General features: G+C 40.1%; 14 protein-coding genes, 2 long non-coding RNA genes and 1 pseudogene across 33 annotated transcripts; 11 read left to right on the top strand and 6 right to left on the bottom strand.

Moving 5' to 3' along the window:
- Window positions 1–377: 377 nt before the first annotated feature.
- LOC307153867 (NXPE family member 3-like) lies at window positions 378–7,382 on the top strand (annotated as a pseudogene). The gene is made up of 7 exons: window positions 378–467; window positions 4,073–4,427; window positions 4,637–5,056; window positions 5,146–5,216; window positions 5,334–5,537; window positions 6,116–6,456; window positions 7,116–7,382. The product of its transcript is annotated as an NXPE family member 3-like (transcript).
- Window positions 7,383–43,884: 36,502 nt separating this feature from the next.
- LOC307153726 lies at window positions 43,885–49,357 on the top strand. The gene is made up of 3 exons (XR_013820189.1): window positions 43,885–43,957; window positions 44,938–45,052; window positions 49,319–49,357. It is a non-coding gene; the product is annotated as an uncharacterized lncRNA (long non-coding RNA).
- Window positions 49,358–85,676: 36,319 nt separating this feature from the next.
- On the top strand, window positions 85,677–90,794 carry LOC307153866 (NXPE family member 3-like; the record flags this gene model as incomplete). The annotated part of the gene is made up of 8 exons (XM_079863620.1): window positions 85,677–85,787; window positions 86,486–86,857; window positions 87,054–87,469; window positions 87,555–87,625; window positions 87,743–87,968; window positions 88,551–88,779; window positions 89,330–89,431; window positions 90,597–90,794. 8 exons carry the CDS (start codon window positions 85,677–85,679, stop codon window positions 90,792–90,794), a joined length of 1,725 nt encoding a protein of 574 aa, XP_079719746.1.
- An 18,491-nt stretch (window positions 90,795–109,285) lies between these two features.
- LOC307153993 (NXPE family member 3-like) lies at window positions 109,286–138,679 on the top strand (the record flags this gene model as incomplete). Its single annotated transcript, XM_079863862.1, has 8 exons — window positions 109,286–109,322; window positions 109,417–109,478; window positions 135,403–135,762; window positions 135,968–136,383; window positions 136,479–136,549; window positions 136,667–136,870; window positions 137,444–137,784; window positions 138,482–138,679. The coding sequence occupies 8 exons, from the start codon at window positions 109,286–109,288 to the stop codon at window positions 138,677–138,679; spliced, it is 1,689 nt and encodes a 562-aa protein (XP_079719988.1).
- On the bottom strand, window positions 112,293–114,024 carry LOC307154041 (uncharacterized protein). The gene is made up of 2 exons (XM_079863937.1): window positions 113,345–114,024; window positions 112,293–112,749 (listed from the first exon to the last, which is right to left on the bottom strand). The coding sequence occupies exons 1-2, from the start codon at window positions 113,870–113,872 to the stop codon at window positions 112,294–112,296; spliced, it is 984 nt and encodes a 327-aa protein (XP_079720063.1). The 5' UTR covers window positions 113,873–114,024; the 3' UTR covers window position 112,293.
- A 30,458-nt stretch (window positions 138,680–169,137) lies between the features above and the next one.
- Window positions 169,138–265,683, top strand: LOC307153995 (NXPE family member 3-like). The gene is made up of 8 exons (XM_079863864.1): window positions 169,138–169,223; window positions 220,804–220,865; window positions 237,260–237,619; window positions 237,816–238,231; window positions 238,319–238,389; window positions 238,523–238,726; window positions 250,683–251,023; window positions 265,358–265,683. Exons 1-8 carry the CDS (start codon window positions 169,187–169,189, stop codon window positions 265,553–265,555), a joined length of 1,689 nt encoding a protein of 562 aa, XP_079719990.1. The 5' UTR covers window positions 169,138–169,186; the 3' UTR covers window positions 265,556–265,683.
- Window positions 265,684–313,096: 47,413 nt separating this feature from the next.
- On the top strand, window positions 313,097–334,092 carry trpc1 (transient receptor potential cation channel, subfamily C, member 1). Its single transcript, XM_079863259.1, has 13 exons — window positions 313,097–313,582; window positions 314,510–314,664; window positions 314,792–314,893; window positions 315,236–315,438; window positions 316,847–316,978; window positions 321,138–321,333; window positions 322,311–322,647; window positions 325,457–325,596; window positions 325,982–326,128; window positions 330,071–330,261; window positions 330,578–330,779; window positions 332,200–332,394; window positions 333,453–334,092. Exons 1-13 carry the CDS (start codon window positions 313,417–313,419, stop codon window positions 333,678–333,680), a joined length of 2,394 nt encoding a protein of 797 aa, XP_079719385.1. The 5' UTR covers window positions 313,097–313,416; the 3' UTR covers window positions 333,681–334,092.
- Window positions 334,093–334,387: 295 nt separating this feature from the next.
- On the bottom strand, window positions 334,388–355,054 carry pcolce2b (procollagen C-endopeptidase enhancer 2b). The gene is made up of 9 exons (XM_079863258.1): window positions 354,778–355,054; window positions 354,484–354,592; window positions 351,152–351,407; window positions 346,941–347,065; window positions 344,565–344,701; window positions 344,264–344,427; window positions 342,682–342,765; window positions 341,046–341,213; window positions 334,388–335,495 (listed from the first exon to the last, which is right to left on the bottom strand). The coding sequence occupies exons 1-9, from the start codon at window positions 354,852–354,854 to the stop codon at window positions 335,365–335,367; spliced, it is 1,251 nt and encodes a 416-aa protein (XP_079719384.1). The 5' UTR covers window positions 354,855–355,054; the 3' UTR covers window positions 334,388–335,364.
- Window positions 355,055–361,688: 6,634 nt separating this feature from the next.
- LOC307153865 (uncharacterized protein) lies at window positions 361,689–365,384 on the bottom strand (the record flags this gene model as incomplete). Its single annotated transcript, XM_079863619.1, has 5 exons — window positions 365,320–365,384; window positions 363,633–364,519; window positions 363,290–363,436; window positions 363,004–363,085; window positions 361,689–361,969 (listed from the first exon to the last, which is right to left on the bottom strand). Exons 2-5 carry the CDS (start codon window positions 364,461–364,463, stop codon window positions 361,689–361,691), a joined length of 1,341 nt encoding a protein of 446 aa, XP_079719745.1. The 5' UTR covers window positions 364,464–364,519; window positions 365,320–365,384.
- Window positions 365,385–366,907: 1,523 nt separating this feature from the next.
- Window positions 366,908–381,269, top strand: mastl (microtubule associated serine/threonine kinase-like). Of its 2 annotated transcripts, XM_079863851.1 has the most exons (13): window positions 366,908–367,414; window positions 368,038–368,175; window positions 368,360–368,499; window positions 368,576–368,664; window positions 368,767–368,873; window positions 370,518–370,677; window positions 370,799–370,962; window positions 371,947–373,068; window positions 373,183–373,324; window positions 373,806–373,826; window positions 377,390–377,503; window positions 377,691–377,792; window positions 379,982–381,263. In XM_079863851.1, the coding sequence occupies exons 1-13, from the start codon at window positions 367,259–367,261 to the stop codon at window positions 380,137–380,139; spliced, it is 2,613 nt and encodes an 870-aa protein (XP_079719977.1). In that variant the 5' UTR covers window positions 366,908–367,258; the 3' UTR covers window positions 380,140–381,263. The 2 variants fall into 2 exon arrangements, with proteins under 2 accessions (XP_079719977.1, XP_079719978.1); XM_079863852.1 differs by lacking the exon at window positions 373,806–373,826 and having other exon boundaries at window positions 366,909–367,414; window positions 379,982–381,269.
- A 3,283-nt stretch (window positions 381,270–384,552) lies between these two features.
- acbd5a (acyl-CoA binding domain containing 5a) lies at window positions 384,553–400,541 on the bottom strand. Of its 3 annotated transcripts, none has more exons than XM_079863877.1 (13): window positions 400,166–400,541; window positions 399,722–399,839; window positions 396,693–396,813; window positions 395,830–395,902; window positions 395,609–395,726; window positions 393,951–394,160; window positions 391,428–391,622; window positions 391,219–391,304; window positions 390,613–390,829; window positions 388,717–388,916; window positions 388,565–388,624; window positions 388,158–388,267; window positions 384,553–385,802 (listed from the first exon to the last, which is right to left on the bottom strand). In XM_079863877.1, exons 2-13 carry the CDS (start codon window positions 399,807–399,809, stop codon window positions 385,790–385,792), a joined length of 1,491 nt encoding a protein of 496 aa, XP_079720003.1. In that variant the 5' UTR covers window positions 399,810–399,839; window positions 400,166–400,541; the 3' UTR covers window positions 384,553–385,789. The 3 variants fall into 3 exon arrangements, with proteins under 3 accessions (XP_079720003.1, XP_079720001.1, XP_079720002.1); XM_079863875.1 differs by having other exon boundaries at window positions 400,112–400,174; XM_079863876.1 differs by having other exon boundaries at window positions 400,127–400,174.
- Window positions 400,542–401,210: 669 nt separating this feature from the next.
- abi1a (abl-interactor 1a) lies at window positions 401,211–472,984 on the top strand. Of its 10 annotated transcripts, XM_079863873.1 has the most exons (12): window positions 401,211–401,435; window positions 419,510–419,677; window positions 434,018–434,194; window positions 438,221–438,235; window positions 441,414–441,517; window positions 441,665–441,805; window positions 445,090–445,190; window positions 446,959–447,048; window positions 454,174–454,371; window positions 467,556–467,642; window positions 469,884–470,072; window positions 471,718–472,984. In XM_079863873.1, exons 1-12 carry the CDS (start codon window positions 401,319–401,321, stop codon window positions 471,891–471,893), a joined length of 1,563 nt encoding a protein of 520 aa, XP_079719999.1. In that variant the 5' UTR covers window positions 401,211–401,318; the 3' UTR covers window positions 471,894–472,984. The 10 variants fall into 10 exon arrangements, with proteins under 10 accessions (XP_079719999.1, XP_079720000.1, XP_079719992.1 ...); XM_079863874.1 differs by lacking the exon at window positions 446,959–447,048; XM_079863865.1 differs by lacking the exon at window positions 438,221–438,235 and having other exon boundaries at window positions 401,212–401,435.
- Window positions 414,934–501,461, top strand: LOC307153982 (macrophage mannose receptor 1-like). 3 transcript variants are annotated; one of them, XM_079863839.1, is made up of 13 exons: window positions 414,934–414,996; window positions 492,478–492,657; window positions 492,806–492,835; window positions 493,006–493,389; window positions 493,580–493,918; window positions 496,127–496,501; window positions 496,587–496,961; window positions 497,279–497,650; window positions 497,748–498,089; window positions 498,162–498,539; window positions 499,449–499,826; window positions 500,068–500,150; window positions 500,971–501,461. In XM_079863839.1, the coding sequence occupies exons 3-13, from the start codon at window positions 492,811–492,813 to the stop codon at window positions 501,049–501,051; spliced, it is 3,132 nt and encodes a 1,043-aa protein (XP_079719965.1). In that variant the 5' UTR covers window positions 414,934–414,996; window positions 492,478–492,657; window positions 492,806–492,810; the 3' UTR covers window positions 501,052–501,461. The 3 variants fall into 3 exon arrangements, with proteins under 3 accessions (XP_079719965.1, XP_079719964.1, XP_079719963.1); XM_079863838.1 differs by lacking the exon at window positions 414,934–414,996 and having other exon boundaries at window positions 492,400–492,657; XM_079863837.1 differs by lacking the exons at window positions 414,934–414,996; window positions 492,478–492,657 and having other exon boundaries at window positions 492,767–492,835.
- pdss1 (prenyl (decaprenyl) diphosphate synthase, subunit 1) lies at window positions 473,989–491,294 on the bottom strand. Of its 2 annotated transcripts, none has more exons than XM_079863879.1 (11): window positions 491,067–491,294; window positions 490,601–490,668; window positions 489,159–489,285; window positions 488,922–489,052; window positions 488,696–488,837; window positions 486,522–486,633; window positions 486,332–486,441; window positions 486,163–486,243; window positions 482,324–482,437; window positions 482,072–482,152; window positions 473,989–474,457 (listed from the first exon to the last, which is right to left on the bottom strand). In XM_079863879.1, exons 1-11 carry the CDS (start codon window positions 491,205–491,207, stop codon window positions 474,317–474,319), a joined length of 1,248 nt encoding a protein of 415 aa, XP_079720005.1. In that variant the 5' UTR covers window positions 491,208–491,294; the 3' UTR covers window positions 473,989–474,316. The 2 variants fall into 2 exon arrangements, with proteins under 2 accessions (XP_079720005.1, XP_079720006.1); XM_079863880.1 differs by having other exon boundaries at window positions 488,922–489,049.
- Window positions 501,462–509,986: 8,525 nt separating the features above from the next.
- LOC307153987 (NACHT, LRR and PYD domains-containing protein 3-like) lies at window positions 509,987–537,496 on the bottom strand. Of its 2 annotated transcripts, XR_013820243.1 has the most exons (12): window positions 537,341–537,496; window positions 537,043–537,133; window positions 535,564–535,671; window positions 533,598–535,382; window positions 532,366–532,539; window positions 527,648–527,818; window positions 523,906–524,076; window positions 515,127–515,342; window positions 513,631–513,801; window positions 512,920–513,090; window positions 512,205–512,380; window positions 509,993–511,061 (listed from the first exon to the last, which is right to left on the bottom strand). XR_013820243.1 is itself a non-coding variant. In XM_079863849.1 (11 exons), the coding sequence occupies exons 2-11, from the start codon at window positions 537,090–537,092 to the stop codon at window positions 511,054–511,056; spliced, it is 2,985 nt and encodes a 994-aa protein (XP_079719975.1). In that variant the 5' UTR covers window positions 537,093–537,133; window positions 537,341–537,496; the 3' UTR covers window positions 509,987–511,053. The 2 variants fall into 2 exon arrangements, 1 of the variants encoding a protein (XP_079719975.1); XM_079863849.1 differs by lacking the exon at window positions 515,127–515,342 and having other exon boundaries at window positions 509,987–511,061.
- Window positions 537,497–539,172: 1,676 nt separating this feature from the next.
- Window positions 539,173–540,321, top strand: LOC307154004. The gene is made up of 3 exons (XR_013820247.1): window positions 539,173–539,432; window positions 539,756–539,919; window positions 540,041–540,321. It is a non-coding gene; the product is annotated as an uncharacterized lncRNA (long non-coding RNA).
- A 9,006-nt stretch (window positions 540,322–549,327) lies between these two features.
- LOC307153864 (uncharacterized protein) lies at window positions 549,328–552,828 on the top strand (the record flags this gene model as incomplete). Its single annotated transcript, XM_079863618.1, has 4 exons — window positions 549,328–549,599; window positions 550,437–550,631; window positions 550,719–550,798; window positions 551,850–552,828. The coding sequence occupies exons 3-4, from the start codon at window positions 550,746–550,748 to the stop codon at window positions 552,826–552,828; spliced, it is 1,032 nt and encodes a 343-aa protein (XP_079719744.1). The 5' UTR covers window positions 549,328–549,599; window positions 550,437–550,631; window positions 550,719–550,745.
- Between the last annotated feature and the right edge of the window lie 23,888 nt (window positions 552,829–576,716).

The following is a 576,716-nucleotide window of genomic DNA, read 5'->3' as shown; positions in this document are numbered from 1 at the left end:
GGAGCACTTTTATGATGGATGGATACACTTTTATGGACTTCAAAACAGAAACAACCATTCACTTCCATTATAAAGCTTGGAAGAGCCAGGACATTTTTTATATAACTCCGATTGTATTCGTCTGAAAGAAGAATGTCATATACACCTAGGATGACTTGAGGGTGAGTAAATCATGGGATAATTTTCAATTTTGGGTGAACTATCCCTTTAGCTCAGTTTTTGTCACTTTAGATTATGCAGTGCAAAGTTAAATTCAATTGTTGGTTGTAGTTTAAAATCAGAATTCAGAGTACCTAACTAACCCAGTATACTAAAACTTTGTCATGAGTGTTGTTGAATGACTAATATGTTTCACATTATTAATTTAATGCAGGGTCATGCTGAAGTTTGTCACAACAGAGAATGGAGTGGCAACATCCAGCATTTCTCCAGAGGAACCGAGCAGCTACACAGGCACTGACACAAATGTCTGTATTTTATAATTCTAAAAGAGCTATAATTGTAAACAATTATGTTAAATAATAGTTATGTTTTAATAAAGTTCTATTCTGACACCAAATGTAGTTGTGAGATGTTGTTGTTTTTCCACTTTCATAACGTTTGGAGGAGATCCAAACTCCCACGACTCGTCCCATTGCGACCTGTTTTACTCACTGACTGAGGGCATGCTCGGCACGGACACACTGGCACACAGCTGGCCGTGGGGCCTCCACAAGTATGCGTTTCCCCCAGTGAGCCTTCTTGCACAGACCCTGTGCAAGAACAGGGAGGACGAGGAGCAGGACGAGGAGCAGGCTTTCCCTTGGCAAGCCACCTTGCCCCCCCCCGGGATTGAAACATTCCACCCTGTGGGCTGGACACCCCAGTGTTTCTCCATATGCAACCCCCTCTTGGGTCGTATATGTATTTTGTAAGGCTCCTCAGCGAGAAAACATAACTACATGTTGCCGGCGTACTTCCTTATATACCCACGAGGTGGGACGGAGTTACGCTATGTAAATTCCACAGACCCAAGGCATTTCATTGCCATTGGCTCGTTTTCTAATTCTTGAAGGTGATAGGCTTTCTAAGCAAAACCCCATTCGTCGTCACGATGTAACGTCTCCGTTCCCTACTCAGGGAACGAGGGTTACATACGTAACCGAGACATTTTGGTGCTAAATAGGAAAAGGATCTACCGCCAGCAGTCGATTTTGATACTCTAGGTATTATCAACTGGCCGGAATTTTGAGATCGCAATAGACGTGAAGGACTATAATGCGTTAAAGGGGTCATATAATGGTACATGCACTTTTACAAGTTGATTGTACTGAAATGTGTGTTGGCAGTGCCTGTACACAACCATCATAAAATGATAAAAATCCATCCAGTGTTTTTTTTTTAATCTCCTTATATGTTTTCCCCTGTCTCAGATCCAGTCGTTCGACCGTGTGACGTCACATGGTCGGACGCCCCTCCCACAATTGTTAATTGACAGCACTCGCTTGTGAGCGAGCTGTCATCATAGTCCACCATTGTTGATATGCTGGAGCAGAATGGCATCTAAGCGATTGTGGTGTTCTGTTCTTGGGTGCAATAAGGAACACAGCAGTCATTTTGATGTTCCTAAATCCGAACCGCTGAAGACGCAGTGGCTGAGTTTTGTTTTCGAAGGGAATATTCCCCACGATCAACGTCAATGCTTTCATGTTTGCACGAATCATTTCACACCAGACTGCTTTACAAACGAGGGTCAGTAAAGCTGGTTTTGCTAAGAAGCTGCTCCTGAAAAAAGGATCGGTACCAACTATTCGTGTTCCTGCTGCACCTCCAGAAGAAGTGAGTGTAACGTTTTATTAACCTTTAAATTAATCTTTATATTAATCTTTGCAAATCGCTAGCACGCTTCACGATGAATGCGGCTAAGGTTTACACTCAGGGTACATTACGGCATGTTTTCTATGTACGACGTTCTCAATATAATTCATAATTCCACGTTTATAATGAACAACGCGTTATGGTTATTGTGTTATTACAAACTGTACATAGGTGTTAAAGTTAACATGGTAATACTACACTAAGTTTACTTTTGTAACGTTAGATGGTTTATAACGGTGTCTATTACTGATTAAGAAGTAATGTCAAAAAAACAGTTATAACTGCATGAAGATAAATGGTAACACAAAACGCAACAACACAACACGGCTTGGGCTCTGGAACCACACTCCGCGAGAGAGGATGGACTCTTTACCACTCTGGAGTTGCCCATGGTGAGAGGCGGCAGGCTGGTGTGGGTTTGCTCATAGCCCCCCAGCTCAGCCGCCATGTGTTGGAGTTCACCCCGGTGAACGAGAGGGTCGCTTCCCTGCGCCTTCGGGTCAGGGATAGGTCTCTCACTGTCGTTTGTGCCTACGGGCCAAACGGCAGTGCAGAGCACCCGGCCTTCTTGGAGTCTCTGGGAGGGGTGCTGGAAAGTGCTCCGACTGGGGACTCCGTCGTTCTTCTGGGGGACTTCAACGCCCACGTGGGCAGCAACAGTGACACCTGGAGGGGCGTGATTGGGAGGAACGGCCCCCCTGATCTGAACCCGAGTGGTGTTCTGTTATTGGACTTCTGTGCTAGTTACAGCTTGTCCATAACAAACACCATGTTCAAGCATAAGGGTGTCCATCAGTGCACATGGCACCAGGACACCCTAGGCCGGAGGTCAATGATCGACTTTGTGGTTGTTTCATCTGACCTCCGGCCGTATGTCTTGGACACTCAGGTGAAGAGAGCGGCGGAGCTGTCAACTGATCACCACCTGGTGGTGAGTTGGATCCGATGGCGGGGGAGGAAGCTGGACAGACTTGGCAGACCCAAACGTACTGTGAGGGTCTGTTGGGAACGTTTGGCCGAATCCCCTGTCAGAGAGATCTTCAACTCCCACCTCCGACAGAGCTTTGACCAGATCCCGAGGGAGTCTGGAGATATTGAGTCCGAGTGGACCATGTTCTCCACCTCCATTGTCAACGCGGCCACTCGGAGCTGTGGCCGTAAGGTCTCCGGTGCATGTCGAGGCGGCAATCCCTGAACCCGGTGGTGGACACCGGAAGTAAGGGATGCCGTCAAGCTGAAGAAGGAGTCCTATCGGGCCTGGCTGGCTTGTGGGACTCCTGAGGCAGCTGACGGGTACCGACGGGCCAAGCGGACTGCAGCCCGGGTGGTTGTGGAGGCAAAAACTCGGGCCTGGGAGGAGTTCGGTGAGGCCATGGAGAAGGACTATCGGTCGGCCTCGAAGAGATTCTGGCAAACCGTCCGGCGCCTCAGGAGGGGGAAGCAGTGCCCTACCAACGCTGTTTACAGTGGAGGTGGGCAGCTGTTGACCTCGACTGGGGATATCACCGGATGGTGGAAGGAATACTTCGAGGATCTCCTCAATCCCGCCGTCACGTCTTCCATTGAGGAACTTCTAAAAGCTACAATTTTTTACATTTCAAAATGTAAAACTTTATGCTTCAGTAAAACCTTGTTTTTCAGGTTGGTTAAATTCGGTTATAATCAGTAACCTAAAATCATTTATTACATTTAAACAAAACCAGTTATTGTAGATGTTAACACATGAAGTACATTTTCTAAGTTGAACGGACTAAACATTTTTTTTCAGTGTAGCACCACAGACCATTGTGTTCATAGTGTTCAAGGTTTTCTTATAGTTGTTTCTGCATATTTATCTAGGATTTAAAGTATTTTAATAAGAAAAAAAGACAAACTTCAGTTTTAAGTATTCTCATAATTATTTTAGTAGTGGAGAAGCAGATAAAATGTCGAACACACAGCCATCTTGATGAGAACTAAGGTCCCTTTTATGTTCCTTTTTGACTTGTTGAGTAAAAGCAATTCTTTGCTATTGAACCCATGATGGTGTTGCTAGCGCTACATAGTAGGACCTAACCTATTCACAATTTGTGCATGATTTCACCAACCGCAAATGAGATCCACATAACTTTTTTAGTATTATCCAGAAATAATTTTTTATATACAATAAATAAATAATTTATATATAGAACAAAAAACTGAATTTGGTCTGATTGATATTCTGGTCCTCTCCCAGGCTCTATGGGGATTGAATGGTGGGATCCAAATAAGACAATTTCAGCCCCCCAGACCTAAACCAGTTCCTCGAAATAATAATTCTTCATCTACAATATCCGCTCATGACATGGGAATCAGTGAAGAGGAGTGGGAACGGCTACAGAAGGCTCTGGACTGGCCCGGTCCAGATCAAGAAATCACTGGATCAGAGCACAAGCCCAGTCCACTCAACATTCTCTATTGTGGGACTCAAGGAGAGTTACCAAGTGGGAGAAAAGATCTCTGTTACCATCACAGCCAGAGACCACAACAAGAACCTGAAAAGATATGGAGGAGATTTTTTCCAAGCAAAGCTATTCAATTCAAAGCTAACGGTGCGTTTGTTTTATATTATTGTTGTTTTAAATAATATTTCTTTTTATAAAAATTAAGACACTGAGTTTGATTAGCTGAGTTTAATTTGCCTGTTAATGGTTTATTTACAATATTTTATAAATTAAAGTTTTTATATGCTTTAAAATTGGATTTACCAATAGACATTAGTTTTCTGCATTACACTTAACCTTCTCTATTCTTCTTGAAGGCGAGTGTGTACGGGGAGGTTGTGGATCACTGTAATGGGACTTACTCTGTTGCTCTTCTTCTGCCCTGGGAAGGTCAGGCACAAGTTTATGTTCGTCTAGAGCACTCCAGTGAGGTTGTGCAGATTCTTAAAAAATACAGGGAGTCCTCATTTCCACGCAGCCACTATAATGGCTACTTTGAAGGGCCAGGACCCAATAAAACCAGGATCAGAGAAGTAGTAGAATGCAATCTTAAGTGGGGTGCAGATGGAAGTTGGAGTAAAGGCGACTGCTGCTGTGAGTATAAGGAAGGATATAAAAACAGGGACGGTGTGGCAGTGTGAGAGACCAAAGAAACTTTCTTGTGACAAACTGGTTCATCACTCTTACGGAGGTTTGGAAAACCCATTAAATCCTTTTGAGAAGCAAATTTTCACAAAGTAAGTGGGAAAGGATTCAAAATGAATTACAGAGGAATTGTAAAACTAGAAAAACTGCAGAATATGTTTTTTTTTTTTTCTCTCTACAGGAAATTAACAAATGTTGCTATCACTGGAGACACACAAATCATAAATGTCCTTCCCAACACTACAGACATTGGTATGTTCATATATCAGGACTGATATAATCTAAAATTAAATGTTGTTAGTTGCAAGAGAATTAAGAATTTGCATAATTACGGCACAGTCTCTTCAGGTTAATGTTTCTTTGCTTTAGGCACAATGGAGAGATGCAGATCTGGCATGACAACACCAGTTCCTGCAGGGTTTTATCTGAAAGACGTCTGGAATTCTTTTGTGTGCAACACCCAGAAGTTCAGTTCTTCACAAATTGGAAATAGTCTTAAAAACAAGATTGTCTACTTGATGGGAGACTCCACTACAAGGCAGTGGTTTGAGTATTTAGAAAGAAAAGTGCCAGGCAAGTTGTTCATAAATGACATTGATGGGAGGGGGGCGGGGGATTATTTAAAAATGTCCTCATGTTATTTAAGACTTGATGTCATAAAAGTAATATAACTGAAATATACAGAAGCCCCAAAAATTATTTGGATACTTCATCAACAAATGCATGAATGTCTTGCCATTCCACCAAAATATTAAACCAAGTGACAATTGTTTGTAAAGACTTAAACAGGTCACACTTAAAAATGACACTGTAATTTTTTTTTCTCATTGCAACATGTAATTGCAAAAATTCAAAAAGAATTTGTTTGCATCTAATGCAATGACATTCAGACATGCAAATGAGTCGGTGCATCTTGAAGGGATAGTTCACCCCATAATGAAAATTATGTCATCATTTACTCATCAACATTCAAACATTCAATATGGGTGAGTAAATGATGACAGAATTACAATTTTTAAGTACTATTCCTTAAGTGTCATATTTCCATATTTCTAGGGGGCTGCTGTGTACAATAAAAAGCAGCTTTGCAAAGTTGTTTAAGAAATAAATAAAGCAATGAGTCTAATTTAAGTTTTACTTATCTTATTTAGACATAAAAAGAATGGACCTCCACACTCCTCGTTCTTGTGGACCCCTGATGGCTGTAGAATTGAAAAATAATATCATTGTTCACTGGAGGCCACACGGTGTTCCTTTGCGATTTACTAAAATGCTCATTACTGACTTGCATTATATCAGCAATGATATTGATGAAATAGCTGGTGGTCCTCATGCAGTTGTTGTCTTCACATTCTTTGCCCACTTGGTTTTTCACCCAATAACATTTTACGTACATGAAGTGGCCAAAATCCGTCAGTCTGTTGTTGCATTGTTGAGTCGTGCACCAGAGACTACCGTCATCATCAAGTCTGGAAACACTGCAGGATTAAAGGTACAATTGCTCATTTTCCAATCCTACTCCATTTTCAATCATTTTTCTGTCTTGTATTTGTAATGGTACATTTGTCCTGCTGTCTTTATATTTAAAGTCTAGAAACACAAATATGCATGTGCTGAGGTGACACTTCATTATCCAATTCATGCAAAATTCCATCCCTTAAAGGAGTTTCAGTCATATCCTGTCATTACAAACCTGTATGATTGTCTTCAATGGTTTTGCAGAATGAAAGTGGATGGGTACCAGAGTACAATCAAAGTAGTCCATATGACTCAAGCACTATTCCATGTTTCAGAAGGCATATGATAGTTCTGTGAGAGAAACATAATGAAATGTAACTACTTTTCCCATGAAAAAAATGGTCACCATTTACTGGACATTCTGCTATAAATCACTTTTTTGTTTAATAATAGAGACTAGAGCTCAGCATAAAACATAAGGAAACATAGATGAATTAATCATTTTTTTTATTAACTATTCCTTGTTTTCCCCGTAGATTAAAGTTTAATGTCAGTTATAACAGGTGACAGACAAATATTTAAGTAACCTACTCAGCACTGTTTCTGGTAGAAAATACAAACAATGTAGTTTGTCTAAACCAAGTTAATATTAATGCTTATAGTACTGTCTGTTACTTATCTGTGTTGTTACAGGACATTTTTCAGAGTGATTGGTATGCAATGCAGCTGAATACAGTGATGCAGGAGATGTTCCGAGATATTGATGGAGTAATCTACTTCGATGTCTGGCAGATGACGTCCTGTCACTATCTACGTGAAGATATTCACCCAGGTCCTGTTATCATTGCTAATGAAGTCGACATGTTGCTCTCATATATCTGTCCTGCCTGACACAATATTATAAAATGTACCTCACTTTGTTATAATATACCAAGAAATGTATGTACCTACAGTACAAAAATTAGCATCTGTAAGAAACTTCTGGTACCGTATACATATTGTTAAAACTTACCAAGCTTAGCACCTACCTGCTTACTGTAAACCTGTATAATCTCAAAATTAATTAAATTAAATTCATTATTTATTTATTTTTAACTTTCAGGGTGTGTAAATGGCTATAGTGGTATTCCGTGCTTATTTAATTGTATGTTATTGTTACGTTTTCCCCTTAATCTAGGGGTAAATAGGGAACGACGAACAATAAAAATGGAGAGACTTTGAGGATCTCCAGCTCTCCAGTCCCAGATTCACAGGAAAAACAAACAAACAAGTCTCAATTTCGAATGGCGTGTCTGCCTTTTATTTGTGTAACTTCAGCAGGGGCCCGTTCTTCGTACGTCGCTAACTCAGTTAGCTGGATTTGATTGTTGGCGATTTGGCATGATCTTGGATTGTTTGGTTCTTCGACGCTCGTCCTGCCCTTACGAAAAAAAAGTATACTTCAAGTTCATTTTATGAAGTATACTTGAGTAATGTTCAAGTATATTTTTAAGTATACTTTATGTAGTAAGTATACTAATGTCAATATGTACTAGTAGTAAACTTGTAAGTGTACTATTTTAATACCGCTTGGGACTAAATTGGCCCACTTGAAGTATAAAAGTATATGTTTAAGTGTACTATAAGTGTAACAGTAGTAAACTTTAAGTGCACAACTAGTTCATAATTACGTTTCTCATTTGTACTGCAAGTGAACTTATGGGTATACTAGTAGTTCTCTTACGAGAGGTCTCTCGTATTGCGTAAGGTTAGCTTACGCATCGGGGAAAGTCTTCTTTCTTCGAGATCTGAAGCCAAAAAATTATCCTTAATTTTGTATACATTGTCAACGCAGTGCAGCAGCTGACAGACCTAGGCAGGCTGTATAAGCGTGCTCATTGGCTGCTCGGCGGCAACTGCTTAAGCCTATCGGTGAGCGCTCTGAACGCGGCAACCAATGAGGGCGCTTCGCACCCTCCACACCCTTCTAACCGTCAGAATGGGTGTGGCCAGCGTGTATATATTCAGCGCTCATAGGCTAAAATTCTGATTTTCTTGTCTTCAGCGACGCTCTTCGCATCGCTGGATCTTGAGAGCCGCCGCCGTTGAAACCAGCGACCAGCAAGCTTAGGACAGCGCCTGAGGAAGCCGGCCGTCTTCGCCGCCTTCAGCCATCCGTGCCTGCTACGCTATCCGGCGACATATCCTTTACATTATTACTGTTTCTGTGTGTACTCTAAAAGAGCACGAGGCGTTTTTGTAAAAACGCCTCGTTTTTGCGGCTCGTGTCGCGCCCCGCTCAGCAACGGAGACCGCCACCTCTCTGCGCTCTCCGCCTGGGCCGCGGGCACGCCGCCACCGCACTCTCCGAGTGCGAAGAGCTTTCAATGTCGACCCTGCGGGCTCGACTTGAAGCTTTCGACCAAGCTGTCGCTCCGCCTGTCCCTGCCGGGCCGCGCAATAAGAAGCGCCGCTCGCAGCGACCACCGGAGACTGTTGTGACTGAGGAGCTCGCCGGAACCTCTCCCTCGAGCTCTCTCTCGCCCTCTCCCTCCCGGCCGCTCAACCGCCGGCTCTGCCCGCGCCGCCGCCGCGTCAGGAGATGAGGCGAATGTGATAGATACCCGTACTCTCCCTCTGTTCGAGCCGTGCAACTACGCCGCTCACAAGGGATGGCAGAAGCGGACGGTCTCGGAGCGAGTTTCCTCTCCCTCTGTTCGAGCCGCGCAAACTGAGCCGCTCACGAGGGATGGCAGGAGCGGACGGTCTCGGAGCGAGTTTCCTCTCCCTCTGTTCGAGCCGCGCAAACTGCGCCGCTCACAAGGGATGGCAGGAGCGGACGGTCTTGGAGCTCTCTTTACGTTACAAGAAAGCTACTCCGTCCTCGCGCGTCACTCACCGGTGAAAGGGGAACAGAGTGTTTTCGTCCTGCCGTGGCCTGGACTATAACCTCCATTCTCACACATTTCTCAGTCCCCTCTTAAGTTCAGGCGACTGGAATTGTTACTATTGCAGTATACGAGCCTGTTATAAATACACGCTCGCCTGCAAGCAAACGCCGTCACAAGACATGATACTAATGTATTCTCCCCTGTGGCTCAGTGGCGGAATCCTAGACTGTCAAGCTAGAGACCGGGGTTCGGTCCCCGCTCTCGCGGCAGTTAAAGTTTATGCTGTTCGCTTCTCCGAGCTCACGGCCAGTTTTTCTTACATACAGAAAACAAGCCCGCTCTCTCCCTCGTTGGGCCGCGCAGATTGCGCCGTTCAAGGGATGACAAAGCGGGCGGTCACGAGCAGCGTTCAGCGTGCGCGCCTCACTCACCGGCGAAAAGAGAAGAGGGTGTGTTAGTCTCGCTACGGCTGGACAACCGCCAATCCTCACACATTTCTCAGTCCCCTCTTAAGTTCAGGCGACTGGAAATATTACTATTGCAGTAAACGAGCCTGTTTTAAACACACGCACGCCTGCAAACAAACGCCGACGCGACACATGAGGTCGCTTTTTATATGCTCGCGCTAACTGAAAGCTTATGTGTTTTCCTCTGTGGCTCAGTGGCAGAATCAAACGCTTTCATGCGAGAGATCCGCGTTCGATCCCAGCTCTCGGGGCAGATAAAAATTTATGCTGCTTGCTTCTCCGAGCTCGCGGCCAGTCTTTCTTACTTACAGAAAGCGAACCCGCCTCTCGCACCACACCTTCTCAGGGTGCTCGAGTATTTTTGAGCGTCTAAACACGAGAGAAGAAAAGACGGTTAAATCCCGCAGCCCTGCGGCTGGACCACCGTCGAAGCTTAACGCTCTGTCAGTCCCCGTTGCCACGGCTACTGCAGCTGTTTACCCCGCAGTCAACGAGCCGGTATCTACCCGCTCGCCTGCGCGCATCCGCCGTTCTCACGGCAACCCAGAAAAATTTCAAAAGAGCATAATGTCTGAGGTGACACTTCATTATCCAATTCATGCAAAATTCCATCCCTTAAAGGAGTTTCAGTCATATCCTGTCATTACAAACCTGTATGATTGTCTTCAATGGTTTTGCAGAATGAAAGTGGATGGGTACCAGAGTACAATCAAAGTAGTCCATATGACTCAAGCACTATTCCATGTTTCAGAAGGCATATGATAGTTCTGTGAGAGAAACATAATGAAATGTAACTACTTTTCCCATGAAAAAAATGGTCACCATTTACTGGACATTCTGCTATAAATCACTTTTTTGTTTAATAATAGAGACTAGAGCTCAGCATAAAACATAAGGAAACATAGATGAATTAATCATTTTTTTTATTAACTATTCCTTGTTTTCCCCGTAGATTAAAGTTTAATGTCAGTTATAACAGGTGACAGACAAATATTTAAGTAACCTACTCAGCACTGTTTCTGGTAGAAAATACAAACAATGTAGTTTGTCTAAACCAAGTTAATATTAATGCTTATAGTACTGTCTGTTACTTATCTGTGTTGTTACAGGACATTTTTCAGAGTGATTGGTATGCAATGCAGCTGAATACAGTGATGCAGGAGATGTTCCGAGATATTGATGGAGTAATCTACTTCGATGTCTGGCAGATGACGTCCTGTCACTATCTACGTGAAGATATTCACCCAGGTCCTGTTATCATTGCTAATGAAGTCGACATGTTGCTCTCATATATCTGTCCTGCCTGACACAATATTATAAAATGTACCTCACTTTGTTATAATATACCAAGAAATGTATGTACCTACAGTACAAAAATTAGCATCTGTAAGAAACTTCTGGTACCGTATACATATTGTTAAAACTTACCAAGCTTAGCACCTACCTGCTTACTGTAAACCTGTATAATCTCAAAATTAATTAAATTAAATTCATTATTTATTTATTTTTAACTTTCAGGGTGTGTAAATGGCTATAGTGGTATTCCGTGCTTATTTAATTGTATGTTATTGTTACGTTTTCCCCTTAATCTAGGGGTAAATAGGGAACGACGAACAATAAAAATGGAGAGACTTTGAGGATCTCCAGCTCTCCAGTCCCAGATTCACAGGAAAAACAAACAAACAAGTCTCAATTTCGAATGGCGTGTCTGCCTTTTATTTGTGTAACTTCAGCAGGGGCCCGTTCTTCGTACGTCGCTAACTCAGTTAGCTGGATTTGATTGTTGGCGATTTGGCATGATCTTGGATTGTTTGGTTCTTCGACGCTCGTCCTGCCCTTACGAAAAAAAAGTATACTTCAAGTTCATTTTATGAAGTATACTTGAGTAATGTTCAAGTATATTTTTAAGTATACTTTATGTAGTAAGTATACTAATGTCAATATGTACTAGTAGTAAACTTGTAAGTGTACTATTTTAATACCGCTTGGGACTAAATTGGCCCACTTGAAGTATAAAAGTATATGTTTAAGTGTACTATAAGTGTAACAGTAGTAAACTTTAAGTGCACAACTAGTTCATAATTACGTTTCTCATTTGTACTGCAAGTGAACTTATGGGTATACTAGTAGTTCTCTTACGAGAGGTCTCTCGTATTGCGTAAGGTTAGCTTACGCATCGGGGAAAGTCTTCTTTCTTCGAGATCTGAAGCCAAAAAATTATCCTTAATTTTGTATACATTGTCAACGCAGTGCAGCAGCTGACAGACCTAGGCAGGCTGTATAAGCGTGCTCATTGGCTGCTCGGCGGCAACTGCTTAAGCCTATCGGTGAGCGCTCTGAACGCGGCAACCAATGAGGGCGCTTCGCACCCTCCACACCCTTCTAACCGTCAGAATGGGTGTGGCCAGCGTGTATATATTCAGCGCTCATAGGCTAAAATTCTGATTTTCTTGTCTTCAGCGACGCTCTTCGCATCGCTGGATCTTGAGAGCCGCCGCCGTTGAAACCAGCGACCAGCAAGCTTAGGACAGCGCCTGAGGAAGCCGGCCGTCTTCGCCGCCTTCAGCCATCCGTGCCTGCTACGCTATCCGGCGACATATCCTTTACATTATTACTGTTTCTGTGTGTACTCTAAAAGAGCACGAGGCGTTTTTGTAAAAACGCCTCGTTTTTGCGGCTCGTGTCGCGCCCCGCTCAGCAACGGAGACCGCCACCTCTCTGCGCTCTCCGCCTGGGCCGCGGGCACGCCGCCACCGCACTCTCCGAGTGCGAAGAGCTTTCAATGTCGACCCTGCGGGCTCGACTTGAAGCTTTCGACCAAGCTGTCGCTCCGCCTGTCCCTGCCGGGCCGCGCAATAAGAAGCGCCGCTCGCAGCGACCACCGGAGACTGTTGTGACTGAGGAGCTCGCCGGAACCTCTCCCTCGAGCTCTCTCTCGCCCTCTCCCTCCCGGCCGCTCAACCGCCGGCTCTGCCCGCGCCGCCGCCGCGTCAGGAGATGAGGCGAATGTGATAGATACCCGTACTCTCCCTCTGTTCGAGCCGTGCAACTACGCCGCTCACAAGGGATGGCAGAAGCGGACGGTCTCGGAGCGAGTTTCCTCTCCCTCTGTTCGAGCCGCGCAAACTGAGCCGCTCACGAGGGATGGCAGGAGCGGACGGTCTCGGAGCGAGTTTCCTCTCCCTCTGTTCGAGCCGCGCAAACTGCGCCGCTCACAAGGGATGGCAGGAGCGGACGGTCTTGGAGCTCTCTTTACGTTACAAGAAAGCTACTCCGTCCTCGCGCGTCACTCACCGGTGAAAGGGGAACAGAGTGTTTTCGTCCTGCCGTGGCCTGGACTATAACCTCCATTCTCACACATTTCTCAGTCCCCTCTTAAGTTCAGGCGACTGGAATTGTTACTATTGCAGTATACGAGCCTGTTATAAATACACGCTCGCCTGCAAGCAAACGCCGTCACAAGACATGATACTAATGTATTCTCCCCTGTGGCTCAGTGGCGGAATCCTAGACTGTCAAGCTAGAGACCGGGGTTCGGTCCCCGCTCTCGCGGCAGTTAAAGTTTATGCTGTTCGCTTCTCCGAGCTCACGGCCAGTTTTTCTTACATACAGAAAACAAGCCCGCTCTCTCCCTCGTTGGGCCGCGCAGATTGCGCCGTTCAAGGGATGACAAAGCGGGCGGTCACGAGCAGCGTTCAGCGTGCGCGCCTCACTCACCGGCGAAAAGAGAAGAGGGTGTGTTAGTCTCGCTACGGCTGGACAACCGCCAATCCTCACACATTTCTCAGTCCCCTCTTAAGTTCAGGCGACTGGAAATATTACTATTGCAGTAAACGAGCCTGTTTTAAACACACGCACGCCTGCAAACAAACGCCGACGCGACACATGAGGTCGCTTTTTATATGCTCGCGCTAACTGAAAGCTTATGTGTTTTCCTCTGTGGCTCAGTGGCAGAATCAAACGCTTTCATGCGAGAGATCCGCGTTCGATCCCAGCTCTCGGGGCAGATAAAAATTTATGCTGCTTGCTTCTCCGAGCTCGCGGCCAGTCTTTCTTACTTACAGAAAGCGAACCCGCCTCTCGCACCACACCTTCTCAGGGTGCTCGAGTATTTTTGAGCGTCTAAACACGAGAGAAGAAAAGACGGTTAAATCCCGCAGCCCTGCGGCTGGACCACCGTCGAAGCTTAACGCTCTGTCAGTCCCCGTTGCCACGGCTACTGCAGCTGTTTACCCCGCAGTCAACGAGCCGGTATCTACCCGCTCGCCTGCGCGCATCCGCCGTTCTCACGGCAACCCAGAAAAATTTCAAAAGAGCATAATGTCTGGTTGCACGGCTGACGCCGTATGTGTTTCTAGTACAGTGAATGTGCCCACGTTCTGTGCTCACCCCTGTACACAAGCACTATACATCCCGTGTCTCTCACAGAGCCCACTCTCATGAAGCAGGCAAAAGCCGCTTTAGTGTTAAAAGTAGGTCACGTGTCCACTTCTCCGTGCCCACACCTACTCACTGCCCGCTCTGTCACACGGCCTCGCACGACCGGTCATGTTTTAAATGTAAGTCCTGTGCCCGCCCTCGAGCGCTCACACATACTAACTACATTTTCGCCCCGACGCCGACATCGCGCGTCGCGCCTCACACTATATGTTCCCCGTCCAAAGCCACCGGGACACTGTGTGTAAAACGGCCAGCTATCGCTACGTGCGATCCGCCGTATCTAACCACCAAGAGCGCGCGCGCCGCGCCCGCACCGCGCCCGCCCCTGAATGTAAGTCCTGTGCCCGCCCTCGAGCGCTCACACATACTAACGAACATTTTCGCCCCCGACGCCGCCATCGCGCGTCGCGCCTCACACTTTATGTTCCCCGTCTAAAGCCACCGGGACACTGTGTGTAAAACGGCCAGCAATCGCTGCGTGCGATCCGCCGTATCTAAGCACCAAGAGCGCGCGCGCCGCGCCCGCCCCTCCGTTTCGAGCTCTCGAGCCCGCGATGCGCGGCGATCGGAGCCCGGAGGCCATTCTGCCCCTGGCTGCACACGCAAAAGCGTGGGAAACTATTCCAGGCGCATCAGAACGGGTGCTAAGCACAGTAAAACAGGGCTATACTCTGCAGTTCGCTCGCCGCCCTCCGCGCTTTCAAGCGCGTATCGAGACCAGAGTGAATGGGGAAGTAGCACATCTACTTCGAGCAGAAATAGCTACACTTCTGTGCAAAAGGGCTATAGAACCGGTTTCCCCTTCCATGAGCGAGTCGGGCTTTTACAGCCGTTATTTCCTCGTTCCCAAGAAGGACGGAGCTCTTAGACCAATTTTGGATCTGAGACGTTTGAACAAGGCTCTTATGAGAAGACCGTTCAAAATGCTCACAACCAGACAAATTCTCGCGCAAATTCGCCCGAGGGACTGGTTTATATCTCTCGATCTAAAAGACGCGTGCTTTTCAGATCCTGATAATACCCCGTCACAGGCCATTCTTGTGATTCGCCTTCGACGGTCAGGTATATCAGTACACGGCCCGCCTGTCGACACAGCGCGCGCGCTGCATTCGACGCCTGGCCGCGTCCCTCCGGCCGGGCAGCACCGTACCTCTCAAAACATTTCAGAGGTTACTAGGTTGTATGGCCTCAGCCGCAGCAGTGCTTCGGCTGGGTCTTTTACGAATGCGCCCGCTACAACGCTGGCTGAACGCCCGAGTGCCCAGAGTGACTCAGAGCTGCGTTTCAGCTCTGAAGCCCTGGTTAGCGGCCGACTGGTACCAGCGGGGAGTGACAATGGGAGCTATCTCACACCGCAAAGTTATCTCGACGGACGCTTCCACCTCAGGCTGGGGCGCTCTGTTCGAGGGCAAACCGGCTTTTGGCCTGTGGTCAGACCGGGAAAAATGCCTCCACATAAACTGTTTGGAGATGATAGCGGTCGAGAACGTGCTCAGGCGCTTCCTCCCATTCATACGGGATCACCATGTGCTAGTCCGCTCGGACAACACGTCCGTGGTATCCTATGTGAACCGACAGGGCGGTGTCAGATCCAGGAATCTGTGCAGGCTGACAGAACGCCTTCTCGTGTGGGCTTACCGCTCGCTGCGCTCGCTGAGAGCCGCGCACGTGCCGGGCCACCTGAATGTCGGTCCAGACAGACTGTCCAGGGACAACATTCCCCCGGGAGAATGGTCTCTGCACCCCCAGACAGTCCAGTTTCTCTGGCGCCTATTCGGCAGAGCGGAAATCGACCTCTTTGCGTCGAAAGACAATGCTCAATGCCCGAAGTTTTATTCGAAGAGCGAGGACGCGCTGTCCCAGACATGGCCCAGCCTCCCGCTGTATGCTTTTCCTCCGATCTCCCTGTTGCCACAGGTCATTTCGAGGATCAGAGAAACGCACCACTCAGTGCTGCTTATAGCCCCGCGATGGGAAAACCAAACTTGGTACCCAGAGCTAGTGAGGCTGTCGCACTCATCCCCATGGCCGATCCCGGTGAGAAAGGATCTCCTCTCCCAAGCCGGTGGATCGATCTGGCATCCCCATCCAGAGCGCTGGTCGCTGCATGCATGGGTGATCAACGGATACCCGTTGACCTGTCAGAAGGGGTCGTGAACACGATCACACAGTCGAGAGCCCCCTCCACGAGACGGCTCTACGCGTCTAAATGGTCAGTGTTTTCTAAATGGTGCGCTACTAAAAACTTGGATCCGCGCGCATGCGGGGTCCCGCGGGTGCTCTCCTTCTTACAAGAGCTGTTGGAAAAGGGCAGATCCCCTTCCACGCTCAAAGTATATGTGGCCGCTATTGCAGCGTTCGCTGAGACGACGCGCGGCCTGGCAATGGGAAGGAATGAGCTCATTATCCGCTTCCTCAGAGGAGCTAGACAGATGAATCCCCCGCGGCCCCCCTCGGTTCCCTCGTGGGATCTGTCCTTGGTCCTAGCGGCCCTAGAGGCTTTTCCCTTTGAACCGCTTGAATCCGCGGATCTAAAGTATCTGTCGCTTAAAACCGTTTTTCTGATAGCTCTGTCTTCAGTCAAACGAGTGGGTGATTTGCACGCGCTATCTGTTAGCCCTGCATGTCTTGAGTTCGGGCCGAATGACTCGAAAGTCATTCTCAGACCGAGACACGGTTACATCCCCAAAGCGATTGGAACCCCGTTTAGGGCACAAGTTATGTCCCTCTCGGCTCTGCCAGCATCCGACAGTGGGGACAGTGATAACCTCCTATGCCCTGTCCGGGCGCTGAGAGTTTACATCACGCGCTCCGCCGCTTTCAGGCGTTCAGAGCAGCTCTTTGTTTCCTTCGGCGGACGCACCAAGGGTCTTGCCGCCTCGAAACAGAGCTTGTCCAGGTGGATAGTGGACGCGATAGCAGCAGCTTATGCCTCCAGACACCTGCAGTGCCCTCTGGGCATCAGAGCCCACTCCACTAGAGGCATGGCCTCGTCGTGGGCCTGGTCCAGCGGAATTTCTAATCACGGTATTTGTATGGCGGCAGGCTGGGCCTCCCCATCAACATTCGTGAGGTTTTATAACCTGGAAGTTCCTGCCCTACAGGCACAAATACTGTCAGCATAAGTGACATGTATGCTCTGCCCATTTCTCGTGTGCAGACTACGTTCATATGCTGGCGCTATTCTGGTACTATACTCAGGGTGAAGTGTTTGACTCAGACCGGCTGATCCGCTCTGTTTCCTATTTCCCGTTACGCGCTGTTGTCGGTGCTGGCCCGCGCTGCTGGCCGCCCGTATTATTCTCTGTCGCGCGGGAATTTTTCCCTTCATGTGAGACCGACTATGTAGTTTTTCTCCTACCCTTATGAGTGCTTATGTACTGTATGGGCTCGCTCTGCCGGCCCTACTATTTGTACTGTTATATGTTTATAGACCGGCCGCGCCGCTCTATTTCATATGCTGCATGAAGTGCCTGTACTGCGCTGGCCCGTCTCTCCGACCGGCCACATTTCCCAGCAGAGTGTTTTCCCCGGTTTCCCTGGGATTCATGGGCTGGATGCTCGGCGCACACGGCGTTGACAAAGGGTTCCCGATGCGTAAGCTAACCTTACGCAATACGAGAGACCTCTCGTAAGAGAACGTACTCGGTTACTAATGTAACCTCGGTTCTCTCTAGAAGAGGGAACGAGTATTGCGTAACCTGCCGTGTCGCGCCACGAGCTTTTGCGCTTCAGACTGCGAAAACCAGAATTTTAGCCTATGAGCGCTGAATATATACACGCTGGCCACACCCATTCTGACGGTTAGAAGGTCATTGGTTGCCGCGTTCAGAGCGCTCACCGATAGGCTTAAGCAGTTGCCGCCGAGCAGCCAATGAGCACGCTTATACAGCCTGCCTAGGTCTGTCGGCTGCTGCACTGCGTTGACAATGTATACAAAATTAAGGATAATTTTTTGGCTTCAGATCTCGAAGAAAGAAGACTTTCCCCGATGCGTAAGCTAACCTTACGCAATACTCGTTCCCTCTTCTAGAGAGAACCGAGGTTACATTAGTAACCGAGTACGTTCACTATTGTAATACTTGTAGCAACTTTGAAGTATACTCTCAGTAAACTACTAGTTTAGTAGTTTTATACTACAAGTTTACTGAGAGTACACTAAAAGAAAACTTTCTAGTATACTTGCGGTATCAAACTACCAGAGGTGTGGACTCGAGTCATGTGACTTGGACTCGAGTCAGACTCGAGTCATGAATTTGATGACTTCAGACTCGACTCGACAAAACGTACAAAGACTTGCAACTCGACTTGGACTTTAACATCAATGACTCGTGACTTCACTTGGACTTGCGCCTTTTGACTCGAGAAGACTTGCTACTTCCCATGGAAACTGGGGAAAAAAATGTCCACACGGCCGCGCCGCTCTCTGTTTATCTGCATCTGTGAAAAAAATGTATGCATGCAGAGAGCGCGCGCGCTGCCTGCACGACATCCAATCACTGTAGTCCCACATGGTTTTGATTCGACAGCATCTAACGCCCGTTTTACGCATACTCCGTTTGCAGTGCGTATGCGCCAGCGGTGTGTATTTTTTTCCGTACCCATGTTAACAGGTCAGAGCTTTCACACTGCACGCGGTTGCAGTCCGTCGATCCGTTCCAGTTGCGGTGTGTATACAGCAGTGCAGAGATCGTTTCCGCACCGAGTCTATTTCTGCTGTGCTGCAAACGCTGAATTAAAGTGACAGCGCATGTTTCATGGTCAAAATGAACACAGACAGATTGACCTAAAAATGTAGTAATTTCACCATAAATGCGATTAATTAAATAAAATGTAGTAATCTCACCATAAATGTATTTAATTAAATACTATTTTCACTTTAAGACCAGGGTAAAGCAAGGAAAACTACAATTTACCTCAACAAGGCGACATAATGAAGTTGAACGACACTCGTCTCATTCGTGGAGGTGGAAAAACATGTTCCTTGTGACATGCGAGATTTATTGTATTAATTTAAATATAAAAGAAAAGGCATGAGAGTCGGCTGTTTTTTATATAAGTAGCCTACATGGTTAAATATTTGACCACTTGCTTTAGGAACTTAATATAAGTAGAAGTAATGCATTGAATAATAGGCCTACATTGTTTAAATTGTGTTTAAACGTGAATACGTCTATTAAAGAGTGTACAAAGAGAATCGCAATGCTGAGACGTTAAGACCGGGGTAAATCAAGGGAAAATACATATTTCAACAAGGCAACATAATAGAGAGCCTAAGTCCCGCCCCTCCGCTTCCGGCTCATGGGACCTTATTTCGGAAAAAATATGTATGGAAGTCAATGGCGAGAGATATTTTATCTTTTTATTCCGTCTGAACTGTGCCCTGAACTACACATATGATGTTTGTCAATTTAAAAGGTAATTATGAAAGTCAAGAAAGTCGCAGTTTGTCATAAAACAGAAGAGTAACATTTAGTTTTATGTGAAAATCGCTCAATGAACTACATCTCTCGTCTCGCACTATGTACGTCACAAGATCCGTTGCTCGTATGTGTGTATTCTGGCTCAAAACACTCAGGCATGACGGCGTAACGTTACGATTATAATGTAAGACTATAGAAAAAATGACAGACGTTAGCTTCATAAAGTTAGCTTCATTCATTGAGAGAAAAGGTATGACGTCGCATGTGCGCCTTCTGGGTTTGTAGTCTTTGTAATTACGTATTTTCACAGTCTTATACCTCAGCAGTATTACATCAAGCTGCGACTTTCTTGACTTTAAAATGTATATTTTAAATTGACAAACATCATATGTGTAAATCAGGGCACAATTCAAACGAGATCAAAATATTTGTTGTCTCTCGCCATTGACTACCATACATTATTTTTCCGAAATAAGGTCCCATGGTGGTCGACCGGAAGGGGAGGGACTTAGGCTCTCTATGAACACTCGTCTCATTCGTGGAGGTGGAAAAACAAGTTCTTTGTGACATGCAAGATTTATTGTATAAAGATTTAAATTATGCAAAAGAAAGAGTATGAGTCTGCTGTTTTTGTCAATTTTAAGTTTTAATTTAAAATGTAGGCTATGCGATTTTAATATAAGTACATGGTTAAATATTCTACCACTTGCTTGAGCAACTTAATATATAATTATATAAGAGTAATGCATTAAATAATACGTTGTTTAAATTGTATTTAAACGTGAATACGTCTATTAAAGAGTGTATACGTGTGTACAAAGAGAATCGCAATGCTGACAAAAAAACTTTTTTTAAATAAAAGTTGCTAATAACTTCTGGATTTGAAATACAAATAGTGAGTATGTATTTGTGGTACAGCCGCGGATCACGCACTGCAAACGCAGCATATGTGAAAGCACTATTGCGCATGCTGGTCTTGCACCGCATACGCACGGCAACACGCACCGCATACGCACTGCACACGGAGTATGTGTGAAACGGCGTAAGCAGGCACATTGCAAGACAACCAATGAAGCGCAACAAGCAACAACGCGCCAGTTGGCAAAATGATACCGAGGGTAGTTTCGTTTGGCTATAAAAATTACGAGGTAGTCGACAAAAAAGGTAAGTTTTGAACAAATGCTAAGCACCTTATCGGATGTACCGTAAAACTTCAAATAATAGCCAAGTCCCCAAGACACCTGTCTCTTTTAAACTCTCTCTCACTCTCTCTCTCTCTCTCTCTCTCTCTCTCTCTCTCTCTCTCTCTCTCTCTCTCTCTCTCTCTCTCTCTCACATACACACCAGTCTCTATGGAGGCATTCCAATTATATTATCAGGTTGGTCCAGTTTTTCAGAAGTGATCATTTTGAGGAGTGAGGATTTTATTGATGACATGTTTAAAAAGGTTTAGGCTAAAACGACCCATGTCTATATGAAAGTTAAACTGTTTTGCAATATGAGGTCAATTCAATACAGGACTGAAGCTGCATGCTGTGCATTGTTCTAGTGCAATATGCTGTTGAAATACAAGCATTTTTTGTGAAAATTAAATTTTCAGTTTTTTACTGTATTTGATTAATGTCATTGTATAAAAAGAGGTTTAAATAAATACAAATCTCACAGACATACATGATTTGTATACATTTTATTTCTGTGGTAAGAGGACTTGAAATGACTCGAAACTAAAATGATAGGACTTTGGACTCGACTTGAGACTTGTTGGCTTTGACTTTTGACTCGACTCGGGACTTGCCTCATCTTTGACTCGACTTGACTCGGGACTCGAGGGCAAAGACTTGAGACTTACTTGTGACTTGCATAACAATGACTTTGTCCCACCTCTGCAAACTACTAAAACTAGTAGTTTACTGAGAGTACACTAAAAGAGCAAAAATAATATATAAATTGTAAACTATTAGTAGCCTAGATGATGTTAAGTTCACTTAAAGAAAACTTGTAGTATAAAACTACTAAACTAGTAGTTTTCTTTTAATGTACTCTCAGTAAACTACTAGTTTAGAAGTTTTATACTACAAGTTTTCTTTAAGTGAACTTAACATCATACTTATAGTTTACCATTTATATATTATTTTTGCTTTTAGTGTACCCTCAGTAAACTACTAGTTTAGTAGTTTTATACTACAAGTTTTCTTTAAATGAACTTAACATTATACTTATAGTTTACTATTTATATACAATTTTTGCAGTTGCAGTAGGCCTATACTACTATGTTCAAATGTTATTTTTTATACTTGAAAAATACCTTTAACTCTACTTTAATTTTAAAAACATTTTATTAGCTTGCATCCTTTTTATCAACACTTGAATGTCGGTAAGTTTCATAAAGAAAGGCAACATTTTAAACAAAAAAGTTGAGAAAATCACATTTTTGTCAAAGACTACACGCCTTGATCAGATTCAGAACGATGATCAAAACACAGATGGAGCAGATCGAGTCCGACACCCCCACAGCTTCACAGTCGTTTTCTCTTCATGGTTTACGCTTCATTTCATTTGGAAACATTAAGCAGTTTTGATTTACAAGCTGTTTAATGTTTGATTATCACATTATTTTACATTTGAGTGAGCAATCTTCTATCGCTTGTTTCAGCTTCTTCTTCTCCTGTATTTTGATCCGGAGATTCTGTACTAGAAGATGTGTCATAGCGCCCCCTAACGTATACCAGTGAAAACATGGGTAGCTGGAAAATTCAGGCAATGGTGGGGAAAAGTTGAATTAAAGTAAATTCCTATGTACACCAGTGGACTAAAATCCAGATACGCAGAATTAGAAACATATCTGTTTTATATAAATATTTTAATCAATATTTTCAAACAAAGTTTCATAAGACTGTATATGAAAAACAATGTAAAAAAAGTATATTTAATAGGCTACTCGTTCAAAAGAGTTAACACAACTGCAAGCCAAGTATACTTTGAATAATTAAACTTTTAAGTATATCTCGATCAAAAGATTGAGTACAAGTATAGGCCAAATATACTTGGACTTTTCTCTCAGTAAGTCAAGTACACTTAAAGTAAGTGTAATCAAGTATATTTTTGAGAAGTATATAAAATGTAGACTGAAAGTATGCTTTCTTCTTTTTAGTTGAAAAGTATACTAATAGAACAATTGAATAAACTTATTTTCCATGCTTATTTTATTTGCTCTATAAGCTCTTCCACCCGAAAGTTTGTTACTATATAAAGCTGAACATGTTAGGCTAGTTTATAAGACGGTGTGTAATATTATGTTTTTAAAAAAGTATTTAATAAGCTACTCAATCAAAATAGTAAACACAAGCCAAGAATACTTAGAATACTTAATTATACTTTTAAGTATATCTCGATCAACAAGTATAGGCCAAATATACTTAGACTTTTCTGTCAGTATAAGTCAAGTATACTTAAGTGGAATTTGAAGTATATTTCTGAGAAGTACATAAAGTATATTTCTGAGAAGTACATAAAAAAGTAGACTGAAAGTATACTTTCTTATTTTTAGTTTAAAATAAGTATACTAATAGCACACTTGAATAAACTTCTTTTTCGTAAGGGTGGACTTGCTGTCATAGCAACATGTGCGCAAGCTTAAACCTGCTTGGGAGCAGGCTTATTTCATGGTAACAGGATTAGATCCAGGCTTTATAAGCGGAGCTAATACGGGAAGTCCAGCGCAGCGCGATAGTGCACTTTCTGAGATATATATTTTTTCTCGTGACTCGTGAGATTGTCGTTTACATTATTAATTTTGGAAACGCACATTTATTTTCGACTTGTCGGAGTCGGGCTTTGCATTGCCCTAAGATTATTTGCGAGTGGCTCTTTCCTTTACACTATTGGAGATGCGGAGAACTTGATGGAAAGTGCTGTCTGTCGTGTCATTCGGAGTTTACCTGGCGCTTTTAGGTTTAAAAAACAGTTTTAGTTTTTTTTTTTTTTTGTGGCATTTCCAAGCCACTTAAGACCCAATGTTGAAAAGTAGTTTTTTTAAAGCAGTTTTTTTTTTTTTTTTAGGCTATCATAATTTTTTATGAAGATCATGCAATCATGACCATGCCGATTACAGTATATGTCACTCAGGCTTCACTAACGTGATTGGTACCATAGACTATAGGCTAGACCATAGACTGCCATCAATGCCTCAATGAAGGGGATTATGTGAACAGAAAGGGGGTTCACAATGTAAATGTGCAGCCCAGTTACTATTGTGATTCTTAAAGGAGAACTTGGTAACTTTTTTAACTTAATAAAACTGTCTAGAATTCATTTGGATGGTTAAACAACCTGTTCTGGTGATATTGGTGACTTTCCCCGCTCCCCCCAGCGTTCCCAGGCGGAAAACCAACCTTGCAACTTGGGGACTACCGTCCCGGCAAGATAGAAATTGGAAGTCTCGTGAGAAGCGAGAACGAGAACGAGAACGAGCGCGAAACACAAATTGCTTTACGGCAATTCGACATAAACACACACGCATGTATGATGTATTACCAGATTACCCACCTCGGTAGACATAGCTCCACACGATACAGTTGGCTTGCTCCGATCAAAACAAACGCACATGAGCAGCGGTAGAGAGGGGGAGGAGGCCACCGCAAGTGAGTTTTTTACGACCGTGTTTTGAAATATACGCCCCCCCCCACAGCTGTAGGGGGAGCTCGTGGGGAAAACATGCGACAACAAAAGGAAAAATCAGCGAAGAAGTGACTAGAGTTCGCTAGAGTTGCCGAGTTCTCCTTTAATATTCCAGATTAGTAATGTTATATCAAATAAAAAAAGGCAGTTGACTAAAATCTTCCATATCACAAATGTGAAAGCAAAATGGCCAGGATCTGTGCATGACTTAAGAATTTTCAGAGATTCACATTTATGCACATTATTTGAAAGTGGTAAGGAAAGTTCCACAATTAAATATCAAGCTCACTGTATTACATACACTTATGCTGATCCTAACAGAACTGCATTTTTTCATAGGTGATTATGACATGTTCCTGCCTGCAGACAGGTGTTTTATGACCCCATTCCCTGACCCAAACCAGTTACAATGCAGCTCTAGCCAGGACACGGGCACACAATGAAATGAACTTTGGCTAACTAAAGGGAAGATTTCAGTGTCTGAAAAGTCTGAGGGTTGCACACCTGACAAGGCCTGGGACATTGTTGCATGTGCCATATTACACAACATTGCCAACAAAAAAAAAAAAAACACTTTTCACACTTTTCAAAGACAAATATGCTTAGTTCCTTGAGTTTTATTTCAATTGTTCTTTGTAAAGAAAAGCCAGTGGTCAAGTGCCTGCAACAAAAGATATTAGACACATGCCTCATGCAACAAATAAAAAGGAAAAGTTGTCTATACACTGCCCACCTGTAGGCCTATGTCTCCTCTGTCTGTGCAGACTCTTCTGTAGGCCTTTCTGTAGATCAAGTCAAGTCAAGTCAACTTTATTTATATAGCGCTTTTCACAATACAGATTGTATCAAAGCAGCTTCACAGTATTAAATAAAATAGTACATCAGTGTTTGTTTCTAGTGTAAAACGTCCACGTTTGGTAATGCTGATCAATAGTATTGTTGATTGATTAATTAAATTAAGTATCCCCAACTGAGCAAGCCAAAGGCAACAGTGGCAAGGAACCGAAAAACTCCATCAGGTGACCTAATGGAGAAAAAAAAAACCTTGGGAGAACCCAGGCTCAGTCGGGGGCCAGTTCTCCTCTGGCGTTTATGAACTAGAGACCGGATTTAACTGTAAGATTAAAAATATTATATAAATGCCTGGCTGAAGAGATGCGTCTTTAATTTAGTTTTAAACTGGGAGAGCGAGTCTGAGCAACGAACAGTATCAGGAAGGCTATTCCAGAGTTTTGGAGCTAAATGTGAAAATGATCTCCCTCCTTTGGTTGATCTGGATATCCTAGGTATGACCAAAAGCCTCGAATTTAGTGATCTTAAAGAGCGCGATGGATTATAGGGCGATAGAAGATCCGTTAAATAAACTGGAGCTAAGCCATTTAGGGCTTTATAAGTCAGTAGCAATACCTTGTAATTAATACGGAACTTTATAGGTAACCAATGTAGTGATGATAAAATTGGTGTTATATGATCATATTTTCTTGATCTAGTAAGAACTCTAGCGGCGGCATTTTGGACTAACTGTATCTTGTTTATTGAGGATGCAGGACAACCAGCTAATAAAGCATTACAGTAATCTAGTCTCGAGGTCATGAACGCATGAACTAACTTTTCTGCATCAGAAACAGATAGCATATTACGTAGCTTAGCAATGTTTCTAAGGTGGAAAAAGGCTGTTTTTGTAACATATGAAATATGATTTTCAAAAGACAGGTTGCAGTCAAGTATAACACCCAGGTCTTTTACTGTAGAGGATAAAGTAACAGGACATCCTTCTATGTTAAAGTTGTATTGTGAGAGGTTTTGTGGGCGGTTTTTTGAACCGATAAGTAGTACCTCTGTCTTGTCTGGATTTAATAAAAGAAAATTGCGCGTCATCCAATCTTTTATATCTTTAACACACTCTGTCAATTTGGATAATTTAGCGTTTTCATCCGGCCGTGATGAAATATATATTTGAGTGTCATCAGCATAACAATGGAAACTAATTCCATGTTTCCTTATAATATTTCCAAGTGGCAGCATATATTGAGAATAATAGAGGGCCTAACACAGATCCTTGCGGCACTCCATAGTTTACTGGAGTTATGATCGATTTTTCTCCATTTAAATAGACAAAATGTATGATCTGAACCAGCTTAATGCTTGTCCTTGAACACCAGTATAATTTTGTAGTCGATCTAAGAGTATTGTGTGATCTATAGTATCGAACGTACTGGTTACTTTCGTAACCTCGGTTCCCTTAGAGATAAGGGAACGAGTACTGCGTTGCAAACGCTTATGGGAAAACTCCTTTTCTCGAGAATATTGAAGCCTTTATTTTAAAACGCATTTGCTACAGCACAGGCGAGAGCATCAGACCCACGTGAGTGAGCTGATAGGCTGTGCTGTGGGCAACTGCACGAACCAATGGCGGATAGACAGAAGCGCGCGAGCCAATCAGGGCGCTTGGCGCTCTGTCACTGTCAAGCGCGCGAAACTACACGTGACCATAACATATAAATACAGATAGAATCCGCCATTTGACAGGTATAATCGACTGAAGCGACAAACCTGCCATAAGAAAAATAGCACGGCAAGGCAACGCAGTACTCGTTCCCTTATCTCTAAGGGAACCGAGGTTACGAAAGTAACCAGTACGTTCCCTTACGAGAACGTTCTCTCGTACTGCGTTGCAAACGCTTATGGGAACGTTTCCATTTAAAACGCCGTGCTATTAATCTTTTGGCCGCTCTGACTCACCAGAGTTCCGGGAAGTACAGAATAGCCAGGATAAAAAGAGACCGAACATCGGGCCCATCAATTATCCGTAATAAAGACTGGCCAGAGCCAGTCATTTAACCCACAAGGTGATAGCCGTGTGTTTAATATCAAACTAGTCTGGGTCCGCAGAGCCAGAGTCTAGACTGAAAAGACTGTAACTGCAAAGCAGGGACATTAAAGTTATAATTCATCGGATCTGGCCAAAGCCAGTCACTTAGTCCACAAGGTGAAAACCGTGTGTTCAATATCAACTAGACTGGGTCACAGAGCCAGTGTCTAGACAGAAGAACTGTAGCTACAAAGCAAGGGCATTAAAGCTATAATTCAACAATGTGGACGGAGCGGATATCCGGCCGCCGCACATATGCTATAGATGGGAATACCCAAGTGACCATGGTTCAAAACTAGTCTGGATCCACAGAGCCAGAGTCTAGACAGAAAGAACGCATGTCTGCAGAGCAGGGACATCCAGATTATAGAATCTCACAAATGTGGACGGAGCGGACCAGCCGGCCGCCGCACAAATGTCTTCAATGGGAATACCACTTGACCAAGCCCACGAAGAGGCAACACCTCTCGTGGAATGAGCTCTAACACCTATGGGACAAGAGAGGCCCAGTGAGGTGTAAGCCAGGGCAATGGCGTCAACTATCCATCTGGACAGTGTGGTTTTAGTGACCGGGAGGCCCTTGGATCGGCCCCCGAAACACACAAAGAGCTGTTCAGACTGTCTGAAAGAGGCCGAACGCTCCAGATAAATTCTCAAAGCTCTGACTGGGCAAAGCATGAGAGAATCGCTATCCTCCTCGGAGGAGGGGAGAGCTGACAGAGAAATAACCTGGGCTCTGAACGGAGTTGAGAGCACCTTAGGAACATATCCATGTCTTGGCCTAAGAATGACCTTGGAGTCATTAGGACCAAACTCCAGACAGGAAGCGCTGGTAGACAGCGCCTGTAAATCCCCTATTCTCTTTACTGACGCCAGTGCTAGAAGCAGGGCGGTTTTCAGAGAGAGAGACTTAGGATCAGCTGACTGAAGTGGTTCAAAGGGAGGTCCCTTAAGAGCCCGCAGGACCAAGGAGAGGTCCCAGGCCGGAACAGACGGTGGCCGAGGCGGGTTAAGCCTCCTGGCGCCCCTGAGGAAGCGAACTATAAGGTCGCTTTTTCCTAAGGAGGCCCCGGCTTCCAATACGTGAAAAGCAGCAATGGCTGCCACGTACACTTTGAGAGTGGAGGGGGAGCGACCCGCGTCCAACATCTCCTGTAGAAAAGACAGTACTCTTGGTACTTCACAAGTGTATGGGTCGAGGTCTCGAGCTAAACACCAGCTGGAAAACACTGACCATTTACTGAGATAGAGGCGTCTGGTAGACGGAGCTCTAGCTTCCTTTATAGTATTCAGGACGCCCTCTGGGAGGTTCTGGGGTACCCGTTGAGTGGCCATACATGTAGGGCCCATAAGTCGGGACGGGGATGCCAGATTGTCCTGTTGGCCTGAGTCAGGAGGTCGCGCCTCACTGGGATTGGCCACGGGTCTGCTACAGACAGCTGCATCAACTCTGGGAACCAAACCTGGGTCCGCCAGAGAGGAGCTACTAATAGCACTGCGCTTTTCGTGTTCCTGATCCGTTCGATGACCTGAGGGAGCATCGAGACCGGGGGGAACGCATAGAGAGGAAGGTTGGGCCAGTCGTGGGCCAACGCATCCCTGCTCTTTGAGAAAAAGATTGGGCATTGACAGTTGTCTTCTGAGGCGAAAAGATCTACTTCTGCCTTCCCGAAGACCTCCCAGAGTAGGAGAACTGTCTGAGGGTGGAGAGACCATTCCTCTGGGGGAACTCTGCCCCGAGAGAGCATGTCTGCTCCTGTATTCAACGTGCCTGGCACGTGAGCTGCCCTGAGCGAGCGCAGATTGGTGTGAGCCCATAGCAAGAGCTGTGAGGCTATGGCAAACAGGTTGCGGGACCTGAGGCCGCCCTGGCGATTTATGTAAGAGACCACCGACATGTTGTCCGTCCGTACCAACACGTGGTGTCCCGCCAGGTATGGGAGGAATGTTTTTAGGGCTAGAAAAACTGCTCTCATTTCGAGGCAGTTTATGTGTAGGCGTTTCTCCGAGCTCGACCAGAGGCCGGAGGCAGGCCTGCCCTCGTACAGAGCTCCCCAACCGGAGTTGGAGGCGTCTGTTGAAATCATCCTCCTCTCTGAAACTACCCCCATGCTTACGCCCTGCTGGTACCAGCTGGCGTTTTTCCAAGGGGCCAGGGCTTGAACACAGCGCTGGTCCACCTTGATAATCAAGTGGCCTGAATGCCAGGCGTGGGGTGGCACCAGAGGAGCCAGCCACAGCTGAAGAGGACGCATACGCAGTAGGCCTAGTTGGAGTACTGATGATGCAGAGGCCATCAGGCCAAGGATCCTCTGAAACGTTCTGAGGGGTACAAGAGAGCCCTCTATGAACGATGCCGTGAGCTGCTGAATCGTTAGAGCACGGGCCGGTGTGGGCCATGCTCTCATAAGTACGGAGTCGAGAACTGTTCCCAGGAACGTGATACGTTGGCTGGGCAACAGAACACTCTTTGCAACATTGACCCTGAGCCCTAGACATTCTAGATGGCTGAGGAGCCAGGCTTTGTGAGTATGTGACTCCGCCTCTGACTGGGTCAGTATGAGCCAGTCGTCGAGGTAGTTTAGGATGCGCATTCCCCGCTGTCTCAGGGGGGAGAGAGCTGCATCCATGCACTTCGTGAATGTACGAGGCGCTAGTGCCAGTCCAAATGGAAGAACTGTGTACTGGTATGTCTGCCCCTCGAAGGCGAATCTCAAGAATGGCCTGTGGTGGGGGTTCACTTGAATGTGAAAGTAAGCGTCTTTCAGATCTACTGAGAAAAACCAGTCGCCTGGGCGAATCTGCGCCAGGATATGTCTGGTCGTGAGCATTCTGAACGGCCGTGACATGAGAGCCTTGTTCAGATGTCTGAGATCTAAAATGGGTCTCAGGCCGCCGTCTTTCTTTGGAACAAGAAAGTATCGGCTGTAAAAACCTGACTCGCTCAGAGAAGGGGGGATCTTCTCGATGGCCCCTTTCGCCAGCAGACTTAACACTTCGGTGCGGAGGACATGACTCAATGTGCCCCTTACCGTGGTTTGTATAACCGCGCGAAAACGCGGTGGTCTGCGGGCGAACTGAAGCGAGTAACCATGCTTTATGATGTTCATCACCCATACTGAAACTCCGGGGATAGCTTGCCAAGCTAGAGCCCGCAGAGCTAGAGGCATTATCATATCTGGAACACCCAGAGTGGGGGGCTCGGACTGACATGTATGCATGTGAGAAATTATGCTCGATTTGTGCTTTGTGTGGGTCGCTGTTAAAACAGCGTTTGTTTGCAGGGGTGCGTGACATGTGACGGGCCCATGAACTGCATTTAGAACTGCTGCAGCCGCCTGAACTGAAGAGGGAGCCGTGAGCAGTAGTCGAGCGATTTTTGGGGCTGGTCCGGCCGCAGCGGGACAGTGACCCCTCTTTGTGCCGGTTAGGACGGCTTCTTGGGCTCGTGATCGAGCGTCAGCTTCGGCCGCGGGCCCTGGCGCTTAGGGAACGGGAACCGTTTCGCTGGCTTCATGTGCTTACTGGTCTCAGCCGCTGGGCGGGGCTGGAGGACCTGGGACACCACTTTCTCAGGTCGCGGCGTGCTCTTGGGGCGCCGTTGGACTGAGCTGGAGCGCTTTGGTAGAAAGTGTCTCATGGCGCTGGAAGCCTTCTGAGCTTCAGTGAAGCGATCGGCGAAGCCGCTGACAGATGGGCCGAAGAGACCTGAGGCTGTGACGGGCGAGTCGAGGAAGGCAGTTTTATCCGCGTCCCTGATCTCGGTTAAGTTTAGCCAGAGGTGGCGCTCCATTACCACTAGGCTGGCCATATTGCGGCCCAGGGCTTGAGCGGTGGTCTTCGTGGCCCTCAGTGCCAGATCCGTGGCACTCCTGAGGTCTTTAAATGTGTCTGGGTCCGGGCCTGACTCATCCATGGAACGGAGAAGTTTGGCCTGGAAGGCTTGAAGCGTCGCCATGGCGTGAAGTGCAGAGGCGGCTTGACCGGCGGCAGCGTATGCGCGGCTGGCAATGGCCGAAGTAGTTCTGCACGGCTTAGAAGGGTGCACCGTCTTAGACCTCCAACTACCTGCAGTGGGGGGGCATAAGTGTGCAGCGACCGCTTCCTCCAGTGGGGGGAGAGACACATATCCTTTCTCTTCAGCGCCGTCAACAGTGGAGAGCGTAGAAGAGGCAGATGAGCGCGTTCGCGCTGAAAAGGGCGCGCGCCAGCATTTTGTGAGCTCTTCGTGAACCTCAGGCATAAATGGAGCGGCGCGCTGACGAGGGGCCTGCTGGCGCCCCGGCAGGTACCATTCATCGAGGCGGCTTCTGGCGGGCTCAGCTGGAGAAAGCCAATCGAGTCCCAACTCGTCAACAGCGCGAGACATGACACGGAGAAGTTCGGCGTCAATGCTCGCTCGAGTATCAGAAAACTCTAGCTGAGAGGGGGGGGCGGGGTCCGCGGAGCCCGACCAATCCTCGCTCTCAGATGCCGCCATAGAAAGTGCGTCATCGACGTCATCCGGAGATGCGCCGAAAGAGACGAGTCCAGCCGCTTCAGACGAGGGGCGCTGCTCGCTCCGAGAGAACAGGACAGGCGAAGAAGGCGTGGGCGAGGCACGAGGAGAAAGGCCCGGCGTGCACTCGCTAAACTCACCGCGCTCAGGACGCCTCTGATCGCGCCGCTTCTTCCTACGGGGCTCGTGGGGCGCCGAAGACGGAAGGTGGGCGGAATCGGTCACCGTCGAAGACAGCCTTGAACGGAGAACGGAGACAGGCATCCCGTCGCAGAATTGGCAGCCGCCTTTCATGAGCGCTGCCTCGGCGTGCTCAGGGCCGAGGCAGGCCGCACACTGGGTGTGTCCGTCGGATGCATGCAGGGAGACCCCGCAGCTCTCACAGATGGAGAGAGGCATTATGCCGCGCTGTGAAAACAGCGGTTTGCTCTTTTAGATAAATATGCAATGAAAAGGATATAATTTTTCGTCGGATGCCACAGGGAAACGCTCAGCTGGCGAGATGCCGGGATGCGAAGCTGTTCCGCTGGACGGCTTTTCCACGACGAGGGCTTCTTACGACCGGAGAAAATCAGCGACGAGGTGAGTCGAGCTGAAGGAGATTAAATCTGTCAAATGGCGGATTCTAACTGTATTTATATGTTATGGTCACGTGTAGTTTCGCGCGCTTGACAGTGACAGAGCGCCAAGCGCCCTGATTGGCTCGCGCGCTTCTGTCTATCCGCCATTGGTTCGTGCAGTTGCCCACAGCACAGCCTATCAGCTCACTCACGTGGGTCTGATGCTCTCGCCTGTGCTGTAGCAAATGCGTTTTAAAATAAAGGCTTCAATATTCTCGAGAAAAGGAGTTTTCCCATAAGCGTTTGCAACGCAGTACGAGAGAACGTTCTCGTAAGGGAACGCAGCACTAAGATCAAGTAAAACTAGTATTGAGATACAGCCTTGGTCAGAAGCTAAGAGTAAATCATTTGTGATTTTAACGAGCGCAGTTTCAGTGCTTTTCATAGATGTCATTTTCTTGTAAGAAAGAGCCTAGTTGGGCAGACACAACTTTTTCTAGTATTTTAGACATAAAAGGAAGATTTGAAATGGGTCTATAATTTGCTAGGTTATTTGGGTCTAATTGTGGTTTCTTAATGAGTGGTTTTATAACTGCCAGTTTAAATGTTCTTGGAACCTGACCTAAAGATAAAGATGAGTTAATAATATTGAGGAGAGGCTCTTCCACTATAGGTAACACTTCTTTCAGTAGTTTAGTTGGTATGGGATCTAATAAACATGTTGTTGTTTTAGAGGAAGTGATAAGTTTATTTAACTCTATTTGTTCTATAGTTGTAAAGCACTGTAATTGTTCTTGCGGGGTGATAATCGAGGCTGAGTTATAAGGCGCGATTGAGGATTGAACGTTTACAATTGTGGTTCTGATGTTTTGTATTTTCTCAGTGAAAAAATTCATGAAATCATTACTACTAAACTGTAACGGAATATTTTGTTCAGGTGACGCTTGTTTATTTGTTAGTCTAGCCACGGTGTTAAATAAAAACCTAGGATTGTTTTGGTTATTTTCTATTAGTTTGCGGAGGTGCTCAGCCCTGGCTACTTTTAGGGCCTTTTTATAACGTGACGTACTGTCTTTCCATGCGATTCTAAAGACCTCTAAATTAGTTTGTTTCCATTTACGCTCTAAATTACGGGTTTCTCTCTTTAGAACACGCGTAGTATTGTTGTACCATGGTGCTTTAATTTTCTCTCTGACCTTTTTTAGTCTAATAGGTGCAACAATATCCAATTTTCCAGAGAGAATGGTGCTCATAGTGCTGGTTAGTTCCTCTAGTTCATCTGTTTGTTTGGGTTCACTGAGCAGCTGAGACAGATCCGATAAGCAATTTGAAAAATTATCTATGGTGGATGGAAGGATTGTTCTGCCTAATCGATAACGCGGCACAGCATGATATATTACAGGAGTACGTAATATGCAAGTTACCATGTAATGGTCAGTTACATCATCACTTTGTGGAATGATATCTATATCGGTTGGATCGGTTCCATGTGATATAATTAAATCGAGTGTATGATTAAAACGATGAGTTGGTCCGGTAACGTTTTGCTTAACCCCAAAGGAGTTTAATAAATCTATAAATGCAGCCCCTAACGCATCATTTTGATTATCTACGTGTATTATCTCCAACAATTAATGCTTTATCGACATTGACCAATAGGTCTGAGAGAAAATCTGCAAATTCTTTTAGGAAATCAGCGTAAGGCCCTGGCGGTCTATATACGGTAGCCAAGGCTAAAGATAATAGGGATGTTTTTCTAGCATCTAAGAGCGTAACATTTAATACAAGTACTTCAAATGAAATAAACTTATAACCCGTTTTCTGAGTAACACTAAGAAAATCTCTATAGATTGTTGCAATACCGCCGCCACGACCAATCAGACGGGGCTCATGCTTATAGGAGTATCCTGATGGAGTAGACTCATTTAGACCGAAATAATCATTTGGTTTAAGCCAGGTTTCAGTAAGGCAAAGTACATCGATGCTATTATCTGTGACTATTTCATTTACAATAACTGCCTTAGGTGTGAGTGATCTAATGTTTAAAAGACCTAGCTTTAGAATTTTTTTTTTGTTTACTAATAGCAACATTTTCTGTTTTAATAACAATTTGATTTTTCCTAGATCCTGCAGTAGATTTATTATTTGATCGCACTAAACGAGGAATAGACACAATTTCTATGCAATGTTCTACACTAGTATTTATATCAGTTAATTTGGTGCAGCAGAGACTATGATTTGGACTTTTGGTTACTAGTCAAAAGGTATTTAACATTTTGGAGATGTTATCCGACAGAAGATCCGCTCCGAATCTGCTTGGGTGTAAGCCATCAGCACGGAAAAGCCTAGGACGCTCCCAAAACAGATTCCAATTATTTACAATGAGCAGTTTCTGCTCATTGCACCATGACGTTAACCATTCATTTAGCGCGAATAATCTACTAAACTTGTCATGTCCTAGACGGTACGTGGGAAGCGGTCCTGACACAATGATCGTTATATCAGGTGATGTGCTGCGTACCGTATCGATCAGATTCCTGAAGTCTTTCTTCAGAACTTCCGTCTGGCGCAGCCTGATGTCGTTCACTCCCGCGTGCAAGACCACAGTTCCGCCGCGCACGTCACCGTTCAGAATCTCGGGTACGTGAGCAGCGATTTCAGAAACACGAGCACCAGGAAAGCAGTGACTGTGCACCTTACTTTTACCTAATGTAGCGTGGATGTGCCGAATGATGGAATCGCCGATGATCACAGCATCGCGTTCTGTTTCGCAAAGAGGGGAGAAGCGGTTTTGTGTGGATAACTCGAAAACCGGGAGGGTCGGAGAGGGTCTTAGTCTAGACCTGACTCGCGTCTTCCGCTGCGGAAATATCCAGGCTTCGTTGTGGCGTGTTGGAGCCGGAGTGAACGAGACCATGGCTGATCGCGACCTCGGCGCTCGGGACCGATGCTGAGTAACGCACGGAGTAGACGAGGTCGGAGTCAGCGGGTTAGTAACGTTAATCTCTGATTTGTGTGCATCGGCGCGTGATGTTTCAAGAGCTAACCGCCGGTCTATCAGTTCGGCTTGTCTCACTAAAAGGTCGTGGATCTGTTTCTCAACAGCTTCCAGCTCAGACTGCAGCGCGTGCAGCTCAAATGTGTCCTCACCTGCACCAAAAGGTAGACTACTTACATCTGATATATTCGCCATTTTAACAGATGGACAGTAAGTTAGCAACGACGCTACCAGTGATGCTATCAATATTAATACTAATTTATGACTGAAGTCTTAGATATAATCCGTCTTTTTAGTGGTACGGGTGTAGAGTAGACGCACGATAGGCGAAAAATGTTTGTAAGTGTGTGTTGAGAAGACGCGTTCAGCCGTGATCCACGGACGTAACCTATAGGAGTATCCAGCGTTGGATCACTAATAGGCTTGAGACGCGTCTGCTCAACAGTCCGCGTTGTAACTATGAGGTTTGAGCAGTAGTGCTTCTCAGTGAGGAAAAGTAGAAAATGTTTGTTGTAAGTAGGTTTAAAGAGTAAAATCAAGAATTATAAATCAAATCGATGGAGCTCCAAAGACAACAACGCGTTCAGACGCGACGCATGCGCATTCGACAACAGGAAGTCAGCAAAAGCGTGAGACAGAAAGGAAGAACTTGTATTGCATGTGGAATCCTGCAACTTATATTGCAGCCATAAAGCATACAAGTATAAATTAAGTAAAGTTATTTATGCACTTGCAGGTAGGCTAGTTCCTCCATATGACAGTTATCTGAGAGGGTTTATTCACTGTCCAGTGCAATGGAAACAAATGGACATTACAAAGTCTTATACTTTCTTTCCTTTGGAAAGTTAGAAAATGTCCACTTACTGCACATATTTCAGCCACCACTTTCTTGGGAACAGATAAGTGTTGGTGTATTATGTAAAAGTGCACAAAAGAGGAAAACACAATGTCATTACAATGAACTACACTCAGGAAAAATTTGATCAATTACAATGAACTACACTCGGGAAAAATGTGATCAATAAATCAATAACAAAATATTTTTACATTAACATAAGTTTATCAGTTTTCACTTTCACAAGTCAAAGCAATTCATCATTACTCAAGATTTAACAGTTGAAATGACTATATGGCCTTAATTTAATGCAGCAAAAATTATTTTACAGTGTAGGCTAAGATATTTTCTTTTTTTTTTGTCAGCCTTTTTCTTGGTTGCTTTTATAAACAGACAACCATTTATGTCACAGTGCCTTTTATAAAAGAGACTATAATATAACTAAAAATTACCATTATGTAGAATATTTTTGTACTTCACTTTTATTTGTTCCCATGTTCTAGTGTGGTGACTCTGACATTACAATGAACAAAGTAATTATGCAATTATTAAAATACAAATATATAGGCAAATAAGTGATAAAAACATCTAACATGGCCACTTCTAACAGATTTAAATTGTCTGCTACTTTTTGCCAGCCCTCTCTCCTGGCTTTTGCAGACTTTGAGGTGTTCCCTGGCGTTTTGATTAAACATCAAAATTCCGAATAAACTTCGACTATCAGTTCTTGCTCTGCTGAGGAGAAAAACTGAGCGCGTTCTTTGGCCATGCTGAACAGCCAATAGCAGCGTTGCTGATCAATCCCACATGGAAAAAACCTATATAAACATATGTTTTAATATAGGTTTTGATATAGGTTTTTAATATATGTGACATATATAAAATTGGCCGTTTTCCTATATTATATGTACATATATGCACATATATGTTCACCTATATATGCACCTATATGTTCACCTATATATGCACCTATATGTTCACCTATATGTACTTATATGTTCACCTATATATGTACTTATATGTTCACCTATATATGCACCTATATGTTCACCTATATGTATTTATATGTTCACCTATATATATATATATATATATATATACACCTATATGTTCACCTATATGCACCTATATATGCACCTATATGTTCACCTATATGTACTTATATGTTCACCTATATATGCACCTATATGTTCACCTATATGTACTTGTATGTTCACCTATATATGCACCTATATGTTCACCTATATGTACTTACATGTTCACCTATATATGCACCTATCTGTTCACCTACATATGCACCTATATGTTCACCTATATGTACTTATATGTTCACCTATATATGCACCTATATGTTCACCTATATATGCACCTATATGTTTACCTATATATTACTAAAATTGTAAAAAAAAAAAAAATCCCGTATACAAACGGTAAATCTCTGGCAGCAAAGTTTCTAGACGGATTCCGTTAAATTACGGCAAATAACCATTTCACAAATTACAGGCAAAAAACGTAAAAATACAGAATTGACTTTACAGTCAAAATTAAATTACAGTACATTACTGTTGATAATGGCTTATTAAACCGTGGAAAAAATGATAAATGATGTCATATTATATATAAACAAACATTTAACTTTCAGGTTAATCTGTAAATGTAGGGTTTTATAAAGTTATTTTATAATAATGCTGTCTATCTACAGTAATTATCTTTTAATATACTTTTTCTGTGTATAATAACTGTGAAGTTATGTATAAAAATGCAATAAGTACATAAATTCAAATACAAAGTTAGTATATTTACAGTTTTAATTGTTGCATTTCCAATTTTAAAACTTTGACCAATCTCTAATTAAGTACTTAATAATGGCAAATGTACAGTCAATTTCTGTTAAATTAACTAAATGTATAAGTTCAGAATACCTGCATTTACAGTATTACTCATTAAACAAACACATAACATCAAGATACGTGAATGATAGGAAATACAAGCTTAGTATTTAATTTAGAACATGTAAAAATATCCACATTAAAAGGCAATTGCCGTATACCTTTATACTCTAATATAACTTATTTTACACATTTACAATTACATTTTATCCAAAGTGACTTAAAAATTAAGAGAACAATAGAAGCAACACGTGCAGTGACAAGTCCCAGTTAGTGTAGCACAGTACACATAGCAATTATTATTGTTTTTTTTTGTTTTTTAAACAAAGATTTAGTATTATTGGGTCAAGTGTTTATGAAAAGATGGATCTTTAGCGGTTTCTTGAAAATGTGTTGAGTTGGGCAGGTCATCCCACCAGCAGGGACCAGTCCAGGTAAAGGTCAGTGAAAGTGATTTTGTGTCTCTTTGGGATGATGGCACCACAAGGCGCCGCTCACTTGCAGAACACAAGCTTCTGGAGACACATAGATCTGAAGCAGTGAGTTTAGGTCTTGCTGCAGCATCTGGATCAGTTGCAGAGGTTTGACCGATGCTGGAAGGCCTGCCAGGAGAGCATTACAATAGTCCAGTATGGATAGAACAAGAGCTTAGACAAGGAGTTGTGTGGCTCCGATAGGAAGGGCCGGATCTTTCTGATGTTGTATAAGGCAAATCAGCAGGATCGCATGGTTTGGGTGAAAGTGAAACCATAAGCAGTTCTGTCTTGGCAAGGTTGAGTTGAAGGTGAAGGTCATTCATCCAGCAAAAATTTTCCATTAGGTAGGCCGAGATGCGAGCAGCAACCATCAGATCCTCTGGCTGGAATGAAAGGTAAAGATATACGTCATTAAGTGATAGGAAAACCCATGTTTCTAAATGACAGAGCCTAGTTACAATACAATACAAAAAAAAAAATATATATATATATATATATATATATATATATATATATATATATATATATATATATATATAGATGGGTGGAATCTAACACAATTGTGGTCTTACTGTAGCAAAACCAAACCTTGTGCAGTGGCCTCACAAGGATCAAATGAATATTCACATGGGAAAATATAGTATAAAACAAATAAAATTTTCTGCCACTTTTAGTGCAATCATATGGAATCAGAAGACTCGGCCATTACAATATTTTAAATGACTTCTTCCCATACCTTGTTTGCCATGATCATTCTGCTTTCCACTTGACCTGAAATTAGGGGTTTCACAACTACTGATTTTTGCTAGTCGACTAGTTTTGCATAACAGTCGACGACTAGTCGACTAGTTGTTAAATTATGTATTCATTAAATTGACGCATTAACGCATTGAGCATTGTTAAGGAAGACACAGAGGAAGGAGTTCTGGTGAATCATTGGAAATGTATTTTTGAAATTCAGAAATAACAATAAATAAATTCATCAGTTATTATTTTCATCAGCATGTGTTAATACAAAAACAGCAGCATTCATTTAAAACATTCTTGTAATTAAAACATTCTTGTTATGAACCGCGCCACACCACGCGCATCAGCGAACGTTGCAGATATTCATTGCCACATGGCTAGCCTCAGACAATAACATTGTCAACATCACAACTCTGAGTTTTGCATATAGTTTTAACTACATTTTTCAATGCATCTTTAAGCAAATATAATTTAAGCATGTATAGGCCAATATTTTACCTAACGTAACCTCGGTTCTCTCTAGAAGAGGGAACGAGTATTGCGTAACCTGCCGTGCTCGCGCCCGCGCCCCGAGCTGGTCTCGCTTCAGTCGATGAAAACCAGCGTCATTGCCACGAATGGTTGCTGTTGGCAGTGGGTGTTTCATCCTAAGATGATTATCCATTGCAGACGTATTGCTATTGTATTTTAGCACTGCTTTACATAACTTACAGGTAACGGTGGATGTGTCTACATTTTCTGTGAAGTATTTCCACACATAGTATGACCTTGACTGTTTTGGACGCATAGGTACCCGACTAGTCGACTAGTCGATGAAACCAATACCTGAAATCACAATATATATATATATATATATATATATATATATATATATATATATATATATATATATATATATATTTATTTACAACTCAGTATTACATTTACACATGTCAGAATATGTTCAACTGAGACAATGCAAAACCTCAACTTACTTTAAGCCTAATATATGCACATATATGCATTATATAGCTACATGTTGGCAAGCAGATGCAGCCAGAATATGCAATTTATCATGTGGTGTTCATATTCTAGTCTCATGTGCTTTCCTGTATCATCAACAAGTACCGTATTTACTGAATTAGTTTTCTTAACGGTCTTGACAGCCACGTTAACCCTTACGGAAATTAACTATGGTTTAACAAAAAAAAAAAAAAAACCTTGGTAACGTTAGGCCTATTTGTAGTATAACTGTGGTTATTAAAAATGGTAATAAAAATCCGCCAAAAACGTGGTTACTATTTTTTAAGAGAAGAGTTTTCAGCTTTCAGACACTAAATGTCCCTAAATGTTTCAAAATGTAAATTGTCCACTAAATGTTTCAAAATGTCCCGCCATTTAGGCTAAGAGATTGATTTACTGACAGATACTATCGCGTATTAACAAAGATCTTATACACAATTAAACGGACTTTGATATGTATAACAAGTCTACAAAAGCTTGTTTTAGGTCTTTTGAGGTGTGGGTTCAACTGATCTTTCTTAAAACAGATGGAAAATGTAAAGACGCATGCTACATTTTCAGTGTTTTGCCTCCAGCTCTCGCCATTAACTGAACATTTAAAATGCTAACGTTAGCTTGAAAACTGTAACGTAAACTTAACACAAATGTAATATAAAATATCGTTCACATGTAGACTCTTACCTCAGCCGGTGATAGGTTGGGCATGATGTCCGCTGTGACGAACCAGGCCCACTGAAAACGGCATTATTTCCGAAGAATCCAAACTCTAGCATATAGATCAGTGATCCAAACGGACTGACTGACAACAGGGCTCCTGCTCACGGCTGCTCTCAACGAATACGATTGCTTTGAACCACTGTTAATATCACAATCCACTTCACAAGAGTAGACTGAATTCAAATCTCCCGCTTGCCCTTGCCCTTGATACAGATCCAAACTAAAGTCGACTGATGATCAGACAGCTAACCGTTGTGGGCGGGACTAAACAGCGGAAACGTAATGGCGAATTTGAATATGCGTCATTGCGCGCGCGCACACATAGGTATCATATAAAGGCTGTGCGCACACACACACAACACACAAATGTATGTGCAGCAACGGAGATTTGGAAAAATATTAATAAAATTAAATTATGGGAGAATAAGACAATGAAATAATGATTAAAATGAGCATCTATTTTCAAGACAAGATTAAAAGACTATAGCCTATGCATTATGCAATAACAAAGAATTCAATACAGGCCTAGCCTATGTAGGCTACTGTATGTACATATTATTTAACCTTAAAAAAACTCACTTTAACCCCCACATGCTTAATAATCTGTAAGGACAACATATTGAATAGATGCAGATTTCTGCAGTTATACCTTCTTTTCTTTTTCTAATTTCACAGAAAAAAAATCTGTAAAATATTACTTTGTAAAAATACAGACAAGTTCCTTTTAAAAACGTAAAATTGATGTAAAACCAAAATACAAGCAATTACCTGTAAATTTAATAGTGGACCTTTAAATTACAGCAAATATCTGTAAAATAACAGGCATTCACTGTAATGACAAAACGGTAAAATTCTGTAAAACAAAATACAGACCATTACCTGTAAAATTACACTTTTTTTTTTTACAGTGTAGGCAACATAAATAAAAGCCCAAAATGTAGAAATTTACATTATTTATTTACTTAAGAACAATCAAATAGTACAAGAACAAAAAACTGGGAAAAAAAATTATCTTTTTGATCTTCTCAGCTCCGTGAGCTTTGAATTGATAGATGTGCCTATCTGAGCTAGGCATCATGTATGACAGTTGCCAAAGTGAGATATAAGCTACAAAATGACCAGATCCTGCCATGAGCTATATGACATATCTTGTATGTAGGCTACATATAGGGCTTATATGTGGATATAAAGAAGCAATACAGGAGACCTATATGGCCTGTATATGCACATATATGCACCTCAATTTTGCCTATATGTGGCATATATACGCATATATGCAGCATATATATTATCATATATGTGCATATATGCTGTATGCAGCATATATGTACATATAAACTGCATATAGGTTTCATATATGCGCATATATCCTCATATAGGTTCTTTCCATGTGGGATGTTTCTACTATCGATACATATCCCCTTTTAAACCAGCGCATGAACGCGCAATTATCTCAGATAACTCAATCCAGCTATACTAATCATATACGGCAGGTATATTCGAAGAACCTAATTAGCCAGATCATGATTAGCACGATGATATCATCTTGGATGTGTAATTTGATCTCGGATGTTTTAAGCAACGTACGAAGAACGGGCCCCAGGAGTTATAAAATAATAATATAGAGTAAAGAAACGCATTACAAATAAATCCAAACAAAAATGTTACCTCGGGAGAAGGGCCCAACTCAAAACAAAAATACCTCTACCTAAAAAGGGGTTAACATTAACTTACCTACAGTATACAAAACAGAAAACAAAACAACATATCTTCCCTCACTCCCTTACTAACCAATAAACAGGAGAAAAGTTATACGAGACATAAAAGAGACATATTGAAAGGGTTCTCCCCCTTTTCAAATAGTCAATAGCGTTTAGTTTACATCACAGACAGCAAGTCGTACTTGACAGCACCATGGAAATGAATCTGAGCGCTGATACGTTGGATTCAATAGTAACGTTAGAGGTGTGTATAAATTCTAGCCATTTCATTCTGAAAACGGAATAAAAATTGAGCGTTTGAACAACCTAACACACAACTCCAACCCATGTTGCTCCGTGACGTGACAACGGTAGTGATGTTCATTTTTTGTGAACCGGTTGTACCAGTTCACCAAATCAAAGTGAATCGTTCAAAACAGAGTCAGCGCTGATCCAGTTTTCTAAAGTTACTCGCTTTCGGACGTGCCTGACAGTCACTCCGACTCGAAATAAACAATATCCCAGAGTATATACTCCAGTAACTCTGACAGTTAACTGATGGAACTGATGAGCATGAGCAGCTGACACGTTTACTACATACAGTCAGGTACAGCCACGGTCGCTTTGGCCAGGTGGTATTAGAGGGGGCAGGACGCTTCAGATTCTAGAGAGCATTTGATTGGACAGAAGATATGATGAGCAGCTGAAGTCCATGGTGACGTCATAAAAAATACGTGATCCATTTTAGCGGAGGTGAGAGACTAAGTTTTGAATGCTTATATTTCCTAAATGTGAATTTTCCTAAATGTGAATTCCACTGACGTCTTTTACACGTCTAGTCAGGCTGTGAATAGACGTCCACTGACGTCCTTTACACGTCTAGTCAAGCAAGACAGAAAAAACAGGAATTATCTTTATGAAATACACGATTTGTATACAAAGTAAATATATTTACTTTATCTTGTTTAAATAAATTATAATCACAAAGTGCCCAGTGTGTTTAAGTGATTGCAAAACCACTGCATTTTAGTCGTTTTAAGTGGACGTCCAGTAGGTGACGTCCTTTACACGTGCATTTATAGTCCATCATGACCCTCTATGAAATCCTTATGAAATATGCAAATTCAATTATGCTTACACCTTGGTTGATACTGCAATAATTAATTTAAGTGCCCCAAGTAGTTTTTAAGAGGTTCTGAAAAGACGTACACTGACGTGCTTTACACGTCAAAACTGTGCCACCGAGATGTTGTAGCAAATCTCGCGATATTGCGATCCATTTTCCCGTTTTTCTACAACCACGAGGCGAGCAGGATTTGAGGGTGCATTGTTGTGTTGCCGAATTACTAAAAATCTGCTGTTGGGTAAGTACATTTTGTATTATAAATGTGACATTAGACATTCTCTGCTTCAACAGAGTACCCGCCTTCAATGAAGTTAACGCTTGTCAATGGAGAGGGGCCAGACTCTTTATACAAATTAAATGTACGAGAGTCTAGTAGAACCAGGCTAATTTTTTTCTTCCGGTGAGACCAAATTTTTTTATCGGTCGCACATTACACTACCGCATCACGTAACGAACTAAAAACCAACTTATTTTTGAAACAGACACTTGAACTTACATCAGCGTGATAAAAACAACAGCAAATGAAAGAAACCACCTTTGGAAAAAAGATATTTGAAGTGTATTTAATTGTTTAGTTGGTCTCACGTCCCGTTGACTAACACGGGGAGGCAGGGCTTATGACCTATACTAGGACCAGTCACCGGGGGGCGATCGAGACATTTTGGCTTCACTTTTCAGGGCTTGTGCGGCACGCTTGGTTCGGACCATTTCGGATATTTCATGAGTCAGGAGGTGTTTTGCATAAATGTTAACATAATATCCCAAAACGTGAACTGTGATTTACTGTGTTTATATCTTACGCTACCATAAAATTAACTATTTGTGCAGGTGAGGTTAATGCACAATGAAAATAGGCAAGTATCGGGAAGGAGACTAACTTTACCTGATTCCTCACCTATGGCCTCAGCTTTCAATACTTAAGTAATGCTTTATGGCCATGTCTTTTTGCATAATGAATATAAATCCTGTCTGTATGCAAAGAACGAATCTTCAGTTTTTGATCATATTTGGAATGTGTTGGAAGTGTATTATTGTCACTTGGAGGGCAGTTTATGTGCTCTCTATATTAAGGCAGTTAATGGCTCAGGTTTGCTCTGTTAAAAAGTTGCTCTCTAACATTCTCTTACCAATTTTGTAATCACTTCAGTGAAATTTTTAAAATGTGATTTTGTTTGTTGTTCTTGACGAAATTACATTAAGTTGCAATTTTTCTTTCAGGGTCACATAACGAACAGCCATCTGTCACACGTAGAATTTGGGAATCCTTCTCCAGGCCATCTGGCAGAACCAAAGAGACATTGCATTTGTTTCTTGTTTAAAGTCCTTCATAAAGGTGTGTGTTTTTGTTGTTGTTGTTGTTGTTGTTGTTGTTTTTTACCATATAGTTATGGTGTTTATTGATTAAAGTGTCCTTTCTTACCTTAAATATTTTTCACCCATTTGTTTTTAACCTCTTAGCTAGCATCGGCCCGTATACGGGCCGTCGGGGGCGTGGCTATACTTTTATTACTTTTTTAAGCTTTGTTTTATAACGAATATTAAACTCACTATCATAAACTATGCATCATTTGAAAGCTAAAACACTCAAGAATCATGTTCTAAACTTGTTTTTGCAATCAATACACCAGAGAGGAAAGGGTTAAATTAAATGCAAAAGGACTGTTCATGTAAAAATGAGCTAAATGAACCGCAGTACTTAACATTCATATCCTGTGGTTCAGACGAGTTCGGACGAATCCAAGAAACAACAGCATACATTTCAATGTAAGGGTCTACTCTTCAAAATGCATCCCTCTTTTAAATCCTGTGAATGAATTTTAATTAATCAACTTTAATTAATCAACTAACATTTGTTTTTCTTGCAGGAATAACATTCATATGATTTTAATGTGTCAAAACTCTTTGGGGAAAAACTTGTGACTATAGCCGCGTTTCCATTACCCTTCAAATTGCGCAAATTGAAATTGCGAATTAAAAATACGCTCAATGGAAACACGTCAATTTCGCAAAAACTCCCGTTTATCGCAAAAAAGTTTTTACGCTCTCATGAGGTGGTTTTTCAGGCAATTCGAAAAAGGAATATTTCGCAAAACTGCAATGGAAACAGTTTTTGCGCATTTACAGTCACCTGACTTAGAAGACGCGGTGTGTTTGAGGTCCATGTATAGCTACGCAAATAGGCCTAATAATTATTTTATATTATTTTATTTTAACATTTAATAGGCTATATTTAGAAGACGCTTTTATGCAAAAAAAGAACAAAGCGTGAGGAGCGCGCACTGCATGGCACAGAGGCGCGGGCGTGAACACTTGCATTTTCCTATCAACAGTGGAAACAACTTAAAAATACTCTATCATTTCTGGCCATACAGAAAATAATAATACATTATTCTCAACTACTTTTATTTGTGTAAACTCACAATAACAAAATAAAACGTTGTGCTTTTGTAAAGTAAAAGAAAACAATCAGACGCACTTTCATGATCTCCGTAAACTGGAGCGCGAGAACTGAAACAAAATATAGGCTAAAGCTTGAAATGTCCACTTTAAAACGAACAAATTCGAATCGAAAGCTAATACCTTCTGATTTTGTAATTCGTATGAAAGGTGCATTTCTCTCTAAAAGCGCATCTGCTTAACAGCGGAGATGGAGATGTGATTTTAGCCAAAACAATAGTTTATTAATAATATGAATGGCTCTTCTCATTCAGCACTGCGGGAAAACATCAATTCCAGGTTCTAATTTGGCCTTAGAAAACCAGTAAAATCGAGATGTTTTCCATATTAATATGTGACTATTTTAAATGTTTAATAAAGGGGCAAAAAGTCCTAAACAAAAATCTGAAAATTCTTCGATATTTACTTTTTTTTGCGCAGCAGTTGGTGTAGCCAGTTCAAATTAAAATTTTGGTGTTCAACTTTGCGTTTTAAAAAGACAACAACCGTTCATTTTTCGTTTTTCAACTACGGGTTAAAAAAGGAAAAACGAATGGACACAAAATAGCCTACATGGATCGTTTGGACAGAATACGAGACAGAGTTCTTTATTAAATTCATTAAAAAAATAATAATAATTAGACTATAGGAATACTGGATTCTAAATCTCAAAGAAATGCCACAATCAAAACCTCGGAGCAGAAATGAGGGCGAAACACCCAGAAACTCCATGTGTCGTTCGCATTATAAGGGTCTTTCCCTGATGCTTGGATAACACGCCACGTACTCCTTCCATTAATAATAATAATGTCTAATGCGTTGGCTGTGATATGTTATAAACCAACTTCAGTTGCCGTGATTTTTGGAATGACTTATCGCGAGAGAAAAAAGGACGTTTTAGTCGCATAACATCGGTTAATGGAAACGCCGTCATTTCGCAATAGTTTTTTATCGATATTTAGATAATAGCGCAAAACATTTGCGCAAATCTGTAATGGAAACGCGGCTTATGAGTGTATGTGTCTGGGTATTAATACAGAAAGGGGAAGTAAAACTAGACAGTCTGTTAGAACAAATTAAGTCATCTTTAAAACCTTGTGATAAGTAATCACAAGATCAAAGTTTGCTTTACCTAGTAACAGAGGGGTTTGCATATGAAGAACCAATCAAATAGTGGGGAAATTATGTAATGCAGCATGACATTTATGCCATACCCTGATTCTATAAAAACTGTTGTATATGTGTTTTTCGGTGGGATTCTCAATGAAATTTGTCTGAGATCCTCCGGCCTTGCTTCTTGGGAGAGATTCCCTGAGAACTGCTCGGGAAGATCTCCTGGCCGTGATTAAAGCATTTAAAGGACATTTGCAGGTCTGTTTGTCAATTTATTCCTGCGCAGGAAGCTAGTTTAGGTAGGAAGCTAGTTTAGGAAAGAAAACTAGTTTAGGGAAATCGAGTCAGAAGAGCTGGTGATCTATAGAGTGGGGACGTCAGGGACGGGAACCAATAAATAGAGCCAGGTAGTCCGGTGATCTATAGAGTGGGGACGTCAGGGACGGGAACCAATAAATAGAGCCGAAAAAGTTAGATTAGGTAAGATATCCAAGTGAGGACGTCGCCAGGAGACGAGACTCAGATATCAGGTAACCAAGTGGGGACGTCGCCAGGAGACGAGACCCAGGTACAGATAGTTAGGTTTAGGGAAGAAATCCACAACAATCCAAAACAACGAAAAAATAGGGGAAAAAATGAAATATCCTCCTTTGTTTGCATGAGCGTTTTCAAGATAGAGTTCGTATCATGTTCATTTTCAATGAAATGTCGATTCTAATCCGTATTCCAACTCTCAAAAGCCATTTCACCCCCGTAGTTTTGAGACTTCCGGATCGATTGAGACATTCCACTGCTCTCTTCTTCAATCACAGGCTTTGTTTTAGACCAAAACAGTAAGAGAGTGCCTGACAGGCTGCGCGCGCTGTCAATCTCGCACCTGGGTTTTCGATTGGATAAAAGCCTGGATAAAGCCGGCCAATGTCCAGTCAGTTCAGTTTTGATTGATGGAAGTATTAGCCAACTAAAATCGATTGCAGTGATAGACAGTTTATGCAAGCATATTCGTCAAATTCAAGTGCGCAATGTTTTCATTCACATGAGCGCTTTCGCCACTCGCGCGACGCACACACATAGTTCGCCGACCATTGACTGTAAACACACATATACACGCGATGTTTTGACACATGGAGCTTGCATAAATGCACGGATTAACTCCAAAACATATATCTGAGCATCTCTATCATGGATCGTCGACTACAGAAGAGATTTGGAGGTGTTTTTGATGAAGATGAAGATGAAGAGGAGCAGCGACGAAGAGCAGCAGAAAGTAATAGGATATTCATTATAATTATCAGTTTATTGCAATTTATTTGAGTAAAAACCACAATTTGTAATTACAAATGTTCTAAAACATTTATTGTTTTCTTTTTATATATTTTGTACATTAGTTTGAAAACGATCACTTCTGGAATGTCTATACATGTAGTGAGAAATCACTGTTTTTGCTATTAGAATTGTTCAAAATAAAGGGAATTTTGTTCAAATGTTCACATTTTGTGCTGAAATCGTTTTTTTCTTGTGTGGTTTGAAGGGCAGAACAGTTCTGAATTGATATACATGTATGTAGTAGGCCTATGTAGTGTTTACTCCTTATGTCAAGGTGTTGGGTGCCAGGTGTCCATTTGGAGTCTCCAAATTGCATTTTGGAAAGGACGCCTATACTTTTCTTGAATAAAAGCTTACAGAAACTACATTTTTGGGAGTATCATCCTCAAATTTGAATCTAAACATGGTCAGACATTCAGTTTTATCTTTATGGTGTTTTCAGGCCCTTAACATAAAAGTCTGATCATTTTTTCCCTAAGTGAAGTTAATTCAAAGAAATCGTGAGTCACTTTCATGTAAATTTGACCTTGTTTTATTCTGTTTCTATGCTACTTTGAGTTATAATGACTCTTGTGTAACTAAGTTTCAAGTGTCTAGTTTAAAAAAAGATCAGAGTTATGAATGTGGACCATAGGGTTTAAGAGCTACAGACATTTGTATTTGGGTATGTCATTTTCTGAAAATTCTCAAAAATAGGGGCGCTGGTTAAGAGGTTTGTCTCCAGTTCCAAATTCTGCATTATCATCCCAGTCCCAGAGGACACCTCATTATATGTGAGAACTTTGCAATTTGCATCTTATTTTATACACAATATACCTTAAATACAAACATACATTTTTCTAAATATTTGTTCATACAGTTACAAATATAGAGCCTATAATGTCTGTCATTGCTCAAGAAAAAGCTAAAGTACAGCCAGCTAATTTCAAAGTAACTAATGCAGTATTACACGGTGACGTGTACATTTGAACAGCAGTCTTATCGCTTCACAATTTAAAATATGTAGACCAGGTGTAGCCAACCCTGGTCCCCGAGAGCCACTGCCCTGCTTGTTTTCCAACTATTCCTGCCCTTCCAGCTTCTGACTGACAGCACACCTGATCCATTATTAGTCAGCAGGAAGTAGGGCAGGGATAGTTTGGAAACAAGCAGGAGAGTGGTTCTCGAGGACCAGGGTTGGCTACCTTGGATTTAGTCATTGTGAATGATTATTATATGGCTACAATAGTTGACTATGTCCAATTGGATTACAAGAAGTCTAAATCTTTGCTACATCCACAAAGTAGTTAAAATAAAACAATATTGTTTACTGTTTTTATTTAACTACCCTCTTATTTAAGTTTGTGTGTGTTTTGTTTTCATTAACAGAATTTCCTAATGTTGTTTTGCTTTTGCCTCTTGACCGCTGCACCAGTCAACTATATGTCGATGACTTTTCAACAACAGCGTCGTTTCCCGGTCAACTATAAATCAATGACTTTTCAACACATTCAGCGATCGCCCGGTAAACCAAATATCAATGCTTAATCAATCATACAGATAACTATAGATCAATGTTGTTTCAATATTGTTGCCATCAACATTAATAACGTACTCGGTTACTAATGTAACCTCGGTTCTCTCTAGAAGAGGGAACGAGTATTGCGTAAGGTTAGCTTACGCATCGGGAAAGTCTTCTTTCTTCGAGATCTGAAGCCAAAAAATTATCCTTAATTTTGTATACATTGTCAACGCAGTGCAGCAGCCGACAGACCTAGGCAGGCTGTATAAGCGTGCTCATTGGCTGCTCGGCGGCAACTGCTTAAGCCTATCGGTGAGCGCTCTGAACGCGGCAACCAATCAGTTTCACTTCGCGCCCTCCACACCCTTCTAACCGTCAGAATGGGTGTGGCCAGCGTGTATATATTCAGCGCTCATAGGCTAAAATTCTGGTTTTCGCAGTCTGAAGCGCAAAAGCTCGTGGCGCGACACGGCAGGTTACGCAATACTCGTTCCCTCTTCTAGAGAGAACCGAGGTTACATTAGTAACCGAGTATGTTCTCTTACGAGAGGTCTCTCGTATTGCGTAAGGTTAGCTTACGCATCGGGAACCCTTTGTCAACGCCGTGTGCGCCGAGCATCCAGCCCATGAATCCCAGGGAAACCGGGGAAAACACTCTGCTGGGAAATGTGGCCGGTCGGAGAGACGGGCCAGCGCAGTACAGGCACTTCATGCAGCATATGAAATAGAGCGGCGCGGCCGGTCTATAAACATATAACAGTACAAACAGTAGGGCCGGCAGAGCGAGCCCATACAGTACATAAGCACTCATAAGGGTAGGAGAAAAACGACATAGTCGGTCTCACATGAAGGGAAAAATTCCCGCGCGACAGAGAATAATACGGGCGGCCAGCAGCGCGGGCCAGCACCGACAACAGCGCGTAACGGGAAATAGGAAACAGAGCGGATCAGCCGGTCTGAGTCAAACACTTCACCCTGAGTATAGTACCAGAATAGCGCCAGCATATGAACGTAGTCTGCACACGAGAAATGGGCAGAGCATACATGTCACTTATGCTGACAGTATTTTTGCCAGTAGGGCAGGAACTTCCAGGTTATAAAACCTCACGAATGTTGACGGGGAGGCCCAGCCCGCCGCCATACAAATACCGTGATTAGAAATTCCGCTGGACCAGGCCCACGACGAGGCCATGCCTCTAGTGGAGTGGGCTCTGATGCCCAGAGGGCACTACAGGTGTCTGGAGGCATAAGCTGCTGCTATCGCGTCCACTATCCACCTGGACAAGCTCTGCTTCGAGGCGGCAAGACCCTTGGTGCGTCCGCCGAAGGAAACAAAGAGCTGCTCTGAACGCCTGAAAGCGGCGGAGCACGTGATGTAAACTCTCAGCGCCCGGACAGGGCATAGGAGGTTATCACTGTCCCCACTGTCGGATGCTGGCAGAGCCGAGAGGGACATAACGTGTGCCCTAAACGGGGTTCCAATCGCTTTGGGGATGTAACCGTGTCTCAGTCTGAGAATGACTTTCGAGTCATTCGGCCCGAACTCAAGACATGCAGGGCTAACAGATAGCGCGTGCAAATCACCCACTCGTTTGACTGAAGACAGAGCTATCAGAAAAACGGTTTTAAGCGACAGATACTTTAGATCCGCGGATTCAAGCGGTTCAAAGGGAAAAGCCTCTAGGGCCGCTAGGACCAAGGACAGATCCCACGAGGGAACCGAGGGGGGCCGCGGGGGATTCATCCGTCTAGCTCCTCTGAGGAAGCGGATAATGAGCTCATTCCTTCCCATTGCCCGGCCGCGCGTCGTCTCAGCGAACGCTGCAATAGCGGCCACATATACTTTGAGCGTGGAAGGGGATCTGCCCTTTTCCAACAGCTCTTGTAAGAAGGAGAGCACCCGCGGGACCCCGCATGCGCGCGGATCCAAGTTTTTAGTAGCGCACCATTTAGAAAACACCGACCATTTAGACGCGTAGAGCCGTCTCGTGGAGGGGGCTCTCGACTGTGTGATCGTGTTCACGACCCCTTCTGACAGGTCAACGGGTATCCGTTGATCACCCATGCATGCAGCGACCATCGCTCTGGATGGGGATGCCAGATCGATCCACCGGCTTGGGAGAGGAGATCCTTTCTCACCGGGATCGGCCATGGGGGTGAGTGCGACAGCCTCACTAGCTCTGGGTACCAAGTTTGGTTTTCCCATCGCGGGGCTATAAGCAGCACTGAGTGGTGCGTTTCTCTGATCCTCGAAATGACCTGTGGCAACAGGGAGATCGGAGGAAAAGCATACAGCGGGAGGCTGGGCCATGTCTGGGACAGCGCGTCCTCGCTCTTCGAATAAAACTTCGGGCATTGAGCATTGTCTTTCGACGCAAAGAGGTCGATTTCCGCTCTGCCGAATAGGCGCCAGAGAAACTGGACTGTCTGGGGGTGCAGAGACCATTCTCCCGGGGGAATGTTGTCCCTGGACAGTCTGTCTGGACCGACATTCAGGTGGCACGTGCGCGGCTCTCAGCGAGCGGTAAGCCCACACGAGAAGGCGTTCTGTCAGCCTGCACAGATTCCTGGATCTGACACCGCCCTGTCGGTTCACATAGGATACCACGGACGTGTTGTCCGAGCGGACTAGCACATGGTGATCCCGTATGAATGGGAGGAAGCGCCTGAGCGCGTTCTCGACCGCTATCATCTCCAAACAGTTTATGTGGAGGCATTTTTCCCGGTCTGACCATAGGCCAAAAGCCGGTTTGCCCTCGAACAGAGCGCCCCAGCCTGAGGTGGAAGCGTCCGTCGAGATAACTTTGCGGTGTGAGATAGCTCCCATTGTCACTCCCCGCTGGTACCAGTCGGCCGCTAACCAGGGCTTCAGAGCTGAAACGCAGCTCTGAGTCACTCTGATGCGAATACCGCAGGAAGCCCATGCTCTGTGAGGCACTCGGGCATTCAGCCAGCGTTGTAGCGGGCGCATTCGTAAAAGACCCAGCCGAAGCACTGCTGCGGCTGAGGCCATACAACCCAGTAACCTCTGAAATGTTTTGAGAGGTACGGTGCTGCCCGGCCGGAGGAACGCGGCCAGGCGTCGAATGCAGCGCGCGCGCTGTGTCGACAGGCGGGCCGTGTACTGATATACCTGACCGTCGAAGGCGAATCTCAAGAATGGCCTGTGACGGGGTATTATCTGGATCTGAAAAGCACGCGTCTTTTAGATCGAGAGATATAAACCAGTCCCTCGGGCGAATTTGCGCGAGAATTTGTCTGGTTGTGAGCATTTTGAACGGTCTTCTCATAAGAGCCTTGTTCAAACGTCTCAGATCCAAAATTGGTCTGAGAGCTCCGTCCTTCTTGGGAACGAGGAAATAACTGCTGTAAAAGCCCGACTCGCTCATGGAAGGGGAAACCGGTTCTATAGCCCTTTTGCACAGAAGCGTAGCTATTTCTGCTCGAAGTAGATGTGCTACTTCCCCATTCACTCTGGTCTCGATACGCGCTTGAAAGCGCGGAGGGCGGCGAGCGAACTGCAGAGTATAGCCCTGTTTTACTGTGCTTAGCACCCGTTCTGATGCGCCTGGAATAGCTTCCCACGCTTTTGCGTGTGCAGCCAGGGGCAGAATGGCCTCCGGGCTCCGATCGCCGCGCATCGCGGGCTCGAGAGCTCGAAACGGAGGGGCGGGCGCGGCGCGCGCTCTTGGTGCTTAGATACGGCGGATCGCACGCAGCGATAGCTGGCCGTTTTACACACAGTGTCCCGGTGGCTTTAGACGGGGAACATAAAGTGTGAGGCGCGACGCGCAATGGCGGCGTCGGGGGCGAAAATGTTCGTTAGTATGTGTGAGCGCTCGAGGGCGGGCACAGGACTTACATTCAGGGGCGGGCGCGGCGCGCGCGCTCTTGGTGCTTAGATACGGCGGATCGCACGTAGCGATAGCTGGCCGTTTTACACACAGTGTCCTGGTGGCTTTGGACGGGGAACATATAGTGTGAGGCGCGACGCGCGATGTCGGCGTCGGGGCGAAAATGTTAGTTAGTATGTGTGAGCGCTCGAGGGCGGGCACAGGACTTACATTTAAAACATGACCGGTCGTGCGAGGCCGTGTGACAGAGCGGGCAGTGAGTAGGTGTGGGCACGGAGAAGTGGACACGTGACCTACTTTTAACACTAAAGCAGCTTTTGCCTGCTTCATGAGAGTGGGCTCTGTGAGAGACACGGGATGTATAGTGCTTGTGTACAGGGGTGAGCACAGAACGTGGGCACATTCACTGTACTAGAAACACATACGGCGTCAGCCGTGCAACCAGACATTATGCTCTTTTGAAATTTCTCTGGGTTGCCGTGAGAACGGCGGATGCACGCAGGCGAGCGGGTAGATATACCGGCTCCTTGACTGCGAGGTAAACAGCTGCAGTAGCCGTGGCAACGGGGACTGACAGAGCGTTAAGCTTCGACGGTGGTCCAGCCGCAGGGCTGCGGGATTTAACCGTCTTTTCTTCTCTCGTGTTTAGACGCTCAAAAATACTCGAGCACCCTGAGAAGGTGTGGTGCGAGAGGCGGGTTCGCTTTCTGTAAGTAAGAAAGACTGGCCGCGAGCTCGGAGAAGCGAACAGCATAAACATTATCTGCCGCGAGAGCGGGGACCGAACCCGGGTCTCTGGCTTGACAGTCTAGGATTCCGCCACTGAGCCACAGGGGAGAATACATTAGTACTCGGTTAGCGTCATCATGTCTTGTGACGGCGTTTGCTTGCAGGCGAGTGTGTATTTATAACAGGCTCGTATACTGCAATAGTAACAATTCCAGTCGCCTGAACTTAAGAGGGGACTGAGAAATGTGTGAGAAATGGAGGTTATAGTCCAGGCCACGGCGGGACGAAAACACTCTGTTCCCCTTTCACCGGTGAGTGACGCACGAGGACGGAGTAGCTTTCTTGTAACGTAAAGAGAGCTCCAAGACCGTCCGCTCCTGCCATCCCTTGTGAGCGGCGCAGTTTGCGCGGCTCGAACAGAGGGAGAGGAAACTCGCTCCGAGACCGTCCGCTTCTGCCATCCCTTGTGAGCGGCGTAGTTGCACGGCTCGAACAGAGGGAGAGTACGGGTATCTATCACATTCGCCTCATCTCCTGACGCGGCGGCGGCGCGGGCGAGAGCCGGCGGTTGAGCGGCCGGGAGGGAGAGGGCGAGAGAGAGCTCGAGGGAGAGGTTCCGGCGAGCTCCTCAGTCACAACAGTCTCCGGTGGTCGCTGCGAGCGGCGCTTCTTATTGCGCGGCCCGGCAGGGACAGGCGGAGCGACAGCTTGGTCGAAAGCTTCAAGTCGAGCCCGCAGGGTCGACATTGAAAGCTCTTCACACTCGGAGAGTGCGGTGGCGGCGTGCCCGCGGCCCAGGCGGAGAGCGCAGAGAGGTGGCGGTCTCCGTTGCTGAGCGGGGCGCGGCACGAGCCGCAAAAACGAGGCGTTTTTGTAAACGTTTTGCTCTTTTAGAATACACACAGAAACAGTAATAAAGTAAAGGATATGTCGCCGGATAGCGTAGCAGGCACGGATGGCTGAAGGCGGCGAAGACGGCCGGCTTCCTCAGGCACTGTCCTAAGCTTGCTGGTCGCTGGTATCAACGGCGGCGGCTCTCAAGATCCAGCGATGCGAAGAGCGTCGCTGAAGACAAGAAAATCAGAATTTTAGCCTATGAGCGCTGAATATATACACGCTGGCCACACCCATTCTGACGGTTAGAAGGGTGTGGAGGGCGCGAAGCGCCCTCATTGGTTGCCGCGTTCAGAGCGCTCACCGATAGGCTTAAGCAGTTGCCGCCGAGCAGCCAATGAGCACGCTTATACAGCCTGCCTAGGTCTGTCGGCTGCTGCACTGCGTTGACAATGTATACAAAATTAAGGATAATTTTTTGGCTTCAGATCTCGAAGAAAGAAGACTTTCCCGATGCGTAAGCTAACCTTACGCAATACGAGAGACCTCTCGTAAGAGAAAATCAGGTTTTCATCGATATGGTAATGGTGATTCAACATTTATTTTGCATTGAAATTTCAATATCAACCATAATGATGATTCAGATTGAAAAACAATGTTTATTCAATGATGGCTTGCTGTCTGGGACATTTGGCAGCAACACATCTTATAAACATCCAGAAGAATTAAAAAAATAAACCCATTTAGACGTCCAGGGACGCGCAGAAAAGACATTGAATTCACGGCAAGACGACGTCAAAGACGTCGGTTCAACTTTCATTTTGGAACTATTTTTCAACCATGACGGGACGTCTCGGACGGACGTCTTTTCAACGGTCATTAAACGTCCAAATGTTTGCTGGGAACTGACTCGTAACGTGTGCAATATGTCACAATCTCCCGAGTGTCCGAACTTGCACCGTGTACGCCCGCCTTGAGGCTCAAGTGAGCGTGACAGATTGCGCACAATATCATATATAGTTATATCGATATATAAAGCACTATTAAAACAAAGTAATGGTATTTTTTTCTAATACATAGCTATATAATTCTCACACATCGTTGATCTCCGTTGATAAGTTTTTTTTTTTTTTTTTTTTTTTGCAACTGGACATTTTCTCTGCTTTAATGTATTTCTATAATAAAAGACATGAGATATGATATGATATGATATGATATGATATGATATGATATGATATTATATGATATGATATGATATGATTGATATATAATACATCTTACCTTTCAAGTAATGTGAAAGCAAAATGACTAAACAAAAAAACTTTTACAGCCATGTTATCTTTACAAGCAAACTGTAATTTAGTTTAATCAGTCTTTATTTGTATTATATAATTAGCATCAAACAAACTTATTCACAGTGATTAAAGATTATTAAATGAAAAGATTGAAAAACGATTGCACAACCACCAAATAGGTGGTGATATGCTCTATGTAAATAAACATTTTACAAAAGAAGAAGAAAGAATTATTATGGCACACTTTTTCTTAGCATCCGTCTCCATGGTGACTCGTCGATTCTTCTCTGTTGAGAATGTCTTATGTGTTAACCACGAACATACCCTGACTTGGATGAACTTACTCTCGGACGTGTTTTTGGAACCAGCATACCTCGAGTAAGCAAGGTTTGGGTGAATCAACCAAGAGTTCAGGGTATGTTTGACCGTAAGATAACCTTGCTTTCTGGAATACACCCAGAATATAATTAAAAACGACTAACAACAATCAGTGTAATGACAATTTTATTCTTTGCATGAAAACACTTGAATTAGCCTAACTGAACACTGGGGGCCCTATTTTAACGATCCGAAATGTAAGTATCAAACGCGAAACGCAAGTAACTTTGTGGGCGGATCTTGGGCGCTGTTGCTATTATACCGGCGGGATAAATGACTCTTGCACCCGATGCAAATCTAAAATGGGTTGGTCTGAAGTAGCTACATTACTCATAGGTGTGGTTTGGGCGTAACGTGAAATAAACCAATCAGAGCGACATCTCACCTTCCCTTTAAGAGCAGGTGCGCTTGTTCCATGGCGGACTGCTATTATAACGGCGGACTTGCCAGGCGCACCCCAGGAGCGGTTCACAGCCGAGGAGACCGACGTTCTCATCAGGGCTGTAAAAGACAGAGAAGTGACGTTGTATGGGAATGGGAGAAACCCACCCAAATAAGCTTAGGTTAAACAGGTGTATAATAATTTTGGTAAATGTGTAAGCTAGATTTATGCCTATTTTTTCACATCTTCATGGACACCACAATGATTTCCCTCATGTGGAATATTTTTCCTTTTAATTATGTATGGTTTGCAAAAATGGCAACTGTCTGTGTGTAGATAAGAGAAGCAAAGTGTATGCGTGTTGTGCGTATGTAGCGTACATTATGGCCAAGCATGCGCCCTTAAAATAGCATCTGAACGCGCCACTGACTTTAGACTAGGTTTCTCCTGGTCAGTGGCGGAATTGTTTTCCGGAACTGCAAAATAGCACCAGGGAACGTTTGCGCCGGAACATGCCTCCTCTTTTCGCTGAACTGCCCCTGAGAGCGCAAGTTCATTCCCTAATTTACCGACGTGCATCTGTGGAGGGAAAATTCCGCTGTGCGTCGGGTGCAAAATAGGAATGATACATGCGTGTTGTACAAAGTCAATTGCGCTGGGTGCAAGATAGGGTCCTGGGTGTAATCTTCAGAATTATATTCGTATAGACTGAGATGTAAAGAAGCTTTTTGCAGTGATGGCCACTAGCGGAGTGAACTGTTAACAGTGATAAGGTAAACTGCCCTACAAAGCAAAAAGGCAGTAACTACGCAGAGTGCAGAACTTAGAAAAATGACTTTAAAGTTATCCTGTCATCCAGCCTAAGTAGTTGTAGGTAGATTATTGGACATGTGGCTATTTTGTTACTTTATATTAGCTTATTCTTTGTACATATCAATCCTCATATTTAATTTGATATTTTACCCCTATTTTGCAGTTACTGTATTCTTGCTTTTATTACTTACCAAAAACGTGGCACCATACCAAGGAAAAAGGCAGTAACTACAGATTCTCCAAAAACTATTTTGCTTAAATAAATGCTTAGGAACAGGAACCAATGTGTTTGAGCCTGAGAGCTAAGGGGGGCGTAAATACCTGCCGGCTCGCTCTGCAGAAGTTTGTTTTTGTTGAAAGCATGGATGCTTACAGTAAAGAGAAAGATGTCAGTTTTGCTCACAACTCGCTAACTTCTCTAAACAGCGGACATAGTCTTCAAACAGCGGCCGCAAAGAGAGTGTGTTTTAAGTTGAACAGACACCTGTCACGTTAAAGAATAACTGTTACACCGATAGCTGTGTTTATGGACAGTTATATTCTCCTGCTGGACAACAACGCCGTGAATGATCAGCCAATGAAAAAAGAAGACGCCGTTCATGTAGGCTAATAAGAGCGAAGAAGATCACGCTGGCTGCTTGGATGTTATGGGATAGCCTGATGCCTTTAGAAGTTTTACCTCCGCCCAAAGGTTATCTTTTGGTGCTGTTTCTGTCTGTCTGTTCGTTAGTAAGATAACTCAAAGTACTGTACGGATTTGGATGACATTTTCGGACAACATGGGTATTAGGACAAGGAACAGGTGACTACATTTTGGTGGTGATCCGGAACACGGGACATTTGGAATTTGTATTGCCTCAGTGACCTATTAGGCTACCTTGACAGAGGTTAGTGCTCTCCGAGTGCTTTTCTAGTTATTGAATATTTTTCCACCGCTGGTTGGATTATAACTTTGTGACATGAACAACAAAATGATGACATGGCATCGGCGATGATGTGAAGTTACAGAGGATAAAGTTACAGCTAGGAGCAGGGAGGATCAGGGGCAGGTAAGCAAAGCTATTTAAAACATCGCCTGTCAATTAGCATAATGCTATCTGAAAGGACCTCTGAGAGGAAGTCCCGCCCTGGCGGCTGACAGGTGTTTATATAGAGCTGGTAAGTCCCGCCCCTTCCGCTAACCCCACTGGACCTCTAGGTTGAAAAATCGTCAATGCAAGTGAATGTGAGAAAATAATTATTCTCTGGTCCCGTTTGAATTTTGCCATGAATGTGAACATATGTTGTCTGTGAATTTTTAATATAATTTTTCGTGTGAAGAATGCTACAATTTAGCGGGTAGAAGTTTACCCATTTAGCGGGTAGATTTTACCAAGTTTACCAATTTAGCGGGTAGATACGTTTATCAAGATGGCGCCGCGGATGGCTGCCTCGGTGTGGAGCTCTCCAGTCATTGTGTTGTTTTTGTTCGTTTGTTCTGCGTTTAGTCATTCTTTTCCTATCAGTTTCACCAAAGACGAACTTCTGGTTTTTTACAGATTTTGATTACTCAGACGTTTTACTGGACATTCTCGTTGGAGGCGCAGCGGTGTTGTTAAAACGCGCGGTCAGACGCAAACGCGGGAAGCGCGCCGGCGCGCTGGTTAAACTCCGCGAGCGCGGCCTCCGCACTGCACTACCCAGTATTCATCTTGCGAATCTCCGATCTCTTCCTAACAAAATGGACGAACTTCTTCTCCTCACATGCACTAACAAGGATTTTTTAAACTCCGCTGCTCTGTGCTTCACTGAAACCTGGCTGAGTGAAGCCATACCGGACAACGCACTACATCTGCCGGGCTTCCAGCTGTTCCGAGCGGATCGCATCGCGGAACTAACGGGGAAAACGAGAGGTGGTGGATTGTGTTTCTACATTAACGAAAGTTGGTGTTCAGATGTAACAACACTGAAGAAGATGTGCTCTCCTAATTTAGAGGCTCATTTCATAAACTGTAAACCTTTCTACTCGCCGCGGGAGTTTTCCTCATTCATTCTCGCGAATGTTTACATTCCTCCAGACGCGTGTGTGAGCGCGGCGCTACAACAGCTGGCTGAACATATAGCTGAAATGGAACAAAGGTACCCAGACTCTCTTTTAATCATTCTTGGGGATTTTAACAAAGCAAATCTCTCCCGTGAACTGCCAAAATACAGACAGCATGTTACATGTCCTACCAGAGACAGTAATATATTGGACCACTGTTACACCACGATAAAGAATGCGTATCACTCCGTCCCACGGGCAGCTTTGGGGCTCTCTGATCACTGTTTGGTTCATCTTATACCGACCTACAGGCAGAAACTGAAATCAGCTAAACCTGTATTAAGGACTGTAAAAAGATGGACCAACGAAGCAGAGCAGGATCTACAGGCCTGCTTCGATTGCACTGATTGGACTGTTTTTGAAGATGCAGCCACCGATTTGGATGAGCTCACAGATACTGTAACATCATATATCAGTTTCTGTGAGGATACATGCATTCCTACCAGGACATTCTTATCATTCACTAATGATAAACCATGGTTTACTGGGAAACTCAAACAGCTTCGTCATGCCAAAGAGGATGCTTACAGAAGTGGGGATAAAATCTTGTATAACCAGGCCAGAAACAAACTGACAAAGGAGATCAGAGTTGCTAAAAGAAGCTACTCTGAAAAGCTGAAAAACCAGTTTTCGGCCAACGACCCGGCATCAGTCTGGAGAGGCCTGAGGAACATCACCAACTACAAATCACCATCCCCCCCATCTGTGGAGAATCAACAACTGGCTGACACTCTCAATGCATTCTATTGCAGGTTTGAGAAGCCCAGACTCACACCTCACACCCGCCCTGATGTGCACTTCACACATCCACCATCACCTCCTGCAACCCCTCTCCTCCCCCCTTCTGCCATCCAACCTGAGCTTAAGGTCTGTGTGGAGGACGTGAGCAGAGTCTTCAAAAAACAGAAGACTAGGAAAGCTTCAGGCCCAGACGGCATCTCATCTGCTTGTCTAAAAGCCTGTGCTGACCAACTGGCCCCAGTCTTCACGCAGATCTTCAACAGATCATTGGAGCAGTGTGAAGTTCCCTGCTGCTTCAAACGCTCCACTATCATTCCGGTTCCCAAAAAAACTAAAATCACTGGACTTAACGACTACAGACCTGTCGCTCTCACGTCTGTGGTCATGAAGTCGTTTGAAAGACTGGTGTTGGCCTATCTGAAGGACATCACCGGACCCCTGATGGATCCCCTTCAGTTTGCTTACAGAGCAAACAGGTCTGTGGATGATGCAGTCAACATGGGACTGCACTATATCCTGCAACATCTTGACAGACCTGGGACTTATGCACGGATCCTATTTGTGGACTTCAGTTCGGCCTTCAATACCATCATCCCTGATCTTCTCACAGCCAAACTGACTCAGCTCTCCATGCCATCCACAATCTGTCAGTGGATCTCCAGCTTCCTGACGGACCGGCAGCAGCTAGTGAGACTGGGGAAACTCACATCCAGGACCCTCACCATCAGCACTGGCGCCCCCCAAGGGTGCGTTCTCTCCCCACTGCTCTTCTCCCTGTACACTAATGACTGCACTTCTAAAGACCCCTCTGTCAAGCTCCTGAAATTTGCAGACGACACCACTGTCATCGGTCTCATCCAAAATGGTGACGAGTCTGCTTACAGACTGGGGGTTGAACAGCTGGCTGTCTGGTGCAGTTATAACAACCTTGAGCTGAACACGCTCAAAACAGTGGAGATGATCGTGGACTTCAGGAGAAACACCCCAGCACTCCCCCCTCTCACCATCATGAACAGCACTGTGGAAGCAGTGGAGTCATTCAGGTTCCTGGGCTCTACCATCTCCCAGGACCTGAAGTGGGCAAATCACATTGACTCCATTGTGAAAAAGGCCCAGCAGAGACTGTACTTCCTTCGCCAGCTGAAGAAGTTCAATCTGCCACAGGAGCTGCTGATCCAGTTCTACTCAGCCGTCATTGAGTCTGTCTTAAGCACTTCCATCACTGTCTGGTTTGGTTCAGCTACCAAATCGGACATCAGGAGACTACAACGGACAGTCCGGACTGCAGAGAGGATTATTGGTGCCCCCCTGCCAACCCTCCAGGACCAGTACTCTTCCAGAGTGAGGAAGAGAGCAGGTAAAATCATCACAGACTCCACTCACCCTGGACACCCCCTGTTTGAACTGTTACCGTCAGGACGGCGACACAGATCACTGGCCACAAGAACATCCAGGCACAGGAACAGTTTCTTTCCACAGGCCATTTCCCTTCTGAACACTTAACATGCCCCCCAAAGCATATGCCTGTAAGTGCAATACTCCCACTGTCTAGTGCAATAAACTCAGGTGATATTTATATCTATATTATTCATACTACTCAAAATACTGTAAATATGTTTATAATCTGTAAATGTTATTCAGACTAAACCCAACTGTGACCCTATTTTTTTTACTTTTATACTATTTTTATTTATTTTTTATATATTTTCATTCTTAGAATTTGTATTACTATGTTCTTGTTGTATTTGTATTTGTATATGTGCACTGGAAGCTTCAGTACCAAGAAAAATTCCTTGTGGGTGCAAGCACACTTGGCAATAAAGCTCTTTCTGATTCTGATTCTGATTCTGATTTGATACGGTTAGACTTTGTGTGAGAGCACTTTGTGGACTACAACTAGTTTTTACATCAGACGGGAATCTGAAGAAAGAACAGGCCATTTTGTTTGAATGGTGACATTTGCGTACAAAACACACAGGCATCTCGATCTGTCTCCATAGATCATCGCAGCATTAGCACCGTGATTTGACAAGTGGAGGGAAAATGTGTTATGGGTTGACGTCACATAGGCGACATGTAGTCTTTCTCGTTATGTCTTTTCCACAACTGCTAGCCAAAGAATCATACAATATACTGTCAAACTCGTAACATGAAAAATTATATAAAAAATTTCAACTGTGTGTGTTCACCATGGAAACAGTAACTTCACTGCGCAGCAACACGGTTATTTTTTGTTAGGTAAAACATAACAAGAATACAGTAATGGATGTTACTGTATTCATGCTTTGTTTCACTAGGGCGATAAGGTACAGCTTAAGGTATAACTTATGCTGTCTGTACACCTTAAGACTTTGAAAAGATTTAGAAAAGACTTTATAAGATTATCAGCTCACATCTAAAGACTTGGGTTCACAGTTTTAGTCTCAGACTAAAGATTTTACAAACACTGAATCTTGTAGTGACACTATTTACAAGACTACAACTAGATTATTTTAGCTTTTTATTCCCATCATGCTCAGCAGTGATTTAACAAAAATGGAGAAGCAGCTACAGTTAGCTACTGTGGCTTTTGCCATTGCAGTCATTTGCAGTGAAACAAAGAAGAAGAGAAAGCGTCAGAGGATATGGGCACGGCCTTGGCTGCATGGACGGGGACAGCAAGGTCTGTCCTTCATAGGGAACTGGAGGTGAGTTATGTCAATACTGCTATAGCCTACTATTGCAGTCATGTACTGCTAACTATGCTAATGCTATGCAGAATACCTTGTGCTAGCTTGACCACCCAGGTAAAACCACCCTTTTTTAACCAGATAAAAGACAGATGTGGATTCAGAGAGTTACTCCGGATGACCTCTGAGGACTTTGAATATATATTACAAAAAGTGGAGCCACTCATCTGGAAAGCAAACACAAAGTTTCGAATGGCCATCAGTGCAAAAGATCGACTCTCAGTGACACTGAGATTTTTGGCCACAGGTTTGTATGAGGGACATTATCACTGCTGTTGTAGAAACACCTTCCTAGTTGTACCCCATCCTCCCAAACAACTCATGTTGGCCTGGTGATGAAATTATAGAAATTTACTTGGTAGATATTAGGGGTGGGCGATATCTCGATATTTAAAATATATGGATATATTTTTTAAACACGATGTGGATTTTGACATATCGTATATATCGAGATATTGTTTATATTAAATTCTGAAATTCTCACTTTGCTTGTTTGCCTTCTCTTTGCTGTGCTCGCTCCCGCCCGCCTCCGCTTCCGCCTCCGCTTCCGCCTCCGCCTCCTCGCGTGTTGTCTCATTCAACCAAGTGTTGTCTCATTCAACCAAGTCCCCCCCGGTCAGGCATATCAATCTTCCCCCGCCCAGCGAGTGCTTGAAGTCCGTCAGAAACAGCGCGCGCGCGATCAGTTGTTGGCAATTTGTTGTGTAGCGTCGCCTCTCGCCGCATTGCTTTTGTTTGAGGGCGCTTGACACACTCCTGTAGAAACGGGCCTGGCAGCTCGCGCCAGGTCTAGACCATAGACTGTAAAAAAATAGGTCTAGTCACGGTGAAAGTTTCCTGATTGTGACGGATTGCCGAATTTACATGACACATTAAAAATTAACATTATATTCTGCGATAGATAGGCCTACAGTGCCAAAAAGAAGAGAATAGGATAAAAGTGGATAAAGACAGAGGTAAAGTGATGTAATGAATGAACAGTTTATATTATTGCACAGTAGTAAGATACTATAATTTAATGGTAGTTATTTTTACCTTAAACTTTATGCTAGCAGTTGTTCTTCTCAAGAGGCCCCAATGTGATTTTTTTTAACAATCATGTCAGTTTTTAGACAGTCAGTTTTTTTATTAATGTTTTACTCTACAGTTGTGCAGTTTTGGGGGGATATATGGTATTTTTAAAATTTATTTGCCAAAATTAGTAATGATATTTGATCTGGTAATGATATTTGGTTTATTAAAAATAGTGCAATATGTATTATTTATTCCTTTATTTTACAGTTAAATTATCATTTTAGTATACAGGACTTTTTTTTTTTTAAATGTTGCAGAAGCACTTTGTTCCTACATGAACTGCCTACCTATTTGCACTTCAATAAAAAAGACTTTGTGGTATTTGGCATATTTGTTTTTGCAGTAGTTTTTGGGGGGTTATTTTTCCTGTAAAGATATCGAGATATATATCGTATATTGAGATATAGCAAAATATATCGAGCTATAGTTGATATAAAAACTTTTTCTGGTAAGGAAAAAAGTCAATATCAGGAAACAATGTGTAATCACCATCACATCCAGCCGGCTCCCTGAGACAGCTCCCACGAGTGGGTCTCGAACTTGTGTCTCTGGTGTGAGAGGCGGACACGCTAACCTCCATTACACATGCATAGTTACTGTTACCTTGTTCATGAATTAAACAGCAAAACCAAAAAAAACAATTTCATCTCATCTTAGGATGCATAAACTTTTTCAAATGCCAAAATGATCTTTCCATTTTTTTGTATGTTCCATTTATTAAATTAAATGTAACTGTACACTATTATTTATCTGCAAGAGACATACTCGTCTTTTCAATAAAAAGTTGACCGTAGCTGTTTTTAAAGGGTACAAGCTGTCACACACAATTGTAATTGTACAAGATTCCACCAGTTCTGTTACAGTTAGATGGTGATACTTCTTTACTGCTTCCATTCAAGGTGAGACCTTTAAATCCCTGGGATTCCAATACCGCATGGGGAGCACTACGGTTTCACAGATTGTCATCTCAACGTGTGAGGCTCTGTATGAAGTTATGAAGGAGGATTACCTCAAGGTGGAAAAACTAACATTTTAACAGAATAGGGGTCTATCTGTACTCTTACATTATGTGGTGCACATAGCAAGTTAGTCAAACATGATCACTTATTGTTATCTGGATGTGTTTGTTTGCCATTTTATTGTAGACACCAACATCAGAGGCTGCCTGGAGAGCTGTCGCCACAGACTTCAAGGACAAGTGGCAGTACCCAAATTGCCTGGGTGCGCTTGACGGGAAACATATCTCCATTCAGCCCCCCGGTCACTCAGGCAGCACATTCCGGAACTATAAAGGCCACTTCTCTGTTGTTTTAATGGCAGTAGTAGATGCCAATTACAAATTTGTTTATGTAAATGTAGGAACCCAGGGCAGACTGTCAGATGGTGGTTTATTTGCCCACAGTGACCTCCATAGAGCAATGGAAACAGGCCGCCTGAATTTACCCCCACCAGAACCCCTGCCTAACACCACCACTGTCATGCCATATATGTTTGTTGCTGACGATGCATTCCCCCTTCGCACGGACCTGCAGAAGCCATTTCCCCACCGACAGCTAGACCATGACCAAAGAATCTACAATTACAGGTTGTCGAGAGCAAGACGGGTCGTGGAGAACGCCTTTGGCATTCTCGCCAACAGGTTTCGGGTCTTCAGAACAACCATCTGTCTACATCCTGACAAGGTTGTGAAAATAACACTAGCCTCATGTTTGATCCACAATTTCTTGCGAGAACGCAGATCAGAGTATGTGCCACCAACCTTGACAGACCAGGAGACTGATGACCACGAATGGATCCCTGGATCCTGGAGACAAGAAGGCCAGGGAGCATTCCATGATCTGCCAACCGGCCACGCACGCAATCCTACACAAAGGGCTAAAGAACTGAGGGACCTGATGAAGAAGTACTTCAACTCACCGGAGGGCCAAGTACCATGGCAGGAGCACCACATTTAATGTGTGCATTTTCCCTTACACCACATGTATGATGTATATATTTTTATATATATATATATATATATATATATATATATATATATATATATATATATATATATATATAAATGTAAATCCTGTTCAAGTCTGCATTTTCATTTAAACAGGGAACATTTCTGTTTTACTGGCGTATACTGTACTGCTGCACTGTACTGGTTAAATCAATTGAATAAATAAAGAAATACAATCAAAACAGTGTGTACTCTTCTTTTATTTCAAGTAGAAAAAACACTTCCACATTGTAAAAAAAAAATGGGCTAACAGGCAACACCCCTTAAAATCTAAACAATGTCATCCTCGTTTTTTTTTTGGTTCTTTTTACAAAAGCCCATTAATTAGCTGTAAATACTAGCTAATTCAGCCACAAGAGCTGAGGTAAAGTGCAAATAAAAACAAAAAAACTAAAAATGAAGTGGAAACTCAATGTGTTTCAATTTGCAGTGCTTGGGCTAACAGGCAACACCCCTTAAAATCAAAACAATATGACATCCTCATATTTTTTACAAAAGCATATTAACCTGCAAATATCAGCTAATTCAGCCACAAGAGCTGAGAAAAAGTGCAAAAAGTAAAAATAAAATAAAAACACGTGGAAACTCAACGCGTTTCAATATTAAAGTGCTTGAACAGCAGCAACATTTAAACATGTTTCAGTACACTGTAATTCACAGAACTAACAAATTACCAAATGATAGACCTACCGCCCCAATGTTAAATGTTAACAATACTAACAATGTGACACTCAAACTATTTTAAATATCCTCACTGTCTTCAAGGAGTTGCACGTAACTTGGTTGCCCGTGGGGAAGAGTGTATGCGTGATGGTGAGATGTTGGGTGCGAGGTCTGAGGCTGAATGTGAGGCTGTATTTGATTATGTTGTAGCTCTCTGGGTATGTATTGTGGTGGTGTTTGCTGTGACCAAATGTTAAACTGATCATTAGATTTTGCCCACTGTTGTGCCCTGCCTGTCAAATCCTGATCTGCTTCTTGAAATTCATACAGTATTGTCATAATTCTCTTTTTGGCTCTTGTTTTCAAAATTGGGTCTTTGATGTGACTGACCTCGACTGCAACTTGTCGTCCAAAGCCAGACTCATCTTCTATTCTATCTTGCTTTTCCGGGTTTAAACTAAATTTCACAGTGTTGGACATTTCTTTCAAGACTTCAAGCTTCTCAAGCTCAATGTCACTGTCACTGGGACGTCTTGCCTTTTTGTTTAATGGCCGGCGGCCTCTGGTCGCCGATGATGGTGGGCTTGAGGACCTTGATGGTCCTGGTGTAGATGCCCTAGGCGCAATCTCCAAAGAATTTTCCCCAGGAGAGGACACTTCGTCATCAGCCACTGTCCCCTGTGTGTCTGTGTCATTGTCGTCAATCTGTTGGGCAAGATATCAACATGTATCACATTATGTTGCATGATCCAAAATATTTCTGAAGGTAGGCCTACAGTGGTGGTATATAAGATAAGATAAGATAGACCTTACATTCCCACAATGGGGAAATTCTCAGTGTTGCAGCAGCACAGTGGATAGTTAAAAAAAGAATAAATAATTATAATAATAATATAAACAATATATACAATAAATAAACAATATATGAACAATATTAAACTGAGTCCTTGGTGTGTGTGTCGTCTACAAGGAGCAGTGCTAGTGTGAAACAGTCTGACTGCAGCAGGAAGGAAGGACCTGCGATATCTCTCCTTCGCACATTTGGGGTGAAGGAGTCTATCGCAGGAGCTGCTCAGTGCAGTGATGGTGTTCTGCAGGGGGTGGGAGTCACTGTCCAAATTATGTGATTATCATCATTAAATAATAATAAAAATAATAATAGTAATAATAAATTATCATTATTATTAAATTATATAAAGGCAACCATACAGTCATGTGAAAAAAATAGGACACCATGAAAGCCTGTCTATTTTTCAACATACGGACATGTAATAACAATTTTAACAATACTGAAGGACCCAGTGATTTAACTAAACTATTTAAAAATAAGGAAGGCCTTTTTAAGACTCTCTGTGAAATGTAATTTTAAAAGAATGCAATTTTTGAGGAGGAATAAATTAGGACACCCCCCATATATTTCCCCCACACTGCTTATGAGTGTGGAAAAGGATTTAAAAAGATATCAAAGGACTTTGACATCAGCCATTCCACCATTTTACCTCACTGAAGTAATTTCAACAAAGGGGGGTATCACTAGTTATTAGGGGTCCTAATTTTTTCCTCCATTAAAATAGGCATTTTTATGCATATTTTTTGTTTGATGAGTAAAAATATGTTAATTTATATTGTTTAATTACAATAAATCACTTTCTTTTCCAGGAATGAAAAAACAAAACAAATTAGACATTGTTATGTAAACTTTTTCACATGACTGTATATGGGGGTTATGAATCTATATCATTATATGATGAGAACAATAGTTTGAACTAAATGTCTTGAAAGGGTATAATTTGAAATGCTGTGCTGAAATTATGAACAAGTGTTTCACAGTGAATATTCGAGGGTACATAATACAAGAAAAGATACCTACTATAGAATACAGAGAATGGACAATACTCACAGCAAGGGTAGTCTCAGCATTGCGGGGGGTGACAAATGGCTTTAGAAAGTCTAAATGTCGCAAGATCCACTTTTGTTTAGAAGTGAGGGCCTTGTCCCCACTCCCACTTGGTAGAGGTCTCAGCAGACGGCAAAACTGTGTCCTCAGAGACATGCTGCGTGTTTTAACCTCAGCAACTGGAACATAAATTGGGTAGCATTAGTTACATTTTCCCTGTTTGTGCAAAGCTAGATTTCCTCTCTTTCTCATTCAGTCTTTCATTCGTGCTCTTGTACAGTAATGTCAATATCAAACATTAGCACGTTATGCCATTCAATAGAGTGGTAGAGTTATTAGCATGTTAGCACATACCAGGCATGTCGATGGCTTCAGCAATATCGGTCCACTTCTTTTCTTTTTCCACTCTGTCGTGGTATGAATGGCAGTTTACATCAAAAAGACACAGCTGCTCTGCCCACAGCTCGACAAGGCGCTCCTCTTTATCCACGGTCCATTTTCGCCTACTTGGCGCTCGTTGTGTTTCCACGTCCGTCGACATGTTTCTTTGTTGTGACTGATGGCTTCCTGTTTCCGGTTTTCGGAGAACGAATTTATTGGTTGTTGATTGTTTTACGTCACTATGACTACGCTAAGACTTGCGATAATATCAAACATGTTTGATATGAAAGACTAGAGAAAGACGGGCATAAATCGGGTCGCCGACTGTAGATTATCACCTCACATTTAACGATCGAGACGACGGGAGCGCGCCGAGACTCCAGTAAGATTCCTAAAAAATGCCAGTCTTTAGTCTGGGACTGTGAAAATCCTTTGGTGTACGCCCGGCATTAAGAACGACATAGTGTTAAGAAGGTTTCGGAAATCCAGCCATGCTTCCTAATGATATCTCCCAAGGATAGCATGTACAGAGTGAAAAGCCACGGTCCTAGTACTGAGCCTTGAGGTACCCCATACTGAACTTGTAATCAGTATAAAATCTCTTAATTTACTGCTAGTATCAAATGCAGCACAAAGATCTAGTAACACTAATAGAGAGATTAAACCACGATCGGATGATTAGAGCAAATCATTTGTAACTCTAATGAGAGCAGTCTCAGTACAATGATACGGTCTCAATCCTGACTGGAAATCCTTGCAGATACCATTTCTTCCTAAAAAGTTGTTACAACATAGTTGTGGTGATACTGCCTTTTCTAGTATCTTTGACAGAATGGGTAGATTTGAGATCGGCCTGTAATTGACTAATTCTGCAGGATCAATGTAATTGATCCTCAAAATATGTTGTACTTTAAAATCTTGAATTAATAATATCTGCAATACATTCATCTTGGTTCTGTTCTGTTTACCCTAAGGGGGGTTATTGCTGCCCTCCCTACTCTTATCCATGCTAGGCTGCATGGATGCACAGGGAGTTCTTGCCCAGAACTGAACCACACTGCCAATCCTAACTGTATGCTAATTATCAATCGTATTTAACGATAGTGGTCCTGACAGAAAATCTCTTTCAGTAGTTTAGTTGGTATAGGGTCTAACATACATGTTGTTGATTTAGATGATTTAACGAGTTTAGACAATTCTTCCTCTCCTATAGCAATGAATGAATGGATTTTTTTCCTCAGGGACACTACAATGCATGCTGCAGTATGCAATGCTGTAGTAGACGGTTGGATGGTTATCATTTTCTCTCTAATATTGTCAATTTTGCAAGCAAAAAAAAAAAAAAAATCATTACTACTGTGCTGTTTGGAAACGTCTGGGGTTGAAACTTTATTTCTCATTATTTTGGCCACTGTATCAAATAAATGCTTTGTCGAAAAATAAGCAGATCTATCATTTAAGGCCTTTCTATATTCGATAGTGCTGTCTTTCCACGAAATGTGGAAAACCTCAAGTTTTGTTTTATTCCAGCTGAGCTCCATTTTTTGGGCTGCTCTCTTAAGGGCCTGAGTGTGCTCGTTGTACAACGGCGTTGGACTATTTTCTTTAATCTTCTTTAAGCGCAAAGGAGCAACTGTGTCTAAAGTGCTGGAAAAGAGAGAGTCAATAGAACAGTTTCTAACATCAAGTTCTTCTAAGCTATCTGGTATGATGAGGAGATTAAAATGATCAGAAAAGATTATTTATAAAGCAATCTTTAATGGTAGACGTGCATCCAAAGCAGTATCTAAAGCCCTTGCATTCTTACTATCCTAGATTAAAGTTTGGATGCGTGTCTCTAATTCTGAAATCTTCTACGTCATCTCCCTCCATTTGTCACAAGTGAAACCCTCACCGCTGACAGAGAATGCTATGCTATAAATTTGGCAGGCAGTGCAAGTGACAATAACAGAAGAAGATGAAATGACTCACCGTGTTTGTTGACTTCACCAACTCCTCGCTCTCCTCCAAAGCTCACTCATCTGTTTGTTCCTTTTTACAGCGCAAGGTCGCACCTTCTGGGAGGGGAGTATTTATTTTCTTTATCGAAATTTGTTCTATTTAACTTTTTAAGTGTGTTCTGCACATAAGTCTCCCAATGAGAGATTTTGTAAATTGTGTTTAATAAAAAATAAAAATAAAAAATAAACCTTCTGGGAGGGGACATTGTCACAGTTCTGTTCAGTTAGTTTAATTTTCATGGACTTTTAGTTTGTTTTTCTCAGTCACATGTTCTCCTTTGTCTTAGTTTCCCACCACTTTGTATCCTTGGTTACCGTCATTATCAGTTCTGTGTTTGAGCTGGGTTTGATTATCATCTCGTTTGTGTTTGCTTTATAAGTTGTACCCTCATAGTCACTCTTTGTGGTTCCTGTTACTGTCTATGTTAAAGGTTGTTTTGTTTGTTTGCCTGCCTGTTTGGAATACCTTCTGTGTGGAATTTTAAAGCCTTTTGACTATTATCTTCATCTTCATTTTGTTTCCTGCAACCATGTGTGACATTAAGAAAGTTTTTTGTTTTTTTTAAGCATTTTTCTGAATGAGACATGGACAAAATGGCAGCATATATCATAACAATAAAAGATAATAAAAAAAAACAAAAAAAAAAAACAAGGTAATTAAAATAAAAACATGTCGGATATACACAAATATATTTTTTACATTATATTTACATATTTTAAACACCCTTTCTGCTAAATTTCTGTTTGTAAATCATACATGGGTTAATAAAACATTTTTTTTTTTTAATCAGTCAGTGTAAAATCGAAATGTCCCTTATTTAATTAGCCTATTATACATGTTTTTGGTATGGTATGAATGCAAGTATTGCTTCCCTATAAAATAGAACATCACTGCTTTCCTTCCTAACAGTTTGACAATGTTTTTTTGGATTACAATGCAGTAAAGACTCAACACTCAAAATCATGAAATGGTGTTACTTATATACACAATAAGATATACTGTACTTAAGCTTTGTCAGTGCCAAAAGGCTCTTACGGACATTCATCACTTATGTAACTACATTGATGCTCCAACGGCAGTGAGCGCGCATGCGCATTTACAGCATCATCAGCACCAGCTCAACAGAACATCGCGATGCTCCTGCCTCTTCTTGTGTTTACTATCGTTTGGGGAAGATTTGGTTATGAAAACCTTTAGAATATCGTCATACATGTAGATGGATGTTTTCTCTATCGTACCACACACATAAGCCGAGACGTGGACGTTAAATAAAGAGCTCTGACAGGAGTCAATCTCTCATTACAGTGAGGGCCTTATCAGAGCGCGTAACATCGTTTTCATCAGGACTGACCAGGGCTCTTATTTTTATTTCGTGATTTCATGTGTATAAAGGTGTAATTATCTGCTCAGTGGGATGCACATCAGTGCTTTGCCGTACTCTCTCTCCGTTATAATGGCTGCTCTATATCAGGGCACGGACGTGTCCTCACCGGATAAATATCTGGCGTTAAAAGACGTCAGAGAGGTGAAGGAGGAGACCACTCTGGACGAGAAGCTCTTTCTGCTGGCCTGCGAGAAGGGTAAGTTAATTTACCATTACAATACGAATGTATTTAAATATATATTGTATAACACAACAATAATAGTATATTAGGTTATATTTATGTTAGATACATTTTGAGGTATAAACAAAACACTTATAGTATGTTAACTTTTTTTTATTGTTTCTATTATATTATGTGTGTAGATGAGATAAGCAAAGTGCATGCGCGTTGTGCACACGCTACATTGATTATGGCCAAGCATGCGCCCTTAAAATAGCATATAAATAACATGCGCAACGCGCCACTGACTTTAGACTAGGTTTTTCCTGGTCTGTGGCGGAATTGTTTTCTAAACCTGCAAAATAGCACCAGGGAACGTTTGCGCCAGAACACGTCTCCTCTTTGCACTGTACCGCCCCCGGGAGCTCAAGTTCATTTCCTAATTTACCAACGTGCGTCTGTGGAGAGAAAAGTCCGCTGTGCACAGGTGCAAAATAGGAATGATAGTCATGCATTCCTTCTGTATTATTACCGTTCCGAAACTGGTTTGATTTGAAAAAAAAAAATGCATCTTTAATATTAGGGTACCGTGTAACGATTCATTAACTACATCGATGTATCGATTTATATTCCTATGATCCAACTACATCGATCTGTGCTCGGCAAGTTGGTCTTCCGGATGACATATATCGATCTAACATCGTTTTAAAAGGTAATGAATCGATTGTATCGATACTAGGCAGACTTTATATGGATGTTTTTTCTTAGCACTTTTAATGATAAAGGTGTTAAACGTTACCAAAGAGTATAGAAGCCCAAGAGGCAAGATTATGGACTGAAAGCTGCTGAAATCGTTAGCGCCAGTCAATGGCAAAATCAATGCCTCTACTCTCACAAAAAGAAAAAAATACAAAAAAAAACTTCTCATACACAAATGCACACACAATAGATGGTGTCTGATTAATTAGTGAGATCTTATGGCACCAATTCCATTTTAGTAGGCTACTGTTTATAGTTCATGTGTGCACTTGCTAGATTGCACATCTTTTTTGTACCTTTCCGCCTGTAATAGGACATTCACAGATTGTTTTTGTTCTTGCCATTGAAACGTTCACTGTGTGCACTTTCACTGAAGATGTTGAAAAAACAAGTTGTTAATATTTTTGTGATATAATATGTAAAAGATTAACTGTCTTTAGAAATGTTCATTTATAATTTTATTTATTTATTTTTCCAAATCATATATATGGTGATGTTCACTAATTTCAAAATCAACATTTGGATAAATATCGTATTACTGTGTGTCTGCCTATATATTATTTCATGAATTTCTGTTATTCATATAACAAGGAAAATGCATAATAGAACATAAATATTGATAGATTAAAGGTTTGCAGTAATTTTATAATTGTATCTTTGCAACCGTAAGTGGTAGGCTAATGAAGCCGATTCGGTGGGGGACATAGGCTACCCTTACGAAAAAGTACTATAGGAATCTTATAGTATTTTGGGACAAAATATTATAGTAATCTAGGAATACTATAGTAATTTGGGACATACTATAGAAGTACGATAAGACTACTTTAGAAATACTATAGCAGCTTTAAAATATTATAGAGGTATTACAGAACATCACAGAAGTATGTTATGTTCTGTAATACCTCTATAATATCCTAGAGTATTTCTATAGTAGTCTTATAGTACTTCTATAGTAATATTTTGCCCCAAAATACTATTTTCCTAAGGGTAATTAGGCCATGCATAACCAGCACATAGACGTCACATTTTTTGTCATTTAACGTCGGTCATCCTCATTAATGTATTTTAAATTGTTTTCATATTTAGATATGACGGCCAGAAAAAAATAAGTTATGTTAAGTTTTTGTTATGTTAAAGGGACACTATGCAAGTCTGAGTGTTTTTTCTCTACGAGCTCCCCCTAGTGTCTGGTAGTATAATGCTTTCAAACACTCTGTCGTAAAAACGAACTGTTGTCCCTCCCCCCTTGCCACGAGCAACCCAGCTGAGGAACCGGCTATTTCAAAACCAGTTATGTCTACCGAGGCAAGTAAAGCAATACTTTCTTTCCAACTGATGGCGATTTTTTTATTTATTGTGTTGTCATGCATACTAGTATTTTTACCGGGAACGAACGATATGAACGAGGCGAACTACTGCTTTCGTGTTTGTTTGTTTGTTTGTTTTTGGGAGAATGGGCATGAGCATAAAATATATATATATATCGGAGGCTAATATTTGTCTAAAGTTATATTAGCAAGGTCTATAAGTTCATCTGGTAGAATGATGGTTTAGCCTACCTTTGCTTGTCTAAGAAAACATCAGAACGTTTTTTCTAGCTCGATCATGATATGTGCAACATTTTGCGCGTCTGATATTGCCTACTATCAGACGCGTTGACTTAGTGACATAAAATAAAAGTGTAAGTTACAAAAATAAAACCGACAGAGGAACGGCCAAACAACTACAGAAATCAAACGTGTTTGCTATGACAATGCTAACATCAAAGTTATAGTATCTAGCGTACTAGTAAGCCCCTAACAGACAGCGATCATAATAAAAACCTTTACAGACAATAGCAAACATCCTGAGGTCACAATTACTTGAAATTTAAATATTAAACACAGTTTATTCCAAAGATACTTACAAGTGCAACAGCAGGATCAGCATCCGTTTTGCAGGCTTCTGTTTCTCTCAGTTCTCACCATTCTGAATAAGCCGGTCCGATATATTTACTCGAGTCTGACTTCTTGCTCGGTCAGTCTCCCGTTTCCTCTTTCGTTGGTCCTCCGACAAAGATTTCCTAGCTTTCTGCTTCTTTTTTACAGGCTCAGCCTCAGCCATAACTCAATCTATCGTTGCCCTTTGCTTATAGCTAGCCCGCCGGTGCTTGAATAGGGTGCTTGAATATTCCATTTTGAAATCGAAAGTGAGACTCCGGTGGGAAAAACCCCGGAAGTAAAGATAAACAACAATGCCTTTGGACTACCAACCTGAAGCTGCTGCCGCGATTTACACTATTGGATGTTAATAATCAATATAGGATATGTGTATAGTTCATTCCTGCTTCTTTTTTTACTTTCTGAATTATATAAAAAAAAATATTTTATTTATAAATGAATTTCACTGTATATAGTCTAAAGTATAAAAGAAATGTATGTAACGTACAGTTTTAGAATTGACACAACATCATTAAACACAACAATACGCCATCGCATTCACGACTCTCCTGTGATTAAAGGCGACACTTCCGGTTTTCTTCCCACCGGAGCCTCGCTTTCGATTTCAAAATAACGGCTGCGTGAAATCAGCGTATTGAGTTTCGCCTCTTGGGCTTCTATACTCTTTGACGTTACTCGATTCAGTCTGCCTATCTGTGACGTCATCGCCATGCGTGACGCGCCAGCAGCAGCGCAAAGACAACAAGCAGCGCAAACTCTCTCACCTCAGAAAAACAGACTTTCCTGTCCTCTCAGCCATGCAGTAGCACGCACTCTTCAATTGCACGCGCAAATGCGCCGGCGAACGCTGTATCACTTCACTAAAGCGCAAAAGACATACGAGCATGCAACGTCGTAAATTAGTAAGTTAAGAAATAAAAGTAAAAAAAACAATGAATTACGTTATTGGTACGTCATGTGTGTTGCTATTTATCAGGAGCAGTTTCCATGTTTCTTTACCAGTTCTTCTAAGTATTGTGTATCACCATGGTAGCCTAATTGTTGTTTGTTTCCATAACAAAATGCCACTTACTGGTTATTTTGTATATTTTTATATGACTGTGGTGCAGTAGCGTAGCCAGAAAAGAGACTCTGGGTGTGCATCTGAAAATCTGGGTGTGCCACATTTATTGTCAGATTACTGTGCAAAAGTATTAACCATAACCACATAACCATGCCCCACACAACCATAAAACTATATCAAATATAACTATACATCAGGATCGCCAATAACTCAGTCATAACATAGTGGCTGAAAAAAATCTCTGTTGTTTACTGTGTTCGAATTGTGTCAAAGCTCTTGGAGGGGGTCGGGGTTTTTTTTTTGTTGGTTTCAGCTTGTTACCTCTTGGGGGGTCCGGGGGCATGCCCCCCTGGAAGAAAATTTTGTACATTTTAAAGATAAATTCATTAATCTGGCACCCGCCAACCTCCCGAACCTATATGATATTCTCTGATTTAGATATCTGCATCTGATCATCACATTTCAATTATTCAAATTCTCAGGGTTAAGCATGATCATATAAAATATCACACTGAAGTAGGCTGATTTAAAATTAAGATTTATTTAAAATAAAAGTTCTTCAGAATCTGATAAGAGTGTTTTCCAACAGTGATGTAATGAAACATTGACAATTTAATTTTGATCAGAATAATTTTTTTTAGCTTTATAAAGGGCATTTCTTTCCCTAATTTTTACTCTCTATACTCTTTCCCTACTCTCAGGGAACTACTCGGTTACTATCGTAACCTCAGTTCCCTGAGATAGGGAACGAGTATTGCGTAGCTATACGCAGTGGGGAAACTCCTTTTCCTCGATTTACTGAAGCTTTTATTTAAAACGCATTTGCAGCTGCACAGCTAGCACATTGAGCGTGGCTCGCTCATAGGCTGTGCTGCAGCAACTGCTTAAACCAATGGCGCGGGCGCTTCTGACAGGCCACCAATGAACAACATTGTACGTCAGAGCTCCCAAAGGGGGCGTGGCCTTAGTCTATATCAGAGCCCCGCATTCACCATTATAGCAGGTTCCACGACTGAAGCGACAACTCACCAGGTTACTATAGTGCGGCCGGCTACGCAATACTCGTTCCCTATCTCAGGGAACTGAGGTTACGATAGTAACCGAGTAGTTCCCTTTCGAACGGTCACTTCGTATTGCGTAGCTATACGCAGTGGGGACGCCATGCAAAACGCCGCACTAACAATAACTGGTTGCCACTGAACTCAGGACCCCTGAGCTCAAAACAAGTCCGAACCATTATAATATATATTTATATATATAGACCAGACACCGTCGGGCCTTATAAAATATATGTGTCAGTAACAATACCAACCCAATATACTAATGAACCCAGACACCGTCGGGGCTATTTAGTAAATTAGAAAATAACCAGCAAGCGGGTTTTATATATATATGTGAATGATTATGCACAGTACACTGTAGAGAAGACCGGGCACTGCCGGGTCTTCATCATACTGAAAGCACCTTCGCATGCAGAGAAGGAACTTCCATATTATAAAATTTCATAAATGTGGAAGGCGAGGACCAGCCGGCCGCATCACAAATATCCTGAATAGGAAAACCAGATGACCAAGCCCACGATGAAGCCATGCCTCTAGTCGAATGGGCTTTAATACCTATGGGGCAAACCTGACCCATCGAAGTATAAGCCATAGATATAGCATCCACAATCCATCTAGACAGCCTTTGCTTGGTGACTGGATCGCCTTTGGATCGGCCACCAAAGCAGACAAATAGCTGTTCTGACTGCCTGAAAGACGCAGAACGCTCCAGATAAATTCTCAGTGCTCTGACAGGACACAGAAGATTCACCTCCCCATCCTCGGCAGAGGGGGGAAGGGCTAATAACGTAATGACCTGTGCTTTAAACGGAGTTGAAAGCACTTTAGGCACATAACCATGCCTGGGTTTGAGGACGACCTTAGAGTCACCTGGGCCAAACTCCAAACATGAAGGGCTCACTGAGAGCGCCTGCAGATCCCCTACTCGCTTGATAGATGCCAGTGCCAGCAGGAGAGCAGTCTTTAGCGAGAGAGGTTTCAAATCAACCGACTGTAGCGGTTCAAATGGTGGGCCCTTTAAGGCCCCCAGGACCCTGGAGAGGTCCCAGAGGGGCACAGAAGGGGGTCTGGAGGGGTTAATCCTCCTAGCACCCTTCAAAAACCGCACCACCAAATCATCCCTTCCTATCGACTGGCCAGCTATCGGGGCATGATGCGCTGCAATAGCTGCCACATACACTTTGAGCGTGGACGGGGAGTGGCCCGCATCCAACAGCTCCTGCAGGAAGGATAATATTGCATCTACCTCACATGACTCTGGGTCCAAACAGTTTTTCGAGCACCAGCTGGAAAACCCTGACCATTTCAAAGCATATAGGCGCCTAGTAGACGGGGCCCTAGCTTCGGAGATAGTGTTTAGGACTTTCCTTGGAAGGTCCCCGGGTACCCGTTTAGGGGCCACACATGGAGGGCCCATAAATCGGGTCGCGGATGCCATATCGTTCCTTTCGCCTGGGAGAGGAGGTCTTTCCTCATCGGAACAGGCCAAGGGACTGTGTCTGATAGCTGAATCAGCTCCGGAAACCACGGTCTGGATCTCCAGAGAGGGGCCACCAGCAGGACTGGGCACCCGCTCTCCCTGACCCTCTTTATGACTTGTGGAATCATCGAGACAGGGGGAAAAGCATAGAGGGGGCGATTGGGCCAACGATGGGTCAACGCATCCCTGCTCTTCGAGAAGAACATTTTGCAATGAGTGTTGGATCTCGAGGCAAAAAGGTCTATTTCGGCCTCTCCGAACACACTCCATATCAGACGAACCGTCTGAGGGTTTAGGGACCACTCGCCTGGGGGAGTGTTGCCCCGTGAGAGCATATCCGCGCCCAGATTCTGAACGCCCGGGATATGCATTGCTCTCAAAGAGCGCAGATTGCTCTGTGCCCATATAAGGAGTTCTCTCGCTAGGGCATACAGGCTGCCTGACCTGATGCCGCCTTGGCGATTTATATAGGCCACCACTGACATGTTGTCCGTGCGGACCAGGACATGGTGGCCTTTTAGGTTTGTTAGTAATGCTTTCAGGGCCAAACCAACCGCTTTCATTTCCAGACAGTTGATGTGTAAGCTCTGCTCCGTGCTCGACCAGAGGCCGGAGACAGGCTTGCCCTCGTGCAGAGCACCCCAACCTAGGTTGGATGCATCTGTAAACACTACTTTCCTTCTGGAAACTACTCCCATGGTCACACCCTTGAGGTACCAGTCCTGAGCTCGCCAGGGAATCAGGGCTCTTAAACAACCGTGATTCACCATGATGCGCAGGCTGCCGGACTGCCATGCATGGGTTGGCACACGGCGTTTCAGCCAGTGTTGCAGCGGTCGCCTGCGCAGTAATCCCATACAGAGTACTGGCGATGCTGCTGCCATGAGGCCGAGAAGTTTCTGAAATTTTTTCAGGGGCGCGCGCTCGCGCGCTCTGAACGAGGCTGCTAGCGTCTGCACTGCGAGCGCGCGCTCTCGTGTGAGCCGCGCTGTCATCTCCACTGAGTCTAAAACTGTGCCCAGAAAAACTACAGTCTGGCTGGGTGTCAGTTTGCTCTTGGCAACATTGATTGTGAGACCCAGGCATTTCAAATGGCCGAGAATCAAATCTCTGTGAGCTACCAGCTCTGCTCTCGATTGTGCTAGCACCAGCCAGTCGTCGAGATAATTCAGCACGCGCACTCCCTGATGTCTCAAGGGAGAGAGCGCTGCCTCCATGCACTTCGTGAATGTACGGGGTGCCAGGGACAAGCCGAAGGGCAGGACCGTGTACTGATAGGCTTGACCCTCGAAGGCGAATCTCAAAAATGGCCTGTGACGAGGGTTTATCTGAATATGAAAGTACGCGTCTTTCAGATCCATTGTTACAAACCAGTCTCCCGGGCGAATTTGCGCTAGGATGTGTTTGATAGTCAACATTTTGAACGGCCGTCTCATGAGAGCTTTGTTCAAATGTCTCAAATCTAGTATGGGTCTGAGACCGCCGTCTTTTTTCGGAATTAGAAAATAACGGCTGTAAAACCCTGAATATGTTTGCGCTGGAGGGATTAATTCTATCGCCCCTTTTGCTAACAAATTCTGTACTTCGGCGCGAAGCACGTGACCCACGCTGCTTCTCACTGAAGACTCGACTACCGCCTGAAATTTTGGGGGTCTGCGAGCAAATTGGAGCGAGTAACCTCGCTTTATAATGTTTATGACCCAACTCGACACACCGGGGATGGCTTGCCAGGCCTGCCCCCGTGCGGCTAGGGATTGAACCACTGAATGGGATGAGTCGCCTACACTGTGGGGACTCACTACCTTTACATTGTGATTTGTGCACATATTGAGTGTTTGAGTGACTGTACCAGCTTTTGCCTGTGGGGAAGTCATTCTTACAACATGGAGGGGGCCACCTAGTGTAGGGGGACCGTGAAACCATGGGTTGTGTTTGTGAAACATGCTCTTTTTGTGCTTTATTTGGGTCGCCGTGAAAACGGCGTTTGTTTGTAGAGGCGCGCTCACTGCTGCGGGCCTGTTTACAGTAATAAAATCCCCAGCCGCCTGAACTAAACAGGGAGCTGCGGGAAGTATAGCGGGTCTTTTTGAGGGTGGTCCGGCTAGTGCGAGACACGAGCCCTCTCTCTTCATCCTTGCTAGGATGACTTCGGCGGAACCGGTTCACTCACCCCGCTGGGCCGCGGGCCTTGGCGCCGGGGCATCGGGTAGCGCTTTGTCGGTCTCGGCTGGCGGAAGGTATCAGCCGCAGGGCGGGGCTGAGATACCTGCTTTGCCGGTCTGACTGGATGCGGCGAAGAGGCTGGCTTGGTCTTGGACGCTGAGCTAGAGCGTTTCGGCAGGAAGTGTCGCATTGCCTGGGACGCCTTCTGTGCCTCGGTGAATCTTTCCGAAAACCCTTTGACCGCCGGGCCGAAGAGGCCGGAGCTGGACACGGGGGCGTCGAGAAAACGTGTCTTGTCCGTCTCCTTGATCTCTGTTAGATTCAGCCAAAGGTGGCGCTCTAACACTACCAAGCTTGCCATGCTCTTACCTATGGCCTGTGCTGTAGCCTTCGTAGCACGCAAGGCTAGGTCCGTAGCGCTCCTCAGATCGCTGAAGGCTTCCGGATCCGGGCCAGTCTCGTCCATGGACTGGAGGAGCTTGGCCTGGTAAACCTGAAGCACGGCCATGGTGTGTAGAGCCGATGCAGCCTGGCCAGAGGCGGAATACGCGCGTCCGGCGAGGGCTGATGTAGCTCTACACGGCTTGTTGGGGTGGGTAGCTCTAGCTCGCCAGCTAGCCGCCGTGTTCGGGCACAAATGAGCTGCCACAGCCTCCTCGAGGGGCAGCAAAGACTCATAGCCCTTTTCCGCTGCACCGTCCACTGAAGAGAGTGTCGCGGAAACAGATGAACCCACCCGTGCTGAGTAGGGTGCTCGCCACGCCTTGGTCAGCTCCTCGTGGACCTCGGGGAAAAATGGCGCTGGTTTGTGACGTGGGGCCTGTTGGCGCCCTGAGAGAAACCAGCCATCCAGCCGACTACGGGGCGGCTCCTCAGGCGAGGCCCACTCGAGGTCGAGGTCCGTGACAGCCTTTGTCAGGATCCGAAGCATTTCAGCGTCGGAGTTACTCCTGGTCGCTGAAATGCTGCCTGATGCCTCAGAAGCTTTGGCGGGGTTGAGAGAGCCCGGCCATTCCTCCTCAGACGCAGTAATCGACAGGCTGTCATCGTGTTCGCCCGATCCCCCGAAGGAGACAAGGCCCGCCACGTGGCGGGGGGGGCGCAGGTCTCCCTCGAAGAAAACCGGTGAGGGCGTCGTCTCTGGAGAAGGCGAGGCACGCGGGGACACGGCCGGCGTGCTTTCGCTTATCTCCATGGTCTCGGGGGGCCTTTGGCTGCGGCGCTTCTTCTTCCGCGGCTTAAGTAGTGCCGGGAAGGGAAGGGCGGGTGACGCGGCATCGCCGTCTCCTAAGAGAGCTAGCCGGGTGCGCAGCACGGAGTTCGAAAGGGAACTGAGGTTACGTTAGTAACTGAGTAGGCTACATTATTTCTTATTTTATTTTTTTGATATTGAAAATTGTTTTAATCAGGGGACCGGTTGGGCAAGTACTACAATTCTCTTTCACTTGTCCTTTAAAAAAACACACACACGTCACGTGTCCCGGACACCAGCGTTATGGCACCATATTGGATTCTTATTTCTGTGCCCCTGAGTATGATTTAGAATGTTCAGTGACGTCACAGAACTGCCAGATTCAAACCTGATCCAAACTGCTTTCGCGCGTTGGCTGGCGCTGAGCCAGAGACGGACGCGCTCAGCGCTTGTCATACAGTATATCACAACTAATATGCAGTGTTTTCAACCACATAATGTTTATTTTATATTTCAGACATTTAAATACACATAAGTAGGCTACTAGTAAAACAATACATTTGCAGTTTGTAAAATACACACTGATGTCTATGGAAGCGGCAAGCCACTTAGCCTACTTTCATGTATTTCGGGAGAATGTGGAATTCAGGTGCTGTAAATCCGGCTGACAGGACTCTATGAACTGCAGCGCTCATCTCGTTATAGATCAAGATAATTTGTAAAGTTTTTTTAAACGAAGAATCGGAATATCAGATAGTTGACATGGTAATAGCAATAGGGTACGTCTGTTAGTCATTGTGGCTGCGGTGTGTCACGTGACATCACGCCATGGAAACAAGGGAGTTAAAATATTTTTAACTTACGCGTGAAAGGGTTGATTTAAAAAAAAGTATATTCTAAATAAACACCAATAGCCCAAGTTTAGTAAAAAAAAATTTATTGAGACTATAAAAAATAATTCTGCATCCATTTTTAGGTGTGCCAGCTGCCACTGTGGGTGGCACCGGCACACCCTGGCACACCCGTGGCTACGCCACTGCTGTGGTGGCTCATACCAAGATTGTATTAACAAAAACTAGTTTGGACTAATAGCTTAACCTCGCAGTGCCCACTGTTTATCAGTATTTGTCATATTCTTACAATTTTTTTTTTTTGTATGTTAAGTAAAGGGGGACAGAACTTGTGTGTCAACAATTTTTGTGTAAACAAATGTATTATAATAGGCCTATATAATTCCTAAAAAGGTGGGCCGCGGCTTGATGACCATGGGGAAATGTGGGTCCCATGGCCAAACTATTCAAAACATCATTCAATGTGTGATAATCGTAAATCACAATTACAATTTCAAGGGATTAATCGATAATTATGATTTTTGTCATAATCGTGCAGTCCTACTTTATTCAAATACAATGTGAATGCATTTGACATTAATTGTCGTTTACTTGTTTGTTTATATCCATAATTAATTGATACCTGATTCCCTTTTGGCACAAGAACTTTTGGCTAAAAAGTCACTGAATCGATTTCAAGTCACTGAATCGTTTCGGATCGGATCGTTCTATCTAAATGAACCAATATCGTCCTTGAATCGTATCGACAACCACGAATCGCGATACGAATCGAATCGTTGTTAAAACGAATCGTTACACCCCTACTCCTAAGATGTCTTCACGTCCTTCATTATGTGTTCATTCTGAGAGGCAGTTGCTCTCTGCAGATGATGAAGTTATGGTATGTGACAACATCTGAAATAAACAATTGAGTTTAGAGTTACATTGTGTCTCTTCCATTTGTGCATGAAGGCCAGAATTAGCAAAAATGGACAGAATGAGCCCTTCGCCATGTTAAAAGGAAAAAGTTATATAAAGTCATGGTATAGCTTTAATGTTGTTGTTGTTTTTAATTTTTTTTTTTTTTTGTTGTTTTGTTTTTTGACTGGGTATGTTTCGGCATAAAGTCATAATTAAAAAAAAAATCTAACAATATGGATCATAAATTCCATATCTCTGTTACTTTGTGGAGAAGAGAAGATGAGTATCCTTTAACTGAACAGAGCTGCTCACACTTGCATGTATGATAAATACATGATTGTTAGGAAATGATTGTTACAATTTTTAAGAGTTATTTTTTAGACATTTTAAGAAAGAAATAATTTACCTGTTGAGATTATGTTGACAGTCTGTGTTTAGATCCAGAAAATCTGTAATGAGGAGGCTTTGACATTTACAGATTTGAAAAACAAAAAGGCGGGAATAAAGAACCATTTCAGCATTTAAAGGTTCCTTCAGGACGATACGGTACTAAATAGAACTGTTACTGCGTGTTACCTGCGAGAAATATATTAGTAGCACAACACTGCTCTACAAAGGCCAAACACAGTAACTACACCAACATTGGAACTGAGAAAAATGTTTTCAGAGTTGCTTGATTGTAGTATCAATTGGTTTGACAACCAAACCTTTCTGCCACAAAGCAAATCATAAACTTAGATACCTGATTCCACATTTGCTATCTGTAAAAATGAACTTAAGGAGACTTCTCACAAGGAAAGCTCACAATTTTGTGACACAGAGACACACACCATGGGTATCCAGCTCAACAGAAAAGACCAACCTCAATACAGTGTTGGGGGTAACGCATTAGAATTAACATGCATTATATAATCAGATTTGTTTTCTTTTTGATGTAACAAGTGCTCAATGGTGTTTTATGCCCCCAATGGCTCCTTAGAGGCAGCTAACCCTACCCTCAACCTTAAACCTACCCATCCCCTCGCTGCCTGGAAGGCGACGTTGGGGGCATAAAACACCAAAGACCGTAACAAGTAAAGTAACACATTACTTTTAAAACATATTTTCATATAAATATTTTGTTACTTTTTTCAAAGTAACGCATATCAGTTTTTTCAGTTTAATTATTTTGCTTAAACATTTTTTTTAAACTACTGAGTTAACTAGTTTCTTTTTATTATTGTTTTCAACTTTCAATAAAAATAGTTGTACAGTAGGTATAACCTGTAACGTCAAGGGATCTTTTGGATGGCATAGCTCTAGGGGTCAGAATATAATAATATTCTAAATGTGTTTTTAAAATAAAATGAAGGTGTAAGTTATATAGGCTGTTGTTGAGTGCAATATGGTGTTAAACACTTGCAAAAAAAGAGATCGAACCTCAGCCAGGTGAGAAAAAGTAACATTACTTTCCATAAAAGTAACTAAGTAACATAATTAATATTGTAATATTGCTTAAAATTAACTTTCCCCAACACTGTTGTTTTGTGATACAATGCTAACATTTAAATATAATTTGATTTCTTGGTCATCTTTCAGACTTTATGGAGATTCCTGGAGAGTGGTCATCAGATACGACAATTCCAGCCCCCCATTCCTACACGTGCTAAAGGAAAACAGATACAAACAAATTCCTCATCTACAATATCTGCTCATGACATGGGAATCAGTGAAGAGGAGTGGGAACGGCTACAGAAGGCTCTGGACTGGCCCGGTCCAGATCAAGAAATCACTCAGCTGGATCAGAGTACAAGCCCAGTCCACTCAACATTCTCTATTGTGGGACTCAAGGAGAGTTACAAAGTGGGAGAAAAGATCTCTGTTACCATCACAGCCAGAGACCACAACAAGAACCTGAAAAGATATGGAGGAGATTTTTTCAAAGCAAAGCCATTCAATTCAAAGCTGTGTGTTTGTTTTATATTATTTTATAATATTTCTTTTTATAAAAATTAAGACACTGAGTTTGATTAGCTGAGTTTCATTTGCCTGTTAATGGTTGATTTACAACATTTTATAAATTAAAGTTTTATATGCTTTAAAATTGGACTTACTAACAGACATTAGTTTTCTGCATTACACTTAACCTTCTCTGTTCTTCTTGAAGGCGAGTGTGTACGGGGAGGTTGTGGATCACTGTAATGGGACTTACTCTGTTGCTCTTCTTCTGCCCTGGGAAGGTCAGGCACAAGTTTATGTACGTCTAGAGCACTCCAGTGAGCTTGTGCAGATTCTTAAAAAATACAGGGAGTCCTCATTTCCACGCAGCCACTATAATGGCTACTTTGAAGGGCCAGGACCCAATAAAACCAGGATCATTGAAGTAGTACAATGCAATCTTAAGTGGGGTGCATATGGAAGTTGGAGTAAAGGCGACTGCTGCTGTGAGTATAAGGATATAAAAACAGGGACGGTGTGGCAGTGTGAGAGACCAAAGAAACTTTCATGTGACAAACTGGTTCATCACTCTTACGGAGGTTTGGAAAACCCATTAAATCCTTTTGAGAAGCAAATTTTCACAAAGTAAGTGGGAAAGGATTCAAAATGAATTACAGAGGAATTGTAAAAATAGAAAATCTGAAGAAGATGTTTTTTTTTCTCTCCACAGAAAATTAACAAATGTTGCTATTACTGGAGACACACAAATCATAAATGTCCTTCCCAACACTACAGGCATCGGTATGTTCATACATCAGGACCGATATAATCTAAAATCAAATGTAGTTAGTTGCAAGAGAATTAAGAATTTGCATAATTACGGCACAGTCTCTTCAGGTTAATGTTTCTTTGCTTTAGGCACAATGGAGAGATGCAGATCTGGCATGACAACACCAGTTCCTGCAGGGTTTTATCTGAAAAATGTCTGGAATTCTTTTGTGTGCAACACCCAAAAGTTCAGTTCTTCACAAATGGGAAATTGTCTTAAAAACAAGATCGTCTACTTGATGGGAGACTCTACCATAAGGCAGTGGTTTGAGTATTTAGAAAGAAAAGTTCCAGGCAAGTTATTCATACATAACAGGTGAAATATACAGAGGCCCCAAAAAGTATATGGATGCTTCATCAACAAATGCATGAACGTCTTGCCATTACACCAAAATATTAAACCAAGTGACAATTTTTTTTTTAAATACTTAAATAGGTCGCACTTTAACACTGTAATAAAATGGTTCATAAAGAATTTGTTTGCATCTAATGCAATGACATTCAGTCAGTGCATCTTTAAGGGATAGTTCACCCCAAAATAAAAAATCTGTTGAAATAAAAATGTCCTCACCCTCAAGTCATTGCAAACTTGTATGACTGGCTTTCTTTTGTGGAACACAAAAGAAGATTTTCAAACATTTGGATCACATTGACTTTCATTCTATAGACAAAGTCTGTTCAAACATTCAATATCATCTTATGTGTTCTGCAGAAAAATAAAGGCATACATGTTTGGAACAACATGAGGGTAAATGACAGAATTTAAACATTTAAATGGCCATTTATTTTGGGGGGCTGCTGTGTACAATAAGAAGCAGCTTTGCAAAGTTGTTTAAGAAATAAATAAACCAATGAGTCTAATTTAAGTTTTACTTATCTTATTTATAGACATATAAAGAATGGACCTCCACACTCCTCGTACCGGTGGACCCCTGATGGCTGTAGAATTGAAAAATAATATCATTGTTCACTGGAGGCCACACGGTGTTCCTTTGCGATTTACTAAAATGCTAATTACTGACTTGCATTATATCAGCAATGATATTGATGAAATAGCTGGTGGTCCTCATGCAGTCGTTGTCTTTACAATATTCGCCCACTTTGTTTTTCACCCAATAACATTTTACGTTAGCCTGGCAAGCCAGACCTACATCAAGATGTTAGGTCTGGCAACTCACCATAGACACGGCTCAATCCGAGGGGCGGGATAAACGGCTGTCTTTCAAATTCCCTCTGCACGCAATAGGAGCGCTTCAGCCAACCAGAGCGTTTGCCCAACAGCGGAGCTTACGTTAGTTGATAGATTCAACTTTTGAATCTGGCCGGCAAAACTACGAACACATCTTCCTTTTTTAAGAATGACTTAAGTGCCGTTCTTTGCTCTTTTCTCAAAGAAAAACTTAACTCCAAGTCCTCCAGAGTCGCGGCCAAAGCCGATTCGAAAGACTGTTCTCCAGCAGCAGCCGCCATTCTTTGTTTTCAAGTTGCAGGGAACCGTCGCAACTCTGTCATCATTATGTTAAGCCCGCCCTGCCTACTCTATACACGATGTGATTGGCCTGACCCAATTTAGGTTTTTACAGCTCCGAAAGTCAATGGAGAGTTGCTAGACTACCCTGGCTGCAAAATACATTTTGCTGCCGCTAGGGTGCGTCTAGATTTCTAGGCTAATTTTACGTGCATGAAGTGGCCAAAATCCGTCAGTCTGTTGTTGCATTGTTGAGTTGTGCACCAGAGACTACCGTCATCATCAAGTCTGGAAACACTGCAGGATTAAAGGTACAATTGCTCATTTTCCAATCCTACTCCATTTTCTATCATTTTTCTGTCTTGTATTTGTAATATGGTACATTTGTCCTGCTGTCTTTATATTTAAAGTCTAGAAACACAAATATGCATGTGCTGAGGTTACACTTCATTTTCCAATTCATGCAAAATTCCATCCCTTAAAGGTGTTTCAGTCATATCCTTTCATTAGAAATCTGTATGATTGTCTTCCATGGTTTTGCAGAATGTCTGCTCATTATTTATTTATTTTTTTACTATGAAAGTGGATGGATACCAGAGTATAAGCAAAGTAGTCCATGACTCCTCTCACTGTGAGAGAAACAGACTGAAATGTAACTATTTTTCCCATGAAAAAATGGTCACCATTCACTGGACATTCTGCTATTGTAATGAGGGGTCAGAAGCATGTGGATCCATTTGCAGATACACTTTAATAATCAAGATCAGAGTCAAACAGGCAGTGTTCAAAACAACAGTGGCAGGAATATCAGAGGCAGAGCAGAAACGTAAACGATACCGGGCAAGAGTCAGGGCAGGCAGCAAAGCAGTCAAAGTTCCAGAGAGCAAGGTCACAAGGGCAGGCGGCAGAGAATCAACAGAAGTCAAACAATCCAAGGTCATACACAGAAGAGTCACAGAATATCCAGGTAAATGCTTAGAAATGTCAGCCAGGGCAAAAACAAGACTTCGCAATCAGTATGAGTGTGAATGCTGCTTAAGTAGAGCAGATAATGGAAAACACCTGTGCAGGTGATTAGTCTCTGTACGGGGTGCATGGGAAATGGAGTCCGGGAAAGTCAATACTCAGGTGAGGGTGCCCTCCGGTGGCCATCAGAGAGAGCCACAGAGGTCTGATTCGTGACAGCTATTCTGTAAGTAACTTTTTTTGTTCAATAAAAGAGACTAATATAGAGCTCAGCATAATACATGTGGAAATATAGATTAATTAATCACCTTTTTAAAATTAACTATTCCTTGTTTTCCCCGTTAGATAGAACTACAAGGTCAAAGTTTAATGTCAGTTATAACAGGTGACAGACAAATATTTAAGTGACTTACTCAGCACTGTTTCTGGTAGAAAATACAAACAATGTAGTTTGTCTAAACCAAGTTAATATTAATGCTTATAGTATTGTACTGATCTGTTTTGTTACAGGATATTTTTCAGAGTGATTGGTATGCAATGCAGCTGAATACAGTGATGCAGGAGATGTTCCGAGATATTGATGGAGTAATCTACTTCGATGTCTGGCAGATGACGTCCTGTCACTATCTACGTGAAGATATTCACCCAGGTCCTGTTATCATTGCTAATGAAGTCGACGTGTTGCTCTCATATATCTGTCCTGCCTGACACAATAATATTTACTTTACTTTGTTATAATATACCAAGGAATGTATGTACCTTATGTACCTACAGTCAGTGCAAAATGAGCATCTGTAAGAAACTTCTGGTATACATATTGTTAAAACTTACCAAGCTTAGCACCTACCTGCTTACTGTAAACCTGTATAATCTCAAAATTAATTAAATTAAATTCATTATTTATTTATTTCTAACCTCAACCTTTGGTTCCAAAAACTGAGGTAACTTTCAGGGTGTGTAAATGGCCATAGTGGTACATTCTGTGGTTATTTATTTGTATGTTATTATAATAGTCTATATTGTGTTAGATGTTGTGTGCTGGGGCATTCCAGAAAGCAGGTTATGTGTCACGCTGGGACTTCAATGAGGACGATGAGGCAACCTTGCGTTCTGGAATACATTTTTTGTAAATAAACCGTGTTGAACTGGAATTTAATATGTCTCCCATACGGGGCAGGGCCTGGCGCAATCTCTCACCCAATTTTTTTTTTCTTTTTCACTGTTACTCCTTCATCCTAGGCAAACGTTACATCTGGAACAATTGTGACATATTCTCTGAACATAGTCAACTCCAGAGCAGGTTATGTTCCAGAGTTAGTTTACTTCTTAAGTTTATAAGAAAGAATTGTGTTTCTTATTTTACCTAAAAAATCATAAAACCAACATTTTCTCATCTCACACGTCATGGATCTACAGTATGTGTGTGTTTCCCGGAGGACTCTTAAATTGAAGTGTTCTTAAATTATATTTGTAAAGCAGACTGTTTTTTAGTTTAGTCAATCTTTGTCATGTCTGTCTCGGGGTCCGTTCTTTCTACCTCGCTTAATACATATGAGATGATTTGACAAATGGCAGATCTTCTAATCGTGACAACTGATCTCTGGCTTATTTGGTTCTTCAAACGAATTTGCAGATTTGATTAAAATATCTGGATTAAGTTATGTGAGATTACTATGTGTTCTTGTGTTCGTTGGAAAGGACCGATATATCGATACTCAAAACCATGATCAGCAATGCAGTGATTGGCAGGGGACAAGACAGAAAAGTAATGACAATCATATTAAAAAAGAACATCACACACCTGACGAAAAACTTGAATTTCTGGACCTTTATAAGGAAACAGCCAAGCGACCAAAACAGCATAAAAGTTATAATGGATAAATTAAATGTACTGTTGGTTACATGATTCCCAATTATTTAATGATTTATTTGTACAGCCTTTACAGAGAAACCACAATTGTCCTCTACACTAGTAAAGGACCAGGTCTTCATTTCTGTGAAATAATATGGAAAGAAAAATTAAGTTGGGTAGAGAGGATGCCTTCAAATTATAAATCATACAGATATATTATCTAATGGCTGAAAAAATTGATAACACTGACTATATTAGAGTTCAGTAGTGTTAAGACTATTTTGAGGCTGTTTTGTGAAACTTCCCAGTCTCACGCCCCTCCCTCCATCTGAGAACACAGCAAGCAGCTTAACTGCTGGTCAAAGACATATGAAAGGTCTTCACACCTGACAGCCGTCAGTGTTTCAGCTGTGTATGTCCATGAAATTTCATGGATTCCTGTATATGTCTGTGTACGCCAAGTATCTGGGTATTTCTGGAAATGTACTGTTCTACGTAACTTGGCTCAGGTATTTTCCGCATTCATCCGGGATACCTGAAATTACACAACAGATTATGACGGACAGCATTATGATCCTGACCATCCATCCCTGGCCACCAATAGAGATCACAAAGGTATTGTTTGGTTCTCACCTCTCTATGATGTACTTCATGCGCTATGGAGACCAGCACAGATTGAAGAGCAGCAAGTGCAATCAGCCACAAGCCTCAGAAGATGTCCTTAACAGACAGTTCCAGTCGCAGTTTATAGTACGGCAACACCTCTAGTCCCTTGGATGAAGGAGGCCAACCATTAGAAATCTGTATATGACGTTTGGTTAGAGCAGGGCAAGAAGCACATGCAGCATCAACATCAGCAACAGACAGAGAATTACAGGTGGCAATTTGAAAAGCAACACACTCCTCATCAACATCATCAACAGGAGCTGGAGCAACAGCATTATCTGCAATCTGATAATCAGCAGGGGCATTGAGAACCTGTGCGGTATGCCACATCATAATTAAATGGCATGAGACATGCTGACTACCTTGCTACACAACATTCCAGCACGACCAACACCCTTAGTGGTGCAGGGTTGTCAGTGCCTGATGATATGACGACTGAACCAGCGATATCAATCATTCGTGAATGAATCATTCTTTTGGTTTGATTCTTTCTAAACGCGCTTGCATAACGGTCTAAAACTATTCAGATTCATTCGGACTGCTCTGTCACTGAATCATCTGAAGCGGTTTCTCGGTCAGTACAGTAACAACAAATAGCGCTGTTTTCAGTTGTTTCACTAGTTGTTTCAACACGGCCCAGCACATAGTTGCGTTTACTCCCGGTCCCGGACACTATTATTAAACAGTGTTGTGACAACCAGTGGGAAGCGTTTCAATTTGACACACACCTCTCTGTTACAAACCACAAATCACTCGATGGTTTAACTAGTATTAAATCGGATGAAACATCCTCAACATTCCCAACAAGACTGATGAGGAAAGCAGGAGAAACATTGTGTCATGAACGAAATTAGAAGACTTTAAATCCCCTAATCACCACCCTTACAAACATGTACCATGAATATACTGTAGTAATTTACCCTGGGTTGGACAGAAATGTGCAATATTTATATTGAATACTATGTTATAGTGATTTATATTGCATTAGATTTATTAGGTGGGTAGAGGAATATATAATTACTTTTTGTTATGAAATTATGTCAGTTTCTTTGTAAAGGTGCGTATAGTTTTTAACCTGTGTTTAGATATTTTTTATACAGTGGGAGTGAGTAGCCTGTGGTTATCGAGTCTCACTGTCAGAATATTTTCATTTAAGCATAATAATTATAAATAAAATAATTATTATTTCTCACCAATAGCTATGAGTTTGTATAATTCATTTATTTGTTCCAAGGAAAATAGTTGTACACAGCTGTGAATTAAGTTTTTATTTATTATGGTTTTATATATCTACTTTATATATCTATCATACTTTTTTTAGGTTTACTTTAACTTATTTATTGAAACTGTTATGTTTCAATAAATAAGCTAAACCCCCAAACCAACCCACCGGCCCACCTCAGCTTTTCGATTTGATAATCCGTCCTTCAAATGAAGCTAGTTGAATAACCCTGTAGTAGGCTATAGCCTACATCCCCAATAAGGTGCGAGTTTGGTCTTTTATATCACTGTAGGCTATTAGTCCATTAAGCTACTTTAGCATCCAATGGCAGGGGAATCCTGGAGAATGAAATATTGAGGGAACCCCCAGTTCTGTAGCACATATAAAGTTAAGGAAACTAAACAACCGAGAGAAATATATGCCTACTACCTCAGATTTAACACTTGATCTGTACGTCAGCATCGGGGAATAACGTACTCGGTTACCTAACGTAACCTCTGTTCTCTCTAGAGAGGGAACGAGTATTGCGTAAGTTTAGCTTACGCTACGGGTAAAGTCATCTTTTCTCGAGATATGAAGCCAAAAATTATCCTTAATTTTTATATCTTGTCAACGCAGTGCAGCAGCAAGCAGACCTAGAGCAGGCATTCTAGCGTGCTCATTGGCTGCCCTGCGGCAACTGCAGCAGCCTATCGCTGAGCCCTTGGCGTGACGTCGCGCCCAATGAGCGCGCTTGGCGCGCTTACGCGTCACGGCCCGTCAGAAGGGGCGTGGCTTAACGCATAAATATGGGCTGAGAGGCTGCTTTCACTGGTTTTTGTCGCTTGAAGTGAGTGAGCTCGAGGCGCGAGCACGGCGGGTTCCTCTCTAGAGAGAACAGAGGTTACGTTAGGTAACCGAGTACGTTCTCTTACGAGAGGTTCTCTCGTATTGCGTAAGTTTAGCTTACGCTACGGGAACTCCCTTGTCAATGCTGTGCGCGCCCAGCATCCACTGAATGAGTCCCAGGGAAAGCCCGGGGAACACAAGAGTGTGAGCCAGGCGGCCAATAGGATGGCTTAGCGCAAGTACATAAGCACACAGTAGGGCGCTCAGAGCGGCGCGGCCGGTCTGTACTGACAAACCCCTGTATAGTGCAGCTCAACCAGGAGAGCTAAATCAGACAGCAGTAGCCCGCGCACAGAAAGTGGGCCGGTCTACGCGTGACTTAGACTGATAAAAGTTTAGCCTGCAGGGCGGGAACTTCCAGATTGTAAAATCTAACAAGTGTAGAGGGGGAGGCCCAGCCCGCCACTGTACAAATGTCATGAATGGAAATTCCGCTAGACCAAGCCCACGACGAGGCCATGCCTCTAGTGGAGTGAGCTCTGATGCCCAGTGGGCACTGCAGGTCTTTAGACGCATAAGCAGCTGCAATAGCGTCCACTATCCATCTGGACAGACTGTGTTTCGAGGCGGCGAGACCCTTGGTGCACCCACCAAACGAAACGAAAAGCTGCTCCGAGCGCCTGACGGCGGCGGAGCGCGTAATGTAATTTCTCAGCACTCTGACAGGGCAGAGGAGATTACTGTCAATCTCGCTGCCGGTTGCCGGCAAAGCTGAGAGGGAAATGACCTGTGCTCTGAAGGGTGTGCCCAAAGTTTTGGGGACATAACCGTGCCTCGGTTTGAGAATGACTTTTGAGTCATTAGGTCCGAACTCGAGGCATGCGGCGTTAACTGATAACGCATGAAGGTCACCCACACGTTTGCCTGAAGACAGAGCTATCAGAAAAACGGTTTTGAGCGTGAGGTATTTCATATCCACAGTTTCCATGGGTTTAAAGGGATGCGCTTTCATGGTCTCTAAGACCAGGGAAAGATCCCAAATAGGAACCGAGGGGGGGTCGCGGGGGGTTCATTCTCTTAGCTCCTCTAAGGAAGCGGATGATGAACTCGTTCCTCCCTAATGCGCGGCCCAGCGCCGAGTCGGTGAAAGCTGAGATGGCCGCAACATATATTTTGAGCGTGGAGGGGGACCTGCCCATGTCCAGCAGCTCTTGGAGGAAGCAAAGTACCTGCGACACCCCACATGTTTTGTGGGTCCAGCCCTTTGGCGGTGCACCATTTAGTAAACACAGACCATTTAGACGTGTAGAGCCGTTTCGTGGAGGGAGCTCTAGACTGTGTGATCGTGTTCACAACCCCTATTGGCAAGTCAACGGGTATCCGTTGACAATCCATGCATCCAGAGACCATCGCTCTGGATGAGGATGCCAGATCGAGCCTTGGGCTTGAGAGAGAAGGTCTCTTCTCACCGGTATCGGCCAGGGGGCTGTGTCCGCCAGCCGTATTAAATCTGTGAACCACGTATGATTCTCCCAGTACGGGGCTAGGAGGAGCACCCTGATTCTCTCGATGACTTGTGGCAGCAGAGAGACCGGGGGAAAAGCGTATAGCGGGCCGCTGGGCCAGGTCTAGGCCAGCGCGTCCTCACTCTTTGAAAAGATCCTTGGGCAGTGAGCGTTGTCTTTTGACGCAAGAGGTCTACTTTCGCTTTGCCGAAAAGGCGCCACAGTGACTGGACTGTTTGGGGATGTAAGGACCACTCCCCCGAGGGAACGTTGTCTCTGGACAGTCTGTCTGGACCTTCGTTCAGGCGACCCGGCACGTGCGCGGCTCTCAGCGAGCGCAGTGAGTGCTGAGCCCACACAAGGAGGCGTCCCGCCAGGGTGCAAAGTGTTTTGGATCTGACACCTCCTTGACGGTTCACATAGGCCACCACTGACATATTGTCCGTACGGACTAGTACATGGTGACCCTGTAGGTATGGGAGGAAGTGCTTGAGCGCGTTCTCGACCGCCAGCATCTCTAGACAGTTTATATGAAGGCGACTCTCCTGGTCTGACCAGAGGCCATAGACCGGTCTGCCCTCGAAGAGCGCTCCCCAACCTAGGTTGGACGCGTCTGTCGAGACAACTTTCCGGTGCGAGACAACTCCCATCGTCACTCCTGTGCGATACCATTCGGCTGCCAGCCAGGGCTGCAGGGCTGAAACACATCCATGATTCACCCTGACTCTCAGGCCGCCGGCCGTCCAGGCTCGGCGGGGCACTCGCGCTTTCAGCCAGCGTTGAAGCGGGCGCATGCGCAGTAAGCCCAGCTGGAGCACCGCTGCAGCTGAAGCCATATGCCCCAGGATTCGCTGGAATATCCTCAGCGGAGCCTGATTGCTCGTCTGGACAGACGCGGCGAGATGTCGAATGCGGCGCGCGCGCTGCTCTGACAATCTGGCCGTCATAGCCACCGAGTCCAATTCTATTCCGAGAAAGGAAATTGACTGACGGGGCAGTAATGAGCTCTTGGTCCAGTTGACCGAGAGACCCAGGTTTTCCAGATGGCTGAGAAGCGCTGTTCTGTGAGACAAAAGCTCCGTCTCTGACTGCGCCAGAATCAGCCAGTCGTCCAGATAGTTCAGTATCCGCATTCCCTGTCTTTTCAGGGGAGCGAGAGCCGCATCCATGCACTTCGTAAATGTACGGGGTGCCAAAGATAGACCGAACGGCAGGACGGTGTACTGATATACCCGACCATCGAAGGCGAATCTCAAGAATGGCCTGTGACGGGGTATTATCTGGATCTGGAAATATGCGTCTTTCAGATCGAGAGAGATAAACCAGTCTCCCGGGCGTATTTGCGCGAGGATTTGTCTGGTTGTAATCATTTTGAACGGCCATCTCATGAGAGCTTTGTTCAAATGTCTCAGATCTAAAATAAGTCTTAGCGCTCCGTCCTTCTTGGGTACGAGGAAATAGCGGCTGTAAAAGCCCGTCTCGCTCAGAGAAGGATGCATCTGTTCTATAGCCCCCTTGTGCAGCAGCTTTGCTATTTCTGCTTGAAGCAGATGCGCCACTTCTGTGTTCACTCTCGTCTCGGTCCGTGCTAAAAGCGCGGGGGACGGCGAGCGAATTGAAGCAAATAGCCGTGCATTATAGTATTCAGCACCCATGCTGACACGCCCTGGATAGCTTGCCATGCTTTTGCATACATCGCTAGGGGTCGAATGGTCTCTGGGTTCAGATCACCGCGCTGCGCGGGATGAGGAACCTATATCAGAGAAGATGGGGCGGCGCACGCGCCGCCGGTGCTCGAATACGGGAGCTCGCAGACAGTGGTGACCGGCTCTACAGCACATAACGGCTCGATCGCTGTGGACGGAGCACATTTTGTTGCTATAACCCCGTGGCGCGAGAGCGGCGTGGGGTTTACCGTGTTTGTCAGTAAGAGCGCGTGCTCGTGAGCGGACACAGGACTTACATTCACAACACGGCCAGTGTTTGGGAGCTTTAGAGGGGCTGCAACCCGGAATAACTGTGTGACAGAGCGGGCAGTGGGTAGGTGTGGGCACAGAATCGTGGGCACATTTTCTACACTCAGCACTCGAGCGGCGCGTGCCCGCTTTAAGAGAGTGCGCTCTGTGAGCGTTACCAGGGAGACCGTGGTTTTGTGTAGTTGTGAGCACATGGGGGTGGGCACATTTTCTACACTCGTGACACCTTCGGCGTGAGCCGGATAACCAGACATTATACTCCTGAGATTTCACTGGTCGCTGTAAAGATTGTGTTTGGCTGCAGGCGAACGGGTTGTACAACGCGCTTGTTGGCTGCAAAATACCCATCTGCAGATGCCTTTTAAAGGAGACCGGCAGAGCGAAATGCTTTGATGGCTCATGTGTTTAGACGCTCATAAATACTCAAGCACCGTCCTGTGAGCGAGAGGGTGCGAGATGCGGGTTTGCTTTCTGTATGTAAGAAGGCTGGCCGCGAGCTCGGAGAAGCAAACAGAAAAAAATGTCTATCTGCTGCCAGAGCCAGATTTGAACACGGGTCTCTGGCGCGAGAGCCTCATGTTCTGCCACTGAGCCACCGGGGTACACATAAGCTTCCAGTTAGTGCGAGCATATGACAGAGCGTCGTGCTTGTGTCGGCATTTGTTTGCAGGCGTGCGTGCATTAAAACAGGCTCGTTTACTGCAGTATTAGTATTTCCAGCCGCCTGAACTTAGAGGGGACTGAGAAATATGAGAGGATTGGAGGTTAGTCCGGCCTAGGCGGGACGAAAACACTCTCTCTTCCTCTTTTCGCCGGTGCTCGTGACGTCCGCTCTGATATCCCTTGAGAACGGCGCAGTTGCGCAGCTCGAACAAAGGGAGAGAGAGCGGGAAGATGTCGTCATGTGCTGCGACATCGTTTGTTTGCAGCCGTGCGTGTATTAAAAACAGGCTCGTTTACTGCAATATAGATATTTCCAGTCGCCTGAGCAAGGAGGGGACTGAGAAATGTGTGAGAAATGGATGCGGGTCCGGTCTCGCGGAACCAGACACTCTTTTCTCCTTTCGCCGGTGAGTGACGCGCGCGAACGAGACGCGGGGTAGCTTTCTTATAACGTAAAGGAAGCTAGCCCGTGACCGTCCACTTCTGACATCCCTTGTGAGCAGGGCGCTTGATTCAACGGCGGCTTCCTCAGAGTCCAGCGATGCGGAGAGCTTCGCTGAAGAGACAAAAATCAGTGAAAGCAGCCTCTCAGCCCATATTTATGCGTTAAGCCACGCCCCTTCTGACGGGCCGTGACGCGTAAGCGCGCCGAGCGCGCTCATTGGGCGTGACGTCACGCCAAGGGCTCAGTGATAGGCTGCTGCAGTTGCCGCAGGGCAGCCAATGAGCACGCTAGAATGCCTGCTCTAGGTCTGCTTGCTGCTGCACTGCGTTGACAAGATATAAAAATTAAGGATAATTTTTGGCTTCATATCTCGAGAAAAGATGACTTTACCCGTAGCGTAAGCTAAACTTACGCAATACGAGAGAACCTCTCGTAAGAGAACGTTATAATCTAGTTCACGGTAGAGAAAGCTGCTTACATGTGCAAAACTAACTGTGAAGACTTAAATGTAAACACAGCTTTTATGTCTTTATCAGCTTTTCCATATAGCTACTACTGGTCCTGATAAACATACTGACCGCTTGCTCCATTTCGGTAAATCCGTTTTTATGAATGAATGACTCTCTCACCCGTTGCTCTGGTCTTCGTCAACATCCGCTTGCACCTCCTGGTGAGGTCGACTAACAGCTATGGAGATTATTAGTCGGTAATCTACTGTAGTGATAGTGTAGTTGTAGATGTGAGTACCGAAACTAACCACTAGGTGTCAGTAGCATTACACTTACCTGTAGAGTACGCAGACTGAGAGTCAGAGTAGTTCTGTTGCTGTTCGTGCTCGCGACCTGAAAGAGAATAAAATATTAATTTGTTACAAAACTGGTTCTTGACTGGATCTAGATGTCAAATGTTGAATGTGCTGTCGAATTTGAACCACTGAATTTGTGGAAGCGAATTTGTAAGGCGAAATAAAATGGACTGAAAATTGCCTGTTGAACATTATAGGTTGGATTTTAAACAGAATGAACATTTTGGAAGTGAAATCTGAAAGGTGAATGTGAATTATTAATAATGAAAATATGTGTGAAATATTTTGAATTGAAATATTCACATCTTAAATATTCCATGTTGAATTTCAGCCCATACAAATGCAAGCCCTAAAAATACAAAGCATTAAAATGCAAGCACGGTTAATGCAATGCATATTTTTTTCAATTAGTGCAATACAACAAGCTTTTTTGTTTAAAAAACATTTGTCATTATTTTACTTCCATAGTTGTGCATTTTAATAAAAAAAAAAAAACGCGCCTTCACAGAGTGGTCCAGGATACGATTTTCTGCTATTAATAATTTAAATTCCACGGGTAACTTCGGATGCAATACATTGTGTTGCAACACAACACAACACAACACAACATTCAGGCCTGATAGCGCTCCGGCGCCACGCCGGATTTCTGGCGTACAGACGTGTCTGTGAAAAAAATAAAAAATAAATCAGGTTCGCGTTCGCGTGATCTGACAATTCCCAAGATCTGAGAGGCGCTTTCACTAAACCACACCAGTAAGCCTACTTCAGCCAATCGGTAATAGGGTAGGGGCTGGTCTTGGGTTTTGGCCAATCAGATTGATTCAGCAGTCACTCCATGTGTGAATTTGTTTTGTGTTTCACATACACTACGAATGTGTTTCCCACACTGGCAGCGCGAAACATAGCCAAAGTCACGGAGTCATGCAACTTTATGAAGCCAGGGGAAGACACCAAACTTGTCGATAAAGGCATAAAGAATAAATGGTCTTAGATAGAGGAGGTGGGTAGAGACGAAAAGCCCTTTGGAAGCTGGTGTCAAAAACTCCGGCAACCAGGAGCATGTTTCTGCACTTTGTGCGCCAGGAAAATATTATATGGAACTAGCGGGAAAAAAGAGACCCTAGTCATCAAGCAGCTGTCCGAGCAATTCAACACACCTCACGTTTGCAGGGTTCCCGCGGGGTCTTAAAAAGTCTAAAATTCTGAACTTTAAATTTAAGGCCAATTAAACTTAAAACGTCTTAAAACCGGCCAGATTTTCATCCGTGGTCTTAAATTTCATTTAGTCAGGTCTTAAAAAGGTTTTACCCTCATTCATTTCCAGAAACGCTGGCCGCAGAAAGTTACGAAGTAGCAAAAAAGTATCGAGTTGTAGCGAGCAGGGATCTCCAACACGTCGCTAGCGAGCTCCAGTAGCTCGTGGCCTGATTTGAGGTAGCTCGCCAACAGGCTGTTCACATATCGCGTCTTTTGCGCGCTCAAGTTCATTCAAATGTAGGCGAGCGGTAAGCGCGCTCATAATTGAAGCGACGCGCTTGTTTTTTTTCCAGGCGTTTTTCAGTGGTGGAAATCCATTAGCCACTAAAACTTTTTTGTCATTGTGGAGAGCCATATATCTATGGTGGAGAGCACGGTGCATGGTTGCATAGCAACGACAGACGCCACGGGAAAATCGGACCTAATTTTACTATTAAAGGTGTCATTGCATGGATTATTTTATTATTTTAGAATGTTTCCTGGGGTGCCCTTATAATGTTAGTATGTTTTTTTAGATTAAAATTTGTTATAATTTTGAAATAAAAGGCATTTTTCCTAGCCTGATTTTAGCCTCTGATTTGAACGCTCTGTTTGAAGGGGCGTGTCTGTGTGAGACTTCAGTGTAAACGCCCACTGCTGTGATTGGCTGCTGTGAGACTTCAGTGTAAGCCTGTTGATCACATGAATGAATATCTTATCATTGCAACGCAGTTTCTGTACCCTCACTAATGATTTCACCAATGCAAACATGATGTACATACAGTAAGAGCTTCGTTGTGCAGTGTAACAGCATCATTGATTTCATAACGAGTTTTGGCAAGTGTCCAGATAAACTCGCACTGTGTGATTGACAGCTTGGGCGACTGGAAAGGGATTGTTCTTTGATCGCTATCTGTATATTAATCACAGTTTAAGTAAGATTATTTTCATCCTACTAAGAGAAACGACATGAAGTTGATTGTTTAGTCACTGGCTTGATTTACTGATGCATAAACAATATTAAACGACTTTGAGAGAAAGATTATCTGTCTGAACTTGAACAATTACACATCACAAATTCACATAACCCACAGGCAGGGGCGTAGCCATCATTTCAAAAGTGAGGGGGACAGAATGCCAAGCGTTATACCAGTTTTTTTTTTTTTTTTTTTTTGCACACCTTTGTTGACAGGTTTTTGCTTAATATGCTATTTTTGTTTAAAGCAATAAAACAGAAAGAAAGAAAGCAGGGGCGATTCTAGGATTTTCATTTTAGGGGGGCTCAGCCCCCAATGAGGGTATGATGTTAAAAAAAAAAAAATTAGTTTATGATCTAATGGTCATTATTAAGTAGTTTCATTCATTCATCCAGTAACATGCATATGGCAGGGTTTTATAATGACTGAGGTCCCAAAGGTATTGGGTATTTAGGGGTGTTCGGGGGCATGCTCCCCCGAGAAAATTTTTATTTCTCTTATCTACATATGTGCATTTTAAGATGTTTTGAAGGCCAAAAAAATTGGATAACAACAGCTTAAGCATGGTGCTGAAGTACCCCTAAAAAAGAGCTAGCCTTGCCCATGAAAGAAAGAAATACAGATGTTCTGTACTTTATACTGCACATAGCCTAGTATTGTATATTGTACAATATTGTTTATGTTTACATATTTCAAATTGTTTTTTTTTTTTTTTGTATAGGCTACGTCAAACTTCAAGCTTTTAAAACTACTTCAAACTTTCAGGTTAGGCTTTTTCAAAACAACTTATAGTTTGTCTACAAAATTTTTTATCTAACAATTGTAAAGTGTTAACAAATTATATATGGTAAACATCATGTAGGCTAGTGTGATGTGGAGTGCCCGTGTGAGCCACTGGAGGGCACTCTCTCCCTGCATTGTTTCACCATGGACTCATTATGTTTAACTATGTTTCAGTGGTGTTTGATTATGGGTCATTGAGTTCCTTATATAAGTCTGAGTGATCTCTGTGTCCGGTGCGAAGTCTTGTTACACTGTAAGCGTACATCTCTGAGCTTTGTTTCCTGTTTTAGTATTCTGTGTTTCTCTGGACTTTTGACCCTTGCCTGCTTTCTGGACTGTTCATGAATCTGTGCTGCCTGCCTCGACCTAAGCCTGTTTTCACTACGAGTTACTGGATTGCCCCTTGTTTAACTGTATGCCGGAGTTTATGTCTGCTTGTGTTTGATGCTGAAATAAAGTGCTGCATATGGATCCGACCGCCTCTGTCCGTACGTTACAGCTAGGCTACACGTTACAACGCTGCCTGATTCAAGCAGATATAGTGGCTGAATGCATGAAAATCCAAATTCAGCATTAACAATCACCATCTTTATTCTAATTTGAAGGGTGTTGATTACATATCTGTGAAAATAAAAGACATTACGAATAAAAAAAGACTGAAAATAAGCGCACGTTTGTGCGGGTACTAGAGAATATTTTCAATTTCCAACAAAACTTGTTAATTATTCAGCTCGAGAAATAGGCAGAGTTATTCATCAATGTGCAACACAATTCGGATACCACATGACAACTTACAGTGATTTTTCGGAAAAAGGGAGTGAACAGTTTTTTTGCCGTTTTGAACTCATTGAGACCTCTATGAAAATTATGGATCCAGCGCGGGTGCGAGCATGGGCGTGTCGTGACGCAAGAGCGACTGATTACCATGGAAACTCATCTTGACTCTTTGAATTTTAAATCTGGATGTACATTGGACCGCGAAAACCTCAACTTGTCGTGAACACACTTGTCCTATACGAAAAACTGCGGGGGACGAATTTACATTTTATAAAAAGTGGGGGGGACGCGTCCCCCGCGTAATCTACGCCCATGCCCACTGGTTCTTCAGAGGCTCGGATGAAGGAACTAAAAAAATACTTGTGTTAATTTGTACATCCAAACACTGAGCAACTGCCATGCTTCGCTCGTTTGCAAGCCATGAAGTCTCTCGAAGAAAAATTATTCGGACGATGATTCGGCTGCGCAGTTCTGCCTGACCTTGAACATGGGCTGGCATATGCAAATTTTTGGAGGCATACATATTAATGATCCCGACTGTTGCGTCACAGTCGGTGTTATGTGGAGATTCGCCTATTTTTCAGGGGTGTTTTTCAAAAACGAGATTTAAATAAGAAGGAGAAAACAATGGTGTTTGAGACTCACTGTATGTCATGTCCATGTACTGAACTCTTGTTATTTAACTATGCCAAGATAAATTCAATTTCAAATTCTAGGGCACCTTTAATAATAAAAGATAAGCTAAAGTGCATTGTAAATGTCAGTAATTTATCTTTTTTTGACTCATTCTTTTTATAAATAATCATTTAAAGTCTGAAATATGTGAGGTTTATCTTTTTATAAAAAACTTTTTTGTCAAAACTTTTTGAACTTGTACAAAAGTGCAAGACACTTTTAAAATCTGGCTATCATTTTTAATGGTATTATTTTAATGTTTATGTAAACAAAAAGTGCATATTGATGCTAATTTTATTTGTTATTTGCTGGTTTTCGACATAAAACTTGGTGAATTGATTTCAGTGTGTAGTATTAGTACTTTTTGAACAGGATTCTGTGATAACCGTGATATTTTTTGTCACTATAATCATGAAATGAAATGTTCATGCCATTTCATCTCTAGTTATGATCAACTAAAATCAACTAATTATGTGTTTTTTACAGTATAATATGCAAAGTACAATTTTCTATAAAAAAAAAATTAAATCTGATTCTGTTCTTTTCTCTGACACGCGTTGTTGGGTGTGGAAGGTTACTAATGTGATTGCTTTATCTCTAAATTAAATTAATGCTTTTTCAATTACTGAATTCATTGAAATAAAATGAATTCTTTGATTTGAATATTTTTTTGGCAATGCGTCGTGTAGGTCTTAAATTTCAATCTTTATGGTCTTAAAATGTCTTAAAAAGGTCTTAAATTTGACTTACTGAAACCTTGTGGGCTTGTATTGGGGTTTGTATTGGGTTTGTTCATCTCATGTCTGAATGATGTCCATTTCTATCCACAAAAGTCACCAGAATCTATCATTTAAGGGACTATTTATCAAAATGTTCTCCTAGGGGAGCACACCCCTGGATCCCGCTTGACAATTATGTTGATCTGGGCATATATCTTGGCTTAGGGGCCCGCTTATTTCCCAGGAAATAAAGTTCAGGCTCAGGATTTTTTTCTACTATCACCCCTGAACACTGCTTTATAATGTTTGGAATAAATTGCTGTTTATTACTGCTTACTGCTATACTGTTTTTAAAAGGGTCCTATTGTGTCCTTTTACAAAGTCTTGATGTTGTTTCTGTTAGTGGTTTCAGATTTACATAAAAGGTGTATTCAATGTGCATGTATAAAGTTAGGTTAAAGCGTAATGTGGAAAAATGTGCTTGGAGATAACCTAAACTGTCAGAGGCCTGTCATTTAAAATACAAACTAAAGAAAGGGGAAATTCAAATACATTTCTTAATTGACAACTAAAGCACACAGGTGGCATGATAATGTTACAACCAAACAAGAAATGCAGGTCTGGCATGACAACACATGTCTTTTTAGCAAGTTATGGTGTTGAGAATTTGGTGTCCATTGTTGTTATGGATTTTGGAACACTGGAAACATCCCAATCTCAAAAACGTGTGGGCATAGGCAAAAAAATAAAACACTTACAATAACCTGCTTGCATAAGTGTGCATAATAGAGCATGTTCACGATCACATTCAAATTCCTACTGTAAAATAATATCCACCGGTCATCATTTAAAGTGCCCCAATTATGCTATTTAAAAGTTTCCTAATGTTGTTTTGGAGTCTCCTACAACAGGTTTACATGCATCAAGGGTAAAAAAAACTGTTTAATTTCCTCATAATACATTTGCACATCACCACATTTTTCAATGATTCTCAAATGACTCGTGAGATCTAAATCCCTCCTTTCCGCGAGCTACTCTGCTCTGATTGGCCAGACAGCTCAGTCTTTTGTGATTGTGTCCTGAGGCTTCCTTAACCCTTGTGTTATGTTGCGGGTCAATTTGACCCGTTTAGATTTTCTAGTGGTTGGAAATATTGGTTAACCTATGTTTTTTTTCTTGATATTTTGTGACTTTTTCTCATTTATCATCATGAACATGCATGCAAAGTTTCAACATGCTGGTGTTTTTTGACATATACAAACAAAATTACTGTTCCTTTCGTGATGTTCGCGGGTCAATTTGACCCGCATATTTTAACGCTCTAAGGCAACTGTACGGACCCAAAATAATAACATTTCTTGGTTATATTTTGTTATTTTATTTTTTTACTACCTTATAAAGCTAAAAAAATTGGTTTTCCACACTTATTTCAATACAGAAAAATATTTTGTCAGCCACAGATGGTAAAAATTACCTATCATTTATTTTTTCAAGCTACCTGAAATAATATTAAACCTTTTTTTTTTTCTTGATTATTTTGTGACTTTTTCACATTTATCATCATGAACATGCATGCAAAGTTTCAACATGCTGGTGTGTTTTTTTTTTTTTTTGACATATACAAACAAAATTACTATTATGTTTGTGATGTTCGCAGGTCAATTTGACCATCATAGGCAGCTATTCAAAAGCAACTGTACAGACACAAAATAAAAACATTTATTTTATGTATGTCAGGGCATCAACTCCAGTTCTAAAGTGTAAGTGTATCTAAAAGTGCTCAAACCCAAACCAAACACACTTGAAAAAGCTAAATCATGGTGTTCAGAATTAATTGCAAATTACAAATGAAAATTTTTGACAGACACAGATAGTAAAATAAGCTCTCATTTATATATTCAAGATATCTGAAATATATTGAGACTTCGACATAGACAGCAGGAAAAATTAGCTCAGATTAATTGATTAATTGTTCAGTTATGATGTTCTAAGCAAAAAAAAAAAAAAAAAAAGTTAAAAAAATGTATATGCAAATATATATCAATATAACGTATATTCAAATTTTAAATAGTTTTAAAAAATGGTTAAAAAACATTTTCATTAAATCTTATCTTAAGATATATATTTTTTGGAATATTTGACAAATGTTGATATTAAAAGTTTACAGTTTGAACCTGAATCTTTGTTGTTTTTCATAGTGTGATTTTTGAGGAATTGTATTGAATCCAATGCGGGTCAATTTGACCCGGACCATAAGGGGAGTGCACAGAATTCCAACATAACACGAGGGTTAAACTAAACACAGTAACAAACAATGACGTTGATTTTCCCATATCAATGCGATCGCGAGTTCGATGATGAAACACTGGAAGAACTAGTAATTCAACCAGAACCTCCATTGCAAGGATGACTTGAGCAGGACGATTCTCAGTGATACACTACTCTAGTTTGAGGAACTAGTTTGAGGTACATTATGAGATGTTGCAACTGTAATTCCTCACCATCAGCATTAACAAGTGCATGTCCATCAACAAACCGATTATTTTACTTGTACTAATTTATTTACCGAGTATTATTGTAATATATTGCGGTGAACATGTGGAAACTGTATCAATAACAGTGCATGTATGCAATGTACATTAGCCGATCACTAGCGTGAATGACTGATGTAACATAAAATCGTTTGTAAAACAAATCTTGCTCCATGCTTAATCTTTCCTCAAAGAAGTGAGAATGACAGACAATCTGCATTAATAGACACAGTTATAGGTAATAGTGGCATACAACTGATTAGCAGAAGTATTTAAGTAAGACAGTGATAACATGAGTTTTCCAGTTAACAGGAGACCTACATAAAACTCAAAACTAAGTATTTTGAACACCAACTTTCAAGAACAAGCGGTTTGCGAATCCTGCATTGAACTCCGAGATTTGAGAAGCAGTCGTCAGAGAAATAAAGGGACCACAGCAAAAGTTTAGGATTATACTGCTGTGATATCATGGTAAAGATTAATTTTAACCACTGATTCTTCACATGCACGTCCTTGGGCAGTGAAAAAAAAAAAAAAACAGCTTTACCTTCACATTGTAGAGCACAGCGTCTTCTCGACATGATGCAATCCAGTATCCACAGGAATCAGCTGCAGGTTTGAGGTTCAAGACAAGTTCCCTGGTGTCTGCGCGCGCAATAAGTGGTGGGAAATATGCTAATGTTTCATCTTGACATCACAACAAAACGGCTTATGACTCGTTTGGAAAACAATTCATTTCATTGACTCAGAGTCAACTCTTACTTTTGAAAGACAATAACATTATATACGGTGCACTTTCAGATTTAAAACTTTGCAGGATGTTTTCATTCACTTAGAGCTATGTTACACACTACATGAAAGGTCATTTTCAAAGATCCATAATAGGGGCCCTTTAAGTGAAGCTGATTGACCCTGAACAAAAATCGTCAGTTTCTGTGGGATTTAATCCTATACAGACATTTTAGATTTGTATTGTTATATCTTCTCCTACAAGAAAATGAGACTTCTGCAGCTGCCTTTAATAATTTAAAGAAATGGCTTACTGGAACAAACCTGTTTGACCTGTTTGACCATCTTGGTTGGTTATCAACTGCAATCTAATTAACATTTCCCAGGGTGGGCTAACAGGTTCCATATATCTTCTAATCTGTAAGTTCATAACACCCTGTATATATAATATATTGTGTGTATATTTTCCTTGTAATAAAAAGTGAAAATAATGTTGTGTGAGTGCCACAGAGCCACAATGATTACACTCCTGGGAAAAAAAGAACAGGAAAAAGAATTTTGTTGTTCCCATAGCAAGAATATCTTTACCATTCGTATGTAAATTAACATATAATGTCAATCAAATCAAACAAAGCCAAACTGGCTAAACCAATACTGCAGGACATGGGATGTTCAACTGAGTGTCACATAATTTGGGGGAACGCCTCATTTTCAGAGCAGTGTGGCCAGTTTAACAGGACATTGGTTTAAAGTTGTGTGAATGTACTTCATTCACAAGCGGACTTTCTCTAGAAAAACAACAGATTAGCCATGGTCGTACCATCCACAAAGAAATCAAACCCCCCAGGTAATCATTAGTTTATGAATATTGTGATATTTATGGGTCAAGATGGTTTCATGTTTTGAAGGATTTGGAAATTGATAATTTCTGTGTATTTCAGTCCGCAGGTTAAGAGAATTTTTACTACTACTGGCATGTTTTCTTTGTACATCATCCCTTCTGGTAAGTTCATAAAAAATGTGATACATTAAAAAGTTTATTTCTGTGTAATGTGTAATTATAGCCTATATTTAAGTACTGACTTCTGATATAAATGTGAAAAAAACAATACTGTTTTTGTTTTCATGTCAGTAAATACATGTATAATGTTACTAAAGATTTACATTTCAGATAATTAAAATTGCTACTTTCGTTTTTAAATTTCTACTTAAAACTTTCTCTTCATCAAAAATCCTAATAAAAAAAAACACCTCCACATGTTCCACACTTTATTAAAGGTAGGGTAGGCAATTTGTATTATAAACACTTTTTGTTATACTGGTTGAAACTCTCTTCATATTGTCACGGGGGTGAAGAATCACACGACAAGGATAGCTCAAACAAAGTGCCCGGAGGGTGGATTTATTTACAAAGTGACAAAACCAGTGAAGGATTTAGGTGGGTGCTCTGGTGAAGTGCGTGTGGTCTTCCTTGTGGTACAGCGAGTCTGGGCTGTGTTCCTTCAAGGCTGGTCGGTCACCCACTGCTTTCTAGAGAAAGATAGAGAACAGGCGTTAGCGTTCTGTCTCATGGAGAGGTCTCTCACCCTCTGGCAAATCCCATGCGGCTTATGTGGCTGTTGCTTGATGGACCACAGCTGGGGCCGATCAGCCTGTGACAAGGGCGTGCAGGTGCTCCTCGTCTATTTCCAGGGCGACGCTGATGAGTCCTTGTGGTGCTCGTCACAATATCCTGATAGCAATCAATAATAGAAGTGGTCTAAATATTAAAACATGTACATATATCTTAGGCCCCGTCCACACGGAGACGCGTTTCGCTGTATACGTATACATTTTTTATCGTATTGGCGTTTCGTCCACACGGATCCGGCGTTTTGGGAGACTGAAACCGCTATTTTTTGAAACCGGGTCTCAAAGTGGATAAATCTGAAAACGACACCCTTGCGGTTTCGTGTGTACAGCCAATCCGTATATTTTGTGAAACGATGATGTCATCACATCACGTGTCGGCTGCGTCACACGTAACAGCAACAACAATAATGGCGGACTACATGATTGTGTTTGTGCTGCAGAAGCTACTAAGCCTACTAGCTTTATTACAGCAAAATCTATTGCTTCTATGCAATTGTGGTGAGCAACAAGCGATAATGGACAACACCATATGCCACATGCTCTTAGATCCACCGCGGAAGACAACCAGGATAGCAACCAGGAGAAAATTTTGGATAAGACCAGGTAGAACTAGCAGTTGGTGGGACAACTTTGTCAATGGCGTTGTTGTGGAAGATGAATGGAGGGAGAATTTCCGCATGTCCAAAGCATCTCTCGTCGCCCTGAGCGAGGAACTCAGTCCGTATATTGAAGGGCAAACAACAAACATGAGGGCACCAATTACTACACTCAAAAGGGTTGCGTTAACTCTGTATTATTTGAGCGACGAGGGACGGCTAAGGAAGACTGCTAACGCCTTCGGCGTGTCGCGACAGGCTGTGTCTGTTGTTGTCAGGCAAACGTGCAAAGCGATCGCTGTCCACCTGGGTCCAAAGTACATCAAGTTGCCTTTTACGGAGTCCGAGGCCGAGGATCTGGTTTTGCGTTTCCATCGTGCTCATGGCATGCCACAGTGTTTGGGAGCGGTCGACGGCACACACATAGAAATCAAGCAGCCGTCTGCCAACTCGATGGACTACATCAACAGGAAAGGCAAACATTCTCTCAATGTACAGGCGGTCTGTGATTATAAGTACAGATTTATGGATGTTGTGATAAAGTGGCCCGGGAGTGTACACGATGCACGGGTTTTTGCTAATTCAAAGCTCAACCTGTACTTTAAGACTGGCCAGATCCCTCCTCTGAAAAAACAGATTGTGGACAACGAGGAGGACATACCAATTTATCTTCTTGGTGACCCAGCCTACCCTCTACTGCCTTACTTGATGAAGGAATATGCAAACGGTGGCTCCACACCTCAAGAACAGTACTTTGGGCTAAGTTTGTGTAGGGCACGGATGGTCATTGAGTGTGCTTTTGGTCGTCTCAAAGCCAGATTTGCTGCACTGAAAAGGCCTATGGACATCAACTTGCAGGACCTGCCCTTTGTCATTTACGCCTGCTTTGTTCTCCACAATTTTTGTGAAAACTGTAAGGAGACTGTGGCTGAACACACGGTGTTGGGAACGATGCAAGGTGATAAAGACTTACAGCCTCCTACACAATGCAACAACTACCTCACAGACTGTAATGAGGGAGAGGGAAAGAGAGTGAGGAGAGTACTCACAAAGTACCTTGACCCTTAAAAATACTGGCCATCAAGTTTTTTTTTCTATTTTGTTCAAATTTTAAGTATTTACCTTTGGAAAATGTACTAATGATTATTTTGAAAGTGTTGTGTTGAATATGTCTTGTGAAAATAAATGACTGCAAAAATTCCAGAACTTTTTTTTTATTGGAAAATAAATATTTAGGTCAAAGAACCATTTTTAAAAAACAGGTAATATTGAACAGGTATAAAGTGCAACAGTACACAAAACAAAATAACTATATACAACATGTCAAATATAACAGGTAAAATTACACAAAACAGGTCAAACTATAAAGTGCAACCGTACACAAACCTGAAGTGCAGTGCAAACAATATAAAAACAAGAATTATATAGTGCAACAGGGCACAAAACACAATAACTATATACAACATGTCAACCACAACAGGTAAAATAATTACACAAAACAGGTCAAACTGTATAAAGTGCAACCGTGCACAGAACTGAAGTGCAGTGCAAACAATGTAAAATCAAGAATTTTATAGTGCAACAGGGCAGTCACTCTGTGTCATCTTGCAGCAGTGCACGTCTGTACGAAAATGATGTTTGCTGATGTGGGGTGACATGTGGTGTAGGTGTGTAACATTCAGGGCGGTACTGTCGAGGTTGGTTTGCTGGTTCATCGGGCCGAGGTGTGTGCAGGAAGGCTGGTGTAGTAGGGTGTGGTGTTGTGTTCATGAATGATGGTGGGTGCCCTTGGAATTGACCACTGCTGCTGTGGGGGGGTGTAAATTGCCGTTGGAATAACACTTCCCTCATAAAGGAAAAACCCTCCTGAATGGTGCTGGTAATGTTAGCAATGTTTGTATTTATCTGCAGCATGTTGTCGGAGTTGCGTCTAGAAGAGTCCTCCATCAACTCCAACATCCTCCTCTTTATTTTAAGGTCCTCCTCTGCCGGATCGGTGGGAACCTTCCTCTTCAGCCTGTCTCCTCTATGGCTGTTCAACTTTGCCTTAAATATAGCAGAGAAATTTTGCATTATTACTACGCAAAATAAGTTCAGAAAAGCTATGTGAATAATGCACTAAACCAACACACATTATTTTGCTTAGTGGGCACCTACACAAAGAACATGCATCCATCCTAACTACACTGAAAAAAAAATAATTAATTGAATTTACTAAATGTTATGGTAAGTGGTTCCACACAATTGATTTTAGCTACATTTAAACAAATGCATTAAATTGAACTAAAATTAAAGGAATAGTTCACCTCAAAGTTGAAAATTGTATCATCATTTACTCACCCTCATGTTGTTTCAAACCTGTATGAATTTCTTACTTCTGCTGAACACAAAGAAAGTTATTTTGAAGAATGTCGGTAACCAGACAGTTGTTGGTGTTGGTACCCAATGACTTCCATAACTGTTTGGTTACCGACATTCTTCAAAATAACTTTCTTTGTGTTCAGCAGAAGTAAGAAATTCATACAGGTTTGAAACAACATGAGGGTGAGTAAATGATGATACAATTTTCAACTTTGAGGTGAACTATTCCTTTAAGTTCCACTCGCTAAGCTTGAAATCATAAACCTGGAGCAAATTTTACCTGGAGCAAATCCCGGCGCTGCTTTACAACCGCAGATGGAAGACAGTCGAGGGATTCAGTGGAGTTTGGAGAATCGGAAGGCAGCTCCACTGTCGATGTCGACGACTCTTCCAGGTCACCTGTCTCGATGCCGGTGTCGATGGAGCGTGTAGCAGGCGACCCACCCCAGATCTCCTCGCAAAGCTCATAAAATATGAGTACAACCCGTCCTTGACCACTTCGACGCCCTGTGTCAACCGCATGCCTGTATTTGCTGCGCATATTTTTCAACTTTGCGGTGACTTGGGCTTTTGAGACCATGCTAGCATCGTGAGGGAAATCCTTCTCGGTTAGCTCCCTCGGATACTGTGCCTGAAACGCGTCCGTTATATCACAATATTTAGAGTGACACGACTCCCAGTCAACGTTTTCTTGGAGCTTAGTGGACTTGTAGTCGAGTGTGACTCTAAGTAGTAGTTCGACTTCGTCGTCAGTCCATACGAAAGACTCCACTCTTGCTCTTGCTCTTGAAGTTGTTGCGTTCGCCATCTTCGTCTTCTTCTTCTTGGTTCGTTTACAGCGCGCAAGGTTATGCGCATGCTCAAAGTCTTCTTCTCCGTGTATAGTGTATATCTGTGGCAGAATTACAGCGCCCCATACTGGTCTGGCATATATATTACACCGTTTTAAGTCCGTTTCAGTGTTTTCGTGTGTACGCAGATATTTCTTGAGACGACGTCGTGTTTACGGAATTTTTTTTTAGAACGAGGAAAAAAAATGATCGGATAGGGAATGCACCGGCTTCGTGTGGACGTGGCCTTAGTCTCAATCAATTGACTAGGCCTTAACATATCAATTATCAACTTAAACTTATACTGAAGCCATTTACCCTCCTAAATTGAACACTTTTTAAATTCCTTTTAGCAAGAATCTTCTTCTCTTCACAGGGAAGTATTTAAAGGTAAACATTAATTGGTAAGTATTAACAACTAAATACTTTTCACAGCCTATTCAAACTGGTAATTTCTATTCTATTCAATATTCAAACCACTCTGGTAAGTATTTCTAGTTTTTTCAAGTCTTTTTCTTCTATCTTCAGTCTTCTCCCTGCAATAAACAAAGTTTAGTTATGGGTCTTTGAATGATGCTGGTCTTCGTCTGAATTACGCCTTTGGAGTCGGGCATCACCCTCATGATTCTGCCTAACATCCAGGAGTTTCTTGGCAGGAACGAATCTGTGACGAGGACGGCATCTCCAACCTTGAAACTTATCTTTAGGCCGAGCCACTTTTGCCGTTCTTGCAGAAGCGGTAGGTATTCGTGAGTCCACCTTCACCAGAACAGATCCGCCATATATTGTATTTGACTCCAGCGCCGGTGGGCATAGACATCATCCTTAGCGAACACAGCAGGTGGAAAACTATGCTGTGTTTTCAATGCAAGCAGATGATTCGGCGTCAGCGGCTCGAGGTCATTGGGGTGATCTGTGCTTGTGGTAAAGGGTTTCCCATTGATGATGCTCTCAACTTTGCATAGGAGAGTATGTAGTCCTTCAACTTCTACGAGCTGTTACTTCACAACAGAGCTCAGCACGTTTCTCACTGTGCGGATTTGACGCTCCCAGATACCACCGTGGTGGGATGCAGCAGGCGGGTTGAAAATCTATTGCACACCCTTTCTCATCATGACTTCATTGATACGAGACTGATACAGCTCTGCCAATGCCTCACCAGCTCTCGCTCAGCGCAGACAAAGTTCGTGCCATTGTCGGAATGAATGATTAACCCCCTGAAGTCGTCGGTATCGCCGGCGATACCAGCTCGCTTTTTTTTTATCAGTGTAAAAGAAACTCATAAATACTCTGTTGACTTTGATTTTCCATAGGAGTTTCATACATCAATCGATTCTGTTAAATGTGTATTATTTTTGTGTATACTCACAATAAAAACAAAGTGTTGTGCTTTTTGCCAAATAAAGAAAAATAAACACGAAGCGAGTTCTGCCTTCTCTCTGCCAGTGTAGTCCATTCTGAAACGCGTCCGAAAATGAACAATAACTCAGCGAATACTCAGTCAATCAGGCATACAGACACACAGGCATGAAACTTGAATTCTCTTCTTTTAAATGAGGTAATTTATATAAAAAAAACAAATATTCTCATCTTGTGAAATCTGTATTAAAAGAGAGCGATTCCAGTCGAGCTCATTACAGCTGATTCAAATGTAATGTGACCACGCCCCGGAGAGCGCGTGCTATTCAAACGCAAATGGCTCAGGCAATCCGCGCAATCCTGTGAACGCCCCCATATCAGCTCGAAAAAACAAGTTTATTCAGATAATTACTTGTTTACACCATCTCACAGCGCTGTGAGGAATAATAATAATGGAAAATGTACCTCAGAAGTGCGGGTATATCGAGGAGCGAGCTGAGGAATGCTGTAGTAAGTTTTTTTTCCTTCTCACATGAATCGGGTTTCTGTTTATGAATGAATGAACGGCAGAGATGCGCGCTGTTTACCACAGCTCGCAAAAAGACAGTTTAAATTTAAATCGCGTGTGTGAATGAATGATGATGTTTTAGCAAACTGTATTGCTATACTGAGATGAGTAAAAATCGACTGAAATATTTTGAAATAAAATGTAGGCTATTTGTATAAGCAACGTATTAAACTGCAAATTAACAATATGCCCTAATATTTCATGAAAACAACGTTACAGTCAGGCGAAATATGAAAGACAACATTTTGTTGACTAGATTTGGGTACAGTTTTTACTGTAGAATATACTGCCACATCAAATAAGCTTTTGTCAAAAATAAAGTCATCAACTAAGATGTTAGCTGTTCCAATGTTGGCTATATTCAAACTAATGAATACATAGATAAAATGTAGGCCTATGATCATTTTTTTTTACAAAGAAAGAGTACACTTGAAATATTGTTGAAATTGTAATTATTGTTGTAATTGTAACCTTTTTAATAAAATAGCAAAACATATTTACAAGATAGATGTAAGCAAAATCTTAAATGGTCAATATAAGTCTTCTTCTAAATATATCTTTTGTCCTTGCATTGTGGCTCAGTCAGTGTCACACCTGAATGAATGGCTAATTATGCAGAGTGGGTGGGACATTGTATTCTCAGGTGTAAACCACTCCTCGTTCACGCCCCCCTCGCATATTGGCTTTCCAAGCAAAACCTGTTTTACATCAATTTAAATCAATGTATTGTTTTATGTGAACGATAAAGCAAGACTATTTTCACATAATTTTGAAGAAAAAACTCTAGGCGACGACATCCATTAGTCAAAAGTCTTATTGCCACATATTTAGTATGTGTTTTGTGGCCTTATTTCAGAAACTTTAATTTTTAGTTTTTTCGATAACCATGCATAAACATTATTCTCTCAAAAATGAAAACATGTACATACATGTGGCTCACATATTATTGTCGTCCTGTTTGTGCTATATAGAGTGAATTTACACCTTTGCCATTAATATGTTTATAAGCAACTGAAAAAAGCACAAATGTCAGAGCATGTCAGAACACCTCCAGGGCCCTGAAAACCGCTCAGACTCCAGAGGGTTAACACTTGGCCTCTTCTGGCTTGAAAACGCCGTATGGCATTAATACATGAATCGGTGTCAAGAGAATGGGCTGCTTCTATATGCACTGCCCTGACAGTTAAACATGTGAAGAGCACTCCATAACGCTTAACCTTTGCACATCCTCTTTTGACCTCAAAAGGTCCAAAATAATCCACACCCGTGTTGGTGAAGGGTGGTTTGTCAGGGAGCAGACGTTCTTGTGGCAGATCTGCCATGTTCTGCTCTCCTGCCTTTGCGTGCAGTCTTCTGCAGAGGTTGCACTCTGAAATCACTTTTCTTGCTGCTGCATTGGCTCTTGGTATCAAATACCGTTGTCGCAATATGGCTAAGATGTGGTTCCTACCTCCATATCCACACTCTTGATGGATGTGGTGGAGAATGAGATGAGCTATTCTGTGCTGTTTATGCAGAATGGCAGGATGCTTGGCCTCCTCAGACATCGCCGATCTGTTCAGACGTCCTCCTACTCTCAACACATCATCTTGCAAGTATGGATCCAGTTTGAAGATAGAACTGTTCTTTTTCACACGGGAGCCTCCCGGCTGCAAGACTTGTATCTCCTCAGTGTAAGCTTGTCTCTGACTGTATTTAACCAGTTCTATTTCAGCTCTGGATAGATCTTCCACGGTAAGTTTTATTTTTGTCCATGTTCTTCTTGCATATCACCATTTGCTGTTCAACTATGGATCTGCATTTCTCTGGATCATTCTCATTCTGCTGTATGTTCTGCTCAAATTCTTTTCTCTTCTCGCTCAGGTGCCACAACGTCCTTCTCAAGCACAAAATCCTGGCTGCCGCCTTTTTCAGCTTATGCCAACTGGAGTAATACTCAACGAGCTGGCTCAATGGATCTGCGCACTCGTTTGGGTTTGTGCATGACATTGCAGCAGATGTCTTCACCTCAGTCAGGTAAGTACACTGTTCAGGTTGTTCCGGCCATTCAACTTCTTTTCGCAGGAAACTAGGCCCCTAAAACCAGCTTTTATTTTCCATGAAGCTCTGGATTTTCAAACCTCTTGAAGCCTGATCTGCTGGGTTTTGTGAGGTGCTGACATACTTCCACTGAGAAGATGTAGTCGCTTCTCTAATATAAGAGACACGGTTTGCCACAAACATCTCGAAATGAAGGGCACTGTTTTCAGTGTACTTTAGTACTGTTGTACTATCCGTCCAGAAGACCGACTCAAGTTCTTCTTTCAAGATACGATCGATCTTGACTGCAACCGTCGCTACGGGAGTACACTTCCTGCTCAGCTACTGTTCGGACGCTCTTGCTTACTGCTCCGCGCTTTGCTCTATCGCTTTTACATTTTATCTCCTATTTTTTTATATTTTATTTCCTTTTATCACCTAATTTTAACTTCAGCAAATCAGCACAGTGCTCATACGACAAAGTTTGGATTACTACAAAAACGCAGAATTCTTTTACCCGACCAGCTTACATTCCGGGGAAAGGAAAACACAACTGCCTACAAGGATAAGAGAAAATGCCTTTTCTGGTTCAAGAATCTACTTGCTGCACTAACTGCCACAGACTTTTACAAAGGATTGCAGTTCTTAAAACAAAGTTACTTACGGGACCACCAAACCAGACGGAGCACACAACAGAGCTTCTTCATCGTCACCCTCAGCATACCGGTGAGTCCCATGAAACTAGTGCTCCTCGACAGGTAGAGAAACAAGCCGATCGACTTACTAATCGATGGCACAAACAGGGAGTGAGACCCAAAGGCACTCGAGACATCAGATTGTCACGAGCATCACATATTGCCGCAGTAGCATCCTCTACCCCAGATACAGCTCTGACAAGGATTGCAAACACATCTTGAGAACAGATTTGAAGTACTAATGAATGTAAATGAGGAATCCCCAAATGTGATGAATGTGATCGAACACAGACTGAATGGGCCAGTAGCTAACACTGATGCTAACTGGCGCTCAAGGTCGAGCAGACAGCGGCACTCAGCTCAGAGCGCAGCCGAGCCCAGGACTCTGATAGTGAGGGACTCCATAATCAGAAACATTAGCGGCAGGGATACAACTACGTGCTGCCTTCCAAAGCAACAACTTCTGATATAAACAGGGAACTTCAGAACATTCTGATGAAACATAAGACTGCAAATCGACTCATCATACATGTGAGGAAGAATGATATTCATAAAGAGCAGTCAGAACTCCTTTTTGAAACACTTAAAAGACTGAAAGTTCAAACATTCATCAGTGGACCACTACCAGCAAGAGGAACAAACAGGTTTTCACGGTTGCTTGGGCTTAATACGTGGCTGCAAAAAACCTGCAATATAAAAGGAGTGAACTTCATTGACAATTTCAATCTTTTCTGGAGTCAGAGACAACTGTTTCATCGGGATGGCCACCACCCAAACAAACTTGGTTCAAGAGTGCTAAAGGACAACATCTACTTCTCCCTCAATCATCCTTCTGCAGTGTGTGCCAATCCACTCAATCTGAACGGCACACACACACCTGGACACAGTATGAATGACCACGGGACTTCACTTCAGCAGCAAAATGGACATGCGGTTGACATATCACACAAGGACAATGCTAACACCACTCCGCCACAACAACCTCTGCTCACGGACACAATCTCAGCTGAGCCCTGCCCACAGAGCTCACCACAGACAGACATATCAGAACTGCTCCAAGATTCAGCAACCAAGGACGACTTCCTGGAAAACAGCCAGGGAAGCCAGGACAGCATATCACAGCCTCCGATAACACCAGAGCAACAGCCCCTGTCACCAGACACCTTTTCCCTCTCTCCCTGCTTCTCACAGAAAATAGAAGAACTGGTGTATGCTGGAACCAAACTATCCCACTCTTTTGCTGCAAGCCCCCAGATACCAACCAAAAAATGGCAGGCACCTCAACCATCAAAGCCTGCGGGCCCAGCTCGCCCTCCCCCTCCTGTGAGAGCTCTTCGGCCTCTGCCACAACGCCAGGGCCCACACCCTCCTCCATCTGCTCGAGGTGAACCAAAAACAACTGATACCAGCTCTCAGTGATATGTGTTGGGTCCCCGCTATGATAACAGTAACTTTCTCAAATGTTTACAAAACAAGCGGGAACCCAGTGTGCCTGTATCTTTCTCTATTGCTGTTCTATTACATGATAGAAAGTCAAAGGCCTTCAATAGCCTTACAGCAAACCCAACTAATCTGGTGCCTATTACACGTCAAACTAATATTGCTGTGGGGAAAAGTAAGACTGTTAAGTTAGCACTTTTTAACATTCGGTCACTTAAAAATAAATCACTTCTAGTCAATGACTTAATAACCACAAACAACCTGGATTTTATGCTTCTAAATGAAACCTGGCTAGAAGACAGCTGCAGTGCAACAATCCTTAATGAAACATCCCCTCCTAACTTTACTTTTATGAGTGTCTGCAGAGCTGTTAAGAGAGGTGGGGGTCTAGCTGCTCTTTTTAAAGATATCTATCAATGTAAGCAAATATCATTTGGGAATTACCTGTCTTTCGAATATCTGGGTATTGTGTTAAAAGGTGTGGTAACACTTTACAATACGGGTGCACTAATCTGCATTAATTCATGCTTAACTAATGCACAGATAATCATGTGTTAATGTATGACTCATAACGAACTAAACCATTAATTAATGATTACTGCATCAGCAACTAATAAAGATTCTAAATGATTAATAGATTAAGTAGTAAATGAATTGTTATTAATTAAATGTGTCATAATGTATTAATTCCTTAATAACTTATTTTATTAACTAAAAGTGTAAATTAATGTGTTAATTACCACAGTTGGTCAAAGCAATGTACTTCAACTTCCAGCTGTCTGCTTTAATTAATCATTAACTAATGATTTGCAAATGTATCATTATGTTATGACTTTACTTGTTGAGGCACATGACTATTAACCCCCTGAGGTCGGCTATCGCGCCGGCGCGATAGGCTCGTTTTTTTCCGTATGAGTGCAAAAAAAAAAACAAAAAAAAAAATTAATTGTTATCTTATATGCTTGTGTTGTACATCAATCGATCCTGTTTAGTGTGTATTATTTTTGTGTATGCTCATAATAAAAACAAAGTGTTGTGCTTTTCGCCAAATAAAGAAAAATAAACATGATGCGAGTTCTGCCTACTCTCCGTCAGTGAAGTCAATTCTGAAACGCGTCCGAAAATGAACTGTAACTCAGCGAATACTCAGTCAAACAGGCATACAGTCACACAGGCATGAAGCTTGAATTCTCTTCATTTAAATGAAGTAACTTTTATAAAAAACAAATATTCACAGTTTATGTAATATGTATGCAAAGAGAGAGATGTCAGTCGTTCTCATCTCAGCTAATTAAGTTTTAATGTGCTCCGCCCACGGAGAGCGCGCGCTATTCAAACGCAAATGTGAGGCGATCCAAACAAACCTGTGAAACGCCCACATCAGCTGGATAACACGCGCGAGTTCACTTTCAGACTTATGTACTTTACGATGCTGTGAGGAATAATACTATCTTGATAATAATCCTGCAAAAAATTTACCTCAGAAGTTCTGGAAGTATCATTTCGAGGAGCAAACGGATCCCGCTGAGGAATTAGGTCAGTTCTGTTTGCTTTGTTCTAATCGGAATGAATGAACGCAAAGATGCGTGCTGTTGTGGAGCTACTACAGCTGGCAAAAATACTGTTTAAATATGAATCGTGTTTCTGTGTATTGGAATGAACGAACGAACGCACAGATGCGTGCTGTTGTGGAGCTACTACAGCTGGCAAAAATACTGTTCAAATATGAATCGCGTTTCTATGAATGAATGAACGCACAGATGCGCGCTGTTGTGGAGCTACTACAGCTGGAAAAAATACTGTTTTAATATGATTCGCGAATACAAAGAAAGATTACACTGGAAATATTGTTACAATTTTAAATGTTGTTGTAATTGTATAACCTTAAAAAAAAAAATATATATATATATATATATATATATATATATATATATATATAAGGATAGATGTAAACAAAATCTTAAAAGGTCATTATGAGCCTTCTCTTTAAATAATTGTATTATGCTTTATTAGTGACACATTTGGGAAGAGAATATATTCCAAATCTGAAAATACAGTATGAGAACAATTAACTGCACAATTACTAGAAATGTTTACCTTGGATATTGTACAATTTGCAAGCAAAATTTGTGGAAAAAACAACAAACCAGTTATATATTGTCCTTGCATTCTTGTGGCTCAGTCACACACCTGAATGAAAGGCTCATTACGTATGCAGCCTCATTATGCGGGCCCCATTGACTCCACAGGTGTGAATCACGCCCACCCGCATATGGCCTTTCCAAACAAAAAGTGTTTTACAAGATTTAAATCAATGTATTGTGTTATGTGAATGATTAGGCAGGATGATTTTCACATAATTTTGAAGAAAAAATTCTAGGCAACGTCATCCATTAGTCAAAAGTCTTATTTACATATATTTAGAATGTGTTTTATGGCCTTATTTCAGAAACTTTAGTTTTTTGTTTTTGAAAAAAACATGCATAAACATTATTCTATCAAAAATACAAACATGTACATGCAAGTTGTTCACATATTATGGTAGCCCTGTTTGTGCTAAATAGAGTGAATTTACACCTTTGCCATTAATATGTTTATAAGCAACTGAAAAAAGCACAAATGTCAGGGCATGTCAGAACATCTCAAGGACCCCAAAAACCCCTCAGACCCCAGAGGGTTAACTAATTGTTAAGTAATATGCCATTTTGGTGCCATGTAAACCCATAAATGGCATATTACTTTACAATTAGTTAATTATTTTCAATCTGGTTTCCGACCACTCCACAGCACAGAGACAGCGCTCATAAAGATAATAAACGATATTCGCTTAAATACTGATTCAGGCAAATTATCAGTGCTGGTACTACTCGACCTCAGTGCTGCATTTGACACTGTTGATCATAACATACTTCTTGACAGGCTGGAAAACTGGGTGGGGCTTTCTGGGATAGTCCTAAAATGGTCCAGGTCATACTTAGATGGGAGAGGTTATTATGTGAGTATAGGAGACCATAAGTCTGAGTGGACATCCATGACATGCGGAGTCCCTCAAGGCTCAATTCTTGCGCCACTCCTGTTCAACCTGTATATGCTCCCAATGAGCCAAATAATGAGAAAGAACCAAATTGCTTACCACAGCTATGCAGACGACACACAGATTTACTTAGCCCTATCGCCTAACGATTACAGCCCCATTGACTCTCTGTGCCAATGCATTGATGAAGTCAACAGTTGGATGTGTCAAAACTTTCTTCAGTTAAACAAAGACAAAACTGAAGTCATTGCGTTTGGAAACAAAGATGAAGTTCTCAAGGTGAACGCATACCTTCACTCTAGGGGTCAAACAACAAAAAATCAAATCAGGAACCTTGGAGTGACACTAGAGTCAGACCTTAGTTTCAGTAGTCATGTCAAAGCAATAACTAAATCAGCATACTATCATCTGAAAAATATTGCAAGAATTAAATGCTTTGTTTCCAGACAAGACTTAGAGAAACTTGTGCATGCTTTCATCACCAGCAGGGTGGATTATTGTAATGGACTCCTCACTGGCCTTCCCAAAAAGACCATAAGAGTTGCAGCTCATACAGAACGCTGCCGCCGGGATTCTGAGCAGAACCAGAAAATATGAACATATCACACCAGTCCTCAGGTCTTTACACTGGCTCCCAGTTAAATTTAGGATTGATTTTAAAGTATCTGGTAACACTTTTAACTTTTGAGTTAAAAGAATCAAAGAGAAAATCAACAGAGTCTGCAGATATGCTTGGTGTTAAGGATATAGCCTTCATAAATAGTACACTAGTGTTCTCATTTAAGCATCTCTTTTTCACAGACACAGATCTAGCTTCAGTGGCAGAAGAGATCAGTATATCAAAGAAAATACAGAAATGATCAGACAGTGCTACATCCTTAACCTTCTGGGGTCTGAGGTGTTTTTGGGGTCCTTGAGATGTTCTGACATGCCCTGACATTTGTGCTTTTTTCAGTTGCTTATAAACATATTAATGGCAAAGGTGTAATTACACTCTATTTAGCACAAACATGGCTACCATAAGATGTGAGCAACATGTATGTACATGTTTTCATTTTTGAGAGAATAATGTTTATGCATGGTTATTGAAAAAACTAAAAATTTAAGTTTCTGAAATAAGGCCACAAAACACATACTAAATATGTGTCAACAAGACTTTTGACTAATGGATGTCGTCGCCTAGAGTTTTTCTTCAAAATGATGTGAAAATCATCCTGCCTAATCATTCACATAAAACAATACATTGATTTAAATTTTGTGAAACACTTTTAGTTTGGAAAGGCAATATGCGGATGGGCGTAAACGATCCAACACCATCATGAATATTGAGTGGTTCACACCTTTAGCTGGTTTATTAGCTGGTTGTCCTGCATCCTCAATAAACAAGCTACAGTTAGTCCAAAATGCCGCCGCTAGAGTTCTTACTAGATCAAGAAAATTTGACCATATAACACCAATTTTATCATCACTGCATTGGTTACCTATAAAGTTCCGTATTAATTACAAGGTATTGCTACTGACTTATAAAGCCCTAAACGGCTTAGCTCCAGTTTATTTAACGGATCTTCTATCGCCCTATAATCCATCGCGCTCTTTAAGATCACTAAATTCAAGGCTTTTGGTCATACCTAGGATATCCAGATCAACCAAAGGAGGGAGATCATTTTCACATTTAGCTCCAAAACTCTGGAATAGCCTTCCTGATACTGTTCGTTGCTCAGACTCACTCTCCCAGTTTAAAACTAAATTAAAGACGCATCTCTTCAGCCAGGCATTCATATAATATTTTTAATCTTACAGTTAAATCCGACCTCTAGTTCATAAACGCCAGAGGAGAACTGGCCCCCGACTGAGCCTGGGTTCTCCCAAGGTTTTTTTTTCTACATTAGGTCACCTGATGGAGTTTTTCGGTTCCTTGCCACTGTTGCCTTTGGCTTGCTCAGTTGGGGATACTTAATTTAATTAATCAATCAACAATACTACTGATCAGCATTACCAAACGTGGACGTTTTACACTAGAAACAAACACTGATGTACTATTTTATTTAATACTGTGAAGCTGCTTTGATACAATCTGTATTGTGAAAAGCGCTATATAAATAAAGTTGACTTGACTTGACTTGACACCTGAGAAGTTCACACCCATAATGAGCCTTTCATTCAGGTGTGTCACTGAGCCACAGGAAAGAATGCAAGGACAATATAATATATATTATATATATATATATATATATATATATATATATATATATATATATACATACATACATACATACTTACATACACATATATATATATATAATTGGTTCACAGTTGGAAACACAGTTGTTGTTGTTTTTTCACAAATTGTGCTTGCAAATTGTATAATATCCAAGGTAAACAATTTCTAGTAATTGTGCGGTTAATTCTCATACTATATTTTCAGAAAATTTTGGAATATATTCTCTACCCAAATGTGTCACTAATAAAACACAATAAAAATTATTTAAAGAGAAGGTTTATATTGACCTTTTAAGTTTTTGTTTACATCTAACCTTGTATATATTTGAGCTATTTTATTAAAACGGTTATACAATTACAACAATTAAAATTGTAACAATATTTCCAGTGTAATCTTTCTTTGTAAAAATACATTTTATCATACGTATTTCAAAGTTAAGGATTCATTAGTTTGAATATAGCCTACATTGGATCAAACACTATAACATCTTAGTTGATTATTTTTGACAAAACATATATATATATTTAACACATGAGCAGAAATTGGCAACATTATAAGCTTATTTGATGTGGCAGTATTTTACAGTAAAAACTTTATAATCTATCCGATTTTTGTAGTCGATTTTTACTCATCTCAGTATAGCAATAGAGTTTGCTAAAAGCTGTTCATTCATTCACACACGGAAACGCGATTCATTTTGAAACAGTATTTGTGCCAGATGTAGTAGCTACACAACAGCGCGCATCTGTGCGTTCATTCATTCACGCACAGAAACGCGATTCATAAAACAATCTTTATGCGTGTACAGACACTTGCGATTAGAACAAAGCATAGATCTGACCTATTCCTCAGATGAATCTGTTGCTGAATGAAACTTCCAGCACTTCTGAGGTAAATTTTCCAAGATTATTATCAAGATAGTTTTATTCCTCACAGCGTCGTAAAGTACATGAGTCTGAAAGTGAACTCACGGTGTGTGTTATCCAGCTGATGTGGGCGTTTCACAGGATTGCATGGATCGCCACCTAATGCCTGTTCCACTGGTAACTCATCATGCTCCAAAACGAGATCTTTGACTTCAGCCGCTCGTTTGTGGTCAGGAATGGAGCCCAGCAGGGTTCCTGCACTTGGTCAAATGGAAACCACCACTGGTGCACAATGTTATCAGCTCCCTCACAAGAGCAACGGCTTTGTCTTCTGTGGCTACCGGGTACTCTTTGAGGCTGCATCTTCCGCTGTTCTTCTCAGTGCATATGACGCACAACTAGGGGATGATGTAGCACCAAACAGATGCACATATTCTGTACTCCTCTGCTTTCACATTCAGATTACTGCCTGGCCACCAGAGAAAGCGTAGCATATCTGTGTCCGTGTCTGGAATCCACACCTGGTAAAATATGGACTCGATATCTGCCATCATGGCGACAGGCTCCAGTCTGAATCTCAGCAACACTCCAATGAGGGTGTTAGTTAGGTCAGGCCCTTGCAACAACTGGTCATTTAGCAACACACCTTGGTAAGTTGCCGCACAGTCAAAGACGACTCAGAGTTTCCTCTTATATGGATTGTACCCCCTATGGTGTGGAATGAACCATAGTTCTTCCATCACTGCGAATCAACTGTTCTTCTGGAATCCTTACTGCGTAGCCTTTCTCCAGTATGTTGTCCATAAAAGCCTTGTACTCTTGAAAGAAGTCTGCATTTCTACTGAACTTCCTCTTCAAAGTGTTAAGCCTCTGTTCAGCAATACCATGGTTGCATGGCATCTTCACCTTGTCATCCTTCAAAGGCAACTTGATGCGGAAGTGACCATCCATGAGCTGGGCTGATGTTGTCACCGTATGCATGAACTGCTTGTCATGTTGAGACTGTTCTCGTCTGTCGTCACATCTTCTTTCTGGAAAATCTGCATTGTAGTGCTTCATCAGCATGTCTTCAACGCTTATCACAGAAATACGGTTGACAAGGAAACTTTGTCTTTTGCCATCATCTTATTCCTTCTCTTGGCATCTGCTGATTGGCCTATTGACGACCCAACCAAGAACTGTCTTCACAAGGTATGGTCCGTCGTTCTGGCTATTAATGATCTCCCATGGCTCCATGGCTTTGTACGCATTGACACTGATGAAAAGACCAACTTCTGCTTCAAGTTTTGGAAGATGGACTCGACTCAGGTAAGACCACTTCTCCAAATCTTTCTTCTGTGGGATGTTGGCCTTTTTTGCAGGTATAATGTTGAATGTTGAACAGCTGAATGTAATCTTGCTCCTCTAAGCCACACACCTCCAGATCGGTAAGTTCATAGCTATTCACTTTCTGTTCTTGCGCTATAGTGTGAAGCAGGAACTCTGTCTTTTTGCCTCGCATATTCAACTTCTTCGCCAAGTCTTCAGTGCAGAAAGTCACTGTACTTCCTTGATCCAGGAAAGCATAGGTCTTGATTATCTTTGTGTCTTTCTTGTGTTTTATCTGCACAGGTATGATGGGAAGAATACACTCACTGTTCCCGGCCCCAGTATGGTTACCTCTTCTGCACCCTGCAGACACGAGAGCACTTGTGACTTCACTTGTGCTTTGTGAGCTGTCATCTGCACCGTTGTTCTTTGATGAAGCATCTTCCTTAACAACGTGCAAGATAGCTGGGTGCTTGAGTGAACAATCTGAACAAGAGGCCCTTTTTTTACAGTCCTTGGACAAATGACTTGCGGTCAGACACACATAAAAACAAAGGCCGTTAGTTTTCAAGAACTGAATTCTTTCTTTCAGAGGCTGTTCTCGAATCTTGTTGCACACATTCAGTGCATGGTACTTCTGGCAGTAAAGATAGGGACTTTGAAAGACACTTGCTGACTTGACTGCAAAAGGTTTCTTCTCAGGTTGGCTTTTACTGACATTATTTTGGTAGCAGACACATTCACAGCAAAGCTGCTTCTTTTAGACTCACTTTTTCTGACGCTTGGTTGCTTTTTTGAGTAGTTCTGATTACTTGAAGTGGAGTCCAGGATATCTCCAAACAGCGGGTCATTGGCAACCTTTGCTTGGCGGTACACAAATGAGGAAACCTGGCTCTTTTTCTTGTTCTTTCTTGAATGTCATAAGCAAAACTTCTCCATCTTTCTTTCAGTTTGAATGGAAGCTTGGATAAAATGGACATGTTGGTAGGATTGTTCATTTCGTCCATGTAGTCCACATCATTCACTGTGTTATAACATCCAACCAAGAACAAAACAAAAGCATTCAATTTCCTTTTCTGTCTTCTGGCCTTATCTGAGGCCATTCCATAGCCTTCTTGATATAAGCTGTAGCGATGGTCATTTCATCTCCATAGTGACGATCAAGCAGTTCTCTGGCTTCTTTGTAAGCTCTGTCGGGTCTCATGTGCTCACAGCTCCAAATTAGATCAAGTGGCTCTCCACTCGTGAACTGTTCGAGGTAGTACAGCCGGTCTTGATGACTGTCTGTTTTACTGTCGATAGCCCTTATGAAAGATCTGTAAGTCAGAGGATCTCCTGTAAACGTGGATGCCTCTTTGAGGCAGTTGAGACAAACTCTGTTGTTTAATGAGCATCTCAGTGACTTTGTTTTGATGCTGTAGCACTCCGTGCAGGCTATCTGTAGAAGAATCAGTGCGATCATGATGATTAAGATGCGGCGTGCTGCTGACAGCATCAAACCTTGACGATGACTTTCTTCTATCTGAAGCACCAACTTGAGTGGCTGGCTTTGGATTGAATGTAAGGGATGGCTTACCATGGCGCACATAATCGTCTACATTGTGTTTTTCTTGTCTACACATCAGACGTTCAAATCTGGGTCCTGAAGGTGGCTCTAATAAATCATAGTTAAATTCATGAGCATCCTCAAATTCTTCATACACCTTTAATTTGGCATCTGAAGCAGCAAGCTCAGTTTCAATCTCCAATTGCTCTTTTCTAATTCTCAAGGGAATTTCTTCCTACTCTATTGCTTCTCTATTTTTCATTGCTGCAGCTCTTGCCAACAGCGCTTCACGTTCAGCTTTAATTCTCAGCATTGCAGAATTAGTACTGGAAGTGTGGCTTACCACAGAGTTAGCTTTATATACATGTGGCCTAATATCATCTTCCTCATCTTTTAAGACATCTGCAATCCATTTGTTTTTGTCTTCTATAAACCGCTTAAATTCTGAATATTGTTCAAGCATCTTGAACCGCTTTCTTATCATCTTCATCTATTAACTCACACAACTCTTCATTAATCTGTTCATACTGTCTTAAGAATCGTTCAAACCTTAGCAATGTTTCATCTTTAAAGGAGAACTCCAGGCAATTTGAACATTTAAAAATTTTTTGTAAATTTGGAGTGCTGTCAGTACAGAGAACAACGACAAAAATCGGTGTTGCCTACACCGTGTTATCCTCTTTTTAAAATTTGCACCCTGTTGACTTCAATGGGGCAGGTTTTAAACCTGCGTTTAGCCTGCTTTAACATCCTTGATTTGTCATTACAAGTGCACAGCCACTAGTGTTAGCATCGTCAGGAGGCTAATAGAGTCAAGAGAATATCAGACCTTTTCCAGGGAAAGCTTCATTCAGCCGACGACTCACAGTTTAGGTACGCTACCTCTGGCTTTCTTTCTGTATTCTTGAGCTGCGACGTAGTTTTCGGCTGTCTTGGTCTATTGTCTTTGTAAGCAGCCGGTAGCAGGTTTCCTCAGCTACGCCCAGTCGATTAGCTCAAAGTCCTCAAGAGTGACTGGCTTCTTCTTTAGCGGTCTTCTCACGCGGCTCATCTTTCGGCTTCGTCGAGGAATCTTCTGAATTTGCTCGATATTATGACAATGTTGAGCAGTCTTTTGACTTTGATGTGAGTGCAGCAAGCTGACTCACTTGCTTAGGACTTCAAAGTTCTTTTGCATTCAACACAAAACTTCAGTAAATAAAAGACTTGAATCCAAAGTTCTTCGTTTGACTGTTTACTTATGAATTTAAATACATAAAATATAAAAACTTAGGATATTTACTTTTCTTACAAATTAACTGCAGTTCTGTGTAGGTCAAAAGACTGTGTTGCTCCAAAGGCCATTGGCTTCTGGTTGTTTCGCAGTATTCTATTTCTGTCATACTAAATCTATCAGCCAATCAAATTACATTATACTAGATCACTGGTCAATTGTTTACATTCCAATCAACAGGTTTTCTCAGGTTTTACAAAATAAACTCAAAATATTATTATTTCCATAGAAATGACTTCAACATATTCTATGTCAACACTATCAACGCCCGGAAATTAATCTGCTGCAGTCAGTTGGTATAACTAGAGCTCTGTAAGTTGTTGGTGTTCACTATTATTGCAATGTTATGTGCTTTGAGACATGAGGTAATTTAACACCGTCTCTCGTCTCGTACACTTTGAAAACTCTGCTGTGTGTTCATATGTTTTGAAGGAGGCGTGGCTTTGTAGAAGCTCAGAAGTGAGGGTGGGATCTTGTGCTTTCAAAGCTAGCTTGCTATTGCTAGCCTCTCCGAAATTGCCTACCCTACCTTTCAGCGTAACTATAATTGGTAATATTTTATTTTACACTGTCCTTGTTACACATTACATATAGTTACAATAGTAATAAATTATACATAATTACATTCAACTAACCCTAAACCTAACCCTAATCTTAACCCAAACCCTTTAGTAAGTACATGTAGTTCATTATTTAATTATTTTTAAATAATTAAATAATTTAATACTTAAATGTTCAGTATAATTACACTGTAAAACGGATAACAAAGTGCAACCAATCATTTAAACTAATAACAATATAAAAACAAAAAAAAGGCATTTTGTGAACGCCGTAAGCACATGCCATTCCTGCATCCACACCTACACCTTGTGTTTGCACCTGGTTGCAAATGATAGTTGATGGACAGCTATGCACAGGAGGACACAACAGCAATCTGGTGCCGAGAAGCGAAAATGAAAGGTATGTTTACCAACCTGTGACATTTTATTTTCTATTTTATTTTTTTAAGTTAATGTGATTAATTTAACATGTTTAACAGCATTAATAATTTAACCATCAACAACACATCTACATGATTTGATAAAAGTACCAAAAATGTATATCAAATTTATGCCATATTTCAATTCAATAACACTGTGCGCTGCATTGCATTTTGAACTATGGTAAAGATATTTGTCATTTTTGTCATATTTGTCATTGACATTCAGATCACATGCTATACAGTGCATCCGTGGTGTATGGCTTTACGTGTCAATATGCCTACAGTGTTTTCTTCTTTGTAAATGATTATTTGCGGCAACAAAACTGCATAATCTTACTTTCTGTGATTTCTGAATGCCCAAGGCTGTAAAATCAATCAGACAACAACAGCCATAGGACATATGTTTTATATTGGTTTATAATCAACTGTTGTTTTAATAAACACTCACTGCTCTTGTTTTTATAAGTATCTGTTTAATTAAAGGTGAACTCAGTGATTCTTAAAAAATGGCAGATGTCTTAGATTTATACTGACACTTAAAGGGATTCACCCAAAAAATGAAAATTATACCATGATTTACTCACCCTCAGTTCATCCTAGGTGTATAAGACATTCTTCTTTCAGACGAATACAATCAGAGTTATATTAAAAAGTGCCCTGGCTCTTCCAAGCTTTATATGGCAGTAAATGGTTGTTTCTGTTTTGAAGTCCATCAAAGTGTATCTATCCATCATAAGAGTCCTCCAACACAGCTCTGGGGGGTTATTAAAGGCCTTCTGAAGCGAAACAATTGTGTAAGACAAATATTCATATTTAACATGTTACAAAGTAAAATTCTAGCTTCCGCCCAAATGAATATACGCAGTCTACTTACGTCTAAAGGGCAACTTACGCAACTTGTGACATCAGAAGTAGTGTAGTGCATCATGGCGTAAATATCAGCAGTTCGTCGCATTACTCGCATAAGTTGCGCTTTAGACTTAAGTCAAATCCTATGTGCGTTTGGCCGGATGCTAGTTATTTTACTTTATAAAGTTTTAAATGTGAATATTTTTCTTACACAAACTCACTGCTTTGCTTGAGGGGGCCTTTATTAACCCCCGGAGCCGTGTGGAGCACTTTTATGATGGATAGATGCACTTTTATGGACTTCAAAACAGAAACAACCATTCACTTCCATTATAAAGCTTGGAAGAGCCAGGACATTTTTTATATAACTCCGATTGTATTCGTCTGAAAGAAGAATGTCATAGACACCTAGGATGACTTGAGGGTGAGTAAATCATGGGATAATTTTCAATTTTGGGTGAACTATCCCTTTAAACTCAGTTTTTGTCACTTTAGATTAGGCAGTGCAAAGTTAAATTCAATTGTTGGTTGTAGTTTAAAATTCAGAATTCAGAGTACCTAACTAACCCAGTATACTAAAACTTTGTCATGAGTGTTGTTGAATGACTAATATGTTCTGCATTATTAATTTAATGCAGGGTCATGCTGAAGTTTGTCACAACAGAGAATGGAGTGGCAACATCCAGCATTTTTCCAGAGGAACCGAGCAGCTACACAGGCACTGACACAAATGTCTGTATTTTATAATTCTAAAAGAGCTATAATTGTAAATAATTATGTTATGTTATATAATAGTTATGTTTTAATAAAGTTCTATTCTGACACCTAATTTAGTTGTGAGATGTTGTTGTTTTTCCACTTTCATAACGTTTGGAGGAGATCCAAATTCCCACGACTCATCCCATTACGACCTGTTTTACTCCCTGACTGAGGGCATGCTCGGCACAGACGCACTGGCACACAGCTGGCCGCGGGGCCTCCGCAAGTATGCGTTTCCCCCAGTGAGCCTTCTTGCACAGACCCTGTGCAAATCAGGGAGGATGAGGAGCAGGTCATTTTGGTTGCCCCTCATTGGCACAACGAACCTGGTTCTCCAAACTTGTACTCCTCGCGACAGCACCTCCCTGGCCAATTCCTCTGTGGAAGGACCTCCTTTCTCAGAGACGGGGCACCCTATGGCACCCCCGTCCCGATCTTTGGAACCTCCACGTGTGGCTCCTGGACGGGACGCGGCAGGTTTGAGTACCCTACCACCAGCGGTGGTGGCTACCATCACTTCCGCTAGAGTATCGTCCACGAGACATGCCTATGCGTTGAAGTGGAACCTCTTCGTCACCTGGTGCCCTTCTCGCTGAGAAAACCCCAGAAAATATTCGATCAGTTTCGTGCTTTCCTTTCTGCATGAAGGGTTGGAACAAAGGCTGACTCCCTCCACCCTGAAAATGTATGTTGCCGCTATCACCACACATCACAACGCAGTCGAGGGTAAGTCCGTGGGAAAGCAGAGACCTGGTCATCAGGTTCCTGAGAGAAGCGAGGAGACTGAATCCTCCTCGCCCTACTCTTGTTTCCTCTTGGGACCTCTTAGTGGTTTAACTGCCCTGTAGAGTGTTCCCTTTGAGCCTCTGCAATCAGTGGAGCTTAAGTTACTGTAAATTAAGACAGCGCTCCTGGTTGCATTGGCCTCCATTAAGAGGGTAGGGGACCTGCAGGAATTTTTCTGCTCTCACGTGATCCCGACCTGAGACCCCGGCCTGGATATGTGCCCAAGGTTCCCACCACTCTCTATCGAGATCAGGTGGTGTCCTGTCCGGCGGCAGAAAAAGCGCGGCTGAGGTCTGAGAAAAAGAGCTGATGTGGTCCTGCAAGCTTTGGACGGCAGGGCAGCCTTTGAGTGCCATCTGGAAGAGGGCGGGCAAAGGTGCGCTGCTACCGCCTCCTCCACTGGGGGGATAGCGTTGTATCCCTTCTCTGTGAGAAGCGCCGAGGATGCGTGTCAACCTGTGAGAGCGCCGAGGGTGCGTGAGAGTGGAGTCTCGCGGAGAATGGTGCGTTCCACGATTTTGAAAGCTCCGTGTGGAGCTCCGGCAGGAAGGGTGCAGATCTCGATGCGGATGCTTGGCGGCGGTGATGAAGGAAACAGCTGTCGAGTCTGTTAGCTGTAAGGAGCTCCTTAGGCGGCGACCACTCGAGGCCAAGCTGGTCAACGGCCTTTGAAAGGAGGCGCATTAGTTCCGCATCCACACCGGAGCGTGTCCGGCCAGACTCCTAGACAGACGGAGAGGCAGAATGGTGCGAACCGGACCAATCCTCGCTGTCTGAGGCCAGGATAGAACAGCTGTCACCGGCGACATCTCCTTCCGCTTCATCCCCTGAGGCGGCGGCAGTGAAGGCCGAAGCCGGCAGCTGTGCGTCCGGAAGGGGGGGCGGAGAAGGAGAGAGACAGGCTCAAGGGCAGGGTTCCGGCGAGCTCTTGAATGCCGCCTCAAACTCCGGCGGTCTCTGGGAGCGGCGCTTCTTTCTGCGCGGTCCGGCAGGGACGGGCGGGGTGACAACTTCGGCGTCGAACACTTCAAGTCGAGCCCGCAGGGTCGACATTGAAAGCTCTTCGCAGTGGACGCGTGAGGGCGCGACGTCACACGGGGCTCAGTGGTTGGCTGCTGCAGTTGCCGCACGGCAGCCAATGAGCGCGCTAGACAGCCGCTCTAGGTCTGCTAGCTGCTGCACTGCGTTGACAATAAATACAAAAATTAAGGATAATTTTTTGGCTTCATATCTCGGGAAAAGATGACTTTACCCGTAGCGTAATCAACTTACGCAATACGAGAGAACCTCTCGTAAGAGAACCAGTTATTGTAGATGTTAACACATGAAGTACATTTTCTAAGTTGAACTGACTAAACATATTTTTTCAGTGTAGCACCACAGACCATAGTGTTCATAGTGTTCAAGGTTACTTATAGTTTTATCTAGGATTTAAAGTATTTTAAGAAGAAAAAAAGACAAACTTCAGTTTTAAGTATTCTCATAATTATTTTAGTAGTGGAGAAGCAGATCAAATGTCGAACATACAGCCATCTTGATGAGAACTAAGGTCCCTTTGATATTCCTTTTTGACTTGAGTAAAGACAATTCTTTGCTTTTGAAGGCCATCATGGGGCGTTGCTAGCGCTACATAGTAGGACCTAACCCATTCACACTTTGTGCAGGATTTCACCAACCGCAAATGAGATCCACATAACTTTTATAGTATTATCCAGAAATTATTTTCATCTACAATAAATAAATAATTTATATATAGAACAAAAAACTGACTTTGGTCTGATTGATATTCTGGTCCTCTCCCAGGCTCTATGGGGATTGAATGGTGGGATCCAAATAAGACCATTTCAGCCCCCCAGACCTAAACCAGTTCCTCGAAATAATAATTCTTCATCTACAATATCCGCTCATGACATGGGAATCAGTGAAGAGGAGTGGAAACGGCTACAGAAGGCTCTGGACTGGCCAGGTCCAGATCAAGAAATCACTCAGCTGGATCAGAGCACAAGCCCAGTCCACTCAACATTCTCTATTGTGGGACTCAAGGAGAGTTACAAAGTGGGAGAAAAGATCTCTGTTACCATCACAGCCAGAGACCACAACAAGAACCTGAAAAGATATGGAGGAGATTTTTTCCAAGCAAAGCTATTCAATTCAAAGCTAAAGGTGCGTTTGTTTTATATTGTTGTTTTAAATAATATTTCTTTTTATAAAAATTAAGACACTGAGTTTCATTTGCTGAGTTTCATTTGCCTGTTAATGGTTGATTTACAACATTTTATAAATTAAAGTTTTATATGCTTTAAAATTGGACTTACTAACAGACATTAGTTTTCTGCATTACACTTAACCTTCTCTATTCTTCTTGAAGGCGAGTGTGTACGGGGAGGTTGTGGATCACTGTAATGGGACTTACTCTGTTGCTCTTCTTCTGCCCTGGGAAGGTCAGGCACAAGTTTATGTACGTCTAGAGCACTCCAGTGAGGTTGTGCAGATTCTTAAAAAATACAGGGAGTCCTCATTCCCACGCAGCCACTATAATGGCTACTTTGAAGGGCCAGGACCCAATAAAACCAGGATCAGTGAAGTAGTACAATGCAATCTTAAGTGGGGTGCAGATGGAAGTTGGAGTAAAGGCGACTGCTGCTGTGAGTATAAGGATATAAAAACAGGGACGGTGTGGCAATGTGAGAGACCAAAGAAACTTTCTTGTGACAAACTGGTTCATCACTCTTACGGAGGTTTGGAAAACCCATTAAATCCTTTTGAGAAGCAAATTTTCACAAAGTAAGTGGGAAAGGATTCAAAATGAATTACAGAGGAATTTTAAAACTAGAAAAACTGTGGAAGATGTTTTTTTGTTTTGTTTTTTCTCTCCACAGGAAATTTTCAAATGTTGCTATTACTGGAGACACACAAATCATAAATGTCCTTCCCAACACTACAGGCATTGGTGTGTTCATATATCAGGACTGGTATAATCTAAAATCAAATGTTGTTAGTTGCAAGAGAATTAAGAATTTGCATAATTACGGCACAGTCTCTTCAGGTAAATGTTTCTTTGCTTTAGGCACAATGGAGAGATGCAGATCTGGCATGACAACACCAGTTCCTGCAGGGTTTTATCTGAAAGATGTCTGGAATTCTTTTGTGTGCAACACCCAAAAGTTCAGTTCTTCACAAATGGGAAATTGTCTTAAAAACAAGATCGTCTACTTGATGGGAGACTCCACTACAAGGCAGTGGTTTGAGTATTTAGAAAGAAAAGTGCCAGGCAAGTTGTTTATAAATGGCATTGATGGGAGGGGGGCGGGGATTATTTAAAAATGTTCTCATGTTATTTAAGACTTGATGTCATAAAAGTAATATAACTGAAGTATACAGAAGCCCCACTATTATTTGGATACTTCATCAACAAATGCATAAATGTCTTGCCATTACACCAAAATATTAAACCAAGTGACAATTGTTTGTAAAGACTTAAACAGGTCACACTTAAACATTACACTATATTTTTTTTCCTCATTGCAACATGTAATTGCAAACATTCAAAAATAATTTGTTTGCATCTAATGCAATGACAATCAGACATGCAAATGAGTCAGTGCATCTTGGATAGTTCACCACATAATGAAAATTCTGTCATCATTTACTCATCAACATTCAAACATTCAATATGGGTGTGTAAATGATGACAGAATTAAAAATTTTAAGTGTACTATTCCTTAAGTGTCATATTTCCATATTTCTAGGGGGCTGCTGTGTACAATAAAAAGCAGCTTTGCAAAGTTGTTTAAGAAATAAATAAAGCAATGAGTCTAATGTAAGTTTTACTTATCTTATTTAGACATAAAAAGAATGGACCTCCACACTCCTCGTACCGGTGGACCCCTGATGGCTGTAGAATTGAAAAAAAATATCATTGTTCACTGGAGGCCACACGGTGTTCCTTTGCGATTTACTAAAATGCTCATTACTGACTTGCATTATATCAGCAATGATATTGATGAAATAGCTGGTGGACCTCATGCAGTTGTTGTCTTTACAATATTTGCCCACTTGGTTTTTCACCCAATAACATTTTACGTGCATGAAGTGGCCAAAATCCGTCAGTCTGTTGTTGCATTGTTGAGTCGTGCACCAGAGACTACCGTCATCATCAAGTCTGGAAACACTGCAGGATTAAAGGTACAATTGCTCATTTTCCAATCCTACTCCATTTTCAATCATTTTTCTGTCTTGTATTTGTAATATGGTACATTTGTCCTGCTGTCTTTATATTTAAAGTCTAGAAACACAAATATGCATGTGCTGAGGTTACACTTCATTATCCAATCCAACTTTCCATTACCCCTGCAAAATTCCATTCCATCCCTTAAAGGTGTTTCAGTCATATCCTGTCATTACAAACCTGTATGATTGTCTTCCATGGTTTTGCAGAATGTTATTCTAATTTTATTTTTTTACTATGAAAGTGGATGGATACCAGAGTATAAGCAAAGTAATCCATATGACTCCTCTCACTGTGAGAGAAACAGACTGAAATGTAACTATTTTTCCCATGAAAAAATGGTCACCATTCACTGGACATTCTGCTATAAGTAACTTTTTTTGTTCAATAAAAGAGACTAATATAGAGCTCAGCATAAAACATGAGGAAATATAGATTAATTAATCATTTTTTTAAATTAACTATTCCTTGTTTTCCCCGTTAGATAGAACTACAAGGTCAATGTTTAATGTCAGTTATAACAGGTGACAGACAAATATTTAAGTGACATACTCAGCACTGTTTCTGGTAGAAAATGCAAACAATGTAGTTTGTCTAAACCAAGTTAATATTAATGCTTATGGTATTGTCTGTTACTGATCTGTGTTGTTACAGGATATTTTTCAGAGTGATTGGTATGCAATGCAGCTGAATACAGTGATGCAGGAGATGTTCCGAGATATTGATGGAGTAATCTACTTCGATGTCTGGCAGATGACGTCCTGTCACTATCTACGTGAAAATATTCACCCAGGTCCTGTTATCATTGCTAATGAAGTCGTAATGTTGCTCTCATATATCTGTCCTGCCTGACACAATAATATTTACTTTACTTTGTTATAATATACCAAGGAATGTATGTACCTTATGTACCTACAGTGCAAAATGAGCATCTGTAAGAAACTTCTGGTATACATATTGTTAAAACTTACCAAGCTTAGCACCTACCTGCTTAATGTAAACCTGTATAATCTCAAAATTAATTAAATTAAATTCATTATTTATTTATTTTTAACCTCAACCTTTGGTTCCAAAAACTGAGGTAACTTTCAGGGTGTGTAAATGGCCATAATGGTATTCCATGCTTATTTAATTGTATATTATTATAATAGTGTATATTGTTTTAGATGTTGTGTGCTGGGGCATTCCAGAAAGCAGGTTATGTGACATGCCTGGGTATGTTTAAAGGCTCACTAAAGTGCCTTGAAACTCTCAGCTTTGTATGATGCGTTGACGTAATTTCCACTGAAACAGGAAGCTAAGGCGGGACATATTGAAAGGGTTCTCCCCCTTTTCAAATAGTCAATAGCGTTTAGTTTACATCACAGACAGCAAGTCGTACTTGACAGCACCATGGAAATGAATCCGAGCGCTGATACGTTGGATTCAATAGTAACGTTAGAGGTGTGAATAAATTCTAGCCATTTCATTCTGAAATTGGAATAAAACTTGAGCGTTTGAACAACCTAACACACATCTCCAACCCATATTGCTCAGTGACGTGACAACGGTAGTGATGTTCTTTTTTTGTGAACCGGTCGTACCAGTTCACCAAATCAAAGTGAATCGTTCAAAACAGAGTAAGCGCTGATCCAGTTTTCTAAAGTTACTCGCTTTTGGACGTGCCTGACAGTCACTCCGACTCGAAATAAACAATATCCCGGAGTATATACTCCAGTAAACTCCGACAGTTAACTGATGGAACTGATGAGCATGAGCAGCTGACACGTTTACTACCCAACGTACAGTCAGGTACAGCCACAGTCGCTTTGGCCAGGTGGTATTTATAGCAGAGGGGGCGGGACGCTTCAGATTCTAGAGAGCAATTGATTGGACAGAAGATGTGATGAGCAGCTGAAGTCCGTGGTGACGTCATAAAAAATACGTGATCCATTTTAGTGGAAGTGAGAGACTTTACGTTTTGAATGCTTATATCTCCTAAATGTGAATTTCGTCACTGTTTTGGAACACACCAGCTTATTCATAACATTAAGACTAACGTATTCATCCCAAGAGCTAAAAAAAGTTAACTTTCAGGGTATGTAAGTAGCCATAGCAACTTACTCTCTGAACATAACCTGCTCCGGAGCAGAATCTGTTCCAGGGTTAGTTTACTTCAGAGGTGTTCAGCGCAGGCGTGCTCTATTGACAAGGCTCCAGTGGGCGTGACAGATTGTGCACAATAGGCTTGTTTGAGATGAGCAAAATCTGCGCAGAATCGATCACCGGTGATCAGCGCGAGATGCATGTGTCCGAGTGCAGTCCGCCTTGCTCTGATGTCATGCTGACGTATGTCAAAAAGCTCTCGCGACCGCAAGGCAGACGTGTCGGATTCTGAAGTCGCGCGCAGTTGCTCTCCACCGACTGCGCTGATCAAAAGCATGATGGGAAACGACTTACTGACGACACAGCTTAATGTTCATTGGTTTAAACAACCGTGATGTATTGTTCTCTTTTAAAATGTTTGATTTTAAAACTCTGATATCATGTTTTATGTGTATACCTTATGTGTGAATATTCCCAAACTATCTAACAGTGCGATTTCTATGGGTTATGCAATGTAATTTTTATTTAAAAAAAAAACAACAACAACAACAACAAAACAAAAAACACATAGGCTATGTCTGTATTAAAGAAAAAAAGATTGATAAACATGTATTTGGAATGGAATTAAATAAGTAGGCTACTTTGGGTGTCTTGTTCATTATATTTATTTTCATATAAAAGCAAGAGAATTTAAATTCCATCCAGTTTATTAGCAACACTGTGCACGAGCGTGAATCCCGTGAATCCCGCGATATCCATCTTTGATCTCACAGGTGTCGGATCCACTGTGCGAGAAGAGAGAACTGTCCGGCTTGCCTGTGCTTTTTTCACTCCTCCTCTCACTGCAGCCGCCTACTCTCGCATAGCCTACATTTCAGGCGAGGCAAGGCGCATCTCAAACAAGCCTAACATCATATACAGGGGTTAAAGTGGGCCGGAACGGTCCGGAACTGCGTTCCGGCACCTCAGATAAATTAATAAATAAATAGATTCAAATCAAATCAAATCATTCTCATCAAATTCAATGATTCTCATCATTCATCAAATCAAAACTGAATACCACCCCCCGGCCCGCCTTCACAAACACGCTTCCCGACGTTACGTTCTCAGTCACGGTTCTCCTGTCTGATTGAGTGCATCTACACCGGTTCACGCCTCCCCTCCCCGCTGAACGCCAGCGATTACTAATGCGTGAATGCACTCACGGTGGTTGAGCCCGCTACAGTTAGTTTTAGGTTCGATATTCCCTAGTTTAGTTTTAGGTTCGATATTTTTTTTCCCCTTGTAATATATTTTATTATTTATTATTATATTATATAGGCTATATTTATTATTTATTAGGCTATATATATTTATACATGAGAATGCTTTGACGCGTTTCCACAGCGCTTGATGCCTAACGGAACGTCTGCCAATTACACCAACTGCGTTAAACGTAGACTATAATTTGTATTATTTAAAATTACTTTTAACATTTAAAAAAAAGACGATTTCAAATTCCACAGCTTGTAGAAGGTTCCTATTGGCAATACTGACTTAGGCTACAGCTTTCCTGGTAGCCTTGAGTAAATTAACTTGTCTCAGAAAATGATTCATAAAACATATTTAGTTGAGCCTGTTTACTTTCTTCACTGACACAGACGAAAATGAAAAGACTATCAGTCAAAGTTCAGCTTTAGGAGGGGAAGAAATAGGGCAGGATAAGAAGACTGAGAGAAAAAGAAAGATGAGGAGAGAGCAGGTGTTGACAAATATCTAATGACAACATTTTAAAGCTATTTCTTATCAAGGTTTTTTTTTTTTTTTTTTTTTGGCCTTCAAAAGCCCCAAATTGCTCATTTATAGGTCAGAGAAATCCAAATTTTCTAGGGGGAGTATGCCCCCGAACCCCCCTAACTCACATTTGAGTCAGTTTTGACTTCCCATTTTTATCTTTACATTTACATTGTGAAAAAAAAAGGTTGTGTTCCGTATCTTCATCATATCAGTGTAGATGTAGGTGGTTCAAAATAAAAACATTAAAATAAGTATTAAATAAGTATTGTGCCACAGTGACACTCTTGTCCCAAAAAGTATTAATATACGGCATATTTCAGCCTGTTTAATAGCAGACGCAACAGGAAATCATTAAAACGAGGCAAAAAAAAGGTGCTGCGTTATTTTTTTTTTAACGCGTTAAACATTTCAAATTAATCGCAAAAATTAACGCGTTAATTCCCCCAGCCCTAGCGAATACACATTGAAAGAGTAATAGGTAGATGGAAAAATTTCAAAATTCTGACAACTGTCATTCCACTCACACAGGTTGACCTCTTAGATGATATAGTGATTGTGTGTGGAGCATTAACAAACCTTTGTAAATGTATAGTCCCAAGAAGATAGCTTGATTTAGATTCCACTTATTGAAGAGGTTTTTTTTTTTTACACTGTTTTTGTTTTCTATTTACTTGGTTTTTATGTGATGTCTTTTTATCGCCCTCTTCATACTATATATGTCTTTTTTTTAGTCTGGTTTGTCTGCTTCCTGTCCATTGTTTCTTGTATGTAACACCAAGGACCGTGCTGTATTTTAAAAGTATTTTACTTTAGCATGTTATCCTTTAGATTACTGTTTTATGTCATCTTGATCCAGAAATCAATCAATCAATCAACTCACACAGGTTGACCTCTTAGAGTAGGCTATATAGTGATTGTGTGTGGACACAAACCTTTGTAAATGTATATTAGTCTCAAGAAGATAGCTTGATTTTGATTAATTCTTTATGTAACTGTTTATTGTAAATAACATAACTTATTGCATATGTAAGTGTTTTTATGTAAAATATTAGTATTGTATTAAATAATTTGCTTCGAAGTACATTTCATTCTGAGTTGTTGTTTTTGCACTGATCACAATACCAATCCACAAGCTTTCTTCTTACTCTGGCACATGTGTAGTGAAAATGGTTCTTGCACTTTGCACAGTAAATCATCATCCCAAAGTCTGGCCTTTGACAGTGTGAGCAGACTGCAGGTGCTTGCATCAGTGGATCCCTGGTGCGCGTTAACAGCTCAGGCAAAACTCTGCGTTTAAAGAACACTTCAGCTTTAGGCAGGACTGCTTGCAGCATTTCTTCATCTCTGGTGATGCGGTTGATGGTAATATATTGCTTTGTCCAAACCACGAAGTCGCAGTACTGGGCGTTGCATACAAACATGTGAAGCTGAACTTGATGGTAATATTCATGATTCTTCTTTAGTTTAAGTGCTTTGATTAAGCAGAACTGTGTGTCCTCACACTGTGTCCTCACTACTTCCTGTCAGACCATCACGGTATTTGTATGGGCACTTAATCTCTACAGTTGCTTTCCCACAGCAGGTACAGTTTGCCATTTCATCCGGCGATGCCCCAACATGTGGTTTGTCTGGCCGCACAACAAGACCGCATAGCTCCACGTCAAAGTTGTGATGTTGTGCTTTCATTATTTCTGTGTATATTCTTCTGGCTGTGTCCTCCATATCTCTTCCCCAAAGTACTGCTGGGACATGGGACAACTCATGTTTGTTGTAGTGCATTACCTGTTTTACAAGGTTTGTTTTAGCGCTCTCGGTTACTACGGTACATACACGATGTAGGGTTGTGCTCGTTATCCTTCCAGTTCTGTGTGTGTACCAGGCCTGAGAGTGGGCCTGATTTTTAGTCGCTAGCTCAAGGTTTACACACTGGTCATTTGTTAACTGCTTCCCCAGTTTTTCGAAGGTCTCTTCACACCTCTCTTGTAGTTCATTTTGGCAGAGGCATCTCAGATTGGCATCATACAGAGCTACGAGTGGCTCTGGCAGGTCTCCGGTCTCTGTTTCAGATTCTGATGTGGAGTCTGTGTCACTGAAGTCCATGCTAATGAGCACAGCTGCATTAGGTGCCAATACTTTCAGGTCTGCAATGTCTTAATCTGTCAGTTCTGAATACACAAAATAAATGTTAGATAACTTATTTTAATACAAACTACAATCAAAGCTGGTTACATGTCATTAATAGTTACATGGTACTGATTATAACTTTAACTTTTTATTAACAAAACTGTTTTTACATTAATTACACTACTGGTCAAAAGTTTGAGAACATCCCCATTTTGTAGTTTTATTGAAATATAAGTAGTTCAAGTCCAGTAAATGGTACAAAAGTAAGCAGCAAACTGCCAAAGTTAAAAACAACATTTAGGTATTAACAGGCTGTTCCAAGATGTTCACAAATTGGGACACCTTGTAGAAATGTGTTTTTGCATCAATCATTTACTTCCATTGCTTCAAATTAAAATAATCAAAACTCAGAAATAATATAACACCTTGGAACAACATGTCCTAATACACCCTAATACACCCTCAGAAGCTTTATTAGTGCAATATTGCAACTAGTCTTTTTCATTATTTGCCCTTTTCATTTAAATAAAATAAAACTAGTTAATACCTGCTTGTTATATGTACGACCTGATCTTTTCTACATTCAGATTGTGTCTACCTTTTACATTGTTCTTTCTACACTTTACTCTGACTGGCTGCAGTTGGGTGTCTGTCCTCTTAGCCTTTCTGAAGCTGATCTCACTCAGTCTGGCTGGTTTCACCTCTCTCTTGGATGTGTTAATCCACATATTTGTCCCTGATGTACAACACTTCTCCGTCTTTCCCATCCTGACCCACAGCTCAACTTTAAACATAAGTGCAGCTGCATGACTGCAGCATGACCCTAACCTGCACAAAATTGTATAATGTAGTAACACATTGGTTTAAATTGTGCTTTAGGCTATACATACCAACAGTTGTATGATTTCAGCAAAAAATAAGTTACATTTTGTTCGATTACATTGCTGAGACTGGCTGAAATGGGTAAATAATGAAAATGTAATATAGTAATCTTATTTTGGTTACATACCCAGCCATACAGGTGCAGTTCGCAGTAAGAATGCAGTTGTTTGTCTTGTTGACGATAACCCAGGCCTTGTACAATTCCGTCTTCTTACTCTGTCTTTGGCTAGGCAGAACCTCCGTCTTCAGCACTACGAAGTTTTGAACTTGGTAATTATGAAATTGTATGTCTTGGACGTGACCACACAGAACAAAGTTGTACGCATCAAGCAACTTGTACGCTTTTAACTTCTCCCGGGTATATACACTCGGAGTTTCGATAAGATAATTGTATATCTCTGGCCACTGGATGGCTGGCCACTTCGTTACATCGTTTAACCATTCAGAAGGTTTTATGGCAAACGGATCTGTAAGATGTATCCCACTCACTAACGTTAATTTCATTTTGTAACAGTTCTTATCGCTGGGTGACAAACTGTTAAAATACGCGGAGAACATTTCGAAAATTAAATATAAACAAATATATATAAAAAATGTTTTAAATCGAACTATTAGTAGTACTATTATTCTTATCCGTATCCGTGTGAAATGATCAGGGCTGCGTTCAGCCCCGACAAAACGTTGCACAATGTTTTTTAAACAGAAACGGTGATGCGTTGAACACACTGTTCTGATGACGCAAGAGTTGCAACTATGGCAGCTGAGAAGGCTATTCTTTGTGTTCTTTGTGAAGATTTTTCGGAGCCTGATGAAGTCGGTATAAATATGTGTTTAATACTACAAAATATGCCCGATGTTACAGTAACTGCACTTGCCGCCCAGAACAAAAGAGAACATCCCAATCGAGTGAAAGGATTGCTGAAACTGAAATGGAAGCACACATCTTACCTAATTCAGACTAAAACACATCTATTTAGCCTCACAGATACTTTATTTGTAGTTCATACTGTTTTAATACCCTGTATTTTTTTTTTCTCATTTTTAGGAAAAGCACTTAATTACCATTGTTTATTTCTATACCAATACACTTGCAATGAAGCTAAAAATATAAACAACTACATCATTTTGTTGATATCCTATATTTTTTACAATAAAACTTTCGACAAACATGTCTTCTAATATCCTCAGTTGTTGCGTATACCGAGCTGCATCGAACACATTTGTAAATTTAATACTTTCCTTGAACCCATTGTGCGAGTTCACTTTAATTCCACGTGCTTTATACATGTTGCTGCTGATTGGACTGCAGTTCTGACACACCCACCAAACAAGAGAAAACGTATCTCAAACCCCGTTGCACACCGGTGCACGCCGTTTCCAGGAAACATGACGTTCAACCCGGAAACCGTAGCAAAACGTTGCGCACCGTTTTGAACTTGAACATGCCCCAGCTGTTAAACGTTTTTTTTCTGCAACCACGATGCGCGCGCATCCCAGATGTTTACAAACCTATAATTGGTCTATAGGCAGTAAACTAGCTGCAGCTGAAGTGACTGATTGGAGTGATGAGCAGGGGCACGTTCAAGTTCAAAACGGTGCGCAACGTTTTGCTACGGTTTCCGGGTTGAACGTCATGTTTCCTGGAAACGGCGTGCACCGGTGTGCAACGGGGTTTGAGATTCGTTTTCTCTTGTTTGGTGGGTGTGTCAGAACTGCAGTCCAATCAGCAACAACATGTATATAAAGCACGCGGTATTAAAGTGAACTCGCACAATGGGTTCAAGGAAAGTAATTTACAAATGTGTTCGATACAACAACTGAGGATATTAGAAGACATGTTTGTGTAAGTTTTATTGTAAAAATATAGGATATCAACATAATGATGTTGTTTATATTTTTAGCTTCATTGCAAGTGTATGACATTTGGTATAGAAATAAACAATGGTAATTAAGTGCTTTTACTAAAAATGAGAAAGAAAATACAGGGTATTAAAACAGTATGAACTACAAATAAAGTCAGTATGTGAGGCTAAATAGATGTGTTTTAGTCTGAATTAGGTAAGATGTGTGCTTCCATTTCAGTTTCAGCAATCCCTTCACTCTTTTGGGATGTTCTCTTTTGTTCTGGGCGGCAAGTGCAGTAACTGTAACATCGGGCATATTTTGTAGTATTAAAAACATATTTATACCGACTTCATCAGGCTCCGAAAATTCTTCACAAAGAACACAAAGAATGGCCTTCTCAGCTGCCATAGTTGCAACTCTTGCGTCATCAGAACAGTGTGTTCAACGCATCACCGTTTCTGTTTAAAAAACGTTGTGCAACGTTTTGTCGGGGCTGAACGCAGCCCTGGTCACTAGGCAACAAACAAGCAACACATACATAGACCCAACACCTACCACACACCAACAGATCCACAAAATGAACACAAGGATTTGTGAAGTGTGACAGATATGATATATGATATGATATATGATATATAATACATCTTACATTTCAAGTAATGTAGAAGCAAAATGACTAAACAAAAAAACTTTTACAGCCATGCTATCTTTACAAGCAAACTGTAATTTAGTTTAATCAGTCTTTATTTTTATTATATAATTAGCATCAAACAAACAATATAGTTCTTATTCACAGTGATTAAAGATTATTAAATGAAAAGATTTAAAAAATTGCACAACCACCAAATAGGTCATATGCACTGTTACTGCCACATTTTCGTTTCTATTCATTTTCTGTATTTTTATTATTATTACCGTTGAGTGCCACTAGGGGGCGCTGTAGCTTAAGAGTGAGCTTTGTATGCAGAGAAGAGTTTAATTTCCGCAGAAGAAGCGATCTCAAAAGAGAAAGAAAGATGCATGACTAAAGCGTGGTCACTAAGCTAAGTCTAAGAGAAATAAGATAAACAAAAAGAAGAAGAAAAAGACTAAAACTAATTCCTCTCTCGGTACTCAGCCAACGAGGTATGTTTTGTATGTTGTATTTGTCAAAATAGTTTTATCTGTCAAATTTCTTTCTTTAAGTTAATTATTGTTTGTTCTGTGCTTTTAGTTTTCACGGTGTGTTTATGATCCTGACCAAGCTGGATTCAATAAATCCATCAGTTGAGAAAGCCACTTGTGTCTGTTGGTACCTGGAGGAATTACAGTGAAAACGCCTCGGTTACGTCTGTAACCTCGGTTCCCTGAAGAGGGAACGAGCGTTGCGTCGAGAATGACGCTATGGGGAACGCTTTGCGTGATGACGTCTTGAAGCACATGTCAAATCAGTCCAATGGTGTGGCGGAACGTCAGAGGCGGGTGACGTCACGTACCAGGAAGCTATAAAAGCCGGCCCGAAACAGAAAACGAAAGCTTCGTAAAGTCTGAAGTCGTGCTGACAGGCATGAAGGAGATATGGCAAGGCGACGCAACGCTCGTTCCCTCTTCAGGGAACCGAGGTTACAGACGTAACCGAGGCGTTCCCTTTCAAGGGAACTCGCGTTGCGTCGAGAATGACGCTATGGGGAACGTCTATACCAACGCCTCCATAGCTACAAATGTCTGTCCTGTGTGAAATCTTGTAGAGCAGCACTAGGATGACAAAACATGAGACCCTGGAGCAGAGTCTAGATCCAAAGAGTAGAACCTGACGAAAGTGTGCGGTGAGGACCACCCTGCCGCATCACAAACGTCCTGTAAAGATACTCCTGAAATAAGGGCCTTAGAGGCCGCCATACTCCTCGTAGAGTGCGACCGGACAGCCAAAGGAGAAGGCTGCCCAGCCGCCTCATAAGCAAGTGAGATAGCCTCAACCACCCACTTGCTCATTCTTTGCTTAGACACTGGGCCTCCCTTGTTAGGGGACCCAAAGCACACAAATAATTGATCACTTTTACGCCACAGGGCAGCTCTGTGGACATAAGCATCTAACGCCCGAACTGGGCAAAGCAAATTATTAGCCTCCTGGTCCGCATTCTGAAAGGGAGGAGGACAAAAGGCCTGCAGAACAATAGGTCTGACCACATTAGTGGGGACCTTGGGGATATAACCCGGTCTTGGATGAAGAAAGGCTTTAACCATACCTGGAGCAAACTCTAAGCATGACGGAGCAACCGACAATGCTTGCAGATCCCCTATTCTCTTAAGAGAAGAAATAGCCAGAAGGAAAAGAGCTTTCAGAGTTAGAAACTTCTCAGGAACCTCCTCAATGGGCTCAAAGGGGGCCAGGGACAGGCCTTGTAGAGCAATGGACAAGTCCCATGGTGGCACCCTAGAGCGAACTGCAGGCCTCAGCCTCCAAGTGCCACGAAGGAAACGAGATATTAAAGGGTCTTTCCCTACAGACATTCCACCCAAAGGAATGTGGTAAGCACCTATGGCCGCCACATAAACCTTTAAAGTGGACGGGGTCAGACCTGCCGTGAACCGGTCCTGCAGGAACTCCAGCACTGTACCAATTGGGCAGTTAACTGGGTCCAACCGACGGTCACTACACCAAGAAGTGAAAACTCTCCACTTCAGGGCGTAAAGTTTCCTCGTGGAGGGAGCTCTGGACTGTAGAATGGTCTCAACAACCTCAGGTGAGAGACCTGACTCTATGAGCTGGGCCCCCTCAGAGGCCAAGCCCACAGGTTCCACAGTTCTGGGCGGGGGTGGAATATTGAACCCCCTGCTTGGGACAGAAGGTCCCTCCTGACAGGAAGCTCCAGAGGATGCCCGTCGAGGAGGGACACAAGATCGGGAAACCATACTCTGCCCGGCCACCGCGGGGCTATAAGAAGCAGGCGAACCCGGTCCCTGCGAACTCTCTCCAGAACTCCCGGGAGCAGAGCAACTGGGGGAAAGGCGTACAGGCGTAGCCTCGGCCATGCCTGTACCATAGCATCCAGTCCGAGAGGAGCTGGATGCGTGAGGGAGAACCAAAGTGGACAGTGAGACGTCTCTCGAGACGCAAACAGATCCACCTGTGCTTGGCCAAACTCCCTCCATATCAACTCCACCACCTCGGGGTGGAGCCTCCATTCCCCGGGCCTCGGCCCCTGTCTCGACAGAGTGTCTGCTCCTATATTCTGGACCCCGGGGATGTAGGCTGCCCTGAGTGACAGCAACTTCCCCTGGGACCACAAGAGGATATGGCGTGCCAGATTTGATAACGGGCGCGAGCGCAAACCCCCTTGGTGGTTGATATAGGCGACTACCGACGTGTTGTCTGTATGCACTAACACATGGTGCCCCCTGAGGTCTGTGATGAAGCTCCTCAGAGCCCGGAAGACAGCTAACATCTCTAGGCGATTGATATGCCAGGAACGATGATGGTCTTCCCACAGACCTTGAGATGAGCGACCCCCCAGGATCGCTCCCCAACCCGTGAGGGAAGCATCCGTCGTTAGCAGTTTGCGACGACAAGGAGCTCCCAACACTGGGCCCTGGGACAGGAACCACGGTTTCTTCCACATAACCAAGGCACGTAGGCATCGCCGCGTGACCTTGATTGTGCGAAAAGGGTTGCCCCTCGGGGAAAACCCCCTGGTCCTGAGCCACCACTGCAGGGGCCTCATGTGCAGTAGTCCAAAAGGTATCACGTTGGAAGCTGCTGCCATGAGACCCAACAGCCTCTGAAACTGTTTGACAGTGAGTAGCTGGCCTAGCTTTACACTTTTCACAGCTGCAAGAATGGACTCTATACGTGGCGGTGACAGGCGCGCCTGCATCGACACTGAATCCCACACCACACCTAAAAAAGTGGTCCTCTGTAGTGGAGAAAGCACACTCTTCTTGGCGTTCAGCCGTAACCCCAGCTCTTTCATATGGGCGAGAACAACATCTCGATGTTGAACCGCCATCTGCTGCGACTGAGCTAAAATCAACCAATCGGCGATGTAGTTCATAATGCGAATGCCCTGGAGGCGCAGCGGCGCCAGAGCTGCATCCACGCATTTCGTGAAAGTGCGGGGTGATAAAGCTAGACCGAATGGAAGAACTCGATATTGGTATGCTTTGCCCCCGAAAGCAAACCTCAGGAACTTCCAATGACACGGACGGATGGAAATATGGAAATACGCGTCCTTGAGATCTATCGTGACAAACCAGTCCTCGGACCTGATCTGTGGCACGATTTGTCTCAACGTTAACATTTTGAACTTGAGTTGCATTACTGACTCGTTCAGAACTCGAAGATCTAAAATGGGACGCAATCCCCCGTCCTTTTTTGGAACAATGAAATACCGACTGTAAAACCCGGTTTCCCTGTTGGAGGGAGGTACATATTCTATGGCCCCTTTCTCTAACAGAGTGTTTACTTCCTGTTCCATAACCAGAACCTGCTCGGGGGCCACCACTGTGGGTAGGACCCCCATAAACCGAGGTGGGCGTTTCTTGAATTGTATCTTATACCCTTTTTCCACGGTCTGCAGGACCCAACGAGAAACATTTGACAGTAGCTTCCACGCTGTCAAAGATTCTACTAGAGGTACCAGCCTCTCGAGACTGGTTTCTGAATTTTGTTGTTGTTGAGTAGTCAGTTCATCGCCCTGTAACGGCGCACCGGCAGGGAACAACCGAACAGACTGCTCCAACACCCTCCTCGGAGGGGGCGGGCATCCCGAGGCCACAACGTTTCCGGGTGGTCCTTGAGATATGTGCTCGCCGGAGACCGCTGCGCCCTGTAACACCGGAGGCGGCAGGGTTGGCAGAACGGCCCCCTGAGGGTACCGAAGAGAGACGGGCACCGTAAAAAGAGGTGTTGACCGCTCTGCTTCGGGGGGGGGCTACCCTCATTTGTCCTGAGCCCTCGGACGTCAGGACTTTTTCCCAGCAGCCTTCTTGGCAATAATAACGGTCCGCAGATCCGTCTTACCCCTCGAAGACTGCTGGGTTTGAGAGCGCCCTCCGTGTCCCCGTGATTTTTGTGGGAGAGCACGGGAGGACACGCTCTGTTTTTGAGTGGCACGATGTTCAGCGCTCTTTTTAGATGAGTGAGGCTGCTCCCGCTCAGCAGCCTCATGGAAAGAACGGCGGGGGAGAAGTTTTTGAAGTGCGGCTGCCTGCTTAGAAGCCTCTTGCGATTTAACAACAGCACTATTTACAGCATCACCAAATAAACCTGATGTGGAAATAGGAGCATCCAAAAGAAAATGTTTTTCTTTGTCCTTAATTTCGCTCAGATTGAGCCACAGATGCCTCTCAGTGGCCACCAGGGCTGCCATAGAGCGGCCGATGGATTTAGCCGTCTCCTTGGTGGCCCTGAGAGACAAATCTGTGGCCCTACGCAATTCGGAAACTGTATCAGGAGCAATTCCCCCGCCCTCATCTAAATCACCCAATAATTCTGCCTGGTAAGCTTGCATAAGAGACATTGTGTGAAGACACGCTGCAGCTTGATCAGCGGCTGAATAAGCTTTATTAATCAGTGAAGATGTGAATCTGACTGGCTTGGTGGGTAATACAGGAGCCTTCAGGGAAGATGCCGTTGCTGGAGAGAGATAGCTCGCAAGCGTCTCCTCCACCTTCGGCATCTCCCCATAACCATGTTCTTTATATTGGGAAATAGAGGAGTAGTGTGATGTTTGTGCACTGTAAACTCTATATGACACGGGCTTCCCCCACGATCTCGACACCTCGGTGTGGAGATCGGGAAAGAACGGAAGGCTTCTGCGCTGAGGCTGTGCGCGAGATGGCAGGAAGCGTTCGTCGAGCTTACTTTTCGAGCGAACGTCCTGCCTATCTTCTGGCCACTCAATACATAATCTTCCCACAGCTCTAGTTACAACATCGAGTAATTCCTCGAATGCATGAGACTGAGGTGGCGAATCCTCAGACTCAGCGTCAACACTAACAACGTCCAACTCCTCAGAGCTCGACAATTGCAGTATTGGTGCCTCCACCGGGGGGGAAGAAACCGCAACGCGTGCTTCCACACCCTGATGAGAGGCACTGGATCTGTCAGAAAGAGGCTGAGATAAGGCAGAGCCCGTCTCAACATCCACTGACAGATCCATTTGCGAACCCCAGGTCTGAGATCGCCGCCGAGCCTCAGCCGCGGCGGGACCCGAGCCCTGGGGAACGTGGTCGGGATTGAACCGATCCAAGCGGGATCGGAGCGTACGCAATGGAAGCGCACAGCAATGCACACAGTCACCACCCTCGAGTGCTGACCGGGCATGCTCCTCTCCCAAACAAACAACACAAAGAGTGTGAGTATCACCTCCCGTTAAATAACGCGGGCAGGGATGGACACACACTCTAAACTGCTGCTTGCTCGCCATACTGAATATAATATATATAGACAGACAACACCAAATAACAAGGACAGATTCAACACAGAGCGCAACTGAAGACTCAGAAAGCTTTCGTTTTCTGTTTCGGGCCGGCTTTTATAGCTTCCTGGTACGTGACGTCACCCGCCTCTGACGTTCCGCCACACCATTGGACTGATTTGACATGTGCTTCAAGACGTCATCACGCAAAGCGTTCCCCATAGCGTCATTCTCGACGCAACGCGAGTTCCCTTGAAAGGGAACTCGGACTGATCTGCACGCGGGTGGAGGCGATGCGACGCGACATGATCAAAGGAGCATCAGTCTTGCCACAGCGTGATCGGCACGTGCACAGAGCGGGGAGCGCGCACGGGACCAAAGCACACGATTTGAAGAGCAAGAGAAGGCCATAAGAAGTGTGGACACTCATAAGTTAAGGGTTTGTCTAAACAAGGAAACAAAACAAGTTTAAGGTTGATTAATCAAACAGTGAAAAGTGAAAGTAACGTTTTGCTATTCCTAGTTTTTGTTTATTAAGCCACAGTGTAAGTTCTAAAGCACTTAAGTTTAAGCATCAGTACATATGTTTATTGGGCTATTTGTAACAGTAATGTGAATTCTGTATTTCATGTGAACAGTTTAAATGTGAATAACTCTTATTTGAATACGTTTTGGGTATATTTAAGTTGAGAGTAATTTAAGTTACATTCATATTACTGCATTAAGATTCAGTGTTACATTTTTATTTTATTCTGCCTTTATATTTGAACTGCCTGCAGTACAGGGGTGACTTTTAGTTAACGTAAACGTTTTGCTGTTTAGTGACAAGTGACGAGACGTTAAAATGACTGATCCAAATACACCACTAATTAGTGCAGACCCCCAGAGGCAGTCTGAAGAAACCCAATGTACTGATCTTAGGGAGCAGAAAGAATCAGTACAACTTAGAAGAAGTCAGAGAGTGAAAACACTCACAGAAAAGGGAAGAGAAATGCAGGATTAGAAGATTAAAGGACTCCAGCAAAGATTTAACTACAACTATGAAAAGTGGAGAACACGTGCAAAAGCATCCAAGCTACCCCTCTCTCAAACAGGACCCTTGAATAAAGACATACTTGAAGATATTATTGGTGATGTTAGAGGTCTTTGTGCAGATGTCACGAAAGTTTATGAAGAGTTACGTAAGCTCAACCCACCGGATCAGGAGTCACGTCGCAGAGTAGATCTGTGTGTGGAGATCTCAGGTTTCCTTGTGAATAAAGCAACCAGCCGATTGGAAGGAAAAGAGGAACAAGATTGGCCGGAAGCAGGCTCCCTCTTTCAAACTTCAAGTAGTAAGTCAAGCTCCTTCCACATCACTAAGAACTCATCTGAGCATTCACATAGATCCTCTGTAAAACATCAAGAAGCCGCAGCAGAAGCAGCAGCGAGTCAAGCTGTTCTCAAAATATTAGAAGAACAAGAAATGGAACAGCAAGAGATAGAAAGACTAGAAGCTGAAGTCAGGAAAAAAGCATTAGAACAAGAAACATTGATTAGACAAAAGCGCTTAGAAAGAGAGGCAGAAGAAATTAGACTAAGAATGCAGAGAGAAGCAGATGAAGCAAAGTTTAAGGCTCAACAAGAAGCAGAGTATGCAGCTCTGCAGAGAACACTTGATGAAAAGAAAAGAAAAGTACTGCACCTGGAAAAGGTCAAAGATCTAAAGGCAGCACAAGCAAGGATGCAAGTTTATGACCAAATGAGTGCAGCAGAAGCACAAAAGATCGATGTAACAAAGATTAACACAGAAATGAAAGACGCTGAACATGTAAGCTTCCCATCTCTGCTTGAACAAGTCATACCCCAAGCTGCAGCCACTCCTATAAGTGATGGTACATCAGATCTTGTTAAAGTGCTAGCAAGTGCACTAAGTGCTAGCCGTATCCCTGTTCCGGAACCTACTGTGTTTTCTGGGGATCCCTTAAGTTACAGTGACTGGAAACTGTCATTTCAAACGCTGATAGACCAAAAAAATATCCCGGACAAGGAGAAAATATTCTACCTTCGGAGATATGTGAGTGGACCGGCTAAGAGAGCGGTTGAAGGATACTTCCTGCTTGGAACTGAATCTGCATATGCTGCTGCATGGAAGATTCTGGATGAAAGATATGGAAATCCATTCACAATCGCAAAAGCCTTTAGAGACAAACTGCATGCATGGCCCAAAATGACCTCAAGGGACAGTTTCGAACTAAGAGACTTTGCAGATTTCTTGCGCAGCTGTGAAGCTGCAACAGCTCACATCAAGTCTTTAGAGATCTTGAATGACTGCAATGAGAACCGAAAGATACTTTCCAAACTTCCAGACTGGCTTGCTGCTAGTTGGAACCGCAAGGTTATTGAAATTGAAGAACAAACAAATCAGTTTCCCACTTTCAGCCAGTTTGTTGAGTTTCTAACGAGAGAAGCCAAGATTGCCTGTAATCCTGTTACATCTTTACAGTCACTAAAACAATGTGAGCCTAACAAATCAGACAAACCGAAACTTACAAAACAGAAAGAAATTGGAGTTAAAACACTGATGACGACTTCACAAGAAAAGATACAAATGGTATGTGTATTCTGTAAGAAACCTAAGCACAGTTTACACAAATGCAGAAGTTTTCTGGAAAAGGCTGTGTCAGACAGAGTCAGCTTTATTAAGTCAGAAAGGCTATGTTTTGGTTGTCTCAAACCAGGCCATCATTCGAAGAGCTGTACCAACCGCAATATTTGTGAAAGGTGCAGTAAAGGGCATCCGACTTGTCTTCATGAAGATAGAGTTAAGGACAAAGAAGAAAAAAGGCAACCACTAGCTAATCCAAATCCAATTAACGAAAGGTCAAGTCAAAGCGACCGAGCTCAAGAACAAGTTACAGCCCACCTCCAAAGTGCGTTTATCCACCTCTACATTGCGTTTATCCACCTCTAAATTGCACGTTATTTGAGCGGACTTTGCTTTTCCAGTGCGTGATCGCCGATCGGTACATGATTCGAGCATTTGGGCCGTTAACGACAGAGCAGAACGTGCAGCGCAAACACGGAGCAGAACATTGAGCAGAGAGCGCAGCGCGCCGACACACACACACACACACGCGCGCGCGGAACAAAGAGAACGGCGCACACACGTAGCAGACAACACACGCTCGTGAAGTTACTAAACAAGCTGCGCGAGAATGAAACTTGATCGCAGCCGCAACAGGAAATCATTAAAACTAAAAACATTAAAAAAAATTTTTGTATTCATTACAGGCAGCTGGTTTAATGTAGGGAGCATGTCGAAACCCAACTGTACAAGATATTCAGAGGGAATCAAGCCTGCACCAGGTTAAAGGGATAGTTCACCCAAAAATGAAAATTCTGTCATCATTTACTCTCCCTCAAGTTGTTCCAAACCTGTATGAGTTTCTTTCTTCTGCTGAACACAAAAGAAGATATTTTGAAGAAAGTCGGTAACCAAACGACTGATGGACTCCATTGACTTCAATAGTAGGAAAAAAAAAATACTATGGATGTCAATGGGGACCAGCAACTGTTTAACCCCCTGAGGTCGGCTATCGCGCCGGCGCGATAGGCTCGTTTTTTTTCGTATGAGTGCAAAAAATAAATAAAAAAAATATATACATTTTTATCTTATATGCTTGTGTTATACATCAATCGATCCTGTTTAGTGTGTATTTTTTTTGTGTATGCTCATAATAAAAACAAAGTGTTGTGCTTTTCGCCAAATAAAGAAAAATAAACATGATGCGAGTTCTGCCTACTCTCCGTCAGTGAAGTCAATTCTGAAACGCGTCCGAAAATGAACTGTAACTCAGCGAATACTCAGTCAAACAGGCATACAGTCACACAGGCATGAAGCTTGAATTATCTTCTTTCAAATGAAGTAATTTTTATAAAAAACAAATATTCACAGTTTATATAATATGTATGTAAAGAGAGAGATGTCAGTCGTTCTCATCTCAGCTAATTAAGTTTTAATGTGACTCCGCCTACGGAGACCGCGCTATTCAAACGCAAATGTGAGGCGATCCATACAAACCTGTGAAACGCCCACATCCGCTGGATAAGGCCGGTGAAACACTGGATGCGTGGCGTAAGCGTCTCAGCTGCGTGGCGTGTCCGTTTTTATTTCGGCTCCCATCCATGTTAACAGTTTAGAGTTTGCATACTGCCTGTGTGAGACGCGCGTCTCAGGCGCGGCACGAGCCGCGTGGAAAACGCGTGCATTCTAGAAATAGAACCGACGCCTATTTTTCACGCGACACGCAAGCGTCTTGGAAGCGTTTCCATGCAAAATTGAATAGGAAAATCTGTTTATTTGTCATTTTGACACGAATACATATTAATAAATGTCCTTTTGATGTTTAAAAGTGTCTAGGTTTTGACATAAATGCAAATATAAATGTAATTTTACAAAATATGATCGATTTTCAAATACTGCTGTATTGAATGAACAGCTTTTAGCAAACTCTATTGCTATACTGAGATGAGGAATATATACTGTATGTGTTTTGTCAAAAATAAAGTCATCAACTAACTAATGAATCCTTTACTTTGAAATATGTATGATAAAATGTATACTTTAGTTTTGAAAGACGTTGACTAGTTTTGAAAAGATTATAAAGTATGTATGTGCATGCATATATATATATGTGTGTGTGTGTGTATATATGAAGAGATGCAAAAGCCTCTAAATGCCATCTGAAATTTTCTCCTAGAATGATCATTTTTATGAAGCTTGTATATTTAAGTTAGCTATAGGTGACACGTCACCTGAATGAATGGCTCATTAAGTATGCAGGGACGTAGTCTCACCAGGTGTGAACTACTACATATGCATGATGCTGTTGGAGCGTTTACGCCCCATCCGCATATTGGCTTTCCAAACTAAAAGTGTTTCACAAAACTAAAATCAATGTATCGTTTTTTTGTGGATGATTAGGCAGGATGATTTTCATATCATTTTGAAGAAAAAACACTAGGCGATGAAATCCATTAGTCAAAAGTCTTATTGCCACATATTTAGTATGTGTTTTGTGGCCTTATTTCAGAAACTTTAGTTTTTAGTTTTTTCAATAACCACGCATAAACATTATTCTCTCAAAAATGCAGACATGTACATTCTTGTTGCTCACATATTATGGTAGCCCTGTTTGTGCTAAATAGTGTGTAATTTTTTTTTGCCATTAATATGTTTATAAGCAACTGAAAAAAGCACAAATGTCAGGGCATGTCAGAACATCTCAAGGACCCCAAAAACACCCCAGACCCCAGAGGGTTAATTACCAACCTTCTTTAAAATATCTTCTTTTGTGTTTAGCAGAAGAAAGGAAATCATACAGGTTTGGAACAACTTGAGGAAGAGTAAATGATGACAGAATTTTCATTTTTGGGTGAACTATCCCTTTAAAGACTTTTCCCTCTACAGGGAAACACTGATCCACATTTTTCTGATAGACCAAACAACTAATCAATTAATTGAGGAAATATTCAACAGATTAATCGACTATGAAAATAATCCCAAGTCCCTAATCATTATGCACAAGTGCATTGCATTGGAAGCCCTGGATATAAGCCTCCCTCTCGATCTCTCTTAAATATTTTTGTTTTCTCTGTTTTTTCATTTAGTAAACTTTATAGATTTCAACCATATTATTCCTTTTTGAGTCTCTTTAACAAGAACTTAGATTAATGTATGAATTGAAAAAGTGATTGTGTGACCTATGATGAGGAAACAACCAGTGATACCCTTGGTAGTACCATCAAATGATAGCCTATAGCGATGTCATCAGGACACACATACACCGGTAGGCAGTAGCCCACCTTACCGGGTGACCACGTCGTGGTCCACCAGAATTTATAGTTTACCCACCTCTTTTTTTACCACTACACCACTGGCCATGGCTACGACTAACCGAGTCGCAAGTCAAGAAAATAACACACAGACAGCTGCAATCATTCCTGTGTGGCTTTCATCTTCTACAAAACCCAAAGAAGTTCTTGTGTATGCCTTACTGGATTCGCAAAGCGATACAACCTTTGTTCTCAGTGAAGTTGCAAAGGTACTAGAGACAAACCAAGAACCTGTTAAACTAGAACTGTCTACTATGTCTTCCTAGACTACAGTTGTTCAGTCCGACAGACTTCAAGATCTTCAGGTTCGTGGCCTTAACTCAAGCAAAAGAATCACTTTACCTCCTACATACACACGAGAATTCATTCCAGCCAACAAAGCTCACATTCCAACTAATGAAACAGCTAAAGCTTGGCCACATCTGGAACACCTTCAATCAGAAATCGCACCTTTGCAAGATTGCGAGGTAGGATTGTTGATAGGATACAACTGCTCACAAGCTCTTCACCCGAGAGAGATTGTGTCAGGCAAGGAAGGCGAGCCATACGCTCAGCGCACCGATCTTGGTTGGAGTATAGTTGGACAAACCAATCTCTGCCTGAACTATGGAGATGCGATTGGAATTAGTCATCGCATTATTGTCAAGAAAGTCATCCCAGAGCTTAAGCCCTCTCTAAAGCTTCAGAACAAAGTCCACTATGTCAATAGGACAACAGTAAAGGACATCACCCCTTCGGACATTATCAAAGCACTTGAAGGAGACTTCTCTGAAAGAGCCATTGATGGCAACCCTGTGTCACAAGAAGATTTAAAGTTTCTCACAAAACTCAAAGAAAACATCACACAGAATGAGAGCGGCCACTATGAGATGCCACTACCATTTCGTGATGAAAGACCCACATTACCAGACAATAGAATATGTGCAATGCATCGCCTAAAGTGTCTGGAAAGGAGATTAAAGAAAGACAAATCATACTACAATGATTACACAATCTTCATGGATGACATCATCTCAAGAGGAGATGCTGAAAGAGTCCCTGACGAAGAGTTGAATAACACTCCTGCATGGTATATCCCACATCATGGGGTCTATCACCCACACAAACCCGGAAGGATCAGAGAAGTATTTGATGCCTCGGCCAAGTACCAGGACACTTCTCTCAATGACCATCTCTTAACCGGTCCTGAACTGACAAACGCATTGGTTGGTGTTCTTTGTCGTTTCCGCAGAAGTTCTGTCGCATTCATGTGTGATATAGAGCGGATGTTTCACCAGTTCCATGTCACAAAAGAAGACCAGGATTATTTAAGGTTTCTTTGGTGGGAGGAGGGAGATTTGGAAGCATCACCATCAGTTTACCGTATGAAGGTCCATCTTTTTGGAGCAGCGTCTTCTCCAGGCTGTGCCAACTTTGGCCTAAAACACCTCGCGGCCCAAGGACAAGGTCAATTCAAAGAAAACACCAAACACTTCATACAGAGAAACTTTTATGTTGATGACGGTTTGGCAAGCGTTCCTACTGAAAGGGAAGCCATTCAGCTCATCAAAGACTCAAGAGAGCTCTGTTCCAAAGGAAAGTTAAGACTCCACAAATTTGTGTGTAATAGTGAGAGAGTTATGTCCACTATTCCAGAAGAAGAGTGTGCCACAGTGAAAGACCTTGACATGTCTCTAAGTTTACCACGCATTGAAAGAGCTCTTGGAGTTGAATGGTGCGTCACTTCAGACACTTTCAAATTCAGAGTTCAAGTCAAGTTGAACCCCCTTACAAGAAGAGGTGTACTTTCTACTGTCGCCTCCATTTACGATCCCCTGGGGTTTATTGCACCGTTCGTCCTCTTGGGAAAGCAGATTCTCCAGCAAATGTGCAAGGATAAGGTTGAGTGGGACCACGAGCTTCCAGATCACTTAAAACCCCAGTGGGAATCCTGGATTAAAGACCTTCCAAGTTTAGCCAACATGCAGATTCAAAGATGTTTTATTCCTACAGATTTTGGTCAGGTTAAAAGCTACGAGCTTCATCACTTCGCAGACGCTAGTGTCAATGGATATGGTGCTTGTACTTACCTGCAAATCATTAACCAATCAGATCAAGTCCATTGTTGCTTAGTAATGGCCAAGTCAAGAGTCACACCTACTAGTGTCACAACTATCCCTCGACTCGAACTCTCAGCAGCAGTTGTTGCAGTTAGAGTCAGTGATTTACTCAGGGCAGAGCTTGAAATCCCAGACATTGCAGAGTTTTTCTGGACAGACTCCACCGTTGTTCTCGGCTACATAAATAATGATGCCAAAAGGTTTCAAGTCTTCGTAGCGAATCGGATACAAAGGATCAAATCAAGCACAAGGCCAGAACAATGGGCGTATGTCGCATCAGAGCAGAACCCTGCAGACTACGTTTCTCGAGGCTTAACCGCAGAACAACTGAAGTCCTCTGAATGGTTTGAGGGGCCAGCATTTCTCTGGGAGAAGAACATTCCTGATAGAGATGTCAAGGTGGGAGAGATCAGGGAAAATGATCCAGAACTTCGCAAAGCCTCTGTGTATACCATCAATGCAAAGGAAGAGCAAACTATTTTCAGCAGGTTTGAGAAGTTCTCAGAATGGTCCAGATTGATAAGAGCACTTGCAATCTTGAGAAGAAAGGTCAAGGAACACAAGGGCAGGGCTCCAAACAAAAAAATCAATTAAGGAGCCAATGGCTCCTATAGGGGAAAAAAACAGGCGCCAAATTTTTTTTTAAGAGCCACATAACAATGCACTTACTTTTAGTCACTGTTGTGTGCATGTCTCTCCTCTTCTTACAGTTTCAGCATTTTCATCTTGTGAATGTTCTGGGAACTGGAGCTTATTTGGTAACTGAATGTCACTTCCGACTTATGAACTATTTCATAAGTTCATATTTTGGCGCTTTCTCTCAGTGAAACGTTCACGCAAAGCATCTCATTTCATGACGTTAACAAAACAAATGAAGCGATAGGCTAGGGGTGGGCGATATGGCAAAAATATCATATCACGATTTTTTTCAGGAAAATCACAATTCACAATTTTATCACGATTCTTTTTTATGTTGGTTTTACTATTTTGTGACTGAGCATTACAGCCAAACTAATGTCCATATTTTAAAAACAAAGCCTTAGGTAACAAAATATAAAATAAAAAAGAATGGCAGAAAGGGGCGAAGATAAAAAATGTAGTCATTATTTTCTTTGTTATTAAATATTCAGATCAAAGATAAACATTACACATATACAACTTAATATACAAATGAAATAAAGAGTGTTTTGTTTTCAGCTACAGTAGGTGTTTTTAACAGTAGCATTGAAGAAAGTAATTAAATTAACAAATATGAAAATAAAACAAAACATAGACTTAGACTTCACTGTATAAATTATAAATTGATACTTATTAAAGCTACTATTAAAGTTATCAGTCAAGAGCAGTGAGTGATTTTCTCTTTGCATTTTGTTGTTTCATTAACATTAAAGGGATAGTTCTAAAAATTCAAATTGTCATAATTTACTCTCTCAAGTTGTTTTAAACTTGAATAATTTTTTTTTCTTCTGTTGAAAATAAAAGTTATTTGGACGAATGTGGGTAACCAAACAGTTAAACTTGATGTACCCCAGTGACTTCCATAGTATATTTTTCTCCTTTGGAAGTCAATGGGGACCAGCTACTGTTTGGTTACCCACATTCTTCAAATTATTAATATTAGAAAATATTAGAAGGAAATTAATACAGTTTTGGAACAACATTAGAGTGCGTAAATAATGAGATAATTTTTATTTTTGGGTGAACTATCCCTTTAAGGACAAGCGGCAGCGTGTTTACAATTGCTACTGTCTCTTTAAGAGCTGAGCGCGACACGTCTAATGTACACGCATTTGACAAGTTTGCTTTCACTTTAGACATAACCGACTTTGTTTATGTAAACCTTGTGTGTATTTAACAGTATTAGCACAATAAGACTCGAAAGATAACTTAGTCCAGTATCCAGGCGCTGGTAGACAGGCTTTTAGTGCATGTGTGAGCTTCACATGTAGCCTACGCGCTGAGAAACGCACACGTTAGAACAGCGCGCCATCAGCACGCAAATTAAATGTTTAACCGACAAGGCATTAAAGCACATGCAAATTATTAACTTTTGTGAACTGCAGTGTCCCGTTCCGCTGCGTTAACATTTTATGTGAATATACGTCGCGTTGTTCAGTATGTTGGGACAGAGGCGTCAGAACAGCAACTAGAATGCACGATTCTACGATATTTCTTCAAAAGCAGATCGTGGAGACATTTTAATCGTCCATGATCAAAAATCGTCATATCGCACACCTCTACGATAGGCTACTGGTTATAAAACATGCACGTAGGATGCAAATTTTACAATCAAAGGGTGTAAATTTGTATTGTCGCCAATGGCGACCTTGGCAGAAATTTCACTCGCAAATAAATATTTTTGGTCGCAAATGCGACCATTTTAGTCGCAGTTTGGAGCCCTGCAAGGGTGATATACAAAGGACCAAAGAAAGTACAACTTTGGAAGAGAGAAAACAAACAGAACTGTTTGTCATCAAAATTGTTCAAGAGAAAGCTTTCGCAGAAGAGATAAAGAGTCTAAAATCAAAGAAAACAGTTTCTAAGACCACAAATCATAAACTGTACAAACTAAGTCCGTTTCTGGACGAAGAAGGAATCCTCAGAGTGGGTGGACGTTTGGGTCAAGCTGTACTACACCCGCATGTAAAACATCCAGCCATACTTCCCAAGGACAGTCATATTTCAACTTTGCTGATCAGACATTTTCACTCGAAGGTTCAACATCAAGGTCGTGGAATGACGATGAATGAGTTACGTGCAAATGGTTGGTGGATTCTTGGGAGCAGCCGTGCAGTTTCATCATACATCTTCAAATGTGTCAGATGTCGCAAATACAGAAGGAAAACGGAGAATCAAAGTATGGGAGATTTGCCAGTAGACCGAACGGAGCCTACCCCGCCTTTCACTTATGTCGGAATGGATTGCTTTGGACCAATATACGTCAAAGATGGACGAAAGGAGCTCAAGAGATATGGACTCATACTAACCTGTTTATGTCCACGAGCCATACATATTGAAGTAGTAGACGACCTGAGTACAGACGCATTCCTAAATGCTCTGCGAGCATTTATTGCAATAAGAGGAAATGTGCGTCAACTGAGATGTGACAGAGGAACCAATTTCATTGGTGCCCAGAGAGAACTCGCAGATCTCATGAAAGAAATGAATCAGGAGAAGGTAAAAGCACTTGGATGTGAATTTCTCATTAATCCCCCTTCGGCAAGCCATATGGGTGGAATATGGGAAAGACAGATCAGGACCATCCGTAGTGTTCTTTCAGCCATCCTTGACCAGTCAGCAAAGAGACTCGACAGTACATCCTTGAGAACCTTGTTGTACGAGGTCATGGCGATTGTCAACAGTAGGCCACTTTCCATTGAGCATTTAAGTGATCCAACAGGTCCTGAGCCATTAACGCCCAACCACATTCTCACTATGAAGTCAACCATTGTTCAACCTCCTCCAGGAGAGTTTATGAAAGAAGATTTGTATCTTCAAAAAAGATGGAGAAGAGTACAATATTTAGCCAATGAGTTTTGGATCCGTTGGAGGAAAGAATATTTGCTCAACTTGCAACCAAGACAGAAGTGGAATGTACACAGAAGGAATCTGAAGATAAATGATGTAGTGCTTCTACAAGATGACATGGCACCACGTAATGAATGGAAGCTAGCCAAAGTCACTGATGTCTATCCAGGAACTGATGACAAAGTGAGAAAGGTTCGACTTTTGGTTAGTGAAAGGACATATGACAAACACAGTAAACTTGTGACTAAAACAGTCTCATTAGAACGACCTATTCATAAGGTTATTGTTTTGCTAGAAGCAGACGAAGGGTTTGTGTTCATTTTCATGTTCAGTTTGTCAGTCTGAATGTAAGTCATAGAAATCCCACAGTAAGAGTTGTGAGATTGGTGGGAGTGTTACTGCCACATTTTCGTTTCTATTCATTTTCTGTATTTTTATTATTATTACCGTTGAGTGCCACTAGGGGGCGCTGTAGCTTAAGAGTGAGCTTTGTATGCAGAGAAGAGTTTAATTTCCGCAGAAGAAGCGATCTCAAAAGAGAAAGAAAGATGCATGACTAAAGCGTGGTCACTAAGCTAAGTCTAAGAGAAATAAGATAAACAAAAAGAAGAAGAAAAAGACTAAAACTAATTCCTCTCTCAGTACTCAGCCAACGAGGTATGTTTTGTATGTTGTATTTGTCAAAATAGTTTTATCTGTCAAATTTCTTTCTTTAAGTTAATTATTGTTTGTTCTGTGCTTTTAGTTTTCACGGTGTGTTTATGATCCTGACCAAGCTGGATTCAATAAATCCATCAGTTGAGAAAGCCACTTGTGTCTGTTGGTACCTGGAGGAATTACATGCACTATGTAAATAAGCATTTAACAAAAGAAGAAGAAAGAATTATTATGGCACACTTTTTCTTAGCGTCCGTCTCCATGGTGACTCGTCGATTCTTCTCTGTTGAGAATGTCTTATGTGTTAACCACGAACATACCCTGACTTGGATGAACTTACTCCCGGACGTGTTTTTGGAACCAGCATACCTCGAGTAAGCAAGGTTTGGGTGAATCATCCAAGAGTTCAGGGTATGTACGACGGTAAGATAACCTTGCTTTCTGGAATACACCCCAGATGTCTTTTTTTTTTGCTTCCTTGAGAGTTACATTGTTATTTAAATTTCTTGTAAATAAACCGTGTTGAACTGGAATTTAATATGTCTCCCATGCGGGGCAGGGCCAGGCACAATCTCTCACCCAAAATCTTTTTTTCTTTTTCACTGTTACTCCTTCACCCTAGGCAAACGTTACATCTGGGACGTAACAATTGCGACGTATTCTATGAACGTAGTCAACTCCAGAGCAGGTTATGTTCCAAAGTTAGTTTACTTCTTAAGTTTACTTCATAGTTATAAGAAAGAATTGTGTTTCTTATTTTACCTCAAAAATCATAAAACCAACATTTTCTCATCTCACACGTCATGGATCTACAGTATGTGTGTGTTTCCAGGAGGACTCTTCAACTGAAGTGTTCTTAAATTATATTTGTAAAGCAGACTGTTTTTTAGTTTAGTCAATCTTTGTCATGTCTGTCTCGAGGTCCGTTCTTTCTACCTCGCTTAATACATATGAGATGATTTGACAAATGGCAGATCTTCTAATCGTGACTACTGATCTCTGGCTAATTTGGTTCTTCAAATGAATTTGCAGATTTGATTAAAATATCTGGATTAAGTTATGTGAGATTACTATGTGTTCTTGTGTTCGTTGGAAAGGACCGATATATCGATACTCAAAAACCATGATCAGCAATGCAGTGATTGGCTGGGGACAAGACAGAAAAGTAATGACAATCATATTAAAAAAGAGCATCACACACCTGACAAAAAAACTTGAATTTCTGGACCTTTATAAAGAAACAGCCAAGCGACCAGGGCCGGAGTGGGGCCACTTTTCAGCCCGGGAGTTTCAGGCCCAAGACCGGCCCACTTTTTCCATGGTGGAATTCCAAATTAGCACTTTTTTAAAATTGGATAAATGAAGCAACAGTTCAGCTCGTACTATTGTGTAGTTAGTATTAATACCATGGGTTAACAAATAATGTAAAGGTTAAATAATAATTCACTTAGACTTTATAAGAAGCATAAGAAGCAATTGCAACTTTTTCACACAATTCTGACGTTATATTTCGCAATTCTGACTTTATATTTCGCAATTCTGACTTTATATTTCGCAATTCTGACTTTATAACACGCAATTGCTACTTTATATCACACAATTCTGACTTTATATCTTGCAGTTCTGACTTTATAAGCAATTGCGACTTTATTTCACACAATTCTGACTTTATAATTTGCAATTCTGACTTTATAACACGTTTTATGATTTTATATCACACAATTCTGACTCTATATCTGGCAGTTCTGACTTTATAAGCAATTGCGACTTTATATCACACAATTCTGACTTTATATTTCGCAATTGTGACTTTATAACACGTTTTATGACTTTATATCACACAATTCTGACTCTATATCTTGCAGTTCTGACTTTATAAGCAATTGCGACTTTATTTCAGGCAGTTCTGATTTTATATCTTGCAATTCTGACTTTATAAGAAGCAATTGCGACTTTATATCACGCAATTCTGACTCTATATCTCACAATTCTTTATAACACGCAATTGCAACTTTATTTCAGGCAATTCTGACTTTATATCTCACAATTCTGACTTTTTAACACGCAATTGCGACTTTATTTCAGGCAATTCTGACTTTATATCTCGCAATTCTGAGAAAAAAAGTCAGAATTGCGAGATGTAAACTCGAGATAAAAAGTCGCAATTATCTTTTCAAATGTTTTATTCTGTGGTGGAAACAAAGCTTCCATAGCCTACCTCCTGGCCTCTTCCTCCCATCCATCCTCCCTGACGCGTACCGTTACGGCCGGCCCAGCTATCAGTAGGCGCCGGCGGAGCCGCGGTAGCCTCCCTGAGAAAACGTTTTGAAAAGACGGGCTATGGACCCAACCATTTCTATAGGAGGGGAGGGGAGAACTCCCTCACATGGTACAACCCATGCTGAGTTGCGCGCTGTGGTGGCAGAATGCGGAACGTGTGTATCCTAATGTAACTAATGTGACATTGAAATGTAAAAAAAAAAAAAAAAAAAAAAAAAATTCCTCGACCGGCCCAAAAGTGAAGCGGCCCACCGGGAATACTCCCGATTCTCCCGATTACCCACTCCGGGCCTGCAAGCGACCAAAACAGCATAAAAGTTATAATGGATAAATGAAATGTACTGTTGGTTACATGATTCCCAATTATTTCATGATTTCTAGTATTTGTACAGCCTTTACAGAGAAACTACAATTGTCCTCTACACTAGTAAAGAACCAGGTCTATAAAAACATTTGTCATTATTTTACTTCCATAGTTGTGCATTTGAATAAAATGCGCTCCTTCACAGAGTGGTCCAGGATACGATTTTCATCTATTAATAATTTAAATTCTACGGGTTACCTCAACAAAACTATTGTATACCACCAGAGAGAACTTCGGATGCAACACAACACTGCTTTATAATGTTTGGAATAAATTGCTGTTTATTACTGCTTACTGCTACTGTTTTTAAAAGGGTCCTATTATGTCCTTTTACAAAGTTTTGATTTTGTTTCTATGAGGGGTTTCAGATTTACATAAAAGGTGTGTTCAATGTACATGTATAAAGTTAGGTTAAAATGTAGTGTGGAAAATGTGCTTGGAGATAACCTGTTAGAGGCCTGTCATTTAAATATAAACTAAAGAAAGGGGAAATTCAAATACATTTCTTAATTCACAACTAAAGCACACAGGTGGCATGGTAATGTTACAACCAAAGAAGAAATGCAGGTCTGGCATGACAACACATGTCTTTTTAGCAAGTTATGGTGTTGAGAATTTGGTGACCATTGTTGTTATGGATTTTGGATCACTGGAAACATCCCAATCTCAAACACGTGTGGGCAACTGGGCATAGGCAAAAAAATAAAACACTTACAATAACCTGCTTGCATAAGTGTGCATAATAGAGCATGTTCACGATCATATTCAAATTCCTACTGTAAAGTAATATCCACCGGTCATCATTTAAGTGAAGCTGACTGACCCTGAATGAAAATCGTCAGTTTCTGTGGGATTTAATCCTATACAGACATTTTAGATTTGTATTGTTATATCTTCTCATACAAGAAAATAAGACTTCTGCGACTGCCTTTACAGAAACAAACCTGTTTGACCAGTGTAACCTGTTTGACCATATTGGTTGGTTATCACCTGCAATCTGGTTAACATTTCCCAGGGTGGGCTAACAGGTTCCATATATCTTCTAATGTAAATTTCGACCAGCCTGTATATATAATATATTGTGTGTATATTTTCCTTGCAATAAAAAGTGAAAATAATGTTGTGCGAGTGCCACAGAGCCACAATGATTACACTCCTGGGAAAAAAAGAACAGGAAAAAGAATTTTGTTTTTCCCATAGCAAGAAAACCTTCACCATTCATATGTAAGTTAACATCTAATGTCAATCAAATCAAACAAAGCCAAACTGGCTAAACCAATACTGAGGACAGATGGGATGTTCAACTGAGTGCCACATAATTAGTGGGAACGCCTCATTCTCAGAGCAGTGTGGCCAGTTTAACAGGACATTGGTTTGAAGTTGTGTGAATGTACTTCACTCACAAGCGGACTTCAAATTATTCTAGAAAAACAACAGATTAGCCATGGTCGTACCATCCACAAAGAAATCAAATCCCCCAGGTAATCATTAGTTTATGAATATTATAATATTTATGGGTCAAGATGGTTTCATCGTTTTGAAGGATTTGGAAATTGATCATTTCTGTGTATTTCAGTCTGGAGATTAAGAGATTTTTTTCTATACTGGCATGTTTTCTTTGTACATCATCCCTTCTGGTAAGTTCATAAAAAAATTGATACATTAAAAATTTATTTCTATGTAATGTATTATGTGTTATAGCCTATATTTAAGTACTGACTTCTGTTATAAATGTGAAAAAAAATAGCTGTTTTTGTTTTTATGTCAGTAAATACATGTATAATGTTACTAAAGATTTACATTTAAAATAATTAAAATTGCTATTTTCTTTTTTAAATTTCTACTTAAAACTTTCTCTTCATCAAAAATCCTAATAAAAAAAAAACACCTCCACACGTTCCACACTTTATTAAAGGTAGGGTAGGCAATTTGTATTATAAACACTTTTTGTTATACTGGTTGAAACTCTCTTCATATCCTGATAGCAATCAATAATAGAAGTGGTCTAAATATTAAAACATGTACATATATCTTCTGTGGAAGTCTCAATCATTGAATTTGTTCTGACTGTACCTGCCTGTTACCTTATGTATTTAAATACCTCCGCACACCATGCTCGCGCAGACATCACACATGATCAGCGCGTTCCACGAGGATAGGGAGATTTGTAGACATACAGTCACAAACAAACAGCCGTTGTTCAGCCGCTTTAAAGTTTCTCCTGAACCAAAACAATGAGCTTATGCTGCGTTCACGCCATGTTATAACCATAATTACAAGATGGCTACCCTTGACGTTCTACTCAGATTTATGCTTTTCTATGTCAAAACTATCAACGCCCGGAAATTAATCTGCTGCAGTCAGTTGGTATAACTAGAGCTCTGTAAGTTGCTGGTGTTCATTATTATTGCAATGTGCTTTAAGACATGAGGTCATTTAACACCATCTCTCCTCTCTTGACGCTTTGAAAACTCTGCTGTGTGTTCATGTGTTTTGAAGGAGTTGGGCTTTGTAGAAGCTCGGAAGTGAGGGTGGGATCTTGTGCCTTCAAAGCTAGCTTGCTATTGTTAGCCTCTCCGAAATTGCCTACCCTACCTTTCAGCGTAACTATAATTGGTAACATTTTATTTTACACTGTCCTTGTTACACGTTACATATAGTTACAATAGTAATAAATTATACATAATTACATTCAACTAACCAAACCTAACCCTAATCTTAACCCTAACCCTTTAGTAAGTACATGTAGTTCATTATTTAATTCTTTTTAAATAATTAAATTATTTAATACTTAAAGGGATACTTCAGGATTTAGCATTAAGCTTTGTATTAGTAGAAAACCTGTAGTATTTTCGAATTACCGTGCTTTCCACCCTCATATCCCCCTGAGACAAGAGATTTATGTATTTTTTGTCTGGAAAAAATCCTCCGATGACGCAAAAATCGTCATTTTGCGTCATCGGAGGATTTTCTGGCCAGAGGCTAAAGACTACAGCCAGTAGAAGGCGTTGTTCCGCATGTTTTCAGCCCGCCCATAGGAGGTGGGATTTCACTCACAGAATGTACACAGTGTCAGCCGTCTTTCTTTGGAAGCTAAGCTAGCAGGCTCTTGTTCTGTGGAGAAAGCTGAATAGTAGGAGAAAGCTGAGTAAGTAGGGAAAACCATCCTCCTTTTCCCGGACTTGTCCGGCTGGCGAGATCGTTCAAAATGTCCGGGATTCAGCTTTTGCTTTCTGCAGTCGCCATTCATTGTTTACATGCAGCTCACCCATCTAACTGAATTCATTCCGATCGGTAAATCTGAATGTAGTGTTTACATGAACGCTAAACAAGTGATCGGTTGATGTGCGTTTTACCATTGCTAAGAAAATTCCCGCTCCTCCGTGAGAGATGCGAGACCCGGCGCGTCTCAGTAATGACGCCACCGGCCTCGCGCCGTTCTCCCGCGGCCGTCAGCCTCGTCCTGCTCGCCACAGTTAAGGCCGGACATTTTGGGCGATCTCTAAATCCCCTAGTCTTGTTGTTTGTTTTCAACTGCGCTCCCTTACCGGTAGGCGTGGCCTCCTAAGGCAGCGAAGCAAGTGCATTCTGGGAGTTGTTGTCTTTCATCCACATAAGCCAAAAATACATTTTCTGGCTTTTCTCAGTCTAGAAAGCTCCAAATTCAAAAATTTCTTCACATTTCTTCAACTTAAATTACCTATTTTAAATACACATTCATCTTCCCAGAGGTGAAGTATCCCTTTAATGTTCAGTATAATTACACTGTAACACGGATAACAAAGTGCAACTAATCATTTAAACTAATAACAATATAAAAACAAAGAAAAAGGCATTTTGTGAACGCCGTAAGCACATGCCATTCCTGCATTCACACACCTTGTGTTTGCACCTGGTTGCAAATGATAGTTGATGGAGAGGAGGACACAACAGCAGTCTGGTGCTGAGAAGCGAAGAAAAAAAAGGTATGTTTACCAACCTGTGAAATGTTATTTTTTGGCTATTGAAGTTAATGTGATTTATTAAACATGTTTAACAGCATTAATAATTTAACCACCAGCAACACGTCTACCTGATTTGATAAAAGTACCAACAATGTATATCCAGTTTATTACACACAGCAAAAACTCCAGTGTTAAATTAACTCTCCTGGGAGTTTTATATGGCTCCAGACTCAAGTGTTAAAGTGTTAAAATATGAGTGTTAAATTAACACTCAAGAGTGTTAAAGTTAATGAGCTAATTAAGTGATTCATTGAAAATCTATTTTTCTTGGTTATGGTGGTGTTTGCTTTAGTTGGGCTCTTGACCCTCAAATCATTAACTTTAGATTTTGTTTGGCTGTTGTATCTGAGTTATAACTCTCAGATGAACAAAGAGAAAAGTTGATCAGGTGGTGTTGGTTATGTTTTGACATAATCATAATTTGACCTGAATCATTGAACTCATTTTTATTTTAACACTTTAACACTCTTGAGTCTGGAGCCATATAAACTCCCAGGAGAGTTCATTTAACACTGGAGTTTTTGCTGTGCATATTTCAATTCAATAACACTGTGCGCTGCATTGCTTTTTGAACTATGGTAAAGATATTTGTAATTTTTGTCATATTTGTCATTGACATTCAGATCACATGCTATACAGTGCATCCGTGGTGTATGGCTTTACGTGTCAATATGCCTACAGTGTTTTCTTCTTTGTAAATGATAATTTGCGGCAACAAAACTGCATAATCTTACTTTCTGTGATTTCTGAATGCCCAAGGCTGTAAAATCAATCAGACAACAACAGCCATAGGACATAATTATGTTTTATATTGGTTTATAATCAACTGTTGTTTTATTAAACACTCACTGCTCTTGTTTTTATAAGTATCTGTTTAATTAAAGGTGAACTCATTAAAAAATGTCTTAGATTTATACTGACACTTAAGGGGATAGTTCACCTAAAAAATGAAAATTAGACCATGATTTACTCACCCTCAATTCATCCTAGGTGTATATGACATTCTTCTTTCAGACGAATACAATCAGAGTTATATTAAAAAGTGCCCTGGCTCTTCCAAGCTTTATATGGCAGTAAATGGTTGTTTCTGTTTTGAAGTCCATTGAAGTGTATCTATCCATCATAAAAGTCCTCCACACAGCTCTGGGGGGTTAATAAAGACCTTCTGAAGTGAAGCTATGAGTTTGTGTAAGACAAATATTCATATTTAACATGTTACAAAGTAAAATTCTAGCTTCCGGCCAAACGAACATACGCAGTCTACTTACGCCTAAAGTGCAACTTACACAACTTGTGATGTCAGAAGTAGCGTAGTGCATCATGGCGTAGCGTAAATATCAGCAGTTTGTCGCATTACTCGCATAAGTTGCGCTTTAGACTTAAGTCGAATCCGTATGTGTGTTTGGCTGGAAGGTAGTTATTTTACTTTATAAAGTTTTAAATGTGAATATTTTTCTTACACAAACTTATCGCTTTGCTTGAGGAGGCCTTTATTAACCCCCCAGAGCTGTGTGGAGCACTTTTATGATGGATAGATGCACTTTGATGGACTTCAAAACAGAAACAACCATTTACTGCCATATAAAGCTTGGAAGAGCCAGGACATTTTTTATATAACTCCGATTGTATTCGTCTGAAAGAAGAATGTAATATACACCTAGGATGACTTGAGGGTGAGTAAATCATAGACCAACGCTTTTGCGTCATGGAAGGGTAACGCCCCTTTTTGGGGTAAGACAAACGGATTCCCCTGAGAACAGAACTCGCTCTAGATCTGCAAAGTTTCTTGATAGCAAAAATGGCACAACAGAGCAGGTTAGTTATGATATAAAAAAATCTCAGCTCTCAGATTCTGTCAATTTTATTACGAAATTCAAACACTAAATACCGTTTTGGTACTTGTAAATGTGACGTGACAGATCCCTAGCGGAACGTGAACGATCATCTTTACTAGTTAATAGTAAATAAACACGAATGAACAACGTTGAAAGATACAGTACAACTTACCGAAATGTATTTTCCTCATACATAATATCGATCAATCAGTGTTTTTCAACCGCGGAAAGGGTCAACTGAACAGCTGGAGAACAATTATGTCACATAATATTTACCTCAGGAAATCCATTTAATGACCATAATATAGGCTAGCACGTTAGTTAAAGTTAAGCTAGAAAAAGGAGCTATAGAGAGTATTTTGCTAAATATATGTATGGCTACTAGTATATTTATTATATTTTTACTTATATCATTAAATAAGGTTGTTATTATAATAAAAACACGCATTATATTTAATTTGAGTTATTTTTTATCTTAAATAATACTAGATAGGGCTCTCTATATGTTTACAGCATTAGGTGAGTTTTTTTTTTTCTTGAGAAAAATGTATGCCTATCTTGTGTAGGCCTACCTAATATTTATCCAGATGAGTCAATATTGAATCAAATCACAAGATCTGAACTTTATTGTGAAATTTGTGTCAAGCAATAAAAAAAAACCATAGCTTATTAGAAATTGACCACGTAAACATTGTAACATGTTGTCACTAAACCTAATACAATTCTGTTTAGTTACTAAAATGTTTTGATAATCACAATACACTTATTGTGATGCAAGACATTTTTTTTACATCCCCAATCCAATACATCCAGACATCTACCACTATCTCGTGGAATCACCAAATATAGCCTATTTTTTTGTCATTAACACACTCACAGTATGACAAACTAGACGATGAGGCCATGTCTAGAGGAGTCGGTGGTTTACTTGGATCATATTTCACTTGATTTTTTAGCTATTGACATAGTTTTGTTGTCGACTAGCTATACTAGTTAGAAAGACGAAGCTGCTAGCAGCTACGTGATTAGCTCTCACTAGGCACGCTACCTTCGTTTCTGCTGGTGTCTAGAAAGTGCTAGGACTTTGAAAGTTGTAAAATATGACTTTTCGACGACCACTGCTCTGGGCTAACGTTACATGTAACAACACGAACGGCAGTAGATCAAGCCTTCTAGGCTAGATAGGATAACGTAACAACATCCAATTTGACAGCCCCATACATATATTGGTCCCATACAAATTAAATAATAAAAAAGTCTGTTTTTACAACTTTCAAAGCCCTAGCACTTTCTAGACACCAGCAGAAACCAGCCAAGTCCACTTTAGTCCTAGCCTGCTACTATTTCAACAGTAAAATCAGTTAACAGCCAAGGTAGCGTGCCTAGTGAGAGCTAAACACGTAGCTAACGTTAGTCGACAACAAAACTATGTCAATAGCTAAAAAATCAAGTGGAATATGATCCAAGTAAACCACCGTCTCCTCTAGACATGGCCTCATCGTCTAGTTTGTCATACTGTGAGTGTGTTAATGAAAAAATAGGCTAGCACTTAACTTGGTGATTCCACGAGATAGTGGTTGATTTCTGAATAGTCCATATTTGGCCACTGCGTGGGGTCATTAATCCAGTTCCCTTACGAGAACGTTCTCTCGTACTGCGTTGCAAACGCTTATGGGAAAACTCCTTTTCTCGAGAATATTGAAGCCTTTATTTTAAAACGCATTTGCTACAGCACAGGCGAGAGCATCAGACCCACGTGAGTGAGCTGATAGGCTGTGCTGTGGGCAACTGCACGAACCAGAAGCGCGCGAGCCAATCAGGGCGCTTGGCGCTCTGTCACTGTCAAGCGCGCGAAACTACACGTGACCATAACATATAAATACAGATAGAATCCGCCATTTGACAGATTTAATCTCCTTCAGCTCGACTCACCTCGTCGCTGATTTTCTCCGGTCGTAAGAAGCCCTCGTCGTGGAAAAGCCGTCCAGCGGAACAGCTTCGCATCCCGGCATCTCGCCAGCTGAGCGTTTCCCTGTGGCATCCGACGAAAAATTATATCCTTTTCATTGCATATTTATCTAAAAGAGCAAACCGCTGTTTTCACAGCGCGGCATAATGCCTCTCTCCATCTGTGAGAGCTGCGGGGTCTCCCTGCATGCATCCGACGGACACACCCAGTGTGCGGCCTGCCTCGGCCCTGAGCACGCCGAGGCAGCGCTCATGAAAGGCGGCTGCCAATTCTGCGACGGGATGCCTGTCTCCGTTCTCCGTTCAAGGCTGTCTTCGACGGTGACCGATTCCGCCCACCTTCCGTCTTCGGCGCCCCACGAGCCCCGTAGGAAGAAGCGGCGCGATCAGAGGCGTCCTGAGCGCGGTGAGTTTAGCGAGTGCACGCCGGGCCTTTCTCCTCGTGCCTCGCCCACGCCTTCTTCGCCTGTCCTGTTCTCTCGGAGCGAGCAGCGCCCCTCGTCTGAAGCGGCTGGACTCGTCTCTTTCGGCGCATCTCCGGATGACGTCGATGACGCACTTTCTATGGCGGCATCTGAGAGCGAGGATTGGTCGGGCTCCGCGGACCCCGCCCCCCCCTCTCAGCTAGAGTTTTCTGATACTCGAGCGAGCATTGACGCCGAACTTCTCCGTGTCATGTCTCGCGCTGTTGACGAGTTGGGACTCGATTGGCTTTCTCCAGCTGAGCCCGCCAGAAGCCGCCTCGATGAATGGTACCTGCCGGGGCGCCAGCAGGCCCCTCGTCAGCGCGCCGCTCCATTTATGCCTGAGGTTCACGAAGAGCTCACAAAATGCTGGCGCGCGCCCTTTTCAGCGCGAACGCGCTCATCTGCCTCTTCTACGCTCTCCACTGTTGACGGCGCTGAAGAGAAAGGATATGTGTCTCTCCCCCCACTGGAGGAAGCGGTCGCTGCACACTTATGCCCCCCCACTGCAGGTAGTTGGAGGTCTAAGACGGTGCACCCTTCTAAGCCGTGCAGAACTACTTCGGCCATTGCCAGCCGCGCATACGCTGCCGCCGGTCAAGCCGCCTCTGCACTTCACGCCATGGCGACGCTTCAAGCCTTCCAGGCCAAACTTCTCCGTTCCATGGATGAGTCAGGCCCGGACCCAGACACATTTAAAGACCTCAGGAGTGCCACGGATCTGGCACTGAGGGCCACGAAGACCACCGCTCAAGCCCTGGGCCGCAATATGGCCAGCCTAGTGGTAATGGAGCGCCACCTCTGGCTAAACTTAACCGAGATCAGGGACGCGGATAAAACTGCCTTCCTCGACTCGCCCGTCACAGCCTCAGGTCTCTTCGGCCCATCTGTCAGCGGCTTCGCCGATCGCTTCACTGAAGCTCAGAAGGCTTCCAGCGCCATGAGACACTTTCTACCAAAGCGCTCCAGCTCAGTCCAACGGCGCCCCAAGAGCACGCCGCGACCTGAGAAAGTGGTGTCCCAGGTCCTCCAGCCCCGCCCAGCGGCTGAGACCAGTAAGCACATGAAGCCAGCGAAACGGTTCCCGTTCCCTAAGCGCCAGGGCCCGCGGCCGAAGCTGACGCTCGATCACGAGCCCAAGAAGCCGTCCTAACCGGCACAAAGAGGGGTCACTGTCCCGCTGCGGCCGGACCAGCCCCAAAAATCGCTCGACTACTGCTCACGGCTCCCTCTTCAGTTCAGGCGGCTGCAGCAGTTCTAAATGCAGTTCATGGGCCCGTCACATGTCACGCACCCCTGCAAACAAACGCTGTTTTAACAGCGACCCACACAAAGCACAAATCGAGCATAATTTCTCACATGCATACATGTCAGTCCGAGCCCCCCACTCTGGGTGTTCCAGATATGATAATGCCTCTAGCTCTGCGGGCTCTAGCTTGGCAAGCTATCCCCGGAGTTTCAGTATGGGTGATGAACATCATAAAGCATGGTTACTCGCTTCAGTTCGCCCGCAGACCACCGCGTTTTCGCGCGGTTATACAAACCACGGTAAGGGGCACATTGAGTCATGTCCTCCGCACCGAAGTGTTAAGTCTGCTGGCGAAAGGGGCCATCGAGAAGATCCCCCCTTCTCTGAGCGAGTCAGGTTTTTACAGCCGATACTTTCTTGTTCCAAAGAAAGACGGCGGCCTGAGACCCATTTTAGATCTCAGACATCTGAACAAGGCTCTCATGTCACGGCCGTTCAGAATGCTCACGACCAGACATATCCTGGCGCAGATTCGCCCAGGCGACTGGTTTTTCTCAGTAGATCTGAAAGACGCTTACTTTCACATTCAAGTGAACCCCCACCATAGGCCATTCTTGAGATTCGCCTTCGAGGGGCAGACATACCAGTACACAGTTCTTCCATTTGGACTGGCACTAGCGCCTCGTACATTCACGAAGTGCATGGATGCAGCTCTCTCCCCCCTGAGACAGCGGGGAATGCGCATCCTAAACTACCTCGACGACTGGCTCATACTGACCCAGTCAGAGGCGGAGTCACATACTCACAAAGCCTGGCTCCTCAGCCATCTAGAATGTCTAGGGCTCAGGGTCAATGTTGCAAAGAGTGTTCTGTTGCCCAGCCAACGTATCACGTTCCTGGGAACAGTTCTCGACTCCGTACTTATGAGAGCATGGCCCACACCGGCCCGTGCTCTAACGATTCAGCAGCTCACGGCATCGTTCATAGAGGGCTCTCTTGTACCCCTCAGAACGTTTCAGAGGATCCTTGGCCTGATGGCCTCTGCATCATCAGTACTCCAACTAGGCCTACTGCGTATGCGTCCTCTTCAGCTGTGGCTGGCTCCTCTGGTGCCACCCCACGCCTGGCATTCAGGCCACTTGATTATCAAGGTGGACCAGCGCTGTGTTCAAGCCCTGGCCCCTTGGAAAAACGCCAGCTGGTACCAGCAGGGCGTAAGCATGGGGGTAGTTTCAGAGAGGAGGATGATTTCAACAGACGCCTCCAACTCCGGTTGGGGAGCTCTGTACGAGGGCAGGCCTGCCTCCGGCCTCTGGTCGAGCTCGGAGAAACGCCTACACATAAACTGCCTCGAAATGAGAGCAGTTTTTCTAGCCCTAAAAACATTCCTCCCATACCTGGCGGGACACCACGTGTTGGTACGGACGGACAACATGTCGGTGGTCTCTTACATAAATCGCCAGGGCGGCCTCAGGTCCCGCAACCTGTTTGCCATAGCCTCACAGCTCTTGCTATGGGCTCACACCAATCTGCGCTCGCTCAGGGCAGCTCACGTGCCAGGCACGTTGAATACAGGAGCAGACATGCTCTCTCGGGGCAGAGTTCCCCCAGAGGAATGGTCTCTCCACCCTCAGACAGTTCTCCTACTCTGGGAGGTCTTCGGGAAGGCAGAAGTAGATCTTTTCGCCTCAGAAGACAACTGTCAATGCCCAATCTTTTTCTCAAAGAGCAGGGATGCGTTGGCCCACGACTGGCCCAACCTTCCTCTCTATGCGTTCCCCCCGGTCTCGATGCTCCCTCAGGTCATCGAACGGATCAGGAACACGAAAAGCGCAGTGTTATTAGTAGCTCCTCTCTGGCGGACCCAGGTTTGGTTCCCAGAGTTGATGCAGCTGTCTGTAGCAGACCCGTGGCCAATCCCAGTGAGGCGCGACCTCCTGACTCAGGCCAACAGGACAATCTGGCATCCCCGTCCCGACTTATGGGCCCTACATGTATGGCCACTCAACGGGTACCCCAGAACCTCCCAGAGGGCGTCCTGAATACTATAAAGGAAGCTAGAGCTCCGTCTACCAGACGCCTCTATCTCAGTAAATGGTCAGTGTTTTCCAGCTGGTGTTTAGCTCGAGACCTCGACCCATACACTTGTGAAGTACCAAGAGTACTGTCTTTTCTACAGGAGATGTTGGACGCGGGTCGCTCCCCCTCCACTCTCAAAGTGTACGTGGCAGCCATTGCTGCTTTTCACGTATTGGAAGCCGGGGCCTCCTTAGGAAAAAGCGACCTTATAGTTCGCTTCCTCAGGGGCGCCAGGAGGCTTAACCCGCCTCGGCCACCGTCTGTTCCGGCCTGGGACCTCTCCTTGGTCCTGCGGGCTCTTAAGGGACCTCCCTTTGAACCACTTCAGTCAGCTGATCCTAAGTCTCTCTCTCTGAAAACCGCCCTGCTTCTAGCACTGGCGTCAGTAAAGAGAATAGGGGATTTACAGGCGCTGTCTACCAGCGCTTCCTGTCTGGAGTTTGGTCCTAATGACTCCAAGGTCATTCTTAGGCCAAGACATGGATATGTTCCTAAGGTGCTCTCAACTCCGTTCAGAGCCCAGGTTATTTCTCTGTCAGCTCTCCCCTCCTCCGAGGAGGATAGCGATTCTCTCATGCTTTGCCCAGTCAGAGCTTTGAGAATTTATCTGGAGCGTTCGGCCTCTTTCAGACAGTCTGAACAGCTCTTTGTGTGTTTCGGGGGCCGATCCAAGGGCCTCCCGGTCACTAAAACCACACTGTCCAGATGGATAGTTGACGCCATTGCCCTGGCTTACACCTCACTGGGCCTCTCTTGTCCCATAGGTGTTAGAGCTCATTCCACGAGAGGTGTTGCCTCTTCGTGGGCTTGGTCAAGTGGTATTCCCATTGAAGACATTTGTGCGGCGGCCGGCTGGTCCGCTCCGTCCACATTTGTGAGATTCTATAATCTGGATGTCCCTGCTCTGCAGACATGCGTTCTTTCTGTCTAGACTCTGGCTCTGTGGATCCAGACTAGTTTTGAACCATGGTCACTTGGGTATTCCCATCTATAGCATATGTGCGGCGGCCGGATATCCGCTCCGTCCACATTGTTGAATTATAGCTTTAATGCCCTTGCTTTGTAGCTACAGTTCTTCTGTCTAGACACTGGCTCTGTGACCCAGTCTAGTTGATATTGAACACACGGTTTTCACCTTGTGGACTAAGTGACTGGCTTTGGCCAGATCCGATGAATTATAACTTTAATGTCCCTGCTTTGCAGTTACAGTCTTTTCAGTCTAGACTCTGGCTCTGCGGACCCAGACTAGTTTGATATTAAACACACGGCTATCACCTTGTGGGTTAAATGACTGGCTCTGGCCAGTCTTTATTACGGATAATTGATGGGCCCGATGTTCGGTCTCTTTTTATCCTGGCTATTCTGTACTTCCCGGAACTCTGGTGAGTCAGAGCGGCCAAAAGATTAATAGCACGGCGTTTTAAATGGAAACGTTCCCATAAGCGTTTGCAACGCAGTACGAGAGAACATTCTCGTAAGGGAACGTACTGGTTACTTTCGTAACCTCGGTTCCCTTAGAGATAAGGGAACGAGTACTGCGTTGCCTTGCCGTGCTATTTTTCTTATGGCAGGTTTGTCGCTTCAGTCGATTATACCTGTCAAATGGCGGATTCTATCTGTATTTATATGTTATGGTCACGTGTAGTTTCGCGCGCTTGACAGTGACAGAGCGCCAAGCGCCCTGATTGGCTCGCGCGCTTCTGGTTCGTGCAGTTGCCCACAGCACAGCCTATCAGCTCACTCACGTGGGTCTGATGCTCTCGCCTGTGCTGTAGCAAATGCGTTTTAAAATAAAGGCTTCAATATTCTCGAGAAAAGGAGTTTTCCCATAAGCGTTTGCAACGCAGTACTCGTTCCCTTATCTCTAAGGGAACCGAGGTTACGAAAGTAACCAGTACGTTTTCGACCATTTCAAAGGGACACCTCTGTAACCCCGTATCCAGTAGCTTCTTTAAATACTGCTCACGGTCCTCGGCAAGCAAAGAGAGTTTGTATGTTTGTGCCATTTTTGCTATCAAGAAACTTTGCAGATCTAGAGCGAGTTCTGTTCTCAGGGAATCCGTTTGTCTTCCCCCAAAAAGGGGCGTTACCCTTCGATGACGCAAAAGTAGCGTTGGTCTATGGGCTAATTTTCATTTTTGGGTGAACTATCCCTTTAAGCTCAGTTTTTGTCACTTTAGATTAGGCAGTGCAAAGTTAAATTCAATTGTTGGTTGAAGTTTAGAATCAGAAATCAGAGTACCTAACTAACCCAGTATCCTAAAACTTTGTCATTAGTGTTGTTGAATGATTGTTGTTGTTGAATGACTAATATGTTCCACATTATTATTTAATGCAGAGGTGTCAAGTAACGAAGTACAAATACTTCGTTACCTTACTTAAGTAGAAATTTGGGGTATCTACACTGTAAAAATTAAACCGTGATTTTTACGGTAAAAACACGGCAGCTGTGGTTGCCAGAACTTTACCTTCAAAAATACAGTAGCAACGTTATTGGTTTTACAGACTTAACTTAAAATTTACAGTAATAAACCGTATTTTATCATCTGATATAATGTGAATTTACCATCCTATTGAACTATTAATATCTGTTTTGTACCATTGTAATACACTCATAACCACCAATCACAGCAGTGATGAGAGTCACATGATCAATCAAAGCTCATCACAAGCAGCTCTTCCACAAGAAAGTTAATACTAATTTATAAAAGCTGCATAGTGTCATTCACACAAACATTAAACACCATCATGGTAACACATGAAATTTAAAAAATGCAATAAACATTAATTTAACAACATTAAATGTAACATAAAACCCTAATGTACATAACTGATTAGAAAAAAAGAAGAAAAAAAAACTAAGAAACAGTTATTTCAACAAAAATACATCAAATGTGAAGTGTCACACAGGGAATTGTGGGAATGCCAATTTACGTTTTTTCACTGTAAATTATACAATGAGTTGTTCTTTTTCACTTTCAAAAACCGTAAATTTAACGGTATTTTACAGCAAAATTACATTAAATATACCGTTAGATCTATCACAGTTATTTACCGTACATAGTACGGAAACTTTCTGTTAACCAATTAACAGTTTTTCACTGTAGCATTTTTACAGTCTTTTACCGTTAAAATTACGATCATTTTTTACAGTGTATACTTTACTGGAGTAATTATTTTTCAGACGACTTTTTACTTCTACTCCTTACATTTTGACGCAATTATCTGTACTTTCTACTCATTACATTTTAAAAATAGCCTCGTTACTCCTATTCAATTTCGGCTTGTTTTCATTCTGGCTTGTCGTCGTAAAAAAAAAAAAAAATTTTTTTTTTTTACACAAACGGTTTAGATCTTTAAACCGGTTTTAATACGGTGTGGTGTCTTTCTAACTTGTGAGAGGCTGTAGTCACATTTGGTTGTGCACAGCGCCAAAAGTCCTCCGAAGGAAACCTAGATGCGGTAAGCGAGGGAGAAATCGGGGCAAATCGCGTCAAATATTGATTCACAGACAGAGAGAGAGAGAGAGAGAGAGAGAGAGAGAGAGAGAGAGAGAGAGAGAGATTACTTTTATACTTTAAGTAGTTTTGAAACAAGTACTTTGATACTTTTACTTGAGTAAAAAGCTTGAGTTGATACTTCAACTTCTACAGAAGTCTTTTTAAACCCTAGTATCTATACTTCTATCTGAGTAATGAATGTGAATACTTTTGACACCTCTGATTTAATGCAGGGTCATGCTGAAGTTTGTCACAACAGAGAATGTGGCAACATCCAGCACTTCTCCAGAGGAACCCAGCAGCTACACAGGCACTGACACAAAATGTCTGTATTTTATAATTCTAAAGTTTATTCTATAATTTCTATAATTATGCTATAATATAACAATTCTATAATTGTAAATAATTATGTTATGTTATATAATAGTTATGTTTTAATAAAGTTATATTATGACACCTAATGTAATTGTGAGTTGTTGTTGTTTTTCCACTTTCATAACATTCATTTTCATACACTGTAAAAAGTGAACGTGCAGTTGTTTCTTCTCAGTCAAAAGTGACCGGACACCTGAAAATGAATCTCCCCCCCAGTGAAATCAATGTAATATATATTTTTTTTTCAATCATTTTTTTTTCTTTTTTTCTTTTGTATTTTAAAAAAATAAGTTTCTTTTGAGATAATTTTATGGTACTAATTAATATTTATGGTCCATTTTTTGCCATTGAAAATATAATAATAATAATAATAATAATAATAATAATAATAAAATGTATTTAATGCAGAATTTTAGATTAAAGCTATACTGTTTAATATTTTAAGTTGATTTTTAGCAAAAAACACGTTATTTTAAAATTATACGTTCTCATTAATGTGTAATCACTTCAACCAACTAATTAAGTATTCTCGTAAGTGTATAATCTGCCATTTAGAATACATACGAGCGAGTCGCTCGAATGGCGGAAGCCATGTTGCGCATCCATGTTGAAAATACATTAGACAAAGAGGGACATACAAGCTTCGCCTTTTGCGTTTTTACATGCAGTGGCACCGTGACGAATGCGAGAGGGAGATTTGCTCACGTTTGCCGGCAGATTTGAAATATTACGGCCACCATAGTTAAAATGCCTTCGGAATGCGAGGAGCTAGAAGGTAATATTCAGTTGGTAGTCATATACAATTTCACCGCTAGATGGGAGTAAATCCTACACAGTGTGTAGCTTTAATATAGAGACTATGGCTGAGTCCCAATTCGCCTACTTATACTACGACCTAAAAGTATGTACTTTTTTTGTGATGAAAAAGTACACACTTTTGAGTGTGTAGCAAAAAGTATGCACGTTCTGGGACATACTTCGATGACGTCATGCAACGTGAACTTGAACGTGGTTGCCTAGTTACGCACACCGCGACTGTTAACAAAACATTTAACATTTCATGAATTTTTATATATCCAATATAATTTTATTTACTATTCCCATCTTTTTTTCCACAATACATTTACAATGTGTTTACCAAATTGAGGAGTGAAGCAGGGCGTCGTCGTAGATCAACCAAACGCAGGTCGTTTGTGAGGCGGCTCTGACGTTCATGTGCAAATGTGTGTAGCTGCTAACGAAAGCTAGCGCTACTTATTTTCTGAGTTAAAATATTTAAAGTTTATAGTGTAACTATTGTTTAACGTATTTTATACTTAATCTTATACTTATGTATAATACTTAAAAATACCCCGATGAAAATGAACCATGCTTTTACTATAGTAAAAGTGTAGTAACCATGTTTCTTTGGTTGGACTGATAAAGTTAACATATGTACAGCCACAGTATTACTACAAATAAGTCAGACAGAAACATCAAAAGCAATACATAAAAAAAGACACTTGCATGACACTGTACTAGAGCCTTTTTATTTATTGTTTTGTAGCCTGCAATGAGGCGCTCGGTATCTTCATCGGACCCTACAAGACCCATTAATATTACGAGACAATAAAATATAACTTTAATTAGGGTTAAACATTTGAATTCTTACACTTAAAAACTGAGGGCGCATCTCCGTTGCTGCATCCGACTGCCAGGTTCGTCCACCACCATCACCGCAAAGCTCCTCCCTCCCGCACGCAATGGGTTGTGGGCAATATTAGCCGTTAGAGTGTGCATTGATCTGCACTTCGAATTCTAACCGGAAATAGTAGACCATCCGGGTATCTTTGAAATACTCATTTCAACATGCTACGATTTGGGACGTACTAATTCTAGTTTCGCATACTATTTAGGACGGATAGTATGCGAATTGGGACTCAGCATAGCCTATGCCTTTTAAGTCCAATTTTTGAAGGCGGATTAGTGCCATCCAGTGAGAGAAAATAAAATAAAATGTGATTTTATGGTATAACCACTAGATGCCTGTATTTCTCTCTATAGTCAAGTCAAGTCACCGTCATTTATATAGCGCTTTTAACAAAATTAATTGTTTCAAAGCAGCTTTACAGTGATAATAGGAAATTGCAGTAACAGAGATTGTTTTGGCTTTACAGCAGCTCTAGGATAAAGTTATTGTCCAGCTAAAGTTAGTTTTGATCGATTCACTTCCGTTGCGAAGATCATTAGTTATTAACTTAGGGGCCGCTAACACAACACCGTTCTAACAGAAAACCCTCAACGCGCTCCGGCCTCCCATCCGCACAAAACAGTGCCAGGTGGCTCGAGAACACACTCCCAGATATAGGTTCCAAGGTGCAAACGATTATCAGTTATCTCTGAGCAAACCTCTGCGCAAACACCCACATTGCGCACATGCGCATCACGTGTTCAGATAGGCAGGGCCGTCGCTAGTGGGGTGAAAGGTGGTGACAATTATAGGGGCCCCACAAAATCCAGCAGTTATACTATATAGGCCCCTGTTGTATGAATAATTCTAATATTTATATTAGTTGTATGCCTGAGATTGAAATGAAAACCATAATATTTTTTCCAAATATCCTCTTACCTCCCTATAAATGGTTTAGTCCGATCTAAAGTATTTATTAATTATTCAGTCAGTGACAAACATCAGATCGACCCAATCAAATTGTAAGTCCCACCCCAGCTCGTGAACAGAACCAATCAGAGTTGAAGCGGCAGTGCCTGAAGTTAACGATGAACTTGGTGGAAGAGCAGGAGATTGACTGGCTGATTATGTATTTATTACATCAATAAAACACGAATGCACTTGAATGAATACATTTTACCTTTATTTAATAATATTATCTTTATTAAAAATTAAGACAATAAATGAGTTTATTTTTTAAATTTGACTGCATTCTTGTCAATTTATAAATGTTTCACGAGTTCACCCTTACATCAATTAAACAGAGTAAAGATTATGCGTATTTGGCGTGCTGTCCGGGGAAGGGCTCCGAGCTCGAAAATTTTGCCCGAACCCAGAGTAGCCTACTCCCCCGTTGTTGTAAGAGTATTTAGGACTTGAAGTGAGGAGATGGGGTGGTGGAGGGATGCTGTTAAACTGTAATGAACGGAGGTAAGTTTGCAGTATATATATATACACCTCTTACCTGTTGATTGGGTTGATTAACAGAGTGTGGTCCATTCGTGTCTAATTAGGTTCACTGTAAAAAAATTCTAACCCTCCCAAATCAAAAATTTCATGTGACCGATAACATCTAAATTTTTCAATTGGCCCAAGTGAAATTCTGTAAATTATAAAATTAAATTTACAGATTTTCACTTGGGCCAATTGAAATTTACAGAATTTCACTTGGGCCAACTGAAAAATTTAGATGTTATCGGTCACTTGAAATTTTTGATTTGGGAGGGTTAGAAATTTTTTACAGTGTTTGATTGTCTGAATGTGCTCCACATGTGTTTAATTAGGTTTAATTATCTGAACGTGCTCCTCCCGAACTTTGTTAATAAAACATCATTTAATTTTTGATTTATGAATTATAACAGACTGTTTCCCTGATGGGGGGAAAAACATTATTTTGTTGTTACTTTTTTAAAATTGGTTTTATTATTATTTAACAATTTCTTTTTAATAGTTGTAATTTTTTTATTTTTTTTTTAAGTTGTAATTTTAAAATAAAGGTTTTACAACAACATCACCTTCTTCTGTTAAATGTGGGCCTCCATGCTCATCTATTGTACAGTATGATATTGGTGGAGCAGTGGGGATTTCTTTAAGACTGCAAGGGAAGCTCGGCTTCCCCTATAATGTCAAAAAATTAATGGTCAAATATGTACTATTGTGTTAACATTTTATTGACTAAAAATGCGTTAGAAAACGTTAATCTCAAAGAAGAGTTCGTTCAGAATCAGTTACATATAGCAGGTCGACTGACTCGATTTCCTTCTGCATTCCCGTAGCGTCACAGTGCATTTCCCTGTTGAAGCCCAACGTCCATTGACTTCAATAGAGTGCCGAAGTTATGACGTCACTTTGTAGGACAACCCGGAAGTTAGCGGCGCATGGGTTCCCTCGATCGGAAAGCTATGCATTTTCCCCATAGACTTTTGGAAACTCGCAAAAAATAAGATCTGTGTTCAACAAAGAGTTGTGACCCTTACACGTTTTGTCTATCAAGATAATCTTTACAAGTTAATCCAAAATTTATACATTTTGAAGCCTAAATAAAGCCGTCAGATATAAAATGCTAATGGTAGGCTATAAACGGACTACAGCCATAGACAGTAAAAGAAATGGACACAGCGACCCCATTGGATTCAACGGAGACAAAGTGAAGTCAATTAGAAACTCTTACTTCCTGGGGGTCGAGCGTACTGCGCAGACTCAAACTGAGCTTGACGACGTAGATGTGACGTGAGTAACCCGTCTGTCTTCTAGTAGCTGTGCCAAGAGAAATCTGAATCATTCCCTTCCGAAACTTGCAGAGACGGAGAGTGTGAGTAGGAGGTGTCCATGAGCTATGAGCAGGAGAAACGTTTGCTATGTATTCTGATTAATTATGTTGTCACTTTGCCTCCACGTCCCCCCGATTGCGCGTGAGCTTCTCCTCCTGTCCATACGGTAATTCTCTGCTGTGCGACAGAGAGTCGCGTGGTTATGATGCAATCGTTAGCCTATTTTTACAAAAATTGCTTCTACGGGGCCATAACGGAAGCTACAAGGTAATGAAGCCTTTTATACATTTTCGTGTTTCTTTAGAAATAAATAATGGACAAATGGAGTCTTTAAACGCCTCAGATGTGAAGTTATTCGCTGTCAAAGTGACGCCAAAATGAATGGGAGTCAATGGGATGCTAACAGCAGGTGGGGGTCCGCTAGCCAATGGCGGCGCCCGGGGGTACCTTCAAAATAATAGAAAACCCTGCCCCCCTGACTACAGCACACCATGGTCACGGATCAACGTCATCATCAAGGTTCCTCAAACTTTATTTAAAAAACACGCTCGCTCATTATGATATGCGCTGTGTATGAACACTTATCCACTTTTTCATGATGAGAAATATTGCCCATTCGTTTTTTCCAAAAATGTTAGAAACTAATTTTGTTTATGCGTGCCTCTCTGAGATTTTTTTATCTTTTGTTAATGTTTTATTTATTCGTTTATTATTTTGTTAGTTTATGTAAACCTTAATATTATTTTCTTTGTGATTAAGATTATTATGCCTGATCATTGTGCCCCAAATAAACTTTAACAATTATCTTTCACTGTATTATGTTTGATTGTATGTTTGCATACCATTTGCTAATTCGCCAGAAAAAAAACACGCTTTTACCATCTCAGAAGCACTAACGTTAGCTATGGCCATATCAATTTCCAATCTTATGTCCTTTTTCTTAGACGATAGAAAAACCATAGATCGAGGAGAGAACCACTATAAATCTGGACATGTAGAACAGTGCAGCTTAGATGCTGGTTTACTTGCCGGTATAAGGGCCAGCATGAGGGACAAGGTTTATCGAGTCTCGGTAAGTAAAACTAGGGAGAGATAGAGGAGTTATAATAATGTTCTATGTATTTAAGATAACTATACAAATAATCTCTGAACAAGCATAACACAGTTAAATTCCAAACATTTAATATAATAGTAGTATATAATTATATATGTTGAATTTAAAGAGAATTGTCCAATAGCATCAACAAATGCTTATTATAATATATTATAATTAAACCATATGTTCCCTAAATAAACCATATATACTCATTTTGTTAACATTTTCTATATATTTTTACCTGGTAATCCACAAGCCCCAATGTGAGAGCCAGTGTAGTAAATTTTATCTCACATTCACATTACTGTGAGCTGACTGGAGTGTAGTTACAATAGTATACAAGTAGTATACAATAGTTTAACATTTAACCCATAAGAACCCGGACCAATTTCCCCTTATAGGAAAATTATGAGGCATATAAAACAGACTAAATGGACCACTTAAAACATGTTTCTGCAGTTATTTTTTAAATACAACCACTCCTTGTCAAAGATCTGTAATGTTACATATGTGTGACATTGGGCGTTTATGATCAATTTTTAATGTTACATATATGTCACATTGGGCTTTTATTTCTCATTTGAAAAAAATACATTTAGTCAGTTTTCTTGCTAAATAACAGTTTTTTCTGTTTATTTTCTTTTCCACAACATTTTCAAAATTATAACTTTTCTGGGAAGATAAAAAAAAAACTTTTTCAGAAGTAATACAGTTTTTCAGTTCAGTTCAGTTCAATTTTATTTATATAGCACATTTAAAAACAATCTAATTGACCAAAGTGCTTCACAAGATCCAAAAAAAAAAAAAAGTATAGGCTACAGACAATATCACACAAAGTACAAACAAAATAACCAACAGGTCAAGATATCAAAGCTCAACTAGAATTGAAAGCCAAAGCATAGTAATGCGTCTTAAGCAAGGACTTGAATGTTTCAGTAGTCTGAGCTTTCCTTACATGAATTGGTAGACTATTCCAGATATTCGGAGCAGCCACTGCAAACGCTCTGTCACCTTTGTTTTTTAGCCTAGATCGGGGGACATCGAGGAGCATCTGGTCAGAAGACCTCAGTACTTTGACAGGTGTGTGGACATGTAGAAGCTCCGTCAAATATGAAGGCGACGACCCACTTAAGATTTTAAAAACAATTAATGCAATTTTAAATTTAATTCTAAAACAAACAGGAAGCCAGTGAAGTGAGGCCAATATCGGTGTAATGTGGTCACGTTTTTTGGTCCCGGTTAAAAGTCGAGCTGCTGCGTTCTGCACTAACTGTAGCCGTCGAAGTGATGACTGCTCCAATCCGGCATACAAAGAGTTACAGTAGTCTAATCGCGACGTAATAAAAGCATGTATGATTCTTTCAAAGTCTTTGCGTAGCATGTATTTCTTGACCTTAGCCAGAAGTCTCAGGTGAAAGAAGCTAGTTTTAACAACTGAACTAATTTGTTTGTCAAATTTAAAAGCACTGTCAAAAATTACACCCAGATTCCTGGTAAAAGGTCTAAAATATGGGAACATAGAGTACCGAGAGCATCTGCACATTCACTTAAATGTCCCGCACGACCAAACACAACAATTTCGGTCTTTTTATCATTTAGACAAAGAAAATTCTGATCCAACCAAATTTTGAGATCACTCAAGCAGTCTAACAAAGGTTGGATGTTGTTCTTATCATTGTTTTTTACAGGCAAATAGATTTGTACATCATCTGCAAAACAGTGGAAAGAAATGTTATGCTTTTTAAAAATGGACCCTAAGGGCAGCATAAACAGGGAAAAGAGCATAGGTCCCAGAATGGAACCTTGGGGAACCCCACAAGAAAGAGGTGCAGCAGAAGAAGAGCAATTCCCAAGGTGGACAGCAAAACTCCTATCTGTCAAATATGATTTAAACCATTTCAGGGCCGTACCCGTAACGCCAACACTTTGTTCGAGTCGGGATAAAAGGATAGAGTGGTTGACAGTGTCGAAGGCAGAGGTCAAATCTAAAAGGACTAAAACAGCTGATTTTCCTGAATCAACTGCTAAGAGAAGATCGTTATATACTCTTAGAAGGGCGGTTTCAGTACTGTGACGGGGTTTAAAACCAGACTGGAACTTTTCATAAATGCAAAAATCATCTAGAAATGATTGCAGTTGATTAAAAACTACCTTCTCCAAGACTTTAGATAAAAATGGGAGTTTAGAAATTGGTCTAAAATTAGAAAAGACCGAATGATCCAGATTTTTCTTTTTTAAGAGGGGTTGCACGATTGCATGTTTAAAAGCTACGGGAACACACCCTGAGCTGAGAGATGCGTTAACCAAGCTTAAAATACTAGAACCAACAATGTTAAAAACATCTTTGAGTAATCGGGCAGGGATACTATCCAGCAGGCAGTTTGTAGGACGGAGCTGCTTAACTATGTCAGAGAGAACATGTAATGTGACTTGCTCAAACTGCTGGAAGACAGCTTGGCATAAAGATGGAACCGAGGGATCACTAGTAAATGCAGGTGATGAAAAACTCAGGCCAGCAATTTTATCTATAAAATATTTCAGAAAATTTTCACACAACAGAGTGGATGGGACAACACAGTCTGTTTCAGAAGGGTTAACAAGAGAATTAAACACTTTAAAAAGAACCTGAGGCCTCTGATTATTATTAGCAACCAGGTGAGATAAAAAATTTGTTTTTGCGGATTTAACCGCTCCCTGGTATTTATGTAATGTGTCCTTTAAAATTTGAAATGACACTTGAAGTTTGTCCTTTTTCCACTTTCTCTCAGCCGTTCTACAGGCACGTCTGAGAGAGCGGGTATGGTCATTTAACCAAGGTTCAGATAGCGTTTTAGTGCGCTTTTCCCTTAGTGGGGCAACAAAATCTAGTATTTCAGTACAGGTAGAGTCAAAGAGGTTTGTGAGTTCATCCACATCAAAAATACAATCTTCAAGATTGTACAGCACTGAGTCTTTAAAGGCAGCAGAAAACTGTGAGGCAGTTAGAGGGTTAATGGAATGCACACTGCGTGCTGGAGTAACAGTCAAAGTGTCAGAGCAGGGGACAACTATAGTAAAAACAATGGGTAGATGATCCGACATACCAGTGTCACATATTTCACTAACGGCAACATAAGCCATATGACAGAATGAGGTCCAAAGTATGACCTTTTTCGTGTGTCGGACCAGAGACAGACTGCACAAGATTAAAAGAATCAATAAGATTAATAAAATCCTTAGACATCAGTCTGGATTCGCAGCATACATGTATATTAAAATCACCAACAATTAAAAAGCGATCGTATTTTAACGCAATCCAAGCCACAAAATCAGCAAAGTCCTGAATAAAATCCTTATTAAACTTTGGGGGTCGATACACCACCGCACATAATACAATCACTGGGAAATTTAACTCGAACAACTGCAGCTCAAAGCTGGAGCAGCTGTCAAACAGAATCTCTCGACATTGAAAAATACACTTAAACACAGACGCTAGCCCTCCACCTCTACCTGTGATCCGAAGGGAGCTGAGGAAGCCGCATCGAGGAGGAAGAAGTTCGGAGAAAGACGTCAGATCGCCATCATGGAGCCAAGTTTCCGTTAAGAACATGAGATCCAACTCCCGAGAAGTGAAAAAGTCATTGAGGAGAAAAGTCTTGTTGGCTAGCGATCTAACATTAAACAAAGTCAAACGAAGAGTTTGATCCTCACTGGCTGTGGCTGCAGACGCCACACGATCTAGCGGGCGCAGGTTCGAAAAATCCACACCACCACCTCGGTGGAATCGAGCCCGCCTGGGAGAAGATGGCACCGTCGGCAAATGAGCCTCGGAGATAATCTGTGGGTCAGGGAAAACAGGGCGCAACCAGCGATCTCTCATCCTCAGCAAACGCCCAGCAGGAACGTAGCATCAGGACACGTCACACAGGTGGACGCCAGGTAAGCCTTGAGTCGTACCAGCGCACCTCCGCGTTTTCCCCGTCTCCTGTAACGTTTCTTGCGGGGAAGAACAACAGCAGGTGAACGGCGCAGATACTCCGGTATGTCCAACAGCAAGGGAGGGAGTTTCGAGGTCCAGCGGTCTCCCAAGTCATGTCTTTCAGACAGTATATCAACAGTTATTCGAATGTTGAAAAGTGTATGACGATCATAGACGAGCAAAGCAGAGACATCTTGACAATATGTACTGATAAAAAAGGCGATAGCAGACAACAAACTAAGGAGATGCGACAGAGACAGACGGCTTGCCAAGCATTTTGGCGCCATCATGACACGTCACCAAAACCAAGGTTTTTGCATTTTATTTGCTTTGCCACATATTTCAAAACCACATAACTGTGACCATTCAATTTTACAACAACACTTTTGTAACATATCAAAATTCTACCTTTTCAGATATACGGTTTAACCAGAAATACATTTTTAGATTATTTTTTCACAACTCGAAAATGTGCAAACTGAATAAAAATAAATAACTACCTCACACTGGAGGTCAACATGTTGAATATGCATGTAGTGCAATAACATTGCAAAATTCTACCTTTTCAGGTATATGGTTTAACCAGAAATACATTTTTAGATTATTTTTTCACAACTCGAAAATGTGCAAAGTGAATAAAAAATAAATAACTACCTCACACTGGAGGTAAATATGTTGAACATGCATGTAGTGCAATAACATTGCAAAAATGTGTATATTGTGCAATAAAACTGTAAACAAACAAACAATACATTGCTCAGTGAAAAAAAAACTTGTTCACTCTGATCAAACCATTGTTATCACCTTTCTCACTTTAAGAATTTTTGGCAATTTAGGGCAGATGGAAGTTTTTGAAGCAATTTCTGTCCTCAGTGAAGCAAAGACGCACATCACATTTCTCACAGACAGTGGTGGTTGTAAGGACTTTGCAGAATTTGCAACGGCCACGCGTGTCACATTTCGCAGGCCAGTGTGCAACCTGGTCAGTGCGAACATCATCTGGTACTCCAACACAAACTCTCTTGGGTCGTGGTGGTGGTGGTGGTGGTGGTGAAGACGGGCGGTGAATTGTTGGCCGACCTCTTTGTGCTTGCACAAGAATTAGGCTAGTGGCAACCTCTGCCTGGAAGCTCCTCTGCTTCAATGGCTTTTGGACACCAAGTTGTTTGCAGTCACGGCGGTAGATCAACCATGCATTAAAGCTGGGGTAGGTAAGAATGGTCTAAAAAACTTATTTTTCAAATTTGTTTAAACTTTATGTATATATCAATACATAATTAAAATGTAAGTATTCTGAAAAAGAAAGTATAAAAATTGAGTGTATGTAGACCTCTAACGACTGTTTTAAAGACAGCTCATTATTTCCATTCAGTCCACCCTCTCCCTTCTGGGGTCCTTCCAAAGCCACGCCCCCAAAACACATGAACGCGCGACTCCGACCGCTGAGCTGGAAGCCGCATTATTTACCTGAGACGAGCGGAGAGGAAGGAGCGCAGTGCATGTAGCATCATGTCAGAATCACATGTAATAAAAAAATCTAACTTTATCATTATGAATATAAACAAATAAGATTTATTTTAGTAGCCTACTCACTATCAAGCTATCATATCGATATTGGTAAAGTTTAAAATATATATTTTTTGATTCGCTAAAGAGCTAGTTATAACTATAAGGCAAAGCTAAAAACAGGTTGCATTGATACACGTTTTTCCATTTCCATTAGTTGCACTGTGATGAAGATGAATTTCGTGTAAGATTCATAACATATAACGTTAGGCCTACTAGCTGTTAAACATGTATTTTGTTATGTAAAGTTCCCCACACAGCGGAGCCTGCCGTGAACGCGCAGGCTAGTAAACATGCAGGGTCACCGATGACGACGGATAAACCGTTATGGCACATTCACTGGTAGGGACGAAATGCTTTACATTGACTGGCCTGCCCATACTTTGACTACAAACTTGGTCCTCAAATCATTACGTATTATGCAATACATATAATGTAACTTTATAACGTTGCACTCTTTCTATGAGTTATAAATTGCTAGTAAGATAATATAACGGTAACTAACGTTGCAGTAGGCTATGTAAATAATTATTCTAGCGATATGTAATGCTAAATAAGGTTTGCTAGTACATTATTTTAGCAACATGACAAGCCAGTGTATTAGCAGGTTTCAATTGTTGCTTTGCACAGTGCGTGACATTTTATCTGTATGTTATGCGGCTAGAGTTTTAACACTGAGTCAATGGGCTCCGACGGGCTTGTTTATCGTCATCGGTCTTTTTCCGTTTACCTGTCTTTGTTGTATGAGCAGGTTCCACTCGAGAAATTGGCAGTTTTGGTTGTTTGTCCGCCATTAGCACAGCTGCTCGGCACACCGGCAATCTTGATTTTGAATGACGGTACGCGCTGTGCAAGAGAGGGGCGATCAGCGCGTACGCGAACTTGATTGACACCGCTAAGACACTCCTTCCTGGCTCTGAAGGCATCTGATTGGTTCTTTACACTCGGACCGAGTGGCAGTGATTGGTCAGAGTTTTTACTGTCCTGCAGCTGCTACAGAGGTCTGATTGTTTTCATTCCTTTTTCTGAACACATAATGTATTGACTACTCTCAGGATGGAAGGACCATTTCACCCAGTATAAAAAAAAGTGTTTCTGAACAGGATTACCTACCCTAGCTTTAACAAGGCCCAACATGATGGTTTGCCAGAACAGGTAGATGTACCACCGACGTGATCTCATGTGGTATTTGTACCTTGCAACACATGCATCAAGGAGGTCTATTCCCCCCATGAATTTGTTGTACTCCTTCACAATGTGTGGCCTGTTGACCTCCACAAAAGCTTTGTCTGATTTGCTCCAGTGTCGAGCTTTATCTTGAGGCTCAACTGCGCAGTAGGAGGAGATCAGGGTAACAGCTTTGTTGTCGTACCACCTGACAATGACCATCCTTTCCTCCTTCTCCACCATGGTTTCAACAGATCCTCTGCCTCGCTTGGCAAGACTTTTCTCATCTTCAAGCTGACAATCAGCCAAACGATTGCAACGGAGTGTTCCTACAAAGTAGATCTGTCGCGAAAGAAGCTCGACAATCAGTGCTGGAGAGGAAAAAAAATTGTCTGCAAAAACTTTGTAGTTTTGATTTGATGGGAGACTTTCACACAGCTCAACCACAACGTCACCTCCTGTGCCAAGTGGTGTTTTTTTGGCACAGGAGGTGACGAAAGTGCCACCTTGTGCCACCTTGATAGACTGCAAAATCACATAAGATTCCAGAGGAGGAGCAGCGGGCCCAAATTTTTAACCCCCAAGGGTGGGGTTTGCCCTTCACATACTGCCTTATTGGGCTGTGTGTCCCTCTGAAGGGCACCATTTGCTCATCGATAGAGTTGTGCTCCTCTGGGGTGATAGCCAGGCATTGTTTGCGAAACATATCAAGCCATGAACGGATCTTCCAACACTTATCCCCTGCTTGCCGATTTGACAAATCATTGTTGTCAGTGAAATGTAGACATGCTAGCAAGGTCTGAAAACGGTTGCGTGACATGTTGTCAGCCACCATGGGACACCTTGTGTCATTTTCCCAGTATGCACGATTTCCTGGCATTTGATGCAGACCCATGCGCAGATAGATACCAATCAGTATTTCCATTTCTTTAACAGTGGTGTTAGCATTCTTTTGAGTTCCAGATTTTTGCACACTGTACAAATTTGTTTGTTCCTTTAGTAACTCAAGCATTTCTGATGTTATAAACTTCCTGAAATACTCCAGGGGCGTTTGAAGATTGTCTGGAGGTGTGACGCTCGGCCCTTTGAATGTGCACTCAGGGGTTTCAAAATGTTTCTTTCTCCAAGAAAATGTTTTTTTTCCCTGGCTGGTTGTATTTTGCTTCCCAGAGTTTATGTTTGGTTGTGCAGCTTCTAAATCTAAATCACTTGATCCGCTATCTGAATCAGACCCACTTGATTCATCATCCTCCATGTCTTTCTTGGCAGGAGTGTAATCAGGGTCATCAATGTCTTCATCCGAATCACTGTCACATCCCTCATACTCACTGTCATCTCCCTGGATAATCTTCAGAACATTCTGAACATCAAGATGTTTCCTGAATCCATTCATGTTATTCTCACTACAAAAAAGATAAAATAACCTTAAAATAGTACCAACATATGATATCAACATATGTTATACCTGTTTTATAACATATGTTGCATACCTGTTTTAGTTACAGGTATGCAAAATATTTTCCAAATATATTTCATTAACAATGTTATTAATTTGACATTTTTTTGTTTACATATGTTAAAATATGCTTCAAATTGAGCAACAAAATATATATAACACTAAAATAATTGAATCAGCTAAATTATTTGAGCAGCTCATTACCATTTTTCTTAATGTGACACATACGTCACATCAAAATTCCACCTACTGTTTTAAGGTTAACAGCCTGATGTGACACATATGTCACCACAACATTTTCATAACTTGTTTTATATCAATTTGTTCAAGACATGTTTTAAAATCAGGTCAAGTGTAATCTAGGATATGTTATTAAAACATTAGAATTGTTGTATGGGTTGAAACATACCTTTAGTAACAAAAACAAGCATTTTTAAAAATTGCTGACACTGCAACATGTGCACACCAGACAGGCCACCATTTTGAAAATGTTACCATGGCAACAAAAAGGCACACATTGTCACATGACTGAACCTGGATGTTCCTTAAATGTCACTTAGGGACTTCCTGGGTTGAAAGTGAGGGATAATGCTTTAAAAAGACCTTTCCAGATAATCACCAGTGTTTGTGACACCCACGTCACAGTGGGTTCTTATGGGTTAATTGTTGGTATTTGTCAGACAGGCGACTTACAGTGCATTCAGGCTATACATATCAGCGTGTTCTCTGGGAATTGAACTCGCAACCTTTTGCACAGTTAACAAAATGCTCTAATCACTGAGCCACAGAAACATTACAGCAAGAGTCGTAGTAAACATCTTTATTTTCATAAAATAAGTAAACTGAAAACAAACTATATACTAATTGATAATTTTTGATAGTGAGGGTTTGATCAGCCGGAGATGGTTCATCATCTTTGTCAGCCATAAATTGTGTAGCCATTTCCTCCTCTTCATCCATGGGTGGTGGAACATTTTTAGGCACATCAGCGCTATCCTGTCTCAGGGAGTAGGAATGATCTTCCAAAATTTGTCCAGTGGGAACATCATTTGTGGATAAAAACAAAACAGGGACATTTTTTTCCCCTGCAGGAAAATTACAGCTGCAGATGCGAGAATGGACACTGGGCTTCTGGTCAGTTCGTCTAAGGATAAATTCAAAATAAGCAATGTTAGTTTTATGGAAATTACACCTTTACAGATTAAAATTACGGAGGGGGGTGGGGGTGAGGGGGGGTGAATCACACAATAAAATATTTGTATTAAATTTGAATGGAGTTTTTCAGCATTTACATTAATTCTTCATTGATCTGTCCACGTTTATATAGCACATTAAATATAGTTAACATGTACTACTAAAATAACAAAGATTAATATCATTGTTACCTAATGCCTTAATGCTGTTTACAAATACAGTCATATTATTATAAGTGGGTAAAAGGCAAGTTCACAAATATCAGGGTGCAGGACCCACCCTTTCTATAATTATATCCAAACAAGTTACAATAAAAGTCAATAAACCAGGTATTATTTTGAATATTTTAATTAAACACATTTCTCGACGTAACGTTAGCCTTTAATAAAACTGCAGCGGATCTAATCTATTAAACAGTGGCAAAGTAAACAAGCTTTTAGATATTTTAAGGGAAAGACAAAAGGTATTTTAGTTGTTGATTTGGTTATGAAAAACGTTTTGCTAGCCTTTTTAACTCCATCTGACCGTCAAAGTAACATTAGCGTGTTAAGCAATATGCACCATTAAAGTTTCATCGTGGCCACAAGGCAGTAAATACGGTGTTCACATGGAAATCATAGTTGTGTGTGCTTACCTTACGGCATGAACCCAGAGTCTCCGCTGGGTAACATCGGACGGAAAAACGGTAAAACGAGCATCTTTCATTCGATGACTTGTGGTTGCATCTCGGGACAAAACAAAACACCATTGTCGAACTACAGTCTCTCCACAGAAATAAAGAACTGGTAATTGGTTACCTTAATATCACAGAATTCTGTGTACAACAATATTTGGAAAAACTACAATTTGAAAAGACTAAATATATAACGTTATGTAAACTTCTAAGAACGTGAGGCTGAAACACGGGCTAGTGAAATATTTCCTCTGTCATGATGACGTCTAAAGTCCCCGCCAAAGGATGTAGTCCCTTTTAGCAACTTGTTAGCAACCACCGTTTTTAAGACACAATAAAGGTTAAAAAATCACAAGCAGGTTATAACTGGTGTGTTTTATGTCATAGATCAAAACGTGAAAATATTTAGAGGCTTTGTTAACCACAGACCTTATTTCAGGCGATTTAGCAAAAACCCATTAAAAAAACCCATAGACTTTAGGGCGAGGGAACCGGAAGTGCTAAAATGCTAACTCACTTCCGCGTTTTGGCCTACAAAGTGACGTCATAACTTCGGCACTCTATGGAGCTGCTTTGAACAGTTTTTTTTTCAGCGCTTCGAAACTAGACGGTCATTGGATAAATGCTGCGATTATGTCCCGCCCACGGACGCTCAGCGTCTCTGGGGGTGAATGGGGAGTGGGCTGGCCTGGACTCCGGGCTTCTGCGTGATGATTGGAGGGTCTGTTCAAAGGCTGCATCTCCTTTTGATTGACAGCGATTTCATACAATAAAAAGTCGCTGCCGCTGAAGCTACTCGAGCTCAGTCCCATCGCGGATTTTTCAAGTGATATTCGAAGACAAACTGCTGCTACCTATTTCTTGGTATTTGCTTGTCGAAATTGCTAGTCAATTTTCATAATACATTTCACACAATTATACATTTATACCTTCATTATATTACTACTTATAATATTTTTTATAATATAATTAGAAATAATTAAAAAAAATATTAAAATAATTAAATATATATATTATTATTAGTATTATTATTATACTTTATTATATTATTATTTATACCTTTATTATATTATTACATTTATACATTTATGCCTAACTCTGCTGGCCACTGAGAGGACACTGTAGCCTGGCATGCCAGACCTATATCAACTCTCTGGCAACTCTCCATAGACACGGCTCAATCCGAGGGGCGGGATAAACGGTTGTCTCACAAAATCCCTCTGCATGCAATAGGATAGCGCTACAACCAATCAGAGCAACGAAGAAGGTGACGTAGTCAGAGCGACGGAAAAGAGTTGATGGGGAAGTGTTTCGTGGAAAAGTTTGATGGAGAGATTTCTGTAAGCTACCAAATGTTATTGTAATGGAGCATAATGACTGTTGCCGTTTTTGTGAAAAAAATATGAGAATTGCGGGAGTGCTTGTACATTCATCAAGCATCTTCGATAAACAGAAGAAACTACTAAGTATTGGTGAGAGACTACTGCATGTCGGAGTGGCGGTAGTTAACCCTCTGGGGACCAAAAACGCGCCCGCGCGTTTTGCTCGGTTTTTTTTTTAGCAATGAAAATAAACACTAAATGCTCTGTTAATTTTGATCTTTCATTTTCGTGTAATACATCAATCGATCCTGTTCAGTGTCTATTTTTTTTCTGTATACTCACAATAAAAATAAAGTGTTTTGCTTTTTGACAAATAAAGAAAAATTAACATGATGCGATTTCTGCCTTCTCTCTGTCAGTAAACTCCCATTTGAAACGCGTTCGAAAATGATCTATAACTCCGCGAAAATTCAGTCAAACAGGCAAACAGACCCACGGGCATAAAGCTTGAGATCGCATCTTTTAAATGAAGTCATTTATATAAAAAACAAATATTCTCAGCTTCTGTAATCTGTATAAAAAGAGAGCGACTCCAGTCGACCTCATTACGAGATGATTCACAGTAATGTGACCACGCCCCGGAGAGCGCGTGCTATTCAAACGCAAATTCTGAGAACCATTTCAGAGCTGTGAAACGCCCACATCAGCTGTAAACAAAGCGCGTCGCGACTCCTCGCGAGTGAGACATTATAGCCTACCTTATGGAGAAACGATTCCTCAGAACAGTGCTGATGAGGAGCAATATCTCCTGAAATGAGGAGCAGATTCCGCTGAGGAGTGAGGTAGGCTGTTTTCTTTTCTCACGTGTGGAATAACGTTATGGAATAACGTTAGTGTAGGCCTATGTAAACCGCAAAAAGATGAATCCCATTTCTATAATATGACTCGCCTTTCTGTGAGATGAATGAAGGGGACATATTTGTAAAGACTGTTTAGCCTAAATATGAATCGCGCGTCTGTGTGTAAAATAATAAACTGCTTTGCTATAGCCTACTGAGATGAGTAAAAATCGACTGGAATATGTTGAAATAAAATGTATTTGTATAAGCAACGTATTAAACTGCAAATTAGCATTTATATGCCCTAATATTTCATAAAAACAACATTACAGTCAGGCGAAGTATGAAAGACAACATTTTGTTGACTAGACTAGGGTACAGTTTTTAGGCTACTGTAGAATATACCGCCACATCAAAAAAGCTTTTGTTTAGCAATTTCTGCTCATATCTAACGTTATATATATATATAATATATAATATATATATATATATATATATATATATATATATATATATATATATATATATACTATTTTTGTCAAAAATAAAGTCATAGACTAAGATGTTAGATGTTCCAATGTTGGCTATATTCAAACTAATGAATACATATGATAAAATGTAGGCCTATAATCTTTTTTTATTTTATTTTTTACAAAGAAAGAGTACACTTGAAATATTGTTGAAATTGTAATTATTGTTGTAATTGTAACATTTTTAATAAAATAGCAAAACATATTTACAAGAGAGATGTAAGCGAAATCTTAAATGGTCAATATAAGTCTTCTTCTAAATACATCTTTTGTCCTTGCATTGTGGCTCAGTCAGTGTCACACCTGAATGAATGGGCATTAGGCAGAGTCATTATGCAGAGTGGGTGGGACAAACTACTCCTCCTCCACGCCCCCCTCGCATAATGGCTTTCCAAGCAAAACCTGTTTTACACCATTTAAATCAATGTATTTTTTTTTGTGAACGATAAAGCAAGACTATTTTCACATAATTTTGAAGCTAGAACTCAAAGGGACAACATCCATTAGTCAAAAGTCTTGTGGACACATATTTAATATGTGTTTTGTGGTCTTAATTCAGCAACTTTAATTTTTATTTTTTCCAATAACCACGCATAAACATTATTCTCTTAAAAATACAAACATCTACATACACGTTGCTCGCATATTATGGTAGCCCTGTTTGTGCTATATAGAGTGAATTTACACCTTAGCCATTAACATGTTTATAAATAACTGAAAAAAACACAAATGTCAAGGCATGTCAGAACATCTCAAGGGCCCCAAAAACACCTTGGTCCCAAGAGGGTTAAAACATCGATAAAGTCTAACAGGATTTGTAAGGTGTATCTCAATCTTTTATCGAGACTTGAACGTGACTTGCCGGTGTACTGGAGATGAGTGGAGGATGAAAAGAACGAGGAAGAACGTGAGCCTACTCCGTCGAAGACCCCCAGGGCCTTGAAGAAGTTCTGCCATAAACCTGCAAGTCCTGGAAGAGCTAATATTCGACGCAGCATCACCGAGGTATGGTAGTTGTATTGTTACATACAGTGAGGAAAATAAGTATTTGAACACCCTGCTATTTTGCAAGTTCTCCCACTTGGAAATCATGGAGGGGTCTGAAATTGTCATCGTAGGTGCATGTCCACTGTGAGAGACATAATCAACAACAAAAAAATCCAGAAATCACAATATATGATTTTTTAACTATTTATTTGTATGATACAGCTGCAAATAAGTATTTGAACACCTGTCTATCAGCTAGAATTCTGGCCCTCAAAGACCTGTTAGTCTGCCTTTAAAATGTCCACCTCCACTCTATGTATTATCCTAAATTAGATGCACCTGTTTGAGGTCGTTAGCTGCATAAAGACACTTGTCCACCCCATACAATCAGTAAGAATCCAACTGCTAACATGGCCAAGACCAAAGAGCTGTCCAAAGACACTAGAGACAAAATTGTACACCTCCACAAGGCTGGAAAGGGCTACGGGGAAATTGCCATGCAGCTTGGTGAAAAAAGGTCCACTGTTGGAGCAATCATTAGAAAATGGAAGAAGCTAAACATGACTGTCAATCTCCCTCGGACTGGGGCTCCATGCAAGATCTCACCTTGTGGGGTCTCAATGATCTCTCCTAAGAAAGGTGAGAAATCAGCCCAGAACTACACGGGAGGAGCTGGTCAATGACCTGAAAAGAGCTGGGACCACCGTTTCCAAGGTTACTGTTGGTAATACACTAAGACGTCATGGTTTGAAATCATGCATGGCACGGAAGGTTCCCCTGCTTAAACCAGCACATGTCAAGGCCCGTCTTAAGTTTGCCAATGACCATTTGGATGATCCAGAGGAGTCATGGCAGAAAGTCATATGGTCAGATGAGACCAAAATAGAACTTTTTGGTCATAATTCCACTAAACGTGTTTGGAGGAAGAAGAATGATGAGTACCATCCCAAGAACACCATCCCTACTGTGAAGCATGGGGGTGGTAGCATCATGCTTTGGGGGTGTTTTTCTGCACATGGGACAGGGCGACTGCACTGTATTAAGGAGAGGATGACCGGGGCCATGTATTGCGAGATTTTGGGGAACAACCTCCTTCCCTCAGTCAGAGCATTGAAGATGGTCGAGGCTGGGTCTTCCAACATGACAATGACCCGAAGCACACAGCCAGGATAACCAAGGAGTGGCTCTTTAAGAAGCATATCAAGGTTCTGGCGTGGCCTAGCCAGTCTCCAGACCTAAACCCAATAGAGAATCTTTGGAGGGAGCTCAAACTCCGTGTTTCTCAGCGACAGCCCAGAAACCTGACTGATCTAGAGAAGATCTGTGTGGAGGAGTGGGCCAAAATCCCTCCTGCAGTGTGTGCAAACCTGGTGAAAAACTACAGGAAACATTTGACCTCTGTAATTGCAAACAAAGGCTACTGTACCAAATATTAACATTGATTTTCTCAGGTGTTCAAATACTTATTTGCAGCTGTATCATACAAATAAATAGTTAAAAAATCATACATTGTGATTTCTGGATTATTTTTTTTTAGATTATGTCTCTCACAGTGGACATGCACCTACGATGACAATTTCAGACCCCTCCATGATTTCTAAGTGGGAGAACTTGCAAAATAGCAGGGTGTTCAAATACTTATTTTCCTCACTGTATGTTTTAACATCCAGTAATAGTGCAGAACAGCCTGATTTTCATTACAGATATGTTGCCCACCAGTTACTCTGGGAGCAACATCAGTTATTGATATGTTTACTTGTACTAGCCCTGTTTTCAAACGCTGTAACTAAAGCTGTTCATGTCCTCGTGTCTGTCAGATGTCTATATCAAGGGCTTTGGTTTTAAAAATTCTATGTCATACCATGAGTAGCAGACTGAGATGACTTGTGAACTTTGTAGTAGGCCAGGGATGGGCAACTTCGGTCCTGGAGGGCCACTGTCCTGCAGAGTTTAGCTCCAACCCTACTCAAACACACCTGAACAAGCTAATCAGCGACTTAGGATTATTAGAAAACTACAGGCAGGTGAGTTTTATCAGGGTTGGAGCTAAACCCTGCAGGACAGTGGCCCTCCAGGACTGAAGTTGCCCATCCCTGTAGTAGGCTATTCGAAGTATAGATGTTGCGGCCAAATTAATCATGAAGCATGAGGAGCTTCTACAGGAAGTGAAGGTCATCATCCTTACAGTCATTGCAAGTGAATGCAAAACACTTTTTGCGACCCCAGCCAGAATTTCATGTTGTGGAGGTCTTCACCAGAAGATTTGAGATCTTTCTCAATTAGCAGCCTTGAGTCAGACCTCCAGCGCCTCTCACCACTCCTCTTGTCTGTCTTTTCAACCATCACAAACCACTCCCATCCTGTCACCTGTGCTGCTGCTGCGATTGCACTGAGAGGTAGAGAAACCCATCTCTCAGCTTTCGCTCACTACATAAACTGCATTCTTCAATATGGGGGTGCGAAGAAGGCAGTGTTTGAAATTTCAACGGTGCACAAAAATGCTATTGAAAAGCAGAAGGAATTGTCTAACAAATGTGGATCTGGTCTTTGGCATCTAAAGAGGCAAAATGAAGAATTCATAACTCTGGAAGCTGGATGTCAGTCTGTCAATCAAGGACAGGACAAAACCTACATAGACCACAGAAGTGAGTCTGAGCTGTTACTCAGTGATGTCTTCCAAAGCATGGAAGATCTTCAATTATCAGGTGAAAAATAACACATACAGACACACACACACACACACACACACAGATACTTTCATGTGCAAGACATGTATGGGGTTATGTTGTCTTATATCTATGTGTCTAATGTATGACAACAGACGAGGTAGCTGAAAGCAGTGCCGTAGACCATGCTACACAAGATGAAGAGGTGAGGATCACATCAGAGGTAATTGAAAGCAGTGCCGTGGACCAGGTGTCTGGACATGACGATGTGAGGATCACATCCGATGCATTGACGGGGACATGGCCAACTCCACCACATACATATTCCATAATTTTTGACAATTTGGATTCACACCACCAGTCCACCCTACGCAGCAACCGGTCAATACACTGGATACACCACATTGCAGTCCAAGACCGGATCCCAATATATCACCTGGCTTATGACAAACCACTTGGAAATCTTCTGCACTATGACCTGAATTTATCACTCCCTGGAGAGGGTGAACAAATGCAAATGCGAAGGGAATACATTGTCCTTACCAGCTGAATCCTGACAACTTATCTCTGTATTCAAGCCATTCTCCAACGTGGTCTTGTGTCACCTACCACATCAGTATTCAACAGAAATGGCACAGCGTTCCACTGATGTAAGAACTTAAGATAATACTCTATTAATGCCTGTACCAACCAATGTCAGTGTAACGAATTGAATTGTGACTTTTTCCATTTACAGTACCCATTAGGACTGCTTTTTAAAGACGAAAACAAATCCGCTGACTTGGCAGAAGTACTTCAACACTTTCAGAAGACGTAAGCATGAATTAGGGTCATACAATTACTTCAAGTTTAATCACTGTGAGCAGTGTTTCCAAAAACAATTGCCTCTGTCTTCATTGTAGATATGTACCAAAAGGTCCGGATGGACTGTCAACAATTTTGGTGGGAGGTGACAGGCTCTCTGAAGTGAATAGTAGAAATCTACAGTGGGCCTATGCTGATGGTATCAACATAGAGGAGCGATTAGTTGGCATGGAGTTCATGTTTGAGGACTGGCATGCCATTAGGGTGCTATTCGGAGTAAGTAATCTATCACAATGTAACATGGTTTGCTTGAACTGTTATATTTAGTCAATTATTTCATTTGTATACAGTAGTTGTAGTTAAACAGTATTATGCTGCAGTGTACCTTGCTGCTTTGTAGGCTGCCTTATCCATTGTTTTGGTCTTACTGTTGTCTTTACCTCTTTTTTAAAACTTAGATACACTTTAAAGTTTTCTAAAGCGAGAAATCTGCAAAGGACCATGGGACACTGTGCGCCAACATGACAAAGTTGAGGTACAGCTGCTGCATTGACACTATGAATTCATGACTTTTCCGCTGCGATTAAAACATTGGCCACTTTGGCCAGCAGAAAATATTTTGTGCTTGCTACATAATGTTATCTAAATTGTTGACAATGTTCTCTGCAGTTTTGCTGTCACACAAACTCCAGTCATCCTGTACATATTTCCGAATACACCATGAATTTATGTTCTTTGTGGTGGGATGGGATGGGATGGGCCATCAGGAAAAGCCGTGGTTCGGTGAATTTACCAGTATGGTATGGTATTACAAGTTTTCCAATTGTACTGTCACTAACTTTCCCAGAATGTGATGTTTGTGTGTTTGAAACATGAAAGGTGGGGTGAGAGATGACTGACACATTTAGGTCTGTGTGTGTGTGTGTGTGCGTGCACTCAAGTGTATGTGTCCATGTATACCCACACCCCCATAGGTTCAAAAGGAGAGTTATAGTGATACATACAAAAATGTGTACCAACTATTGACTAACATATGTATGTGTCACAGGAGCAGCAATGCAAAACAGGGGCCCCACAGTGCCTACAACGCATACAAACATTTTTTCATCACAGACACAACTGCGTTGCTTCTGACGGCTGCAATGGAGCACTTTGGGCTGCAGGATGTAGCAGGTAAACAGGGTGTTATCAAATGGGACAACAATGCTTTCAAAATAAAGTGTGTGGGGATGAGTAAAGATTGATAAGCTTCATTGTTTCGTTTTTTTTGTGTTTTTTTTCCATGTGACTCAGAAATCTCAGAATCGTTTGTTCTGGAGGAAATTGCATCTGGATCAACAGATGTAAGGCGAACGTGGTTGCATGCTAAATCTGCTGAGATTGTGGAAAAGTTCATCCTGCTTGGGGACGTGATAGAGGCCATGACTGGTCTCTGTGAAGCTTCTGTGACATCGACAGAGACAAAGCATTACCCTTGTCGAGCACAGGGCTGTCAACAGGTATATGCATATCTCAAAGCCAGAGACAACCACAAGCTTAAAAAGCACAACTTGGATGTTCCTTCTGAAACGTTGTCTGGGAATACGTCACTGACCAAACGAGACCACAAACAAGAACACACTTTGGCAAGGCTAAGCTTTAGCTTTTTGATTTTGGACATGCTTGATGCGATTAAAAGAGGGTGACGGTGAGAGACTAATGAGGCTGTACAAAGTTGCCATGCTGTATTACAAAGGCTATGGGCACAGCCACTATGCTTACAGTACTTTACTCATGACACTGCAGGTAAATGCGTGTCTGACCCCTCGGTTGTCGCATAGCGTGATCTGGAACTGGTTTTGGAACAGCAAGGGGGGGAATGGAAACAACATCCCCCTAGACCTTCATTTGGAACACCTGAACAATTTTCTTAAGTCTTTCCTGAAGGGTCTGGGTCCAAACCTTTCTGAAAAATCAGCACGCCGGGTCAGCCAGTCCATTGGTGTTTTGAAGGAAATGATGGAGAAGGTGGATGGCGATTTGGGTATCAACAGGCCAACTGGCTCCCATCGTGCCGAGCAGCAGACACAGGATGTTATGACTCTGATAGATGTTTTCAAGGCGGGTCAACTGTTTACAGAAATACCTGGCAGGGAATTTCGGGCCTACCCTAAATTTGACAAGAATCTATTGCGCAAAATCAAATACAAAGGTATGTGGCAGTGGATGAGGCTCAAAATGACAGAGTGGAGAAAACTCAAAAAGTAAATCACACACATTTGTGGTTTCCTATCTTGTCTATAGACCCATTGTGAATAATCTGCAGTTACATAAGCTTTCATTGTTAGGCAAGGTACATGTTCAAAATCAACAATCTGTTCCAAAGAACTTTGACAATGATAAGAGTAAAAATAGATTGGAGAAATGTGAAAGGAAATTACACTTTTTCTTTGTTTGTTAAGCTTGTATACAGACCCTTTGTAAATAATCTGTACATTGTTTAACCTACTTTAATTGCTCGTCAAATTACATATTTAAATGTAAAACAATTTGTATACACAACATTTTCAGCTTGTTTGTTACTTTCATTTTCACCCCTTTTTTCTGTTGTATGTAAATGTGAAATAAAGACTTTGACAATAACTGTAAATATATCAATCTCAAACTTTATTTATATACACTATTATTAAACAGTGTTGTGACAACCAGTGGGAAGCGTTTCAATTGGACAGACACCTCTCTGTTACAAACCACAAATCACTCGATGGTTTAACTAGTATTAAATCGGATGAAACAGCCTCAACATTCCCAACAAGACTGATGAGGAAAGCAGGAAAAACATTGTGTCATGAACGAAATTAGAAGACTTTAAATTCCCTAATCACCACCCTTACAAACATTTACCATGAATATACTGTAGTAATTTACCATGGGTTGGACAGAAATGTGCAATATTTATATTGAATACTATGTCATAGTGATTTGTATTGCATTAGATTTATTAGGTGGATAGAGGAATATATAATTACTTTTTGTTATGAAATTATGTCAGTTTCTTTGTAAAGGTGCGTATAGTTTTTAACCTGTGTTTAGGCATTTTTTATACAGTGGGAGTGAGTAGCCTGTGGTCATCGAGTCTCACTGTCAGAATATTTTCATTTAAGCATAATAATTATAAATAAAATAATTATTATTTCTCACCAATAGCTATGAGTTTGTATAATTCATTAATTTGTTCCAAGGAAAATAGTTGTACACAGCTGTGAATTAAGTTTTTATTTATTATGGTTTTATATATCTACTTTATATATCTATCATACTTTTTTTAGGTTTACTTTAACTTATTTATTGAAACTGTTATGTTTCAATAAATGAGCTAAACCCCCAAACCAACCCACCGGCCCACCTCAGCTTTTCGATTTGATAATCCGTCCCTCAAATGAAGCTAGTTGAATAACCCTGTAGTAGGCTATAGCCTACATCCCCAATAAGGTGCGACTTTGGTCTTTTATATCACTGTAGGCTATTAGTCCATTAAGCTACTTTAGCATCCAATGGCAGGGGAATCCTGGAGAATGAAATATTGAGGGAACCCCCAGTTCTGTAGCACATATAAAGTTAAGGAAACTAAACAACCGAGAGAAATATATGCCTACTACCTCAGATTTAACACTTGATCTGTACGTCAGCATCGGGGAATAACGTTATAATCTCGTTCACGGTAGAGAAAGCTGCTTAAATGTGCAAGACTTAAATGTAAACACAGCTTTTATGTCTTTATCAGCTTTTCCATATATTACGGAAGCCCTGAACCGCAACGTAAAAAAAAAAAAAATCTGTAAAAAAAATAATAAAAATATGTAAAAAAAAAAAAAAAAAAAAAAAAAAATTATGTAAAAAAAAAAAAAAAGCTATCATTTCGAGATTAAAGTCGAAATGTTTCGAGATTAAAGTCGAAATGTTTCGAGAATAAAGTCTTCCGTAGAAGTTGTGTGTGTGTGCTTGCCGTTATTTCACATTGCCGCACAGGCATTCATGCGTGTGCGTGCGTGCGTGTGTGTGTGTGTAAATACATGCGCTTGTGAAGTCGAACTGCCGTCTATAATAGACACTGTACGTTCTGGATACATTTTAAGTGCATCATTCTGTATCCAATCATTTGGCCGGATCCCGTGATTTCCTCAAATATAATAACCACTGGTGGTTGAGGAAAGATTCCCTGAAATGATTGTAAAGCGCTTTTAAGTGTAGGCCTACAGTAGACATATATTATTATTTTGACATAGGCTATTATTTTGTGTAGATCCAGTTTACACACACACACACACGCGCACACGCACGCACACGCATGAATGCCTGTGCGGCAATGTGAAATAACGGCAAGCACACACACAACTTCTACGGAAGACTTTATTCTCGAAACATTTCGACTTTAATCTCGAAACATTTCGACTTTATCTCGAAACATTTCGACTTTAATCTCGAAATATTTCGACTTTAATCTCGAAATGATAGCATTTTTTTAACATAATTTTTTTTTTTTTTTTTTTTTTTTACGTAGGCCTAATTTTTTTTTTTACGGATTTTTTTTTTTCGTTTTTTTTTTTTTCGTTGCTGAACCGAAATATATAGCTACTACTGGTCCTGATAAACATACTGACCGCTTGCTCCATTTCGGTAAATCCGTTTTTATGAATGAATGACTCTCTCACCCGTTGCTCTGGTCTTCGTCAACATCCGCTTGCACCTCCTGGTGAGGTCGACTAACAGCTATGGAGATTATTAATCGGTAATCTACTGTAGTGATAGTGTAGTTGTAGATGTGAGTACCGAAACTAACCACTAGGTGTCAGTAGCATTACACTTACCTGTAGAGTACGCAGACTGAGAGTCAGAGTAGTTCTGTTGCTGTTCGTGCTCGCGACCTGAAAGAGAATAAAAGATTAATTTGTTACAAAACTGGTTCTTGACTGGATCTAGATGTCAAATGTCGAATGTGTTGTCGAATTTGAACCACTGAATTTGTGGAAGCGAATTTGTAAGGCGAAATAAAATGGACTGAAAATTGCCTGTTGAATATTATAGGTTGGATTTTAAACAGAATGAACATTTTGGAAGTGAAATCTGAAAGGTGAAAGTGAATTATTAATAATGAAAATATGTGTGAAATATTTTGAATTGAAATATTCACATCTTAAATATTCCATGTTGAATTTCAGCCCATACAAATGCAAGCCCTAAAAATACAATGCATTAAAATGCAAGCACGGTATTATTTTACTTCCATAGTTGTGCATTTTAATAAAATGCGTGCCTTCACAGAGTGGTCCAGGATACGATTTTCCGCTATTAATAATTTAAATTCTATGGGTAACTTCGGATGCAATACATTGTGTTGCAACACAACACAACATTCAGGCCTGATAGCGCTCCGGCGCCACGCCGGATTTCCGGTGTACAGACGTGTCTGCGAAAAAAAATAAAAAAATCAGGTTTGCGTGATCTGACAATTCCCAAGATCTGAGAGGCGCTTTCACTAAACCACACCAGTAAGTCTACTTCAGCCAATCGGTAATAGGGTAGGGGCTGGTCTTGGGTTTTGGCCAATCAGATTGATTCAGCAGTCACTCCTTGTGCGAATTTGTTTTGTGTTTCACATACACTACAAATGTGTTTCCCACACTGGCAGTGCGAAACATAGCCAAAGTCACGGAGTCATGCAACTTTATGAAGCCAGGGGAAGACACCAAACTTGTCGATAAAGGCATAAAGAATAAATGGTCTTAGATAGAGGAGGTGGGTTGAGACGAAAAGCCCTTTGGAAGCTGGTGTCAAAAACTCCGGCAACCAGGAGCATGTTTCTGCACTTTGTGCGCCAGGAAAATATTATATGGAACTAGCGGGAAAAAAGAGACCCTAGTCATCAAGCAGCTGTCCGAGCAATTCAACACACCTCACGTTTGCAGGGTCCCCGCGGGGTCTTAAAAAGTCTAAAATTCGGAACTTTAAATTTAAGGCCTTAAAACGTCTTAAAAACGGACAGATTCTCATCCGCGGTCTTAAATTTCATTTAGTCAGGTCTTAAAAAGGTTTTACCCTCATTCATTTCCAGAAACGCTGGCCGCAGAAAGTTATTACAAAGTAGCAAAAAAGTATCGAGTTGTAGCGAGCAGGGATCTCCAACACGTCGCTAGCGAGCTCGAGTAGCTCGTGGCCTGATTTGAGGTAGCTCGCCAACAGGGGCCGGTTTCACAAAGATAGACTTTGACTATGGCTTAGATATAGTAGGTAGTCAGACTTCAGATAGACATCTAAATCAGACCGTTGCACAAAGCACTTAAGACTCTGACTATCTTAAGTAGGACTACACTGCAATGCATTCTGGGTAAAATAAGACACTTTTCAAAACAAAAAACATGGCGGATCGAGTAAGCGCATTCAACCGCTCAGTGCAGTTTACCCCAGCGGAAAATATGTGTTTGTTGGAGGAGTATAAATGACGCAGTATGTTTTTATGTTTCCACTGTTCGATCGCGCCCGTGCCTCTCTCTCTCTCTGACACACACACTCCAGCATTGCAATCTTGACATCGCAGCCTGTTATTATGCAGCGTTCACACCAAACGCGTCTATCGCGTCTAATTCGACGCTTGAACATTTTAAATCCATTCGCGCGTCCAAGGCGAATATGACGCGCGTATAAATCGAGCGTTTGAAGCGAAATAGACGGGCATTCAGAGCTATGACTCCACTATGACTCTACTACCCCCTGTTTGAGGTTTGAGCAGTCACGGTGTATTGCATTTCACGCATCGCCCGTGACGCTTGCGTATGAAAGGGAGCGCGTCGATCGTTGCTCGCGTTGACTATGTAACGGCCCTAACAGTTACAAGGACATTTTATTTGGGAATGTAGTAACAAGAAGAAATGTTTAAATTATGAGCCATTTTCCTTTTTCTTTTGGCAGTTTGTAATGTAACTGATTGTTACTGCTGGTTGCCAAGGTAACATAGAGTCTTAGACCTAAGTTAGCCTGGGGGTAAGGTGTCTAATTTTTTTGGTCTAAAATAAGTCAGTCTTTATTTTTGTGAAACAGTCTAACTTGTATTAGACTAGTCTATGAGCAAATTTTAGACTTGTCTAACACTATAGACCGGTCTAAAATAGCTTTGTGAAACCGGCCCCAGGCCGTTCACATATCGCGTCTTTTGCGCGCTCAAGTTCATTCAAATGTAGGCGAGCGGTAAGCACGCTCATAATTGAAGCGACGCGCTCGTTTTTTTTCCAGGCGTTTTTCGGTGGTGGAAATCCATTAGCCACTAAAACTTTTTTGTCATTGTGGAGAGCCATCTATGGTGGAGAGCACGGTGCATGGTTGCATAGCAACGACAGACGCCACAGGAAAATCGGACCTAATTTTACTATTAAAGGTGCCATTGCATGGATTATTTTATTATTTTAGAATGTTTCCTGGGGTGCCCTTATAATGTTAGTATGTTTTTTAGATCAAAATTTGTTATAATTTAGAAATAAAAGGCATTTTTCCTAGCCTGATTTTAGCCTCTGACTTGAACTCTCTGTTTGAAGGGGCGTGTCTGTGTGAGACTTCAGTGTAAACGCCCACTGCTGTGATTGGCTGCTGTGAGACTTCAGTGTAAGCCTGTTGATCACGTGAATGAAGATCTTATCATTGCAACAGTTTCTGCACTCTCACTAATGATTTCACCAATGCAAACATGATGTACATACAGTAAGAGCTTCGTTGTGCAGTGTAACAGCATCATTGATTTCATAACGAGTTTTGGCAAGTGTCCAGATAAACTCGCGCTGTGTGATTGACAGCTTGGGCGACTGGAAAGGGATTGTTCTTTGATCGCTATCTGTATATTATTCACAGTTTAAGTAAGATTATTTTCATCCTACTAAGAGAAACGACGTGAAGTTGATCGTTTAGTCACTGGCTTGATTTACTGATGCATAAACAGTATTGAACGACTTTGAGAGAAAGATTATCTGTCTGAACTTGAACAATTACACATCAGAAATTCACATAACCCACTGGTTCTTCAGAGGCTCGGATGAAGGAACTAAAAAAATACTTGTGTTAATTTGTACATCCAAACACTGAGCAACTGCCATGCTTCGCTCGTTTGCAAGCCATGATGTCTCTCGAAGAAAAATGATTCGGACGATGATTCGGCTGCGCAGTTCTGCCTGGCCTTGAACATGGGCTGGCATATGCAAATTTTTGGAGGCGTACTAATGATCCCGACTGTTGCGTCACAGTCGGTGTTATGTGGAGATTCGCCTATTTTTCAGGGGTGTTTTTCAAAAACGAGATTTAAATAAGAAGGAGAAAACAATGGTGTTTGAGACTCACTGTATGTCATGTCCATGTACTGAACTCTTGTTATTTAACTATGCCAAGATAAATTCAATTTCAAATTCTAGGGCACATTTAATAATAAAAGATAAGCTAAAGTGCATTGTAAATGTCAGTAATTTATCTTTTTTTGACTCATTCTTTTTATAAATAATCATTTAAAGTCTGAAATATGTGAGATTTATCTTTTTATAAAAAAACTTTTTTGTCAAAACTTTTTGAACTTGTACAAAAGTGCAAGACACTTTTAAAATCTGGCTATCATTTTTAATGGTATTATTTTAATGTTTATGTAAACAAAAAGTGCATATTGATGCTTATTTTATTTGTTATTTGCTGGTTTTCAACATAAAACTTGGTGAATTGATTTCATTGTGTAGCATTAGTACTTTTTGAACAGGATTCTGTGATAACCGTGATCATTTTTGCCACTATAATCATGAAATGAAAAGTTCATGCCATTTCATATCTAGTTATGATCAACTAAAATCAACTAATTATGTGTTTTTTACAGTATAATATGCAAAGAAAATATGCATAAAAAAATTATATCTGATTCTGTTCTTTTCTCTGACACGCGTTGTTGGGTGTGGAAGGTTACTAATGTGATTGCTTTATCTCTAAATTAAATTAATGCTTTTTCAATTACTGAATTCATTGAAATAAAATGAATTCTTTGATTTGAATTTTTTTTTTTTGGCAATGCGTCGTGTAGGTCTTAAATTTCTATCTTTATGGTCTTAAAATGTCTTAAAAAGGTCTTAAATTTGACTTACTGAAACCTGCTACTGTAATATAGGCTTGTATTGGGTTTGTTCATCTCATGTCTGAATGATGTCCATTTATATCCACAAAAGTCACCAGAATCTATCATTTAAGGAACTATTTATCAAAATGTTCTCCTAGGGGAGCACACCCCTGGATCCCGCTTGACAATTATGTTGATCTGGGCATATATCTTGGCTTAGGGGCCCGCTTATTTTTGGAATAAATTGCTGTTTATTACTGCTTACTGCTATAATGTTTTTAAAAGGGTCCTATTATGTCCTTTTACAAAGTCTTGATTTTGTTTCTGTTAGGGGTTTCAGATTTACATAAAAGGTGTATTCAATGTGCATGTATAAAGTTAGGTTAAAACATAATGTGGAAAAATCTCAAAAACGTGTGGGTATAGGCAAAAAAAAAATAAAAATAAAACACTTACAATAACCTGCTTGCATAAGTGTTAATAGGGCATGTTCATGATCACATTCAAATTCCTACTGTAAAGTAATATCCACCGGTCATCATTTAAGTGAAGCTGACTGACCCTGAATGAAAATCGTCAGTTTCTGTGGGATTTAATCCTATACAGACATTTTAGATTTGTATTGTTATATCTTCTCATACAAGAAAATGAGACTTCTGCGACTGCCTTTACAGAAACAAACCTGTTTGACCAGTGTAACCTGTTTGACTATTGGTTGGTTATCACCTGCAATCTGGTTAACATTTCCCAGGGTGGGCTAACAGGTTCCATATATCTTCTAATCTTTAAGTGCATACCACCCTGTATATATATATAATATATTGTGTGTATATTTTCCTTGCAATAAAAAGTGAAAATAATGTTGTGCGAGAGCCATAATGATTACACTCCTGGGAAAAAAAGAACAGGAAAAAGAATTTTGTTGTTCCCATAACAAAAAAAATCGGTAACGCTTTAGATTACAGCCCGGAAAGTACTGCGTAATTAAAATGAAAGTACAGTGTAACTTTCGGTAATTACAGTTTACCTATAAAGTACTTATGTGTAAGTATAGGGGAACAATATGTAAAGTCTTGGGAATAAAGGGGTAACAACCAGGAAAATAACAAATTATTTAGGCAAATTATTTAGACTAAGTATTTTAGAATCTTACTTTTGGGAGCAATTTAGCGAGTACATACACTGCACCTTTTTGTAATAATAGTGTATAAAAATACATAAAGGCTTTTTTTTAAATTACGGGGTACATATCAGTGCATTTATAAAGTAGGCTAATTTGTTAATATTGCAAAGGTGCACTGATTAAGTTTCAAGGCAAGTAAAACTATTGCAATTTTTTTTTTTTAAATGCTGGGAAAATATACTCTTGTTCCATGTAGTTACAGGTTAAGTATGACATTGCGGGCTGTAAATTGACCTTTCGCCGAGCCCCGCCCCCCTTAGTTACTGTTGCTACGTCCGACAAACAAATGGTCAAACACGACCAGCGCGACAGATTGCCATGACGGAAAGAGGTATACCCGTGCGTGTCAGTGACCATTGGAGCAATACATCCGCGATATCCTCCAGATTGAGGCAAAAAGGGTTACAGTATGCAGTGGAGGGATATATTATAATAAAATACGCAATGAAGGAGACACGACTACTATCTACGTCTCTATCGAGGCTAATGCTTAACGTTACCGGTGTTCATACACATCATTTGTGATTATGACAAAGAACAAGGAAACAAGTGTTTAAAAGCATTGTAAGACACTTACTGTTGTGTTTTTGTGTGAAAGAAAAAACTGTCTCTGAAAATAAAAGTGCTGTCAGCAATAATTTCTTATGTGTGTTTTTTCGCATAACACGACTAATATTTTAAATGCTGCAAAACACATGGGAGTTATATTCCCGATGCTGTAGTTTATTTGATCAGTCACAGTATATCATTAATCAAGCTTAATTTGACTTTTCAACTACAATTAGGCAGATGAACTGAAAGCTTTTACAATCTTTTAGCTATAACTTAGGCCTATATCATTGACAAAAGTATGTGGTGCATTTTATTCCAAAAATGATTTTCTTTCTCAAATTCATGCTTCAAGTTGACAAAGCACAATAAACGAAATCACACAATAACTGTTTAACCAGACATAGCCTTAATTTGCATCTAAATAACTTTCATTGATTGTCTTTCATAATGCACTTACCATAATATTTATTAGGGGGACAACAGATCACAAAAATCGCGGTTGAGACCATAATATTTATTAGTGGGGCAACGGATCATAAAACTCGCGGTTCAGACAATATTATGTTTTTTGAGTTACAGATAGGAGTTTTTCAGATCAGAAAAACAAAACAAAAAAAACTTTAAGTAACTTAGCCATCGATACCACAGCCAGCAGACGTATTTATGCTTCGTAATGTTCGACACATTTAACTGGGATTGGGGCCGTCCACACTGTTTTATCCATTGTAGGCACCGCTTCGCTAGCGTTGTGTTTTCGGCTTTGGGAATGGAAAGAACACAACTCCTCCAGACAATCTCTCGGGGTATGTAGTGTCCGATTTACAAACGCCATGGGCGCACGCTTCACCATCTTGCTAATGTTTGTCGGACCTGCTCACATAGTAACGGTTGCTATGATGTGTGATTGGACAATGGCCGTTTTGGGGGAGGGGCCGGCGAAAGGTCAATTAAAGTGTTGGTAGTTACAGGGTAAGGACAATAAAAACACATGTACACACACACAATCTGATATCACTCGAAAAACTTTATTTGAAAAACAACTTATTTCAAAACGGATTTACTGCACTTTGTTTCTCTTGCTTGGTTTCCTCCTCCTCTTGTTCCTCTTCTTCTTTCTTTCCACTGATGAATCTTAAGAAGGAATCCCATGACATGTCTCTTGCTATTCTGTATTATGTGTTAAAAGAAAATACAGTACAGAAATGTCCTCACCATTTACTCATCTTTTACCCTCATGTCATCCGAGATGTATACGAATTTCCTTCTTCAGATTAACACAAACAAAAGTTTTTAGAAAAATAAATAATCTCTGTGAATGCATATAGGTAGGCTAATGCAAGCTCATGTGTTCCTAAAAGTTGACAACAGCACATACAACAACAACAGTAATCCATACGACCCCAATGGATGAATCAATGTCTTCTGAAGTGAAACGATAAGCGTTTGTAAGAAAAAATCAAATATTTTAAATTTTTAAACTGTAGACTATCGCTTCCGACCAACTGTCACCTGCGCGTTCATGAGAGGGTTGAGTAAAGCGTGACGTAAGCGCACCGAAAAACCGAATGTCGAAGTATTAATTTTTTTTAATGTTTTTATTATTGCTCACAACAAAATACAAACAATAACAGATAATAATAATGAAAAACAAACCATGCAGAAGAACAGAGACACAAGTTCTCGCGCGAGTTTCACATCAAACTCCTAATGAACGCTTAAGCTTCACCAAACGCGAAGCCATTAAAGCCGACCCTATGAAGCCGACTCTCATGCACTCGCTCTTGACAGTTGGTCGGTAGCGAAAAGATGAGTAAATTATGAGAACATTTCTGGGTGTACTGTATTTTCTTTTAATACATAATACAGAATAGAAAAATACTCCTTCTTAAAGCTACACTGTGTAACTTTTTTAGTTTTTTCTTAGCAAAAAACACTTAGTTCTTTCAAAAATATACGTGCTCATTAATGTATATTTACTTCTTTCAAGTAATAAAGTATTCTCTTAAGTTTATAATCTGCCATTGAAAGTACATACGGGTGAGGGGTTCGAATGCCGGTCGCCATGTTGCCCCTCCATCTTGAAACTACATTAGCCAAAGAGGGACATACCTGTAAATTCAAGCTTCGCCTTTTGCGTTTTTCACTCAGTGACACCGTGACGAATGCGAGGGGGAGATTACTCGCGAGCTCGCGAGTGCCGGCAGATTTGAAAGATAGTGTGGTGTGTGTGTGTGTGCGTGCGTGCGTACTCACACTTGAAAGAGAGAATTAAAACGTCAACGCGACAGACAAATCAGCAAGACCATAGTCAATATTGGAGTAACTTTTCCCAGATGGAAAGAGCACATGAGGAGAAAATATTTAAAAACGGACGCCGAGGTTGCCTGCTTTCTTCTCGACAGGTAATTCAGCCTGTTGTAATTCATTTGTGTAAATTCGAAGTTTTATAGTTGCTTGTCTAACCATAGCATGGTTGTGCATAACGCCAGAACGACCTCTAGTATAACTTCATCCTCGCGTCAATGGTGAAAAAGTATTGTTTACCTTGTAGCATAAATCTGTGCTGCGACGGATCACAGGTGATGAATAGTTTTAAAGGCGCAATTTTTTAAGCTATATAAAAAAAGGACAAGGTAAATTTTAGTTATTTTTAATTGCTTTTACTTTGTACACATTGTAACGTTAGCCTAATCTGATTATGCTGGGATAGCCGATTCCAAGGGTGACGTTTACCTCCTGACATCTGTCCTGTAGTTTTATTCATTTTAGAGGTATTGTTTATTATTGTCATGGACGAAGTGATAACTGGAAGCCATGTTAATCTTGGAATAATACGGCCACCGTAGGAGTTTAAACGCCCTCGGAATTGAGAGGAACAGAAACTAATTTTCACTGGGTAGTCATATACAATTTCACCGCTAGATGGGGGTAAAAATCACACAGTGTAGCTTTAAGATTAGGCTAATCAGTGGAACGATGGAAAAAGAAAAGGAGGACCAAGAGGAGGAGGAAGCCATGCAAGAGAAACAAAAAAGGACAAAACATGCTACTTTCTGTCAGGACTTTAGTATTTGAAATGAAAAGTTGATTTTAAAAAAATAATAAAGAATAAGAAGTGTAATATGTTGTAAATCTGTTTTGAAATAAGTTGTTTTTCAAATAAAGGTTTTCCAAGTGATGTCAGATTGTGTGTGTAGGCCTACATGTGTTTTTATTGTAACTACATGAAACAAGAGGGTAAGAAACACCACTTTAATTTACAGCCCGCAATGTCATACTTACCCTGTAACTACATGGAATACTTACAGTCTAAATAATTTGCCTATATAATTTGTTATTTTCCTGGTTGTTACCCCTGTATTCCCAAAACTTTACATATTATTCCCCTATACTTACACATACGCACTTTATAGGTAGGCTACACTGTAATTATCGAAAGTTACACTGTAATTTCATTTTAATTACGCAGTATTTTCCTGGTTGTTACACCTTTATTGCCAAGACTTTACATATTGTTCCCCTATACTTACACGTAAGTACTTTATAGGTAAACTGTAATTACCGAAAGTTACACTGTACTTTCATTTTAATTACTTTCCAGTACTTTCCGGGCTGTAATCTAAAGCGTTACCAAAAAATCTTCACCATTCATATGTAAGTTAACATCTAATGTCAATCAAATCAAACAAAGCCGAACTGGCTAAACCAATACTGCAGGACAGATGGGATGTTCAACTGAGTGCCACATAATTAGTGGGAACGCCTCATTTTCAGAGCAGTGTGGCCAGTTTAACAGGACATTGGTTTGAAGTTGTGTGAATGAACTTCACTCACAAGCAGACTTCAAATTATTCTAGAAGAACAACAGATTAGCCATGGTCGTACTATCCACAAAGAAATCAAATCCCCCAGGTAATCATTAGTTTATGAATATTGTAATATCTATGGGTCAAGATGGTTTCATGTTTTGAAGGATTTGGATATTGATCATTTCTGTGTATTTCAGTCTGGAGGTTAAGAGAATTTTTACTACTACTGGCATGTTTTCTTTGGACATCATCCCTTCTGGTAAGTTCATAAAAAATTTAATACATTAAAAAGTTTATTTCTGTGTAATGTATAATGTGTAATTATAGCCTATATTTAAGTACTGACTTCTGTTATAAATGTGACATTTATTTTTTTATTTTTTTTGCTGTTTTTGTTTTTATGTCAGTAAATACATGTATAATTTTACTAAATATTTACATTTAAAATAATTAAAATTATTTTTTAAATTTCTACTTCAAACATTCTCTTCATCAAAAATCCTAATAAAAAAACACCTCCACATGTTCCACACTTTATTAAAGGTAGGGTAGGCAATTTGTATTATAAACACTTTTTGTTATACTGATTGAAACTCTCTTCATATCCTGATAGCAATCAATAATAGAAGTGGTCTAAATATTAAAACATGTACATATATCTTCTGTGGAAGTCTCAATCATTGAATTTGTTCTGACTGTACCTGCCTGTTACCTTTTTAAATACCTCCGAACACCATGCTCGCGCAGACATCACACATGATCAGCGCGTTCCACGAGGATAGGCAGATTTGTAGACATACAGTCACAGAGTGACACAAACAAACAGCTGTTGTTTAGCCGCTTTAAAGTTTCTCCTGAACCAAAACAATGAGCTTATGCTGCGTTCACGCCATGTCATAACCATAATTACAAGATGGCCTTGACGTTCTACTCAGATTTATGCTTTTCTATGTCAAAACTATCAACGCCCGGAAATTAATCTGCTGCAGTCAGTTGGTATAACTAGAGCTCTGTAAGTTGCTGGTGTTCATTATTATTGCAATGTGCTTTAAGACATGAGGTCATTTAACACCATCTCTCCTCTCCTGACGCTTTGAAAACTCTGCTGTGTGTTCATGTGTTTTGAAGGAGGCGTGGCTTTGTAGAAGCTCGGAAGTGAGGGTGGGATCTTGTGCCTTCAAAGCTAGCTTGCTATTGTTAGCCTCTCCTAAACCTAACCCTAATCTTAACCCTAACCCTTTAGTAAGTACATGTAGTTCATTATTTAATTCTTTTTAAATTAAATTATTTAATACTTAAATGTTCAGAATAATTACACTGTAACACGGATAACAAAGAACAAAGTAACAAAAGATAATCATTTAAACTAATAACAATATAAAAACAAAAAAAGGCATTTTGTGAACGCCGTAAGCGCATGCCATTCCTGCATCCACACCTACACCTTATGTTTGCACCTGGTTGCAAATGATAGTTGATCGACAGCTATGCACAGGAGGACACAACAGCAATCTGGTGCTGAGAAGAAAAGAAAGGTATATTTTTACCAACCTGTGAAATTTTATTTTTTGGCTATTGAAGTTAATGTGATTTATTAAACATGTTTAAAGCATTAATAATATAACCACCACCAGTGTTATTTCAATTCAATAACACTGTGCGCTGCATTGCATTTTGAATTATGGTAAAGATATTTGTAATTTTTGTCATATTTGTCATTGACATTCAGATCACATGATATACAGTGCATCCGTGGTGTATGGCTTTACGTGTCAATATGCCTACAGTGTTTTCTTCTTTGCAAATGATTATTTGCTGCAACAAAACTGCATAATCTTACTTTCTGTGATTTCTGAATGCCCAAGGCTGTAAAATCAATCAGACAACAACAGCCATAGGACATAATTATGTTTTATATTGGTTTATAATCAACTGTTGTTTTATTAAACACTCACTGCTCTTGTTTTTATAAGTAACTGTTTAATTAAAGGTGAACTCAGTGATTCTTAAAAAATGGCAGATGTCTTAGATTTATACTGACACTTAAAGGGATAGTTCACCCAAAAAATGAAAATTAGACCATGATTTACTCCCCCTCAAGTCATCCTATAGGTGTATATGACAAGACGAAGAAGAATGTCAAGCATGACATGAGGGTGAGTAAAACATGGGCTAATTTTCATTTTTGGGTGAACTATCCCTTTAAGCTCAGTTTTTGTCACTTTAGATTAGGCAGTGCAAAGTTAAATTAAATTGTTGGTTGTAGTTTAGAATCAGTATTCAGAATACCTAACTAACCCAGTATCCTAAAACTTTGTCATTAGTGTTGTTGAATGATTGTTGTTGTTGAATGACTAATATGTTCCGCATTATTATTTAATGCAGGGTCATGCTGAAGTTTGTCACAACAGAGAATGGAGTGGCAACATCCACAGGCACTGACACAAATGTCCGTATTTTATAATTCTATAGAGCTATAATTGTAAATAATTATGTTATGTTATCTAGTAGGTATGTTTTAATAAAGTTATATTCGGACACCTAATGTAGTCGTGAGTTGTTGTTGTTTTTCCACTTTCATAACATTTGGAGGAGATCATCATAAATTATACATGCAGGTGCTGGTCATATAATTAGAATATCATCAAAAAAAGTTAATTCAACTTAACAGGTGAAGCTAATATATTATATAGACTCATTACATGCAAAGTGAGATATTTCAAGCTTTTATTTGTTATAATTTTGATGATTATGGCTTACAGCTTATGAAACCCACAAAATCAAAATCCCAGAAAATTAGAATATTACATGAAATCACACAGTAATTACACAGTAACACCATGGTCATTGAAGCAGGTTTTGGTTCTTTTGGCAGTGTGGGCAGGTGCAAATCCTGCTGGAAAATGAAGGTAGCATGAAGTGCTCTGAAAATGTCCTGGTAGACGGCTGCGTTGACTGGATTTAATAAAGCACAGTGGACCAAAGTACTCTTTTCTGATGAGAGCAAATTTTGCACCTCATTTGGAAACCAAGGTCCCAGAGTCTGGAGGAAGAATGGAGAGGCACACAATCCAAGATGCTTGAAGTCCAGTGTGAAGTTTCCACAGTCTGTGATGGTTTGGGGTACCATGTCATCGGCTGGTGTTGGTCCACTGTGTTCTCTGAGGTCCAAGGTCAACGTAGCCGTCTACCAGGAAGTTTGAGAGCACTTCATGCTTCCTGCTGCTGACCAACTTTATGGAGATGCAGATTTCATTTTCCAACAGGACTTGGCACCTGCACACAGTGCCAAAGCTACCAGTACCTGGTTTAAGGACCATGGTATCCCTGTTCTTAATTTGCCAGCAAACTCGCCTGACCATAACCCTATAGAAAATCTATGGGGTATTGTGAAGAGGAAGATGCGATATGCCAGACCCAGGGATGGATTACTGACCGGGCCTATGGGGCCAGTGCCCAGGGGCCCTTGCCTACCAGAAGCCCGGGGGGGCCCTGGGGTTTAAGGCCACGCAATCCAGTTTGGTTCAGAAAACCCATTAACAATAGAACAATAAAGATCTGCTGATCTTATGTCCTTACATAACATAACTAAGTTAGAACAATACTAAGGTAGAGCACATTGAATTTAGCATTTAAGGTTATGATGATGATATCAGCTGTTAATCAAAGTTTCCAGCAAGAGATTCGTGCCAGTCCTGTTCTCTCTATTGTAAGTTAAATGAGTCAGATTGGTAGTCTAACAAAGATATCAATAGCAAGATTAGTTTTAACATTATGTGACCATTGCATATCGACATGATGAAAATATTCATTCAAAATCATTCGTGCATTAATGCTTCATAATTATACCTGAGAATGCTTTGACGAGTTTCCACAGTGCACGATGCTTAAGGGAACGTCTGCCAATTCCACCAACTGCAGTAAACGTAGTCTATAATGTGTATTATTTAAAATTACTTTTAACATTTAAAAACAGACGTTTTCAAATTCCAAAGCTTGCAGAAGGTTCCTAATGACAATACTGACTTAGGTTTACAGCTTTCCTGGTAGCCTTGAGTAAATTAACATGTCTAAGAAAATTATTCATAAAACGTATAAATATCAGTTGAGCCTGTTTACTTTCGTCACTGACACAGACGAAAATGAAAAAAGACTAAGTTCAGCTTTAGGAGGGGAAGAAATAGGCCAGGATAAGAAGACTGAGAGAAAAAGAAATATGAAGATGAGGAGAGAGCAGGTATTGACAAACAATCTAATGACAAGGTTTTAAAGCTAGCCTATTTCTTATAATTTTTTGGCCTTCAAAAGTCCTAAATTGCACATATGTAGATCAGAGAAATCCAAATTTTCGCCGGGGCCTTGAGTCTTGTTGCCCAGGGCACAGGAAATTGTTAATCCGGCCCTGAGCTCAATGAAATAACAACTTATGATTTCGGGGGTTTACATAGCAGGCTATTGTCCGGTTTCCCCGGCAAAATCGACTGACGCCGCGTCTGATCAAAAGTAACCTGCCTTGTCTTGTCTGTTGCTGTCAGTGACCTCTTTGCTTCGGGATTTTTCATTGCGTGAAAAAACGGAGAACAGTGTCAACACGATGCGTGAGATTTGGCAGCCCTGTCTTCACCAACAACATTGTGCATTATATTTATCAAAAAACGATTTTATTATCGAACTGAGGGGGGCCTTTGGAGATAACTGGCCCCAGGGCCTTTACAAGTCATAATCCGTCCCTGGCCAGACCCAACAATGCAGAAGAGCTGAAGGCCACTATCAGAGCAACCTGGGCTCTCATAACACCTGAGCAGTGCCACAGACTGATCGACTCCATGCCACGCCGCATTGCTGCAGTAATTCAGACAAAAGGAGCCCCAACTAAGTATTGAGTGCTGTACATGCTCATAGTTTTCATGTTCATACTTTTCAGTTGGCCAGCATTTCTAAAAATCCTTTTTTTGTATTGCTCTTAAGTAATATTAAAATTTTCTGAGATACTGAATTTGGGATTTTCATTAGTTGTCAGTTATAATCATCAAAATTAAAAGAAATTGAAATATATATATAAATAGACATTTGAAATATTTCTGTCTGTGTAATGAATGAATATAATATACAAGTTTCATTTTTTGAATGGAATTACTGAAATAAATCAACTTTTTCATGATATTCTAATTATATGACCAGCACCTGTACGTGTTAAATAAACTCTTTAGAAATTTGACATTCAAACTTCAATTACATAGCTTATCACAAACTGCAATGGAGGGTGCAGCAATATTACTTTATTTCACAAAACTAAACTTTTCAATATGCGCCTCATCAAAATCATATACAGTATAACTCATTATAATTTGTCCACACTGGATGCATGACAGTGAACGGATGCCCCACTTTTGTTTCTGATGTACTCAACTGACTGATATATACAGTACAGTATATATATATGTGTGTGTGTGTGTGTGTGTGTGTGTGTGTGTGTGTGTGTGTGACCGGATTGCTTGTATATTCTGAACTGTTAGCAAGTGGGGAAGTTTGAAGTGTCTGAGCAGCCATATTGCTTTTCTTTACTGACAAAAGGAAGGTGCTTTCTCTCCCATGAGGGGAGTAAACAAATAGGGGAATTTTCATTCACTGTAAAAAGTGAACACGTGCAGTTGTTTCTTCTCAATCAAACGTGACCGGACACCTGAAAATGAAACTCCCCCCAGTGAAATCAGTATAATATATATTTTTATCAATCCTTTTTTTCTTTTTTCTTTCTAAAAAATAAGTTTCTTTTGAGATAATTTTATGGTACTAATTAATATTTATGCAATAATTATGGTCCATTTTTGCCATTGAAAATAATAATAATAAAATTAAATTAATGCAGAATTTTAGATTAATATAGAGACTATGCCTTTTAAATCCAATTTTTGAATGCAGATTAGAGCCATCCGGTGAGAGAAAATAAAACGTGATTTTATGGTGTAACCACTGAGAATGTGTTGGTATAGCTCTCTATAGTCAAGTCAAGTCAAGTTATCTCTGCGCAAACCTAGGCAACCTCTGTGCAAACACTGACATTTAGCACATGCGCATCACATGTTCAGTCCATAGGTATGTGTTTGAATATATATGTTTGCAGGCATGTAATCCTTCTTTACAAATCAACCTTAACAAACTGGCCTTAAAAATGTATAATACAGAATTATTTATCGCGTCCGCGTAGCCACGTGGTGACTCTGTACAGATAAAAACGACAACGATTTATCTGTACAGAGGTAAACGGAGTTAAAGGAGGCCTTCACAGGGGAGAGACTAGTTGACACTTCAGGACTGTGTTGTCGTCGCGTCCAGGCGCAGGTCCTTCATCAGATCTGGATACGGCCTGGATCCGACGAACTGTGGTAAACCTCGGGATTAACAGAGAGACTAACATACGCCATCCTTCTTATGGTGTAATAAGTACATCAGGATTTATGGTTTTGGCTGACCTAATCTATGCAGCCTAACATTGAACTATAGAAGTCTTTAATGTGTTATGTGTATGCTAGGCCAAAGAGATGTGTTTTTAGACTAGATTTGAACTGACAGAGTGTGTCTGCTTCCCGGACAATGTTAGGAAGACTGTTCCAAAGTTTTGGTGCTAAATAGGAAAAGGATCTACCGCCAGCAGTCGATTTTGATATTCTAGGTATTATCAACTGGCCGGAATTTTGAGATCACAATAGACGTGAAGGACTATAATGCGTTAAGAGCTCAAGCACTGGGGAGCTAAACCATTTAGTGCTTTGTAAGTAATCAGCAATATTTTAAAATCTATATGAGGTTTAATAGGGATAATAGAGAGGTGAATTTAGAAGTTTTTAGACAAAAAAACTTGTAAGATTCGAAATTTGATTTGATTTTAAGTTTTGATTTGAAGTTTAAACGTCAAACCTGCCCTAGTGAAAAAAAAGTATGCTAAGTATACTTGCAGCCAGACTAATTGTCAGTATACTTCAAGTGTGTTAATGATTAGTTAACTTGAAGTGTGCTATTTTGGATAATTTTTTTTTGTACTAAGTGTATTTTAGTTATAATTAAATTATACTAAAGTATAACTTTAAGTGTATTTAGTGTACTTTTTGATGCTAAATTGAGACAATTTCAAGTATACTTAGTACACTTTAAGTACATGCGTATTTTCATGCTTGATTATATTAAAGCATACTTTTTTGTATTACAAGTACATTACAAATTAATTAAGAGTGTCTTCCAAACAAACAAGAAATATACCATAAATATATTATTTTTGAGTAAAAATATACTTTCTTCCCCAAAGCTGAATGCACTTGTCAGGGTCATTACAGTAAATAACATGTAACTTCAATACCACACAGATACACATAATTAACTCAAACAGTGTTTATTAAATCCTCACAAAGTTTTAGCATTGAAAAACAGAACAAAATGCACCATGTAATACTTGGTTTATTTACCGTGAGACACAAAAGGCGTTTTCTCCTATAGACCCATAATAAACTAAAACACAACATAAATTCACAAAATACGTCAATTTTATTAGCTTGATGTAATCCAAATCTTTAGAATCCATACGTTGTTTGCAAGAAACAGATCCAAATTCAGCCCTTTATCCAGTGATCTTCATCTCATTCTCCACTTCTCAGCAGAGACCGTAAACGTCAATCCCGCGCTCGTGGTGAATTCAAATTCAAAAATTGCGCCCGAACATGCGTTACGACATGTTTTACGTCAGTGATATCAAACGCTCATTGGCTCTCGCATGCTTCGTCACAGATTGCGACATGCCGTGTTTAAGATGGTGTACTAGATTTGAAATGGAGAAGCGCGCGCGCGCGCCTTCACAGAGCGAACAACGAACCGAAACCGGATTAACATTTTCATGGATTAAATTCTGCTCTGTAACGTTACCTCATACAAAACTATTATATACTGCCAGAGAGGACTGCGACACATCGTCATGTGAACGGCTTTTGGTACCGGTTTTGGCATTTTCTCAATAAATAAATTATTGTGATTGTACGTGTCTGTCGTATTTTTTACAGTCTATGATTAATACCTAACAATGAGACCAGGCTGGATGGCCGCTCGCACGTCCGACGGAGTTGTGTGTGGCCTTTCAACGCATTTATCATATGTTTTATTACTTTCTGAAAGTAGCAATTAAGTGAATTGCAAGCATGAAGAAATACACTTAAAAAATTCCATAATTTAACAAAGTATACTACAACTTCAGGTTATTTAATAATGTAGGCTACTTTGAAAGTATACTTTCAATGCATTGTTACAATGATCATTTTCAGCACATAGTTAAAAAATATTCATAAAATATATTTAAGAAAAGTGCAAATAAATATACTTATAAAAAATAAACAGAACTTTCACTTCACGTATATTTTTGTAAAATATATTTTTAGAAAATATACTAAATTACAATTATTTTAAAGTGTGTTAAAAATTGCATTGTGAAAATAGTCAAAAGTATGCTGCTAATATACTTTTTGTATATTTAAAAATAGTACATTTTTATTAGTATATTTGCAATGTACTATTAAAACAGGGAATATATTACAAATACAATAAAGTATACTTTTTTTTCACTAGGGTGAATACAGAGAAAACATTTTGTTACATGCAACATCAAAATTCAATAAAAATATAACAAAAATAAACAGGAATCCTTTATCACAGCTTAATCCATCTGATCTAATTTCAACCCCTTTTTTTTAAGTCTTCTGACTAATTTTTGCTGTATGGTAATAGTCCTTCCAGTTTATTTGTGTGTATAATTGTGTGTGTGTGTGTGTGTGTGTGTGTGTGTGTGTGTGTGTGTGTGTGTGTGTGTGTGTGTGTGTGTGTGAGTGGGTCTGTCTGTTTTGCTCTGTTGATGTTTTAGAGTTTCACCCCTTCATTGCTGTGCACTTTTTTTCTGCATCGTGGCTGATTTGTAGATTGTACACACAAAAATATTCTGTGTTTACATATTTTTTGCCCATTTCCTATTTATTTCCTATGGCGGTTATTTTTGGCCGCGAAGACCATGAGTGTGACTATTTTTTTTTACAACCACTTAGCCTTTTCAAATCATGCCCTACATTTTTTTGTGTTTATATGCCAAGTGCCATAAAAGTCACCAGGTTCCCTTACGAGAACGTTCTCTCGTACTGCGTTGCAAACGCTTATGGGAAAACTCCTTTTCTCGAGAATATTGAAGCCTTTATTTTAAAACGCATTTGCTACAGCACAGGCGAGAGCATCAGACCCACGTGAGTGAGCTGATAGGCTGTGCTGTGGGCAACTGCACGAACCAATGGCGGATAGACAGAAGCGCGCGAGCCAATCAGGGCGCTTGGCGCTCTGTCACTGTCAAGCGCGCGAAACTACACGTGACCATAACATATAAATACAGATAGAATCCGCCATTTGACAGATTTAATCTCCTTCAGCTCGACTCACCTCGTCGCTGATTTTCTCCGGTCGTAAGAAGCCCTCGTCGTGGAAAAGCCGTCCAGCGGAACAGCTTCGCATCCCGGCATCTCGCCAGCTGAGCGTTTCCCTGTGGCATCCGACGAAAAATTATATCCTTTTCATTGCATATTTATCTAAAAGAGCAAACCGCTGTTTTCACAGCGCGGCATAATGCCTCTCTCCATCTGTGAGAGCTGCGGGGTCTCCCTGCATGCATCCGACGGACACACCCAGTGTGCGGCCTGCCTCGGCCCTGAGCACGCCGAGGCAGCGCTCATGAAAGGCGGCTGCCAATTCTGCGACGGGATGCCTGTCTCCGTTCTCCGTTCAAGGCTGTCTTCGACGGTGACCGATTCCGCCCACCTTCCGTCTTCGGCGCCCCACGAGCCCCGTAGGAAGAAGCGGCGCGATCAGAGGCGTCCTGAGCGCGGTGAGTTTAGCGAGTGCACGCCGGGCCTTTCTCCTCGTGCCTCGCCCACGCCTTCTTCGCCTGTCCTGTTCTCTCGGAGCGAGCAGCGCCCCTCGTCTGAAGCGGCTGGACTCGTCTCTTTCGGCGCATCTCCGGATGACGTCGATGACGCACTTTCTATGGCGGCATCTGAGAGCGAGGATTGGTCGGGCTCCGCGGACCCCGCCCCCCCCCTCTCAGCTAGAGTTTTCTGATACTCGAGCGAGCATTGACGCCGAACTTCTCCGTGTCATGTCTCGCGCTGTTGACGAGTTGGGACTCGATTGGCTTTCTCCAGCTGAGCCCGCCAGAAGCCGCCTCGATGAATGGTACCTGCCGGGGCGCCAGCAGGCCCCTCGTCAGCGCGCCGCTCCATTTATGCCTGAGGTTCACGAAGAGCTCACAAAATGCTGGCGCGCGCCCTTTTCAGCGCGAACGCGCTCATCTGCCTCTTCTACGCTCTCCACTGTTGACGGCGCTGAAGAGAAAGGATATGTGTCTCTCCCCCCACTGGAGGAAGCGGTCGCTGCACACGTATGCCCCCCCACTGCAGGTAGTTGGAGGTCTAAGACGGTGCACCCTTCTAAGCCGTGCAGAACTACTTCGGCCATTGCCAGCCGCGCATACGCTGCCGCCGGTCAAGCCGCCTCTGCACTTCACGCCATGGCGACGCTTCAAGCCTTCCAGGCCAAAATTCTCCGTTCCATGGATGAGTCAGGCCCGGACCCAGACACATTTAAAGACCTCAGGAGTGCCACGGATCTGGCACTGAGGGCCACGAAGACCACCGCTCAAGCCCTGGGCCGCAATATGGCCAGCCTAGTGGTAATGGAGCGCCACCTCTGGCTAAACTTAACCGAGATCAGGGACGCGGATAAAACTGCCTTCCTCGACTCGCCCGTCACAGCCTCAGGTCTCTTCGGCCCATCTGTCAGCGGCTTCGCCGATCGCTTCACTGAAGCTCAGAAGGCTTCCAGCGCCATGAGACACTTTCTACCAAAGCGCTCCAGCTCAGTCCAACGGCGCCCCAAGAGCACGCCGCGACCTGAGAAAGTGGTGTCCCAGGTCCTCCAGCCCCGCCCAGCGGCTGAGACCAGTAAGCACATGAAGCCAGCGAAACAGTTCCCGTTCCCTAAGCGCCAGGGCCCGCGGCCGAAGCTGACGCTCGATCACGAGCCCAAGAAGCCGTCCTAACCGGCACAAAGAGGGGTCACTGTCCCGCTGCGGCCGGACCAGCCCCAAAAATCGCTCGACTACTGCTCACGGCTCCCTCTTCAGTTCAGGCGGCTGCAGCAGTTCTAAATGCAGTTCATGGGCCCGTCACATGTCACGCACCCCTGCAAACAAACGCTGTTTTAACAGCGACCCACACAAAGCACAAATCGAGCATAATTTCTCACATGCATACATGTCAGTCCGAGCCCCCCACTCTGGGTGTTCCAGATATGATAATGCCTCTAGCTCTGCGGGCTCTAGCTTGGCAAGCTATCCCCGGAGTTTCAGTATGGGTGATGAACATCATAAAGCATGGTTACTCGCTTCAGTTCGCCCGCAGACCACCGCGTTTTCGCGCGGTTATACAAACCACGGTAAGGGGCACATTGAGTCATGTCCTCCGCACCGAAGTGTTAAGTCTGCTGGCGAAAGGGGCCATCGAGAAGATCCCCCCTTCTCTGAGCGAGTCAGGTTTTTACAGCCGATACTTTCTTGTTCCAAAGAAAGACGGCGGCCTGAGACCCATTTTAGATCTCAGACATCTGAACAAGGCTCTCATGTCACGGCCGTTCAGAATGCTCACGACCAGACATATCCTGGCGCAGATTCGCCCAGGCGACTGGTTTTTCTCAGTAGATCTGAAAGACGCTTACTTTCACATTCAAGTGAACCCCCACCACAGGCCATTCTTGAGATTCGCCTTCGAGGGGCAGACATACCAGTACACAGTTCTTCCATTTGGACTGGCACTAGCGCCTTGTACATTCACGAAGTGCATGGATGCAGCTCTCTCCCCCCTGAGACAGCGGGGAATGCGCATCCTAAACTACCTCGACGACTGGCTCATACTGACCCAGTCAGAGGCGGAGTCACATACTCACAAAGCCTGGCTCCTCAGCCATCTAGAATGTCTAGGGCTCAGGGTCAATGTTGCAAAGAGTGTTCTGTTGCCCAGCCAACGTATCACGTTCCTGGGAACAGTTCTCGACTCCGTACTTATGAGAGCATGGCCCACACCGGCCCGTGCTCTAACGATTCAGCAGCTCACGGCATCGTTCATAGAGGGCTCTCTTGTACCCCTCAGAACGTTTCAGAGGATCCTTGGCCTGATGGCCTCTGCATCATCAGTACTCCAACTAGGCCTACTGCGTATGCGTCCTCTTCAGCTGTGGCTGGCTCCTCTGGTGCCACCCCACGCCTGGCATTCAGGCCACTTGATTATCAAGGTGGACCAGCGCTGTGTTCAAGCCCTGGCCCCTTGGAAAAACGCCAGCTGGTACCAGCAGGGCGTAAGCATGGGGGTAGTTTCAGAGAGGAGGATGATTTCAACAGACGCCTCCAACTCCGGTTGGGGAGCTCTGTACGAGGGCAGGCCTGCCTCCGGCCTCTGGTCGAGCTCGGAGAAACGCCTACACATAAACTGCCTCGAAATGAGAGCAGTTTTTCTAGCCCTAAAAACATTCCTCCCATACCTGGCGGGACACCACGTGTTGGTACGGACGGACAACATGTCGGTGGTCTCTTACATAAATCGCCAGGGCGGCCTCAGGTCCCGCAACCTGTTTGCCATAGCCTCACAGCTCTTGCTATGGGCTCACACCAATCTGCGCTCGCTCAGGGCAGCTCACGTGCCAGGCACGTTGAATACAGGAGCAGACATGCTCTCTCGGGGCAGAGTTCCCCCAGAGGAATGGTCTCTCCACCCTCAGACAGTTCTCCTACTCTGGGAGGTCTTCGGGAAGGCAGAAGTAGATCTTTTCGCCTCAGAAGACAACTGTCAATGCCCAATCTTTTTCTTAAAGAGCAGGGATGCGTTGGCCCACGACTGGCCCAACCTTCCTCTCTATGCGTTCCCCCCGGTCTCGATGCTCCCTCAGGTCATCGAACGGATCAGGAACACGAAAAGCGCAGTGCTATTAGTAGCTCCTCTCTGGCGGACCCAGGTTTGGTTCCCAGAGTTGATGCAGCTGTCTGTAGCAGACCCGTGGCCAATCCCAGTGAGGCGCGACCTCCTGACTCAGGCCAACAGGACAATCTGGCATCCCCGTCCCGACTTATGGGCCCTACATGTATGGCCACTCAACGGGTACCCCAGAACCTCCCAGAGGGCGTCCTGAATACTATAAAGGAAGCTAGAGCTCCGTCTACCAGACGCCTCTATCTCAGTAAATGGTCAGTGTTTTCCAGCTGGTGTTTAGCTCGAGACCTCGACCCATACACTTGTGAAGTACCAAGAGTACTGTCTTTTCTACAGGAGATGTTGGACGCGGGTCGCTCCCCCTCCACTCTCAAAGTGTACGTGGCAGCCATTGCTGCTTTTCACGTATTGGAAGCCGGGGCCTCCTTAGGAAAAAGCGACCTTATAGTTCGCTTCCTCAGGGGCGCCAGGAGGCTTAACCCGCCTCGGCCACCGTCTGTTCCGGCCTGGGACCTCTCCTTGGTCCTGCGGGCTCTTAAGGGACCTCCCTTTGAACCACTTCAGTCAGCTGATCCTAAGTCTCTCTCTCTGAAAACCGCCCTGCTTCTAGCACTGGCGTCAGTAAAGAGAATAGGGGATTTACAGGCGCTGTCTACCAGCGCTTCCTGTCTGGAGTTTGGTCCTAATGACTCCAAGGTCATTCTTAGGCCAAGACATGGATATGTTCCTAAGGTGCTCTCAACTCCGTTCAGAGCCCAGGTTATTTCTCTGTCAGCTCTCCCCTCCTCCGAGGAGGATAGCGATTCTCTCATGCTTTGCCCAGTCAGAGCTTTGAGAATTTATCTGGAGCGTTCGGCCTCTTTCAGACAGTCTGAACAGCTCTTTGTGTGTTTCGGGGGCCGATCCAAGGGCCTCCCGGTCACTAAAACCACACTGTCCAGATGGATAGTTGACGCCATTGCCCTGGCTTACACCTCACTGGGCCTCTCTTGTCCCATAGGTGTTAGAGCTCATTCCACGAGAGGTGTTGCCTCTTCGTGGGCTTGGTCAAGTGGTATTCCCATTGAAGACATTTGTGCGGCGGCCGGCTGGTCCGCTCCGTCCACATTTGTGAGATTCTATAATCTGGATGTCCCTGCTCTGCAGACATGCGTTCTTTCTGTCTAGACTCTGGCTCTGTGGATCCAGACTAGTTTTGAACCATGGTCACTTGGGTATTCCCATCTATAGCATATGTGCGGCGGCCGGATATCCGCTCCGTCCACATTGTTGAATTATAGCTTTAATGCCCTTGCTTTGTAGCTACAGTTCTTCTGTCTAGACACTGGCTCTGTGACCCAGTCTAGTTGATATTGAACACACGGTTTTCACCTTGTGGACTAAGTGACTGGCTTTGGCCAGATCCGATGAATTATAACTTTAATGTCCCTGCTTTGCAGTTACAGTCTTTTCAGTCTAGACTCTGGCTCTGCGGACCCAGACTAGTTTGATATTAAACACACGGCTATCACCTTGTGGGTTAAATGACTGGCTCTGGCCAGTCTTTATTACGGATAATTGATGGGCCCGATGTTCGGTCTCTTTTTATCCTGGCTATTCTGTACTTCCCGGAACTCTGGTGAGTCAGAGCGGCCAAAAGATTAATAGCACGGCGTTTTAAATGGAAACGTTCCCATAAGCGTTTGCAACGCAGTACGAGAGAACGTTCTCGTAAGGGAACGTACTGGTTACTTTCGTAACCTCGGTTCCCTTAGAGATAAGGGAACGAGTACTGCGTTGCCTTGCCGTGCTATTTTTCTTATGGCAGGTTTGTCGCTTCAGTCGATTATACCTGTCAAATGGCGGATTCTATCTGTATTTATATGTTATGGTCACGTGTAGTTTCGCGCGCTTGACAGTGACAGAGCGCCAAGCGCCCTGATTGGCTCGCGCGCTTCTGTCTATCCGCCATTGGTTCGTGCAGTTGCCCACAGCACAGCCTATCAGCTCACTCACGTGGGTCTGATGCTCTCGCCTGTGCTGTAGCAAATGCGTTTTAAAATAAAGGCTTCAATATTCTCGAGAAAAGGAGTTTTCCCATAAGCGTTTGCAACGCAGTACTCGTTCCCTTATCTCTAAGGGAACCGAGGTTACGAAAGTAACCAGTACGTTTTGTCCCATTCCAATGAAGCTATGATTTTTTAAATTTCAAAATGTAAACCTTTTTGGTCAAAAGTGACCAAAGAGCACCAGAGGGTTAAGGAGGTATTTCTACCTGATTTGACCTACAAGTTCTGTGACCAACTTCAATCAGTTTGATGTAACATAAAACAAGGGAATGCTGTTTTAACTTAATTGATTTAGATTGACCCAACATACAATTTCCATTAAAGCTCAGGATGGACACATTCGACACAGGTGCACCTGCTCACTGCTGTTCGGCGAATTTTGCTTCAATGAGAAATTGTGATTAGGGGTTATTATATACATTATGTTAAAGTGAAAAATAAAAAAAATTGCAATTGACAGCAGCACTACTCTTCACCACAATGGTAACCACAAAATTCAGTTATAGAAACTGTCCAACTGAACATTTAACATTAACAACATCTTTCCCTTTACTGTAAAACATAAAATAACACTGAATCCCTAAATTTACTCTTCTAATGCAGGCCCTTGCGAAGCATGCTTGGAATTACAGATCCACTGATCGGGGCTGCATTCCTCAAAAGCATTGTGAGATTTAAGTTGATCATAGAGACCATTGGTGGCAAAGGCTTTAAGATCTATTGGCTTACAATGCTAAACGAAGCCCTGAGCACTGGACCTGTAGTTCCCAGCATGCTTTGCAAGGGGCTGCATTAGGAGAGGATATTTAGAGATTAAGTGTTACTTTATGGGTTTTTAAGTAAAGGGAAAGCTGTTGGTAGTTTATGTTAATGTTTAATGTTCAGTTATGTTGGACATTTAGAGTTGTTTCTATTATTGAAATCAAGTTAAATTTAATTAGATTAAATTTTAAATATTATTGAAATCAAGTTAAATTGAATTTGAGTTATGCTTCAGTAAAACCTTGTTTTTCAGGTTGGTTAAATTCAGTTATAATCAGTAATCTTAAATCATTTAATTTAAACAAAACCAGTTATTGTAGATGTTACCACATGAAGTACATTTTCTAAGTTGAACTGACTAAACATTTTTTTTCAGTGAAGCACCACAGACCATTGTGTTAGTGTCCAAGGTTACTTATAGTTGTTTCTGCATATTTATCTAGGATTGAAAGTATTTTAAGAAGAAAAAAAGACAAACTTCAGTTTTAAGTATTCTCATAATTATTTTAGTAGTGGAGAAGCAGATAAAATGTTGAACAAACAGCCATCTTGATGAGAACTAAGGTCCCTTTGATGTTCCTTTTTGACTTGTTGAGTAAAGACAATTCTTTGCTTTTGAACCCATGATGGTCGTTGCTAGCGCTACATAGTAGGACCTAACCCATTCACACTTTGAGCATGAACTTTTATAGTATTATCCAGAAACTATCTTTATCTACAATAAATAAATAATTTATATATAGAACAAAAAAAAAGAATTTGGTTGATTTAAAATTCTGATCCTCTCCCAGGCTCTATGGGGATTGACTGGTGGGATCCAAATAAGACCATTTCACCCCCCCAGACCTAAACCAGTTCCTCGAAATAATAATTATTCATCTACAATATCTGCTCATGACATGGGAATCAGTGAAGAGGAGTGGGAACGGCTACAGAAGGCTCTGGACTGGCCCGGTCCAGATCAAGAAATCACTCAGCTGAATCAGAGCACAAGCCCAGTCCACTCAACATTCTCTATTGTGGGACTCAAGGAGAGTTACAAAGTGGGAGAAAAGATCTCTGTTATCATCACAGCCAGAGACCACAACAAGAACCTGAAAAGATATGGAGGAGATCTTTTCCAAGCAAAGCTATTCAATTCAAAGCTAATGGTGTGTTTGTTTTATATTATTTTATAATATTTCTTTTTATAAAAATTAAGACACTGAGTTTGATTAGCTTAGTTTCATTTGCCTGTTAATGGTTGATTTACATTTTATAATTAAAGTTTTATATGCTTTAAAATTGGATTTACTAACAGAAATTAGTTTTCTGCATTACACTTAACCTTCTCTGTTCTTCTTGAAGGCGAGTGTGTACGGGGAGGTTGTGGATCACTGTAATGGGACTTACTCTGTTGCTCTTCTTCTGCCCTGGGAAGGTCAGGCACAAGTTTATGTACGTCTAGAGCACTCCAGTGAGCTTGTGCAGATTCTAAAAAAATACAGGGAGTCCTCATTTCCACGCAGCCACTATAATGGCTACTTTGAAGGGCCAGGACCCAATAAAACCAGGATCCATGAAGTAGTACAATGCAATCTTAAGTGGGGTGCAGGTGGAAGTTGGAGTAAAGGCGACTGCTGCTGTGAGTATAAGGATATAAAAACAGGGACGGTGTGGCAGTGTGAGAGACCAAAGAAACTTTCTTGTGACAAACTGGTTCATCACTCAAGAGGTGGTTTGGAAAACCCATTAAATCCTTTTGAGAAGCAAATTTTCACAAAGTAAGTGGGAAAGGATTCAAAATGAATTACAGAGGAATTGTAAAACTAGAAAAACTACGGAAGATGTTTTTTTTTTTTTCTCCACAGGACATTAACAAATGTTGCTATTACTGGAGACACACAAATCATAAATGTCCTTCCCAACACTACAGGCATCGGTATGTTCATATATCAGGACCGATATAATCTAAAATCAAATGTTGTTAGTTGCAAGAGAATTAAGAATTTGCATAAATACGGCACAGTCTCTTCAGGTAAATTTTTTTGTTTGTTTTTGTTTTTTTGCTTTAGGCACAATGGAGAGATGCAGATCTGGCATGACAACACCAGTTCCTGCAGGGTTTTATCTGAAAGATGTCTGGAAGTCTTTTGTGTGCAACACCCAGAAGTTCAGTTCTTCACAAATGGGAAATTGTCTTAAAAACAAGATTGTCTACTTGATGGGAGACTCCACCACAAGGCAGTGGTTTGAGTATTTAGAAAGAAAAGTGCCAGGCAAGTTGTTCATAAATGACATTGATGGGAGGGTGGCGGGGGATTATTTAAAAATGTTCTCATGTTATTTAAGACTTGATGTCATAAAAGTAATATAACTGAAATATACAGAAGCCCCAAAAAGTATGCTGGATACTTCATCAACAAATGCATGAATGTCTTGCAATTACACCAAAATATTAAATCAAGTGACAATTGTTTTTAAAGACTTAAATAGGTCACACTTAAAAATGTTACTGTAATTTTTTTCCTCATTGCAATAAGTATTTGCAAAAATTAAAAAAGAATTTGTTGAATCATCTTGAAGGGACAGTTCACCCCATAATGAAAATTCTGTCGTCATTTACTCTTCAACATTCAAACATTCAGTATGGGTGAGTAAATGACAGAATTAAAAATGTTAAGTGTACTATTCCTTAAAGGTCCCATTCCGTGAAATTTTCACTTTCTGAGGTTTTTTTAAATTAATATGAGTTCCCCTAGCCTGTATATGGTCCCTAAGTGGCTAGAAATTTCAGTCGGTGTAAACTGAGCTGTGGCTGTCTTTCTCTGCCTTTGAAAAAATGAAATCTCAGACATGCTGATCTTGAATTCTCCCCTTATGGCGTCATAAGGGGAAAGGTTACCTCCCCTTTCTCTTCTTTGCCCAAAATAAGAATTTGGCCCGCCCATGAGAATATGAGAATATACGCAAGTGCGATATTGGTTCTCTTACGAGAGTACTCTCGTGTTGTGTAAGCTAGCTTTGAAGAGGAGTGCGAGGAGATGTCTATGTCGACCCTGCGGGCTCGTCTAGCATCTTTCGACGTGGACCCCGCCCCTCCGCTTCTCTCTTCTGGGCCGCGCCGTAAAAAGCGCCTTTCACAGAGAACCCCGGAGGCCAACGCTGCGAGCGCTTGCATGCCGGATATCTCCCAGTGTGCATCGCTCTCTGGATCCCCCACCTCTATCACGGCCGGCCAGCACCCTTCCGCCCCCGTCGTGCATATCGAGTCTGAGGGGGACGACGCAGAAGAGGACAGATGCTCTCTTCTGGCTTCAGAGTGCGAAGGCTGGTCGGGCTCCATTCCGGAACCCCGCCCCTTCCCTTCAAGAGTCGAGCGGTGTGCGGGCTAGCTTCGACTCAGAGCTTCTCCGCCTGCTCACCAAGGCCGTGGAGGACCTCGGCCTCGATTGGTCGCTGCCCGAGGAACCCGCGCCCAGCAGGCTGGATGGCTGTTTGCTGCCCGGTCGTCGCTCGACGCCTCACACAAGGCCCGCTCCCTTCCTGCCGGAACACCACGAGGAGCTGACTAAAAGCTGGAGGGCGCCATTTTCTGCCAGGCTGCGGTCTACTGTCTCTTCGACGCTCTCTCATGTTGACGGCGCGAAAGACAAGGGCTACCTCTGCATTCCTCCTGTCGAGGAACCGGTAGCCACTCACCTCTGCCCGCCTTCCGCCGGATGGCAGTCCAAGCCCTCGCTGCCCTCGAAAGCCTGCAGGACAACTTCGGCTCTGATCGGTCGCGCCTACGCCGCCGCCGGTCAAGCCGCTTCAGCGCTTCACTCTATGGCCGTGCTCCAGGTTTTTAAGGCTAACCTTCTCCGCACTATGGACGAGGCGGGCCCGAACCCTGAGAATTTCACGGACCTCAGGAGCGTGACGGACTTAGCGCTACAAGCCACCAAGTCCGCTGCTCAGGCCATCGGGAGGAACATGGCGTCTCTCACTGTCACCGAGAGACACTTGTGGTTAACCTTGTCCGACATGAAAGAGTCCGATAGAGTCACTTTCCTCGACGCGCCTGTGTCGCTATCAGGTCTCTTCGGCCCGGCAGTTAAGGGCTTCGCGGAGCGGTATTCTGAGGTGCAGAAAACCTCACAAGCCATGCAGCACTTCTTACCGAAGCGTTCTAGTTCCGCTACGGGTGACTCAAAGCAGTCGCCCAGCTGGAAATCAGCGCCGCCGCCGCCTACGCCGCCAGCTTCACAGCGCCGTCAGCCGAGAGAGTCTCAGCAGCGCTCGCGCTCTTCAAGCTGCCACAGGCCGCCTCCCCCCGGGGACCCAGGCCCAAGATAGCTCTGAAACCTGAGCCCTCAATGTCTTCCTAACCACACTAGGAAGACAGAGATGGTCGAGTATCGCCACGGCCGGACCGCCATCAAAATCAGCACGCTTTGCTCTCTCAGTTCCCTCAGCAGAGGCGACTGGAGATGTGTATTTCACTGCCAACGAGCCCGTTACACAACATGCTCGCCTGTACCCAAAGGCCGTTTTTACGGCCGCCCAAATAAATCTCAAAAAGAGCATTATGTCTGTTTGTCCGGCTCACGCCGATGGTGTTATAAGTGTAGGTTCTGTGCCCACTTCCCAGTGCTCACTCCTACACATAAGCACGGCCCGTTCAGTGTTGCACACTCATTCACGGCCCACATCAATAAAACCAGCTCACGCCGCGTGTGTTTTAAATGTAGAAAAGGTGCCCGCTTTACAGTGCTCACCCCTACACACAAACATGGGTCGCTCTGTGACACACACTCACTCAGAGCCCCCGTCAATAAACACAAAATGCGTTCTGTGTGCAGAGAACCCATCAATAAACACAAATTGTGTTATGTGTGTGCAGACCGCGCTCGCCTCCATGAGCGCGTGCTCACTAGCAAACGCTGTATGCTATGTGCCACACACACACAGCGACCAAAGCCCGAACACCATTCTCCCTCTGGCTTTACGCATAAAAGCATGGGAAATGATCCCAGGCATCTCAGATTGGGTTCTGAACACTATAGAACGGGGCTATTCACTGCAGTTCACTCGCAGACCCCCACGCTTTCGAGCCAGGGTCGAAACCACGGTGAAAGACGAAGTAGCACACCTACTTCGCACCGAGATTGCGAAACTGCTGAAAAAAAAGGGGCTATAGAAACTGTCCCTCTGATACAGAGAGAGGCAGGTTTCTACAGCAGGTATTTCCTCTTCCCAAAGAAGGATGGTGGTCTCAGACCCATCCTAGATCTCAAACGGTTAAACAAAGCCCTTATGCAGAGATCATTCAAAATGCTCACGACCAGACAAATTCTCGCGCAAATTCGCCCGGTTTATCTCTGTGGATCTGAAGGATGCCTATTTTCAGATTCAAAAAGCGCCCCATCACAGGCCTTTCTTGCGATTCGCCTTCAAGGGTCAGAGCTATCAGTACACCGTCCTGCCGTTCGGTCTGTCTTTGGCACCTCGTACATTCACGAAGTGCATGGACGCAGCGCTCGCTCCCCTGAGACATCAAGGGATGCGAATTTTGAACTGTTTGGACGACTGGCTAATTCTAGTGCAGTCAGAGGCAGAGCTGATAGCCCACAAAGCTTTATTACTCGACCATTTACAGGATTTGGGTCTCCAAATCAACTGGACCAAGAGCTTGCTGTCTCCCAGCCAGAAAATTTCCTTTCTGGGGACAGACTTAGACTCTGTGTCAATGACAGCACAGCTGACGTCACAGCGCGCGCTGCAAATTCAGTGCTCGGTTGCATCTTTCCTCTCAAGTGCTTCCAGAGGATGCTGGGTCTTATGGCTTCGGCCTCGGCAGTGCTTTGACTGGGCTTGCTTTTCATGCGCCTTCTCCAGCACTGGCTGAAAACACGGGTCCCGCTTCGAGCATGGACCTCCGGCCGCGTTCGCCTCAGGGTGACTCAGAACTGTGTTACAGCACTGGATCCCTGGAATTTGACAGACTGGTATCAGTCAGGGGTGGATCTGGGAATGGTCTCGAAATAAAAAGTAATCTCGACAGACGCCTCCAACTCAGGTTGGGGCGCCCTCTACGAGGGCAGGCCGGTGTTTAGCCTGTGGGCAGCCCAGGAAGGGCGCCTACACATAAACTGTCTGGAGATGAAAGCGGTCGAGAATGCCTTGGGACATTTTCTCCCCTTCCTAAAGGGCCACAATGTCTTAGTGCGTACAGACAACATGGCGGTGGAGTCCTACATAAACCGTCAGGGCGGTCTCAGGTCACGGAGCCTCCACACGCTGGCAGAACGCCTCCTCGTGTGGGCCCAGCACAATCTGCGCTCGCTAAGAGCAGCACATGTACCAGGCTGCCAAAATGTGGGCCCGGACATGCTGTCCAGAGACAACGTTCCCCCCGGGGAATGGTCATTGCGCTCTCAAGTAGTCCAGTTACTATGGGACACCTTCGGCAGAGCGGAAATCGATCTCTTTGCGTCATCAGAGAACGCGCACTGCCCAATATTTTTCACGAAACACAGGGATGCGCTGGCCCGCGACTGGCCCAGCTGCTCACTCTATGCGTTTCCTCCGATCGTGCTATTACCACAGGTGATCAAGCGAATCAGGGAGAACGAATGCTCTGTGCTCCTCGTGGCGCCGCTCTGGAGGAACCAAGTTTGGTTCTCAGAGCTGATGCAGCTAGCGAGTACGACCCCATGGCCGATTCCGGTGAGGAAGGATCTCCTCTCCCAGGCCAGAGGCGCGATTTGGAACCCGCGCCCCGACTTATGGATGTAAGCATGCATGGGCCATCAACGGGTATCCGCTGATCTCCCAGCGGGAGTGTTGAATACAATTACTCAGGCTAGAGCGCCCTCTACGAGACGGCTCTACGCTTCTAAATGGTCAGTGTTTTCCGGCTGGTGCTCGGCCCGAAACACAGATCGCTGTAGCGTTACGGAGATTCTCTCCTTTCTACAGGAGCTTTTGGACGAGGGCAGGTCCCCCTCCACGCTCAAAGTATACGTGGCGGCCATAGCAGCGTTTACAAAACCTATGCATGACCAGTCACTGGGAAGGAATGATCTCATCATCCGCTTCTTGAGAGAAGCTACCCCTTACCTGACAGGGATCACTGGTGATCCCAGATTATTTTAGTTCAAAATATGTTTGAGCTTATATATCTCAATATTAATAACAGTCTGGTTAATTTTGAGTCTTGAACTATAAACTCTCAAGGGTTGGCTTTCTAAATGTATGTGTGTTATGTTTCTATTCAGAATTACTTATGAGCAGTAACCTTTTTATTTTGGGCATTTCATGTATGCAGCACTTGCCAAAATTGGGGGTGATGAGCAAGGGGTTAAACCCTCCCCGGCCCCCTCTGGTTCCGGTCTGGGACCTCTCCATGGTCCTGGATGCCATGAAGGGCGAACCCTTCAAACCATTTCAGTCAGTGGATCTGCGGTATCTTTCGTTTAAGACCGCTTTCCTCATGGCTCTCGCCTCAGTTAAGCGAGTGGGTGACCTCCACGCGCTCTCTGTGAGTGCTACGTGCATTGAGTTTGGGCCTAATCAGTAGTGGAGGAAGTACTGAATCTCAGTACTTAAGTAAAAGTACAAATAACCAGAGACATATTTACTTTAGTAAAAGTAAAAGTACCACAATAAAAACCCTACTTAAGTAAAAAGTAAAAAGTACCTGATTTTAAATGTACTTTAAGTATTAAAAATAAAAGTACTTTCATAACAATTTATTCTCTTAATGTCTATATTCTAATAATTAGGGCTGTAACAATATGCAATATGAAACCGAAATCGCGACACTCGGATCCACGAACATGTGTCGCGGTGTGAGTGTGAGAAGGCAGAATCGCGACACACCCCTTATTTGAATTTAACATTATACAATACGTAGACCTGGATAAATTCTTTAAAATTGGGCAATCCCAGTGTTATGGACGTAACTATTGTAGTAAAAACTTGAAATGTAAAACTTGAAATGTAAATTCTCAAATAGGCTTACCAATTGAAACTGTTTATATATCCATACTCCCCATACTCCCTTAATAAAGAAGTCCAGACATTAGTAAAATACTAGTCTACAGACACAAGCGTTTTATATTTAATATGAGGGAAATATAAATCCGTAACGGACGTGACACAAAAAAAATCTTTAACTTTTAGATGGCAAAATATTTTTTAGTAATGTGAATTTCACTGCGCAAACCAAAAGTAATATACCCACCGGATGAAGAAGGGTTGGCTCTCCACAGAACATAAAATATTCATTTTATTTTTTGTGTTCACATTTATGAGGAAAAAACAATGTTACGGACGTGTTAGAGCGCTCTGAAAGCGGCACTAAAATACTGCTTTAAAACGTTCACAGAGACCTCAAAAGCCCTTCTTTAAAGTGAATTTTGTTTCGTATTAATCGTCCTAATTCGTTTCGCGGGCGCGTGAACTGGTGAAACTCATGAACCGAAACTCAGGTCTGTACTTGCCTCACAGACCTGAGACATATATATAGGCTTTTTATAAAGCTTGAAATGTATACTTTTAAACAGAACAATTCAAAACGAAAGAAAACAGACTGTTCTCAGCATGTAATCTGTATGAAATGTGCATTTCTCTCTGGCACGCGCGTTCACTGCAAAGATCGCAGCATCGTCAACTTCATCTTTGCTGCTGACACTGACACAGCAGGAAACACTTGTTTATTAATAAACAATGTAAGGAATATGACTTAACTCAAATGATTATAGGGAATCAAAATTATGAATCGGGTTGATTCATATATTCTTACAATATTAATAAATTATTGAAGCTGAAATTTAGACCCATTCGTATACATCAATGTTCAATTACAATGAATTATAATTTAATCATTAATATACCAAAAGGTCCCTCTTTCGGATCAATTAATCAGAATCATTTTAAGGGAAATTAATGTATTAATTAAACAGTTGTTTGTCCCGCAAACTGGTCGTAAAATTAATTCCATCAACTTCTCAACAAAATTATCTCTTTCTTATAATTCGAAGAAAGCTATATTTTCTGGCCATGAAAATTACTTTCTTGTTCTTATAAAATGTAGGTTACTTAACAGTAGCGCATTTGTAAAGCGTAGCTTGATCTTCGTTTCATTGACTTGTAAAATGAACACTTATACAGAGACAATCTAGGATATAATGGGTCTTTAATAATTGGACTGATACATTGAACTAATGAATACAAAAATACTACAGTTTACACGAGTAAATATGTATGTACAGGACACGTAAACAAAATACAAGACTAAACGAGTAACGGAGAGAGAGAGAGAGAGAGAGAGAGAGAGAGAGAGAGAGAGAGAGAGAGAGAGAGAGAGAGAGAGATCGGACAATGAGAGAGATGAGAGAAAGTGAAACTAACATGTGCGATCAAAGATCGATCACAGTTAGGCAAAGTCACAGGCAGGGTAACCTCGAGAGACAACAAGGAATCAAATCACCTTAAAAGTTCAATAAACTTATCTTGCAAAATGGTTCTCTTTGTTGCTGAAGAACGCCGAGTTCGTGCGTGTGTCCTAAGAGCAGCTGCGTGTGTTTCTTTAAGAAAGCAGGGCTTGCTTCGGTGTGCGCGGCCGCGGGATTTTCAAAAGAGTCTTTTTCTTTGAGTTGAAGTTGCTTGCTGCGTTTGCTTCACTGAGTCCAAATACGAAAATAAAGAAAAGATTAAAGAGAATAAGAGAAAACGGAGAATGCTCCCTTAAAAGGGAGCCATATGGATCTTCTCGCTGGCGAAGCGGGTTCGTAAAAGTGCTCACTGAAGAACTCTCTGAGTTGGTCTTTTATGGAAAAAGATGGGTTGACGCCTCTGTTCGCGCGAACAACCAATGAACGTCCAAAGATCTGAAGCGGGAAAAAGTTCTTTGTCTCGGGGGCAACGCCCACTCGAATGAGTCATGAGGAGATGGGCTTTGAGCTGTTCGGCTCCCGAAATATGAAAAAGGGTAAAATAATGCATATTACTTCATTCTGCTATCGGAATTCGACTCCGTTAGATTGAGAGAATTTCAGAGATATGAAACTTGTCATAGGAAGACTGTAGGGACACCAAGTTACATAAGATATGCGTAATTACAAACATTTTAAAGTTACATGGCTAGAAATAAGGTTTACCCAAAATGTGTTGTACACTAGGCTACAAATGGAGATGAAACTAAAGGAACTAAACACGGTACACACCTGATTTGTCTAACCTTATTACCAAAGTTTACCAGAATACACAAACTACACCACGTAAAAGAAAAATTATGAGATGGGAAATTACATCCATGTTTACATTTCTTTAGTGGTTATACATATAGAAAATGTAGGATTTAAGTAGGAGGAAAGATTAACACTTTAATTCTGCTCCACTCCTAAAAGCTCCGTTGCTTGACACTCCGTTAGGCAATAAAACAAAGTGGGTGGGGGGAAGGCAATTTGCCAGAGAATGTTAGTGAACATTCTCTAACTAAAACACTATTGATTAAAGAATACATTTCGAAACCACATCTCTATTATAAAGCAAAACTAATCACACATGCATAATGTAATTGTATTTATATTAAAGGATATTCTATCCTAATTCAAAACACAAAGGGATGTATGTGTGTGTGTGTGTGTGTATGATGTCACGTAGCAGGAGAAAGTTTCGTTATCTCTCTGTGGTCCAGAGAGGGGAAGGGGGTTTGGAATGTCTCTGAGGTGCAATTAGTGTCGTAAAAGTCCATTTGTCGCCGACTAGCTGGAGCCGAAGCATGATTTGCACTCACGAGTTCAAAGTGCACCAGCTTTTGTATTCAAGAAGAAATGTTTTTAGCAACACAGAGTATTTGAATTTGTTAATTCAAACCACCGACGAATGATTCGATAGCCAATGTTGTTACAACAATTAAAATGTCTCCTTGTTATATTTTACATATTCATAATCATTACTTTTGCCGGTTCTTTGTGACAGCTTTTAGGTGCTTTATTGGCAGCGCCACAGTTACATGTTACATGAACGCGTCAGCACCGAAAACATGGAGATTTTTTTCAATCCCTGGCAGGGGGAAAAACTAATCAGAAAATGTAACGAAAATATAACGAAACGTTGTAGAAATGTAGTGGAGTAGAAAGTATAATAATTGCTGCAAAAAGTAACGAAGTATAAGTCAAAAGTATGCACTATTGATTCTACTTAAGTAAAGTACAGATATGTGAAAAATGTACTTAAGTAAAGTAACAAAGTATTTTTACTTCGTTACATTCCACCACTGGGCCTAATGACTCCAAAGTCATCCTCAAACCAAGACACGGTTATGTCCCCAAAGTGCTTTCTACATTTATGAGGTTTTATAACCTGGAAGTTCCCGCCTTACAGGCTAAACTGTTGTCAGTCTAACATAACACGTACTGTTCAGCTCGACTCAGATTTGCGCAGACTGTGTATTATGTACGTGCTGCCGGCACAGAAACTAGATCAACAGATCAGACTGATTTTTCCCCCTGACTGTAATTATACACTCACTTCTGTCCCTCGGGCTCAGATGTCTTCTGACTGACAAGCAGTTATTAAATCAGTCTTATGAGATTCAACCCACGGATGTCTATCCCGGCTGTTCTACCGTACTAAGCACCCATTCCCCCTACTCAGGAATGGTTAATTATATTCTTAGGCCCACCCCGGTCGGCCCAGATATTACCACTATTATGTGTATCCCCGGGCACACGCCCTTGGGAATATATATGTGGACATCACTAGCACGCACAGCGTTTTACATTGGGTTCTCGCAACACGAGAGTACTCTCGTAAGAGAACACTCTCGGTTACTAACGTAACCTCGGTTCTCTCTAGATGAAGGAACGAGTGTTGCGTAACCCTGCCGTGCTTGTGCTACTTTCTGGTTTCGCTTCAGTATGAAAAACCAAAGAACAACCTATCTGGACTCTGCTTATATAGTCTTAAGCCACACCCGTTCTGGCGGGTCGTGACGTGCACGGTCGCCCGCGCCCTCATTGGTGCTTACGTCACAGGCAGTCCCTTGGTAGTTTGCAGCAATTGCTGCAGAGCAACCAATAGGCATGCAAGCTGCCTCGCCTAGGTCTGCTTATGCAGCAATGCGTTTTAAATTAATGCAAAAATTAAGGATAATTTTTTGGCTTCAGTATTCTCGAGAAAAGGGATTTTCCCGTAGCGTAAGCTAGCTTACGCAACACTCGTTCCCTCATCTAGAGAGAACCGAGGTTACGTTAGTAACCGAGAGCGTTTTTCCTCGAGAGACATCATGGCTTGCAAACGAGCGAAGCATGGCAGTTGCTCAGTGTTTGGATGTACAAATGAACACAAAATTACTTTTTTAGTTCCTTCATCCGAGCCTCTGAAGAACAGGTGGGTTATGTCAATGTATGATGTGTAATTGTTCAAGTTCAGACAGATAATCTTTCTCTCAAAGTCGTTCAATACTGTTTATGCATCAGTAAATCAAGCCAGTGACTAAACGATCAACTTCACGTCGTTTCTCTTAGTAGGATGAAAATAATCTTACTTAAACTGTGATTAAAGGGATAGTTCACTTTGAAATTAAATTTTGGTATGTTTTAGCTTACCTCAAGGGCATCCAAGATGTAGGTGTCTTTGTTTCCGCAGTAGTTTCAATTATGATATTTTTAGGTCAAACCGTTCTTGTCTGTCAGTCGTATAATGCAGGTCTATGGTCACTATCTGAAAGAGCATGCACAGAGAAGTCCAAATTAAACAATTCCCCATCGTAAGTACACATTGATGGCCTAAGACACGAAACGAGCGGTTTGTGTGAGAAAACGAACAGTATTTATATCGTTTTTACCTCTTGTACACAAACACATCCAAGTGATCTGAGGGCGCGCGCTCTTCCGGCGCTTTCTTCTTCTTGTTTTTTTTTTACGGCGGATAGCAAACAAATATGTGCATTACCGCCACCCATCTCAGAAATGGACCATTGACACTTACCTATACTTCTTTAACCTATCAACCGACATAAATTCCCGTTATTTACCCGCATAGAGGCTTAATAGAATTTCATCCTGCGCTTCGTGTTCTTTAGCTCCTCCATCCACTCTCAGCCCCCATGACAGGAAAAAAAACCCACCTCCAAGCGATCTGAGGGCGCGCGCGCTTCCTGGTGTGTGACGTGTGCGCGCTGCGCAAGCGCCAGAAAGGTTTTTTTTTTCCTGTCATGGGGGGGAAATGGTCATTTTTCCGCAGCGCCGGATGAAATTCTATGTAGCCTCTCTGCGGGTAAATAAGGGGAATTTATGTCGGTTGATAGGTTAAAGAAGTATAGGAAAGTGTCAATGGCCCATTTCTGAGATAGGTGGCGGTAATGCACATATTTGTTTGCAATCTGCCGTAAAAAAAAACAAGAAGAAGAAAGCGCCGGAAGCGCGCGCGCCCTCAGATCACTTGGATGTGGTTGTGTACAAGAGGTAAAAACAATATAAATACTGTTCGATTTCTCACACAAACCGCTCATTTCGTGTCTTAGGCCATCAATGTGTACTTACAAAGGGGAATTGTTTAATTTGGACTTCTCTGTGCATGCTCTTTCAGATAGTGACCATAGACCTGCATTATACGACAGACAGACAAGAACGGTTTGACCTAAAAATATCAAAATTGAAACTACTGCGGAAACAAAGACACCTACATCTTGGATGCCCTTGAGGTAAGCTAAAACATACCAAAATTTAATTTCAAAGTAAACTATCCCTTTAATATACAGAAAGCGATCAAAGAACAATCCCTAAATACTTAAAAAACTTCTCACGATTCGTTAATCCCGATAGCTGTAATAGTAAAAACGTATAATAGCTGTAATAGTAAAAGTTTTTGAGAGTTCCACATTAATGCTAGTTATTTCATATGCAAGCATGTCAGCCAATCACAGCAGTGGCCGTTTACACCGAAGTCTCACAGCTGACACGCCCCTTCAAACAGAGCGTTCAAATCAGGGGCTAAAATCAGGCTAGGAAATATGCCTTTTATTTCTAAATTATAACAACTTTTGATCTAAAAAACATACTAACATTATAAGGGCACCCCAGAAAACATTCTAAAATAATAAAATAATCCATGCAATGGGACCTTTAAGTGCCCATATTTCTAGGGGGCTGCTGTGTACAATAAAAAGCAGCTTTGCAAAGTTGTTTAAGAAATAAATAAAGCAATGAGTCTAATGTAAGTTTTACTAATCTTATTTAGGCATAAAAAGAATGGACCTCCACACTCCTCGTGCCGGTGGACCCCTGATGGCTGTAGAATTGAAAAATAATATCATTGTTCACTGGAGGCCACACGGTGTTCCTTTGCGATTTACTAAAATGCCCATTACTGACTTGCATTATATCAGCAATGATATTGATGAAATAGCTGGTGGTCCTCATGCAGTCGTTGTCTTTACAATATTTGCCCACTTGGCTTATCACCCAATAACATTTTACGTGCATGAAGTGGCCAAAATCCGTCAGTCTGTTGTTGCATTGTTGAGTCGTGCACCAGAGATTACCGTCATCATCAAGTCTGGAAACACTGCAGGATTAAAGGTACAATCACTCATTTTCCAATTCTATACCTTTTTCAATAACTTTCTATCTTGTATTTGTAATATGGTACATTTGTCCTGCTGTCTTTATATTTAAAGTCTAGAAACACAAATATGCATGTGCTAAGGTGACACTTTTCCAATTCATGCCAAATGAGAGACACAGAATTAAATGTAACGTACTCGATTACTAACGTAACCTTGGTTCTCTGAGAGTAGGGAACGAGTATTGTGGGGAATATTGAATACTCCCCGAGAATATTGAAGCCTCTATTTAAAATGCAGTGCAGCTGCACAGCGAGCATCAGCAGAGTGATAAGCTCGCCCATTGGCTTTGCTGCGGCAACTGCACAAACCTATGGCGAAGTGGCTCTGACGCGCGAACCAATCAGGCAGCTTGGCACACAGCACGTCAGAACCCGCCAGAAGGGGCGTAGCTTATAGCTATAAAAGCCCATCATTTTCGCCATAGCATCAGGTTAAATCGATTGAAGCGAAGCAGCTAGCAGATTGCAATAGTGCGGCAGGCTACGCAATACTCGTTCCCTACTCTCAGTAGGTAGGTACCGAGTACGTTCCCTTTCTAGAATGGTCACTTCGTATTGCGTAGCTAATACGCAGTGGGGACGCAATGCAAAATGCCGCACATTAGCAACTGACTTTGTCCAGAACTTGTGCCCTGGGTGAACAGCCCGAGGTACACAGAAAGACACAAGCCACAAATCAAAAACTCCCAAAGGGATATGAATCTCAGCAAAAACCAGACATGAGTCGGGTCCTTATGACATATAAGAGGTCTGGAACCTTCTGGCCCCATTGAGGAAACGAACAACAAGGTTGTTTTCCCCCAGTGATTGGCCCACTACAGGAGCATGGTAGTTTGCTATGGCTGCCACATATACTTTGAGCATGGAGTGGGAGCATCCCACGTGCAAAAGCTCTTGAAGAAAAGAGAGTATCACTGGTACCACACACGAACGTGGGTCGAGGTACCTAGCTGTGCACAAGCTGGTGAAAACTGAACACTTCAGAGCATAGAGGCGCCGAGTAGAAGGTGCTCTTGCCTCAGTGATGATATTTAGTACTCCTTCTGGGAGGTCCCAGGATACCCGTTGAGGGGCCACACATGGAGGCCCCACAAATCGGGACGAGGGTCCCAGATCTCCCCGTTCTCCTACGTGAGGAGGTCCTTCCACACAGGTATCGGCTAGGGGCTGTGTTTGACATCTGCACCAGCGCTGGGAACCAAACTTGGGTTCTCCAGAGGGGGGCTACTAGAAGGACTGTGCATCTGCTCTCCCTGATCCACTTAATGACCTGTGGTATCATCGAGACAGGGGGGAACGTGTAGAGCGGGCGCCTGGGCCAAGCATGGGCCAGCGCATCCCTGTTCTTTGAAAAGAACGTTGCGCAGTGAGTATTGCTTTTTGAGGCGAAAAGTGTTATATATTCTTATATTTCTAGATAAATACACGAGAGGCAGGAGTAAGCGTAAACCAGCTGCTATGGCGAAAATGATGGGCTTTTATAGCTATAAGCTACGCCCCACACAGGTATCGGCTAGGGGCTGTGTTTGACATCTGCACCAGCGCTGGGAACCAAACTTGGGTTCTCCAGAGGGGTGCTACTAGAAGGACTGTGCATCTGCTCTCCCTGATCCACTTAATGACCTGTGGTATCATCGAGACGGGGGGAACGTGTAGAGTGGGCGCCTGGGCCAGGCATGGGCCAGCGCATCCCTGTTCTTTGAAAAGAACGTTGCGCAGTGAGTATTGCTTTTTGATGCGAAAAGTGTTATATATTCTTATATTTCTAGATAAATACACGAGAGGCAGGAGTAAGCGTAAACCAGTGCTTGCCGTTTTATTTCAACACTGAAATTCTACGGTGTTGACGTAGAATTATCACGTAACATAGGAGGGTATAAGGAAACACAGAAAGGTCAATTTGCATTTCGTAAATACACAACATATTCCTCCCTCCTAAATTTGTAGTAGAAAAAAACCATTACTTCAACAGGAACATTTTCTCTTAGCTTCAGATGCATACAATATCCAGAAGGATCTATTTTTTTTTTTTTTTTTTTAACTAGGGAAAGAGGGTAGACTACCTCTATTCCCGGACATAACCCCGGGGATTATTCTGCCCCATTGTTGTGGGTTTGTCACTAACTAGAGTGTCAGTCTATTTGGAGGTCGACGTTCTCTTTTAGGATATGGCCGAACTGTAGGTACATTCACAGTTACAGTCTCTTTCGCAGGGGTTTTGTTTGACACTGACAGGGCACTGACTGACTTGTACCTGGAACAGTCTCTTTCGCCTGACTTGGTAGAGTCTCAGTCTGTGCATTCTCGAGGGTTGGTGTGGAAGGATTCTCAGACAGATCATGGTATTCTGAAGCAATTTCCAGGTAAGGATCTATCGTCACCTGTTCTCCCGAGTTGTCACATGAATTTGCCACTAATAACTGGTCTACATGCCTTTTCCAGGTGAGATGACCATCAGCCAGCTCAACCGTGTAAGACACTGGCCCTGTTTGTGCAATCACTACGGCTGGTAGCCATTTGACACCTTTCCCATAGTTACGAGCTAGCACTTTGTCTCCAGGTCTGAAACAACGATGTTTTGCTTTTAGACGTCGTTCCATCTGAAGGTGTTGTTGCGCTTGAACGGTCTGTTTTGTTTTCAGGGGTTTCAGCAAATCCAGACGTGTGCGAAGTTGTCTTTTGAACATAGCGGTGGCAGGAGACACTTTGGTGATGGCATGTGGGGTGTTTCTGTAAGAAAGTAGAAAAGTCTTGAGGCGTTGATTCAGCGATCCTTTACCCTGTGTCGACTTAAGAGCTTGCTTCATTGTCTGGACAAACCGCTCAGCAAGACCGTTAGTGGACGGGTGATACGGTGCTGATCGAATGTGTTGAATCCCGTTGGCCTTCATAAAAGCCTCGAACTCTTCCGAGACCAGCTGAGGCCCATTGTCACTGACAAGTTGTTGTGGCAAGCCAAACCGACCAAAAATTGAATGAAGGGCTTCCACAGTTTTCATTGATGACGTGCATTTCATTACCTCAACCTCTGGCCATTTGCTGTGGGCATCAAGAATAACTAAAAACAAATGGTCTTCCAATGGCCCTGCAAAATCAATATGGACTCTCACCCACAGTTCCTCTGGCCATTGCCAGGGGTGTAACGGGGCTGGTTGAGGGGTATTTCTCAGCTTTTGACATGCACTGCACATTTTTGCTTTTTCTTCAATCTCAGAGTCCACGCCTGGCCACCAAAGGTAGCTACGGGCAATCTCCTTCATCCGAACAACTCCACAGTGTCCAGAATTAAGTTCCTCCAGTACTCGTTGTCTCAATGGTGGTGGAATAATGACCCTTGAGCCCCACAGTAGACATCCAGATTCAAGCTCATTTCTCCTGATCAAATAAGGCCTTAGGAACGGAGACATTTCTCCCACTTCCCCTCTGAGCACAAGATTCAAAACCTTGGACATCACTGGGTCAGTACGTGTGTGCTTTTTTACCTGCGCTGCCGTTACAGGGGAATTGTCTACCTCTTTGAAGTAGAAAATTTCTGCCTTTGTTGGTTCTGGATGTGCAGTGGGCAATGGCAGTCGGGATAGCCCGTCAGCATTAGCATGATGTTCCGATCTTCTGTACTTGATATCATACTGATGCGCAGACAGAAGAAGGGCCCAACGCTGCATTCTTGCGGCAGCAAGTGAAGGAATACCTGAATGTGGGCCAAAGATGGAGGTGAGAGGTCTGTGATCAGTTAGGAGTGTAAATCTTCTACCAAACAAGAATTGATGAAATTTCTTCACCCCAAAGACAATAGCAAGTGCCTCACGTTCAATTTGGGCATAGTTACATTCTGCCTTGCTCAAAGTTCGTGAAGCAAAAGCGATGGGTTTTTCCTCACCCGATGGCATGATGTGTGACACCACCGCCCCGACGCCATAGGGCGATGCGTCACATGCCAGCTGCACTGGCAGAGCGGGGTTGAAATGAGTGAGAGCTTCAGACTGGGCTAAGGCTGTTTTCATCCATCTATCCATCCATCTTCCTCCGCTCATCCGGGGCCGGGTTGCGGGGGCAGCAGTCTAAGCAGAGATGCTCAGACTTCCCTCTCCCTAGACACTTCCTCCAGCTCTTCCAGGGGGACACCGAGGCGTTCCCAGGCCAGCCGGGAGACATAGTCTCTCCAGCGTGTCCTAGGTCTTCCCCGGGGTCTCCTCCCAGTGGGACGCGCCCGGAACACCTTCCCGGGAAGGCGTCCAGGAGGCATCCGGAACAGATGCCCGAGCCACCTCAGCTGACCCCTCTCGATGTGGAGGAGCAGCGGCTCTACTCTGAGCTCCTCCCGAGTGACCGAGCTTCTCACCCTATTTCTAAGGGATCGCCCAGCCACCCTGCGGAGAAAGCTCATTTCGGCCGCCTGTATCCGGGATCTTGTCCTTTCGGTCATGACCCAAAGCTCATGACCATAGGTGAGAGTAGGAACGTAGATTGACCGGTAAATCGAGAGCTTCGCCTTCCGGCTCAGCTCTTTTTTCACCACGACAGACCGGTACATCGACCGCATTACTGCAGAAGCTGCACCGATCCGTCTGTCAATCTCCCGTTCCATCCTTCCCTCACTCGTGAACAAAACCCCAAGATACTTAAACTCCTCCACTTGAGGCAGGAACTCTCCACCAACCTGAAGTGGGCTTGCCACCCTTTTCCGACTGAGGACCATGGCCTCGGATTTGGAGGTGCTGATTCTCATCCCAGCCGCTTCACACTCGGCTGCAAACCGTCCCAGTGCATGCTGAAGGTCCCAGTTTGATGAAGCCAACACGACAACATCATCTGCAAAGAGCAGAGATGAAATCGTGTTGTCACCAAACCTGACACCCTCCGGCCCCTGGCTGCGCCTAGAAATTATGTCCATAAAAATTATGAACAGAACCGGCGACAAAGGGCAGCCCTGCCGGAGTCCAACATGCACCGGGAACAAGTCTGACTTACTGCCGGCAATGCGAACCAAGCTCCTGCTTCGGTCGTACAGGGACCGGACAGCCCTTAGTAAAGGACCCCGGACCCCATACTCCCGGAGCACCCTCCACAGGCCGCCGTGAGGGACACAGTCGAATGCCTTCTCCAAATCCACAAAGCACATGTGGACTGGTTGGGCAAACTCCCATGAATCCTCCAGCACCCTGTAGAGGGTATAGAGCTGGTCCAGTGTTCCACGGCCTGGACGAAAACCACACTGTTCCTCCTGAATCCGAGGTTCTACTATCGGCCGTATTCTCCTCTCCAGTACCCTGGCATAGACTTTCCCAGGGAGGCTGAGAAGTGTGATCCCCCTGTAGTTGGAACACACCCTCCGGTCCCCCTTCTTAAAAAGAGGGACCACCACCCCGGTCTGCCATCCCAGAGGCACTGTCCCCGACCGCCACGCGATGCTGCAGAGGCGTGTCAGCCAAGACAGCCCCACAACATCCAGAGACTTGAGGTACTCAGGGCGGATCTCATCCACCCCCGGTGCCTTGCCACCGAGGAGTTTCTTGACTACCTCGGTGACTTCAGCTTGGGTGATGGACGAGTCCACCTCTGAGCCCTCAGCCTCTACTTCCTCAATGGAAGACGTGACGGTGGGATTGAGGAGATCCTCGAAGTATTCCTTCCACCGTCCAACAACATCCCCAGTTGAGGTCAACAGCTCCCCACCTCTACTGTAGACAGTGTTGGTAGGGCACTGCTTCCCCCTCCTGAGGCGCCGGACGGTTTGCCAGAATCTCTTCGAGGCCAGCCAATAGTCCTTCTCCATGGCCTCACCGAACTCCTCCCAGGCCCGAGTTTTTGCCTCCACAACCACCCGGGCTGCAGTTCGCTTGGCCTGCCGGTACCCGTCAGCTGCCTCAGGAGTCCCGCAAGCCAACCAGGCCCGATAGGACTCCTTCTTCAGCTTGACGGCATCCCTTACTTCTGGTGTCCACCACCGGGTTCGGGGATTGCCGCCTCGACAGGCACCGGAGACCTTACGGCCACAGCTCCGAGGGGCTGCTTCGACAATGGAGGTGGAGAACATGGTCCACTCGGACTCAATATCTCCAGCCTCCCTCGGGATCCGGTCAAAGCTCCGCCGGAGGTGGGAGTTGAAGATCTCTCTGACAGGAGACTCGGCCAAACGTTCCCAGCAGACCCCCACAATACGCTTGGGTCTGCCGAGTCTGTCCAGCTTCCTCACCCGCCATCGGATCCAACTCACCACCAGGTGGTGATCAGTTGACAGCTCCGCCCCTCTCTTCCTCTCTTCTGAGTGTCCAAGACATACGGCCGCAGGTCAGATGAAACGACCACAAAGTCGATCATCGACCTACGGCCTAGGGTGTCCTGGTGCCACGTGCACTGGTGGACACCCTTATGCTTGAACATGGTGTTCATTATGGACAAACTGTAACTAGCACAGAAGTCCAATAACTGAACACCGCTCGGGTTCAGATCAGGGGGGCCGTTCCTCCCAATCACGCCCCTCCAGGTGTCACTGTCGCTGCCCACGTGGGCATTGAAGTCCCCCAGTAGAACGATGGAGTCCCCAGTTGGAGCACTTTCCAGCACCCCTCCCAGAGACCCCAAGAAGGCCGGGTACTCTGCACTGCCGTTTGGCCCGTAGGCACACACGACAGTGAGAGACCTATCCCCGACCCGAAGGCGCAGGGAAACGACCCTCTCGTTCACCGGGGTGAACTCCAACACATGGCGGCTGAGCTGGGGGGCTATAAGCAAACCCACACCAGCCCGTCGCCTCTCACCATGGGCAACTCCAGAGTGGTGAAGAGTCCATCCTCTCTCGAGGAGTGTGGTTCCAGAGCCCAAGCCGTGCGTGGAGGTGATCCCGACTATCTCTAGTCGGAACCTCTCAACCTCACGCACAAGCTCAGGCTCCTTCCCCGCCAGCGAGGTGACGTTCCACGTCCCTAGAGCTAGCTTCCGTGTCCAGGGATCGGGTTGTCGAGGCCCCCGCCTTCAACTGCCGCCCAATCCTCTCAGCACCGGGCCCCTTACGGTCCCTCCTGCAGGTGGTGAGCCCACGGGAAGGCGGCCCCACGTCACTCCTTCGGGCTGAGCCCGGCCGGAACCCATGGGGGGAGGCCCGGCCACCAGGCACTCGCATACGAGCCCCAACCCCGGGCCTGGTTCCAGGGTGGGGCCCCGGCTGCGCCATACCGGGTGACGTCACGGTCCTCGATTTAATTTTTCTCATAAGGGGGTTTTGAACCGCTCTTAGTCTGACCCGTCACCTAGGACCTGTTTGCCTTGGGAGACCCTACCAGGGGCATATAGCCCCGGACAACATAGCTCCTAGGGTCATTCGGGTGCTCAAACCCCTCCACCACGTTAAGGTGGCAGTTCAAGGAGGGGCGCCAGTTTTCACCTCATTAAAAGATTCTTCACATTGTTTAGTCCATTCCCACTTTTTGGATTTGTTCAGTAGCTCGTGCAATGGTTTGAGCCTGTTAGCTAGATTTGGCACAAATTTCGCATAATAAGTCAACAACCCCAAAAAAGATCGAAGCTGACTGACGTTTTGTGGAGCTGGCGCTTCCACTATTGCCTTCACTTTCGAGGGGGCCTTATGAAGTCCCGAACTATCAATCACGTGGCCCAAATACTCAACAGAAGGGCAGAAAAACTCACACTTGTCCTTCCTGACTCTCAGTCCAAAGCTTTGCAGTCTCTGCAAGGTGGCTTCTAGGTTACTCAAGTGTTCTGTCTCATCCTTTCCAGTGATAAGCAAATCATCAAGGTAACACTGCACCCCGGTCAGCCCACTGAGAATCTGGTCCATTGCTCTTTGGAACAGTGCCGGCGCCGAGGTAATCCCAAATGGAAGCCGCTGATATTGGTACATCCCCTTATGGGTCACAATGGTAAGAAGTTCTTGTGAGTTCGGGTCCATGTGCATCTGCAAGTATGCCTGGCACAAGTCAATCTTACTGAACCGTTGGCCCCCAGCGAGACCAGAAAAAAGATCCTCAATACGAGGCAGGGGATACTGCTCTGGGGTCAGAACCGGATTCACGGTCACCTTAAAATCTCCACATAGTCGAAGGGACCCGTCTTTTTTATGACGGGCACAATTGGCGTGGCCCACTCACTCGTGTGTACTGGTCGCAGAACTCCAGCCTTTACTAGTCTCTCTAATTCAGCTTCAACCTTGGGTTTAATTACGTAGGCCAACAGTCTGGCTTTTAAACACTTTGGTTGACTGTAGGGGTGTCGCAATATACCGGTATTGACGATAATCGTGATATTCAAAGCATGAAATATCGACATTGTGTTAATTTAGAGCAATACAATATACCGGTATTGGCGATATTGGCGTTTTCTAGACGCAGCGCTCGTCCGCGCCCGCGCAGCTAGAGTGAAACACTCTGTCCACATTCGAAAAAAGTAAGCTGAGCTCGCCAGTATTAACAACAGAGTTCTTCGGCTTCAAAGAAAACAGCACCTTAGAGGTGGTCGCACACCGGACGAGAAGCGCAGCGCCACGTCTTTAAAATTCGAACACATTCTGTATGAGTGTACACACACCGGACGAGAGGCACAGCGCGGTTCTATTCGGCGTCTGTCCGCGGCGCCCAGCAACGGCTCAGGACCGTGTTCAAAATCCTGCCGCGACACAGAGCGCAGAAAAAAGTGTTCAGATCACAGACTCAGCAACTATTGTATTTAATTGTACAGTATAATCATAACATAGTACAGACATTATCTCAATTCCATAATGTCCTTAAACATAATGATATTGCTGGCCATAAACTGAGAAAGTGCGTGTCCGGTGTGCGATACCGAGTTGTCATAGACGCGACGCGGCTATTATTTTACTAGTCATCATGGAATGGGAAACGTGACATTAACTGTTAACAGGGGGTTTCTGTGTTCATATATTTAATAAAGGGTGATTATTAAAATTAAGAACCCCGTTTTCTTTACTCATCTTATTTTTGTATTTGTATTTGCACTTGATTTTTTTTATTCAAATCTGCTATCTGCATGACTTTATTGGCGCTGGTGCAACAATAGGTTTAAGAGCTTTTTAGTTCTTCAGGAAACCTTCAGACAGTGTTTGGCTTCAGTTTGAAACCAGATAAACTTCACATGCTTGTCTTCCTTCACAAAAAATTGCCATAGATTGAGTACGCAAGAAGTAAAAATGCATGTGCCTTGTGTTTATCAGTATCCTTATGTTTGTTGGGTAAAAAAGAAAAACTATATACCCCCCCCCCCCCCCCCATAGATTCTATAGATATCGCGATATATCGATATCGTGAATTCTTTTGGCCACAATAACCGTGGTGTGAAAAATCTAACATCGTGACAGCCCTAGTTGACTGTTTGGTTTTACCGTCAGTTTCACTGCAATGTCCTTCATACTTCCTAGTTCGTCACTGAACACATCCGAATACTTATTTAGAATCCCTTGGAGTTTTCACTGACCAGATGGACCTCTTGCCAATCCAACTTAATCCTCTCCAGCCAAGTCCTTCCTAGCAAAGCTGGGTGATTGCCTTCAATAATGTACAGTGGTAGTTTATTTTTTTGCATATTTAGTTCAGCTGTCACCTCAATTACCCCTTTAACAGGAACAATCTCACCTGTGTAGGTCTTCAGGGTAATGTTTGATGGCTGAGGTGTGAGATGTGGCAGATTTTCATTGAATGTCGTCACTGACACCAGTGATACCGCAGCTCCTGTGTCCACCTGCATCTGTACTGGTTTCCCATCTAGAAGAGGAGTCACCCAATAGCCCTGCTCATCTCCTGAAACAGATAAAACACACAAGGCATCCTCTTCCTCAGATCCAGAATCACTCTGTGTGTGCCGGGCATTTTCCATTTGGTTCACATGCTTTTGTTTAAATTTCTGGTAACTTTTCTTTTTAGGTCCAGCATTTTTGCTTGGTTGTGTCTTTTTGTTTTTGCAGGCACGTTCAATGTGGCCTTTCTTGCCACAATTTCTACAGTTCATATCCTTGCACCAACAATCTTCAGGCTGGTGGCCCACTTTTCCACAGCGGTAACATGGTTTATCTGAGTTTGACTTGTTCTTTGAATCAGCATACACTTTGTGCACATGGGTGGATGCACTTAGTTGTTGTGCCTCTTTTGCGGCCATTTATGACGTGCTTATCTCTATGGCCTTCTGTAAAGTTAAGTTACTTTCAGTTAGTAGTCGTTTTTGTATAGCCTCACTTCGAAGACCACAGACAAGCCTATCACGTATGGTGTCACTCAATGACTGGCCAAACTCACAATGTTCGGACAATCGTTTCAACACAGCCACGAATTGTGAGATGGATTCACCATCTTGCTGATTTCTTTTATGGAAGCGAAATCTCTCTGCGATAATCAGTGGTTTGGGTGAATAGTGATCCTTGAGTAAGCCCACTATTTCCTCATATGATTTGGCGCCTGGTTTCTGTGGCTGAGTTAAACTGCGCAGCAGATTAAACGTTTTCACACCCATGACACTTAGAAATGTTGGCACAATTGTTTCATCTTTTATTTCGTTTGCCAGCACAAAGTAGTCAAAACGTTCGGTGTAAGCACTCCACTGCTCTACTGATTCATCAAACGGTCCAATACAACCAATTAATCCAGCCAGTTTTTTTTTTTTTTTTTTTTTTTACTCACTCCCGCCGAAAAGGTGTGATTCCTTCCCTTTTTTCCTGATCCGCGTTGCGTCGTCAACTTCTTTTTCCTGTCTTTCACTCTATTTCCTTCCAGCGACGACAACTCGTTCTGTTCCGACTGTCGCGGCTGTTTTCGGATTCGGCGTGCATCCACACTTACTCTCCCTCATGGAGAATGGCGCGGTCGGGGTGTGGAATCCGCGTCACGACCATCTTTAGCCTTGAAACTTCGACTAACGTTCAAAATAACAAAACTTAACGTGGTACGAAGGGTCCTCGTCGCCAATTATGTTATATATTCTTATATTTCTAGATAAATACACGAGAGGCAGGAGTAAGCGTAAACCAGTGCTTGCCGTTTTATTTCAACACTGAAATTCTACGGTGTTGACGTAGAATTATCACGTAACATAGGAGGGTATAAGGAAACACAGAAAGGTCAATTTGCATTTACACAAACAAAATACACAACAAAAAGGTCGACCTCCACCCTTCCGAACACACTCCAGATCAGATGGACCATCTGAGGGTTGAGAGACCACTCCCCCTGGGGAGTGTTGTCTCGGGATAGCACCCCGTTTTTTGAATGCCCGGGATGTGAGCAGCTCTCAGGGAGAGCAGCTTGGTTTGTGCCCAGAGGAGGAGGTGCCTGGCCATGACTTACAGGTTGCCTGATCTGAGACTGCCCTGGCAATTTATGTAGGACACTACCAACATGTTGTCCTTTCGGACTAAAACATGGTGTCCCGCCAGGTCTGGCAGAAACGCCTAGAACGCTAGACAAACCGCTCTCATTTCAAGGCAGTTGATATGTAAGCTCTTTTCTGGGCTCGAGCAAAGGCCGGAGACAGGCTTGTTCTCATGCAGTGCTCCCCAACCTAGGTTGGAGGCATCTGTGAAGATCACTTTCCTCCTGGAGGCCACACCCATGGTCACACCAGACTGGTACCACTGGTACTGGTACTGGCACCAGACTGGGACCTTCCATGACGACAGGGCTCTTATGCAGCCGTGGTTCACTCCGAGTGAGCCCCTGCACTGAAAGATGCTACCAGCCGTTGGATAGAGAGGGCACGCTCTGGCGTGAGCCACGCTCCCATCAGCGTTGAGTCGAATAATATTGCCCAGAAAGGATATATTCTTGCTCGGTGACAGTCTGCTCTTGGGAAAATTGATCGTGAGCCCGAGGCATTCCAAATGGCCGAGGAGCCAGGATCTGTGTGTCAATAACTCGGTTTTCGACTGAGCTAGAATGAGCCAGTCGTCGAGGTAATTCAGCACGCGCACTCCCCATTGTCTCAGGGGAGAAAGTGCTGTGTCCATGCACTTCGTAAATGTACAGGGTGCTAGAGACAGACCAAACGGTAGGACCGTGTATTGATAAACCTGCCCTTCAAAGGCTAATCTCAAGAATGGCCTGTGGTCTATGGGCATTATCTGTATTTGAAAGTAGGCATCTTTCAGATCCACTGTGAAAAACCAATCCCCCAGATGACCTTGTGCAAGGATTTGTTTGGTGGTTAGCATTCTGAATGGTCATCTCATGAGGGCTCTGTTCAAATATCTGAGATCTAAGATGGGGCTGGTGCCACCGTCTTTCTTTGGTACAAGAAAATAGCAACTGTAAAAACCCGACTGACTCAGCACGGGGGTGCTCTCTTTATAGCCCCTTTTGCTAGCAGGTTTAATATTTCGGTTCGAAGCATGTGAGCCACGCTGCTTCTCACCGAAGTCTCGATGACCGCCTGAAAGCGTGGGGGTCTGCGAGTGAATAGAAGTGAGTAGCCTCGCTTTATAGTGTTCATTACCCAACTCGACACACCGGGGATGGCTTGCCAGGCCTTGGTCCATGTGGCTTGGGGTTGAATGACAATTGAGGATGGGCCGCCTAGTATAGGGGGACCTAGTACCTGTGTGTTGTGTTTTGTGCTCATACATGCTTCGGGGCTGGCTTGCCAGCCCTCGACCCGACTGGATTGAGATAGAGTGACAACTGGGGATGGGCCGCCAAGTGAAGGGGGACCGGATACCCAGGTGTTGTGTGTTTGAAACATACTCTTTTTGTGCTTTATTTGGGTCGCTGTAAAACAGCTTTTGTTTGTAGGGACGCGTGGGAGGCCTGCTGGCGCCCGGGTAGAAACCAACCATCCAAACAGCTCTTAGCAGGCTCCTCGGGCGAGGCCCACTCAAGCCCGAGATCTGTGACGGCCGCGGTCAGGATGCGCAGCATCTCCGAGTCCGAATTGGTCCTGGCAGCGCTAGCACTGGACTGAGAGAGAAGGGCGGGGTCAACTGAGCCCGACCACTCTTCCTCGGACGCTGCGATGGAGAGGCTGTTGTCCTTTTCTTCCTAGTCCTATCCACCAAATGAGATGAAACCCACCGTTCGCTGGGAGGGGTGCTGGTCCGTCTGGGTGAACAGGACAGACGAAGGGGATTGTGATGGCGAAAATGAGGCACGCGGGGACGTGGTGCTTCATACGCTTGGGGTGCCGTTGGCTGCGATGCTTCTTCTTCTGCGGCTCAAGGAGGGCGGGAAAAGGAAGAGCGGGTAGAGCGGGTAGAGCAGTATCGCCGTCTGTCTTAAAGAGAGCTAACCGCGTTCGCAGCATGGAGATGGGCATGCATGCTCTCTCACTGAGAGCAGCCTCTGGCAGAAAGTGCTGCTTCCGTGTGGGCGGCTCCCAGGCACATGGCGAACTCCGTGTGGCTGTCAGCATCCTGCAGGTGAGATATGCACGACGCAAAGAGAGAAGGCGGCATTTGCAACAACGCTCGAATTTTCTCTGAAATTTGGCCTTTTACAAGCTGTGCGTCATGAGGCTAACACACAGTAGAAGTGAAAGGATATTGCGTCGACGCCGGATGGCCACAGGAGAACAGCGACAGAAGAGAAGCGTTTTTTGAAGAGAAGAAGGCACTAGTCTGGTGTAGAAGACTCTTTCCAGCTGAAAAGGCTTGATTCCATGGCGAAGACTTCAGAGTGAGGCAGTGACGTGAAGGTCGCTGAAGGAGATTAAATTGGATGCTATGGTGAAAATGATGTGCTTTTATAGCTATAAGCCACGCCCCTTCTGGTGGGTTCTGACGTGCTGGGCGTCAAGCTGCCTGATTGGTTCGCGCGTCAGAGCCGCTTCGCCATTGGTTTGTGCAGTTGCCGCAGCACAATCAATGGGCGAGCTTGTCACTCTACTGATGCTCGCTGTGCAGCTGCACTGCGTTTTAAATATAGGCTTCAATATTCTTGAGGAAAGGAGTTTCCCCACTGTGTATTAGCTACGCAATACGAAGTGACCATTCTCGAAAGGGAACTATTTTTCCCATGAAAAAATGGTCACCATTTACTGTACATTCTGCTATAAATAGCTTTTTTGTTCAATAATAGAGACTAGTATAGAGCTCACCATAAAACATGAGGAAACGTAGATGAATTAATCATTTTTTTTATTAACTATTCCTTGTTTTCCCCCTATTAGATAGGCCTACAAGGTCAAAGTTTAATGTCAGTTATAACAGGTGACAGACACAAATTTAAGTAACCTACTCAGCACTGTTTCTGGTAGAAAATGCAAACAATGTAGTTTATCTTAACCAAGTTAATATTAATGCTTGTAGTATTGTCTGTTACTGATCTGTGTTGTTACAGGATATTTTTCAAAGTGATTGGTATACAATACAGATGAATACAGTGATGCAGGAGATGTTCCGAGATATTGATGGAGTAATCTACTTCGAAGTCTGGCAGATGACGTCCTGTCACTATCTACGTGAAAATATTCACCCAGGTCCTGTTATCATTGCTAATGAAGTCGACATGTTGCTCTCATATATCTGTCCTGGCTGAAACACAATAGAATAATATTTACCTTACTTTGTTATAATATACCAAGGAATGTATGTACCTACAGTACAAAAATGAGCATCTGTAAGAAACTTCTGGTATACATATTGTTAAAACTTACCAAGCTTAGCACCTACTTGCTTAATGTAAACCTGTATAATCTCAAAATTAATTAAATTAAATTCATTATTATTTATTTTTAACCTCAACTGTATGTTTAAGGGTAAGTAAGAGGATAACCTTAACTTTCGGTTCCAAAAACTAGTTAACTTTAACTTTCAGGGTATGTAAGTAGCCATAGCAACTTACTCTTAGCAGGATCTGTTCCAGGGTTAGAGGTGTTCAGCGCATGCATGCTCTATTGATGAGGCTCCAGTGGGCGTGACAGATTGTGCACAATATCATACATATAATTATATTGATAAATAAAGCACTATTAAAACAAGGTAATGTTCATTTTATTCTAATATATAGCTATATTATTCTCACACATATTTGATCTCCGTTGATCAGACGTTTTCTTGTTGTTTGTTTTTTGCAACAGGACGATTTTCTCTGCTATAATGTATTTCTATAATAAAAGACATGAAATGATATGATATATGATATGATATATATTACCTTTCAAGTAATGTAGAAGCAAAATGACTAAACAAAAAAACTTTTTCAGCCATGTTATCTTTGCAAGCAAACTGTAATTTAGTTTAATCAGTCTTTCTTTTTATTATATAATTAGCAATATAGTTGCTATAAAAAACAAACAATATAGTTCTTATTCACCATGATTAAATATTATTAAATGAAAAGATTGAAAAACGATTGCATAACCAATCAAATAGGTGGTCATATGCACTATGTAAATAAGCATTTAACAAAAGAAGAATTAGTAAGGCACACATTTTCTTAGCGTCTGTTTCCTTGGTGACTCGTCGATTCATCTCTGTTGAGAATGTCTTATGTGTTAACCACGAACATACCCTGAGTTGGATGAACTTACTCTCGGACGCATTTTTGGAACCAGCATATCTCAAGTAAGCAAGGTTTGGGTGAATCAACCAAGAGTTCAGGGTATGTTTGATGGTAAGATAACCTTGCTTTCTGGAATACACCCCAGATGCCTTTTTTGCTTCCTTGAGAGTTACATAGTTATTTAAATTTATTGTAAATAAACCTTGTTGATCTGGAATTTAATATGTCTCCCATGCGGGTCAGAGCCAAGGCACAATCTCTCACCCAAAATCTTTTTTTCTTTTTCACTGTTACTCCTTCGCCCTAGGCAAACGTTACATCTGGGACATAACAATTGTGAAGTATTCTCTGAACATAGTCAACTCCAGAGCAGGTTATGTTCCAGAGTTAGTTTACATCTTAAGTTTACTTCATAGTTATAAGAAAGAATTGTGTTTCTTATTTTACCTCAAATATCATAAAACCAACATTTTCTCATCTCACACGCCATGGATCTACAGTATGTGTGTGTTTCCCAGATAGATGATTCTTAAATTGAAGTGTTAAATTATTTTAAACTGTTCCCTTTCGAGAGGTCTCTTGTATTGCTAAGGCTAGGTTACACTATGGGAAAACTCCTTTTCTCAAGAATATTGAAGCCAAATCTTTAAAACGCAGTGCAGCTGTACAGCATACAAAGATGAACGGCGAGTACGGTCATTGGCTGTGCTGCAGCAACTGCACGAACCTATGGCGAGGCGGCTCAGACAAGCGAACCAATCAGGACACTGCGTGCCCTAGCACGTCAGAGCCTGCCAGAATGGGCGTGGCCAAAAGCAATAAAGCGCCCATTCCCCTCCAAGGATCTCAGATTTTATCTCCTTCAGCGAAATCACCACTTCGCTGATCTCCAGAATAGAAGCCTTCTCGCCGCCGTCGAAGAGCCTTCAGTGGAATAAGCAGCTGCTTCGCAGATCTGAGGACTTCCTGTCGCCGCCTTCAGCCCGCTGTTCTGCTGTGCCATCCGGCGCGCCATATCCTTTTAATGCAAGTGTGTTCGCCGCTGTGTCACACTTTTTTAAAAGAGAAATTTCCAGGTGTTGTTTCAAATGCCTCGCACTAAATGTGCCTCGTGCAGAGGCCCTCTCGTCGGTGGAGACCGTCACATCCTTTGTGCTTCCTGTCTGGGCCATGACCATGCGGAAGCTGCACTCGCCAAGGGCGGCTGCCCTGAGTGCGACATGATGGATCTCTCCACCCTGCGGGCTCGACTGGCTGTTTTCGTCGACGACGACCCCGCGCTTCCCACTCTCTCTCTCTCCCTTTACTCAAGCTGTGCAAAAAGAAGCGCCATTCACAAAGGATGCCAGAGCGGACAGGTGGTGGAATCTGAGGCTTTTGCGCCAGAGACCCGTGTTTGAATCCCGGCTCTGGCAGCAGGTGAAAATTATATAACATCTGCTATCTTCACTGCGCTCGCGGCCTGCTTTCTTACGATACAGAAAGTGACCCCTCCCCTCACACCCTCCCGTTCACAACAGCGGGGTTAGAGTATTAATGAGCATTAAAAAACATGTGAGCCTCGCCCCGCCCCGCTCGCGCTCCTCTCAAAAGATTTAAGAGGATGTTGGGTCTCATGGCCTCAGCATCATCAGTACTCCAGCTAGGACTACAGCACATGCGTCCTCTTCATCGCTTGCTGAAACCATGTGTACCAGCTCACACGTGGCAATCTGGCCACTTACTAATCTGAGGGAGTCATGGCTGCATCAAAGCCCTGACTCCTTGGAAAGCGGCCGACTGTTATCAGTCTGGCGTGAGTATGGGTGTGGTTTCAAAGAGAAAAGTGATCTCGACAGACGCCTCCAACCTAGGTTGGGGGGCCCTTTATGAGGGCAGGCCCGTCTCTGGCCTTTGGTCAAGCGCGGAGAAGCGTCTACATATAAACTGTCTAGAGATGAGAGTCGTCGCTCTATCACTGAAAGCTTTTCTCCCATATCTAAGAGGCCACCACATCCTGGTCCGAATGGACAACATGGCAGTGGTGTCTTACATAAATCGCCAGGGCGGTCTCAGGTCTGCACAACCTGCACGCCATGGCCAAGAGTCTCATTCTATGGGCTCAGCACAACCTGCGCTCGCTGAGGGCGGCGCATGTGCCAGGCATTCTGAACCAGGGTGCAGATATTGGGCTTAGTCAAGTGGAATACCCATTGAAGATATCTGTGCGGCAGCTGGCTGGGCCTCGCCATCCACATTTATGAGGTTTTATAACCTGGAAGTTCCCGCTTTGCAAGCTAGGGTTCTTTCAATTCAGAGTGTGTAAGCACAAACCCCCTATACTTTGGGCCCGATACATATCTGGTCCTGGTTAATCTCAAACTACGGTTCTCATATATATAAATTATATATACATTATAAAAGTTTGGCCCTCATTAAGCCCATTCCTTGTTTTTCCCTAAATGCAGCCCGTCACTGACCGGCTTATTGGGTTCATACTTTACTCTTTTACAGCCTCAGGCATCTTTCCTCGTGCTACTGTATGGAGCGAAGTTAAGCACAGGGTTTTGAAGGGGGTTCCCCATAGAGTAAGCTAGCCTTACACAATACGAGAGACCTCTCGATAAGGAGCGACTCGGTTACTAACGTAACCTCGGTTCCCTAAGATGAGGGAACGAGTATTGCATAACCCGCCGTGCTCTGTGCTTTGATCAGGGGATCGCTTCAGTCAATTAAACCTCAGTTCCTTGGCGTGGAATGGGCGCTTTATAGCCTTTGGCCACGCCCATTCTGGCGGGCTCTGACGTGCTAGGGCGTGAAGTGTCCTGATTGGTTTGCGCGTCTGAGCCGCCTCGCCATAGGTTTGTGTAGTTGCCGCAGCACAGCCAATGACCGTACTCGCCGTTCATCTGTGTATGCTGTGCAGCTGCACTGCATTTTAAAGATTTGGCTTCAATATTCTCTAGAAAAGGAGTTTTCCCATAGCGTAAGCTAGCCTTACACAATATTCGTTCCCTCATCTCAGGGAACCGAGGTTACGTTATTAACCAAGTCGTTTTTTAGTTTAGTCAATCTTTGTCATCCCAGCTAACAGGGAACGTTCCCAGAACTTTCACTAACGTTCTTTAAAAGTTGTGTAAATGTTAGTACAAAACATTATTAAAATAACGTTTATAGAAAACGTTCTTAGAACAAGGTTCTTGGAACATCTTTATGATGTTATTTGTGATTGATGAAAGTTCTCATAACGTTGATAGAAAATGTTCTTAGAACAAGGTTCTTGGAATGTCTTTTTGACGTTATTTGTGATTGATGAAAGTTCTCATAACGTTGATAGAAAACGTTCTTAGAACAAGGTTCTTGGAACGTCTTTATGACGTTATTTATGATTGATGAAAGTTCTCATAACGTTGATAGAAAACGTTCTTAGAACAAGTTTCTTGGAACGTCTTTATGACGTTATTTGTGATTGATGAACGTTCTCATAACGTTTATAGAAAACGTTCTTAGAACAAGGTTCTTGGAACGTCTTTATGATGTTATTTGTGATTGATGAACTTGCTCATTATAACGTTGATAGAAAACGTTCTTAGAACAAGTTTCTTGGAACGTCTTTATGACGTTATTTGTGATTGATGAACGTTCTCATAACGTTGATAGAAAACGTTCTTAGAACAAGGTTCTTGGAACGTCTTTATGACGTTATTTGTGATGGATGAACGTTCTCATAACGTTGATAGAAAACGTTCTTAGAACAAGTTTCTTGGAACGTCTTTATGATGTTATTTGTGATTGATGAACGTTCTCATAACGTTTATAGAAAACGTTCTTAGAACAAGTTTCTTGGAACGTCTTTATGACGTTATTTGTGATTGATGAACGTTCTCACAACGTTGATAGAAAACGTTCTTAGAACAAAGTTTTTAGAACGTCCTTGTGATGTTATTTGTTCTTGACTGATGTTCTCATAATGTTGAGTGAAAACGTTCTCATAACAACGTTCATGGAACGTGCTTGTAATGTTATTTGTTCTTGACTGATGTTCTCATAACGTTGAGTGAAAACGTTCTTAGAACAACGATCATGGAACGTCCTTGTGATGTTCTCATAATGTTGAGTGAAAACGTTCTTATAACACCGTTCATGGAACGTCCTTGTGATGTTATTTGTACTGGACTGATGTTCTCATACTATTGAGAGAAAAGATTCATAGAACAACATTCTCAGATACAAAAATATGTTCTTAGAATGTTTTTCTAACATTCCCATTAAGTTTCTGAATGTTTTCTGAACATTCCAAAACAACCGTTTTTTTTTTTAAGTATTAAAGTTTTCTCATTTTGGAAATGTTATGAAAACATAATTTTTTTAATGTTTTATAAACGTTCAAAACATTCAGGTTTTTTTAAAAAATGTTTTAAGAACGTTTTGTCTAAACATTTATACATAACTTTTAAAGAATGTTAGTGAATGTTATGGGAACACTCTCTTTTGGTTATAAAAAACTATAACATGCAGGGAACGTTCTGGAAAGCTCTCTTTAAAATATACTGTAAAATAAAACCTAAAAATAACCTGCAGGGAGCGTTCTGGGAAGGTTTTCCTTGGGTTATAAAATAAAACCTAAAAATAACCTGCAGGGAACGTTCTCAATTAAAAAAAATGGACATCTTCAATGTTTAAAAAACATTCAGAAATAACTTTTTCCTAACTTAATGGGAATGTTAGCAAAACATTCTGACAACCTATTTTTGTTAGCTGGATTAATGGTTAATGGTTGCCTGGAGACGCTGGATGTTTGGTGTAAAGATGGCATGGAATGGAGCGCATGCACAAAGTTGTGAGTGATAGAAAGACAATGAGAGAATTTAGTTCAGAATCAGATGAAATGCTGTTACCGAATGGAAATTCAAAGTTCTGACTGATTAGTGTAATGCATAAGAACCCAACAAACACAGAACTTCCCCCCTAATGTTCCCATATGGTTTCCATTTGGTTATTGTTTTGGGAACCAAATAAGAACGTTCTAGGAACGTTCTCTGTAGGTTCTTTTTTTATAACCTAAAGAGAACTTTCAAGATCTCTCCTAGCAGGTTATTTTTAGGTTTTATTTTACAGTATATTTTAAATAGAGCTTTCCAGAACGTTCCCTGCAAGTTAGTTTTTTTATAACCTTAAGAGAGCGTTCCCATAACGTTCACTAACGTTCTTTAAAAGTTATGTATAAATGTTTAGACAAAACGTTCTTAAAACATTTTTAAAAAACTGGATGTTTTGATTTCCAAAATGATAAAACGTTCTTAATACTTTAAAAAAAAAAAAAAGGATGTTTGGAACGTTAAGAAAAATTTCAGAAATAACGCTTTCATAAAATTTCCAAAATTATAGAATGGAATGTTCTTCTAACGTTCACATAAACAAAGAAAAAAACGTTCTTTAATACTTAAAAAAACCTGGATGTTTGGAACATTAAGAAAACATTCAGAAATAACATTTTCATAACTTAATGGGAATGTTAGAAAAACATTCTAAGAACATATTTTTGTATCTGAGAATGTTGTTCTAAGAACGTTCTCAATAGTATGTTCTCAATAGTATCAAAAGTTCTAAGAACTCTTAATAGTATGAGAACATCAGTCAAGTACAAATAACATCACAAGCACGTTGTTATAAGAACGTTTTCACTCAACAGTATGAGAACATCAGTCAAGAACAAATAACATCACAAGGACGTTCTAAAAACTTATTTCTAAGAACGTTTTCATTTAACATTATTAGAACATCACAAGGACGATCCATGAACGTTGTTATAAGAACGTTTTCACTCAACGTTATGAGAACATCAGTCAAGAACAAATAACATTACAATCACGTTCCATGAACGTTGTTATAAAAACGTTTTCACTCAACATTATGAGAACATCAGTCAAGAACAAATAACATCACAAGGACGTTCTAAAAACTTTGTTCTAAGAACGTTTTCTATCAACGTTATGAGAACGTTTATCAATCACAAATAACGTCAAAAAGACGTTCCAAGAACCTTGTTCTAAGAACGTTTTCTATCAACGTTATGAGAACGTTCATCAATCACAAATAACGTCATAAAGACGTTCCAAGAAACTTGTTCTAAGAACGTTTTCTATCAACGTTATGAGAACGTTCATCCATCACAAATAACGTCATAAAGACGTTCCAAGAACCTTGTTCTAAGAACGTTTTCTATCAACGTTATGATGAGAAAGTTCTTCAATCACAAATAACGTCATAAAGATGTTCCAAGAACCTTGTTCTAAGAACGTTTTCTATCAACGTTATGAGAACTTTCATCAATCACAAATAACATTGTGGCGAGCAGGACGAGGCTGAGGGCCGTGAGAGAGCGGCATGAGGCCGGTAGCGTGATTACTCTGATAAGCGACACCTGCGAGACGCACCAGTCTCGAATCTCTCACGGAGGAGCGGAAGCATAAAGGAGGAGCGACGACAGTGAAGAGCGAGAGAGGACAGGCCTGAATTTTATTTGATGTGTTGTTTCTGTTTTGTGTTGCCAGCAGTCGTCCGTGAGGGGCTGCTGGCTTTTACTTTCATTTTTGTATTTGTTTATTTATTTATTAAAATGTTGAATGTTCGCCGGTTCCCGCCTCCTTCTTCCCATAATATCTGAACCCCGTTACATTGGTGCCGAAACCCGGGAAGAAGGAGGGACACGCTGTCTGAGAGCCCTCGCTGCTGGGGGGGATCGCGGTGCTGAGGAGGTCGGGCAGCATGAGGGAGCGATGGCCGCCGATTGCTGCCCGAGGCGATGGTGCTGGAGCGATGGAAGAACTGGTGGGACGGAGCTCGAGCTCGCTGCCGTGCTCCTGGGTCGAGGAGGGGTGGCTGCCGTCCTAGAGGGAGCGGAGGAGTCCCGTTTGCCTTGGGCCGGAGCCTGTTGCCGTCGGCCATGATGGGGGCGGAGCAGGGAACGGGAGACTCGCTGCCGGCTGCCCTCAATCGGAGGAGCCATCGCCGTCCGCCAGGAGGCGGAGGAGCGTCGAGCCGTTCCCCAACGGATGTCCAGTACCATCGCATGGCACCGCGAGTGACTCTCAGCTGGTTGAGGACCGAGCGGCAGTGTGTCCGGGAACCGGAGCAAGAATTAATTTTTTTTTTTTTTTTCCTCTCTCCCCTCTCTCGTCTCTGTCGCTCCTCATGCTTCCGTCTCCTTTTCTCTCGCCTCGTCTGTCCATACCCCCAGGTACCGCAGCCGCCGTGTCCGGTCTCCCCGGGGGAGGGGGGGGAGTAGAGCGCAGTCTCGTGGGTACCCCCCGGCCTGCGAGGGGCGATGGGGGTATGTGGCGAGCAGGACGAAGCTGAGGGCCGTGAGAGAGCGGCATGAGGCCGGTGGCGTGATTACTCTGATGAGCGACACCTGCGAGACGCACCAGTCTCGAATCTCTCACGGAGGAGCGGAAGCATAAAGGAGGAGCGACGACAGTGAAGAGCGAGAGAGGACAGGCCTGAATTTTATTTGATGTGTTGTTTCTGTTTTGTGTTGCCAGCAGTCGTCCGTGAGGGGCTGCTGGCTTTTACTTTCATTTTTGTATTTGTTTATTTATTTATTAAGATGTTGAATGTTCGCCGGTTCCCGCCTCCTTCTTCCCATAATATCTGAAACCCCTAACAAACATCATAAAGATGTTCCAAGAACCTTGTTCTAAGAACGTTTTCTATCAACGTTATGAGAACTTTCATCAATCACAAATAACGTCAAAAAGACGTTCCAAGAACCTTGTTCTAAGAACGTTTTCTATCAACGTTATGAGAACGTTCATCAATCACAAATAACGTCAAAAACACGTTCCATGAACCTTGTTCTAAGAACGTTTTCTATCAACGTTATGAGAACGTTCATCAATCACAAATAACGTCAAAAACACGTTCCATGAACCTTGTTCTAAGAACGTTTTCTATCAACGTTATGAGAACTTTCATCAATCACAAATAACGTCAAAAAGACGTTCCAAGAACCTTGTTCTAAGAACGTTTTATATCAACGTTATGAGAACTTTCATCAATCACAAATAACGTCAAAAAGACGTTCCAAGAACCTTGTTCTAAGAACGTTTTATATCAACGTTATGAGAACTTTCATCAATCACAAATAACGTCATAAAGACGTTCCAAGAACGTTGTTCTAAGAACTTTTTTTTTCAACGTTACAAGAACGTTAATAATGTTATATGAACGTTCCGAAAACATTATTTTAATAATGTTTTGTACTAACATTTACACAACTTTTAAAGAACGTTAGTGAAAGTTCTGGGAACGTTCCCTGTTAGCTGGGTTTCTATTGTGTTGTTCTCCACATGTCTTTTAAGATTTGACTTGTCTAGTTGTATGTTTGAGTTTGTGTTCTTTTTCCTTTGTGGTGGGTTTGTATTTTTGGTTTAGAAAATGTAATTATTCTTCTTTATGATTCCATTGTTTGGACTGTGTACTACCCAGAGACTCGTACAAAATTTTGTGTACTACACAGTAAAATGTGAATCTTGAAGTAAAGTTTTTTCTGTTATTTTTGTAATTCAAATATTTAATTCACTTAGAAACTTTATACTCTGGAAAAATGTAAACACTCTGGACAAATGTGTCAACAGGTTTTGGTACTTAAAAATCCTGTTACTTTGAAATCCAGACCTGTAGCTGTAAGAAATTAGAAAAAAAATAATAGAAACAGGGCAGCACAGCAGCTCAGTGAGTAGCACTATCACCTCGCAGCAAGAAGGTCCCCGGTTCGAGTCCCGGCTGAGCCAGGAGCTAGCAGGTTCTCTGTGATATCCTTCAGGTAAGCTACAACAGTTTCAACCACAGTTCAAACCCATGCAGCATAGGTTAATTAGCGATACTCAACTGTCTGTGAGTAAGCCTGGTGATGGATGGGCCAACCACATCAGGGTGATGTGAACATCCCCAAAACATTCAGAAATAACAATTTAATAACATTTTCAAAATGAGTGAATGGAATGTTACTTTAACGTTCACATTAACCAAGAAAAAAACGTTCTTAATACATTTAAAAAATTGGACGTTTCCAACGTTTAAAAAACATTCAGAAATAACGTTTTAATAACATTTTCAAAATGAGTGAATGGAATGTTACTTTAACGTTCACATTAACCAAGAAAAAACGTTCTTAATACATTAAAAAAACGGGACGTTTCCAACGTTTAAAAAACATTCAGAAATAACGTTTTAATAACATTTTCAAAATGAGTGAATGGAATGTTACTTTAACGTTCACATTAACCAAGAAAAAACGTTCTTAATACATTAAAAAAACTGGACGTTTCCAACGTTTAAAAAACATTCAGAAATAACGTTTTAATAACATTTTCAAAATGAGTGAATGGAATGTTACTTTAACGTTCACATTAACCAAGAAAAAACGTTCTTAATACATTAAAAAACCTGGACGTTTTCAATGTTTAAAAAACATTCCGAAATAACGTTTTCCTACCCTAATGGGAATGTTAGCAAAACGTTCTGACAACTTATTTTTGTTAGCTGGGATGTCTGTCTCGGGATTCTTTGTACCTCGCTTAATACATATGAGATGATTTGACAAATGCCAGATCTTCTAATCGTGACAACTGAAAATTAGCTAATTTGGTTCTTCAAATTAATTTGCGGATTTGATTAAAATATCTGGATTAAGTTATCTGAGATTACTATGTGTCCTTATACCGATATATCGATACTCAAAACCATGATCAGCAATGCAGTGATTGGCTGAGGGCAAGGCAGAAAAGTAATGACAATCATATTAAAAAAGAACACACCTGACGAAAAACTTGAATTTCTGGACCTTTATAAGTAAACAGCCAAGCGATCAAAACAGCACAAAAGTTATAATAATAGATAAATGAAATGTACTGTTTGTTCCATGATTCCCAATTATTTCATGATTTCTAGTATTTGTACAGCCTTTACATTTTATTTCAATGTTGTAATTAGCAATTCATTTAATTTTAGATTTGTTATGTAACATCATTAATTAGTTCCCTTTCGATACTGTTCTGACTATTCAAGTAGTCATTTAATTTTGGTTTTATTTCATTGGTTAAGATGCATCATGTGACTTAGGTTAGAAGTCGTGGTGGCCATCTTAGTTTTCACTTCACCACAGTAGTGATGCAGCAGCAGATGTCTCTCTGATAAAAGATATATTCTTCTGTTATTTCATGCCAGAGAGGCCATCGTCTGTAAGTTTGTTTATTTAATATAATGTTAAAAAAGAGTATTTCATAGGTTTTAAGAAAACATTTGCTATGCATTTTCAAAGAAGATCATTGTTATATTTCTTTTATATATTAACACTAGATTGTTTTCTTTCTTACAATTTACTTTTATTCATACTTAATACTTAATGTACATTTTCTGTTTGTATTGTAGTTTCACAAAAATGTACGCTGTGGGACTAAAGATTTCAAAGTAAAACACGTTTCGACTTTTTCTTCAACCCTCATCCTGTTTAACTATCTGTTGAGGTGCAACCTACTTGCATCAGGGACAGAACAGTGAAAAGACGGAGCTTCAATCCAGTGGAAAGACGGAATCTCTTCATTCAAGCTACAGAGTCTGCTCTCAAGTGAATTATCTCCTCATATCTAATTTCTTCTGCATCGATCCAGTCTTCAACTTCGAGGTACTATCTATGCATTATATGTCATGGAGGGTGACAGAAAATCTGAGACTGAGAAGATACTGAAAACTAGATACACGTTACACTGTTACACGTTCAACAACATCATCTAAAAGGACATCGGCTAGCATGGCTGCGGCTAAAGCACAAGCTGAGGCAGAGCGTACACATGCATATTATGTCAAGAAAGAAACTGAAATGAAAGTAGAAAAAGTTTGCATGGAAGGCAGTCTTACAGCACTAGAACATGAAAAGGAGGCTGTTGCTGCTATGGCCGAGGCAAGAATATTAGAGGAGGCAGTAGAGAGCATGGAGGAAGGCAGTTATCATTCACATAGCCCAATCACTCCTGCTGCAGACCCTGTGCAGCACACCAGTGATTACGTGGAGCAGCACTCAAATCACTCCATTATTGTTCCTCCTGAGGAAATAAGTTTAGCCACTCCACCTGATGATTTCATAAACCTTTACGGAAGTGAAAACAAGCAGTTAATGGAAAGCTCTCATAGGAGTGTGCCACCTGATTTTGTTGAACGGGTCAATGATTCAGTCTCAAAGTCTAACGCTATCATGATTGAAAAGCCTCAGTCTGCCACGTACAGTCCAGTTAATTACTGGCCCCTTGCACAGACTTACAATGCCGGTGCTCCTATGCAGTCACCTTCCCACGGAGAAGTTGAAATGAGTGATTTAGCAACCGTCGTGAGATCATTAGTTCTGGGCTCACAAAATTCGAAGATCACCCAGAAAACTACTGGGCTTGGAAATCTTCTTTCTCAGTGGGCTCAAACTCACTTCCAGCGAACAGTTGGATTTACTGATTAAGTGGTTAGGCAGTCGGTCATCAGAATATGTGAGACGCATCAGGTCAGTGAATATAAGGTATCCTGACGCAGGGCTTAAAATGGCTTGGGATCATCTAGAGGAGATGTATGGATCCCTGGAGGTGGTTGAGAAAGCACTTTTTGACAAAATTTAGAAATTTCTAAAAATCAATAAACAAGATCCTCTGAAATTACAAAAGCTTGGAGATCTGCTACGTGAGATTCAGTCTGCTAAAGCTGAAGGGTACTTGACAGGACTTTCTTATCTGGACACATCTAGAGGAGTCAATCCGATCGTACAACGTTACCTTCCCTCCATTCTCCTTTCTTACTGACTTTGTCTGTCAGGAAGCACGTGCTCAAAACGATCCAAGCTTTAGCATTAGTGCAGTCTGTACAACCCAGATCAAAGCAGAATTGTTTTTTAAAAGACAATTGCAAAGAAGGATGGTTGTGTCTACCCACAAGACGGGTGTAACATCGTCAATCGGATTGATTTCCACAAGAAGTTCCGATAATGAACCTATTGATGTTGAAAAGCAGTGTCCTATACATAAAAACAAACCTCATCATCTGAGACATTGCCGTGGGTTTAGAGCGAAGACTCTAGAAGAAAAGCAAACACTGCTTAGAGAAAACTGTGTGTGCTATAGGTGCTGTGCTTCGACGCTTCACTTGGAAAAGAACTGCAAGGCAGTAATCAAATGCAATGAATGTGAGAGTGACCGACATGTGTCTGCAATTCATCCTGGTCCTCCACCGTGGGCCATCAAAGACCCTTCATCAGATCATGGCGGGGAGGAGGATAAAAGCCCTTTTCCTACTGTAACTTCACAATGCACAGAGATTTGTGGAGACAGTCCAATACTCAAATCATGCTCTAAGATATGCCTGATAGGAGTATATCCTGAGGATCATCCATAAATTATGGTGAAGATGTATGCAGTGCTCGATGAGCAAAGTAATAGATCTCTAGCTAGACCTGAGTTTTTTTATCTATTCAAAGTAAAAGGAACAGAGCATCCATACACTTTTCGAACTTGTGCTGGGGTAACAGAGACTTCAGGAAGCAGAGCCACTGGGTTTCAAGCTGTATCTATGGATGGAAAGACACACGTGTCATTCCCAACACTTCCATCTTCCTCCGCTTATTTGGGGCCGGGTCGCGGGGGCAGCAGTCTAAGCAGAGATGCCCAGACTTCCCTCTCCCCGGACACTTCCTCCAGCTATTCCGGGGGGACACCGAGGCGTTCCCAGGCCAGCCGGGAGACATAGTCTCTCCAGCGTGACCTAGGTATTCCCCGGTGTCTCCTCCCAGTGGGACACGCCCGGAACACCTTCCCGGGAAGGCGTCCAGGAGGCATCCAAAACAGATGCCCGAGCCACCTCAGCTGACCCCTCTCGATGTGGAGGAGCAGCGGCTCTACTCTGAGCTCCTCCCGAGTGACCGAGCTTCTCACCCTATCTCTAAGGGATCGCCCAGCCACCCTGCGGAGAAAGCTCATTTCGGCCGCCTGTATCCGTGATCTTGTCCTTTCGGTCATGACCCAAAGCTCATGACCATAGGTGAGAGTAGGAACGTAGATTGACCGGTAAATCGAGAGCTTCGCCTTGCGGCTCAGCTCTTTCTTCACCACGACAGACCGGTACATCGACCGCATTACTGCAGAAGCTGCACCGATCCGTCTGTCAATCTCCCGTTCCATCCTTCCCTCACTCGTGAACAAAACCCCAAGATACTTAAACTCCTCCACTTGAGGCAGGAACTCTCCACCAACCTGAAGTGAGCAAGCCACCCTTTTCCGACTGAGGACCATGGCCTCGGATTTGGAGGTGCTGATTCTCATCCCAGCCGCTTCACACTCAGCTGCAAACCGTCCCAGTGCATGCTGAAGGTCCTGATTTGATGAGGCCAACACGACAACATCATCCGCAAAGAGTAGAGATGAAATCGTGTTGTCACCAAACCTGACACCCTCCGGCCCCTGGCTGCGCCTAGAAATTCTGTCCATAAAAATTATGAACAGAACCGGCGACAAAGGGCAGCTCTGCCGGAGTCCAACATGCACCGGGAAGAAGTCTGACTTACTGCCGGCAATGCGAACCAAGCTCCTGCTTCGGTCGTACAGGGACCGGACAGCCCTTAGCAAAGGACCCCGGACCCCATACTCCTGGAGCACCCTCCACAGGCCGCCGCGAGATTCCCAACACTTATCGAGTGTAATTATATGCCTGACGACCATTCTGAGATCCCATCTCCCATCATTGCACACCAGTTCCCTCACTTGAAATCTATTGCTCACGAAATACCAGAGATAGATCCATGTGCTAAGATACTGCTTCTCTTAGGGAGAGATATCATCCAAGTCCGCAAAGTGAGGAAACAGCTCAATGGTTTGAACAATTCACCATATGCCAAAAAACTCAACTTTGGCTGGGTGATAGTGGGAAATGTCTGCTTGGGGTCAGCACATAAACCTAACACAGTTGACGTCTTCCGCACAAACATACTTCTCAATGGACATCCAAGCCATGTCCTAATCAGATACAGGTGAAAGAGAAGCTAAGCAGTAAAAATCATGCCATCTCTTTACATGGCTGTCATTTTTACCCATCCACCTGCCCTGAGTACTTGCTGGGTAACACTATTTTCGAACGGACACAAGACAATGAAAAGATAGCCCCTTCCATTGAAGATCGAGCATTCATGAAACTGATGGACAAGGAAATGATCATGGACAGCTCTAACAGCTGGGTGGCACCTCTTCCTTTCCGTATTCCACGCCAACAGCTACCCAAAAATAGGGATCTGAGTATGAAACGTCTCTTGTCACTCCATCAGACACTAAGGAAGAAGCCTCAAATGCAGGAACATTTCATCACATTCATGCAAAGTTTTCGATGCAGGTCATGCAAAATTAGCTCCACCTGTGAAGGAAAATGTCTATCGGTGTCTATCACCCTCGCAAGCCAGGACAGATCAGAGTTGTTTTTTACAAAGTACAGAGTTGTTTGTTTACAGTACAAAGGGCCTTTCTTTGAATCAAGTGCTTCTCTCAGGACTTGACCTGAATAACTCCTTGCTGGGTGTTTTGCTGCATTTCCGTAAAGAAGCAGTCGCATTTACTGCTGACATTGAACAGATGTTCCATAGCTTTGTGATGAGAGAGGATCAACGCAACTTTCTCCGCTTGTGGTATGAGGACAATGACCCCTCTAAAGATGTCACAGAGTATAGGATGAAGGTCCATGTTTTTGGGAATAGTCCCTCTCCCGCGGTAGCAATCTATGGACTAGGATGAAGGTCCATGTTTTTGGGAATAGTCCCTCTCCCGCGGTAGCAATCTATGGACTTCATTGTGCAGCTCAACATGGAGAACTTGAGTTTGGGAAAGACGCAAGAGCCTTTGTGGGGCGTAATTTTTATGTGGATGATGGCCTGAAATCAGTGCCCATGGCTGTGGAAGCAGTTGATCTGTTGAAAAGAACTCGGGCGACGTTAGCAAGTTCCAACCTGAGGCTTCATAAAATATCATCTAACAGTCCTGCTGTAATGAATGCTTTTCCTGTGGAGGATCATGTGAAAGACCTCAAGGACCTCGATCTGGAAAAGGATACTCCACCTATTCAGAGGAGCCTTGGTCTGAGCTGGAATCTTAAAACAGACACTTTCATTTACATTTACATTTTTACATTTAGTCATTTAGCAGACGCTTTTATCCAAAGCGACTTACAAAGTAGGACTAGATTAAGCGAGTCATCATGAAGAGGCAAAAAACAAAAAGCAGCGCAAGAAGTGCTCAAGATACAAAGTTCAGGCATTATTCAGAGTAGCATAAGCCCGATAAGTGAGGTTTAGAGGGAAAGGGGAGGTGGGTTTTTTTTTATTATTATTATTATTTTTTTTTTATGAGGTTAAGTGCTCCCGGAAGAGATGGGTTTTCAGATGTTTTTTGAAGGTTGTCAGGGATTCTGCATTCCGGATGAGGGTGGGGAGAGCGTTCCACCAGCATGGAACTGTGAATGAGAATGTTCTGGAAAGTGATTTTGTGGCTTTCTGGGATGGAACCACGAGACGTCGCTCGTTGGCCGATCGTAGGCTTCTGGCAGGGATGTAGACTCGTAGGAGTGAGTGAAAGTAGGAGGGAGCTGAGCCTGTGATAGATCTGTAAGCAAGCGTCAATGCCTTAAACTTGATGCGAGCAGCGAGAGGTAGCCAGTGCAGTGAGCTGAACAGAGGAGTGACGTGGGCCCTCTTTGGCTCGTTGAAGACAAGACGGGCTGCAGCATTTTGGATCATCTGTAGGGGTTTAGTTGCACATGCTGGAAGTCCGGCCAGAAGAGCATTACAGTAGTCAAGCCTAGAAATGACCAGGGCCTGGACGAGAAGTTGTGTTGCATGCTCAGTTAGGAAAGGCCTGATCTTCCTGATGTTGTGCAGTGCAAACCTGCATGATCGAGATGTCTTTGAAATGTGATCTGTGAAGGTCAGCTGGTCATCAAACGTTACTCCAAGATTTCTCACCGACTTTGATGGGGTGATTGATGATGACTCTAGCTGGATAGTGAAGTTGTGCTGTAGAGACGGATTGGCAGGGAGGACGAGAAGCTCAGTCTTTGCCAAGTTGAGCTGCAGGTGATGTTCCTTCATCCACGTCGAGATGTCTGCCAGGCAGCTTGAGATCCGTGCAGCTACTGTGGGATCATCTGGTTGAAACGAGAGGAAGAGCTGTGTGTCATCAGCATAGCAGTGGTAGGAGAAGCCGTGTGCTTGTATGATGTGTCCCAGTGATGTGGTGTAGATGGAGAAGAGGAGGGGACCAAGAACTGAACCCTGGGGAACCCCTGTGGTCAGTTGATGTGCTCTGGATACCTCGCCTCTCCATGCGACCTTGAAGGACCTACCTGTGAGATAGGACTCAAACCAGTGGAGTGAAGTTCCTGTGATGCCCAGTGCTGAGAGGCTGGACAGAAGGATTTGATGATTCACAGTGTCGAAGGCAGCAGACAGATCCAGGAGGATGAGGACTGAGGATTTGGAAGCAGCTTTTGCGATCCGTAGGGCTTCTGTGACAGACAGTAATGCAGTCTCAGTAGAATGCCCTTTCTTGAAGCCGGATTGGTTGACATCCAGCTGGTTGTTGAGAGACAGAAAGGATGTTACTTGGTTGAAAACAGCTCTTTCAAGTGTCTTCGCAATGAATGGTAGGAGAGAGATAGGTCTGTAATGTTCTACAAATGATGTGTTTAGCGTTGGTTTTTTTAAGCAGTGGAGTAACCCGAGCCTGCTTGAATGCTGTAGGGATTTTCGTGTTGATACTTTCACTTTTCGTGTTGATGCAGAAGAGAAGCCTTTTACACGTAGAGGTGTCTTAGCAACTGTCAACAGCGTTTTTGACCCTCTTGGGTTGGCAGCACCTGTTACAATACAAGGAAAGTTCCTTCTTCGTGACCTGACAGCAGACACCAAAGACTGGGATGCCCCTCTACCAACAGTCAGGGAAGCTGAATGGGAGGCAAGATCTTTCTCAATTTGAAATACCCAGAGTGTATCTTCAGCACAAAGGAAAATTGACATTTTCTCAGATGCTTCAACAAAGGCAATTGCAGCAGTAGCCTACCTGAGAGTGATGAATGACAATGGATCATGTACCATAGGGTTTGTGCTAGGCAAGGCTAAGCTTGCTCCACTGTCTGCTCACACTGTACCTCGATTAGAGCTTGGAGCAGCAGTCCTGGCAGTAGAAGTGACAGAACTCATTCAAGATGAGATAGATATTACTCCAAATGCTGTAGAATTCTATTCCGACAGTAAAGTAGTGTTGGGGTATATTCATAACCAAACCAGGCGGTTTTACGTATATGTGAGTAATAGAGTCCAGCGGATTAGGAAATCTACAAGGCCAGAACAGTGGCATTACATTTCCACATGTCAAAACCTTGCTGATCATGCAACCCTTTCAGTGCCTGCCTCAGACTTGAAAGATTCCACATGGCTTTCTGGGCCTGCGTTTCTTTCTCACCCTGATTCAGAGTGTCTTGAAGATAATCCATCATACAATCTAATTGACCCTGATTCAGATGTGGAAGTACGCTCTAACCGTACAGATCTGACACCCCATGACTTTCCTGTTAAACTTGGCTCACATCGCTTTGAGCGCTTTTCGACCTGGAAATGCCTCTTACAAGCGATATCTAACTTAATTCACATCATACATTCATTCAGGCTCGAAATTGACTCAGCAAGTACCTGTAAAAAATGGCATCTTTGTGACAAAGCACTCCCAGAGGAACTTTCACAGGCAAAAGTTGTGATATTACAATGTATCCAACAGGAGAGCTACCGTGTTGAGTTTGCTCGTCTTTCTGAAGGAAAGAAAATCCAAAAAAACAGTGGACTGAGAACTTTGAACCCCTTCATTGACCAAGATGGGCTTCTGAGAGTAGGTGGCAGACTCAAGCATGCTCCTATGGCACAAAGAGAAAAGCATCCTGTTATCATTCCTGGGAAAAGCCACATAGCCCTTCTCATCACGAGACACTTTCATGAACGGGTCAAACACCAAGGTCGCCTGTTTACAGAAGGTGCAATCAGAAATGCAGGATTCTGGATCGTTGGGGCAAGAAAATGCATTCATAGTGTGATTCATAAATGCATCATCTGTCAGAAACTCAGAGGAAAAGTCATTGAACAGAAGATGGCAGATCTTCCTCCTGATCGACTTGCCACTGATCCACCTTTCACTTATGTCGGCCTTGACGTCTTTGGGCCCTGGATGGTCGCCTCTTGCGGCACAGAAGTCGTCCCAGGCTATGCAACACTTCCTGCCCAAGCGTTCAAGCTCCCATAATGCTCAGAGTCTCCCCAGGACTGCGCCGACTCAGCATGCTGTAAAGCCCATGCCCTCGACTGCTCAGCCTGCACCACAGCCTGAGCCTAGGCAGCACTAGCATTCCTCAAAACGCCAGCCCTTCCCGAAGCACCAGGGACCCCGGCCTAAGATAACACTGGACCCAGCACCTCAGAAGTTGTCTTGATCTGCCAGGAAGGAAGAGGAGGAAGCTATGTCTCGCTGCAGCCGGACCACACTCCAAAAAGGCTAATTTATGCCCCCCTAGCACCCAGTTCAGTTCTCTGTGCTGGAGGCAGTGTTTTTGTTGCAGCCTCTGGGCCCATTCAGTTTCACGTTCCCATGCAAATAAACGCTGTTATAGCAAACAAAATAAAACACAAACATACTCAAAAAGAGAGCTCTTTTCCTCTTCCACTTACCACGAGCGCCAGGCTCCTACACAGCGGTCTGTTGCTCAAACTAATAGAGCCTCTTGCCACGCAGGCCATCCCTGGAGTGTCAGAATGGGTTTTGGGGATAATAAAACGAGGTTACTCTCTACAATTCGCTCGCAGACCCCCGCGTTTCAGCGCTGTGGTTCCCACCTCGGTAAGGAGCAACGGAGTTCTCGTCCTCCGCACCGAGGTGATGAATTTACTGGCGAACGGAGCCATAGAAACGGTCCTGCCAGCACAGAGCGAGTCAGGTTTTTACAGCTGTTACTTCCTCGTCCCCAAGAAAGATGGCGGTCTCAGACCCATCTTAGACCTCAGGTGCCTGAATCGCGCCCTTATAAAACGGACGTTCAGGATGATTACTTTGAAGCAGATCCTCTTGCAAAAATGCCCAGGGGACTGATTCTTCTCTCTGGACCTGAAAAACGCATACTTTCACATCCAGGTAGCCCCCCATCACAGGCGTTCACCTTCAAGGGAGTGGCATATCAGTATACGGTCCTCCCGTTCGGTCTGTCCCTGGCTCTTTCACAAAGTGCATGGATGCGGCCCTCTCCCCTCTGAGACAGATGGGAATCCGCATTCTGAACTATCTCGATGACTGGCTTGTTTTGGCCCAGATGGAGGCAGAGCTAAACACACACAGATCCGTGCTCCTCAGCCACTTGGAGTGCCTGGAACTCAGTGTAGCGACAATCACTTTCTGGGGAATAATTAACTCAAATGACGTGAATATTCATGAGTCTAGGAATATGATTTGCTTATCGCTTACAAATATTAAATTACCCAAAGAGGGAATATTTAATCATTTAAGGGTAACCTTTACCAGAATTAATTTCAGTTATCTGAACAATCTGCAGTGGTGGAAAGTAACTAATTACAAATACTTTCGTTACAGTACTTGAGTAGATTTTTTGATTTTTTCTACTTTCTTGAGTATAATTAAATTGTGGTACTTTTACAATGTTTCGTTCTCCTTTGAGGCTCACGCGCGTGTCTCTGGAGATGCTCTCTAAGGTGTAATAAATGTCACCATGCCATGGGAGGCTGCCGACATCACGGCGCCCATCTCCGTGAATTACATTGGAGGGTCGTAAAACGAACGTCCTTGTTTACTCAAGTTCTGGTCTAGAATGAAAGAATGTGTTAGAAAGTCAGGATTCATTAACATGGAACAGATGGCTGAATACCATCCGCTCATTAGTGTTACATCAGGATACATTTTGCCAAGAGCTCGCTGTCCCCCAGCCAACGGATTTTGTTCCTGGGAACAGACTTCGACTCGGCCCAAATGTGGGCCGCAGTCACGTCAGAGCGCGCTCTGACCATTCAGCAGCTCGCTGCCTCCTTCAAAATCGGAGCCCCTCCCACCGTCAGGTCTTTTCAGAGGATGCTGGGCCTCATGGCCTCTGCATCTCCAGTACTTCAGCTAGGTCTGCTGCATATGCGGCCCCTACAGTATTGGTTGAAACCTCGAGTACCAGCCCATGCCTGGCATCACAGATGCCTATGTATCAGGGTGAGTCAGGCCTGCATGTCAGCCCTGGCCCCTTGGATGAATACTTATTGGTTCCAGTCTGGCGTGGAGCTGGGGACGGTTACCAGAAAGAAAGTGGTCTTGACAGATGCTTCCAACACAGGTTGGGGAGCTCTGTGCGAAGGCAAACCGGCCTTCAGCTCCTGGTTAAACGAGGAAAGTCGGCTACACATCAACTGCCTGGAAATGCTGGCAGTCTGTCGAGCCTTTCAGACTTTCCTACCAGACCTGAAGGGACACCACGTCTTGGTTCGATCGAACAGCATGACAGTGGTATCTTACATAAATCGCCATGGCAGGCTCACCTTGAAACTTCTGTTCAAACTGGTGAAACACCTCCTGGCATGGGCACACCACAACCTGCGTTCTCTGAGAAAACTGAACCAAGGGGCAGACATGCTGTCTTGAAGCAACGTCCCCTTGGAGGAGTGGATGCTTCACCCAAACATGGTTCACAAAATATGGGAGATCTTTGGGAAGGCAGAGGTCGACCTCTTCGCCTCAGAAGACAACTCTCACTGCCCAACTTATTTCTTAAAGAGCAGGGATGAGCTGGCCCACGACTGGCCCAACCTTCTCCTATACAGTTTTCCCCCGATCGCACTGATGCCTCAGGTCATCAGACGAATCAGGGAATACAGACATGTAGTCCTCTTTGTGGCCCCCATCTGGAGGATCTGCATGATTAAAAAGGCTTCAGAATTCGAGAAAAAGGAGTTTTCCCATAACAGCATCTAGCGACGCAGTACTCATTCCCATATCTCAAGGAGGAACCGAGGTTACGTAAGTAACCGAGGTGTTCTTAAGTAACCGTAGTGTTCTTGACCCTACGTTTCTTAAGGGTCAAGAACATTTTTCTAATTGGATAGCAGACAGCATTTTTTTTTTAAGTTATCTGCATCTCCTGTGCTGCATCAAGCTACTCCCATAATAGCTGCAAATTATGGAAATAACAAAACACACAGGGAATACATGACAATACTGCTAGATACTGCTAGAGAAACCACAATTGTCCTCTACACTAGTAAAGGACAAGGTCTTCATTTCTGTGAAATAATATGGAAATAAAAATTAAGTTGGGTAGAGAGGATGCCTTCAAACTAAAAAATCATACATAGATATATTCTCTAATGGCTGAAAAAATTTATAACACTGACTATATTAGAGTTCAGTAGTGTTAAGAATATTTTGAGGCTGTTTTGTGAAACTTCCCTGTCTCATACCCCTCCCTCCATCTGAGAACACAGCAAGCACCTTAACTGACACATGAAAGGTCTTCACACCTGATAGCCGTCAGTGTTTCAGCTGTGTATGTCCATGAAATTTCATGGATTCCTGTATATGTCTGTGTACGCCAAGTATCTGGGTATTTCTGGAAATGTACTGTTCTACATAACTTGGCTCAGGTATTTTCCGCATACATCCTGAAATTACACAACAGATTACCATGGCCAAATATTACCAGATTTGACCCTTTCCATGTAGTGGTGGAAAGAACGGACAGCATCATGAACCTGAACGTCCATCCCTGGCCACCAATAGAGATCACAAAGGCATTGTTTGGTTCTCACCTCTCCATGATGTACTTCGTGTGCTATGGAGACCAGCACAGATTGAAGAGCAGCAGGTGCAATCAGCCACAAGCCTCAGAAGATGAAGTTGTCCTTAACAAACAGTTCTACCAGTAAGACTCGGGAGAATATATAATGTAACAATTATACATTTATTAACAGCCCAGCAAGGAATATTATGATATAAAGTTCTTTGGCGTAGGACCCATCCATAGCTCGCAATCCGAGGGTCCGGACTCTGCATTTCCTGCCTCAAGACGAAGGCAGGGGTGCAGCCGACGCCCTGTGAGGTATGGGAAGGGACCATCCTGGTGGTGGTGGTGGTGGTGGTGGTGGTGGTGGTGGTGGGGAGGATGGAGGGGAAGGAACCATCTTGGTGGTGATGGGGAGGATGGAGGTGATTGAAGCATCAGCATCTGCAAACTCAGACATGAGTAAGTACAGATATTTTATACTACAAGTATTAGAACATGACTGGATAGATGAGAAGGTAATAAGTGACGTAACAATTTAGTCTTCCCGGCAGAACTTATGCTAAAGCTTCCATTTCTCTTTGCAGTTTATAGTTTGGCAACAACTCAACGTCTAGTGCCTTGGGTGAGGGAGGCCAACCATTAGAAATCTGTATACGAAGTTTGTTTAGAGCAGGGTAAGAAGTACATGCAGCATCAATATCAGCAACAGACAGAGAATTACAGGCGGCAATTTGAAAAGCAACAAACTCCTCATCAACATCATCAACAGTAGCTGGAGCAATAGCATTATCTGCAAGAGAAGCAGGTAGAGCAAACATGACTGATAATCAGCAGGGGCATTGAGAACCTGTGTAGTATGCCACATCATAATTAAATGGCATGAGACATGCAGACCACCTTGCTACACAAATTCCAGCACGGGCGACACCCTTAGTGGTGCAGGGTTGTCAGTGCCTGATGATCGGTACGTAGAATGAAATGGCAGATACGTATAGATATTAGGGATGGAACGGTTCATGAAAAAAATCTGAACCGTTCAATTCACTTGTCACGGTTTGAGACACGTGTGTATTGTTCGGATCTGGCCACGTGCAGCGTAAAAATGTTTTTTTATCATTTGGCACTGAGGCGAATGTTACACCGTGTCCTATCCAGACGTGATGCAATAAGATTCCAGCGACAAATAATTTCTACTGTCGACACCAGACACAATGCAACTATGGGACATGATGTAGTCAATCAAAAATCACAGCCAATCAGAAGAGCGTGAGTGAGTTGGCTCTCTCGGCAAGCTCCCGGCACTCTCAACTAAATGGATACGTACATAATCAAATTCATGAATATTATACCATTTTAACACTATTAAAAATACATACTGAGTTACTGAAACAATCGTTGATCTGAGGTGAATTGTTGCTTTCAGTATGGCTATAAAAGACACACAAAATGATATGCAAACTCACACGGATGCTTTTAACATTAAATAAAGCACATAAACAGTAGCCTACCTGAGGAATAGGAATAGGAATGGGAACCGTTTCTAAAAAAAGAATCGCTGCGTGTCAAATCGCATCTGGTTAGGACACAGTGTAACAGTGACAAGAAAGCCTATTCTTAAATTTGACTAAGTGTTTTTGTTCTCAGCTACAATTTGTTTAAGGCCAACAGTTATACACTTTTTTTTTTTTTTTTTACAAATAAATGAAAAGCCTGTTGAAATTAACAACATCTGCCCTCTTGCTGTATCAGAATCTCACAGATTTAATTTATGATTATGTCACAATAATGTGTCTATTCCTAAAATCAAGCTGCCTCATTCTTTCAGTTTTTTGATTACATGACCTTGAGAATAACTTATTTTTTAAATACTGTAAATTGTATATTATAAGGCTATATATTTTATGCTGATGTATGGTATTTCTAAAGTGTTAAAAAGGAATAAAAACATTAACAATGTATACTGAATTTACCCGAAAACCATGACCACAGAGCCGTGATACAAACCAAATCGAGGATTTTGTGAACCGTTTCACCCTAAATAGATATGTACACCACCTCTCAATGGCCCACACGCATGCTAGCGCTTCCTTTTCCACTGTGGCATATTTACGCTTAGCAGTAGACAGCATACATATTGCAAAGCCCACAGTTTGTTCAATGCCATTGGGGCTGACCTGAAAAATATGGCTCCTAGACCATAGTCAAGCATCTGTGGAGACAATTGTGTGTAGCGTGGGGTCGAATAATGCCAAAGCAGGGCTGTTTGCTAGCAGTAGTTTTACTTCGGTCAAAGTATGTTCAGCCTCTTTTGACGAGCTAAATCCATTTGGATCTTGTATCCATTTGTATACATGTATGTATCATGCATGCACTGGAGCTACAACGGTGGCAAAATCAGGGATAAACTTACTGTGCAATGACATAAGTCCAAGTAAGGTGAAAATACCCTCTGCTGAAACAATATGACCTAAGAACAACAGGCGGTTGGTTCGCCGGAAAGGACACTTGTCCCTATTGAGCTGCAAGCCAGCAGCTTCTAGTCGTTGTAAGACTTTGTCACATATAGATATGTCACGTCCGTGGATGATAATGTTGTCCAGGTAATATTTAACCCCTGACAAACCAGCTAGGATGATGGTCATCATCTTCTGAAATGCCACAGGCGCTGAAGCCAATCTGTAGAGAACACGACAAGACTTGAACAGTCCATCATGAGTAGTAATGGCCATGAGGTCATGACTGTCCTGGTGTAGTGGCACTTAAGCATTAGTCAGGTTGATGATAGTGAAATAAGTAGAACCAGAGCAGAGCGTAGTTCAACCATGTGTGTCAATGGAGTCCACAATCACTGCTTTATTTGGCTCTCTGAGCTCAACGCACATCTTAATTTTACCTGACTTTAATCTGTGTAACAACAATTGGTGACACCCATGCAGTGGCGTCAATGGCTACATTTTCATGCAACCAAATAATCCGTTAGTAATCAGATGGACGGCTCAATCGGACTGAAAAGCCTTCATGTAAACACCTTAATCGATCCGATTGAGCTCGATCTGAATGAAATTTCGTTCTAGTTGAAAGGGGTGGTCTCCCCATAGGCCCATCACCCAGAGGAGTGTGGAAAGCTGCAATGGCAGCCACGTACACCTTGAGTGTGGACAGGGTAAGACCAGCCGAGAAGCATTCTTGGAGGAAGTCCAGCACTGAAGCCTCTGGGTAGTTAACTGGGTCCTCCTACTGACTCCTACTGACAGGCCAGCCTCTCGGTACTGTGCCTCCTCAAGGGCCAGACCCAGAGTTTCCATAGCTCTGGCCGAGGGTGAAACATTAAGCCCTATGCCTGCGTCAGCAGGTCCCTCCTGATGGGAATCTCCAATGGAGGGCCATCCAGGAGCGAAATTATGTCTGAGAACCATACTCGGGCCGGCCACAACTGGGCTACTAATAGTAAACTTACCCCGTCGTGATGGACCCTCTCTAGAACTACCGGGAGCAGAGTGATTGGGGGAAATGCGTACAGACGCAGCCTCCGCCACGTCTGCACTGTGGCATCCAACCCCAGCTGGGCTGGATGTGTGAGGGAGAACCACAGTGGACAGTGTGTCGCCTCGAGACCTGAACAGATCCACTTCCACTGGGCCGAACCTCTGACATATTGGGGTGGAGTCTCCATTCCCCGGGCCTCAGCCCCTGCCTCGACAGGATGTCTGCTCCCTGATTCTGATCCCCTGGGATGTATGTTGCTTTGAGAGACAACAGTCTCCCCTGGGACCACAGGAGGATCTGATGCACCAGTCGAATAGGAAAGATAGAAAAGGAAAGAAGGCATCTGCGCCTAACCCTGATCATGCGGAATGGGTTCCCCCTCGGGGAAAACCCCTTGGTTTTCATCCACCACTGCAGGGCTTCATGTGCAGCAGGCCGAATGAAATGATGCTGGACTCTGCTGCCATAAGCCCTAACACTCTCTGAAAATGTTTCACAGTGATGGCTTGGCCTAGCTTTATCCTGGTCGATAATTGATTAAGGTGTTTACATTCGATCCATGCAGGAGACAATTGTGCCCGCATCGTAACCAAGTCCCACACTACTCCCAGGAATGTGGTTCTCTGGGCTGGTGCCAACACGCTCTCTTTTTTTGTGTTGAGTCTCAACCCCAGGCTCTGGATGTGGGCAAGGATGACATCTCAGTGCCGAACTGCCAGCTCTTGTGACTGGGCCATAATAAGCCAGTCGTCAATATAATTTAGCAGCCTGATAGCCTGAAGCCTTAGCGGAGCTAGAGCTACATCCATACATTTGGTAAATGTGCGAGGGGAGAGAGCTAGGCAGAATGGAAGAACCCGATATTGGTACGCTTTGCCCCCGAAAGCGAACCTCAGGAACTTCCTGTGAGATGGAAGGATGGATATGTGTCCTTTAGATCTATCGTGGCAAACCAATCCTCGGATTGAATTTGATTTACGATAATGGGAATAGTGAGAATCTTGAACCTGAACCTCCTCAGAGACCGATTCAAGTGCCTGAGATCTATTATTGGACGCAACCCCCCATCCTTCTTGGGAACTATGAAGTAGCAGCTGTAAAACCCGGACTCAGGTCAGGTATCATTCGATATTCGTTCTTGACCCCCTGAAGCTGATCTCCGGCAGGGTTTAAACGATTCTCGGTGTGCAACACGAACGCTGCCTGGCCGCAAACCTGTGGGGTAGACAGTACAGTGTGCATTCGTTGGAAACCGATGCGTCCCAAGGTGCACTTGACGGTGGGAAGCTGACATCGATTTCCTGCGGGCTCCGCGGAGGCAACCTCGATCGCTCCGCCACGGGTGGGGCAGCCTGAAGAGTTCCTATGTTTGTTAGGATCTTTTCCCCAAAGCCTTGTTCGCCTGCAGGACGGCCCTCAGGTCGCCCTGCTTTTGTTGAGGCTTCGGTTGAGAGCACCGTCTATGCCCTCAGGCTCCTTGAGGAGGCTCTAGAAGCGACGCTCTCTTTTTGCGCCTGTCTGTAGGCGGAGGAGCTGGTAGTTGGCTGTGGCTGCCCACTGGGGGCAGACTTCTTTGATTTCGAGCAGTGAGGGAGATACTGTTTAAAGGCTGCAAACTGTTTTTTGCCTCCTGAAACCAATACCGTCGTTGTCGAACAGGCCAGAAGGTGAAATGGGGGCATAAAAGGAAAGCCCTTTCCTTCTCCTTGATGCCCGACAGATTTAACCATAAATGTCTCTCCGAGACCACTATAGCCGTCATGGAACAGCCGATAGCATGGGCCATTTCCTTGGTGACTCAGAGAGACAAGTCTGCAGCCTTTCTCAACTCCGCAATATCATCTGGAGTGGTCCCTCGCCCTCATCAATCTCTTTTAGAAGGTTGGCCTGGTACGCCTGCAGTACTGCCACTGTGTGCAGACTGGCACCAGCCCGACCCGCAGCCATATAAACCCTTCCCACCAAAGAATATCTATCACAGCATGGTTTGGTGGGAAGCACTGGGGTCTTTAGGGATGACGCAGCGTCGGGGGAAAGGTAACTGGCCAAAGGCTCTTCCACCCGAGGCATCATCCCATAGCCGTTCTCTCTCGCCCCCACAATATTGCTGTAATCTAATACTGGGGGTTGGAAATATGAGATGAATATGGTTTGTTCCACGATTTACACAACTCGTTGTGTAAATCGGGAAAGAACGGCGAACCCTGGTGATGAGGTTGTTCTGTACGCTGCAAAAAAAAAAAAAGCTGGCCTCGTGAAAGGCAGGAAGCGCAGGTGAAAAGTGAGCTGGATGAGTGCTTCCTGCCTTTCATGTGGCCAGCTTATTTTTAACTGGTCCATGGCGTGAGAAACAACCTCCACCAGCTTCTCATATGCGGGGACAAGGAGTGGTGAGTCATCTCCAAAATCCCCGCCTTCGATGCTGAGCAAGTCCACTTCCTCGGAAGCAGATAGCTTGAGCATCGGGTTCTCTGCTCGAGTGGGAAGAAGCCTCTGGGCGGGCTTCCGCACGAGGTGGGAGAACATCGAAACTGGCAGAGGAAACCTGAGAAATTGCCTCAGCAGTCTCAAGATTCCTTGCCAGATCCTTTTGTGAGATCTATCCTCAATGGACATGGGACCCGCACCATGGGGTTCGTGAGCTAGGCCATCTTCATCAAAAATGGTCAGACGAGAGCTCAGCACCCGGATCATAAAAGCTTCACAATCCGGGCAAGCAGCCCAAACAGTGTACACACAATTGACCCTTCGCAGGGAGCTTGATTGACAGGTGATCTGACCAATCATACTTGGCCATCTGACATTTTGTCCGACAAAGCAGTCAGGAGAGTTAGTAGATGAACATGGGAGGATTTGAACTTGAAAATCGGAGTGTACTGACGCCTTTCCGTGGTTAAAACAACATTCCTTCTTATGTTTGTTCATGTTTATTTGAGGCTATAAATTAACTAGAAGGAAGAGATGATCGGTTCACGAGCAGCTTTAACTGATGCTCTACAGCGATCTGTCACGACACATTAAAGAGCCACAAAACGGTATTTATTGTTTAAATTTCTTTTAAAAAATGACCAAATTTGAAAGGTGAGACTTTGTTTAATATCAAACATAACCGAAAAGTAACCTGGTCTGCCCTGTCTGTCAGCGTGTTGTCAGTCTTCTCTCTGCTCCGCAATGTATTTTTCACTGCGTGAGAACATGGTGTGGCGTGAGAGCGGTGTAGCTTGTCGGACATAGCGACAGTAACTAAGGGGGGCAGGTCTTTGCGAACGGTCAATTGGTGTGTGTCCCCACCCGTGATGTAACAAGGGTAGGGATGTACAATAAGACAGACACGTCAACAGAGAGCGCTTGCTGAAGAACAGAAAGCTAACTCTGTTGTGTGCCGGCGTCCCTTTGTAGCTTCTGTGTATGCCATCACACGTTACGTCATGAAGCATGTTGGGAACTTATTATTCCTTCATCGAAGCAAAAACCAGGAGACTTGAGATGGATCTTATAAGCAGAAGAGATTTATTCTTCTAAGTCTGTAGTCTGTAGTTCATCATCATCAAGACTAACTCAAGACAGTTGCCTTGCAAATTTATAGACATTTAGGGGGAGGGATTTACATTGAGGTTGAACAAAGCATGCAAATTAGGTATACAGGTTAAGGAACCCGCCTCAGACTCCAGCGTGTTACCAGTTTCAATCCAATCAGCCCAACGATTCAACGTCTGGACTGTGGGGCTCTGGCTCCAAGAGCCATTAAAGACAATAGGTTAGCGTCTCCGTGATCTGACTCATTTAACTTACAAAGGAAAAACAGGTCGGGCAGGAATCTCTTGCTGTAAACTCAATAATCATCATAACAGCTGCTAAACTTTCTCAGTTTATACTGTAATCTAAATTAAACCTCAAATGCTAAAATCAGTATTCTAAATTAAAACATATAATAAATTTGTAATCCAACACTTCCCCCTTTGAGAGTTCTAATAACTCTCACAAATACAAATTTAGACACTTAAAAGTTCATTCTTGTAACGTGTGATAGTTACAGGCACATAGCATGTTCTGTGTTGTTCATCTGTAATTGCATGCTGACACAGAAAACAAACATACGATTAGGGTCCGTGAAGTCCTTACGAGTAATAGTCTTTTCTGGTTGAAAACTGTTATTTCCTTGTGCTGGACGTGAGTCATTTGTTGGTTGACACACTTGATACTAACAGGTTTCCGAACCATGAAGAGTTATCTTCAGTCATCTAGTGTAATTTTGTTGAAAGATCAAGAATGTCTTGTTGTATTTTGTTCAAGTTCTCTGATGGATGACTGAAGTTCCCGTAGATGAGTCTCTGCGTTGTGTATTTTTTTCTTTTTCTTTTGGGATAGTTCGTTCAGCAATGGGTCTAGTTGTCTTCTTGAGGTTGTGGCTTCATATGCAGGTGAGACGTCGTTGCATATGGATTTTTGGAACAGCCATCAATCGGTATCTGCACAGAGTAAGAAAGAAAACAAAAGACGACAGAGCAGTATTTGTTCAAACACTAGGGTTGTATCGTTTTCAGAGTCTGCTGTTGTTGTTTCATTCTTTCCCCATTTCTTAATTGATTCGACACCTATGGACCAGTGAGGTGGGGATGAGAAGGGGAATGAGGAAATCTTCACCACAAGGTTTTGCCCCCGAGGCCTGTTGCACTTCGGTTCTTCCCTGGGCTCCGCACTGGTCTGTGTGTCCTATTCTGTCCCTGTTGTGTGCACACTGTGCAGTGTGTGAGAAAAATTGCCACATTTCCATTCTCCAGTGAAACATCAGTCCTAATAGACATCATACAGTAACAGAGGATGGGTGTCTGACTGGAATATTCTGTGGTATAACATTTACGGCTGTGACTCTACTTAACCAGGGTTCCCCAAAAGAAGCCTGAGACAGTCACGTTCTATTAAACAAAAATCAGACTTTCATCTTTGTTGTTGTTTCTGGGGAAATTAAGCACTCAAAGCCTAAATGGTTAACACCGTATCAAGTTGCCCCACGAGTTTAACGAAGAGGGAAGGGGCTGCTTCAGAATAGCAAGCAGGCTGAGCAGAAGTTTAACTTCTTTAAAATTATTTTTGCTTTTCCTACACTCATTCATCCAATGGCCATGTTTACCACAGTAATTACAGCTGCCCTCTCTCTTAGAACGTTTTCGTTTCTGTTCATTCTCTGTGTTGCCCTTAAAGGATGCTGCTGCAATTTTTACTCTTGCCTTGACATCAGAGTCTCTTTCCCAAATAGCTAACCTGTCCAAGTTGTTTTGCAGGGTTCTACTGGACCATGTTAATTCTAAGTAAGGCAATGCATTTTTATGTTCTGACAGAAGACCCTGAAACCATGCGCGAACGAGGGGACCATTATCCTCTATCACCTCTATCAGAGACACTCTCTTTGGCTCTCAACGAAGGCGGTCGCATTTTCTTCCCCTCCTGTCCCTTATCTCCCCTGCTTTGCTGCTCTCGTCTCGTCTACTGTCTTGTATGTACTTTGAGAGACTCTCTCTACACTGCTCTACAAACTAAGAAATTATGGATTTGATCAACTGGTCTCTCAACGCAATTGACACCATCTTCTCGACGAGAAGCTTGGGTTCGGGGGAACCTAACTGCCCTGCCGGGACGTTCGCAGCTGGCTACACGATGGATGCGTGGGAGAAGTGGCGGGTCGTGTGTCTGGCGGCTCTTTCCGTGGAGGACATTGAAGATATCTACCTATTCGGAACCATGATAACAGGTTTTCTGCTGTTTGGATTAGGCATTGCCCTGGGTTATCGAGGAATTAAGAAGACGGTGACAGCTGTCCAAAACCCCACAAGGCTGCCCGTGATGATTGAAGCAGTGGGCAGAGCTGTCAGCACTCAGACTGTGAATATGAACCACTATATGGATAACATCATGGAGAAGCTCACAGCTTTGGAAAGGAAAGTGGATCGTCTCGAAGACCAAGATGGACCAGGAGCTGTGTAAATTGGAATGCGGCTACTCGTCCAGAGACCAAACAACCCCAATCTTATCTGCTTTCGGCCCCCCTCTATCAGCAGTGGCCTTGGCCGAGGCCTGCTGTTAGAACAACAACTCCTCCGGATGAGCACTGCAGCAAGACGCTCTTGCGTTCCTTCCCCCACTCCCCACAGACATCTGCTGATTGTTGACTGTCTGGGACCTGACCAAGGTTGTCTCCATGGCAACTGCTGTGTTTCGCTATGACATCCTGCGGACTGAGGCACCTAGATTAGGATGCCAGGCGTAGCGACTCTCCAGGCCTACACATACACAAACTCTTACATATATACAGATATGCAATCACCCCCCCCCCCCCCCCACCCCCAATCCCTCGCCTTTGACGCTTTGTACCACCAGTCTGACAGGCGGGTCTGTGACCAGCGCTGAGAATGGCTGCAGGACCGGATGGCTGCTTGCCTGTGCTGGGTTACCTCCATCCCCCACTCCCCTCCCCTGTTGCAAGTCTTGTGTGTTCATGTTGTGTACTGATTATGTGCAAATGTTGCTGAGGTGTTTTTTACTGTTCCCAAACTGTACTCCTTACAGGAGCATAGTCTGGGGGTTGCCTTTTTTTCTCCTCACCTCTCCTCATGTTATGCTGTATTTTTTTCCTCAATGCTCTGTCTTCCTGTCCTGTCAGACGATTGTATGTATGTTTTGTATGGACAGGTTGATGGCTAATTTCGCTGGTACTTGTGACTAGTGACAATAAAGGCTACTACTACTACTCTAGCACCTTCTCTGAAGTGTCAGCAATTCCGCTGTAAGCTGCAGCGGTCTGGCAAAATCTTTCTATGTACTCGCATACATTTTCACCCTTCTTCTGTACCACACTAGTGATCTTTTACCAGTCCACATTCGGTCCAACAATGTTCGTTAACACTTTCAGAACTCCCTCTCTCAATTCATCTTTTCTGGCATTTTGAAACTGAGAATTGTTTACAGCACTTTCAAAATCATTGAATTCTGACTCAGTCAAAATCTGTGATATTAGCTGGGTGACTTCAGCTAGAGACATATCGTAGAGCCGCATCTTTTTGGACAACTCTCTCCTAAACTCAGAAATAATTATTTGCACTGATGGCAAACTTTCAGCAATTCTCTCAATATCTTTAGGACCTAAAGCTGTGTTGACTGCTTGTATGGGGGTTGCAGATGGAACTGGATTAACCCCTTTTCTCCTATTCTGAGCCTTTTGTCTTGCTGCACACACTTCAACTGCATTTACATCTTTCATCATTGCATTGACATTGTCCTCTATTCTATCAAAAGACTGTAAATCAGGATAGCTTTCATCTGACTGTTGGTCTTCTGAGTCACATTTGGTTGAGGCCTTGAGGCCCACCGTTTTCTTGAAATAGAACACTTGAGTGTGCAATTGTTTGTTCTGTTCTTTTAACTTAGCAATACACTGAGCTTGTTCTTGTGCAATGGATAAGCTAAATTCTCTGTGACAACAGATAATGGCTTTCACATTGTTCTTGCGAATACTTGCTTCTAGTATATTTTTACAATCTTCAATTGACCATACTTTGTCTGCATCAATGCCAAATTTCTTTGTTAAATTCAATCTGACTTCCTCAGTCACGATAGAGTCCATGGATTCTCCTAACAAAGACTTAAACTCATTGTCTGTCCATAAAGGGGTAGCTAATCCACCTTTCTCAGTTGTGGGAATCAGCCTAGCATTCCTTCTAACCATTTTGTGAATTTCTATGTTACCACACAAACAAACACTAAACTTCTCTCTTCAACAGAGGGTACACTTGTAAACTTTCCAAATTACAAACACTTAACACTTAACTTCCCTGCCGACAAGAACAGAGGATAAACAAAATAACTAGCACATAAAGCTAATCCTTCTCTGCCTAAAGCAAAGGATACAAAATATTAGCACATTATGCTAATCTTCCCTGCCTGAAAACAGAGGATAAATTTCATCTCTAAAAGACAACTTTAGAGGATAACTTAGTTAACCAAACTCTACAGCTGTTTGTTAACTTCTCTGAACGGCGCAGAGGAAAAACAAATTTGTACTGGTTTGCAACGGTTCTTTGAATGGAGTGAAACTCACCAACCCTTGGTTGTAAAGGAAGATTCAGTCTGGAAATCTTTGTTCAGCTGGAAGTTTTGCTCTGGATTCCAAAAGATGCAGTCTGGAAAGCAGATCTTTGTTTGAGCTTGAAGTTTTCAAACTGGAAGAAGCTGGAAAGATTCAGTCTGGCAATCTTCATTCTTTGTTGAGCTTGAAGTTTCAAGATTCAGATCTTTGAGCTTAAAGTTCTTTGAGTTTCCTTTTTCTCCATCCAGGTCACGGCAGCAAATTGTTGGGAACTTATTATTCCTTCATCGAAGCAAAAACTAGGAGACTTGAGATGGATCTTATAAGCAGAAGAGATTTATTCTTCTAATGCCTGGCTCACACTACAGGAGTTTTAGGCCGATTTATGCCCGATTTACCCCCTCCCGAGAATCTGAGAAAAAATCTTGTCGAGGACCTCGATCGGTTCCGATGTTCGGCGCAGATTATCTGGTAATGTGAGGCGTTCACAGATCGAATCTTGCACCTCCCGATCTGCTCGCAGACACATCGGGGCCGCCCCGATAATATCAAACATGTTTGATATCTAGGATTATAAATCGGGTGTAAAACTATGATTAAGTCAGTACTTCCACAATAGCCAATGAGAGACAGGTCTACACGGAGACGGAAGTGACGGAAGTTTTGAAGGAAGTTTTGAAAATGTCAACCGCGAAAGCAGCTGTACGGGTCCGGTGGACAACGGAGATGGAAGAACGGATGGTGGAGATGTGGCAACAGTATGAGTGTCTATTTAATGTCTCCTCAAAAGAATACCACAACCGGAGCGACAAAGAGAAGAGCTGGGGAGAGATCGCTTCAGATTTGAACGTACCGGGTGAGTGTAAAAAGTTGCTAGCGCACTAGCTAGCAAATGTAAACATTAGATCTAGGTCAATGATCATCTGCTACATTCAGGTCTAACAAAAGATGAATTGCACAGTTAGTTTGTTTGAATAATATTACTAATATTTAATGATATTAGTTCAGTTGAATTTAGAGAGGAAACACAGTGTATGTCAGTGTCAGTGTATATTTTCAGTGGAGGAGGTGAAAACAAGAGCAACAACATTACGGACACAATACACCAAGCTTCTCAAACCTAAACCAAGTGGGAGTGGGGAGAAAGGGCTCACTCATAAGCAGGCTTGGCTGTTGAGGAATTTGGAGTTCCTCAAAAAACATGTTGCCCAATGCCCCAGTCAGACCAGTGTAAGCAGAGCAGTATTACGGACAGGCATATTGTGTGCTTAAGTAATATAGATATTTGCATAATTAGATATTAATTATCAGGAAATTTTCATTTAGGGGTGAACTAATCCTTTAAATTCTTGCACTGACATAAAATTGTTTTTCAGCTTGATCAATCTGTCAAAGACTTGATTGACGGGCAGGACATGGATGACCCCACCAGCGATGAGGACATTATAAATGCATCCGAGGCACCAGGTAAAATAACACTTGTAAATGTAAAGACTAATAAAATGCTGAAAAAGTGATAACAGATTAGTTGTTTTGTCATTCAGGATGCCAGCCAGATGTCCTATTTTAAAGTTTGCACAAAACAGATCAAGCAGTGACATTTTCATAACTGGTGTATCCAAAATGGTCAATGTTTATGATAATGTCTTTATTCAAATTATTTATTTTATTAGTTATTCTTTACATATTATTATTCTTTTACATGTTATGGAGATATTTAATAATTTATAAATATTCTACTATATGCTCTGAAATGTTTATTTCTAAATGGATTCGCTTCTGTGCTGTAATAATAATGTGATTTCTCATACTTTAATTTTTATCTCATTAACCACAGCACCACATCCCTCTACCCAACAAAGGGGTGAAGAACTCACCACCTCTTTTCCCACTCCCAAATCGGGATCGAAACGTCGCAAAGGGGATGCAAATTCTATTGAGCGACAGAAACTTAATTTGTTACAGCAAGTTACTTCAGTTCTTGCCACTCCAGATCCTTACAGTTCCTTTGGACATCAAGTTGCTGTGGAACTTAAATTGATAAAAATTGTAAGCATACAGACCAGGGCAAAGAAAAAAATAATGAATATTTTGTTTGAGGCCCAGGAAGCTGACCAGTCCACTCCATCACCATCCTCACACATTCCACCAGCTACATACTCACCTACACAAATGCTCTCCTCAACCCCTTTATACACACAGCCACAACATCAACACTACCATCAGCTCCTGCCTCCTCAGGGTCCTGCTCAGCCTCAAAACTATTTCAGGTTGTTAGAAGATTTGGATGAGTAGTTGCAGATAAAATATGCAGTACGATATACACAAAGTTCATCACACATGCACAAAACTTCATTAAAGGGATAGTTCACCCAAAAATGAATATTTTGTCATTACTTACTCACCCTCATGTTGTTCCAAACCTGTTTATGACAAAATATTCATTTTTGGGTGAACTATCCCTTTAACACCTGAAATGTATGACTATGGCATTTGAGGTTACTGTAAGAGATGTGTAGTTCAAAGTGAAAGCTTTTGAAAGTTTTATGAATGAATTAATATTTTAAAATGTTGAGTTGGCAGTTTAATACTTTTGTATGTTGAAAATAATTGAATAAAGAACTGAAATGTGATCATGAATACTGTCTTTATTTTAATAATAGCAAATAGACATGCTGTGAGTTTAAATTATAATTTGTTTTTAAATAATTGCAATATTTTAAATACCACAAAAATATAAATGTTATCTAGCTATGTACATTATAATTTGTTTTTAAATAATTACAATATTTAAATACCACAAAAATATAAATGATGTAATCTTCTAACTATGTACATTGCTGTGCTACACCTAGCTAACGCTTATGTTTATCAATTCTCTAAACGTAGTCTTCTTGCCATGGCACCTGGCCAGCAGGTGACGTAAAATAATCCTTCAGGACATCACGTTGCTGCTTAGCAGTGAGGGTGGGGTTTCGTGCCCTTCCAGCTTGCAGATTCTGCATGGCCCCCAGACCATCTCTCCTCCATGCTCCTTCGTTGACTCTGTGGTCTGCATCCTCCCAGTCTGCCAGTGCTGGTGGCATGTAGGCCTCAGAACGGCGCTCACAAAGGAAGTTGTGGAGGCATGCTGAAGCCAGGGTGATCTTTGTAACACTGTCTGGATGAAGAAGGATGGTGGAGCGGAAAACTCGAAACCTATTGGCGAGAATGCCAAAGGCATTTTCTACAACTCTGCGTGCCTGTGAGAGTCGGTAGTTGTAGACCCTTTGGTTGTGGTCCAGCTGCCTGAAAGGGTAGGGCTTCATCAGATCTGTTCTTAGTGGGTAAGCCTCATCCCCCACAAGCATATAGGGCAGCAAAACATCTGACCTAGGAAGCTCTTCTGGAGGAGGAACATTTAGGAGACCCTTGTCCAGCGCTTTCCTCAGGTCAGAATTGGCAAAGAGCCCAGCATCTGAAACCTTGCCCTGAGTGCCAACACTGATATAAATAAACTTATAATTCGCATCCACAGCTGCCATCATAAGAACAGAAAATCTGTTCTTATAATTGTGCCACGTGCTCCCACTGTGGGCTGGCGGCTGAATGTAGATGTGCTTGCCATCAAGGGCACCCAGACAATGTGGAAATTGCCATTTTTCTTCAAAGTTCTTGGCAATTGCTCGCCATTCGTCCTCTGATTTTGGTGTCTGCAAAAATAAGAGCAGAATGATAGATTTATTTACAAGGTGAGAGATTTATCCTCACCTGATTTAATAGATTAACTACTGAATCTCAACCCCACCTATACAGAATTTCTAAATTCAGTGAAGTTAAACCTTATGCCCACCACATCTATACATTCTGTTATGTTTGTGTTTTCTCCTCTTTCAGTTTGTCATTTTCGAACTATGTTGGTTGTCTTCATATTTGTAAATACTGTATGTCATAATGTTTGTTATTGTGATACTAATAATAAAAATATTAGGAAATTCTAACCTTTAGAAAATCATCTTTCAAGACCTGATGTAGTGCCGCACATGTGTCCTTCACTATATCAGACACAGTAGTGGCCCCAATTCGGTACTGGAAACTCAATGATTTGTAGGTTTCACCTTCAACAGAAACACACATATTATTTAATTAAAATATAGTGCATTCATTTCATAAATAATTTGAATAGTTGAAAATATCACAGGTTTAAAATGGTAAATGTAAGTAGACTATGTCAAAGCTATTTGTATGTTTTCCTGTTTCCCTGTTTTATCATTAATTTAATCTCACTCCATAACAACACCATTTGAGATATCCAATATCCAAGCACAATTTAGCCTTCTCAATGTTAATTGACATCATGTTGACTGAGTGTGGTGGCCAATGTAGTTCAACACAGGTGCTTTCAGTGCTTGGGCCCTAATTACTGTAAACTGGAAACACAAGAGACAAACCTGCACTGTAAAAAAAAACTGTAAATTTACAGGAAACGGTCTGTATTTTTTAACAGAATTTTGTCGTTTTGTCATTATACAGTGAATACCTGTTATTTTACAGATATTTGTTGTAATTTAAAGGTCCACTATTAAATTTACAGGTAATTGCTTTTATTTTGGTTTTACATTAATTTTACGTTTTTTTAAAGGAAATTCTCTGTAATTTTATAGGGTTATGTGTAATTTTACATACAAAATTAAGTAATATTTTACAGATTATTTCTGTGGAATTAGAAAACAAAGAAAATAAGGTATAACTGCAGAAATTAGCAGTCACTAAACATGTTTTCCTTAAAGATTATTAAGCATGTGGGGGTTAAAGTGAGTTTTAAGATTTGTACACACATTAGGCAAGCCTATTTAATTATTTAGTCTTTTAATTTTGTCTTGCAAATAGATGTTCATTTTGATCATCATTTGTAGGCTATTTGCCCGAAAATTTCATTTAGGCCTATATTTTATGTCTTTTATGAATCGTTTTTCCAAATCTGCGTGGCTTTGTGTGCGTTTGTATGTATGTATGTGTGTGTGTGTGTGTGTGTGTGTGTGTGTGTGTGCCCGCGCGCGCGCGCGCAGATTCAAATTATCCGCCATTACGTTTCGTTGCTGCTAGTCCCGCCCACAACAGTTAGCTACCTACAGATCTGTCTCTGTCGTCGATCTGTGTCAAGGCCAAGGGCAAGCGGGAGATTTGAAGTTTCAGTCTACGCTCGTGAAGTAGTCGTGGATTGTGATCACAGTGGTTCAAAGCTATAATCGTAATCGAAAGAAGCAGCCAGCCGTGAGCAGGAGCGTTGAACACATATTAGTTGTTTGTAGTCTGGGTGTCAGTCAGTCTAGAAATAACGCGCCCTTTTTCAGTGAGCCTGGTTCGTCGTCACAGCGGACCTCATCGATCCCGACCGATCAACGGCTGAGGTAAGAGTCTCATACTACATGTGTGTACGATATTTTATATTACATTTGTGTTAAGTGGTTAGACAGTTTCCATGCTAACGTTAGCATTCTTAAATGATGTTCAGTTATAACTGGGTCAGGGCAAAACACTGAAAATGCAGCATGCGTTTTTTAATTATCGATCTGTGTTAAGAAAGATCAGTTGAACCCAACCCACATCTCTACTTGTTAACTTAAAGACCTGAAACAATCTTTAGTAGACTTGTTATTCATATTAAAGTCCATAATTGTGTATAAAATCTTCGTTATGATAGTCAGTAACATTAAACCAATAAATGGCGGGATATTTTGAAACACTGTCTGGAAGCTGAAAACTTTTCTCTTAAAAAACATACTTTATTTTATTATAATAAAATTGTAGTAAACACGTTTTTAGCTGATTTTTTACCATTGTAATAGCCACAGTTTTACTAAAAATAGGCCTACTAGGTGTGCAGCTAGGTCACAGTAAATCATATTCATTTAACATTACTTTCTATGAATGTAACTTAGCTAAAATCACATGGCAGCTCAAAATATTACTGTTAGCCTTTCCAGCTCAGCTTCAAGATCATAGTCATTTGAGTTTTTGCATTGTCCCAATGGAACATATTCTGACATGTGTAAATCTAATACTGAGTTTTAAAATAACTTGTGTGTGTGTGTGTGTGTGTGTGATTTCAGGTCACGTGGAAAGCAGATGATCATGGCAAACAAGGTATGGGAAGAATTCATTAAAACATAAAAATCATAACGGTTCTGATTCCATATGTTCATAACAGTCTTCTGATTCCATATGATTGCACTAAAAGTATGCACAAGGTTTGGATTTGCTACAGCAAGATTACGATTGTGTTAGATTCCACCCATCTTTATTTCTTTTTTAATTTTTTTTTAACTACCCACTAAGCAAAATGATGTCCGAAAGACTTCTTTTCAATGTCTTTGTTACAAAAATCAGACGTTGAAATGCCGTCCACTGAGGAGCCAGAATGAAAGTTATGACGTCTTTTTTTGACGTGTTCTGCACGTCCGATATAGACGTTCATCGAACCTTCGTACAAGGTTAAAACTAGTTCAGATGTGGCCATTGTGGACATATTTCAACATCATTTATGGTCTCATTTAGACATAATTACTTTGACTATTGCTGTCTTATGATCTTACTGAGAATTAACAGAGGTTTAGATGTTGATATTCGTTTAATTTGAAGTGTCACCATTGTGGCGATCCGTGTTTGCTTTAGTTGGGCTCTTGGTCCCCGTTCCTTTTATTTTAACTTTTCTTTGGCTGCTGTAACAGTGTGTTTGTGTAACACAATTGTTGTGGCAGAGAAAGCCTAGAAAAAGTTTGAGGTGTTATCAGTTCAATGTTGATGATGACATAATTATCACAAAAATGGGCCTTTAATATTGTGTTTAAAGTTTTGTGTTTATATTTGCCATTAATAACCACCAACCTTTTGGAACTGCATTATTGGTGAAGGTGTATTTATTTGAAGGTGTATAAAAAGCATGTGCACATGATGTTTTGAGCAAGAGTATCATACAGTCACACACAGACATCAAGATTTTGGATATGAATCACAACAACGGTGACAACCAAAAAAAGCTTGGGAATTAAGGATGAGTTTTGTACTATGAAAGCTACCCATCATGCATTGCAGCATGAAGCTTTTTTTTAAATTGTCACCATTGTTGGAAATCATATGCACAATCTTGATGTCTGTGTGTGACTGTATGATACTCTTGCTCAAAACATCATGTGCACATGCTTTTTATACACCTTCAAATAAGGGATCATTTTAATGTTTTTGGCACCAATAATGCAGTTCCACAAGGTTGGTGGTTATTAATGGCAAATATAAACACAAAACTTTAAACACAATATTAAAGGCCCATTTTTGTGATAATTATGTCATCATCAACATTGAACTGATAACACCTCAAACTTTTTCTAGGCTTTCTCTGCCACAACAATTGTGTTACACAAACACACTGTTACAGCAGCCAAAGAAAAGTTAAAGTAAAAGGAACGGGGACCAAGAGCCCAACTAAAGCAAACACGGATCGCCACAATGGTGACACTTCAAATTAAACGAATATCAACATCTAAACCTCTGTTCATTCTCACTAAGATCATCTGACAGCAATAATCAAAGTAATTATGTCTAAATGAGACCATAAATGATGTTGAAATATGTCCACAATGGCCACATTTTAACTAGTTTTAACCTTGTACGAAGGTTCGATGAACGTCTATATCGGACGTGCAGAACACGTCAAAAAAAGACGTCATAACTTTCATTCTGGCTCCTCAGTGGACGGCATTTCAACCTTTGATTTTTGTAACAAAGACATTGAAAAGAAGTCTTTCGGACATCATTTTGCTTAGTGGGGCTCTGTCATTTAGAAACATGACTTTTTCTATCACTACTATCTTAATGACACATATCTCTACCTTTTAATCCAGCTAGATGATCTGACGGTTGCTGCTCGCATCTCAGCCTACCTGATGGAAAATTCTTGCTGGATGAATGACCTTCACCTTCAACTCAACCTTGCCAAGACAGAACTGCTTATGGTTCAGCTTTCAGCCAAAACATACTTGCTGTGATGCTGCTGATTTGCCTTATCATTAGGAGGATCAGGCCCTTCCTATCGGAGCTACACAACTCTCTTGTTCTATCCAGACTGGGCTATTGTAATGCTCTCCTGGCAGCTCTTCCAGTGTCAGTCAAACCTCTGCAACTGATCCAGATGCTGCAGCAAGAGTTGTCTTTAAAGGTAGCCCTATGCCTAAACTCACTGCTTCAGATCTGTGTCTCCAGAAGCATGTGTTCTGCAAGTGAAGGGCGCCTTGTGGTGCCATCATCCCAAAGAGACACAAAACCACTTTCACTGACATTTACCTGGACTGTTTCCTGGTGGTGGAATGACCGGCGCAACGCAACACATTTTCAAGAAACTGCTAAAGATCCATCTTTTTCATAAACACTTCACCCAATAATACTAAATCTTTGTAAAAAAAACAAAAAAGCAAACAAAAACACCTTTCTATGTGTACTGTGCTAGACTAACTGGGACTTGTCACTGCACTTGTTGCTTTTTATTATCTTTAATTATTATCTTAATTGGTTAGTCACTTTGGATAAAATGTAATTGTAAATGTTAAAATAAGTTATACTGTAAAGGTATACGGTAATTGCTTTTTATTGTGGATATTTTTACATGTTCTAAATTATATACTAAGCTTCTATTTCCTATCAATCACTTAATCTTGATGTTTAGTGTTTGTTCAATTACTAATACTGTAAATATGCAGGTAATTTGTACTCATACATTTAGTTAATTTAAAAGAAATTGGCTGTACATTTGCTATTATTAAGAACTTAATTAGAGATGTTGTGAAATTGGATCTGTACAAATAAAAAATAAAACTGTAAATTTACAAACATTTGTATTTGAATTTATGTACTTGTGTGCATTTTTTATACATAATTTCATTGTTATTTTACACATAAAAACTATATTAAAAGAAAATTACTGTAGATAGACAGCATTATTATATAAAATAATTTTATAAAACCTTAAATTTACAGTATTTAATTGTTTTAAAGGTGTATATGACTTTTTAAAACATTAAAAATCCCAATAATTACATAAGATTTAATGTAATATTAAAGATATAATCTGTTATTTAATTATGGAAAATTACTGTATTTTAACGAGATTGTTTTTTGCCGTTATTTTACGGTAATTTTCTGGCGCCCCAGCTGCCGGAATAATACCGTTTTTTTACAGGTTTTTTTTTTACAGTGTGTACATTTGTAAATACAAACCTGTGGCCAAGAATCTGAGGGTCAAGGAGAGCCTCTCCCTGGCTGTAATTGCCCGCCTCATCTTGGTGTCCTGCCTGGTGATCAGTGGTTCTACTCTCCCTAGCAGGATTTCAAATTCATCTGATGTCACCCGTAGCAGCTCTTTGAAACCTGATCTGTCCTCCAACTATACAAAAAAAAAAAAAATACACACTTTTAATGAACTTAACCCTTAATAAGTATAAATATTTTCCACATTTGAGTGAACGTTTATCGTTTAAGATTCCTTTAAACATGTACAGTGTCATGTATAGAGTCCATAATATCAACTGAAAAAATAAAACATATCAGTACGATACAGTAACAAAATCTGAGAGAAATTGAAATTGAGAGACGGAGCAATCCAACCGATTTAATGTGACATGTCTGCATCTTGCACGAGAAGGCAACAAATTAACATTACTTGCTGATCACCATTGTTACAGCTACTACACATTCCTGCTGACCAGACCTGTTGTGTTGCTACATTCCTGCTTCTGCTTCTAACACCTATTTGATTTAAATTTTACTAAAACACAGTTCTACACTGTAACAGTGTGCAGTACGTTAGCGCTATAAACTAATGGTAACATGTTGCCAAACAACTGTAAACAATCTAGCCCTTGCTAGCGCACTACTGTAAACATTTTAAAACAGTTAAAAATCGTACCTCTAGTTCTCGTTGAAGAACAGACAATCCATGCTGATCCCGTCTTCCCAACCATTTTCTCGTCCACGCTCGTTTGATTTTCTTTTGTTTTTTATTGCTACAAAGAATAAGTATTAATACAGCAAGTTGCCGCGACGCACTATCCATTTTGTTTACATGCGCTTCCCCGTGAGATCGCGTCACGTGAGGTGCTAAATCTGGCAAGATAATCTTAAGAATATCTTGTAGTGTGTGATGCGCCACTATTTTCAAATATTGTAGTGTGAGCATGTTTTAAGATTTGAGGGAAGAAAATCTGCAAAGATTCTCCTTAAGTGTGTGCTTCAACCAGATTTTAAAATCGGTTAGGATTTTAAAACTCCTGTAGTGTGAGCCAGGCATAAGTCTGTAGTCTGTAGTTCATCATCATCAAGACTAACTCAAGACAGTTGCCTTGCAAATTTATAGACATTTAGGGGGAGGGATTTACATTGAGGTTGAACAAAGCATGCAAATTAGGTATACAGGTTAAGGAACCCGCCCCAGACTCCAGCGTGTTACCAGTCTCAATCCAATCAGCATAACCATTCAAACGCATTATGTGCTAATCCAATCAGCCCAACGATTCAACGTCTGGACTGTGGGGCTCTGGCTCCAAGAGCCATTAAAGACAATAGGTTAGCGTCTCCGTGATCTGACTCATTTAACTTACAAAGGAAAAACAGGTCGGGCAGGAATCTCTTGCTGTAAACTCAATAATCATCATAACAGCTGCTAAACTTTCTCAGTTTATACTGGAATCTAAATTAAACCTCAAATGCTAAAATCAGTATTCTAAATTAAAACATATAATAAATTTGTAATCCAACAAGCAACACCAGTCACGATTGGCTTTGTTTCATTCATGCTTTAGAGGCACTACGCTAGACATTCTGGATTCGGACGGCAATAAAATCACAGACTAACCCCTGTAAATGTTGAAAATATCGTACAACCCCATGATAAACAATTACGGTCTGAATAGGGCTCCGCAGACGGCGCCGTCTTTGATTTAGCACAACAATTCGCTGTAGCCATAGTTTGAGCAAATTCCCCACCACAATCATTCCCTTTAAATAGACTGCCAAGCCTTTAATGGCTAATGGTTTGCCAGCTGATGTACCTTTAGAATATAATTAAAAATGACTAACAACAATCAGTGTAATGACAATTTTATTACTTGCATGAAAACACTTGAATTAGCCTAATTGAACACTGGGGGCCCTATTTTAACGATCCGAAATGTATCAAACGCGAAACGCAAGTAACTTTGCAACTGCCTTTTCTAGTATCTTTAACAGAATGGGTAGATTTGAGATCGGCCTGTAATTGACTAATTCTGCAGGATCAATATAATTGATCCTCGAAATATGTTGTACTTTAATTAATAATATCTTAATTAATTAAATTATTAATTCATTAAATTAATTAATAATATCTGCAATACATTCATGTTGGTTCAGTTCTGTATACCCTAAGGGGGGTTATTGCTGCTCTCCCTACTCTTATCCATGCTAGGCTGCATGGATGTGCAGGGAGTTCTTGCCCAGAACTGAACCACACTGCCAATCCTAACTGTATGCTAATTATCAATCGTATTTAACGATAGTGGTCCTGACAGAAAATCTCTTTCAGTAGCTTAGTTGGTATAGGGTCTAACATACATGTTGTTGATTTAGATGATTTAACGAGTTTAGACAATTCTTCCTCTCCTATAGCAATGAATGAATGGATGGAATTTTTTCCTCAGGGACACTACAATGCATGCTGTAGTATGCAATGCTGTAGTAGACGGTTGGATGGTTATCATTTTCTCTCTAATATTGTTAATTTTGCAAGCAAAAAAAACAAACAAATTCATTACTACTGTGCTGTTTGGAAACGTCTGGGGTTGAAGCTTTATTTCTCATTATTTTAGCCACTGTATCAAATAAATGCTTTGTCGAAAAATAAGCAGATCTATCATTTAAGGCCTTTCTATATTCAATAGTGCTGTCTTTCCACGAAATGTGGAAAACCTCAAGTTTTGTTTTATTCCAGCTGAGCTCCATTTTTTGGGCTGCTCTCTTAAGGACCCGAGTGTGCTCGTTGTACCACGCCGTTGGATTATTTTCTTTAATCTTCTTTAAGCACAAAGGAGCAACTGTGTCTACAGTGCTGGAAAAGAGAGTGTCATAGAACAGTTTCTAACATCGAGTTCTTCTAAGATATCTGGTATGATGAGGAGATTAAAATTATCAGGAAGATTATTTATAAAGCAATCTTTAATGGTAGACGTGCATCCAAAGCAGTATCTAAAGCCCTTGCATTCTTACTATCCTAGATTAAAGTTTGAATGCGTGTCTCTAATTCTGAAATCTTCTACATCATCTCCCTCCATTTATCACAAGTGAAACCCTCACCGCTGACAGAGAATGCTATGCTATAAATTTGCCAGGCAGTGCAAGTGACAGTAACAGGAGAAGATGAAATGACTCACCGTGTTTGTTGATTTAATAATTTCATGTCATTTTTTTTTATTTAAGTCCAGATGATATAAAAAATGACATGAAATTATTTGTTGCTTATCATTTTCTACTCTTGCCTGTTTAAGGGTTAAGAAAGCCATGCATTTTTCTGAATGAGAGGATAAAATGGCAGTATCATATACAGTATCATAACAATAAACATGATTTTTTTTTTAAAAAACAAGGAAATTAACATAAAAACATGTCTGATATACACAAATATAATTAGAATATTTACATTTATTTACATATTTTAAACACCCTTTCTGCTAAATTTCTGTTTGTAAATCATACATGGGTTAATAAAACCTTTTTTTTTTTTATCAGTCAGTGTAAAATCGAAATGTCCCTTAATTAATTTGCCTATTATAGCCTACATGTTTTTGGTATGGTATCAATGCATGTATTGCTTCCCCCTTTGATTAATTGCTTTTGCTAGTTTAATCCTTATTGGTAATTTGCTCGGTTCGATGGAATCATAAAATAGAACGTCACTGCTTTCCTTCCTAACAGTTTGACAACGTTTTTTTGGACTACAATGCTCAACACTCAAAATCATGAAATGGTGTTACTTATATTCACAATAAGATATACTGTACTTAAGCTTTGTCAGTGCCAAAAGGCTCTTACGGACATTCATCACTTATGTAACTACATTGATGCTCCAACGGCAGTGAGCGCGCATGCGCATTTACAGCATCATCAGCACCAGCTCAACAGAACATCGCGATGCTCCTGCCTCTTCTTGTGTTTACTATCGTTTGGGGAAGATTTGGTTATGAAAACCTTTAGAATATCGTCATACATGCTGATGGATGTTTTCTCTATCGTACCACACACATAAGCCGAGACGTGGACGTTAAATAAAGAGCTCTGACAGGAGTCAATCTCTCATTACAGTGAGGGCCTTATCAGAGCGCGTAACATCGTTTTCATCAGGACTGACCAGGGCTCTTATTTTTATTTCGTGATTTCATGTGTATAAAGGTGTAATTATCTGCTCAGTGGGATGCACATCAGTGCTTTGCCGTACTCTCTATCCGTTATAATGGCTGCTCTATATCAGGGCACGGACGTGTCCTCACCGGATAAATATCTGGCGTTAAAAGACGTCAGAGAGGTGAAGGAGGAGACCACTCTGGACGAGAAGCTCTTTCTGCTGGCCTGCGAGAAGGGTAAGTTCATTTACCATTACAATACGAATGTATTTAAATATATATTGTATAACACAACAATAATAGTATATTAGGTTATATTTATGTTAGATACATTTTGAGGTATAAACAAAATACTTACAGTATGTAAACTTTTTTTATTGTTTCTATTATTTATCATTGTTTTATTAAAATATAATATCTCTAATATCAAATATTTAGTTCATATTTAGTGATGAAAGCCTAGTTTGTGTGTGTGTGTATATATATATATATATAGCAATATTATCAAATTATTGCTAATAATATATACGTTTATGACCTAATATTAATTTAGAGATAATTTAGAGGATGTGTTTTACTTTTAATAAAATGGTCACATGTAGAAAAACAGTAACATAAGAAGTGCTAGAATAGAAAGTTTCAAAAATGTCTTAGATTAGAACAGAGACGAAGATGTAGTTTAGTTAACTAAAAAAATAAGTTAGCTAAAAGTTTGACCGTAGAGATTTTATTTCGAATGGTTTAAGGGTAATTGTATACAATTAATTGTAATCAAATAATGGACTGTAAGAATTTCACATATTTATTTTGCATTACGTACTACTAGTTTGGCTCTAGTAATTTGTTTTGAGATAAGTAGATTTTGAGAGCTTGACTGATGGCTCAGACCTGGTTCATACAGCACTGCGCTGCGTAGTTTATTTCCAAACATTCCAGAAACAGCTTGGAAAACTAATGAATTTCCTCTGGTTACATTGTGCAGACAGGCGTCAGTTGCTATTCTTTTACCATATAAAGAAATCCTAAAAGGGCTCAGGGAAGGATATCTCTCCTTTAAGGGCGATATAATTTTCCATCACAAACCACTGTCCTCTCTTGCTGATAACATTTAGTTGTCATTGTATAAACCATTGAACCTGTATTGTTACCTAACTGCATTTTAAGGAGACTACTACATGGTAAAGAAACTTCTGGAGGAGAAACGACATGGTGAATTAAACATTAACTGTGTAGATGTACTTGGGAGAGATGCTGTCACCATTTCAATCGAAAATGAGAATCTAGACATATTGCAGTTGCTCTTGGACCATGGCTGTCAGGTACGAAAACACCCATGTCCTCAGCTCATGCATAACATATTATATAAAACCAATCTGTTAATTTGGGATGGGTGTGTGTGTGGGTGTGTGTGTGTGTGCGTGTGTGTGTGCGCATGCGTGCGTGCAGGCCACAGATGCATTATTAGTGGCTATTGATTCAGAAGTGGTAGGAGCAGTTGACATCCTGCTAAACCATCGGCCCAGGCGTTCCTCCAAGCCTTCTATTGCGGTTAGTCTATTTTTCAATTTTATATTCTTTTTTTTATTTTAAAAATATAAACTCTACCAGTTAACTCGTTGGAAATGCTTGACAGAATTTTTTCTCTTGATCTTAAAAACCTTTTGTTTTGTTGAAACGAATAGTGAAGGAAAAGCCAAGCGTCTGGCACACATATGCCCTTTTGAATGATATGTGTATTTTTTGGAAGAGTTTCTTTTTTTATATTTGATTGACAAAATATTAGTATTTTACTATCAGTGATATTTATACAGTTTTATATTTATTTATTTATATTTATAAATAGTATTTTTATAAATATTCATATTTCAAATTCCTTTTTTTTTTTTTTAGAAATTAATGCAGCGCATTCAAAACCCAGAGTATTCCACCACAATGGATGTTGCTCCAGTCATTCTTGCTGCCCACAGGAACAATTATGAGATTCTGACCATGCTATTAAAGCAAGACATCTCACTGCCCCGACCGCACGCTGTAGGGTGCGAGTGCACCCTCTGTAATGCCAAAAACAAGAAGGACAGTCTTCGCCACTCAAGGTAATAATTATATCTAATCAATCAAACCTTTTGGTTTATTTAATTTCTCTTATTCGCACATTTAAAAAACTTTTTTAACATTTTTATTGCATCATCTTATTGTATATATATATATATATATATATATATTTTTTTTTTTTTTTTTTTTTTTTTAGCGCAATTTTCAATTTTCGATATATATATATTTTTTTTTTTTTTTTTTTTAGCGCAAAAATTGCGATTGTTAACTCATGATTTCTGTTCTGTCTGTGCGCACCAAACTTGTACTTCTACTCCTCAACCAGACCACCTAGAGACTTCGGGTTTTCGGCATTATGTTAAGGAAGGTCTAATCTCGGGAACGCACAAAAAAAATCCAGGAAAAGATTTACTATCTCTTACGCCGCCTTCACACTGGCAGTTGAAATCAGCTCCGTAATACGCAATACGCCCCCAGCGAACGTCGTACACAACGGTGAAAAGCGTCGGAAGCACTGATCTATATAGAATGACATTATATATATATATATATATATATATATATATATATATATATATATAGATCAGTGGTCGGAAGCCTCGGAAGCGAGTATATTTAAATATTGAATTATTTAATTGTATTAACTGCCCTAATAACGTTAAAACATCATGAAAATAAAAAAATGACATGACAACTAATCGTTATAAAATCATTATTTATTTTATTAAAAGTTAAGATTCCAGGTTTGTTTATCAGTACCATAGCAACGCTAACTTCCGTTGGGATTTTCGGATAGAAACCGTCCGTAGCCTTTCGCAAGAGTTCAATTTTTTGAACGCATCCGGATGGCCAACGGACACGATTTTTTTCGCACCGCACTCGTTCGCACCTGGTTCGGACCCATTCGCATGCGCTCTGCGAATCTCCATAGGAAATGAATGACTTCCGGTCGTTTCGCTGCCGTATCGGAGCTGATTTCAACTGCCAGTGTGAAGGCGGCGTGAAGGCGGCGTTTGTGTTGTGATCCCATGACGTCAGAAAATTGCGCTAAAACACTCACTGAGTTTTTATTACTTGTTTTGTAATCTATTCATTTATTTAATAATTTTCCCATTTTCCCTATCCAGAGTTCTTAAAATTAATTCTGTATTTATATATTTAAAAAAAAAAAATAGATAAGCATTTTAGAGAACAATTAAGATTTATTAGTTCAAAGTTGAAAAAACGTTGAAGGCTTATCAGGGACATAGTCCGATCTTTATTCAAGGACATGTAAGACATTCCAACCTATATGATACATACTTAGTTAGGGATTTCAAGTAGTCCCTATTGAAAATGCACCTATACATTTGATAAGAACAAATAGACATGCTAAAGTATATTTACAATGTGTAGTTGTGTTGCAATGTTTTTAGTGTTCTCCTTCCTCCTCCATCGTGTCTCTTGCAGGTTCCGTCTAGATATCTACCGGTGCCTTGCCAGCCCATCCTTGATCATGCTTACAGAAGAAGACCCCATTCTGAGAGCATTTGAGCTCAGCACTGATCTGAAAGAGCTGAGCCTGGTGGAAGTGGAGTTTCGGTAATGGAAGAGTGATTAGAGAAAGAGGTCTCATAGGGATAACTGCTAAATGAGAGAGCTAAACAGCAGCAAATACCCTCTTTGCTTTGGTTTTGACCATTTTACAGATGCATGCTTTTGAATAACAATTAATTTACTGGGGACAAAAGTTGTTCTGTTGTAGAAAGAACCAGGATTTTTGCCAATGGTTAGACACCTAATCATATTGAGTTAAAGGTGCAGTTAAAGTGATTTCTGAGAAACACTATCTATGTTTATATGGAGACACCTTTTGTTTCAGTCGGAATTAATTAATTGAATTGAAACCAAACGTTGTGTTTACATGACTGCTAAATAAAGTCATCAGGTTGATGTGCGCGTTTTATGTCACAAGATTATCGGAATTGATTTTTTTTTTTACATGAGTTTCCCGCTGTTTGCTCATACTATTCTCCTAAATTGCTAATTAGGAGACGACATGTGCATGAATCGTTGTGCCATGCTGCTTATATTTATCAAGCAGTAAAGATGCCCATTCCTGCGCCCAAAGCAAGGCGTCTGTGTGGATGAAAGTCCAAAACAAGGATTAATGGGACGTTGTTCTGCTCCACTTCACAGACAATAAGTGGAAGGAGAATTTTAGAATGACACGACAGTCGTTTATGACACTTCATTTAACAACAACAACAACAGCACGTGTATTGCGTCATATGTCATTACAGCATTCCTACATCATTGCACATGCGCAGTACTTTCCAGTTGCTGTTTTCCATCTGATCAAGTGTTTATATGTCCTCACGATCGGATTAGAAAAAAGGTTTAAACCAGGGCTTAAAAACAAACAAAAATAAATTTCAATCGGTTCACTCTGAGCAGAATCAGTATTTTAAAGTTTCTGTTCATGCATTCCTTCTGTATTATTACCATTCCGAAACTGGTTTGATTAGAAAAAAAATTACATCTTTAATATCTTTAAAATGGTTAATGATTTTTTTTTTTTTTTTTTTTTTGCCGTTTTCTTTGACTCAAAAAAATGAAGAGAGTCTTGTATTTGCTGTCTAGTCATAGCCAATACAACATAATTTTTATAACAAGATGTTGTATCCAAATGTATTCAACGGAAGGAAACTGAACCAAAACGCAGCAAAAATTCCCTTTCGTTTTATTAATCTGTAATTATGTAAATGAATTTCGCATATATGTATCGACTGATAGCCTATTTCACGTATTCGCGTATTATATATTTAGTTTTAATCTGTTTTCTATGTTCACTTTAAGTGCATGATGTGACATTGTGTGAATCCATGTTCTACACTATCCTGCAATTTTCGCATATTACCTGCTGTTCATTTTCACTGAAATGTAGGCCTGATGCTTGATGGTTGGTGACGTATCCTCGGAAAAACTAACACCAGCGCATTGCCATTGCGACTTACCTATGATGACTTGACCACTGAGCGTGGGCATTTCACTCACGTTGGATGGGCTATATGCTTCAGTATCACATTTGCCTAGTCCGAACTATTTGAATTTGTTATTGGTTGACTGCCAAATTAAAGTATTAAACAGAACAATAAAATAGCATTATTAACCAGTTAATGGCCATTTCAAATAAGCGTTTCTGTTCAGAACGATTACATTTAATTTAGTTTCCGTTTCTGGTAATGTTCCTGTCTAAATTTCTTTTTTTTTTTTTCTTTTTTTTTTTTCATTCATTGAACCGGTTCAGAGCCCTGGTTTAAACCACCCCTTACAATCCGAATTAAATGTTATGGTATGTTTACACGACAACAATATAAAAACAGAAAAGTTTTTCCTTTGCATTTTTCGAGTACAGACGGCAACGTTGTCAAAACGCTTCACGTTCACGGATCTGCTGAAACAACTAAAAATGCTGTATTTTGCTGTCTGGCCAGTAGTTGGCGATGCCACTTTGTAAAGAAACACTATGCGCCTATAGACTGAACACGTAATATGCATGCGCATGCCGTAGCTGTTTTCACAAGTTTGCATTTTTGTAGTTTGCACAAACGCAATAACGGTATCGTTTTCAAAAACGTGTTTAAAACACATTTTCTAAAGTTTGCATTTTCAGGCCCACAAAACGCCATTGTTGTGTAAATTAATGGCCAAAACACATAAAAAGTTTAGTTGAAAACAGTGTAGTGTAAACAGCGACTTTATCGGATTTGGCCAATTCATTCCGATTGACGTGGTTGCATGTGAGTTTTTATTCCGACTGCATTAGTAGTCTGATTATAATCGGACTATTAGGGTCCATGTAAACGCAGCTAATGTTAATATTTGAAATCGACACCCAAACAAAAACACCCCTTCCTTCATTGCTCCGCCCCCAAAATAATAAGCCCACTATGGGAATCAGCTGTGATTCTACAACAACAGTGGCATACAACAGCATATCTTGGTTCAATGTTACTCATTGAGCAGAAACAAAGCAACCTCGGCATTCATTCCCAGGCCTTCCCACTCTCTAACGTCTCTCCAGCACTGGAAAACTTTTCCAATATTAATGCAGATAAAGACATTTTTACAGCACACAAACAGACATCTAGCTAATATTCGAAATATTTTTTGTTTACGTGTGGATTAAAATTTTCAATAGCGTTTCTCAGAAAATCCGTACTGCACTTATAAGAATGCCTTTTAAATTCCAAATTAGCTGCTAAATTTGAAAAAAAAAAATCGCAATTCATCTCCAGGTTTCCCTGAGAGAATGATTTATCCCATATAGTGCCATTTGTCGCAAATAAGGGATAAACAGTTAAATAATTACATTTAAAAGGGACTTAAATACTTTTTACTCATCATGAATCTATCCTTTTATTTAATTTAGAATTTTTCATTCACGCACCATTAGCAGGTGAGGCAAAAAAGTTTTGTCTACAGCAATATTTGGTCCATCATATTAATCGGTCAGTCAACTCGAAGAGGTTAATTCAGATGGGAAATATATTACAACAAGACCCTCATGTTTGTCAAAAGAACAGTAGGTGATTCAACCTAAACTTCCTCCGGTGTGACAAAACACTTTATTCCTAAACACATATTCCTGATTCAGATAATAACAAGTACCTCTACATGCCTGTAGATACTGACATTATCCCATGTTCCATTGTACAACAATTTCTCATCCAAAAAAGAGCTGTAGATTACTTTCAATGCCATTGAAAATGTGTCATGACAGATCTACACTCAAAAAAATAAAGTTTCCAAAAGGGGGTTTTCACAGCAATGCCGTTGAATAGGGATTCTCAGCTCTGGCCCTCAAGGTCCAATGTCCTGCAGAGTTTAGCTCCAACCCTAATCAAACACACCTGAACAAGCTAATCAAAGACTTTAGGATTACTATAAAGTTGCAGGTAGGTGAGTTATTCAAGGTCTGTGTCCAAAATCACACCCTTATACCGTTAAATAGGGCACTATTTGAGGGGACAGCCATTTGTAGTAGTATCCGAAACCATAGTGGACATTATCGAGTTCACTCATTCAATCCCATGCACCGCAATAACGAGTGTAAAACTGATGTACAAAACTGAAAATACCCATAATGCTCTGTTAGGGTCGTGCCGAATAAATTACTGCGCTTGCCAGAATCATCCATCCATCCATTTTCCAAACTTTTGGTCCAATGTGGGTGCAACTTAATATCATACAGGTATAAATTCCTTTTTAATTGATTATTAAATTGTTTTCGTATCGTTTAATTTTATTGTTTCATGTTTCATTTCTAAACATGTTTTCATGCCCGTTTCAAATGATTATTAAACAGTATTTTAGTGGATTAATGTAGGGAATAGTGAATGAGGGTATAGGGGGCGATTTCGAACACAGCAAAGGTTGCAGGTAAACTCTGCAGGAAAGTAGATCTTGGGGGCCACAGTTGAAAACCTCTGATATAGAAGAACCATTTTTGTTTCTCCAAAGAGCTTTTCAGTGAACAGAAAGAACCATGTTGTACATAGTACAAAGAACATTTAAAAAAATCTAAAGAACCCTTTTCCATTATAAAAAACTTTTTGTGCAATGGAAACATTCCATGGATGTTAAAGGTCCTTCATGGAAACACAGATGCCAAAAGAACCTTTATTTGTAAGAGTGTAGAAGAAATTAAGGTTTTTCCTTCTACTGCTCATTCTGGGTCTCATTGACATTATTACAGGAATGATTATGAAGAACTTGCCCAGCAGTGCAAGATGTTTGCAAAGGACCTGCTGGCTCAGGCCCGCAACTCTCGCGAACTGGAAGTCATACTGAACCACACGTCCAGTGAAGACCAAGTGGACAAGAGAGGCCTGCTGGAGGAACGCATGAACCTCAGTCGCCTCAAACTGGCCATCAAATACAACCAAAAAGAGGTTAATGAGAATTTTAAACACAACTTACTGTGCTTGTGTCCTCTCAAGCCTGATCTGCGTTTCTCATACAACGATGTAACACATTGCTTTAGTACCATAGTATGATGCATCGCTGGAAAATGAACTACTCTTAAAAATAAAGGTTCCAAAAGGGGAATTTCTCAACGATGCCACAGAATAATTATTTTTGGCTCCCTAAAAAAACCTTTCAGATAATAGTTCTTTTTTTTTTTTCTTAGAGTGAAGAAAATGTTAATAAGTTTAAGAACCTTTTTCCACCTTAAAGAATATTTTGTGCAATGGAAATGTTCCATGAATTTCTTCATGGAACCAAAGATACCATTAAAGAAGCTTTATTTTTAAGATAGTTTCCCGAAACGGTAGTAACTACGTCGCACAATCGTCGTATGAACGACGTTGGTTCAACAATAGAGAACCATTGTTGATGATGTTATGCAGCATGGTGGAGATGTAAATAATGAGCGTACGAGGACTATGTTGCTATTTTTGTTCTGTTGTTTTGCTTCAGTCACAGGTTCCCTCTTATGTCGTATTCCTGTTCTAGAGCACAATCGCACATGCAAGCTCTTCAAAAATGAAAGTCATTCTTTTGACAAACTAACAGATGTAATGAAATTTGTGTATATATAAATATATGGAATGAAATATGCTAGCATGCATGTCAGCCTGCTTATTTTGCCCCAGAGCACGATCTGTTGAAGTCCACAAGTCATAAAAAAAACTAAAAAAAAACTATGCTTCAGGTCAAGAGCTGTGGAAGTGTGATGCTGTTTGTGAATGTTCTTTGGAACTATGGTTGGCTGGGAAACACCAAATCATTAATTATGTTGGTTAGGAAATGCACCCCTGGTTAACTTGTTTAATCAATAGACAAATATTGTCAGATTAAATACTTTGACAGATATATAAGCCTTTATTTTATTTTGTAATGTGTTTTCTCTTTTTCTGACCTGTAGTTTGTCGCCCAGTCCAATTGTCAGCAGTTCCTGAACACGGTGTGGTTTGGCGAGATGGCGAGCTACCGCCGCAAGCACACATGCTTAAAGATCCTGTATGTTTTGAGTGTTGTTCTGCTGTGGCCGCTGCTGTCCGTCTGCTACCTTCTGGGACCTCGTTCTCGTGTGGGCCAGGTCATCCACACACCTTTCATCAAGTTCATCATTCACAGTGCATCTTACTTCACCTTCCTACTTCTTCTAAACCTGTATTCACTGGTCTACAATGAGGGTACGAAGAACTTTATGGGTCCCCCTTTGGCGTTGATAGACTACCTTCTCATTCTCTGGATCATAGGTGAGGATGGGCGGCATTTGTGTACATACATGAACACTTTTATCTATTATTTTCTTGGCATCTGCTTTCTATCCAACAAACGAGAATGTTTTGCTGTGATCGTTGTTTCAGCAGGAAGAAAAAGATAAATCAAGTATTATAACAAATCATAAAGAGCCATGAATTCATCCCTAAGGCCTTGAGGCAAATGCCTCTTCTGAGTCCACACTTTGGTGATGTAATGCTGCATAGACTGTAGAGCAGAAGTACGCTGTGCATTAAATGGTACAAAAGAGTAGTTTGTAACATTGCGATTTTAAAAATTCATATAAATGTAAAGGTGTGTTCACACTTGTAGTTTTGACGTTTTTTCCGAATCTTTAAATACATGTTAAGAGGTTCATGTTGTGGATTCAGTCTGTGGCAGCCTACATTCTCAAATTCAATGAAACATTCAATGAAGTCTCAATGTCAAAATTCTTTCAAATCTACCTTTGTAAAGATTATATTTATGAAGTCAGATAAATAATCACAATGGACCCACGCCACGAGCCTTAAACTTATACGCAGTATATACAATCAGTTCGTCCATCTGTTCTTCATAATTTTACAGCACCATTAGTATGACTGATAAATTACATAGATAATGTTCCTTTATGCGGAAGTGAGAAACAAAGCTAGTGGTTAGATTCTCTCTAGAGCGCATTACCATGATACCACTGGGTAATTTGTTGCTAATGGCACTTGTTTTAGTTTTTGTCTTATTTCCTTTTATTAAGTATTTATGGCCTCAAATGGCTGTGAATTTAAATTTGTATGGTTTATTGTGCACCCTGACTTAAAGAATGTCATATGATCAAGTTGAAGTAAATTTAGACTGCATGAAGACCATTAGAGGGAGGAAGATAAATTCTTTACACTTCAACTTTAAAGGGATAGTTCACCCAGAAATGAAAATTCTGTCATCATTTACTCACCCTCAAGTTGTTCCAAACCTGTAAGGATGTCTTTCTTCTGCTGAACACAAAATAAGATATTTAGAAGAATGTTGGTAACCCATCAACTGTTTGGTTACCAACATTCTTCGCAATATCTTCTTTTTGTGTTCATCAGAAGAAAGAAATTCATACAGGTCTGGAACAACCCTCAAGTTTTTGTAAATGACAAATGAGTAAATTACAGAATTTTCATTTTTGGGTGAACTATCCCTTTAAGAATATGCACTGCTAATATCATTTACCTAATGTTTCTCTAGATGTGCATTTTACTCTCACCACATCAGCGTCCTTTCCAGCTTAATACAATGTTGCTGACTGCTGTTTTAATAACAGGCCCAACATCTAATCACACTAATCACCTTACAAATTAACTGAAATTCTATAAAGGAAATCATATTCAGCCCATTAGAGCTGATTCAGACATCTGTCTTCATTAATTTCCAAAACAACCACAAGCCCTCCAGTGTACTTTCATACATCAAAATGCCAACAGACTATCAGACAATCATATTCAACTGTCTTTAAAACTAGTTCAGCGAGTTTTGTGCTTTTTTTGTGGTACATCCATTGTTGTGTTGTTACCTCTGCCTTACTATTAATCTTCCTCACAATAAAAGGTTTCACTGAAGCGAGTATTTCAAAATCTACAAAAGCATTATCACAAAAGAGTTATTTTAGCTGTACAAAATGTAACAAAATATTTCTTTGCACAATGTAATGAATTCAATACTTCTTTTGATTCTCGTTGAGCCCCATTCAAAGCCATTTGAACCAAAAATTCTCTCATCATTGACTCACCCACATGCTGTTCCAAACCTGTATGACTTTTTTTCTTCTGCAAAACACAAAATATATTTTGAAAAATGTCTTTAGTCCATACAATGAGTTCATGAAATGTTGTTTGGACGCCAGCATTCTTCAAAATAAACGATGACAGATTGTTGTATTTTTGGGTCAACTATTCCTTTAATGTGGTAAGTTGCGACAAGTAATTGTAAACACCATTTCACATTATAAGTTATAGAGTCAGCATGAAATCAAAATAGACTATTCTTATTTATTTTTTTTATGGAATATTGCAGTATTTATTTATGAATAATTTATTCGTGCACATCATTGTTTTTTTTTTTTAGTCATGTACTAAAACTCAGTCTTTAATCAAAATAACTTCCCTTCCCTCTTACATTGACATTTCTTTCTAATGATGTGTTTACTGGCGCCTTTCACTCCTAATAGACATGAGTAAATTCATGAGTGTCTATTTGCACTAAATCCCAATAGCCTGTCCTGTCGTCAAAGGCTTTTTACACTAACTCAACTTGCCATTGTCTGGTGGAGCCTTTTTCCAATCCCATTCTTCACCCTACTCCCATTGCATACCAGCTCAGAGACACATTCATTTTAAATACAAATGAAGAAAATATTTGTAAAGTGTAATTCAAGCACTTCGTAAAATTGTTTGGAGAAGCCTGGCACGTCCACTGCGTTCATTTATTTTAATAAATGTAAACAGATGTTGTGTTAAACAATATGTTGTTATTAATGCATACTGTTATAAAATGTAATCCAATACACTGAGGTGCAAATAGTATCTTCCACTTTTTTTATATATACTGTACTCACACCCAGTGGAAATATAATCTATTGCTATTTGCTCTTATTGTAAAAAGCATGAATAAATCTTTTCTGTCAGGCATGGTTCTTTGAGTGTCACTGGCCCTGTAGGGATTATCATAGAATCTGGAAGTGATTCAAAACTGCCAGAAATAAGGAATTTCTGATTTGCTGCTTGGACGCTTCTTTGTGCTGATGGCAAATTCCTATCTCTTCAGGCATGGTGTGGTCGGATGTGAAGCGTCTATGGTATGAGGGATTGGAAGATTTCCTGGAAGAGTCACGAAACCAGCTAAGTTTCGTCATGAACTCACTTTATTTGGCCACCTTTGCCCTGAGAGTGGTGGCTTACAGCAAGGTATAAACCCAGTCCAGAACATTTCATTCTGAGCACTTTGCCAAGTCATTACTCACTAGTTTTCTCAAGAATGAAAATTCTGTCATCATTTACTTTTACTCGTCCTCTTTTCTTTCCAAGCTATGACTTACTTCCTTACGTGGTACTGTACATAAAAGAAGTACTATTTCGTTGAACATCTCCTTTTGTGTTCCATGGAAGAAGAAAGCTCTAGTTTGGAATGACACAAGGATGTGTAAATTATACAGAATTTATTTATTTTTTAAATCACCAAATCTAATGAACGCTGGCTAACGTTTAAAATCTTGTTGTCTATAGTGTTACTGTGTTTAAGTGTCTCTGATAACATAATTTACACCAACCTTTCTTTTGTCCTCTGCTTCAGTATAAGGATGAAGTGGTAGATAGGAAAAAATGGGATGCGTTCCATCCCATCCTGGTTGCAGAAGGACTTTTTGCTTTCGCCAATGTTCTGAGTTATCTGCGTCTCTTCTTCATGTACACCACCAGCTCCATCTTGGGGCCTTTACAGGTAATCACAACATCCACAACTCAACAGTTCTTATCCATTCGCAATGCAGGTTTTTGAAGGCCAAAAAAAAAAGGGTAACAGTAACTTCAAAAGCATGTCAGTGGGCACTGCAGTATAGCATAAATTATTTGTCAAGCAGATAACAGATTCTTAAACACAAGAATCAGTTTAAATGTTGTAAGGTATGATCCACACTACAAAATGGAAATGCTAAATGTTTATGCTTATTGTTGACTATACACAATCACATATTCGAAATGGAATGACCTTAAATGAGAAACGTTTCAAGGATTATTTTGCATAGATGTTACATTTCAATCAAAGCCAATGCAATCCTTCTGTGTCCAGAGGCATATGAGCAATTTGTATGAGCATTAAAGGTCTGTTTCCGAAATTAATCAATGTTTTTGGACTATGCTGACTATGTGGAGGGCAACCTATAACTAGTCTTGAGTTGGCCTTGACAATTCTATTTCTTAGCACTTAACACACGCTTGTTGAAGTAAATATTTTTGTTTCTTGAAGAACAGATTAAAGATAAGCTGTCAAGGCATGCGTCTGTTTGTTCAGATGTTAGCACTTTGTCCTTGGCAATGTGCCATGCTCTTCCAACTGAGCTACAGGACGATTTATTAATATTTTTAAGATTCACTCAGGCTTTGTAACCGACTTCAGCAGCTTCAGTTTTCAGCAGGCATCTTTCTGCAGTAGTTTCAGAGAGGTTGCATAATGCAGAGTTCTTCTCTGAGGACTTCAGTGTTTGGCATGAGTAACGCCATGTCAGTCCTGAGCGTACGTGTGAGTCGCTCTCTGCTCTCTAGACTGACATCAGTGTCTGGCGCTGATGTATGGAAAAGTAATTCTCTCAAGAAGTGTGGTCGGAATGATGCATTCAGACGCACTTAGCTGTAATGGATTCACGCATGAACACACACCCTATGCAAGATATTTAGGGCAAAGAGCATGGTATTTTTGGTTTTCTGTAAACGCACGTAGCAACCCACATGCTTAAATAGTTGCTTTGTCACTCCCTCTAACAGACAAACATATGATGTACAAATACAGGAATGACAAGGAACAGACTCAAGTATTCACACAGCTGACCTCCACTGTGAAGGCAGAGGAACAGTCAGACGTTTACTCCCTCCTGCTTCATTATTTGGTTGAGGGTGTCCAGTAAATCTCCCCAAGTAAAGATAGCAAGTGGAAAACACTGAATCACCTCTGGATAAACGTCTGAGGACATATTTCTCTTTGTGAGGGCAAGAGTTGAGACGTCAAACTGACTGCTTAAACTTTATTTAAAGGAGTCATTTGGTGTTTGTACAGTACAGCTGTCTGAATTGTGCAACTTTGTAAGGACATGAAGCCTTAAGCCTATACATACCAGCTGTGCAGTATGTGATGGGCTGGTGTATTGCCAAATCCTGTCCTTACTAAAAAATAATTCATTTGATTAAGTATTTAAGTAAAGTTCAAGCATAATTTATGTAGTAAGTATACTAATATCAATGTACTGATACTATACTTGTAAGTGTACTATTTCATTATTTCATGACTTGAGAGTAAATTGGCCCACTTTTTTAGTGTATAAAAGTATACTTTTAAAGTATACTTTAAGTGTAACAGTAGTAAAACAACTAGTTTGCCACTACAATTTTCATTTGTACTGTCTTCAACTATACTACAGGTAAACTTACATACTGATATTTTACTAGTTAAGTTTTCTTCATAAATCCATCTTTAAAAAATGTAAGTTTATAAGACATTATGTAAAACTGTCTAAAAAAAAGGTATTTCATAGGCTATACTTAATCAATAGAGTAAACACAACTACAAGTATACTTAGAATACTTAATTATACTTTTAAATTGATCTTGATAAAAAGATTGAGTACAAGTATAGGACAAATAGACTTTTCTGTCAGTCAGGTATACTAAAGTGTAATTTTATGTTTATTTCTTAGAAGTACACAAAGAATATTTCTTAGAAGTACATCAAATGTTGACTGAAAGTATGCTTTTTTATTTTTAGTTTAAAAGAAGTATTACTAATGGCACACTTGCTTGGATGTAAAGGAGTAGTCACTTGCAGGTCCAGATGGAATCTGTGGGCTTTCCCCCAATATTTTGTTCTGATATTTGGGAAAAATCAGCAGAATTCTATAGAAGAGATTATTAACATGTTAAAATGTGGTCAACTTCCTATAGTGTCATCCTATTGCAGTTGATCACACTACCGTTCAAAAGTTTATGGTCAGTAAGATACCATTGTTTGTTTTAAAGAAATTAATACCTTTTTTCAGCAAGAATGCATTCAATTGATCAATAGTGACAGTAAAATTTTTTACATTATTGCAAAAAAAAAAAAAAAAAATGAAGCCCAGAATCCTGAAAATACGGCTTTGCCAACTACAAACGTTATCCAAAACATTAACACTCTTAAAACAGGACAAAATAGTGGAATGCAACCGTTAATAAACACAGTATTATATAGGATTTCTAATCAGGCATCAAATAGAATACTCATTTCAGCCAGTGAAATCACTTTGAGGTGGATTTGACATGACACCTGGGCTTCATATCAGAAACAAGATTGAAATGGCAACTGCAACGGTTCAACAAATATTGAAAAATATTAGATGTGGAATAGGGGTTTGAGAGTGACAAGAAAATGAATTACACTAATTGCAAAAGAAAGAAAAAAACCAACATCCTGGCTACAGTATGTTTCAGAGCAAACACAGTACAAAACATTATGGTTCACCGGTCAGACTTGACACAAGCAATTCATCTAGTCCTCAGCCCACACTGGAAAGGCCAGTGGAATCTAAAGTACAGATAGAGGTAGGCACCTTAAAAGAGCTAGTCTACTGTATGTGTGTAAGTACAGTTCTCTACCGAGAAATGTTCCCCTTCCATTACCCCCTAATGAGTCAAACAAATATTTACCCAAGCCAGGTTTATCAGTGACTAGTTGTTGTCTGCTATATGAAGTTAGTTAAAAATGACATGCAACACTTAAAATTAACTTGTTTCAGAATATTGCCATATTTACTTAACTTTTTTTTTTTTTACTTGCTTTAACTTTTAAACATTTTTTATTTTCATGACCATCAACCCATAAATAGATGTTCTCAAACATCTCCATTTCAAAAGGAATATTCCTAGTTCATCTAAAAATGGAGAAAATGGAGATTCTGTTTTTTTTTTTTTTTTAAAGAATAATCATGTAACTAGTCAGTGAAGATCCAAAAAGAACCAAAAAATAATAATAATTCATAAGGGCTGTGACAAACCACGTCGGCCTATCGGGTTAGTTTTTGGAGTGTGTTCCATATGTCGGCGCAATTCGGCTGATTCAGCATGTTGAATCGGCACCGGGGCCGTCGGTGAGAGAGATCACTCTGGTTGGCTGTTCAGTTTAGCAAATGAGTAGGTCCACGAGAAAAAAAGCGAAGATGAAAGTGAGCTAAGAAGTCAAGACGACACAGACAGAAAGTTGTTATAATTTTACGTCATCTTTCCTGAGCATTTCAAATTCGCAAATATTTTCATAACAACATGAGTTATAAATATGGATATTTTTCTTACAAAAAATGCATAGCTTCAGAAGGCCTTTATTAACCCTCTGGAAAGCTTGGAAGAGCCAGGAGCTTCAAAAGGCTCTATTCACTCCCATTATAAAGTTTGAAAGAGCCAGGATTTTTGTTTAATTTAACTTCAATTGTGTTTGGCTGAAAGAAGAAAGTCATATACACCTAGGACGGCTTTAGGATGAGTAAATTATGGGATTATTTTCATTTTTAGGTGAACTAACCATTTAAGTTGTTTTTAACCTGGAATATTCCTTATTAAGAACAAACTATATAGATCCTATATACAAGTCAGTCTGGGCTAATCAGGCTTTGATGTGAAAGGGCCGGTTTATTTGTCTTTTCAGATCTCCATGGGCCAGATGCTACAAGAGTTCGGGAAGTTTCTTGGCTTATTCCTGCTTGTGCTCATCTCTTTCACCATCGGCCTGACACAGCTGTATGGAAAAGACCAGAAGGATCCATCCAGAACCAAAGAACAAAGCGAGGACTGCAAGGGCATCTACTGTCAGCCGCAGAGCAACGACACCTTTCACACGTACTTATATACACTAATTAGAGAATTTGAAGTCAGTGTAAGGTGTAAAAATAAAGGTTAAAGGGGTTATATTAATTTTTCAATCAAAATGAGTTGTTTTTGTATCTTAGTTTCAATAAATGTTTTGAGTTCTGAGCTCTTCCTCATGATATGACCCCTTTGAAAGGTATTTGACAGACAAAGCAGTTTTCAGATTTTTGTGACAGAAATCATATTTCTAAAGATGCAAGGATCCATGTTGCCCATGAAAAGAATATGAATGCTCTGTTTTAATGTAATATTTTACCTTAATCATTTATCTTCAACTTTTCTCTAGGTTTATGGGGACATGTTATGCCCTCTTCTGGTACATTTTTTCCCTGGCACATGTGGCTCTGTTCGTCACAAGGATCAACTATACTGAGGAGCTGCGATCATTTGTTGGTGCTCTTATCATCGGTACCTACAACATTGTTGTAGTCATCGTTCTCACTAAACTCCTGGTGGCAATGCTGCATAAGAGCTTCAGACAGATTGCTGTGAGTGACCCTTGAGATGATTTGATTCCAAAAATGTGAATCCAATAGGTGTTTTCTTAACATGATAGAATTACCGTAATTGTGTGTTTTTGTCAAGTAGAATGAAACAAATGAAGTTCCATAGTATCCATCCCCCTGATTTAACATCACATAAACTCTATGGCAGGGGTTCTCAACTCTGGTCCTCGAGGGACCACTGTCTTGCACCCTAATCAATCACACCTGAAAAGGCTAATCAATATCTTTAGGCTTCCTAGAAAGTTACAGGCAGCTGAGTTTGATTAGGGTTGGAGCTAAAATCTGCAGGAAAGTAGATCTTGAGGGCCAGCATTAAGAACCTCTTCACTACGAGTTCTCCAGACTTGATGGGAGCAGTAGAGAGGTTAATGCAGTCTTATCGGTTGTTTTATGGAGGTCTATCCATAAGCATTACTGTTCCTTTAAACAAAGTTTAATCAGCTGGCACATATAATCCTGGAAATAGGTGACCAGAAACCTGCCATCTTTGATTGTGAACATTCAGTTCTGCCATGTAACCAGTCACTCATGATTGAGAACAATGGGAATACTAATGGTAGAGCTCTTTAGTAGGGATGTAGCGATTCACTCAACTCACGATGCGATACTGATTTCACAATATGATTTTCTCACCATTTTTTAACAACATAAGATTTAAGACAAATTATAAATGAAAAATCCATGTACACATTTAGAGAAAAAGATAGTAAAATAAATACAACACCTGGTTGCCATGAAAACACTGATGCACCTTGAGATCTCTGTGGCTCTCGCAATTGTCGCCGCAAGTGGGGCTGCAAATCCGCCGGTCACTGTGGTTTGGCCTGTGGTTTGCCTTTTTCCATGCAGACGGAGGTGATTGGAGCTTCTCATTGTGGTGATTATTAGTCTTCAGGAAGTTAAAATGTTGCTACACCTCCAATTTGAATGAGTCAACGTCAACATTCCGCTTGCCGTCGCCATGCTACGGTGTGTGTCCACTGGCGCGAAGCAGAGCGAGCGTTTCCAATTTATTCCTGTGGAAGTCGAACTTCCACCAAGAATTAACTGAAAACGCTCGTTCTGCTTCATGCCAGTGTGCACGCACCGTCCATAACACTAGCTACAACTTGCTCACTGCTATTGTGCCTTTTTAAAGTGAGGTCACAGTATAGCTCCCCTGCTGTTTAAAACTTGTATCGTGATTCATTTAACATCTCAGACGACTTGAAAAGTCATATTTTTATCGATTTTTAAACGGCTGCTAGTGAATCGTTACATCCCTACTCTTTAGTTATATTATAACTTCTTAGTTCAGGAAGACATGTATGAGTACAGATACCTCTGGTTTCTTGTATCAGGCAATGAGCAATGGTTAGTGAAGGCATCATTGTTGTACTATGATGATTTTATCCACTTGCAGAACCATGAAGATAAGGAGTGGAAGTTTGCTCGGGCTAAGCTGTGGCTCAGCTACTTTGATGACAAGTGTACACTGCCTCCACCCTTCAACATCCTCCCCTCACCCAAGACTGTGTGCTACCTGGTGATCAGCCTGAGCAAATGGATCTGTTCCCACACCTCCACAGGCAAGGTCAAGAGACAGAATAGCCTCAAGGTATGTAATACTTATGTAAACTTATATTTGGGAAAATCTATGGAAGTAAAATAATGTTTTTGAAACAAAAAGCCTGTTGAATTGCACTACTTGAAAAAAATAGGCATTGCATTAACCATGCTTGCATTTTAATGCATTGTATTTTTAGGGCTTGCATTTTTATGGGCTGAAATTCAACATGGTTGAATATTTAAGCTGTGAATATTTCAATTAAAAACATTTCAAACACATTTTCATTATTAAAAATTCAAAAATCCATATTCATCTTTCATATTTCACTTCCAAAATATTTCAACTGTTTAAAAATACAACCTATAATATTCAACAGGCAATTTTCGGTCCATTTTGTTTTCGCTTTGCAAATTCGCTTCCTCAAATTCAGTGGTTCAAATTCGACAGTAAATTCAACGGAACTGCAGGAAAAGCAATAGATTACCGAGCATACTCTCCATCTGCTGTTAGTCAACCTCACCAGCAGGGGGTGCAAAAGCGCGTGTTGTTGACGAAGACCAGCAACAGTTAGAGCAAGTAGGAATAATTAAAAAAAAAGAATACCAAGAGTTTGAGACCTTTTGGTACGCAAGAGTCATTCTCGGTACTGTGAACAGCATAATGCAGATCTGCCGCTGTTGCATAAACCAGGGATGCCTAATTCATACTTCTGGAGGGACTATTCTGTAGAGTTTAGCACCAACCCTAAATAATCCTAATAGTGCTAGAAGTTCCAGGCAGGTGTGTTGGAGCAGGTTGGAGCAAAACTCTGCAGGATGTTGGTGCTCCAGGAGAAGGATTGGGCCCCCCCAAGGCATTCACAAACACGTGCCATGCCATATTTGTTTTTTTTGGTTATGTAGTCACATAAACAACATGTAGCATCATAATCCATTGTTACCATTCATTTCTCAAGTCTGTGGAAACACTGGGCCGCTTCGAAACAGGTTTGCCTGAACATTGGCTGAGAACCGGGTCTTGCACCATTTTAGTGAAAAAGGGGTGAGCTCTAGAATATTGTTCCTTAACATCAGCCTACCATTGAACCAATAACTTTTTGCTTCCAGGAATGGAAGAACCTAAAGCATAAAAGAGACCAGAACTACCAGAAGATTATTTGCTGTCTAGTGCACCGTTACCTGACCTCCACAAGGCAGAAGATGCAGAGCACTGACCAGGCCACGGTAGAGAACCTCAACGATCTGCGGCAGGACCTATCCAAGTTCCGGAATGAAATGAGGGACCTTTTGGGCTTCCGCACTTCCAAATATGCCATGTTCTACCCCAGAAGCTAAGCCATGACCATTTAGTAAAAGTGACCCAGCATGTTCAGCAATGCTCTTCTTCTTTTTCTTTGGAAGATGTAAGGTGACAAAAAGTCCTGGGACTCTACTGGAATTCTATTAAGCTCTGTTTATTCTACAGCCTCCAGAACCATAACTTGTGTAATATTCTTGCATCCTACTTGTTTTCTAAAAGTGTCATTCTTTTCAAATAAATAACATTTATTATAGAGAAATATTTATTGAACTTGCTTAAGTTCTTAGTATCTGTTTCAGCATTCTCAGTGTTTAAACGTATGGTAGAGTTCTTCAAACCTACTCTTGACGACCCACTGTGTTCCCGAAATCGCATACTGTCTGAGTAGGAACTACATTTGAATTTAAACTTACTTCATGACCATTAAAAAAGTTTGTTATATAAGGTATGAATATGGGTAGTATGAATTAAATTCGAATGACTTATTGCATCCGGCATGTTACTGTCACGTGACCTAACAGCATCAGTTCACTGCCATTCATAAATCCTCTCCAATGGCCTCATGGCCTCAACGGTCGTATCCGGTGTAGACACGGTGTAACTCTTTCACCCTGTTCTGACTCTGGGTTCATTTCCTAATTGACTCAAGGTTTTCTTATTGCAGACAGGCAAAAATCCCATAGATATGTCTATTTATGACTGAGTATCATTCAATCCACGAGTAAACTGTAGGCAAGGCTTTCAAGGTTGAAAAAAACTTTACTTTTCTAGCTAATTGGCAGCAAAAAAGTAGGTCATTCAGAAATGTACCCACATTTACATGCCAACACCTGTTCATTATTCATTACTGGGACATTGTTACTCAGTTCACAGTGACAGTCTACTTAATTCTAATGATCAGAGAGAGTATGTAAAATGGTCACAGCTGTTTCTGGCACAATAAATATTGAGCAACTTTATTAGGGGAGAAAAAAAAGAATGTTACACAATTATAGAATATGGCCCTTTTAATAGTTTACTAAGGAGTTAAATGTTAGAATAGTACCCTTCACAGTCAAGCACTATGAGCCCTAGGCAATTTTAGAAACAGATGTCCTGACATGAACATGTGGACTACCTAAATATTTTCAACTGAAAACTTCCTTGAAACAAATCTGATTCTGGAAAATAATGCATTTAATTTACAAAAATACAAATAAAAAAATACTAAATAAAAACAGGAAGACAATATCTGAGACTTAACTGATAATGAACTTTATTTTTCCTCTCATAAAACAAATAATTTATAACTTAACATTCACCTCATAGGTAGAATAGGTTTCTTTGAAAATATTTCAATATTATCCAGCATGATTTCAAAAACAGCAAAGATGTGCTACTAATTTATTGCCTTTTAGCTCCTCTAACTTTGTTATTGGATCAAAAATCTACAAATATCTTGTAAACTGTGCCATTCAAAACACCATAATCTTGCTCTTTACATTCCAGTATTCTTGACATGTCTTATTACTTTTGCTCTTGCTGTCAGTTTGATGCTCATCACAACAGTAAGAAGAGAAGTAGGAACCAAGAGAGCCCAACCAGGTGTGTGCCACGTGCTTCAACAGTCCTCGGCCTCCTCAGAAGAGGGCGATGAAGGAAGTTGGGACATGCAGGGCAAATATGAAGACATCACACACCCATGAGTGGATTTCAAGACCAAAGATGTTCCGTAAAAGCTCAGCAACGTTTGTTCTTCAGCATGTTAAATGCCCTCTGGTTCTTGGCCTTGAAAGCCATGACAAAATGATGGGGGGCGATCATTCCACGGCCCTCCTCATCTGCCTGGCCCATGAAGATGTAGTTCAAACCTAGCGATACCACACAAATAAAACCTGAATGCAGTGACGGAACGGCAGAGACATTCAGGAGGGGCTTTGGATCAGCTTTTCTCTGGGGCCTCACTCGCTCTATCCACTCCATATGTTTATATACTGTATAAACATATGACAGTGAGATTTCGTCATGAAAAATCATCATTACTAAACTCAGTGAGTTAACCCAAAAATTTTGCCATTTTTTACTCCCTTGTTGTTCCAAACTCACATTTGGTTATTTTTTACGAAAAAGTTAACATTTCCATAACTCACCTCTTCTAGGTGTAGTAAAGTTCAGTTTTTGTCTGAACTGTTTATTTAAAGGTGCATTCAGTAGTTATTTAGCTATCATTAGCATTGCTGTTCTTTGAGTACTTTAAGTACAATACCATGGTGTTAAACGCTGCACTGCCATCTATCGATGTGGATCAGCATGATCTTCTCCTGAGTTTTATGGAAATTACACTGATACTAGTGAGTTTTAGGCCATGTTCACACAGCAGCAGAATACGGTTGTTTTTAATTAAATCTGAGAGCTTTCTGTCCCTTCATTTTCTGCCTATGTAACTACTACTTTCAAACCCCAGAAAGAAATCTTCATCAACACACCTTAACGCACTGTCTGCTCTCGCGTCAACTCAAGACGCATGCGTCTTGGTGCTCTCGTGAACGCGCATTGAAGATTAATCTTTTGTTAATAAAATGGTAAATTGTGTTTTTTTGCACAAACAAAGCACTCGAGTCACTTCATAAAACTGAGGTTAAACCACTGAAGTCACATGGATTACTTTAATGCTGTCTTTACTACCTTTCTGGGGCTTGAAAGTGGTAGTTACATAGGCTGTCAGTGGAGGGACAGAAAGCTCTCAGATTTCATGAAAAAGATTTTCACTTTTGTGTGAACTATCCCTTTGATACAGTTACGTTCACACATGGTACAGTTATTTACGGGAGTTAAAATCTTCTATAACCAAACTCACAGCTGTACATTTTCACAATCGTATTCTCAAAAAAAAACTTCACTGTGTGAATGTAAACGGACTGGACAAATAGTTTTCACGTCATAGAGTGTGAGACCGCTGCTCTGCATAAACACGTGTCTACAATGTGTTGCGGATTATCATGTGTGGTTTCGCTTTCGGTAAATTACAGAGACAGAGATGACGAAATGGGAAACACCCTTGGGGCGGTGCTGATTGTCTGAACCTGAATCGAATCACACCAGTTTATTGGTTGATGGCGTGGGCGCCGCCTCAGCAGCGATACGTCGCTCATTTTTGATATAGTGAACAAGCCATCTGCTCAGATTTTATTCTTCAGAAGAAGCGGTTTATCTGGCCGTGCTAGTTAAACGATTTCGTTTAGGATATTCTCTCTTTGTGCTTCAGCGTCCGTATAAAATGGAACTTGCTCTCGGTGAGCATTGCCAGCCACAGTGCTTTCGCTTCATTGCAAGCATGCAGGGTAAGCCTGTCGTATGCTCGCGAGGCTATTTATGGCACTTCTAGCTGTAGGTTTTGTGAGAATTTTAAACATAAAAGCTAACCGACGTGAGGCTTGCTTGAAGCGGCTGAGGCCATTCATGAATCCGAGGCTCGGGAATCAGACGTCGAGCGCTAGGCTATGAAAAACTAAATTCACCAGTTCAGAGGTACGCGATGGCGTTTCCTTTGGATTGGAGGATGTTTTATTCACCGCAGCATCTGATTTGGAGGATTCTGGGCCTGCGGCCGACGCTCTCCCACCTAGCGGCTAGGAAGTGCGACCTAAACTGAGCCCATAGACGTGCTAACTATGCTACTGAGAGGCTCAACATTGAAAGCCTACTAGCCTCATGATTTTCAGTCATCTAAGCTCTACGAGCATTTTCTGTGCAGCCAATCTAATTTGCACCCCATTAGAAGGATCTTCATTACGAGATCTCAAGATCCTGGAAGCAGCCTTTTTCCCGTTCTGCCAACCCCTCCCTCTGTAGTGTTTCGGGGCGCAGCGGTTTCCTGACCTGCCGCTGTGTGCGACTAAGCACAGTGCACATGTGGTTGGGGGTATGATGGTGGGTTTGGTGGATGTTGAATGCCATTTTTGGTTGAATCTCACTGAGATTCGTGAAAAATAGAAAGTCTTCCTACTGGACGCCCCTATCTTCTAGTCAGGTGTATTTGGAGAATTGCTCAGTGGTAAATGAGTGGTCTGAATAGGGAATGAGATGCTGATGCAGGTTCACTACATCAAGAGTGAGTGACGTAGCTGTGCTGAGGTGGCGCCCATGCCATCAGCCAATAAATTGGCTCGATTCTATTGGGCTTCAGACAATCAGAACCACCCCAAGGGCCTTTCCCATTTCGGCATCGCTATGCAGCATCTTGTTCCCAATCAGAGAACATGGGTTGCGCAAGTAACTCGAGACAAACATAAGCCCAATTCAAATGCTCCTTTCTCCATACAAGATATAAAAGATGCTGTCACCTGTTGGTAATGAAGATTTGATGAATTAACTCGTGGCTCGATTGGACTCGTCACCTCAAAAGTGATACGACTTTTCAGTTTTATGGACAAGTGCCATTATTGGTATTAATTTGTCACTAGTTGGTCACGGTCGCTATCAAGTTTCAAGTTTGTTTTTATTTATATAGCACATTTAAAAACAGCAAACATGGCTGACCAAAGTGCTGAACAAAAGGGCAAACCACACATTCATGACAGAAGCTCACAATGAATTAAAAGCTAAAGAAAAAAAGTAGGTTTTAAGAGAGGATTTAAAAACAGTTAAAGAGGGCCGATCTGATGTAAACCGGAAGGCTGTTCCGCAGCCTAGGGCCAGCAATAGCAAAGGCTCTATCTCCTCTATACTTTAATCGTGATCTGGGGACAGATAAAAGTCTCTTATCACCAGACCTCAGATTTCGTGTGGGATTGTATGGACAGAGTAGCTCAGACAAATAGCTCGGTGCCAAATTATTTAAGGATTTAAAAACAAAGAGAATCATTTTAAACTCAATTCTAAAATGCACAGGTAGCCAATGCAGCGATTTCAAAATTGGAGAAACGTGATCAAATTTACGTTTTCTTTTGAGGAACTTTGCAGTGGTATTTTGTACTAATTGGAGACGAGCGAGTTTTCTCAGAGAGAGAGGATTTAAATCTTAGAGAGAAGACATAACTGGAAAAAAATCACCGCATTTATTTATTTGCATTTATTTGTCAAGTAAAAGGACCAAGGTAATCCAGGTCAATGTTACTGCTCTTAAAGTTTTCATGGGGGCCAAAGACTATAACCTCGGTTTTAGATTAATTCAGAAATAAGAAATTTTGATAAAAAACACAATTTCACTTCATCTAGGCATGCAAAAAGAGATTTCAGAGCAGCATGTTTGTTGCGTTTCAGAGGTAAATAAATTTGGGTATCATCTGCATAGCAGTAAAATGATACACCATGCTTTCTGAAAATGGAGCCCAGAGAAAGTAAATACAGGGAAAAAAGAATGGGTGCGAGAATTGAACCCTGCAGCACTCCACAGGAGAGTTGAGCAGGCGAGGAAGAAAAATTACCCAGTATAACAGAGAAACTTCTATTCGTTAAATATGATTTAAACCAACTGAGGACAGTTCCCTGGATGCCTACAAAACATTCTAGTCGGGATAAGAGAATATTATGATCAACTGTATCAAAAGCCGAGGTTAAGTCTAACAGTATTAGAATCACAGAGTCACCAGAGTCAGTCTTACCTATGATTACCTATGATTAGATTAGTAGCTATGATTACTGGTAGGAGAATACGGGCTTGACTCCAGTTGCACGTTAATACAGACAGTATTAGAGATGCTACTGTAAGTTGCTGTGTGAATGGGACAAAGTAAATGCGGTTGTCAGTCCCAAACACTGACAGTGTGAACGTAGCCTTAGAGAGAGCTACACAATAATTAATTCCCTTTCCTGTCCAAAAACAAAAAAGCCATGAGGGCATCACTACTTAGGATTTCCTCTGTCATCAAATATTTACACATTGTGAATGCATACCAATGTTTATGCTTGTTTTTTGACTTTGGCCTTTTCTGCTTCTTCGGTCATGCAGGTACTGATTCTACTGTTGTCTCCACTGGTAAAGCACGATAGTAAGTGTGCTTTGTCTGTTTTTCACTCTTTGCATCACCAAACAGCATTATGGTCGGCCTATTGGTGTATCTACAGAGCAGTGGCAGCAGATGAGGAACACTGTAATAAACACCAAACTACTGAATGCACCTTAAAGAGAAACTAGCTGCTTGGAAAGGCAACAGTTTTTAAGTTCATACTTTAGTTTTTTTAGGCTTAATATTTTAAGCTATCAGTTTTTCATAACCAAAATAGAACCAGCCAACCTTATGTTTTGCAAACATTTTTTTTTTTAAATCTTACAAAAAAATTAAGCTCACAGTTAGTTCAATAGCAAGCCTGTTGGAAATTATTATAGTTTGTGGAAAACAACCTGAAATATTCCTTTATTTGTACACACCGAAAAGCAAACAAGCATTACTAACAGGAACACAACTACTTATTCAACATGAGAGGTTACATTAATGTGTTTTAGCTGATGTCTGTGGCAGATAAAACTGTCTAGCACATTAAGCCCAAAGTATACTTCACTTTTTACACATTCTCTAGGGTCTGTGTGCAGTGCGTGTGACGTGAATTTTATTATCAACACAGTACGGACAGCAGCCCAAGTTTTCTAACTGCACACACTTTGTACACACCAGTGCACATGCACTGAAATGTTTGTTTTTTTGCAATAATTCGTTTGTCCACAATGTGTCAACAGTACGGTGGCCGAGAGAGCTCAACGTGCTACAACTGAAGAAAACGCATGCAGATTTCTGTATTTGTGCGCATTTCTGTATTTGATTGTGTTGTGAGCATTTGCAGCACACTTGCTGTTAAAATAAAGATGTTTTCTTAATTTGCTGGTGTTTTTTCTATTTGCATGTTTTCCTCATTTGCAGCGTGTTGAGCTTTATGCTGCTTACAGCACGTTTCTGTATTTGGTTGCATTGTGAGTATTTGCAGCACATGTGTTGTCAAACTGATGAAGATGTTTTCTTAATTAAATTAATTTGGCAACAAATTTTGCTGGTGTTTTCTCTATTTGCATGCGTTTTCTTCAGTTGCAGCATGTTGAGCTCTCTCGGTCACCGTACAACAGTGCCCCAAGGTCGTTGATTCACGAGGTAGTCAAAGAATAAACTGAATAAACAGAGACAGAAGCTTGTGCCAGCTACAACAACAATGGACGGCTACGTGGATGAGAGATTGGGCAGTGAGGTTAGAAAGTACCCACATTTGTACAACTCTAACCTAAAATATTAAAAAGATGTGTATATGGGTTATAACTCATGGGGAGATATTTTTCAGGTGATCTCCTGTAGACCAGAAGGGTAGTGCAAATCGTGATGCGCATGCGTCAAATGGATAATACTTTGAAAGGCTTTGCATATATCTGTGCACGTACACTAGTATACGTTGGGCTTAGGTGTTACTGTTTACAACAAGCTGAGGCAGGCACTCACCTCGTCTGACGTAGGGGCACTTCTTGCAAAGGATGACAATCTTTGTGCTCATGGTTTTGCCAGCCTGCTGGATAGCAAGGTTACCTTCCTTGTAGACATTGATTATGGAGATGGTGGCGTACATGCTACCTTCTCGCGTTACAGCGGTGATAACGGTTCCAGTGATAACTAAAATGTCAAAAAGATAAAAACAACGCGTTAGAGACCACAAATTAGAATGTGATTGAATTATCTTCATTTGGGGGATTTTCTTTATTTTTGTATTTTTCTCTTAGCAGTGTTGGGGAAAGTTATTTTTAAAAGTAATGTGTTATAATATTGTGTTACGTCCTAAAAAAAGTTAAAAAAAATTGTGTTATTTAGTTACTTTTTATGGAAGGTAATGTGTTATGTTATTTTGTGTTATTTTTCCTCATCTGGGCTGAACTCGTTTTCAAACATTAATTGCGAACCCCCTGCACTACTGCTAAGTTCTATTTTTGGCAAGTGTAAAGACCCTTTCACACCAAATGCAGGAGAACAAAGTTCAACGCTCTTATTTAAGCAATAAAAACAAATGAAAACGAAAAACAGATGTTTATCAAAAGTCATATTTGCTTGTTAGTATGGTTGAATTGGATCATTGAAGGTCAGCAGTATTTAAGACATTGGTCAAAAAAGGGAGATGAAATACAAAGTATATTTGTGTTAACATTTAATTATTACAGTTTTTATTCATTTTGAGAAATTATTATTATTATTTACTCACGATTTCTTTCAAAATGGGGACAGCAGAGGTGTCAGTCAATACATGGGAAAGCAATGTAACCTCTGTTACTTATTTGAAAATGTAACTCAGATATTTTATTGTAAAGTTAAAAGTAGTGCATTACTTTAGTAGTTACTTGAAAAAAGTAATCTGATTACATAACTTCAAAATCAACTCCTCCTGATAGACCAAATAGTAGTAGTAGTAGTTTAAAAATGGTAAAATTAGGATATGTTAAATATGGCTTAGGCCCATTATTTGAACATTTATTTTCATAAACTTGTGTTCATCCATTTCCACAGTACATAAAGGGTGTGATTAAAGCAATATGACTTGATGTGCATGTAATTTTCCACCTTCGTTCACATTCAGGTCTTGTTTCTCATCATGACTCTGGTTTCCACCAACCACAGGATTTCCCCATATGCAAATCCAAGTAAACAGCAGAAATCATAATGAAATATCTACTCGCTCCTGGTCGTGAACATTGCAGACCTGTTCCAGGGGCAGCGACTGCGGTCAAAGAGCTTGACTGAATCAACACTCCCATTTACCAGCGGTTTATCCACAGTCCACTGCAGTCTATTTACACTAGAGCACTGTATCCCACACACAAATCCACTGTGCTGAGGGCAAAAAATGCTCAAGGAATCTTTTGAAACACGTTGACAAACCAGCAGGCCAAAGATAGCATGCTGAAAAAGAGCCATAAAAACATGCACCTTGTGAAGAGTACAAGATTATAGACTAAATGTGAACAATCACTGCTTGTTTCCACTTATTCTGATGCCCCCCACCTACAAATTCCCACCTCACTTTGCGCTTTTGCGTGTTTGTCTTCATGTGTCAGCAAAAAAGTTAGTATCAACTGCAGAGTGCTGCTCTTACCAAAGTTGCTGGAACAGTAGTGGCTCTCAGGGGTTCCCTTCCGTTTGCATTTCTGTTGACACAGCGCTGCAGAATACTTCAAAGCTGGAGAGGAGAGCAGAGATAGCAAAAAAAAAACTTCAAGAAGTTTTACTGTAGCATGCTGACTCTGAGCCAGCGGAGTTTGTCTTTTAGTACACGCGTGCAAAAAGTGAGAAAGTGTGGGTTAGGTTCAAGCTCCGGAAATTGGATATTAAAGCCAATATCGAAGAACAAAAGGATGGAATTTGCCTTAATGTCCTGTCTGTCGATTATATTTTTACTTAATTAAATTAAACAATTTAAGTAATTCAATTTAGATTAAATGATATGCATCAAATAATATCAGTACATTTTTAGTATTGTAACAGTGTTGTACTCCCAGCTCTATTTAACACTATTTAAAATAATTTAACAATGTTTAAATGCTTTTCACATAATTCCCTGATTGTGTACAAATGGCAAATTTTGGAAATGTTAGGAAATCTAAATTTTCAGCATCATTACTCAAATCTTCAGTATCACATGATCCTTCAGAAATCATTATAATATGCTGACATGGTGTTTAAGAAGCATTTCTTATTATTATCAATGTTGAAAACAGCTGTGCTGCTTCATATTTTTGTGCAAACCCTGATAAATTGTTTTCAGGACTCAGAACTCAGGAAAGTTAAAAATAAGAGCATTTATAAAAAAAGAAAAAAAGACAGTTTAGCTTCAAGTATTAATTTCCCTTTTGTTTCCCCTAGCCAAAGACAAATAATGAAGAGCAACTGTGGTCAGATTTAAATTTTCTGAAAAAGTCTTAATCCAGTGGAATATTGCTTCTGAAGCAAATTTTTTATTTAATATTACTTTTACTGGAAAACATGACACAAATACTGATTAAGAATGATTTTGCCAGCAACATTATCAAATGCACAGTGTCAGGAATTGTCCTTTTTGTTCCATCTCTCATTGGCAGGCTTGCATTGAGTGACCTTGCATCATTTACTTTCCACTACATCTTCATCTAATGGACTGAACACGTGTATGTAGCAGATGTACAATGCGATTACATGTTGCCTCATATGACTGCAGTTTCATAAGGTGCTAGAAAGCTAATTCATTAATTTCTAATGTGACTAGTTTCATCTTGCGGAAAACCGGAATGGCTGGTGACAAATGGCTGAAACCGTTAACATGGCAGCAGGTAAATCCAGGTTGGTCTTTTGAGTAGGGATGTTTAATGAGTAGTCATTGGCTTTTAAATAGGACCTATTTTTTTTTTTTACATTTTCAACTTTCTTTAGTGTGTAATGTTGCTGTTTAAGCATGAAAAAGTTCTACAAAGGGAGTTATTCTGGATATCAGTGCACACTGTTTCTGAACACCCTGAAACGTCGCCATTGCAAGGCCTGGTTGAGTTGCGTTAGTGGAGCATTGAAACTCGTGATTATGGTAAGGGGCGTGACATTTCTGAAACACGCTCGAAGAAGTTGACCAATCACAACACACTGTTCTAGCCGACCAATCAGAGCACATTGCACTTTTCACATGCAGCATGATTAGGGAGAATACTTACGTATAGGTCTAGTGGTAGTGGGTGGTGCTGTCGTGGTTGGTGGAACGGTTGTGGAGGGAAACTTCTTTGGTCTAAATTTGTAATGACCAATAAAGCCATCCGCTGTTAAACTGAGATCTGAGAGGAACTGAATGAAGAGCTGATTCCCCTCTGAGAACACAGGCCTAAAGCAGAGAGATACACAGAATGTGAAGTGCAAATAAAGAAGTATTGCTAACAGCAGCATGTTTATATCTTGAATATAGAGCAAAGGACTGATGTAATACATTTGATATGATATATATGATGCATTGATACATACGCTGGTGGACTGTCGCCACAATATTTCCCAATTCTTTTAGCGTCGTTGATTTCTCCACCATTAAAAATTGCTACGTAATCGTAACGGCAATAGTTGTCCCGCTCCACATCAAACTTCTCAAATTTTACCTCTATAATCTGTAAAAAAGGACAAATGTTTAAGCTAAATGCGAAACACGATTAAGGAATATCTGAAATAATGATGGCATTACACTTTTAATCAACACTACTTGTAAAACTGGGATTTTTTCACCCATTTTAATATCCTCCAGGTAAAAATCTTAAGTCGAAAAGCTTAGAAAAATAATTATATTGTGAGGTATCATTCATGGTTGTAGTCAAGTTACATTTATTTATATAGCGGTTTATACAATACAGATTGTTTCAAAGCAGCTTCACTGTGATAAACAGGAAAATAAGTATTAATGTTGTAAAATTAATAATGAATCTAATTCAATTTCAGGTGTAAGACCGCACTACAAAAGAATATAGTGTTTTTATCCAGCTCAATTTAGTTAAGTGTTGTTTTATTTCAGTTCAATATCAAAGTTGCAAAGTTCATCAATTATGAAAATTTAAATTCTGCTATAAGCAGCTATAAAGAAGAAAATATTGTCATTATTCAGCTCAAGTCAGTTCAATGTTAATTCAATTTAGTTCAATAACAGTGTCAATGTTGCAAAGTTAGGGTGTGTTCACACTTGGCAGGTTTGGTTCGATTAAAACTCTAGTGGTTCATTTGAATAAGCATGAATGCTGCCATCCGAACCCTGGTGCGCACCAAACAAGTGGACTGAGACTGCTGAAAAAATTGGTCTCAATCCTATTCCAAACAAACTCTGGTGTGGTTAGACTGATATATGAACGCAACATGGACCAAAGACATCTAAACGAATCAAAAACTGGTCGTGGTGTCACAAGATGTGACCATAAAAAGGACAACTCGGGCATACATGGTTTTTCTTGTCTCGTCTGGAGCTACTGTATGTTGCCCACAGTTTGGGACTGTGTCAGAACTGTGTCTCATTGCATTCACTGTTTTGATTCCTTTACACATTTTGAAAGCTCTTCTGTTGGTAGAAATATCATCATATCTATGCGCATACAACAAGCACGTTTAGCCCAGCAAACGGCATTGTTTTGGAAGTTCCATTGCAAAACATACAGTACCAGTCAAAAGTTTGGAAACACTACTATTTTTAATGCTTTTGAAAGAAGTCTCTTATGCTCATCAAGCCTGCAGTTAAAAAAAAAAAAAAAAAAAAAAAAAAAACGTAATATTATGAAATATTATTACAATTTAAAATAATGGTTCTTTTTTTTAATATACTTTAAAATGTAATTTATTTTTGTGATGCAAAGCTGAATTTTCATCAGCAAGTACTCCAGTCTTTGGTGTCTTATGATCCTTCAGAAATCATTCTAATATGCTGATTTATGATCAATGTTGGAAACAGTTGTGCTGCTTAATATTTTTTTATAACCTGAGATACTTTTTTCAGGATTATTTGATGAATAAAAAGTTAAAAAGAACTGTATTTATTTAGAATAGAAATCTTTTGTAACAATATACACTACCGTTCAAAAGTTTGGGAACAATAACTATTTTTTTTTTAAAGAAATTAGTACTTTAATTCAACAAGAATGCGTTAAATTGATAAAAGGTGATGGTAACGATTTATATTGTTAGAAATGTTTTTATTTTGAATAAATGCTGTTTTTATGAATAAATGCTGTTAACGTTTTACTCATCAATGAATCCTGAAAAAAGTATTCCAAAAAAATATATTAAACAGCACAACTGTTTCCATCATTGATAATAACTGAGTATCAAATCATCATATTAGAATGATTTCTGAAGGATCATAAGACACCAAAGACTGGAGTACTTGCTGATGAAAATTCAGCTTTGCATCACAAAAATAAATTACATTTTAAAGTATATTAAAAAAGAGAACCATTATTTTAAATTGTAATAATATTTCATAATATTACTGTTTTTTTTGTTTGTTTTTTGTTTTTAACTGCAGGCTTGATGAGCATAAGAGACTTCTTGCAATAGCATTAAAAATAGTAGTGTTTCCAAACTTTTGACTGGTACTGTACATTTAGGTTTGGTCTTAAAAATGACAGTGTGAACGCCAAGCGAACCAGGACTAAATGCCTTTTTTGTTTGTTTTTTTGGTCTGGACCAAAAAGAACCAAGAGAACTGAAGTACAAGTGAGAACACACCCTTAGAGTCACTATCCAGATCAATTCTCTACAAATGTTGCAGTGCAGTCAAATCGATAATACTATTGATTGTCTGTTAAGCCATTAATTGTTTTTGTAGCCAATGGATAAAAGGATAAAAAAATAAAATAATGATGAGTCCACCTGGTTCTTGGGTGCTACTATATGCCAAGAACACGTGACTCCAGCAGGATAGTCTTTCTCTGGCCAGTTAGGGGTCTTGAAGGTTCCTGATGGCTTCATCAATCTCCCACCACAGTACTGATCCCCTGTAAACATCCATTCAGACAGACGTTTAGGAAATGTTTCCTAAACTCCACGAGAGAAACGCTAAACATAGACCAGGCATCCAGTGTGAGGTCGTTCACCCCTAATTAAAAGGAATGCATGAGATAATTGCACAGTACCATCATTGGCGGACTCTAAAATGTACTTCCCTACAGTCTTGTCATTACGAGAGAGTTTACAGACTTGTTGGTCCCAGCGTGCAGTTCCTGCCTTAATCCTTCAACACAGCTGCCAAAGCCCTTTATCCAAAGCTGATGCTTCTAGAACTGCATGCCAACGAAAGCAGTGTGTATTGATTTTGGTGCGCATATTAAAAGGTGCTAAGCCTATTTTTAACCCAGAAAATATGATGAAATTGCACTATAAACCTCTCTGCCATTTTAAACAGGATTTTTGGATTGCTATGCTATACTAAAAAGATTGAAAGTCACTAGACCCATCATAAATGTTTCCAATCATGTTTCACTCCAAGATCACAAGGAAAGTCCATGTCACAAATTCAAATACAAGGAAGCCATTTGTAGGTTTACAATAATGTACACTAATTTTAAAGGTACACTTTGTAACTTTTTTTTTTTTGTTCAAAATTTATATAATGAGAGAGTACATAAATCCATCTTCCAACCCATGTTTTTGTCTAAACCTGAATCACTACGATACACCTATAATAAGTGTTTATATTCAGACTATTGTAGGGGCCGTTTACACGACTGTTTTTAAAAACTGATAACTTTTTATGCGTTTTGGACATTCATTTACACAACAATGGCATTTTGGGGGCCTGAAAACACAAACTTTTGAACACTGATTTGTGAAATTTGTGACATTTTGTGAAATTTGTGAAAACGGTGACGTTATGCGCATGCATATTACGTGTTCAGTCTATAGGCGCATAGTTTCTTTACTACTGGCCTGGCAGCAGAATACAGCGTTTTTAGCCTTTTTCGCAGATCCGTGTGAACGGACATCATTTTGACAATGGTGTTGTCTGTACGTGAAAAATGCAAAGGAAAAACTTTTCCGTTTTTAGAACATCGTTGTTAACAGGAAGTTTCCATACATAAACAGGGAGAATTAGCTCAGGCTACAATGTTCTTCCACAAGACACATGCAGTTTTGTTTATTAACCGCTAGAGCGCCAAAACTGACATAGTGTATCTTTAATGAAACATTTGTATAACGGTTTTTATACAGAACAAATCACTGTATTACAGTAAAGAAATTTAATGAATCTAATGAAAATGTATGATTCTAATGAATTTAATAGAAAAAAAAGACAAATGAAATATGACCCTTTTTCATAAGACTCACACAGTGGGTGACCAAAATAAGCACTGGCACAGCTTTTAGCACAAAACTTAAACCTGATTTCATCAGTGGTGTGATGACTGCAAGAAGAGCTGTACAATTCTGGATAAATTAAAGTCTTTATTTATTTTTACAGAGATCACGATTCCCCTACGATTCTGAATAGACAGCTAAACAAAATAACATATCATTTACTAGAGGTTCTGACAAAAAAGTATTATTGATTAAAAAAATTGGATTACTCATCATTTTTTAATGAATCTCTCAAATTAATGATTCAATGATTTTGAACAGTCTCTGTAAAACACCTTTTGAAAGTAACATGAAGCTTCAAATAAAGACAGTCTCGATTCACCAGTAAGTAATGATGTAATCTATACCATCTTTATTCGAAGTGTCAAGTTACTTTCAAAACAGAAAAGGTTTTTTTTCTTCTATTTTGAACGCTACTTTAGACATTAGTGTTTATACTTCTGTGATCATTTAAATTACTGTAACACAGAAATAGTGATACTTGTGTGGTTGAAAAGACTGTTTGTGAAGCTGTTTCATACCTACAGTATACATGACTACTGCTCTCTAGCTGGGTCAGCGGCAGCGCCAACAAACACAGATTTGAATGTTTGCTGTGATCGTGTGCGTCAAAGGTTTGATAGACGTAGCTGAATCGTTGTCATTAGGAATAAGATTGCATGGGTGTTTGAATCGAGAAACAATTAATCGTGTGGCTCTAACAGCAAGCTACCATTGTTTCCAACACGCATCAGCTGTCCGTCAACTACAAAAAAACAGAGACACAATCTAAATCATTAACATTCCAGCTGTCTTGCTTCAGCCAAGCAGACGTCTCGTCACTTATACAGTTACTCAGTGAGCAAGACAGCCCCTGGAGGTCTGACCAATCACGGATTCACTGGGAAAACGTCTGTGAGAAATTCCACATCATGCCATGAAATACACAGCAATGTTCTCCAGCTTCCTCCAGAGTGTTCTAAATCAACTGTCAGACCCTGCAGAGAAAATCCCATTTTCTTTAACTAGTCAAAGTAAAACCAGGTTTTTCTTACTTTTGTGTGAATCGACAAGGTCTTTCAGTGATTTACTGAACGGAAACGGTTTATATTGGGGCATTAAAGATCCATTTCTTTTCTCCAGCTAGCGTTATACTGACCTCTGACTTCTCTAGGAGCTGTCAGATGTTTAATAGCTCTTAACTGCTCATTAAAGTTGACCTTTGCCCACGTAAACACAATCCAAGCGTAATAGCATCTGAGTTTATGGACAGAAACATGGATCATATTTTGGAAGAGCTGACCAGTATGATTGTATATAAACACCAAATTACAATCAAAAACAAATAACAAACAAACTGTTGAACTAATCCTTAAAGGGTTAGTTCACCCAAAAATGAAAATTCTGTCATCATTTACTCACCCTCATGTCGTCCCACACTCATAAGACTTTCGTTCATCTTTAATGAAGTCTGAGAGATTTCTGTCTCTCCATTACAGTCTATTTACCCAAAACTCTGACGTTTCAAAAAGTTCATAAAGAGATAGTTAAATAAATCCATGTGAGTTAAGCATGTAAGAACCAATGAGGTTCGTTCTCATGTTACGCAGCATGTTTGAGCTTCCGCAAGAGCCAATGAGGTTCATTCTTGTTACGCAGCACATTTGAGCTTCAGCAAGAACCAATGAGGTTCGTTCTCATGTTACGCAGCATGTTTGAGCTTCCGCAAGAGCCAATGAGGTTCATTCTTGTGTTACGCAGCATGTTTGAGCTTCCGCAAGAGCCAATGAGGTTCATTCTTGTGTTACGCAGCATGTTTGAGCTTCCGCAAGAGCCAATGAGGTTCATTCTCGTGTTACGCAGCATGTTTGAGCTTCCGCAAGAACCAATGAGGTTCATTCTTGTGTTACGCAGCACATTTGAGCTTCCGCAAGAACCAATGAGGTTCGTTCTCATGTTACGCAGCATGTTTGAGCTTCCGCAAGAGCCAATGAGGATCATTCTCGTGTTACGCAGCATGTTTGAGCTTCCGCAAGAGCCAATGAGGTTCATTCTCGTGTTACGCAGCATGTTTGAGCTTCCGCAAGAGCCAATGAGGATCATTCTCGTGTTACGCAGCATGTTTGAGCTTCCGCAAGAGCCAATGAGGTTCATTCTTGTGTTACGCAGCATGTTTGAGCTTCCGCAAGAACCAATGAGGTTCATTCTTGTGTTACGCAGCACATTTGAGCTTCCGCAAGAACCAATGAGGTTCGTTCTCATGTTACGCAGCACATTTGAGCTTCCACAAGAACCAATGAGGTTTGTTCTCACGCATCAAGTACAATTGAGCTTATGTTTACCATATTTGAGTGCTGATCAATGTTTATGTGAATAAAGCCTACATTAAATCTGTTCATCATATAAAGTGAGCGTGCCTCTTCAGAAGACTTGGATTAAACCGCTCGATTCACATGGATTTTTTGTATGATCTCTTTATGAATGCTTTCAACCAGAGTTTTGGGTGAATAGACTTTCAATGGAGGGACAGAAATATCTCAGATTTCCTTAAAAATATCTTTATTTGTGTTTCAAAAGTCTTATAAGTTTGGAAAGACATGAGGGTGAGTAAATGATGACAGAATTTTCATTTTGGGGGGAACTAGTCCTTTAAAACACCTAATAAACTCTTTTGGCTTACTGAGTTGAACAGAACAAAACATCTTATTAGCTGCCAAATATATGGTCCATTTTTAAGATGTTCTTACCCCGTTCATTAGGGTTGGCAGCAGAGTACACAGCCAAGAAGCCGCTACCAGCTGTATTGGCATCAGACATCATCTGTATGAGCATCTTGTTGCTTGTGGAAACGAGGGCTCCCGGCCTGAACGTCCCACAGAAGCGGCCGAGACGCTGTCCATTGCCGTGGCCACTATAAACATCCACATAATCATATCGGCACAGGTTGTCACTCTCTAAGTCAAGAAAACGAAATGAGAGGACGACCACTTTGCCCTCTGGAACCTGCAAGAAGCAGATGTCATATTGAGACCCATAAGAATGATCGGCAACACTTTAGTTTAGGGTCCAGTTCTCACTATTAACTAGTTGCTTATTGGCATGCATAATACTAGGATATTGGCTTATTACTAGTACTTATAAAGCACATATTAATGCCTTATTCTGCATGACCATATTCTACAACCCTTAATCCTATTTAATACCTAAACTTAACAACTACCTTATTAACTATTAATAAGCAATAATTAGGAGTTTACTGAGGCAAAAGTCATAGTTAATAGTTCGTTAATAGTGAGAATTGGACCCTAAACTAAAATGTGACCGAATGCACTACTGTTCTAAAGACATCTGATACACACATTTTAAACAATTACTTTACACTGATAGTCATCCGTTTATATTGTACTAACATTTTTAATTTAAATACGTAATTTTCAGTGCTTCATGGGGTTGGCATGAGATAGAAGTTGTGATAGCCTATTCTTCTCTTTTGTGACGTATATCCGAGTGAAACTGCTTCTCAAACAAGAAAACATGAAAGGCGGGACTTGATTTTGTTAATCGGGATAAATCATTTATGATGAATACTGCAATATTCCATAAAAAAAAAAACATGATTTCACTGTGATATTAAAGGGGTGATCACACGACACTTTTCGTTCCACTGACTTCCATTCATACGCAAGTTTTTACAAATTTTGCTGTGTTCCAAAGTTCAAGTTTGGTGAACTCAGCGCTGCGAATATGTATCACATGAAAACATTCAATAGAAAAGAGATATGTTATGTAGCAGGATTGCATTAATGTGGAGTAGATTGTATATTTTCTTTTAACATTTTGGAAATATTTTGAATTAGGTTTTTAAAAAAGATGCTGCAGAGTGACGACATAGTATGACTGTTGCAGTGTCTGAAGAAATTTCTTAATTTAAACTCAAAAAAAAAAAATTAAATACTTTTTTGTAATTTCTTAGCATTTTTCAAATGACTAAGTTTGTAATGTTGTGATGCATCTCATGATTGCTTTGGTTCATGGCTTAAAATGTTTTACTCAAGATTGTTTATCAGAAGCCTATGGAGAGAATGAATGGAAAAATACTTCAAGAACCATGACTATGAAATCTTTCCAAAGTATTATACTAACAAATATGTAGGCTCATACATTACAATTAACACAAGTTACGTAATCAGATTACTTTTTCAAGGAACGAGTAAAGTAACACATATTGCTTTTAAATTTACAACTAAACATCTGAGTTACCTTTTCAAATAAAGTAACGCAAGTTACTTTGTTTTCCCATTTATTGGCTGACAGCTCTCCTGTCCTCATTTTTAGAGAAATCATAAGTGCTGAGGCGTTATGTGAACATGATGGTTATTGTAGATCTAGGCTAAATGTGAACATGCATTTACTCATCTCACTTGCACAAAAACAGATTCAGCATCTCTCAAAAAGAATAAAAACAGTGAAATGCAAACTAATAAGCATATTATTTATTTATTTATTTTTTACTGCAGCAACATGGAAATCAGGTTCTGCCCTAATTAAGATTCTTAAAATAAAGTGGACAATCTCTCTTAGTCAGAGTGGTCACCAATTAAGTCTCTTATATGCAATGACGGCAATGCAATAAAATGCTAGAATGAGTCTGGAGTTGCCACAAGGATGTAATGTGGCCAGCAGCCAAACCAGATGGAGATCACAACCAGACACACACTGATTCTTGCCACGACTTTCTATTGCATCATCATTACAGTACATGCAATGCAGAACTACATTTTACTTCTTCTTTTTTTATTTACCCACAAAACATTCAGACATATTCAAACATGGACATTGATCAATTCAGCCTTAGCTGTTAGGATATCTGTTTTTGTTGTTTATAAACTTTTTAAGATTAAATTTAAAAAATCTGAAAAAACTGACTTGTTAGAGATTGTCTAAAACACAAACTTTGTACTTATTGAACAATGTTCATCACAGCAATGCACTGTATTCAATGAAGTTCTGTAGATACCTATGCTATGTGTGTATGGATACATTCCTGGACAAACTGATGGATTGTGGATTAAAAACATAAATCTCCACAAATGTTAGATTTGGTAAGGTTCTATGCTAACTTGAGATCTGTAAAGTGTTTTCTGTTTACCTGCTATGTAACAGATTTTTTTTTTCTTGGTTTCTCTGTTCATGTGTTTTTGTATTCTTCACCATTACTTGACCCACTGATTATTATGGAAGCTTGTTTCTACCACGGAATAAAAAAAATAAGAATGGTATTTGCAAATTTGTATCTCCTAAACAATCTGATTGTTTTTCTTGCAATTACAAGCTTATATCTCACAATGCTGACTTTATTTCTCACAATTCCAGGTTTATACCCCACAATTCTGAGTTTATATCTAACTGCGAGAAATAAAGTCAGAACTGCAAGATATAAACTTGCAATTGAGAGGGAAAAAAGACAGAATTGTGTGTTTATATCACACAATCTTGAATTATTATTATTATTATTATTATTATCATTATTATTTGTCCTTATGGTGTTGTGAGGTCGCAATTGTGGGAACTCCCTTTTCTGAGAAAAAAAATATTTTTTTATTATGTGGCAGAAACAAGCTTCAGATTACTCATAAATAATGTTGATAAGTGAAAAAGTCACGTGACTTGCAAATGAAAGGTTACAGATTACAAATGATTGTTTGCAAACTACTTCATGAATACTGCATATTCAAACTTATTTGAGTTATACTTTTTTATATACAGAAAGGTATTATATTCAAAGGCGATAATGTTCGTCATTCAAAATCGAATCTAATTCATTCTGATTGGTCAATTTTGCTATAGTGAATTCTGATTCGTGTTTTAACCATAGCCCCTTTAACATGGCAACTGTTATATTTAATTTCCACAGTGCCAAAGCCTCAAACCGAATTCTTTTTTGCTGCTGCAGGGCACTAATATTTTCTTCAGGAAATGCAAATATGGTTTAACTATATTAGCTTTGAGACGCGCATGTCAGTTACAGTCGGCATTTCAGCTATCCGAATACATAATAAATCAGTTAGCTGCTACTTACAGTAATTCTCCATACGCATTTGGTATTCGGCGGATAGACGCCCGGATAACCCTGACTACCGATAACACCCGACTCTCCTGTGATATTACCACCACACGTGAAGGTCTGTCTAGACAAAAGAAAGAACAATAAACACCTGCATCGATGCAGCATTCATTTTTGCAACACAGCCTATATGTATCACAAAACTTTGACATGCATGCACAGCGGTTTCGTATGTGAGATCCGCCGGGCCGCTAGCTGTGATCATACATGAGCATTCAGTGCGCGCGCATCATGACTGAACAAACTTACCTGTTTTGAGACTGAGCTCGCACATTCAGGATGAGCAGCAGAGCCCAGGCGATCAGGACACCGCAGATCTTCCACATTGTAAGAACGGACGGTGGAACAGATCAGACGGTGTGCGTGTCTGCGTCCAGCTGCATTTAATGATATTATTGTCCTCCGTCTGTTCTGAAGTTGCTCCGGGGAGTTTCAGAGGCAGATGAATATAGCGTTTGTTTCTGCTCTGTGGGAGGGAGCAGCACGACAGCTGCCTTTTTCCAAACCTGTGATCAAAGACATGCACAGGAGAAAGAGAGAGAGGGCTCTGGATAGGCGTCTGATTTAATAAGAGGCTAAAATAAAATAAATCTTTTTTTTTTCTTTTTTTTTTTTTTTAAGTAACACAGTAGTAACAAATGTTCACTCTTCAGTTTAGTTCAATTTAGTTTATTTCACATTTTACAACACATATCCACTAATTTATTTGTCAAATAATCTCATGATCCATGAGTACTATGAGATGATTACAGCGCCACCTCGTGGCTTTAATGGTAAAATATATTCTAATTACTAAATGTATTATTTACATTACGGTTTGCCATTTCAGATCTTTTAACATGCCGTTATATTATTTTTTTTAGTAGTTGTTGCCCATCTATAAAAAAATTAATGTAAATCGAGACTTTGAAGATAATGTAGGTGTGCAAATAGGCTATAATGTGTTTAAAGTTTTTAAAAATGTAAGAAATTAAAAATGTAAGTGTATTTATATTTATTTATAGAAATATTTCACTATTTGCCTTTTTGTTTAATAAACATTAACATTATACATGCACATTATACAATTATGTACGAGGCTTGAGACTTTTGTTCCAGCAGCTCAAGAACAGTGCGTAGAGACCTTCATGGAATGGGTTTCCATGGCCGAGCAGCTGCATCCAAGCCTTACATCACCAAGTGCAATGCAACGCGTCGGATGCAGTGGTGTAAAGCACACCGCCACTGGACCCTAGAGCAGTGGAGATGTGTTCTCTGGAGTGACGAATCACTCTTCTCTGTCTGGCAATCCGATGAACAAATCTGGGTTTGGCGGTTGCCAGGAGAACGGTACTTGACTGACTGCATTGTGCCTAGTGTAAAGTTTGGTGGAGGGGGGGTTATGCTGTGGGGTTGTTTTAGGGGTTGAGCTTAGCCCCTTAGGAACTCTTAATGCTTCAGCATACCAAGACATTTTGGACAATTACATTCTCCCAACTGTGTGGACGGCCCCTTCCTGTTCCAACATGACTGCGCACCAGTGCACAAAGCAAGGTTCATAAAGACATGGATGAGTGAGTTGACTGGCCTGTACAGAGTCCTGACCTCAACCTGATAAAACACCTTTGGGATGAATTAGAGCGGAGACTGCGAGGCCTTCTCGTCTAACATCAGTGCTTGATCTCACAAATGCGCTTCAAGAAGAATGGTCAAAAATTCCCATAAACACAACCCTAAATCTTGTGGAAAGCCTTCCCAGAATAGTTGAAGCTGTTATAGCGGCAAAGGGTGGGCCAACACCATATTAAACCCTACGGATCAGGGTAGGCTTGCACCAGCCGTTCGTAAGTTCTTTCTTAAATTGGAACGTAAAGTCCACACGAGAGGCTTAGTAACTACTATTTTGTAACTAACTCTGTACTTTATTCCATTGCACCATTTGTTCGCAAGATAGAATGTAGCTAGTAAGTCGTAAACTCTCCGTAAAGTAATGCGTACTTCGTATAATATGACATTTACCCTCGATGATCCAATATCAGCCTTCAAATACGCGGACAGAAGTTGTTTAAATGCGGGGAATTTCAGTTAATCCTTTTTTCTAACTTCTTTTGCATCCGGCCCCAGGAATGGGATGTCATTAAAGTTCATGTGCATGTAAAGGCAGATGTCCCAAAACTTTTCGCAATATAGAGTATAGTCGGCTTTCATCAGCGCTAGTTCTTTGGCGTCGGTTTTGTGTGTCCCTATCCTTAGTTTTGGCATATCTGTGATCTTGTATGGCATTGGTGCTCTATGTGAGGAGCATGTGAGCATCTTTGAGGCAGTCACAGGTAACCTCTGTAGAGACTGGATGGGCATGGGTGTTTCTAAAGCGGCCTTTGGCAGATGCTTAGACAGATGCTCATGGATCCTGAGTTTTTATCTTTGTTGGGACCTGACGTTCACAAGTGGTTCCAAGCACCCAGCAGGCACAGGTGCTCCCTGTGGTTTTTTTTCTTTCTCCTCTGGTCATTGGTCCTTTCAGTGTTGCATCAGAGAAACTTGAGTGCTGAGCACTGAAGACCAGCGATGAGGTGAGGTCCTCTTTTTTAGCACTGGGAGAGTTCTGCTGGGACTTGACGAGCATACATTCTCCCTGTGTGGACCTGTCAGGCACAGGTGCTTTTGGTGTCATCAGCCTCCACTGCTTCGTGGTCTTCAGTTCTCCCCACTCGGTTTTCTCAGACCCAGCTGCCTCAGGTGCTCCCTGTGGCTTTTTCTGTCTCCGCTGCTACGTGATCTTAAGTGTTGCATCATGAGAAGCCTAAGTTTCTGGATAAGGTGAGCCGTCTCTGTGGTAAGGGGTGTTGGTGGGCTGTGCTCTGGGTCTGGTTGCGCGACATCTGTGAGGTGTGGCTGGACGAGGCTGTTGTCATCCTCCGCTTTGCCCACTGTAAATGCGGATCCGTTCGTCCACAGCATGAAGTTGATGTAACTACCCAGGATCCAGCAGAGATCGCCGCGGGGCATGACGAAGCAGAGATCTTCGTCCAAGCCACACTTAAATCCCTCCATCAGACAGACGTCGTCGCAGGTGGCCTGACGGCAGATGTCGAGGAACTCCTCCACGTAACACTCCTTCCAGCAGTAAATTGCCCCTCGTCAGGGCAACATTAATGGATGCTATGTCCAGTTTTATTCTCATTTTGAGGGTCCAGTCATCTGTCACACACGGTTGGAGGAAACACAATGAAGATAAAGATGGATTTAATCAAAAGGATTTAATATTCCACACAGGAGGTATTCCAAACAAGCCAGGCAAAAACACAACCGCTGCATTGACGTGACAGGACAAATGAACACTGAAAAGACTGCAACTTAAAATACAAAGCAAATGAGGGAAATAATGACAAATACCGGTAATGATTAAAGGGTACATAACATGCACAGTTTCACCTAATCTCATGTTAATCTTGAGTACCTATAGAGTAGTAGTGCATCCTTAATATCTCAAAAAAGTGTTTAGTTTTATTAAATTTATAAAAGAAAAATACAGCTTTCCGATTCTCTCCGGAAAAAGCCGAGGTCCTGGAGGCGGAGCTATAGAGTCAAGCGGTAGTTCTTGATTTCCAGCAAAAGACAGAAATCTGATCCAGTTGTACTTACATGACTGGGGTCTTTTATCACTGGGACTACTCCACGTTTTAATAGCAAACGATTTGCAAATCCAGCGTCGACCTGAGCCTTGTTAATAAAACATTCGTCACTGAAATGGCCAGAACACACAACCACACTTCCTACACTCCGTTGCTGCCCCGGAAAAACAAACGGCATCCACTGTTCCTGTAACACTGGGTTCTTTGGAAAGCTGGACACGGTAAGCTTTCCCTCACATCCAAATACACACTTTTTTGGAGACATTCTTGAACAAATCCTATGCAGCGCTGCCGATGATTTCCTGTTGAAGCGCGTTGATGTGCGCGGTCTCGTTCTCCTCTGGTCGACGTGCGCGCGGGCGAGCTTTTCTGAGAGAAATGCTCATATAAGGAGTTCCACTCTGGTCTACGTCATTAGATCCACGATAAAAAAAACCCAGCCGAAACTTGTACCAACCCGGAAGTAAGATTTTCAGCACAGAAATTCTCCGTTATTCGTCCAAAATATTTTTTTAAAACTTTGCCCATGTTTAACATGAGAATCCATCTCTTTAACACTGTAAACAACTCTGAATACATGAAACACCATGGTACCCCCCCTTTAAATTAATCACCATGACAACGGAAAAGTGGCGAGAAACTGAACAAAGGAAGACAGAAAACTAGTGAAAACAAACTAAAAGTCCATGATAATGAAACTAAGATTGAGTGTCTGTGACAAAAGAGGGACTATAAGCACTTCAATGAATGATTGTTCATACAAAAAAATAGCGCTGCTTCTTATTTATAATGTTTTTAGTATTTGCAGCTGGTGCAAAAAAAAAGAAAAAAGGAAGCAAGTGAAGCTGCCACATAAGACCACTCAACCAAATTTAGTCAGCAGCAGATATTACAATAAAAGCACATTTCTGAAATAGACTATAATTCAAACAAAAAAAGCTCCCGTAGGCTGTTGTTTTTAAATATTTATAAAAATATAAATAGCAACATAGGCTATTAGACGAGGGATCGCTTTCCTGAACATCAGCACAATGCTAGGCCTATTGAAAAAAAGGGGAGTGATATTTATTGACAGACAAAACCATAGACTGTAAAAAAATATGGACGTAGTGTCTGTGACGTCACCCGTAGGTTTCTGAAGAGCATTTTTGAAGCCTAAAGTGGGCGGAGCCGTCCGTCGCCATCTTGGCCTTGCGTCACTCCCGGATAACAGAAAATAGGCAAACAGGCGGGGCGTGAGTGGAGCTGAGGAGCCTGGCCATAGATATGAGCCTGGCTATCTGAAATCACCTAGCTCGACGTGATCGAGTTAGCTGATGATGTAAAGCCAATTAAAAGTTCCTGTTTTTGCCCTTCGAAATATTATAATAGTTAAAATACATGGCTACAAGTGAGACTGTGTATTACTTCGAGAGTGTTTGTGTGTTACAGTGATTTATGTGCATACATGTCAGTCACTCTTTCATGGTCCGTCAGCGCGGCATCTCTCAAGTTCGTAGAGAGCTTATTCAGTCCATTTTAAATTCTGATTTTGGCCGCCTCTCAAATGGGTTAAACCGTTAAACCATAGATATATTGCCTTTGAAGTGCAAGTAAATGCGCTAGAAAATCCGCGCTCATTCATGGATGTGCATTTATTGCACGGACGGAGAAAGCGCCGACGCCTGCATGATTTCATCTGACGGGTCATAAGCATATTATAATTCATCTGTTCCGTGAGAGCAGAACGAACGAGCCTTTATTGACGTTTTAAATTTGAAAACCCCAAAAAGCAACGAAATTGTCAGACACCCATTAGTGCATGTTCACAGAGGAAAACAACTGAAATACAGCGCTGGTTGTTCTCTCAAACGATACTCGACGACAACGACTGAATCCAAAGACGTGGGCTTTGTACCCAAGTATTAAATTGTATGAAATAATCCCGAAAAAAAGCACAAACACTGCAGAGAAGGCAAGTTCAGCAGTAACATTTGCTGAGGTGAAGTGACGGCTAGTAACAGCAGACAAACGGCTAGCATTGACATCAGCGGGAATCCACCTGTCACTCAAGTGGCCACACCCTTACATTTAAATATTAATCAACTAAACGGATGAGTTATAAAAAAATTCACCCCCCTCACAGTTGTTATGAAGGGCAAAATTAGCTGTATAGACCAAAGCCACAGAGAGAACCAGGCTGTAAACATGTTTTTTTTTCTGCTGTAAAGTTGGTAATTTTAACATGAGGGAGATACAGATTTGACTCACTTCTGCAGCCAGGCCAAGCGGTCAGTTAATGAATTGCAGTTTAACTCACTTCCGTGTTGGTTTCAAGAGAGAGACGGGGAGGTTGCCGCTTGGACAAAACACAGGCAGGAACAGTCCAAACAATAGGGCAGGGCACACAACTGGAGAACAGGTAGGTTGAGGGCACACAACTGGAGAACAGGTAGGTTGAGGGCACAACTGGAGAACAGGTAGGTCGAAGATGGAGACAAGGCAGCGGCTCAGGGAATCAGAGGCTTGACAGTTGGTGATGAGACTGGACGTGGCACCAGGCTAGCTGCCAGACCAGGAGAGTCAACGACCAGAGGGCAACAGGATGCGGGACAGGAACCAACACGAGACAAGACTACACTGAAAAAAAAAATCAATCATTCAATTAAAAATTTTAGGGTAATGGTTCACATCTATATTTTATAACTTGAGCCAATGAAAAATAAATAACTTGCCTTAACCAATATTTTTGATGTCTATAAAAAATATGTTATAAAACTTGGCATAAAGTATATTTTTCTTGTTGAAGAAAGTCAATAAATTTTTGATCTAAACAAAAATATATAGATTAAATCTTTTAAAATCTCATTTAAGAAATATGTATTAGAAATTATTTGTTTTCTCCAATCAAATAGATATAGATTTAATTATAAAATTACTTATTGTTAAAAATGCAAGTTAATAGAAATTATTTATTTTAAACAAACAAAAAGATATGGATTTAATTAAACATGTATCCCATTAAGGAACATTACTTAATATTTAATTTTGTCCAAAATCTAATAAAAAAAGACAAATCATTTTCATTACATCGATTTTTTAACTTATTATACATTACTTCCACACATCCAGAATTTCAGTGCTCAAGTGTCAGATTTTCAACTTCTAAGAGCTGGCAAACACTGACCGTAGAAATCAACAGCCTTAACCGAGAACAATGCAGTGAATTAGGGAAATGTGACAATCTCTCAGTTTCATCATTACTAGAAATGCAGCTGTAGTCAGTATCTCACTATCTCTGTCGTCATTGTATTTTATGATGCTACAAATGATATCCAACTGTAAAAAAAACATTGTTGAAAAGTCAGGAATTGGAATGGAAGTACAGAGTTGTTGCTATACACCGTCCCATTTCTTCTCATTGGTGTAAACTGGCAGCTTTCAGAACGCTGCAGCGCGTAGCTTTGCGTAACGCCGAACCATAGCCAGCCACTCAAACATGACATCATTTACGGGAGTAAACTGGGATGTGTGGGAACCCTGAATGAAGCTCTATTGTAGAGCTGGTCATAGAGCCTCTTGACTTTGTTGGTCATGCGGGTCCAGCTCCATGATGACTTTCTGGATATATTCAAATGTCTTGGGATATTCCAGACTGAAGGCATAAAGAAGGCCCAGGAGAATGGCAACAGCATTTGCGACAGACAGCAAGTCGCTCAGAACCTCTTGTCCCTCAAGTATGATGCCAATGTTTGTGGGTACAGCATGTGCTTCTCTGATGACGAAGATTGCCATGCTTTCTTGCTGAAGACTTTTTTCAGCCTCTTTCTTCTCCGACAGACCCTTCTCTGAGGGTAAACAATCTTTATCACAATATACGTTATCAGTTGATATTATAGTCATTACAATATTATTCAATAGTGTGTCAACCCTATTAACGCCACGAAAAAAAACGTTTTGTTTTACCGCCCCCCAGTGTCCTCTGGCTAGTACTACACTTTTTTGAAAACCAACCGACATCAACCGATTGGCGCCAATGCAGCAATACTTCTACACATACAAGCCATAAATAAATGACCATTGTGTGTGTCGGCAGTCACAACTGTTAGCTAACGTTACCATTAATCACACGTGTAAGCCAGTCCCTTTACATGTAGCTCATTCACTTAAGTTAGTTGTTAATCAGGTTAACTTCTACGGTTTTAACGTTATTCTTAAGATGCTGACTCGAGATACGTTCAATGATTAAACTTTCACATTAATTAACATTACCAAAATCAAAATAAGTATATGTTCCCTTTTGCAATCGGTCAGGAATGATTTAACATACTTATCTACCAGAGGAAGTCAGCAGAGCAACATGTCTGGCATTAAATTTACAGGCTACTTAATACAGCAGCACATTTAAATGGTTGTTTGTTTCACTTACTTCAGTTTATCCGCGATGCCGATGATTTTCTCCGGTGCAGGAAAGTGATCCACGGAACGTAGACTTGAAGAGTGGTCTGGTGACTGGTCGAGATTTGTGTTTAATGCCCGTGCGCTGGCTTGTGTGTTACCTTGAAATTGAACATTCGTCGAAACAAAGATTTCTTAGTTGAGCTCTTAATGAAAAATATTTATATTTAACAATGAAATGAAATGAAAAAAATATTACCTGGAAAATAAAACAAATAAATGAATAGAATTGTAATTGTAGAATTGAATTCAAGTAAAATGAATTGAAAGACAAATTATTAATTGCATGAGGTACTTACCGCTTGAAAACCTTTATTCATGTGTACATGCATTCATATAAGGCATGTACAATTACAATTAAATATTTGAAATTACACAACATTTTGCAAATATGCTAAAAAATCGTCAATTTGGTCAAAGCTGCCTGGATCCGACCGTTGGTTGTTGACTTTGATTTCCGTCCACTGCTTTTTTTGGGGTGGTGACCCGTCCACTCCTGCACTGTCCTGTTGAAGGAACAGACATAATCATGTAATGCTGACCAGATTTAATGAGTGATTCTTAAAGAAAATCTAAAGAAAAATTGCTTCTACCATTTCGATATGAGGCATCTGAATTGAAAAGGATATGATTCGCATCCCAGATTAAATTATTAAAGTATTTAGTTTCCAAATCTTAGTAAAATTGAGAGATAGGAGGGTCTAAGTTACCAATGCTCTTTTCCGGGTCGGCTGGGACCTGGGCTGAAGTCTGTTCCGGTTCGGTTCTGAAGTGGTTATCTGAGGGGCCGGATGGTTGTAGCGCCTCAGTTCCACACACAGTTTTTGTGGAGGTGCCTGACACAGACCTGCGTTGTCCTGTTGAGAGAACAGATATAATCATGCAATGCTGGGCAGGTTTAATGGGTGCTTCTTAGACTAAATCTTTTTTTATATTTTGAAATATAAAAGGATGTTAAATTGAGGATCTAGAAAACATAGTAGCATATAGTTAAAGACAATGTCTACTTGTTTGAATACATTTTAAAAATAAGTAAAAAAACAAGGGACTTACAGAAGCTTCTGTGCTCCATAGACTCTTACTCCATCTGGACATGGGTGCTCCCTCGGGAGAACTGGGTGGTTGCTGTGGGGAACACGGTGGAGCAAGTGTTCTCTGTGGGGTCTTGGCAGACACAGACACTCCCTTTTGGATATTCTTCTGCCTCAGCAGCTCAGGGTTTTTAGGATCTCTCCTCTCGCAGATCTTGTCTGGCACCTTTGAGGAAGCCACTGGTGGTGATAGAGATTGGATGGGTATGGGTGTTTCTAAAGCGGCCTTTTTCAGATGTTTAGTCAAATGTTCAGGGATCCTGAGTTTTCCTCTTTTTTGGGACCCTATGGGCACAGGTGCTTCCTTTGGGGACTCAGCAGGCACAGGTGCTATCTGTGGCTTTTTCTGCCTCCAATTTCTCCTCTGGTCCATGGCCCTTGTTGCATCAGAGAAACCTGAGTGTTGAGCTTTCTCCGATGCATCACTGAAGACCAGGGATGAGGTGAGGTCCTCTTTTTTAGCACTGGGAGAGTTCTGCTGCCTCCACTGCCTCGTGGTCTTCAGTTCTCCCTCCTCATATTTCCCATCTGAGAAGCCGTAGTGCTGGGAATGAGCCTTCTCAGATGCATCACTGAAGACCAGGGATGTGGGGCATGATGTTTCTCCTTCCTCCACTGTTTCCCACCACTGGTCTGAGATGAGGTCCTCATACTCAGGATACTCAGATATGGGGTCTGAAACTTCCATTATCGCCCACCAGCGCCCCGCAGCAAGGGCCGTAGTGAGCTCATCTGACAATTCAGTAGATGAGGACTTCTCTGCACTCTCAGAAATGGTGGGCATGGTTGACATACTCGAAAATGAACTAGAAGTGAACAATACTTTTTGCAACTTATATCTGTGAAACACTAGAAAGAGAAAGGGAAGAGATGATTTGAGTAAACATACAGTACAAGAACCTGAAAGCTTGTTGTCTTAAGCCCAACGTAAACTTAAGTCGTTCACATTCTGCAATTTTTGTCATGTGAAGTTCTACGGACATCTGCGTGTATCCCGATTTTTGTGTTCGACCTCCTTAAAAATGCATTTAAAATGAACAATGAAGCTAAAAAAGTTAATTGTTATTTTTATCAGTTTCCCTACTAATGTGCACAACTCAGATGCACATAATGTAAATGTATATAGTAATTTTTTATTATGCCCGGTTGTCGAGGTAAATTTGATTGATTACATGAATCAGCTTAAAGCCAATAAGCTTTCAGATCTGCTATCGTTATGTCATTGAAATATAAATTAACACAAATTATATATATATATATATATATATATATATATATATATATATATATATATATATATAATAAGATTTTATATAAGATAATAAGATTTTATATTATTTTTTAAATATATTTTTATATTATATATTAAATATATTTAATAAGATAATACATATAAAGATTTGATCATTATTGATTCACATATCATCCTCTCATTTCCACACAAATCACCAGTGTAGCCTACCATGCCTATTTATTTATCTAAATATAGCTACAGCAAATCGAGACAATAACATTCCACAGTTTAAGCAGATTCTTCTGCAAATTATGAAAATATTAAAATTCAGATCCCCAAACCCTGTGTAAAAAGTACTCACACAATCGCCGACTCGCTACAAGAAGAATAAAGCCGCTGCACTGTTTATACTCACGATCATTATGACGTCACAGTCGACCACACGAGTTGACGTCACAGTCGACCACACGAGTTTGTGAGGGATGGGAGACCTAGGCTGTTTCGTTGTATTAAAAGTGAACATGCAATACAAAGAAATACTGACTTAGCTTTTTTAATTCATGATTGCTGATACAAAAACTAGCGCTGTTTAATATTTTTAGCATTTGCAGCTGGTGCATAAACCGGAGCAGGTGAAGCTGGCATAGGCTACATTTTATTATTTAAGCACAGACCACTCAACCAAACTTAATCAACAGATATTACAATAAAAGCTAATTTCTGAAACAGAATATAATTCACAAAAAAGTTGCTGTTGGCTATCATTGTTTATTTTCTCTCTATTAATAACAATAGCCTTACCGGTAAGCCAACATATCAGAAGAGGAAGAGCGCTGTCCCGAACATCAGCAGGACTATGATTATATCCTGTAAAATGTAGGCCTATTACTTACATTTTGCTCTATATATCGTCAACGAAAATAGTTCCAAATAAATCCATAAATCGTTGCGCATCTTTGAGAAACAGTTTCCCTGACTGAAAACCTTCCATAAGTTTAGTGGCTTGAGATGCTCTCAGACAGAGGGTTAGGGTTCAGCTTTTTTAAACTATTATTTCCGCTATAATGTATTGATTAAAAATGGACTTTAGATGTTGAATATTAAAATTCAGCTTTTAACGCCTATGCGCTGATTAAGAAATAGCCTAAATTGCCCATCGGAGGTGCAGGTAATGAAAATGCATTTTTCATAACATTTCATTTACATTTGAACTTAGAAATGTAAAATGTTTTCCTCTATTTAACAGCATTAGGCCGAAAGACGCCTTCCCTTTTCCTCGCGTATTCCCTCAGGTAGATGTCTCGTGTGGCTGGATGTTGCTTGGGCATATGAACAATAATAACGTCGTTTATCCAATATTTGCTGAAAGCCACATATACGATTTTTAAAAGATCTTATTAGATATAATAACCAGCTCATAAGTTATTTTTAAAGTCTGTCAGTGTCAATATTTGCTGAAAGCCACATATAAGATGTTTAAAAGTTCCTATTAGATATAATAACCAGCTCAAAAGTTATTTTTAAAGTCTGTCAGTGTCAATATTTGCTGAAAGCCATAATATTTTAAAAAGATCCAATTAGGTATAATAACTAGCTCATAAGTTATAAATTAAAGTCTGTCCGTGTCATTGTTCTGGTAAATTAGGCTATTTAACGCTGCTGCAGCAGGACACATGTGACGTACATGTTACTTTTCTCAGCGCCGTTGAAGATGGACCAATCAGTGTTTGATTATTGCACGAGGTATTGTTTTTCGTTTGTGCTTCAGTTTATGACATTTGTGGGCCAATTCCCAAAACTGGAATTTAAAAGACTGCATTTTTGTTTAAACACGTCTCCAACAATAAAAAAAAAATTATGACATTACTAAACCAGGGTTTTATTCTGTCGCTACTGTGTGTTCTGGCCAGCAGAGGGCGCCTTCTCTTCTTCCGTTCTTCTGCACCGTTAAAGACCCGCAAAGTAGCCAAAAGCTTTGCCTGACTCGTTTTGCAGAAATGTAACCGTAATTTACTTGTGTAAGATTAAAATTAGTATCACATTTATACAATAAATATCAGCTTTTATACAATCGTGAATAAACATAAACATTCTTTTTTTTTTCAGTTGACTATTTATTGTTTTAACACTTTTGGGCGGCTAAACAACCGCGTTTTAGGACCCAAATTTATGTGGCACATTTCAAATTTCAAAACAAACTCGTCGCGCTTGTCAACAGTGAGAATGGATGCGGTGGACTGAACGCAGAACTGTCTTATTCAAACTATTACAGACAGTGTGAATGAGGCATCTGACTGCAAGACAAGTGGTCTAACGTTAGTTGGATTAAATTGATATTTGAAGCGACGGCGGAGATGGAGGCTCATGGATCTTCATCTGAAGGCTCAAGCAGCGCAGTGAAAGCTCCCTCCATCGAGGACTTTGTGCTGGTCAAACCCATCAGTCGAGGAGCCTTTGGGAAAGTTTACCTGGCCAGAAAGACATGCAACTCCAAACTCTATGCAGTCAAGGTATACAGATGTTAGTCATGTTTGTCATTTATTATTCTATATAAGATCGAATATAATTCATATTTATTATGAGCATTTTATTATATTCAGTTAATTAGGCATTTATTTATCAAAATGAAAATGTATTTTAAGTGGTCGCGAGACAATTATTAATAATGCGTAGAATATCTGCGTCAACAATGTCGAAGGCCTGTTTTAAGAAACGAGAAGGAAGAATATCGTGAGGAGAAAAGGTGGATTCTTGTTGATTTCCTTGCATGTCTAAAGGGAAAATCAGGTACGAGGTAAAAGCTTGGGTTCGAGTGGTGTTAATTTTGTCAGAGAAGAAATGAAGGAAGTTTTCACACTCGCTATTTAACCAAGAGATCCTGCAAGAGGGAGGGGGAAGTTATTTTGATTGGAGATCATGAGGGCACATTACTTCATAAAAAAAGTGCACGTTTAAATCATTTATAAGAAATACTGCAATATAAAAACAAGATCTTTATATTGATCTTTAACTCGATGGCATCAATATTTGCTATTATTTATGTATTCAATCTATTATAAGTTAACATTTTTTTATTTGTTTTCACCATTTTGAAATTGTTTGCATTGACTAACAAAATGCTGTTGTCTGGCAGGTGGTGAAGAAAGCAGACATGGTGGATAAGAACATGACCGATCAGATGAAAGCTGAGAGAGATGCTCTGGCTCTCAGTAAAAGTCCTTTCATTGTGCACCTGTTTTACTCTCTTCAAACCTCAACTAAAGTATATCTGGTACGTATAAGGGTGAATCTCATGAAAACGTGTACAGGTTACATTTAAAAAAGAAGTGAGGTAGAAAATGTTGAGTTGTTTTAAAAAATAATGTCAAAAATGTATTTATGAAGTTCACCTCTGCATTTATTTCAGCATTAATGTGAAATTTTAACTGGTTCAAGTATGTTTGATACTCTCATAGGTGATGGAGTATCTGATTGGAGGAGATGTGAAATCACTTCTTCATATTTATGGGTACTTTGATGAGGACATGTCTCTGAAATACATCTCTGAGGTCTCGCTCGCTCTCGATTACCTTCACAGACACAGCATTATTCACAGGTATTTCTGTCATTTGAAACTGAGGAATTAGTGTTTTGTTTGTCAAACTAACTGACTTTTTTGTCATTTTATTCAGGGACTTAAAACCCGACAACATGCTCATCTCGAATGAGGGTCACATTAAGCTCACAGACTTTGGCCTCTCCAAGGTTAAACTTGACAGGGGTATGTTTTTTTTAATTATTATTTATTGTTTTTAAACAACCAAAATACTAAAATATAGTCTTTATTGTGATATTAACAACGTTTTCCTTTCCCACTATCCAGAACTAAACCTGATGGACATTTTAAACACACCCTCTTTAGTGAAACCTAAAAAAGATTATTTCAGAACACCTGGTCAAGTTCTGTCACTGATAAGCTCTCTTGGTCTCGTGAGTAGATTTGCAGATTTATATCATTTGTATTTTATATGGCTCAACAATAAGGTGTTTTTTTCCCCCTCACAGTTCTGTTGTTCATATTTGAATAGCCTTTCCACCTAGTAAATCCAGGTTTGAAGAAACAGGAACACTTACACGCTTCTTGAGCTGCTTCACTGGTTCTCCTAGTTCTTGCTTACACTGTTTAAGTACTTTACCTGGTGTTGGACACGCCTTACTATTTGAAAAAACAAAAGGGCTATGCTTGCACATTGAAACAGAATTTTTTTAACTTTGATAGTGTTCTAAATCGGCCCCTATACCCTCATTAACTGTTCCCTAAAATACTCCACTAATGTGGTCCACTGAAGGAGTGAATGAAAACGAGTGAGTGAATTCCCACTGAGTGCGCTGGAAGGGCTGCCGCTTTTGCATAGTTTGTTTTTGCTGTTTAATAATTAATTGAAACGTAGCAAACTGGCAGCTCCAGTAGTTATAAAAAGATTTATCCTGAACTCTGCTATGGAAACTAGCATGTATAAACCTTAGTTTATTAGTTTACAAAACTGCAGCATAGGTGATTAACAAATTTTTTTTTAATGCCTAACAATTACCTTATCTATATAATTTCATTTAGACCTAACTCACTCTCTCTCTCTCTCTCGTACATTCTACCAGCCCTCTCTCCTCAGTGGATTTTAAAAAGGTCATATATGCCCCTTAAATTTGCCGTACCTTTATATTACCCTTAATATGACTGCAGTAATGATAGACACTGGTACAGTACGTCTTTAATACTGTCCAGATTGGCAGTAACAAACTCACCTTTACTGTCTTTATTGTGCTTGATGTAAAATAAATGGTGCTTTTAAAGTCTTTGAATCTGGTGTTAATGAAAGAGTGGGAACCCAGATATTAGATTGATTTCTGAAGGGTCATGTGACACTAAAGACTGGAGTAATGATGCTGAAATTCAGCTTTCATCACAGGAATAATTTTAAATTTAAAATATATTAAAATAGAAAATAGTCATTTTAAATTGTAAAAAAAATGTTTAATGTACTGTTGATTTCTTTTTTAAATGTAGATTATTTTTGTTTTTGATGTACTGTTGATCAAATAACCCCAAACTTTAAATGCTGCTGTAAATAGTTTTAAAAGCACTTAGTAGTTGAATTGTCTGAACAAGTTGGTTTGAAGGAACTGTATGATTAGGGTTCACCAGACCCTGTTGAGGCGTGCTGTTCATATGGAACGTGAGCTTGTTTAAAACCGGCTTGATGAAGTGCAACAGAACTGCGGGGTCTTGGTACATTTTTAAAATGATTGAAAATAGCAGTGAGATGCAACAGTCATCTGCATGTGCATAGCGCAGACTGAATATAAAGAACGTGCAGCCCTTTGAAAGTAAATATCTATGATCTTCTATTACTCAACTATCACAGCAAGTTTACAACACAAAAAATCTTTGCAAGATATATAAAAAAAGCATAAACCTGATGACAGTGACGACACTGTACTAGCCTTATAGATAAAGTGACGATCCGTTAACTGGCCCAGGCCATCGATCATTCTTATTTTTGAGCCCTTTTATTACATGTTATACATGTTTGAAACAGCTTGAATAATACATTATATTTTTGACTTGAATGGCAGAATACCCCGGTGACGGAGGGCAAGCGTCACAGCAGCACAGTGTTTGGCAGTCCCAGGTCCTGTGGGAAACTCAAGCAGAGGAATGCTTCTCTGTGTTCACCTCTGCTGAAGAGACGGGCAGAGTACCTGAAATCCCCAGTAGGCACAAATCGAGCTTTAGGTACGTGTCAGAATAATGTTCATACGGAGTGTGTCATTAGTGTTATTGAGAACGACATTTGTCATTTGTTTTTTCTGTAACTAAGTGAATAATGTAAAGCCTAACATAAGCTATTCTTTAGGATCCAACAGTGTGTTCAGTCCTGGCCTGCTGGCTAGGAGTTTGACACCAAGGCTGATGAAATCCAGGAAGAGATTCGAGAGTGTTGGAAGCACCCACTCGTGCCAGTTACCATCCACTACTGATTCTGAAGACTGTGTCAGCCCAATGTGGGAAGATGAGCAGGTTTGTTTCAGCATTACTGTTGAAGGGCTTTTGGTTCATAGCACATTGATCCTATATTGTCTGAGTTAGATAAGAAGTAACAAAGTAAAAACTATAATCAGTCTTTTAAAAGGTGAATTTAGGTTTCACAACATTATAATATACTGTATTAAAAATGGATATTCATTTTAAGATTAGCTGAACATTAAATTTAAGTGCTATGAAATAAGTGTTTTTAGATATTAACTTCAAATGAGCAATTTATGCAAAACGTAATCGAAGTATTAAAAAATAGAGTAAATGTGCAGCACAATTAAATATTTAATCAAACTGATAACAATACGGTACCAATATATTGTGCGCATGTAAAATAAATCCTTAAATTATTGTATTATCACAAAGTACAAAAATAACAAAATATTTTTTAAATTACAATATTCTAATTATTTTATGTATTTTATTATATTTTATATTATATATGATATCTCACATCACATTTCTTGGGTAATTACACGAAGTACATGTACTGTAAGATATAATAATATAATATTTAACCTAAATATTAATATTGAAATAATTGAAAATAACAGTTTACTATTTGAAAATATTTTAAAGTATAATTTATTCCTGTTAGCAAAGCTGAATTTTCAGCAGTCATTAGTTCAGTGTCACATGATCCTTCAGAAATCATTCTAATATGCTAATTTGGTGCTCACGAAAACATTTTTTATTGTTATCAATGTTGAAAACCATGATAAAAAATGTTCAGGGTTCTTTGAAGAAAAGAAAGTTCAAAATAACAGCATTATTTGAAAGTAAAATTATAAATCTCTTATATGATCTTTAATCAGTTTGTTGTTTCCTTGTTAAATAAAAGTATTAATTTCTTCTTCTTTTTTTTTAAAAACACACTGACCCTAAACTTTTAAACAGAAAAAGTGCAATTTATCATGTATATGATAAAAAATGTAAAAAAATCAACCTGACAATGTCTTGCAATTCTAGAATTTACTAGATGGCGAGAACCTTCCTCAGGTTACCGGAAGAGAAAGGGGCAATAGAATGTCAAAAAACATTCCCTTGACACCTGTGGAGAGGAGGAACATGTTTCCAGCACGAGCTCAGGATCACAGCAATGTTTTGACTCCGCTCAATAACCAACTGGAAAATAGCAGAAATATTAAACCAGATATTTCTGCAAAAAGGCTCCAGTTCAGTGCAACCAAGCACAGTGCCACATCACTGGGTAAGGCTGTTCCCCATCAGTCATTTGGGAACAGTTTTATGAAGCCAGAGCCGCCAATAGAGTCCAAAGTCTCAGTAAAGAGAGCATTTGAAGAAGTAGAGAAAAGCCCAGAGCAGGCTGAGATCAACTGCAAGAAAAACAATGCGGTGTACAAAAGGTCCTTCCATATTCCTGAGGGCAACTCAACGGCCAACACAGGCTTGACAGGAATTTTCTCAGTTGTGGGGCTTAATGATGGTAGAACTGCACCGAAATGTCAACAGTACAGTGAGAGAATGGGCCCAAAGCAATCTAGTCCCATAGCTGTGGCCAAAAATCTCTTCTCTGATCTCGAAGATCAAGGCGAGGGGATGGCTTTGCTTAAAGCAGAGACCAACTTGAGCTCCCCAACCTCACCTGGCGATGCCCGAAGTATCAGAAGAAGCCTTAGTTTAGACTCGGACGGCTCAGGCCATGAGATGTCACTGGTTGCTAACACGCCACAAAAATCGACAGACTTCAAACATGAGGCTTTGTCGTCCTCTTTCGAGGAGCTGGATGAAAACGAGATTTCCGTAGTCACGCCGGCAGCTCGGCCCACAATAGCGACACCAAAGCATAGCAGCTCAAAGCAACATAGGGGTGAATCTAAGTGTTCTCTTCTTGACCATACTCATGGGCTATCTGACAGTATGATCAAATCACCTGGCTTCCTCAAACCCAAGAACGTGGTTGCGTTCAGGAGCTACTGCAGCTCCATAAACCGCTCTTGTATGTCGCATCTCAGCCTAGCCTCTTTGGATGCCATGGAGATGTCTGTGTCAACCTCCTTCCACAATGCCCAGTCTGCAGTGACTCCAGTTCAGAAGAAAAGGCCCAGTCTGAGCAGCTCACTTTACCAGGTGAGGAGCCTTTTGGAGTCTTTTTGGAACTCAAACAAAACTGAAGGAAAAGGATTTGAGTTGGAATTTAAATAATTTAAAATGAAATAGTCATATTTTCTTTTTCTTTTCTAGACTCCACAGCAGATGATTGTGTCTCAAACTCCCTACAGAACACCCAAAAGTGTCCGTAGAGGTCCAGAACGTGTAGAAGGGGCTCCTATTTTGGGAACTCCTGACTACTTGGCACCAGAACTTTTATTAGGCAAACCTCATGGTAAGAGTTTGTGTGATCAGTATGTGATGGGTTTATCTTGTGCTGATATGTGCCTCAAATATTAGTCGTTAAATGATAATTGTCAACCATTATGGATTTTACAATGGCCGAGAGAGCAGGGTGTCCCATGCTGAAATATGTGGAATGCATGTCTTTAAATTAAGCATTTGATACAGTGCACTTACACTGTACATGTAGTTATATTTAAAAAAAATACTTTCATGTAATACATTTGTAACTAATTTCTATAGTTACATCTGTAATTAACACTGTTGAACCTTCCCTTACCCCTTCACCCATCCTTAAACCTAACAATATCACCAAACGTCCCTAACCTTACCCGTATCTCACCTCAATAGCAGCATAAGGGTTTTGCAATGCAACATAACAATTGTACAATTCATTTTGTTACACCGTACATATACAAATAAAGTGGGGACAGATCTTTTACTTTGCTTCATTAACAGATGTTATGTTTTAGTTTCAGGGCCTGTGCGTTATGGTAAGTATGCTAAAAAGTATTCTGTTGAGATCATAAGCCATGGAGATGTTGGTGCATGTGTGGTTAGCTTACCTTTACCGCATTAGATAAGGACGTGGCTGACTAATTCCATTATGGGTCGCAGCTTTTGTGATTGGCAGCTCCTGATTCATCACCCTTAATGCTTCAGTAATGCTGAATGTCTCAACTCTGTTGGGATGTTATGATGGTGCTTGGGAATTCTGGGGCATTATACTAAAAAAACAATTTCAATGTTAAAATATTTTCTGGCATCCCAGTTTATTGTGCAGTCAAGTAAAAGTCATTTGTAGCTTGACTTCCTGAAAAGTGTGAACGCTAACTTTGTGTAGCTTTCGAAACATTGCTCTGTTCGAGCAGACCGTCAACTTATTTTTCAACCAAGGGTGTAAGTTTGGGGCAGAACTGCCTGTTTGGCCTAGCAATGGAAGTCTTTGGTATGCTTTATGGAAAATTTTGATGCAACAACTTAGCGTATGCATACAGCCAAAGGTATAGCCTTTAAACGGTGCCCAACACTTGCTCATTTAGAGAGTTTTTTATCTCTGTCCAGAGTCTGCTGCGTCTTTCCAGATTTTATGAGCAGGGCTTGACATCAGCTACTGTGGCAAGTGGTTTTCCAAAGTTACTAGCCACTGAGCATTTTCACTGGTCACAACTGCCATATAGATATTTTTAATATTATCTCATAATTTGACCGGCATTTTGAGATCATTTGACTGTTTAAGCGCAATAAGTAGTGAAAAATAATTAAATTTAGTACTGAGAGGCGGCTTTATGTGTGAGCACAAAATCTGGCGGGAATGAGTAAAATTATGCTCAATACGTGCAATCCCACGGCAAAATTCAAGCCCTGTAACACCAACCGTATTCATCTGGAACAAGAAAAAAGTGCAAGGGGGGCCGCAGCAAGTTGGGAGAAAAAAAAAGTAAAAAAACACATTAGTGTTTTTTATTTTCACAGTATTTCACAGTATTTTTTATGAAATAGCATTATAATAATTTGTTGCATAGCCTATCTGAACATTATACTTTTAATGCTAATCTTTTAGAGATGCACCGATTGATCGGCTGGTGACCGGAATTGGCCGATTTTCACGTGATCTGCCATGACCGGCGACTGGCCGGTCAGTCTGACATAATTCAATTTTATGCCGGTCAAATGCACTCGGGCGCCGCATGATTAACATCGCGCAACATCAGCATCACACGTGCACACGGGGCACATGTAGAAAACCTCGTGAGTTACGGCCGTTTCAGACCGCAAGCGCGAGCGGCGCTTGAGCAGTGCGTAATTTTTTGCATATAAATCAAATAAGCATATAAAATATTTTTATATTTGCATTTTCATTTTTATTTATTTGCATATAAAAAATTCACAGACAACATATGTTCACATTCATAGCAAAATTCAAACGGGACCAGAAAATAATTATTTTCTCCCATTCACTTGCATTGACGATTTTTCAACCTAGAGGTCCAGTGGGGTTAGCGGAAGGGGCGGGACTTACCAGCTCTATAGGCTATGTCAGAAAAGAAAATGAAGACTCAAAAATATTTATAGTCAAGTCAAGTAATCTTCATTTATATAGCGCTTTTAACAATTTAGATTGTTTCAAAGCAGCTTTACAGAGATAAACGTATAATTTAAGGTAACAGATTGTTTGGCTTTATAGCGGTTCTTTAATAAAGTTATTTTCCAGCTAAAGATGTCACATGCGCATTAAATATGGTTCTATAAGTGTGTTTGAATATGTGTGCGCAGGTTTGGAATTCCCTACAAACCAAGCCTAAACAAAGTACTGGTGTTTCCTTAGTTTTAATACAGAATTTTATTTTATTTTATCAATTCGGGGTAGGTACGCAAATTGAGTTTTCCCGACGACGCTTTATCTGTAGAGTGGTAAAGGGATCCTCTATAGCAGGTGTCACCAACCCTGCTCCTGGAGGGCTACTGTCCTGCAGACTTTAGGTCCAACCCTGTTCCAACACACCTGCCTGTAATTATCAAGCAACCCTGAACAGCTTGATTAGCTGGTCCAGGTGTGTTTGATTGGGGTTGGAGCTGAAATCTGCAGGACTGTAGCCCTCCAGGAGCAGGGTTGGTGACACCTGCTCTATAGGGAGAGACTAGTTGGCACTTCAGCACTGCATTTATAGAAAATTTACCCATTTAAACTTGTTTTTATTATTCAGTTTGGGTAAAAGTATATGGTGTTTTATAAACAAAAATATATAGAAAATAAATATTTGTGTGTGCTGTAAAGTGGTTAAAAAAATAAAATCGAAATTGGCTAAAATCTGTATCGGCAGGTCAAACTCAATGAAAAATCGGAATCGGCCTAGAAAATTGTAATCGGTGCATCTCTATAATCTTTCTGATTGGCTGGTATCAAACACCATCACATAATCTGATGTTCACAGATGTTTTATTTATTTATTTCTACATTTGCTGTAGTATTGTCGACGGGTTCAATAAAGCATCCTGCAAAAGGGGGGCCTTGACCAGAACCTAGTGGTATTTGGGGGCCTTGTCATGGAAAAGTTTGGGAACCCCTGCCCTAGTGTATGCATAAAAACTGATGTATACTTTAGATATACTTTTTAAACCCAAAGTATACTTTAGTTTTTGCTTTGTATGCATACAATGTGTGTCGTAAATTTCGAGAAATAGCTCAGCAATTGGACAAAGATGAAACATTTTTTTAGCATGTGGACATCCTGTGTTCGTGCATACTTTCAAAAAAGCTATGCATTCGGCTGTACAAATATGCTTTGTTTGCGTTAAAACATGCATACTTTGAGTTTCTCAATTTGAACAAACTCTGGCATTCAGTTAGTCTTGCACTGTTCGTCCCATAGCCATAAAAGACAGACAGCAGCTATTTGCACTAAGTCTAAATGGCAACAAAAAGGTTTTCTTTGCACTAATTGCAAAATACGTAGAACTCCGGTCAGTCACATCAAAAGCTAACACCACCCGTCTTACTCTTACTATTTACTCTTACCATTACTTTTCTAAACAAACAGTTTTCACAATAAAACAGGTGAAACTTTAGACTCGCATTGAAGAAGGGACCCAGTCAAATCTACAGATCTGAGGTGGTGGACACTTTTGATTCGGTCTTTTTGACCACCCAGAACACCCTAGCAACTGCATAGCAACACTCTGGCAACCACCTAGCTCACCCTGGGCAGTTGTTTTCTTAAAATAGTTATTTTCTCAATTCTATACAGTGCTGCTACTGGCAAAGAAACTTCACCTTTTAGGCTTTAAGTTTATCAGTGTTGAAGGTATTTATTTTTTGACTGATTATTTTTTTTTTTTTTTCAGTTTTGTAATGTAACATTAGCTATCATGATACTTGAGTTCATGTCAAGCTGGTTTTGTGTTCTGCTGTTCCCTTTCCCCCAAAAAATCAACTCAAGCCTGCTACTGTCACCTCTTTATAACAGTGGTCACATTTCTAACACATTTAGAGCCATGTTGTGTGTTTGCTCTAATAAAACAGTGTGTTTAAGTGGGTTTTGTTGTTCTCCAACAGATTTCATGGTGGATTGGTGGGCGTTAGGTGTCTGTCTGTTCGAGTTTCTCACAGGAATCCCGCCCTTCAACGATGAGACTCCACAGCTGGTGTTCCAGAACATTCTCAACAGAGGTAAGAGGATCAATGATAAGTACACCCCAAAGGTGATGAAAAGAGTTTTTTTTTTTTAAAAAAACAACTAAAAGTTATGTACTCCTGGATCCAACAAATGGATCTCCTGGTTTGTTTTTCCTCAGAACCATGCGAGTTGTGTTGACTGTTTCTGATCTTCATGTTCTTCATCTAATGATGTGTTCAGATATACCGTGGCCAGATGGAGACGAGGAGTTGACCCAGAATTCAAGAAATGCCATTGAGATTCTTCTCACCATGGATCCAAACAAGAGAGCTGGCTTTAAAGGTGAATCATATTATATATTAGATTAATATGTTTTACAACTGAAGATAGGTGATTTCTTTTATTATCAAAGTTTGAATACTGTCAAGTTTATGATATATTACATCAGCAGAAAATAGTCAAATTGGACAACTACAGGGAGGGACTATAAGCACCAAGGCACAAAATGTAAGATTTGTGCATTAAAATATCTGAAAACCTTATTTTGTTCACTTTTGTACTTATATTATCCCAAATGTTTCCAATAATGTTTAAATCCAGAGAAATTAGCAATTTTATCCAGTGTAACATCCCTCATTGCATCACCTGCCAGTGGCCTCATGTCCGCTTTAACCTCGGTTTCCACGTTTACTGCTGTAGAAACCATGGGAAGACAGTGAGACTCTGAGTATCAGTGGCTACGTTTACATGCAACCAAATAATCCATTAGTAATCGGATGGACGGCTCAATCGGACTGAAAAGCCCTCATGTAAGACCTTAATCGATCCGATTGAGCTTGAAAAGGGTGGTTTATTCCTTTTCTAGTCCGATCGAGAGAACATGTAAACACTTGATCGGATTGAAAACCGAAACTGAAAGGACTGCGCATGTGCAATGACGTTAATATAGCGTGATGACGTATGACGCATGGAACAAGCTGTTCCTTCTGTTGAATAAAGTGTCATATAAATGAGTGTCCCGTCATTCTAAAATTCTCCTTTCATATGCTCATGTCTCCAAATTATGACCAGAAATGGATAAATATTAAGTCTGCTGTTTAAAATAAATAACCCATGTAGGAATTGGTTATTATGCACAAACAGCAGGAAGCCATGTATATTCGTGCAGTGTGCACATCAAAAAATCTATTCCGATTTGAAGCTTGTTACATATAAATGCGCACATCAACCCGATCACATTTAGCGTTCATGTAAACACTACTTTCAAATTCATCAATCGGAATGAATTCAGTCCGATTGAAACAAAAGTTGTGCATGTAAACGTAGCTAGTGCGGCATTTCCTAACGCTGTTTAACTAGTCTGGTGGACAAGTCTATGGCAGTGTAATTTAATACAGAATGTGTTATACATAAGCAAGTCAGCCTTTTTGCATATGCTGTGGGTACATTCAAATGTACTTTTAGTATGATTGTTACCCCACCATTTGATTTGATGAATAAAGTAACATCTATGAGTAGTAATTTAGCATTTAACATTTACTTGTGGCTAATTCATTAGAATGAAATAAAATCATATGATCAAATGTAACGGCATAAAAAACGTCCATCAAAACCAACAAACGTTAAACAATGTTCACTAACCACTGAAGTTTTTCAATTGGATTGGCGTTTTTTCACTCAGGATTTCACTGTTCGCTGATCATTCCGATCCAGTTTCAGCGAGTAAAGAATACATTTATACTTATGTGCGTTATGCATTATACATGTTATCGTCTCTGACATGTTGAAGCCGCTCAGGCCACCATTTTCTCCTTCTCGGAAAGCAATAACATACTCTAAACATCTGGTAGTGTGGGTTTTCCAGGTAATGCTTGCACTTTGTCTTCCCGTAAATACTACTGTGTATTATGCACGTTATTTTTGACAGACATCGATGTCTTGATATTCAAGTGCGGATTATAAGGTAGTAATTTGTTCTTAGCCGGCAAGTATTCAGTGAAGTGATTGATGTCTATGGGTGTGACATGATCTTGACCAAAAATGTACGCACCTCTTGATGGAAATAACATTACAACATTTATTTCCATGAAGAGGTTTATCAATTTTTGCTCCAGATCTTGTATTGACAATGCAAGAGTCCAGCACTCTGTAAAGTCTCCTTCAGCACATCCCAAAGACTTTTAATGACTTTAAGGTCTGGACTCAGAGATGCCACTTCATGTGACATTAATTCTTCATGCTCCCTCCCAACAATTTTTTCACAATTTGCGTCGGATGAATCTTGACATTGTCATCCTGGAATTTGGCCATGATGTGTGTTCCTACATGGTTGTGTAAGAAATGAAAAGCTACACACTCCCATCAATTAGGGTTAGAAGAACTGTTGCCAAAATTTATTTGCATTGAATTATTTTGAACCAGCATCTAAAACTTCTTAATCTTACTTACAAGAATTGTTAATGTCAAAAATTCTTAAAACTACCTTAATCTCAACACTGGCATGTTTTCATGTATGTTGTGTCTTTCTGTAGAACTGAAGTATCATGCGTTCTTTGAGGGTGTGGACTGGGAAAACCTTCATCATAAGAGTATGCCCTTCATCCCTCAGCCCGATGATGAGACAGACACCTCGTACTTTGAGGCGAGAAACACAGCACAACATCTCACTGTATCGGGCTTCAGTCTGTAAACACACACGCACACACACACACACACACACACTCTGTAACGCAATGGGCTCACGCAGTATGTTCAGCTACAGCTGTGTTGTAGAAGCTCTAATGAATACAGATCCCACAGTGCTCTTGTTTGTCCTTCTTCCTTCTGTCTCAGTTATTCATGTCAGATGTTTTTATGTTCTTGAAAATGTATATGCAGATTTGATGTTGGAAAGCATTCTGAAATGCAGTGAGCACATAAATGCTGCAAAGCTTGTGGTGTAAAATCTTCAGTTATCTTTGTTTGGGGGAAAAGAAGTAATATATTATGCAACACTACTATTTACTGTCTCATTAGTGCACATTTAGATGGAAGACTGCTGTTTTTAACTCATGTTTTCTTAAACTTCTTGTCTGATTGTAATTTTAACATGCTAAATGTTTTAACTAGTCTACAGCAAGTTTGATTTTGAACATGGTCGCTGCTTCAAAAACATCAGTTTTAGTCATTTGTAATTGGTTAATATACACAACACCTTAAAATGTTTCTGGATTATAACTTGTCACTTGCCTATTTTTAAGATGATTAAATAAAATGCAACTGTTGTGTTAATAGATGAGCGTTATTTCTGATTTTCACTTGAAACCTAAAGCCTGTGCTGTTTGTCTGATAGAAATAAATAAATTCACTACCTCTCACAGAAATATGCATATAATATAGAGGCCTGATCTTCCACGGGCCCCGGCGCAACCGAGCAACACACCAGAAGTTTCAATTGCTGAGTGTGTGTGGGAGAAAGAAATCTCCAAAAATCTAAATATCAGAAAGTAAAATAAGTTACTCAAATTTAATATGTTTTGAAGGTACAGGTTACTATTAATATTGTTCATCTATCTGACATAACCTGGCTTTGTGCTTTTGTTGTAAGGAGTGGGACAAAAATAAAAACTGAGACTGAGAAAGACTTCCAGCCTCTTGAAGTGTCAGTTGCATAATGGACACATCCACAAATGTCTTGGGCATTTTTAAATGTATGTTTAAAAATGTTTCCCCGGACATGACATGGGAAGAAAAAAAAATACAGCTTGTTTATTAATTGTTACCCTCATTTTTGTGAAAGGGATATTCCACCCCAAAATAAAAAAATCATAATTCGAGACTACAATATATTTTTTTCTGTTTCTGTGGAATGGACTCTGTTGATAAATATATGTATATAGTTTATATGTGTATGTGTGTGTGTGTGTGTGATATATATATACAGTGCTATGCATAAGTTTAGACACCCATACTAAAGTTGACTAAAAAGAGGAATAAAAAATCATCTTTTAGAAATTGAACTTAATGCCTTAATAAAAAAAAAAAATAGGAAAAATCCAACCTTTAAGGACACCAGTTTTCTTTGTGAATGAATAATGTATCATAAATAAATAAATGTTCTTCCTTAAAATACAGGGTGCATAAGTGAGTACATCCCTATGTTAAATTCCCATAGAGGCAGGCAGATTTTTATTTTTAAGTATTTTTAAAAAAAAATTTTTAGGATACTATGCATCCTGATAAAGTTCCCTTGGCCTTTGGAATTAAAATAGCCCCACATCATCACATAGCCTTCACCATACCTAGAGATTGGCATGGGGTACTTTCCATAAGATCATCTCTCAATGCAAATCAAACTAGCTTTTAGGCTAACTGAAATAAAACCATGCCAATCTCTAGGTATGGTGAAGGCTATGTGATGATGTGGGGCTATTTTAATTCCAAAGGCCAAGGGAACTTTATCAGGATGCATAGTATCCTGGATCCATGAAGTAACTGGCCTTTAAAAATAAAAATCTGCCTGCCTCTATGGGAATTTAACATAGGGGTGTCCAAACTTATGCACCCTGTATTTTAAGGAAGAACATTTATTTATTTACAATACATTATTCATTCACAAAGAAAATTGGTGTCCTTAAAGGTTGGATTTTTCCAATTTTTTTTAATTAAGGCATTGTTCAATTTCCAAAAGATGATTTTTTATTCCTCTTTTTAGTCAACTTTAGCATGGATGTCTAAAATTATGCATAGCACTGTATATATATATAATTAGTCATGTGAAAAAGAAAGGGGGCACTATTAAATTCTATGGTTTTATGTATCAGGACATAAAAAAAAATATCTGGTCCTTGGCAAGTCTTAAAATTAGGTAAATACAACCTCAGATGAACAACAACACGTGACATTACACCATGTCAATATTTATTTAACAAAAACTAGGCCAAAATGGAAAAGCCATGGCTACAAACTAAGTGCACACATACTTCCAATGGAATGAAGAGGGTAAGTAACAGTCAGGCACTGCTAATCAAATTAATTGGATTAATTGATCTGCAGTAAGTGTGACCAACTTTATAAAAGCAGAAGTTCTGGCAGTTTGCTGGTCTGGAGCATTCAGGTGTGTGTTAACACAATACCAAGGAGGAAAGACATCAACAATGATCTTAGAGAAGCAAATCTTGCTGCCATCAATCTGGGAAGGGTCATACGGACAATTTGAAGTCCATCATTCAACAGTGAGGAAGACTATTGCCAATCTTCCCAGGACGGGACGTCCCAGCAAATTCGACCCAAGGTCAGACTGTGCAATGCTCAGAGAAATCACAAAACACCCAAGAACTACACCTTAGATTCTACAGGCCTCAGTTAACATGTGAAATGTCAAAGTTCATGGCAGTACAATCAGAAAAAAGACTGGAGAAGTGTGGCATGTTTCGAAGGGAAGCCTCTTCTCTCTAAAAAGAACATGGCAACACGGCTTAGGTTTGGAAAGTTTCATCTGAACAAACCTCAAGACTTCTGGAACAATGTCCTTTGGACAGACGAGAGCAAAGTGGAAATGTTTGGCCATAATGCAGAGCACCAAGTTAGGCGAAAACTAAATACAGCATATCAGCACAAATACCTTACAGCAACTGTCCATCACGCTGGTGGAGGGTTGATGATTTTTGGCTTGTTTTGCAGTCACAGGACCCGGGCACCTTGCCCTCACTGAGTCGACCATGTCATGCAACAGGACAATGATCTCAAGCACACCAGCAAATCTACAACAGAATGGCTGAAGAAAAAAAGAATGCCCAGTCAATGTCCAGACCTCAACCCGACTGAAGTGTATATACACAACTTTTTTTGTTGTTGTTGTTCAGGAGGTTTGAAAACTGCTAACCTTTTTTATTATTTCAATAAAATGAATGTACTATGTTTTAGTTCGATATTGTTTTCTTATTTAATATTTTGTATTTTTAGGGGATTTTATGGTACTGAATTATTATTATGGAATAGTTATGGTTAATTAACTGTTTTGAGTATCGACCTGAAAAAAATTAATTTCTATCTTAATCTGACGTAAATCTTGAATACTTTGGACCAAAGATTTAAGTTTGGTTTCTTTTTAAAGACACTTGGCAGATTATTGTAAAAGTAAAAAAAAAAAAAAAAAAAATCTAAAACAAGTTATAGATGTTTATTATGAAAAATGCATAAAAAGACTATTTTTAAATTTGTTGTGAAATAAATCAAAGCTATGAATCTAAACAAAGTTCCAAATTTGAGGTTCTACAAAAACATTAGCTTTCGGTAATTAGTTTGTGAAGTACCAAACCTTTCCACTAAATGAATTTCGCATACTATTCGTTTCTAATGCGAAAGTACAAGTGTGAATATGTTTTCAGGACGATTTAACCTTATCGAATCATGTCCATGATTTCTTTTTTTCACATATCAAGTGTCAAAACCTTTACCAAGTTTTGTACCATTCCACTTAAGTAAAGAAAAAAAAAAGTTTTCAGTCAAAAATTACAAAATTAAACCAATAACCAACTTGTACAACGTGGTCATAAATGTAATAAATTCATTTGTATGTCATGTTTGGGACTCTGAATAAAATTACTATATAAATAGTTGAAAAACTTTCTAGACTGAAATGGAAAATCATGTGATTCTTTTTGTAAAATTGACTTAATTTTGTGTCATCAATGCTGATGTTTTGTGAAGAATTTACAACCATTCTACCAAGTTTGGTGTGTATTACAAGGTACATTCCAAGGCAAATGTTTTTTAAAGATTATATAAAATACAACAAATAAAAAATAAATACATCTGATAATGCAAGAGCAAATATAACATTAAATACAGAGCAAGGAGGAAATAAAAAGCATTGTTTTTCTAAAGCTTTTAATAATGCTTAAGTCTAACATATTGAATGACATTGTAAGTGGTGAAACATGCGCTTATCATATGTCTTCTGTTTTAATAGGAACATAATGTTTCGTCAGAACAAAAGCATCAAATCAAGAACCTCCCGCTCTACAGATGATTCAAAGTAGTACAGACATGAATAATATATGCAAATGCTACATTACAGTATAGTACAATTAAAATAGAACTTTGTGTATATATTTTTGCACATTTCTAATATACAATTATTAAAGGAATTATTGACTCATTTACACAAACTACATTGAAACACTTGTTATGTCTCAGTTAAAAAACAAACAAAAAAACAGCCTATGTAAATGATTCATTAGATTTCAGCCTTGTATTAGTTTTAGTCACTGTCTTCACATTCATCCAAAGTGCTTTACATTTCAACTGGATAGATTTCAATCTCAACCCTGCAAACATTGACAAAGGTTTAGGATTTCTCATGCACACAGACCTTGTAGTAACATTCAAATAATTCACCACAGCCACAAATTAACATTAGTAAATGTGTATGTATGTAAATGTGTCCGCATCGACACAATACAGTGGACCCAAAAAGTAGTTGCACACTTGAATCACACTAACATCCGTTTGAACGTCACTGCATCTTCAAACAAATTACGCTTATTTTATTATTTGCAAAAACTTCTTAAAGTGTGCTTGTTATCTCTATTTAAAATAAACGACACTTGCTTTAATGTTCTGTATCTAATGCAGTGACGCGCCGATTCTTGTTTTATTAAGTGTGGTTCAGCGTCTACACACTTTTAAGGGTGTCTGATAGGCCAGATCTTTCAGGAATCATGATATTGAGCAGATGAAGAACATAAATCTCTATATTGCCTTTTGACCCTTTCCATAAATTTGCAAAGCAAAGGGTCACTTAAATATGCATGATTTTTCTCATTATGGCTTTGATAAGCACCACAGATCACTTGAGTAAAAGTCAAGACTAGATATTAACATGTAAAGTAAAAATGTTACACTTATTACCTCTAACAAATGTGCGGTCCGAAGCCCTTGATGTGGGCTGAGAATCAGAGAAATCATCAGTGCATCTTAATCTTTGCTACAGTATTAATGACAGTTAGCAGCTATGAGCACAGAACACTGAATGATATATAAGTGACATTAAAGTTATAATAATGCATGTCTATTAACTGGGTTTTCATAACTACTACGAAAGATAGTAATTCTACGTTTAATTACCCAAATCAGGGATTTCTCACTTTGTAAATTTGACATTGCAGCTTATCGGAAAAAATGATAAGCTGCAATGCTGTACATTCACTCAGTCTTTCCGTTCGCTGATTCTCAAGAGTCGTCATCATCATAGTGCAAAAGCAGGAGTTAGAGATCACGGGACAGGCAGAGAAACGCCCTCCTCCTCCTAAACGCAACACGCCTCTCCTCTGGATCCAACCATCAGTCCATTCCTCTCAGTTGATTCTTCTGCAACAAGATGAAACAATCCTAAAGTCACCATGAAATCAAAATGGATTATTATTATAACTGTGCACATCATTTTTTTTTATTCATCTGCCCTTGTAATCTCCAATCAAAATAACTTCCCCTTCCTCTTACATCTCATCTCTTCTCTGATGATGTTTACTGGCGTGAGGGCGGGGCAACCTGTCACTCACATGAGATCCACCAATAGCAAACCACAACCATCCAATCCACTACCCTTATGGACAAAATCAAGTCCCGCCCTATTTGTTCTTGTTTGAGAAGAAAAGACTATCAAAGCTTCTGCTTCATGCCAACTTTAAACATGCCTGTTTTTACATGCAAATTTTTCCAACTTGGTCTTATTTTACTTAATCTGAATATGATCATGTCTGTTAATAATTACCTAAGCTATGTTCAGACTATGCAGTGTTCACTGTATACTGGCTATGATTTTTAAAAAATATTATGAAAAGGTTTTGAAAATGTGGCATCTATTATAATTTGCTATCATCAGGCATGAAAACTCTTCACCTTTCTGCGAAATTCGCCGTTTTAAAACCAAAATGGGTCACCTACGTGATTTGTGTAGATCCGATGAGAAAATATTTGGGGGTGGGGAGGGGCGGGGGGGATCGTGAGAATCTTTTCAATGAAAATCTCAAATGAAGATCGCGGAACTCCAGCTTACTTTTCTGTGCTTTCAGATCATCCGCGCTTCTTCAGAAGTGTAGAAAGCGCGCATATTATTGAATAGACCGGGTAGAAAACGTGCTCTTTTAAAGGGGTCATATAATGCCATTTTTGTACAAGCTAATATGATTCTTTAGGGTCTAAATTAAAAGTTTGTAATATACTTTAATTAAAAATTCTCATTAGTATTATAAGAAAACACTAATTTTACCTGGTCAAAAACAGCTCTGTTTTCAGCATGCTGTTTAAGTGCATATGTCTTTAAATGATAATGAGTTTGCTCACCCCGCCCCTCTGTTCTGTGGGGCGTTTTGCCACAACAACACACGTGGAGTGTTGCCTTGACAACAGTTGAGGGTATATTTTGAAGAATGGCAGCGGGAGTCTCTGAGGACTCTGTGCAAACGTATCAATTTGAACCGGAGTCGGAAAACAGGACGTTTCTGAATGGTTGGCTAACGTAATGTCACTTTGATCTATCTTTGTGTGTACTGGCAGGAGATACGAACGCTATGTGTTTACTGATGTATACGTTAGTTCATTGACAGACTGATGTTACAGCTAATGGTCATGAAAAACTTTTTTTGTTAAATGTAGGCTTGTCAGTGATGCATAATGTTATCTATGCAGTGTTAGGCACAACTGTCAGGGCTGAAGCACTAACATTTTACTGATCTGTTTAAAAAATACCAAGTCTGTGAGACTATGACAGTCATTAGGCACATAAACAACACATAAGTTACTCAGACAGGAGCTAATACCTTTTTCAATGTTCTCGTTTATAAAGCAGTCTGGTGAAATGATTTGCGCAAACATGAAAGCATTGACGTTGATCGTGGGGAATATTCCCTTCGAAAACAAAACTCAGCCACTGCGTCTTCAGCGGTTCAGATTTAGCAACATCAAAATGATGCTGTGTTCGTTATTGCACCCAAGAACAGAACACCACAATCGCTTAGACGCCATTCTGCTCCAGCGTATCAACAATGCAGACTATGATGACAGCTCGCTCACGAGCGAGGGCGGGTCTGTGTTGAAACGCTGCTGTCAATCAACAATCGTGGGCGGGGTGTCCGAACGTGTGACGTCACAAGGTCGAACGGCTTGATTTGAGATGGGGAAAACATATAAGAAGATAAAAAAAAAACACTGGATTTTATGATGGTTGTGCACTGCCAACACACATTTCAGTACAATAAACTTGTAAAAGTGCATGTACCATTATATGACCGCTTTAACAGAAAAGCTCTGACTGGGGTTTAAATTATTGAAATCTGGCAACCATAAGCATGAACGCTCGTAAAAACAGTCTCTAATGTGTTGTCTTCTCCTTTATTCGACAAAAATAAGTGGTTTTGGTCAAGTTGTAATTTTTTTTTAAACACATTTCAGTCTCGTCTTTTTTTGTCAACGATATTGCATGTGTTGACACGTGGGTGTCATCTCTCATCGCCTTGTCTTGGACAGGGGAAAAAAGGTCATCAACGTATATTTATTCGTTAATGAAATTAACACTGGTGACAATAAAATATCGTTTATTTTTTTGACAAAATTTGAGACCCCATTCAAATTTTGCTTTTGAAGATTTCAGGGGGTCTCATGGGTTAATCGGGGGGGTTGAGCCCCCCGGACACCCCCCAACATAGCTAACATGACAGTGCGTACCTTCTCCTGCGCTGCAGATACAGACGGATGAGCCACTGCACCACAAATGGCCAGATGACGGCAAAGGCCACAGTTCCAGGAGACACATCAAAAGGCCACCAGGATGGCTTCTGTAACGTGTAAACAGCAAAAAAATGCAAATATTATGTCAGCACTCGTTCTATGGCAATGGCATAGTCAAATAAAATGATCTGGGACATGAGAAGTAACTGGCCTTTTCTATGACCAGGGTACAAAATAACATTTACAACTGTGCATTTGGCAGACATTTAATCAGTTCAAGCATTCACCGAGAATGAACCCATGACCTTGATGTTGCTAGCTGTCTGAGCTACAGGAATGCTCTCCTATTTAGTCTTAAAACTCTTAAAAACATCCCATCAATCAGTTTATTATAATGACTCTACCTTCTTAGTTTTATTCACAGGTGGTGACAGGTAGTCTGACGGCAGTGCTAAGGATCGGGCCTGAGAAGTGGCACATGACAAATGAAAAATGTTAGATTTCAGATTGAATCTGTGTTCTCTATCTTGATGTGATAAAGGTGAGGGTTTGTAACCTGTACGGCTGTCAGAGCTTCTAGCGTGTGCAGTCTCTCTAACACGCTCTGCATGTCTTCCTGCAGTCTGGCCAGAGCACAGATGATCTGTTGGTTGAGGTTCTCCATCACAGGTCCACCCGTCCCCCAGCGCTCCCCATCTCCCCCACTGCCCTGCTGTGGTCCTGCGGGCCCGGAGCCAGAGGCAGGAGACCTGGACCCTGATACACACGAGACAAACAACATTCTGTAGATCATTAACAGATTAAAGAAACAGGGTTTATTTGAGGACTTCAGCTCTGTTCCAAAACCTAGTGAACTGCCTACCTAGGAAGCATTTTAAGGCATCATATGTGCACTAAATGCAGAGGTCTTTTTTGTCAGGAAAAGCTATTAAAAATAGTATAAAAAGCTATATAGTATAGCTATATAGTATAAAAGCTATACTATTTTAAAACTACTTTGACCGAATCAAGTTTATTTATATAGCACGTTAAGATTGCTTTAAAGCTAGAGGCTGTAAAGTATAAAACATGAAAACACAGTGTCAGTGTCTCCTTCAATTAGAATTTTAACTTCCTTTTCTACTATAAAGCGGCTTTCCCGTGCGTTCATGTTTTCACTCGCAGACGTTTGACCTCGATCTGAGGGCTCGGGCGGGTATAGATATATACACTAGACGTCGCCTTGGCTACGGTTCCGTTCCAATGAACTGCAGTAGCGAAGGCGACATCTAGTGTATATATCTATACCCGCCCGAGCCCTCAGATCATTTGAACGCGGCTGTGTTATAAGAGCTAAAAACGTTATAAATACTGTTCGTTTTCTCACACAAACCGCTCGTTTCGTGTCTTAGGCCATCAATGTGTACTTACGATGGGGAATTGTTTAATTTGGACGATGGGGAATTGTTTTAATTTGGACTTTGTGCATGCTCTTTGAGACAGTGACCATAGACCTGCATGAAATGACTGACAGACAAGAACGGTTTGACCTAAAAATATCAAAATTGAAACTACTGCGGAAAAAAAGACACCTACATCTTGGATGCCCTTGAGGTAAGCTAAAACATACCAAAATTTTATTTCAAAGTGAACTATCCCTTTAACGGGGTAGGTTTTACGTAAAAAATAAATAAATAAATAAATAAACTTAACTAAAATAATGCACATCATTGCCCATGCATCTTCCCCGCTGCCGTAGCAGATCAAATTCTATAAATCTAGTATGTTTGCATAATGTCCTTTTTTAAATTTTTATGCATTTATCCCTATGTGATGTCTGTTTTTATGTTCTTTGTCAACACGCATTTTGTTTTTCCTCATTTTCAAATACTATGCTATATCTCTAGTTTACAGGTAATAAACTAAAACGAGAATTTTCTTACATGCAGATCAATACATATGTATTCTGCATCCACTAACATACTGACTAGTGCTGGCTACTTGACAATTCATAATGATGTCAGACCCAACAAACCCCCTCCCTCCCCCTTATGTAATGTAAAAGTATAATTTTAATCAGTACTTTTATCTTAAGTTTATTAAAATCCAAGTACTTTTGTACTTTTACTAAAGTAAAATTGAAAAGGAGTTTTACTGGAGTAATAGAGTATCTGTACTTTTACTCAAGTACCTGATTTGTGTACGTTGTCCACCACTGCTAAGTATACTTAAGTTTTTACACGTATGCTAGCGTATGCATAAAGTGTCGTCAATTTTGTCATCAGCTCCCGGTAGCGGGATGTTTGCTAACAGTATATCGCTGCAAAGGTATTTCAAACTTCTTAAGCGAAGAACGAAAAAGAACTTCGGTGCGAGTATATCGGGGCCTTCAGTAGACAATAAAAGCAATCTAGCAAGGTTTTGAAACAGAGCTTATATATGATCGCTACTGTTTTTGGCTGCTAGGTTTTACCTCTTCCCCTCCTGACCACAGAACTGTTACTTCTATTCGCAGGAAGTCCCCGTCTCTGAGAAGCTCCTCCGCTGCTCTGTCCATCTTCTCCTCCATGCTGTGCACCTTCCTCTTGTCCCAGCAGTTCCTCCTGTGATCTGACCTCGTCTGTGGAGGACAGCCTGCTGTGGCTCTCCTCGGCCACGTCCAGTGAGTGGTTGATGTGTGTCTCAGATCCCTGGTGACCAGGAGCAAAACCACATGCATTGCTGACATTTTGCTAGAAATCTGGCTTACAATTGCAGAGGTGCTCTGCAGAATTAAGGTGCGGTCACATTTACTTTGGTTGGGCAAATTTGCACAAGCGGAATCCAGTCATTACAATAGGAATCAACGCGATTGGGAATTTCACTTGAGGGTGAAAGATTTCCCAACACACATATTCTGGCCAACAGAAACTGCTTGGTTTGAAACATTGCTACACTATTGACAACAGATAATGCCTAACCTTTGTCTACAACATTTTGCCAAAATTTCAATAATGTGACCGCACATGTATCTTAAATTCTCAGCATCAAGTAAATTATGGTTGGGACATGATGGAAGTGTAAACTGAAATCTGCTTACTTCCTCTCCACCAAACTGGTCGACAGAGTCACAGTACACCTCGCTGTCCGAATCACTGGCCACATGGTGAGAACTGGACACATCTTCTGTTTCATATGCAAGACATTGTGTCTTTAAGATCAGACAACTACTGATAGTGTGTTCAAGATCTTACTTTTAAAGTCTTAGTTATATAAGTAAACGATTACCTTCAAAGTCCTTTTCCTCACCTTTGATGTGTCTGTTGAGCTCTACGATGTCTCCAGCATGGTTAATGCTTTCAGAGTCTTCTTCTGACTCTTGCCTGTTCAGATCAGACATAGACCCGTGTGTTCCATTGTTAAGGACTTTATGTTGACTGATATTACCGTTAGATACCGGTCCTTTAAGTCTCCCTGTAGAAGCCCTTTTCTTCGGTTGTGAGGCTAAAAAAAAATGTCAAAAAAGCAAATGTATTATTATTGCATGTATTATAAGGAAATTTAGAGTTGCTTACCAACGCAAAACTGCTCAGAATGCTATATGGGTGCCAAGGCACTGCTAGGTTTCTAGGTCATCTAAGTTGTCATGAACTGACCCACAACAAAATAGCATTTAGAAATAGTCTCTGACTCAAGTCCCTCCTTTAATGTACGACTCTTCAAGACTATTCAACTTTTAAAGTGCCCCTATTATGCTATTTCAAAGGTTCTTAATTTTGTTCTGGAGGTCTCCTACAATAGGTTTAAATGCATCCAAGGTTAAAAAAAAAGTTAAAAAAAATTCTCATAATATACAGTACATTGCAGCATCTTTCCTCACAGTATCTGAAGCCCTGTTTACACCTGGTATTAAGATGCGTTTTGGCAGATCGGATCACAAGTAGACGAGGGAGACACATTCCCGTTTACACCTGGTGTTTTAATCGGTCTCTTTTTCCACTTTCAAACACTTCTGTCCTGCAAATGTATGGGCTTTTTCAGATCTTTCGTTCTAATGGACAAAATAAGCTCACGCAATGTACATTTGAACACGCTCGGAAATGACGGAAAAACATGCAGAGAGAATCAGCTTTAGTTTCTGCTCTGATAGCTGTAAGACCAGCCGAACGCTGTGAGTGTGTGTTAGAAATCAGAAATGGTGAGAGAACATTGTGCTTGGTATGTTTTTTGTCTTCAAACCAAACTTGGGTCTACAGAAAACAAAGTTTAAATCCTGTCTGGCTAGTGTGCCTTTCATAATGTTTATGCATTAGGTCAGTAGATGGAGAGTAGAAGGTCTTTTGTGGCTGTTCAAACACATTCGACCACATGAGCGTTTACACTACGGAAGCAATCCGGACTAACATGTTTTCAACTACCTCTGGAAGTGGTCGAAAGTGGACAAGCTTAAAACTTTTTAGACCCTGTTTACACCTGTATTTAGCGTCGTCCACTTGTGATCCGATCGATCTAAACACATCCTTATACCAGGTGTAAACAGGGCCTGAAACGGTTCGATAAAGGATTCGGTCTCTCTAAACCCCACCTTTCTGAGATCCTACTCTGTTCTGATTGGTCAGGCGGCCCAGTCTGTTGTATTCACAGTGATACGAACAGTAACGATGGCGTAGGTTTTATCGTTTCAAGCCGATAGACAAACATTGGAAGAAGTATCTGATCAACCTAATCCACAACTGGAGCAGGACTTTTCTAACTAATACATTTTTATTTAGTTTGTTGTATGTTGTAGATGAGACGTTGGTTGAAGACAATCATTGAAAAATCATTGCGAAAATTAATTTTAATTCACATCCTCATCATTTGGAAGTGTATGCAAGGTGCATTTTTGCAAATGTATGTAAGTTCGTGCAGGAAGTGAGGCTGGAATTACTGACGACTCATTTTGATCGGTTCTTCCTTTTGGGAGATAATAACTCAATTTATCTGCAGTTTGATCTTTGAAACTATGCAAGACATTTTACATTCACAAACAGCTATATTATATTTCTGTTTTTTCACCCACCTACATCCAAGACATGCAGCAACATCATGTTAAAACATCACGTAGATAGTCAATTTCTTTTAAATATTCCCAAAAAGAAAAGTGTTTGAGACTGTTCTGCTTTAAGCTTTGCTGCACCAAATGTTACAAAAATCACAGAAAATATAGACACATATTTAAATCTCTGCTTGTTATTCTCCTGCCAGGCTGCAGTTGTAAATAAGAATTCGTAAAGAAAAGTGACTTTCCTGGTTAAATAAAGGTAAAAAAAAAAAAAACACCTTACACACTACATGAATGGTAATCTCAGAAAAAGCATAATAGGGGCACTTTTAAGATGCGGTCATAATAACAACATTTGGGTTGCACTTTATTTTACAATACATGCAATTTCAATGTACGTTCAGTGTACTTGCCCACAAAAGTACTGAGTAATGTAAAGTAACTTAAGTTAAGGTTACTTTACAGGGTAGGTTCAGGGTTAGTACCTATTTATTACCCAGTTAGTGTCATAACTTCAATAAGTACATAGTATGTTATGTTCATGCGAAATTTTGCGGGCACAAAATGTATATTGTTTATTGTCATTATAGTTTAGTGATGTATGAAGCACAGCTCACTTTTAAACCAAGCAGCTTTCTGTTGGTTAACGAGGCAAATCTAAATGAACCCTTTGTGAAATCTGCACGGGGAAACTCCTGATTGTGTTGGATTCCTATTAAAATGTCTGTGGTGTGTGTGCGGTAATGTGACCATATTAAGTTATGAACAGTGGTAATAATGATGTTTACCTTTTTTCACCTCTTTAACCTCCTCTTCTTCATCTTTCTCCTCTTCTTCCTCCTCATTATCATTTTCTCCATCTTCCAGCTCAATTAATTTAGTCTTTGGCATTATTGCTGTTTTGACGGAGAAACTGTCCAGGCTGCCGTTCATCTCCATCGTCCTGATGATGCTTTTTGTGACACTTTTGGGTGGTGACGTTAGCAGGCTCCCAAAGCCTGGTTAGAACAACAATACATATGCAAGATGATGCTTTGAGGATATGTTCTGCACACTTTCTAAAAGGTCTGTTCTATCAGGACTGTCTACAACCCTGTACAGAAGCCAGCAATCTACTCTATTAATAGCAGTGAGGGAACAGCTGAGGTGTCAAAGGAAACACCTGGACTATGGCACTATTAACTAAGGCCACTGGGAGAACACACTGATATCCACTTGCCTTCAAGTTGCCTAGCAAATCTTTCCAAGCGGGCTGAGCATGAAACAAAGCGTGATTAGTTAATTAATGTAAACAAGATGTTATAATGGTTTACATAAATACTACCATTCCTACGTTTAGGGTTGATTTTGTATGTTTTTGAAAGAAGTCTGTTATGCTCAACAAGGCTCCATTTATTTGATCAAAAATACAGTAAAAATAGTAATGTTTTGAAACATTATTACAATTTAAAATAATTGTTTTCTAAATTAATATAATTAAAATGTAATTTATTCCTGTGATGGCAAAGCTGATTTTTTTAGCATCATTACTCCAGTCTTCAGTGTCACATGATCCTTCAGAAATCATTCTAATATGATGATTTGCTGCTCACAAAACATTTCTTATTATTTTCAATGTTGAAAAGAGTTGTGTTGCTTAGTATTTTTTTTTTTACATTTTATAATAATTTATTTTTTATAACAATTTAAAAGATTTAGCTGTCACTTTTAATCAATTTAATGTGTCCATACTGAATAAAAGCATTATTAAAATCCAATTGAATGTATGTGTATTAGTGTATGCAAATATAGAATATATATATATAGTCATATGCATTATTTTCTAATGATGTTTGTTCCTATTACAATATAATTATTATAAAACTTCAGGCTTTCCAGATGTAATTGACATTTTTACAAAAATGAATATGATAACAATTGCTGTGAACAATTACTTAATTTTTTTTACGATTTGATTCATGTTTAATTTGAATTGATGCTACAGCTACATGTTCAGCACTTTTGATTTATTACAAGTTTGATAAATTAGAGAACATGTTGAGGATGTTTCTTTCAAAGAAAAGTACAGTCATATTTCACCCCAAATTTGAAGGGTAAAAAAGTAAAAAAGTATATTTTACATTAAGGATATTAAGCCTAATTTTTCAGACTTTATTTTTTTGCCATTTTGCCATTATTTACATGACAGTTTTTCCTTTTTCATTTTTCCTTAAAAGTCTCATTTCCGTAATACAACAAATGAAATGCTGAAAATGTCTGGAATTGATAACATGTTTTTTTTAAGTGCTTAATTTATAAAATGATTATTATTGTTCTTACCAATAAAAATATATATATTTATAACAGAAATCTTAAAGGTAAAAAAAAAAAAAAGCATTTTTTCTTTTGATTTTTGGCCAAAATACAATTTGTGTGAGACCCGAGAGGGCACTATTGGTCAGTTTACCTGAGCTCAAATCTGACACTTGCGTTATCCTCCTCTTTTCATCAACGACCTCATAGAACGGTCCAATGATCTGCAGAAGCTCCTCTACCTCATTTGTTACAGGCATACTTTCCAGAATCTGTTCAGCACATATAAAACTAAGTTACAACAAAGCTGAAATGCGAACAATTACGTTACATACTACATTCTCAAACACTGCTAAAGAATCCAAAACATAATACCAATTTCAAGTCATCCACATAGGCCGCCATCGCCTCCTCTTTTGGCATTTCTCCAAGAGAATTCCACGCGTCCCTAAACACAAGCACCATGAAGGGTCACTTCACTGACAAGCTCCATGTCAACACTGATGTTGGCATCTCAAGCACAACCATATCAGGAGTTTGAACAATTAAAGCAACTCTCAGGACGAATGTATAAAATATGGAGGAAGGAAAACAGCATTAAACATAATAAAATGGTATGTGTGGGAAAAACTGAATTCCTCAATGAACCATCTGACTCTCTGTCGGTTACATTAAAGATTTTCGACAACGATTTTAAAATACGTGTTTACAGAAGTACAAATGCGGAACTTTCAGAGCGGTTTCAAAAAGTTAATAATAATAGGAATCAGATGTTACTGATACTGATCTGTTATTTCACTGAACTTTATCTCAGTTTCACTGACACTGGTCTAAATTATGTAGACTCATACTGGCAATCTGGCATAGACCCCAAAATGTCATCTCCAACTTTAGTTGTTGTAAATCTTGAATACTTTGGAGCACAGACTCCGGTCTCTTTTTAAAGAAGACACTCAGCAGATTATTGTAGAAGTGAAAAAATATGAAATTTAAATGTAAAGGTGAAATATGTTATTTTAGCATCAATAGTTGCACCAAGTGGAACTGCAAAAATGTCAAATATGTGAAAAAAAGTCAAGTCTTTCAAAATCAAGACTTTGTAAAAGGACAAAATAAGGCCTATTTAAAAGTGATTCAATTGTAAAAAAAAAAATTGAAACCTTTAAAAAACTATTAACATTTATAACTAAACATTTCTTTATAAATGTACAAATATGGACATTCAGCAGGTTCAATACCATTTAGCTTTGCCAACGGGGTCCCAGAATCCTGGACGGGGGATGCTGCAGGGGCCTTGTGTTGCTTGCTTGTAGTAGCTATAAAATTTCAGCATCATGTCATTGGAAGGCTGAAAAGAACCTGTTTGAAAAACAAATACTGCAATATTAGAGATTTGTCAAAAAAAAAAAAAAAATTCAAGAATAATTTTTTATATAAATAAATAAATATATATATACATACATATATAAATACATGTTTTTATATACAATATATACTATTTTATACATTATAAAATAATATCAACTTTACTATTTTATATATATATATATATATATATATATATGGTAGTCAACATTTGAAGTGGATCAAAACCCTTCATCAAAGTTATACATGAATTTTGAACAACACTCGTTCTTGTCTTAGGGCAACTTTGATGAACATTTTTTGATCCACTTCAAATGTTGACTACTGTGTATATATATATATATATATATATATATATATATATATATATATATATATATATATATATATATAAATATGATCCATTCTGAACCATGAATTAAACCAAATTATGTGAATTCACATAAAAATAAAAAATGCCATCATTTACGCATCCTCATGTCGTTTTAAAGAAGGCACTATCGTTTCTTAAAGGGGTGGTAAAATGCCCCTTTTCACAAGATGTAAAATAAGTCTCTGATGTCCCCAGAGTGTGTATGTGAAGTTTTAGCTCAAAATATCTCACAGATATTTTTATATAGCATGTTAAAGTTGTCACTTTTTGAGTGAGCAAAAACGCACAGTTTTTGTCCCTTTAAATGCAAATGAGCTGCTGCTCCCAGCACAGGGGGCGGAGCTTCAACAGCTTGTGTCCTTTTACCTCACACAGACATGCACTGACAATGTCAAAAATTTTAGCCTTTTATGTTCAAACCGGAGTCAGACAATGATGGAGAGACTCAAGAAGAAGTGACAACATGTAGGAGCAACAGGACATTTCTGAATGGTTTATGAAGCTTATGTGTAGTTATCTTCTAGTCATTGAATAGCATATTCTGTCTTGATAATCTATAAATCGTGTTCAGGGGGCGGGGGTTGGTGATGTCACTAACCCACAAGAATGTCGTGTAGTCAAAAAAGCAATTTCTTTAAAGGGGTGGTTGATTATGATTTCACTTTTCTAACTTTAGTTAGTGTGTAATGTTGCGGTTTGAGCATAAACAACATCTGCAAAGTTGCGACGCTCAAAGTTCAAAGCAAAGGGAGATATTTGCTTTTAAAGAAATTGCTTTTTAAGGACTACAACAAACGGCTGGTAGAGACTACACCACATTCCTCCCGGGTTAGTGACATCACCAACCCTAAAATTTACATAAACTCCGCCCCCGGAACACGATTTATAGATTATCATGACAGAATATGCTAATCAATGACTAGAAGATAACTACACATAGCTACATAAATTCATCAACTAACCATTCAGAAATGCTGTCTACATGTTGTCACTTCTTCTTGATTCCATATGAGGGCGCTCACAGGACGACTGCAGAATGAATGGAGGTCTATGGCGCTATACCCCCCAAAATCCACTTTTCTCAGGATATAATTTTTTATCTAGTAATTTAAATGTTGTATTCGAAAGGAGATGCAAAGAAATTACACATTGCTGGGTGTTAGGTTTTTTAGAGTCACTTATTTGCTTTAAAAAGTCTTTTAAAATGTCAATGACCAGAGATACTGCTTTACGGCAATCCTTCAGTCACTTTGGTGCTTTCGCGCTCTGCACTTTCTTTTCTCTCGAGGCATCGACAACACAGCTGACACAGGTAAATACACGTGCTAGACGAGTTTTTGGTTTGTTGTTTTAAAAGACCACACCGAAAATACACACACACACACACACACACACACACACACGATGCCATCAAGCGGTATCTCTGGTCGCAATCAGTCCTTCACTGACCAATCAGCGTTCATTAGCAGAATGCTAGCGTGTTATGAGCAACAACAACTCAACCTGTAAGAAATCGAAAGGACATAAGTACTCGATCATTCAACTTTCGACCTATAACCCATGTTGAACTTGCAAAACCTACAATCAAATCTGAGATTTCTCAACGGCAATCGGGTGAAAGAGACAAATTTAGCCGTCTAGATCCATAGACTCCCATTTATTTTGCACTCATGGGCGATCGCCCCCAGTGGAACTCTGGTGGAACTACAACCAAAATTCAGTACAGTAGGACTTAATAGGGAGTGGCCAGGCTCTCCGTAGACGGGCTCTGGTGCATGTCTGTGTGAGGTAAAAGGACACAAGCTCTTGAAGCTCCGCCCCCTGTGCTGGGAGTAGCAGCTCATTTGCATTTAAAGGGACAGACACAAAAATGGTGCGTTTTTGCTCACCTCAAAAAGTGACAATTTTAACATGCTATGTAAAAATATCTGTGGAGTATTTTGAGCTAAAACTTCACATACAAACTCTGGGGACATCAGAAACGTATTTTACATCTTGTAAAAAGGGGCATTATACCACCCCTTTTAAAGCAAATATCTCCCTTTGCTTTGAACTTTGAGCGTTGTAACTTTGCAGATGTTGTTCATGCTCAAACCGCAACATTACACACTAACTAAAGTTAGAAAAGTGAAATCATAATCAACCACCCCTTAAAAAATTCTTATCTTGTATTTCACAAAATAAATACATAAACAAACAGCATATAGGTTTGGGGTAAATGAAGACAGAATTTACATTTTTGGGTGAACTATCCATCTACATAGAAATACCATAAGCATGTCTTTAGCATGTTGTCATAAGTTAAGACATCAATCAGCACACGTTGACTGTGATCAGGGCTAAAAGCACATGAGCTGTTTCACGTCTAAACCCAGCTGAATGTAGGCTAATCGCGTTGACCATAGAAGCCCGAAATAATTTCTAATTTGATTATGAAACTGCGGCGATCAAATGGAAGTAGGTGAGGGGTCGCGTGCACTGCTGCAATAACACACAATACACTGTCTGAATGAGGTCAGATCTGCTCACCGTTTGAAGGTAAACTTTGGATCACTTTGACAGCAGCATTGAACCTCTGCTCGTAGACTGGCTTGTTGTCACCCTCCATCATGACCATCTAACCGCTACAGCAAGATCTGGATCAAACCTACAGGCAAAGTTACATTACATATTACCCAATTTATGAAATGCATTTTCCTGTCACAGTAAATCTAAGCTGCACGTTACAAGTTCATACGACCATTTATCATTCCAAAAGAAGTAAACAAAGCCAAAAACAACCCATTATGTCTCGACAAACCCTGAAGGACAAGCAAGACATGACCGAAAGTGCACCGAATACTATTTAATGTGATATTTCTAGATCAACCTGCATTAGAAATTATCGAAGCGACGAAGCACTAGCATTTGTTACTTTACCATTTGCTGCTCTACCTGCTGTGCTGGTGAGACTACGACCTCATGAATACGTACCTGACAGTCAACATACGAAAGCCTTCTTCCTCGTGTGTTTACTGGGAATTGTAGTTTCTTTAGAGAACGAAACTGCCGAGGTTTTTGCAGCAACGGTATTTAAATCCTACAAAAACCATAGTTCTTAACCTACACGCGTAACATTCTGGGTAATGTAGTTCATCGAGGTAAGCTTACCCAAGGGGGTTTATGACATAAAAACCATACCTAGCTACAAACTTTGAAACTGCCTAGCAATATTTTGACCCATATTTCTAAAGAAATAAATACGTTTAATAATTCTATGCGCAATCGACGCGAAGGTAACACTGAAGCACTTAATGAAACACATCAAAACGTTCCGTCCCTCGTTACTACATGATTTGTAAAACTACAAATCCCAACATTCCATTCGCTCAGCAACGCTGTATCAGCTGTGTTGATAGGTGACGCTGTGTGACGAAAGCGAGGCCAGGGGGAATCAGACTCATTTCACAGAATCGGCTCTTTTGAACAGATCTTTGCAACGAACCGTTTGAATAAATAATAAAATCACTGATTCTTTTGCGTCAATACGTAGTTACGTCACCACGTGTCCCTGAGATCCTGGCATTACATTTCAAATGCTCATTATTAAACCATGTTGGCACATGTTTCTGTTTATTGGTATTTATTTCTCTATGGCGTTATATGACGGCTATAGGGTTGTATATTGTAATTTATCCCATTTGCTACAACTCTCATATGAACCTAAACGTAGGCTAATGCGGATTAAATTAGGCTATACAATCACCATTTCTCATGTTTTTGTGCAAGTTATAACCAACTCCTTTTCGTATGCGTGTTGATAAATCTGTCATTTAATCAAGTCGTCAACATATTTCCAGTGTGTTTTGTAATATTCCTGCCTGCTAATCGGTTCACTCCAAAGCTCATTACGAGTCGCGCATGTCTCGGTTCAATGGTTTAGTGAGTCGTTGACTCGAGATTCAGATTCATACTGATTCAGTCAGACATGTGAACCGTATGCAGACGAATCGTTGAGTCCTGTTTTGCGAACCGATTCAATCGAGATTCGATTCAAAAGAACGACTCCGACTTCGCCAGGGCTGAGCTTGAGCTCTCAATCAAATCCCAGAGACGAGGAGTAGGAAGCTCTGCGGAGACATGTAAGATGGCAGAGCTGCAGATGTTACTAGAGGAAGAAATTCCAGCCGGTAAACGAGCTCTCGTAGAGAGTTACCAGAACCTTACGAGGGTCGCGGACTACTGTGAGAATAATTATGTTCAGGTAAGCGCGCGCGTGTGTTTCTCTGTGAGACTCGCTGATCTCCAACACTGCTGTGGGAATCGGACAGGAAATCTAGTTGTAAAATGGAAAAGCAGGGACGAACCGCTTGTGGGAGAACATTTTGAGCTCATTAAGGGCGATCTTTTAAAAAGCCTGATCTTATTTAAGTGGTTTGTAGATCAGATTTGTAATCGTGTAACGTTACGGGATTTGTGTCGTTTACATTGAGGGTGTGTCTAGATACTGTTTAACTTGGACAAATGAAGTTTGCTCATATCCACCAGAATTGTCTCAAACTTCAAAAGGAGGATGTGAGATTTGTCTTGTCTTTTGAACGACACATTTCGGACTCTTTTGACGATAGACTGAGATTAGATATGAAACACGTTCAACTCGTTGTGTTTTCATAAACTTATGGTGTCAAATGTGAACATGAGAGATCATGGAGTCGAGCTATAACTTAGTCATGTTTTATAGATCATTGTTTCTCGTATCTCATCAAATCTGCTTCCTCAAAGTGAGGTGAGGTTTCTGGTGAAACTCTAAAAATCATATTGCTTATTCGAATTGGAGACATAAACCTGATTGGACAGAACTGCTTAAAATATCATTTATCGTTTAACATCATCCAACTGTTAGGATTTAAATAAAGCCTTTTTATATTGGTAATCATTAATGTGATATATAAATAGCTTATTAAACAAAAATTGTAATATTAATATTTGGTCTTTATTAAGTTTATATTTATTTTAATTGCTTTCATATGATAAAAGTATGTATATGTGTATATAATTACTTTGAATATATATTAGTATACATAATATTTTTTTTAATTAATTTCAAAATTAATGGGGGAAAAAGTTAATCAAAAAGAGAATGATTTATGTGTTCATGATCTGGCAGATAATTTTATTTTTTATTGTATTTATATAATAAAACAATTTATATGATTTCTTTAAACATACATTAGTATACATTTATTTTCTTCATACTATTTACATTATTTTATTAAACTCATAAATTATACATATATTTTTTTTAATTTGAATGAATGAGATTTACTTTTAAATGTAAGTAAAACTACATAAACGTGTGAAAAAGCTTAAATCAAAAAGAGAAGGAATTATTTATTTATGATCGGCAAATGATTTGTTTATTGAGCGTTTATCAGCATGACTGGAATTTTTCTAAGTGTTCAACGGCTCTTAATGATCCTCCTCTGCCAAGAGAGTTCAGTGCACTCTTGATTCACAGCCTAAGGAACATTTATAAAAAAAAAAGTGACACTCTGTAATCATGTTGCAAACAGTGTCATGTTTAACCCCTGTCTTTCTGACCAATATTTCTCCCGAGACACAAAAACACCTGTTGGAAGCGTCTAAGATCGAGCCACAGGTGAGATCTACTGCACCAAAGCGGCATAATCAAGATGTTTATCGAGGTTTAATTGCAGAAAAAGTTGCTCGACAGGTAGTGCCGCATTTAATGTAAAAGCTGCCCGTCAGGTTTGATGTAAAATGGCAACCCTATTCCCCCGCATGACCGAGCACGCTTCGAGTCGCACCGATACTACAGAAGAAGATGACTCAGATGGGAAACCAATCACTAGGTCTAGTGTTCAAGTCTCGGCTTGACGGTCCGGCTGCAGGCTACCATGTGCCTCTCTTCTTCCTCTACATCATGCCTGAGCGCGGGATGAAGGCACTTCCTGTGAATGACTGCGTCTCTGCGGTGATGCAGCAGCAGATGGTGGGAGTGGGTCTTTATAACCAGGACAGCCACTGCCCCACTTTCTCATGTTCTCTCTGTGTGTGTGTGTGTAAGAGAGCGAGAGAGAGGCATGTGAAGCATGTAAGGAGTGTCGTGAAGTCGATCGTCTCCTCCAGGGCCGGGTCAGGTCGAGCTGCTGTTTTACAGCCTCCATGTGGAAATGTTGATCTTTCTCTGTCTGGATTAAATCGGAGATGACATCCAGAGATCTGGTGTTTTACCCAAAATCCAAAGAATTTGTCATAGAAATAGTTGATTTACTCATCATCATGCTGTTCCAAACCCTTATGACTTTCTTTTTAAAGTGGAACATGAAAAGAGAAGTTCAGCAGAATGGCATTTTCAATGAAAGTAGACCGTGACCAATGCTGGTCAAACTCTAAAAACCACCATATGCTGTTTTGGTCATGGCAAAAAGACAAAAAAATATACCTATATATATATATATATACCAAAATATACTCGGTTGATCCATATGGACCAGGCCCCACGGTTCAGCACATGTGATACTCAAATTAATATCTAAGTTTAACTATAATAGAGTGAAAGTTTGTCATTTGCACGTGTTTATTCTTGACAATTTACATGATTTTACACATACAAGGAAAGAGAACTCGATCATGCACTTATCTTAGCACACAGCCGCACACAGATGCATGTTTTAGATAGCGAGCGAACACTGAATTGATTCCTCTTTCGCGTCTCCTTGCGCTTGAACGGACACATATTTAAAAAAAGTATGTTAAAATACCTGTATCGGCAAGTATTCTCGTCAACACAGTCGGTTATGTCTTAAGTGAATGTAAACAGTTGAGAAAGAAATCGGATGTGGATCATTCATTAGGTCTTAAAGTGACGGCTGCCTATAAAAACTGCTGCTGTCGTTGTCATTAATGTTAATCAAACCACAAAACACATTAACAAAGATGATTATATATTTAATTTATAGTGTTATTTTACATTTAATGATTACATTTGTCTTTAATAATGTTTAGTTATTAAAAGCTAGATTTTTTGCTGTGGTATCGAAGTACATAAAGTGGGTTTTAAGTAATAAATAAATGAAAAGTTAGTATTAGTATACTGTCAAAGCGTTAAACTTTAATATACTAAAATGTCCATTTAAGTTACTGATGACTCAAGTGTGCAAGCAGGTGAATAATAAAATGCTAGTTTTATATAATTTGAAACTGCTGCAGCACCAGGAATATGTGTATGGGCATTAATTTGTGTTATTTTAACGTTATATTGTAGTTTTTCCCTAAAGTAGCCTAAACCATACAGACGGTGATATACAAATGACATTCACTGGGCTTCAACTGCTTACTCTTTTACAGCAGATACTAAAATGACTGAAAATTTCGCAGCATCAGCCACATGCACACTTCAAGCTCAAAAGATCTCCCGGTTCTGGGCTTATTTGTGATTCAGACATGAAGACTATATTTCAAGTCTTCTAAAACCATACATAGTTTTGTGTAGCAAACAGACTGAAATTACTCAAATAAATTAAGTAGTTATACGCTGAATTGTGCGTCTGTCCCCAATGCCATTGTATAGAAATGAGCAGAAACAAAGTCAGGATTTGGAGCAACATGAGGGTGATCAAATGATGACAACAATTTTATTTTATTTATTTGAACTGTTCCAATGAGACACTTACATTTAAGCGTTATGTTGCTGGAAACCAGAGATTTTACTTGAATGCATGCGTGAAGCAATGCAACTTGCGTCTCGCAAGTTGCATTGCTTCACGCATGCATTCAAGTAAAATCTCTGGTGTTTTATATAATGTGTTTAAAATACCCCAAAGCCCAATTTGCATGTTTGGCCAGCAACAGTTCCTCTTTTGCAATGCAAGACGGCGTGCTTCTGTAACCTCTGTGGACAGGTTGACTTCTGATAAGGATGCATTAATGAACACCTGGCTTGAACAGGTGCTGGACCAACACTGCTATGCGCACAAATATGAAATGGATACACAAGTTAAGTAAAGTAAAGCAAGTGTATTGGTGTTTGTTCCAGCAGTCATTTTTAGTTTTTCCATCTCCTGTGTGGTTTTCTGTTGAGTTGAGGTGCTCTTCTCTTATTGAGCTGGGCCAGCTCGATGGCACTTGTTAGCAGTCTCTCAGCGTTCTGCCCTACATGACTCCAGCGCTGTCTTCAGCAAACCAAGTGCACTGCAGACTTGGGTTTTCTGTATAATAGGACAAGTGTGAAGATTGCTGCCCACTGTTCCAGCATGGCTTCTCTGTGGAGGATGTTGGTATTGTGTACAGAACAATAAGTCTGATTTTAGTGTGATATAAAAGGCCTACAGCAGAACTTGTGATAAGACAGTTATTTAGAGACACTGAAAAATGTAGCACTAGATATGTCGAATACAAATTTCTTTAATTTTCCCCAAAAAATTCTAAAAAAAGTATGTGATTGGATGCAGAAGTCACCATCATGATGCTTGGGTGTTTCGAGTGATGCCTTTGAAGAATATAGACAATTAGACTACACTACTCGCCTTGATGCTTATAATGAAGCCGTAAAACACCGGCCTTTGAGAAGATGCGCTCTGATGGCGTGGAAGTCAATTTAAACACTACTACTAATTTAGCTTTCACACTCCGCACTTGGATATACACTAGGGCTGGGCGATATATCGCATGACATTGATATGCGCCTCTCGTCAGTAAAGCCGGTTCCTTGATTAGTAGTAAATCGCCATCACCTGCTTTCAGATGGAACGGCATTCACTACACAGAGCCGTAGTTAACTGACAAGCTGAGCCATACGATACTGGCGATACGTCCACGATAATTAATGTGATATGGCTCAGCTTGTCAGTTAACTACGGCTCTTTGTAGTAAATGCCGCTCCATCTGAAAGCAGGTGATGGCGATTTACTACTAATCAAGGAACCGGCTTTACTGACGAGAGGCGCATATCAATGTCATGCGATATATCGCCCAGCCCTAATATACACCTAATATTAGCGCACATTTATCTACTTTAATGTTAACAATAGAGATAGCAGTCGTATAAAGTGGCAAGTACTTTGTGGTCAATCTTTACCCTCTCGAAATATTCCCACACTTTGGATTTTGGGATGCGGTATTATGTCGGGCATAATGTGTTAGTGATCTGTCAATGCGCAACTTTGCCAGTTCCTGAATTGTTTTGTTTTTTTCAAAAATATTCAGTCGACTATAAGGGGGCAGCCCTAGTATAAACCATCAAGTATACATTAGGCTTATATTCATTTATTATTTTTTTGTTATATTTTTGTGAAGAATATAGCCTTTAAAGCTGAAATAGCAATCAAAAAAATAAAACAAGTGCTGTTGTTATGAGGTTGCTAGGCTCTTCTTGGTGGTTTTTTACTGGGCTTTCATACTCTGCTCCTTATTTGAATCCCGCTTTCTATGTAAATCTATTGGATTTTTTTCCCACCAATTTGTCATCTACCCTGTGAAAATAGTGTTTTTTTTTCCACAATAGTAGAAAACACTTGTAATAAATGTTCAACTACTGAAGCATGACCAATCAGTTTGCAGAATAGATAGTTACCTGGATTGTTTTTCATACTTGACCACTTTGGCCGATGTGGTTTTTAGATCATTTCCTCGGTGCCAGACAGTGCTGTGAGAACATTCAGAATTCTCAGATAAAAGTTGTCAAATACTTTAGAACCAGACTGAGGTTATGTGTGTGTCAGCTTTTCTAATCTAGCTGTTTGTCCCGTGGCCTTCATAGGTGTGGCTTGCTTCCCTTCGATGAGTCAGTGAGTCTGGATAAGGGCGGTGCCATCCAGGGCAGATTGTCATATCATGGGCTCTGTCTCTTTTGCAGAGCTTAGATGCCAATTTTATTGCAGCTTTGATACCTTGCTCATCATCATATTCTTAATTGACTAGCCAGACCACCGCTTGACTGTTTTTGACTTTTTACCATAGCACCAACATTAAGCACAGTAAACTTGCTTCCTCTCGAGACCGACTGGAAGGAATGACTTGCCGTTCATTGAGTGAGTCAGATGTTGAGTCAGTAACCCCTCGGATGGATTTAGTGAGTTCATTCAGTGAAGGATTTCTCAGAATTATTCGAATTGGGTACTGTCTTGAGTTTGATCATTAAAATGACTTGTTTTTCAGGGCCATTTAATTGACAAATTTGTTTTGTAAAGATATTCTGCCATTTCAATGTGTTTTAAGCATCCAACTACTTTTGGGGCCACTGTATGTTTAAATTGTGCCTCATTGAGGTTCGCCATGGAAATGGACACAATAACCCCCCCCCAGATGTCTCTGTTTACGGGATCGAGGTCAGAGGCTAGTGCAGTTATCATGCGAGAGACGAGACTTTACCACCGCTAACATATGTCCAGTAAATTGGCGTTAGCATTGCTCATGCCAGTACCTAGATTACGCCACAAGACCATAATCCTTTTCTCGCCGGCATCCTCGAGCAAAACCACATCAGTAAATCCTACAAATACTCATTATTTTTCCTGGAGGAGATCCTAGGCTGTCTCTTAACCCAGGCAGTTTGCGAACCAGCATGCACTTGGGTGGGAGGCGCTCTAAAATGCCCCTTCCTGTGATCAGACATGGCGATTACAGTGGCCATAACAGATTAAAGAGGCCTGTAATTACAGCCCTGCTTCTTTGGCCTTGACTTCCATCTGTTCTTTTGCTTGAAAGAATTGACACAAAGGACACACACTTTGAACTCAATTTTTTTTTTTTTTTTCTCGAGTATGAGCTACATATTCTCCTCTAGCACGCGCCATAAAAGCCTGACGTATCAAATATGATACAAAAAACAACACTTTAATTTACCAAAAAAAAAGGGCCAAGCCAAAGAAGACAAAATATTTAGTGGACTTATGGTCTTAACCATTTTAATCACAAATCACTTGTCAGGAAATTAACAAGATTTGCACAAATACTGTAGATAAAGTAACTTAGCGCAGGAGCATCTTGTTGAAAAATAACATCTGATAATTCGTCTTTAGATAACTTTTCAATTGCGAGAAGCAAGTCAATCTGCAATATTCTTTTGTACTCCAAAGCATTAAATGACGTTTCACAGTAAAGTAGCTCGCCAGTACCAGCAGCTAAAAGGCTCTCCACACAATAGCCGTGTTTCCACTGTCGGGACAAAAGCGAGTGTGCTAGTAGTGTGTGCCAGGGACAGTCGAGTTTCCTCTAGCCCTTTCGGGGCTTGATCGGGGCCAACGGCCAGGGGTTTTAGGCCTGCCGAATACTTTGGTCCAAAGTGGGCCAAGGGGCTTGAGGAGTGGTCATGAGCGGAGACAGGAGACGGTCAACACCGCTGCTCATTTCCCATGTTATTATATCAGGCTACCAGCTAACTTACACATTTCAAGACATTTTAAATCATTTTATGCTCAAAACTCACTTTCAGACATCAGTGAGTGTTTGAAATAACTTACGATCTGATGTGGATTCTGATCACCGTATGAGGCAGAAATATTTATATGCAATTCTAAAGGCTACTTACTAACCATAGCGATAATAAATACACGTTTTTAATTGTGATTCATCACTCCCACAACTTCCCATGTTCTGCCAAAAACTTTTTAAGTAGTGCATTTCCTTAAATTTAGCTAATTTCCAGACCAGTAATGTGTGGTTGAGTCAATTAAAAGCTAAATGTTTAGCCATTTTGGGCCCATTTTTTACCTTAGAGTGTGTAAAAGTTTCATTTTGAAAGATTACATTTTTATGACATTTTTATCATGTGTTGTCAGACTTAAGAAGATTTTCTAGAATCCAGCAACTGTTTTCAATTACTTTCGTTGTGCAAAGGAGCAGCGTGGACATTCGACTCGAAGCGTGCTCGGTCATGCGGAGGAATAGGTTTGCCATTTTACATCAAACCTGACGGGCAGCTTTTACATTAAATGTGTTTCCACATGTTTATGGAAAATACCAAAGACTGCTTGAAGAACCTGGACAAATCATATATGATTATAATAGTGTATTTATTTGTTTTCCGGTTTCATCTGTCTCTTCCCTGTGCCTTTTTTAATTCCGGACTAATGTGTCCGCATATACAGTAGGCTATGTCATAAAAAACATGCACTCCGGTTAACTCGTATAACTCATAACTCCTATTTTCTGTTCGTGAGCGCCCTCTGTTGCTCTGGCTGAAAGGATACCAGTATAGTGAGACGGGACCTCGCTCAAACCTCCTCAGATCGCATCATTTCCATAATTGGACAATTAATAGAAATGCTCACTCTTTCTAAACAAATGTGATGTAAACATATGATATTTTATCAGTATTTTTCTAAATGTGTAAGCCTTTGGACTTAAAAGCCTTAAAGGGAAATTCCACCAGTGGAGACATGAATATGTATTGAAAGTGGGTCATATATGTAGTAGAATAGTAGCATAAATTTCTAATTTGGTTCCTTCTTGGCCGAGAAAAGGCAGAAAATGACTTTTTAGTGCTTGTGGATTACAGACAACAATCCCCATAGTGCATTGCAATGCTCAGCTCCGCAGGCCACTCCCACTGTCGAACTCAATGGTTAAACTCCGCCCATCAATCTATCAACCAACGATCTAGACTAGAGTTGAACTCCACTCTACGCTACCACGAGACCGCATGGAAATCATTTCACACAATTTCTAGTGAAGAGTTAGTTTGCGAACTCATTTCAACTCAACTCAACTCATCCAGCTCGAGCCATTGCGGGCTCCTCGTCCGCGGCAGGCAGGTCGTCTGCCTCGGCAGTTGTGGCAGCAGCTTCAGCCGCCTCCTGTTCCTCCATAGCCCTCAGCTGCTCATCGCTATATTGTGGCTCATAAAGGTAGCCACGAACATCCGTTTCTACCATAACTTCTTCAAAATCCCAATCCTCCATATTGTCTGCGTATTCAGTACCTTCGTCCGTGTTTTCTGCAGGTTTCTGCCGGTGAAATCAAACGCACTGGCACTGATCTGTGATAGGTCTGTTAGCGCGTTAGGTCCAACCCCCTATGGGCGGGTTTGAAAGGGTGGGAACTAGTGCTTGTAGTCTCAACAGAAACCCCCCCCCTCTTACACTTCCTCCGACAATGACGCAAAATGACGATTTTTGCGTCATTGTGGGAGGAAGTGTAAGAGGTAAATACGGATTTCTCCCGTCTCAGGGGAAAATGAGTGTTGCACGACCATTCAATAGTATGACTGGGTTTCTAACAATGCAAAGCTTAATGCAAATGGGTGGAATGTTCCTTTAATGGAGTTGTTTTGTGCATCCTTGCAAATAAATGGAAGGTGCATGTGTTCGCTTTTTATGTGAAATGGTAAATACCAGTCAGATTCAGCGTGATTGCTGTACACTTCCTAGATACATTAATAAATGACTGTGTCACTAACTGTAACAGTTTTTATTGTAAAATAATATTGGTCAAATATTGATGCTAGAGTATTAAGTCTTTAATTAACCTAAAGACTAAACGTTTATGCAACTTGTTTCATTGTGATTCATCACTCCCACAACTTCCCATGTTCTGCCAAAAACTTCATTCTGTCGTTGATGTTTTTCAGAGAGAGCAATGGCTTTAAGTAGTGCATTTGCTTAAATTTAGCTAATTTCCAGACCAATAATGTGTGATTGAGTCAATTAAAAGCTTAATGTTTAGCCATTTTGGGCCCATTTTTTGCCCTAGTGTGCGTGCGTGTGTGTATGTAAAGGTTGAATAAACTGTTTCATTTTGAAAGATTACATTTTTATGACATTTATATCATGTGTTGTCAGGCTTAAGAAGATTTTCTAGAATCCAGCAACTGTTTTCATTTACTTTCGTTGTGCAAAGGAGCAGCGTGGACATTCATCATAACTTTTCCTTTCTTACTTCATGGCAGAAAAAAGTAATACAGGCTTGAGTAAATGATGATGCAATATTCATTTTTGGTAAACTAAGCCTGTGACAAGTCTAGTTCACACGGCCTTAATGAATACCAAATTGGTTGAGTCAGTGTGGTTAAACCCTTTTGGTGTTTGTTGGGTTGGTGTGAAAATGACCATATGTTTTTGTTTCCTGACATTTAAATCAAACAATCAGCAAAATGTTTGCTGGGAGTTCGTTGGGACAGTGTGAACTGGCCTTAAGCAGAATGCTAAATGCAAAATGCATATTTTTAAAAATGACTATTGGTAGGTTGCCTGAATGACTAATTTAATAATTTGTCATAAAAAACATATGTGCTCAATTGAGTTGGATATTTTTTTTATCTGATATGAAAACATGTGCATAAACTACAATGGAAGTACATTACAGAATAAATTCCTTGATGCGCATCAAAAAAGACGTGAATTTACGATGGGATGGGACGGCATAACTGGACTATCCAGCGGTCCGATCTCATTGCACAGCGCCTGAAATGCTGTTTTGGTCATTCTGACATGCCTAAGCAAAGTCTGTCGTCAAAGTGGTTTGTTATTATTACCTCCCAGAACTGACTTACACGATTGCGTTCACAAACAGGAGAGCAAAGCAGAGGAGGAGTCATCGTAAGAGTTACACAGTGTTAATAAAGGACATTCCTAGCATTTTTTTCACCTGATCTTCCGAGTACATTTCCCTCTGGATCTGTATTAGAGCAGCGTGAGCTGGGCTGTCAGCTCTACAGGAAATCCAAACAATCCCATTGTAGGAGAGAGTGTTTTGACTTGTTCTTCAGCATGAAGATGAACTCATTGCATGCTAAACCTTGAGTGTTTTACCGAGTGCCCATCACAGACTGTTCTTCTAGGGCAGAAAGGAATTAATTGTAGTTTCTTGCAAGCGTGCCAAGATACTTGGCTCCACCGTCCAAGACAGTACTGTGCCTCAGAGCTGATTATGTCCAACAAAAGTGTCCAAAAGAGTTACTGTTTCTTCCTGTGGACTCCACCAGTGTGTTGGGTGGAGCGTCTCTCCTGATACTCTGACTCTAGGGAGGAAACGTAGGCTTTTCCTTCCTGTGAACCAGGAACAGCCGACCTACCCTGTGATTCCTTTCATGGAAGTCGTGGAGATGAAGGTTGAAGAATGTTTTAGGTTCAGCTTAAACTTAAGATAAAGGACTGCAGTGTTTACTTGTAATGGTATGTTCGTCTGGCCTTGTGATTGGTCAAATAAATCCTTTATGTTTGCTCTTATCTTGTCAATAGACGTCACACTGACTTACAGGATATTGTCTTAGGAATTTCAGCAATTAGTTGGTGGGACGTTTCCATTTTAATGTGAATTTTCTAAAAGGACATTTTTAAAGGTGCTTGGCACTTTCTTTTTTTTCTAATTTGAAAACTTTAAGAGTACAAAAAGAACTTAAGGGTGCAGTGAAAGTGTATTACATAATATTTTTTTCCTTATGTACAAGGCAGCAAAACACTTTAATTCATTTGTAGTCTTTAATACTTCTAGCTGCACATTCAAACATGAGAAAATATGCTTTCTTACAACCAACTAAAACATATTACAGTACAAACACCATTAGGTAAACATTGTCATGATTCATCATCAACAGTAGATCATTAGCATTAGCTTGGCAGAAATGTGCAGTATTCACTGATGGTGAACGGCTCTGAAACAGCATGCCTAAAACGTGCAACAGCGCCACATTTTCACTTTGAACATGCAGCATTCATATTTATTTAATTAAGTTATTTCATTATTTTGAAGTTTTCAAGTAATTGAAGTTTAATAATCCCATTAAACCGTATCACGATTTAAGACCAAATTTAAGACCTCTTAAAAAGTTAATTAAAACTTTAGTTATACAATTACAGATATTTAAGACTTTTATGACCATACGATTTTTTTTATCGCTCATTGTTTCAACAAGGAAGAGTTGGCTTTCTCCTCTGCACCTTCTGCCTTTCCTTATCTCGAGGTGTTTGTGCCTGTGACCGTGGAAGAGATAAAAAGAGATTGTTGCCTTTGTCTTCTGGGAATGGGAGTTTGCCTTTCTTGCTTCGTGGGAAGTTTTTGGAGCTTTCTGAAGATGCCAATCAAACATTGTATCTGTGTGAAATGTCCTTCAGATAAAGCTGTTTTTCCAAAAAACTGCCCGTTTAGCCTTGATGGGCTAATGTGAGATTGGTGCATTGTGGGTCCCACAAAAAGTCTAGAAGGTTATTGATGTTTTTGTAAGGGCAAATATGGAAAGAAATGTAAAAGCTGGACCAGAACAAATGACTCCTGTTACTGACAAGGCCATTTCTGTTACGCCAACACATATTTGCCTTATCAGCTCCCACAGTCTTGGTGTCTTGAAGAATCAGATCCACTGGCCAATGATAAGTATGATCGTATGATTTAAAAATCTACTTTAAAGTTCTTAGAAACTAACTCGTACACTACCGTCAGTAAGTTCTAATTTAATTAACTTAAATTAACTTCCTGTTCATCAAAGAAGAAAATGTGTAATGGTTTTCACACAAATATTAAGGATTTATACTAAGGAAAATAATAAGGATTTTTTCTCTACTGGCCCGACTGGGTCAGTGGTTCAAATTTTTACTTGCCCTGCCACAAAGCAATAAATAAATAAAATAGGCCTAGTTATTGTCTTCATTGTTTTTGACCCATATCCTTAATAAATAAGGTTGTGACACTAAAAACTACTAGCCTAACTCATATAAATTCCAAGTATTGTTAAAGACAAGTAAACTGTAAGTAATAAAATAAGAACAAACAATCAAATTACGTGCAATAGCACAAATACAAAAGAACAAACATGCATATAACATAAACACTGTTTTTCATGTTTTTCAGGTAAGTCTAACAGTAATTTCAGGTTGAGAAAATTAATAATCAAATGTAAAATAGCACTGCAGAAGCAAGTTTATTAGGCTGCTGTCACTTTAAGAGCTGCACAGATCTAACATAAAGGGTTAGTTCACCCAAAAATGAAAATTCTGTCAGTAATTACTCACCCTCATGTTGTTCCAACCATGCAAGTCTTTCGTTCATCTTCGAAACACAAATTAAGATATTTTTGATGAAATCTGAGAGCTGTCTCACTCCTCCATAGGCTTTCAGAGGGACCGAAACTCGTCAGCCCAGAAAAGTTATTAAAAACATCGTTAAAATAGTCCAAGTGACTACAGTGGCTCTACATTAAGTTTATCATGCGACGACAATACTTTTTGTGCGGAAAAACAACAAAAATAATGACTTTATCCAACTATTAGTGTTCTTCAATGTGGGCCTCTGACGAGAGTTCACGGGAGCGCCACGACGCATGCGCCAGAACTGAGATTACGGCGTTCTTCTTCTTCTTCTTCGTCCTACAGCGTGCGTCTTCCTCTGCTTATAAACAGACCGTTTTGCGCTTCCGGCAATGTCGGGACGTCATCTTGTACATAGATATCATATTATTATATGATATCTATGATCTTGTACAGTAAATGGCGGTAATACTCCTAAGGAGTGAGCAGCCAGTAACAATAGAAGAAGAAGGCCGTAATCTCAGTTCTCGCGCATGCGTCGTGGCGCTCCCGTGAACTCTCGTCAGAGGCCCACATTGAAGAACACTAATAGTTGGATAAAGTCGTTATTTTTGTTGTTTTTCCGCACAAAAAGTATTGTCGTCGCATGATAAACGTAATGTAGAGCCACTGTAGTCACTTGGACTATTTTAACGATGTTTTTAATAACTTTTCTGGGCCGACGAGTTTCGGTCCCTCTGAAAGCCTATGGAGGAGTGAGACAGCTCTCAGATTTCATCAAAAATATCTTAATTTGTGTTCCGAAGATGAGCGAAAGACTTGCATGGTTGGAACAACATGAGGGTGAGTAATTACTGACAGAATTTTCATTTTTGGGTGAACTAACCCTATAATGTTTCACATGTGTTTTATGTCTTAACTGTTTATGTTCACTTAAGATATTACAGACTGTTTATTAGGATACTCACAGAGGCGGCATTGTTTGACGTCATTTTGTGTGAATATGTCCATTCAAGCGCAAGAAGACGTGAAAGAGCTCAATTCAGCATTCCACACAATGTTCGAGAAGCAGATTTCTGGGCAAGCACTTCGGATGTGTGTGCAAACAGAACTTGTCACATTATTAAATTGAGTTCTCTTTTGCGTCATCTTGCGCTTAAATATATAAATTGGCAAGGATTAAAAATGTGCAAATGATTAAGTTTCATGATGCAGCTCTGGCCTGATCAGGAAGGTGACCGTTGCGTCAACAAATAAGTAAGGGATAATGTACATCCAGCCAATTGTTATCTCAGAATAAACACTGTCTGGGTGATCAGGTCTGTTTTTTTTGTTGTTTTTTTGTTTTTTTTGCCTATATCTCCCAGCACTGTGTGCATCACAGGAATAAATAACGTTTTGAAATATATTCAAATCGAAAAAACATATTTTCTAAGGTATGGGGGGTGTCACACCACATTTTGCAACCTGAGTTAAAACCGATTACAAGATAATTTTAAGAAGCTTATTTACCTTGACCCTCTTTCTGTTTCTTCATTATTATATAACAGTTTTATAGTCTTGACTTCAGGCCTTCAAAAATATAAAAATTAATTTTAATTTAGACATTTGTATGTTTAATGTATTTTTGAATTCATTAATGAGGCACAGTCACTGTTAGCATGCCAACTTTTGCATGGGCAAGCACCACTGACATTTTCTTCAAACTATAGAAATTCCCTAGTCCTGTCCCTAGTATCTGCCATACTTATGTACATTTCTGTTAGCCGGATGTGAACTATGAGATTTACAGACGCACCAAAGGTAAAATTCAATCAACAGAACAGCCATAAAGCAGAATAACAACAGATTCTGATAACAGTACCGTACATCCAGACTGGAAATGGCCCAAATGTTCTGTTTAAGAGATATGAGATTACAAGCTGCCTTTATGGCACTTTCAATCCTTTTTAAGTTGTCTGTGGAGAATGTTGGATCCTATTTGCACATCTTGTTCAGCACCATTAAAATGAAGTCTGAATCTTATGACATGTGGACAGGGTTTAAAATGTTAAGCTTTGAGCTGGTTTTCAGTGAGCACCCTGAACTACTGTGTGGCTAGATGGAGACGCACTTATTTTCAACCCTTCCAGTATGTGTGAATTCTATGGTTCTTAAAGCAAGACTCTGGGAAGTGCATCTCTAGTGTAACAATGTCCATTGCTCTTGCCAAACCCTTGCTAAAAATAGCATAACTTTTGACTTAAGAACAGCTCTGTTCCATTTTTCAGTGGAACATCTGTAAAACAATATTATTGCATACCTTCACCACATAATTTACAATGGAGAATGCAGAGCTGTAGTCCCCATGTGTAAATGTCTTTTAGTGTATGTTCATGTATTTAATACAGACAGAGGGTGCGTCTCAATCAGTATATCGTATAGTATCGTATCGTATAGTATATCGTGTACACAAATTCGGGCACTGGTAAGGACAGTAACTTTTTAAAAGTACAAACAAACTTTCATTATCGAAATCCCTCCTCACTCACTGCAGGTGTTTGGTGATGTTTTATCTGCATGTGTGTCAGGTTTTGAAGTCCTTTCACAGAAGGCCTTGCATGAGTGATAGTTTACCTTAGTGAGATCATGGTTTACCACAGAGGTAGGCCAATTCGAGAACTGAGAAAATACCACATTTAAAAACTGAGTTTCGGTTCTGTGCGGTTGCGTTTGAGGCAGATTCTGTTATTCTATTCTTAGTTTCACAACAGGTTTCGAGTTCTTTTTAGGCTAGCATACGTGATATAGGTGAAAGTTAAGACAAGTGTATATATATATATATATATATATATATATATATATATATATATATATATATATATATATATATATATATATATATATACAGTGAGGAAAATAAGTATTTGAACACCCTGCTATTTTGCAAGTTCTCCTACTTAGAAATCATGGAGGGGTCTGAAATTGTCATCGTAGGTGCATGTCCACTGTGAGAGACATAATCTAAAAAAAAAAATCCAGAAATCACAATGTATGATTTTACTATTTATTTGTATGATACAGCTGCAAATAAGTATTTGAACAACACCTGAGAAAATCAATGTTAATATTTGGTACAGTAGCCTTTGTTTGCAATTACAGAGGTCAAACGTTTCCTGTAGTTTTTCACCAGGTTTGCACACACTGCAGGAGGGATTTTGGCCCACTCCTCCACACAGATCTTCTCTAGATCAGTCAGGTTTCTGGGCTGTCGCTGAGAAACACGGAGTTTGAGCTCCCTCCAAAGATTCTCTATTGGGTTTAGGTCTGGAGACTGGCTAGGCCACGCCAGAACCTTGATATGCTTCTTAAAGAGCCACTCCTTGGTTATCCTGGCTGTGTGCTTTGGGTCATTGTCATGTTGGAAGACCCAGCCTCGACCCATCTTCAATGCTCTAACTGAGGGAAGGAGGTTGTTCCTCAAAATCTCGCAATACATGGCCCCGGTCATCCTCTCCTTAATACAGTGCAGTCGCCCTGTCCCATGTGCAGAAAAACACCCCCAAAGCATGATGCTACCACCCCCATGCTTCACAGTAGGGATGGTGTTCTTGGGATGGTACTCATCATTCTTCTTCCTCCAAACACGTTTAGTGGAATTATGACCAAAAAGTTCTATTTTGGTCTCATCTGACCACATGACTTTCTCCCATGACTCCTCTGGATCATCCAAATGGTCATTGGCAAACTTAAGACGGGCCTTGACATGTGCTGGTTTAAGCAGGGGAACCTTCCGTGCCATGCATGATTTCAAACCATGACGTCTTAGTGTATTACCAACAGTAACCTTGGAAACGGTGGTCCCAGCCCTTTTCAGGTCATTGACCAGCTCCTCCCGTGTAGTTCTGGGCTGATTTCTCACCTTTCTTAGGATCATTGAGACCCCATGAGGTGAGATCTTGCATGGAGCCCCAGTCCGAGGGAGATTGACAGTCATGTTTAGCTTCTTCCATTTTCTAATGATTGATCCAACAGTGGACCTTTTTTCACCAAGCTGCTTGGCAATTTCCCCGTAGCCCTTTCCAGCCTTGTGGAGGTGTACAATTTTGTCTCTAGTGTCTTTGGACAGCTCTTTGGTCTTGGCCATGTTAGTAGTTGGATTCTTACTGATTGTATGGGGTGGACAGGTGTCTTTATGCAGCTAACGACCTCAAACAGGTGCATCTAATTTAGGATAATAAATGGAGTGGAGGTGGACATTTTAAAGGCAGACTAACAGGTCTTTGAGGGTCAGAATTCTAGCTGATAGACAGGTGTTCAAATACTTATTTGCAGCTGTATCATACAAATAAATAGTTAAAAAATCATATATTGTGATTTCTGGATTTTTTTTTTTTAGATTATGTCTCTCACAGTGATTTCCAAGTGGGAGAACTTGCAAAATAGCAGGGTGTTCAAATACTTATTTTCCTCACTGTATATATATTTTCCAATACCATTTATTTTTATGTTGAATTGTCTGATATAAAGAGAGATCCCATATAAAGAACAAAGATACGAGAAAATGTGTTGTTTACAGCTTTGGACAGAATACTAAATGCATTTTAATTACAATATATAAAAACATACAATATTATTATTTTATTATATTAATATTATTAATGTTATAACAATATTCATGAAATTATGTCTAGTTTTTTTGCAATCTCAATTGTAACCATTTATTTTCAGTGTTTAATTTCATTTATTAACTTTTAGAAATATGTGATGTTATGCTATTTGTTTTTGGTTCTCATCCTTTTTGACTACAAGCCCCTCCACTGTCCACAATATAATCGAAGGCCCCTATTGGGCCCCAACCTTCTAGTTGAGAACCACTGGATTGTTGCAAATTGTGAATCTGTAAAAATTCCACATTACAATATCCAAGAATCACCCACCTGGAAATGAAAGATACCACCACAACAGACCACTTTACAAAGCAGTAGTTTATCTAGACAATACTGTAGCATTGGGTACACTTACAATGGGTTTGCTCGCTAACTACCTCAGCAAACTCAAATGAAGCTTTGATACATTGCAAACTTTATCAAATCCAGTGATTTACTTTGCCTACTAAAGCATCCCGGTACCTTGTAAATGTGACTTTGTTTTCCTCAAAATGATTTAAAACTTGTGCAGTCTTCCAGAAGTTACATGGCAACCTGGCAGTCAGATTGGAATGGATGCTTTTAGCCAGTTTTTTTTTTTTGCAGCATGCTGTATATCAGACGATCCGTGGGTGTGCTCTCTGAGGCTGAGACTGTGTATAGATTGAAGCGATTGCTGTTTTTTGTGAAAATGTGAAGTAAAATGTTTTTCTGACCTTGACCTACAGGCACAGGATAAGAGGAAAGCCTTGGAGGAGACCAAAGCCTACACCACCCAGTCCCTGGCGAGCGTGGCCTATCAAATCAATGCCTTAGCCAACAATGTCCTGCAGTTGTTGGATATCCAGGCCTCACAGCTGCGCAGGATGGAGTCCTCCATTAACCACATATCTCAGGTCAGAAATGTTCATTTTTAATATATCTTTCTCTCAATCTCATTTCCCTTGCTTTGTCCTTGTCTGTCTAGAGTTTTCATTTAGCATTTGTCTGTCTCTCACAGTGACTGACTAGTTAATATCTGTTTTCTGTTCACCTCTTCTGCCCCCCGTTTCTCTTTCTTCTTCTTGAATGCGTCTCTATGCAGTCATCATGGAGACGTAAAACTCTCCCACGGAGTCCTTGTGTAAATCTCATCCCACTTCCATATGGTGCTGTTATTTGCTGAAGTCATGACTGGCTTCAGTCAAACCCACTAGTTTCTGCTGCCAATAAAAAAAAAACTCTGCAACCTATGGCCATAAGACAAGCCATGTTGATATTTAGAACAACGTAGTCTTCCTTATATGATATTGTTATACCGTCATATAAGATTTTCATCATACAGCCAATCCCTACTTAGGAATGTGAATATAATTTTTATAACTTTTCTTTAGGAGAAGTGTGTTTATTCAGATCATTGCATTATATATTATTTTGAATGGTTTGAATGATCAGTTACATTCATCAGGACTAGAGAATCACACTGATTCATCATTAAGCTTAGGACTTTATCTCTGTTCCAAAACATAGTGAACTGCATTATGATCTTGTATGGTCCTAACCTTTATATAATCTCAAAAATGACTTATTTAGAATGCTCTTCATAGATAACAACTTGACTTACTATTAATTTCAATAAGAATCTGAAGTTAGCATGTTGCTAAGCTAACAGCTTGCTGCTGTAATAAATATAAAAGTACATAAAACACTCAAAAATCGGGTAAAATAGTCCATGTTTTAATTATTTATTTTTTTTCTGCTGAGTGACTAAATGTTTCGTTTTTTCACTGAGCTCATTACAATACTTTCTGGTATTGAATTGAATACATATTCTGCTCACTGGTTGCAGCAGCTTTGGTGCTGTTTAAGAAGGCAGCTCATTAGGCTTTTGAAAAGAGCTTATCAAAGTTTTTATCAATTTTTGTCCTCATCACTCAGAACTATGGGGAGGTTCAGCTTCCTATGACAGTGTCAACAAGACCTTCAACCATCTGAAGATTCTTAAAATTTGATCTCTTATGTGACAAACACCAATTCTGTTTTTCTCACCCTCAAGCACAAACACTGCCCACAGTGAAGTGCTAAAACCAGAATGATTAGATTGATATAATCTGCCAGTCACATTAGAACTTTAATCTGCAGATGTTGTTGGGTTTAGTTGGCTTACAGTGGACTATTCTCAGGTCTCGTCTCCATTCATATGCGTGTCTGGGAATCACAGTGGGCTTTATGAACGGCTGTAAGACAGACTTATTTAGATGGTCAACAGAGGCCTGTTCTCACGTCCAGCTCTTCACACACACCCTCCACTTACAGTGTCAATCATGATTCTCTCCAAAGATGGAGATGAGAATAATAGGACAGTTATGTTGAAAACAGGGTGCTGTCTGTGAGCAAGCTTTCTGTTGTAGCTTGTTGTACTAAAGGTGGGGGAAAACTTATTCAGTGATGCATCACAATTCTGAATCGCTCACAGATATAATGGTATGGTATGCTTTGCTTGCTGTCAATCCCAGACACACAAAAAAAAAACTCAAGTATCTAAACTTTCACAAAGTTTGGAAAGAGCATGATGAATTTCTAAGTCAATCAGGGTTTTTGTGACATTGTCCATTACAACTGCACACTACATCAACAATGAGTGGCAGCTCATGTGCAGCTCAAAACCTGTCAACATCATAGTTCAGTAGAGTCAAATCCTGTTCCTGGAGAGCTACCCTCAGAGTTTAATTAAACACACCTGAACCCGCTAATCTAGGTCTTCAGGATCACTAGAAACTTCCAGGCAGGTGTGTTGGAGCTAAACTCTGCAGGACAGTGGCCCTCCAGGAGCAGAATTGGACACCCCTGTCATAGAGACCCAACTTCAGTCAGAACTCATTGCAGTCCCTGCATTTTGCATTTGACTGAAAGGAATTTAATTGTATAGTGTTTAAAGATACTCTCTCCTATATTTTAGACAAACTGACACTGGTCATTCAACTCTGGAAACTGTTCCATAAACAAACCGTAACCCTGTAGCCTCAGTGCTGATTGCCACGGATCAGACATGACTGCGCTGTTCTACTGGAAGGTGACTAATGGCTATAAAGTGGCTCTAATCTCTCAGCTGAGGCACACCTAGAGCTTTGCTGACAGAGGATGTTCCCGTCTTTACAGCATTTCTCACTCTTTCCTCTTCCTCTGGCTGCCGATTAGACGGACCGCACTGCCAGCATGTGGCCAAATTAAATTAGAACATCAGTGCACCAGACTAATGGGCCAGCATGCCAGGTCTGGAGTTCATTGTTTTCATCGCAGCTCTACACGGAATGTTCTGAGTTGTGTTATCACGAATCTGTCTTGTTGGAGCCGGCACTGACCCTGAGCGTGGGAGGCTGAAGTGCTGCTACCTAGACCAGTGCATGAAGTGGCTGCTAAGAGACTGTGAACAGTCCGCGCTTTGTCTGGCCAGCTAAAGAGTTGGCAACACACTAGGAGTCTCGTTTTGCTTTTCTCTCTCTTCATAGCTGCAAGTAAATCTGTGTTTGCCTGTTGCATCTGAGGAACTACAGAGATGACTAATTAAAGGCAGCTCTGAGTGGAGTTCTGAAGCAGCATGCTTAGAAATGGTTTCATGGTTACCCCATGACTGATCTCCTATTATCTAATTTCAGAGAGGCTAACAAAGCAAACTAGCTTTGAAAGCATGAGATTCCACCCTCCCTTCACCGGTCTCTAAAGCCACGCCTCCTTCAAAACATATGAACACACAGCAGAGTCTGCAAAGCGTCACGAGACGAGATGGCGTTAAATGACCCCATGTCTCAAAGCACATAACATTTCAATAATAATGAACGTAAGCAACTTACAGAGCTCGGATTTGTATCACCTGACTGCTGCAGATTCATTTTGGCATTGATAGTGTTGACATAGAAACACATAAATTCGAGACTGAGGACGTGAACAGCTCCTGATAGAATGTCACTGGTTCTCATCTCGTAATTACAGTTACGATGGCATGAACGCAGCATAAGCTCATTGTTTTGGTTCATGGAGCTGTAAAACAGCGACTGCTGTTTCGTCATGCTGTGTTCCTGACCAACTTAGTTGAGTCCAAGGACAAACATCAAGAGTAGGTTGAGTCAAGACTGAGAACAGAAGATGGAGGCCAAGTTAAGACAGAGACATAAGGAGTAGGGTGGTCCTTATTTTTAAAGTATCCAATTGTCATGCTCTTAACCCTTCAAATTGTTCCTTTATATAAGAAAATACAGCATGCCAATTTTTATGGCAGTAACATAATAATTACTGGTAGCTCAATAGCTTTAAACTTTCTGAGATTTTGATGATTTTCATAAAAACAGATCATTTGATTTGATATTGTACCTGGCTAGTAAAATTCCAAAAAAATCTCCATAAAAGCATCTAATGCACCATATATTCCTAAATATGTATTTTAGATGCATATCTCAGTTTACTTATTGTAGAAACTAAATCCAAATTAATCCGGTTTAGCAGATTTACCTTTCCTGGTGGAATCAATGCATATTTCTATTGATGATCACCTTGGTTATTGTTTGGGTTTAGAGCACATTTTTTGGTTTAAAAAATTACATTACGTTCCTTGAAATTGACCCGGAACTTTGGCCGAATCAAGCAGATTATCAGGAGGCACAGGCAACCATGCAATGAAAGTAGTCAATGATCACGCCGAGAGAGGAGTGGCTCTGATTCAAGAATACAATGGCTATCTCACACACTCTGAAGAACAATTGCAGTTTCTCCTTCATGTGGTGGAAGATCACCGACAGATCTATCCAGACTGCAAAAAGTCAACACTGGCTGCTGAGCATCAGAAATGAGGGATTGTTGAAAACTTTGTGCTTTTTTGAGATTGTTGTCATTGTTGTCATGTCAGTATTGCTCTGATTTCAATAAAATGTAGTTCATTTGCAGCAACTTTTAATATTACTTGCATATCACAATAACGCCGCACAGCTTAACATAGGCAATCTTCCACATGATTGAGCTACCAATATCATTTTTTTGTCAACATTTTTCCATATTTCTAATTTTGAAGTTAAAAGGAACAGTTTAAAAGGTTAAGACTCTAACATTTTGCAACAAAAAAAAAATTGGACTTGATAAGGACCACCCTAATAAGGAGAGTATGAATGATTCAGACAGAGTAAATATGTTTTCCTTTGGGGTGAATGAAGCCTGGTTTTGAATTAGTCATGCAAACATCTGCAGGACTTACCATCTCCCGTTTTTCATTAAAGTTGGGTTTGATTGATCCATCCTTTTACAAGACTTTACAAGTCTGTCAAAAATATGTCTGTCATTGAGTATTTTCAAGTAAGAATTCAAAGTTCTGAGTTGTCTGCAATGCAGCAAAGTTTGTGCATTCCTCAAACATGTTCATAGCCTCTAATAAGCTAAAAGCTCTGTTTTGTGATGCATCTCTAATCATTATCACCAAAGTGCAAGTTTATAGTGTATGGCACTTGGCTGCAGAATGCCCCCGCTGGGAAGTTCTGCATACTTGGTTGTTACAAGTGTAAATACTTAGCCCCCCACTTTGAGTTAGCAAGATTAACTACAAATTCTTTTGGGATCTCTCTGTCTTCATCCCTCCTGACTGTCTGGCTGAGTGTGCTCTTGGCAGATGAGCTTCATCCAAACAGGAAATGGAGTTCCAGAGATGAGATTGTAGGGAAGACCTGCTCTCCCTCTGTTTCCTGACAATAAAGTTTGGCCAAAATGTTTCACTTGGGAATGAGATTATGAGTGAATTGTGACAATTAAGTAGGTTACATAAGGGGGCAGGGGTTTCTTCAATCGTATAACCTTTCCCAACTCCATGCTTCCCACACAACCTGCAAGTCTCTGAAACTTCTTATTCCTCTTCAGAATCGCTAGAGATACAGAGAGCAGCTCAACAACTCTCCAATGCGTTTCCCAGTGTGAAGACTTCAATCTATTTGGCAAAGAAGAAGCACAAACAAGTTCCTTGCATTAGGGTGCTGTTTAGACTCTCCTCGTAACCTGATGTTGACCTACAGTGTTTTGATTCTAGAGTGAAAGCCTCCCAACGCAATTTGAAGAAGAGTACAAGAAGTAGACAAGTAGAAGAAGAGAGAGTCATTGAGGGCACAGTATAATTTTAGTGCTCAGTTGAAGGGATGTGAACTACCCTCTGTCGATTCCTCAACTTCACTTATGTTATTCACTTTATTGTTTCTAATCTGGGTATATAAACCTTATGCTTCACACAGGAGTGAAAAGAGATGTTATTTGTTTCAGTAGATTATGCTTGTTTTCACTCACTGTTTGGAAAGCTTAAATCCTTGTTCTCTGAGTATTTTCTCGTTTAGTACTGGGAGAATTTAGAGTCAGATAGTCCACATATAGAGTCCATTTTCAATTGATCCGTTCTATTAAGCTGTCCATTGAGTTGTAGTGTATTTTGCACCCATTGTACATTGCACAGTATGTAGATGTGTCTTTGTCACTCATGAGGTTAATTGCAGTCTTTTGTGTAATATACAACCAAATACATTTATATACTTTTGCAAAGTAAAGGCTCACTCTTGAAGAGGTAGCTCATTTATATTGCTCACAGCAAACATTCATCTGGCTCGCTGCAGAGATAGCTGCTCTCAGATGCTCGTGGTCACCCTGTCGGAGAGAAGCCAAAGCCAGATGGAGCATAACACACCCGTAAATCTGTGGAGGGAGCGCCTGTCCTTACCCTTCAGCTGTGCTCGTAATGTTGTTAGTGAGCTGCAGTCCAAACTAACAGAGCTGCGTCCTTGCTTTTAGTCACCAAGCGTTACCGTTTAGCGCCGGATATGCGACAAAGAGCTGTTCCACATGTTCTGTTGCATGAGTGGTTAGTTTTTTTTCCTAAATTGTATTGGTTATGTGCTAAGAATGCTGGTTCACAAGCTATTTAGCCTGCTGTGGGACTTTAATTCTTACAATGAATTAAACAAAAAAGTTTGGCTAGTAACACGAACATCAGGGTGTGGTCCGTTTCTCATTTCAGAAGTAATCATGCGGTTTTGCGCTATTATTAAATGCTGGCATGGCAATCCTATTGACATAACCACATAAAGTGGAAGTGTGTGTGTTGTTTTGGGTGTGTGCTACAGGCCACTGTTGCTACAGATATGCACAACACGTCTGTCTGTTTGTGCATAGCTGGCTTTTCCGGAAGCCATGCCACCCCGGGGTCGCATCGTTAAACTGCTGAAATGACTTTTTTCTTTTTCCTGTCAGTTGCTGAAGTGAAACTGTCTGGCCAGTTTCAAAGCCTCTCTTTTTGTCTGCTGCTTCTCCACAAAATTCACAAAATTTAGTTTGAAACTGAAATACATTTCACATTGAAGATTGCACTTTATTTTACAGTCCTGTTGTACACGTGCTGTTTACTAACTACAATAACCAGTAGCACATGTTAAGTCCATGTATTGTAAAATAAAATGCAACTAAATATATTTTCAATTATTTGGTTTCAAATTACATAGATGTTTTATTTATTTTTTTAGAATTAAGATGTGTACTTGCATATATTCAAGGTTTAACAAAAATGTCTCATTACTTTTGACTTGATTGTTATACCACATGACATTTTTAGTCATTTAAATTAAAGCTTTGCTCGAAAATAGTATAAAAGTTTTCAAAACCAACATGAATACAAAATAGTACATTTCTAAGAAATTGGTATATTGGTAGATAATAAAAAAAAAATTGTTTCTGTCAAAGTAAACGAAAATATGTCATTGATTCCTCTGTAAAACCAAGTTCCGAAACAATCCGGTACGCAAGGGCTGTCTGTGCACGAATGCGTACGTGTCCTCCTGTGAATAGTACATGCAATAATATCATGGCTACGTGCATGTCTCTTGGTCTGACTGCTCCTTTTAGTGAGTTATTAATGTCAGACTCAAATTATTCAGAGGTGCTTTAACCAAGTCATTTACAGGCAACTATTTAAACCTAGTGCATCACTTTCCATTTGAACCATCTTTGCATGCAGCTTCTCTCGCTCGCTTGCTCACTCTCTCTCTGAACATGCTTGTCTACGAGAGCCAATGCTCTCACTCAAATGGTGATGAGAAGACAACTCTTTTTAATGCAAAGTAACTCAACTAACACACTACTTTCCATACAAAGAAATAGTTTTAAATGATTATTTGAACAGAAGCTGCTTATTATAATTGCACTTTATTATCATATTATGATAGGATTAAAGTACTAATGTGCAATATCTAAACCTAAACTTATCTAAAACTATATATAAAAAGGGAAAGTGCAGTGAAAACTGTTAAGTAGTTTTGTTTTACATTTGATTTACTAAATTAATATCTTTATTCTGTTGTTTGTAACTGTCTGTTCATTTTACAAATGATTCTAAAAAGTTTAACAGTAGTTACTTATTTAATGTACTATTTATTTGAAAAATACTTGGACTATATTTCATTGTTTTAATATTTATATCTATAAAAAAGTTTAAATGCAATACTTTTTGCTGTGGTTTTGAATAAAAGGTATCAAGAATCATAGAATTTGACTAGATTTTGGTATTGACTGCTAAAACTTTGTAATAGGGATACCCCTATTTGTAGTAGGATCCCCCCTACCGGGGATCATTTAGGTCTCACAGATCACACCTCTTTGACCTCAGACATGCAAGAGAAGCAAGTTTGGCGGGAACCATTATTTTACTGTCGAGCAGTTTTTGAATGTGATCAAAGCAAGCGCCCTCTTGTCGTCTTCTGAGGGTGGTGAAAGACTCTTGAGCAAGACATTGCTCCAGGACCGTCCCTGTAGAAATTGTACATTTGAGTTTCTTAAAATGGGAAATGATCTACTAAATGACTAATAACACAGTAAAGGCTCTTTCACTTGATTCTCCTGTGAACTCAGTGTGAAGTCACTTCATGTTGAGTTGTGATGCATCTTGATACATCCTGTTGTAAGACACAAGATCCGAGGCATACCATTACATTAGATATTCAGTGTGAATTAAAAATGATAAGGCTTTACAATTAATTGCTATAAAGCGAAATTGCAATATGAAATACAATATACATGACCATATTAAAGGCAGGGTATTTGTTCCAGAAATTTTTTTTTTGTTATGCTGGTTGAAAGTCTCTTCACATTCTGTAAAATGTTCGTCCAAACATTGCATGCGGTCCGATATTTTAATTTTTTTATATACTTATTTAGAAAATAATAATAATAATAATAACAAAGCTGGAATAGTTTTTTTAATTGCAATCATAATTTTATCAGAAAATTGCAATTCTTTTTTTTATTTTTTATTGTGCAGCCCATTACAGTTTAAAGAGATTCTTGCCACTTGTATTTAAAACTTGACATATATCATTTCTGAAATATTCTGTTAAAGAAAAAGGTGAATAATTTCTTCAGGATTAGATTTTTAGAGCAAACTATTGCTGTTCTGGTGTGTGCAAAAATAAGCTCAGCTTCAGACATCGCACCTACAGACATATACCGTCTGATTCGTATTGCACAGAAAATATAAAGCACTTACTCAGAATGCTCCATTCTGATTAACTGGTTATATGCAGTGCGCGGGAGTCAGGTTGCACTGAAGTTAACATACAATTTACATTTATATTGTTTGCATGAACAACACATTTTTTGCTTGAGTTTGAGGGCCAATGAATGCATCTATGGAGAACGGTTGGATTTGCCAATGTCTGTGTGGTTTACTTAACCTAAGTAAAAAAACAACAACAACTGTGTTTTACATATTAGTCAGTAGTTATTGGCTAGAATAAGCTGCGGTGTGGACCAGATTTCATGCCAATTGTCATAAGTCTGGCTTCACAAGACTGTAGAGCAGATACAGTCTTGCCAAACTCAGATGACCTACTGTGATTTGTAATTAGTTAGATCCACATGCTGATTAGAAATGTGTGAAAGCCATTCAGGGCTCAAGGGATGAATGTGAAAGTGATGGAGTGTGCATTTGAACTGTTTTGGCAGCAGGGTTGGCCTTCATCATAGGATGTTGAAATACTCCCAGTTTGAAACCAAGCGGGCATTTCGTTGAACCCTAACTCTTGTCAATCAGGAGAACGCTCTCAATACTTGATTCCTAAACAATGGAACACGTCATTGGGTTTTTTGAGGACCTTTGATAAAGTTGGACCCACACACATTGTGCAATATGCAACGCACATTTCAGCACATCTATTTTTCAGCTTTCAGGAAGGAGATGAAGTCAGATCGTGCTCCCTTCCCACTTCCCCCAACTCCAGCTGCACTGCTCAATGTAGAGCTCGGTTTACTCAAAAAAAAGAGCTGCTGATTTCACGAACAACAGTTCTGTAAAGTCTACATCTATTTTTCGTCCATCCACATTTACATCTGAAAAATCCCTTATCTGTCTTTTTGTTACAATGGATTCTAGTGCTGCAGAAAGAAAGTCCTGCAGGCTAACACTGATTTAGCCAGCTAACACTGGTTCGCCATTAGTGCATTTCATTTTTAGAGAAAGTCAAAATCTGATTTATTTTATTTGCTCTATTACAGGCCTAAACATAAATATCTGTAGACATTTGAAATTACAGGCAACCACTGCATTTTAATCACGACCCTAACAAAGATGTTGTTTGAGCAGTTGTTTGTATTTTAAATGAGATTGTATTAATTTCAAGATTTAAAGCAAAACTGACTTTAGCTTTGTGAAATTATGCTAGATTAAACATACCTGCACAAAACAAAACAGCAGACAGACTGAATGAAAATGCAAATTCAGTCTTTGACAGTAGGTGGTGCTTATGGGACAACATAGTGTTTCTTTGGGTGCCGCTGTACACAAAGCCAGTTCAGTGCCATTGAAACTTTTCTGAAGACAGTCAGTTCCTTTCAAAGATACATTGAAATAAACCACTGCCCTCAATTCAGTATGTATATTTTTCTTCCAATATTCAATGTTTCAACACAATATTTGAAACATTGTCATTACATTTTTTTAGTTGTTGTTTTAGGCATGTAGACATGGTTAATATGATCTGCTGAAGTTCAAACTGAGCATCAGAATGGGAAGAGCTGTGATTTAAGTGACTTTGAATGTGGCATGGTTGTTGGTGCCAGACGGGCTGGTCTGAGTATTTCAGAAACTGCTGATCTACGGGGATTTTTGCACTCAACCCTCTCTAGGGTTTACAGAGAATGGGCCGAAAAACAGAAAATATTCAGTGAGTGGCAGTTTTGTGGGTGAAAATGCCTTGTTAGTGCCAGAGGTCAGAGGATAATGGCCAGACTGGTTCAAGCTTATAGAATGGCAACAGTAAATTAAATAACCACTCATACAACCAAGGTCTTCAGAAGAGCATCTCTGAGCACTCATCACGTCTAACCTTGAAGCAGACGGGCTACAGCAACCAGTGCCACTCCTGTCAGACAAGAACAGGAAACTAAGGCCACAGTACAAATGGGGCTCACCAAAACTGGACAATAGAAGATTGGAAAAACGTTGCCTGGTCTGATGAGTCTCTTTTTCTGCTGTGACATTCAGATGGTAGGATCAGAATTGAACATGAATGCATGGATCCATCCTGCCTTGTATCAACGGTTCAATGGTGGTGTAATGGTGTGGAAGATATTTTCCCGGTACACTTTGGATTCCTTAATACCACAGCCTATCTGAGTGTTGTTGCAAACCATGTCCATCCCTTTATGACCACAGTGTGCACATCTTCTGATGGCTATTTCCAGCAGGATAACGCGCCATGTCACAAAGCTCAAATCTTCTCAAGCTGGTTTCTTGAACATGACAATGTGTTCACTATAATCAAATGGTCATCACTGTCACCAGATCTCAATCCAATAGAGCAGCTTTGGGATGCTCTTGGTCAAATGCGAGATCATGGATCATGGATGTTCAGCCGACAAATCTGCAGCAACTGCATGATGCTGTTGTCAATATGGGCGAAAATATCTGAGGAATGTTTCCAACACATTGTTAAATCTATGCCATGAAGAATTAAGGCAGTTCTAAAATATTCATATCGTTAACTGGATAATTTAGTTTAAAGTGATTTTTGTTGGACTTCCACAGTTGTGTGTGTAAATCAAGAGCTCCTGTATTACACCAGTAATGAACCAGTGTCTTTTGAGATGACTAAGTAATAAGCAGATGAATTTAAACCTCAGAGTTTTTTAAGGGCTGCAATGCACAAGACTCCTTCTTCCTGATGTTGAATAGGAGCTGGAGCTGCTCTGACTCCTTTGAGAAATGAATGGGATCCTCTGTGTTTCTGCACTGCAGACACTGCTGCCCTTTCATCTCCAACAGGAGGCCTGCTGCATCTGCTCGAGTCTCTCGTGTGCCAGAGAGTGCTGTTCCCTCTCCGAGAGACAGACTAGATCAAGCAGATGGCAATAAACATTTTAATTGGTGCTGTATGGTGTGTTACTGGTAAACTTTGTTGCCCATGAAGCCTAATTGAGGAATCCGTAAAGTTGAGTCTTTATAGGGAACTGAAACCTCAGCACTAGTGCAAGTGATGCAGAGACGTTCAGATAAACACCCAGCATTCATTGTGTCAGCTTTTTATGCCACTGATTTTGGCCTTTGGATGAACTGTAGTTAGTCAGAATGAGTTGAAAACATGATATACATGGCCATTCATTTTAAGCCATTCATCAAATATAAAATATAATGACATTCTATTCATTATGAGGGAATTTTCTCATGTTCTTCTCAAAGCTCTACGTGATCACATTAACCGTTTTCCAGTGTCTGTGTGTTTTGTATATTATTTAGGACAGCATTTGTCTGTCAGAAAATAGTCAGTAGGTCCATGGAAAATCCCTGAATTGTGAAGAAAAACATAGGGACTTAGGACTTCCACAATGTGGAAAACACAGAATTGCACAATCTAAAAATGGAATTTACTATATAACGTGGAATGTCACTGAATTAGGTACAATTTTGTGTCATTTAAATTTTCAAATACACACAGATAGGTCTTGACTACAAATCACCAAAATAAATTGTATAGTAAAATATACTTCTCAAAGTAATCAGAATTTTAATGTAACCTCTAAAGTTTTCTTTTAAAGGAATTTTTAAAAGATTTCAGTCATTTTAAAATATTGATTAAATGGTTAGTTTCATGAATTAATAAAACTCCATTTTCATGAGTAAAAACTCCATTTGTTTTCTCCATGGGGAAATTGATTTTTAACAAGAACTTTTAAACCTTTAAAGACAGACTATGAGCTACGGGGTTGTTAATCAATGGAATTTGCTTCTGTTGAAACTGTCGGCCTGCATTATTTAAACTTATTCTTAAAATAATAGTGTTTAACAGCGGAATTCATGGTGGAACACTGCAGTGCCCTTGACGCTGTACAGAAAATTCCACCAATCAGAGAGTTGCCACAATCAAAAAGCTCCGCCTACTCCAATGAATCACTGAATCAAGTCTCCCTACACTCTCAAAATACTTATATTTGTATTGCATATTGTAATGCAGTAAGCTTGAACATATTGTTTTTATATATTTTCAAATGAGTAATTTTATGTTTCTTTATTTTTTTATTCGATTATGTTCCCAAGTCCTCTTTTTCACTCACTAAAGCTGTTAAGTACACAGTCTTGAACCATTGCATTTTTTTGTCCGATTTTCAAATATGTTTCTGCTTCAAATCAGATTTTGTAATGTTATGATTCACCTTGAGCTGGTTGGCTTGGTACATGGCTTATAAAGCTTTAACGAAGACTGTTTTAAAATCCCTAAGGGAGAAAGGAATGGGAAAAAATACTTCCAGAACCAGCGCTGCTGATTAAATGGGGGCAGGCACTGTTGCACTCTTTTAGGGTTTTGAAAGGAGTTTAAGTATATCACTTTAGTTTAAGTATTTAAAGTATTCACAGAAATACTCCTTGGATCCCAATTTTCATACTCTCTGTATGGAAAATTAGAATTAGTGCATTAGTGCATCCTGATTCACATTTGGCATTTACGTTTGTACACTGAGAATAGTAAGCCTGGATTATGTACTTTTCTGGTGGATTTTCTAATGATGTATTTGTGAGATGATTAAGATGCTTCTGAATGTTGAAAATTGGCAAGAAATGGCTGCAGACGCTGAAGCTTTCGTGCCAATTTGAAAAAGTATTACCTAAAGTAATGATTTTATCACGCTGTAGTGTGTCTGGCATACTTTTAATGTGTAGTACTAGTAGGCAAATTGAGACACAGCATGTGATTTTTTTGTGCCCTATTAGTTTGAAAAACAGAGGCTGCCTGGTGTTTTATACACCGTTATGGGTACTTTTCTCTTTTATAGTGTCTATTTAAGGTCAAAAGTGTTTCACTTCTTCACAAGCTCCTTTAAACACCTGGAGGATGTCTCGCACAACAGGGTACATACACTGCAGTGAATCACACCGCTGAAGAAACCCTTCCGTGTCCGGCACGTAGAGCTGCTCGTGCTCCCAGCATCATCACCCTAATTTCACATTCACATGTCACGCTTATGGACTTGTTCCCTGTGTACACGGTCCGACTGGCTGGCATGTCATATCACGTCTCCAAAACCCCTGTGAAGAAGAATAGCATTCACCATGGTTCATTCACTTTTTAAAAAATATTTTTTTTATTATATAATGATGTACGTCACCATTCAAAAGTTCAATGTCTGTAATAATTTTTTCACTTATGCTGCTCAACAAGGTTACATTTATTCAATCAAAAAAACAGTAAAGACAGCAATAATGTGAAATATTAATGCAATTTAAAATAACATTTTTATTTATTATAAAATAAGTTCAATTTGAAAATAGTTTTAAATATAATTTATTCCTGTGGTGCAAAGCTGTATTTTCAGCATCATTCCTCCAGTCTTTAGTGTCACATGATCCTTCAGAAATCATTCTAATATGATGATTTGCTGCTCAGGAAACATTTCTGATTATTATCAGTGTTGACAGTTGTGCTGCTTATTCTGTTGAAACAGCGGTACCTTTAGAAAGTATTTATTTGTAACATTTTAAATGTCTTTACTGTCACTTTTGATCAATTGAATGTATTCTTGAATAAAAATATGAATTTACTCCAAACATTTGAACAGTAGTGTAAATGATTTCCGTAGTGCGTACCAAAGTAGAAAAAGCTGTACAGCTTTATTTTATGACAAGCATGTAATCAAATTATAGGCTAGGTTTCTGGACCTTGTTGTCAATCTTTCATGTTGTTTTTGTCTTGTGTGTTTATCAGACGGTGGACATCCATAAGGAGAAGGTCGCCCGGAGAGAGATTGGCATCCTGACAACAAATAAGAACACATCAAGGACTCATAAGATCATCGCTCCTGCCAACATTGAGCGGCCGGTGAGGTACATCAGGAAGCCCATCGACTTCACAGTACTGGATGATGTGGGCCATGGAGTGAAGGTAAATACATTGCCATCTATTTAATCTATATCCTCTGCTTCCAACTCACATGATTCTTACTTTTTTTTCATATTTTTTAACAATTTATTTTTTGTGAAAAATACAAAAATCTGTTTATTTTAGAGATGCATTTATCAAGTTTTATTCCCATATAAATTTCCAGTGCCTTTTATTTCAGCAATTGTTACACGTGTTTTTGTTATGTTTAAAATGTGTAAGGTGATATCTAGGGTTGTCATTAACGATTATTTTGTTAATTGAGTAATCAGTCGATTATTTTGATGATTTTTTTTTTTTGTGGTGATAAAAATAGACCCAAGTGAATAGCCTTTAAAATGATAAAAAATACTTGTATAAAAACAATGAGCCAAGCACGAGATGCAGGTCAGTGGAACGAATAAAAGCACGAGGTCTAGACATGCTTAAAAGTTCAACTTTTTTTTTTTAACTTGAGTGACGCATTTTTAGATTGCTGTGCCACGCACACAAAATTATGTCAAAATATCCGTCTCTTCAAGTGTCCTCATAAAGACTATGGTTATGAAGTACTTAAAAGTGTTCTTTGAATAATAAATTAAAATTATATGTGCCCCCCCCCCCATTTGAAAAATGTATTGATCCGTGACTCAATACCCACAATATGATCCGATCCGTGAGTTCTGTGATCCGTTGCACCCTAATCGGCTTTATATTGGCCCATCTAAGATATCTGCCATCAAAATCCATATTGGTCCACCACTAGTTAATAGCATTAAGCATTGTTTTTGTGACTCGCCAGCTGAAACTGCTCTTAGGGTTAGGGTTTCTAAAGTAGGGTTTCTGATACCTTATGTCTATTAAAATTGAGTATGAAAGTTATCAGCAAAATAAGATGAATGGCACAAGATTACACCTGCCTCTGTTCTAGTTTATAGAGGAAGGCATTGCAATAGGGCTGGAGTTTTAAATAACCTGACATTAATTTTTATTTATTTTTTAAATCCAGCAATGCAGTGCACATTCCAGCTCTTACGTTGACAGCATGCGTCGGTGTTATCTGATGTGCTGAAATGTAAAAACATTTGACCTAGTGACAGCATGACCCTCCATCTGTGGTTCTTCACAGGGGATTAGGGCTTAAATGACGTCTACGATCCAACAGCCAATCGATTACGAGCATTTATAGGATGAGCCTCACATATAATCAATATTGATGTATGTGTTGTTTACATTTATTGGGGTTAAAGCTAACTGCTGTTTGTTTGTGTTGCTTCAGTGTCTATTTGGACTAGAGCCAATGGTAGTTCAGCCAAATTAATGAACAAGACTCTGCCCTGGCCTTGTTTTTAGTGTCCAGGGCACAAACTTGTCATTATTGTTTTTTATGCTCATCCAAGGCTGCGTTTATTTGATCAAAAATCCAGTAGAAACTCTAATGTTGTGAAATATATTAAAATAGAAAAAAGTTTATTTTTCATTTTAAAATGTAAAAAAGTTATTTTAGAATTTTCAGCATCATTACTCCTGTCAATTTAATGCATCCTTGATGAATACAAGTATTCATTTCTTTAAATAAATTAAGTTAGGATTTTACTGACTCAACTTATACTGTACTGCATTTTTAATTTAATGTATTAATTATTAGTTTTATGTTTTTTGTAAAGCTCACAGAACATAAGGGATATGCAGTTAATCGTTATTGTTTTCCTCCCCAATTATTTATTTATTTTATTTTATTTATCGGCATTTATAACGTTTCTCTGGTTATTTATTGCTTAAAAGGGTATTCATACAAAAGTCAAAATTATATTTTCTCACTCAATTATTCCAGACTTTCCTCTGCAGAACACAAAATAATATTTTTCTAAAATTTGTTTTATTTTTATGTATTTATTTGTGTCCATACAATGAACATTGTTTGGTGAACTATTCCTTAAAAGTTTAAATTTGTCATCTACACCAAAGTTCCAGAATTTGTATCATACTAACTAAAGCCAAAATGTTGATATCATCCTGACCCTGTCACCGAATCTCCTGGCAGTGTTTTATTACACCTGATGTCGTTCCGTAAGAGAAGCCGTAACCTTGAGTCACCTGACAGGGATTACAGCGTCTTCAGCCAAATTTACTGTGTTTGCAAAAGATGAGATTTATTTTCAATGTCAGCTGACACTTAATCTAGTCAGCGGCCGCAGGAATGCAGAGGAGTTCTCAGACGGTTTTTTGACTCGTTTATTTTACTTCCTTTTCCTGTTCAGGAAAAATACTGGGATCCTTTTCTCTCCCTGTTTCGGTGAACATTAAGCGCTTTTGCAGTCTTAAACGCAGAGGATTTTGGCGCTGTCAGAGTATGATACATTAAGCCGTATTTCTGTCTGGCTGAGGCAGGAGTTTTGCTCTCGACTGATTCCACTGAGATCTAAATGAACACCGCATGTATGTTTGCTTGATGGGATGGATCTGATCCTGGAAACTGATGTTGTGCAAGATTTAGGGGCCGTTTACACGACACTGTTTTCTACTAAAATATGAATACCTTTTATGCAATTTGGCCGTTCTATTACACAGAAACGGCGTTTCGGGGCCTGAAAATGCAAACTTTTGAAAACGGGTTTTTGAAGACGATTACGCTTATAGTCTCCGTGTAAATTACAAAAATGCGAATTTGTGAAAACGGCGAAGTCTTTCAAATGTGTATTAAGTGTTCAGTCTCTTTTTAAAATTCTTTCCTAATATATAACCAAAGGCCGAAATAGTTAAATTAGATGTTTCTACTTTGTATTTTCAGTTAGACTGCAGTCTAACCAGTTAAACTACTGGATTAGCATACTTCTAGGATAGAATTATTATTTTTATTTGGTATATATATATATTTTATTTAAAAAAAAATTATATGCGTTTTCATTTGGTTTATTTATTCTTTTTTGGGGGGGTTTATTTATTTAATTTGTGTATACTTTTATTTGATTATTCATTTATTATTTTGGTTATTTGTTTTTATTTGGCATGTATTTATTTGGTTTATTTTAATTATCATTCAATTTATTTATTTCATTTGTTTTGTTTATTTTTGTTTGGTTTATTTCTTTTTTCTTTTTTTTTTTTTTAAGATTTATTTCTGGAGTTTGGGGCTTTTTTGAGATAGGAGACAGGAAGGGAAGTGGGAGAGTTTATGTATTTTTGTTTATTTGTTGGTTTATTTGGTTTTATGTTGTTGTTTTTTTATGTTAACTTGTTTTATAAAAGCAATAAGGCACATCAGGTTCTGTTATATTGTGAATATAGTGACAGTTGAAGGGGTTGCAGGTGCTTCACAACACGCTATGCCTTTATATACTCACAATATAGACTGACCTCAAGTGCCTTATTGCTGAAATACACTATTGTTAACTCTTAGGTCTACACTGTTTAATGTATGAGCATTGTCTCGGTTACTTTTGCCCTCATTGCTCATACGGGACAGCACATTAATAATGCCACGCTTTGCATGTAGTGCAGAACAGTCACTACACTTGCAGCCTTTGTTGTGTGAGTCGGTTTTGTCACTGCAGTTTCTGCAATGTGGACATTTTTATACAGTATTTAATAAGTGCATAACTAAGTTTTGCTCTTAGAAAAGCTCATGTACATGCCTATGCGGCAGACAAACGCAAATGCTTTTGTGTGCATGAAAAGTTTTGGTGGTAAATTCAGAGGGATGAATACTTTTTCACGTCATTTCCTATAATCACACTGTTTGTGTGAACGCACTGCAGTTCAGACCCAAATAACACAGCATGAAATGAGACCAAGGGATTGAATTGATGTCTGCTTCAGACCACTCAATCAAAGTAAGTGTGAAAAGAGGAAAAAGCATTTTAGCATCGCCACTCTCAGCTCTAATGCAGTAAAATGCAGGTTTCGAGATTTAAAGTGCTTTTGTCCTGCTTTAAGAGCTCTGAACTGACACATGCCGATGTTTGACGTGCCTGTATCTCTTTCTCTCCCTCTTTTTGTCTTTCTCTCTTGTTCTATAAATCAAACTCTCTCTTTTCTTGCCCTCGCTAGTGGCTTAAAGCCAAGGTAAGTGTACTTGTCCCTTGAACCCCTCCTGCTTTAGTCTATTACTGATCAACTGATTCAGTCTTCCCTGTGATCCAATTACATATTCATATTCCTGCATTCATCCTTACCTCATATAGGCCTGTCACGATAATTCATCTGGTTTGGTTATTCAGTCTAATCACAATTATGTGAGAATTGTGCGATTTTAAATTTCAAGCACATTTTACCATCCAAATAAGGGAAATCATATCACGGTTATTTATTAGATTAGATTTTATATTAGATTATACAGTATATATACATTTAACTTGGAATCATAACATATTAGGCTTACAGAAGTAAAATGTTAATTGCTATTTTTTTATGACAGTTATTCATCAATACAAATGTATGATTGTGACAGGCCTACTCATAACCTCATCATGTGCTGTAGTTGTAGATCAATCCCACTGCAAAGTGATCCATCATAGCTGTATTATCTCTGGGGTCCTTCGGGTCCAAATGGACCCGAAGCCTTTAAATAAAAAAATGTAAAAAATCATAGCTTCATCGGAATGATCCGAAATTTGGTGACTTTGTTGGTACTTGGTATATGAACACCCAAAAAAATTGGGGACAGGATTTGAATAGTCTAAGTGGTTGTAAAAAAAATAGTCACACTCAGGACCTTCGGGTCCAAATGGACCCGCCATAGGAAATGAATGGGAAATTGGCAAAAATGTGACAATACTGAGTTTTTTTGTGCGTACAATCTACAAATCAGCCACGATCCAGAAAAAAAGCACACAACAGTGAAGGGGTGAATCTATAAAACATCAAGAGTGCAAAACAGACACATCCACACACACACACACACACACACAAACACACTTTTATACACATACACACTAATAAATTCAGATTACAAAAATCTGTTTTGAATTTTTAAAAATCACAGCTTCATCGGAATGTTACGAAACTAGGTGACTTTTATGGTATTAGGTATGTGAACACACAAAAAATATTGAGGTCATGATCCAAGCATGCTAAGTGGTCATCACACTTCTGCTCTTTGGTCAAAAATGACCCCCATAGGAAATGAATGGGAAATTGTCAAAAATATGAAAACACAGAGGTTTTTTTGCGCATACAATCTACAAATCAGCCAGGATGCAGAAAAAAAGGACTCAACAGTGAAGGGGTGAATCTCTAAAACATCAAGAGTGCAAAACAGACACATCCACACACACACACACACACACACAAACACACTTTTATACACATACACACTAATAAATTCAGATTACAAAAATCTGTTTTGAATTTTTAAAAATCACAGCTTCATCGGAATGTTACGAAACTAGGTGACTTTTATGGTATTAGGTATGTGAACACACAAAAAATATTGAGGTCATGATCCAAGCATGCTAAGTGGTCATCACACTTCTGCTCTTTGGTCAAAAATGACTCCCATAGGAAATGAATGGGAAATTGTCAAAAATATGAAAACAGAGTTTTTTTGTGCATACAATCTACAAATCAGCCAAGGACTCAAAAAAGGACTCAACAGTGAAGGGGTGAATCTCTAAAACATCAAGAGTGCAAAACAGACTAAATCTGTTCAGGCAAAAATCACTAGAATTCGCAAGCCTTTCTACAGAGAGCTGTAAATCCACTAGTGGTAAAAATGTGCTATTGCGTGATAAAAATGCTCAGTGTGTCCACCAGTTGGCGCCCATCTCATTTCAAAAATTGCTTTCATGAGGCCTAGGCTTGACTCTAAAATGAAATACAGCTTTAATAAAAATAAAATAAAAATTATATATATATAAAAAATTTCTATTATATTCAATGGGAAAAAATGGGTCATAATTATTGCATAAATATTAATTATAAATCATAAAATTATCTCAAAACACCAAAAAAGAAAAGAAAAAATATTATAAAAAACAAGTAAAAAAAAAAATATTAAGATTTTTTTATATATATATTAATCCCGCCCTCCGGGTCCATTTGGACCCGAAGGTCCCAAGTGTGACTGTTAAACGAAGGACCCCAGAGGGTTAAAGATGATTACATGTTTTAACACCAAATTATGTTCATATGTGGCTGAAACACACAGTTGCCTATGTAATTGAAGTATTTAGGCTTCTTTTATTTTGTTTGTAATTTATTGACCTTCAATGTCAGGTTTTTAGTCTATATGATAGTGATAGACTGATATATATTGGCGAGGCCAGTACATCAACTGATATCTGAGCATTTTGAGATTGTAGAAGAGTATGTTGATAAGTGTTAGTTTCCCATTGTGTATGTATTAAAATCTGCTAATAATTGTTATTGGATAATAAACATATTGTGCATATTGTGTAAAATATATATATATACCTAATTAAAATTAAATGCAATTAAATATTCCTATTTGCTATTATTGAAATTGTTGATGACCACTAATGATCAAATGATCGACCACTAACTGTCTTTTCATTTTGAATCAATGGTCCTCATTCATGAAACATTGAGCAGAATGATTTTTTTTTGTGTAAATCGTATGTAAATCCGTTTGAGATTGGATTGGATTGGATTCATGAAAGCGTATTATCAAGAAATGTACACCTGCTCCCAACCATACATAAATAGTGCATAAAATATCCAAAAGTTTTGTGTTCTTTGAGATGATACGACTCCATTTGATAACACTATTTACAATAATTATAGATATAGTGCCTAAATTAATTTGTTAAAAATTAAAATAAGTTAATTCAGTAAAACAAAGGTAACAGCTATGTAGTCCATTTTCCTTTTTATTATAGATTTCTATTATACTGGAGCCAAAGCTGAGAAGGGAGTTTCCACATTACATGTAGTTCATGTAGTTGTGATTTGAGATTATGCTCATTGTAAAGGCGCCTTCATGCAAATCTTATTTATGAATTATTTCATTAACATACACGCTTTATCTATCAAATCCGATGTTACGAATCATTTGTGAGAAGAGTTTTCAGGAAGGTCCATTTTACACACAAATTACTCATATGTATTATATAATCATGAATGAGGCCCTTTTATTGCAGTAGAAAACTGAACGTTTGGATGAAATCTATTGTTTTGTCTGGTAAAGTCCTCTTCTCAGCTCCATTCCTTTAGTCTTATTTATGTAACCTGATGGTCGAGCTCTGGTCGAATACTTAAACTGATGTTTTGCTTGTCCAATCAGCAACACGGCAACAATCAGTCAGTCAGAGGAGGAACTCTGTCCAGGACCAATCCCCCGACACAGAAACCTCCCAGCCCACCCTTGGCAGGACGAGGCACTCTTGGGTAAGATCTTATATACTTCAGTGTGAAAAGAATGAGCTGTATGATAAAGCTATCAGACAACACCTCGACACTGACAGCAATTTTCAGTAGCAAAGTTGGAAAGCATATGTCATAAATCATATATGGCTGTTTGTTTTAAATATGCAGGCGTAACAATCCTTATAAAACACTTGAGCCGGTGAAACCTCCAACCGTTCCCAATGACTACATGACGAGTCCAGCTCGCTTGGGCAGCCAACACAGTCCAGGACGCACCGCATCTCTCAGCCAGAGACCCAGAACCCACAGGTAACACACATCTGTCTGTCAGATATCTCATTTTCTCTCTTAATTTGGCTTTTTCCACTAGTCCTCTCCCACACTTTTCCATGAGCCTCCACAGTTTTATTTCTGAATGTCAGCGCATATTTGACGTCCTCTGGGGGTATAACATTTTCGCTCATGTTCTTCATGTTGCTAATGTCTAAATGACGATGATCGGGGGGTTTCTGAATGTTTCCAGTGTGCGCTCGGCACTCTTCACACCCACTCGTCTAACATCTGTAAATAATGTCATCACACCAACCCACACCTCAACCGCACTCCAGACCAGAGGGAATAACCCCTCATCCCACTCCCCAGCGCTTACCAAACACAATCGGGACTGCAGCGTCCGTGCTCAGAATGACTGAAGGACTCGGCCTCATTAGTTAATGCTGACTGTGATGCCATAAATAATACAACTTTTCATTTGTGTAAATAGTGGCACCACAACGCCAGGTCTTGTGAGTGTGGCCTGCTGAATCCATCAAATACTTGTCTTAAAGGGAAGAAAGGATTTTGCTTCAATTACCTTCCTCCATAAAAACACAAAGTAGAAGTTTTGAAGAATTGTACTGGTAAAATTACAATGAACTTAGTCGTTCAAGCTTCTAAAAAGATGCGAAAATCACCATGAAATCTCACTGCAATTTGACTACATACAATATTGGGTAAGACTTTATTTCACAGTGTCCTTCTTACACAGGTTACATGTAGTTACTATAGTAATTACCATAAATTGTGCATAAATACATGCAACTAACCCTAAACCAACCCCTATTCCTAACCCTTCAGTAAGTACAAAAACATGTAGTTCAAAAACAAAAAATCTTACCAACTCCAAACTTTTAAAGGATATGGTGCTTTTACGTTACTCTTGACAGCCTCAGTCCTTGGTCATTGTAATGTATGAAAAAGAGCGACATACGAGAACAGAGATTCATTGTTTTCACTTCAAATATATTTTTACTGAATAATCTACAATAAAATGCTAAAATGCTGTTCTCGATTACTGATGTGTACCCGACAGTGTTTATCAATCGATGTGATGTTGCAGCGTCAGCAGTTTGTATATGCATGTCTTATGTGTGATTAAGATGAAGTATGAATGCTTGTCTCCACTTGAGCCATTATCCGTTCTCCAGAAGCATTCACTGCTGCTTATTCAGCTCTGTTTATGCTGCCTTCATCCAACGTTCTTTGGGTACCCGATGCATTATGGGTTACAGTGTTAGTTGAGGTTACATTTACAAATGGATCTAGTAATCTGGTGATGTTGAGTAGTGATATCTTATTTTCTTTTTCTTCAAAACAGTTGTGAGTGTTTAGATGTTGGTCAGATGACCAGATTAAGTCAAGTTAAGTCAAATTGATTTGTATAGCGCTTTTCACAATACACATTGTTTCATATCATAATGTTTATAATATAATATTAGAGTTGGGCGATGATGTTGTTACATTTTGCGACAATACAAGTAATCAAGCAGTGAAAATATGCTATACAGGATATATCACCCTTTACGAGAATGCTCTGTGCATGCGGATAATGTTGGACATACTTGTACATTCAACTTTATATAAAGAGCTGGGCAATAAGTTTCATTTTGAGACCAAATTAAATAATCGGGCAAATGAGATTTGCACTGTATAGTATGTATTGCTTTACGTGAGTAGTGTATGTATGTGGATAAGGTTAGATGTGATATAGCCTAAATATAACGATATAAACAATCACACAGACTAACACAGACACAGATTAATTGCTTTACATGAGTATACTGTATGTAATGTATAATTTTTAATATATCAATGGGTGATAATATAATTTACATTTAACACTGCTTATTAGTTACATTTTTAAATTGCGAGATATAGACAGTTAAATCAATTATATTAAAAAAAAAAAATCAAGTAAGTCTGAATTGTGAAGTATTAGCTCACAATTGCAACAAAAAATTGTGGGATACAAGTCGGAATTGCCGTTTTTATTTTGTTTCTGCAATGGCGGAAACTAGCTTCTGTATGATCTTCTCTAAATGCCTGTACTAGTCTTTCAGACAACCCACAGAATAATTTGAAAATTATTCAATTGGAAAAGATTTGCACATCTCTAGTTAAAATCAGATCATTTAACTCTGTCTCCGTTTAGATAATGGGGCAATAAAGCCTGTGCTGTGATGATGAGATCTCTTGCAGTGCATCATGGGAACCCCTGCTGGGACACACTACATGGACACACAGAGGATCATGTGGGGGTGTAACACTGATGCAATGATGCTCGTAGCTCCACAGTGTTGAATAATCCATCAATTGATCTGTGTTGAACATACGTGTAACTACGTATTGCTAACGTAGTGCAATGTGTCTCAAAGCCAAGTGTGTATCTAGGTCACTTTACCATGTGAGCCTGTGATGCTCAGAACGGAGCACTAGCTTACTTCTTACTGAATACTACAGTATACGATGTTCTGCTTGCTGTTTTTAAAATAGTATGTGGAACATTTATGCATGATGTAATGAAAAGCATTTAACAGTAGTGTTATATCATGACCTCATTGTGGCATCCAGTGATTTGGACAAAATCGCGATATGGTTTAGTTTGATTATCAAATCGCAAAAGCTGCGATTTAAAATAAATAAATAAATACATAAATATAAATATTACACACTGACGGCTCATGATCCAGTATTGAGTTTGGGTTACTTGTGTATTTGGGAATGCAAAATCTGGCAACTATCTTCTCCAACTCTAAAAAGCACTTAGAAAGCATCTGTTGTCAACAAAAGAGATGTTTTAAGGGTTGGCTCTGGTTTTCTGTCAGAATAAAAGCTTCATGGTTTAACACTTGAAGAATGAAGAATTAAGACAGACTGTGAAATTAAACGCATTATTATGTTTTTCTAAAATAGTCGTTTTTATTTTACAGTGAAATATTGCAATAGCAATATTTATTTTAATCATTTTATTTACAGCACAATTCTAATAATAAATATTAATTTATTTTATATTTATAAAGATACATTTTTTGTTGTATTGTTCTTTTGCAGTCTAATCTAACAAGTTGAGAGAAAGATCACTGTTGATATTGCCATCACATTGAAACTCAAATTGCATTGTGGGATACAGTACTCCTCAAAGTATTTTCTGTTTTGGTTGATGTAGTAGGTGTGTAAAATCCACATACTATATACACAGTATGCATACTGCATACTTCAGAAATGATATGATATGTATGCTGGGAACTGTGTCTGACTTCTCCATCTCTCTGCAGTGGCAGCAGCGGGGGAAGCGGCAGTCGAGAGAACAGTGGCGGCAGCAGCATCGGCATTCCCATCGCTGTGCCGACTCCCTCCATTCCCAACTCAGTCCCAGGTGAGCTGCAGCCCACATACAGCTGCTGCTAAAGCACGATGCCCTAGGTTAGGGCCAGCCGGAGAATTAGACTTACACTTCACATGTGGGTATTTAACGCTGCAGTGTTTCCCGTTCTCTAGAGTGAGAAGCAGGATTAGTTGTTCATGGCCTGATTCTTCCAGCTAAAGGTTTGTCAAAGTAGGCCACTACACAAAACAAGGACAGGTAGAAATAGAGAGGAAGTGGAAAACTCTAAAGGCTGGTCTGTCTGCAGAGAACAGGAGAAAAGAAGAGTTTAGTGAGAAAAGAGGTTGCTGTCCTTACCCCCCCCCCCCCCACACACACACACACACACACACCTCCTGAATCCTTACAGTCACCATAGCAACACTGCATCAGCACCTCTGATTTCCTTCTCCTGGATTAAGGTTATTTAGTGCTGACAGGACTTTTGAATGCAGTTTCTCTGTCCTTGTACTCTTTTATTTATCTGTTTGTGTACTTGCATAATAACATTTAAGGTTTTTCCTCTAGGCTTTGATGAAGGACAATTTTGGCTCCCAAAACCCAGTGAGCTACATACTTAGGCAGTATTTTAAGGCATCTTAAACACATTTTGGCTATTCTAAACTTTTACGACGCCTCGTTTTAGACAGCATCAGTTGTACCCTTTATGGAGAAGACAGTTGCATTACAAAATTAATTCAAGATGGTGCACAGAGTTGAGGGAATGTTGATTATACTTGCATCATTCAGTTCTGAATATTTGATAAACAGAAAATAGTTTGTATATAATAAACGGGTTCATCAAAATATCAGTTCAGATGAGTTCTGTCTAAATAAAAATTGTTTATGGAGTGTTTTCAGTCTATTGTAAGTATTTTAAATCCAGAGCACTGCAGGAGTCCTAAAACGCGGAAACAAGTTAGCATTTTCACCCTTCCCGGTCCATTGTCCAGAAGTCAATGGGTTTTAATTGGTTTTGTTATTGCTTTTAAATGCCTGAAATAAAGTCTGTTGTTAACAAAAGCTCTAGATATTCTCACGTGTTATTCTACAAAAAAAAAAATCAGTAAAACCCCTTGTGATATTTTTATGCTTTTATGTGCCTTGATAAAGGAAATTCACAGGAAATTCATCTACTCACTTTTACTGCCTCATTGTGTCTATAATCGCACTCTTGCAAACTATTATAGCTTGTAGATTTTAAATAAAGATTGAAAGAGTTGTCAGAAGCTAGAGATGATGTCAGACTACTGTGGCATAGTTCGTTTATGGCGATTGTATTATACTTCCAAGTTCCGCATTTGTGAAGATTATCATGGTAAACCAAACGTGTGAGAATTCTAAGCTTTTGTTGGTCAGAGAGCTTTTTTCTGCAATAATACAAAAGTCAATGGAAAAATCCCATTGAGTTTTTGTGTAGGGAACCGGGGTGATGCAAACGTCCAGAGTGGTCACTGTAGTTCTCAATATAATACATCTATTTACCCAGTGTTTGTGTTGTGCTATGTTTTTAGGATTGTGTTGTTAGCTTAGCATCATTTCTAACATCAAAATCCACTGGAGTCAATTTAGAGTCGAGTCTCCCATGTGCTTCATGTATCAAGTGCTATTTGTGTGCCACGAAAAGTTGCTGCTCACAAGGATATAGGATGGTTAGGATGCTGCCTATGTAGACAGCGATGTAGCTCACTGGGTTTTGGAACAGAGCTTAGTTTTTCGCTATTAATGAATGAATCGCGCTCAAGGTGTGTTTTCTCTGATATGACGTTCTGACCCGCAGTCGAACCCTCATGGGCTGCTCCTCCCCCAGCCCCTCCTCCTCCACCCCCCCTCCCCGGTCAGGGTCCACCAATGCCAGCCGCTGCTATAGGTGAGCCCCGCCCCCGATCCCATCGCCAACTGCACAAAATCTGATCCAGGCGACACCGGCGTTACCGTCCCGCCATCCACCTGTCCGTTTGTGGGTGTCAGAATGGGCCGCTTTTGGTGGTGGTGGTGATAATTGTTATTTTGGGTGGTGGATTTGTGCTTAATCAACCAATTTAAATCAATGCACTGTGGAGAAGTCTCTGAACTGCCTTAAAGAATTTCACATAATTCATTATGCTAGTGTTGTTTGATAATGGAAAAAGTAGACTTAAGGCCTATTCATACCAAGGACAATAACTATAATGTTTTAAAGGGGACATATCATGCCAAATGCCCTTTTTTAGCCCTTAAATGCATTTTGTTGTATATTAGGAGTGTTTAGAAGTACAGAAAATATGAAATTATTCTCTTCAGGTGCTTCGTTGATATCTTTATATTCTGTTTTGGTCATATTTTTCAACCTGTTCCGATTTTTCTGTTATCTATGACGTTTTTTGAACTATTACGTCACAGTATTTGCAGCGGAACTGCCAAATAAGGACATTGACTTCCGGCCCAACACTTCGAGCAATCCGCCATTTCTATTTCTCGCTGCAATTTTGTAGTCCAAGCTAAACGATGCAGAAGTTACGAGAGGGTAAGTTAAAATGTTCGGTTGTTGGATGTAGTAACCCACACGCTTCATTACACCGTCTAATGTAGATGAACTGCCGCGCTTGTGACAGGGCGCATGTTTAACTGAAAGAACGAGCAGAGAGAGAGACCCGGTCGTGTGCGCGCTCTCTCTCTTCGGAGCCAGGCGAAAGTGTAAACAAGACTTCACCGTCTCCAAACTAGACGCTGTCTTGCTCTCTCTCCCTCGCACATATTAATCAAAATAAATCGACATGGTGGTAAAAGGTCGGAAGACCAAAGTTTCATGTGTAAATACAGTAACACACCATTGCGATACATCCATATGAAGACGTTGTTCTACAGGTTCGTTCGTCGTCTTCATTTTCATCTCGCTCCTGCTCTGACTCTGGCTCGAACATGTAAGGCTGGCTGGACAAGTCTTCCGTTGTTGACATTTTGTTAATAACGAGTGAATAAAACGTTTCTGTGCTGCTAGATAATCGTATCTCTACTATCAAACTACAAAAATGGCCGAACGGGGTGGAGTTGAACCTCTGCAACCTGGAGAGGGGGCGGGGTATGAAGTGTCTCAGTTGTATTTAAAGAGACCGCACCAAAACGAGTTGCTCTCAGACGCACATCAGAAAAGGGGTAGAAAAGGGGCCTGTGGAGCTATAATAATGAGGAATTCTGACCCAAGCATTGCAGTTCCGCTTTATATAGACTACAAATGTATGATTTATATGTAAAAAGGAACAATTTAAAAGCATGATATGTCTCCTTTAATAATCATTCTAATTCTGTGAGAATAGAAACAACACTGCAACTATAATGATAATGTCAAAGAGGAACAATATTGTTGGAATCACTTTCAGAACGATTGTTTCTAGCTGATTAACAATAAAACACTGACAGCCAATCAGAATCCATCGGACTTTGAAAAGCTTAAGCATTTAAAGCGGCAGAGCGCACTTAGATCGCACAGAACTGCAGAGCGCGCTCAGAATAAACAGAACGTTATTGTCCATTGGTGTGGATGCTAATATAGTTGTTGTTATAATTGTCTTTATAGTTATTGTTCTTGGTGTGAATGGGCCTTTTATGGGTTATTGGGGTTAGTCCACCCAAAAAAGACAATTCTGTCATCATTTACTCACCCTCATGTTGTTTTAAACCCGTACGACTTTCATTCATCTTTGGAACACAAATGACGATCTTTTTGATGAAATCAGCTAAACAACTACCACTTTGATGTTTATAAAAGTTCATAAAATTGTAAAACTAATCCATGTGAATTAAGCTGTTTAGTCAAAATTTTCTGAAGAAACATGATCACTTTATATGATGAACAGATTTAATTTACGTTTTTATTCACATATAAACATTGATCAGTGAACATAAATAGAAGCTCAAAAGACTTGATGCGCGAGAACAAACCTCATTGGTTCTTGTGGAAGCTCAAACGTGCTGCGTAACACGGGAATGATCCTCATTGGTTCTTGTGGAAGCTCAAACGTGCTGCGTAACACGAGAATGATCCTCACTGGTTCTCACACATCAAGTGAACATGCTTGAGCTTCCGTTTACCACAACTGATGACGTGCGAGTCGATGAATGTCAATGTGAATAAAAGCCTAAATTCAATCTGTTCATAATATAAAGCGATTGAATCTCTTCAGAAAAATTTAACTAAACCATTCAATTAATATGGATTCGTTCTACGATCTCTTTATGAACTTTTTGAAGCATTAAAGTGGTAGTTGCGTAGCTGTCAGGGACAGAAATCTCTCAGATTTCATCAAAGATCTTCATTTGAGTTCCAAAGATGAGCAAAAAATTTGGAACGACATGAGGTGTGTAAATGATGACTATTTTCATTTTTGGGTGTACTAACCCCTCTCATTAGGAATCTGCGTGATTGGGAACATTTCCCCATGTGGATTTGGCATTGGATTTAAGCTTGTTGAACTTTGAACATGCAAATGTACCACATTTACCAATATAAAGATTCTTGGTTTGGATGTGACTTCTAAGTAAGTTCATGAATCACTAGTGTTGGCAATGGACAATGAACTTGCTTTTTCTGCTAAATTTCACTGAAGTTTCACTAATGTTACCTCACCTTGACATGGAGAAACTCAAGCTGTATCTAGAATCTTGAGGCTGGGCTCTCTTGACTCATGCCAGACTTAGAAACTGCATAGCAATGCCTTAGCACCACCTTAAACAACCTAGCATTGCATTGGGGAGTTGTCAGAGACTTCCTCACTGCAGGCTCTTTGAAAGATCATGTTAGCCAGTGCATGATGAATTGACTAATTGCTTTTGTAAGTGCTTTGGATAAAAGGTAAATGCTTGTAATATGTAAACATCATATCCCATAATTCTGTTCATTAGAACGGGTTTTCACTGGCTCCACCTCGACACATTTGGAATGAGAGGTTCATCCTTAAATATTTGTATTGTGTTCATATCATACGTCACTGGTGAAGGCTTGTGGTGCCACAGTGATGTTTGTCCACTGTGTTTGTTGTTCGCTTCGTTCTGGACATCACTATCAGGGAGAGCGTGTCTCTCTAGGGTTTCCCTGTAATCTGATATCTGACACTGTCAACAGGAAATGTCCCTATAGAGGAAATCCCATCTGCAGTGTACACACACACGAAGGACTATATTATTACAGACACAACTACAACATGGTACTCTTTCTCAGGGCCTTTTCTAACTTTGCACATTTTATTGCAGGTCCTGTTGTAGTGTTGTATAATTACATTGCCATTGTTTGTAGTTATTAATGTAAAATGGCTGTGAGTTTTCTGAGTTTTCATCTAATGTTGGGTTTCTCAAGCCTAGGTTTTCTTTGTGAATCTGATGAAACATGTCCTGGTCATATTTAAACCAAAAATCAAAAGAAATATTATATAAAATGTAATCACTTTTGCGTTTCTCATTGATTTCTATGAAGATTCTCATTAAATTCTCATACTGTAATACAGTAATATAATAAAAACGAAAACTTTTTAAAACTATTTAAATTAGTATAATGTTTTATAAATCTACTTTTTGGTTTGTTCTATTTAAGTAGTATATATATATATATATATATATATATATATATATATATATATATATATATATATATATATAGTTTATATATATATATATATAGTTTATATATATATATATATATATATATATATAGTTATATATAGTTATATATAGTTATATATAGTTAGTTATAGTTAGTTATATAGTTTATATATGTGTATATATATATATATATTATAGTTATATAGTTTATATATGTATGTACATACATACATACATAGATACACACACACACATTTATTTTATTTATTTATTTATACACGCATAAACAATTGTTAGATGTGATTTAAAGTGATAGTTCACCCAAAAATTAAACTCATTTACTCACCCTCAAGTTGTTTCAAACCTGTATGAATTTTTTTCTTCTGCTAAACAGACAAAAAAGGATATTTTGAACAATATGGGTAACCAAACAGTTGATAGGCCTCTCTTGAACTTGAGAGTAAATTATGACAGAATTTTCTTTTTTTGGGTGAACTGTCCCTTTAATCTCGATTTAATCGATTTCACAGCACTATAAAAAGTATGAAAAGTATAAAATGTGACCTAGGGTTGTGCCGATAGACGATAGTATCGTGTATCGACGATAGTCAGAGATATCGCTGCTGGCAGATGCCTTTGACGATATCAATACGATAATTGGCTCGTTTTCCCATTAATGTATTAAATCATTATTATTATTATGAAGCTAGTATTGTTATTAAATTAATTAGGAACTACAATTATATTTGCCTTGCCTAAATTCATAACGACATCACCACATAACCACACTTGCGACCATGGGCGTCAGTTTGGTTTGAAATGTGCTGGGACAGAGACGCATTCGGAAGTGCATTTTCAGAAGTGCTGGGTACAATGACGCATTCATTTTTTTTCTCTCTTTCGCGCAGGTTATGTTTTGAAAGACGATGTCCTGTAGCTCAGGCACGGCCCCACTTTTCAACAGGCCCACCTAAAACTTAAAAAAAAAAAAAAAAAAAAACTTTTACTATAATATAATTTTGTCAATAATTATAAAAAAATCGCCAATAAGCTCATAATTTGTGCTAAACTAGTGTTTAGTTTTAAAAACCATTTTAAAAAGCTGGTTATACTTTGATGTTTCTGCGCAAGTTCAGCAGATAGTGAGGTTCGGGTTTGTTCCGATCAGAGCTCGTGAGTGGTGAGCGCATTTCTGAATATTCCGCTCCGCTCGTTCATTCCGCAGGGTCGCTCGCTCAACCCAGATGTCCTGTTGCCTGGTTCGAAAATATGTGGAATAAGGGCTGCTTCCGACTAAAAGTTTTTTTCCCTAGTCGACTAGTAGGCTAGTTGTTCATTTAAGTCATTCGTGGACAAACCGCCCCTTTATATTAATTTAATTACTTATATAGCCTACAGGATAATGAGCTTACGTAATATAGCCGCACTCAAGCGCACGACCACGCATAAAGCTTGCCACAAAGAACCAGTAAAAGTAATGAATATGACTGCGTCTAATACGCTGTGAATGTGAATGTGCATTATACACTGAGTTTCGGTTCATTTATGAGACTAACTCCAGTTCACTCGCCGGCGCCTCCATGTCGTGATTCTGCTATATTTACTTCCTATTTACTTCCTTTATTAAATCCAGGCAATTGGTTCATGAAACATTGATTAAAATTAGTGCTTAATCTTTTAGTGCCGCTTTCAGAGCGCTCACGTCCGTAACTGAGAACTGACACATTGTTTTTTCCCTCATAAATGCGGAACACGGAAAATAAAATAAAATGAATATTATAATGTTTTTTTGTTGGGTCAAACAATGATTACCAAATTTCTCTCTCATATTGATCCTCACAACCACTGAAAACGGTAAAAAAAAATCGGAAGTTAAAAGTGGTGGGTACAAAATTACTCATGACGAAATCTGGTGGGTACGCGTCCCCCCCGTCCCCCCCGAAATCGACGCCTATGCTTGCGACATCACCACATAACCACACTTGTGACAAATCACCACATAACCACACTTGCGACATCACCGACACGCGTGTATGAGGACTCCTCAAAGAAAATGTTTTTTAAAACAGACTAAAAAAACTACATCCCACAACAAAATTTAATTGTGATCCATTCACAAATTGTCAAGAGTGCTTGTTTTAACTGACGCATCATTCTTATACAGAGCCAAGATGAAGACGCGGCATCGTTGTTCGTCAGTATTTTGTTTCCATAGCACATTAACAAAATATTTAATGACACTAATAACACTAAAAACAATACAATTACAAAATATTAATGATAATAATAATAATATCAATAAAATTATATAGGCCGCCTAGGCCTAATAAAAGTCTTTAGTTCACGAAGCATCTGTGAAACTCTGCCATCTGTGAAAATCAAAAGCAACTTCAAACACTTGTTTAACAAGAAATATTTTTCTAATTTTTTCACTGTCAATAATGTAAGTCCACAAGAGAAATATTAAGCCAGTAAATTAAGATAGTTGCTGTACCGTTATATCCACCGTCGTCTCTGAGAGAACGCGCCGTTAATGCAGCGAAAGCTCAGTCCGTTTCTGCTTTCAATTTTTTAGGGAATGAGCGCGTTTACGTGCACGTTATTAACTCGATTATGCTGAATAAACTGACAATGCATGTGGTCATGTAAACGCATTATCCGTTTTCCTTTATCAGAGTCATAAGTTTAAGTATAACCGATCGACTTTTAGATATTTGCCTCTGATTTCTCCCGGCATTTAAAACCCTTGTTATTTGGGCTTATTGAAGTGCGGTGCGCATAAGTGAAGTGCATCCAGACAGAGAGAGCACTGGTAGGAGGACATATATCGCAGACTCCGACTCTTTCTTGACCCAAGAAATTAAAACGTGTTCTCATCTCGTGCAGAAGTAGCCTACAGTCAAAATGCTGCATCTGTAACGGCATAATATGTGTCCGTAAATTTCCCACTGACATGTTGAAATACTCAGAGTCAGATACAAGAATGATTAGGATCTTTTTTTTACCTCACTATACCGGGAAATAACCTGATTTAGCCTATTAATAAACTCTCCACCTTTGCTAGCAAAATAGAAAAAGATTATCATATTTAAAACGAAGTAATAAAACAAGCAAATTGATGAGTAAATAAGCAAGTTAATAATCAAATAAGTAAGCCCCGCCCCCCTCATGATAATATCGTGTATCGCCGATCTCACAGGCTGACGATAGGACGATATGAAAATGGAGCATATCGCCCAACACTAATGTGACCTGGAAATGTGACATGTTTCGTTGGATTCACTCTTCTGCCTATTAGTTATTTCCTCAAATGAATCTGTTAAACTATTCAATGTTGGGAATCTTGTGTTGCCTGCTGTAATTCACTGTCCACTCCTGGACTTTCTCCTGTCTCTGTACCCTCTCCTGTGGGCACTAACAGCGGTGGCTGCTGGGCCGGGTCTCGGGCCAATCCCCATGTCCCAGTTCGGCACGATATCTCGGCAGATCTCCCGACACAACTCCAACACCTCGTCCTCCGTCTCCATGGTTTCCGCCACGGGAACGTACCGCCGAGCCCCGTCCGTGTCTTCCCAGTTCTCCCTGCAGCAGCCGCACGTTAACGGGGGCACAAACGCAAGTAAGACACGAAGAACGCTGCACGAATATACAGACACGTTCAGACTCACATCAAATTGAATCACGCACTTGACAGTTTAAATTCAGCAATAGCAAGTGGAAAGCCATATCCATGCATCATAAAAGGCAGTTATTTTTAAGCTCGTCCCGTCTGTGGAGAAGGGAACAGCCTGTCTCTTCCCACAGGTGTGCGGACGTACACACTAATGTCATTAAGAGCGGAAAAGCCTCAGATTTATGATTCGTGAGAGCACAGGGCCCGTGGCCACCTGTTTATGAATGGAGATTTAGTGTGAGATTTGAAATCCCACTGTCAGATGTCCATGAGCATTAGAGTGAGTGACGGTTAAATCGGCATCGGACGTGAATGAATCGCACATCATTCATGCATTCAGGGGAAAATCCTTCTCATTTAACTAACTGCTCTATTTAATGAACTAATCACACCGTCTAATCACAATCATCTGTCACAATGGGGACAGTGGGTTTAGTTTGTTATGGTACTTTCGTCTAGCTGTTTTGTTTTTTTGTTTTAAGAAGTGTTTAACAAGTGTTAAGAACAATTTTATCACAACTTTTTATATTGTGGTTGATGATGATATTCACCACCGTTCCAAAAGTTTGAGGTCAGTACGATTTTTTTTTTTAAATAAATTCATACTTTTAATTAACAAGGATTAAATGCAATAAAAAAAATGACAGTAAGGACATTTGTTACAAAAGATTTTCAGATAAATGCTGCTCTTCTGTATGTTCTATTCATTAAAGAATACTGAAAACATTTATCACAATGCATCGCAAAAATATTAAATAGCACAATTGTTTTTATCATTGATAAATAATAATCAGAAATGTTCCTTGAGCAGTAAATCAGCATATTATTATGATTTCTGAAGGATCATGTGACACTGAGGACTGGAGTAATGATGCTGAAAATACAGCTTTGCATTGCAAGAATAAATTACATTTTAAGATACAAAAAAAGTTATTTTAAATTTGAGTAATATTATTATAATATTTATTTTATAATTATTATTATTTTGATCAAATAAATGCAGACTTAATGAGCATAAGCGAAAAATCTTACCGACCCAAACTTTTGAACAGAAGGTTTTATTATGATACACAATATTTATTTATTTATTTATGTTTTTTTCACTGCAAAGTAAAGGCCTTTTGACTTTTTCTTCTTCTGAATACTACTTTGCAATGAAATAACTTTTGCAAAAATTATTCAAATGCTATTTTATCTGGAAAACCTAAAAATATCTGGACTTTTTTTTTTTTTTTTTACTTTAAATGTTTTAAATTGAAACATTCAGTCCTGGAAAAAAACATGGAGATTAAAACAATCTTAAATGAGAATTGTGATATTGATATAACTACAGCTTAAAGTGTTAATGAAGAGCAAGATATTCTTTGGTCAAAAGGTATGAGAATGCTGCCAATTTGTTATTTGATATCAAATTACCAGAGAGAATGTCATGTTCAGTCTCTCTATATCTATATAGGGCTCCTATTCCTATAGGACTACTCTTCCCCACCTTTATTATGTGGGACTGATGTTTTCTTTATCTTCCTGCTTTTTTTTTTTCCTCTTTCCTCTTGGTCTCTCCTGCTCTTTTTGTGTGTGTGTGTGTGTGTGTGTGTGTGTGTGTGTGTGTGTGTGTGTGTGTGTGTGTGTGTGTGTGTGTGTGTGTGTGTACTTGTTTTTATATCCCGGTTGGGACTTGGACCTGTTTGCACACCAAACCCGTGGGGACCTCATGAGCGGTGGGGACCTGATTCCAGGTCCCCACAGGCACACCCATTGAAAACGATAGAAATGGCCATTTTAACATAGGTGGCAGTGTTTCCCTCGAAATGCCAATTGGTCCCTACGGGGTCGGTTTATCGGAAAAAAATTGTGTCTGTGTATAAAGTGTGTTTGAGAGAGCGCCCCCTGTGGTCAACATTGGAACAACTGTGTGTGTGTTTTTTTTTTTTTTTTAATATGCTCTGACATGTTTAAACATATTCAAATGCAATATCTTAGGTGTTTCTTCTGTGATCTTTATCTTCTGTGATCTCTGACATAATCAGTGGGTCCTTATACGTTTGCATTCATTCCTTTTTTAAACCACAAATTAAAAATGGAAAATGTTGTTTTATTTTAACAATGATTAATAAAATATACCAGCTAATTTAAAACAATATTATTTCCCTTAAACAATATTATTTAATAATTAAAAAATAGTATAAATTATATTGTTAGATATAACAATATAATTATATTGGTGTAATGCATGTAGACTTTTCCAGAAGTGAGAAAAGTAATGAAAAAATTTGTAAGCATCTGTTTTCATGTCAATATACATATTTACATTAAATAAAAAAATCTATGAATTTTTTTAATTAAATCAAAATTCTATGAATTTAGACATAGCCTATACATACTGTAGTGGATGAGCTTGATCACTTTTCCTCTTTTAATGACAGCAAGGAGTGTTGTAGATGCACAATAATTCATCTTTATTCTAAACTGCACATCTTATGTTATGAGAACATACTTTTTAGTGAGAACAATGGTCAATATTCCACACTTATTTCGATATTAAGGTGGATACTGCTAGATTCGGTGGTCAAATGGTCCATTGTCCGGTATCAATGAATACAAGGACCAATGATAATAGCTTACTGTACAACCACAGCTGCATAAAAGTGCTATTGATGTGTGAAGGCATCTCCACAACATTATGAATAATGCTACTGTCTTTGAAAATGGTAAGATTTGCACATTTCCTTTTTAAAACACTTTGTGATACGCCAGCCCGTTCTCATCCCAAGTCGTCATATACTGACGCTTTCAAAATTTCTTCAATATCCGACGCACAAAGCACCCTTTAGCGTCCATATGAGACGCATAACCCTACCACAGACCTAAACCTACCCATAACCGAAGCGTCTCATATGGACGCTAAAGGGTGCTTTGTGCGTCGGATATTGAAGAATGTTTGAAAGTGACGATTTGGGGATGAGAATGCGTTTTGCAGCCGCCGCAGAGTCAGACAATTACAGTATATTCACACTGCAATATATAGGCCTATTCGTTTTTACACTAAAATAGCTAACACCTTATCATAAAACTTCATAAAGTTACTTTAATTTGAATTGTTTAAAACAGTCAAAATATTTTTTGGCCAGCGGAAATGAATGAGATCAACTCTATTCTAATATACAGTGCCTTGCGAAATTATTCATACCCCTTCATTTTTTTTTCCACATTTTGTTTTGTTGCAGCCTTATGTTAAACTGCTTTAAATTACTTTTTTTTTTCCATATCAATCTACGTCTCAAACACCATAATGACAAAGCACAAAACAGGTTTGTAACAACTTTGCAAATTTATTGGAAATAAAAAACTGAAAAGATCCCGCTGCATAAGTATGTAAAAAGTACCCTTTTCTGGGACACTGGAAATTTATCTCAGGAGCATCCATATTGCTTCTCGATGTTCCTACACTTGGAGTGAAGTTAAACTGTGGCAAATTCATTTGAATGAGTCTGATTTAGAAAGGCACACACCTCTCAGAAAAGGTCTAACAGCTGAAAATGCATATCAGAGCAAAAACCAAGATAACTGCCTGTAGAGCTCAGTGACAGACTTGCGTTAAGGCAATGATCTAGGGAAGAGTTCAGAAACAAATCTGCTGCATTGAAGGTTGACAGAAGCATTATCCATAATGGAAGACGATTGGAACAACTAGGACTCTAGAAAATGTCCAAGCTGACAGAGCTGACAGTGCACACACCTGAAGGCTCCAGACACTCAAACTGCCTGAACATCTGCTTTTATAGTGGTGCTCACTTCCTGGTCATCCGTTAATGTTAACAGTGTCCTAACTTTGTCACACGTCTTTTGGTTTTATTTTTGATAAATAAATAATGACACGGTGTGATATGTTGTGGTAGTATTCATCTGGGGTTTTAATTTCCAAATTTGAAGACCTGCAAATAGTAGGCCTTTTTTTTTTTTTCTAATACAGAAGTGGTGACCCAAACAGCCTGCTTACAAACTTTCTTCAAATTATCTTCCCTTGTGTCGGGCAGAACAAATAAATTCATACAAGTTTGGAACTACTCGAGGGAGAGTAAATGATGACAGAATTTTCATTTTTAGGTAACTATTCCTTTAAGTCAGTCCCAGACTAAAATGCATGTTTGAGCCGTCTCAACTGAAAATATCTTGCATCTTAAAATACGTCAGTGTCATAGTTCTATATCAAGATACCAGTAATGTTTCATTCTTGTAAAAGTTGCCTAAATATCTTAATTTAACTAAGGCCTAGTCCTGGCTTAAGCTCAGTAACGTCTATGAAACCGGGCCTAAGCATTTTCACATTAAGTGCTTTTAAGAGAGTTCCACATGGCTGCAGGGGATGTTGGGTTCAGTATAGTGACAGTATTTGGCTTGTGTATCCGACTGTTTTACAGGAGCAGGAGGGTACAGTCATACCCCTGGTTTCACAGACAGGGCTTAAGACTAGTCCTAGACTAAAATGTAAGTCTGAGCTGTTTCCACTGAAATAAACTTGCACTGACTGATCTTAAAAATATATCAGTGCCTTTTTAGTTTTAAGATGCACATCGGTAATGTTTTTTTCTAAGCATGTTTATAAAAATTACTTAAATGTCCTAATTGATCTATGGTCTAATCCTGGCTTAGTCTAAGCCCTGTCTGTGAAACCGGGCCATTGTGTTATTGAGGTGTTCTGCAGGGCCCATGTCATGAAATATAAAAACAATATTTTGTGTCCATAAAATGTATAGTTTAAATTGATTTAAATCTATTTAAATTTTGGTATTCAGCATAACATTTAAAAATACAAATTTGAATAAAAATAAAATCCAACTTTTTTTTCCAATTTTGAAAAAGGAATGTATGCAAAAGATCACAGATCTCATTGCCTTGTTTTGGATCAGGCATAAAACATAATCAGAGCTGGGCAGTATTTCAAATACATTTATTTGAAATGCAAATTACTATTTTGTTTTTAAATGCTTTTGCGTGTAAATAGGCCTATATTTAATCTTGGTATTTACATGTATTTTAAATATGCTTCAACTTGTAATTTGTAGCTTTTAAGTATCTTTAGAAAAATGTCATTTGTATTTAAATACATTTAATATTTTGACAATACAAAAATAGTAAGTTTAAATGTATTTAAATTAAAATAAGTTATTTAAAAACAAAATAGTATTTTGTATTTTAAATACATATATTTGAAATGCTACTAATCCCTGAACATAATCAACTTGCCAATGTAAGGGTGTAAACAAAAGAGCACCGACGACAGAGCGTCAGTAGCCTAGCTGCCTGATGGAAATCTCCAGAAGTGTGTGTTCACCGGACATAGCCAGTCCCCATCGCGACCACCCCTCCCCCTCTCGTCTGCGATCGCGCGGCAGCCATCTTTATTCATAACTAGCTGAAGTGCGCGGAATCAATTACCAGCCATTTTGAGACGACGACGACGCGGACAACATCTACGGACGCATCATGGACAAATTAAGGTAAGACTTGTAATAGAAAAATTAATATCATGGTAAATTTGAATTCTGTTTATAGTCGTACTATGATGAGGTAGATCATTAAACAGAGTAAAGTACTGCTTCTAATTAAGGTGTCATTAGGCAATTAGCCGGGCCAAGGTTATAACTAACAAGCGTGTTGGTTTGTGGTAATTTACGTTCGGATTTGCATGATTATTCGGTAAAATAATAGTTTTAGGCAGCAATGTACCGTGGTAAAGTTAGTTTGATGTTTGACATTCATTAGACATTCGGTTTCATACCAATTAAACTGTTTGCGGCCTTTGTTTTTAGCTCAAATTTAGTCAGATGGACATAACGTTAAATATATGTCCTTTATGTTGCACAAGGCTTAATTAAAAATAAATAAATAAATTAACCTTAATTATTAATTTATAATAATTTTACACTTTTTAATGTATGAAATAGCCTAATATAACTTCACTAGCACCTTTTGAGATAAAGGTATCAAATCAACTGTAAAAAATCTCTAAATATTATCTCCTGTCATGCACAAGGCTTATTTGTTCAGAAAATCCCTTTATTGTTTTTATACAGTACTGAAACTATTTTTGATGTTTAATATACGTTACCCACTTAAATTCATTAAACTCTGACACAGTTTGAGATAAAGGTATCAAATAACTGTAAAAATCTCTAAATATTATCACCTGTCATGCACAAGACTTGTTTTTTTTTTCAGAATCCTTTATTGTTTTTATATACAGTACTGAAACTGTATTTTTGATGTTTAATATTCTGTACCCACTTAATTTCATTAAACTCTGACACAGTTTGAAATAAAGGTTTCAAAACAACAATTCAAATGAAATAAAATAAAATAAAAATATAATACAACAATAAGAAAGGTAAAAATTGCAATTACAAAATATGATTACAAATATACTAATATGGAATTTTCACTTTATTGCTACATTCAGGCCAAAATTGGTGAATTTATTGGATTTAAATGGGTTACATGTATGTGAAGAGCTGAGATGCAAAAGCTTCTAAGTGTTACCTCTTTTTTTTTATTAATTTAAATTACATTTATTTATTAGGCTCCTACACTCTCACATAAAAGGTACAGAGCTGTCACTGAGGCATACCTTTATGTATAAAAGTAACAACAAAAAAAGTACAAACATTATTTTATAATTTATCAACTGTAAAAAATACTTTATATTTTAAGTGGGCACAGTATGTTAAATATCAAAAATACAGATTCAGTACTGTATATAAAAACAAAGGAATATTCTGAAAAAAAAAAAAAAAAGCTTTGTGCATGACAGGGGATAATATTTAGAGCTTTTTACAGTTGATTTGATACCTTTATCTCAAAAGGAGCTGTCTGTTGTTTAATTAATTAATATTATTTTATACATTAAAAGTTGTAAAATTATTATAAAACCCATAAAGTGCTAATTCCAAAAACAGAGTCTTGTGCATTTACAGGGAAGTTTTTCTGAACATTTTAGTATTGGTTTTATAGTATAATGTCATGTAGTTTAATTGTTTAATTAAGTTAGATGGTTAATTCTTTTTTTTTTTTTTTTTTTTTTTTTTTAAATTAAGCCTTGTGCAACATAAAGGACATATATTTATGTCCATCTGACTAAATTTGAGCTAAAAACATAAAGGCCGCAAACAGTTTAATTGGTATGAAACCGAATGTCTAATGAATGTCAAACATCAAACTAACTTTACCACGGTCATGTACCGAGTACATAAATGTTAGTGCAGTCTGACCGTACTGTAATAGGTCTATTTGAAAAGATTAACCTGAAGGCACATCTGTGCGTATGTGCACATGTGGCCTAATTGTGAGTTAATGAGGTGTACAGTATGTGTTAACGATTTTATTTTGCCTTTGGCACAGACCAGATAAACCCAACCGAAGCAACAGCAGGTTTGAGCGTCGCATCACGAGACTGAGAAAGCATCATGATGAGTGTGCCAGGAGACAAACAGCTAGACAGAAGGTGATTTTAATTTTATTATTTGATCTTATTTTTAATTTACCTACTTTAACATTTCATGTATGGAAGTAGCCTAAATCATTGGACACATTAGTCTGTATAATATTGCGGTTAAGTTGTTCACGTCGTATTGTTAAGAAATTTTGTTCATATGTAAAATATTTTGTTTTTGATTATATGAACATATGTACAAAACTATTGTCGACATAGCTTTAAGACAGACAATTAAATATCAAATAAAATCATATATCACGTCCACTATACACTTCTTAAAGCATGTGAAGCTGCAAAGTGAGACTAAATTATTTGTATGATTACAGTTGTGCTTTCGATTCTTATTTCAGGCAAAAGAAACATCAAGTGTTTGTCCCACCATGCCCTCCCAGGCCCCAGATGATCAGGTCCCATCTCCCCTCAAGCAGGACATACTTAACTTACAACAGATGTGTGAAACAGGATCCTTGGTAAAACACTTATTTATGTATTTTTTAATTCAGAGTTATCGTAAGAATTTGACAACTGACTATTTCTGTTATCCTGAACAGGCGGATTCAAAGGAAAATCCAGACAGTTCTGTGTCTTCAGATGTTCCCAAGCTCCTAGCCAAACAATCACTGTTTACAAAGAAATCAGTGGTAAGTGTTCATTTCATAATGCCCCTTTTCCGCTCCTGCTGGAGATGACACCACCGATACACACCGTAAAACAAACATCAGTTTGGTTGCGCTTTATCTGACAGTGGCCTGTGATACAGGAAACTCAATTAAATTAACATTTGTTTTTCTTTTAATATAAAACACTACGTAGTATATGATTAATATGAAACCTTAGTTTCATTACATTAGTGTTGTTAATTTGTAACTTGCTCTTATTCAATATTTAAAATTCAATATCATAAAGACAACTGTTGAACTGAACTAAAAATCATTTCATTGCAATTCTCTCTTCAACAAATCAATTTATTTATTGATTCTGAGCTTGGTTTTAAAAACTGAGTTAGCTTTTGAAAACACTTGTATTCTGCTTGCTTTTAATTCCTTACGCACATGCGTCACTCAAACCATTTAAAAAAATAAATAAATACAATGTAATGCTTTATAAACACAAATTTATGTTGTGCAACGTGCATGTTTATTTACATTGAGAAGGGCATGCTACAGAGTACAGAATTTATGAAAAGTCACAAAAGTCTATGGAAAAAAAAAAGCAAACCTTTAAATAAATTGAGCTTACTTAATCACAGACTACTGTAAGATAAAGCACAACCAAACTAATGTGTTTATGGCCCCCTATGCCTGACATTTCCTCTAAAGGTGTTTATTTTTTAACCTTTTTTATTAACTAAAACATTTGTTTTGCCTTTTTTATTTTTCTCCTGCATGTTATAAAAAAAAATCAAACAGACTTTAAATTAAAGCTATACTTTTGAATTTAAAAGAAAACCCTCTGCTCTAACTTTTTAACATGTATATCCATACACAGATTTTAAGCACCTCAATTATTTAATTCAGACATTCTTCACAACTTCATAGTACTCTTTCTTAAGTGACTGAATATCTACTGTTTGTATTTATTATAAAATAAACAATGAAAAATACAGTAAATACATTATAAATCTGTTTATGATATGTGCATAAACACCACTGACCCTTACAAGATCCACCTCCATCCATTATAAAATGCGATTTATCTTGTAGACTGATGTTTGCATTACCACATAAGGTCCTGGCAGATCACTAGATGAAAAAATGCACCCAGGAATCGAAACGAGGAATCGAAATTTTAATTTTATAATAAGTATCCGATTCTTTATCTTAAGTATCCGATTTCAGAATCGGAATCGATTTTCGATTCCCAACCCTAATCCTGTCTCCCACCCACTTCTCACTGGTCACCTCTGCTCTACACTGGGCTCTGGACAGAGCTATGTGTGGACAGACTGTCCTCTATTCACCAAACCTGCTCACTCAACCAGCCTCACCCATGGGTGATTGGCACCATCTGAAAGTAGTAATTGCTTTTTTTTTTCTTGACTGAAAAAAAGGGCAACCGTTAGTAACTAGTTCCCTGCTCATCACTTCCATCATTTGCTCACTGATTTGTGCCCATCCTACTGCATGTCCTCTGGACCCCATTCTTACTAGCCATAACTTTTACCATTGTGACAACAATCACACGTGATGTTTCATTTTTTTCTGGAACATTTCCTACAGCATTCAAGCAGGCTTTGGCAACTCCCCTGCTCAAAACCTTTCCTTAGTTCTTAGTTTAAAGTTGAGAAGATAATGTCGGGGGTCACTATCCCATTGTCTGATGCTAATAATGGTGTAAAGTTCTTAAGTCTTATTTTCTTCCCTTCAGAGAAATCTTCAGTTGGCAGCAAGTCTTCGAGTCATCAGGCCCCTTCATCATCTACAGGTAAAGTCAAACCTTTTCTTTTGGAACCTTTTCTTTTCAATAATGATGATTAATAATCATCATTATTGAAGCTTTTGTTTACAGTGTAGCAAAATTTTGAAATGGTTATTTGTTTTATCTTCCAGAAGAATGTTCCTTCTCGGCAAAGGAGAGAGAGAGTCCTTCAAGTTCAGGTAAAGAGTTAGGACTGCACTGCTAACTTGCTCTGCTCTCTGATTGGTTAGACAGCCCAGTCTGTTGTGATTGGTTATCCACACAAATGAGTTCTAGGGTGCTTTTCATTTCTTATTTTTGCATCCTCGTTCCCTTTCCTTGCTTCCTTTCCTCGCGAGAGAAGGATTTAAGGAAAGGAAATGAGGACGGAGGAATCAAAGGAGGAATATTGGAATATTCTTGACCACTCAAGCGTCACTTCAAAGCGTCATCAGCTGCGCTAAAGGGATCTGCCCATATGTTGTTAAAGTTAGTTATTTAAGGCATTCATAATAATTATTAACAAAGCAAGATGCACAGTTTAAATATATGACATTATTTACACTGCAAAGGGAAAATATAAAGGTAAATTACTATATCTGAAGGGGGAGGAGTGTGTCACGTTTAGTCGATAAAACACTTCCGCATAGGATAAACCCACGTATCCTCGCTCAAGACTCCTCAGGAAGCCTCCTCACTCCTCGATCCTCGCGGTGCAATTAGAGAATTGAGATGTCCTACAAGATGGCTGAACTCGATTGGTTTCTGGGTCATAGGATGGAGAACGGAGGACCGAGGAAACGAGGAATGATATTGACAAGCACCCATAGTGTCTGGGGCTTTAAGTTTTTGTGGGATGTCCATGCAGAACGTAGGCAGACATTATGCGAATTTGTTACCTTGTGGCCTCTGAACTTTGCGAAATAGGATTCAGTCTAAAAACGACTTAAACAGAGTCAACTTTTTCTTTATTGATGATGTGTGGTCAGTATACATTCACATACAGCTACATTACACATTTTCAAAAATCTGTGATGGAGATTGTTTTAAAGTGCTCCTGTTAATCTAGTTAAATGTACAATTTTCTTGTTATTAACCTATGTCTTGGTGACCTAGCTAGGAGCTACATTGTACAGAAAGTAAAATCTCATAGGTCTCAAGAGTAATGTCTGGTACTCCTCTACTTGGTATTGAATGCAGATGTTCTAGTGTACATTACCTCTGTTTTTTACTCTACACTCAGCCTTTTAAGGTAAGGTGAAACACTGTCTCTTGAAAGTTGAGGTAAAATTACTGTCATTTTTAGGTGTGTCAAGATGCCCAAAAAGAAAGTGGACAGAAGAGGAGGTGAAGGCAGTCGAGAACAAATTATTGGACTGCATCACATCTGGCAGGGTACCGGGGAAAAGGCAGTGTGAAGACTGCATCAGGTCAGCGCCGGTATTACTCAAACACAGAACCTGGGAATCAGTCAAGTTCTATATCAAGAACCGAATCGCAGCATTCAAGAGGGAATGTGAGAAAAGAAAAAATAAATAATCATGTCTCAGGTCAGTTTTTCTTGTTCAGGAAAGTCAAGCACTAGGTGCTAAAAGATCATTTTTTGCTGTTTTTGTTCGAGAAGTTTTTGCACTTGTATTTGTACAGTGAGATCTCTTTAAAGTTTTTGCATTTGGACTTCTCTTCTCTTCTCTTCTCTTCTCTTCTCTTCTCTTCTCTTCTCTTCTCTTCTCTTCTCTTCTCTTCTCTTCTCTTCTCCTGAAAAAAAAATTGTTATAAGGAAAATTGAGTTTAACCTGAAGAGTATATTTGAAAAACATAACTCTGTTTTTGACAACTTTCAAAAATCATGTAACCCAACAAAAATAACCCAACTATAGTTTGACACATTAATTGGAATGCACAATGAAAAAAAATCCATTGTGCATTACAATTAATGTGTCAAACTAGAGTTGGGTTATTCTGACTAGGTTAAAGAAATAGTTAACTAACACCACAACATGATTTTTGAAAATTAAAAAAAAATGGAATAATTTGTTTTTGCAAAAACTTTATTGTCGGTTTAGACAAAAGAACTTTAGTCAAATGTGTTCAATATTTCTACTGTTCAACTGCTGCACAAAGCCAAAATGTTTGTCAAATAAGAGAAATGACAAATAAAGTTTAGTCAGAACTACTTTTGTCAAAGAACAATTTATTTGAATGCAATTGATTTGGATTTGAATGTATTTGCAATACGGATGTGATTAGTGGTAGCTAGGTTTGCCTACTGCAGAAACGAAAAATATGGAACAGTTGTGCTTATATTCAAGATTAAGGTCCAAGGAAAAGAATATGCAACTCAAATGTTATTTCTTTCTCTCTCTTTCCATTTTACAACATTAGTGAAAGATGGCTTACCTTATTAATCGCGTCCAACGTAGATTGCATGTTTTCTTGCACGGCTGGATGTTGTACTCAAGAAAAATAATCACATTGTTTGTATTTGCCAAAACTGATTTCCTAAAATGAATACAGGCAGAATTGGTCTTAGCGCAAACATCGCTTACAGTGAGGTGGGAGCGAGAAGTTGTCAGTGGATTATACAGCCTTCCTCAAACAGTTATGATAACAATTCTGATTTTGATAAAGTATTCTGCATGAGGGTGGCTGTGACTGCATGATGACAGGTGTAGTGATCAGCACTTCTGCAGTTTTATCAGTCACTGGTTAGCAGTCAAGGGAGGGCACATACAGGACACAAATTAAGCCCAAAATACGGGATATCCCGGTTAGTACGGACTGGTTGGCAACCTTAGTGGTAGCTGGGAGCACCTGTTGATCTGTATGATGTTAATTTAAGAAGTTTGGGGTGAGGTCCCCATTGGTAACCTTTTAAACACACACAGTGATGTCATTAATTAGCATATGAAAACATTACGTCACAGGTCCCCTCCAGGACCTTCTACCTGACGGGGTCCCCAGCAGTTGGTAAAATTTCAGGTCAGTCTTCTGGGGCTCAGCCTCAAGATTACAAGTGATAGCTGCTATAACAGTTGTAAATGGAGTGTGGATCAGTTTCTGCCTTGTCTATAGACCACTCAGAAAGGGTGGTTCCCACCAGGCTGCATGTAGTCATGTGTCCCCACCCAGTAGCAAAAACAAGTATGTGTGTGTGTGTGTGTGTGTGTGTGTGTGTGTGTGTGTGTGTGTGTGTGTGTGTGTGTGTGTGTGTGTGTGTGTGTGTGTGTTGGGTGGTGTTCAGTGTGTATGGCCCCCCCTCCTCCACCCATGCCCCAGCTCACCCCACAGATCCCACTCACAGGTTTTGTGGCCAGAGTTCAGGAAAACAGTAAGTCTGACGGCCACGTTTCTCACCCTAGCATGTGGATGTGTTAGAGGTTCACTGCATGCCTCCATCTCCATCTCCATCTGTTTGTGAAGTAGTCAGTGCTCATTCTGCGTAGCGACTGCCGGTCAAAGAGTGCATGCGCATTGCCATTGTATAATTCAGTTCACTACAACAGATCGAAATAAAGCCTTTGCTAACGCCTAAAGCCTGCGTTTTCTGAAAACAAAAAGTGTGTCACATTTACATAAGTGTCTATTGCTTTATGTAACCTTAAAGAGGCTTACTAGGCTGTTTGGGGCAAGAACTTAACGTTTTGTACTTGAAAGGCGCTCATTGTTTTTAGTCTGTTTTGCTCTACGGTTTGTTTTACATTGGGTTATATTCAATGCCGATAAAGCATGCCTCGTATACACTTGCCCTGCGTGTGATATTGGACACTGTTTCACGGGCTACTTTTGTGTATGGCTTTTTGTTTGATTTGTACCCAGCAAGCTTAAGGTAGGGCTGAACCACACTGATGCACCATGGGAAGGATTGAAACCTTTTATCCCAATGTTTCGCCAGTCATCAGAGCAGCCGCATCGGTTAACTCACACACTGCTGACAGACGTTTAGCTCAAGGACACTTCGAGTGCACTGAATCGTTCAGAAAGAAGGATACTGTGAGTTGATGAAGTTGTCATTGTAGGTTTGGTCTTAAAGTGCCTACAGAGTGTGTTTTGCTGCCCTCTCATGATGCATTCTGGTACTGTGAGGCGTTTTTGAGGTAGTCTCACAAAGCCAGACTGTCGACTATGAGCACAACCTCTGGTCAGTTCGCTATTTTTTTTGTGTCGAAGTGATAGTTTGGAAAATGGAAGTAATTGTTTGATGAAGTATAGTTCATATTGGTTTCATGTGCCATGCAAGTATATGTTTATATTAAATATATAGAACAATTATATAAAAATAATAGTGTAAAAAGCTAATTCAAACAGGGAATGTTTTCAACCACTTTAAAGGACCCTAAAATATGATTCACAATATGATTTCACTCAAATATAAAGGCAGAATTATATTTTCATGTATAAAGAACTATGTATGTTGTTTTAGAAAAATATTAGGTGTCATTATAAATAATATTATCATATTTTATTACTATTTAAAGAAATCTCATCAATCACATGATATAATTGGTTAAATAATTGAATAATTTTTTTTTTAATAATTGATTTTTTTAAAGTCACTGTACTAAAGCCAAATCTAATTTATGAAATATTATCTGGAAAATTATTAATTTGTATTAAGCTGACAACTTGTCTTTCTACCTACTTTTAATTTTTAATTTTAATTTGAGTATTATTTATACACTATTATAGTATTTTATAATAGCTTTTATTTTTATACTTTTGTTTTCATTTTTTATTTTTAGTGTGTTTTTGCAGTTGTATGTGCTTTGAATTTTTTTTTTTTTTTTTTTACTATTTTTATTTACTTTTATTTCAGGATTATTATTTATTGTATTTATTTATTTATTTTGTCAGTAATTTTAGTTCTTCAACTTAATCTTATTTCAGTTTGTGGCCAAGACAACATTTCTAATTTTCATTTAAGTTTTTTATCTAATACTTTTTACCCCCAATTCATAAATACAATTTTAAATCCTTTAGCTTTAGTTAACAATACCAACTCTTCTGTCAATAGAATAAAATTAATTTCATTATTTCTAACCAGACGTTTAAAAGCGAACTGAAATCGCAATACAAAATGAATTAAACAAAGAAGTTTAAATAAGAACTCTTATTTAAATTATTCTGTAAGTCATGCTGTAACCCCCCCCCCCCCCCCCCCCCCCAAATCCGCATACACCCTTTAGTGGCGTTCTAGTTTGAATGTATGGTGTGTGTGTGTGTGTGTGTGTATACTATTTATTATGTGCAATATTCCATAATTTTGCCATCATTTGACTGTTAAATTTCACTTCTCTGTTCCATTTTAAATCTGGTAAGTATTCATATCCGTGCATTCCTTCATACATACACAATAATCTCCCTAGATCCATAGATGTGTGTGTGTGTGTGTATGTAATCCAGCGCCCGTCGTGAGCGTCTCCCGCAGACACGAGTGTTTATGCAGATTCACCGTTGGTCATGTGATTTGCATGTCTACTAACCGGCCTGCATGAGAGCGTCTGAAGCGCATGCCCGCTCTGGAGCCGTGTTATTAATGCGTTTGACTGACTGTTGTGTGACGCGTGTCCAGTTGCAGAGACCCCGACTCCACCGCCCCCCCCTCCCCCTGATGACATCCCCATGTTCGACGAGGCTCCGCCCCCTCCTCCTCCTCCTCCTCCAGTGGACTATGAAGATGAAGAGGCAGCTGTAGTGCAGTACAGTGACCCCTATGCAGACGGAGACCCTCAGTGGGCCCCTAAGATCTACATGGAGAAGGGTGAAGTTTTTCATCTACCTTATTAAAGGAGAACTCCGGTCAATTTTAACATTGAGCTCATTTTTTTGTAAATTTGGAGTGCTGTCAGTACAGAGAACAACGACAAAAATCGGTGTTGCCTACACCGTGTTATCCTCTTTTTAAAATTTGCACCCTGTTGACTTCAATGGGGCAAGTTTTAAACCTTTTAGCCTCTTAACATCCTTGATGTGTCATTACAAGTGCCCAGCCATGTGAGTGATTCCTTCGGAGTGAACACAGTGAGTCTGACTGCAGTAGATGTGAAAGAAATGAATAAAAGTGATGTTAATTCAGCCAGCGCTCATACCTGTATTTATTTCCTGTTTTCGGGCGAAGTCCGAAGTAGTCGATTGTCGAGTTTACACTCATAGGTTATCACGCGCGTGAACTCGACAATCGACTACTGTGGACTTCGACCGAAAACAGGATGTAAATACAGGTATGAGCGCTGGCTGAATTAACATAATTTTTATCCATTTCTTTCACATCTACTGTAATCAGACTCACTGTGTTCACTCTGAAGGAATCACTCACATTGGCTGTGCACTTGTAATGACACATCAAGGATGTTAAGAGGCTAAAAGGTTTCAAACTTGCCCCATTGAAGTCAACAGGGTGCAAATTTTAAAAAGAGGATAACACGGTGTAGGCAACACCGATTTTTGTCGTTGTTCTCTGTACTGACAGCACTCCAAATGTACAAAAAAATGAGCTCAATGTTAAAATTGACCGGAGTTCTCCTTTAATCTGAAACAAATCTTTATTCATGTAAAGTAACAACCTATATTGTTTTATTATTAGAGTTAGTATTATTATTTAGCGTTTGTTGTTTATTTTATTTATTAACATGTCACATTTATATTTTTGAAATGATCACAATGCAATGATTTATATATTGTTTATTATTATTATTAACATTTTTATTAATCTTATATATAATTTTTATTGTTTATTTTTATTGGTTAACAATTAATTTTTACCATTGTTTTGTTTATTTTATATATACGTTACATTTATATTTTGAAATCAACATGTAATTGATTTATTTTTTTAAATATTATTATTAGTAGTAGTAACATTATAAAAAATACAAATAGTTACATATGTTAATAAAATAAAAATAAAATATTGGTCATAATAGTCAACTAGGGATGTTATATTTTTATGAATGTAACATAAATAACCTTTATTGTTTTATTATTAGAATTGGTTTTATCTACCATTTGTTGTTTATTTTATTTATTAACATATGTAACATTTATGTTTTTTTAAATAATCAACATGCAATGATTTATATATTTTTTTTAATGTTTATTTGTATTGGTTAACAATAATGTTTACCATTGTTTCGTTTATTTTATGTATGTAACATTTATATTTTTAAGTCAACATGTAATAGTTTTTTTTAATTATTATTAGTAATAATAATGATTAGTAGTGACATTATTTTATTTTTATTGTTATTTTATTAACGTAACTATTTGTATTTTTTTATATGGTTCATAATACTCGTTTTAAAACAGCTATTTATTAAACATTAGTGTCTTTGATCATATTATAGTTACCTAATAACACTCTTGATGTGGCTTATTGTTTTAATAACTAATAACGTTCATCTTTGCAGTGGTTGCCATCTACGACTACATCAAGGATAAGGACGACGAGTTGTCGTTCATGGAAGGAGCCATCATCTACATCATCAAGAAGAACGACGACGGCTGGTTCGAGGGAGTGAGCAACGGCGTCACGGGTCTGTTTCCCGGGAACTACGTGGAGTCCATCATGCACTACGCCGACTGACGGGCCTCGACCTAATCATATATACCCAAACACAGTATAAACCGTGTGTTTGTTCCTGACAAATGGCGGATCATGAAAATCTATGAACTTTGCTTTGTGGTGATGGGTGGATGTGGGCAAACGGGATGGAGGAAGTCAGTGTACATAAAATGAAAGTTAGCCTGTGGGGTTTCCGTAGTGAATGTCAATCACATTATCTTCAACAGTCAATACATCATGTGAACATGTAAAGTAGATGATTGTCACCATGTTTTCTTTTTTCTTTTGACATTTCCAACTGAAAGTCAACCATCACTCATCTTATCAACTAATTAATTTCAGTGTTTTATCTTAAAGCACCATGCCATTGCCCCAAAGTGTATCAAAATCTTAACGTAAAGCATGCATACAAAATCTAAATATGTATCGTAACCTAAACGTTAAATTCCATTCAGCTTCCATCTGTGTATTATTTACAGAACACTTTATTTTAAATATAGGCATTTGTAGACTACTTATGTTTATGCTCTAATCTTTAGTGAAACGTCGATATCAATTTCTTTATTAATTTGGTTAATGAATGCAAAGCACAGAACTTTTTCATTTGTTTCAACAACGTCTCCCTCCATGTTAATATTTTTTTAGAGTATTTGCTACAATGAACAAACATGAATTCTATGTAGATAGCTTGAATATGTAAGCTGTAAAGTATCTAAAGGTCTCTAATCAGTACAAATCACAGTTCTTACAATGCTGGACTCATTCTTTTGCGCCATGGTCTGTAACAAGTAACTGGCGTGTCGTGTTGTACAGTACGGTCTGAACTGGTCTAGTTACTCGACTCAGGTCTGGCATTAATCACACCTTTCTCTGTCTATTTTTCACTCTTTCAGCTGTTTTAGGAGAAACGAGTACAGAGATTTCTGACCACTGTCAGTCATTTCAGGAGTTTAAAGCTAATGCCTTGAGACTTTTTTTGTCATACTGAAACATTTGAAGTGTTCAACTGAATTCCAGCTGTGCTGAAGCTCGTCTCAGCCCAGAATTTGTATTTATAATGTTAATTGAAATTTAATTGTACAGTCTTTTATAATAAATCATTCTATGTAAAACCTTGGTCTATTCATTTAACATTTTTTTGGTTATTTGTTACTTTTTTAGAAGAATGTAGAGCCATATTTGAATTTATATCATCCCATACAAGCACAGAATTTCATAAAATGCTACAAAATAGAGCTAAATAATTGTCTTTACAACATTAGAAGGGTCAAAATGTTCATGACCTCTGACGGTCAGACTAAATATACTGTATGAGCTGTTTTCTGAGATTTACAGGTTTTGGATTAATAATGTTTAATCTGCTATAGCAATGAACTAACCCATTACTGTTAGACAGGCATTAAATTGTAAACTGGTGGAGATTCTGCACCTCTATGGATTAGACGTGATCTCCTAATTGTCAAGAAAACATGAAATATAAGTATTATTTAAACTTTTTTTGTGGAAATACTAATGATACAATACAGTTCAATATGGACACTTGTTTCCTCAATGGAATTAAAAAAATAAAGGTAATTGTGACTTTCTCAATTGAGACTCAGAATTGCTAGGAAAAAGTAAGAATTGCGAGTTTTCTTATCTTAATTTTTTTCTTCTCTGAATCGAGTTTAGATCTCGCAATTCTGACTTTTTTCCTCGCGATTCTGAGTTTCTATTAAAAAGTCATAATTACCTTTATTTTATTTTTTTCCATGCCAAACTAAAGTTTGGTGTCAACGTTTATTGTTGAGAAATGTATACTTTTATCCAAGCAAGGATGCATTAAATTGATCAAAAGTGACAGCAGAGACTTTCACATTGTTATAAAATACTGTTTTCAACATTGATAACTATCAAAAATGTTTCTTGATCATCATATTAGAATGATTTCTGAAGGATCATGTGACACTGAAGACTGGAGTAATGATGCTGAAAATGCAGCTTTGTTCACAGGAATATAATAGAAGGATTAAATTTAATTTTTGATTGATCAAATAAATGCTGTCTTGAGTGTAAGAGAAAAAAAATGACGTAATGTTCTTTTTCATCAGAAAAAAAAAAAGAGTCAAACAGGCTGTTTACTTTAAAAAATACTTTCTTTAATTTAAGTAAATAGCCAGTGAACTTTAAGGCCTTGGTTGTTATTGAGCACTTACAGTGGAATCAAAGACGTTTGGCCTTTCGTAGTGTGGACGGATGTTTAAGAGAGCGTCTGTAACGGATACACACACACGTGACAGTAGCACATCTGTGCTACACCTGGAATTACAATGATCTCGCAGAGTTAGTCCTCCTGTACCAGTGAGACCCCTCTCACAGAGGTCGGCGGAGGTCAGGGCTCTGCGATTACAGTACGGTAAACCCTGCAGAGGTGGAGCTGCCGGAGTGTGAGTCTGTGTGCAGCTTCACTTGTCTCTGCGCAGCATCAGCTCGGTCAGTCGGATGAGAGCGTCTCGTTCGGTCGACGGCCTCAGGCGGCTGATCTGACGGATGGCCTCTTGACAGTAGTGTTGAGCGAGGTAGTTGGTCTGTTCCACGCCGTCACTCTGAGGACCAGAACACAGAACAAAAGCTGATGAGTGAGTGAGGAGGTTTACCAACCATAGAAACTTCTGCAGTGCTTCTGGAACTCTTCTAGTTGGATGAATCCCAAGAAACTTGACTGGTTCCGATTTTTTTAACTAGGAGTAACACTTACATATAAAATGACGGGATAAGTTATACATTAATTAATTCAAACAAATCTGGAAAAGAAATTCTTTTTTGTGTGTGTGTGTGTGTGTGTGTGTGTGTGTGTGTGTGTGTGTGTGTGTGTGTGTGTGTGTGTGTGTGTGTGTGTGTGTGTGTGTGTGTGTGTTTGTTTTAAAATAGTGTAAGAAACAAATAAATCAAAAAGTATTTCTAAATTGAAAAATAAATCGACATTTCAAAAGGTTTCATTCATATTTTAAAATGTTTTACTTTCTCCATATATTTCACCACAAATCAAACTGATTAAGAAAATGAAGCCTTATTTTAGGAAGATAAAAAAAAAGTCATTATGACATTACTTTCCTCATAGAACATTTCCACACCAAAACTTTCCAACTCAATATCATAATAATAATAAATAATCCCATTCTCATTAATGTAATGCAAAAAATATATATATATTATAGGTACTAAACCAATGCGCGTGAACTCGACAATCGATTACTATGGACTTTGACCGAAAACAGGATGTAAATACAGGTATGAGCGCTGGCTGAATAAATATCATTTTTATTCATATCTTTCACATCTACTGCAGTCAGATTCACCCGTGATCACTCTAAAGGAATCACTCACATGGCTGGGCACTTGTAATGACACATCAAGGATGTTAAGAGGCTAAAAGGTTTAAAACTTGCCCCATTGAAGTCAACAGGGTGCAAATTTTAAAAAGAGGATAACACGGTGTAGGCAACATCGATTTTTGTCGTTGTTCTCTGTACTGACAGCACTCCAAATTTACAAAAAAATGAGCTCAATGTTAAAATTGACCGGAGTTCTCCTTTAATTTGCATCATCGGTTTATTTCTTAATCAGCGTTGAGTTTCATAAACTCGGCGTTATGTTTGAAATCAGAATTGTATCTCTGTTTTTCAATCAATACATTATAACGGAAATAATAGTTTAAAAGCTGAAAAAAAAAGTTTTTTTTATATTATTATTTAATCATTTAAGAAACATCGTTATGTTTCACTCCTCTGTCTGCGCTTCAGAGAGCATCTCAAGCCACTAAACTTAGGCTATGGAAGGTTTTCAGTCAGGGAAACTGTTTCTCAAAGATGTGCAACGATTTATAGATTTATTTGGAACTATTTTCGTTGACGATATATAGAGCAAAATGTAAGTCATGTAATATTTACGACTCTTTACGATATTTACGATACGATATTTACACTCTTCCTCTTTTGATATGTTGGCTTAATGTTATAAATAGAGAAAAACAATGATAGCCAACAGGAACTTTTTTTGTGAATTATATTCTGTTTCAGAAATGGGCTTTTATTGTAAAATCTGTTGATTAAGTTTGGTTGAGTGGTCTGTGCTTAAATAATAAAATGTATGCCAGCTTCTTTTGCTCCTGTTTATGCACCAGCTGCAAATGCTAAAAATAAATATTAAACAGCGCTATTTTTTGTATCAACAACAATCATGAATTAAAAAAGCTAAGTCAGTATTTCTTTGTATTGCATGTTCACTTTTAATACAACGAAACAGCCTAGGTCTCCCATCCCTCACAAACTCGTGTGGTCGACTGTGACGTCATAATGATCGTGAGTATAAACAGTGCAGCGGCTTTATTCTTCTTGTAGCGAGTCGGCGATTGTGTGAGTATGCTTTTTACACAGGGTTTGGGGATCTGAATTTTAATCTTTTCTTTAATCTTTTAATTTCTTTTCTTTTCTTTAATCTAAACTGTGGAATGTTATTGTCTCGATTTGCTGTAGCTATATTTAGATAAATAAATAGGCATGGTAGGCTACACTGGTGATTTGTGTGGAAATGAGAGGATGATATGTAAATCAAAAATGATCAAATCAAATCAGTATATATAATTTGTGTTAATTTATATTTCATTGACATAACGATAGCAGATCTGATGACACTGAAGTGATACTGAAAGCTTATTGGCTTTAAGCTGATTCGTGTAATCAATCAAATTTGACTCGACAACCGGGCATAATAAAAAATTACTATATACATTTACATTATGTGCATCTGAGTTATGCACATTAGTAGGGAAACTGATAAAAAATAACAATTAACTTTTTTTAGCTTCATTGTTCATTTTAAATGCATTTTTAAGGAGGTCAAACACAAAAATCAGGCTACACACAGATGTCTGTAGAACTTTACATGACAAAAATTTCAGAATGCGGACGACATAAGTTTACGTTGGGCTTAGGACAACAAGCTTTCAGGTTCTTGTACTGTATGTTTACTCAAATCATCTCTTCCCTTTCTCTTTCTAGTGTTTCACAGATATAAGTTGTAAAAAGTATTGTTCACTTCTAGTTCATTTTCGAGTATGTCAACCATTCCCACCATTTCTGAGAGTGCAGAGCAGTCCTCATCTACTGAATTGTCAGATGAGCTCACTACGCCCCTTGCTGCGGGGCGCTGGTGGGTGATAATGGAAGTTTCAGACCCCATATCTGAGTATCCTGAGTATGAGGACCTCATCTCAGACCAGTGGTGGGAAACAGTGGAGGAAGGAGAAACATCATGCCCCACATCCCTGGTCTTCAGTGATGCATTTGAGAAGGCTCATTCCCAGCACTCCGGCTTCTCAGATGGGAAATATGAGGAGGGAGAACTGAAGACCACGAGGCAGTGGAAGCAGCAGAACTCTCCCAGTGCTAAAAAAGAGGACCTCACCTCATCCCTAGTCTTCAGGGATTCATCAGAGAAAGTTCAGCACTCAAGTTTCTCTGATGCAACAAGGGCCATGGACCAGAGGAGAAATTGGAGGCAGAAAAAGCCACAGATAGCATCTGTGCCTGCTGAGTCCCCAAAGGAAGCACCTGTGCCCATAGGGTCCCAAAAAAGAGGAAAACTCAGGATCCCTGAACATTTGACAAAACATCTGAAAAAGGCCGCTTTAGAAACACCCATCCAGTCTCTACCACCACCAGAGGCTTCCTCAAAGGTGCCAGACAAGATCTCTGAGAGGAGAGATCGTAAAAACCCTGAGCTGCTGAGGCAGAAGAATATCCAAAAGGGAGCACCTGTGCCCTGAAGCTTTTGTAAGTCCCTTATATCTCTTGTTTTTTTTTTACTTATTTTAAAAATGTATTCAAACAAGTAAACATTGTCTTTAACTATATGCTACTATGTGTTCTAGATCCTCAATTTAACATCCTTTTATATTTCAAAATGATAAAAAAAAGATACGCCTTTAGATGTAGTCTAAGAAGCCACCATTAAACCTGCCCAGCACTGAATGATTATATTTGTTCTCTCAACAGGACAACGCAGGTCTGTGTCAGGCACCTCCACAAAAACTGTGTGTGGAACTGAGGCGCTACAACCATCCGGCCCCTCAGATAACCACTTCAGAACCGAACCGGAACAGACTTCAGCCCAGGTCCCAGCCGACCCGGAAAAGAGCATTGGTAACTTAGACCCTCCTATCTCTCAATTTTACTAAGATTTGGAAACTAAATACTTTAATAATTTAATATGGGATGCGAATCATATCCTTTTCAATTCAGATGCCTCATATCGAAATGGTAGAAGCAATTTTTCTTTAGATTTTCTTTAAGAATCACTCATTAAATCTGGTCAGCATTACATGATTATGTCTGTTCCTTCAACAGGACAGTGCAGGAGTGGACGGGTCACCACCCCAAAAAAAGCAGTGGACGGAAATCAAAGTCAACAACCAACGGTCGGATCCAGGCAGCTTTGACCAAATTGACGATTTTTTAGCATATTTGCAAAATGTGTAATTTCAAATATTTAATTGTAATTGTACATGCCTTATATGAATGCATGTACACATGAATAAAGGTTTTCAAGCGGTAAGTACCTCATGCAATTAATAATTTGTCTTTCGATTAATTTGACTTGAATTCAATTCTACAATTACAATTCTATTCATTTATTTGTTTTATTTTTCAGGTAATATTTTTTTCATTCAAAACATTGTTAAATATAAATATTTTTCATTAAGAGCTCAACTAAGAAATATTTGTTTAGTAGAATGTTCAATTTCAAGGTTACACACAGGCCAGCGCACGGGCATTAAACACAAATCTCGACCAGTCACCAGACCGCTCTTCAAGTCTACGTTCCGTGGATCACTTTCCTGCACCGGAGAGAATCATCGGCATCGCGGATAAACTGAAGTAAGTGAAACAAACAATCATTTAAATGTGCTGCTGTATTAAGTAGCCTGTACATTTTATGCCAGACATGTTGCTCTGCTGCCTTTCTCTGGTAGATAAGTATGTACGTTAGTTTGAAAATGTTAACTTTGGTGTTAGCTCGCTTAGTTTACACTAGGTAAGTTAACGTTAATATGTCGACGTTAATCAATTCCTGACCAAATGCAAAAGGGAACATAAGTTTACCCGTGGCTTATTTTGATTTTGGTAATGGTAATTAACGTGAACATTTAATCATTGAACGTATCTCGAGTCAGCATCTTAAGAATAACGTTAAAACCGTAGAAGTTAACCTGATCAACAACTAACTTAAGTGAATGAGCTACATGTAAAGGGACTGGCCTACACGTGTGATTAATGGTAACGTTAGCTAACAGTTGTGACTGCCGACACACACAATGGTCATTTATTTATGGCTTGTATGTGTATTAGTATTGCTGCATTGGCGCCAATCGGTTGATGTTGTTTGGTTTTCAAAAAAGTGTAGTACTAGCCAGAGGACACTGGGGGGCGGTAAAACAAAAAAGCCGCGTTTTTTCGTGGCGTTAATAGGGTTGACACACTATTGAATCACATTGTAATGATTATAATATCAACTGATAACGTATATTGTGATAAAGATTGTTTACCCTCAGAGAAGGGTCTGTCAGAGAAGGAAGAGGCTGAAAAAAGTCTTCAGCAAGAAAGCATGGCAATCTACGTCATCAGAGAAGCACATGCTGTACCCACAAACATTGGCATCATACTTGAGGAACAAGAGGTTCTGAACGACTTGCTGTCTGTCGCAAATGCTGTTGCCATTCTCCTGGGCCTTCTTTATGCCTTCAGTCTGGAATATCCCAAGACATTTGAATATATCCAGAAAGTCATCATGGAGCTGGACTCAAAAGGCATGACCAACAAAGTCAAGAGGCTCTATGACCAGCTCTACAATAGAGCTTCATTCAGGGTTCCCACACATCCCAGTTTACTCCCGTAAATGATGTCATGTTTGAGTGGCTGGCTATGGTCCGGCGTTACGCAAAGCTACGCGCTGCAGCGTTCTGAAAGCTGCCAGTTTACACCAATGAGACGAAATGGGACGGTGTATAGCAACAACTCTGTACTTCCATTCCAATTCCTGACTTTTCAACAATGTTTTTTTTACAGTTGGATATAATTTGTAGCATCATAAAATACAATGACGACAGAGATAGTGAGATACTGACTTCAGCTGCATTTCTAGTAGTGATGAACTGAGAGATTGTCACATTTCCCTAATTCACTGCATTGTTCTCGGTTAAGGCTGTTGATTTCTACGGTCAATGTTTGCCAGCTCTTAGAAGTTGAAAATCTGACACTTGAGCACTGAAATTCTGGATGTGTGGAAGTAATGTATAATAAGTTAATAAATATCGATGTAATGAAAATGATTTGTATTTTTTTTATTAGATTTTGGACAAGATTAAATATTAAGTGTTCTTAATGGGATACATGTTCAATTAAATCCATATCTTTTTGTTTGTTTAAAAAAAATAATTTCTATTAACTTGTATTTTTAAAAATGAGAAATAATTGTATAATTAAATCTATATCTATTTGATTGGAGAAAACAAATAATGTCTAATACATATTTCTTAAATGAGATTTTTTTTTGTTGTTGTTGATTAAATCTATATATTTTTGTTTAGATCAAAAACAGAATTTAAATTAATTGACTTTCTTCAACAAGAAAAATATACTTTGTGCCAAGTTTTATAAAATAGTTTTCATAGACATAGAAAATATTGGTTAAGGCAAGTTATTTATTTTTCATTGGCTCAAGTTATAAAATATAGATGTAAACAATTACCCTATTTTTTTTTTTAATTGGATGAATGAAAAATTTCAGTGTATAATAATATATATATATATATATATATATATATATATATATATATATATATATATATATATATAAAATGTTATTCTGTGTCTTGAGAACTAGTATGACCAACTAGCAGTTAGTTAGGGGTAATCGAGTCTTACTTTTTGGTATCAAAATGATAAGACTAGTAAGACTTAAAGGGGACATATCATGCTAAATCCACTTTTTTAGCCCTTAAATGCATTTTGTTGTATATTTGGAGTGTTTAGAACAGAAAAGTTGAAATTATTCTCTTCAGGTGCTTCGTTGATATCTTTATATTCTGTTTTGGCCTTATTTTTCAACCTGTTCAGATTTTTCTGTTATCTATGACGTTTTGTGAACTATTACGTCACAGTATTTGCAGCGGAACTGCCAAATAAGGACATTGACTTCCAGGCCAACACTTCGAGCAATCCGCCATTTTTATTTCTCGCTGCAATTTTGTAGTCCAAGCTAAAAGATGCAGAAGTTACGAGAGGGTAAGTCAAAATGTTCGGTTGTTGGATGTAGTAACCCACACGCTTCATTACACCGTCTAATGTAGATGAACTGCTGCGCTTGTGACAGGGCGCATGTTAAACTGAAAGAACGAGCAGAGAGAGAGAGACTCGGTCGCGCGCGCGCACTCTCTCTCTTCGGAGCCAGGCGAAAGTGTAAACAAGACTTCACCGTTTCCAAACTAGACGCTGTCTTGCTCTCTCTCCCTCGCACATATTAATCAAAATAAATCGACACGGTGGTAAAAGGTCGGAAGACCAAAGTTTCATGTGTAAATACAGTAACACACCATTGCGATACATCCATATGAAGACGTTGTTCTGCAGGTTCGTCGTCTTCATTTTCATCTCGCTCCGGCTCCGACTCTGGCTCGAACATGTAAGGCTGGCTGGACAAGTCTTCCGTTGTTGACATTTTGTTAATAATGTGTGAATAAAACGTTTCTGTGCCGCTAGATAATCGTATCTCTACTATCAAACTACAAAAATGGCCGAACGGGGTGGAGTTGAACCGAGTGTCACCTCTGCATCCTGGAGAGGGGGCGGGGTATGAAGTGACTCAATTGTATTTAAAGAGACCGCACCAAAACGAGTTGCTCTCAGACGCACATCAGAAAAGGGGTAGAAAAGGGGCCTGTGGAGCTATAATAATGAGGAATTCAGACCCAAGCATTGCAGTTCCGCTTTATATAGACTACAAATGTATGATTTATATGTAAAAAGGAACGATTTAAAAGCATGATATGTCTCCTTTAAAAAGATAAGATCGCTTGTAAGACTAGTCTTAGTGTTTTATGAAACCAGCCCTTAGACATGTTTTCATGAGATTCACATGTATACAACACAAATCCTCCTCACCTTCAGGACATATTGCCAGGCTCGATCCACATCTCCATCAGAGCTGAAGCGCCTCATTATCATTGCATGCAGCTCAGGAAACTAAACAGAGAAAGAAGAGTGAAAGGTCTTTAGAAAATCCAAACTGTTTTACAATTAAGTTTATGGCTGTAATAAACCAAGTCAACCATTAGACCTGATTCCCCTTTCTGTACTTCAGGGACGTGACGTCATATTGTGAGAGCAGAGCACAGATGCATTCAGCTGTCGTACCTGTTGGCAAGCAAACAAAACGGGCCCGGTGGCCAGACCCAGTTTGAGATCGGCGGCTGACGGCTTCCCCAGGCGGTTTGCACAGGACGTGAAGTCCAGAATGTCATCCACAAGCTGAAAAAGACAATTAAGCTGTATTTTACTTTAAACATAATAATTCAAGATAAAACCAATGTGACCTGTAATGATAACAGCACAGATTTATTAAAATATGCAGCCACTACCTAAATGTTTGGCCCATATTTTTACTGCTTAAAGTTGCAGCGTAACATTTTTTTGTACTATTAACAGAACTGAAATCTATCTGACTAGCTGTCTGAGCGAGCGACGACAGGGTGAAGTGTTTGAGACTTATTCGCCTTTACTTCTAGTGTTGCTACTGAAAGAAATGACACACTGCAGCTTTAACTGGAAGAACCAGACAGTTTTTAGTCGAAACAGCAATTTTCAGCTTCTCGATTTTCAAATTCTGTCAATTTTATCATGAAATTCAAACAATAAATGTAATTTCGGCAATAGCTCAAGAGAGCATTTTTCTAAATGCATGCACTGCATTACATATTAAATACATTTTTACTTAACCTGTTGTCTTCATTCTTTTAATATGTTTAAATAAATCTGTCATGAAAAAAAAATTACAATCATTTAAATGTTTATATTTCACCAGCAAATTTGAGTAGAAACTAGGGCTGGGAGAAAAAAAGCGATTCACCTAGGTATCGCAATTTTAAAATCACTTTTTTTATTACAGAATCGATATTAATTCAAATTAAATTGCTTTATTTTTGTCCTTGCTTATAGACGAGGTTGACCGAAGTTAGCCACTTTCATTCCAACAGAGGATGAAATGTGTTGTTATCTTTGAGTGTTGAGTGACATAACATCCCTTTCAAGTGGAAAGAGACGCGAGACTGAAAGCACTGAAAGCCCTCGCGCTACTCATATACTGAGAGAGATAAGACAGTAGAGCTGCATGATTCATCTTTAAAAGCCTGTGATCTTGATTCAAACACCCACGCGATCTTTCAATTCGTCTGTCTATTAAACTCATATCGCAACATTCAAATCTGTGTTGGCGCTGCCGCTGACCCAGAGAGAGAAGTCATGAAACAGCAGTCTTTTCCTCATAGAATTATTATATATGCGATACAATAATCATAATCAATAATCAAAGTTCAAATCATCATAGAAGTACTGGGATAAAAGTTTAAAGTTCAAATATAAACACTGATGTCTATGATAGCGTTAAAATAACGCATTTATCGATTACATTGTTTCACAAGTGACTGTTAAAAAATGTATTTGTTATTGAATCATTTATTAAAGAGAATGTAGTACTGTATGATGATTCTGAAACAAGTCAGAAAGTTGTTTGAAACAAAGTTGAGAAAAATATGATGAATTGTTTTTGTAAATATGATTCGTCTTATACATCATGTACAGTCTGTATAAGTGAATGATTTAACTTTTCCCCATGGTCTAGTGTTAAAAAAATTAAATAATAATAATAATAATAAAAAACTTTTTTTTTTAAATCGCAATACATTTCGTATCGGCACCCAGGTATCGTGATAGTATCAAATCGGGAAATAGGTGTATCGTCCCAGCCCTAGTAGAAACAATTTATTTTATTTAAAATTTTATACAAAAAACGCTGTTTGTACAACGTTTATTATTAAACAAATATGATTAATTTTAAATTAAATAAAATCTTCGGTTTTCGGCTAAATGACCATTTCAATTTTGCCAAGTGCATCGTGAATTTTCAGTTTCAGCCCAGAATTTTCAGTTTCTGGTGCATCACTATCCAGAAGAAACTTCTGCTGCTGAAGTTTCTGTTATAATTCATAATTAACTTCAATTACTTCCTGCATTTGTAACTGCAACAAAAGAACCATTGTTAACTTGGAGATCACTGACCACTGCATTAGGCCGGTGACACACTGGCTGCGTGGCGTGAGCGTGGCGTTTCTGTTGCGTGTCAGCTGCGCGGCAGCTGCGTGGCGTTTTCTGTGTCTTTACACACCAGAACCGTGCCTGACGCGCTGCTGCTGCTGTTGGTGACATGGGGAGGCCGCCGACAGACCAGGCTCAGGCTCAGGCTTCACGTCAACAATTTCAACTTTTTTCACACACACCTTCCAAAATCCGAAAAATGGGTGTGGGCTGTCTGTTTATTTCAATAACATTTACAAATTTGTGTAGCTTTAAAGAGCTTATTTAGCCTATCTGATGTTGGACCATCACTCAGAATACACTACGTTGTTATTGTAGTGTGTCATGTTTTTTTCATGTAATCACATTGTTAAGAGCATAAGAAACAAATGGGGAAAAAATTTATATTTTATTCATATGTTATGCTATGACCTCTGTATTGGACACCATGACCCGAATGTTTAAAAAATAAAATGACATGAAATTATATGTATAGGCAAAAATAATGGGATATATAAAGCCTACTGATAAAGGACACCGTCAACAGTATTGACGGCAAAATAGACTATGTTTGACAGGTGCAATATTTGAAAATCAATTATTTTTTTTTATTTTTTTTATTACATTTATATCTGAATTTATGTCAACCTATAGACTTTCAAACATCAAAATGTCATTAATTAATATGTATTTGTGTACAAAATGACATATAAACATATTTTCCTATTCTATTTTGCCTGGAAACGCTTCCAACACGCTTGCGTGTCACGTGAAAAATAGGCGTCGGTTCTATTTCTAGCATGCACGCGTTTTCCGCGCGTCGCCTGAGACGCGTGTCTCACGCAGGCAGTGTGCAAGCTCTAACCTGTTAACATGGGAGCCGAATTAAAAATGGACACGCCACGCAGCTGAGACGCTTACATTTTTGCTTGCATCCAGTGTGTCACCGGCCTTACAACTAACATGCAAACAATAGCCGCTTTCCGACCAAGTAGTTCTAGGAACTTAGTTCTAGGAACTGCACACTTCTAAACAGTTCTAAGAACTACTCTCCCCCAAACTCGGTTTTGCTGTTTGCGTTCACACTGGCCAAGTGGCCATAGGAACTGGTAGGAGGGGTAAGGGAGTGACGCAAGCACGGTGACTTTTATTTTGACGGCGTGACGGACCTTTATTTTGGCGGCGCTGAGAACGCTAGAGCAAACAATGCTCGCATTCTCTGTGTTTATTAGTTAGCAATCTGTCTAACAGTACTGTTTAATATCTTATTAGATAGAACTGTTATAGAAAGTAGACAGTATATGAAAAAAGGTTATTAGCCTAGCTATGCCGTGTGGTTGATGTCCAGTGTTGCTAGCTGGGCAGATAAATCATGTTTGGCTTGGTCCCCTCAAAGTTGCGTTGGATTTTCTCTTCAGCTTAAATGTTTAGAGACCCATCTATCACTGTTTTCCATGTTTGTATAGTTAGTTTCTGGAGTAAATATATAGGCTATAATCTGTGTTTACATTCTAGCTGTTTTAAAAATGGCAGGTGCTGGTGTTCCGCGTGCGCTCGGTCAATCAGCGTACACTAACGTCACGGGTAGTTCCTATAGTGCTGGTTTAGACCCTACTCCGAAGTAGGACCTAAATTAGTTCCTACAAATGGAGTTCCTAGAACTAAAATCGTTCCTAGTTCCTGCGGTGCGAACACGCCGACATCCGGGTACTATAGCCAATAGTTCTAGGAACTGTGAAAAGGTTCCTCCCGTCGGAAAGCGGCTAATGACAGACTCTATTTACACTGTGTAAATTAAATGCTTTATAAAATTAAATGCTATTATAGCAAGTGTAAATAGTGATAGACTAGATGCTATTTAAACCAAGTGAAAATAGCATTTCACAAATAAATTAAAAAATTACCTGGAATGCAATGCCAACGTTTCGTCCATATTGATAGGCTATCTCATGCACCTCAGGATCAGAATTCACCAAAATTGACACCTAAAATTCAAAAGAAATAATGCTGGTGTTCAACTTCTCTTTCAGCTCTGAACTTCATCTTATTATTGTTAAAAGGGAACGTACATACTGCCTTACAACTGTTTGCAATGAGACTTGCAGTCTTCTTGAAGGTTTTCTCGAGGTAGTGCTTGAATCTCTCGTTTTCATTCTCTTTAGACCCTAGCTGCATGAATTCACCTGGAATTTATCAGTGAAAAACATAAATAACAGGTCCACTGTATAAAACAAGTCTCGTGCATAAATCTGTGGAGACTCACCTCGTACAAGGTCTTCTATGACTTGTGACAGCACAGAAACTACTGTATTGTTCCCGATACGCGCTAACGCCATGGAGGCTGCAGACAGAATGAAATCTCCAGCCAGGATAGCCTAACAATTACAGAGACAAATATATTTATATTTAATAACAACATTATTCAATTCTCTATAGAAGCTTGTTTCTGCCAAGAAAGGTAAGTGCAACTTTTTTGACTTCTCTCTCAACTGCGAGTTTATATTTCACAATTATGAGGGGGAAAAAGCCAACTGTGAGATATAAACACAACTGCAAGAAAAAAGTCAGAATTGTGTATTCATATCTCGCAGTGCTGGCTTTTCTAGAAATGTAGAGATCTAAACTTGCAATTGCAAAAAATAAAGTCAGAATGCCTCTCAGAATTGCAACTTTATTTCTAAGAATTGTGAGAAACTCACAATTGCGAGTTATAAAGTCCGACTTGCGAGAAAAAAAGTCAGAACTGTGAGATATGAACTCACAATTGCAAGAAGGAAAGTCAGAATCGTCGCAATTATGTTTAGTTTCTATTGCCTGGCGGAAACAAGCTTGCATATTCTCAACTGATTTTTTCAGATTTCAAATTAGACATCAACACAGAACCAAAATGTGTGACCAACAGTTGAAAACCACCAATCTGAAATGTAAGATTAACTCGCAATTGCGAGTTATATAATGTCCGAATAGCAAGATATAGGCCCGGTTTCACAGACAGGGCTTAGATTAAACCAGGATTAGGCCTTAGTTCAATTAAGACATTTAAAGGGTTACTTCAGGATTTAGCATTAAGCTTTGTATTAGTAGAAAACCTGTAGTATTTTCGAATTGCCATGCTTTCCATCCTCATATCCCCCTGAGACAAGAGATTTATGTATTTTTTGTCTGGAAAAAATCCTCCGATGACGCAAATATCGTCATTTTGCGTCATCGGAGGATTTTCTGGACAGAGGCTAAAGACTACAGCCAGTAGATGGCGTTGTTCCGCATGTTTTCAGCTCGCCCATACAGGGTGGGATCTCACTCACAGAATGTACACAGTGTCAGCCGTCTTTCTTTGGAAGCTAAGCTAGCAGGCTCTTGTTCTGTGGAGAAAGCTGAATAGTAGGAGAAAGCTGAGTAAGTAACCATCCTCCTTTCCCCGGACTTGTCCGGCGGGCGAGATCGTTCAAAATGTACGGGATTCAGCTTTTGCTTTCTGCGGTCGCCATTCATTGTTTACATGCACACCTTTCAATCTAACTGAATTCATTCCGATTGGTGAATTTGAATGTAGTGTTTACATGAACGCTAAACCAGTGATCGGTTGATGTGCGTTTTACCATTGTCAAGAAAAATTCCCGCTCCTCCGTGAGAGATGCGAGACCCGGCGCGTCTCAGTAATCATGCCACCGGCCTCGCGCTGTTCTCCCGCGGCCGTCAGCCTCGTCCTGCTCGCCACTGTAAACATGATGAATGAATGGCGACTGTAGAACGCAAAAGCCGAATCCCGGACATTTTGGACGATCTCTAATCCCTCGCAAACTCATCACGTAGGCTAGCTATTGTTGTTGCTAGCCTACGCACTCTTACCGGTAGGCGTGGCCTCCTAAGGCAGCGAAGCAAGTGCATTCTGGGAGTTGTTGTCTTTCATCCACATAAGCCAAAAATACATTTTCTGGCTTTTCTCAGTCTAGAAAGCTCCAAATTCAAAAATTTCTTCACATTTCTTCTACTTAAATGACCTATTTTAAATACACATTCATCTTCCCAGAGGTGAAGTATCCCTTTAAGTAGCTTTTATAAACGTGCCTGAGAAAAAACATGACTGGTGTGCATCTCGAGACAAAATCATGGAACTGACATTTTAGAAGATATGTCAGTGCATGTAGCTCTCAGTTAAAACAGCTCAAACAAGCATTTTAGTCTGGGACTAGACTTACACCGTGTTTGTGAAAACAGGGGTTAAACTTTCGATTTTGAAGAAAAAAAATTTAACTTTCACAAATATGTTTTTTTTATTTTTTATTATTATTATTAATAATGCCTGGTAGAAACAAGCTTCCATAGTTCCCAACTGATTGTCCTTCCGATTTCAAATTAGACATCAACAAAGTACCAAAATGTGTGATAAACAGCAGAAAACCACCGATGTGTTTTATAATCAGACGAGTTACTCACTTTTTTCTCTCCCCACAATTTATTAATGGTGTTTTTCCCACGCCTTGTGTCCGAGTCATCGATGACGTCATCGTGCACCAGGCTGGCAGTGTGGATCATCTCAGAGATCATAGCGATGGAGCGCTGCGCCGGAAGCAGAACCCTGAGGACATCAGATGTGCCTTATTAACACTGACTGATGCATCACACACACACACACACACACAGCACTGAAGTGCTTTCTCACCCCTCTTTATTGCTGTGGACGTTACAAGCTCGAGCCATCAAGATCACAATCATTGGTCGAAAGGCTTTTCCCTTTCCATCAAAGTAGTAATCACAGAGTGCTTTGAGCTCGGCTTTAGACACCAGCAGCTGCTGAACAGACATTACAGAAGGTCAGTTTGAGTATAGAACAGCATAAAACATCCCAGAGAAATTATGAAGTACTGCTATGTAGTACTATGCAGTTTTCTTGCTGTACCTTTTTTATGTCTTCGTATAAATCTTGCAAGTCCTTTTGTGCGAGTGAGAAAGGATCTTTTAACTTTGCATCACTGTGTATGCTGCAACACACCCGTGGTGTTGAGTACAGACATCTATACCTGTGCCTGAGACACAAACATGGAAAAAAGATTCAATAAACACAATTAAAAAACATGTTTCTAGTTATTAAAAAAAAAAAAAAAAAAGCAATGTGCATGTATGAATGAATCTATAAATAAGGGAGGGCAGGGCTAGTTGACAAACTGACACTTAGGTTTGGTTTATTTTTGAAAGTCAGTATTTTAATGTATTTAAAATGTACAATTAAAATGATGTAATGTACTTGAAATTACATATTATACATATGTATTATATGTAAATTATGTATGTACTTAAAATGTAGTCTGTTTAACGTCTTTGCAACTTTGAAAGGGGTAGTATAAATACATTTTACCTAATCACCCATTTAGGGCAATGATTAATCGCGAATAATCGCATCCAAGATAAAAGTTTGTTACATAATACATGTGTGTGTGCTCACGTGCTGTAATTATTTTGTGTATATAAATACACACACATGCATGTATATATTTAAGAAAAAATCATTATATATATATAATATAAATTATGTATAAATATATACACAGTATATACATGCAAATATTTCTTAAATATATACAAGCATATGTGTGTATTTATATATACAAAATAATTACACACAGCACACACACATATATTATTTAACAAACTTTTATCTAGGATGCGACTAATCGTTGCCCAGCACATAATTTATATGTAATGTCTATACCCATTTACACAACTGCAATTTTTTGGGGGCGAATATATATATATGTGGAGAGAGAGAATTTATATAATAATATGAAGTTATTTTATGTACATCACAATAACCTTTTTCTATTTGAATATATTTTAAATGTAAATAATATAAATGACTATATTTAAGTAGAATGTCATTCATTTAATTACTCCAGTCTTGTGTGTCACGATCCTTCAGAAAATCATTAATATGCTGATTTGCTGCTCAAGAAATATTTTGAATTACTATCAATATTGAAATGTTGTGCTGCTTAATTTTTGTTTTAAACAAATCTTTTATAAAAATTTAAATGTCTTTACTGTTACTAAAACTATTGATGTATTTAAAGAGAAAAATATATATCCTGCTACCCTCAAACTTCTGAACAGCAACTAAATAGTTTTGTTTTAATAATTGCATTTAAAAAAAAAAGCACAAATATTTTGGCTAACTGAAACTGTCATAAGTAATACTCATAACATTATGCAACTAGACTTTGACCCTAATAGTTTTTTTGTTATAGTCCATGTTACACCTTCCCTGTGTGACAACTAGCCCCAGTGTAACTATACACATTTGTACTAACTAGTAGTGCACATTTATTATCCATGACATTGACATACCTTGCTAGGATCATTGGTTTGTTAAAATTATGTACAGAATTATGTACAGGGCCCTGCCGGAATAAAACCTGAAAAACATAAAAACCATATCATATAAAGCTGAAAGTTGTGCAACAGCCATCAAAACACAAACTGTGCTCAGGATATAGTGTCTTAACATTTGCCAACACAACTTACACAAGTTCACAAAACTTCCTGTGCAACAATCTTGTGTACCAGTGACATTGAATGGCATGCAACACTGAGCAGTGAGTCTCTAATGCACGAGTTCATGACCTTTAACACAGAGTTCAGGCAGGAGTTCTGCACACACCTGCAATCATCTGATCTAAGACCCTTTATTACAGCGCCAGACATTCGCACTCATCCTCATCTCAAACCTGATGTGATCATGTAAGGCAGTGATCTGTCATTCATCGGCTCACACCGGTGACCTTCATCATCATCATCAGCGTGATCGCGTTACCTGTGTCAAAGCGGAGGAAGACGCGGTTCTTCTGCCAGCTGAAGCCGTGTGTGTGAAAGCTCTTCTGCTGATCCCACAACACCAGTCCAGTACAGCAGCTCCAGCACTGCTCCTCCAGCACAGGCTCCACGGCACCGCCATGATGCCCCGACCAACAGCGGCACATGCCCAGTGACGACACGTTACGGAACCGCAGCATGAACCGGAAGATAATATTGTCACGTGATGTGATGCAGAAGAGGAAGAGGAGGGTCGTTTTAGAAATAGTATAAACGGGAAGAATAGGCTGTAAATTAAAATGGGCGTGCATGGTGGCCCATAACTTGTCCTTAATTGGTTAGGTGCGATAGTTCGCAATAATAATTATCTTATTGTAAACAATAACAATAAAAACTTTATATAGTATAAAAAATATTATACTATATCATTGGCTAAAAATATATATACATCAATAAAAAGTAGTAGATTCTTTCTTCTTTCTGAACCAGCAGACATCTCTCACAGCTAAAAACAGAAACCACCTCCAAAGTCCATTATCTGTTCATTGAACAGCAGTCCAGGTGAAAGGCACAGGACATTATGAGGTACACAGTCGTTCTTTTTTATTCAACTAAATAAAAAAGTCGTTCTTTTTTATTCAACTAAATAAAAAAGACTCAGAATAGAACACAGGAGGCCACAGAAGATCTAGCTGCATTAATGACAAGTCTTCACAAGGAGGCGCTACAAAATTAGCCTATCAATTAAAGTCCCTAGGAAATCAAAATATTTGTTTTATTATTTTAAAGATGTGTGGTGTTTTGCATGTTATGTGCATGTTTTGTGGTTTTCTGTTTTAAAGAAATGTAGCCATAGTTTCAGAAATTGCATTTAAACAATTTTTGAAAAACGAAATAGGCTACTAGTGATATGTGATTTATATTATTAATATTATTACTAGGCTACACACTTTAAAAGTACATAATGTTTCTTCACACAGTAGATATGTTTCAACTGCTTATGTTTACAACAGATAATGCAAGCTAAAAATTTCAATTAATGTTAGCATGTTAGTTGCCAAAGTTTATTTTTATTTATTTATATATATATATATATATTATTGACATCTAGAAAATACAATTACTGTTTACACTGACAAACAAAATGTGTGATACCTGTAACAAAAGGGAATGTTTCTGATATATAAAGATGAACATTAAAGATTTATTGACCTCAGTCTGGGGAGTGCAGATGGTTATGAACAAGGAAAATATACCAGCTAGAATCAGTTTCTCTTTTGTTTGAGATGTTTTGATCTGCTTCGTAATAAAGGTAAAATAATAATGAGCACTGAACGAATCATAAAGAAGTACAGCATGCAACCTTTGCTATTTTGATGCATATGGCAAATAATTATTATTTATTTTTTCAGTCTGTAATTACAGCATGTATGCACATCTGATATGGCAACTATGTGATCAGACAGGTTTTATAATGTCATGGGCGTTACAGACATGATCCCACCCGTTCTGTAAATCACTATAAATATGAAGATGATAAACTACCACCAAAACAGCAAATCAAGAGAAAAGACAAGAGCAGACATCCAAAGGTAAACTGTTGAACAACTGCTAAAAATGGATATTCATCCTGGCATTTAAAACTTTACAGTAATAAATCATGCCAATAACTACCTAAAAAAACATTAATCATTTAAAAATAATTGCATATTTTAAAGTTCATAATGTTTCTGCATACAGTAAACATGTTTATCCTGCTTCTGTTATCAGGTAAGCCAAACATTTCCATTAAATATTTTATCATCATAGAAGTTGCTAAACAACTTTGTCAGGCTTCTGGTATTACAGTTATTTATTTTTATTATTTATCAAATAAAATTATTGATCTACACTTACTCATTTTGCATTCGAATTCCCAACTAAACTTATGTCTTTTATAGGTTTTTTCAGCTTCAGCTTCAGTGTTCCTCGTCATTATGTCTTTGTGAAAGAATCCAAGACTTGGGCAGAAGCTCAGAGATACTGTAGAGATAAATACATTGATTTGGCCACCATTGAAAATGATCAACAAACAAACCAGTTAATCAACACATTCAAAGGTGAATCCAATGATTTGGCCTGGATTGGACTCTATGATGATCTGAACAGTTGGAAATGGACTCTAGAGGACAGTGATTTCTTCAAAGTGGGAGAGAAAGACTTCAGGAACTGGTTTAAATGGGACCAAGTGAATTATGGAGGACAATACATGTATGTGTATATGCATAGTGGGATGTGGTATACCACAGGCTGGTATAGTGAATTACCATTTATCTGCTATGACGGTGAGCAATTTCATTATACAGGACAATGTTATATATAGACCAAGTTTAATCATTCTGAAATAACCAACCAGTCTCAACCACTGATGGTGAGAACTGCTGTTGGGCTTTTCAAGTAATTACAACAACATGCTTATAATACTAAGACATAATGTATAATAAAAAAAATGTATATATATAATTTTTTTTACAGGAAGAATGAATGCTAGTGCAAGTTATGTGTTTGTTTCCCAGTACAAAAACTGGACTGAAGCTCAGAGTTACTGCAGAGAACATCACACAGACCTCGTCAGTATCAGGAATGAGACTGAAAACTACAAGGTTCAGTCATTATTTCCAGATAATTATTACTCTGTTTGGATTGGACTGTACAGAACCAGATATTGGTCAGATCAGAGCAACTCTTCATTCAGTAACTGGAGGACAGGACAGCCAGATAGTCCTGGATCCTGCACTGTAGTCTCATTTAGTAACTCTGGAAAATGGACTGATGAATTCTGCTTTTCTAGATTTCCTTTCATCTGCTACAGTGGTATGTATATATATCCTTAATCATAGACTGTAATCAATTAAATTGCATTAATTACAATGATAGTCTTATCTTATCCTTAGCTTCACTGAAAAGATGCCATTTAAATCAACTAAAATGCCCTATTTAGACAGAATTAGTTTTACAACGGTAGATGGAGTAATGTAATTTTACCACAGGACGTCTGTAATAATAATGATCAATTCGCACAGGATAAAAATTCTCAGTAAGTGGGAGGGGCAACTCGATTTACGTACCACCTTCAGCTTCCTGTCGACATCTGCGTATTACGTTGCTTCCTGATATCATGTGCACAAACACATAACCTTTATTTTATATATACAAAATAGTTAGGTCCAGTTGAACAATGTATTAATTAAATTCAGATTGGATTATGTTGGTAATAGGCACTTACCTAACGCTAAAAGAAGTGTCATGCCTCTAACAAGAGCTTTCAACCTTCTTTTTGATCTTAATATGTGGAAAAATCTTGAGTTTTGACACAGATTTGTCCCACCACCTAGAACACAACTGAATGCTTTTTCAAACGCCTCCATACTCGAAAATCCGTGGAAAACTACTTTTAAACGGGAAATGACGGAATATTTACGCACATATTTACAGAGGGTCTATTCGCACGGGATTAGTATTACCTGAGGTAATTTTTCCGAACCTTTTTACAGAAGGTAAAAGTCGCCGTAATCTTTACTGACACTGTCCGTAATGATGATTGAGATGGGACTAAAATCACTGAGAAGCTCTGGTAATGATTACTTTACCCCATCTCTCCACGTTAAAGATGACATATTATGCCCCTTTTCACAAGATATAATATAAATCTATGCTGTCCCCAGAATGTGTCTGTGAAATTTCAGCTCAAAATACCCCCCAGATCATTTATTATAGCTTGTCAAATTTGCCCCTTTTTGGGTGTGATTAAAAACACACAGTTTTTGTGTGTGTCCCTTTAAATGCAAATGAGCGGGTGCTCCCTGCCCTCATTCAGAAGACATCCTTTTCTTGAGCTTCGGATACTCAGTCAATAACAAAACACTCTAAAATCCAAAATCTCAGAAATGACAGTAGCGGAGTGCAGCCTTACGGAGAGACTCAGGAAGAGGTTGCAACTTTTAGATGCACCTGGACGTTTCTGAATGGTTAGTGGATACATTTATGTAGTTGTTGTGGAGTTACATTGATTCGTCTCATCGACTTGCATTTACCGTCATGTTTAACTTTTACACAAGTTGACAGAGTTCCCTGAGGTCTCTATAAGACGGCTGTGAATTTTTTTGTTGAAATAATGTTCTGTTCTCGTCTGTGCAGCAAAGCAGAACTGTTTGCATGCTTTGCTCGAACTTTTGGCATTGCGTTAGAACTGGTTAAACTGCTGTCGTGGGTGTTCAGCGGCGCCGTGGGTGGAAACGTGCAGATTAAGGGGCGGTAATATTATAATAAAATTCCCTTCTTACGTCAGAAGGGGAGTGAAATCTGATCTGCTTATTTTTTACATGCTTGCAGTCAGAGAAATGCTTACCAAAACAAAGTTACTGGGTCGTTACTTTTCATATTTTCTGGGTTGGTGGATGCACCGGGGACCCGATTATAGCACTTAAACACGAAAAAAGACAGATTTAAACTAATCCCGTCCGAATAGGGCTCAAGACTGGTTGCCCACTGAAGCTAAGCAGGGTTGAGCCTGGTCAGTACCTGGATGAGAGACCTCCTGGGAAAACTAGATTGCTACTGGAGGAGATGTTAGTGAGGTCAGCAGGGGGCGCTCAGCCTGTGGTCTGTGTGGGTCTGATGGGGACACTATACTGTCACAGAGCACCGTCCTTCAAATGAGACATTAAACCGAGGTCCTGACTCTCTGTGGTCATTAAAAATCCCAGGATGTCCTTCGTAAAAAGAGTAGGGGTGTAACCCCGGCCAAATTTGCCCAGTGCCCTCTGTCCATCATGGCCTCTTAATCATCCCCATATATATATGTCTCCTCTCCACCAATAAGCTGGTGTGTGGTGGGCGTTCTGGCGCAATATGGCTGCCGTCGCATCATCCAGGTGATGCTGCACATTGGTGGTGTTTGATGAGATTCCCCCTTGTATGTGTAAAGCGCTTCAAGTACCCAGAAAAGCGCTATATAAATGTAACAAATTAAATGTAATGAATTATTCCTTTTAAAACTACAATTTGACACTTTCTCAACAGTGTCATCTTTGACATCATCCCACCAGTATCACTTTGTGTCTGAGAGCAAGACCTGGACTGAAGCTCAGAGATACTGCAGACAGAATTACACTGATCTGGCCACCATTGATAACATGGAGGAAATGAACAGGCTGATTAACACAGTTAATGGGAGTTACAATGGTTCAGCCTGGATTGGACTGCATGATGATGTGAAAAACTGGACATGGTCACTGGAAGACAATGATTTCTATCAGGAAGGAGAGAAAGATTTCAGGATCTGGTATCATGAACCGGACAATCGTGGTGGGAAAGAATTGTGTGTTTACATGGATTATAATGGCAAATGGTTTGATCACTCATGTGACAATTCTAACACATTTGTTTGCTATGATGGTAAGGACTTTTAATTCGTTAGATGTGTTTAACATTTTCTGTGAGAATTTCTGTGCATATATATTTTTCATATTTTATATCTCAGGTAGAGCGAATACCACACAGAATTACATCAAAATCAATGACTGGAAAACCTGGTCAGAGGCTCGTAGATTCTGCAGAGAACATTACACAGATCTCGCCAATGTGAGAAATCAGACTGAGAACCAGAGGATCCTCGAGAGAGCATCTGGAGGAGTCTGGATTGGCCTGTACAGAAACAGAACTTGGTCTGACCATCAGATTACCAATTATGAAAACTGGAAACCAGAAATTCCTTATGTAGCAGAGCAACCAGATAATGGTGTAAGTGATTATTTGCAGGCAGGTTCTCAGCACTGTACTGCTGTATCACTCAAGGAATCTGGCCGATGGACCGATGAGAACTGCTTTTCCAGCATCCCTTTCTTCTGCTACAACAGTGAGTTCATTTAGATATTTGTTTTTTAATGAATCCAAAGAACTGTATTTGAAGAAGCCTATAGAGTGATTTATTTCATGATACATTTAGTGAACATGAAAAAGTTATGAATGTGTTGAATGTCAACTATGAAGCAAGACAGAATATATAATCAAGTATAGGAGAGGTTTCTTGAATTAAAAAAAAAAAAAAAAATCAACTCCACTAATAATCTTGATTCCCAACAACATTTTGCACATTTGGTGGTTTGTTTGTGCTGGTTTTAAGTAGTTAGATTTATTGTTTTATTTTTTTGTATTTTCTAAAATGACTTAAAGGAAGCTGCACACAATCTTCATGCACCCACCAGTATCACTTTGTGTCTGAGAATAAGACCTGGACTGAAGCTCAGAGATACTGCAGACAGAATTACACTGATCTGGCCACCATTGATAACATGGAGGAAATGAACAGGCTGATTAACACAGTTAATAGGAGTTACAATGGTTCAGCCTGGATTGGACTGTATGATGATTTGAACAGCTGGAGATGGTCACTGGATAATGCAGCGTTAGAGGGAGGTTTTAAAGGCTATGTCCAGCAACCAGTGAACTGGGGTGGACAGAGCCTGTGTGTGTTCATGTCGGCATTCTATGGTTTATGGCAAGATGTTCCATGCTCCAACTTGAATCACTTTGTCTGCTATGATGGTAAGATGGTGGTCTTACACAGCATTATATATATTTTTTTTTAATTAAAAGTAAAATGCCAATTATTCATATTATATATATATATAAATACTTACAGGAAGACAGAATGCCACTACACAATATGTGTATGTTAACCAATTCAAAACCTGGACTGAAGCTCAAAGTTACTGCAGAGAAAATCACTCAGACCTCGTGAGCATCAGGAATGAGATGGAAATCCATAAGATCCAGTATTTGCTCAAGAATTACTCTTTTTACAATGTTTGGATTGGACTGTATAGAAACAGATATTGGTCAGATCAGAGCAACTCTTCATTCAGTAACTGGATGACAGGTCAGCTATATCATGAAGGATCCTGCACTGTAGTCTCATTTAGAGACACTGGGAAATGGACAAATGAAAACTGCATTACTGCATTACCTTTCATTTGCCACAGTGGTGAGTAGATGTCAGTCTGAATGGCCAATATTGTCTAATAAATAATGCTAAAATTTGACACTTTCTCCACAGTGTCATCTTTGACATCATCCCACCAGTATCACTTTGTGTCTGAGAATAAGACCTGGACTGAAGCTCAGAGATACTGCAGACAGAATTACACTGATCTGGCCACCATTGATAACATGGAGGAAATGAACAGGCTGATTAACACAGTTAATGGGAGTTACAATGGTTCAGCCTGGATTGGACTGTATGATGATGTGAAAAACTGGACATGGTCACTGGAAGACAATGATTTCTATCAGGAAGGAGAGAAAGATTTCAGGAACTGGTATCATGAACCAAACAACTATGGTGGAAAAGAAATGTGTGTTTACATGTATATGTTTGATGGAACCTGGTTTGATTCATCATGTGACAATAATTATCCATTTGTTTGCTATGATGGTAAGACATTTCATTTAAATTCTAAAACTTGTTTTGATCAGCCCCTCAAGGCTTCAGCATGCTTCCTCTGAATGTGGGAGAGACAAATCTTGAACAATGTAAGGCACAACCAGCAAATAAGTGACAGGGAAAATGTGAGAGGCACAGTAATTAGTCGAGTCACATCCTTGAAATTCTTAAGATTGTTTGCGAAATTAGACATACTTCACCTAACCGTAAAAACAACAATTCATACTGTCAGTACAAGAACTTCCTGTATGTTCTCTGAGGATGCATGCAGAAACCTGATGCTGAACTGGATCTGATATCTGTAACATATAGTCCAAACTCATTTTCAATTTGATGTCATAATATCAGCCCTGAAGACTGGACTCCTTCAGAAATGTTAAATGGGTTTCAGAATAGCAATTTTCAGTTTGAGTAAAATAAGGTATTTTACATTATTCTGAAGAGACCTTCCCCTCAAATGTGAAATGTAAGTTGTTAGCATGTTTCTGCTTGAGGACTAAACGACTGTCTGATTCGTCAAGCTTGAATACTCATAGCCCCTAATATAGCAACGTATTAACATTTGCTTATGACACAGTGGTTTCAAAATTCATGTATCAGTTTTTGTAGAACAAAAAAAAGTTATGTTAAGAGACCTTATTTTACTCAAAAATTGAATTCTGCTACTCAAAAATGCACAAGAGAGATTGCTTCTATATGATATAACCCATGCCTCGAAAATGCTAAAAAACAATTCTTATTATTATTATTTTTATTTAGAATTTTTAGAACTTAGGTTAAACATAGACTAAGAGGAACACAAATATTCCTCTAGTTGTGTACATGTTCTTGTCCAGCTCCTGGTATTGAATCTGGTATAGACTGAAAATGGACATAAATCTAATGAAAGTTTTATGTTAGGTAGAGAAAACACCTCTCAGAAGTATATCTGGGTATCTGAGAGAAGAACCTGGACTGGAGCTCAGAGCTACTGCAGAGAGAAATACACAGACCTGGCCAGTGTGAGAAATGAGACAGAGCGTCAACAGATACTGAATGTTACACATGATATAATTGCATGGATTGGTCTGCACAGAAACAGACTGTGGTCAGATCAGAGCAACTCTTCTTTCACATATTGGAGACAAATGATCAGGGCTGAAATTACACAGCCAGATAATGGTTTTAACACACCAGGATGGGCTGGTACTCAACACTGCACAGCTGTGTCTTTACAACAGTTTGGCCAGTGGACAGATGAACGATGCTTGGACAGTTTGCCTTTTTTCTGTTACAATGGTGAGCAATACCTTCTATTACAATGAGTCAAAGATACGATTACAAGGAGAAACAAGCAACAACACTAATTCAATTACAGGTTCATCAAATAAGGAATGATTGTATTATCAGACAACTTGCATTTTTTTCTTCACAGTGCATAAAATAGTTTGGAGGGATTTTTGGCTGGACATAGAGATTGTCAATTCCACATACATTTATTTTATAATTATGCAGCACTGATTTTTTCACATTTGCACAGGTGATATGGTGGGGTTGAGAGTGAAATTCACAAGTCTGGAAAGTTTGTCAAAGTCTCAGATTGAAGACTTGGTGATTATACAAGTAAGTACCTCTATGTTAATACTCAAAAATACTCATACTCCTAAATGCATAAATACTCAATTATATTTACATATATTTCATTTTTATTTAAATTTATTTATATTTTATTTCATGACCATGCCATTTTAAAGGTACACTATGTAACTTTGACCCTCTAACAGTTAAAACGCAAAACTGCATGCATTTTGCAGAAGAGCATTTTTTGGTTGTGCTTCGGGTTCTGCATGACTATGCTGTCACGTTCTCTTTTTGCTAGCAGACTGATTGGCGTTTTCTTTTTAAAACGGGTGATTCCCTCGAGATTTAAGATTTAGTGTGTTCCATGTCTCACACTCGTCATGACACCTAACCTATGTCACTCCCACACCATACACGTATTGAGCTAGCCGGAGCAACTTTTCTGTATTTACGGATATAGGACGAGACACGCACGGGCGAGTGACGTATGTACGCAATTACTCGCAAAAAAACATCTTATAATAGGCTTACCATGGTAAATCAGGGTAATACAAAAACATGTTTTGGAAGAAGTATTGATGTGTTGACTAATTATTTAAATCTGGATTCCTTAAATCTGCCCTGCAGAGATTACCTACAACCCTAATCAAACACGCTAATCAAGTTCTACAGAGTTCTACTTCTACTTCTACTTCTACTACTTCTATACTTTCAGGACCAGATTTTGAGGAACCTTGATTTAAATTTAAGTTTTGAACAAAAACGTTACAAAGTGTACCTTGAAAAAAAAAAAAAGAAAAAAAAAAAAGAAGAAAACAACAAGAATATTTTGAAAATTAATGCAAAACAAATTACATTTCAGCTCCAGGAAGAATTTATAAGGCAGGGACTTCCCAGCAACTTCACTATGCGTTTGAGAAACTATCGTAAAACCAGTCCATGAGAAACTAGGACAGCATTCCTGTACACAAAGAAAATGGTTTTAGGTTTCAGTTATTTAAGTTTGATGAACTTCCTCTATGGTTTGCAGTGCAAAAAGGTTTGCAGTACTGAATTTTCCAATTTCTGTAATTTTTTGGAATAGAAAACAGATATTAATTGTAAACAATGGTGTAATTTTCTTTTTCTTTTTGGTGTTTTGTTGTTGCTTTCCTCCCCTAAAATGCTATAATGAGCTTTAATTTTTGTAATCATTGATCATGATTTTTTGATATACTATAATAAACAAACTTTAAAATAATTTCTCTAATCATCTATAAGCATTAAAGTCTGCAGCATACTGTGGGTAAATCTTCTGTATATTCATTGTGAGCACACTATTCAATTCAATTCAATTCAATTCAGTTTATTTCTAAAGCCATGCATGTATTTATTTAGCCAGCAGCCATATCACCCTGTAGCTCAAGACTGGTTGCCCACTGAAGCTAATCAGGTTTGAGCCTGGTCAGTACCTGGATGAGAGACCTCCTGGGAAAACTAGGTTGCTGCTGGAAGAGGTGTTAGTGAGGCCAGCAGGGGGCGCTCACCCTGTGGTCTGTGTGGGTCTGATGGGGACACTATACTGTCACAGAGCACTGTCCTTCAGATGAGACCCTAAACCGAGGTCCTGACTCTCTGTGGTCACAAAAAATCCCAGGACGTCTTTCAAAAGAGTATATATAGAGTTTCAGATTTTAACATAACATTTTAATGTTCATGGTTTTCTGACGTTGGGAACGGTCACATAAGGAATGCAGGTAACCAGATTAAATATTCTTTTTATTTATTTATTATTGTTTAATTTTATTTGGTTTTATTTTAATATAGGGCTGCGAGTATAGAGTATTTGCTTGGCCTAATTATCGGCAAAATAATTATTTGATTTTACGCTACAAGTTACAATGCTAATATTCATGTCTAAAATTCTTCACTTTCAAACGTTCAGATGTTCGAGCTTATTCTTTGGCGAATTCTGGTGAACGCAGCAAACTTCTTTCCACAGAAATAGGAATAAATTGTGCGAAAACACAAACTCACTGCGCATGCAGAGACGCTGAAAACCCCTGAACGCGTGTAACACAGTGTTGCTCTTCACTCTGAAACACAACAGACTTTTAAATCACAGATAGCCTGTCAGAATTAGATTTTTATTATGATTAATTCTGCAGCCACATTTATTTTCATTTTACTTTCCGTTTAATTTTTAGCTTTTCATCGACTCACAAACTACTATAGGTTACTATATTATACCATAATCTTAATAGAATGGGTTTTTAATATATACTGTATACTAGTATAAAATACTTATTTATATCATTCATCATTTGTAGGTAGCTTTGTATGAATCTGGTAGATGAATATATTTAAAAGTACAACAACATGTCAAGTCAAGTCACCTTTATATAGGGCTTTAAAAAAAGTCACATTTGAGCTGTTTGCGGTCTCCAGAGACCCCAGGCAACAAAATGTAATTTTATAACAAAATATATATATAAAAAAAAAAAAGTAATTTTACAATTTTTTATTTTACAAAATTTTACAAATAAATTTGAATTGAATAGAATTTTTTCCAGTTGTATTCATATCTACATATTATTAAACCACAATTATAACAATAAAAAAATACTTTTTGTTAAAGTTTAGCATTTTTTGTACTAAAAAAATAATAATGTTATAGAATCAAATCAATTCTGTCCATTTTCTAAGCATCAGACCCCACTTGGAAAATGGACAAAATTTTCTTCAAAATCAGTAACACAGAACACATAGACATAAATGAAGTGACACAATTTAAATTTGTAGAATTACATGAAAAACAGATGTTTGAAATAAATGATAAACTCTAAGACTCCAACATTTCTCTTTGTAACATCTTGTTCAGGTTTGATTCTAATCATAATGTTACATTATTGAAAAACTGTTTTTCCAGTTCAAAAATAGCTAAACTTGGCCAAAAAGTAACTTTTATTGTTATAATTGTAATTTTATAATATGTAGATATTAATCTGACTGGAAAAACGTTGAGTCAGATAGAAAATAGCATATAGTGGAGCTCTGCAGCCATCTACTGGTTAAAGTGATCATTGTTTTACTTTTAAAACTGTATTTCCATCCAAATGATGGGCAAAAATCTTACACTAAACCATGTCAAATGATCCATGGGGGATAATGACCCCATGAATGAAATTTAGAAATAGGGGTCTTTTTAAAAGTGAATTTGGCATAAAATGCTGTTTTTTATATAAAAAAACTATTAACATTTATATATATATAAACTTAGAAAATATAATAAATCCTCCAAAAACTGCACTAATGTGGAGTAAACAAAATGATGGAAAATGACAAATGAGGTATCGTCTGAATTGGCATAAAACAAGAAAATTAATGACACCAGGATAACACATTTTTGACAATGTTTTCAAAACTTATAAGCCTTTTTGCAAAAATCCTTATATCTCAGGAACACTATGTGATGGTGTGTTCAAACTTCTCAGGTACCTTCAGGACATGCTGTTGATGATCCATATGTCATTTTGTGTCGATATGTCAAGATTATGATTTTTCTGACAAACATTTCAAAAGTTATTAGCAAAAAAAATAAATAAATAAATAAATATCTCAGGACCTGTAGGTGGCACTGTTCCCAGCTTTCACACCTCAGATCATGGTGTTGATGAAGCGTACTGAGTTTTGTTTGGATAGATCAGTATTTGGCCGACATGTACCATCTAATCTAATTTTAAGTCGACATTGTTTCACATCATCAACTGTTGAACAAAAGGAAATATTAAAATTCTGTTTAGTCTTTTCTGTGCGGCTTGGTCCAGAGATCATCTAATCCAATAATAACTGGGCAAATCTTGAGGGAGTCGAGGGGAACTTGAGGGAGCATGATGAGAGGAATCAAGTGTGCCAAGTTTAATTGTTCTAGAACAAAGGGTGCAAAAGTAATAACCATTGGAAGAGTGATTCATGTAAGTGTGCCAATTTTAATAATTAATGTCCAGTCCATAGGGCTGCCATAGACCCCCATATATAAGAATAATAATAATAAGAAAAACTTAAAATTACAATAGGTGCTTGGCTCCTAATAAACATTATTTAATATTATTTTTATTTTAAATAAAAAATAAAACATTTTTTTTGCAATGCATTATAGGATGGGTTTAAAAAGGAGGTCAATAGTTTACATGTGATTTCCTTGGCTGTCATTTTCCGATTATGTGACTGTCTTAATATTTACAATGGTTTGTGAAGTAGGGGTGGAACACATACAGCAATGAAAAGGATTTCTATTTTTATCTATGCAGTTGCCTACGTCAAACTATGCGACTTACACACATACATGTATTGTGATCATTAGCATTTGTGGTTGCGCAATAAAGACTCTGGATATATGCGATATAAGGCCAGTGTCTGGGTATCTGAGAGAAGAACCTGGGCTGCGTTTCCCAAAGCATTGTGAGATAAGTTGATCGTAGAGGACATTGGTGGCAAATGGTCTCCACGATCAACTTCACAATGCTTTTGGGAAAGGCATTGACCCTAACCCTAACCCTGGACTGGAGCTCAGAGCCACTGAAGAGAGAAGTACACAGAGCTGGCCAGTGAAATGAGACAACAGATACTCACTGTCACACATGCCTGCTATTATTATGGTTAGTTATAATGCATGGATTGATTTGCACAGAAACAGAGTTTGATCAGATCAGAGCAGCTCTTCCTTCACATATTCAAGGTAATGTTCTACAATGGTTTCAGTGTCCCAGGACAGCAGTGAGCTCAACACTGCACAGCTGTGTCTTTAAAACACTTTGGCCAGTGGACAAATGAGAGCTACTTTTGACAGTTTGCATTTCCTCTATTACAGTGGTGAGCTATTATACCTTCTATAATAAAAATAAATGAATAAACATCATTACACACAAAAACAAGCAAACTGTAAATTCAATAATCTTTTATGCTCTGTCTTCTGTTTGCTTTCTTGTGAACATGATGATCATCAGATTGGCCCATCATTTCAGATGAATATGATCATTTTGTGTATGCTAAATAAGTCTTCATCCAAAATGAACATTATCTTATTATATTCAAATTATTATGTTAATACACTGTACACATTTTTTTTTCCACAGTTTTGTTTTGTTTTTTACTGATCGGTGATTGGACCGAGAGTGAAACTTACAAGTGTAAAATAGGTTAAAGAAAAACAATGAAAGTTTCACCATCATGAAAGTTTAAGTAATTAAGTAACAAAACAAATTTTCAGTTCAGGAAGAATTTCTTAGATGACTTCCGAGCAACTTCACCATGCATTTGAGAAATGTAAAACCAGTTCATAAGAGACGTAAGGGTGCATTCCTGTACACAAAGAAAATGTTTTAAGGTTTCATGCTTCTTCAAACTGTCTTTGGATCTGAAAAAAAAAAAAAGATTCAAAATAGACTTTAATAAAAGACTGTAAAACCAAACTCAGATCACATGTTAACAAGAACCAATACCAGAAGACTGAAACACAGGCAGATTTATACAGAGAGAAAACAAAGAGAACTGATTAAGCAACAGCTGAATACAATAACTAATCAAACGAGTAACCATAGTGACAAATTAACAACACAGGCAGAGAGACAGTGAAAACTACAAAAAGTCCAAACACAAAGGAACTGTTACAATGAAAGGTCATGACATGAACTTTTTTATTATTATTTAATGTTCCTTGGGGTTTACTTGTAATGTTGTATAAGTTTTTTGCACAAAAACCCCCCAAAACAAAAATATATATGCTGAAAAAGTATTATTTTCAACATCCACTCTGACATTCTGTCTGAAACTTAAGTGCATCAAAATACTATAAAATAAATATATTTCAAATACTTTAGTATTTTTAGTATATTTTATTCTATTTTAAATTAAACTATTTTTAGACACAATTGGGGTTTTTCAAATTGTGTGAGTCAATGATTTAATGACCCATTCATAAAGACAGTGGTCGCTTGTGTCGTCGATGAACGAGTTAGTCTTGAACAAATCATTTGAATGAAAGATTCAAAGTTTCACTAATTAAAGTGGACCCATTATGCAAAATTCACTTTTACTGATATGTGTAAACAACCAGCCTTTAATGGTAAAAATCCACCCACTCCTTTTTTTATTTTTCTTCATAATCCCCATAAATCAGAAGCAGTGTCTGAAAATATGCGGCTCCAGATTTCCCCTTACTCTGACTTCACAGTAGGTGAAAGTCCCGCACATGAAATGTGGGCAAATAGGGGCAAATTGGACATGCTATAATAAATGATCTGTGGGGTATTTAGAGCTGAAACTTCACAGACACATTCTGGGGACACCAGATACTTAAATTACATTTTGTAAAAATGGGCATAATCCCCTTTAAGAATGCTGTAACCGTAACTTGCCATATAAAAGTATAATTTCATTATTTCCAATATTTCGTATTTCTATATTCAAAATGTTATATTTCATAACATTATATTTGCAGTTGTAATTTCAATGTAAATACATTCATGAAAAAAAAAAAAAAAAGTGTTGTGATAATTTGTTGTTGGACTTTGGATAGTTTCTAAATCCCATAGAATGGACTGTATGTCTGTCTCTCAGCCATATTTTCAATCATGGAAATATGGCATCTATAGCCTAAGATCAATATTGTTTAATCGTTTTTAAATTATATGTTGAATCTGAACATTAACACTTCTTATAGGCCTGTGCTAAAAATGATAACCTTGTTGTATGACCTGATTGACTGCATTGAAGGTTTCCACATATGAAATCTAAATGATATCAGACTTTGAATGAGCTTTAATTCATTAAGTGACAAACCTTTTCAGTTTTCTTTTTCCTATGAGGGTCAAAAGTCCTGAGATACTCCCTCAACTCCCTCTGAGCAGACTAGACCATTTTGCTCATTAAAATATAATCTTAAAGGGACACTAAGTGGGATTTTCTCCCATCTAGTGGTGAAATTGTATTTTGCAATCAAATGAATAGTGCTCTCTAGCGCCTCGCTTTTTCAAATGTGTGTTGCATCTACGGTAGCCATTATGTACCAAAAAGCTATGACAGGATGTCCTCTAATAGCACTTCATCGAGTTTTCCTTCGGGTGAACTGGTTTGTTATTTCAAACAAACTACAACTTGACACAACGAACAAACGAATGTTACAGTTTGAACAAACAAAACTTACAACCTTGTTTATAGGGCCTTCTCTACTTTACTCAATAGCTGCTATTCATCAAAGAGCCTGTTTAACTTTTAACTATGTTCTACTGTCTATATCAGTGTTTCCCAACCTTTTTTCAGTCAAGGCACCCTTTGAAATTTAAAAAAATGTGTGGCACCCTACACTAGTGTTGTCACGATACTACTTTGATTCTATACCTTGAAATGTGCTGGGGTTTTATTTATTTTATTTTTGATGTGCACAAATAAATGACAGGTACCATAAGATTTTCTTCTTCCTGTTCCTTTTTTTTTCTTCGTTCATGCATGTTACGAATGCATGAATGAATGAATGAATGAAACATTTATGTATGACTTGAGCAATAAATAAATAAATATATGTATCAATTTTCAATACCACAGGGAAGAACTTATAGGCCTACTGTCATATAGATATTTTTATCTATTTATTTTTTTATTTATTTTTTTTCCATCCATTTAAAATCTAGGAAATCATTACTTTCTTCTGAAGAGATCACTTTACATAATGACATATTCAATTAAGGCTTTTTATTCATATATAAACATTGCTCAATTACCATTGCAAATCTCACCTAAATGTTTGCTCACTCAGTGTATGGGATAATTATTGGGATAATAATTGGGATAATGTGATAATTATTGGGATAATTTTGTTATAATTGCACAAGATAGCTTGTTTTTATATATTTTATGTAGCCTAATAATTTCACAGTAAATCTCCAAATTAATGTAGAAACATCATAAAGACAGTATAGCCTATTTCAAATAATTGTTTAATGGCATCTTTTTATGAATGAAGTGTTATTTGATTCTGATGTCACTGCTGCACTGTCACATGTGGATCCCACACGCGTCCCATTTTCTCACAACTCTTAACGTTCATTTAAGACTTTATTTAACTAATTTAAGACTGCTCTCATGAGGATACTCAAAGCGAAAGCGCGAAAGAGAAGTCGAGTCTGGCGCGCGTCGTGTCAGCATCACAGACAGCGCATTCTCTTTTGTATTTTCTCGCTTGCATGGTTAGAAGCATTTGCATGAAGAAGAACGTGATTATATAATGTAACGCTAGCCAAAGGATGACAGAAAAAAATGCTGCTTTAATTGCGTTAAATATTTTTAACGTGTTAAACTGAAAAACATTAATCGCACGCGTTGAGTTGACAGCAGCACGGACATAATCGATGTGTTTATGTGAATACGCGGCAAGACGGACGTTGTGACAATGTTTTCGTGTGTATTTGACTGTAAGCGCATCAATGAAAAATAGGCAGCTTTATGTGGACGCACTGGGAATGAGGCACAGGAATAAAATCATGCGCAAGCGCAACCTACGCAATTCAACGCCGAAAACTTATGATTTGCATTTTTATAAATTTGTGCGCATTATTTGTTGTTATTAGAGACTTCTGACGATCCGAGATTGATGGTAAAAAATTGTTTTTTTTTACACAGCACCCCTGCTCTCGCCAGAAGCACTCCAGGGTGCCGCGTCACCCCGCTGGGAAACGCTGGTCTATATAGGCTAATAAAAAAAATAAAAATAAAAAAGCCTGTAATTAAGACCGTAACATTGACTTACCTGTCGAGAAGAAAGCAGGCAACTTCAGCGTCTCTTTTGAAAGCTTTCTCCTGCATTAGCTATCCCGACATAAACCCTTGTTTTTTTAATCTCCGGTCACGTTTCATTTTACGGTCTTATTTTGGACTTTTTCGACGAAGATGACTCGTTATCCTGTGACTTAACCGTGCAGTGCAGCCTTTTAAACTTGCCGCGGCAGTGACAAGCGCCTCTCTTTGCTCTGCTCCTCCGCTTCTGCTGGCTTCAGTCACGTGACGTTGGCTCGCGAAAACGCGTTGTGGAAACGCGTTGGCCTAGTACTTTTTGTCCCTCTCTGCTATTATAGTTTTTCAAGATGGCGGAACTACATGGAAACCTCCGTGGACCTACCCGTCCAATGTATATAAAGATAATAAATTCTTCGTTTACGAGGACAAGTCAGATCATTGGCAGAGGTATTTGGACACCATTGAGGACATATTTATGAATAAAAATATTGATTTTAGATAATAAACTACCTAAAAAGATACATATTGTCCCTTTAAAGGGATATTTCACCGCTGGAAAGATGAATGTGTATTTAAATTGAGTCATTTATGTAGTAGAAATGTGAAATTATTTTAGAAGTTGGTGCCTTCTAGTCTAGACTGAGAAAAGCCAGAAGATGTATTTTTTGCTCATGGATGAAAGACAACAACTCCCAGAATGCACTTGCTTCGCTGCCCTACGAGGACACTCCCAAGCCACGCCTACCGGTTACAGAGGGCAGTATCGGGAGAAATGATACAACTAGGCTACTAGCTTACTCCAAACTGAAAAGAAACTGTTTTATCGTGAGATCCCCCATCCCTCTATGGACAGGTTGAAAACATGCAGAACGAGCTCCTCCTACTGGCTGTAGTCTCTCGCCTCACACAAAACAGAAATCTCTCGTCTCAGGGGGACATGAGGGAGGGAAGCACGGTCATTCGAAAATACTACCGGGTTTCTACTGAGACAAAGCTTAATGCTAATCGGTGAAGTATCCCTTTAAAAATAACAGATTCAATGAATTAAAAGTCACATTTCGAATTGCCTTGGCAGCAATTACTGATAAACTGAGACATGAGGGAAAACTGAGATTTAAGGATAAAATTTAATAGGTCATGATATTTAAAAAAAAAAAAAAAAAAAAAAAAAAAAAAAATCCAGAAATAAATGTTTGATGAAATCATCTTCGTCACTATTTGCCGGTAACATATTCATTTAAAATACTTCTATTACTCTTCTGTAAATCATCTTCTCATTCTTGTAAATCTCTAAACTCTCTAAACTCACCTTTTCCTAAATAATAAGTTACTAATATACACCGTCTATATCTTGTTGATTAAAATAATCTAATTGTCACTGAATATTGGAAGTTACACCATCAACATTGTATTCAAGCAGTGCAATATCTAATCAATAAAGTCATTTTCAGCACGTTTTACATTTACATGATCATTTAGCAGAAACTTTTATCCAAAGCAACATACAAATGAGGAGAGCAATAGAAGCAATAAAACCAACAATATGCAAGTGATGTGACCATTCCCAGTTTAGTCTACAAAAAGATGCGTCTTCAGCAGTTTTCATGGGTCATCACAAACAGAAGAATCTTACATTATTTATTAGTGAGTTCAAGTCCTCTATCAGATCATTGTGGAAATCTGACACACACACACACACACACACACACACACACACACGAGAGTGAGATCGCTGTGACATTTTCCGTCTCTGCGTCTTCGGTCTACTACAGTCATTTATGTAGTAGAAATGTGAAATTATTTTAGAAGTTGGTGCCTTCTAGACTGAGAAAAGCCAGAAAATGTATTTTTGGCTCATGGATGAAAGACAACAACTCCCAGAATGCACTTGCTTCGCTGCCCTAGAGGACACTCCCAAGCCACGCCTACCGGTTACAGAGGGCAGTGTCGGGAGAAATGATACAACTAGGCTACTAGCTGACTCTAAAACAGAAAAGATGCCATTTTACATTTATTAGTGAGTTCAAGTCCTCTATCAGATCATTGTGGAAATCTGACACACACACACACGAGAGTGAGATCGCTGTGACATTTTCCGTCTCTGCGTCTTCGGTCTCTGTTGACTGTGTGACTGTGATGTCTCTGTAGCGGCTCCTTATTCACCATCAGCTGATCCTTAGAAAACTACAATTAAACACACAGAGTCACATATGGAGTATGAGACATTACTGCGGTCACATCACATCAGTAGATTCATTTCAGAACAAACACAGGCAGAGATACATACAGAGTACATTAATATTACAGCCAGAGATATAAAGGTGAGGAGAACATCAGAGCTGTTGTTCTGCACGCAGGAGAACGACAAGATGAGGAAGATCCTGATCAAGACCATTGTGAACAGATCATCGTGTCAGGAACACTTCCCACTTACCGTCGTGGAAACGAAAGGTTCAGTAGATTATTCACATTATATGAATGATGTGATGAACAGAAACTACTCTCGCAATTAATTGTAATCTTTTCTGGGAGTGATATAGATTCTTCTGTGACAATGTCAGAGCGGACCTCCTGTCGGACAACATCTATGTACTAACTGATTAAATGATAATATGGCATATGTAGTCCATTCCACAGAGACTGTGTGTGTTTTTAGAATAATGAGAACAAATAATGTTTATTACAGGATCTAAATAACTGAGCAGTGAAACTGCCCGCTGTTCTCCAGAAAAATCCTCCAGGTTTTGCACATTTTTAGGTTTTCCAGAATCTTCTGCATATTTGACACCTTTCCAACAATGACTGTATGATTTTGAGATCCATATTTTTACATTAAGGACAATTGAGTGACTCATACACAACTATTACAAAAGGTGAAAACATTTACTGATGCTCAAGAAGGAAACGATGCATTAAGAGCAGGGGGTGTAAACTTTAAACAGGATTATGATTATGTGTACATTTTGTTTCAAGATCATCTTTGTTTTCATTTAGTTCATGCAATTTAAAAAGTTTACACACCCCAGCCTTTAATGCATTGTGTTGCATCAGGAAAAACAAAACAAATTAAGGTTATAATTTTTTATACAAATATTTTTTTTTCTTCAAGAAATACTGTGTAAAACTGATGTTGTTAAAATAATATGCAGGGGAAAACCAAGTCCTGTGTTTGGTAGACCTTTTGTGTTACAAACCTTATTAGTATTCCAAAGTATTCTAAATTATTTAGATTAGGTTACAAAGCTAATTAACGAACGAAACTGATATATTAACAAAATATGTTACAAAATACTGCATTTTGTAATCTGTACTAAATAATCTACTTACAATATAGTGTCTCCAGTTTATAATGTGGATCATTCTTCAGATCAGAGAGAAGCTTCACATCTGATTCTCCTAGATTATTCCCAGACAGATCCAGATCTCTCAGGTGTGAGGGGTTTGATCTCAGAGCTGAAGCCAGAGCAGAACAACCTTCACCTGTGACTCCACAATCCCTCAACCTGTAGAGAACAATGACACACTCTTCACTCTCTCAGTTCAGATCAGTTTAGCAGTGAATCTTAAAAGAGAAAATACAAACTTAAAGCACAAATAAAATCTTTTGATGGATCATTGGACTGAGATCTAAAATGTCACAGACATGATCAAAACATGACTATTAAACATCTAGTCTTTAGATCTGTACTAATACAGTGTGTATGGAGTAATGATTTGTTTTAATCGTGTAAAGAATATTTTAAAAACAGTCCCTCAGAAAGATGAACGTGATGAACTGCAAGAATAAATCCAGCATGTTCTTCATTTCTCAGTTCTGAATGTGTTGAGATCGAGTCGGTTTAAAATCAAGAGACTGAAGTGTTGATTGTGACAGTGTGTATTTGAGTGACTCAGTCCTGCAGAATCATGTTCCTGAAGAGCATCTCATGTGTTCAATCACTTACAGTTCAATAAGCGCAATAACACAGCAGCAGAAAAAGGCTGAACATTTCAAATATAGACTTTACATTGTGTTTCATGCGTGAGTCATATATCATCTTACCACAGATTCTTCAGTTTACAGTGAGGATCCTCCAGTACAGCAGAGAGCAGATGAACTGAATCTCCTAGTTTATTCCCAGACGGATTCAGATGTCTCAGGTGTGAGGGGTTTGATCTCAGAGCTGAAGCCAGAGCAGAACAACCTTCATCTGTGACTCCACAACCACTCAACCTGTAGAGAACAATGACACACTCTTCACTCTCTCAGTTCAGATCAGTTTAGCAGTGAATCTTAAAAGAGAAAATACAAACTTAAAGCACAAATAAAATCTTTTGATGGATCATTGGACTGAGATCTAAAATGTCACAGACATGATCAAAACATGACTATTAAACATCTAGTCTTTAGATCTGTACTAATACAGTGTGGAGTAATGATTTGTTTTAATCGTGTAAAGAATATTTTAAAAACAGTCCCTCAGAAAGATGAACGTGATGAACTGCAAGAATAAATCCAGCATGTTCTTCATTTCTCAGTTCTGAATGTGTTGAGATCGAGTCGGTTTAAAATCAAGAGACTGAAGTGTTGATTGTGATGTGACAGTGTGTATTTCAGTGACTCAGTCCTGCAGAATCATGTTCCTGAAGAGCATCTCATGTGTTCAATCACTTACAGTTCAATAAGCGCAATAACACAGCAGCAGAAAAAGGCTGAACATTTCAAATATAGACTTTACATTGTGTTTCATGCGTGAGTCATATATGATCTTACCACAGATTCTTCAGTTTACAGTGAGGATCCTCCAGTACAGCAGAGAGCAGATGAACTGAATCTCCTAGTTTATTCCCAGACAGATCCAGATCTCTCAGGTGTGAGGGGTTTGATCTCAGAGCTGAAGCCAGAGCAGAACAACCTTCATCTGTGACTCCACAACCACTCAACCTGTAGAGAACAATGACACACTCTTCACTCTCTTAGTTCAGATCAGATCAGTTTAACACAAGGGTCCGCAGTCGTACTGCAGGGGTCCATCAATTAATGCTTGATCACAAATCATTTGTTAAATGAAAACATGGGTAAAAAACATCAAAGACAAATTTAAATATAAGCACTCTCAAACTAATGCAAGATCACCCTCAAACAACCTTCATCTGTGACTCCACAATATTTCAACCTGTAGAGTACAATGACGCTGTGTAAACTGTGTAAAATGACCTTTTTATTAAAGATTGTAATGTTAGATGTGATTTGAATGTAGTGACAAGCAATGCCACTATATTCTACACCAGTGGTTTTCAAACTTTTTCAAGAGCAACCCTTTTTTTTATTTTTTTTTATTGACGCGACCCATAGGCCTATATAGGCCTATTCTTAAGCCAAGCATACAGAATACAATGGGGCTAAAGGCGCATTAGACTTTATTCTCATTTAAAAGTGCTCTGTTGTGCACAGCTGGCACAAAAATTCAGCTCAGCATTTTTCTTCGCTTTTGATGATGCATCCGTGACGCGATTGCAACGCAAAGTTGATTTCTGCCCTCTTTTGAGCTAAAGCTACAGGGATGCTAATTAACCGGTTAACCATTAACCATTGTAAGAATTTGAACCAATTAATAGCCTACTATCGTTTGCTGTATGCTTAAAAAATTCACAAAAAATATTCCACAACAAATCCTTTATGAATAAAGAAAGAATCTATAAACAAGCCAAAACGAAATAATTTAAAGCGAAAGTTAAATTAAGCGGCGTTGGGCTCACGTAACTCTCTCTTTCGAATACATTTTTTTCCATATTTGCGATTTATTTGGATGCTAAACTATTATTTATTATAGGCTTTTAAGAAAAAATGTAAATGTTTTAAATATTAAAAAATATATATTTTAAATATTTATTAGGCTTAAAAAAATATAATAACTTTTAATTTAAGTGAACTTAAAACAAACCTTACATAAACCCATTATAAATGTCATACCTGTGCCTCTAAAGCCCCTTTCACACAGAGATTCCGGAAAATACACGGATAAAGTGACCCGGGATTTGACCCGGGTTCGTTTGATTTTGGTTCATTCACACTGCCAGTGATTTTCCGGAATCAGAGAGTGCGTTCACACACAACCCGTAAAAATCCTGTAAAGACACGTGACATCGATGTGACTTTAATGTCTCAGCAGCGTCTGAAGTTTGCTTATGAGCTGCGATTTCTCTCACGAGAAACCACGCTTGTGCATTTTTTTCTCTGATTCGATCATAAACTTTCGCATTACGTACCGTTTCACAGCTGGAGAACGATCCCGGCTTCAGCGTCATCAATACGACACGGCATTATTACGGCTTTTGTTCACACAGCGCGCGTTCCGGGACTGAACACGGCAATGTTACTAGGTCCCCAACCCGGCATCGATCCCGGCATAAATCACGGGTCGTGTTTGCGTTCACACAGAAGGCACTCTGGCAATTTGCCGGCAATTTCCCGGGTTCAAAGCGCTGTGTGAAAGGGGCATATGAAATATACAGAAATTGAATAAGGTTATCAAAACATTCAGCACTGCATAAATTATAAACCAAATAGGCCTATAGATAAATCCTTATTAAAGCATTCTTTAGTCAAGAGCAGTTAGTAATTTTCTCTGTTTGCTTTGTCCTTTGGTTAACTTTACTGACAGAGAGAATTAGCTGCTGCCACTTTAGGACCAGCAGCTGCTGACGATCTCACGCATCCCATTCTCTTACTCTTTACTTTCATTTAAGATTTTATTTAACTCATTTAAGACTGTTCTTGTGAGGATACTCGACAAAACGGACATTCCCTTTCAAGGGAACTCGAGCTGCGTCAAAGCGCTGCGGGAACGCCTCTGCGTGATTGCGTCATGAAGCACGTATGAAACCAGTCCAATGGCGTGACGGAACATCAAGTGACGTCATCGACCAGGAAACTATAAAGCACACTATGGACCAAACAGCGTCAGCTTCTGTGTATTCAGCAAGCGCTCTATGTGAATCTATGTCCCTGGTGTTTTTTGTCTATCTTATTTGCTAGGCAGGAGTTTTCACCCATAAATATATATTTAAAAAAAAAAAAACTTTATATGGCGAGCGAACAGCATTTCAATAGTGTGTTCATCCCTACCTATCTACAAATCACGGGTGGGGATACACATATTGTGTGCTGTTCGTTTGGGAGCGCAGCACGCTCAATCAGCCCTCGAGGGGACTGAATATAAGCATGTTGTGAGAACGCTGTGCTCCCGCCGGTCGCTCTTTGAGGAGGGCGCCTCGGCTCGCGTTTCTCGTGGCTCGCGTCCCGCTTCTGCCGAGGCAGAGCGGCGGCTCGAGTCACGAGGTTCGCAAATGGATCTGGCAGAGGGGTTTTAGAGATGGGCTTCGCCTTTTCTCTGCCTTCACCTGCCAGGTCCATTGTCTCATCTCGGGGTCGGAAGCACGCATTGCGGTTACTGCAATTATCCAGTTCTGAGGAGCTGAATGTTGTAGTTATCGAAATAGACTCGCCACTTCAATGTAAGCAAAACACGCGGTTAAAGTGTTTGTTTGGGGGCGGTGTTTATATGCACGTCTGTGTGGGCTGACAGTTTCATTCATAAAAAAATGTCCCAATGTGTAGAAAAACACACGCACAATAAGGAAGTTTTAGCACTGCCCCTGTTGAGTCTTAACTAGCTCAGATCTCGCGCTTGCTGAGGCAGCGCGTAGATTATGGCAACATAAAGAATCAAAGGGTTGGATCTCAAAGGGTTGGAAAGGGTAGATCCGCAATATATTTATAAGGTGGATGAAACTGAGCTCAAGGAGTTTCCCTTTCTCTCTTATTTCTATTATCACAACTAAAATGTGTGTTTTCAAGCTATGATTCTTTCAGTATTCAAATATGAATATTCAGCCTGTAATTCAGACTATGAAATACTTTGTTACTGGCTGTATTTAAATTTGAGAAATTTAAAAAAGCTGTATAAAATACTATGCACTTTCTAAATTCCATGTTTATGGTAAGGGCACGCGCCGAGTGCTTCGTGCCCTTTCTAAAATCTATAGTTTATGGTTTTATTTAATTTTGAGAAATTAAATGAAATATCTTTCTGGCCTTTTAACTGCATAAAATACTATGCACTTTCTAAATCCATGCTTATGGTAAGGGGACGCGCCGAGTGCTTCGTGCCCTTTCTAATATCAGTACTTATGATAAAACGGATCTGAGGATCGTTATTATCTCTAAAGTAGGCCAAGGAGCCCTGACGCCAGTAGTGTAGGGCTTCTGAGGGTACACCCCTCCTTGGGGAAGATGGTTTCCACCTTATTATATGGTGCCTGTCTCCCCTCGGTGCCCTCAGGTGGGCCGTTCTGCCAACCCCGCCTTCATGCCGGGGCGCAGAAGGTCCCAGCGAGTTTTTACCTGAGGGTTGCTCGCTCCCTCCGAGGAGGGCTCTTGAGTAGTCAGGCCAGTTGTTCCCTGCCGGTGCGCCGCTTCAGGGCACTGTGCCTGCTGTTCAAAATACACCCCACCGTGGGGAAGACGGTTTCCACCTCATTATACGGTGCCCGTCTCCACTCGGTGCCCTCAGGGGGCCGGTCTGCCAACCCCAAAGATCTGCGCCTGTTAGTAGGGACAGTAGGGTAGCTCAAATTCAAGATGCTCACTCTCAAGCAGATCGTGTCACAAATCAGATCCGAGGACTAGTTTGTCACGATAGATCTAAAAGACGCTTACTTCCATGTTTCCATCCTTCCACAACACAGGAAGTTCCTGAGGTTTGCTTTCGGGGGCGAAGCATACCAATATCGGGTTCTTCCGTTCGGCCTAGATCCTAGCCCAATCGGAGCAACAAGCGGTTTGGCATCGAGATGTCGTTCTTGCTCATATCAAGAGATTGGGTTTGAGGCTAAACGTCAAGAAAAGTGTGCTATCTCCATTACAGAGGACCACTTTTCTCGGCGTAGTTTGGGACTCGAGGACGATGCATGCACGTCTGTCTCCTGCTCGTATTACCTTGATCCTCTCAGCGGTGAAACAAGCAAAGCTAGGCCAGTCACTCACTGTAAAACAGTTTCAAAGAATATTAGGTCTGATGGCAGCAGCGTCCAACGTTATACCTTGCGGCCTGTTGTACATGAGACCGTTGCAGTGGTGGCTCAGAACCAAGGGGTTCTCCCCGAGGGGAAACCCACTCCGCATGATCAAGGTCACGCGACGATGTCTTCGTGCCCTGGTTATGTGGAAAGAACCTTGGTTTCTTTCCCAAGGGCCCGTGCTGGGAGCTCTTTGTTGTCGCGTCACGCTAACGACGGATGCCTCCCTCACGGGTTGGGGAGCGATCATGAGTGGTCGCTCAGCCCAAGGTCTATGGCAGGACCATCATCTCTTATGGCACATAAATTGTCTAGAAATGTTTGCGGTGTTCCAGGCTCTGAAACACTTCCTCCCAGACCTCAGGGGTCACCATGTGCTCGTCCGGTCAGACAACACATCGGTGGTCTCTTATATAAACCATCAGGGGGGTCTGCGTTCGCGCCCCTTGTATAAGCTGGCTCGCCAGATCCTTCTGTGGGCCCAGGGGAAATTCCTTTCATTGAGAGCTATGTATATCCCGGGGTATTTAAATCAGGGTGCAGACATCCTGTCGAGGAGGTCCGGGGAATGGAGACTCCATCCCGAGGTGAAGAATTTCGCTCGTGCCGAGGTAGACCTGTTCGCTTCTAGGGAGACATCACACTGTCCACTGTGGTTCTCCCTGAGTCATCCAGCCCCTCTGGGGTTGGATGCCATGGTGCAGGCGTGGGCCGAGGTCACGTCTGTATGCATTTCCTGAGATTGCTCTGCTCCTGGGAGTTCTGGAAAGGGTCCGTCGGGACGGCATCAGTCTTCTGTTGGTAGCCCCGTTCTGGCCGGCCCGAGTATGGTTTGCGGACCTAGTGTCTCTCCTCGACGGCTCTCCTCTGGAAATTCCGATCAGGAGGGACCTACTCTCTCAGGCGAGTGGGTCGATCCTTCACCCCCGCCCAGAACTGTGGAAACTGTGGGCTTGGCCTCTGAGGGGGCCCAGCTTATAAGTTCTGGTCTCTCAACTGAGGTTGTTGAGACCATTCTCCACTCCAGAGCTCCGTCCACAAGGAAGTTATATGCCTTGAAGTGGAGATTATTTACTCCTTGGTGCAGAGAACACCAGTTGGACCCGGTTAACTGCCCGGTGGGTGCAGTGCTGGAGTTCCTGCAGGAGCGATTCTCCACAGGGTTATCCCCCTCCACACTGAAGGGTGTATGTGGCAGCACTAGCGGCTTACTACGTCCCTTTGAGTGGAGTCTCTTTGGGGAGACACCCGCTTATAACACGCTTTCTTCGTGGAATTTTGAGGCTGAGGCCAGCAGTTCGCACGAGGGTGCCGACATGGGACCTGGCCGTCTTTTAGAAGGCCTCTCCCTAGCTCAGTCTGAGCCCATTGAAGAGATTTCTGAGAAATGTATTACTCTCAAGACTATCTTTCTTCTTGCTATTTCGTCTCTCAAAAGTATTGGAGACATTCAAGCACTCTCGGTTTCTCCCTCGTGCCTGGAATCCTTGCCCGGCATGGTAAAGGTTTCTCTCCATCCTAGACCGGGCTATGTTCCTAAGGTCCCAACCAATATTGTTAGGCCTATAATACTGCAAGCTTTCTGTCCTCCTCCTTTTCTGACGTCAGACCAAGAGAAGCTTATCTGCTCTTCCCAGTTAGGGCACTAGATGCTTACGTCCACAGAGCTGTGGAGGAAGTCTGAACAGTTGTTTGTTTGCTTTGGATCACCCAGGAAAGGGTGTCCTGCATCTAAGCAGAGGTTGAGCAAGTGGGTGGTTGAGGCTATCTCACTTGCTTATGAGGTCGGCTGGTCAGCCTTCACCTTTGGCTGTATGAGCTCACTCGACTAGGAGTATGGCTGCTTTTATAGCTTTATTGTCATGAGTTTCACTACTGATGTTTGTGATGCGGCAGGCTGGTCCTTACCGCACACATTCGTCAGATTCTACGATCTTGACCTCAGCCCCACTCCAGGGGCGCAGGTGCTTTGTCCGAATGTGCGCTCTGACTTCACATGGACGGGCATTTGCTCTTATGGCGACGTGGGTATTAGCGTTCCCGCAGCGCTTTGACGCAGCTCGAGTTCCCTTGAAAGGGAACGTCTCGGTTACGTATGTAACCCTAGTTCCCTGAAGAGGGAACGAGACGCTGCGTCGCCCTGCCATACTCCCGGCATGCCCGTGATCGACTTGCTTCAGCCTATCAGAAGCTGACGCTGTTTGGTCCAGGTGTGCTTTATAGTTTCCTGGTCGATGACGTCACTTGACGTTCCGTCACGCCATTGGACTGGTTTCATACGTGCTTCATGACGCAATCACGCAGAGGCGTTCCCGCAGCGCTTTGACGCAGCGTCTCGTTCCCTCTTCAGGGAACTAGGGTTACATACGTAACCGAGACGTTTTGGCATCTGTGTTGTTCGTTCTAGCGCGAAAGAGAACTTGATACTGGCGCGCGTCTATCTGTGGGTCGTGTGTATGCGTGTGCGTGTGTGTCAGGAGGACACTGACAGCGCGTTCTCTTTTGTCTTGTCGCACATGAATGGTTTAAAAGCATTTGCATGAATAAGAGCGGGATCATATAACGATAGCTTAAAGTCACCTGTTGTTGTTTCTGGCGTTTCATCGCCTGTGCCGCAACCGCGAAACCACAGAGGAGCAGGACCGAGCCTATGTCGATGCACGCGTCCACGTCCAGGAACATCGCGTGCACACTATATAAATAAATAGCAAACGGGATTTTGGATTTTGAAAAGTGGTTTCAAATTTCCCTGTCCCCATAGGAAATTACGCACATGGGCTTCTTTGTACTTCACTCACGTTCCAATATCGATCCCTCTTAAAAAAAAAAACACCCTCTTCACATGCGCAAAAATGTGCGACATCATTCGAAACTGCAAAGTATTTATTTATATTTGTGTACACTCGCAATAAAACACAACATTTTGCTTTTGTAAAATAATGAAAACAAACAAACTGCCGTGTCGGTTTCCTTTCCGTCAACTTGTTTGTGAGGCACGCGCCTCACAGAAATGAACCAAACTCAGCAGCATGCTGTTCGTTTTTTCTTTCGTTTTAATAATCTATTAATTGTTTAAATAGCCATATTAATTATGGCTATTTAATATTATATTAATTTAATATTAATTATTAAATTAATTTAATTTAATTATATTTTCCTTAAATCATCCTGGCGACCCATTTTTTAAGACCCAGGGTTTGAAAACCGCTGTTCTACACTGCTTTATAAAGGATGCCGGTTTTCCATGTACTTGAGGAGAAACTGAGGGACAATTACCATGCAGTGCTGTAACTATGGAGTGATAAAGAGATAACATTAATAACACCTGAAGTGTAACTTTCTATCAATTAAATGTACTATATTTTAGTTCAATAATATTAATTTAATATTTTTGTTATTCTATTTAAGATATTTTTGTTTCTAAATACCGGTATTTGTCCAATAATTATGATCCATTAATGGCCATTTAAAATAATATTTTTTCTAATATGTTTATTACTTTACAATTAGATTTCATGCTTAGCATTTAGCATGCTAATATATGCGATTGCTAATTAATATTTTCGTAGTTAGCTAAAACAATCTTATAATTCTTATAATTCAATCTTATAATGACACAAAATTATAAGAAATTGAATGAATTAATCCAGTTAGGGAACCATATTAAAATCACTTTAAAACTTCTTAATTGGGTTACTTGGAAATGACTTGATTTCATGATGTTGACATTATGTGAACAAATTATCTTTGTTGAACTTAATTGGTTCATGTGGAACTGATGTGCATGATTCAATCATTTAAATCCAACACACTTTTTCAGTGCACTGTTTTCTGTATTTTAATTTTTTTTTTTTGGATTTACTGTAAATCTCTGGTCCTCTTCGTTTAGGGGTCACACTTGGCTCCTTCGCGGTCAAAAGTGACCGAAGCCTTAAAATGTAACTTTTTTTTTTTTTTTTCAGGAAAACCAATGTAATATATTTTTGTTCAATAATATTTTTTGATTATTATTTTGAATTTTGAAATGTTTCTATGGTACTATGCAATAATTATACATTTTTTTACGAGCATGTTTTCCCATTATAATTCATATTTTTTTGTATTATTATTTTTTCAATAAATACAACATTTCACATTAAAATAGAGTGCTTTAAAATCCATTTTTGAAGTGAGAAAAGTGTCATTCAGTGGCGTTAAACATAAAAACTTGTGTGATGTCGTGTAACCGCCTGTAGGCTGTACTGTAGCTCCCTATATAAATACATAGAGAGGCTTTTTGATTCCCATTGTATTTTTTAGACATGATTTCCCCATTTTATTAGTTTTTTTATTTTATTTTTATTTAGATATACATTTAGACATTCTAAAAGACTACTTTTTGTCAAGGTTTAGATATTTTTGTTAGATAAATATCAGGTTTTGCATTATGATTACAATCAAACAATAACATTTGGTTAGAAAAGGAACACAATGCAAGCATTTTTGTTACTCAGTATTTGATAATTAAAAAATCTAACAAATAAGGGATGGATAGTGATAATTCAAAACACTTTATACAGACATTTTGCAATTAATTTGTATTTTATTTAGTTAAATTCTATAAATGGTAATAAAACTTCAGAAGGGAACAGCAATTATGATCTAAGCAAAAACATAATTTTGTTTTTATTTTATTTTTATTTTTATATTTTTATTTAACAGGGACAATGTATATTAATCAACACCGTAGTAAAACTTCAATGTAAATGTGCCAGAGTTAGCTAAATAGCTCATTTTCATCTGTAGTCCCTGAGCAGGTAATACTAACTAATATCCAACATCATCAATACATAAGTACAGTGCTTCAACAAATACTGCAAAAAAAAAAAAAAAAAAAAAATTCCTTAAAATTATCCAAGAATAAAGAAGGAAGAAACAACAACAATGTAGTTCCAAGTATCATCAGTATAGTGCCTAAACAAATACTGTAAAAAGATTAAATACAAGAAAATACATTACAAAAGTGACATAAGTCCAATATGTTAAAATAAATGTATATGTAAATTGCTAGTGGTTACATGTCTGTTGTGCCTTAAGCCATGTCTTAAGTTTATGTTTAAAAGTTAAATAATTATTGCATTCTCTTAATTCACCAGGTAAACTATTCCAGTAGCGTGTAGCTCTAACTGAGAATGCCGTCTGTCCAAGCTTACTACGCCTGTATAATACAGTCCCCTCTACTAACTGCCCTTGTTACCCTACCTCTACTGTCTTTCTGCTTTATGAACTGGTTAAGTGGCGGAGGGGCTAGCCCATATAACACCTTGTAAACAAGGCAAGCATCTAAAAAAAAACTGAAACTGTCTAAAGTGAATAGATTGTATTTTTTTATTATTTGACAGTGATAACTATTTACCTTTCTATCAAGAACTTTTATTGTCTGTTTGTACAGTGACTCAATTGGTTTCAAAGTTGTAGTGTTCGCTTGGGACCAGCTTGTAAAGCAATATGTTACATGGGAAAAGATCATAGCATGCATAAAGAGGTTGGCTGCCTCTGTTGTTTATATATGTATATATGTTTTATGATTAGCATGTTTAATCAAGCATTGGCTCACCTGTGATGTTCACTGATTTAACTGAATATTTATTTAATGTGCATTTGGACTGAAGTAAGTATCACTTGTAATTTATTGTTTAACTGAGTGTCTATGAATCACACATAAAACTACTGGTTTTGGTTTTCCTGGTCAAACTATAATTGTACAGAAAATGAGCTCTCAATAAAATGTATTAATTTGTCTCTCATTTGTGTTGTGTGGATGTGTAATTGTTTGGTTGGACTCCTTCTTCAGACCCGAAAACAAGCTAGGGTTTAACGAGCAAAGTTGGTAATCATGGAGTAAAAAAGTTAAAAACTATTACATTACTAATAAAGAATATATTTACAAAGGACAAAATATATATGTGTTTATCAGAGTTCATCTTACCACAGTTTCTCCAGTTTACAGTGAGGATCCTCCAGTACAGCAGAGAGCAGATGAACTGAATCTCCTAGTTTATTCCCAGACAGATCCAGATATCTCAGGTGTGAGGGGTTTGATCTCAGAGCTGAAGCCAGAGCAGAACAACCTTCATCTGTGAGTCCACAAGCACCCAACCTGTAGAGAACAATGACACACTCTTCACTCTCTTAGTTCAGATCAGATCAGTTTAACACAAGGGTCCGCAGTCGTACTGCAGGGGTCCGTCAATTAATGCTTGATCACAAATCATTTGTTAAATGAAAACATGGGTAAAAAACATCAAAGACAAATTTAAATAAAAGCACTCTCAAACTAATGCAAGATCACCCTCAAACAACCTTCATCTGTGACTCCACAATAACTCAACCTGTAGAGAACAATGACGCTGTGTAAACTGTGTAAAATTACCTTTTTATTAAAGATTGTAATGTTAGATGTGATTTGAATGTAGTGACAAGCAATGCCACTATATTCTACACTGCTTTATAAAGGATGCCGGTTTTCCATGTTCTTGAGGAGAAACTGAGGGACAAATGCCATGCAGTGCTGTAACTATGGAGTGATAAAGAGATAACATTAATAACACCTGAAGTGTAACTTTCTATCAATTAAATGTACTATATTTTAGTTCAATAATATTAATTTAATATTTTGAAGATATTTTTGTTTCTAAATACTGGTATTTGTCCAATAATTATGATCCATTAATGGCCATTTAAAATAATATTTTTTTCTAATATGTTTATTACTTTACAATTAGATTTCATGCTTAGCATTTAGCATGCTAATATATGCGATTGCTAATTAATAGTTTCGTAGCTATCTAATACAATTTTATAATTCAGTCATGTGACACAAAATTATAAGAAATTGAATGAATTAATCCAGTTAGGGAACCATATTAAAATCACTTTAAAACTTCTTAATTGGGTTACTTGGAAATGACTTGATTTCATGATTTTGACATTATGTGAACAAATTATCTTTGTTGAACTTAATTGGTTCATGTGGAACTGATGTGCATGATTCAATCATTTAAATCCTACACACTTTTTCAGTGCACTGTTTTCTGTATTTTAATTTTTTTGGGGGGGATTTACTGTAAATCTCTGGTCCTCTTCGTTTAGGGGTCACACTTGGCTCCTTCGCGGTCAAAAGTGACCGAAGCCTTAAAAATTTAACTTTTTTTTTTTTTTTTTTTTTCAGGAAAACCTATGTAATATATTTTTGTTCAATAATATTTTTTTATTATTATTTAGAATTTTGAAAGGTTTCTATGGTACTATGCAATAATTATACATTTTCAAGAGCATTTTTTTAAATTAGAACTAATATTTTTAATTTTATTTTTATTATTATTTTTTTCAATAAATGCAACATTTCACATTAAAATAGAGTGCTTTAAAATCCATTTTTTGAAGTGAGAAAAGTGTCATCCAGTGGCGTTAAACATAAAAACTTGTGTAATGTTGTGTAACCGCCTGTAGGCTGTACTGTAGCTCCCTATATACTGAACTTAATGCCTTAATTAAAAAAATTAGGAAAAATCCAACCTAAAAAAAATAAAAAATAAAATACTTAAAAATAAAAATCTGCCTGCCTCTATGGGAATTTAACATAGGGGTGTCCAAACTTATGCACCCTGTATTTTAAGGAAGAACATTTATTTATTTACGATACATTATTCATTCACAAAGAAAATTGGTGTCCTTAAAGGTTGGATTTTTCCTAATTTTTTAAATTAAGGCATTAAGTTCAATTTCCAAAAGATGATTTTTTATTCCTCTTTTTAGTCAACTTTAGCATGGGTGTCTAAACTTATGCATAGCACAGTAAATACATAGAGAGGCTTTTTGATTCCCATTGTATTTTTTAGACATGATTTCCACATTTTATTAGTTTTTTTATTTTATTTTTTATTTAGATATACATTTAGACATTCTAAAAGACTACTTTTTGTCAAGGTTTAGATATTTTTGTTAGATAAATATCAGGTTTTGCATTATGATTACAATCAAACAATAACATTTGGTTAGAAAATTAACACAATGCAAGCATTTTTGTTACTCAGTATTTGATAATTAAATCTAACAAAATAAGGGATGGATAGTGATAATTCAAAACACTTTATACAGACATTTTGCAATTAATTGGTATTTTATTCAGTTTAATTCTATAAATGGTAATAAAACTTCAGAAGGGAACAGCAATTATGATCTAAGCAAAAACATAACATAACAGCAAAATCATTATCAACTGTAGGTTAAAAAACAGGAATAAAAATGTAATAATAATAATAATAATAAATATTATTTTAACTATATACATACAAACTAATTATTTTATGTATTGTTGCATATGCAACAGATATCAGGAACACCTATTAGGCTAAAAGAAGAGCAAACACAATTATTATTTGTGTGTGTGTGTGTGAGAGAGAGTGAGTGTGTGTGTGTGTGTGTGCATCTGTGCATTTGAGTGAGAGAGAGTCTCTTTTGTATTTTTTTATTTATTGATTTTATTTTGCATATTCTCAAAATTTGCTGTTGCAGTTTTACCAGTTCATTTCTCTCTCTCTCTGTGTGTGTGTGTGTGTGTGTGTGTGTGTGTGTGTGTGTGTGTGTGTGTGTGTGTGTGTGTGTGTGTGCGGGGGGGGGGGGTCTTATTTGCACTCTTGATGTTTTAGAGTGTCACCCCTTCATTGCTGTTCACTTTTTTTCTGCACAGTGGCTGATTTGTAGTTTGTACCACCAAAAGTTTCTCTGAGTTTTCGTATTTTTTCGTATTTCCCATTAATTTCCTATCAATCATTTTTGACCACGAAGGAGCCAAGTGTGACACTTTTTTTTACAACCTTTTAACATATCCGAATCATGTCTATGACTATTTTGTGTGTGTTCACATAGCTAATACAACAAAAGTCACCAAGTGTCATTTTTGACCGAAGAGGATCAGAGAATGTCAGCATTGAAAAGTGGAAGATTAATACATTTATTAAAGAAATGTAAATTATTAGAAACCTTTTTGTCCCTTATATTATTATTTTTTCTATTTCTTTTTCCTTTTTTATATTGTGCTCTGTTCTTCAGGACATTTATTATAGCTTTGTTTTGCCTTATTGTAATGATATTTACTGCAATAAAAAACTTTACTTCCGTATTCCTCGATTCCTATGGAAGTCTATGGCTGTTCAAAAACACTGTTGTTTTAATATAACATTTATACTCTGTGTTTTTGTGTAATGTTTTGCCTTGTTTGTGATGTGGAGTAATATAGGCCTACTGTATATATGTATATATGCTGGGGAGAACATTTATGTTTTATGATTAGCATGTTTAATCAAGCATTGGCTCACCTGTGATGTTCACTGATTTAACTGAATATTTATTTAATGTGCATTTGGACTGAAGTAAGTATCACTTGTAATTTATTGTTTAACTGAGTGTCTATGAATCACACATAAAACTACTGGTTTTGGTTTTCCTGGTCAAACTATAATTGTACAGAAAATGAGCTCTCAATAAAATGTATTAATTTGTCTCTCATTTGTGTTGTGTGGATGTGTAATTGTTTGGTTGGACTCCTTCTTCAGACCCGAAAACAAGCTAGGGTTTAACGAGCAAAGTTGGTGATCATTGAGTAAAAAAGTTAAAAACTATTACATTACTAATAAAGAATAATGTGTTTATCAGAGAGTTCATCTTACTGCAGTATCTCCAGTTTACAGTGAGGATCCTCCAGTACAGCAGAGAGCAGATGAACTGAATCTCCTAGTTTATTCGCAGACAGATCCAGATGTCTCAGGTGTGAGGGGTTTGATCTCAGAGCTGAAGCCAGAGCAGAACAACCTTCATCTGTGAGTCCACAATTCCACAACCTGTAGAGAACAATGACACACTCTTCACTCTCTCAGTTCAGATCAGATCAGTTTAACACAAGGGTCCACAGCCGAACTGCAGGGGTCCATCAATTAATGCTTGATCACAAATCATTTTTTGTTGAATTAAAACATGGGTAAAAAACATCACAGCACTCTCAAACGAATGCAAGATCACCCTCAGTTGATTCTGTAATAATATCATACTGGCAAACTCTCAAGTGTGTTTTTGTGTTTGAGCTCTGGAGAACGTCAAATGTTTTTACAGCGGTGAGAAATGTAGCCAATCACAGTCATGTTTGTTGGTCTATTGAACGCAATGACCAATCAGAGGTGTTTCATTTTGTCAGAATCCACTCACCGAGACATAAAGGCCTTGTCCTAAATGGCACACTTCACTTTCAGTCTTGTAGACTTACAATGGCTTCTGCGTGCCCGTTAAGTCGATGAGACAGTAGGGTGTCCCATTTAGTAATTTTAGGTTTCAGAAGGGTACTCACGAGCGCCCCTCTGCGGTCGATATGCGCCCTAAATGCGCACTGAAGCGAGCTCCGCAGCAGACTTGTTCCCGACAGTCAAATTGGCGTTACGTCATGAAAGTGCGGACTCAGAGGAAGACCGCGAGTGTTTAGGGTGCCGTTTGTGACAGGGCCAAACTCACAACTGCGTGACATAAATAGCAATTGCAAGAAAAAGTCAGAATTGCGAGTTTATACATTGCAATTCTAAGGGAAAAAAAGTCTGAATTGTGAGATAAAAAGTCACAATTATCTTTTAAAGTTTTATTTCGTGGCGGAAACAAGCTTCCATAAATTGGAGGCAACCAGTGGCGAATTAGTCTTCCAGGTTTTGATGTCATCCCTGTAGGTCTATTCACTGTCAGCTTTCCTTTCGCATGAAATCCCCCAAATGCCAGCAAACCAATGAGAACGCTATAGAAGCTTATGGGTAGAAATATTCCATTTGAAATGTAATATGCAAAATGACAATGCATTTCTGTATTTAAATGTACATTTTCCATTACATTTGTGCAACGTTTGGTGCAAAATGAAAATGAAAATTATATAAAATGATATAATTTACATTTGCAATTTCATACACTAGTTTTAATATGTAAATTGAATACATATTTTAAAACTTTATAGGTTGTAAAATTAAAATGTATCACAGAAATTATTAGATATGCTTAACATGTTCAAAATGTAGCAAAAATGATAATTTAAATGTTATTTTTCTTAATTGCATTTACACTCACAGTTAAAGGGGTGATGAACTGAGAAATCAAAGTTTCCTTGAGCTTTTGACATATAAGAGATCATCATACTATAATAATATCCTGTAAGTTTCAGAACTGAAAACTACCTTGTTAGTCCAATAAAAGCTTTTATAGACATCAGGCTCAGCAAACGACTCGTTTTTCAAAGTGGGGAACTATGACGTCAAAGAGGATAAAACACCACCTCCACAAAAGAAGATCAACGCCTACCTCAACACGGCCTGTTTAGCCCCGCCCACCGATTCTCCCAAACATGCTAAATAACATAGGATGACATGATAATTGCTAAACCGGATCGAGCTACTTACAAGCAATAAACATGCTGTTGACTAAATATTGTGCAGCGCCTGTTTGTGGAAGAAGACAGTCTGCATAGCTTCCTTCGGATTCCAGCATGGTTAAACTTTATTAAATCAGTCAATCACAATTTCCCGACACGGATCTGCCAGCAACATGTAAGTAACCATGTGTATTCTAATGCCTGATCTGCGATCAGTGATTTCGGTGTAATTATTCAAGTTCAGATATTTCTCTTAAAATCGTTCAATACTGTTTATGCATCAGTGACTAAACGATCAACTTCACATAATTTCTCGTAGTTAAATAATCTTTTTTTAATCTGTTATTAAATGATATAGCCTACAGAAAGCGATCAAAGAACGATCCCAAATTTCGCCCAAGCTGTCAATCAAACAGCACAGCGCGAGCCGCGAGAGCTTATCTGGACACTTACCAAACTCGTGATGAAATAATGACAGTGTTACACTACACAACGAAGCTCTTACTGTGTACTCACATCGTGTTTGCATTGTGATTTGGTGTAAGCATTTGTGAGAGTGCAAAAATTGCGTTGCAATGATAAGATCTTTATTCACGCGATCAACAGACTGTCTGTCATCTGCTCAGTCAGTGCTCATCATGCTGCAACCTTTCATGTGATGGAATAGATTTAAATATAATGCTTTAAACGATACTTTTCACGATTTGTTAATCTCGATAGCTGTAATAGTAAAAACGTAGTAAAAGTTTTCGAGAGAGTTCCTGTAATACTAGCTATTTCATGCAAGCATGTCAGCCAATCACAGCAGTGGGCGTTTGCACTGAAGTCTCACAGCAGACACGCCCCTTAAAACAGAGCGTTCAAATCTGAGGCAGAAATCAGGCTTGGAAAAATGGCTTTTATTTATAAATGATGACAATTTTTGATGTAAAAATCATACTAACATTATAAGGGCACCCCAGGCAACATTATAAAATAATAAAACAATCCAGTTCATGACCCCTTTAAGACACTTGCGATTGCATTTTCATTAAATGTCCCGCAATGAATGAAGCAAAATTCAATGTGCAAACTGAAAATGCATTCCACCCTGTCAGTCACTGCGTGAAGTTGGCCCCGCCCCCGCCCCTCCCACCCTGTCAGTCACTGCGTGAAGTTGGCCCCGTCCCCTCCCACACTGTCAATCACTGTGTGGAGTTGGCCCCCCTGGTGACGTCATCGTCTATAAGTCCTGCTGGGAAGTCGTGTTTACGACGGCAGTGCATTCAAGTCACTTTCGTCGGAATAAGATGGCGGTGTACTTTCTCTTAATTAATAACATAAAAATACAGCAAGGTTCTTAAACTAGTTCTAGAAAATGAAGAACAAAGAAATGTGCATCAGGTGTACTTTGGTTTTTTATGTTTTTAATTAATTCATAAAGCAGATTTGTTAAATGACAGCATTGATTAAAGTTTCTTATGGGGCAAGAACATTTTTCTAATGGCACAGCATTTTTTTTATAAGTTAACTGCATCGCCTGCGCTGCAACAAACCACTCCAATAATATCTGCAAATTAATGTACGGCTCAGACTAACTGTAGGCCTGTCTGATATGATGTATCATGTAAGACTCCAATAAAATTATTAGGTAATTATTACTTTCAGTGAGTAAACTGTGTTTATTATGATAGACTACACAACATTGTAATATTATTTTCAAATGAGTTTTTAAATTATTATTATTATTTTGAGTCATTATTGTACCTGGTTCATTACTCTTGTAAGAGAGTAGCAGTGGCTGGAACAGACTTTAAGGATCACCTGCGCTTGAAAATCTTGTTTACATGAAATAAGATGCTCCCGTTTGAGCTTACGGACCTGTTGCTATGACAGCAACTCCAGGATGAGCTTCGGAGAACCCAACAATCCTGGATCATGTAAAACCGTCAACAGCAAAATCCAGATAACAGTAATCCACGTATGAAGAACGGGGCCCCTGTTCTCCAGTGCATTGCTATATTGAGTTTGATATGTTTTTTGTAGACTATAAATTATTTCTGTTGTTTTCACAGTGATATTACTGTACACTCAACAGTTCTCTACTGTAGAATCTGCATCCAGTATGTTACTGTAGATTAGTTTTCACAGTATTATTACTGTATTCTCAACAGTTCTCTACTGTATAAGCGTGTGTAGTGATGATGTGCCTCCAGTGCTTGAAGTGGGACGGTACGCACCAGCACTTCTATATTTTAAGCTGTAGTGTACCCTCACTTTTTCTTGTGTACCTTCAGAAAACTTTAACTCGATTTTTCTCAAAATTGACTTTGACTATTAAATTCAAACAGGTGTAGCTCAGTCATGAAAATTTGCTCATTGCGACTCATTTTGCCAGAACGGGTCACGTATGTAAGCAGACGCATATGTAAAATCAAAACTGCCTAATGTTACTTAATGAAATGTCGACGCAGGACGAGGTATAGGACTGTGAAGCTTTGGGGGTGTTGTTGGACTTGATCTACTCCATCTGTGTTTTAATCATCGTCCTGAATCCGATCCAGACGTAGTCTAAATATATATCTAAAAATTATTAAATTAAGATACAAAAGCAATTTATCAGTATACAAGACTTAACATTTTAAGTCATTTAGCTTCTCAAGTAAATTTATCTTCAATTAAGAATACAAAAAAGAAAAGAAGACAAAAATACTGAGAAAGAAATGTATTTTCTGCAGTGTAGTCCTAAAATTTACATCAAAGCATTTAGTCCAGGGTTCCTCAAATCCGGTTTTGAAGTGCCGCTGTCCTGCAGAGTTTCTCCAACCCTAATTAAAGACGCCTGAACAAGCTAATCCATGACTTCAGAGTTAACAGGAAGGAGAGTTTTATCAGGGTTTGAGCTAAACTCAGTAAGGCAGCGGCCCTCCAGTGCCAGATTTGTGGAACCCTGATTTAGTCTTACAGAAGACAATAACATGTCTCACTATGATATACCGTAGATGATCTTACCAGAGTTTCTCCAGTTTACAGTCAGGATCCTTCAGTACAACAGAGAGAAGCTTCACACCCGGATCTCGCAGTTTTCTATAATTCAGATCCAGTTCTCTCAGTTGTGAGGGGTTTGATATCAGAACTGAAGTCAGAACAGCACAATATTTCTCTGGTACTCCACAATCACTCAAACTGTAGAGAGATGAATATCATACTTGGTAAACACTATGAACTGAAAACAAAAAGCAATAGAAAATAGAGAAAAAACAGACAATTTGTAGATGGAGTAAAGAAAACACTGCACTTGGTCACCAATGGATGGCATTGTCTCAAAATTACTCAGGAACCTCGAGGTCATGGTGTCACAGATTACAATGGGAGAAAGCGTTAAGTGTGAATAAAAGACAAATGGGAGATGGTATGGACTCAGGATAACAAACTCTCAGTGTGCAAAAGAACAAGATTCTGAACCGACACGACATAAACAACATAAAATTAAACCAACTAACTCCACGCTTTGCTCTAAACTACTTCATAGTACTGGATCAGTGATAAATCACGCTCTTTGTATAGCGTATAATTAAGAAAAATTATTCCCACGACATGAATTTTACAACCATAAACTGACATCTCAACCATGATAGCCTTTTTTTTAAATAATATTTTGTGCTTTATAATGTCATATTATACATGCTTTATTATATATATTAAAATGTCATATTTATATATTTTGACCTTTGCCTTTTTAGTCCAGTCTTTGGCTCTAACCAGTTGATGTTGTTTACCTCTGTTATAAGAGTTGGGCTTTGTTTGTCTGTTTAAAATGTAATACTTAAAATGTTAATGAAAACCTTATCTAAGTTTCACTGTCAAATTTGCAACAATAAATAATTAACTTTTAACGTAGATCAAATGGTATCAATGGTTTAAGTACTAAATCATTTGTAACATCGATCAAATGGTATCAATGGTTTAAGTACTAAATCATTTGTAACATCAAACTTGAATGAATCCTCATGTTGAAGACATTGGCTGTCAGGTGCTTTAACACAAGTTTGAGTCAGCTTGTATTGTTTCCCAATCACATCTCCCCATCATTATTCCCATCAATAAAATAGATAAATTCAAATAAAAACAAGTATGCTGCCATATTGCTCCTATTACTGATACAATAAATGTTTGTATGTTTTATAGATTTATCAGCTTTCTTTTGTTTTAACAGTAAAGTGATAGTTTTCACTCATACTTACTGAACTTTAATCACGGGCAGCAGCTTCTGAAGAACCTTCAGTTTTTCAGCTTTATTGTTTTCTCCAACAAATGTATTAATATCAAACTTCTCCAGACTCTTCTCTGATGTCAACAACACAAAAACTACAGCTGACCACTGAGATGAAGAGAGTCTGGATTCACTTATTGTTCCAGATTTCAGATACTGTTGTATTTCCTCCACTAGTGACTGGTCACCCAGTTCATTCAGACAGTGGAACAGATTGATGGATTTCTCTGGAGAGTCAATGGTCCTGATCTTCTCCTTGATGCACTCAACTGTTTTCTCATTGCTGCCAGACCTTCTTCTTCTCAGTGTCATTAGTCCCTGAAGGAGAATCTGATGAGACTCCACTGACAAACCCAGAAGGAACCGCAGGAAAAGGTCCAGATGCCCATTTTTACTCTGTAGAGCCTCATTCACGGCTCTCTCATGGAGCTCAGAAAATGAAACATATTCTGGTGAATTAAGTTTAAACCAGTCCTTAAACATAGACAACAAACCTGGTTCAAATACATTCCTGTTGTTGTTTATGAAGCAGAGGTGCACATATAAAGCTGCTAGATGTTCCTGAACACTCAGATGAACAAAGCAGAAGACTTTTGCCTGATACAGGCCTGACTCCTCTCTGAAGATCTGAGTGCACAATCCTGAGTACACTGATGCTTCTGTCACATCAATGCCACACTCTCTCAGGTCTTTCTCATAGAAGATCACATTGCCTTTCACAAGCTGCTGAAAAGCCACTTTCCCCAGTTTGAGGATCATGTCTTCATCTGTCAGGTTCTTCTTATAGTCCTTCTCATGTTTGATGTTGGACTGAAGGATCAGGAAGTGTGTGTACATTTGAGTGAGAGTCTTGGGAATCTCTCCACTCTTTGCTTCACTCAACATCTTCTCTAGAACAGTGGCTGAGATCCAGCAGAACACTGGGATGTGGCACATGATGTAGAGGCTCCTTGATGACTTCAGGTGTGAGATGATTGTATTGGCCAGACTCTGATCACTGATTCTCTTCCTGAAGTATTCCTCCTTCTGTGACTCATTGAAGCCTCGTACCTCTGTCACTCGATGGACACACTCAGAGGGGACGAGATCGGCTGCTGCTGGTCTAGAGGTGATCCAGATCAGAGCAGAGGGAAGCAGAAACCCCGCAATGAGGTTCGTCAGCAGTACGTCCACTGATTTCTTTTTGTTTACATCTCGTAGAGTCTCATTCCTTTGAAAATCTAAGGGAAGACGACACTCATCCAGACCATCAAAGATGAACAACACTTTATATTCGTCAATGGATGTTTCCATTTCTTTTGTTTCAGGGAAAAACACATGAAGAAGATCTGAAAGACTGAACGTTTTGCCCTTCATCAAATTGATCTCTCTGAAAGGCAGTGGAAATATGAGCTGGACGTCCTGAATCACTTTGCCTTCAGCCCAGTCTAGGATGAACTTCTGCACAGAGACTGTTTTTCCAATCCCAGCGACTCCCTTTGTCAGCACAGATGTGATGGGTTTGTCTTGTCCAGGTAAAGGTTTAAAGATGTCATTGCATTTGATGGGTTTGTCCTCTGTTGCTGCTCTCCTGGATTGTGACTCAATCTGTCTCACCTCATGTTCATTACAGATCTCTCCACTGTCACCCTCTGTGATGTAGAGCTCTGTGTAAATCTCATTCAGGAGTGTTGGGTTTCCCTGCTTTGCTGTTCCCTCATTCAGACACTTAAACTTCTTCATCAGATTTGATCTAAATGTGTTGAGGACTTCATGGCTGCAAAATTAAAATTCCATGGTACACGTATTATATAAGTTAAATATAGAGATACAAATATAGAGTAAAATATCTTATTTGTTCTCTGTATTATAACCAAGAACATATCATAATATTTATGAAATGTGCTAATTATTAATGTGTTTTCATTTTGATCTCAATCAAAAATTCCACACTTTACCTGACACCAGCATCCCTGCTTTCATTAAAGTCCTGTAGTTGATTGATAGATTGGTCATTCTTCTTATTGACGGGTTTTGTTACTGCTGATCTTTGTGGTGGGATTGACCTTAAACATCATGAAGAGAATCAAGAATCAGACACTCTTATATTGGTGGATTTAAAAAATATATATATATTTTTTACATCACCTGAATAATTCTATGAACAGTTAATAAATAAATGCACTTACTAATAAATCAACTGCTCAAGGGCACAACTGTAATAACACTAAAAACAAAAACTATACAAAAAGTTTGTCAAGACAAACTTTGTGTTAGCTTGAAAAGGTTGTTATATATTGTACATATTAAACTAAAATAATACATTGTTGATTAATTGCTTATAATTTAACTTCATGCCAGTTATCAGAGCTATTTTAATGGTGAGAATAAAAGTAGCAAAATATAAAAAGAGAAATAAACAAAAAACTACAATTACAAAAGTGTTTTAACTAAATCGGCCTCACTATTCTTTTCATAAGAATCAACAGAATAAAATCAGAGTCCTAGAGGAGTTAAAAACCATCGCATTTCTTTGAAATATGCTTTAAAGATAGTGGACTTTGTCATAAGAGGCATAAAGGAGGATCTTCAACTGATAACAAAACCTTGTGCCTATTTGGCAATATGTGCAGATGATATAGTCCCAGTGATTATCTGAGTAGAAACAATGTTTTCTACCAATAACATGATTTATTTCATAAAGTTTAATTTGATTACATTGGTACCATTTGTTGGCAATTTTTGGAAGAGTAATTTTGGAGGAGGTTATGATGGGTTTGATGTCAGAATATATAGGGCATTATTTGAGCTCTGAATATAAGGCCTCATCAGCAGCAGCACTGCTGCACATTACCTGGAATTTCACAACGCCCAGGTACCAACAAAAATGACTAGCCTACAGTCCATTTAAAATGTCCACAAAAGCTGGATGTTTAAAATAATATAAGCATCTCATTCAATAAAATGCTATATCTGAGTCCAAGCCAACAAATTTTAACACTTTGTAGATATGTCTCTCTCGCATCAGGTGAAGACAACAATGTCTAGTATGAATATCATAAACGCAAAATACAAAAAACAAAAACACCATAATATTAAAATGCCAATCATGTATTTATAAAAATGTTATATCTGAGATCAGTCTGTGAATTTTCATTCTTAAAATCTATTGGATGACTCATAGACCTGTCACTCCTCAAAGACACACAGCTGGGCGCTGGTTCTGATCTCTCCTGCTGAACTGAACTATAACAGAACAACGAAACGTAAAAACAAAACGTTTTAATGAAAAGCACTTGAGGAGGGTTTAGACATTGTTTTCAAGAAATTTCCTTTAAAACAATGTATTTAAAAAAAAAAAAGAATGTCAGTTTTTTCTTCAGGAGACATCTTTTTTTATTATATAAAAGGTTATTTAATGTGTTTATTCATAGTACCTGCATCCTTTAGAAAAATCTTCATCTCTGGATGTTTGTCTGTCATCCATGATAAAGCTGAACAGTTGAAACAGTCTGATCTCCACTGACTCTGGGTGGAAATTACAAACAAACACAAAACTAATGTAATTAAACATTGTTAAACATCTTTATAATTGATCTGACCAGATCGTGAGAGTTGGAGAAATAAATAGATAGAGATCTTTTGATAAATCATCATATAGGCTACACACGATACACACATTTATTTTCAGAGAAAATATTATTGTGGAAGTCACCTCGAGTACGCGAACAGTACCTTTTATCAAAATGTGTCTACATAGCCAACCGATTCACAAACTCCTCCATCTGTTCCATCGAGTAGGCTAGCTAAGTTACACATAAGGAAGGAATCTACTATTTTATTAAAATGGAGAAACATCAGCTTTCTTTTGCTTTCACTATTATCTGTGACGAAAGGGGCACGTGATTAAACTGCTGAAGTCGCTGCTGTTGGTTAGTAGTGTTTTAATGGTTGCCCTTATTGGCAGATGACGTGAGTTTAATCACCAGTAAAGGTAAAGGTTTACAGTTAATAACTTCAGTCCGTTTTGTGTGCTGATAAACTCAAAACAAACATATTCATTACACGGATTAATGCATTTGTAGGAGCCATTATTCATACCTGTGTTCGCCAGTAGAGGGCGGTGTGCGCTGTGTAGTGAAAGCGGGTGTTCGAGAGAGAATGAGGTCTCTGCAGAGCAACAAAGGGCGTTCCTCAATTTTGGGGCGTTTTCCAACTGGGTAGGCGTTTTACAACCTCTGTGCCTGGTTTGCTAAAACTTGAGTGGGCGATTCCTAATATACTTGAATATGCATTTCCCATCAGATATATGAGTGATAAAGCGAGAAAGCGGTGAAATGAGGAGAGAGATCACCTGTCCTGCATATGGATGTAAGTGGATTTTTGTAAATTCTCATTTTGTCTAAGTTAACGTTTTAATTAGTTTGTGTAAATTTGCTTGCAACATGATTAGACAGAAAAAGCTCCAAGAGGTCTGCCACTTACAATGTATCGCTAACCATTAGCAAACATTCGCTAACTTGTTGGTGCATAATTTGTTACTTTAGTGTTGATAGTGGTAGTTTGCTTATTTTTTTCCTGTCGGAGTATTCTAATATAAAAAAAATAGTTAGCTTGTCAGACTAGAAAACAATAGTTGTAAACAAATGTTAATGGACTATTCCACCGAATAGGTGCCATTTATGTCCCCAGGACATTATGGCCCGGTTTCACAGACAGGGTTTAGCCTAAACCAGGATTAGTCCATAGTTCAATTAGGACATTTAAATAATTTTCATAAACATGCTTAGAAAAAAAAGCGACAAAACAAAGGCACTGATATATTTTAAGATCATACATTTTAGTGTAGGACTATAGGCTTTAAAATTGTTTGTGAAACCGGGGGGTATAGGTACTAATATGTACAAAAAATAACTATAAATACATTTTAAGGAAAGTGTTGTGCACATTAATCGGACTGAAAATTTTATCTAATTAAAAAATTATTAAAAACTATAATAATTTTGGATAAATAACGTTTTCATTAAGTCCAGAACACACTCCCTTTATATATGAAATGGTGTTTGAGTGTGAGGTGCGCTGTAAGAAAACAAGAAAAGCTCCACAGAAAAGCTGAAAAAGCATTGCTTGTTAAGTTTATTATTTTTAATATCAATTTTAATGTAATATTTATAATTTTTCTGTTATTTATATTATATCTCATAACCCATTATGTACCCCTAAACATAACCCTAACAAAAACCTCTGCAGACCACTAGATTTAAATAGAAACAAGATTTGACCTTTTTTAGCAGTGAGATCAGCTCACTAGTCAATGTTCAACACTCTTCATTATATCAGTGCAGGCATTAATACCTCACATGTGTAGTCAATCCTATAGACTAACATAATGGATGAATGTTAAAATGTAAAATGATTATGTACAGAAGAGGAAACTTTTTTTCAATTAAAATGGATGAATTTGTTGTCTATTCAGCACATCACAATTCAGCGGAGAGGACAAGAGCCTCAACCACAGCGCTGTCTTGCAGCTGTGGAGTCTTCATTCTAATGGTAGGATCAATGGCTACTATTGGTTCTGCAGGTGCCATGTCAGAATTAAACATATGTGCAGTTATTAATACATAATTCATGTTGCTGTATGCTCTCTATGTCATCTTGGGGGGAACATTTGACTTTTCACAGGTGTGTTTTCCAAGCTCATTAAAAAACATTCTGTAAGTTTAAGAATTGTTTTGATAAACTTGTGCTTTTTCCAACTATAGTCAGACATACCAAGTATAAGAAGATGGTGGTCTGTCCTTTTGCTGGAGAAATTCCCACCAAGGTGTTTGACTCTTTCTTTCTTTCTTTCTTTCTTTCTTTTTTATTGTTATTAGTCCTTTTCTAAAAAATAATGACAAGGATTGCAAAATGCCTTTACAGTTAGTGTGACTTTTAGTTTTCATATCTTCATGCAATGAAACTTGATATACTATATTAATGTGTTTTTATGTCATAAATTTATCAAGATGGAAATCCAGCAAAGAAAGAGAAGGCGGATTGACAAGCCACACAAAACTGCTATGATTTATTTTGTTTGAGGTGCTCTATTATTTATAGTAAATGTTGACTGTCATTTACTGATGTTCTTCATTTGTCCCTTCATAGTGGCAACCGTTGACCAACCCCTGAACATACAGGAGGCATGTATTTGTTGTTACTTCAAGATGGTGACGTTGCAATTGGCTCCCTTGCCCTCACCTGCAGGTGCTTCAACAGCATTGTGAGCATGGATAGTTTCCGCCGAGAGGCTCACTTTCGGTGGTTGGACAGTAAGTTTTATTAGTGTCACTGTTTAGTTAATCACAGCTCTCTCTCTGTTTTTTCTCAGTTATGTATGGTTGAATATTAAGACGATGATGTCAGCTGACAATTTTTTTTTTTTTTTTTCAGGTGTCGTGAACTGGAAAATTTCAGAAACCTGTACAGGGTTCCATACAGTCTATCCAGATGTCTCCATTGTGAGACTACATACAAAGACTGTGGTGAAGGCTACAGAGGAAGAGGGCAAAGAGGTGTGATGCAGGGGTTCTTTGGCTCTGATGACTTCCAAGGATACTGCGGAGACGACTGTTTCTATGAGGCTGGAGGAAGCATCTAATGTTTCATGCAATGTGTTCCTCATGTTTGAACTTGCCACATTTATTGCTTGCTTATTTTATTTTATTTTATTTTATTTTATTGGATTCTCTCTTTTTTACTATTACATTAAGTAGAGAATGCTGCATTTATCAATATAGTTTTTCATCATATTGGTTACAGTATCTATACGGTCAATAAAGTGATGCTAATGTTTTAAGTTTTCAGAGTCATTATTCTAAGTTAACACATTTTACCTTAATTTAAAGGTCGATACGTTTTACATTATATATCATTTAATCTAAGCTACAAATATCACTTAAATATCAGTCATTACATATAAATATCATATTTTGAAAAATTAGCTTTTAAGGTTTACATTTAGAGAAAAATTGCATGCAGGTATGAGAGATTATAAAATAATACACACTCACAGGCTATTATACAAGATCTGTATCTTATAACATAAGAACGGGAAATTTGGTTTATGAAAGAATTCCATAATAAAGATCTCTCCGTAGTTTAATGTAACACTTTTTTAAAATTTAATTTTTAAGAAAATAGGTACTGTAGCCTGTATTTTATACACATATTTTATTTTGACATACATGTTGTCGCGATATCGACATAATAGTAAAAATCAAGAAAAAAAAAAACATGGAAAAAACGAGAAATAATAACGCATATCCGTTTCTGAAAGGGCTTCTGTACGAGAAATAATAATAACGCATTTCCGCTTCTGATAGGGCTTCCGTACGGTTTTAATTGGATGGTTGGAAAATGCCTAGACCGGTTTGAAAACGCCCAATACTTGGGAAACGCCTTCTTGTTGTTCCGCAGAGACCTATACTTGGGTTCGAGACGTGCAGATCAGGGGCTCGTTCTTCGTACGTTGCTTATTACATCCGAGATCAAATGACACATCCAAGATGATATCATCGTGCTAATCATGATCCGGCTAATTGGGTTCTTCGAACTCACCTGTTGTTTATGATTAGTATAGCTGGATTGAGTTATCTGAGATAACTGCGCGTTCATGCGCTGGTTTAAAAGGGGATATGTATCGATCGTAGAAACATTGATCAGCAACGCTGCTATTGGCTGTTCAGCGTGGCCAAAGAGCGCGCACAGTTTTTCTCCTCAGCAGAGCAAGAACTTTTAGTCGAAGTTTATTCGGAATTTTAATGTTTAATCAAAACGCCAGGGAACACCTCAAAGTCTGCAAAAGCCAGGAGAGAGGGCTGGCAAAAAGTAGCAGACAATTTAAATCCGTTAGAAGTGGCCATGTTAGATGTTTTTATCACTTATTAGCCTTTTTTGTATTTTAATAATTGCATAATTAGGCTACTTTGTTCATTGTAATGTCAGAGTCACCACACTAGAACATGGGAACAAATAAAAGTGAAGTATAAAAATATTCTACATATAGCCTAATGGTAATTTTTAGTTATATTATAGTCTCTTCTCTTCTATAAAAGGCACTGCTAAATAAATGGTTGTCTGTTTATAAAAGCAACCAAGAAAAAGGCTGAAAAAAAGAAAAGATCTTAGTAGCCTACACTGTAAAATAATTGTACAAATATTGCTGCATTAAATGAAGGCCGCATTAAAAGTAATGATGAATTGCTTTGACTTGTGAAAGTGAAAACTGATAAACTTATGTTAATGTAAAAATATTTTGCCATGAGTTATTGATCACATTTTCCCGAGTGTAGTTCATTGTATGACACTGTGTTTTCCTCTTTTGTGCACTTTTACATAATACATCAACACTTGTATCTGTTCCCAAGAAAGTGGTGGCTGAAATATGTGCAGTAAGTGGACATTTTCTAACTTTCCAAAGGAAAGAAAGTATAAGACTTTGTAATGTCCATTTGTTTCCATTGCACTGGACAGTGAATAAACCCTCTAAGATAACATGTCATATGGAGGAACTAGCCTGCAAGTGCATAAATAACTTTACTTAATTTATACTTGTATGCTTTATGGCTGCAATATAAGTTGCAGGATTCCACATCTACAGAAAGGCCTACAGAAGAGTCTGCACAGACAGAGGAGACATAGGCCTACAGGTGGGCAGTGTATAGCCAACTTTTCCTTTTTATTTGTTGCATGAGGCATGTGTCTAATATCTCTTGTTGCAGGCACTTTACCACTGGCTTTTCTTTACAAAGAACAATTGAAATAAAACTCAAGGAACTAAGCATATTTGTCTTTTATTAAACATTTAATGAAAGGTGTTGGGGGTTTTTTTGCAATGTTGTGTAATATGGCACATGCAACAATGTCACAGGCCCTGTCAGGTGTGCAACCCTCAGACTTCTCAGACTCTGAAATCTTCCCTTTAGTTAGCCAAAGTTCATTTCATTGTGTGCCCTTGTCCTGGTGCTGCATTGTAACTGGTTTGGGTCAGGGAATGGGGTCATAAAACACCTGTCTGCAGGAACATGTCATAATCACCTATGAAAAAGTGCAGTTCTGTTAGGATCAATAAGTGTATGTAATACAGTGAGCTTGATATTTAATTGTGGAACTTTCCTTACCACTTTCAAATAATGTGCAGGAATGTGAATCTCTGAAAATTCTTAAGTCATGCACAGATCCTGGCCTTTTTGCTTTCACATTTGTGATTATGGAAGATTTTAGTCAACTGCCTTTTTTTATTTGATATAATATTATTAATCTGGAATATTAAGAATCCCAATTGTAACTGGGCTGCACATTTACATTGTGAACCCCCTTTCTGTTCACATAATCCCCCTTTCTGTTCACATAATCCCCTTCATTGAGGCCTTGATGGCAGCCTATAGTCTATGGTATCACGTTAGTGAAGCCTGAGTGACATATACTGTAATCGGCATGGTCATGATTGTATGATCTTCATAAAAAATGATGATAGCCTAAAAAAAATTGCTTTAAAAAAAAGTGGCTTGGAAATGCCACAAAAAAAAAAAAAAAAAAAAAAAAAAAACTTTTTTAAACCTAAAAGCGCCAGGTAAACTCCAAATGACACGACAGACAGCACTTTCCATCAAGTTCTCTGCATCGAAAGAGCCACTCGCAAATAATCTTAGGGCAATGCAAACAGTTTGTGCTGTATTTAAAGCCAGACTCCGACAAGTCGAAAATAAATGTGCGTTTCCAACAATTTAATAATGTAAACGACAATCTCACGAGTCACGAGAAAAAAAAAACATCTCAGAAAGTGCACTATCGCGCTGCGCTGGACGTCCCGTATCAGCTCCGCTTATGAAGCCGCGATCTAATCCTGTTTACATGAAATAAGCCTGCTCCCGAGCAGGTTTAAGCTTGCGCAGCTGTTGCTATGACAGCAAGTCCAGGATGAGCTTCGAAGAACCAAACGATCCAAGATCATGCCAAATCGTCAACAATCAAATCCAGCTAACTGAGTTAGCGACGTACGAAGAACGAGCCCCAGGTCACCTGTCTGTCAGTCAGTAATAAAACATGTAAGCGTTCATTAGCCTATTATTCCACATCTCACTTAAATATAATCTATCTAGCACTACTTTCTTCTTATTTAATAGGCTACTCTAAACCACTTCTACATTCCTCCTCCTCTTCACATCCACTAAATAAACTTAATGGACCTCACAAGATTGACCATGAGGTTCCTTACTTGTTTAGCTCCAGTCTTCTTACACACATTTTTTTTTTGTGTGTGTATAGTTTCAAATAGGACCTACATGTTACCGCAAACTCTGTTAGCAATACACTTAAAGACCTTTTTATATTTCTTCAACAAATAAAATGAAACTGGCACTGGTGTTTGTTCCATGACTAAAAGCAAATTGTTCTCCCACCACATCCCATTCATTATAGTCAAGTCAAGTATATTTGTATAGCGCTTTTCACAATACAGATTGTATCAAAGCAGCTTCACAGTATTAAATTACAATAATACAACAAGGTTTGTTTCTAGTGGAATTTATTGATTGATAAAATAAAATTAAATATCCCCAAAATATCCCCAACTGAGCAAGCCAAAGGCAACAGTGGCAAGGAACCGAAAAACTCCATCAAGTGACCTAATGGTGTCCTAAAACTCCATCAAGTGACCTAATGGTGTCCTAAAACTCCATCAAGTGACCTAATGGTGTCCTAAAACTCCATCAGGTGACCTAATGGAGAAAAAAAAAAAAAAAAAAAAAACCTTGGGAGAACCCAGGCTCAGTCGGGGGCCAGTTCTCCTCTGGCATTTATGAACTAGAGGTCGGATTGTAGTTTGAACTGTAAGATTAAAAATATTATATGAATGCCTGGCCGAAAAGATGCGTCTTTAATCTAGTTTTAAACTGGGAGAGCGAGTCTGAGCAACGAACAGTATCAGGAAGGCTATTCCAGAGTTTTGGAGCTAAATGTGAAAATGATCTCCCTCCTTTGGTGGATCTGGATATCCTAGGTATGACCAAAAGCCTCGAATTTAGTGATCTTAAAGAGCGCGATGGATTATATGGATTATTATTATATTATAGATCTGTTAAATAAACTGGAGCTAAGCCGTTTAGGGCTTTATAAGTCAGTAGCAATACCTTGTAAATAATACAGAACTTTATAGGTAACCAATGTAGTGATGATAAAATCGGTGTTATATGATCATATTTTCTTGATCTAGTAAGAACTCTAGCGGCGGCATTTTGGACTAACTGTAGCTTGTTTATTGAGGATGCAGGACAACCAGCTAATAAAGCATTACAGTAATCTAGTCTCGAGGTCATGAATGCATGAACTAGCTTTTCTGCATCAGAAACTGATAGGATATTACGTAGCTTAGCAATGTTTCTAAGGTGGAAAAGGCTGTTTTTGTAACATATGAAATATGATTTTCAAAAGACATGCAGGTTACAGTCGAGTATAACACCCAGGTCTTTTACTGTAGAGGATAAAGTAACAGGACATCCTACGATGTTAAAGTTGTATTGTAAGAGGTTTTGTGGGCGGTTTTTTGAACCGATAAGTATTACCTCTGTCTTGTCTGGATTTAATAAAAGAAAATTACACGTCATCCAATCTTTTATATCTTTAACACACTCTGTCAGTTTGGATAATTCAGCGTTTTCATCCGGCCGTGATGAAATATAGATTTGAGTGTCATCAGCATAACAATGGAAACTAATTCCATGTTTCCTTACAATATTTCCAAGTGGCAGCATATATATTGAAAATAACAGAGGGCCTAACACAGATCCCTGCGGCACTCCATAGTTTACTCGAGTTATGATCGATTTTTCTCCATTTAAATAGACAAAATGGTAGCGGTCTGATAAGTATGATCTGAACCAGCTTAATGCTTGTCCTTGAACACCAGTATAATTTTGTAGTCGATCTAAGAGTATTGTATGATCTATAGCAGGGGTACTCAAGTTCAGATGCCAAGGGGGCCACATTTAAACCATATTAAATGTGAAGGGCCACAAATTACAACTTGCATCGTAAAACTTTATTTATAACAATATTTACAGTTTTTACTAATATAGAAATTCAGTTTATTACCTATTTTGCTAGGTAAGTCTTGCTAGTCTTTGTTCTATTTAAAGTAATACTGAACATAAAATAAAAATTTAAATCTGGATAATAATTTTCTTGCGATATTAATGCAAAAAAGAGAGTATTAAAACACCTTCCTAGGTAAGTCTTGCTAGTCTTTGTCCAATTTAAAATTATACTGAACATGAAAATAAAAACAACAAAACTACCTGGAACAAAAAGGTAGATTAACATGAAGTAGATTAAAAAAAGTATAGGCTACTCAGAGTTTTAAAAAAATGTATGAAGAAAATCATTGAGCAAATACAGGCTATTATATTTTGCTACTGTTTAAACATGAGTTAACTTGCTTAATGCTGAAATTCTCAACTCAAACTAGAAACAACTAAATGCATTATGTTTTCAAATTAAAATAATATTTTTAAAAAATTAAATATTGTTATTTGTCTCAATAATACAAGAGTTAAAAATAAATGTCATATTTGCCTGTGCCTGTCTAACAGGTAGACCTAGGACATATACCGAAAACGAATAAAGTTATCAAACTGCATTGCATAAATTATAAATTAAATATAGACTAATCCTTATTATAGCAAAAAAAAAAAAAAACCTTTAGTCAACAGCAGTGAGTCATTTTCTCTGTTCTTTTTGTTTTTTGATTAACTTTACTGACAGAAAGCTTTATTGGCTGCTGTCTCTTTAAGAGCTGATGGAGACGCGGATCTCACACACGTCTCATTCTCTCACAACTCTTCACGTTCATCATAAGACAGCTCTTATGTTATGAAGACACTCGACAAAATGGACATTTTGGCATAATTGTGTGTGTTATTGTAAGTCCAAGCACGAAAGATAACTGTATTCTGGCGTGTTGTCTGTGCGCACGATACTGGTGTGCGCGCTTCTTTCTGTGTCTGTGTCTGTGTGTGTGTGTGTGTCACAGTCACACTTTTGTCTTGTCGCACATGAATTGTTTAAAAGCATTTGCATGAATAAGAGATCATATAATGTAATATACACTTTTTTTTAATTCTGATTGGATAATTATCAAGATCGAGGCCAAGCCTTGTGTATACTATTTTTATGTAGCAGCGTCCGTGGTGGCGCACAAAAAAAAAAAAAAAACTCCGACCACGGAGGGCCTCTCTCTGCGCAATGGCCCCTGGGCACGTGCCCAGATTGCCTGTATGGTAGATCCGGCCCTGGTTAAGCGGATCGTCGGCCATTTACACACTGCAGGAGAGATGCGCAGATCAGCTCTAACGTCACCCGAATCAGCTGTGAAAGTGCGCAGCTCTGAACGCACGAGCTATAGCGCGCCACACACACAAGTTGCCTGACCGCTTGTTTTGCTATTGTTGCGCCTAGCAAGTTAATGGTACATTTCGAAGATATCAAGTAACTATATAAAGTCTCACTAAACATTCCACACGATGATGAATGTTATTTTTTATTAATCGACCAATGGATTATCGACCGTCCGCAATATACATATATAAATCACACTGTCTAATATTCGCGCAACTTTTGAGCTCAAATTATTTAAAAAAAGTGCGTTCATCTTTTGCATGACGCGGGCCATAAAATGAATGCCGATGGGCCGGATGCGGCCCGTGGGCCGCCTGTTGAGTATCTGTGATCTATAGTATCGAACGCAGCACTAAGATCAAGTAAAACTAGTATTGAGATACAGCCTTGGTCAGAAGCTAAGAGTAAATCATTTGTGATTTTAACGAGCGCAGTTTCAGTGCTATGGTGCGGCCTGAATCCTGACTGAAACTTTTCATAGATGTCATTTTCATGCAAGAAAGAGCCCAGTTGAGCGGACACAACTTTTTCTAGTATTTTAGACATAAATGGAAGATTTGAAATGGGTCTATAATTTGCTAGATTATTATGATCTAATTGTGGTTTCTTAATGAGAGGTTTTATAACTGCCAGTTTAAATGTTCTTGGAACATGACCTAAAGATAAAGACGAGTTAATAATATTGAGGAGAGGCTCTTCCACTATAGGTAACACTTCTTTCAGTAGTTTAGTTGGTATAGGATCTAATAAACATGTTGTTGTTTTAGATGAAATGATAAATTTATTTAACTCTATTTGTTCTATAGTTGTGAAGCACTGTAATTGTTCTTGCGGGGTGATAATTGAGGCTGAATAATAAGGCGCGATTGAAGATTGAACGTTTACAATTGTGGTTCTGATGTTTTCTATTTTCTCAGTGAAGAAGTTCATGAAATCATTACTACTAAACTGTAACAGAATATTTTGTTCGGGTGACATCTGTTTATTTGTTAGTCTAGCCACGGTGTTAAATAAAAACCTTGGATTATTTTGGTTATTTTCTATTAGTAAATATGGGTTTGTTTCTATTAGTTTGTTTGGGTTCAGGCAGCAGCTGAGACAGATTTGATAAGCAATTTGAGAAATTATCTATGGTGGATGGAAGGATTGTTCTGCCTGGTCGATAACGCGGCGCCGCATGACATATTACAGCAGTACGTAATATGCAAGTTACCATGTAATGGTCAGTGACATCATCACTTTGTGGAATGATATCTATACCGGTTGGATCGGTTCCATATATAATTAAATCGAGTGTATGATTAAGACAATGAGTTGGTCCGGTGACGTTTTGCTTGACCCCAAAGGAATTTAATAAATCTGTAAACGCAGCCCCTAACGCATCATTTGGATTATCTACGTGTATGTTAAAATCTCCAACAATTAATGCTTTATCGACATTGACCAATAGATCTGAGAGAAAATCTGCAAACTCTTTTAGGAAATCAGCGTAAGGCCCTGGCGCTCTATATACGGTAGCCAAGGCTAGAGATAATAGGGATTTTTTTCTAACATCTAAGACCGTAACATTTAGTACAAGTACTTCAAACGAAATAAACTTATAACCCGTTTTCTGAGTAACATTGAGAATATCTCTATAGATTGTTGCAACACCGCCGCCACAACCAATCAGACGGGGCTCATGCTTATAGGAGTATCCTGATGAAGTAGACTCATTTAGACCGAAATAATCATTTGGTTTAAGCCAGGTTTCAGTAAGGCAAAGTACATCTATGCTATTTTCTGTGACTATTTCATTTACAATAACTGCCTTAGGTGTGAGTGATCTAATGTTTAGAAGACCTAGCTTTAGAAATTGTTTTTGTTTACTAATAGCAACATTTTCTGTTTTAATAACAATTAGATTTTTCCTAGATCCTGCAGTAGATTTATTATTTGATCTCACTAAACAAGGAATAGACACAGTTTCTATGCAATGTTCTACACTAGTATTTATATCAGTTAAATTGGTGCAGCAGAGACTATGATTTGGACTTTTGGTAACTAGTCATCTAACGGTATTTAACATTTTGGAGATGTTATCCGACAGAAGATCCACTCCGAATCTGTTTGGGTGTAAGCCATCGGCACGGAAAAGCCTAGGACGCTCCCAAAACAGATTACAATTATTTACAAAGAGCAGTTTCTGCTCATTGCACCATGACATTAACCATTCATTTAGAGCGAATAGTCTACTAAACTTTTCATGTCCTAGTCGGTACGTGGGAAGCGGTCCTGACTCCTGACACAATAGGCTACGTGCACGTAACTAAGGAGTTCTACTTCCGCCGCCTTGAGTGTGCGGTCGACCATTTCCGGTTCGCGGCATTGCTATAGCAGCGAGACGGCAGGTTTTGATTGCGAAAGATGGCATATTTCACTCGTTCTTTACAAGGCCTCCCGAAAATTGATGTGAACGATGTCCACAGGATTGTTGACCACTCTTCACCTGCACCCGGTTGCAAGCGTGTAAAAGGATTTCGATTGTACATATCAAGTTACATCCACAACTTTGAAGGTGAGTAGCGATAACAGTTACCTCAGCTGTTAGCGTTAGACATTGACTAGCTAGCAGCCAAGTATTTTAACTCGCATTAAATCATGTCAATATTACAACATACTTTATTAGTGTTATTAAATACCTTGTAATGTTAATATGATTATCAACTGGTTGTGTGTATTTTTCATTTGGTTTTGTATTTCCTCTCAGTGTCCAAGAAAGATCCAGTGACAGGAGTAGTGTGTGTGAGGGCGTTATGTCATCCGTCAATGGACAGATCTAAACCACCTCACAGTTTAAGTGTAGGATAAGTGTAGTGTTAAGATGGTTACCCATGTTCCTGGGTTAATCGTGTTCTTTTGTTTCTTTTCTCTAGGTTAACCATGTTCATTTGGTTGACCATGTCCCCCATTCACGTCAAAAACGACCAGTGTACGCTTAGTTACTACTATGTTTTCACTAACAGCAATCAGTGTTGTAGTAGCAATGTAGTGGTGTAGGTGTAGTATAGTTTGTTTTTCCAGGTATGCTGAACATCCCATGTGAAAGGTGAAACACATAAGATAGGTATAGAAGTGTATGTAAATCTGCTAAGTCTAAGGAGCTATACTGTAATTTTGGTACTTTTTAAGTGGGGATTCTGATTGTACCTGCAAATTAAACTGCTCCACTGACCACATTAAAAGAAAAAGATTAATCCCTTTACTAACAGTGTTTACAAGTAAAAAGTTAAGTTTTTACTAGCTAACAGTGTACAAAAATAAATAGTAGCTTACTTGAGTATTCCATATAAATATATGACAAATCAGTTATACTACTCCTGTTTAAATATATTTTTTAAACATCTTGTTACAGGTGGGGCTGAAGGACTCAATCCCTGTTGAGCTGGCCCATCACAGCTGTACATGTGTAGCTGGATCAGTGCTCTGTAACCATTGCGTGGCTCTACTTTTCCAGTCTGCACATTATTCTCAGCTAGACATTCCAGTTGTTCCACCAGTGCTGAGCTGTACGGAGAGTGAACAACAGTGGCACAAGCCAAGAACCCTGGCAAGTCTTGGAATAATGTAACAATAATTTCAATACTACATCTACACATCACATACGCTCATCGCTGCTTATGGCCTATATTCACAGGGTGTTAAACCAGGTCCCGTCGAGAAGATGGCTGTGCTGTCTGCCAAACCAAAGCAGAGGACCATGGCCGAGGGAGTAAGGTGAGAATTTGGCTAGTAGTTAGTAATCTATTAATTAATTTGTTAGGCCTACTTTTCTCAATCAAATCAAGAAAACTGTAGTTTTGTTACTTGTCGTCATTAAAGGAGAAGTTCACTTTTAAAATGAAAATTCTGTCATCATATACTCACCCTCATGTTGTTTCAAACATGTATGAATTTCTTTCTTCTGCTGAACACAAAGGAATATATTTAGAAGAATGTCAGTAACCAGACAGTTTTTGGTACCATTGACTTCCATAGTATATATTTTTCCTACTATAGAAGTCAATGGGACCCAAAAACTGTCTGGTTACTGACATTATTCTAAATATATTCCTTTGTGTTCAGCAGAAGAAAGAAATTCATACATGTTTGAAACAACATGAGGGTGAGTATATGATGACAGAATTTTCATTTTAAAAGTGATCTTCTCCTTTAAGTGATTAGTGGTGGAACGGTACACAGTAGTCATGGTTCGATTCATACCTCGGTTCAGACATCACGGTTTGGTACGAGTTCGGTACAATGGAGGAAAAAGCAAAAAAAAAAGAAGTTTTGTTAATAAAGTAAAGGCATAGAACCAGTTTATCTGTAGTCCACTGACAAAAGTTTTATATAATGAGTTTATTAATTAAATTAATAAAAAGACAAAAAGACCTTGAGATATGTTTAATTGTACCTGAATGAATTGAAAATGAATTTGCTACATTTGACTAATATATTTGTTTTCCTAAAAATTTAAAATTACATTTTAATTAACAGTAACTTAAACACTTTGCATTTTGAATGATGTCAAAATGATGGAGTACATTTTTATGTTTACACTGTTTGATCACGCCTCGATAAAGAACCCGCGTATCTAACAGTAGTTTCGCATTACATCAATTAATTTGCACGTGAGTTTTATTTATTTTTATACCGTGTATTCTCTGTGTAAATTTAAGCACCGAAGCGTGACTCCCGTACCGTTTCAGTTCAATACGAATACATGTACCGTTCCACCCCTAGAAGTGATATATCTTACTGGTGTTTCTCAATTTGTTTCAAATAGGTCCACACTGTACAAAGCCATCAGTGGAGAGTTGCTGGACCTGTCCATTCTCAGAGTGTCAGAGATCTACAAAGAGTTCACCCCTGTTTCTGCACCAACCATTTGTACAATGGGTATCACCTGTGAGGTGCCACTAGTGGACTCTGCACTCGGTTTGGTACAAGCAGGCAGTCCCCTGTCATACCAACAACCCAAGGCAAGAAGTCGCCCTTTTCCTCACCATGACGCTCCACCACGCCCAGATTTGCCATTGGCTGGCTGCAGACTGGAGACATCATGCAGTATGTTCGTTTTCACTGAGCATCAACAGCTGCACTTCAAGTCACTTGAGGTTACCTGGGAGATGGCTAACAAAATAGAGGATGCAACTAGGAGTCAAAGTACATCAGCAGACTGGCATAGACTGAGAAAACCTAGACTCACTTCCTCACATTTTGGGGAAATATGCCATGCTAAACCATGCACCTTAGATAAGATGGCAGACCGGCTGCTCAAAGGGGTCCGTCAGACAGCAGCAATGAAGAGGGGTCTCGAAATGGAAGCTGATGCCATCAAAGAGTACTGCAAGCTCAAGAGGGTGAACTACTACCCTTGTGGCTTCATAATACACCCTGACACTCCATGGCTAGGTACATCCCCAGATGGGGTTGTCTTTGACCCAACAGAAAGTACTGAATTCGGCCTTGTGGAAATAAAATGTCCAAACATTAAGAGCTATGTGGATTATCCACATCTGAAAATGAAAGACGGCAACTTGGAATTGAAGCAGGGTCATGGTTACTACTGGCAGGTGCAGGGTCAGCTGCTCCTAACAGGGATGGAGTGGTGCGATTTTGTGGTGTTTGCGGAGGAAGACACCCTGATTCAAAGAATATACCGGGACAATGGTGTGATGCAAAAAATAAGAGAGAGAGCAGACTTCTTTTTTTCTACACATACCTACATGCATATCTGCAGTAATAAAATGAATTATCAGTAAACAATAACTGTCTTTGTTCTTGTTGATATCTCATTATAGTGTGAGGCCTTCAAGTGGGTTGTTTTAAGTTAATTTAAATTTGTCAAGTTACTAATCAGAAAATATGTGCTAAACAGTGTTGTAACACAGGATTGACCACTTGCCTTAAAGTGTACACAGCAAAGGTGAACCCACACCAATGTATTGCTAGAAGTTAAACTAATATTCAATGAGTCAGGCCCACTTTGGGGGAAATTAAACAACACAAAGAGAGACCAAGTTAATATAGATTTCAAATAAATAATTTATTAATTAAAAAAAGTCAGTAAATGTAAGCTAAAACTAAATTGTGGTGTGAATCAGTATATTGTTTGTAAAAAAAAAAAAAAAAAAAAGGAAAATGAGGAAGAGCAGCAGCCAGCCATGAAGCAAACAGTCAGATTTCTACCTGGCTCTTATGTTCTCTCCAGTCTTTGACCAGAGGTCCATTTTGGTAGTTGCACAAGATACAAGCTACAGTGAAAAGTTGGTTAATGCTCCCTGAAATAGACAAAGGGATTACTGTGTCAAAAAGTTTGTTCTCCTTAACCCGCCTGATCAGCCTTTCAACATGAACTCGCAGCCGCGCGATTGACTGTGTCTCCAGGACGTCCTGTGCTGCCATTTGTTCCTTGTTGGAGCGGAAGGCAGGCCTGTGAAGTCTTCCTGGCACAAGGTTGTCCACCCTAAAGCCCTTGTCCACCATCACAGCCATGTCAGGGGACAGGAGAGGTATGATGCCAGACATTCTGAAGAGCTCACGGTCACTGATAGAGCCGCCATAGAGAGCAGAAACAAATGTCAGAGGACCATGTGGTGCCATGCCAATCATGGCCTTGAAGGTACAGTGTGATTTGTAGTGCGAGTACACCTCACTCTGTAGCACAAGTGAGGATGGAGTTTGACACCGCAGTTCTGTGCAGTCAACAATGACCTGAGTGTCTGCATATTCCTTGAACTCAGGAGGTAGGCTGGCTGTGATTTCTTCAGGTGTCATCCAGATACACACAGCTCCCAGTACACAGTAAAGAAAGTTGGCCCAGGTTGTGATGATCCTGCTGGCTGTTGTCCGATGGATGTTAAATCGGTGGCCAAGCTCTCTCTGTGTGCATCCGGTTGATAGATAATTTAGAAAAAGAAATAACTCATCTATGGGCAGCAACTTAGTTGATCTGTTCGATGTTGTCTTCTCTGCCACACTTGTCACACGGATCATCCTTGATGTTGCTGGTTCGATGAGCCTCCAGAATGCCATCAGGTGGTCATAAGAATGGAATCTTTTAAACAAAAAACACAAAAATAACATTGCTGTTAGTCATGGTAGTCTAATTTAGTTACACATGATCAATTATCTTAATTTTTATTCACTACATTTATTTTATATGAAGAAAAGACAATGAAAGGTTGTGTTGAGTGCTGTAGGTAGCACACGTTTTGGCCTGATCTCATTATGTTAGTCATAAATTACATTACTTTTATTTTTGATATTTGATGTACACTTGAAGGAAAATACTCTTCCTCTTGTAAGGTGGACTTTTAGTGGAGCAACATTTTACATGTGTAGTAGCCCATCTTTACTTTCACTAAAGTGCATGACTTGTGTGATTTTTTTTTTCCATCACTGTTAATATGGTACAAGATATCAGCTTCCTGCAATTCAAAACACTTAATTATGACTCACCTGGTATAAAATCGGATGTCCTCGTCCGATCCTGCAAAGCGCTTCAGTCCTAAACAACTCCGCAGCTGGAGAGCCTGAATTTGTAGTTCGAGCTCCTTTACTTTCTGGCGAAGTGTATCGTTTTCCTCAGCTAACTGATCTGCGACCATTGCTGTGGTAGGAGTAATACAGTAATCATGATCTGGTGCCAGGGTAGCCAGCTCCATCTCTTCTTCTGAGTCGATGTAATGGACAGGAGGAGGGCTATCCGCTCTGGGTCTCCGCTCCCACACGCTCGCCCTCGGTGGCGGTATTTGAAAATTATTCCAGGAAAAAAGAGCAGGAATGGCCCCTTTCTTCAACCTTCTCAATTTTCCCGGGTTGTTTACAAAATCGACCTTTTGGAAATGCCTGCTGCAAACACGACTCGTCTTGCTTGGGGTGAAGTCGTCCCACCGTACTCTTACCATCCATTCGGCTCTCACCAACACATCCACTGGAAAGCTATGAAAGCTTACAGTACTGTTGTACCTGGACGAATTCGCACACAGGGGTACACAACAATGGAGTGCGGTCTTTTTCACGCGTTGAAACGCCAACCGCCTCTCTTTTACCCGAAATCCGCTCATGTTGAAACTTTGTCTAACTTATGTCTACTCAAAACTAGCGACTCCGGAAAATCTCCACGACGACAACAACAACACGACCTACCGGAAGTAGTCGACCGCACACTCAAAACACGGAAGTTAACCGGAAGTTCTATTGTGCACGTAGCCTATAATCGTTGTTTTCGGGCGATGTGCTGCGTACCGTATCGATCAGATTCCTGAAGTCTTTCTTCAGAACCTCCGTCTGGCGCAGCCTGATGTCGTTCACTCCCGCGTGCAGGACCACAGTTCCGACGTGCTCGTCACTGTTCAGAATCTCGGGAACGTGAGCGGCAATTTCAGAAACACGAGCACCAGGAAAGCAGTGACTGTGCACTTTACTTTTACCTAATGTAGCGTGTACGTGTCGAACGATGGAATCGCTGATGATCACAGCATCGCGTTCTGTTTCGCGAAGAGGGGAGAAGCGGTTTTGTGTGGATAACTCGAAAACCGGGAGGGTCGGAGAGAGTCTTGGTCTAGACCTGACTCGCATCTTCCGCTGCGGAACCATCCAGGCTTCGTGGTGGCGTGTTGGAGCCGGAGTGAACGAGACCATGGCTGATCGCGAGCTCGGCGCTCGGGACCGATGCTGAGTAACGCACGGAGTAGACGAGGTCGGAATCAGCGGGTTAGTAACGTTAATCACTGATTTGTGTGCATCGGCGTGATGTTTCAAGAGCTAACCGCCGTCTCTTAGCTCGGCTTGTCTCACTAAAAGGTTGTGGATCTGTTTCTCAACAGCTTCCAGCTCGGACTGCAATGCGTGCAGCTCAAATGTGTCCTCACCTGCACCAAAAGGTAGACTACTTACAGTACATCTGATATATTCGCCATTTTAACAGATGGACAGTAAGTTAGCAACGACGCTACCAGTGATGCTATCAATATTAATACTAATTTATGACTAAACTCTTGGATATAATCCGTCTTTTTAGTGGTACGGGTGTAGAGTAGACGCACGATAGGCGAAAAAAATAAAAATAAATGTTTGTTTGTAAGTGAGTGTGGAGAAGACGCGTTCAGCCGTGATCCACGGACGTAACCTATAGGAGTATCCAGCGTTGGATCACTAATAGGCTTGAGACGCGTCTGCTCAACAGTCCGCGTTGTAACTATGAGGTTTGAGCAGTAACGTTAGTGCTTCTCAGTGAGGAAAAGTGGAAAATGTTCGTTGTAAGTGAGTTTAAAGAGAAAATCAAGAATTATAAATCAGATCGATAGAACTCCAAAGACAACAACGTGTTCAGACGCGACGCATGCAAAAGATAGTCTTTTCTATTTCTATAGGTTTCTTGAAGGAAAACATAATTCATTATCTCTAAGTATTCTAAACCTATCGTCTGTTAACAAACCTATTCTCAAACACTCCATAAACTCACAGATAGATACCGAAAAGAACCATTAATGTAAAATTAAGTGTAATTTAATCATTATACTTTTTTTCATGTACAACTGATGCTTTATTCGTAGGCTACATACTTTCTTTTGAAATTGATTTTAACCAAAACAGTTTTTTGTTTGTTTTTTTAAAGAAGCATTGTGTGCCGTGTTTGGTTTCTTCCTATTTCTGATTACTACAATGGACAGCATGCATCTGTATTTCACTCTTAACCCGAATTAGTTGACTTTACTAGAAAATTGCACGGAAACCTGTTGCCTTAAAAACCTGTTGCCTCACACAAGGTGAAACTAAAGAGATCAAGCATAACATTAAGTGGATGCAGTAGACAAATCAAGTTTACATTAGTAGTCTTTACTTAAAATCATTAGTTCACATATTTATTTTTATTTGGAGTGTTCATTGTATTAAATAACTATTTTATGTTATACAAATGTTATATTTATGTAATGTCTTATACTATTTTGATATTTATTGTAATAAATGCATTCTGTCACATAAATTGGAAGGGAAGAAAATGAAACCATTCATTTCAATGTTCCAATGGTTTTTTTATTCATTGTTGATGACAAAAAAACAAAAAACAGGAAACACTTCAATGTAATAAACTTGTCAACCAAAAAACAAGTAAAAGTAAGCATTGAAACTGCTTGCAAACAGAATGCACATAGCTCTTAGCACGGTTTCAATGTTGTCCATCATAACTTCTTCCTCGATGATGATGTTCAATGAGGCTTGATTGAGACGGAGAGAAGACGAGAGCACAACACCTTCATGCTCAGTGAGGAAGATTCTAATGTCCAGATGGCAGAATGAGTCATCGTCATTAGAGTCCTAACATAAGAGCACAATCATGACATTTCTCATTAAATAACCATTAATAATGTTAAGCAATAGAGTCTAGTCATGAGACAATCAAACACACGAGGGAATGTGGGAATTGGTTATGACTGCTGGAGTATATTAAAGAGATAGTCTACCCAAAAATAAAAATTCCGTCATCACAATGATCGACACACACATAAAGCTCATCATTTATAAACACAGAAGCTTGTGCATGCATCACACACCAGAACAAACCCCATTGGTTCTCGTTCCTCACGCAAGTTTTTCGTTTCCGTGTTTACCATACGTGATGTGCTCTTTGAATGTGTGTAACTTTTTTCTTTAGATATAGAAGTCTAAATTAAATCTGTTCATTATATAAAGTGATTTGGATTAAACAGCTTGATTAATTTTACGACGCCTTTAAAGACCATTTTGGATCTTTAAAGTTTTGGTTAAATTGACTTTCAATGGAGGGACAGAAACTTATCAGGTTCCATTATAAATGGAAAAAGGGATAGTTCACTCAAAAATTAACATTTGCTGTTAATTTACTCCCCCTCAGGCCATCCAAGATGTAGGTTGAATTTTTTTCTTCAGTAGAACAGTAAAGAATGTTTTTAGCTGAAACTGTGGTCCTTGCTGATTCATACAAGTAAATGACTACAGTCACTTTGAGAGTCAAAGAAAAAAAATACAGGCAACACCAAATTAATCCCCATGGCTCCTGAGGACACATTGAAGTCTTATGAAGCGAAACTGAACATTATATTACCTGTAATCCACAACCTTGGCAAACGGTTCTGAGCGCGTTCCCGACAGTCTGGAGCCTGTTGTGGAGTAAAATATGAACACAAGTTACATAGCTAGAACAACAAGAAATGGTCAACAAGAAAGCAGAGCCAACCAAGCACAATATTGATTGTATTGCACAACCAATGTTGTAGCATTTTTTGTGACATGTTTTCATTTCTTAAGCTGTGAAAACCAATTCAAGTGTATAATTCGTTGGTGGACCTCATAAGTGGACCGTAAGCGCATTAATGGAGCTAAATGTGCACAAACATTCTTGGTGTATGAAAGAAAATGGTCCAGTTCTACAGTAGCTCCCATGTTTTAACCTGTAATGTTTTAATAGGTAACATATTTCGTCACATATAACATCACAATACTTACACTTTCACTGCATCTTCAAAAGAACCTGTAAAAATAGATTTTTTTTTTAGCTCAACAACCCAGTTGAAGTTATTATTTCACTGTAATAAGTTAACATCTGTTAACTTAACATTGTCATTTGAAAAGCTTGTTAGGTTATTACTATAAATGGAACAAATAAACATTAGGAAACAAAATTATGAATTTTTACAAAAACATATCAGTGACAAACTAGCGTTCACTAAAAGCAACATGCTGATGTTAACCGCCAGAAACACTTCTTTGTTGGCAAACCAGCTTATGGTGCATATTCTGACACCTACTGGAATGGAGTGTGAGGCGTTAATATCAAAGGAAAATGCTTTTTTTTTTTTTTTTTACCTATATATATATATATATATATATATATATTTTTTTTTTATCATGTAACTGTTATATTCAGGAAATTTAAAAGAGCTTTATGACCTTTATAAGAACTATTTAGCACATTCTGTAATGTCAGAGAGCCAGAAACACTCACGAAATGCTAACGTTATAGCTAAATTGTGAACATACAGTACACTACACATACACTTGCTAAAGTTATCGTAACTGTGAACTGACAGAAACACCTATTTAAATATTAACATTATAGTTAAATCTGCAGTCCGTAGTTTTCCTCTTTGTCGCCATCTCTGTTCGAAATCTGCAATTGCAGTTATTCACGGAATTATCAACTTTATGTGGGTTTTGCCTCGGCACGGCACAGCGCGGATGAATCCAATGTTTTGAGGAGAATATGCGGCTGTCAGTGAGACAACCCTCGCTGCAGCCTGTAGCACGATGACATAGCTGGATGATCCAATACGTACTGGATGGAGGTGTGTTTGGGTTATAATTCGCATGCGCTGGTCATGTGTACAGAATGTGACGTAATGGCGTAATGACGCAAAGACATGCTTGAATTTCCTGCAGAAATCCACCAGTGCCACTGGAATTAAAAACATTATTACAAGCTTACCGTTTTGAATCGAGCTAAGGCAAGCAGAGAGTTTTGAACACTGGCTGGTTATGTACTTGAAGCCAATTCGAAGCCTCCTTCACATGCAGCCTCCAAAAGCGTCCTTCATTTCCTGTGAAATGAAGAATACAACACATGGATCACGGCCCTGCCTCGTTGTGGAACTGTTGTATTTTATTATCTGTAACAAAGATTCATATGTATGCATTGACATTAACTAATAGGGCTTTATTCTAAAGTGTGACCAATATTTGAAATGTACCAATGAATGTACAGTATAAAAAGTTCAGAAATGTCTATCCACTTGGTACACTTACAAGAGTAGGAAGATGAAGACAGATCAATTAGGGAATAATAAGGTAACATGATGCATGATGTTGTGTACCTCCAAAGCTCAATAGCTGGATGAATTGAATTTGGCCAGTCCGTTGGGCCTGAGAGTCGACTTGAGGTAAGAAATCTCAACTTGAGCTCCCAAGCTGAGCTCAGCCAGAGCCTCATCTCACCAGAAGACCTTAAAGACCTTGTGGCCACACCTCAGAGACAAGTTCCTGATGGAGACCTCTGCATCAGCGACTCGTGTCATCCTGAGTACCTGCATGTACAACTTCACAATGGGAAGATTGTTGCTAATGCACTGCAAGTGAACACAATTACTAGTGCTTACACATTATTTATACAACATTGGCTGTGAATCTGAATAAAATGTGTCTTTACACAAAACATTATCATAATTCAACCTGTATGTATTAAAATCCGTAGTCACCATGCAAAAGCTATAAAAATGATGACTGAGATTATCTTAAATTTATACTATTTTTGAGAGGACTATTTTGTCCTTTCACAATTCTGCTGTTTTTGCCATTTTTGCTTTCTACCTCCTCTGGCAACTCAAAGGGAGCAGTTTTGCATTTTTTGGATGCAGGACCAAGAAAAGTTCACGCCTGTCCAAATTTCATGGACAATATGTAATTTTTTATAATATAAGCCACACCCGTTTCAAACAGTTGGGTGTCGCCGTCCACTGGAGCCATAAAGGTTCTCTCACCATTAGTGAGGGCACTGATGGTGGTCGTTTAGAAAGATTCAATCTTAACTTTCTTTGTGGACAACTTTCTCTGTAGATGAGCCGGGTGAAAGCAGGTCCGCTGTACGGTGAGCTTGCAGCTGACATTCTGGAGGGAAACAGAAAATACACATTGACTCAATAAGCTTTGGACTTGAAAGAGCTAGACAGAAGATCAATGGCAACTCAGTATGCAAATAATAAAACTATATCATCAGTGTCCAATAGGTTCAGCATTCAGTCAGTTTAGTGCAGGAGTGTCAAACTCATTTTAGGTAAAGGGCAGGATGGGAAAAAAAATTTAACCATGTGCCGGCCGAATTACCCTTTTTAAAACCTTAGTGCGCTGACAATAAGCCTACATTAATATTAACCATACAAACTACAAATTAATAAAACTAGAAAAATAAAACTGTGAAAAGACTGTTAATAATGTTTTATGTAATATTTTTTACAAGGGTGGCCCGATTAAGATTTTATATTGCTGATTCCATTTTTTTTTTCAAGCAAATTGGCCAATTCCGATAGCCGTTTTTTTTCCTTTAGGCAAATTTATTTGTTGTTTATTTACTCTATAACATCTGTCTCCAGCCATTTTAAATGTAATCATGATGCAAACAAAGATGCTACACATGTAGCATGATAATTATTTTTTTATTTCAATTAGATTGTATAATTTCAGGATTTACAGCAAAAACAAAATGGTCTGACTTTTGTTTTGTGAAATTATGCTAGAAGACACCAGCACAAAACAAAAACTATTTGGTTACTAGCGTAACCTCAGTTCCCTGAGATAGGGAACGAGAATTGCGTAGCTATACGCAGTGGGGAAACTCCTTTTCCTCGATTTACTGAAGCTTATATGTAAAACGCATTTGCAGCTGCACAGCACCTCTTCAGCTGCATGCGGGCGCCTCTGACGTGCGACCAATGAGCTAGCCCTACGTCAGAGCGCCCCAAGGGGGCGTGGCCTTAGCCTATAATAGAGCTGGTAAGTCCCGCCCATCCGTAAAACCCCAAGTGGACCTCTAGGTTGAAAAATCGTCAATGCAAGTGAATGGGAGAAAATAATTATTTTCTGATCCCGTTTGAATTGTGCCATGAATGTGAACATATGTTGTATGTGAATTTTTTATATAATGTTTCATGTTACGAGTTTGACAGTATATTGTATGATTCTTTGGCTAGCAGTTGTGGAAAAGACATAACGAGAAAGACTATGTAAGATTAATAAGGGAATTAAGATCAATATAACTCAAAGGGGATTGAATTACAGGGAATAAGAACCGAATTATTATGCAAATTATTCAGAATTAATATTTAACACTTTATCAACTATTCGTCCACCGATAAGTTGAGATTAGGGTATTTTATCAATTCTGGACAGAATATTATCCCGTGGCCTACGGTAATAATATCATAAAGTTATGATAACTGATTAATATGAGCAAGGTAGCAAAATCTACAGTTTAAGGCAGTAACTTGTAAGCACACAGCACAAGACGCTTGTATGTAAAATCAACCAAGACTTTATTGAACTACTCTAATACACACAAACTAAACTAACACGAAAACACACAAACATTCATTCAAACAGTGACAGAGAGTGATGTTATTAACGGAGGGTGAATGGAGTCCCAAATGTCTAGCGTTAGACACTATTTCTTGACCGCAACCTGAGAGAATCAAGCTACTAGCACTTTAATCTTAGTTCGTTTTCGTAATAAGATTTGCACCAGTTCAGCCAGAATTAGGAGATATTGTGTACTTGCGTTTAGATGCTCCTGAGCGCGTGCGTTCCCTGTGACGAAATTGCTGGAGAGGGAATCTCTTCGGCGCTGATTGGCTGGCAGTCGGTCGATGATGCGTTCTGAGGGACAGCACTCGATGGTGAGTGGTTGGTTGGCTTTGCCGGGTGGCGCTTCGTTCGCGGGATTTCCTGGATTGCGGGTTGCTATGCAACGGAGTTTCCTCTGAGTCTGGAGCGACTCTGAGAGGGGTTTCTTTGACGAAGTTCAACGAAGGATCTTACGAAAGAGTTGATGAGTTTTGCGTGAGCTCTTGGTGGTTTGAAGAGTATGTAAGCATACACGCTGGACGATGGAAAGGTCAGCAAGAGCAAAAGTCACTGCAAAAGAGAGGCACAAGGCAGGCAAAAAGCAAGGCAAAAAGCAACGCATAGGTGCTTGTCATTGGGTTATAAGCGTGTCCATCTGACCCGTCCTTCCTTGTGCGACAGCCAATCAGATATGGTCTTGGGCGGGACCTACGCCCCGTTCTCCGGTTCTTGCATGTAATTAGCGTAAAGTCCACGTGATCACGTGTGCCCAAACTCCTGAGAGTTTAGTTAAACGCTTTAATAAGTAAACTTAATAGTTTAAATATGGTGCATCCTACACACATCTACTTTATATCAAAGTTCTAGAAATCATTTACCCATCAAGTAGGTACCAAAATACATATACTTCCCATAGTTGAGGTGGAACTAAATAAGGATTTCGCTGTGATAAGTGTTTAACACACAAAATTAACTTCAGTAATATACAGCATACATAATACAGAGAATACACATGTATGAGGCAACTTCTGGTGATTAGTTCCTATAACTGAGGTAGAAAACCTTACAAATAGGCTGTAATGAAAGTTAAACACACAGAAAGAACTCCACAGGTTACATAAAATATACATGATACTTAAGATATATGTGAGGTAAATACTGGTGATCAATTCAGATTATTGAAAGCAATTTTGAGACCGTTGTTTGTATTAAACCACAAGTGGGTTAATTTCAGTCTATTGGTTTTGGAGACAAAAGTCTCTGGAATTTACGACTGCAGAAAGGGGGGGGGGGGTGTCTCCTGGTTTAGGGTTTGTGGTGATTCTGGGCCATAAGAATGCTTTAGCATCCTTCGTTTCCTGATAAGGCTGTGGATTTATGCATTGGGGTCACCACAGGGTTTCTTGGCCATTTGGTCGTAAGTTTGGGGAACAAAGGAATCTTTTCCTGCTGTCCTGGCATCGCTGGTTTTAGATTAGACACGCACAACAAGGGGAAGGGGGGTGACATCTCCTTTAGCCATCTCGGCACCATGACTGTGTTTTATGACTTACTAATGGTTCACTGTGGAATCGTTCCGAACTGTGGAATGTGGTGTTGGGTTCATATGAAATGGACTGTTCAAGGATAATCCTACATATTCCCCCTTTCGGTCGGTGATGTTCCAGGTGAGGACATCGGCGAGCGCTGGATAAAATAGGCAGAGAGAGAGAGACAACCACACATACAAACACAACACAACACTCCATCACTTAGCTGAGTTCTGGTGCAAGATTTCGCTTTTGAGAATATTGTGGGCCTATGGCGCGACAGGTTAACAATTATGATGATGATGGTGGCTTTTCTTGATTACCCTAGTTTTGGTTGTGCGACGCACGGGTAGAGGCGTAATCTCAATTGAATTGGTCGAGTTCTCAGATTCGGGATCTGGTTCTGCTCGCTCTTGGTTGCCAGCGTTTTTGCTCATTGAGTCTTGTTCTACATTAACCATTTGGTAGAGGAGGAAGGACCATAAGCATTATGATGTAGCTAACGACAGTAGAGGCGCACAGAACGGTGTCTGTGGCCGACCAGGTCCGAACTATGGGAGAACTGACTGGCGGAAGACAAGCGTTTACCTTTAAGGCCGTGTTGATGGGGGTCAAATTAATCAGCTGAGTTCCATCCTCCTTGATCCTTTGTTTCGACTCGGGATCAAGGTTAACGGAGTGCTGTTTGAAATTTTTCCTAGATTTTCGCGTTCCGTATGAGATTCGTTGCCTGATAGGTGATCGAAAGCTAAATCATCGGTATGGAGGATCTACGTACAACTGCATTGTTATAATTATTTAATCGGTTGCGAGAGTGCCATAACGGGTAGTTCACGGGACTCTGCAATCCACGTTTTTGCACAGTGGACGTAGTGAGTCAATCCTATCGGCAGGCCCTAGGCAAGTTTCTGTAGGTTTAAGATTGTTTAGGTGAGAGGAGTGGAGAGTGGAAGAGAAGGAAGGGAATAAAGAAAGTGAGCATTAGTAGTGACTTCTAGTAATTACTTCTTGTTAGTGGGGCAATCTCAAAAGAGTGGGTGCATATCATTCGAACAACTCTGAGTAAGGTGTTTATGAAGACAATTGAGTGTTTCATTAAATGGGGTGTAGTGTGTGGTGATTTTGATCTGTGTCAGTCGCTTTTGGTTTCCCCCTTTTCTGGTCTGTTGGAGCCCAAGTGCCTTTTTATCTGGTTTCGGTGGACCCAACGTAGGACTGGCTCATTGCGCTTTTGGCTCATCCTGATTCGGTAAGCGACAGGTGAGAGCTTGTCCACGATTTTATGGGGTCCTGTCCAGCGAGGCAGGAACTTCTTTGACAGACGACGGGGACCCGATTGTTGTGACTGCACAAAACTGTAGTACCACACTTTGTCTCCGATGTTGAGTTCTTGGTGAGAGGCCTTCTGGTCGTAATAGGCTTTGCGACCTTCTGCACTTTTCTGTAGTTGTTGTTGCATAAAGGCAAAGGCGGTTCTTAGATGGCGATGCAACTCTTCAAGATACTGGTGGGTGGTATATGCCGTGACAAGGCTCATGTCACCTGGCTGGTAGAGCAGGTGGAGCGGCAGTGTCATTTGCCGTCCCGTCATTAGCTCAAAGGGTGGCACCCCGGTGGACTTGTTAGGAGTTGCTCTGATAGCCATTAGCACTAGCGGGAGCTTGATATCCCAATCCTTTTGGTTCGCAGACACATACTTCTTTAGCATGCTGACCACGGTTCGGTTGGAATGCTCCACTTGCCCAGAGGCGATAGGGTGGTGGTTGATGTGCAGCTTGGCCTGTATGCCCAGGAGTTTCCAGACTTCCTGCATGATTTCGGCAGTGAAGTGTGTTCCGCGGTCAGAGTTGACTTTCAGCGGCAGTCCAAATCTTGAAAAGATATGGTTCATTAGGAGGCAGGCCGTGGTTTGAGCTGTATCATTGGGAGCGGGAAGGCACTCTACCCATTTGGTAAATTCACAGACGACGGTGAGGAAATATTTGTTACCCCTTGTTGACCTTGGTAGGGGTCCGACCCAGTCGATTTGGAGGTCCGACCATGGGAAGGACATTCCTTTTCGCTGTAGTGGTGCTCTGTGGTTCGGGTTTGCCGGTTGGAATTGGCAACACACCAGACACCCTTTTACATACTCTGCTACATCCTGCTGCATGCCAGGCCAGTATGCCACTTGTCTTAGCGTTTCATAAGTGGCTTTGGCGCCGTGGTGTCCAGCACATGGTGCATCGTGGGAATGTGTGAGCATCACCCCCCTTTGGCACTGAGGGACAACAAGCTTGGACGTAGTGAGTTCATCAGGGGCATATACCAGTATGCCATGTTTTAGATGTAGCATGTGCAGGAGTGCATTAAGATGCCGGAGGTCAGAGGAAGCAGCAAGGTCAGAGGTGGTTATGGGGTTTGATTGTGGGTCAGAGAGGTGATTAACAATAGTTTGGATGGCTGCATCCGAAGTTTGGAGAGTTATAATGTCGTCATTGGAAATTTGGGGTGAGATGCTGATTTGGGAGGAGGCGGGGTTTTGCACGCCTTGTGTGTGCTGGTGGCATGTGATGACAGAAACACATGGGCTGGGTGGGAGGGGTTTAAAAGTCCAAGGATCACCATGTAGCGCGCCAGCTTTGGCAAGAGCATCAGTTTGGTCGTTGTAGTCTTTGTCTTGCCCTGGTTGCCGTGAGTGACCGAGGACCTTTTTCCAATAGACGAGCATGTCGTGTTTCGTGACTATGTCGTCGCATGCTTGGAAGAGATCTTGATGCTTGACAGGTTTGTTGTTGGATGTTTTGAACCCATTCTGTTTCCATATTGGTATGTGGCATGTGAAGCTCAGTCGAGCATAGTTTGAGTCAGTACAGATGAGGAGTTCTTTGATGTCGTGAGACACAGCAATTTGGAAGGCGATGAGGATGGCTGCTATTTCTGCATATTGTGATGTGTGAGGGCCCAGTTGGAGCCGTTGTGGTGGGCAGGGGTTGTCGTTGAGCCAGACCACACCTGCTCCCGCCTTGAGGTTATCCTGGTGATTATATGAGCAGCCGTCAACATATGCTGTGGGCATCCCTTGACATACGTTCTCCTCAAAGTATCTGTGGTTTGTTTGTGCTGGTTGTGGAGGTTCTTTAGGTTCAGGTAATGCGTTTGGGGTGTCGTCGGAGCAGTTTTGACAGGCTGCCAGTCCATTGCCTAAGGATGATTTGTGGTTTTGGGCATAGCGTGCTTCGACGTCACGTCCTTGGAGTGTCATCAGCCATGTGGCTATGCGAGCGTTGGTGACCACACCGTCTCTGATTCGCTGGCTGTTAAGGAAAGTTACAGGTTGGTGGCATGTCTCTATGATGACCTTTTGGGCACCAATGTAGTTTGAGAAACGTTGAATGGCCCACACCGTGCAGAGCAAAGCCTTTTCACAGTCTGAGTATTTGGACTCTGGTGGAAGCAGTGTCTTGCTAGCATAGGCGACCACTCGCTTATCTCTGTCGTGGAGCTGGTATAGGCCCGCACTGAGACATTGGCTGGAGAATCCAGCTTCCAGGTAAAATTCTTTCCCTGGGTCAGGGTAGGCCAGACATGGGGCTGAGCAGAGGCGTTGTTTTAGCTCACTCATGGCCTGGTCTTGAGCTTCTGACCACACGAATGGTTGGTCCTTCTTGAGAAGGGAAGTGAGTGGACGTGCAATGTCTGAGTAGTTCTCTATGAATTGTCGTGAGTAATTGCATACGCCTAAGAAGCTGCGAAGTTCTGACACATTAGTGGGCGTTTTGATGTTCTGAATTGCTTGGGTGCGGCTCAACTGTGGCTCGATACCTTGAGGTCCGATGCGCAAGCCCACATAGTTTACTTTGGTTTTACACCACTGTCCTTTGTGGAGAGCAATCTTCGCACCTGCATTTGTTAGTTGGTTCAGCACATGATCTATCTCCTTCAGATGATCAGCGACATTGGTACTCTTCAAGAGTAAATCATCCACGTAGATAAGGTTGCCTCTGGTTCGTGCATCAGGGCATGCTTTGTTGAGGAAGATATTGAATTCTGCTGGTGAATTGGCATACCCAAAGGGGCACCGGGTGAAGGTGTATTGTCGGTTCCCAAAGGAGTTAGTGTTGGTCTTCTGGGTGCACAGGAATTGTCCAGAATCCTGAAGCGATGTCCAGAGTTGAAAGAATTGTTGCACCTTTGATTTTTGGAATTTCTTGGTCCAGCTGTGTCATGGGCCATTGTGATAAGGGCACCTGTTGGTTCAACTTACGATAGTCTATGGTGGGCCTCCATTTACCGTTGGGTTTCAGGACTGGCCATATGGGGGCTGAATAGGTGCTCTTGCAAGGACGGTTGATTCCGTTTTTCAACATTGAGTCGATGATTTCCTGCACAGGCTCATATGATGCAATGGGAATTTTGTACTGCCGTACAAAAGTTGGTGGTGCACTTGGGTGCGTCGGTATGCGTACCGTGTGGATGTTGGTGAGTCCACAGTCCAAAGAGTCTTTTGCAAAGGAGTCTTTGTACTTATACAGGACTTTGTGAAGTCCCTGTCGGTCAGTGTCATTGTGGAGGGCGTCTGCCTCGTTCAGAATTTGTTGGAGCTGAGCGTTGAACCCTGCATACGGCTCTTCCACTGTAGGGTCGTCGGAGAGGCCCTTGACTGTGGTGATTACCGGTTTGTTTGGTTCTGTCACAAGTTGTGTTGAGATGGTGTACACAGCGAGGTGTGCGTCATCTGTAAGTTCTGATCTGCAGACGTTTTCTTGAGACACTGGCAGGATGGAGGTGATGGCAATGGTTTTAAGGGGTGCAGTGAAAACTCTGTGGTCAATGCTTTCTTCTGGCAGTAAGTGGGCTGGTATGGGGCCTATGACAGGTACAGAGAGCTCAAAGTCATGGAATGTTTGGCTGATGAGCCATCCGAGGTGACTTGCTCTGGGGATCTTGATGTCGTTGGCAGTACAGTTGTTGAACAGTACATACACAGCACGAGATGGCACTTCCATGAGAGGTGTGATCATCAGTGCGAGACATGTTGGCACAAGGTAGGGAAACCTGGAAAAGAGACTGGCACAGATCTGTGAAAGTGTGTGTGAGCTAAGTATGTGATGGGTGGTTAAGTGTGGTTTGCTGGAACTGTGGGTTGCTATGCAACGGAATCATATCCTACGCCCCGTTCTCCGGTTCTTGCATGTAATTAGTGTAAAGTCCACGTGATCACGTGTGCCCAAACTCCTGAGAGTTTAGTTAAATGCTTTAATAAGTAAACTTAATAGTTTAAATATGGTGCATCCTACACACATCTACTTTATATCAAAATTCTAGAAATCATTTACCCATCAAGTAGGTACCAAAATACATATACTTCCCATAGTTGAGGTGGAACTAAATAAGGATTTCGCTGTGATAAGTGTTTAACACACAAAATTAACTTCAGTAATATACAGCATACATAATACAGAGAATACACATGTATGAGGCAACTTCTGGTGATTAGTTCCTATAACTGAGGTAGAAAACCTTACAAATAGGCTGTAATGAAAGTTAAACACACAGAAAGAACTCCACAGGTTACATAAAATATACATGATACTTAAGATATATGTGAGGTAAATACTGGTGATCAATTCAGCTTATTGAAAGCAATTTTGAGACCGTTGTTTGTATTAAACCACAAGTGGGTTAATTTCAGTCTATTGGTTTTGGAGACAAAAGTCTCTGGAATTTACGACTTCAGAAAGGGGGGGGGGGTAGTCTCCTGGTTTAGGGTTTGTGGTGATTCTGGGCCATAAGAATGCTTTAGCATCCTTCGTTTCCTGATAAGGCTGTGGATTTATGCATTGGGGTCACCACAGGGTTTCTTGGCCATTTGGTCGTAAGTTTGGGGAACAAAGGAATCTTTTCCTGCTGTCCTGGCATCGCTGGTTTTAGATTAGACACGCACAACAAGGGGAAGCGGGGTGACATCTCCTTTAGCCATCTCGGCACCATGACTGTGTTTTATGACTTACTAATGGTTCACTGGGGAATCGTTCCGAACTGTGGAATGTGGTGTTGGGTTCATATGAAATGGACTGTTCAAGGATAATCCTACAACTACATGTCGCCTATGTGACGTCACCCCATAACACATTTCCCTCCACTTGTCAAATCACGGTGCTAATGCTGCGATAATATGTGGAGACAGATCGAGATGCCTGTGTGTTTTGTACCCAAATGTCACCATTCAAACCAAATGGGCTGTTCTTTCTTCAGATTCGCGTCGAAAGCAGCGAAGAGTTGTAGTCCACAAAGTGCTCTCACACAAAGTCTAACCGTATCAAACTTCTACCCGCTAAATTGTAGCATTCTTTACACGAAACATTATATTAAAAATTCACAGACAACATATGTCACATTCATGGCAAAATTCAAATGGGACCAGAAAATAATTATTTTCTCATTCACTTGCATTGACGATTTTTCAACCTAGAGGTCCAGTGGGGTTAGCGGAAGGGGCGGGACTTACCAGCTCTATAGTCCCCCGAATTCGCCATTATAGCAGGTTTAACGACTGAAGCGACAACACTCCAGGTTACTATAGTGCGGCCGGCTACGCAATACTTGTTCCCTATTTCAGGGAACTGAGGTTACGCTAGTAACCGTGTTGTGAATTCTTTACTTTTATTTGTCTCTTATGCCTTTATATTCGGTAAGAGCTTTTATTATGTAAATATGCAAGATGCGACTTTTATTATGATACGTGTTTGGCGTAACTGTTGCGCTATTGGTTACGCATGCAGAGCTAACAGAATGTGACGCAGTTTTCCACCTGTGCAGCACCGTCAAGTGCAGGGCAAAAGTTATTGACGAAGTAAGTTCATTCTATGACTTTATGTGTGTAATACTGGACGTTATACTGCTGAATCTATTTGCGATGTTAAGCCTTTGTGATATTGTTGGTTTTCGCGATCTTTATGATAATTAGTTCACCATGTGAAATGCACGTGAAAATGCCGCTAGCATCGCGGCTTATCTTGCTAATGTTGTTAGTATCTTGTTTACACATGTTGCTGATTTCGTGTGATATATTCTATACTTGTAATGCTTTCATATCGCGATGGGGACATTGTATAATGTACCAAGTTGTTTATATGCATCTTTATATTGTATTACTCCAGTAATTATTCGTCCACAAACTACAAGTTGTTAATATTGCTTAATGTGGAAAAGTGCGCTGTTTACTGTAACAGTATATTTATGTTTAACATTTAGTTATTTATTTCTGATTTATTGTTTATTGCAGAAACTACCTCCAAAGCATCAGTGTGTATATGGTGAAACCCTGTACCTAAATAAATGGTGGAAAGAAATTTGATGACTCAGACTCCCTGATCAGAGTACTGAAGTGGTTAACACCCTTAAAAACCGGTGGGCAGTCCCCAACAAATGGTCCTTCGAGCCGGATCCTTAACTGCTTCAGAATGTCATCAGATGGCAAACCAACATCTCCTCCTCAAGCTAGACCATCACGGCAATGCCAAGCCCCAAGGCACCTTGAGGATTACATACTTGACTTCCATCACCGACCTGCCCTTTCCTCCATTCCTGTTCATAGGGAGTCAGATGAGCAGAGAGGAGCAGCAGCCGCAGTGTATACAAGTCAAGCAAATGCAGACTCCAGCCAAGGTGGGCGTCGAGACACGCCCAGTCCAAGTCAAGCAGACTTATTGAGTATGGACTCATTAAATAAATTAATGGAATCCATGAACGAGAAGGAGAAAGAGGAGACAGCTGAAATGGACAATCTTCTCCGGAAATTAGATCGGCTTAAGAAACGAAAGCATCGCCGAGACAAGATGATGGAGCACATTAAATCATTCTTGAGGGAGGAACAGGAAAACGAGGACAATGAACAGGTATAGTCTGTTGCATCATCGCTACAATCTTCACCTGCACCTTCTAGCTATGTAAGCCCTCCACCCTTACTCTCACGAGGCACAGTGCTACAAGAGGAAAGGTTACATATAACAAATACTGATCCTGAACCAGAGGTGAAAAGTCGCAACTGTGGATTTGCTCCAGTTCAACCAAGTCATCCACAAACTACAGGTTTACAGTATTCCCCTATCTCCTCTGACATGGCATCTCCTGTTTCGTATCACTCACAATTACCACAACTATATGAGCCTGCTCCCTCTCATTCGTCCAGAGTTCCCAATCAAGAACGAGCTGTAACTTACGAAGCTGAACGAACATTCCAGCCCCTTGAGACACAACAGCTAATTTCGCCGGCACCTGTCTATCCGCATTCTATGGCACCTCACCGCTATCTTGCAACACCATATTCACAGATACAGCCGGTGAACACACCCACTTTATTCAGCTATCTACCCTCTCAAAATATGGTCTCTGGTTTAGTCCCTTCAGTGAACACTGCAGCAGCCGCACCACAGCTCATGCCAGCCCAGACTGCAGTTCCACCAGATGGTAGTATACCTCATCGGACATTGCATAGTCCCCCTAAACCTAAAATTCCTGACTTCACGAGTGACAGCGAAAGGGAATTTGCTAATATGAAGCTGGCGTTTGACAATTTGCTTGAGCCTTACCCAGAGTTAACTGAGAAGTACAAATACCATGTACTGTTGGAGCATCTTAAACTGCCTGAAGCTCAAATGATAGGGCAGTCTTGCCGGCATCATCCATATCCGTATTCAGCAGCTATGCAAGCCCTTCAGCTACAGTACGGTCAGCCACATCAACTGGCTCAAAGTGAGATAGCAGCCATCCTTACATCACCAGATGTAAAGCCCAATGATAGCCACAGCTTTCAAAGCTTTGCCTTAAGAGTTCATCTTTTGGTCAGTATGCTGCTGTCATTAGAGGGATCCAGAGGGATGGAGCTGAACTGCTGCTCACACGTGGACCGACTACTTAGCAAGCTGCCGAAGTATCTACGAGATGGCTTCATTGAGTTCCTTCAACAGCAGGGGAAGCTCAACTCTATAAGTCTTAACCCCTACAATCTGCAGGACTTTGCCGGTTGGCTACAAGTCAAAGCACAGCAGCAGAGACTGTCGATTCGATTAGTGCAGCGCTACCAGCATGAGAAATTTCCAGGGGTTGGGAAAGAGAAACCCTCAGCTAAACCAAAGGGGCCAAGTGTAGTTTTTTATCATGGTGCCTCCTCCGCTGAGACTGCGCCCTCTACCCATCCTAAAGAGCCCAAACAAAAGAAACCACTCAAGGTACACTGCCTCTTTTGCAATAGTAAAGAGCACTACATCACATGTTGTGACAACATCAAAGAGCAGTCGGTCACAGACCTACAAATGTGGATTTCTGATGGAAAGCGATGCTGGCGATGTGCACGACTACATGAACCAGAGATGTGTAACCTTAAAAAGCCATGCAGTGACTGTGGTGGTATCCATCTACAAGTGCTTCACCACATAGCACGTGATGATCCAACAAACACAGCAGGTATGTCAGAGAGTCGGATTTACCTCACACCTGCTAGTGCGACCTGCAGAGTGCTTCTCAAAGTGGTTCCAGTGTTGCTACACAGCAAGTCCAAGTTCTGTCAGGTCCATTAAGTCAAGAACACACAGACAATAAAAATTATTTAAGAATTTTATTGAATGATTGCAAACAGGTTGATGTTCCTGAAATTGAAATTTGGCGGTATGGCTCTGTTCAGGGAGTCCTCTGACCTTTCATGAGCACCATGAAATAGCAGAGAGTCAGAGGAGAGCAGCAGCAGCATTAGGGAACGTTCACACAGTTTAGGACTGTGAGAGCTAAAATATCCCCCCTGTGAACAGAGCAGGCAACATGACATAAAGCAAAATGCCACATTATGCATAAGGAGGAGCTGGGGAGGTGGCGGGCAGCAGTAGCGAGCAGCAGCATGTATGAGCAAACTGAATGTGCTTTAAATAGGGCGCCTTGTTTGAGCTTGGCCATTGAGCAGCGAGGGGAGTTAACGAGCTAATGCAGATCAGCTGGCGGGACAGAGTTGAAGCAATAGCATTAGCAGCGTCTTGACTACCTGGCCTGCCAGAACTGACGCTGACGCTCAATTCAGTGGAGACTTACGCTGTACTAGACGACGGAGCACAGCAAACCATGATCTTACCAATGGCAGTACAAATGCTTCAGTTGAAGGGTGAACCTGAAACTCTGGCTCTACGCACAGTACGATCTGACATCACTCACCTTTCTGGGTCCAAGATCAACTTGGAAATCTCTCCGAAAAGTGAACCAAAGAGCCGCTTCCAGATACTTGGGGCCTTCACAGCTTCAGGTTTGGACTTAGTAGAGCAATCATATCCAGTGCAGAGACTTCAGAGACGGTATGCCCACCTCAGAGGGCTCCCATTACAGTCATTCCAAAATGTACGTCCACTGGTACTGATAGGATCAGACAATGTCCATCTTATCACAGCAGATAAGCCAGTCCGTCAAGGAACCAAAGGTGGTCCAGCTGCAGTGCACACAGCCCTTGGGTGGGCCCTACAAGGGGCCGAGGAGAGCACCACAAGCCACAGCTCAGTGCATCAGTGTCTTTTCGTGGCAACCACCTGTCCCAATGACTTGCTCTTCCGTAATGTTGAGCGGTTATGGCAACTTGACATCCTGCCTTATCGAAATGAGAAACTGGTGGTTCGATCCAGGGAAGATCAAGAAGCAGTTCAACTTCTCGAATGCAGAACACAGAGAATTCAGGTAGACAATGTTCAGCGTTATGCCACCCCCCTTCTGCGCAAACCTGGTGTTACAAAACTCACAAGCACAATCCAGTCTGTCATGCCTAGTCTGAGGAGTACCGAGAAGAAACTTCAGAGAGACCCCGACAAAGCTGCTGTCTACTCTGGTGAGATTACTAAGCTTGTCAAGGCAGGCTATGTTACCAAGCTTCAACCCGAAGAAGTCACCAAGTCAGAGGAGGTCTGGTATATTCCCCACCACCTGGTGTGTCACAACGATAAACCGAGATTGGTCTTTAATTGTTCATTCAAGTATCAAGGCCTATCTCTGAATGATCAGTTGCTGCCAGGGCCTGCACTTGGCCCATCATTGTTGGGCGTTCTTTTGAGATTCCGTCAACATCACGTGGCTGTAAGTGCAGATATCCGTGGAATGTTCCATCAGGTCCGCTTGCTGCCTGAGGACAGACCGCTTCTCCCCTTCATCTGGCGAGATCTGCACTCTGAGAACTGTCCAGACGTCTATGAGTGGCAAGTCTTGCCATTTGGTACAACTAGCAGCCCATGTTGTGCCATTTTTGCTGTGCAACAGCATGCCCGCAATAACCAAGAGAGTTACCCAGGAGCTCTACAGATAGTGCAGCAGAGTTTTTATGTGGACAACTATCTGGCTAGCTTTACAACCACATCTGAGGCCAAGCTTACAGTTGATCAACTGCGCAGTCTACTTACAACGGGTGGTTTTGACCTCAGACAATGGGCTAGCAACCAGCCATCTGTGATCTCACATCTACCCACAGAAGCAAGGTCTTCAGCTGCAGAACAATGGCTTGAACAGAACAGGACTGATCCAATGGAGCCAACTTTGGGTCTCAGGTGGAACTGTGCAGCTGATGCATTGGGATACCAATATCGTCCCATTGAACATGCTGTATTAACAATGAGAACAGCTTATCAAGTGTTAGCAACGCAGTATGACCCATTGGGGTTCATTGTGCCTTTCACCACATGAGCAAAAGTGCTCATTCAACAACTATGGTCCAAAAGAAGAGATTGGGATGACCCAAATCTGCCACAAGATCTTCACACTGCCTGGGACACATGGGAATGTGAATTAAAGTATCTCAGCACCATAACAATTCCCCGCTGTTACTCTTCAGTGCCCAATGATGTACAACGGGCGTATGACCTCCATGTGTTTTGTGACGCATCAGAACGAGCATATGGGGCTGTGGCTTACTTGGTAGAGTACACAGAAGATGCCGTTCATACCACTTTCGTCATGGCCAGATCCCGAGTTGCTCCCAGGAGGCAACAGTCCATGCCTCGCTTGGAGCTCTGCGCAGCATTAGCAGGAGCACAGCTAGCGAAGCTTCTGAAAGATGAGATCACTCTCACAATTCAGCAGACAATTCTGTGGACGGATTCTACAACAGTGTTGGAGTGGCTTCAGTCCGACTCTTGTAGATTCAAAGTCTTTGTTGGAACATGAGTCTCAGAAATCCAGGAGTTGACAGAGCACACTGCTTGGCGGTATGTGGACACACAGCAAAACCCAGCGGATGACATCACTAGAGGAAAACCACTCTCAAGTTTTACTGTTCCTGGGCGCTGGAGTCAGGGACCGTCATTTCTAAAACTGAGTCCTGAGCACTGGCCAAAGAGACCTGAACCGGCAAGGTCAGAAGAGTTACCTGAACTGAAAGGTGTCACTATCTGCTGCCTAACCTCTGTGGAATCAGATCATACCCTTCCTGATGCCACTCAGTTCAGCACCTGGAAAGAGTTAGTGGAAGCCACTCGGCAGGTATGTCAACAACTGACAGATGATTCTGCAAACATCCAGCCCATTGATCCTCGTGAATCAGAGTTGATCCTACTGAGGAAGTGTCAGGCTCAGAGCTTCCCTGAGGAGACCATAGCCCTCAAAACACACAAACCAATACCAAACCACAGTCGACTAATATGTCTTGCTCCAGAGTGGGATACAGTAACTAATGTAATCAGAGTTGGAGGACGATTACGGAGGTTGGAAAGCCCAAATGTTGAACAGATTCACCCCATAGTGCTAGATTCGCGGCATCCAGCAACAAAGCTCCTCATTAAAGACTTTGATGAACGCTTATTGCACCCAGGCACAGAAAGAGTGTATGCGGAACTCCGGAGACAGTACTGGGTCTTGAGAGGGCGGCAAGCTATTAAACACCATCAGCTTAACTGTTCATCATGTCAGCGGTGGAGAGCTAAGCCTAAGATACCACAGATGGCAGACCTGCCTCCAGAGAGGCTCAGACTTCTCTGTCCACCGTTTTATTCCACAGGAGTGGACTGTTTTGGCCCGTATCAGGTTAAAAT

The sequence above is a fragment of the Squalius cephalus genome, assembly GCF_949319135.1.
Source record: "Squalius cephalus genome assembly, chromosome: 25".
Taxonomy (NCBI): Eukaryota; Metazoa; Chordata; class Actinopteri; order Cypriniformes; family Leuciscidae; genus Squalius; species Squalius cephalus.
Note: the sequence above shows the minus strand (reverse complement) of the source record. Positions and strands in the feature narration are given on the sequence as shown.

Bases quoted from the DNA above. Each gene is read 5' to 3' on its own strand.
- LOC307153995 (XM_079863864.1), top strand. From the start codon at position 169,187: ATGGTCGTACCATCCACAAAGAAATCAAATCCCCCAG. The intron at 238,390-238,522 runs GTATGTTCATAT...TTTTTGCTTTAG, and splicing joins TCCCAACACTACAGGCATCG to GCACAATGGAGAGATGCAGA. The intron at 238,727-250,682 runs GCAAGTTGTTCA...AATCTTATTTAG, and splicing joins TTTAGAAAGAAAAGTGCCAG to GCATAAAAAGAATGGACCTC.
- abi1a (XM_079863873.1), top strand. From the start codon at position 401,319: ATGGCAGAGCTGCAGATGTTACTAGAGGAAGAAATTCCAGCCGGTAAA. The intron at 401,436-419,509 runs GTAAGCGCGCGC...CTTGACCTACAG, and splicing joins GTGAGAATAATTATGTTCAG to GCACAGGATAAGAGGAAAGC. The intron at 441,518-441,664 runs GTAAGATCTTAT...TTAAATATGCAG, and splicing joins GCAGGACGAGGCACTCTTGG to GCGTAACAATCCTTATAAAA.
- pcolce2b (XM_079863258.1), bottom strand. From the start codon at position 354,854: ATGTGGAAGATCTGCGGTGTCCTGATCGCCTGGGCTCTGCTGCTCATC. The intron at 344,428-344,564 runs GTATGTATCAAT...TCTCTGCTTTAG, and splicing joins TGTGGCGACAGTCCACCAGC to GCCTGTGTTCTCAGAGGGGA. The intron at 335,496-341,045 runs GTGAGTGCCTGC...TGGTATCGCTAG, and splicing joins GTGCCCCTACGTCAGACGAG to GTTTGAACTACATCTTCATG.
- LOC307154041 (XM_079863937.1), bottom strand. From the start codon at position 113,872: ATGGCGAACGCAACAACTTCAAGAGCAAGAGCAAGAGTGGAGTCTTTC. The intron at 112,750-113,344 runs GTAAAATTTGCT...GCTATATTTAAG, and splicing joins AGCGCCGGGATTTGCTCCAG to GCAAAGTTGAACAGCCATAG.
- LOC307153982 (XM_079863837.1), top strand. From the start codon at position 492,790: ATGTTTCTGCATACAGTAAACATGTTTATCCTGCTTCTGTTATCAG. The intron at 493,919-496,126 runs GTATGTATATAT...CTTTCTCAACAG, and splicing joins TCCTTTCATCTGCTACAGTG to TGTCATCTTTGACATCATCC. The intron at 500,151-500,970 runs GTAAGTACCTCT...ATTACATTTCAG, and splicing joins AAGACTTGGTGATTATACAA to CTCCAGGAAGAATTTATAAG.
- pdss1 (XM_079863879.1), bottom strand. From the start codon at position 491,207: ATGGCGGTGCCGTGGAGCCTGTGCTGGAGGAGCAGTGCTGGAGCTGCT. The intron at 490,669-491,066 runs GTAACGCGATCA...TATGTTTTTCAG, and splicing joins CTTCCTCCGCTTTGACACAG to GTTTTATTCCGGCAGGGCCC. The intron at 488,838-488,921 runs GTGAGAAAGCAC...TGATGTCCTCAG, and splicing joins GTCCACAGCAATAAAGAGGG to GGTTCTGCTTCCGGCGCAGC.
- acbd5a (XM_079863877.1), bottom strand. From the start codon at position 399,809: ATGGTCATGATGGAGGGTGACAACAAGCCAGTCTACGAGCAGAGGTTC. The intron at 395,903-396,692 runs GTATTGAACCTG...GCTTGTGTTTAG, and splicing joins CCCGTTGGCAAAGCTAAATG to GGACGCGTGGAATTCTCTTG. The intron at 394,161-395,608 runs GTAAACTGACCA...TGTTCTAACCAG, and splicing joins AGTGTCAGATTTGAGCTCAG to GCTTTGGGAGCCTGCTAACG.
- trpc1 (XM_079863259.1), top strand. From the start codon at position 313,417: ATGCACATCAGTGCTTTGCCGTACTCTCTATCCGTTATAATGGCTGCT. The intron at 314,894-315,235 runs GTTAGTCTATTT...TTTTTTTTTTAG, and splicing joins CCTCCAAGCCTTCTATTGCG to AAATTAATGCAGCGCATTCA. The intron at 315,439-316,846 runs GTAATAATTATA...TGTCTCTTGCAG, and splicing joins GACAGTCTTCGCCACTCAAG to GTTCCGTCTAGATATCTACC.
- LOC307153987 (XM_079863849.1), bottom strand. From the start codon at position 537,092: ATGGATGACAGACAAACATCCAGAGATGAAGATTTTTCTAAAGGATGC. The intron at 532,540-533,597 runs GTAAGTATGAGT...ATCTCTCTACAG, and splicing joins CTGCCCGTGATTAAAGTTCA to TTTGAGTGATTGTGGAGTAC. The intron at 512,381-512,919 runs GTAAGATGATAT...TGTTCTCTACAG, and splicing joins TGTAAACTGAAGAATCTGTG to GTTGAGGGATTGTGGAGTCA.
- mastl (XM_079863851.1), top strand. From the start codon at position 367,259: ATGGAGGCTCATGGATCTTCATCTGAAGGCTCAAGCAGCGCAGTGAAA. The intron at 367,415-368,037 runs GTATACAGATGT...GTTGTCTGGCAG, and splicing joins CCAAACTCTATGCAGTCAAG to GTGGTGAAGAAAGCAGACAT. The intron at 377,504-377,690 runs GTAAGAGGATCA...TGATGTGTTCAG, and splicing joins CCAGAACATTCTCAACAGAG to ATATACCGTGGCCAGATGGA.